The 576,716-nt window shown below is 43.1% G+C and overlaps 2 pseudogenes; one reads left to right on the top strand and one right to left on the bottom strand.

Annotated features, from left to right (window-relative positions):
- The first annotated feature begins 122,220 nt into the window (after positions 1-122,220).
- LOC126274442 (5S ribosomal RNA) lies at positions 122,221-122,338 on the top strand (annotated as a pseudogene).
- Positions 122,339-413,133: 290,795 nt separating this feature from the next.
- On the bottom strand, positions 413,134-413,251 carry LOC126274472 (5S ribosomal RNA; annotated as a pseudogene).
- Between the last annotated feature and the right edge of the window lie 163,465 nt (positions 413,252-576,716).

Genomic DNA, 576,716 nt, shown 5'->3' with positions numbered 1-576,716 from the left:
TTACCTGGTTTCGCTTTAAATTGTATCGAGCTGATGGACGTGTACAACCTCATGAATCCATAGACCCTGCATGTCAGTAGGGGACTGTACAAGGTGGTGGAGGCTCTATAATGCTGTGGGGCGTGTGCAGTTGGAGTGATATGGGACTCTGGTACGTTTAGGAACGACTCTGACAGGTGAGACGTACGTAAAAATCCTCTCTGATCACCTGCATCCATTCATGTCCATTGTGCATTCCGACGGACTATGGCAATTCCAGCGACACCCCGCACGTCCAGAATTGCTACAGAGTGGCTCCAGAAACGCTCTTCTGAGTTTAAACACTTCCGGTGATCACCAAACTCCCCAGACATGAACATTATTGAGCATATCTGCGATGCCTTGCAACGAACTGTACAATCCTCATACTCTATGGACTTTGTAAGGTGTCAGGCAAATCCAACACCTTCCATGAAAACCCTGACATGATAAGCAAATCCAGTAGTATGTCACATACCTCCGAATAAATCGTGACATTAAATAAACCAAAGTAATACGAGCAACGAGTGAGCAAATGGAATACCACAGACTAACACAAGAATGCCTAAATGCATATCGTACCTTCCCACCGTGAGACAGACGCAGTTCCGAGGGAGAAACGAGAACAGAAGCCGAGAGCAGAACCGTGTTAAGCTAGAAGGCCCTACGATAAGGGACGTACTGGACATCCACGTCGCCAGCTAACCACTAGGGCCACACTACCCGCAAGTTCTAGCGTGAGTCTTTTTCGCGTCTCTGTTACGTCAAGGACCACCTCCCAGCCCATGTTAAAAGCTAGAGCCCTCGAGAAAAACAGTATAGATCTTACGATAACACAAATAGGGCCACACCACCCGCAAGGTTTAACGTGAGACTATTTCGCGTCTCTGTTACGTTAGTACCACCCGCCAGCCCATGTTAAAAGATAGAGCCCTCCAGAAGAACAGTATAGATCTTACGATAACTCTAAAAGGACCACACCAGCTGCAAGTTAAACCAACTTCGGTAAATTGTAGTAAGCAGAAGTTAGGGGAGAGTTACTTCCGAGATGGCGAGCTGAGCGGAGCTGTGCGCCGGCTATCGCCCTGACGCATCCTAAACACCGACAAGGTAATGAACGCACGCGATGCCGCATTTTTGAGCGCATAAAGCTTCACTCAGAACTGCAGAAGTCTCATCTGCTACACCCCCTTTTTGCGTAATACTAGTGTCGATCGTAAATTAAAGCTCATGGTGTTCACATTTGCCACTTGAAGTAAAAATCTGAAACGCGATGATTTCTCTGTCATATAATTATTGAGAAGCCACATCAGCCACTGTAATTTACGACAAGTTAGATAAGTAATTAAAGATAATTGAGGGTCACTGTAGACCATTTTGATAGTTTTCTCTCTTGTGAAACTTAATTTAAACCGAGATTATAGATGTGATATGGCATAGGTCATCCTACGATCCATTGTAGAACTTGGAAACCCACTCAGGGAATATTCGTTCACATTTTTGTTGAACGCAGTTGGTTTTTACCATCCTGTATTAAAACACTTACTTTTATCAATAGCGCAATTTGTAAACAATGTTTTGTGAGTAGAATAATATTTCCAATGGTAAACTTAACTGCTTTTTCGACGTTATTTTACCAGCTAACTAAAAATAGGAAAGCCTTCAATTTAGTTAGATTCTTTTATAGGGAGTGCAGTGGGGCTGACGCTGAAATCATTAAGTATTTGGTTATATCATCGCTAGTCTCACTGAACTCTTCTGAATTCTACATGTCATGGGTGGTCTGGCGTCTCCTTACCAGCAACAGGTCCCAGGGTCAAACTAGTCAATTCCCTAAAAAACGCGCTCAGAGCGTCGTTGCGAGAAAGTGGTAGGGAGACACGATATAGAACAAACAGACACCACCATGAATGTGTAGAACTTATGGACAGCCCTGCAGGATTCATGGTGTCAGTTCCCTCCAGCACTAATTCAGACATTAGTCGAGTCCAAGCGGCGTCGTGTTGCGGCACTTCTGCGCGGTCATGGGGACCCTACACGACATTAGGCACGTCTATCAGTTTCTTTGTCTCTTCAATGTGTGTTAGTATTTGACGGCTGCAGGACTGTGACGAATGGAGATTGTGCTTTACCATTCCGTGATATGGTGCTCGTGTTGGCCGCATGACTGTAATGCGAACATGGAATCCATGGGTTCCGGAGGGCCACGATCAAAACTATGCAGACTGTCGGTGTCCGTGCATGACTAGCGGCTGGAAGTACACAGGTAGGGGGGCGTTCAATTACTAATGCAACAAAGCTTTTTTTCTTTTTTTAACAGGATGGTTTTATTGAAGACTCGTATACACTGTATTATTCGCAATATCCTACTCTTTTACCTAAGAAACCGTATTTTTCAAGATAGCCTCTGTTCAAAGAGACGGCCTTGCGCCACCTCACTGGGACAGCCTGGATGCCCGCATGGTACCACTCTACTGGTTGACGTCGGAGCCAACGTCTTGCTGCATCAATAATCTCCCTACCTTCCACGTGCTGCTTCCTGCGTAGTGCAGTCTTCATTGGGCCAAATGTAAGGAAGTCGGAACGTGTGAGATCCGTGCTGTAGCGTTGATATGGAAGCACAGTACAATGAATTTTTGGACCTCATCTCGTGCGCGAAGACTTATGTGAGGCCTTGCGTTTTCAAGATGAAAGAGAAGTTAGTTTCCGTTTTTCTGGCGACAAACACGCTGAAATCTTTTCTTCAGTTTTCTGAGGGTAGCACAATCCTCTTTGCAGTTGATCTTAGCACCATGTATGAGGACGTCCAAGAGAATAATCTCTTCAGAATTCCAGAAGGCCGTCACGATGACTTTACCAGCTGAGAGTGCGGCTTTGAACATTTACTTCAGAAAAGGGGTGATGTGGTGCCACTCCATGGACTGCTATTTTTTACTAGTATGATGAGGTCAACTCATGTTACACTACCTGTGACGATGTTCGACAACAAATCAGTCTCGTAACTCGCAAGCAATTCCGCACAAATGGTCCCTCGTCGCTCTTTATGGCCTTATATTAGGCGGCGAGGAGTACATACTTTTGAGTAGCCCAAACGGTGGACAAGTGCGTCAGCAGTGCCAATAGAGGCGTCCAATTTGATTGTGATCCGTCTGTCACCTAGATCAACACCGCGAAGACTGTGTCTGCACGTTCCAACAAAGCAGGAGTCGCAGGCAGCGGCGGCCGTGCGGTTCTGGCGCTGCAGTCCGGAGCCGCGGGGCTGCTACCGTCGCAGGTTCGAATCCTGCCTCGGGCATGGGTGTGTGTGATGTCCTTAGGTTAGTTAGGTTTAAGTATTTCTAAGTTCTAGGGGACTGATGACCTAAGATGTTGAGTCCCATAGTGCTCAGAGCCATTTGAACCATTTTTGAATGCAGGAGTCACAGCTGTATGCAGACGGCCGGCACGCAGGTGATCGGACAAGTTTGTGCGACCTTGTTGCGATGATGACAGAAGCCTAACCCAACAACTCACCTTGCTTTTGTTCACTGACAGGTCTCCGTAGGCACTCTGCAAGTGCCTATGAGTATCTGCGGTGCTCTGGGTTTCTGCCCAAAGAAACTCAGCTATAGCTCTGTGCTTGGAACTCATCTCCATTACAGACGTCATTTTGAAGGCTACTTACAGCGTCGCCAATTATGAATCTCATGGTACTAAAGGGGCTGAGGTGGGAATATTCCATGATATGTCACAACAAATTTGCAGCCGGCAATGGCCGACAAAGAAAGGTGTTTTATTACTTTTTGAACACCCCTTGCAGTATTCGCTCGGCCCTGCAGGATAATCCACCCGTCGCGCGGTTGGAGGCTTCTTGTCACGGATTGCGCGGCCCCTCCCGCCGGAGGTTCGAGTCCATCTCGAGCATGAGTGTGTGTGTTGTTCTTAGCATAAGTTAAAGTAGTGTGTAAGTCTAGGGACTGATGACCCCATCAGTTTCGTCCCTTAGGAATTCGCACACGTTTGAACGTAATCCAGCCAAGTCACACGTTTCGAGTTGGAAACAGTCTTGTCTGCAGTAAGACGAGAATTCACACAGAGAGTGCGCCGACAATTGGGGCACCACGGGCCTTCAGCACTGTTGTGGCTACCGTTGACGCGGCAGCAGAGAGATGCGCGCGGACGATGATGTGTCCAACGACAAAACTGGTTACGGATGTGTCATCACGTCTTCGTTTCATGCGAGTTGTGGCTCTACATAGAGAATCACGAAGAACGTATCCGTGTGTGGAGACGTCAAGGAGAAGGAAGGTTGCTAGATTGAATCTATCATTGTCATAAGGGCCCAGCAGCTGCAATATTCAGAGGTGCCATTGTATACATAACCTTTGGTTCGAATAGCCAGTAACATGCATTACATTTTTGGCGTGTTAAGGCAGCTAGCTGATTACTTTCTTCGACGTGTACGTGAAATCATCTTTCAAGGCGACTACATGAGCCGAGTCTGTCATGACCCACCTCAGTAAAAAGCGTTGCTTTGGACATCACGTTCTCCAGATCCCTCAACCACTGACCACAACTGATCATGGGTCTTCAAGAGACCGGCACGCTATCACTCACCAGCCACTACGACTGATGGACTCTGGCAAACGACTGGAATTGACGTAAACATATGTCACCCAAGCTCAGTTCGGATTGATGCCCTGCAGGGTTAGAGGCATTGTTTCCGCCAGAGATGGCAGCTCGGTGTACTAAACGTCGCATCGCGCATCCATATTACCTGATAATGCTATCATGTATTCTTCTTATTATGGTATTAGCACGTTGTCCTGGAAGGATATCGTCAGGAATGTCACCGGGAAGTATGTAGTATCGCTCTTGTTCACCTTATACATTCAAAGACAAAAAAAGACGAACGACACTTCACGAAGGAATTGTCCAAATAGGATAGAAATCGAAAGATATGATGTACATGGCCAGACAAAAAAATGATTCCAATTCCAGAAATATTGGATGATTTATTCAAGAGAAAGACCATCACAAAATGAGCAATTCAGAAATGTGTTGGTCCACCTCTAGACCTTATGGGATCCGTTCTTCGGCTTAACGGTGACTGACAGAGTTGTTGGACGTCCTCTTAAGAGATGTCGTATCAAATTCTGTCCAATTCGACCGCGAAAGGCCAGGTCCCGAGTTAGAGTCTCGGCCCAGCGCACAGTCTCGCACCAGAGTTACTTGTCAGGGTGCGTCAAAATCTTGTTCGCCGATATCTTGCTTACATTGCCAGTTTCAGCACATTTTGTAAGATGCAGTACAAGTGGTATGTTCATTGTGTTAATGATGGTATTTACAGTTAACTAATAGTTATAAAAAAATACACAGTAATGTGATTTTATTCCTATTATCTCGTTAAGATGGCTTCTCCGAACACAGGTTCCCTACCTTAAATTATTGAGTGTAGCATCCTCTATATCCTGTTGGATGTTTGCTCGGGAGCCGGCCGCGGTGGTCTCGCGGTTCTAGGCGTGCAGTCCGGAACCGTGCGACTGCTACGGTCGCAGGTTCGAATCCTGCCTCGGGCATGGATGTGTGTGATGTCCTTAGGTTAGTTAGGTTTAAGCAGTTCTAAGTTCCAGGGGACTGATGACCACAGCAGTTGAGTCCCGTAGTGCTCAGAGCCATTTTTGCTCGGTCTTACGGAAACACCCGATATTTATTTTTATGGGCACCTATATAGGACAAATTGTAGGAAAAGTTACAGGATTTTAAAGTCTACTTACAGACTGAGATTAGCAGTTACATATTTGCTCTAATGATTGCCATAAATCACAATAAAATTAACAGAGAGCAAAATTCGATACAGTTCTAATCAAATGACGAAATGACACTAACACATTGAGAATGTACCAAAAAATGTTAAAAACTCTACGGAGTGAGCACAATATGATCTACTTATCTGGGTAGATCACGAAATCAAAATCAATATTATAACGAGAAGAGACAAATTATTACAAAAGTAAGCGACACAAGTTGCGTGGAAATGTAAGCAGGTAGAGAGCTGCGCAGAACATGGATCGCACTACTGCATTTACGACACTTACATTCTCCTAAACAGTTAGCGTCCAACGATAAACACCAGATGGAAGCCGGAGATGACTCTCTCTGTGCGATGGCCTGGTGCAGAATCCCAGTCCTCAGCTCCCTACCTTAAAAAAGCTCTACATGGAAGGAACGACTCCATGCAGTTGCCAATGTGACGAGTGAGAACTGTTGCTAAATTCATGAAAAAGCAGCAGATAGTGCACGTAGCTACCTTACTGGCCCAAGATGCACATTTTGAAACACATAATTGGTACTGGTTTGAAGCAGGGTCTCCATGATTGATCAACTTTACATGCCAAGAACATTGTTCAAAGTGACACAATACTATTGGCTGACAAGTGAGCCAAATCTTTAGAGCGAATGCAACTGACTCTCCCAAACTGGCCGGACTGAACAGCAGCGTCTGGCTCTTTGAAATACATGCAGATAGGCAAAAAATGTCGTGCTCGATTGTTTTCTGGGGGCTGTGCTGAGGCCGTTTGCTAACCACAGAGGGGTGCCGGCTCTTGCCCGACATTCAATAGCTGCAGAGTATATCACTTCCTGACTTCCACAAAACTGCCCATATCCCCAGAGGAGACCCCTTTTGATCTAATGAGTTTCACAGACTGCCTTTTACCGACAAAAAAAGGCCATAGATGCGGTCCCAGAGTCATTCTACGCTGTCGCCGCGTGGAATGGCCGTATGGTTTGAGGCGCCATGACACGGACTGCGTGGCCCCTAACGCCGGAGGTTCGAGTCCTTCCTCGGGCATGGGTGTGAGTGTTGTTCTCAGCATAAGTAACTTAGTAGTGTGTAAGTCTAGGAACCGATAACCTCTGCAGTTTGATCCCTGTAATATTATTGAATTTCAAATACTTTGCAAATGAGATATTTGTTATAAAACAAAGAAACAGCCATCAGGCTGTAGTTAGTAAAGATATCAAGCATCACAGCGCATGTGTAAAGAGACGAAATACTTTATAATGTGCGCCTACACCAATACGCGCGTCCAGCGATAAAATATTTCAAATAAAGACTATGATCCGCTGGGCGCAGATACAGGGTGTTTCAAAAATGACCGGTATATTTGAAACGGCAATACAAACTAAACGAGCAGCGATAGAAATACACCGTTTGTTGCAATATGCTTGGGACAACAGTACATTTCCAGGCAGACAAACTTTCGAAATTACAGTAGTTACAATTGTCAACAACAGATGGCGCTGCGGTCTAAGAAACTCTATAGTACGATATTTTCCACATATCCACCATGCGTAGCAATAATATGGCGTAGTCTCTGAATGAAATTACCCGAAACCTTTGACAACGTGTCTGGCGGAATGGCTTCACATGCAGATGAGATGTACTGCTTCAGCTGTTCAATTATTTCTGGATTCTGGCGGTACATCTGGTCTTTCAAGTGTCCCCACAGAAAGAAGTCACAGGGGTTCATGTCTGGCGAATAGGGAGGCCAATCCACGCCGCCTCCTGTATGTTTCGGATAGCCCAAAGCAATCACACGATCATCGAAATATTCATTCAGGAAATTAAAGACGTCGGCCGTGCGATGTGACCGGGCACCATCTTACATAAACCACGAGGTGTTCGCAGTGTCGTCTAAGGCAGTTTGTACCGCCACAAATTTACAAAGAATGTCCAGATAGCGTGATGCAGTAATCGTTTCGGATCTGAAAAACGGACCAATGATTCCTTTGGAAGAAATGGCGGCCCAGACCAGTACTTTTTGAGGATGCAGGGATGATGAGACTGCAACATGGGGCTCTTCGGTTCCCCATATGCGCCAGTTCTGTTTATTGACGAAGCCGTCCAGGTAAAAATAAGCTTCGTCAGTAAACCAAATGCTGCCCACATGCATATCGTCGTCATCAATCCTGTGCACTATATCGTTAGCGAATGTCTCTCGTGCAGCAATGGTAGCGGCGCTGAGGGTTGCCGCGTTTGAATTTTGTATGGATAGAGGTGTAAACTCTGGCGCATAAGACGATACGTGGACGTTGGCGTCATTTGGACCGCAGCTGCAACACGGCGAACGGAAACCCGAGGCCACTGTTGGATCACCTGCTGCACTAGCTGCGCGTTGCCCTCTGTGGTTGCCGTACGCGGTCGCCCTACCTTTCCAGCACGTTCATCCGTCACGTTCCCAGTGCGTTGAAATTTTTCAAACAGATCCTTTATTGTATCGCTTTTCGCTCCTTTGGGTGCATTAAACCTCCGTTGAAAACTACGTCTTGTTGCAACAACACTGTGTTCTAGGCTGTGGAATTCCAACAACAGAAAAATCCTCTGTTCTAAGGAATAAACCGTGTTGTCCACAGCACACTTGCACATTGTGAACAGCACACGCTTACAGTAGAAAGACGACGTACAGAATGGCGCACCCACAGACTGCGTTGTCTGCTATATCTTTCATATCACTTGCAGCGCCATCTGTTGTTGAAAATTGTAACTACTGTAATTTCGAAAGTTTGTCCGCCTGAAAATGTACTGTTGTCCCAAGCATATTGCAACAAACGGTATATTTCTATCGCTGCTCATTTAGTTTTTATTGCCCATTCAAATATACCGGTCATTTTTGAAACACCTTGTATTTAAATTATTGTCACAGCGCTCGATAGCAATAAGGTGCGAAACATTTTAAAGAACAATCCATCATTTTAAGAAATGTTCTAGAGACTTCATTACCTTCTTACGTTTGGTCGCCGACTTGTTAAGACGTGTAGCACCCCTACAAGTTATATTTTATTTAGTGTCAAGAACCATGTAAATCACCAAGAAAAACGCTCCGGTAAATCGTGTGACGCTAAAAAGTACTTATGCGCACGGCAGAACATTTAATTTTTAAGAGATCTCGGACAGACAAAAGCAGTGGTTGTTGAACTGCTCCATGTATGAGAGAAACATAAAAATTTAAGTTCTGTATTCACTGTGTATTTGTTATTGTCTGTAGTTTAACGCCTTTGTTCTTTGATAATATATTGATGCTTCACTTCACAGAAAATCTCTGCTTATTCTTTTCTTTAAACTCACCATGATTTTTCAATGTATGTAAGCTTTGTTACAGGATCGCTCTTCATGGCGGTATATCGATTGTATTCGGGAGGACATTAATGTGTTCAGTTTCCAATCTGACAACTTTTTACAAAATTTCACTGTTTTGCATTCATTTCCATTTTTTTTGTTATTCAAATAGGTCTCTTAGGTATTTTATTCTGATTGCGTGAAGGCAATCCGGATCAGACGTCAGTCACGAAACCACCTTCGCGTAATCAAACCTTACGTTTCCTGAACACAATCGAGAACTGACGCATCGGCGATAATCCATTAATTTCTCTCTCTTTCCATGTCGTACCAAAAACGACAAAGCAGAACTGCCGTGAGTACGCAATCTAGTGTTATAGGGTGCATTCTTTATCTTGTCGGCAAACATTGCCAGACATCATCATCATGGCTGTTACATTTGATTAAATGTGTGTGAATAGCAAAATCTATAATACTAGATCCCCTAGGAATCCACGCACATAAACATAAACTACCCAGGCGTGACGAGCACAAAGTTGCGTTTCCAAATACACCACTCCACTATCTTCACTAAAGTAAGTGCGACATAGCTGCAGAAAATGAATTAATGTAGCATAGTAATGTAAGACAATAACGTCATATCATGACACTGATGTCATAATAGAAAGACGTACTTTGCACGATGATGAAGTCCCATGCTCCGTGACAGAGCGTAGGGGATCGATGTGGGAGTCCCGCACCGCCGTACTAACCAAGGTCCTAGCGGAGGTGGTTTACCATTGCCTTCCTTCGACCGCAATGAGGAGGAAAGATGACGATGAAAACGACACAACAACACCCAGTCATCTAGAGACAGGGAAAATGCCTGACCCCGCCGGGGACCGAACCCGGGACTCCCTGCTCGGGAAGCGAGAACTCTACCACGAGACTACGAGCAGCGGACGTATTTTTGCATAACCAAATGAAATTTGCTTGCGTATTAGATTTCTAGGTAATTCACCTGCAAGCCCCATATAATACTGTACAGTAAGCTTTGTGTATCTCCTGTTGTGGTGTCACCGCCAGACACCACACTTGCTAGGTCCTTTAAATCGGCCGCGGTCCGTTAGTATACGTCGGACCCGCGTGTCGCCACTATCAGTGATTGCAGATCGAGCGCCACCACACGGCAGGTCTAGAGAGACTGCCTAGCACTCCCTCCAGTTGTACAGCCGACTTTGCTAGCGATGGTTCACTGACAAATTACGCTCTCATTTGCCGAGACGATAGTTAGCATAGCCTTCAGCTACGTTATTTGCTACGACCTAGCAAAGCGCCATGATCAGTTTCTATTGATATTGTAAATCATGTACCATCAAGAGCGACGTTCGTCATTAATGGATTAAAGTTAAGTATTCCACCAGCTACGTCCGTTTTTCTCAATTCTAATTCCCTTGTCATGTTCCAGACCTCACGCCAGCCTGCGTGAGCTAAAACGCGTGCATTTCGGCCTCCTTGAGTAACCCTGTGTAGGCTCTCCTGCCAACCTTAGTATGTGCAGTATGAAAGTTTGCAAACTCACCCAGGCAGCAATACTTGGCCTCTTGGATAAATTTCTTCTGACGCACGTATCAATACCAGAGTGAATGAACTCGCGACAAGTGGCTCGTCGGCCTACTTTACAAACTTTTTCTTCTGTTTGCCATGCGATAGTGAATGAGCCAGCTTCTAACATCCAATGTGAAATTGGCGGTCAGCCGAGAAGGAATTGGGTAGCGAAGGGAACTGGCATGGCATCCGCTAAATGACTTCCGCCGGTTTAAAAAGGCTTCTCTGCGCGGCTCTTTCACTAATTGGAGATGAAGGATATAGTGGCCAGCGAGACATATTTCCCGTCTTCAGTTTGAGTCGCCGCCCGTATCGGAGATATTCGTTACGCACATTCTGAAAGCGTTGAGAGTTGTAGCCGCCAGGTCGTTGCCCCCGCGCAATTATCCTTTCGTGTTTAGAAAAGTTGTTTATTACGCGCTACATATACTTCCAGCAACAAATCCCTTAATTCTCCTCTACAAGTAGAGTTTTCTTTTCCGAGTAAGTATTTTCTTACAGTTTTTACTTAGGATTGTCTTACTGGCACCTATTTATCTGATACACTGTACCCGTATGTTCAAGACAAAAGTGGCTCCGCGTTAGTTCTGCCGACATTCAGTCATTAACAAGATAGTTTTACTTAAAACAAGAAATACTTTTAATATTTACGATTACAAGAATTTAAAAATTACAAGATGTGTTGAAAATAGTCGTCTTGCGCTTCGGTGCATTTTTGTGTTTGTAAAAACCCATTGAAACTCACGAAGTACCTTGCTTTGTGCGCCATTTTATGGTTACTTTCATACACCTTTTCTTTTATATGTATAGCATATATAAGAATCACAAGCGGACGATTTAGGTGACTGAGGCGGGCACAAACGTTCGTTTATTGTTCGCTCTCCGTCACTGCTTCATAATACGATACAGCGATCAACAATGGTACGTTGCTCCATCGTGCTCGAAAAAGCAGAACTGGCTCTCATTTATCTTTCACTGAGAGGTAAAAATCGAGTCAAGTGCGCCATATACAACCGCTCGCAGTAATTATTCCTCTTTTCTTAATCGGCTGGGACGTAATGAATGAACATAACAAATGCGCTAAGGTTTCGGACATAAAAACGGATTACAGAAAGACAAAATGTACGTTCAGCATGTGTCTGTTGCGAATACAGCCTGATACGTTTGGGCCAGCATTAATTTTCTGAAAAATGTTTGCAACAACTTCGGGAGTTCAAAGTGAAGTCTTAGTTAATATTATAATCGGAGACATCGCCACTAGACCCTCATTTTGTTATCAACTTCCCAACACAACTTTTTGAATGGAGCGACATCCATAAATATACTCAGTAAACCACTGTGAAGTAAATGGCAAAGGTTACTTCCTATAATACTAGAGCCCATGAAAAATTTCACGTTTCTTCCCAAACCAACCAGTACGGATATAAGTTTGAACTATGCGCACCCTTTGATATTTTACTTGAATAACCCAAAAAACGATGAAAAGCCCACCTTATCACTATCAAGCGGTAACTTGAGCTACGTCAATTAACGACACCTGTCACGTGATCGGAAGGACGGGCATGCGTGACGCAATAAAATCACATCGTATTACCGCCTTCGTCTTGCAGATACTGGGTAAACCTCATTCCTAATATCATTTTCTAGCTCTAGAATTCAAATGACTTCTTTTTCACTTCTCCTATGCTCCACGTTCCACTTTGCAAACATACTGTGCCCAAAGGTACACTTTTAGATTATCTCGCTCAATTCTATTTCAATATTTTGTTAGTGATCATTTGCGGTCTCATTTTCGAATGGTGAATTATTCAACACTACTATGTCATCTCCAAAACGTGTCCAGATAGCCGTGTGCGTTAGGACGTCCCTTTGGGGCGGAACGACTGCCCCTCACCCAATCCGCCTGGCAGCGTAACGACGAGGGCTGGTGTGCCGGCCACCGTGGATGAGGTTTTTAGACGGATTCTCACATACGACTAGATGAATATTGGGCTAGTACCTGCGTCTCGCCTCAGTTACAGGATTCACATGCACTTCAATAATTTTCTCACAGTAGACACACACAATGGAGTGCAGGAACTCTGTCCAGTGGGAGAAGAGGTGGCAGCAGAAAGGGCATCTGGTCACTCTGTATTACTAACATTGCCGAATTGAGATTAACATGCTGACCTCGTGAAGATACGGAATAAGGCCAGGAAAAAGAAAACAGACCGATTTTGTCTTCTATAAATTTGAAGTTTAGTAGTTCATTACACAATGAAATGTTTGTGGTCATTAAGCCACAGAATTATCAGAGGCGGTCAATAAGTAATACAACACATAATAAATGAAAAGCACCAGTTTCCTTTTGTATTAATTTTTATTGTGTTAACTGGTTTTCTGCTAACACGGCCATCTTCAGGCATTTACTGAGTGTTGTCACTAAAGAAGTTACAATGTTTGCAAACAACATTGGAAGACAAGTAAGACGTCTAGACTGAAGTGGAAACGTACAGTAAGTAACATCTTTGACAGTGTGATGGTAATGCAATGGAAAAGTACAAAAATGAGCAGTAAATAAATAAAATGGAGTAGACAGAAAAACTTGAACACAGAACAGGAACAGTGTACCTACTTAGCAGTTTCTATTAATAAACAAAACTAATAAAATAAAATAAAATTAGTACCTGACAAGGGTACACAGTAGGTATAAAACATGGAGAGTGATACACAAATCAATTAAAAGAAGAAACAATTATCACTGTAGCTACAGTACACGTAAGGAACTTAACCAATATCAATAAAATATTTGAGTGCAAATATCAAATACTGGTTTAAATATGTAGATGATGTCCTATGTACGTGGACTGGTACTACAAGACAACTCAACACATTTTTGAAAAACCTAAAGAGTTCACACAAAAATATTCAGATCACAATGGAGATTAGCTACAAATCCATATAATTCTAAGGTCTCACCATTGACACCAGTACACACACACACATACACACACACACACACACACACACACACACACACACACACACACACACACACACACACACACAAATTATTTCAAAATGTATGGAAGAACTACAATTACAGACATAGTAATACCTTCTTGCTCACAACGCCCCATAGCTCACAAACATGCGGCTTTCCACCCAGTGGTACACCGTCTCATATCCATCCCCATGTCCAGAGATGATTTTAAAGCGGAGTTACATACAATAAAATTTATTGCCACAGCCAATGGCTACAGTCCAGTTCTTATTGTACCCCTCCTCTATGCCCCACCTGCCTCCCGACCGCGGCCGAGCGCTTGTAGGCTCTTCAGTCTGGAACCGCGCTGCTGCTACAGTCGCAGGTTCGAATCCTGCCTCGGGCATGGATGTGTGTGATGTCCTTATGTTAGTTAGGTTTAAGTAGTTCTAAGTTCTAGGGAACTGATCACCTCAGATGTTAAGTCTCATAGTGCTCAGAACCATTTGAACCATTTCAACTCACTGTCTGCAAGAAATGGTGTACACTGCTACATCTAGATGAAGTATCAAAGATTTTAGCCAAAGCACTGAAAGCGTGCAAGTATAGGCTTTCCTGCTACGTTAAGAATACGACAGTCCAGTGTATTTTTAGTAGAAAGGATAAAATCCAGTTATTAGCCAACAGTGGAGTACACAAAACCACCCGTTCTGATTGTGACAAATTTTACATCGGTCAGTCAGGCTGGCTGAACATGAATGCAGATGGAGTTTGCGTAATTCAGACTCTGCATTTGCTGAGCATGTACTGAGTGAGGGTCACAACTACCAGTCAGTGTCCCATGTACTTCACTTTGCAAAAAAAGGCCATAAACTCAACCTGTTGGAAGTCCTGCAAATTAACAAACATCTAGCTCACAGTCCAGATCTAATCCTAAATGACCAGACACAGCTCAACACTTCCCCTCTCCTAAACTTTATATAATCACATCTGTTGTTCATTACTTCGCACACTGTCTGCTCCTACATATTCCCATTTTCCTGTATTCATTAAGTTCTTGTGTTTTATTGAAGTGGTCTATGTATTCAATATAGACTGTAGTTTCAATTATTAAGGCTTTTTTTTTAACTGGCACTTGTATTAATGTCCATGTTTAACACCTCTTGTAGTCGTCTCATCAAATATTGTTTATATTTTACTGAGTTCATTTACTTAATGCAAACTGTTACATAGCCACAGCTTTGTATATGATGTTAGTGTTAAAATGCAGTACCACCACACTTTCAAAGATTGCATTTACTGTATGTTCCCTCAAAGTCCTCCATTTTCCTGCATCTATTTATTTGTAGTTGAGTACCCATTGCTCCTCACAACAGTTTCCAGGTGTTGCATTTCGCGTCTGAGGTGCTGTGGCTCACATATTCGTCCTGCTCGCGTTACGAGTGTATTAATCATGCCTTAAGGTAATCATGCCGTAAGGTAAATGGACCCTGGCTTCCTGTACTGCAGCGAACGACCGTCGCAGGTAGCAAGAGGAGAACCGCACCGGAAATGACCGCAGGGAAGCCCTCGGAGGTTGGCGCACCAGGTACATACCTATAGTCTGCGGCCGCTAGGTCGGCTCCAGTTCACCACCGACAGTGGAGGGTGAAGCTTTCACAATGCCAGCCATTCGTGATAGCGAAACGTCAGTAAAATCATCAGATGAACGTCGGCCGAAGAACCCGAGACAGAAGCCAATCGGCAGTTTGTCAATATAACGTTACATTCCTTTGGGAAAATTGGAAAACAGTTATGTAGACACGGAAGAAAATATCAGATCTGGAGGTGAAGTTAACTTTTTCGAGGCAAAGTTACTGCTAATGAGAGAAAGAAGAAGTGATAATGAGGAAACAATTAGTCAGAAAATACTAAAAAGACTGACGTAAGAACGGGGAACTGAGACAGTGCAGATGCTGTAACAGATTTCTAATTTGCGTTTGGACAGTAAAGGGACAGTTGTGATATATCGAGAGGGAAGCTATGTCTTTGATAACAGCAGAAGCTGTTATCTACTCGTTAATACAGTGTGATTTTGGGAAAGACGCAGGTTTCAGGGCCGTCTGTTCCACAGACATGTTGCTGAAACCGTGAAAGTGGTTGAGAATACTCTATCGCTCTGACGAGATACAGGCAGGTTCATGACATATATTGATAAACCTCGTATTGCATTTATAGAAAGACAGTAAGTCTTTGCTATATGAGCACAGGTACCCTCCTGGAAATTGAAATAAGAACACTATGAATTCATTGTCCCAGGAAGGGGAAACTTTATTGACACATTCCTGGGGTCAGATACATCACATGATCACACTGACAGAACCACAGGCACATAGACACAGACAACAGAGCATGCACAATGTAGGCACTAGTACAGTGTATATCCACCTTTCGCAGCAATGCAGGCTGCTATTCTCCCATGGAGACGATCGTAGAGATGCTGGATGTAGTCCTGTGGAACGGCTTGCCATGCCATTTCCACCTGGCGCCTCAGTTGGACCAGCGTTCGTGCTGGACGTGCAGACCGCGTGAGATGACGCTTCATCCAGTCCCAAACATGCTCAATGGGGGACAGAGACGGAGATCTTGCTGACCAGGGTAGTTGACTTACTCCTTCTAGAGCACGTTGGGTGGCACGGGATACATGCGGACATGCATTGTCCTGTTGGAACAGCAAGTTCCCTTGCCGGTCTAGGAATGGTAGAACGATGGGTTCGATGACGGTTTGGATGTACCGTGCACTATTCAGTGTCCCCTCGACGATCACCAGAGGTGTACGGCCAGTGTAGGAGATCGCTCCCCACACCATGATGCCCGGTGTTGGCCCTGTGTGCCTCGGTCGTATGCACTCCTGATTGTGGCGCTCACCTGCACGGCGCCAAACACGCATACGACCATCATTGGCACCAAGGCAGAAGCGACGCTCATCGCTGAGGACGACACGTCTCCATTCGTCCCTCCATTCACGCCTGTCGCGACACCACTGGAGGCGGGCTGCACGATGTTGGGGCGTGAGCGGAAGACGGCCTAACGGTGTGCGGGACCGTAGCCCAGCTTCATGGAGACGGTTGCGAATGGTCCTCGCCGATACTCCAGGAGCAACAATGTCCCTAATTTGCTGGGAAGTGGCGGTGCGGTCCCCTACTGCAGTGCGTAGGATCCTACGGTCTTGGCGTGCATCCGTGCGTCGCTGCGGTCCGGTCCCAGGTCGACGGGCACGTGCACCTTCCGCCGACCACTGGCGACAACATCGATGTACTGTGGAGACCTCACGCCCCACGTGTTGAGCAATTCGGCGGTACGTCCACCCGGCCTCCCGCATGCCCACTATACGCCCTCGCTCAAAGTCCGTCAACTGCACATACCGTTCACTTTCACGCTGTCGCGGCATGCTACCAGTGTTAAAGACTGCGATGGAGCTCCGTATGCCACGGCAAACTGGCTGACACTGACGGCGGCGGTGCACACATGCTGCGCAGCTAGCGCCATTCGACGGCCAACACCGCGGTTCCTGGTGTGTCCGCTGTGGCGTGCGTGTGATCATTGCTTGTACAGCCCTCTCGCAGTGTCCGGAGCAAGTATGGTGGGTCTGACACACCGGTGTCAATGTCTTCTTTTTTCCATTTCCAGGAGTGTATTTAGAAGTCCAGTGACAAAAAGGTTGTGGTAAGTTTCTATGGGACCAAACTGCTGTCACCAGTCCCTGAGCTTACACACTACTTAATCTAACTTAAACTATCTTATGCTGAGGACAACACACACACCTGTGTCCGACGGAGGACTCGAACCTCGGACGGGGTGAGTCGCGCGAACTGTGGCAAGACGCCTAGACCACGCTGCTACCTTCGCGGCCCAGTGGAAAGAAAAAAAATGAAGAATACAGTGTGCGCGGGAGTTGCCTCGCCTGTCCTACTGCATCCGTCACGAGTGGGAATAAGAGGGTCATACATGATGAGACAACCAAATGGCTCAAACGTATGTTCATCTATGAGCCGAAACGTTATGACCCCAGGCTAATGGCGTGTTGGTCCACCTTTGGTATGCAATGCTGCAATGATTCTGCGTAACATGCATCCTGTGGGTTACCACAGATAACGCATCCGACAAGATGTAGGTGGGTTACCACAGGCATGTGGTACCAGAGATTTGTACACTAGTCACGCATTTCTGCTGAATCACAAGTAGCCGCTTTGTGGGCGCCCGATAACAGCCCAGATGTGTTCCATCAGTTCCATATAAGTCGTATTTGGTGGCCGAGACAACAAAATTTTGTTCATTATCTTGCTCTTCAAGCCACTGTAACAGGGTTATGGCCTTTTGACACGGATATTTAATGTGCTGGGATATGCCATTGTCATCTTGTAAGACATAAAGCATGAAGGGATGCAAGTCGTATGGAATGACATTCACGTAGTTCACAGCTGTCATGTTTTTACTACCACCACAGCGCCCGTGGAAGCCCAAATGAATGCCCACAGCCCGTAGCATAGTGCTACCTCCACCGGTCTGCTTCTGTGGCGAGGTACCTGCTTTCAGCAGCCTTTCACATTGACGATAGCGTATGCACACCCGGCCATCGACGTGGTGTAACAAGAAACGTGATTCATCCGTGCAGGCGACACTTTCTCGTTGATTCACGCTCCAGTCTCTATGATCCCGTTCTCACTGCACTCTAATTGACCTTCTCGGAGGGCAATACAGGAATATGTAGGCTTCGTCTGCTGGCAAGCCCCATGTTAAAAAATGCGTTCTGGACTTTGAGCTCCGAATTATTTGAGCCTACACCAAAACTTTGCTCTGCCGTTAGGTCTGCCTACGGAGGTTTGCAAAGCACGCAAGTCTTCGACCTTCACGATCTCTGATTACGCGTTGACGTCCATCATCTTGACGCCTACTCGTGGTTTCAGCGTCCTTCAGCTACTTTCCGTAGACGCTCCCGACAGGAGAACGCCAACAGCCGTTTCCCGGGTTCTCGTTCCCAGGCGTGGCGCGATAGCAATCTGCCCTTTGTGAAAGTCGCTTATGTCGGTGAATTTTCCCATCTGCGGCCCGTATCGTACGTAGAGTGATCCTCATTCGTCTCTACTCCGCTTATACTCTTTCCTCACGTCGTCACGTTCCCACGCACTGAATCTCGAGGTGCGCTGTGGTCATAACGTTTTGGCCCGTAGGCGCATGTTACACAAGCTCATTTTCGAAACTTCCTGGCAGATTAAAACTGTGTGCCCGACCGAGACTCGAACTCGGGACCTTTGCCTTTCGCGGGCAAGTGCTCTACCATCTGTGCTACCGATGCACGACTCACGCCCGGTACTCACAACTTTACTTCTTTACTCTTCATATCAGCGCACACTCCGCTGCAGAGTGAAAATCTCATTCTGGGAACATCCCCCAGGCTGTGGCTAAGCCATGTCTCCGCAATATCCTTTCTTTCAGGAGTGCTAGTTCTGCAAGGTTCGCAGGAGAGCTTCTGTAAAGTTTGGAAGGTAGGAGACGGATACTGGCAGAAGTAAAGCTGTGAGTACCGGGCGGGAGTCGTGCTTCGGTAGCTCAGTTGGAAGAGCACTTGCCCGCGAAAGGCAAAGGTCCCGAGTTCGAGCCTCGGTCGGGCACACAGTTTTAATCTGCCAGGAAGTTTCATATCAGCGCACACTCCGCTGCAGAGTGAAAGTCTCATTCTGGAAGCTCATTTTCGTTTGCACCAACCGATAATTCAAGGCACTTCATAATAGCTTGCAGTCATCCACTACTAACAGTTCACATTCACATAATTACTCTTGATGTATTCAAAAAATCCACATTGCCTTTCTCAAGCAACAAAGAATAAATATCTCTTAGCTGTTTCAGAATAATATACACAGAATAATTACTTGCTGTAGTACATATTACTAATGGAAAAATAAAACTGGGAGACGAAATGGGTAAAACTAATAATACTCTGCCATGCAGCGTATATCTGTAAGTAGTAAAGGACCGGTCCAGACACATTACTGTCACCACCGGCTATGTTCGACGTCAACTTGCAGTAACCACTCACAGACGGCAGTTGGCAGCACTGGCAGTGTAAGTGGGCTGTTTAGGTTTTTATGTTGGTAACGCCACGTAGCGCTCTGTATTAAAATCACTGACTGTACTGTGTGCAATCTATAGCTGGTTGGACTCATTGTTGGAATATTCGCTTGTGTAGTGTTTTGCAGTTGGATGAGAGCAGCGCGTAGCGTTCCGCAGTTGGAGGTGAGCCGCCAGCAGTGGTGGATGTGGAGAACGAGATGCCAGAGTTTTGAGAGGTCGCTATAAGCGGACGATCTGGACGTGTGTCTGCCAGAGAAAGGATGACTTTTGAACATTATTAAGGTAAATACACTGTTTGTTCTCTATCAAAATCTTTCATTTGCTAACTATGCCTATCAGTATTTAGTGCCTTCAATAGTTAGAATCTTTTTTTAGCTGGCAGTATTGGCGCTCGCTGTATTGCAGTAGTTCGAGTAACGAAGATTTTTGTGAGGTAAGTGATTCATGAAAGGTGTAGGTTTTTGTTAGTCAGGGCCATTCTTTTGTAAGGATTATTGAGAGTCAGATTGCGCTGCGCTAAAAATATTGTGTGTCAGTTTAGTGATGATCAGAATAAGTAAAGAGAAAACTGTCTGAGTTCGTTGAGTTTTTCTCCCCTGTCTGTGAATCAGAAAATGTAAAAGGTTTACCAGCACAGTCATTCATAATTTTTCTAAGGGGACGTTTCGTAATACGGATGAAATCATCTTCCAAAACTGAGCCGTGCGCTTCTCGTGTTCATGCCGTTTATTGTTTCCTCATCTTCTTTTACGGTACTGCCGCGTCGTTATCTTATTCAGTTACTGGCATCACTAACTTCTGCCCTACTTGCCCATGAGTGGCAGTAGCAGCAGCTCTTATCGATACGTACACTGTCGTACCATTTCTGGAGCGACCGATATTATTTTCGGGTCGTCGTGTATCTGAAAGTCAGTTGGAGACGAAGCAGGAGGGCGGTCGGGACGCAGGAGCAGTGCAGACGCGGACGGAGCCCCAGTGAGGTCCGTACAGCCAGTACCAGAGGGGCCGACCGTTGGTTGATCGTTCGGTCGCTCGTCTCATCGACGACGTGTATTTGGGTCGGTTCCTTCCTGTGCACAGATGTCGGCTGGGTTCCCTCTGCATTGGGGGGGGGGGGGGGGGGGGGGAGGGGTTCCGAGCCAGTATCTATATCTGCATCTACATGATTTATCTGCAATTCACATTTAAGTGTTTGGCAGAGGATTCATGGAACCACAACCATACTATCTCTCTCTACCATTCCACTCCCGAACAGCACGATGGAAAAACGAACACCTACACCGTTCTGTTCGAGCTCTGATTTCTCTTACTTTATTTTGATTATCATTCCTACCTATGTAGGTTGGGCTCAACAAAATATTTTCGCATTCGGAAGAGAAAGTTGCTGACTGAAATTTCATAAATAGATCTCGCCGCGACGAAAGACGTCTTTGCTTTAATGACTTCCATCACAACTCGCGTATCATATCTGTCACACTCTCTCACCTATTACGTGATAATACAAAACGAGCTGCCCTTTCTTGCACCCTTTCGATGTCCTCCGTCAATCCCACCTGGTAAGGATCCCACACCGCGCAGCAATATTCTAACAGAGGACGAACGAGTGTAGTGTAAGCTGTCTCTTTAGTGTACTTGTTGCATCTTCTACGTGTCCTGCCAATGAAACGCAACCTTTGGCTCGCCTTCCCCACAATATTATCTATGTGTTCTTTCCAACTGAAGTTGTTCGTAATTTTTACACCCAGGTACTTAGTTGAATTGACAGCCTTGAGAATTGTACTATTTATCGAGTAATCGAATTCCAACGGATTTCTTTTGGAACTCATGTGAATCACCTCACACCTTTCGTTATTTAACGTCAACTGCCACCTGCCACACCATGGAGCAATCTTTTCTAAATCACATTGCAACTGATATTGGTCTTCAGTCTACTGACTGGTTTGATGCGGCCCACCACGAATTCCTTTCCTGTGCTAACCTCTTCATCTCAGAGTAGCACTTGCAACCTGCGTCCTCAATTATTTGCTTCACGTATTCCAATCTCTGTCTTCCTCTACAGTTTTTGCCCTCTACAGCTCCCTCTAGTACCATGGAAGTCATTCCCTCATGTCTTAGCAGATGTCCTATCATCCTGTCCCTTCTCCTTATCAGTGTTTTCCACATATTCCTTTCCTCTCCGATTCTGCGTAGAACCTCCTCATTCCTTACCTTATCAGTCCACCTAATTTTCAACATTCGTCTATAGCACCACATCTCAAATGCTTCGATTCTCTTCTGTTCCGGTTTTCCCACTGTCCACTACCACACAATGCTGTACTCCAGACGTACATCCTCAGAAATTTCTTCATGAAATTAAGGCCGGTATTTGATATTAGTAGACTTCTCTTGGCCAGAAATGCCTTTTTTGCCATAGCGAGTCTGCTTTTTATGTCCTCCTTGCTCCGTCCGTCATTGGTTATTTTACTGCCTAGGTAGCAGAATTCTTTAACTTCACTGACTTCGTGACCATCAATCCTGATGTTAAGTTTCTCGCTGTTCTCATTTCTACTACTTCTCATTACCTTAGTCTTTCTCCGATTTACTCTCAAACCATACTGTGTACTCATTAGACTGTTCATTCCGTTCAGCAGATCATTTAATTCTTCTTCACTTTTACTCAGGATAGCAATGTCATCAGCGAATCGTATCGTTGATATCCTTTCACCTTGTATTTTAATTCCACTCCTGAACCTTTCTTTTATTTCCATCCTTGCTTCCTCGATGTACAGATTGAAGAGTAGGGGCGAAAGGCTACAGCCTTGTCTTACTCCCTTCTTAATACGAGCACTTCGTTCTTGATCGTCCACTCTTATCATTCCCTCTTGGTTGTTGTACACATTGTATATGACCCGTCTCTCCCTATAGCTTACCCCTACTTTTTTCAGAATCTTGAACAGCTTGCACCATTTTATATTGTCGAACGCTTTTTCCAGGCCGACAAATCCTATGAACGTGTCTTGATTTTTCTTTAGCCTTGCATCCATTATTAGCCATAACGTCAGAATTGCCTCTCTCGTGCCTTTACTTTTCCTAAAGCCAAACTGATCGTCACCTAGCGCATTCTCAATTATCTTTTCCATTCTTCTGTGTATTATTCTTGTAAGCAGCTTCGATTCATGAACTTTTAAGCTGATTGTGCGATAATTCTCGCACTTGTCTGTGCGATAATTCTCGCACTTGTCAGCTCTTGCCGTCTTCGGAATTGTGTGGATGATGCTTTTCCGAAAGTCAGATGGTATGTCGCCAGACTCATATATTCTACACACCAATGTGAATAGTCGTTTTGTTGCAACTTCCCCAAATGATTTTAGAAATTCTGATGGAATGTTTATTTTTATTTATTTATTTATTTATTTATTTATTTAACCTGGCAAGATTAGGGCCATCAGGCCCTCTCTTACATCTAACCAGGCATTCTACTTATTTTACAGTCATATGTTTCAGTAGGCATGTTAAACTACATCTAATACAAAAAGTGAGATAAACAATTAGAAAGGTACACCTCGAAAAATACATTATTGAAGAGAAAGATTTAAGATAGGAGTGCTGGCAGCAGGGAGTATGAGGGAGACTCATGGTGAAGCGAGGAGAAGAATAGAGAGACATGATGAAACATAATTAAGGAAAATATAAAGGAAAAGGAGACTGCGTGTCTAATAGAGATAGATGAAGAGGAAGGCATCTCAGGAGCAAGATAGGAGACACTAGCTTTGCTATTTGACAGATGAGAGGATTTGCCTTGCACATTAATTTTGTGGAGAATTTTATGCGGATGATAGTAGGAAATGCTTCAACTTCTTCTTAAAAGCAACAGGAGATTGAATTTTCCTCAAGGTAAGGGGCAGTTTGTTCCAGAGGCGGACAGCGGCAACTGAGAAGGAGTTTGCAAAAGTTTTTGTTTTGTGAGTGGGCACAGTTAGGATACCAGATAAGAGTGACCTCGTGTTTCGATTATGATGGTATGACAGGATTTTAATCTCTGAAGCTAGGTACTGGGGTGCTTGCGCGATGAGGAGTCGGTGAAGTAGACATAGAGTGTGGTAGTCACGCAGTTTGTCCGGCCGCAGCCACCCTAGCTCGGAGTATGAAGCACTAACATGATCATATCGGCGAATGTTGCAGGTGTAACGCACACAGGCATTCATGGTTAGCTCTAGCCGTCTTTTGTTTTCACTACTCATGCCTTGTTGAATCACATCACAATAGTGGAGGTTCGGTAGAACGAGTGCTTGCACGAGCTGGCGTTTCAAGTCCTGTGGGAATATGTTCCGAAACTTTTTGAGAGCATAGAGACAAGCAGACGTTTTTCGGCACACTGCGACTGTATTCTCCGCCCAGTTGAGATGCTCGTCCAAAGTTACACCCAAGTTCTTCACTGTTTTCTGATATGGTATTGGAGTACCTTCGAGCAGAATAGGAGGTAGCCGTTCGCGGAAATCTGAACTTATTAATTTCTGATGGGCTATTAAGATTACTTGCGTCTTTTTTGCATTTAATTTAAGCCCCAGGTTTTTCGCCCATGTCACTACTGAAGACAGATCATCATTCATCAGAGCGATTGCAGTGTTTACGTCTTCAGGTCTGACGCTGAGATAGAGCTGGAGGTCGTCGGCATAGAAATGATGTTTACAGGAGGACAAAACCGACGAAATATCGTTGACATATAAAGAAAACAAAAGTGGTCCTAAGACTGATCCTTGTGGCACTCCCGAAGAAACATGTTTCCAGGAAGATTTTTCATTTGCGCAGACAACACATTGCTGTCTGTCTTTTAAGTAGCTTTCAAACCATCTCATTGCACTATCAGAGAAATTAAGCTGTTGCATTTTTCTGAGTAATATGTCAAAGTTAACAGTGTCAAAAGCTTTGCTGAAGTCCAGTAGCGTCAATATTGTTGCCTTTCGATTGTCGATGGCATATTTCAGGTCATCAGTTACTTTAATTAGAGCAGTGTTTGTGCTGTGATGTTTACGGAAACCGGATTGAAATTTGTCATATAGACTGAATTCATGCAAGTGTTCAGTGATTTGGTCATGAACAATATATTCCAGTGCTTTGGAAACAGCAGGCAGTATGCTAATTGGTCGGTAATCACTAGGCAGTTGCGGGTTTTCGACCTTAGGGATGGGTCGAATTATGCTTCTTTTCCATGCAGTGGGGTATATTCCGTTCACGAGGGAAAAATTAAATATGTCAGTTAAGACAGGTACTAAGATATCGGCAACATTCTTAATCATGGTTATACCGATACTGTCGTTGCCTATTGCATCAGAAGAGATTCTCATTATTGCTTTTCTTGCCGTATTTGTTGTTACATGTTTTAGATGAAAGGTATCGTTGTTAGTTATCCTGTTTGGGGATTCTTGTGGACGGAAATCATCAGCCGTGCTGGTATTCAGAGGTGCAGAGAAGAATTCATTTAATTCGTTAGCTGACACATGAAAAGTAGTTTCCGATTTTGCCTTTCCGACCCCCAAGCTACGGAGATTCTTCCATAGAGTCGTGGGTTTCAAATCGCTGCATACGAGGGAGCGAGCGTGCCTGATTTTGGCATTGCGAATGCATTGTTTCACTCTGTTCCGTAGCTTTCTATATTCTTCAAAACGTTCGGGTTTCGGATCTGCCTTGAAACGCCTGTGGGCAGCATCCCTATTAGTCATCATTTGACGTAATTCAGCTGTCAGCCATGGAGCAGGAGATTTTCTTACACGGACTGTGCGCACAGGTGCATGTTTGTCATAGAGGGCAGTGAGTTTATCACCAAGTTCATTAATTTTGCCGTCGATTGTAGGTTCTCTGATTATTTGATGCCATGAGATTTCTGAGCAATCGGCTGTTAGAGCGTCAAGGTCAATACGTTTCATGTTCCTACAAGTTATGTAACGCGATTTGATCCTTGGGGGCTGCACAGAGTAGGCCAGGAATATTACATCATGTGCTGAGAGGCCAGGGGCCGATGATTGACCAACATCTCTTACTTTGTCAGTCTGTTTCGTTGCGATCACGTCTATAAGAGTATGACTGTGCGCCGTATGGTGTGTAGGTTGTAATGGAAGAATGTTCATGCTATTGCAACTAAACAATCTTCTTAGGTTTATTGCGGAGGGAGTGTCTCTTAGCAGGTCTATGTTCAAGTCACCCATTACGATGACATGTTCGTATTGACACTGAAGTGAATGTAATTCCGACTGGAAGGAACTCATTGAGCTTATTTTTGGCGGCTTGTACACGACGCCAGTCAAGAATTTCCGACTTTGTATATTTATTTCAATGAACATGAATTCAGCCTCTTTTTCTTCAGCAGGATTTGACGTACATAAGACTTTCGCTTTGAGATCTGTTCGTATATATGCGCCGACCCCGCCACCTCGCTTTTTTGATCTGTCTGCCCTAAGAAATGTGTACCCTGGGAGATGAATAGATGCAGAGGATATGTGTGGTTTCAACCACGTTTCGGATAAGAGGATTACGTGGTAGTTTAGTTGGTGGAAGAGGAGGCTAAGTTCTTCGTAATGCGCAGGTAAAGACTGAATGTTGCAGTGAGCTGCTAAAAGCTCGGACGCGTTCCGCTGAGCAGCCTGGAGTAGGGTGGCAGACTGGTTTGTCCCTTTGTTAGGCACTACCTGCCGCGAGGGGCACTGACCGGTGTTTCCGCCAAGTGACATATTCCAGGGGTGTCCGAGATTTTGCGCGCCCTGTTTGTGACTCCGCGAGAGCCGAAAGAAAAGCGACTGCAAGAGATTTCCTGAGGTTGCGGGAGTATAGAAAATGGATTAGTGGTATTCGGTGCAGGGAGAATATGACCAAAATGGTGACAGCTGTGTGTCACTGAGTATCCTATGTCGTAAGAGGAAAAGTGTAATTAGAGTATTTGAAACAGCTTAGGGTGGAAATAAGGGAAAGAGGAGTGATTTAAGAGGCCGATGCTGCCAGCAGAGAGAAGAAAGCTTAATATTTAATAGAGTATCGTAGGAAGCTAGAATTAAATTGAAATTTGCTAAAGTGATACTGATAGTAATTTTTGTTATGCACAATTTAAACCGAAGAGATGGTTGACTAATGAACTAAAGGAGAGACAAATAATTGCAATAGAACTATTACAGAATGGAAGAGAATAAACTGAGAAAATGAAAAAAAGTATTAGCAGTAACTAAAACTAAGCAATGGCTACAGCTAAAGACACAAAAATAGTAAAAAGTTAATACAGTTACAAAAACAATTAGTTGAAGGTACAAATAATTGAAAAGTTAATAAGTTACAAAAACAATTAGTTGAAGGTACAAATAATTAAAAAGTTAATACAATTACAAGACTATATCTGAGTATAGGACTGTTAAAATTTGAAAATGGTGTTAAGTTTGACTTTTGGCTCGAGTAGGTTCACTTAATACTATTTAGTTCTGTCATGTTTGTGACTGTCTTCTTTCCAGCTGCAGTCTTAATGATTACTCTGCCATCCTGAGTCCACACATTCTGAAGACCGAAATGGGATATGGCACTGTTTAAAATCTTTAGCCGCTCGTGTGTCAGATCTTCCCTTATTGTAATCCCTGTCCTTGCTAACTTCTTCTTCTGGGTAAAGATCTCAGCCCTTTTTCGGTACGACACAAATTTAATAATTATTGGACGAGGTTTGGTAGCACCTGGTAGTTTTCGTCCCACCCGGTGGCTCCTGTCAATGTCTGCCTTGGTCACTTCGACGCCTAATTTTTCACGCGCAACCTGTATAAGCAGGTTGTCCGTGTCTTCTTCTTTATTTTCTGCTACTCCAAACAGTCGTAGACTATTTCGCCTTTGGTACTGTTCTAGCTCGTCTGTGGCGGCAGATAGTTTCACTTCCAACTCTCGTGCCTTTTTCTCGTATTCAGACACAGACTTTTTTAGTGCTGTAATTTCGGCAGTATTGGCCTCAACAGTTTCACGCATTTTGGCCAATACTGCTGCCGTTACAGTATCTGATATGGTGCCTGCTATCAGATCGAGATTGTTTTTATCGCGAAGCGCAGCGTTTACCTCAGAGCGAAACCAACTCCGCTATACCGGGAGCCGCGGCCGCACCTTCCGCCAGGAGCAGGCCCGCCGCACCTGCTGCTTCCCCGCTGCTGGACGCGCTGCTGTTGATTCTTCTGTTTACCATTTTCTCGCAGATATTGGCGGAGCACAGAAAGAAATAGCACTACTGCACAGAACACTGTTGTTTACACGATTTCCACTTGTACTAGACAACACCACCTGCGAGAACACCTTCGAATTCGACTAAATTTCGCGAGCCGAACTTAACACGTGTTACACTGCAGCCGCCATGAGCAACATAATCAATGTTATCTATCCCTTCTGCCTTATTTGACCGTAAGTCCTCCAAAGGTCTTTTAAATTCCGATTCTAATACTGGATCCCCTATCTCTTCTAAATCGACTCCTGTTTCTTCACCCTCATAGAGGCTTTCAATTATTCTTTCCACCTATCTGCTCTCTCCTCTGCATTTAACAGTGGAATTCCCGTTGCACTCTTAATGTTACCACCGTTGCCTTTAATGTCACCAAAGGTTGTTTTGACTTTCCTGTATGCTGAGTCTGACCTTCCGACAGTCATATCTTTTTCGACGTCTTTACATTTTTCCTGCAGCCATTTCGTCTTAGCTTCCCTGCGCTTCCTATTTATTTCATTCCTCAGCGACTTGTATTTCTGTATTCCTGATTTTCCCGGAACATGTTTGTACTTCCTCCTTTCATCAATCAGCTGAAGTATTTCTTCTGTTACCCATGGTTTCTTCGCAGCTACCTTCTTTGTACCTATGTTTTCCTTCCCAACTTCTGTGATGGATCTTTTTAGAGATGTCCATTCCTCTTCAACTGTGTTGCCTACTGCGCTATTCCTTATTGCTGTATCTATAGCGTTAGAACTTCAAACGTATCTCGTCATTCCTTAGAACTTCCGTATCCCACTTCTTAGCGTATTGATTCTTTCTGACTAATGTCTTGAACTTCAGCCCACTCTTCATCACTACTATATTGTGATCTGAGTCTATATCTGCTCCTGGGTGCGCCTTACAATCCAGTATCTGATTTCGGAATCTCTGTCTGACCATGAAGTAAACTAATTGAAATATTCCCGTATCTCCCGGCCTTTTCCAAGTATACCACCTCCTCTTGTGATTCTTGAACAGGGTATTCGCTATTACTAGCTGAAACTTGTTACAGAACTCAATTAGTCTGTCTCCTCTTTCATTCCTTGTCCCAAGCCCATATTCTCCTGTAACGTTTTCTTCTATTCCTTCCCCTGTAACTGCATTCCAGCCACCCATGACTATTAGATTCTCGTTCCCCTTTACATACTGCATTACCCTTTCAATATCCTCATACACTTTCTCTATCTGTTCATCTTCAGCTTGCGACGTCGGCATGTATACCTGAACTATCGTTGTCGGTGTTGGTCTGCTGTCGATTCTGATTAGAACAACCCGGTCACTGAACTGTTCACAGTAACACACCCTCTGCCCTACCTTCCTATTCATAACGTATCCTACACCTGTTATACCATTTTCTGCTGCTGTTGATATTACCCAATACTCATCTGACCAGAAATCCTTGTCTTCCTTCCACTTCACTTCACTGACCGCTACTATATCTAGATTGAGCCTTTGCATTTCCCTTTTCAGATTTTCTAGTTTCCCTACCACGTTCAAGCTTCTGACATTCCACGCCCCGACTCGTAGAACATTATTCAATCTTTTTCTCATGGTAACCTCCCCCTTGGCAGTCCCCTCCCGGAGATCCGAATGGGGGACTATTCCGGAATCTTTTGCCAATGGAGAGATCATCATGACACTTCTTCAACTACAGGCCACATGTCCTGTGGATACACGTTACGTATCTTTAATGCAGTGGTTTCCATTGCCTTCTGCATCCTCATGTCGTTGATCATTGTTGATTCTTCCGCCTTTAGGGGCAATTTCCCACTCCTAGGACAAGAGAGTGCCCTGAACCTCTATCCGCTCCTCCACCCACTTTGACAAGGCCGTTGGCAGAATGAGGCTTACTTCTTATGCCGGAAGTCTTCGGCCGCCAATGCTGATTATTTATCAAAATTTAGGCAATGGTGGGCGAACCCGGGACCGAAGACGATTTGATTATGAATCAAAGACGCTACCCCTAGGCCACGGGTGACAGAATACTAGACGGTAAATTACAGCATCATCTGCGAACAACCTAAGAGAAGTGCTCAGATTGTCACCCAGGTCATTTATATAGATCAGGAGCAGCAGAGGTCCCAGGACACTTCCCTGGGGAACACCTGATATCATTTCAGTTTTACTCGTTGATTTGCCGTCTATTACTAAGAACTGCGACCTTCCTGACAGGAAATCACGAATCCAGTCGCACAACTGAGACGATACCCCATAGGCCTGCAGCTTGATTAGAAGCCGCTTGTGAGGAACGGTTCCAAAAGCTTTCCGGAAATCTAGAAATACGGAATCAACATGAGATCCCCTGTCGATATTGGCCATTACTTCGTGCAAATAAAGAGCTAGCTGCGTTGCACAAGAACGATGTTTCCTGAAACCATGCTGATTACGTATCAATAGATCGTTCCCTTCGAGGTGATTCATAATGTTTGAATACAGTATATGCCCCAAAACCCTACTGCAAACCGATGTCAATGATATAGGTCTGTACTTCGATAGATTACTCCTACTACCCTTCTTAAAAAGTGGTGCGACCTGCGCAATTTTCGAATCTGTAGGTACAGATCTATCGGTGAGCGAGCGATTGTATATGATTGCTAAGTAGGGAACTATTGTATCAGCGTAATCTGAAAGGAACCTAATCGCTATACAATCTGGACATGAAGACTTGCCCGTATCAAGCAATTTGAGTTGCTTCGCAGCCCCTAAGGTATCTACTCCTAAGACCTCTACTCTGGGACCTCGTCCGGCCAAAGGAAGTCAGTTCAATTGGGAGCAGCAGCGGGCACGGTGTTGGCAGTCAGTAGCAGGCAGGTTCGCACGGTACAAGTACGCGCATGGCCGACGCACACGGAAGACCGTTGATCGGTCGGTCGGTGGAACGTCGGATGAATTTTATTTTTAAGTTTTCTTTCATTATCTTTGTCCTAATACGGAAGAACTACGCAATGCATTCAGAAGACTGACGTGGCACAAACTTTGGAAAAACAGACATAATGTCTGAAGGGATACCGCAATCACTGGTTATACAATGTTACTTATAATCCGTCTTGATTGCAAAAATGTTTATTCACATGACCGGTTTCGTCTACAAACAGCAACCTTTACATGCTGAGTCACATTAAATTGGTTGGCATAATACACGTCATTTATATTAATTATAAAACTCTTAACGACAGTTGGCGTCCAGCACATTTGTTACATTACATTTGCACATACTGTATTAAGTGGATTTTTATAATTTGATTTTATCTCTAAAAATACTGAGTTGAGATCTGTAGTTGTCAAGGTTAAATGTACCAGACGCCGGGTTACTCCTGTAACCGATATTGCAGGTACGTAGGACGAAATAGGTTTGCATTTGTGAAATAGTAAATTAGTAACTTTGTCATTTCAGATGTGAAGATGGTTCCAGAGGAACCGAAACCGGTCAAGTGAATAAATATTTTTGCAATCAAGATAGATTATAAGTAACCAGTCATTATGTCTGTTTTTGCAAAGTAGGATTCGTCACTAAACCAAAAGCATACAGCAGATACTAATTCCCATCATTCCCCGCTGCCAACCGTGTAGTTTGAACGCGCTAACGCAAACCATTGTGGAAAACAGTGCAGTCATTGTCGTAATGAGGAAACGGAGAGATTTATCTGATATCCAGAAGGGCATGACCATTGGATTTTGGGCGAAGGGTGGAAGCATTTCAGAAATGGCTAAATTGGTAAACTGTTCACGTGACGCCCTGGCTGAAGTATATCTTGCATGACTATCCAAAACCAGCGCCGAGGCAGTTGCGCTATACCACAGGCCATAGATGACAGGGGTGAACGGCGGCTGTGGAGGTGTGTACGGGCAAGTAGACGTGCGACGTTTGAGCAACTAACCGCCCAAATGAACCAGGAGGCAACCAACAGGTTCTCAACAACCGTTCAGCGAACATTGCTGAATATGGGCCTCTGCAGCAGACGCCTGTTTCTTGTACCCATACTGACTGCTGTTTATTGGGAACGAAAGCTGGAATTTTCACGCCTATGCCCCAACTGGACATCCACTGAGTGGCAGCAGGGGGCCTTTTCAGATGAATCACGTCTTATGCACCATGGGCATATGGTCTTTGGCGTGTACAGCCCTGCAACAATTGTTGGAAGGGCCCAGCCATAAGGAGGCAGCGTTATGGTCTGGTGAATGTTTCCGTTGCGTTCCCTGGATGATCTTGTTATTATGGAAAGTACAATGGATCAAAACATGCATCCACCTATCCTTGGTGCCATGTCCAACCCTACATGGTTCGTTTTCCGTCGACACGATGGCATCTACCAGCAGCACAGTGCAACGCCTCACACAACTCTCAGTGTATGTGAGGGGTTCGAAGAGCACCGTACTCCCCCAGCCACCAAACTCCCCCAATTTAAAACCAATCGAGAATCTGTGCGACAACCTCCATTGGGCTATTCGTGCGATGGATCTTCAACTGAGAAATCTAGCGGAACTGACCACGACAGTGGAGTCGGCATGGCCAGGCACCCCTGTCGGTAGCCGGCCGGGGTGGCCGAGCGGTTCTAGGTGCTACAGTCTGGAACTGCGTGACATCTAGGGTCGCAGGTTCGAATCCTGCCTCGGGCATGGATGTGTGTGATGTCCTTAGTTTAGTTAGGTTTGAGTAGTTCTAAGTTCTAGGGAACTGCTGACTCAGAATTTAAGTCCCATAGTGCTCGGAACCATTTGAACCCCTGTCGGTACCTTCAAGTACCTCACTGACTCTCCACCGGTACGTCCCGCAACAGTGTGCGCTGCACTGTGTTGTTATTCAGGTTTGTGACAGATCATCACATTAATGCGACTGGACAGCATATATCCAGATGCGGCTTCAGATAACCTACAGTGGAGAATGTGACGTATTGTCTCACTTACGCAAGTACATTTTTACGTTTATTCCAAAATAAATGACTACTCCGTTGGTGGTATTTTTGCTTATCTGAAACTTCCTGGCAGATTAAAACTGAGTGGCGGAGTGAGACTCGAACTTGGGACCTTTGGTTTCTGCCAGCAAGTGTTCTACCGAATGAGCTATCCAATCACGACTCACTCTCCGCCCTCATAGCTTTACTTCGGTCAGATCTCATTCCCGCCTCCCGAACTTCACAGAAGTTCTCCAGCATACCTTACAGAACTAGCACTCGTGCAAGAAAAGATATTGCGGAGACATGGTTAGCCGTAGCCTATGCGTTATTTCCAGAATGCTTGCTTGGACGAAATGCTTCTTCACTTTGCAGTTTTCAGAGATACTATTTGGAGTAGCGTAACTGATTTTGAAAGTCATTGCAATAAAACTATTGATGGAATAACATAGGGAAAGGATGGAACGAGATGGAATGTAGTATTCGCAGAACACTCCTTTAGCTGATTTCACTCTCACATTCAAGCCGATTCGTAGCGACTTGTAGATTGCGGTTGGCGTATTTCATTCTTCGCGCTTCAACTTTCTTGAATTTTTTAATAAAATTTGCTTAGACGAATCGCAATAGCACGTTGTCATCAAGCTATCTCTCAGCCTACATCCGCACTGCTGCAAATAGTTAACAACAATCACCTTAAACGAAAGTCATATGCACTTTTCCAACTGTAGTGCTCATTGCGAAAATCTGAATAGATAAACGGCCAAGTTGTCTTATCGTCCTGAAAATCACAGATTCGTAGTCATCAAGGACACCGGTAAACAGACGAACGGTACGTGAGGTTCTTCTCTGCTTAGATTTGGCAGGAGAGAAGAGAATTTCTAAGCAATGTGGGAAGTAGAGGCTAGCTTTTGGGAAGTTGAAAGTTGAGTCGGACTCCGATGAGTATCTGGTTATCTCAGCCGGTAGGAGCTTTGTCCGTGTAAGATGATTGGGTGTGAGATGCGACTTATCATACAGTTTTAACCTTCTAATAAATTTCGTAGTTTAGATACTTGCAGCCTCAATCAAGTGTTACTGATACTGAAGAAAATATCAGTGATTCTAACTTCCTGAATGCTTGTGATTATGCTGATGCAAATGATGTTTTGCTGTCGCAGAACTTTGTCCAATCGTGTAAAAGAAGTGCCAGATAATGAAAAAAATATTGGAAAAAGAGCTTAAAAGTGGTAGTATTGAGCTGCACGAGAAGCTAAAACGTGATTGCGGTGAGCTGAGGATGCAGGAGAAGTAATGAAAGCTTAAGAAACAAAGTAAACACAACTATCATTTCAAAGAGAGTAAAGGAAGACGATAAATACCGTAATAGTAGATCTGATTCGAAGAAATTAGTCAACAGGACAGCAGTGTGGGACCCACTATGAAAGGAAACATGGCTGCAACAAGCTATGAAGAACTGTTTCATGTAGTGGTATTATATCAAACTAGTTTGTGAAAGTGTTTGCTACGTCTCCCAGAAGAACAATCACAGCTTCCAGCTATGAACAGGAATATTACTTTTCACGGGATACCATTACAAATTCCTCCTCTGAGGTGCCGAAGCAAATTTCGTCTCCCAGAAGAACAATCACAGCTTCCAGCTATGAACAGGAATATTACTTTTCACGGGATACCATTACAAATTCCTCCTCTGAGGTGCCGAAGCAAATTTCGTACTTTTCCCTGACTCTCTATAGCTAGTGCTGCAGAGATTCCCTCCCCCTCCCCTGAACCTAGTAGTTAGAAAACTGCCGTGCATGAGGAAAGGCTACCAAATCTCTATTTGACATACAGTGAAGAATTAAACAAATGGCCGTAACACCTAAGTTATAGTCGTGGCTTCACTAGTACAATTAAGCTGGTCTCACTGTCTGCCAAATGAAAATCAATACCCCGGCAATATTAATTTATTTATAAAGACAGGGTCGCCACAAGAAGCAACACGCTGAAAATAATAAACTATACTGAACTCTCTAACCCAAGAAATGACCCAGCATCAATAAAAAATAACACGTAACCTACATTTATCTGAAATCTGTGAAGGAAAGACCATGGTAATAGTGGTTAAGGAAACAAATACAGTTATCTTCCTCAAAACTCAACGAGAAGTATTCCCTCCACTTTAACGGTTAAAATGTGTGATTAGTCAACTAAAAAAAAAATGCAAGAAAATTACCAAGAGATCATCAACTACATGGCTATATTCAGTGTTCCGCAGAAGCACATGTTGCTATTAGTGTAACTCCCACATCACCTAGCCTGAAAGCTAACCGTCCTACTCCTCGTTCCTGACTCAAAAACTCGTATTGCATGCTGTTTGCACCACAGCTGATTCAATGATTACAGCTGCAGATGACGTAATCCAGATGCAAGTAGCGCACTTGTTTCGTTTGTCTGCATGACGTGGTTTCCAGGAAGCTATACGGGCCTTGTACGCATACAGGTGTTACTGTGACGCTGTCAGTACCGAGGACAACATATGGAATTCCATTTTAATCTATTTTATCACTATACAGTGATGTGGAAATACATATTAAGACGACATGGTTGCAAGAGAAGTAGCCACATTGTTTTATTACCATTTTTCTTTTTATTTACGTTTTATACTGGTCACTTTTAGAGCTTCTTGTACGGTTATTCAGAAGATGAAGGCTTGACCTTTGGAACTCGCATATTGTAGTGTTTTTTTACGTTTGGCTGAGTGGTTGAGCCGAAATTTTAACGTTGATTTTTACAACCATGACCTCGAATCCGTTATGGATAAAAATCAAAGACTAAACTTGTAACTTTAAGTGCCCTCTGCTTTCATGATACCCTGGAAAAGATGTTAACAACCCTGAAACACTCTGCCGCTGCATTCCTGAGGATATGCTTTTTAGCGGACAAAGTTTCCTGGAGTCTCTTTGGCCGGCTGAGCACCACTGAATGCTCAGTTTTATTACCGAGAGGGCCTATCTGCATTGTTCCCTCGCCACTCAATAAAGGGAAAGCGCCCGCTCACCAGTCGGCAGACTGTGTTCGGAGCGACATCCTCTGCCAATTCCGGATACACGTGGGCACCGCAGCGCCCCAGCAAGTGGCCCAGCAGATGACGCCTGCCACCTCGGCCCACGTTCTCAGCAGGCCAGGTTCCCAAACAGGAAACCCGTCGTAAATTCCTGTCTTTCCAATAGCGTGGGACAACGGGACTTTTGACCGACGCTGCTGTAACACATGCACTGATGTTATACTGATTGCAAGACGAAACTGAAGAAATGAAACTACTGAGGCCTCAAGACCTGTAATTGAAACTTCAGTGATACCATTCGTGTTCCCCTCGTTGACAGAAATCTGATACCAGTAACCACTTCAAGAGCAGCATATAACCCACCACTTTTTTTCATTTGTAGAATAAAGCAGTAAAGGAAACAAAAGAAAAATTCGGAGTAGGTATTAAAATCGATGAAGAAGAAATTAAAACTTTGAGGTTCGCCCATGACATTGTAATTCTGACGGAGATGGCAAAGGACTTGGAAGAGCAGTTGAACGGAATGGACAGTGTCTTGAAGGGAGGATATAAGATGAACATCAACAGAAGCAAAACGAGGATAATGGAATGTAGTCGAGTTAACTCGGGAGATGCTGAGAGAACTAGATTAGGAAATGAGACACTTAAAGTAGTAAAGGAGTTTTGCTATTTGGGGAGCAAAATAACTGATGATGGTCGAAGTAGAGAGGATACGAAATGTAGACTGGCAATGAAAAGGTAAGCGTTTCTGAAGAAGAGAAATTTGTTAACATCGAGTATTGATTTAAGTATCATGAAGCCGTTTCCGAAAGATTTGCATGGAGTGTAGCCATGTATGAAAGTGAAACATGGACGATAAATAGTTTGGACAAGAAGAGAATAGAAGATTTCGAAATGTGGTGCTACAGAAGAATGCTGAAGATTATATAGGTAGATGACGTAACGAATGAGGTGGTGTTGAATAGAATGGGGAGAAGAGGAGTTTGTGGCACAAGTTGAAAAGAAGAAGAGACCGGTTGGTAGCACATATTCTGAGGCATCATGGGATCACAAATTTAGCAATGGAGGGCAGCGTGGAGGGTAAAAATTGTAGAGGGAGACCAAGAGATGAATACACTAAGCAGATTCAGAAGGATGTAGGTTGCAGTAGGTACTGGGAGATGAAGAAGCTTGCACAGGATAGAGTAGCATGGAGAGCTGCAACAAACCAGTCTCAGGACTGAAGACCACAACAACAACAACAACAGAATAAAATCTGATAGCAGTGACCAAATCGAGTGTAGCTCATGACCCACAACTTGAATCCAAATCTTGCTGGCATTCTGGAAGTGATGGGCCTGAGAAAGTTTTGTACAGTATGAAACCTCCCCTTAGAAAAAATTTATGAATGACTGTGCTGGCAAACCCCTTACGTTATTTGATTTTCAAACAGCTGAGCAAAACTGAACGAACTTAGACATTTCGCTCTTTACTTATTCTTATCATCACTAAACTGACACACAATATTTTTAGCGCAACGTAATCTGACTTTCAATAATCCCTACAAAATAATGGCCGGGACTAACAATGACCTATACCTTTCATGAATCACTTACCTCACAAAAATCTTCGTTACTCGAACTACTGCAGTACAGCGAGCGCCACTACTGCCAGCTAAATAAAAGATTCAAACTACTGAAGGCACTAACTACTGATAGGTATAGTTAGCAAATGAAAGATTTTAATAGAGAACAAACAATGTATTTACCTTAACAGTCATAACATATATAGCAGTTCATGACATCCAGTCTTACAAACTTCAAAACTCCGCCATCTCTCTCACCACATCCACCACTGCTGGCGGCTCACCTCCAACTGCGCAACGCTACGCGCCGCTAACAGCCAACTGCCCAACGCTACAATGGCGAGTATTACAACAATGCCAACCAGCCACAGACTGCACACAGCACAGCCACTGATTTTCATACAGAGGTGGTGTTACAAATAAAAAATCCTAAACAACCTACTTACAGTACATTCACGTACACACGTGGTTTCCGTTTTCAATTACGGAGTGGAATAGAGTGTGTCCCGACATATCAGGCCAATAGATGTTCAATGTGGTAGCCATCATTTGCTGCACACAATTGCAATCTCTGGCGTAATGAATGTCGTACACGCCGCAGAAAATCAGGCGTAATGTCGCCGTAGGCTGCCACAATATGTTGTTTCATATCCTCTGAGGTTGTAGGCACATCACGGTACACATTCTCCTTTAACGTACCCCACAGAAAGAAGTCCAGAGGTGTAAGATCAGGAGAACGGGCTGGTCAGTTTATGCGTCCTCCACGTCCTATGAAACGCCCGTCGAACATCGTGTCAAGGGTCAGCCTAGTGTTAATTGCGGAATGTGCAGGTGCACCATTATTCTGATACCACATACGTCGACGCGTTTCCAGTGGGACATTTTCGAGCAATGTTGGCAGATCATTCTGTAGAAACGTGATGTATGTTGCAGCTGTTTGGGCCCGTGCAATGAAGTGAGGACTAATGAGGTGGTGTCCAATGATTCCACACCATACATTTACAGTCCACGGTCGCTGTTGCTCTACCTGTCTGAGCCAGTGAGGATTGTCCACGGACCAGTAATGCATGTTCCGTAGATTCACTGCCCCGTGGTTTGTGAAACCCGCTTCATCAGTAAACAGGTAGACTTGCAACGCATTCCCTGTTAATGCCCATTGACAGAATTGCACTCGATGATTAAAGTCATCACCATGTAATTGCTGATGTAGCGACACATGAAACGGATGAAAGCGGTGACGATGCAGTATGCGCATGATACTACTTTACTCATTCCACCGGCTCTCGCAATGTCCCGTGTACTCATGTGTGCGTTCATGGCAACAACAGCTAACACACCAACTGCACCCGCTTCTCCTGTGACGCGCCTGTTACGGACCCGTTTGCGTGCTACGAGCATACCTGTTGCATACAGTAGGCGGTAGATGTTTTGCAATGTGCGACACGTTGGATGCTCTCTGTCCGGATACCGTTCTGCATACACCCTGCAGGCTTCAACTGCACTTCGTCGACACTCGCCATAGATGAGTATCATCTCCGCCTTTTCAGAGTTCGAATACACCATGGTCACAGTTCCTACAACACTACACTACACAGACGTCTGGTAACACTGTGTACTAGAGTTGGTTTGCATGCGGAGACGAATGCAGAATAACAATAGCAACAAGCGCTACATGCGGACACTGCGACTGCTAGACCAAACCACAACAGTGCACTACAGCCACACTCGTAAACACGGTAGTCATCGAAAACATGTCCCTGCAGATGCTGCTCGCCGACCGTGGCCCGCGTTTCTTACAACACGCAACTGAACGTCGGAGGTTTCAAGCGTCAACTTTAGGTTACAATATCTCCGGATGTAATTAACATTTTACAATGCAACAAACGGCACTGATTACGTATTTGTTTATATGTTCAGATGTGCTAAGAAAGCTAACGTGTTTCCGTTTAAAAAAACGTAGGTTTGTGTTAAAAAACATACTTCCGTGCATTTTTTTATGGTTTGTATTAACCAATTACACTAGCCCCTCTCCTCACGTTTTTGATGTGGTTTACGAAATCATGACATCCAGTCTTACAAATTTCGTTTTTCTGATGGACACACGTCGTGACCGTCCGCTCTCAAAACTCCGCCATCTCTCTTCCCACATCCACCACTGCTGGCGGCTCACCTCCAACTGCGCAACGCTGCGCGCTGTTCACTTTCAACTGCCCAACACCACAATAGCGAATATTGCAACAATGAAAACCAGCCACAGACTGCTCACAGGACTACAGTGGGTCTGCTCTGTGATTACCTACCTATCAATATTCTTCAAAACTTCGACTGACTCTGCTGTGTGTTTGCTCTGTTGTGACCCATTGCCTGTCTGCTTGTCAAGAGTTAGCACTGTCTTTCCATTGGAAGGACAACACTACTTCTTCAAGACTGCATGGAAATCCACTACTTCCGTGCGCATTTTCTTTTACTGCTCAAACTTTGAAAAGAAACTGCAATTACTATTGTGATTAACGATCAGAACTGTCTTTATGATCTGTGAGAAAATGTTTGCTGTTGACCAACATTGTATCGATAAGTGTGTGTGGATATATTTGACAAATATGTATTGGCCAATGCAACAAATTTAAGAAATGTGTATTGGCGAATGCCCAAAACAATTTGTAAATTTTTTTGTTGGAAGCATGGAGGCTATGTAAGTATGCTGTTTTATTTAAAGTCAGATTGCGTTGCGCTTAAAATATTGTGTGTCAGTTTAGTGATGATCAGAATAAGTAAAGAGAGAAATGTCTGAGTACGTTCAGTTTTGCTCAGCTTTTTGAAAATCAAATAACGTAAGGGGTTTACCAGCACAGTAATTCATAATTTTTTCCAAGGGGAGGTTTCAAGTCTTTCGAACGTTTTCCCGTCGATGTTCAGACGTTCAGGGAACACTCTAAATTTCAAACAAGAACTCATTCGTTAAAGGCCAAATTCTGAAGAGTTTATCTCTCTATTTATGTCGAATGCTGCTAAAGAATACTTGAACGTAGAGATGAAACTAGAGCTTGACTGAACCATACAGTTTCGTACACACGCCGTATCTAATATAAATCCTCATCTCCACTCTAATACAGTTTTTCGCTTGGGGGGATGTGGTGAGAGGCATCACCCTTGTATGGACCTCCTCTTTTCATTTTTATTACAATTCAATATTTCTCTAAATTAAAGATGAGAGTACATAAATTTCTTCGTATTTGATATTAGGTTAATTTACAAACAGATAATGAGCGATTACTAGGTTCACACGCAGTGTAGCCTGTTCAGACGCAATAGTGTGGCGAAAAGCTTCTTATTGCTTAGCAGTTTCATGTAACGGCTGTACTATAGCGTCCAGAAATGGAAATCTGCAATATATTGAGTTGTTTTAGAGATATTCTCCCTTTTGCTAATGACATATCTGACATATGCTTTTTCGACAAGGACTTTTATTTCATACCAGCCTGATGTCTTTTGAAATATAAATAAGTTTTTGTACTTGAAATGGCCTATTGACTAAATCTGGATTGTATATCAATGAAATAAAAATTATTAAATCCAAATGATGACAGCGTCATTAAAAAAAGTCCATGACTGTTGCTCCAGCCAAAATAAAAATTATCGTTTTTTGTGTGTTCGTTTTATATACTGAGATTCCACTCTGTTGGTGCAATTGCAGCAGGGGAAAAGTGTTTGAATTTTTAAAAGGAATATTTATGCACTTAAAACAGAAAATGGCCACATCAACGAACTTCTTATTTTCGTACCTAAATCTTATTTTTTTGCGCCGTTTCAGTGGTACAACCAAAGAACTATTGCTGGTGCCGAAGATTTGAATAATGCTATGGGAAAGAGAAGGGAACATCGGACGATAATGCAGTTAGTCTTCACTTTGTCGAATAGTTATTTAACCGTCAGCATAAAGTAAGAAATACATGTACTGATGCCTTCCTGATAGTATCCCTGGAGGAGCATTCTCTTTTTCCCAAGTCCTTATCAGGCCTTTTGTGTAAATATGTAGTATCTTAATTTTTGTGTATCAAGATGATATTGGTATAAAAATGTTGAGTCACTTGGATAAGTCTCTTGGATAGCGTCTTTTCACACAATTTCCAAAACTTCCACCTGTCAATGCTAATGCTTTTCCAAAATCCCTTGTTATTTCTGGTCTCTGCCCAAATGTAAAATGTTAAGTTAACAGTAATCACATAAAAAGGCAGTTATTCCGCTTGTAACGTTCTCGATCCTTGCAACAGCTTGCGTCGTGGAGCATGATTCCATCCGGCCCAACACCCAAGAAACGTACAAGCAGTTATCACGCCGGGAAAGTCTAAAGCAGTACATTAGCTATTACTCTCCATCGAGGGATCTGATGTTCAGGTCACAAAGATATCTTTATATATGAAGACAGTATCTAAACATTCATGGTGGTGTCTGTTTGTTCTATCTCCTGTCTCCATACCACTTTCGCGCAACGACGCTCTGAGAGTGTTTTTTAGGGAATTGACTAGTTTGAACCTGGGGCCTGTTGCTGGTAAGGAGACGCCAGACCACACATGACATGTAGAATTCAGAAGAATTCAGTGAGACTAGCGATGATATAACCAAATACTAAATGGTCTCAGCGTCAGCTCCACTGCACTCCCTGTAAAAGAATCTTAATAATCACTAAATTTAGTGGAAGGGGTTCAAGGCTTTCCTATTTTTAGTTAGCTGGTAAAATAACGTCGAAAAAGCAGTTAAGTTTACCATTGGAAATTTTATTCTACTCACAAAACATCGTTTATAAATTGCACTATTGATAAAAGGAAATGTTTTAATACAGGATGGTAAAAACCAACTGCGTTCAACAAAAATGTGAACGAATATTCCCTGAATGGGTTTCCAAGTTCTACAATCGATCGAAGGATGACCTATGCCATATCACATCTATAATCTAGGTTTACATTAAGTTTCACAAAAGAGAAAACTATCAAAATGGTCTACAGTGGCCGTCAATTATCTTTAATTACTTATCTAACTTGTCGTAAATCACAGTGGCTGATGTGGCTTCTCAATAACTACATAACAGAAAAATCATCGAGTTTCAGATTTTTACTTCAAGTGGCAAATGTGAACGCCATGAGCTTTAATTGACGATCGACACTAGTATTACGCAAAAAGGGGATGTAAAAGATGAGACTTCTGCAGTTATGAGTGAAGTCTTATGCACTCAAAAATGCGGCATCGCGTGCGTTTATTACCTAGTCGGTGTTTAGGCACCGTCAGGGCAGTGGCGGGCAGCACAGCTCCGCTCAGCTCGCCATCTCGGAAGCAACTCTTCTCCGACTTCTCCTTACAACATTTACCGAAGTTGGTTTAAAAGAAAACTATCTGGCTGTGTTTTCATCTGACCAATCAGGTTCTCAATGTTATCCTTAAGCTCCGCCTACAAAAATTCTGTCTATCCAATGAGAAACGTTATACTTTTCGTGGTGGGGCAATGTTTTTAAAGTTTGCAACGTAATAGAGACACGAAAAATTCTCACGCTAAAACTTGAGGGTGGTAGTGGCCCTTTTTGTGTTATCGTAAGATCTATACTGTTTTTCTGGAGGGCTGTAGCTTTTAACATGGGCTGGGTGGTGGTCCTTTACGTAACAGAGACGCGAAAAAGTCTCACACTAAAACGTGCGGGTGGTAGTCTTAGAGGTAGGCTGGCGACTTGGGTGTCCAGTCCGTCCCTTATCGTAGGGCCTTCTAGCTTAACACGGTTCTGCTCTCGGCTTCTGTTCTCGTTTCTCCCCTCTGGACTGCGTCGGTCTCAGGGTGGGAAGGTATGACATGCATTTAGGCATTCTTGTGTTAGTCTGTGGTATTCCATTTGCTCACTCGTTACTCATATTACTTTGGTTAATTTAATGTCACGATTTATTCGGAGCTATGTGACATGCTACTCGATTTGCTTATCATGTCAGGATTTTCATGGAAGGTGTTGGATTTGCCTGACACCTTACAAGTAACTGTTCTCGAAAGAACAGAATACTGTTGATGACCGTGCAGCTTTCGCCTGGAATAAATGATGACTAACTGAAACCCTCAGCTGCCGACAGGTGTTGTAGATATACCTCGATGTGGACAGCTGAAAACGTGTGCCCCGACCGGGACTCGAACCCGGGATCTCCTGCTTACATGGCAGACGCTATATCCATCTGAGCCACCGAGGACACAGATGAGTAGCGCGACGGCATGGACTTATTCCTTGCACGCTTCCCGTGAGACTCACATTCCCAAGGTATATCAACAACACCTGTCGGCAGCTGAGGGTTTCAGGTAGTCATCAAGATATCTTTAGATTAGAAGCACACACTACCTTTGGTCTGTCAGTATGATGTATGCTTTCCTGAATTTAAAGAGCTGACGTAAGAAAATTTCAGATATGACCGCTCTGTCGTGGCTGGTAATAACTGAAGCAGATAGCCAGGTCCAGAGAATTACCCGCAGCGCGATTTCATGCTTCTCAGACGAGGTGGCGTAGAATCGTAAATGTACATCGTCTCTCCGACCTCTTCCTAGAAAGCAGACAGCCTCTCCAGACAAAAGACGCCAGCTGTGCTGAAATTACTGTTATAAGCCTTCCACGACCTCGCATCGTGGTCTAGAGTCGTGGTGGATGTCTATGACACGGAAGGTTCCCACTCCGAAATGTAGCACGTGTTTACGAGGATTTTAAAGGATCTCTGATTTAGCACGAGGCTGAAATCATAGCGTACTTCCAAGCTCTAACTGTAAATTTACCAAACATTGTAGCTTAACGTTAGTTGCATCACCTTCCTCTCTCTTTTATTTGTAGTAGAGTTACGAGCGATTTAAAATCCACGAGCGGGTTGGGGATACAGGAAGGAACAATTTCAGAAAAAAAGGAAGCTTAGTAACATATTGCGACTGGAATACATAGCCGAGCTTGTAAACGCAAGGTCAGATCCTGTTGATAGCCCTTAAGAGCCCTTTAAGTGAAACAGATGCCGATTGCAGACAGTTACTCATCAGCAGATACTGGGTTGAATCCCAAACTTCTCCGGAGTGTTTCATTTTTGAGGACATGTCCTACTGTTGATGATGATCGTCCATCATCAGATAGGGAACATCAGCGCGGCGACCCTCTTGGTGCTATTCGAGATGACTAGTCTGTTTTCTGTCATCGGTTTTCACACTCTCCTTTCCAGTCGACCATAACAATATAAACACAACGCTACAACGTACAAGCACCCTCTACAATCTTACAGGTGACACATACGCACACTTTAAGACTCGCAAGAGGTCGGAGGAAGGGAAATCCACTAACACTTTGCTCAAGACTGCGATGCCAAATTCCGTCACCTGCTCCCAGCTCACATTTACTGAATATAAGACTGACTAGCAGGTTGGATATCAGTATCAGAAGGTAAATAACGTCCAGTATGTATTTTTGTGTTCTGTTTCTATACATTTCTCTTTCTATGTGAGTAAATAGCAGAAATCGGACGAGAAACGACTGAGTTAGATTGCAACTTAATGTGAAATGTAAGTTAGATTTGTTTTTATTGTCGTTTCTATTTTCACACTTACACAGGTTGGTTTTCATTATTGAATAGTTTCGTTGCACCATAAAACAAATTACCAAACCTCACCATGTGTTTTGATTCACAATACATGAAAATATACAGTGTGTTTACAACATATGTGAGTGTCAAAGATGGTGCAGTACAATGATAAATTACAAAAGTATGGGATTTCGGGTAAAGAAGGGTATATGATTTTTGTATAAAATTGAAAAAACGTATTACTTTAAATTTAGGCCACTATATACATAGAAATGAAAGAAATTGCAGAAGAGAAATGAATGCGGAAAAGGAAGTATATGGTTCAAATGACTCTGAGCACTATGGGACTTAACATCTGAGGTCATCAGTCCCCTAGAACTTAGAACTATTTAAACCTAACTAACCTAAGGACATCAGACACATCCACGCCCGAGGCAGGATTCGAACCTGCGACCGTAGCGGTCGCGCGATTCCAGACTGTAACGCCTAGAACCGCTCGGTCACTCCGGCCGGCAGGAAGTATCTGGAAACATGATACATTACGAGGAAATGGAATTTCGGGACATGAAGCATATAACCTAATAATGTTATATTACGTATTTTACATGTAGCGAAATACACAATTACAAACGTATTTTCGAAACTGATATAGAAATGAACGATTATAAGAATATATGTGAAAATTTTATGCGCCTTTTGAACAGTGCTGACAAAATTACATTAAAAATTACAAATATTTAGTTCAGTGAAAATTATTCCCTCATGTACGCATTCGGCACGTATATTGCAGATATCTCCTCCGCCTCTTCCCTCTGTGTTTGCCTCTTCCACCCGCCCATCTCTCTATGCACCTTTCCCCTCAACTCTGTATGTCCACCTGCTTCTTCCCACTTTGTCTCTCCATCTCGTCCCTTTCTTGATCCATCTTCTCTCCACCTATCACATCTTCCTCCACCTCGCTCTTTCCAAGTCCTACTCCCCTCCCTGTGTCAATATACTCCTGCCCCCCTTCCTTTCCCGCCTGCCCACTATCCCATAGACCTTCTACTTGCCTCCTGCATCTTCCCCCTCTCAATGTACATTTTCTCCTCCCTCCTTTTGTCCATCCACACCTCATCCAACTCTGTCTATCCCCTCCCTGTCCACTTCCTCCTCCACCTTTCGTCTGTCCACCTCATTGTCCCCCTATCCATGTCCTCTCTCCATATCTCTTATCAGCATTGCTCATATGGAGTCACTGAAAAGGAGGTCGATAAAATAGGCTGATACTGCTCCCACAACATTCCTGTTGTGCAGAAGGTGCTATATGTCTTGGACTTGAAAACTGGTTCTTGGTCCTGATGTGTGGGCTGCGTTGCAAAGCAGAGCAGTAACACAGCCCAATACTATTACCACAAAATCCTCCAGTAGTGCAGGACAGCTTATATATCAGAGACTGAAAAAAACACGGTTTTGGTTGTATCTCTGCACCTACTGAAGCTAGGAGGTTATAAAGACAACAGTGCTGATACTTGAGAGGCCTGATGTTACTACACCAAATTTGGCTCAAATCGATCCAGAGTGTGGGAGGCGATCCTAGACTTACACACACACACACACACACACACACACACACACACACACACACACACACACACACACACACACAAACGCACACACACACACACACACACACACACACACACACACACACATATGTATATATATATATATGGGTGTGTTGCTAGGTGGGCTCGTGTCAGAGATATGAAAGTCAACTTTGATTTTTAAATGGGATGCTATTGTTTGGTACTTACTTCCTGATAGCTGCTATCGAGACGAATCCAATGATGTGTGACAGTAAGGCCTTTGAAGGTCCACGGTTACAACGCTGGCGTGAAGATCAATTTATAAAAGGTGTTCGGAGTGATGACCATTGGTATCAACGCAGTGCTGCTATCTTCTTACAACGGATTGAGTGGTATTCCTTATCACTTCGGCACTTATCGAAGCACATGCTTTGACAATTCTCTCTCGTACATTGTGCGTATCCATCTAACGTGCCATTGCATGTAAACCCCATTCGACGGTATCGCAATACAACACTAATTGGAACGTGAAGATTAGTATAGTCGAATCAATCGAATGTGAATAACATATTCCTTCGAAGAACAAGTCGTTATGCTTCTCATTTACGGAGAATGCCATCGTAATTCAATAAGAACTAGAGATTTATACCCTGAAAGATATCCTCAATGTACTCACCCTACACATCATACATTTAAATATGTGTATGATAAATTGAACAACTGGATCCTTAACGCATCGGAAACACATACAGCAAAGGAAATTAACTCACGAGGAAACGGAAATTGGTACTCTTGTCACTGTGGTTCGAGAATCTTGTGTTAGTTCCCGTCATATCGCAAGGGAATCTGGTATGAGCCAGAGTAGTATTGTTCGTGTTTTACATCGTCATGAATATCATCCTTACCATATCAGTCTCCACCAAGAATTAGCTGGCTCGGATTGTATGCGTCACATTGAATTCTGCTAATTGGCTCAACTTCAGATTCAGAGGGATGACACATTTATTAATTTGATTTTATTTACCGACGAGGCTACATTCAGGAAGCACGGAAATGTTACTTTGCATAACATGGATTACTGGGAAACCGAAAATCGATTCTGGATGCTGCACGTTGCACACCAAAAACCGTGGTCGGTGAATGTATGGTGTGGAATTCTGGAGGACAGAATTATAGGCCCCTATTTCATAGAAGGAAATCTTAATTGTAGGAAGGACACCACATTCCTGCAAGAAACATTAGGTATGTTATTGGAAGAAATACTAGTAGAAACAAGGAACAGAATGTGGTATCAACACGATGGGTGTCCGGCACATTTTTCGCGGATGCCTAGAAATGAGTTGCAGAGACAATTCCCAAATCATTAAATTGGATTGGGAGGGGGGGGGGGGGGGGGGAGGAGATGTGTCGTGGCCGGCTCGTTCGCCAGACTTGAAGTCTCTGGTTTTTATCTTGTGTGTATTCGTAAAAGACAATGTTTATAAAAAAGTTCCAACGACACCTGAAGATATGCGAGAGAGAATTGTCAGAGCATGTGGTTCGATAAGTGCTTATGTTATAAGCAATACCAATCAATCCATGGTAAGAAGATTGCAGCACTGCACTGATACCAATGGTCAGCACTTCGAACACCTTCTGTAAATGGACGTTCATTCTTTGTTACCTTCGTTGACCTTCAAACACCTTACTGTTACACATCATTGGATTCGTTTCGATAGCCGCTATCAGAAAATAAGTACCAAACTACAGCATCCCCTTTAAAAAAAAACTAAGTTGACCTTCATATCTCTGAAGCGACCCCACCTGGCAACAAAAAACCAATGTCGAGTTACATGTTTACACGTGTTACTGTCCTTCAAAGTAGTCACCAGCGTTGTGTGGAACCCGTTGCCAGCGATGTGAAAGGCGTAGTATACAGTTAGCAGAGCCTGTTCTGTTGATGGTGCGAGGAGCGGTCTACTGCCTGTTGAATCTCTGGAACAGTTCTGAAACGAATGCCACGAAGTGGTTCCTTCATGTTCTGAATCAAATATAAGTCACAAGGACTTACGTCCGGGAGTACGGTGGGTGGTACAGTACTTCCCAGTCCAATCGATCGAACAGAGCAACCACAGCTTGCGCTGTATGCGCCCGTGCTTTGTCGTGTAAAATGATGGGTGGGTTGCGCAGAAAGTGTCGCCGCATCTTTCGTCGCTTCTTTAGGAGGATAACATCATCACAGTCGTACACGAGAATCACCATACTGGGGCTCTGACTCACTTTCGAGCCGGCCGGAGTGGCCGAGCGGTTCTAGGCGCTTCAGTCTGGAACCGCGCGACCACTACGGTCGCAGGTTCGAATCCTGCCTCGGGCATGGATGTGTGTGATGTCCTTAGGTTAGTTAGGTTTAAGTAGTTCTACGTTCTAGGGGACTGATGACCACAGCAGTTGAGTCTCATAGTGCGCAGAGCCATTTAAACCATTTTTTGAACTCACTTTCGACTTTCTCGGCGACCCATAATGACGCCATTCGTTGGATTGGTTTTTCAGTTTTGGCTAGTACGATGTTGCCCGCGTCTCATCCAGTGTTATGATTCGGCGTAAGATTCGACAGGCAGTAGACCGCTCCACTCGCACCATCAACAGAACAGTCTCTGCTAACGGTATACTACGCCTTCCACATCGCTGGCAACGGGTTCTACACAACGCTGGTGACTACTTTGAAGGAAAGTAAAAGGTGCAAACATGTAACTATTTTGTACCGGTTGTGACTAAGTAGTTGCCACTATTTAAGTTCCAAGCCTCGCTACAAAATTTATTATTTGATCTTCAGAGCCGAGCGGTCTAGGGCGCTGCAGTCATGGACTGTGCGGCTGACCCCGGTTGAGGTTCGAGTCCTCCCTCGGGCATGGGGATGTGTGTTTGTCCTTAGGATAATTTAGGTTAAGTAGTGTGTAAACTTAGGGACTGATGACCTTAGCAGTTAAGTCCCGTAAGATTTCACACATATGAATTTTTTATCTTCAGAAAGACAGAGAAACTATACATGTTTTAAAAAGTGTGAGTACAGATATTTTTACTGGTGACTCTGGAAAATGTACTGAACAACATTACATCAGTATTTACTTCCTCTGCAGACTAATAATTAAAGCTAACAGGAATAGCATCTTCTTAGGTTGGTTAGTACCTCCAAGTACACACGGCATGAGCAAGCATCTAATGCTAATTTTCCCCTGTGTAGCATGTCAGGTGTTGCAGCGTGGAGTCCACTTAGCAATGCAGTTATGACCATGCAGAAAGCACCAGGAGTTAATTATATGATGTGTTTATTGGAGGACTGGGAGACGCAGAGGAAAAAGCAACTAACACTAAGTTGTGTACACCCTGTATGTATTAGAATGTGGGAAGTACTTACTTCAAGCTTTTTAGAAAGGAGTATTACCTAAGTAACAGATTCACAGTGGTTTCTCTTACCTTTAAGTGTTTTCCTGTTGTTCTTAGTGTTTCTCCATGAATGGTTTTCTTCAGCAATGTGGGCTGCAAATGTAGATTTGTTCAAGTTGCTAGTTCCTACAGTGTTAACGTGTTATTTATATCTAATCATAAAACATTTTCCTGTCTGGTCAATGTACATTAGTTTCGCGTGAATCACTTTTGGACTTGTATATTCCTCATTTCCTTGGGGCGGGGAGGGGGTTGCTTGGAAGGATTTACATTGTGGATTACTTTTTTTCATAGTTAACTGATTTACTGTTAGTGTAGAACCTAACTTTAATAGTCTTCCTTTTAAATAAGCTTTCCATTTCGTATGATAGTGGGCCTATGTGTGGGACACCAATATATTTAAGTTTATCTGCAGTGAGAGATTGATTTGTTTTGGAGTGAATATTGTGCGAGTTGTTGTTCTGTGGTTGTTTGGTTTTTGTTTATATTTTGTTGTGGAGCTGTTATTATTACAGGATCATAACCATTACCTTAAACAACTGTTTTAATTATGGTGGTTTCTTTTTATTGAGATGTGGGTCTCATGGATAGATTTTTGCACTGTGTCTAGTATGGCTCTGAAGTTCACCATTTCGTGTTTGCAAGGGTGACATGATATGGTTCAAATGGCTCTGAGCACTATGGGACGTAACATCTGAGGTCATCAGTCTCCTAGAACTTAGAACTACTTAAATCTAACTAACCTAAGGACATCACACACATCCATGCCCGAGGCAAAATTCGAATCTGCGACTGTTGCAGTTGCTCGGTTCCAGATTGAAGTGCCTATAACCGCTCGGCCACAAAGGGCGACGATTGGGCTTACATTTGACAGGTCATTTTTGTACAACCTTAAATGAAAGAGTATACGATATTTTTGAGAATTTTTTGAGAAAACGGACCCTGAAGTTCATGACGCGCAATAGACAGAAACTTGACCGTTTCGATAGGTAACTGAAAATGGAGCATTTTTCATCATCATAAAGGGTGTCCCACTCAAACCCCCCTGATTTCAAAGACCCAGGAAGAAAAAACAGCAGTAGATACGACAATGAAAAATGCACCACATTGTAGAGCATCTCAAAGAATTTATTTATGATCAGTACACCTCTACATGTGAACCATTTGTAGCACGAAGAATATGACTGTATATTCAGTTTATTGCCAAGTTCTTTCTTACATTTCCTCTGTTATTGTTGCAATCGCATTAGTGATGCGATGTCGTTGTTGTTGTGGTCTTCAGTGCTGAGACTGATTTGATGCACCTATCCATGCTACTCTATTCTGTGCGAGCTTCTTCATCTCCCAGTACCTACTGCAACTTACATCCTTCTGAATCTGCTTAGTGTATTCTTCTCTTGGTCTCCCTCTACGATTTTTACCCTCCACGCTGCCCTCCAGTGCTAAATTTGTGATCCCATGATGCCTCAGAACATGTCCTACCAACCCGTCCCTTCTTCTTTCCAACTTGTTCCACAAACTCCTCTTCTCCCCATTCTATTCAATACCACCTCACTAGTTATGTGATCTACCCATCTAATCTTCAGCATTCTTCTATAGCAACGCATTTCGGAAGCTTCTATTCTCTTCTTGTCCAAGCTAGTTATCGTCCATGTTTCACTTCCGAACTTGGCTACGCTCCATACAAATACTTTCAGAAACGACTTTCTGACACTTAAATAAATACTCGATGTTAACAAATTTCTCTTCTTCAGAAACGCTTTCCTTGGCATTGCCAGTCTACATTTTATATCCTCTCTACTTCGACCATCATTAGTTATTTTGCTCCCCAAATAGCAAACCTCCTTTACTACTTTAATTGTCTCATTTCCTAATCTAATACCCTCAGCATCTCCCGATTTAATTCGACTACATTCCATTATCCTCATTTTTCTTTTGTTGATGTTCATCTTATATCCTCCTTTCAAGACTCTATACATTCCGTTCAGCCGGCCGCGGTGGCCTCGCGGTTCTAGGCGCGCAGTCCGGAACTGTGCGACTGCTACGGTCGCAGGTTCGAATCCTGCCTCGAGCATGGATGTGTGTGATGTCCTTAGGTTAGTTAGGTTTAAGTAGTTCTAAGTTCTAGGGGACTAATAACCACAGCAGTTGAGTCCCATAGTGCTCAGAGCCAGCCATTCCGTTCAACTGCTCTTCCAAGTCCTTTGCTGTCTCTGACAGAATTAAAATGTCATCGGCGAACCACAAGGTTTTTATTTCTTCTCCATGGATTTTAATACCTACTCCGAATTTTTCTTTTGTTTCCTTTACTGCTTGCTCAATATACAGATTGAATAACATCGGGGAGAGGCTAAAATCCTGTCTCACTCCCTTCCCAACCACTGCTTCGCTTTCATGCCCATCAACTCTTATAACTGCCATTTGGTTTCTGTACAAATTATAAATAGATTTCGTTCCCTGTATTTTACCCCTGCCACCTCCAGAATCTGAAAGAGAGTATTCCAGTCGACATTGTCAAAAGCTTTCTCTAAGTCTACAAATGCTAGAAGCGTAGGTTTGCCTTTCCTTAATCTAGCTTCCAAGATAAGTCGTAGGGTCAGTATTGCCTCACGTGTTCCAATATTTCTACGGAATCCAAACTGATCTTCCCCGAGGTCGACTTCTACTAGTCTCTCCATTCATCTGTAAAGAATTCGCGTTAATATTTTGCAACCGTGACTTTTTAAACTGATAGTTCGGTAATTTTCACATCTGTCAACACCTGCTTTCTTTGGGATTGGAATTATTATATTCTTCTTTAAGTCTGAGGATATTTCGCATGTCTCATACATCTTGCCCACCAGATGGTAGAGTTTTGTCAGGACGGGCTCTCCCAATGTTGCGATGTCGTAACGTAGGAATATCGTCCACTTTGATCGCATACACGAGGTCCTTCACGAATCCCCACACAAAGAAATCAGACGGCGTGATGTCGGGTGAACGTGGTGGCCAGGCAATGGGTCCTCCGCGTCCGATGCAACTATTTGGGAATCACCTATCCAGGAACTTGCGAACAGCCGTTGACCAATGCGGTGGAGCTCTGACAAGTGAGCAGTGAATTTCTATTCGATTGCCAAATGAATTACGTAGCTTTTTTCCCTTGTTTCTTGTTGCATATCGAGATTGGTAGGATTAGGAGGGCTAGTAAGCCAACGGCCTGGTCGCGGTGGTAAAACCGGTTCTCATCAGATCACCGAAGTTAGGGCTGTCAGGCTCGGCTAGCACTTGGGTGACCATTCAACCTGCCGAGCGCTGTTGGCAAGCGGGGCGCACTCAGTCCTGAGGCAAACTGAGGAGCTACTTGAGTGAGAAGTAGCGGCTCCAGTCTCGTAAACCGACATACGGCCGGGAGAGCGGTGGGCTGACCACATACCCCTCCATATCCGCATCTAGTGACGCCTGTGGGCTGAGGATGACACGACGGCCGGTCGGAGCCGTTAGGCCGTCATGGTCTCTTCGGGCGGAGTTTAGTTTAGTTTAGTTTATTATTTTGGGAGGACTAGTAAGGTAAGTAAATCAAGAAGAAATAATCACAGGATAGGCAAGTAAATTCATTAAACAACTTGAATTAGTAAGGAATTAAAATTTTAATCCTCGTCGCCTTACAGTGGTTCTTTCACTCACTCTGTTACATGTCCTAACTTTCTTTCGAACAATTACATAGCTGGTACTTCTTATACAAACAACTGAAGAAAATGTACTCGTGGCAGTAAGAAGTCCTGTTGAATGCAATCTTTGTGTAACTGCTTCGTTCCTTCCGAAATTCGGCGGAAACAGTCTTTTGTTTACACTTTAAAAAATTCTTTTTGGGAATTAATGTTGATGAGTAAAACGCTTACTACAACACCGTCTGAAAAATCGGAACTGTAAACAAGTGTCGCGTGGTTAGTTTTCTGCGGTCACTCGTAAAGAAAGCGCAGCAATCTTACACGGAATTGTTCTCAGACAACGAGACTGAATATAATCCTTTCCGAATCGAAGTCGTTTGCAAAAATTATTTGCTTACCTTGTTATTGTTACTTATTGATTTACTTATATTATTAGTCCTGCCATGCCTGCTAATTCCAATAAGGAAAAGTATAGAAATAAAATAAACTACACACTGCAATTTGGGAATCGAACACAGGTTCTCTGTTCCCTAGTTCAGAGCCTTGTTCGTTACTCCAGCGACGCTCTCGCCGAAAAGCGTTTATCTTATGGTTACCTAATTAGCAGTAGTAACAGTTTCTTTCCTCAGTTTCGAGGAAAATACGTATTTAACGACTCCAGAGAGTAACAATTAGTGAACTAAATGAAATAACATCATCATAACATCTGAGTGGTTCGCGTTAGGACGTTCAGACTGCACGGGAGGCGTTGAAATGGTTCAAATGGCTCTGAGAACTATGGGAATTAACATCTGAGGTCATCAATCCCCTAGAACGTAGAACTACTTAAACCTAAGTAACCTAAGGACATCACACACATCCATGCCCGAGGCAGGATTCGAACCTGCGACCACAGCGCTCGCGCGGCTCCCGACTGAAGCACCTTGAACCGATCGCTCACTGCGGCCGGCCTACGGGTCGTGATGGGAATTAGTTTGTCTGGCTTAGCGACGAAGCCCACTTTCATTTGGATGGGTTTCTCAGTAAGCAAATTTGGCGGATTTGGGGGACTAAGAATCTGAATTTCGCAATCGAGAAGTCTCTCCACCTTCAGCGGGTGACTGTGTGTGGTGCAACGTCTAGTCACGGAGTAATCAGTGCGACATTCCTTGGTAGCACGGTGACTACCGAACGGTACGTGAAGGTTTTGGAAGCTGATTTCATCCCCATTATCTAAAGTGACCCTGATTTCGACAAAGTGTGGTTCATGTAAGACGGAGCTCAAAAAATGTTCAAATGTGTGTGAAATCCTATGGGACTTAACTTCTAAGGTCACAGTCCGTAAGCTTACACACTACTTAACCTAATTTATCCTAAGGACAAACACACACACACACACACACACGCACACACACACACACACACACACATGTCCGAGGGAGGACTCGAACCTCCGCCGGGACCAGCCGCACAGTCCATGACTGCGACGGAGCTCAACCCCATCAAAGCAGGAGAGTGTCTGGTGTATCGGAGATGAACTCTGGGGACCGCATTCTGGCTCTGGGGTACCCAGAGGCCACTGGCATGGGCCTCGATTTGCCGCAATATTCCTCGGCTCTGAACACATGTGACTCATTTTTGTGGAGCTATATTAAAGACAAGGTGCACAGCAATAATCCCAAAACCATTTTTGAGCTGCAAACAGCCATTCAGGAGCTCATCGACAGCATCTATGTTCCGACACTTCGGCGGTACATGCAGAATTTCGCTATTCGTCTGAGGCAAATCATCGCCAATTATGGCAGGAACATCGAACATGTCATAACCTAAACCCGAATGTGTGTAGTGACGTTTACTTGTTGAATAAAGTGTGTGCACGTCGTAGTTTGTAACTAATTGACGTTTTTTTCGTATAGTTCAATAATTGTCGTCGTGTATGATGACGAAAATGCACAGTTTCCAGTTATCTATCGATCCCGTTAATATTTATTCAGTTGCGTGTCATGAAATTCAGGGGCGGTTTCCTAAAAAAAAGGGGGGGGGGGAGTTATCGACCCAAAATATCAAAGAGTCTTCCACGTTAGGTTGTACACATAAGATAGGCCAAAAATGAGCCTATTCGATTGACTGAGTCTGTGGCCTACCCTGCAGCCGAAACATAGGTCATCGGCGGAAATTCCTGAACCCCTCGTGTTGGACCAGTAAGAAAATAATTTTCTGTAAGCCATTTTCCATGTATTTTTTATCAGCATACATAGGATAACTGAGAAGTATTAAGTTTTAACAAAATGGTAATGTGTTGAAACAAATGTCACGTTTTTCGCCCAAAACATTGAGACAAAAGCGTGCCCCGAAAACAGACATTTGAAGATATTGCAAAAAGTATGCTAACAGAAAATTAAGTTTAGAATTCCGGCATCAAATTCAGATAAAAATCGTATGTGTCGTTCTGAAGTTATGTTTCCCGCCAATTTGAAAAACACGCTTACGAAAAAGATGCGTTTAAAGTTGTATGTTAAATTTTTTTACAATTCAGTTAAGCACGCCTTTAGTCAGCGATCCATAGACCATACAGCAATTCTTCCAGATCCGAAAGGAGGTCCTCTTCCATCTTCTTCGAGGAAATAGTGATCTTCTTTGGCGGCTTCTGTCATCCTCTGGTCTTATCGCTCTATGTGCTTTTCGTCCGCTTTTGTACAGAAGTCGTAACAGGCTGGTCCGATCTCGAGTTCAAGCTCATTCATAGGTTCCATGGTGCCTCTTTGGCTGTCGATGAACTATTTTGTTCCCGCTGTGAATGTTTTCGAAGACAGACATCTCAGAGAACTATTTAAGACAAAAACAAATAAATAGGTTTTTTTTTTAAATTTTCAAAGATTATCCTCGTAAAGGGTAAAAAAGTTCTTGCTCTCGTGTACCAACTCACAGAGTTACTTAGACATTCCAGTCGCTTTCCAGCGCTTCACATGCAGCTGAAACGTTCTCCTCTGAGTGGCAACGAAATACCCGATACTGAAGGTAGAAAAAGAAAGAAAAATGGACGCAAGAACAGACGCAGCAAGAGGAGCGTGAAGTGTTTCGTTGTGTTGGGGTAATGAGTGGCTTTCGGCGAGCGATCCTCCGCTTTTAATTTAGAGCCGCGGTAGAAGCTCAGAGGAGGAGTCGTTACGCAAGCCGCGTTCTGGAGGCGGAATGCCGACACGGGTGGCGGCGGCGGAGGCGGCGGCTGTCAGACGCCAGGCAGTGGCACGCCGCGGCCGCGCCGCCCCCGCGCTCACAGGGGTCCCTCGCATCGTCTCGTCTGTTGTGCTCCCAGATAAAAGTCGGCCCGACTCCCTGGGCCGTATGTCGGCGCTGCACCTTAAAATGCAAATTGGCCGCCTGCTGTGGGGAGTTCTTTGCTCTCCCACCGCGGAGACGGTAACCGAGCAATTACATCAGAGGCCCGTGACTGTGTGTGTGTGTGTGTGTGTGTACGTGTACGTTCTACGGCGTGTGGGACAGGTGCCGCTGTCCTGCTCTTCATGATGCAGCGGCACACTTGACTGGTGCATCGAAGCGGACAGAAGCTATTAAATTCTCTGAGCCGCCGACCCCCCACGCTACTACACGACGAGAAGGCTCTAGTATTTTGTATTCGTGCCGGGAAATTAGGAGCTCACACGCTCCACTGCCCATATTTTGAGGCCTTTGCTCCCTACTGTTTTCGATGCACTTTCCATGGTCAAAGTAGGCGTCTCTGTGGCCATAGTGCGTCACCTTTCAAGATGGTGCTTCTGGCATCTACAGGGTGTTTCAAAAATGACCGGTATATTTAAAATGGCAATAAAAACTGAAAGTGCAGCGATAGAAATACACCGTTCGTTGCAATATGCTTGGGACAACAGTACATTTTCAGGCGGACAAACTTTCGAAATTACAGTAGTTACAATTTTCAACAACAGATGGCGCTGCAAGTGATGTGAAAGATATAGAAGACAACGCAGTCTGTGGGTGCGCCATTCTGTACGTCGTCTTTCTGCTGTAAGCGTGTGCTGTTCACAACGTGCAAGTGTGCTGTGGACAACATGGTTTATTCCTTAGAACAGAGGATTTTTCTGGAGTTGGAGTTCCACCGCCTAGAACACAGTGTTGTTGCAACAAGACGAAGTTTTCAACGGAGGTTTAATGTAACCAAAGGACCGAAAAGCGATACAATAAACGATCTGTTTGAAAAATTTCAATGGACTGGGAACGTGACGGATGAACGTGCTGGAAAGGTAGGGCGACCGCGTACGGCAACCACAGAGGGCAACGCACAGCTAGTGCAGCAGGAGATCCAACAGCGGCCTCGGGTTTCCGTTCACCGTGTTGCAGCTGCGGTCCAAATGACGCCAACGTCCACGTATCGTCTCATGCGCCAAAGTTTACACCTCTATCCATACAAAATTCAAATGCGGCAACCCCTCAGCGCTGCTACCATTGCTGCACGAGAGACATTCACTAACGATATAGTGCACAGGATTGATGACGGCGATATGCATGTGGGCAGCATTTGGTTTACTGACGAAGCTTATTTTTACCTGGACGGCTTCGTCAATAAACAGAACTGGCGCATATGGGGAACCGGAAAGCCCCATGTTGCAGTCCCATCGTCCCTGCATCCTCAAAAAGTACTGGTCTGGGCCGCCATTTCTTCCAAAGGAATGATTGGCCCATTTTTCTGATCCGAAACGATTACTGCATCACGCTATCTGGACATTCTTCGTGAATTTGTGGCGGTACAAACTGCCTTAGACGACACTGCGAACACCTCGTGGTTTATGCAAGATGGTGCCCGGCCACATCGCACGGCCGACGTCTTTAATTTCCTGAATGAATATTTCGATGATCGTGTGATTGCTTTGGGCTATCCGAAACATACAGGAGGCGGCGTGGATTGGCCTCCCTATTCGCCAGACATGAACCCCTGTGACTTCTTTCTGTGGGGACACTTGAAAGACCAGGTGTACCGCCAGAATCCAGAAACAATTGGACAGTTGAAGCAGTACATCTCATCTGCATGTGAAGCCATTCCGCCAGACACGTTGTCAAAGGTTTTGGGTAATTTCATTCAGAGACTACGCCATATTATTGCTACGCATGGTGGATATGTGGAAAATATCGTACTATAGAGTTTCCCAGACCGCAGCGCCATCTGTTGTTGACAATTGTAACTACTGTAATTTCGAAAGTTTGTCTGCCTGAAAATGTACTGTTGTCCCAAGCATATTGCAACAAACGGTGTATTTCCATCGCTGCTCGTTTAGTTTGTATTGCCGATTAAAATATACTGTTCATTTTTGAAACACCCTGTAGTTCTTAATAGAGTATGGCATCACCACAGAAGAAAGACATAAAGACATGTTTTGTGAAGTATTGCATCGCTGACCTTAAGGCTGATAAGGAGTTCCTACGGTAAGGCGTTCCAATTTCTCCGCCAGCGCTGTTGATTGTGGAGGGTAGACGTCGTCGTTTCTGTGGACGTGCTGGAGTACATGTCCCCACCATATCCACAACGTAGGTGCACGCTCTCGTAAGTCGGCACTACGGGAGAAGACTGACTACGTCGACCACAGCGCCCTCTGGCCGACGCTGTGCAGCTCAGGGAGGGTGCCGTCTTGATTTCACCCCATTTCATCAGGAGAAAACGGCCTGGAAATATCGTTTCTACTACCGAACGGGCTAGCTTGCTATTAGTTACGTTCAGTTAAAGTTTTGACAGCAACGAGTATTTATTGGTTTTGAGGTTATGCAGAGCAGTCATCGTAACTTCACAGGATTAGACACTGACTACGGCTTCACACCTACGTGCTCATCCCAGCCAAAGTTATGTATGCATTTGATATTTACTTGTGTTTTTTGATATATTAAAAGTGTTAAAGTAACCTGCAGTACCGAGGTGCTTCAGCCCTCCTGCTCCTACTCGCTTCCTTCACTCTCGGCCTGTATTACAGAAGCTGTTCACAGGAACAGACCCACGCACCGCCTATCCAGGCAGGATACAAAAATTTCCACCCTTTACTGTTTCATTCGCAAATGGTGCTGGGCAAGAACGACTTTCGGCAATACTTTACTATAGTTGTAATTTGTTAAATTATACTGTGACATCTGTATGGGATAGAAAAGCTTTCCGTATCGTCCTGGGAGATATGCTCTGTTAATTTCGCAGTAAACGTGTTTCCTCTGACGTCTGACTCAGTAGTTGGATGAGCATTTCCGCGACACTCTAGCGATCAATATCGATGACGAAACATCCTGCTCTTCTTTAGATCTTCTCTGTATTCTAAATTTGCATTTTAGGTGGTTCCAGACTCTTAAATACTTACAGGGTGATAACTATTGAAGTATATGAAAAAAAGGTAAAGTACTTACAAACTGTGGCGTGCACAACTTTTGTTCTACATGTAAACGTTCTACAGATATTCGGATTTATGTTATGACCTGTTCGATATGCCTGCCATCATTGGCAATGGTGTGGCTCAGATGAGTAGCGAAATTCTGAATGATCCGCCGAAGTGTCGGAACATCGATGCTGTCGATGACCTCCTGAATGGCTGCTTTCAGCCGAGCAATGATTTTGGGGTTATTGCTGTACACCTTGTCTTTAATACAACTCCAGAAAGGAGTCGCATGTGTTCAGATCCGAAGAACATGGCGGCCAATCGAGGCTCATGCCAGTGTCCTCTGGGATCGCAGAACCCAAAGTGGTCCTCCAGGACATCACTCTCCTGCTTCAATGGCATAGAGCTCCGTCTTGCATGAACTGCATCTTGTCGAAATCAGGGTCACTTTGGATAATGGGGATGAAATCAGCTTCCGGAACCTTCACGTACCGTTCGGCAGTCACCGTGTCATCAAGGAATATCGCATCGATTATTCCGTCACTGGACACTGCGCACACCACAGTCAGCCGTTTATGTTGTAGTAGACACTTCTCGAGTCCGAAATGCGGATTCTTAGTCCCCCAAATGACAATTTTGCTTATCGGCGAACCCATTCAAGTGAACTTTGGCTTCGTCGCTAAACCAAACAATGCACCGCGTACTAATTCCCATCATGCCCCTCGGCCAACCATGCAGTTTGTAACATGCTAACGCAAACCGTTCAGAAGTTATGACGAATTTATTTCATGTAGCTGAGTAATTGTCACCCTGTATCTCTTGTTATTGTTTCACTCATTCATAGACAATCAAGTAGTCGAACAGTAATTGGTCTCTCTGGATATTTGTGCATAAAATGCTTGAAGGACAACTGCCAGTTCGTGCACCAACCGGCAGCTTGGCAGGTTCTACCTTTTAACCTTCCTATCTACATTAGCACCACGTACGAAGAGCTACCATTCACCAAATCATTTATACGAGGGCGTGCAGAAAAGAGACCTGTGTCGCTAGAGGGCCCTGAAATGTAGCTTGTAACATGCCAACGTGTCGCGTAACTTGTCGGTGTGCGAGGAGCAGAGTCCTGAAATCGAGTTTCGAATTCCAAGAGTTCGTCCACGCATCGAACACCCTCTCACGCAGCATACAATGCCGGACCACACAAGAGCGCTGAGACGTGGGCAACAATTCGGCGCCTTGGTTTCATTGTCACTGATCATCTTATATACAGTTCCGACTTGGTCCCATCCGATTTTCATCTTTTTCCGGAACTTAAAGAAAACCTTCGACAATTTCCCTTTGATAGAGATGAAGTGGCGCAAGCAGAGGTGAGGTTGTGGCTTTGCTAACGAAATCAGACATTCTACAGTGACGGTATAAACAAACTGGTCTCTCGTAGGGAGAAATGCGTTGGCCGCCGGGTTGACTATGTTGTAGAATTAAATATTTAAACACGAATAATAATGATGTAGGATGTTAATAACGCTTGTTTTATTTAAAACGCTTAGAGTTTTCACAAAAAATTCGGAGGCGTTACTTTTCAATATGGGAAACTAAAACTCCACTGACAAACTTTCAGAGGTGGACCAAAACAACAAGAGAAGTCTAGTAAACACGGTCTCTGAAATGAATACCTTAAGAGCTTTAAGAACTTGGCCATCTTTGCAACTGTGACACATATTTCTTCTACTGCAAACTTTTTGCTTTCCATATTTTGTTGAGAGGTGCTAGTATAGAACAAAACAAGAAAGAAGTCCAGTAAACACAGGTTCTAAATTGCATACCTTAAGATCCATGGACACTTGTTCGTCTTCCCTACAGTGAAACACATCTCTTCTAGTGTGAACAAGGCCTCATAGCTCTGAAGGTACGCATTTTAGAGTTCTTTTTTGTTATATATGCCAAAGGACCATCGACAAACTTTCAGAGGTGTATGTGGATACAAACAAAAGAATGTGAAGGAGAAGTCGCGCACTCGGGCTTCGCAGCGCGATTCCTCACATACTAGTAATACCAAAATGTCTGTCACAAAATTTCGTCCTGCGCACATTTCAGGCAGTAAATGGACGTTAAAGATTGGCAACACTGTAATCAGATGTACAGTAACTATCTCTGTGAGCAAGTTGTGCAGAGCTCTGTAGTTGGTGCAGTGGACAGCGTATAGGGTTAGCATGCAGGAAGACGAGGGTTATTTGTTTTTATTTCTTAAAATTAGTCTGTATGGCACAGTACATGGCGTCTTAATTCTCATACAGAGATTACAATGGACCTTCAACAAAACATGTGCAGTTACGTGCTACAAACACAGGAATGGAAGTACAATCGTTTTCATTGGGCAACTTTCAAAGAAGCCTTCTTCACGCCATGGAAGCGAATTGTATCGTGCCACTGCATCCACCAGATTCGAAACCTATTTTCTGCGTGTTCTCCCCCAATGGCTCAATCGAAATTATTTGCAAACCACGTTGCTTGCCCTACTGGTGGCTTAAGGTCCTAACGAAAGGAGGATATACAAAAAATAAGTCTGAATTCTAGTAGGTTTGAAATCAAGTAGATGACGTTGGTGCGAAACAATTTCACGCCCACTTCTTTAAACGCTGACTAACAAAAACGATTGTACTTCCATTTCTGTAATCTCTGTATGACGATTAAGACGCCAGATACCGCACCACGTGCTCTACATTTAGCAAATAAGAACAAGTTAGCGTTGACCTAGAACTGAACCGTAAACCTCATGCATGCTAATTCAACGCTATCAACTGCACCAACTACACAACGCTAATGCTACATCCTGACATGTAGTTGCAGTACACCTGATTACAGTGTTGCCAGTCTTTACCGTCCATATACTGCCCGAAATATGCGCAGGACGAAATTGTGTGGCAGACGTTTTTGTGTCGCTAGTACTTGAGGAATCGCAATGCGAAATTAGAGTGCACAAATTTTTCTTCACGAAAATTTGCACTCCTGGAATATACACTCATGCTCATAAATGAAGTATGCGGATAATCGCATCCGCGCTTCCCATGCTGATTGACAGATGTAGCGCCAAGTGCTGAGCCGTAATACGTCTGTTCTCGCGAATGACAACATCAGCTCGCTGCAACATGTAGGCCATAGGGTGTGACAGCAGTGGATGGAGCTGCGCCGTACCGCCTGATGGCCTCACCCTGCGTGCCCAGCGATTAACTGTACTTCTGTCGACAGTAGATGCTCCATACACTTCGCACAAGCGTTTTTGAATGTTCCCCACAGTTACTTTCTCTGCAGTGAGAAATTCAATGACGGTACGTTGCTTGTAACGTACATCACCTACAGGCGCCACTTTTAGACTGTCCTGCAGCTACGCTATCTGTCGGAAGTGACGGAAACTTGACGCGCTCGCTCAGAAGACTTCAAATAATACATTCCGCATTCGTAGCAGAGTTTAAGACTGAGAACAAAAATGTGGTGCATTACTTTCTGAGCAACTCTCGTACATCTCGTGTAGGGATCATAAAAATAAGAGAAGTGAGATTAACGAGCGTAATGAGGCATACAGTATAGGCAATCATTTTTTCCACCGCTCAGTACTTGAATGGTAAACGACAGAAATTGTTTAATCGTCTTACAAGTGCAATTCGCTATGCGTTGTATGAGGGGCAGTCGAATGAAAACCGAACAGCCTCCACAATGGGACCATGGAATGTTTCCGTTCAAAAGTAATAGCCAGATATGTTAAGAAATTTATCTCTCTGGGAGACGAAAGGATCAGTTCCTGTTTTGTAGAACGCGGTCGGTCGCTGATGGATCCACAATCGCACCCACTCTTGCTCTTCCTCGTCTGACTGAAATCGACGTACACGCACGTTTTCTTCAGGTTGCCAAAGATGCGAAAATAATACGGGGACAAATTCGGACTGCACGGAGGATGTTGCAGTGTTTCAGAACCAAATTACTAAAGCGTAACCTTCGTCCGATTGGTTTTGTGGGGCCGGGCCTTACCGTGCAACAAGGTATTCCGTTCCGACAGCATTCCTGCGCGTTTTGAGTTTATGACGCGTCGCAGTTTCCGCGAAGTGTCTTCATAGCGTTGCGCGCTGATTGTGGTTCCAGCAAGTCTGGCAGCTTAATAGTCATGTTACTCGTATTTCTCGCGACAAATCCCTTAACTTAGCTGCAATCAGTTCTATTGGGATCATATTGTAAGGGCGCAGCGTCAAATGTAAAAATGCAGTACTTGTATTGTATGGTCGATGCTGTGAAAATGATTCTTTTTCATATTTCTACGACATTTGTCACTCTATACTTACATGGATATTCAGGTTAGAGTACCAATCGGGGCACACATTTTCGCCTGTCCCCGTTGATATATATCAACGCCCGTCAGCAACTGAAAGTCTTAATATAATTCTAATTTATCCCTCCAGTTCGTGTGAGACTATATCTGTGGTATAAAACAATGCACATAGTTCAAACAGAGTATCTGGCATTTCATTTTTGTCCAAAAAAATTTAACTGTTATGTTTTCTTAATTTAAGCTGCATTTATTAACAATCTTTTGTAAAATATTGATAATTAAGAATTTATATTTGAAACGAGTACAGGAATTTCGCGTGAAATATGTAATCAGAAACTAGAAGACGTGCATTACTCATAAAAAATGACGATGAATTTTACAATTACGAGATACGGTTATTTCAAACTGAACGAAATGACAAAGATCAGACTTGAACCCGCGATCCATGGACTGCACTACATTTTCAATCTGTTACGCTACCGATTCCGCTATATTTCCAATGCGCATGGGTATCAAATGCAATCTTTTGCAAGACTTCAAAGCAGACTTTTTCAGTAAATTTATGAACAAAATTAAGAACAGCCTACTTCTCGGCACTTTTTAACCTTGTCCCACGCTCGTGTTTCACTACGGAGCAGGAAGCAGCACCACGTATTTTCATACTTCCGTATTAGCAGCGCAACGAACAGAAGACAGCAGTAGAGAGACTGACTGTGCAGGATTTTTGAAATAAAAGCTTCATAACTAAAGAGTGATTAAGAAAAATGTTGATGGCTGTTAATGCATTAGAATATCTTAAAGTCTCATTTAGCGTAATTTAATACTAAGGTAGCTAATACATAACTGGGACCTACTTCCAAGAGCGTAACAACACCAGTGTACGTATGCTAAGGCTTCTGACCAATCATCACGTTTCTGTTTGTTTACATCAGGTTTATTCTTATGACGTACAAAGTACATACGAAATGCGACCTGTAATAGGGCGAACGCCTTACTCGCGTTAACATCGTCATAGCTAGTGGCGTTCAAGTCGAACGAAAAGTCCAATGTTAGACTGCTTCCTGAAGGTCAGTAATATGAAACATTCAATTAATAACACCTTTTTTCTGTGACAAAGTCTCTCTTCAGGGAAAAACTTGGAGCTGGGGGCGTCCCTAGGAAGCAGAAGAGTTGGACGTGACATTAAGTGGGAGCACAACCCAGCTAACAGATGGCCTCGCAGAAAGGCAACGTCACGACCCGATCGGAAGATCTGAGGAACGTTTCGCCAAGTTCTTCAGCGAGAGGAAGTCAAGTTAAAGGTCGCCTCACTTTGTTATGCGTTGACGTAGGAATGAAAGGTCTATTGATCAAACCATTTGATAATTGTCTTTGAGAAGCTGAGTAAACGTGAACAGAACCACAATTACGCTACAGTTACCAGCTCTGAAAGCCACGAGTGGAATTCTAATCGAGTCGAGCGAGGGCACTGTTCTTGACCTCCGCTGCTGCACATTTTACGCGACTGTAAGGTTGACGGCGGAGTGGATGGAAAGACTAATGAACCTGGAGAACATAATCTTTAATTGCCTTACACTATCAAGAAAAGAGCACTGATTTTTTATTTTATAAATATATGGTTTTAATCTCTAGATTGGTAAGATATTGTCCATTATCGTCGCCTCTCTACATCCTTACTGCGCCAAACAAATCTTCACTTTTAAAAATGAAGCAGACGAATAACACTCATGTATTTCACATATGTTGTTTGATAGACCTTGAGAAACGGATATCGGATTTTCTGTGGATAATTCTTTTTCCATATGCACCTGTGACAATCTTATACCTGCAGCAGTTTGTAACCATGACAAACATGATGAGAACATCTTCTTGAGTATAAATGTTAGCTCTATGAATATGCCTTCTATAGTACCACGTAAGATCGAAGACTTTTGCTCAGTGTCAATCTGCGCACAAAACTCAAATCTCTAATGCTGTCAAGCTATGGTTTCTACCACACCGTAAGTTACTGTGTGGACATTGTGTGAACTGGGCGGACTGCCATGGCATACAAAAATCTCCCTCTTTCCTATATCTAATTCAAGAAACGATCTAGTCATTGGTTGTGCCGAATGTGTCTACCATGATTAGCTGAGCACGGCAAAAACAAAAAGCTTTTGATGACTAAAGCTAGGAGCAATGATTGGTCACGTAGCATATCTCTGTAATGTTAGATCGGGACAGACTACCGTCGTGAGAATTAATTTAGTTTACGTGTATACACTACTGGCCATTAAAATTGCTACACCTCGAAGATGGCGTGCTACAGAAGCGAAATTTAACAGACAGGAAGAAGATGCTGTGATACGTAAATGATTAGCTTTTCAGGGCATTCACACAAGGTTGGCGCCGTTGGCGACACCTACAACGTGCTGGCATGAGGAAAGTTTCCAACCGATTTCTCATACACAAACAGCAGTTGACCGGTGTTGTCTTGTGAAACGTTGTTGTGATGCCTCGTGTAAGGACGATTGTAACCTACCACGATTGCGGTTTATTGTATCGCGACATTGCTGCTCGCGTTGGTCGAGATCCAATGACTGTTAGCAGAATATGGAATCGGTGGGTTCAGGAGGGTAATACGGAACGCCGTGATGGATCCCAACGGCCTCGTATCACTAGTAGTCGAGATGACACGCATCCTATCCGCATGGCTGTAACGGATCGTGCAGCCACGTGTCGATCCCTGAGTCAACACATGGGGACGTTTGCAAGACAATAAACATCTGCACGAACAGTTCGATGATGTTCGGAGCAGCATTGACTATCAGTTCGGAGACCACGGTTGCGGTTGCCCTTGACGCTGAATCACAGACAGGAGCGCCTGCGATGGTGTACTCAACGACGAACCTTGGTACACGAATGGCAAAACGTCATTTTTTCGGATGAATCCAGGTTCTGTTTACAGCATCATGATGGTGGCATCCGTATTTGGCGACATCGCAGTGAATGCACATTGGAAGCGTGTATTCGTCATCGCCATGCTGGCGTATCAGCCGACGTATCAGCCGGCGTGATGGTATGGGGTGCCATTGGTTACACATCCCGGTCACCTCTTGTTCGCATTGACGGCACTTTGAACAGTGGACGTTACATTTCAGATGCGTTACGACCCGTGGCTCTACCCTTCATTCGATCCCTGGGAAACCCTACATTTCATCAGGTTAATGCACGACCGCATGTTGCAGGTCCTGTACGGGCCTTTCTGGATACATGTTCGACTGCTCCCCTGGCCAGCACATTCTCCAGATCTCTCACCAACTCTAAACGTCTGGTCAATGGTGGCCGAGCAACTACTCGTCACAATACGCCAGTCACTACTCTTGATGAACTGTGGTATCGTGTTGAAGCTGCATGGGCAGCTGTACCTGTACACGCCATCCAAGCTCTGTTTGACTCAATGCCCAGGAGTGTCAAAGCCGTTAGTACGGCATGAGGTAGTTGTTGTAGGTACTGATTTCTTAGGATCTATGCACCCAAATTGCGTGAAAATGTAATCACATGTCAGTTCTAGTATAATATATTTGTTCAATGAATACCCGTTTATCATTTCTTCTTGGTGTAGCAATTTTAATGACCAGTATTGTAAAACAGGACCTGTAATCTCAGGCCGCGAGTTGCAAAAACTGAGCTCTAATATGGAAATGAAGCTTTTCTAGACCCCTGTGCAAATAACGCATTTTCTTCCTCTACGTGTGAGCAATAGGCCAATTCCTTGAAAGGTTGGACCTACCTATTTGGTACACCGCGTATTTTAATGGGTTTCTAAGACAGTATCCTTCATTGTCTCACATAAAAATTAAAATAGCGTTCTGTATGTACTGTATGTGGATGCTGATAATGTGCGGGTATGTTGCTGTACGGAGTGTTGGGTCGAATATACACAGAGGTGACAAAGGCCATAGGTCAACGATAGGCACATATGCAGTGGGCGGCGGTATCAAGTACACAAGGTATAAAAGGGCTGTGCTTCGGCTGAGCTGTCATTTGAACTAATGTGAAGCACATGAAAATGTTTCTTGGAAGCACGACGAGAATTAACAGACTTTGACAGCATTGCCCTTTTATACCTTGTGCACCCGATACTACTGCCAACTATATATTTGCATATCGCTGTCTAAAGACTTTCGCCACCACACAGTAGGGTGAGCGATAAGCAATGTGCAACTTTTATAGAAATCAGACGCCAGTTATAAGAGCCGAAGGACGTGAAAGGGAAGCAGTGATTGAGAAGGAGGACGTAGGATATGTGAGTCAGATAATTGCCTATTCTCTAGCCACTTACACTCCTGGAAATTGAAATAAGAACACCGTGAATTCATTGTCCCAGGAAGAGGAAACTTTATTGACACATTCCTGGGGTCAGATACATCGCATGATTACACTGACAGAACCACAGTCACATAGACACAGGCAACAGAGCATGCACAATGTAGGCACTAGTACAGCGTATATCCACCTTTCGCAGCAATGCAGGCTGCTATTCTCCCATAGAGACGATCGTAGAGATGCTGGATGTAGTCCTGTGGAACGGCTTGCCATGCCATTTCCACCTGGCGCCTCAGTTAGACCAGCGTTCGTGCTGGACGTGCAGACCGCGTGAGACGACGCTTCATCCAGTCCCAAACACGCTCAATGGGGGACAGATCCGGAGATCTTGCTGGCCAGGGTAGTTGACTTACACCTTCTAGAGCACGTTGGGTGGCACGGGATACATGGGGACGTGCATTGTCCTGTTGGAACAGCAAGTTCCCTTGCCGGTCTAGGAATGGTAGAACGATGGGTTCGATGACGGTTTGGATGTACCGTGCACTATTCAGTGTCCCCTCGACGATCACCAGAGGTGTACGGCCAGTGTAGGTGATCGCTCCCCACACCATGATGCCGGGTGTTGGCCCTGTGTGCCTTGGTCGTATGCAGTCCTGATTGTGGCGCTCACCTGCACGGCGCCAAACACGCATACGACCATCATTGGCACCAAGGCAGAAGCGACTCTCATCGGTGAAGACGACACGTCTCCATTCGTCCCTCCATTCACGCCTGTCGCGACACCACTGGAGGCGGGCTGCACGATGTTGGGGCGTGAGCGGAAGACGGCCTAACGGTGTGCGGGACCGTAGCCCAGCTTCATGGAGACGGTTGCGAATGGTCCTCGCCGATACCCCAGGAGCAACAGTGTCCCTAATTTGCTGGGAAGTGGCGGTGCGGTCCCCTACGGCACTGCGTAGGATCCTGCGGTCTTGGCGTGCATCCGTGCGTCGCTGCGGTCCGGTCCCAGGTCGACGGGCACGTGCACCTTCCGCCGACCACTGGCGACAACATCGATGTACTGTGGAGACCTCACGCCCCACGTGTTGAGCAATTTGGCGGTACGTCCACCCGGCCTCCCGCATGCCCACTATACGCCCTCGCTCAAAGTCCGTCAACTGCACATACGGTTCACGTCCACGCTGTCGCGGCATGCTACCAGTGTTAAAGACTGCGATGGAGCTCCGTATGCCACGGCAAACTGGCTGACACTGACGGCGGCGGTGCACAAATGCTGCGCAGCTAGCACCATTCGACGGCCAACACCGCGGTTCCTTGTGTGTCCGCTGTGCCGTGCGTGTGATCATTGCTTGTACAGCCCTCTCGCAGTGTCCGGAGCAAGTATGGTGGGTCTGACACACCGGTGTCAATGTGTTCTTTTTTCCATTTCCAGGAGTGTATTTTTGCTATGTGTAACTCGCAATGGAAAGACGTACAGCCAGGCTGAAACATGTGTGAAATGAGGTCAATGCTCGTGTGGCGAAGGTAAAGTCTATGAAAGGTGATGGTATGGTTTCGAGATCTAGTCCGGTTATCAACTTCAGTGACTATGCAAGATATCTTACGCTTTGGCTCTGAGCACTATGGGACTTAACATCTATGGTCATCAGTCCCCTAGAACTTAGAACTACTTAAACCTAACTAACCTAAGGACGTCACACAACACCCAGTCATCACGAGGCAGAGAAAATCCCTGACCCCGCCGGGAATCGAACCCGGGAACCGGGCGCGGGAAGCGAGAACGCTACCGCACAACCACGAGTATCTTACGCTTTCTTCATTTAGCCTCTGACTATCGGCTCTCTGTTTTTCCGTTTCCTGGAGAAGATCCCGTTTTCGGGTTCCCCACTCCTGGATGAATCACGTCTCCAGATGGTGGCAGTGGTTATATCACTGTGATCTATCGATAATTTAATCGGCACACGGTCTTTAACATTACAAGGAAAGGTTTTAGTTTGACGATCCGCCGATGGAGAAGTAACCGGAGACCGACAGGAAATGAAATTTGCCATGTTCATTTCAAAGGAACAATCCGTCCTCCGAAATCGATTTAGAGACACTGAGTAAGTCGTAAATTGGGGTGTCCCGAGAAGCTTTGAACCCAGTTCCTCAAGATTCCAAGCCCAATGTGCTACGCAGCGCCATCTATTGCATTCGCTAGGTTTCGAGTTGTAAGCTAACAGTTGGTTCTTTGTGATTATGAGACGAGGACGAGCAGGTAGCTTGGATATTGCATAGTGGAGTTTGAAAGACGGACTCACGCATTTATTTATTCAGAAAATACATCAATGTCTGTGGAATCTGTGTGAACATTCTCGTTATATTAATAAAAAAAGACCTCATCGCTACTAAAGTAATAAAAAATTATTGTCAGTGACATAATTTATTATTCTCTGAAAACCTGTACCTCAGAGAATACCTATGGAAAAAAGATAATGAAAATTTCGATCTCTTTTATCTATGATTCGTCTAGAAGAATACTTCTTGTTCGAACTGTTGTAATGATGTGACGTGATTGATGTCTTGTAGCACTGAGGTCGGTAAAAAACTGTATTTTGTTGCTAATTTAATATTTGAGTTTGTGTCATTGAGAAGAATCTACTTTGTGGGAGTTTTATTTAATTGTGAATTTCGTGATATATAACTGTTAAGTGGTTTTGATCAGCTATAAAAGAGCGCAGCCATTAGCGCTGTTGATCTACAGCGAGTACTATTGGTAAATGCTGACTAATAAGTGATTAACACCGAGAAATACTTTTAAATGTTAATGCATATAGTAAAAATAGGGAAATATTTAATATACATTATTTGTTGCTAGTGAAACAATGCCTGAACCAGACTCGATAAGTGATTGTCTTATGTTAGCCGCCATCTTAGTGAAATACTGCAGCGGCAGTTTTAAATCAAACTTTTAAACAGACGTAAATCTTGATAGTTAAATTTTGCGATGATAATTGTGTATTGGTGGCCCAAAACTCACTCAGAAATAATAAATTCGATTTTGGTTGTGAATAATCTTTCAATACAGTGCAAACAGCACCTTGCGTGATAAAATTGTTCTCCGCTAATGTATGGACCCTGATGAACTTTTATGAAATATTTTTGACAGGAAAGAATACTTATTGTTGTGCGCATGTGGTGTTGTGTGTAAAAACAGTTCATTTTGCTTTAGGAAAAGTGTTCCCACTTTGAATAATAGTTCGATAAATTGTATGAGATCACTCATGGGCATTGCTTGACAGACAACATTTTTACACGCTCCCAGATGGAGATTTCCCTAACACACTATCTTTAGCCGGGAGAGGCAGTGATTAAATGAAACCTCATGTTACGTTAATAATAAGTAATTGGTTTTGTTGTAGTCCTGTCTGCGGTTTGTAAAATACCGCAATGTACCGCACGCCACACCAGAGCAGCTTTGAACCCCGTTCCTCCGGAATGCAAACTCAATGTGCTACCCAGCGTCATCTGCGATCGCTAGGTTTCGAGGTGTAAGCTAACAGTTGATTCTTTGTGGTAATGAGGCGGGGACAGGCAGACAGCCTGGATATTGCCTAGTGGAGTTTGAAAGATGGACTAAAAACCAGACCTTGGCCCCCTGGTGTACCGTCATTAGTCAGACACATGAATTCGATCCACGCCCGGTCCTTCTCGCTGTCTCGCAAGTTAGAGCACTATGATTTGCGCTAAATGAGTGATCTGCGATGACTATAGACTATGAAGAGATAAGCGTACAATAATGAAGACTTCTATTTCGCTTCTTTCACTGGTGAGTAGACAGCCATGTGTACTTTTTACACTCGATTAATCTTAATGGGACGGGTAACACCTTCGCAAACACGTTCCGAGCGATACTGCAAGCATTTGTGTCACTGAACAGCCGATGTAATTAAATGTCTGGATTTATTTCGAAGCTTTCTTGTACCGAGCTTTGAGACACTTTCCCCGTTCACTTACGTAGCACCTGTGCTTAATTCCATAGTTAGTTTCATGGGCAAGTACGCTGCATGTCGCTGCTGGAAGTCGTACGTTACTTATGCACTTCGAATGGAATGCGCAAAGTACCGTGTTTACAAGAACTCCGCGCTAATGCTATGCGCTTCGTAACGAGCAACATCCACAGAAAATGGAAAACAGTGCGTTGTAAGTACAGAGAACGACTCAATTTCAACGCGACGTCTTGAGCAGCTTCAGGTCGTTAGAGATTGGATGCAGATATAAATAATTGGATGGTAGAAGAATTTCATGTACTATTCACAGTTACCTTACGCAAACTTTCCGAGTACTCTTCCAGTGCGAGCAGGTCAAGAGCAGGGCATTGGCTTTTCTCACCAGGACGGCTTATCTGTGTGCTAATGAGTTTGGATTCGACAGCTGTTTTACCTGGCAGACCGCATATGGAAGCGAGGATTGGCATCTGGACTGCCTGTTTGTGGTCTTCTCTACAATCTGTTGGTGATTCCTAGAGTCCTTCCACATGGTAACCATCCTTTAGACCACTTTCGCACAACCTTTTATTACTCACGGCGCATCCAGACGAGTCTAGACTCAACGATGCACGCCGGAATGTCTAGCCCCTCAAAATCGTGTGAATCTTAATATAATTACGAATGATTACGTCGTTATGTAATCTGTTACGACTACTACTACTACTACTACTACTACTACTACTGCTATTATTATTATTATTATTATTATTATTATTAAAACAGAAATACCCATTGATTAATTAACAAATTATAAACTTTAATATCCTGTAGAAAATAGACATTAATGAATATCTTTCGAATCCACGAGTAGATCACGAATCTTCAACACTCAATCCAAAATATATTTTTTGTATTTCTGATGCAAAAATACCAGTCAGTTAAGTAATTAATTAATTATATAAGTCCATCAACTTAATTATCGTCAGTAAGGGTCTGTACAGTAGGGAACATTTTATACGATTCATTTTCGACTCTATGTATTCACAAATTTAACTTATTTGTTTGTTCTTGAATATAACCGATACCAGTCAGAATATTTTCCTTTCTACCTTGCAATTTTCTATTTACTTCATTTAAATCTATGAAAATATCAGCAATATATATTCTAACTCAGATACCCATTCATCGCCTGCAAATAAATCCACATAATCACGCCAGTCAATAATCAAAAATGGAAGTACCTCATCTCACACACAGTTCAAACGTTCGCATTAACACTTTACCTCGAGGTAATCATCGTACTTCTGTATGCAGCAAAACTGTAGTGTGCTTTGATCTCATTTCTTGACACGAAACGTTACAAAGCCGCGTACTTAGGGGCCTGATGAAGTTCACAGCTTTCACTACTTCGTCCATCACAATTTTTAGAGACGTTGGCAGTGACTTAGCAATAATGGTTTCGCTGTGAAGGGGACAATGATCGGTTCGCAAATAAGGACTTACTTCGGGTACTTTATGCCCAAATTCTATCACTCGGCTAGTCATAGAAGCGGCTCTGTCTGCAATAACACTATCGCAGCCCTCCCACGCTGATTCATTACGCACCAAAAAATCATTAGTCGCACGAAATGTTTCTTCAGCGGTTGCTTGTTCAGGCAGTTCTACGAAAAAAAGAAATTACTTGCAGTTACATCCCCATCAACATACCTTATGTAGGAAAGAAGTTGTGCATGACCGCCAATATCGGTGTACTCGTCAATCTGAATTGAGAACTTAAGAGTGTTTTTTTATTTTTTATTTTCTCCTTCAAAATGTCTTTTATGTCACTGGACGTGACACTAAACTCGGAAGCTTTTGAACCAACAACTATTTTTATCGTTTCTTTACACGTGGGCATTGACAACACTTCTGCTAATGTGTGTGGTTTTTACGCCTTTAAGGCAAGTTCGGCTACCTTATAGCGAGCTTCCTCTACTTTTTGCGAATATTGTACGTATGCAGTCAACAGCTTCTCTTGTTTTTATTTTGTTCCAACAATCGACGAAAATAATTTACATCTTTGCTTAAAAAAGAGGAATGTTTTATTGAGAAATATAGTTTCAGTTTACTGGTAACCATAGCAGCATTACAAAGCTTTTCACCACGAACAACACACTTGGGAATTGGGCATGTTTTACTACTACACCAAACAAAAATCCACAAGATAAATCGTTAACATTTTATGTACCTTGAAGCACTTCTTGTCTTCTTTTTTTTTCGAGCTTGATGGTTTCACTACTTGTACTAGAGGATAGACCACTCCCTACAATGAACTAACCCATATAAAAAATGTTTAATAGAAAGTACTGGTGTAGCAGTGGTAATATTCACACTACTGCAGAACACATCTGTGACAAAATTTAAATGAAATATTCAAACGACGGGAACTACACGATAGAACAACAACATCTCTTAACTTAAATGTTGTATTGTTTTCAGACAATGTGTTGGTCCTTCGGCGGCGAACGGAAGAGCAACAAAGCTTAAGAAGTGATTACGAATTGGAACAAACAGCAAAATGATACAGTAAAAATAATAAGTCCAGGACATTTTTGCAAATCCCCAGAATTTCAGGGAAAAGCACATACCGCAGTATGCAGTAGTACAAGGGAGAATACAATTACCTGAAAATAAGCGAAGTGTAACAAGGTACTGAGTAAATAAATTACATTTAATTTCTATAAAAATATAACAGTCATCCGCATGTATTAAATAATTATTCATTTGCGTTATGTAACAACCCTTTTTAACATTGCAAATTAAACTTTAGGCAGTGGACAATATTGCACACAGTAATTGAAATACACAATCTTTACAGTATTACAGTTTATGTGGTTACGAAGACATAATTTGTGAAGTCGTGACATTGGCAGAGAACTGTATAACTGAGCACTAGTAACTTATGTTGTGCAACAAGCAAATTTTACGTTGTAAATTATATTTTATGCAATAGGCAATAGTAACTACAATACTGTCCATTGCATGAAATATGATTTACAAATTAAAATATATTTGCTGCACAATATAAGCTATTTGCGCTAGTTCTTAGCCAATTTCACGACCTCAAAAACTATGGCATCATAACGATATAACCTATAATACCGTAATATCGTGTTTTTTAATTACTGTGCAATATTGTCCAATGTCTAAACAAGTATAATTTATAATGTTAAAAACATATTTATCAGACAAAAATGATGAAGAGTTCTCAGTTTAATACATAGTTTCTCATCCAATGTCAAGACCTCACAGACTGTAGCACTATCACGATGTAACCTGTAATATTGTGTAGCTTAATTATCTATGGTGCTTAATCCTGTCCGTTGTGTAAAGGTAATTTCAACGTTAAGAAACAAACTTAATCCACAACACCTTATGCAAGTGGACTGTATCTTTGCTTATAATGTTTGATTACCTAAGAAGTAGTGTCCCTTCCAGACGCTAGTCAGTTGCTTCCCGAAGATGGCGTAATAAACCGAAAACTAGTTTGAAGCGTAGAAAAATCAGAAGAGCAAAAACAGAGTACTTACGATTCAACTTTAAATATTGAACTGTTTTACCAAGAGGCAACGGAAGAATCCATAAATAAAATCATTTGTTTAAAAACATAAAAATTCGCGGTCTATCTAAAATCGAAATCCCTTAATTTCTTGGTAGCGGCACACGGTTGCGGAACACGATCTAAACAGTCGACCCTATTCCCTTTTTTCTCCCATATCTCCTTTGGCTTTTTGGTACCACCCGTTCATTATAAATGTCTATATTTCATTAAACTCCTCCTTTGAATGTTAGAGCGAGGTGTTTTTGGCCCTAATCTATGTCAGGTACCGTACCTGAAGCGTTATATAGGATTTAGGTTTCGTGACTTGGGGAGTCACATGCGCTACTTCAAGTGCATGGAATATACCGCAACGTACGCTGGCACAGTTCAGGACTGACGGAGTGACACATTATCTTGCTCGAGGTATAGGTCACCTACGATCGAACTTTAAGCAGCTGAGTCGTTCCTTACTGCCTCCTTATTTAGGCACTCCGCTCGATTACAACAGGAACACGTGGACACAACTTGGTGAAGTGAACGACACTTCTCTTCTACTTTCGATAAATGTAAGATAAAATAAAGTCTGTAACAAAGAGAGAGACCCAGGAAGCATTCGAGCACAGTCTTTAATATTAGTGGTTACCACTTTGAGTACATCACAGTATTTGACAGTTTAAGGGTAGTACTACCCCTTTTCATTGCTTGTAAACATTCTCCACAGGGAGATGCTCAAAATGTTTCAAATGGCTCTGAGCACTATGGGACTCAACTGCTGTGGTCATCAGTCCCCTAGAACTTAGAACTACTTAAACCTAAGGACATCACACACATCCATGCCCGAGGCAGGATTCGAACCTGCGACCGTAGCAGTCGCACGGTTCCGGACTGCGCGCCTAGAACCGCGAGACCACCACGGCCGACAGGGAGATGCCTCGAACATCTACTTCAACGATGTTCTGATGAAAGCGAATGTTCCACAGGAACTAGTGAGCCGTGGCGAACTGGCGCCAGCACCGGGTACACTCGTTATATCGTTGCGATCGATTGTGAAGGGTATATGAGATCTTTGCATATCGTGTGGCTTTCTTCCGGGTTGGCGGGCTTCAAGAGTCGGCCGTTATCTCTCAAACGGGAAACATAGAGAGACGTGGGACGTCTCCGAAGAAAGGGGTGTCGACTGCGACCGTGTGTGCCCTATCAGCGTGATATACCGCGCAATTGTATTCGTCGGCAAGCCTGTGTTTTGGGGCAGCTCGGAGATCCAAATTGCGTGATTTCTATCACGGGAAAGGTCCTTGAAGGAATGTGGTTAAGCTGTTTCAGCCCCTGAGTTGTCCTGTGTGCAAACATCAAGTAAGTTGACCGTTAGTGTATGTGGCTGAGCGACGCGTTGAGAGGCGTTTCACTCGCTAGTTAATCGAAATTTATGTGGATGGATTCCGTGCGATCTTGTTAAATGTTGACATCGCAGTGAAGTCTTAGTTATAACTGTATTTAGTAATTGAAAACTGCACCTAAGTGATATTATTATTATTGGTGAACCGTCCTTAAATGGTTTCAATTTAAAGTGCAGCGATTGCTGTGGACGGAACATTTTGTAACTGATGCACATATATCGGATGAAATGATTCTGCCCTGTATTGTGTGTGTTTTTCCGAGAGTTGCAATTGTCCTGTGTTTGTCAAAAATTGCTGTAAGCGCCCAACGCCTTGGCAGGGAGTGAGGCGTAACCCGCTGCCTAGGTCTTGCCGTGTTTACGCAACCGTGCTACGGCTGGATTGCTTTGGCGAAGACCACATACAAAAAGATTAGTATATCTTTTCCTTCCGCCAAGGCGTGTAATACGGATAGTTTAATTTGTGGTTTTCTGGTGTCTAAACAAATGTTTTTTGGTTACATAAAGATAGACCTGCAACTAAGCGAATCTTGGTTTGTTTCATGGCAATCTTTCTTGATTCTGTTACATATCTATGTTCTAGTGAATTGTGGTTAACGACGAGAGATTTACGTGTTGTTTGGGCCGTGTAGTATTTAAATGTAATTGACTGGCCCACTCTGATAGGAACTGTGCTGTTAGTTGTAAGCTTTTGTTAAGTGTGGCGAAGCCACGGCAATACTGGGTTTGCTAGCTGTTTCTGAACTGTTTTTACATGAATTTTATGGTTATAGTTGTTTTGTTTTAACAAGAACTTACACTAAGTAACTGCTGCATGTAGTGAAGATTGTGGGGAATGATCTGCAGTAACCTTACATTAATAAATTAAGTATGTGTAAATCAAAGTACGACTACCAACCATGATTCACCATCCTGTTTCCCGTCCTGGTAATAGTTGTGATATGAATTGTGCAAGATCGTATTAAAGGGACCACGTACCAACAAGGGTAATATCGGGTGTGCTGCAAGCAAGTGTATAAGGCCTTTAATATTCTCAGTATACAAGTACAAGATGAACTCGAATTGCAACGATATGATTTCGGACATTTTTCAGGATATTTGCTAAGTATTTTGGTACAAGTGGCTTGCGGTCTCCGATGGCCTCTTACGGAGTAATGATACAATAATCAATTATTCGACTTTGTTACCAGACTTATCTTTGTTTCTGTGAAAATACTTATAACAACACTGAAAACCCGTATCATTACAGACTGAAAATGTCTGTGCAATGGTTGCCGTCTGTGCGGAAATAGCTGAGTGTGGACGTGCCGCTCTTCCACCGCATTCGGTGAGTCCATACACGAGATGCATAAAGGTCAAGTCCCCATCAGTTATTTCCATGCCACTGTGTGACACTGCGAATGTAGATCTATCACGGCCATAAAAAAAAAATAAAAAGGACAGAACAGAACAGTGCTGAATGCAGCCGGCCGCGGTAGTCTAGCGGTTCTAGGCGCTCAGACAGGAACCGCGCGACTGATACGGTCGCAGGTTCGTGTCCTGCCTCGGGCATGGATGTGTGTGATGTCCTTAGGTTATTTAGGTTTAAGTAGTTCTAAGTTCTAGGGGACTGATGACCACAGATGTTAAGTCCCATAGTGCTCACAGCCATTTGAACCATTTTTGCTGAATGCAGGCTTGGGCGCGAGAAGTTAAGCATGTATTACTGGCTAAAAAATGGTTCAAATGGCTCTGAGCACTATGGGACTCAACTGCTGTGGTCATTAGTCCCCTAGAACTTAGAACTACTTAAACCTAACTAACCTAAGGACATCACACACATCCATGCCCGAGGCAGGATTCGAACCTGCGACCGTAGCAGTCGCACGGTTCCGGACTGCGCGCCTAGAACCGCGAGACCACCGCGGCCGGCGCATGTATTACTGCTGTCAACAATGAGTACCGTGTGTGAATGGAACATGTTATTACTAAACGACACACACAGTGCATGTCAACCATATATACACCGTAGCGCAAGTATCTTGAACACAACACCGATGCAAAGGATTAGAAAAACACCAAAAATCTAATTATTCTGCAACGAGCCACTGGAAAAGACGGGTCCCTTATATCAAAAGAATGGAGAAAATATGTCGGAACCGCCCCCGAAATTTTGTTGGTGGAATAAAAGATTTATGGGATAGGTTCAGCAAGACTACAAGATGGCCGAGATTGATGCTGTCGTGTATGTCATTCCTCGTAAGGGAACACAATGCTGTGGCAATAAGCGTTATAAAATCTGTTGTTGTATCGTACATGTGCGCGCATACACCGTTTTTTAGTGGGTTCCGGTATTTTTTAGACTACAAAGTTGGCTGAGCAACGAATCACAGTATTTACACTAGTGGCCATTAAAACTGCTACACCAAGAAGGTGATGTGTTACACACGCGAAATTTAACCGATAGGAAGAAGATGCTGTGATATGCAAATGATTAGCTCTTCAGAACATTCACACAAGGCTGGCGCCGGTGGCGACAACTACAACGTGCTGGCATGAGGAAAGTTTCCAAACGATTTCTCATACACAAACAGCAGTTGACCGCTGTTGCCTGGTGAAACGTTGTTGTGATGCCTCGTCTAAGGAGGAGAAATGCGTACCATGACGTTTCCGACTTTGATTAAGGTCGGATTGTAGCCTATTGCGATTGCGGTTTATCATATTGCGACGTTGCTGCTCGCGTTGGTCGAAATCCAATGACTGTTAGCACAATATGGAATCGGTGGGTTCAGAAGGGTAATGCGGAACGCCGTGCTGGATCCCAAATGCCTCGTATCACTAGCAGTCGAGATGACAGGCATCTTATCCACATGGCTATAACGAATCGTGCAACCACGTCTCGATTCCTGACTCAACAGATGGGGACGTTTGGAAGGCAACAACCATCTGCACGAACAGTTCGACGACGTTTGCAGCAGCATGGACTATCAGCTCGGAGACCATGGCTGCGATTACCCTTGACGCTGCATCACAGACAGGAGCGCCTGCGACATCGCGGTGAACGCACACTGTAGTCGTGTATTCGTCATCACCATACTGGCGTATCACCCGGCGTGCTGGTATGGGATGCCAATCGTTACACGTCTCGGTCACCTCTTGTTCGCATTGACGGCACTTTGAACAGTGGACGTTATATTTCAGATGTGTTACGACCCGTGGTTCTACCCTTCATTCAATACCTGCGAAACCCTACATTTCTGCAGGATAATGCACGACCGCATGTTTCAGGTGCTCTACGGGCCTTTCTGGATACAGAAAATGTTCGGCTGATGCCATGTACAGCACATTCTCTAGATCTCTTACCAACTGAAAACGCCTGGTCAATTGTGGCCGAGCAACTGGCTCTTCAAAAATACGCCAGTCACTACTCTTGATGAACTGTGCTATCGTGTTGAAGCTGCATGGGCAGCTGTATCTCTACAAGCCATCCAAGCTCTGTTTGACTCGATGGCCAAGCGTATCAAGGTCGTTATTACGGACAGAGGTGGTTGTTCTGGGTACTGATTTTTCAAGGTCTATGTACCCAAATTGCGTGAAAATGTAATCACATGTCGGTTCTAGTACAATGTATTTGTCCAATGAATACCCGTTTATCATCTGCATTTCTTCTTGGTGTAGCAATTTTAATGGCCAGTAGTGTACTTGAAAGACGATCTCTGCTCGTTGGATTACACATTACGGATACAGAGACTTTATGACACCCTTTCCAACCGGTTGTAGTTAGTATTGCCCGAGCACAATTGACCTCCACCTTCACCTCTGTTCTATGTCGCACATCGGATACACCCAGTACTCTGCGTACAGGATGTGCGAAAACATCAGCAGAAACTAATAAAAAGGCGAAGGTCACCACCGTGTTGCCAACCCGGAAGAAGCAATGCTAAGTCGGGTAAGGCTGTTTACTATTGCGACTGTCACACTCCAGCGACAACACGGTACTGAACTTTCATCCATTATGGATGAGGTACACTGCAACTGTGATGAATAAAGGTTTCTTGAAATTACTGCAACTAGTCTCCTTTAGTTTTGTTCTTCAATTTTTTATTATTCCATTACCGCTTTCGAACCGTCCAGCGATTCATCTTCAGATGGTACATACATTAGTAGTCTGCAGCATTGCGGGAGTCATGCAGCTGTGGCAAAATGTACAGGGCGATTATAATTAAAGTTAAACTTTCAAACCGCTGTAGAAGTAACACTGCTGGTCAGAAAGACGTCAAATTGCAGTGGAATATTATCGGAGAAGGGGGAAAACGTACGGCACAAGAAAAATAAATACTTCTCGGTCTCATCGGATTAGGGAAGGATGGGGAAGGAAGTCGGCCGTGCCCTTTCAAAGCAACCATCCCGGCATTTGCATGAAGTGATTTAGGGAAATCACGGAAAAACTAAATCAGGATGGTCGGACGAGGGATAATATATAGTTACAAAAATGTAGCAATCGATGGCGCTGTAAGGTTCAAATGGCTCTGAGCACTATGGGACTTAACATTTGTGGTCATCAGTCCCCTATAACTTAGAACTACTTAAACGTAACTAACCTAAGGACATCACACACATACATGCCCGAGGCAGGATTCGAACCTGCGACAGTAGCGGTCACGCGGTTCCAGACTGAAGCGCCTAGAACCGCACGGCCACACCTGCCGGCGGCGCTGTAAGCATCATAATTTAATAGCACTCGACTACAAACGACAAATGAATCATTCAACAATGCCTACAGTATACGTCTGACGTTAAACAAACTGTACTACTCAGTGTGCATGTATGTACACGTGTGATACTGTTAGTTGCGTTATCCCATCCACTACGGCGAGGTAATATCACATCGGATGAGAAAAATTGGTTTTTAATTGCCCTGAGGCCAAAAACAGCATACAGAGCATCACTCACGTTGTTTTTTAATTGTCCTGTGACCAAAAACTGCATAAAAAGCATCAGTCACATCGGTTTTTAATTGTGTTGAGGCCAAAAACTGCATAAAAAGCATCAGTCAAATCAGTTTTCATTCGTCCTGAGCCCAAAAACCTCATCAAAAGCGCCAAACAAACTAAAATCGGATTGCTAATTCCCGTGTGGCTGCAAAACATGTTCAATATGATGTCCACCGTTTTCTGCAACAAGTTGAAATAGCGAAACAGCATGTCCCACAACTGATCGAAATGTTTACGGGGTCACTTTCAGAATGTGTTGCGCACTGCGTGCCTTCAAAAGCTAAGTTTGCAATCGGAACACTGAATACAACATCTTTCAGATAGCCACACAGCCGAAGTCACACGGATTAAGATCAGGTTATCGGCATGGCTAGGCTGCAGAGAAATGGCGGCTGATAATTCTAGCATTTCCGAAATTGCGCTTCAGCAGCTGCTTAACTGGATTGTCAATGTGCGGAGGTGCGCCATGTTGCATAAAAATGATCTCATCTACACATCCACGCTGTCGGAGAGCTGGAATGACGTGCTTACCAGTGAAGGCACAGGTAACAGGACCGGAAGTACCTGTCATTTGAAAAAAAAAAATGGCTCTTTGATCCAGTCGGGAATTAAAGAGAAAATTCATATGAAGCAAACCCTGGAAATTAGAGGTACGAAGAGAGTTGTATCAAGATCAACTAACATCAATGCCTTAACGGAATCAAATACAGTTATGCCGACTGTTAATCTGGGTGATAAATTGGTTGGAAATTTAATTATTGTGGTGCGAGAAATCGGAGGAGCTCTGCCCTCTACAGTTCTTGCTTGTGTGCGTGATCTTGGAAGAGCGGGTAGGGAAAATTTACGTAACAGCAAGCAAGAGTTGGGACATTACATAAGACAACTAAAACTACGGTATGAGCACTTCTTTTGGCCAATAGCTGGTTTAAATAACTTCCTTTGGCTTGATTCCTCGTCTGCGTATAAAAATCATATTTCTTTAGAGCAAACTGTCCGTCCTGAAAAGTGTGTGACCTTGCACACCTGGAACCACTAGACAAATTCAGCCTCTAGATGTACGTTTCCTCCGTGCTTATAAAACGTATTATCGCGCTGGCTGCAGCTACGGCTCAAAGGATAGCCAACTTCACGACAAGCTCCACGACAGTAAATTTCGCTTTCGGTTGCATGCCATCACATTCCATCCATTCTCATCACCTCATTACACCAACACGATTCGATTTGCATCCTTTAAGAGCAATTATCTAGCTGAATGTCCTGCATGGGTCATAACTCTCAAGGAGTTCGCCCTCGATTTTGATGGTGGGAACTTTTGTGATCAATTTCAATCACCAACTTTCTCTTCCGGATGCGAAAATATTTTGTAGACACCCACCTGTGTAGGGAGAAATGATGATCATAATAAAATAAGGGAAATGAGAGTTCGAACGGAAAGATTTAGGTGCTTCTTCTTTCCACGCACCATTCGAGAGTGGAACGGTAGAGAAGTTAGTATGAAAATGGTTCGATGAACACTCTGCCAAGGCCTTATCGTGAATTGCAGAGTAACCAAATAGATGTAGATGAAAATTTGGTCGGGAGGGATTAGCAGAGCGGTCTGGGGCGCTGCAGTCATGGTCTGTGCGGCTGGTCCCGGCGGAGGTTCGAGTCCTCCCTAGGGCATGTGTGTGTGTTTTTGTCCTTAGGATAATTTAGCTTAAGTAGTGTGTAAGCTTAGGGACTGATGACCTTAGCAGTTAAGTCTCATAAGATTTCACACATATTTTTTTTTAAAATGAAAATTTTGACAGACGAAGACAAGTCCAACCGAGTTGTCATATGCGAACAAATTCTTGAATTGTGTGACAGTGATGTTTCTTTTTTGGACACTATTCTAAGGGGAGATAAATCATGGGTTTCGTGACATGACCTTGCGACGAAGAGGCAGAGCTCAGAGTGGCACTCCTCGCAGTCACCACTCTGCTAGTAGCATGCATGATCAGATCGAAAGAGAAGTCAACGCTGTCTGTCTTTTTCGACGCTACGGTATCGTCCGTCAACAGTTTGTACCTGTGAGAGAGACAGCCAATGCTGCCTTTTATGCAGAAGTACTCAAAAGATGTGGAAAAAGGAGGGTCGCGCGTGTCTGTCCATACATCGCCAGTTGACGGAAGCTCCAAGACAATGCATCCACCAACAGCGCTCTCTGGTCGAAAGTGACCTGGTGACGCACTATCAGTCCCTTTATCCTCCTCCTGCCTCCTGCCCCCTCCCATCTACAGTACAGACCTCGCTCTGAGAGATCGCTGGTTCGTGGAAGTGAATGCACTCAAGTACACTGTCTTCTTGATGTGGGATTTTAAGGTCAGAAACGGCGTGGCAATGCTGCCCCAGCCCCCAAACGCCTCCAACACCCGCATCCAGTCCCGAGCTCGCTCCTTAAGACTTCAAAAAGAAAAAAAAAGTGGTTCAAATAGCTCTGAGCACTATGGGACTTAACTTCTGAGGTCATCAGTCCCCTAGAACTTAGAACTACTTAAACCTAACTAACCTAAGGACATCACACACACCTATGCCTGAGGCAGGATTCGAACCTGCGACCGTGGCAGTCGCGCGGTTCCAGACTGTAGCACCTAGAGCCGCTGGGCCACCCCGGCCAGCTCCTTAAGACTTCATATGTTTCTCAGTCTCATGACAGTTTTAAAGGACAGTGCTTCGAATCCATTTGTCGCTATTACGCATGCCCAAAGGGACATTCTAACGCAGGCCTGCTCATGGCAGTCTCACTGGCAAAGATTTGTCGATGTAGAAGGATCCTGCACTGGACAATTTTGATGCAGTGTACGGTTCTGATCAATAAATTAGTTTAGAAGGACTTACGACGGACAAACGCAGTGAATACTGTCGGTGTAGGGAGGGCTGAAGAGCCTCAGACAATGCAGTGACTCTGGCGAAGGACGGCGGGTCGCGGCAGTGTCACGGCCTGAGTCGTGATGCGGGGGCGGACGCCGCCTCCACCTCCGCCCCCGCCGCCCCCGCCCCCGCCCGGTGTTTAGGCGGCCCGCGCGCCTGTGTTTACGGCTACGTGCGGCTGCTATAGCAGCCGGGTCGCCACTCGCCACTTTGCGTGCTGTTATCCGCCCACCAGCGCCTCAGCTGCTCGCCACGGGCGAGGAACAATGCCGTAAAAGAAAAATACTGCGCACCTCCACTGGACGATGTGGCCTCCACTGCAGCTCCAAAGGAGTGCACTGCAGTATAAAAAAAAAAACTCCCAAGCGTCTGTTGCGCACAAATGATATTTCTGGATGTAGGGTCACTGACTTGTTCCTTCGTTCCATGTGAGAGGTAAATTTTCACTTCGTGCGTGACGTTGTCCGTATATGGTGTGGCGCAAAATGGGTCACATTGGCATGTTCCATCATTTCACGTGCTGGGTAAATTTTCGCTTCAGTCGCTAACGTTGTCCAAATTTGATTTGACTGTCACATGGCTCAACGACTCTATAAGGATCAGTAGAATAAATGATATCTTCCACTACCACATTTTAAAAAAATCGTTCTCAATTTTTAGGGTCACCTGTCTTACTTCAGCGCGAGAAACATGGTTAACACGCGAACTAGTTAATTTTAAAAGTCAGTGTCTGGATCAGACATATTTTATTAAAATTGATTACCCGTTTCGGCTCCTTACCCATAATCAGATTAAAAATTTATCAGCGACAAGTACAGGCATAGCGAATACGTCTGACGACGCGCCTACGGGTCGATGCTAAATTTTTGGAACTGATGATGGCTGAAAAGTCGAAACTCGTAATCAGTTTTAGTAAAATGTTATGTGACCAATTGATACTGACAATTTTAACTAACCTCCCGAGCAGGACACGAAGGTCCAAAGACACCGACCGGCCGCCGCGTCATCCTCAGACCACAGGCATCACTGGATGCGGATATGGAGCGGCATGTGGTCAGCACACCGCTCTCCCGGCCGCATGTCACTTTCCGAGACCGGAGAAGCTGCTTCTCAATCAAGTAGCTCCTCAGTTTGTCTCATAAGGGCTGAGTGCACCCCGCTTGCCAACAGCGCTCGGCAGACCGGATGGTCACCCATCCAAGTGATAGCCCAGCCCGACAGCGCGTAACTTGGGTGATCTCACGGGAACCCGTGTTACCACTGGTGACTATTTTAATCTAATAGTTCGAAGTAAATGATGCAACTGCACCTCTGCTTGAGCCGTCCTGCTGGCCGCTCCTGACTTGAAAACTTCTCGAGCCTACCAGTGGAATAGATGTATAACACCACTAAGCGACCCACTGGTTCCTGTCTGAATCCTTGAATTACTACAAAGAACAGTATTTAGATTACATTTGATTACATCAATGCACAAACACAAACATTGCCACTCCCAGCTCTCGTAAAAAAAAAATCCAGAATGAGGTTTTCACTCTGCAGCGGAGTGTGCGCTGATATGAAACTTCCTGACAGATTAAAACTGTGTGCCGGACCGAGACTCGAACTCGGGACCTTTGCCTTTCGTGGGCAATTGCTCCTCCAACTGAGCTACCCAAGCATGACTCATGTCCCGTCCTCACAGCTTTACTTCCGTTGTTTTATATTGTGGTTGGGTGGTGATTTTGGGCTACAAGGTGGTCAGCAAATGTGCTATGGGAGGGTTTTGAAGTTTCTGCAAGTCCGTCCTATGTACACTGACTGACAAGTGTTGCATATATTCCTGATCTGTTAAATTTATCCATGAGTGTTTCTTGTGTTCTGATCTTTTTCTCTGTTGTGTTCTCCGCCCTTAAGAATGCTGAAACTCAGCCACAGCCTATACAGTAAACTGACTATTAAGGGAAACTTCCATATACAGAAGGCAATAGCAGAAGGAAAACAGGTCTTAAGCGAATACACTACACTCTGCAAGGGCGCACTATTTAACACATTAAAGGAACTTTAAATGAAACAATAAGTTAACTGTTACCAGTCACTGTTTATTTGTTTCCACGACGCGTTTCGAAGGTTTAAACCTCCATCATCAGGTGGATATACATCAGTTAATATGGCATTTGTGTGTTTGTGTTGTGTTACGATTTCTTTGGAGGAAGTTGTGACATTGTCTAGTGCAGAAAACAAAACAGTATTTCAGAACTTGGTCTGTTTTGACAAAAAGTGAACTTGTATCTAGCAGTAAACATAAATTAAGTAAGGTAAAGTACCTCCAGTGGTCACAGGATCCTTTCACAGTCGTAACACATCACATGAACACTATCATATTGTATAAACAAATGTGGCGTCGTAATCTATTAGGTGCATGGATCTTACAGCAAAAGAGAAAACGTTCTCACAAAGTCCAGAGAATATACGTCCTAACAACATTATTACAGAAAACTTTTTTGAAGGATTTGGAGGTGTTGAATACATTTGTTGGAGTAAATACTTCAGGCAGTATGTAAATACGATTTTGACAGCTTAAAATAGCATAAAGTTCATACTCATTTATACAATCAGGTGAGGTGTTAGAAACCTTAAGTACAATAATCATATTGGCTACAGTGATAAAATAAAATAAAATAATACACAATTGACAATTCTTATAGGGATTCATAGGTAGATATGAAAGGCTGGAGGCAGAGGGGAAGGAATATAAAGAGAACATGAGAGGGAGGGAGAGGGTGGAGAGAGAGATTGTATGACAGCAAACTTTACAAGGCAAAGGATCTTAAGATTATATCTGTTGCATGTATTAACTGTCTAAAGGTTGTGGTAATACATTGGTAAATGCTTAAAAAGTGCACATGGATGTGCATTTGTATCAGCAGTTGTATACATAGTTTCAAGCTGACAAGGGGTTAAAGCTGTTGGTGTGATTGTATATCTGTAAATGAAGTCAATCTCCTGTACACTCAGGGCTGTTATGGTAACATAAATAAATATTAGTGGTAAATCTTAGGGTCTCTCTCTCTCTCTCTCTCTCTGTGTGTGTGTGTGTGTGTGTGTGTGTGTGTGTGTGTGTGTGTGTGTGCTTAGCAATTTTTAATGATGTAGGCAGTTGTTGAAAATGGAGATGATACTACTTTAAATATTGTCATTTTTGTCATTTAAGATGCATTCAGATTGTTTAGTTTGATGTTTGTATATTTGGAATGTTTCAACGATGTCTAGTTTTCTGCCTTTTGGTTGGATGTGTAGGATGCTGATACTTGTGTTCTTAACATGGTGTTTTGTTTCATGCAGGTGGGTGGCCATAGCTGATGTGTGGTATTTTTTGTTTTTTAGTGCTGCCATGTGTTCTTTGAACCCTAATCTCAAATGATCTCCCTGTCTGGCCTATGTAGAAGCAGTCACAGTCTAAACATTTAATTTTGTATACGCCTGTGTGATGCAGAGGGTTTTGTGTGCTGATGTTGTGGGGTAATTTCTGTCCGATCCTGTTGTCTCTTGTGAAGGATATGCTTATGGCTTTTCGTTTGAAGACATTGGCTATCTGATAGGAAATCTTACCTAGAAAGGGGATTGTGTGGAAGATGATATTTTCTTTTTGTTTTTTTGTGTTGTGATTTCTTTGCCATTATTGAGTGTTTTAGGGTGTCTACTATGGAGCTGTTATAACCATTTGCAATAGCTTTTTGTTTTATTATTTGAATTTCTTGATCACTTTTGTCTTCAGAGAGTGGTAGTTGGATAGCTCTATTGATCATGTATCGGAATGCTGCCATTTTGTGGGCTGTGGGGTGACAGGAGGAGTTGTGGATTGTAGTATGTGTTGTGGTAGGCTTCCGGTAAATTTCAAACTCATGTCTGTTATTCCATATTCTAACTGTAAGGTCTAAGAAATTTATACTGTCATCTGTTTGGTGTTCAACTGTGAATTTTATGTTTTCATGGGAGCTGTTGAATAACTGGTTCAACTCACTGATGTCATCTTTAGTGCCTTTGATTAAAATGATGGTGTCATCCACATATCTGCAGTAGTAGATGATATTTTTGAGGAGGTGGTGATCAGAATTCAGGATTTTGTCTTCTAAGTTACTTATAAATATTTCAGCTAGCAACCCAGAAAGATTCGAGCCCATTGCCAGGCCATCTGTTTGTATGTAGATTTTATGGTTCAATTTAAAGTAGTTGTGTGAAAGTGTGAATTCGAGCATGTCCATTAGCTCAGTAATGTGAGTTGTAACAATGAGCCCACAAGCACCTTGCCTTCAGTCACAACCCAAGATACACAAAAATGGGACCCCCATAAGACCTATAGTGAACTGCAGGAACAGCCCAACATTCAAACTCAACAAAATGCTCTTCAAAATTCTCAAAGAAGCATACACATTCAATAATGAGAGAACACTTAAAAACACAACAGAATTCACACAACATGTCAAAGACATAGAAGTACCTGATGGAGCCACACTTGCCTCATTTGACATACAAAACCTTTATTCCTCTGTGCCAATAGATCCCACACTACAGATAATCAATGCCAACCTACAAAAACATAAAAAAATCCCTTCAACTCACATTACTTAAAAATTGCTAAGCACACACACACACACACACACACACACACACACACAGAGAGAGAGAGAGAGAGAGAGAGAGACCCTAAGATTTACCACTAATATTTATTTATGTTACCATAACAGCCCTGAGTGTACAGGAGATTGACTTCATTTACAGATATACAATCACACCAACAGCTTGTACCCCTTGTCAGCTTGAAACTATGTATACAACTGCTGATACAAATGCACATCCATGTGCACTTTTTAAGCATTTACCAATGTATTACCACAACCTTTAGACAGTTAATACATGCAACAGATATAATCTTAAGATCCTTTGCCTTGTAAAGTTTGCTGTCATACAATCTCTCTCTTCACCCTCTCCCTCCCTCTCATGTTCTCTTTATATTCCTTCCCCTCTGCCTCCAGCCTTTCATATCTACCTATGAATCCCTATAAGAATTGTCAATTGTGTATTATTTTATTTTATCACTGTAGCCAATATGATTATTGTACTTAAATTTTCTAACACCTCACCTGATTGTATAAATGAGTATGAACTTTATGCTATTTTAAGCTGTCAAAATCGTATTTACATACTGCCTGAAGTATTTACTCCAACAAATGTATTCAACACCTCCAAATCCTTCAAAAAAGTTTTCTGTAATAATGTTGTTAGGACGTATATTCTCTGGACTTTGTGAGAACGTTTTCTCTTTTGCTGTACGATCCATGCACCTAATAGATTACGACGCCACATTTGTTTATACAATATGATAGTGTTCATGTGATGTGTTACGACTGTGAAAGGATCCTGTGACCACTGGAGGTACTTTATCTTACTTAATTTATGTTTACTGCTAGATACAAGTTCAATTTTTGTCAAAACAGACCAAGTTCTGAAATACTGTTTTTTTTCTCCACTAGACAATGTCACAACTTCCTCCAAAGAAATCGTAACACAACACAAACACACAAATGCCATATTAACTGATGTATATCCACCTGATGATGGAGGTTTAAACCTTCGAAACGCGTCGTGGAAACAAATAAACAGTGACTGGTAACAGTAAACTTATTGTTTCATTTAATGCCAATAACAGTCACGGTAAAGCCTAACCTAAAAATGTTCGCATTTAAAGTTAAAGGAACTTGACAAATAGAAGCAGCACAAACAGATAAAGTCTACACACACACACATACACACACGCATACATACGAAAAATAGATACACTAATATATGCAAAGACGCACCATTTACACACAAAAAGAAGTATATATATATACAAAGTTAAAATGCAAACAAAATTCAAATTTGGCGCCGAACTCTCTGGTGAACAAATGAACGCTGACTGGGCTGGGACACGCAACAAACCACAGTTATACTGTGTTTTGGTGAAGTGAAAACTGTTTTGCTACGTTATTTGTGGAAAATACTTGTTATAGTTACATATGCATCACAGTACCTGAGCATGATGGGGAGAATATAAGTGCTTGCCACACGAAAACATAAGTAAAAACGTACATAGGCGCGAAAACATCTAGATAAACTAAATTACATTTTAGAAGACAGGGTAGCTCTCAGCAAAGAAACTTTCTCAGCAATATCGCTTGGTTGCAGATGACAAGCTACCTGTAGTAACTAACACACAAGTGATCCAGAAAATTCATGCACACGCAATGTAAAGGTATTTACAAGAAGAAACGATCTATTGTCTGAACTAAAGGAACACATATTTTTATAATCATTTAACATGTTCACATTAAAGAATAAATAAAAACGAAAACCCACTGATGATGGCACAAGATTTTCATTGAAAATTTTTCCCGGTCTTCGTATGACCACGATTTGCGAACGAAGCTTCACCCATAAACATCGTATTACTTAGGAAGTCACGATGACTTTGTAATCGATAAAGTGCAGAACGACAGAATTCGAAGTCATTCTCTTACAGTTCTTGGTGCAGTGAGATATGATACGGGTGAAATGTAAGCCCATGCAAAATTTCTACACACACTACTACGATTTATTCCATGACCGTGCGAAATCTGTCTTACACCAGTCTAGGCATTGTGCATTACAACAGGCAGAACGGCAATTTCGTTGTCATTGATACTGAGAACAAACAGTGTTTTGCATAACTGGTGGACCTCACATCCAGCAATTTTCACTGCAGAGACGGCCAACACAAGGAGCTGCAAATCAAAATGATGAAAAGTTGAAGGGGGTCATGGAGTAGTTATCTCGAAATGACCATAACCCTGTTTTGAAGGTCAAATTCATTTTTGCAAATAGTGCACATTGGGTGCATATTGCGTTCCCTAATGTCGGCGGTATTTGCTTTCAGGTTAATCCTTACTGAAGAATTACAAGGCCATTTTAACTTCACGAAAATTTCACTAGTCGACAGAGTTCACAAACCACACAAGATTTTCACTGGAACTTTTTCCCAATCTTGCTTCGTTCTCGAGATACTGGTACCCTGGAAATGTTACAATGAATTGCCCCCTGGCGACAAACCAATGGTTTTTCGAAAAAAAAGTTCCTTACAAACAATGTTTCTTTTTCACATAGAATACGAATATGGAATAAAAAATAGGGATTATCATTTCCAGAAATGAACTTGACCTTGGTCTGACCTTGAAAACAGGGGTCATGGTCGCTTCGAGATAACCATTCCACGAACTCCTTCACACCTTACAACTTTTCCGAGACTTCGCTTGCACAATTGTGCCGCCAGCAGGGGTGGCCGAACAGTTCTAGGCGCTACAGCCTGGAACTGCGTGACCGCTACGGTCGCAGGTTCGAATCCTGCCTCGGGCATGGATGTATGTGATGTCCTTAGGTTAGTTAGGTTTAAGTAGTTCTAAGTTCTAGGGGACTGCTGACCGTGTAAGTTAAGTCCCATAGTGCTCAGAGCCATTTGAACCATTTTTGAACAATTGTGCCGCTCCATAGATACCAGCCGGTATAGATTAAAACGAGACACTCTGTATACTAATGCTCTTTGTAAATCACTAATACACGGAACACAATTTGCGAGAGAGAGGTCAACTGCAGTACTGAACTCTCGGAGAAATCCACACACGCTACGAATTCGTGGGGGATAGGGAACTCTGTGCAGGAAATGGGCTTTGGCCTTCTCCAGAATGCGTTGCCGGTGGCAACGGCCAGCCAGTGTATCCTACCTCCAGAACACCCTGTTTACTACCTACAGTGTCCTAGCGTCCTGGGCTCCGTACAAGTATCAACACATTCCCTCTCCGTAAAAGAATATCACTCAGTGCTAGTGTCACGAAGTCCCTGCAGCCTGCTGTGAGGAGCTCGCACAATGGGCAGGAATGCACACTCTATAAAAGAAAACAAAAATCACTTTCAACATGAAGTTAAGTTTATTTCAATGGCACGTGTCTGTTTTTTCCACAGCAATGAAAATTAAGGATAGTGTTGTGTACATAGTTCCGTGTAGTCAGCGCGTACACAACTTTACCACTGGAGCGCGCCCCGCTAAGCACAACAGCGCAGACGCAGCGCGTGTCCGTCGTCGCACTATGAGATGGCGCTGCCTTAGAGACGGACCAAATTCTGCTTCCGCCAGTCAGCGTATTAATATGTAACACAGACAATGAGATCGCTGCTAACGTAGAGCCTTTACTCCTCGCAGATCACACTCGCGCAGTGATACCTGAACGCGTAAGGTATTATAACGAGTGTACTGACCTCCGATTAGTCAGTCTGCATTTGTCTGTACCAGTCTGCATTAGTCTGTACCAGTCTATAGTCAAGTTTCAGTCTACACGTAATAAGGTTATCATATTCCTGTACATAGCCATGAAGATAAATGTATAGACACTTTGTCAAGTATCAGAGGTATGTGGGAATACGATTAACGTACCAAGACAAAAGGAACTTCAGATTGTCAATTGTAAATAGCATCCAGAATCAAGTTAAGTAATTTTATTAGAGCACTTGCCTGCGAAAGGCAAAGGTCCCGAGTTCGAGTCTCGGTCGGGCACACAGTTTTAATCTGCCAGGAAGTTTCATGTCAGCACACACTCCGCTGCAGAGTGAAAATCTCATTCTGGAATTTTGTGCTTGTTCTTATTTTAATAAATGTGTGTGAAAATTAATCAAGTTCTGTTTAACGTTGGTCACCGTCAACCTGCTACTCTAAGCGTGCAAGTGGCATCTCTATCGCCTGACCTAACGGCAGAAGATAAAGACGCCACGATAAGACCACGAGACGTATTACTGACACTCGCATACTTCGTTAGAGCTACAAGTCAAATAATCTGATGGTGTGTGTACTGAATGTCTTACAGTAAGCACACCACAGATACAATTTAGCGATAAGATGTGGTTGTAGTGTTCTAAACACCATAATTATTAGTGGCATATTAGCCCACAGAAATTTAAAGTCTGACCATGACATCCAGATCGGAAATGCGCACACAAATAACGTCACCTCCGGCGAACGCTCGTCTCCTCAACAGACGTGCGGAGTTTGCATCAATACACCTTTGGACACGGTGAACAAGTGAGCGTTGCACAGATTGTAGTGTTTCCACAGATATAGCCGCGCACGCAGCGTAGATACGCTGTCGCATATCCTCAGCTGTTGTTGGGGGTTCGTGGTACACACACTCTTCCGCTGCGCCCCAAAGAAAGAAGACCGTCGGGAGAACGGGCTGGCTAGCTCACAGGACCTCCGAGTTCTATCCACCTATTTGGAAACGTTGCATCCACAACTTCCCTGGAAACACTGCGTAGTGTAGGGGTCATGCACCACGCTGGAGCCAAATTGAAAGACATGTTTCCAATCCCACGTTCTCCATCAGAGGGAGCAGAGTGTCTTGCATAAATGATACATATCGCCATCCGGTTAATGTTCCCTGATCAAAATGAATACCTGCAGTGCGGGTGCCAATAATGCTGATACCCCACTGTCGTTGATGAGCAACCGCGCGAATTCAATGGGGTTTTTGCAGAAACCAGTAATGCATGTTCCGCAGGTTCGCAAGTCCATGATTTGCGAACGAAGCTTCATCCATAAACATCGTATTACTTAGGAAGTCAATATGACCTTGCAACGGCTGAAGTGCAGAACGACAGAACTCGATGCAGAATTCAAAGTCATTTTCTTACAGTTCTTGGTGCAGTGAGATATGATAAGGGTGAAACGTACGCCCATGCCAAATTTCTACACACGCTACTACGATTTATTCCCGAACTGTGCGCGATCTGTCGCACACACATCTCAGCATTGTGCGTTACAACAGCCAGAACGGCAATTTCGTTGCCATTGCTAGTTGCTGTGTTTCTATGCTTTTTGGGTGCCCAGCTGCCTATTTCCATGATACTTGTGCATATGCTGGAAATGGTACGACATTAAGGACGTCGGAGAATCTGGGAAGCGTTCAGCGTACACCGCTACATCTGTGGTTGCATTTCTGTCAGATTCGCCGTGAACTAACATATCTAGTTTTTATTCATTACTGAAGACCAGCATATCGATAAGACGCCTCTCTCCAGAAGCATTTCCATTATTTTATCGTGCTGCCTAACTACAGACTGTATCATTCTAAACAAGCTGTTTCACTTAACCTCCGTTTCTTGCTTCAGGCTTGTCTGTACCGAATCCACGTCACCAATTTTCTTCATGGAACACTCTCTTTGGCAGGGCAAACATGGAATAAACCACTGCTAACCCCTTTAGGAAATAATCGTCGTAGAAAATGTGGTTCAGGGCTGTGTTCAGAACACGTGTAATCCATACATACCGCTGAAAGGCTGCAGTGCCTTTCCCGTTTTGAGGTACTTTGGGCCTCATCCGGAAATTTCGGCCCTCCTTACCAGTATATTGCGCTATATATGCTGGCCTTCAGTAGTGACCGAAAATCCCACAATCCACACCAAAACAGTGAAAGCACTGTCCGAACAGATAAATATAGCTTTACATTTCATCTCGCAAGTGACAGAATTGGAAACATTATTTGTGTTTGTTATTATGTTATCAGACGGGCCATTTCGTTAGTTTATTACTAGCGAAGAAGGCAATTCTAACTTTGAATGATCTAAGTACATCTTCATCTAGACCTTAAGGTTTTTAGTGAAAAGTAATTCTGGACTCTTCCTCCCTTTTCCTGATCCGTTCACGAACGGTAGGCGGGAAGATTCAGAGCCCACAAAATTCCGCATAAGCTCTAATTTCTCTGATTTTCTTGACGTTGTCATTTCGCAAAACGTATACGGCCGGAAGTAATATGTTGTCTGACTCTTCTTGTAACTTGGATCTCGAATATTCTCTGTGACGCACAACACCTCTCTTGTAGCGTCTGCAGCCGGAGTTGGTTTCGTATCTCCGTAACAGTCTTGCGCTTAATAAACGTTTCCGTGACGGAAGGTGCTTCGCTTCGTTTGATCATCTGTCTCTTCTCTTTTAATCCTACTTGTTAAGTTTGCCAAACTCATATGAGACTCCCAAGAATCACCCGAAAAAGTCTTGCAAACGACTGCTTTCGTGGACGAATTAGATTTTCTGCAGATTCTGCAAATGAATCTGAGATTCGCATCTGATTTGTCTTGTATGTCTTTCATGTGGTCATTCTACTATAGGATACTCTGGATGGTCACTCTTCGGTGTTTTACGGCAGTGAATTGGATAAATTTTTATAGAATGGTACCATAATAAATTATGAAATGCGTCTGTCCTGCTGTCCACTTGTTCCTTGTTTCTATTTTTGTTGTTATTCATCCCTTTAATGACTTTCCTACAAATCTGGTCTACGAGGGACAGTCTGAATCCTCTTTCAGCAGGTACATGTTTAATTTCAATTCAGTTGGCTGAACTCCGTGGCTGGATGGCACTTCGTGTGTGTAATTCGCCTTTTTGGAGGTGGTATGGTGAGACGTGATTTATATTTGTGATCATAGATTTTCTACAAATCCTACCGATATGTTCATTTTTTTACATGCCTGTTTTAAAGTGAAATCGTTGTTAATATTTGCTGCCATTTGCAACCATTCAGTTGCAAACATGGAATTTTTTCTTGTCTGTAGGATAAGGCACAACTGAAGCAAAATTCCTTCATCAAAGAAGACGAAGTAAGTATTCCAGAATTCAGATCAACTACAGCTGCAAACGTGAATAACTTAAAAGCGGATATCCTCCGTCTGGTGTAGCAGCTTAAATCACTTAATAAAGGCAAATTACCCGGTCCTAGCTGTATACAAATAGGTTTCCTTTAGAGTTTGCTGATGCAATAGCTCCATACTTAACAATCACATGCAACCGCTTGCTCGCCGAAAGATCAGTACCTAAAGAGTGGAAAATTGCACAGGTCACACCAAAACTCAAGAAAGGAAGTAGGAGTAATCCGATTAGTTAGAGACTCTTATCATGACATCGATTTGCAGAAGGATTTTGGAACATTTACTGTGTTCAAACATTATGAATTACCTCAAAGAAAAAGATTTATTCACAAATAGTGAGCACGGATTCAGAAAATATCGTCCTTGTGAAACACAAGTAGCTCTTTACGCACAAGAAGTAAATAAGTGCTACCGACAGGAGATCTCAAATACATTCCATATTTCTATGTTTCCAGAAGGCTTTTGACAACGTTCCTCACAAGGGGCATGTAATCAAATTGCGTGCTTCTGGATATTGTCTTAGCTGTGCAGCTGGATTCGTTATCTCCTGGGAGAAAGGCCAGGTCACAGTGGGTAGTAATGGACGGAAAGCCATTGAGGATGGCAGAAGTAATATCTGGCGTTCCCTAAAGAAGTATTGTAGGCTCTCTGTTGGTACTGATCTCAATAAACGATTTATGAGACAATCTGTGCAGTTGTCTTAGAACGTCTGTGGATCATGCTGTCATTTACCATCTAGTAAAGTCATTAGTTGCAAAATGACGTAGACAAGCTATCTACTGTATATGGTGCGAAACGTGGCAACTGGCTGTGAATAAGAAAAACTGTGACGTCAACTACATGAGTACTAAAAGAAATTCGTTAAATTTCTGTTACAGGATAAATCACACAAATCTGAAGACTGTCAATTCAACTAAACACCTAAGTATTACAGATAATGCTGTGGTTAAGAGAGAACACTGAGAAAATGCAACAGGGATACTAAAGACATTGCTGCGCTTGTCCGTCCTCTGCTACAGTTCTTCTGTGCGATACGGGGTTTGCAACATATAGAATTGAAGGAGAACATCGAGAAAGTCGAGACAGGAGCAGCTCGTTTTACATTATCGTGCAAGAGGGGCGGGAGTGTCACGGATATGATACACAAATTGGTGTGGTCTTCATTAAAACAAAGGATTTTTCGTTGCGACAAAGTCTTTTAATAAAATTTCAATCTTTTTCCTCTGACTGCGGAAATATTGTGTTGACGTCAGCCTATGTAGGGTGAAACGATCATAGTAATAAAGTGAGAGAAATCAGAGCTCACATGTAAAAATTTGAAGTGTTCATTTTTCGCACGTGCTGTTGGATAGTGGAACGGAGGTTGTTAAAGGAACTCTCTACCTGTCAAGTGAGAGTGAACAGCAGAGTAGTCCTGTAGATGTAGATATAGATATAAATGCAGATGTCGATAACTGAAATGGGGGGGGGGGGGGGGAGAATATGCAATACAATATGCAACATTTGTATAATTATGAATGTCGCAATTCAAGTCGTCTGATTTAGTTTACCATATTTGAAAATATAAAAGAAAGAACATTGGTTGTTCTGTAATTTACGAGGGTCACTCCAAAAGAAATGCTTATTATTTTGGTAAAAATGCAGTCTTCATTCTGCATGTGTGAAAGGTTTAAAGTGTGTAGATACATCCTTCCCGCTTGTTTTCAAACTTTGTTCAACCTGTTCCCGTAAGTGGCGCCGTCACAGCATGTCTTCAAGTGGCTTCTACACTTGACGTTTGTCAGAAGCAACGTGCTGTCATAGAATTCCTGTGCTGTGACAACGAGACAGTGGGAAACATTCACAAGAGGTTAAAAAGGTGCATGGAGATGCTGCTGTCGATCGCAGTATAGTTAGTCGGTGGGCAAGAAGGTTACGTGATGAAAGCGGGCACGGCAATATTGAGGATTGTCCTCGCAGCGGCAAGACTCGTACTGCACTCCAGACAATGTGCAGAGAGTTAACGAGTTGGTGACTGGTGACAGACGGATCACAGCGAACGAATTGTCACGCTACGTTGCGATAGGGGAAGGAAGTGTCTGCAGCGTACTGAAAATGTTGGCGTTAAAAAAGGTTTGTGTAAGTGGGTTCCCAGGATGTTGACAGTGGCTGACAAAGAAACAAGAAAAACGGTATGCAGCGAACTTTTGGAACAGTACGAGTACTAGAATGGTGGAGATGAATTTCTTTGAAGTATTGTGACGGTGATGAAACATGGCTCCACCGTTTTTCACCAGAGACGAAGAGGCAATCAATAGAGTGGCATCATGCAAATTCACCCAAGAAAAAAAAATTCAAAACTACACATTCTGCTGGAAAAGTTGTGGCTACGGTGTTTTTCGATTCCGAAGGACTCTTGCTTGTGGACATCATGCCAAGTGGAACCACCATAAATTCCGATGCATATGTGACGACACTGAAGAAACTTCAAACTCAACTTATTCGTGTTCGACCACATCGGCAAAAGCAGGATGTTTTGCTGTTACACGACAATGCACCGCCATATGTCAGTCAAAAAACAACGGAAGCGATAACAAAACAAGGATGGACAACACTGAAAAATGGTTCAAATGTCTCTGAGCTCTATGGGACTTAACATCTGAGGTCATCAGTACCCTAGAACGTAGAACTACTTAAACCTAACTAACCTAAGGACATCACACACATCCATGCCCTAGGCAGGATTCGAACCTGCGACCGTAGCGGTCATGCGGTTCGAGACAGAAGCGCCTAGAACCACTCGGCCACAGTCCTGACGTGGCTCCATGTGACTATCATCTCTTTGGGAAACTGAAAGACTCTCTTCGTGGAATAAGGTTTGAATATGATTACTCCCTTGTGCACGCTGCCAAACAGTGTCTCGAAGAGGTTGGTCCAGAATTTTAGCGTGTGGGTATAGAGGCGCTGGTTCCAAGATGGCGTAAGGCAGTTGAGAGGGATGGAAATTAAGCGGTGAAATGAAAATATTGTTCCTAAAGGATGTACCTACACACTGTAAAACTTTCAAATGTGTAAAATAAAAGATTTTTTTTAGAATAGTGTGCATTTGTTTTTTAGTGACCCTCGAAATAAACAGTGTGAACTGGACCGTGTGTGTGTGTGTGTGTGTGTTTTGAGACCAGCCGAAAGGAGGGTTGGGAGATAGAGGAGAAGGGTCATTGACCTGATCTCCGCCTACTGAGAGTGATGGGATCGTCTTTCTTGTCCTCACGTGTGTCAGAGACACTATTAATTCGATAACAACTAACGGCCTGCATCATGTTTATACGCCATTCGTGTGTCGCAGCTGTGGGAAGACGCTTATTTCTTGAGATTTTCCTCCAGCCCACCGACGTGTTAATCACTACAAAGTGCCCTCTCCGTGCCAGGTCTAACAGGTACCTCTGCACGTCGTCTGTTATTTTCCGCAGCACTGCGGCTTGTAATGAAAACTGATTTCGTGTGCGATAGCCGGCCGGTAGCTGCGAACACAGAGCGGTCACTGGCTGTTGATTGGGCTCTCTGACGGACAATACGATGCCCGTAATTGCCCCGACTGGCGATGGCTCCGATTTTATGGACGCGGGCGCCCGGGTTGGCGGGTCGTAAAATCGGCCGCTTTCTGCGCCGCTCAGTGCTCGCGTTTCGGCAATCAGCTGGACATCCCAAGCCGCACTCGCCGAAACCCGACCACAGTCTCTCATTTAAGCCGAAGGACTGGACAGGAGCCGAGTGGCGAGAAAAAGTGAACGTCCGCCGCCATGCGTTTTACGGCAGTATCACCGACTCTGCGTCTTCCTTTATCAGGTCCATTGATTTCCTACAAGGCTCCGAGCCCTCCACAGGCCGTCCGACGCCATAAAGTCGTACGGAGTAATAACTTCATCCAGAAACGGTCCGGCCAGCGGGAAAAAAAGAAACGAGACTTAACTCGCTCTTACAGTGCCGGTAATAGAGACGGGTTGTGGCGCATTACTTAGCTGAGAGCTATAGTTTACTCCGGAAGGAAGACGAGGGTTTTCTCTTACCTCAGAGCCGAGTCACATCTGCGTCCCTGACTAGAATTTATCAACAGCGCCTTGCCCTCTATCTGGCTTATTATCATCGATATAGCGTTCCGGTGCCGTATATTACCTAACTGGAGACCGAAAAACATTGTGATGTAATTTAGGCCCTCAATCGCCGCACTAATTACCCTTAACGGAAGGGCTCTTCGGCGTTCTGATTAAGATTGCTCTCCTAAAGGAACATCATAGTTTTTCGTGGTGTGGCCGTACGTAAAGGCTGAAGATTTGTTATTGGAACATGATACGATAATAACCCGTTTTAGTATCTATCACGTAATCTTAAAGGCGTTCAGGAGGAAAGAGGTAATAAACATGGAAGACTTAAATGGACATCGTGTTACCGCTACTCGGAAGGATTTTCTGCGCAACAAAGGCGTGCGACTTTTTCTCACTACACGAGTAGTAGTGCAGAAAGTCGCTGCTATTATAATTACAGACCAAAACCATCTCTGTAACAATTTGGGAACTTTTTTGTGTGTATACGCGCGTGCTGACGTTGGCGTTTTTATAAGTGATGCTTCATTAACAAGCATTCGTCAAAAGTTCTTAAAAAATACTTACACCTCAAAAAAATTCTAGTTAGATTATACTCATTATCTCCAACAAGTCCACTGTAGCGGCTCTGAAAACAACAGGGGAAACACACTTCTCTCACTTGTTCTACACAAGAGACTTGTTAATAATTGTTAAGATACATAAAATGCTGCGTTTCGTAGAAGAAAGGAGAAATGGAATTAAATTTTTTTCCTCTTGTAGAGGAATTAGATCTCATTCGTTAGAAAACAGGAGATGCTTTGCGTAACAATGGTTAGAAATTACGATTTCAATGACAGGTCATTTCGAAAACTATATTAGCTGAAAGGGAAACAAAAAAGGAAAGAATGTCGGAGTTTAAAACCTTGTCGACACGGCCAATAGTTACGGAGCACAAGCTCAGATTGTGAAAGGAAGTAGGCAGCGTCCTATTCAGTTGAAACGTCTTGGCATTTGCTCTTATCAGTAATGAAAAAATCGACACAAAGCTGATTAAACTTTTAACATGAGCCCTGTCCAGGAACGCATAACCAACTATTCGGCGCTGTAGTTGAGCTTACTTTGTGGTTCACTTGTAGACTGATATTGCGAGACTGGTTTCATCATCGTGCGCTCTTGGTCATTCATTGTGTCTGACTCATTCGCACAGGAAAAATATCTCAATAAGTAATTGTGGGCTATATTTCATTTACGCTATGTCCGATAATGTTTAATGCACCTTGACCTTTAACTTTTCATCACGACTTTGTCCTTTTTCACAGGCCTGTGTGACCATGCGGTTCTAGGCGCTTCAGTTTGGAACCGCGTGACCGCTACGGTCGCAGGTTCGAATCCTGCCTCAGGCATGGATGTGTATGATGTCCTTAGGTTAGTTACGTTTTAGTAGTTCTAAGTTCTAGGGGACTGATGACCTCAGAAGTTAAGTCCCATGGTGCTCAGAGCCATTTCCCATAGTGCTCAGAGCCATTTGAACCATTTAGATGTTCTGTAAGAAAATATTGAATGTTTTATTGCGGACAAAGAGCTTAAGAAAATCAGCAAGTACATAACGTGTTAATCCATCTATGGTCTTTATGTAAGCTGTTATATGGAGTGGCAAGTGACTGATACAGTTGTTGGATATCATTCTGAGGGATGTAATCCCATATCCTCTCCAATTGCTGGGTTAGATCGTCAAAATCCCAAGCTGGTTGGAGTGACTTGATCATAATGCTCCAAATGTTCTCAAATGGGGAATGATCGGGCAATCTATATTGCCAAGATAGAGTGTACGAAGGTAAGCAGTAGAAACTCTTCCCATGAGTGGGTGGGCATTATCTTGCTGAAATGTAAGCCTATGATGACTTGCCATGAAATGCAACAAAACGGGCGGTAGAATATTGTCGAAGTACCGCTGTACTGTAATGGTCCCGAGGATGACAACCGAAGGTGTCCTGTTATGAAAAAAATGTCACCCCAGTTCTTGGATGTCGGTCGTAAGGCGGGCGACATTGGCTCTTGTATCTCACTGCGGTCTGGGACGTCTCCAGATAAGTCTTGACTCGTCACCGGCATCACTCAAGACACTACTTCTCTAGGCCGAAGGCATGTCTGGAGCCTCCCTGGATACCAACCTGAGTATCGCCAGCCATACTACCTGACAAACAGGACTGATGGTCTGAGGTTCCATTCTCTTCATAGCAGGAATCCTTTAGTTGTCATCCGCGACTCCCTTGGGGCACAGCGGTACGTCCAAGATATTCTACGCCCCGTTTTGTTGTCCTTCATGGCAAGCCATTATGGGCTTAGATTCTAGCAAGATAACGCCCGCCTGCGCACGGCGCGAGTTTCAACTGCTTGTCCTTATGCTTTCCAAACTCTACCTTGGCGAGCAAGGTCGCCGGATCTCTGCCCAACTGAGAACTTTTGAGCATTATGGCCAGGATCCTCCAACCATTCGTCCCACTGGTATAATTGCTTCGTGACGCGTATTCTTTTTTCCCTTAGAGTGTGTTTTGGGGCAAGTCTCTGCACTCAACAACAGTGTTACTAATGAGAAGATGGCGATTAGTCTGATCTGCTATGTTAGGTCACGAATTTTGTGCAGGCCGTTGTTCATGTATCTCGAAATTGTAGCTCTGCCATTCCTGTGAATATACCTCATTATGGAAGGTGTGGTTGGCAACACTGACTCGTTCAGAAGACACAGCAACTAATTTTGTGAACTAAGAACAAAAAAAAAATATATTTACACTTGGAAGAAATTACTTAAGCTAAATTATATCCTATTAAGCTGGTTTTATTTTCAGTGGACTTCCAATGGAGCTGAAAAAGAAAAAAAATTGTCTGAGGAACACCGCTAAAGGTTTCCTTGTGACACTTTTCTATTCTGTACAGGGGTTCCTCGCAGTAGCTGAGAACATTTTTCTGTGATGTATTATTTATTCACATACTCCCTCACAATATATTCCGTTTTTTACTGATTCTTTAGTCCCATTATGAATTTTCAGTCTGCTGTGTACCGTGTGTTGATTTGAAACTTCCCAGCACACTAGGCAACTACAGAGCTGATTCTTCCGAGACGCGGTGCACTATCAGCGTCCCTTGCTACGGAAGGCACAGTATCGATTTCTCCCCCCCCCCCCCTCTCTCTCTCTCTCTCTCTTTCTCTCTCTCTCTCTCTCTCTCTCTCTCTCTCTCTCTCTCTTTCTCACTCTCTCTCTCTCTCTTTCTCTCTCCGCCTCCCTCCCTTCCAAAACCAACTCTCCTTATATCTTTAGCGCGCGAGAAGCACTCGTAATCCTGGGAAACTATGCCAAAAAACTGAGTTACGTACTTGGAAGAAGATATCTCAAAAGCTAGTGCCTATTCAGACTGTCAACCATTCGTATTATATCAGTTTGCCGCCGGCCGGAGTGGCCGAGCGGTTCTAGGCGCTACGGTCTGGAACCGAGTGACCGCTACGGTTGTAGGTTCGAATCCTGCCTCGGGCATGGATGTGTGTGATGTACTTAGGTTAGTTAGGTTTAAATAGTTCTAAGTTCTAGGGGACTAAAGACCTTAGAAGTTAAGTCCTATAGTGCTCAGAGCCATCTGAACCATATCAGTTTGCCCTTGATTTATTATTGTTGTGCTCTTCAGTCTGAAGACTGGTTTTATACAGTTCTCCGTACTAGTCTATCATGTGTAAGTGTCTTCATCTCAGTATAGCTATTGGAAGCGACATCCATGTGAACCTCCTTGCTACACACATACTTTGGTCTCCCTGTATAATTTTTACCCCTCCACGCTTCCCTACAATAGTAAATTTATAATTCCTTGATGTCTCAGAGAGTGTTTTATCAACTGATCGCTCTTGTACCACAGATTTCTTTTCTCCGTTAGTTATCTGATCTGCCCATCTAGTCTCCAACGTTCTTATGCAGAATTTCAAAAGCTTCTGTTCTCTTGTTGTCCCAACTGCCTTTAGGACACAAATCTGCGAGCAGCCTTGCTCACTTTCAAGTTACCTTACCAAGTGACAACCGTGATGCACTATGTAACCTCTTTGCCTGGCTAATTTACAGAACGAGTCATACATCCTCACATTATATCCACACAAATTTGAACAAATAAAAAAGTATAAGTTTATTCGAGGAGCCTGAGAAAATCACGGACTCCAACTACAATGCATAGTCCCGAGATCGGCAATCAGTTTTAATGGGCCAGATTCTGGTTAGGTCTTTGTTCGGATCACGTCTTTGTTTGAATATATATATATATATATATATATATATATATATATATATATATATATATATATATATATATATATATATATATAAGCGTCACCTGTTGTATACAGATCGTATTTTCACATTACTTTCCCACTGTAAATAGTATTACAGGGCTTATTTTTCTGCTTTTTGTGAATGTGTGATACCGTACGCCTTCATGCTCAGCTGGGAGACATTTGAATGCATTTTTCACCAATTTTCGTGACTTCTATCTCAAATGATAACGGAAGTTAATTTAAATCTCTCTTGAATTATTTCTTACCCGAGTCGTTTGTCAATCCAATCAAATTCCATGCTCTTATGCACATGCCCCCTTCATCTTTCGTTCATATTTGTAGCAAATGCGAGCGCAACGAACTATATTTACAATAAACTGCGGTCAACAGAATTAATATTCCGATAAACTGCCTTCATCCGAAACAGCATTTTTCCATTTTAAATACAATTTACAGCTAAATAACGCAAGTTCGATTAGCAGAGAACTTCAAGACACGTGGTACAGGCGCAAATGGTTCAAATGGCTCTGAGCACTATGGGACTCAACATCTGTGGTGTACAGGATCGAATGCTTCGACACTTTGCATTTCAGTGTATAATTTTCTTGTCGAAAAATGATCACATGTGTTTGAATTCCTAAGGGACAGAACTCCGCAAGTCACCGGTCCCTAGACGTACACACTACTTAACCTAACTTCTGCTAAGAACAACACACAATCACCCCTGCCCGAGGGAGGACTCGAAGCCGCAGCGGGAGTAGCTGCGCAATCCGTTACATGGCACCCTAAACCGCTCGGCCACTCCGCGAGTCAATTTTCTTGTCTTTCGATATCAGAATGAACAGTGTATACCTACAAGTGCACAGCACACATCTTTCCTACAAGGAGAGATTCGTTCATGCTGTTAAGCTATTGTTGTTGTGGTCTTCAGTCCTGAGACTGGTTTGATGCAGCTCTCCATGCTCCTCTATCCTGTGCAAGCTTCTTCATCTCCCAGTACCTACTGCAACCTACATCCTTCTGAATCTGCTTAGTGTATTCATCTCTTGGTCTCCCTCTACGATTTTTACCCTCCACGCTGCCCTCAAATACTAAATTGGTGATCCCTTGATGCCTCAGAACATGTCCTACCAACCGATCCCTTCTTCTGATCAAGTTGTGCCACAAACTTTTCTCTTCTCCCCAATCCTATTCAATACTTCCTCATTAGTTATGTGATCCACCCATCTAATTTTCAGCATTCTTCTGTAGCACCACATTTCAAAAGCCTCTATTCTCTTCTTGTCCAAACTGTTTATCGTCCACGTTTCACTTCCATACATGGCTACACTCCATACAAATACTTTCAGAAATGACTTCCTGACACTTAAATCTATACTCGATGTTAACAAATTCCTCTTCTTCAGAAACGCTTTCCTTGCCATTGCCAGTCTACATTTTATATCCTCTCTACGTCGACCATCATCAGTTATTTTGCTCCCCAAATAGCAAAATTCCTTTACTACTTTAAGTGTCTCATTTCCTAATCTAAGACCCTCAGCATCACCCGACTTAATTCGATTGTCCTCGTTTTTCTTTTATTGATGTTCATCTTATATCCTCCTTTCAAGACACTATCTATTACATTAAACTGCTGTTCCAAGTCCTTTGCTGTCTCTGACAGAATTACAATGTCATCGGCGAACCTCAAAGTTTTTATTTCTTCTCCATGGATTTTAATACCTACTCCGAATTTTTCTTTTGTTTCCTTCACTGCGTGTTCAATATAGAGATTGAATAACATCGGGGAGAGACTACAACCCTGTCTCCTCCCTTCCCAACAACTGCTTCCCTTTCATGTCCCTCGACTCTTATAACTGCCATCTGGTTTCTGTACAAATTGTAAATAGCCTTTCGCTCCCTGTATTTTATCCCGGCCACCTTTAGAATTTGAAAGAGAGTATTCCAGTCAACACTGTCAAAAGCTTTCTCTGCGTCTACAAATGCTAGAAACGTAGGTTTGCCCTTCCTTAATTTAGCTTCTAAGATAAGTCGTAGGGTCAGTATTGCCTCACGTGTTCCAACATTTCTACGGAATCCAAACTGATCTTCCCCGAGGTCGGCTTCTACTAGTTTTTCCATTCGTCTGTAAAGAATTCGCGTTAGTATTTTGCAGCTGTGATTTATTAAACTGATACTACGGTAATTTTCACATCTGTCGACACCTGCGTTCTTGGGGAATGGAATTATTATATTCTTCTTGAAGTCTGAGGGTATTTCGCCTGTTTCAAACATCTTGCTCTCCAGATGGCAGAGTTTTGTCAGGACTGGTTCTTCCAAGGCTGTCAGTAGTTCCAATGGAATGTTGTCTTCTCCGGGGGCCTTGTTTCGACTCAGGTCTTTCAGTGCTCTGTCAAACTCTTCACGCAGTATCGCATCTCCCATGTCATCTTCATCTAAATCCTCTTCCATTTCCATAATATTGTCCTCAAGTACATCGCCCTTGTATAGACCCTCTATATACTCCTTCCACCTTTCTGCTTACCCTTCTTTGCTTAGAACTGGGTTTCCATCTGAGCTCTTGATGTTCATACAAGTGGTTCTCTTATCTCCGAAGGTCCCTTTAATTTTCCTGTAGGCAGTATCTATTTTACCCCTAGTGAGATAAGCCTCTACATCCATACATTTGTCCTCTAGCCATCCCTGCTTAGCCATTTTGCACTTTCTGTCGATCTCCTTGTAACAAACGTCGGAAAAGCCATGCCGGAGCGAATTCTCTGGATGACCCCATCATTCTGGAAGGCACAGCTTCTCGTAGCCCCATTGCTCGACCCCATTCAAACTCATAATGGGGTCTTTGTCGCCTTAAGGGCGTTCTTCGCTAAGATCATCTTACCACGTCCAGTCTCAAAGGTAACTAACGCTCAGGACAGTTACAGAGTGCATTTAAAACAAACCTGATTTGTATCCTCAAAGGGGCTCTGCTAGTGCCACTCTCATGCTACAGGCGAGAAATCAGAATAGACATCATCTTCCAAGTGTAGAAATGCAGCTGGCTTAATGGCTCGGAGCACTATGGGACTCAACTGCTGTGGTCATTAGTCCCCTACAACTGAGAGCTACTTAAACCTAACCAACCTAAGGACATCACACATATACATGCCCGAGGCAGGATTCGAACCTGCGACAGTAGCGGTCTCGCGGTTCCAGACTGAAGCGCCTAAAACCGCTCGGTCACTCCGGCCGGCGAAATGCAGCTACCAGCTCTCGTTTATTTCGCATAACTCCACCTTGGTGTTGCGATTCTTTTTAAGTCAGTTTACAAGGGGAACTTTAACACAAATTAAAGGTTTTAAACATAGCTGCACAACAGCAACGGTTCCACGTAATAAAATTATAAACTGCCGACCAGTTGCAATGGATAAAGAATTCTTTACCTAGGTTTCGACAAATATAAATTTGTCTTCTTCAGAAGGTGGCCTAAGGACAATGAACATCATAGTTTACATTAGAAAAGAATAAATTTTAACACAAATTAGAGAGCTCTTGCATTACAGAAATATGAGAACGGCGATTGGTACTTACAATTTTACATTATTACTTACTAATGTACCATCGCCTTTTTATTGTTACTTTATCTAAGGACGTTATTAATACTGATAATTTACACGTTGCCTTTGTACGCCAAGCGGCGCATTGTTCTCGCCATGAGCGCCACCTTCCCTGGTCTCAGAGTAACTTCGCTCGCCGATTACACTCGGTCGGTTGTGAGCTCTGCAAGATCCATGTACTAATTTATATTTACGTGACAAACCTTAATCATAGGGCTATGTTTCATTTTGACAAATGGATCTATACCGACATTTGAAAAAAACGGCGATGGTACATTAGTCCTTACTAATGTAAAATTGCAAGTTCCATATTTCTGTAATGCAAGAGCTCTCTAATTTGTGTTCAAATTTATTCTTGGCTTAAGTTTCATACTTTTCTAATGTAAGCTATGATGTTCATTGTCCTTAGGCCACCTTCTGAAGAAGACAAATTTATATTTGTCGAAACATAGGTAAAGAATTCTTTATCCATTGCAACTGGTCGGCTGTTTATAATTTTATTACGTGGAACCGTTGCTGTTGTGCAGCTATGTTTAAAACCTTTAATTTGTGTTAAAGTTCCCCTTGTAAACTGACTTAAAAAGAATCGCAACACCAAGGTGGAGTTATGCGAAATAAACGAGAGCTGGTAGCTGCATTTCGCCGGCCGGAGTGACAGAGCGGTTTTAGGCGCTTCAGTCTGGAACCGCGAGACCGCTACGGTCGCAGGTTCGAATCCTGCCTCGGGCATGTATATGTGTGACGTCCTTAGGTTGGTTAGGTTTAAGTAGCTCTAAGTTGTAGGGGACTAATGACCACAGCAGTTGAGTCCCATAGTGCTCCGAGCCATTAAGCCAGCTGCATTTCTACACTTGGAAGATGATGTCTATTCTGATTTCCCGCCTGTCGCATGAGAGTGGCACTAGCAGAGCCTCTTTGAGGATACAAATCAGGTTTGCTTTAAATGCACTCTGTAACTGTCCTGAGCGTTAGTTACCTTTGAGACTGGACGTGGTAAGATGATGATAGCGAAGAACGCCATTAAGGCCACAAAGACCCCATTATGAGTTTGAATGGGGTCGAGCAATGGGGCTACGAGAAGCTGGCTGTGTACTTGTGTTGACTCACTGTGAATTCCAGAATGATGGGGTCACCGAGAGAATTCCCTCCGGCATGGCCTTTCCGACGTTTGTAACGAGGTGTTTGTTTCCAGAGGTTTCACGCCGTATACGCCAACGACAGCCTGTCCGATGGAGCACAAAACGTTATTCGCCTGGGAAGGGCACATGTCGCCTCTCAGTGGACGTCCAGTTATGGTACCAGCGTCCAAATTCCAGTCTCCGTCGCCCATGAATAGCCGTCAGCATGGGTAAACCCGGCGCCTGCCGCGGAGGCACATACATACCAACGGTCGCTGAACGCCCGTTGGTGAAACACTGTTGGTATTCACTTGATTCATCTGGGCGGTCAGTTGCATACCCATTCGCCCGTGCACATCTTCCCACCTGTTATTCACCCCTGTCAAGTATGGTCCGTCGTGCAACGCTGCTCCCTCAGTTTCGGTTTTGCAAAGAGCCATTTTGCTATTGTTGTGTACATAGTTCCATGTAGTCAGCGCGTACACGACTTTCCCAATAGAGCGCGTCCCGCTAAGCACAACAGCGCAGGCGCAGCGCTCGTCCGTCTCCACACTACGAGATGGCGCTGCCTTAGAGACGGACCAAATTCTGTTTCCGCCGATCCGCGTATTAAAATGTAACGCACCAATGAGATTGCTGCTAACGTAGAACCTTTTCTCCTCGCGGATCACACTCGCGCAGTGATACCTTAACGCGCGAAGTATTATAACGAGTGTGCAGACCTCCGATTAGTCAGTCTGTATTTGTCTGCACCAGTCTGCATTAGTCTGTACCAGTCTATAGTCAAGTTTCAGTCTGCACCTAAGATTATCATATTCCTGTACATAGCTATGAAGATAAATGAATAGACACTTTGTCAAGTATCAGAGATATGTGAGAACAAGATGAACGTACCAAGACCAAAGGAACTTCAGATTGACAGTTGTAAACAGCATCCAGAATCAAGTTGCGCAATATCTATGATTTTTATTATTTTAATAAATGTGTGTGAAAATTAATCAACTTTTGTTTAGGAGGAGGAGGAGATTAGTGTTTAACGTCCCGTCGACAACGAGGTCATTAGAGACGGAGCGCAAGCTCGGGTGAGGGAAGGATGGGGAAGGAAATCGGCCGTGCCCTTTCAAAGGAACCATCCCGGCATTTGCCTGAAGCGATTTAGGGAAATCACGGAAAACCTAAATCAGGATGGCCGGAGACGGGATTGAACCGTCGTCCTCCCAAATGCGAGTCCAGTGTGCTAACCACTGAACCACCTCACTCGGTCAAGTTTTGTTTAAAGTTAGTCACCGTCAATCTGCTACTCTAAGCGTGCAAGTGGCATTTCTATCGTCTGACCTAAACGGCGGAAGATAAACACGCCACGATAAGACCACGAGGCATATTGCTGACACTCGCCTACTTCGTTAGAGCGACAAGTCAAATAATCTGATGGTGTGTGTACTGAAGGTCTTACAGTACGCACACCACAGCTATGCACGGTGTTCTTTAACCACGGCGGCAAGCGATCGTTTCACAAACTTGGCTGTTTCGCAAATGCTTCGAAAGCCAATGATAATGCTCCTTTGGACATCAGATAATTAGCCCAGTTTCCGCATTACGACAATGACTGCGCTCTTTTCTGCATCCCTCCCCCCTCCGTTATGTTTTATACCTTGAAGCGCCAAAGGAAGTGGTGTCTAGTATAGACATGTGTATTCAAGTACACTTATTTATTTAATAGTGTGGCTAGGGTCCCCCGTCGGGGAGGCCGTTCGCCGGGTGCCGGTCTTTCAATCTGACGCCACTTCGGCGACCTGCAATCGATGAGGATCGTAGGATAATGTTGAGGACAGCACAACACCCAGTCTCTGGGTGGAGAAAATTCCCCGACCCATCCGAGAATCCAATCCGGGCGCAGAGGATTGACAATCCTTCAAGCTCACCATTCAGCTACCGGGGACGAACATTCAAGTACAGAGATATGTAAACAGACACAATACGGCACTGCGGTCGACAACACCTGTATAAGATAACAAATGTCTGCCGCAGTTGTCAGATCCGCTACTGTTGTTTCAATGGCATGTTATCGAGGTTTAAGTGAGTTTGAACGTGGCGTTATAATCGGCGCACGCGGTATGGGACACAGCATCTCCGAAGTAGCGATGAAGTGGGGATTTTCCCATACGACCTTTTCATGAGTGTACCGCGAATATCAGGAATCCGGTAAATCATCAAATCTCTGACAAGATCCTGGAAGAACGGGAGCAACGACGACTGAAGAGAATCGTTCAACATGACAGAAGTGCAACCCTTCCGCAAATTGCGGCATATTTCAGTGATGCGCCATCAGCAAGTGTCACCGTGCGAACAGCTGAACGAAACATCATCGACATCGGCTTTCGGTACCGAAGGACCACTCATGTACCCTTGATGACCGCACGTCACAAAGTTTTACTCCTCACCTGGACCTGTCAACACCGACATTGGACTGTTGATGACTGGAAACATGTTGCCTGGTAGGACGAGTCTGGTTTCAAAGTGTATCGACGTCACAGACGTGTATACATGAATCAATGGACCCTGCATGTCAGCAGGGGACTAATCAAGCTGGTGGAGACACTGTAATGGTGTGGGGCGTGTGCAGTTAGAGTGCTATGGGATCTCCGATACGTCTAGATACGACTCTGACAGGTGACACGTGCGTAAGCGTCCTGTCCGATCACCTGCATCCATTCATGTCAATTGTGCTTTCAGAAAGACTTGGTCAGGTCCAGCAGGGCGATGTTTCACCCCACACGTCCAGAACTGCTACTGAGTGGCTCCAGGAACACTCTTCTGAGCATAAACACCTCCGCTGACAACCATACTTCCCAGACATGAACGTTATTGAGCATATCTGGGATGCCTTGCAACGTGCTGTTCAGAAGTGATCTCTACCCCCACGTACTCTTACGGATTTATGGACACCCCTGCAGGATTCATGGTGTCAGTTCTCTCCAGCACTGTTTCAGACATTAGCTGAGTCCATGCTACGTCGTGTTGCAACACTTCTGCGTGCTCGCGGAGGCCGTACTCGATATCAGGCAGCTGTACCAGTTTCTTTGGCTGCTCAGTGAATATCGTCCTCTGCTAGTGCTGCCACCTGCCAGCTTTGAGTGGTTATTGCATGTTGACCTCGAACGGGTAGTCACATTAATATACATATTATGTATATGCTGCGAATGCCAATAGCTCTTATGATGATTTTGACACGAATTAATAGATAAATAAAAACAGTGGAATGGATGAATTCGGCTCATGTGCTTTACGCTCATTATTTATGGAGACGACCTATAAAAAACTAGTTTCATGCCAATGCCTAACTTACTCTTTCAACAACACCTCTTTTAATTCCTTAGCCCAGTTTCCTCCAAGTCACAGCTAGTCTTCTAATAACATCAGTGGCGACGTAACGGTAAGCTCTAAACACGTTCCCTCATATTTTTTAAATCTGTGTCGCGAGGTATCTCACTTGTCCACCAGTCACCACTATCTACTACCCTGGGATCCGTGACATCTGGCCGGAAGGAGCAGCAGATAACCTACATGCCGTCATAGATTCACAATCGCGCCGGCGTCAGCCAAATGAGCAGACAGTGCCTCGATCATCGGAGTAGGAAAATTTCTGACGGACAGGGCAATCAGATACACAGCAGGCGTTCCGTGTTGCTGGACTGCCCCCTCGCGGCACCTTGCTCTATTAAACTGTCAACCGGTGGAATGGCACCAATTAAAAGCGACGCCATCCCAGGAGCGTGGCCGAACGGGAGCGCGAAGAGCAGCAAATTAGTACCAGGGCGGGCATCGGGCAGATATCCATCTGGAGAGCCACCTGCTATCTGGTCCCCTCCGAAATACATATAATTGCTTCTGCGGCTGCGCGCCGACCGTCCGTATGATAAGTTGCTGTATAAACAGGGGACGCCTCTTTATGCTGGCGATTTTCCCGTGTCACGGTAAACGCCGTTTCTGGTAGCAACCGCCACGCCGAATTATCTCACTTTTCTCGATGTGTGCGAGGCACCGCCGTTATTAGAGTTCGCTGGCTTAGGTAATGCGGGCTGCCTAAGCGACTTTAATGGGGAAACGTCCGTCTAGATATGCCACTCAGTATCAGGCGCCTTCTGACCGCTGATGTTTAATTCAGGAGTCGTGTAATCCACTGTCGCAGTCACTCTACGGTGACCCCGGCTGGAATGATCAAGGCGCGTGTGAAACCTGTTAACTGTGGCCTTTAGGGAGTGGCCTAGGCTGAGATAATATCCCCACTGAATACCGGAGCCTAATATCGCGGCTCACTTGAGGTACTAGTCTTAAGGGCTACTTTGCGTCCAATCTCCATCCGTCAAAGAGACGTTATATTTCACGGCATATTAAACAGAAAGAAAATTTCCGTCTTTTTTCTGCATCGTATAGGACACCAGATTGTGTTGCAGGTACATTAGTATTTAAAACCGAAAGAGCTACTGATTACTGTTTGTAAAGAAGCACAGCCGAAATGTGAAATTTATGTTAGAAACCAAACTATTAAAACTAGGGTACGCCTTCAAAATAACCGCATCCCGTGGCATATTGTTTACTGCTGATACTTCTTTTCCATAGCCGTATGTTCCCTTTTTCCCCCTTTGTAGTTTGACGAATGTAGGACACATATTTGAAAAGCGGAATTGCACCGTCTCAAAAGGGTATGAATCCAAAATAGTGGGGAGAGACAAAGATAGATTACATTTATGCGAGGAAAATCACACTTTTCCGAACATCCTTGACCAAAGAAGAACAACTAAATATTCCAGAATCGCATTAAGAACAAATGCAAACACGAGTAACTTAAAAGTATATATTCTCGGTGTAGCGAAGCAGCTTAAATCACTAAATAAAGGCAAGGCCTCCGGTCCAGATCGTATTCCTGTCAGGTTCCTTTCAGGCAATGCCGATACGATAGCTCCATACTCAGCAATCATATAAACCGCTCGGTCGTCGAAAGATCTCTGACTAAAGACTGGAAATCTGCGCGAGTCACACAAATACCCAAGAAGGGAAATAGGCGTTATCCACTGAATTACGTTTCTACCTTGCCAAAGTCGATTTTTGGAACATATACTGTTCTCTAACATTATGAATGACCTCGAAGAAATCAATATGTTGACAAACAGCCGCCAACCGTTCAGATAATATCGTTCTTTCGAAACACAACTACAGTAGCTCTTTATTCTCATAAAGCGAAGAGTGCTATCGATCGGGAATGTGAAAGCGATTCCATAGATTTAGATTTCCAGAAGGATTTTTCCACAGTTCCTCAAGGCGATTTCTAATCAGATCGAGTGCCTGTGCAGTATCGTCTCAGTTGTGCGACTGGTTTCGTGTTTTCCTGGCAGAAAGGTAATGGTTTTTAATAATTAACGGAAAAAATCGAATAAAACAGAATTAATGTCTGGCGCTCCACCAGAATTTTTTACAGGCCCTTTACTGTTCCTGACGATTTACAAGACCATCTGAGCAGCCCACTTAGAATGTTTGCAGATGATGGTATCATCAAAACGAAGTGGAAAATAATTTAGACATGACAACTGCATCGTGCGAAAAGTGGCAATTGACTCTAAATAATGAAAAGTTTGAAGTCATCCACTAGAGTACTAAAGCAATGAGCTAAATTCCGGCTGTAAATTCAATTAAATACTTAGGGATTACAATTACAAATAACTTAAACTGGATGAACACATATAAACAGTTGATGTTGTGAGGCAAGCAAAGCAGAAATTGAGATTTATCGAGAGAACTCTTAGAAAATGCCAAGGGCTACTGACGTGGTTGTTTAGGTTAAGCTGGGCTGGCCTTTTCTGGAGTATAGCTGTGTGGTGGGGGATCCGCATAAATTAGGATTGACGGAGGACGTAGAAAAAGTGCAGAGAAAGACAGGTCATTTAGTATTGTCACGAAGAAGGGGAGAGAGTGCAACGACTATTAAACGCGAATTGGTGTGGCAATCATTAACAGAAAGGCCTTTTCGAAGCAGGATCGTTCAATGAAATTTTAACCACCAACTTTCTTCTTAGAGTGTGAAAGTAATTTGTTGGCCCCCACCTACATAGGGAGAAATGATCATCACAATAAAATAAGAGAAATCAGAGCTCGCACTGAAAGATTTAAGTATTCATTTTTCCCGTGCGCTGTTCGAGAGTAGAATGGTAGCAAAATAGCTTGAATGTAGTTCGATGAACGCTCTGCCAGGCACTAAATTGTGAATTGCAGAGTGATCATGTAAATGTAGATGTGTATCTGTAGTGGCGCACTTAGTATTAGTTGACTATTACTCCAGTTCACCTGCATGTTCACCTGTCGATACAGGGATACAACTGAAGCGTGTTTACTTTGTCATCAGAGTACAACTCTCGGAGAATCATTACTATGCAACGTATTCAAAGCATCTCACAATGACTTGCTAATAAATCGAAAGCCGTTATATACCATTTGTGTCATCTCAGGTTTAAATAATACACTAGCGTTCAAAACCAACGGACAAAAGTAACTTTCACATGTGTCACTACCACGTCACATAGTTTGACGAAATTTGAATCATACGTACAAAGAATTGCTACAATATAAAACAAAATATGCAATGAGACGAACAGAAATGACACTTGTATTCAAAGACAATAATTACACTGAAGGTACCGCGATTTATGTTGATCCCTTGTAGATTACAAAAGGCGTGACATAGTTCTTAATAGAGTATGGCATCACCACAGAAGAAAGACATGTTTTGTGAAGTATTGCATCGCTGACCTTAAGGCTGATAAGGAGTTCCTACGGTAAGGCGTTCCAATTTCTCCGCCAGCGTTGTTGATAGTGGAGGGTAGTCGTCGTCGTTTTTGTGGACGTGCTGGAGTACATGTCCCCACCATATCCCACACGTGCTAGACGACATTTAAGACCGGGACAACGGGTAGTCCATTTCGTTCGTCGACTAGAATTCCTCCAACTGTCCTGTTCGATCCTGTCGCGCATTGTATCTCTAAAAATGAAGTCAAGACCGAATGCATCCCTGAAAAGACGCACATGGGGGACGAGTACAGTGTACTGCTTCAGAGATGTGGAGGTCAGTGCGTCCATGCAACACTATGCCTGCTCACAACACGACACCTTGACCAACAAAACGCTCATACCCGAGAATAGTTCACGGCGCTTTACGCGTTCCCACTTTTCGCCATATGAGGCTATGTCCAGCACTATACCTTATTCATCATCTCTTCAGTCACAACTGAGGGACACCTACTCATTTGTTCTTCATGAACAATTATCAACATTAAACTCATGACAACACTTGTGCACCGAGGTGTGATTCGTCACGGCATCACCATAAACCGTTCTGATTTCGATAAAAATCCAGAACGGCGCTTTTCCCCTCCTCAATAAGAAACAGAATTAGGCTCTTCACTTCGCGGCTGGCGGTTTTAGTACTTCACTTTTTCGACACGGCACTACAACAAGAGTTTTCATCCGTCTGGGACAACCGAAAATGCCAACACTGTGTCCTTGAAAGCAGTGCTACCACTTTGGTCGAAAAAAATAATCCCTTCGAGTGCAATTGCAACCAGACTTAGTAGGACCGCCAGGCAAGCAATCTCTCGCTTCACAGTGGCATGCCCACTGCACAGGGGTGATCTTGTAGGGTGTTAGCTGTGCTGTTTTGGATATCCCTATAATGCTATAGTTCGATCCGTGGTGACCTACAGAGAAGGAAAGCACTCCAAATGATCAAGCAAATGAAAGCAAATGATAATGTCGCACAATGGAAACGTCTTACTGAATGATAATTAACAGGGCTGCCCATGATAATATAGGTATCACACCACCCACATTGACATCTTAATGAGAGGAGGGATCATTCATTCTGTAACAGTTATAAATGATCACTATAACAATGAGGCTGCTCATCGAAAATCAAAACACGTAAGTTACCCACTGAGGTAAACAACTGAACAATTAATACGTGGACAAGTGGTTCGACAGTGATCTCTAACCTGGACACAGCTGGATGAGCGCGATAGATGCGAAATTACTTGAGTAATACGCGATTGCTGCCAGTGACTATAAGCATGGTTAGAGAATTACGGGAGAACACGGAAAAAAAATAGGTTTGCACACCAATGAGATCGCGCAAGTGCATAGTGCGAGCAGCTATCGGGCTGGAAAGCATTAAGATAAAATACATGGCTCCTGAAGGGAGTGAGTTAATATTGTGTTCTTACGCAATCGGTGGTCGCACCGCTGGACCGCCTTCTCAGACTCGTGGAGTTGGCAGGAGGCTCTGAGAAGGGGGAGGCCGTGACGTTGGGATCACAGGTGTTGTTCAAACTTCGTTCACCTTTAGTAGGCCGTTAAAACGACACAATGTGGAAGTTCTAAGGTGTAATACTTTGGTAATTCCGAGGAAATCGCAACAGACGTTTTACGCGGCTATTGTGTAACTGATGTATCTGAGCGAAGGCGACGGCTGCCGGAAGTCACTGGGTAAAGAGACTAGCATTCGGCCGATAGCAAACGGATTCAGGACGAGACGATGGATCGAATCCAGCTACGACTTGCTTTTTAATATATCTCTTTTTCATCACGGGTCACATTATTTAATTCATTTGACGTTTGAGAGGTAATATAAAGAAAAAAAGAACACGTGTGTTTTCATGAAATTCTAGCGAATTTCATGTTTTATTTGAATATTTACTTCTTGTAATTAAATTTTCAAGGGCGACGGACAGACTTGGGAAACCCAAGTCAAGCCTCACTAATGATGATGCGAATGATGTGACTTCCCGGCAGATTAAAACTGTGTGCCGGACGGATACTCGAACTCGGGACCTTTTCCTTTAGCGGGCAAGTGCTCTACCATCTGAGCTACCCGAGCACGACTCACGCCCCGTCCTCACAGTTTCACTTCTGCCAGCACCTCGTCTCCTATCTTTCGAAATTCACAGAAGCTCTCCTGCGAAACTTGTAGAACTAGGGACCTTACGAGGTAAAAAATGGGAAGACTGATTTTGCACCAAACTGTCGACCAGTTTGTTTGCGGCGATCCTCTTTCAACGAGGTGTGGACAAGGCACTGCTTCCCAACGAGTCTGTAGGAATTTCATGGTGAGTACGGGTCTCTATAAAATGTCAGTCCGCTAAACAGCACACCGCAAGATAGCAGTCGCGAAAGTGTTTTAACTTATAATTTATGCGACTAACATCAGTAGGGGGTTCAAGACTAGCAGGACGGGCACAGAGAAATAAACGAGACGTGAATGTGCGAGTTTCTTGAGTCATCATCAGAACAGTACGTCGCACATACAGTATCTGCGTCTCCCTTCGGACGTCAGCCAGGCCCAACACCCAAAGGAACGAGGTTTCGTGACCATCTCATACCGTAAGCGAAAGATACGGCCTTTCCATAAGAAACGATCAGACAGTTGTCCGAGTTTCTTCGTCATCGTCGAGGGAAGCGGATAAACTTGGGCCACGTAATAAGCTTTGCATATGACATATGTATCCAGTATTCGCACTTTCTGGAGCAGAGTAAGAGAACGCCTTTCATGTTCTAGTATCACTTTTTCCGTAACAGATTTCCAGCTGGGGGTCTCCATTTTGAGTGGACAACGGTCAATGATGATAGAGAGGAACATGTGCCGATCCACCACAGTAGCCCATGGAACAACGGCGTCATCAAAACCTCCCAAAGTAAGAAGCCTGCATTTACCTTCATTAAGTAGGGCACCTGATCACCGACAATAATCTCGTCGATTACAGCCCTCAGTCGAGGTATCTCCGCAGAATTGCGGAGTAGAACCATCACGTCATCCGCGTATGCACGAACAGCTACAGTCCCTCCGGAAAGCGTCGAACCTTTCAGCTGGGATACTAGCATCCGAAGTAGGGGCTCCAGAAACAACACAAACGAAGTCATTGATAGCGGGCTTCCTTGAGGCACTCCCCGACGGATATTTATCGGGGGTGTCAGTTGGCCATTAACAACCACCGAAGCTGAAATACCCGTAAATAGATTTGAGAGCACTCGCCGTGTGTCCACAGTAAAACCAACTGCCTCCAGAATCCGAAGAAAAAAGTCATCGTTAACACGATCAAAGTCTAGACAAGCAAGGGCGCAAGGGCACAAGGGACGGACGTCCCATTAGCAACCGAAACCACGTCACGATACTCGACTACAGGAGTAAGAATGGTACGACCAGGCATCAGGAGAAGCTATCGGGAGAAGCTTGTCCAGGACGTTTCGCGATTAAAACTATTTTTCGCATTTTGAACGAGGTCGGCACCAGTCGACCTTGTAACACTTCGCTCAAAAGAGTCATAAGGGTAGTACCCGTCAGCGACCAAGAGCGCACGTAAAATTCTTGGGAAGTCCATCGAGACCCGGAGGCTTCTCAGAAGGCGATCCCATAATAAGTTTGTAAACTTCCTCAGGCTGAAATGCAGCTAATACAGTTTCATTATGCTCAGTTCATTGTAATTGGGTCAGAGACAGAAAAGGACTTGGAAGAGCAGTTGAATGGAATGGATAGTGTCTTGAAAGGAGGATATAAGATAAACATCAACAAAAGCAAAACAAGGATCATGGAATGTAGCCGAATTAAGTCGGGTGAGGCTGAGGGAATTAGATAAGAAATGAGACATTTAAAGTAGTAAAGGAGTTGGGGAACACAATAACTGATGATGATAGAACAAGAGAATATAAAATGTAGACTGGCAATGGCAAGGAAAGCGTCTTTGAAGAAGAGAAATTTGTTAACATCGAGTATAGATCTAAGTGTCAGGAAGTCATTTCTCAAAGTATTTGTATGGAGTGTAGCCATGTATGGAAGTGAAACATGGACGATAAATAGTTTGGTCAAGAAGAGAATAGAAGCTTTCGAAATGTGGTGCTACAGAAGAATGCTGAAGATTAGATGGGTGGATCACATAACTAATGAGGAGGTATTGAACAGGATTGGGTAGAAGTGAAGTTTGTGGCACAACTTGACCAGAAGAAGGGATCGGTTGGTAGGACATGTTCCGAGGCATCAAGGGATCACCAATTTAGTATTGGGGGGCAGCGTGGAGGGTAAAAATCGTAGAGGGAGACCAAGAGTTGAATGTACTAAGCAGATTCAGAAGGATGTAGGTTGCAGTAGTTACTGGGAGATGAAGGAGCTTTCATAGGATAGAGTAGCATGGAGAGCTGCATCAAACCAGTCTCAGGACTGAAGACCACAACAACAACATATACTCAGGTGTAATTGTCGTACCCAAGATGGTAGGTAGTGAGTCGCAAGGGGTTGCACTGAACTCATCGACGTCTTAGATGCCTGCATAGTATTGGTGTAAGACACGCACTATTATCAGCTTGCTCCGATACGATACGTCCATTGTTTGTCGTGAGAGAATGGACACAAGCGGGTCGGCGACGGGTGTGATGCCGAAGCAAATGATGTAATGAAGTCAGTTGTTCCGTCGCCAATGATCGTGGTTTACATCGCATTTTCAACCCTTCCCTTTGTATTCTTTTCAAGTTCAACAATTTTGCCTCTGCACGCCCAACATCCGCTATTCACAAAGGGGCGTGATCCGCAGCATCAGAAAGTTCAGGAAGGATGGAATAGTGCTATTCGTAAGTTCTCCAAACGTTTCGCGCTTTGACAGCACATAAAAGCATCAAAGTTGGCCTGAGCCTCGGTTTTGCCAGCTTTGTCCACCAGTCAAGGATAGAAGTGGGCTTCCCAGCGGACCTTAAGAGTACGCTCCCACACGGCTCCAATCACGTCATCGAGAGAGGGATCAGCTAGGTGAGCGACGTTTAACATCCACGGAGTGCGAAACAATTTAATTGGTTGCCATTCTAGATTGAGGGTTGTAGTCACAGCACAGCGCCAACGGCTTTGCCGCAGTGGTAACACCGGTTCCCGTCAGATCACCGAAGTTAAGTGCTGTCGGGCTGGGATAGCACTTGGATGGATGACCATCCGGTCTGTCGAGCGCTGTTGGCAATCGGGGTGTACTCAGCCCTTGTGAGGCAATCTGAGGAGCTCCATGATTGAGAAGTAGCGGGTCCGGTCTCGGAAACTGACATACGGCCGGGAGAGCGGTGTGCTGAGCACATGCCCCTCCATATCCGCATCCAATGACGCATCTGGTCTGAGGATGACACGGCGGCCGGTAGGTACCGTTGCGCCTTTATGGCCTGTTCGGGAGGAGTTTAGTCACAGCACAGTGATCCGTTAAGGAAGCTGGGATGACTTCAACATTAAGAATCCAATCGCGCACACAGTACTATAAGTAAAACCTATCTAACCGGCTACTAGAAGTCGCAGTAAAGTGAGTAAATTTAAGTAACGTCGGATATTTACACATCCAGACGTCTTTCAGGCGTACGGATGGGACCAATTCATGTAATTCACGACAGAAATAAAAATTTGGAGATTGATCTGCACGACACAACACACAGTTAAAATCATCACCCAGCAGAAAACCCGGAGGATTCTTACACAACAAATAAACAATATCCTCTTTATAAAAACGTTAACGATCCATTGCGCAACCAGTGCCAGAAGGAGCATATAAAAGATCCAAGGTAAGATTAAAAAGTTGACAACCTATGCCCCTGCCAGAATCCTACATTTCCACCTCAGCGCAGGAATGCCTTCGCGAAAGAATAAGGTGGTCCCCATAGAATATTCGGGTGCTACATTAAAGATCACACGAAAACCAGGTAAGGAGAAGTGCCTAAACAACACCTCCCTCGAGAAGACTATATCCGCACATGAATCATAAATGAATTGACGCAGCGAAGCCATTCGCAATTCTGATTCCACATGGTTAACGTTTAAGGAAAGGAACGTGTAGGGTTAGCTCAGGGGTCACAGCTGCACAGGGATGAACGGAACGTCCGAGCATAATTAGGTAAACAGCTGAGAGTCTAGGTCCATCCACACAGGAATCAGACATTGAGGGACCAGAGCCTCCGTCGTCGCAACCTTTTTTCTTAGATTTCTTACGTGCCACCGCACGGTCGGGTTGTATACGCTGTTTCTGTCGGCTACGTGGCATGGCGCCTGTGCAGACGGAGGTGTGGGAGGGGTCATAGGCACAGCTTCATGCCCCTCAGAATTACGGTCATGCAATGCAGTTACAGTCACTAAGGCGGAAGCATTCTGCGGAACTGCCAAAGCAACAGGTGATACTTGGTCGCTTCGGAGTTCTGTAGCCGACAAATTGAGGAAACCGTCGGCTGCTGAATACGAAGGAGCAGGAGGATATTGCATCGGCTCAGACTGTAACTGAGGACACGAAGACGAAGGAGGAGGGGAGGGGGGGGGGGCTCCGCTCCCTCTCCACACACAGGCAGCTCAGAAGGAGCCACTGCGCGAGCAGGAAGGATGCTGCAGATAACTTCTACGCCACTCACCGTACCACAGACGGGAGGTGTCGTAGCATCGAGAGGAGCAGGGGACACAATTGGTGCGGAGGAGGTTGGCGCGGAAGGCACGGCCAGATCCTCACCATCACCATCCTGAGAGCGACGTCTTTTGTTTGTCACTGTTAAAGGTTCTATCTTGGGGGCAGTGGGATTCTGAACTTGTCTCGAAAGTAAAGGCGGAAAGTCATTGACACGATTATCAGAACTGACTGTATGTTCATTATGATCAGAAGCAGAAGTACATCCGACGGCGGGAGGGGAAGGAACAAGATCAGCAACCGTCAACTTGCCCTAATGACGGCTTTAATACAAAAATCCTCAGCGGGCAATTAGACCGAACGTGTCCACATTCATTACATAGGAAGGGAGTTCCTCTTGACCAGTATACATGACAAGAACGCGGTAACCACACAATTGTAAATGTGATGGAAAATCCAAAGAACCAATTCCACTATAACACTGTAATCTGTGTTGAGCAGATCAGCGGTGAACGGACGTTTTTCCCGTTACCATATGGAGTCAACATGTGCGTCAGAAAGTTGTCATCAACTTCCAGCGGGAGGTTGAACACTCGAACATCGCTATATTCGACTGCAGCATCTGGGAGTGACACCATACTAACGGAATTATCGCGGTGCTTGAACGGGACTTGAGAACCATGTCGCGACAGTAATCTTTCAGCGTGAAGGGGATCCATAAATTTCACCTAAAACATGTACTCGTCTGCATGAAAATAAGCGATGTGGACCTGATCAGAGTTCACATGAATTGTATCGACAACCCAGTCGTGGATTTCTATAGAACCAGGCTGGACGTGTCGCGTTGTTTTATCGAAAGTAAAGCTGACAGTACCTTTTCGTGGAACACACGTGGAAACCATGGTATCCATAGAGGAGCGGCCGACGCCATTGCAAGAAGACGAACGCTAAACAGACAGTATGGCGGAGCGGAGGCGCTACGACTCACTCGGCAGACGGATCAACACTAACGAGGAAAAGTTCACACAAGCGGCAAGTGAAATAAACAAGAACCTTCCTGCTCGACGCTCGAAGCGGAGCTGACTTGACCACAATGACGTGTTACGGGCAACCCCTTCGCACAGAAACATCAGTTACGTAATAGGCGCGTAAAATTCTCTCGCGATTTTCCTGGATTGCCAGAGTAGTGCGCCTAACTACTTGAATAATGTTTTTTTAATGGCCTACCAAAGGCATACAAAGTTTGGACTAAATCTGTGATCCCAGCTTTGTGGCCACCCCCTGCGTTTCAGCTCTCTCAGTTCTCAGGTGGAGACATCGACCTGTGCGACCGCAAGGCTCGCCTCATCAGTCATCCAGCAGCAAGTCATTGATCCACGTTCTCCTAGCTGCCTCTGTCTCCAGTGTTGACGCCCTGAAACTTCGCTTTCCCTGTCAGATCTGGAATCCCACTGACCAGTGACGGCAGATACTGCGAGCTCTGTCGAGCCAGATATAAGTGAAGATGTTGATTAATCGTGTTTCTGCCGGTTATTCGCAGAATACACCTCGTCGGGGAAATCTGAAGAATTACATTAAGTAAACATCTTAAACATTCCGGTACTCTTACAGATTTACTCTATGTTTAATTAGTAGTGTCGTGGGGTTGGGAGACAGGTAGAAAATGTATTACACCACGGCGCAGTTTCGATATAGACTTATGAGGTGCTCAGCACGTTGACACAGACGAGAAAGTACGTGCTGTACGGAAAATAACAGTAAGAACGCATCAGAATCCTGGATTCTGAAATTTAAATTCAATGATATATTGTAGCGTCGCTCTTGAGGTAACGGATATTCACACGCTAGCTTGCTAGCCTCTGCGGAGCGATACCTGGGTTAGAGATTTCTTGTCTTTCGAAGGGTTCTACAAACAATACTGGTTTTTCTCTTTTTTCCAACGAAAAGGCCATCCCCCGTCCCACCTGGAGAGCATGGGCTGAAGGACGTGGATGCTGCTCTAGCTACCTGAGCCTCCAACTTTGCCTTGGGGTTTTACAAGTACAGAGTGTTTCAAAAAGAATATACATATATCGAATGCATATATTTATTAAACTTCTCTCATATTTACGAACCTCTCAAGTTCAGATGTCAGATGTTCAATATGTCCTCCATCAGCGACACGATCAATATCACATCGATACTCAAATTCCTCCCATACTCGCTCAAGCATGTCCTTCGTCACTGATGTTATGGCAGTACGGATCCGGTTCTTCAACTCTTCCAGGTTCTGTGGGAGTGCTGGTACATAAACGTTGTCTTTCCCCACAGGAAGAAGTGACAGGGTGTCAAATCCGGTGACCGTGGAGCCCAGCTGAGACATGGTAAGTCGCCAGCTCCTTGACGACCAGTCCAACATTTCGGTAGAGTTTCATTAAGATATTCACGCTCTTGGCGACACCAGTGAGGTGGTGCCCCGTCTTGTTGAAAAATAAAGTTGTCTTCGTTCAGCCTTGGAAACAACCAGTTTTCTAATGTAGCTATATACTGCTGACTGTTAACCGTGTTTCCATCAAAGAAGAATGGGCCGTAAACAGTTGATCGGGATATCGCACAAAACACATTGACTTTGGGCGAATCTCGTACATCTTCAGTGGTTGTATGTGGGTTCTGTTGGCCCCAAATTCGAAAATTGTTTTTCTTTACCTGACCACTAACATGGAAAGTCGCTTCATCACTGAACACGATGCGTTGGGCTGAAAGTGTTATCATTGTCAATAGCATCAAGAACCTTGTTACAAAACACCACACGTTTGCGTTTGTCATCAGGACGCAGAACATGTAACAGCTGTAACTTGTACGGCTTCATAACCAACCGGCGTCTCAAAACACGCCAAATTGTTGTTGTAGGCAGTTGTAACTGCCGACTGACACGACAAGTTAATTTTGAAGGACTACGTTGGAAAACAGTTTGAATTCGTGCAACATTTTCTTGAGAAACACGAGTACGGACAGGACTCTTTACTTTACATACACATCCTGTATCTAGAAACTGTCGATCTCATCTGCAAATATTCCACCCATTCGGAGGGTCAGTTTTGTACCTCAACCTGAAACGTCTTTGCACTGTAATCACGGAATTGCACTTCGTAAGCTCGAGAACACAAAATGATTTCTGCTGCGGAGTAGCCATTTTAAACATATGACGGTTACCAAGCAAAAAAGAAAACAGCTGACATCTAGCCGCTATTAATGAAAGCTAGACGATGTATTCGTTTCTCCAATAGCCGAGCCGAGGCGCAGCCATCGATCTTTTCGAAACACCCTGTGTATTGCTCTGGCTTTTAAGATAAACACTCCTCTCTTCTCACCAAGCTCGAATGCTTCCAGATCTGCGTTTTTCCACCGAGATAAAAAAGAAAGATAAACAAGGAGAAAAAGGGACAGCCACTGGAGGTACAGAAGCTTGATTGTAATTATTATGCAACATTGGAGATCTACTACTCAAGCAAGGAAATGAGCACAAAATATTCGGAAACAGAATGAGATTTTCACTCTGCAGCGGAATGTGGGCTGATATGAAACTTTCTGGCAGATTAAAACTGTGTAGAAGGTAGGAGACGAGATCCTGGCAGATGTAAAGCTGTGAGTACCGGGCGTGAGTCGTGCTTCGGTGGCTCAGATGGTGGAGCACTTGCCCGCGAAAGGCAAAGGTCCCGAGTTCGAGTCTCGGTCGGGCACACAGTTTTAATCTGCCAGGAAGTTTTATTCCGAAATATATTGCATGATAGATTCAGAGAAACCTGGCCACGTAACAGTGTGTTTACCCGGCATATCAGTAGCTGTGTTCCGTTGACACCAGCCCAATTGCCACGGACCTACTGATATCTGAATCTCTGAACATGCCACTAAATTCATCAGTCAACTTTATTTTGACTGTGCACTCCTTCCCCATCTGCGTCTTTTCTTGGGTACCGTCAACCCTGACTTGATTTTTGTTGATGACAATGAGCGATCGTGTCTAACAGTGCAGGCGGAGCAGCTCTTTGAACCAGAGGATATTTAGCGAATAATCTGGCTTGCCCATTACCGCTACATAAATCCCATTGAGAACATTTGGATTGCGGTAGGGAGGCGTATTGCAGTACGTCGACGTGGACCAACGACCATCCAGCACTTGTCAACCGCACTGGTGGAGAATCAAACGACCTATCACAAGAATTTCTTACCAACATTGTGGCTAGTGTGGGAGCACTTTTCAGAGCGAGCATTGCCATCCGTGGTGATAACACACCCTATAAAGAACTCTGCTCCGTTCTTTGTAATGTCCAGGGGATCATCGTTATCAGCAGTGATTCAGTGTAATTATTGACTGATAATGAAAGCGATATTCCTTCCCCTCACTGAGTATTTCTTTCATTTACCTTCTGTACTGTACTCTACTGTACTGTGCTTTAGCAATTCTTCCTATGTAAAGGCCAAGTTTCATCCAGGCACAGTACTGAGCGAAAACATTCTGACTACCTGCTTAATAGCTCGTTTGTCTGTCTTTGGAACGAAATACATTACTGATTCTGCGTATCAGTGATCCGACAATTTGTTGGTGGGTTTATGGAGATATGTGGCATTAGATGTCTGCGCACAGGCCACATAATTCGCGTAATTAACGGACTGCTAATTTGCGTGCGGGTGTTGACCCCGATAGCGACCCAGACGGGTTTCGTGACATTTAGAGCAGGCGAATCTGGTCGACGTGACATCAACGTGAGTTCATTATAATGCACCTCACATCACTGTAGCACGGTTCTGGCTCCGAGATATTGACAAATATTTTACTAAAAGCTGACGTCGCCGTCGGGGAAGACGTCAAGCATGGAGGGATGCAGGTTGTTCACAGCTGTGTCTTCGATTACGACCACAAGTTTATCGAGAATGAAACGCCCTATCACAAAGGTTTTTTACGTACTTTGTGACCAATATGGAGCTATTTTGCAGAGAATGCGTTGCTTCCATGGTGATCACACACCCTATTAAGAACCATGCCACGCCTTTTGTAATGTCCAGAGGACCATCATAATTCGCGATAATGTAAATGCCGTGTGGCTAGGGCCTCCCGTAGGGTGGACCGCACGCCTGATACAAGTCTTTCGAGTTAAAGTCACTTCGGCGACTTGTGCGTCGATGGGGATGAAATGATAATGATAAGGACAACACAACACCCAGTCCCTGAGAGGAGAAAATCTCCGACCCAGCCGGGAATAGAACCCGGGCCGTTAGGTATGCCAATCCGTCACGCTGATCACTCAGCTACCAGGGGCGGACATAATTCGTGGTGGCTTCAGTGCAATCATTGTCTTTGAATAAAAGCGCCATTTCTGTTCGTCAACCAGCGAATTTCATTCACTCACCTCCTCTACTGTACTGTAATGTACTTTTGCAGTCCTTTCTGGGTAGGGGCCTAGTTTCATCGAGGTCTCTTACTTGGCATTGGAAACTTACTATCGTTCTTATGTTCAGCAACAACAGTGTATGAGAAATTATTAAGATGTTCACCACTGATCTTGCCATCGAATACTGTAGCATTCTTTCTCCTCGTTAGAGTCGTTATCTTACATGTATCCACGTTTAAAGAGATCTGTCATTCACTACTTCAAGCGGAAATTTTGTCCAAGTCCTCCTGTGTTGCATTACGATCGACCAACGACGTTATTTTTCTGAACACAGCTACATCGTCAGCGAACAATCTTGTAGTGCTCTTCCTTACGTCTGACAAACTGTTTACGTGTACTAACAGTAACCGCGATTTGGCTTCAAAAAGCGCACTCGATGTCACTTTCGTTGCTGCAGAACACGCGCCCATCATTATGCCGTGCTGGGTGCTGTTAGTCAAATGTTCAGCGAGCCACTCAGATATTTACGAAGATACTCCATGCGAAAGTTTTTTGGTTAGTTGTCGATGATTGTACAATACCGAACGCCTCTGAGAAACCTACGAAGACAGACTCCACCCATTCACCTTCATTCATTGTTTGGAAGTTGCCATGTATGAATAAAGCGGGTTGCATTTAATATGATCCGTTTTCCTGAACTCGTGCCTATTACTTGTGAAAAGCTTCTTTTTCTCCGGGCTCCGCGATCTTGCAAAGTAGGGGACATAAGAGACCCTGGTGTCCGCAAGACAAACGGAGGAAGGGGTGAGAGGCACGAGAGGATACTCCTCCCCCTCCTCCTATATGGAATACTGACTATTTATTCATTAAAATTTTATGTGTAGCACATAACGAGTAGAAAACAATCAAGTCTCTGCGATATAATAAGCTTTTTGTGTCACCTAGAAAGTTTAGTTCTTGTGGCTTGACTTGTTTCGAAACTGAACAATGCACTTATATAAAAACTGGCAATTTTAGAGTGTGACCACATCCTGGAAAAAATTCTGTGGACGGCCATGGACGGCGTTATCCACATGTAATTCTGTGTATAACGCCTGTTATCCTTTTTGTAAACAGGTGTGATCTGTGTCCTTTACCATTACGTGAAGCTATACATTGCGCAAGAGTTTCGCACATATTGAGTTACGGTAGGCCCTAATTCGACAGCATATTCAGTATAAAATCTAACAAGAACCTACATGCATCAAAAAAGTTTTGCATCACTTCGGTTTCGAGAGATCCCGAACCTGTACATAAAATTGGCGTAGAGATCAACATCATCATCATTTCCGTCCTTTTTATTGCTCGCGAAAACCGCACATAGCATGTTATGCCACCATATAGCGAGACCTTCAGAGGTGGTGGTCCAGCTTGCTGTACACTCCGGTACCTCTAATACCCAGTAGCACGTCCTGTTGCATTGATGTATGTCTGTATTCGTTGTGGCTTACTGTCCACAAGTTCATCAAGGCACTGTTGGTCGAGATTGTCCCACTCCTCGACGGCGATTCGGCGTTGATCCCTCAGAGTGGTTGGTGGGTCACGTCGTCCATAAACAGCCCTTTTCAATCCATCCCATGCATGTTCGATAGGGTTCGGCCTGACATTATGCCAGCCCAAAACAGCAGGGAACCTCCACCTTGTTGCACTCGCCGGTCAGTTTGTGTAAGGCGTTCAGCCTGACCAGGTTTCCTCCAAACAAGTCTCCGACAATAGTCTGATTGAAAGCATATGTGAAACTCATCGGTGAAGAGAACGTGATGTCATTCCTGTGCGGTCCATTCGACAGGTTGTTGGACCCATCTTCTACCGCGCTGCTTGGTGTCGTGGTTGCAAAAATGGACCTCGCCATGGATGTCAGTAGTGAATTTGCGTATCATGCAGCGTATTGCGCATGGTTTGAGTCCTAACACGACGTCCTGTTTCTGCACGATAAGCGTTATTCAACATGGTGGCGTTGCTGTCAGGGTTCCTCCGAGTCATAATCCGTAGGCAGCGGTCATCTACTGCAGTAGTAGCCCTTGGGCGGACTGAGCGAGGCCTGTCATCGACAGTTCTTGTCTCTCTGCATCTCCTCCATGTCCGAACAACATCGCTTTGGTTCACTCCGAGACGCCTGGAAACTTCCCTTGTTGAGAGACCTTCTTGGCACCAAGTACGAGCCGTGTACCTCCTTCTCGGTGGAATGACTGGAACTGATCGGCTGTCGGACCCCCTCCGTCTAATAGGTGATGCTCATGCATGGTTATTTACATCTTTGGGCGGGTTTAGTGACATCTCTGAACAGTCAAAGGAACTGTGTTTGTGATACAATATCCACAGTCAACGTCTATCTTATGGAGTTCTGGGAACTTTCTCTGATGTGTGCATAATGATTTCGCACTTTGTTCATTTCAAGTAGCCTTAACTGCTACTTAATACCGAGCGTGCTGTTACCAGGAGCGCTCATTTGAGGGTCTGAGCGATGTCTAAACGTTGGTATGGTGGTATCGTAATGCGTAAATACTTTCCTTGGCAAAAATTTAGAAACACCCATGGTCGGGTGTCAATGTAACTGCCTGCGCGTGCACACCTTCTCTGGATATGTGAATGATCAGAATTGCAATTCTCTGTGACAGGTAGAACGCCAACCAGAGCGCATTGCTATTGTTCGTGTTTGATGTTATTTCCAGGAATAGTAGAATATATAAAAGGGGTGAGCTGAGTTAGATGTTGAGTGACCCTTGTGGAGGATACGGAAATGCCGCGTACTCGAATGAGACATTGTTATCGTCATCTGTTTTTGGATGGGGACTCAGTGTGGATCTACACTTGGCCGGCTTGTTTGATATTAAGATTTATGGGGCATTGGGATTTCACAGCGGCCCGATATTGGGCCTAGTGTTGTTGATAAAATATCGATATGTCGATACATTTTCCGGGAAATACATATATACTATATCGTCGATACTTTTCTCACCGATATATCTATATCGAAAGGAATATAGAGTGCTAATATTTTTATTTCATATTCTATTTTTTCGCAATTTTTTGGTAAATTGTTTTTTTGAAATTGTAGTAGAACATAATTTTACTTTCACTGTGTGAAGAGGTCTTACTACTTTTGGAACTTTCATCACATCCAGTCTGCTAACCGAAACTGGAACGTTTAATTTCACCACGCGACTTTGACACTTCGACTGCTAGTTCACTGGCGTTGGCAGAAATGAAAAAGCAGGGAAGTCGACATGAAGTTTTCCAAACAAATCCTATATGTGACGAAACAGAACGACGGACCTTTTATCATGCCACTTACATGCAATTACCATTGTTACCAAAGTGGCGCTTTCCTTTCAATTCTTGCTCTGAGGGAGATAAGCAGACTGCTAGTTTGTTGATGTACAGACTATCTAATATATATATTCTTGGCGACATATCGATAATTTTCTCGATATATCGGATACGTAATTGGGTCGGTGCAACAGCATCCATCGTGCCACACCCTTGGTCAGAGACTAACAGCAGCCGCATTAGGAAATAACCGTCCGTGCCTAGGCTGCGGTCATCACGGCGATGCAAACGGCTGAGTTGGAGTAGTGCCGCTATCGGAAAGCATGGCCTGTTGGTCATTGGCATCGCATTGTGTTCAGTGATGAATCGCGGTTCTGCACTGCCCCTCATGGCTATCGTTGGCGAGTATGGCGGCTTCTGGCGAAGAGAGGACAACAGTGTTATTCCGGGTGCCATGGTGTGGGATGCCATTATGCATAGTTTGAGACCACGGCTGCTAGTGTCCGAGGGAACTCTGACATCACAAAGGTACGTCACAGACGTCCTGAACCTTCGGTGTGGTACCGCTCATGAAACAGTACCGCAGTGTCATATCAACAGAATAAGGTTCATCCGCACATGGCATGTTTCTGTACGAATATTCTGCTTGATGTTGATGTACTCCTGTGGGCCATCAAGATTTCCTGATCTGTTTCCTTATAGAACACGTGTGGCACCAGCTCGGATGTTAACTACGTTCCAGGGCCAGTAACCACTAACCAGTATCCAGCATATCAACACTTGTGGGTCAGCTTGCTTCAGGAGATGACACCCTTCCCAACCGAACCAATGCATGCATCCAGGCAACACGGGGTACAACATCATTCTGGTAGGAAGACTCACACTCCCAAGTGTGTTGTAAATTTTACTTGATATTGTAATAACTGAAATAATATCACATATCCTCTCAACCTGTGAAGATTCATTTCGTTTCCTCCTCCCCTTCTAGGAGTTTCACTTAATTGTCAGACAGCATACGTTGTAGCAAGGGACCTATGTTATAATGCCAGTCTTCCGGTTTGAGTGACACAGCGTTTTTACTTTGAGCAGTTATCTAAATTAATGAGCCGTAGTGGTCTAGCGGGCTTCCAGTTCAGGGTTGGAAGCTTTCTGAAAGGACTGCCGCTGTTCGCACGATCGTTGATGACGTGATGGTTTTACTCCTTGGACCTGCATAGATATTTTTGATGAAGGCGATCGTCGATGATTGCTGCCGTGTCTCGGGAGCGCGACATGACGAGGGCAAAAGTAAGTATCTCAGTTTACTTAGTTTCAAATGAGCAGTAATCTCATGGACCACACCTGTGGATCGACAAATCTTATTATTGATCGTGCGCTCCAAATGGCTACTCTAAAGACCCTGGGGAAAGGGGGTGGGGGCAATAAAGGACCTCTCTTATTCTTCTTCAGAAACTACGAATTTTGGATGCATGTGTGTTGTGCAAGACATACTACATCGTACAGCTCACCCTCACCCCCTCCTTTTCCACCATGATAGCGGAGAAATTGAAGCAGTTGTGCGGTCGCTTTTTATGCAGGTTCAGCGTGACGGATTGTCAGTTCTCTGGGCCCGGGTTCGATTCCCGGTTGGGTCGTGGAATTTTCTCCGCCCATGCACTGGACGTTGTGTTGTCCTCATCATCATCCTATCATCCTCATCGACTGCAGGTCGCCGAAGTGGCGTCAGATTGAAAGACCAGCACTCGGTGGACGGTTTGCCAGATGGGGGCCCTAGCCATACGATTAAATAAAAAATCTTCAGCTTACGATACGAGACTGTGACGAAGCCACGTTCACTCGGCAGATTGGGCCTTTCTGACGTTAACAGGAACGTGTCTGTCTTCAGCGCACAATGTTGACGATTACTCAAGAATTAAATACTTTTACGTCTCGGCTGTTCACCTTATTGCGTCCAGCGAGTCTCTATCCCGCTTTTGGCGTTGGTCGTTTGAATTTTAAAATGAGATGCATTCGAGAGTTCTACCTAGCCGTGTGTTATTTGGGGGCTGACATTTTGCAGCGGCCGGTGTTCACGACCAAGCTTTTGTTGACCTGCTGGGAAGGGATTCCCTACGCCTGTCACGTTGAACAATTATCACCACTGGTATCCTGTAAAAGCGCCTGGATCAACATCTTCCTCCCAGTTCTGTCAAAGGCAGCAGTCTCCTCGCGGTACAAGATGGCCAACAATTTGATTTCTACCCGTGAGCGTCTGTATGTGACACAATAAATGCTGTAGGTGTGTGTCCCTAGATACGCTGCAGCAACGGTTTACTTCTCGTGCTCCACTAGCAAACTAAATTGATGCTGGCTCAGGAAGCAACTGGCTTTCCTCACTCTGTCTACTGAAGTTGTAATTCCACTGTTATAGTTCTGCTCTCGGCTACTTCTTTTTTTCCGAGGACAAAGACTAGTGCGATCATATGGCTGGTTTGTCACTTTGTACGTTTTACTGTTGCTAGTGAAGGAGATGCATGGGTGTGTGTATTTGTCCTTATGATAATTTAGATTGGGTAGTGTGTAAGCTTAGGGACTTATGACCTTAGCAGTTAAGTCCCATAAGATTTCATACACAAGCAACAACAGGTGCGGGCGGGAATTTTTCTTAATTCCAGTCCCTCAAGGGCGGTCCCATGTCCACTCAGACTACTGTCCGTACCACTGATAGTTCTCGGAGGAAAAGGCGTCTGGAGCGGGGCATCCACCACCCTTGCCCCTCCTAATGCCACGGCTGATGGACCGGTTGCAGTCTACTTGCATTCAGGCTATTGGCCCGGTCACGGGCTTGCGGCATAGACCTTATTTCCACTTTACCTTTTTATTATTTAAATAGTGCAGTCGAATGCGATACATTATTGTGCTGGCAACAAGTTATCAATGAATTGGTGTTTTAAGAGATTTCGGCCGCATGTCCTCGGTAGTGCTGCTAGACAGCGGTAATTAACTTTCCAAGACTTCACTCGTTCTGTGTACTCTTAGAGCTGCTCCATTTCGACCACGTAAATTCCGGATATTACCGGGTTGATAAACAGCGGCTACTGGGACGAAGTCTTCAAGTGGAGAAGCTAAAGCGGCAGCTGGGCCAGCTAATACGGCAGAGCAGTAGCTGCGGCACACCCTAACGTCTTCCGCTATAAGAGCACCCCGAGATAATCCCAGTGACTAATCTACCGGAGGCAGACTCATCTGCGGGACGGTCAAGCGGGCAACTTTTAGCTACCACATTACTCTCGCGCACCTGCCCATTACTTCTGCGGACTAATCTAGCAAATGACTACCATTAATATGCCATCTTCCCCGTTCGCTGTATTTATTTCTAGCTCTGTCGGTACGAAGTGCAGAGAGACGTTTTTCTAATTGTTTAGACAGGCAGTAATCCTCCCGTCAGAATGTCTAGACAAGACCTCACTTTCTACGTAAATCGTTTCCAATGTCGATTCTTTGAATTCATGCAACTAGTTCAGATAGCTTCTAATTTTTTTTTTTGACTCATCAGGCTTCTGACTGGTTTGATGCGGCCCACCACGTTTTCCTCTCCCGTTCCAACCTTTCCACCTTAGAGTAGTACTTACAAACTGCGATCTCAATTATTTGCTGTACGTATGCAGTCTCTGTATTCCTCTACAGTTTTTACCCTCTACAACTCTCTCTAGTACCATGCGAGTTATTCTCTAATGTCTTAACAGATCTACATCTACATCCATACTCCGCAAGCCACCTGACTATGTGTGGCGGAGGGTACCCTGAGTACCTCTATCGGTTCTCCCTTCTATTTCAGTCTCGTATTGTACGTGGAAAGAAGGATTGTCGGTATGCTTCTGTGTGGGCTCTAATATCTCTAATTTTATCCTCATGGTCTCTTCGCGAGATATACGTAGGAGGGAGCAATATACTGCTTGACTCTTCGGTGAAGGTATGTTCTCGGAGGTTTAACAAAAGCCCGTACCGAGCTACTGAGCGTCTCTCCTGCAGAGTCTTCCACTGGAGTTTATCTATCATCTCCGTAACGCTTTCGCGATTACTAAATGATCCTGTAACGAAGCGCGCTGCTCTCCGTTGGATCTTCTCTATCTCTTCTATCAACCCTACCTGGTGCGGATCCCACACTGCTGAGCAGTATTCAAGCATTGGGCGAACAAGCGTACTGTAACCTACTTCCTTTGTTGTCAGATTGCATTTCCTTAGGATTCTTCCAATGAATCTCAGTCTGGCATCTTCTTTACCGACGATCAACTTTATATGATCATTCCATTTTAAATCACTCCTAATGCATACTCCCAGATAATTTATGGAATTAACTGCTTCCAGTTGCTGCCCTGCTACTTTGTAGCTAAATGATAAAGGATCTATCTTTCTATGTATTCGCATCACATTACAATTGTCTACATTGAGATTCAATTGCCATTCCCTGCACCATGCGTCGATTCGCTGCAGCTCCTCCTGCATTTCAGTACAATTTTCCATTGTTGCAACCTCTCGATACACCACAGCATCATCTGCGAAAAGCCTCAGTGAACTTCCGATGTCATCCACCAGGTCATTTATGTATATTGTGAATAGCAACGGTCCTATGACACTCCCCTGCGGCACACCTGAAATCACTCTTACTGTCATCCTCTCCCTTCTGCTGGTCAATGTTTTCCATACGTTCCTTTCCTTGCCGATCCTGCGGGGAACTTCCCCATTCCTTACTTTACCAGTCCACCTAATTTTCAACATTCTGCTGTAGCACCACTTCTCAAAGGCTTCTGTTCCGGTTTTCTCCCAGTCCAGTAGTCACTGCCATAAAAGCTGTGCTCCAAAAAATTTCTTCCTCATATTAACACCAATGTTTAATACTTGGCCAGGAACGCTCTTTTTTCCAGTACTAGTCTGCTTTCAAAGTCCTCTTTGCTCTTGTCGTCATGGATCATTTTGTTGCTTAGGTAGCAGAATTCTGTAACTTCACCTGCCTCCAGATCCCCAATTCTGATCTTAAATTTATCTCTGTTCTCATTTCCGGTAATTCTGATCACCTTCGTCTTTGTTCGATTTACTCTCCGTATTCTGTACTCCATATGTACTCATTAAACTGTTTATTCCATTCAGCAGATCCTCTATTTCTTCTTCACTTTCACTGAGGACAGCAATGTCATCAGGGAATCTTATCGTTGATATTCTTTTACCTTGAATTTTAAATCAACTCTTGAACCTCTATTTCCATCATTGGTTCTTCGATGTAGAGATTGAACAGTAGGGACAAAAGGCTACAACCCCGTCGAACAGCCGGCCGTAGTGGGCAAGCGGTTCTAGGCGCTACATTCTCAAACCGCGCGACCGCTAAGGTCGCAGCTTCGAATCCTGCCTCGGGCATGGATGTTCAAAAAATGGTTCAAATGGCTCTGAGCACTATGGGACTCAACTGCTGTGGTCATTAGTCCCCTAGAACTTAGAACTACTTAAACCTAACTAACCTAAGGACATCACACACATCCATGCCCGAAGCAGGATTCGAACCTGCGACCATAGCAATCGCACGGTTCCAGACTGCGCGCCTAGAACCGCGAGACCACCGCGGCCGGCCGGGCATGGATGAGTGTGAGGTCCTTAGGTTAGTTAGGTTTAAGTAGCTGTAAGTTCTAGGGGACTGATGATATCAGCAGTTAAGTCCCATAGTGTTCAGAGCCATTTGAACCTTCTTTGAACCTGTCAAACGCCCTTTTTAATATGAGAACTTCCTTCTTTATTTTCCAGTCTTATTATTTCCTCTTGGCTCTTTTACATCTTATATGTTACCCGTCTTATTCTATAGCTTAGCTCTAATTTGCTTAGAATTTCGCACATCTTGCACCATTTTACATTTTCGAATGCTGTTTTTTTCAGGTCGACAAATCCAATAAAAGTGTCTTGATTTTTCCTTAGCATTCATTAACATCCGCAGGGACAGAATTACCCCTCTAGAGCCTTTACCTTTCCTAAAGCCACACTGACAGCCATTGAACAGATCCTGAAGTGTCTTTTACATTCGTGTGTTTGTTATCCTTATCAGCAACTAGTATGCATGAGCTGTTAAGCTGACTGTTCGATGACTCTGGCACTTGTCGGCTCTTGCAACCTTCGGAACTGTGTGGATGATGTTTCTCCTCAATCTGGCGGTATATCGCCAGTTTCATACATTATACACACCAACATGGATATCTGAGAATCCTCTTCATGAAAAAGCACTCTTGCTTTTCTCTTTCTCTAAAAGAGAAATTATGCCTAAGGGGATGATAAATACAGCGTGAACTAAAACTATCCAATATATGAATGTATTTATGCTTTGAAAACACAAAGTACTAAATTTCACAGCCACGTAGTTCTTTTTAAAGAGATTGAGGTCGCCTTTCCCTGCAAAAACTATTTTTTCATCAAATCCGCTACTGGAATTTCGACCGTGTGACCACTGTCAACTGGCATACATTTTTCACAAGCCTCCATTTGATATTGGCCCCATTGCTGATATTGTCATGAGGTGTTTATAAAAATTGTTTTTACAGTCAAAGTCGACCATTATGTGTTTAAAGAAATAAAAACCCACTAAAATTCCTGAAATATGAACATCATTGTGGGCAGAAATCACTAACCATACAGTTAGATGCAGCTGAAAGAAACGAACAATTAGTGTAGACATTCCTTACACTCTCGAAAACCGTATTACCGACTTCTACCACCAATGGTATTTATTAATCATATCTGTTACAATACATTACAAAGTATTTTTCATTTTAACTGGAACAGATGCCTTTATTTTGTTGCAGGAACATTTTCCAACTTTTAAACGGTTCCCTCCATTGCACACGAGATTAGACGACAAACTCAAAATCAGAATGAAGCAAAGAGAATAATCATCCAAATGTTTCACTGGTATATCAACTAGCACATAATGAAAAAGTATAAACTCAAATTCCTTGCCTCCATTTTACATGCATAAACAGATGTTGTGTTCCAGTTTCACTGGGTCACTGTTTCTTTGTAAAGGAATCATACGTTTCTAGAGCAGACACGACAATAAGTCCTGTTTTCTTCAGTCGTAGGCAGATGATGACAGCTTACGAGAGTTTGATTTGCCTCTAAACACTTGCTTTCGCACATGATGTAATACCAGTATGGATGCTGTGTTATTCTTCTGGGTCCCGAGGAAGCAAAATATGTATAAAATTTTTAAAATTTTGATACCGGACATGCGGGGAATAGGAGAATTGGGCTGATTGCGTGCAACATACTTCACAAAATTAATGCAAATTTAAATATTACGAAACGTAAATCAAATATAGGTGTATATGTGTACACTAAAGCGATAAAAGTCATGGGATAGTGGCAGGGCCTAGGCACATGCACTACGTGATCAAAATTATCCGAACACCCCCAAAAAACATTCGTTATTCACATTAGGTGAATTTTGCTGCCACCTGCTGCCAGGTACTCCATATCAGCGACCTCAGTTGTCGTTAAACGTCGTGAAAGAGCAGATTGGGGCTCTTCGCGGAACTCACAGACTTCGAGCGTAGTCAGGTTATTGGGTGTCACTTGTGTCATATGTTTGTACGCGAGATTTCTACACTTCTAAATATCCCTAGGTCAACTGTTTCCGATTTGATAGTGAAGTGGAAACGTCAAGGGACACGTACAGTACAAAAGCGTACGGGCCGACCTCGTCTGTTGACTGACAGACACCGCCGACAGCTGAAAGAGGGTCGTAATGTGTAATAGGCAGACATCTATCCAGATCATAACACACGAATTCCAAAATGCATCAGGATCCACTGCAAGTACTATGACACTCCGGCGGGAAGAGAGAAAACTTGGATTTCATCGTAGAGCGGCTGCTCATAAGCCACACATGACGCCGGTAAATGACAAACGATGCCTCCCTTGGTGTAAGGAGCGTAACCATTGGACGACTGAGCAGTGGAAAAACTTGTGGATCGACGAATCATGGTACAGAATGTGGCTATCCGATGGCAAGGTGTGGGAGTGGCGAATGGTCGGTGAGCGTCATATGCCAGTGTGTGTAGTGCCAACAGTAAAATTCGGAGGCGGTGGTGTTATGGTGTGGTCGTGTTTCTCGTGGAGGCGGCTTCCACCCCTTGTTGTTTTGCTTGACACTATCACGGCACATTGGTGTTATTAAGCACCTCCTTGCTTCCCACTGTTGAAGAGCAGTTCGGGGATGGCGATTGCATCTTTCAACACGGTACAGCACCTGTTCGTATTGCACGGCCTGTGACGGAGTGATTACAAGACGTCGGCCGACATGGTCTAGCGGTTCTAGGCGCGCAGCCCGGAACCGCGCGACTGCTACGGTCGCAGGTTCGAATCCTGCCTCGGGCATGGATGTGTGTGATGTCCTTAGGTTAGTTAGGTTTAAGTAGTTCTAAGTTCTAGGGGACTGATGACCACAGATGTTAAGTCCCATAGTGCTCAGAGACATTTTTGATTACAAGACAGTAAAAACATCCCTGCAATGGACTGGCCTGCACAGAGTCCTGACCTGAATCCTACAGAAGACCTTTGGGATGCTTTAGAACGCCGACTTATTGGCAGGTACTTTTGATCGCATAATGTATAAAGATGGCTGCAGTAACACGTACACAAGGTATAAAAGGGCAGTGCATTGGCGGAGCTGTCATTTGTAGCCAACCGGAGTGGCCGAGCGGTTCTAGGCGCTACAGTCTGTAGGTTCGAATCCTGCCTCGGGCGTGGATGTGTGTGATGTCCTTAGGTGAGTTAGGTTTACGTAGTTCTACGTCTAGGGGACTGATGACCTCAGAAGTTAAGTCCCATAGTGCTCAGAGCCATTTTTTTGTCATTTGTAGTCAGCTTATTCACATGACAAGGTGTCCAACATGATTATGGCCGCACGACGGCAGTTAACAGACTCTGAACGCAGAGTTGAAGGTAGACACATGGGGCATTCCAATTCGGAAATCGTAAGGGAATTTAATATTCCGAGATCCACAGTGTCAAGACTGTGCCAAGGGATAGGAATTTCATGTATTACCTCTCATCATGGACAAGGCAGTGTCTGACGGCCTTTACTTAATGACCGAGAGCAGCGGCATTTGCTTCGAGCTGTGAGTGCTAGCACACAAGCAAACACTGCGTGAAATAACCGCAGAAATCGACGTGGGACGTATTACAAACGTATCCGTTAGGACAGTGCGGCGAAATTTAGCGTCAATGGGCTATGTCAGCAGGCGACCAATGCGAATGCCTTTGGTAACAGCACGACATCGTCTGCAACGCCTATCCTGGGCTCATGACTGTATCGGTTGAACCCTAGACGCCTGGAAAAAACGTGGCCTGATCAGATGAGTCCCAATTTCAGATGGTAAGAGCCGATTGTGGGGTTAGATTGTGGCACAGACTCCACGAAGCTATGGACACAAGTTGTCAACCACGTATTGTCCAAGCTGGTGGTGTCTCCATAATGGAAACATGGGCTGGATCCTCTGGTCCAGCTGAACTGATCATTGACTGGAAATGGTTATGTTCTGCCACTTGGAGACCATTTGCAGCCATTCCTGGAGTTCATATTCCCAAACAACGATGTAATTTCTATGGATGGCACCTTGCTGTATCATCGGGCCACAATTGTTCGCGTTAGATTTGTAGAACGTACTGTACAGTTCGAGCAAATGATTTGGCGACCCGTGGAACAATTATGGGACATACTCGAGTGCTCAGTTCGTGCAAAAAATCCTGCACCAGCAACACTTTGGCAGCTATGGCCGGCCATAGAGCCAGCCTCGCTATGTATGTAGGGAAATTCCAACGGCTTGTTGAGTCCATGCAAAGTCGACTTACTGCACTACATCGGACAAAAGGAGGTTCGACACAATATTAAGAGATAACCCATGACTTTCGTCACTCCTGTGTATGATGACAAAGGATATCCATGACGTACCATTGTGAAATGAGCCGTGACATGAAGACAAAGCCTCCCACATGACGACCCCAGGAGTAACACCGCTGTGCCTTTCCAAAACAATGGAAGAATGAAACACCTCTCTAGGTCGCCGAAATACTCCCCGACACGATGTCCATCCGCTGTATTGCAGGTGCACGATTCATCGCTGGACACATTGCGACGCCGTGCATCAGCAGTCCATGCTTCCTGGTCACAGAACCAGTTTGTGCTGTTAAGGGCGGCCTGAGCATGGGACGGTGATACCCCTGTTATAGTGGAAGTGAAAATTTCAGGGAAGTAGACCGTCACTGCTGGCGGTGCACCTTTACTGACGCTTTTAGTGAAAATAGATACTTCATTCCAGTTCCGCCACACAACACACATTTACTAGAGATAGTGCTCTACCGCTAATGAACGTATACCTACGCTGTCAAGAGAAGAGGCATGTGAACCATGGTTTGCAATAACAAAGCATAGTCATACTTCGAAAGTTGAATTTTTGAGCTATAATTTCAAAACATAATCATGTAATGTGAGCAGTGCACGGCTCGTGTTCATGCCATTTATTGACATCATCTATTACGGTAGTGCTTCCTCGTTTTCTTATTCCGTTTACTGGCGTCGCTAACTTCCTGCCTTACTTGTCCGTGAGCGGTAGCAGCAGCGCGTATGGATAAGTGCACTGTCGTACCATCTCTGAAGCGACCGATAGTATTTCCGGGTCGTCGTGTGTCTGGTAGTTCAGTTCGGGACGGACCAGCAGTGCAGTCGAGACGCAGCAGCAGTGAAGTCGGGGACGGAGCGCCGGTGAGGCGCCGACAGCCAGTGCTCGCCGACCGCTGGCGACACACATGAACTGTCAACGGAGGGAGATTGGAGCGGGACGACCGTTGGTTGGTCGTTCATTCGGTCGTCTCATCGGCCGACGATATCTGGTCCTTGAACCGTTTCCGGGTCTGGGCAGTTGGTCGGTTCTCGCGGAGCAGCGAGGAAGTCTCCGCAGCGCGTAGTTTGACCGAGGCCACTAGCGGCGTCGACGCGCACCGCGCACTCGGAGTGATGCTGTGCCCATTGCTACGAGGTCCGTGGCTCACCGACCCTAGACAACAAAGTTGAGTTTTGACTTATACTACCAGCAAGCCACGACTGTTCACACTGTGTCGTCTGGATTTCGTTGTTGACTGTTGGGCCACTCCCGCGAGCAACGACGTGTGTTTTCGAGTTGGCAAATTTTAGCCACCCTCCAGTGGAGTTTAACTGTGCTTGATTATTTGAATTGAAGTGCACCAGCGGAATCTTCTGCCTTGTGGCCGTTGACGTTCTGGTTATCTGCCCTGGCCGTTGACGTAAATTCAGGCAGTGTATTTTCCCCATCGTGTTGTCGCTGTACAGCACGGTGTGTAGTTTGACAGCTCAATAATTAATTGGTTGTCGGCGCCAATACCTCCTACGCTGTTCTATTGAACTCCCTGTTGTGTGCTGGTCGGGTGGAGCAGAAGTTACCTTGTCGGTGGGGCCGCTGACTGTCTGTCAGTTGGGCTGTCGTCGGATCGAGAATGGTTGGACCGATTGCCTGTCTCACCAGGAGTGCGTTCGTGTTTGAATTCAGGGTAGACCCTCGGGAACTTCTGCGCGCCGTTGGGTGTACTGCCTTTTCTTATTTGTTCTTGTAGTTTGTATCTATATGGCTTCTAGTAAATTTTTAAATTAAGGTTGTTTTTCCCTTTAGGGGTAAGATTGTTTGGGCCTTCAGCCTGATTGAATGAACTGTTTTAAAGTAAGGCCTTGGCGTTTTAAAAAATTATTTTTGTTTGGGTCTTAAGTGATGGACTTTCAGCCGAGTTTTAAATTAGGGTTGTTTTGCTCTTAAGGTGTCAGATTGTTTGGGCCTTCAGCATAATTAGAAAACTGTTTTAAGAGAAGGCCTTCTGCCTTTTAAATTTCTGATTTTGGTTTGAGTCTTAAGTTACTGGTTTTCAGCCAATTTTAAATTAAAGTGGGCTTGCTCTTAAGGCATGAGACTGTATGGCGCATTCAGCCGGTAAATAAATGCTGTTTTTTTCTTTTTTTAAAAAATTTCTTGACTCTTGTAATGTTTGGTCAAATAAATGAAGTTGTGTCCGCCCCCGGTAGCTGAGTGGTCAACACGACAGACTGTCAATCCTAAGGGCCAGGGTTCGATTCCCGGCTCGTTCGGAGATTTTCTGCGCTCAGGCACTGGGTGTTGTGTTGACCTAATCATCATCATTTCATCCCCATTGACGCGCAAGTCACGCAACTGGCGACTAATCGAAAGACTTGCACCAGACGAGCGGTCTACCCGATCGGAGGCCCTAGTCACACGACATTTAAAAAAAATAAAGTTGTATGTTTAAGTGTAACTGACAGCCGCTTATTTTGGCCCCTTTCCTCAATTTAAACTACCTGTCCAGTCCTGTGGGCTTAGCAGGGCGTCCCATAATGTACAACTCATTTATTGCAGCAAAGACATACAGCATGGCAGTTAGAGTTGTGGAAAACATTTTTCTTTTTGCAAAAGCATTTAAGCTACCAGTCGTATTTGAAGAATCCCTGGCCACTGCAGTCAGGCATCATTCATTATTGCATTGGTTCCTACCCTTTCTCAGACAATTACCTCTGAGTTCAGTCAGACGTTAGTCGTATCCCCCGTCCACCCACTCCCACCCCTCCAACGTCTGTTAGGTTCGCCCCCCCCCTCCTCCGTCCCCCACATTATCACAAACTTTAGCACCTAACTGAACCGTAGAATGAAACACTTTTCTTGGAAAACTGGTTTTTGTTAATGAAGAATTAGCTAAAAATGTACAAAATTAAGGAGAACGCATAAAACAGCAGCAGAACTCCTCTATAACTACTAATTTAGAACTTCTTAAAACAGAAAATCGATACAGGAAATCAAGAAGAGTCTAAAATGAAATGAGTGCCTCACCCTTTGTTTTCGATTCGAGGAAGCGAGACTACCCCAAACAATTCGGAGGCGGACGTTTCGAAAATCCCTTGCTCCTTATTCAACTGCAGGAATTGTGAGGATCCCACTGGACTGACACGAAAACTACATCTCTGAAAAAAAAGCTCCATGACCAGCACTGTTGTAAGCGGCGACAGGCAGAGAAAGGAGAAACAGAAAGCAGAAGTATAAATGCAGACCAAAACGAGGCTGGTACAAGATGATGAACACGTATCGCAGAAAACGGATTCATTGATGCCAGCAGCAAGAAAATACTCTGTGCTCACCGTGTAGTGCGCTGTAATCGTTGATAGTACCTTCGGGATGAATTTCTTAAAAGCCATAATGTGTACAGATAAAATTTTTGCAACCATCTTGAACCTGTTTTAACGCTAGCTCCACTGAACTTAGATGACTTGTCGGCAGCCAAAGATTTGCGTATTGCAGTCCCGCTAGAAGCAAAAATATTTATCGAACTGTGTACAGGTTTGGCATGTGTACCTGAACTTTGTAAAACAAGTGTGGTATGTATAACACAACTGTCCGGTCTTTCTGACAGAGGTGTCTTTTGTGTCCTGTAAGTGAATTTAATATATTGCCTACGATTTGTCGTGAGAGTACCTTTAACTATATTCCAGATTACTTAAAAAAACGCACATGTCATTCAGCGTCGTACTGAGGTCATGGCGAGATAGGCCCTTCTACTCCTCAAAGGTCACACCCACGGGTGGGGCCAACAACTGTCTGGAAAGAAAAGTGGTTTAACAGGGAGAGGCACACGAGTTCTTGCACCCTACCAGCTAGCGTATGTCGCCTACGACGAGAAGCCCTTTCCTCGGCTCACGACTGCGACAACATGCTGTTGTTACAGCGATATGTCATCCAAGTAGCCTAATACAGAAGAGACTGCCACCGAATAGACGCCTGTAAATAATGTGAATCATGTATTAATAATGCCTTTGGATTCACACTGTTGCCGCCTACACAGATCTTTCCAGTGTTACCAACTGTCCACAACGAAATAAGATAAATGTGTAAAAAAAACTGAAGTAAAACAAGGTACATAATTGTGTTGTATTATTTTTGCAATAATTATATGGTGTAAGGTATTTAAAAGGAGGTGGTATTTATATTAAAATATTGTATGCAGATATTGTCAGGTACTCCCATCTTTGTGAAGAACAATTCTATAAGATACTTAGACAAACCATAACCGTAATCAACACTGATATTGTTTTGATGAAATTTTCTTTCACTGAAAAATAATTACTGAGTAGTTACTGAAAAATAATTTACTCACATTTACTCGTATCAGGTATGTAATTTAATTGAAAACAACTTCATTAAACAACTGTTTCACGAGATTTTGCAACATATTTTAATTACTTGTACTATGTTTCATTTAAATGGCTAGATATTAAAAAATTACAGATATTGGAATGAAGAAAATGATGAAAATTTAGTGGAATGCCTCGTGCATCTTGTTACAGAAATGATTTGTGGATGCAAAAAGAATGATAATTTAGAGGCATGCCGTGTGCATTTCCTTAGAGGAATGATTTATGGATGCACCTGTACTTCAAATCTGAAACGTAAAAATTTGAGAATTCATTTCTGTGATGCACATATAAAACTGCCCATTTTTAAAATCTTGATATTTTGACGCAAAAATGTATTTAATTAAGGATCTTCATGGCAGTTACTTTTGTATAGCTTCCTTTTTCTCACAATAAGAATATGGATAATTTTTCTGCTAGGTACTTATAGGGAGAACTTAACAACATTCGCACTGTAATATTACAGTTAACAGCCTTCTGCGTAGTATACAAGTTTGGTGTTCCTCTCCTCAGTTCAATTGCGGGCAGATTGTATACAGCAAAAGTGAAGCGTATGACTTCTGATTCATATGGCATAAATCATACGCTACTTTCCTTAGAAAAGCTTCCTTCACTACTTTGCTGCAACAGCGTTTCCAGTAGCGCTCTCAACTGTATACACGTATGCTGGGCTCGGCTACACACAACATAACAGCTTTTGTTTTCTTTGTTGTGCTTTATAATTCATTCACACATTTCCATGGAATATTCAAGCATGTTCTAAGTCTTAGTTCAGTGCAAGTAATTTGCCTTTAATTGACAAGGATTTTAATATTTTCCAATAGTCAAGAAACATATTCCGAACAGAAGACAAATTCAGGTTGCCCTCCATGGGGTGGTTGCACGCAACGACTCTGGTTATATTGGGTTAGATAGAGCAGCAATCAGTCGTAGAATTAGGTTGCTTTAATATGACATTTATAGTCACAAATCTGATATCTGATCTGCGTTGTGACTATAAATGTCATATTAAAGCAACTTATTTCTACGACTGATTGCTGCTCTATCTAACCCAAGTAGACAAATTGTTGCGAAAAGCGCCATACTTCCAGATACCAACCAAATTACTCATTTGTCATCTAAAAGGTATTAAAAAGCCAGAATTAGCTCTAAAAAGGTGATTACCTGTATTGGATCGCTCAGGTTCTACAAAGGAATTTTTGCTACTTCGTTATGGTATTGTACAAACGATGTGAGGATGTCGATTTAAATTTAGTGTTTGACCGAAGCCTTCACATTTTTTTTCCCATTCCTGCCAACTGAGAGGTGGAGCGATACACATAAGTTGGTGGAGGTAGCTAGCAGAAAGAGTGGGAAGAGTGTGTAATTAACTTACCACTCCAGCCACAGATCAGACAAATTGCAATAGGTGGAGAAGAAGATTTTACTTTTTCAACTCGTTCATATGTTTGGAAACATTGGAAAAACAAAGTTTTGACAAGAAAATCTGCGTTGGCTAAACTTCATGTAGTCAAAACACTTGGGAAATTTCGAACTTTTTCCAATTTTATTTTCAAAAAATCTCAATTTCTTGTGTTTCTAGGTCGTTGGTGTCTACTGACCTTTTGAAAATTGCACAAAATTCTGAACATATTTCATTACTACAACTTTTCTTCCATGTAATACCAAGGTCTCTACAGTTTCTAAAAAATAACGAAATTTGAAACATCATACAAAATGTCAAAATATCAAGTTTTGGAGCCCTTTTATTCCAGTTTCTGTTTATATAATAGAAATATATTGCATGTTAAGTTATACATTAAAACTGAACATCGCACTTTCTGGCATGACTAGCATATATGGGATCGCTGATATTGCATTCAGTACCTACTTACACATTCTGTTCAGACTGTGTGAAGTTTTTTGTGTGATATATAAGGCTAAGTAACTGCGTTCAGGTCCGTACATGTTTTGAATCGTGTTACTTATCAGACGCTGACGTTATGATTGTAACATTTGCCATTTCAGGAACCTATATTCAACTTTTATTGCGTGGTTTCCTTATACAAGTATACAGAGTTTTTATATGAAGAAAGTAAATAAGGAGTTGATTTGATAGAAATTATTGAGGAAACAAATGTCGAAATCAACGAACTAGAGGACGCTGCTTAATTGCTGGAAGAACAGGTAAATTTGGAACCATATCGGTCTACTTAGTCTGAATCTACTAATTAAGGCTATTATAGGAACTTGACCCAGCAAAACGTCATAAGCTACTGAAATATCCATCTCAAATGAGCCAAGGATTGAAGCACACGGTCAGAAGTATTGCACATCCAGAAGTGATAATAGGCTAATAAGCGTCAGTAAATGTTAATGCATTTTTAAGTATAATAAAGCTACCTATGTTCTAAGTTTTATTTCGTGATTTCTTTAAACAAGTATAATCAGCTACTTATTTCTGTTTGTCTATTTCAACCACTAATAGTTCAGTTTTCTGCTGCTGGTTATGAAAATTATATATAATATAATGAGTAAATTATGAAGTTTTATAAATTTATGAGTCAGGGTTGAAATGCCCTGGAGCTTAACTTTTACTAGTGGTGTACGAATCACAGTAGGCAGATGTCCAGGGTCACCCGACTGCAAACAGAATAATTGAATACCGCAGAATGAGATGTTCAGTTCCATTATATAGGGTGTAAATTTTAAGTTGACAAACCAGAATAACATCTGCTGGAGCTAAAATCAGCCCGCCACCCCCAGCCCCCTGGGGGAGGTAACTTTAAAATATCAAATGGGAACCCCAATTTTTTATTGGAGAATCAGATTCTACATAAAAATCTACGGGCATTTTGTCTTCAACATTTGTTTTGATTCTTGGTAGTTGGAGCTGTAATTGAAGAAAATCCATGTTCTCAGTTTTGCGTGGAAAATGGTTACGGATAAATAAAAAATACTTATTTACTTCGTAAAATTTGATTCACTAAAACTAAAACTCTCCCTCTCTCCCCATAGGGTGGGGTCTGAGAGAGAGGAATTAGAGTTTTACAAATGTTGACCCAAATACTGTGTTATTTTTTCCGCAGATTCGGATAAGTTTTGTTTGTTGCGTGGTCATAAGGCCACACACTTATCAAACAAATCACCTGACTAGCTAACTAACTAACCAAACATCCAACTTTTTTTTTTTATCTGTAAGCATTTTCCAGCCAAAAATGAGAACATGGATTTTCTTGAACTATAATGCCAACTACCAAGAATTGAAGCAAATGTTTAAGACAAAATGTACGTGGTTTTTTGCAACGAAAATAATTAACTTTGGATTCTACACATATTTTCGTGTGAAGCTTATTTTTCGAGTTATTCTGGTTTGTCAAGTTAAAATTTACACCCTGTATACTTAAATATTTTAGGTAAGACACCTGGGTATTTATTTTGCCCATTTCACCTGTGACCAAGGGGAAAATCTTCGTTTTGTTTATTATTAACTTATAGAACACCTGCAGTAGACTCGGTGTGATACGATACCGGGCAGTTTCTGTACTCAAGACGCAGCTGCATCGCGTGTGTTCAACGCGATTTAGTAAATGTCTCTATGGTAACGCCTCTTCATACCTCTATAAGTGGCTATTGTTTTCGCCTACAGTCGTTTGCACTTCGCAGTTGAAAGCTGTCAGAAGCGCTGCCAGGTGGCAGAAATGTCCTTAAGCTGTCTCGACTGCAAGAGTATCTCACTTCTGACCATGCGGCACATGCCCCGTATAATGTTAGTGATAATGCAATGTCAAGAGATCTCTCCATCCCATTGTTAACAGTATGGTAGGTTTTGTGGTCTATATTGCACTGGTATTCATAATACAGACGATGCAGCAACTGAAAGCTCATGATCCGCAACGACGTTCGGCATTTGCCTTTTTTGGTTTTGACAGGGTTCGAAATTAGAGACATGTGACAGGGCAATATTCTATGGAGTGACGAGGCACGTTTTACAGTACAAGGTGCAGTGAATACACAGTACTGCCGAATTTGGTGTACTGTTAAGTGACGCGTTGTGCACGGACAGCCATCGCACTTGTCATACGTCACTGTGCGCTTTGGATTCACAAGCATGCGTTCTCTTTGATGAGAATGTACCCAGAGCGCCTGTCAGGTGTACTGTGACGTCTGCACCTTATCGAGACCTCCTTGTATATCATGTGACTTCTGCTTTGGAAGAGCGTGACTGTGTGGAAACGACTGTTTTCATGCAAGACGCGGAAATATGTCTCTCGCCCAATGAAAGATCTGCTTAACACAGCCTTCTACGAACGTATTTCTTCCACAGGTTTTCCGGATGCATGCCCTGCAAGATCACCTGATCTGAATCCATGTCACATTTTTCTGCGAGATTATCCAAAAGGACGTGTTTACCTGGGTCACGTTCGTTCTCACCTGATCTGAAGGCCAGTCTGTAGGAACACGTTATTTATGTTGCACCGGAACTGCTGTGAGTAACTGTTGATCTCGTCGTGCGGCATCTCGTCGGCGTCTCTGGTCCTCATACTCAAATACTGTGTATGCATTAGTTAATATCAAAATCTGCATTATGCCTTTCTCATTATTTTTCTCCCCACGTCCCATTCCTAATTTGTTACATATGGAAATATTTCTACACGTCTTTGTTCCATCCACAGCGCCAGATTTACACCTGGTGGCCAAAATTGGAACTTTTTTCCAGGGTAAATCGATCAGTTTCGCCTTACAACAAGGGAACGACTCCCGGTAATATGAGTCATCGCAGATGCGAATATGGCCAGTCATCAGCTGTACAATGGAATTACGACAGTGAAAATTTGTTCCGAACCGAGACTCGAAGGCTATCAGAGCATGGCTCACGGGCAAATCCAAACGTCTGTATGTCGTCAAGCATGTGTCTACCACCCGTGCTCTTACATCCATATCTACACTCCTGGAAATTGAAATAAGAACACCGTGAATTCATTGTCCCAGGAAGGGGAAACTTTATTGACACATTCCTGGGGTCAGATACATCACATGATCACACTGACAGAACCACAGGCACATAGACACGGGCAACAGAGCATGCACAATGTCGGCACTAGTACAGTGTATATCCACCTTTCGCAGCAATGCACGCTGCTATTCTCCCATGGAGACGATCGTAGAGATGCTGGATGTAGTCCTGTGGAACGGCTTGCCATGCCATTTCCACCTGGCGCCTCAGTTGGACCACCGTTCGTGCTGGAAGTGCAGACTGCGGGAGACGACGCTTCATCCAGTCCCAAACATGCTCAATGGGGGACAGATCCGGAGATCTTGCTGGCCAGGGTAGTTGACTTACACCTTCTAGAGCACGTTGGATGGCACGGGATACATGCGGACGTGCATTGTCCTGTTGGAACAGCAAGTTCCCTTGCCGGTCTAGGAATGGTAGAACGATGGGTTCGATGACGGTTTGGATGTACCGTGCACTATTCAGTGTCCCCTCGACGATCACCAGAGGTGTACGGCCAGTGTAGGAGATCGCTCCCCACACCATGATGCCGGGTGTTGGCCCTGTGTGCCTCGGTCGTATGCAGTCCTGATTGTGGCGCTCACCTGCACGGCGCCAAACACGCATACGACCATCATTGGCACCAAGGCAGAAGCGACTCTCATCGCTGAAGACGACACGACCCCATTCGTCCCTCCATTCACGCCTGTCGCGACACCACTGGAGGCGGGCTGCACGATGTTGGGGCGTGAGCGGAAGACGGCCTAACGGTGTGCGGGATCGTAGCCCAGCTTCATGGAGACGGTTGCGAATGGTCCTCACCGATACCCCAGGAGCAACAGTGTCCCTAATTTGCTGGGAAGTGGCGGTGCGGTCCCCTACGGCACTGCGTAGGATCCTACGGTCTTGGCGTGCATCCGTGCGTCGCTGCGGTCCGGTCCCAGGTCGACGGGCACGTGCACCTTCCGCCGACCACTGGCGACAACATCGATGTACTGTGGAGACCTCACGTCCCACGTGTTGAGCAATTCGGCGGTACGTCCACCCGGCCTCCCGCATACCCACTATACGCCCTCGCTCAAAGTCCGTCAACTCCACATACGGTTCACGTCCACGCTGTCGCGGCGTGCTACCAGTGTTAAAGACTGCGATGGAGCTCCGTATGCCACGGCAAACTGGCTGACACTGACGGCGGCGGTGCACAAATGCTGCGCAGCTAGCGCCATTCGACGTCCAACACCGCGGTTCCTGGTGTGTCCGCTGTGCCGTGCGTGTGATCATTACTTGTACAGCCCTCTCGCAGTGTCCGGAGCAAGTATGGTGGGTCTGACACACCGGTGTCAATGTGTTCTTTTTTCCATTTCCAGGAGTGTATATTCCCTTACAGGGAGAATTCTTTTACTTGGAAGTTAGATGGAACATTGCATTATAAATTCGAATATTACAGGCACTGCAATATTGTATTAATCCCCCCACACCAGGCAAGCGACATTCACGTAAAATATCTCCCCTTCCTTTCTTTGTTTTGCTTGTGCCTTGTTCCCACAATGATGCAGCGTCGGCATTGTTAATCAGAATTGGCAAGGTTAATTTAAGGGGGCCAGATGCCCGTCCTGCCCTACCCCCCAGGACAGAATTAGTGTACCCCAACTGTCTGTCTCTAGTGGAATCCATGGAAAAGTGCGAATGTGTTCAGATGTCTGCGAGCCGCGTAACTGAGGACTAACGTAGGGACCAGCCCAGTATTCACCTAGTGGGATGTGGAAAACTGCCTAAAAACCACATCCAGGCTGGCCAGCACACCGGCCTCCGTCGTTAAGCCGCCGGTCGGTTCGATCTGGGGCCTACCCGACTCTAGGAAGCAGCGCATTAGCGCTCTCGGATAACCTGGCGGGTACATAAAATATCTCCCTTGTATGGGAATATTCATAACGAACGTACGAGTACAGGCCATAGACAAATGGTTGATGACATAAGGGGCCGGCCGCGGTGGTCTCGCGGTTCTAGGCGCGCAGTCCGGAACCGTGCGATTGCTACGGTCGCAGGTTCGAATCCTGCCTCGGGCATGGATGTGTGTGATGTCCTTAGGTTAGTTAGGTTTAAGTAGTTCTAAGTTCTAGGGGACTGATGACCACAGCAGTTTAGTCCCATAGTGCTCAGAGCCATTTTTTGATGACATAAGGAACTATGAGGGTGGCTCTGAGTCGTTCTCGCATAGTCCAATGGCAACGCGACCGCTAGTGATGAGCGGAAAACTCGGGTTCGAGTCCCGATCGGGCACAAATTTTCACGGTCGTCATTCCATTATACAGCTGATGTTGTCCATATTCGCACCTGTGATTACATTTCATGTAAGTCAAATAACTGAGTGATTTTCTGATAAAAATAGAAATGTACAAACTCAAACGCGTAACTGATATAAAATACCCTGCATTGAGTATATGCAAGTTATATCTTGCTTCAGAGAGAGCTATCTTTCTCATCTCTAACAACGAGAAAAAAATTACATAAAAAGCATGATATACGTACGGCAATGAAGAAAACTAATTGGCAAAGTAAACGATAAATGTGTGGCGAGATTCAGTGTGAAAAAAGTGTTGAAAAAATAAAGGTCGTTATCCGCTGGTGAGAGTTGCGATACAAGTGTTACGAAAACAAACAGGTTTAATCGAATAAACAGAACTTGATTTATAGTCAGACTAGACAGGCAATATTTACTAGCCTCTTAATGGCATGCGGCTTTCAGTGACACTGCCGCATTAAAATAATTACATTTAAAAAAGAAATGCAGAATTTACTTTTATGAAAACATTTAAAGAAATTCGTGCTTGTGAATAATACTGAGTGCATATATATAAAAAAAACCTCCAATTTCTGTTTAATACGAAGTGCACCTTCACAGCGAAATCGAACAAAATTTCAATTTATCGAGATAACAGCTCACTTTTCACCTTTATTGCTCTCATGAATTATGAAATTGCTTACGAAAGTTTTTAATTACTTGTAAACATGAGTTCGAATAAATTCTGTTTGTTGATCTGCTCCACTACAATACATAAATTTTAATTCAAGTTCATCTTGGTGAAGGCAAAAGAGTAACAGGTTAATTAAGACATAATCATCATAGGTTTCAAATTCCAGTTTCCTCGGTGTGGTGTACAAGCGCTCGCCATCTCCTTCTGTGTTCATACATCTTCGGATCCTGGACAGCTTCCACATGTGACCTTACAGCCTCTATCCCGCGTTTTCTTGGTCTTTCCCGTGGTCTTCTTCCAAACAGATTCCGGTTGAAATACTTTCTTGTGGCTCTTTCGCAGATCATTTTGATTATGAGCCCATACCACTGACGCCCGCGTTTCTTTGACACTGGTAACGGGAACCTTAATACCTCCTAGTTGCTATTCACGTCATTCCTGATTTTGTCCTTTCTAGTTATTTGGTTTATAGTTCTACTGAGTCTTATTTCTGTTTGCTGAATTCTGCTTAGGTCTTTGTCGAGTAGGGTACACGTTTCTAAACCATATGTAAGGATTGGTACGAAATAGGAGTGGTACATGGTCGATGTTGGTTCTCATGGCATTTTATGGTCCCAGAGAAGATTTCTGATTTGCCTGTAAAAACTAGATGCTTTCTGTGAACTGCTAAGTACTTCCTGCGCAATGCTGTTGTTTTTCGAGACCATGCTTCGTAGGTACTTGAAATTAGAAACAGATTCTACTTTGACTCCTTCTAGAGATATATTTGTTGTTGTTGCTCGTCTGTTGATGGGCATTTTTACTGTCTTTGTTTTACTTTTCTTCAGACCAAAACTTTTGAATGTGTTGTTCCAATCACTAAGTTTCTTCTGTGCTTCAGCTTCTGTCTCTCCCCATACTATCAAATCATCAGTAAAAACAAGGGCATTTGGTTAGTTGTCTATTTTCGTGATAGATTTTATTTCCACTACTATCACAATCAGGAGTGGTAACAGGACATTTCCTTGTTGGACACCAGTCTTTGTTTCAGACCATTCTGATCATCCGTTGCCTGTTTGGACACATCTGTAACACTTTAGGTATAGCATCTTGACTTTATCAATTAGGTACTTTGGCACCTTTCGGTCTTCCCATATCTTGTTTCGAGGAACACTGTCATTTGCTTTTCCAGTGTCCAGAAACACAATCACAACATTCCTTCCATATTCGCAGCACTTTTCTGTCAGCATTCTTACTGCAAAAATAAGGTCCATAATATCTCGATCTTTCCTGAACCCATGTTGTTCTTCCTCAAGCAATGGTTCTACTATCTTTCTTTGTCTCTTTTCTATGATCTTTTCTAACACTCTATGTAGCCAATTTAAGCTTAATACACCAGCTGCCTTCATCATGTCTGAGCTGAGATCATGAAAGCCTGTAAACTTTCCATTCCACATGCTCTTTAATGCTGTTACTACCTCACACCGTGTTAATGGGTGTCCGTTTATTTTTACTACATTATTTACTCTGCAGTCGTTGATGGTTGTGTTGTTCCCATGTCAGTTTAATTGCATGTTGAAGTACGTCTTCATTTCATCCCTGATCTATTCGTCTGTTTGTATGAAGTTGTCATCTGTTTCCATTGCGAGGATATATGTATATTCATTTCGTTTACTCTTTAATACTTTCTACAGTAATTTCCTACTTCCCTGACAGTGTTCCTGTGTCCTCGCAGTAAAGTCCTCCCAGCACTTTTCCGTTTCTTCCTGGGTCAGTCTTTTTACAACTGGCTTCTTTCTCCGGTATTCCTGCGCTAGATGATGATAGATGTGATAGATTAATTTAGTGCACAGCCAAAATTTAATTTAGCATCTTATTGCACACTGTTTCGCCACTAATTAGCTCAAATGAAGTGCATATCTTCAAGATTTCATGATTTAGCTGCAAGGTTTGTAGATTAATATTTATAGTCGTTAATATAGTACAGGGGGGGGGGGGATATGCATCTGTATCAACAATGTTAGAAGTATCTGTTGCTGTGTCAACAATCTAGGGACAAGGAGGGGTGACTGGCACTGCACGCCAACATCAACACCTCGGGTTTTCTTGTGTGAAGCTTCGCGAACGCTTGTCTTAGCCTAGCACGCTCTTGTTTTTAAAGTTTCAGTCACTTTCTTTACGCTTTTCTTTAGAGTTTTCAAAGACATTTCGTGTTACTCTTATGAAACTGTTTAGTAGTACATAACATTGAACTGCTCGACGAAAAAGAACTAATAAAAGCAGTAACTTAAGTTTTATCTCTGTGCTTCTGCTGTTAATTAACCGATGAGTCCTCAGCTTTCAATTCATGGATATTACAAATTATCTTGCTGTGGTACCTTCTGAACGTCGTCTAAGTTAGGGTGTTTAAAATGAATATCGGGGTTTTAAGGCTTTTTAATATTTATTACATTAAACTTACGGCTATAAATGATATGTCACATGAAAGAGAAACTCAGACAGGTTTACCAAGAACCTTATAAATGTTCAATGTGAGCACCATTTGTCACACGGCACACATCAAGTCTAACGCCAAACGCTGGATAGGCTTCAAGGGGCTCAAAGATAGGGCTTGCTTTGCATTGCCTCCACGTTCACCCGACTTAACGCCATGCGATTTTTTCGTGTGGGGTTACATCAAGGATCTTGTGTACTTGCCTCCGCTACCAGTATACCTCCCTCAATTAAGAAACCGGGTTGAAGCAGCTGTTGCTAGAATCACTGAAGACACACTTATTAACGTTTGAGAAGAACTCGGCTATAGAGTTGATGTGTGCCATGTGACAAGTGGTGCTCACATTTAACATTTATAACGCTCCTGACAAAACTGTTGAGTTGCTCTGTCATTTGACATATCATTTGTAACTGTTAGTTAAATATAGTAAATATTATAAAACGATAAAACCTCGATATTCATTTACAAACACCCTGTATTTCGTAGGTGTTACGTGGCGTTTTCCCCATGTTTATACATTGATATCACAAGAAGCACTGTTTTCTCTTTTACGTAAAGACATACAGCGAGGAAATTACACAGATATTCATTTTATCCGTTTGTTAGTAACTTTTCTGATAATGAATGTTTACTTTCACTGACTTTAAGCAGTGTGTCACAAAGAGTCCTGTGTTCGTTATGAACAAATAGGTGGATATACAGATGTGATCACATTTAGACTTTATATTACGTTTCACGTAATTAATATATTATAGTGCGTTATTACAATATAAAACTGTTAAATACTACTCTTGGGACACAATTAAGGTGTAAAAAGCGAAAATCAAACAAAACCGTCATTCAACCTAAGTAGGCCTATACCACAACTCCTTAGTAAATTATATTATATATCCACTTCATTTTCCTAAGACTCTAATACTCTAAATATCCCTTCCATTTCACTTTTCTCACTTTTAAGGAGTGCTAAATCTACAGTTTTTAACATACAAGCTAATGAAAAAAAAAACCACGACACTAAGAAGAATTTTTTAGGTATAAATAAGAGCTGGTAGGTTTTATTCATCTGCAAGATCGAACGAGGTAGCGCAGTGATTAGCACACTGGACTCGCATTCGGCAGGACGCCGGTTCAAACCCGCGTGTGGCCATCCTGATTTAGGTTTTCCTTGATTTCCCTAAATAGCTTCAGGCAAATTCCGGGATGGCCCCTTTGAAAGGGCACGGCCGACTTCGTTCCCCATCCTTCCCTAATCCGAGGGACCGATGACCTCGTTGTCTGGTCCCCTCCCCCAAATCAACCAGCCAACCATCTGAAAGATGATGTCTATTCAAATTTCGCGCCTGTCCCATAAAAGCGGCGCTAGTAGCGATACCACGATAATGCAGATCGGCTTGTTTTAAATACACGCTGTAATGGTCGTGAGAGTTGGTTACCTTTGAGACTGGACTGGACAGTGAGCCAATGTGAAACTCAGCATACAGTGTTGTCCGTCCAGAATCGTCTTAGAGCATGTGTCAGTGATCAAGATCAACGTTTTGAACGCTTGGTATGACAGAATAATAATAAACACACGAACCGTACCTGAATCACGTGTTTACTTACATTTGGTATATCCTGACCGTGGGACAGTGGTTTGTACTTGTTATGATGAAGACGAACGAGTCATCGCCAATGTTGACAGGTGGCCAATGCTAAATAGAAACATATAAATCTCAGCAAGGTTAGTCAGTAACGTCGATAAGGTGCTGGCTGTATGGTCTGGATCTGCAACGACTAAAATAATTCGAAGTCGTTGGGAAGGCCGGCCGCTGTGTCCGAGCGGTTCTAGACGCTTCGGTCCAGGACCGCGCGACTGCTACGGTCGCAGGTTCGAATCCTGCCTCGGCTATGGATGGGTGTGATATCCTTAGGTTAGTTAGGTTTAAGAAGTTCTAAGTTCTAGGGGACTGATGACCTCAGATGTTAAGTCCCATAGTGCTCAGAGCCATTTGAACCATTTTTCTTTTTTGCAAAGTAATATATACTGTACTTAACAGGTTGTACGGGATTTTTCTTGACTGCATACATATAATTATAAACAGATATCTATTGAGGCCTCACTTAGGCCATACGTTATCAAGCGCCTTGCTAGAGGTTGCTCCCTATCAGCTGAAGGCTGTGCTACTTTACTACTTGACGTCCCGAGCAAGAGTGGACGAGAGCTCGCTAGAAACTTGGTACAAGCCGCGGAGCGGGGCTGGTCGCGACTTGCGGGTCCAACGGTATTAATACGGACCGCGGTCGATAACTGCAACCCTTAACAAGTGTGGTATCGAACGTTGATATCACAGTATTGTTATCATTTTGTTACTATTTGATCAAATTCCACACATGTGATTCATATCTCCTTTGAAAACTCAGTCTAACGTGTTTGAAAAATTTCGGTTGCTATAAACTATAAAAATTACTCACATACTTCAGAAAATTTGCGACGTCTTTTGCTATACAGGGAGATCACGCCTTTAAGGCGGCAAAGATGTCGTTATCAGTAACTCACTGAGTTTGAACGAGATCGTGTAATAGGGCTACGAGATGCTAGATGTTTCTTCTGCGATACTCCAGAAAGGCTTGGCAGGTATGTAACCACTGTATATGATTGCTGGCAGCGGTAGTCACGAGAATGTATGGTCGCAACAAGACTGAGTTTTTGGACGGGCAAGGTCCGAAAGGGAAGACCGTCGACTTCAGAGTACGAATCTGGCGCGTCCTGTTGCATATGCAGGAGCAGTCTGAGCACAGTGACACGAAGAATTGCAACAAGCCGGTTACTTCAGGGACAGCTCCGAGCTACAGGCCCTGTAACGTGTATTCCACTGACCCGAAACCACAGCCACATGCTGCTTCAGTGGCGTCAAGATAGAGCTCATTGGGGGGGGGGGGGGGGGGCAGGGTGGAGATCTGTTGTGTTTTCTGATGAAAAGTGGTTCTGCCTCGGTACCAGTGCTGGTTATAAGTAGGACAGTTGAGGGCCTGCAACCATTTTGTCCGCGTGCTTGACACACTGGGCGTAAATTTTGAGTTGTGATATGGAGTGTGATTTTGTATAACAGCAGGAGCACTTTCGTGGTTCTCCCACGCACACTGACTGCGAAATTTTACGTCAGTCTGGTGATTCTACCTGTTATGCTGCCATTGATGAATAGCATTCAAAAGGATCTTTTACAAAGGGTAAAGCTCACCTACGTACCGTTTTTGTAATCTAACATGCTCTACAGAGTGTCTTGGCTTGCTCGATCACGAGATCTGTCTCCCACTGAGCACATATGTGAATCTTCGAACGACATCTCCAGCGTCATCCACCAAGTGCAACAGGCATGGTACTTCATCCCATAAACTTACATCCGGCACCTGAATAACACTATTCTAATGGTTACACCAGCTATTAATATAGCAGCATTTCACATTTGCGATGGCTAACCTGCGATTCTGCTTATTAATCACTTAAATAAGTTACCTAGACAAAGCATTCCCGAAATTTCATTACTCTAAATTAATTAATTTTTCCGTTAGTGTATGTAGTGCTGGAAAACGTCCAACTCGACATAAGGTAATCCATGTCGATCCAACAAGACAGGTGTCTCGCCAATTCCGCACAGACAATAACAGGCCTTCTTAACAGAACATCTAGAAACGAAATGAAATGATAGTATGGCAGTATTGGTCGGGAGACCCCGTCCGAGTTTGTTAGGTTTCCTGATGCAAGTCTTCCTATCTGGCACCACTTAAGCGACTTGTGCGTCTATGATGATGATGATAATGATGATGAGGTTGCTCGATCGATGGTTTGGGCACCACAAAATGTCCTCTTGACTTTTATCTCTGAGGCAAATTAAAACCAGGAGTACAAGGAAACACTGACGACTCCCGAAGCCGTAAAATCTAAGATGACACGGGCCTCTAAGTCCAGTGAGCCAATGGGAAACTCATGCATGCAGTATTGTCCGTCCGGAATCGCCTTATAGCATGTTTCAGTTATCAAGGTCAACATTTTGAAAGCGTGATATGACAGTCATATTAATAAACACACGAAATGTACCTGAATTACCCGTTGGTTACATTTAGTATATCCTGACGACGAGACAAAGATTTATATTGTTATTATCTTGCTACTATTTGACCAAATTCTAACAGGTGGTTGATGCCTCCTTTGAAGACTGTTTAATCTCACAGAAAAATATATATACTCGAAGCTCAATTTAAATAAAATGAAGTCGATATCATATTTCGGTAGCTATAACCTTATTTCAGCAAATTTGCAAGTCGTTGTTATAGACTTTCAGGGAAAATGGAGAGGGGTAAGTGTATGAATTTGAGGTAAGGTACCTTGGTCCAGAACTGACTGAGTCGAAAGTTACCAGCGAAAATCGTTTTGATATCTCTGAAAGTATAGTTCATGTACCTGTGCTGTTGTGGCTAAGATTATAGGGAAGGCAACTTTCAGAGATAGTAATATGGATCAAGACCAGAAAAAAGTTCAATAAACATGGGCTCTAAAATACATACCTTTTCAATATATTATTCCTACTCGTACATACTCGGATCTTTATTTTTTTTCGTTTTTGTCATGTTGAATCTTCTGACTGGTTTAATGTGCCATGCTACGACTTCTTCTCCTGTGCCAATCTCTTCATCTTAGCATTGCACTTACAGCCAACGTTCTCAATTATTTGTTGCATGTTTTCCAATCTCTCCCTTCTTCTACACATTTTAACTTCTACAGTTCCCTCTAATACCATGAAAGTTCCCTGATGCCTTAACAGATCTCCTGCTATCTTGTCCCTTCTTCTTGTTAGTTTTTCTATATAATTCTTTCCTCGCCGATTCTACGGAAAATCTCCTCATTTCTTACCTCATCAGTCCATCTAATTTTCAACATTCTACTGCAGCACCACATCTGACTCGTACATTTCTCCTCTTTCCCATAATTCGTGGTTCACTTCCTTACAGTGCTCTGCCCCAAACGTACATCCTCAGAAATTTTTCCTTCAAAATAAATCCTGTGTTTGATACTACGCTCATGCTCATAAATTAAAGATAATTGCATAATGTGATGCCACACAACGTAGCACTGAACAAAATTGGTGCTAGTAGCATAGGCACATAGGGGAGACACACAATACAGATCTGTAAGTCCACGATATTGGTGATAAGTAGAGAAAACCGTCCCGAAACAAATGTGCTACGAAACGCCACTGTTTCCTGCTCATGTACCCCGACATCAATATGGGATATGATCACCATGCACACGTACACAGGCCGCACAACGGGTTGGCATGCTCTGGATCAGGTGGTCGAGCAGCAGTTGGGATATAGCCCACCATTCTTGCCCCAGTGCCTGTTGGAGCACCTGAAGTGTCATAGGCGTTTGAAGACGTGCAGCGATACATCGACCGAGAGCGTCCCAGACGTTCTCGATGGGGTTTAGGTCTGGAGAAGAGGCAGGCCACCACTTTCTCATGATATCTTGTTTCAAGGTACTCCTCCACGATGGCAGCTCAGTGGTTCCGTGCGTTTTCAGGAGGAAGGTGGGCCCACTGCATCCCTGAAAAGGCGGACATACTGGTGCAAAATGACGTCCCGATACACCTGACCTGTACAGTCCCTCTGTCAAAGACATGCATGGGTTTACGTGCACCAATCATAATCCCACCCCACACCGTCAAACCACCCCTCCATACAGGTCCCTTTAAAGGACATTAAGGCGTTGGTATCTGGTTCCTGGTTCACTCCAGATGAAAACTCGGCGAGAATCACTGTTCAGACTAGACCTGGGACCACTGTTCCAATGACAATGTGCTGTGTTCTTGACACCAGACTTTACAGGCTCTCCTGTGACCAGGGTCAGTGGAATGGACCTTGCAGATCTCCAGGTGTATAAACCATGTCTGTTCAGTCGTCTGTAGATTGTTTGTCTGGAGACAACTGTTCCCATAGCTGTGGTAAGGTCCCAATCCTGCTACCTGCAGTTCTCCGAGGCCATCTGCGGGCACAGATGGTAATATATCGGTCTTCTTGTGGTGTTGTACTGCTGTATTTGACCAGCCTCCAGTCACCCTAGTATTCTACCCCTCATAAAGTCATCAATATGTGTTCTCTGAGCCATTTACAACACACAGTCACCACTAGCACGTCTGAAAACGTCACCATACTTACTCACTGCACCGTACTCTGACATGCACCAAACCACCTCTGCATATGTGGACTGCTGCTGTCACCACCGTGCGACGACCGCAGGTCAAATGCACCACATGGTCATACCCTGAGATGATTTAAACCCACAAACCGCCCACCAGAGCGTCGTTTCAGTTATCCTTAATGAGCAGGAATGTAGTTGACTCCTTTTGATGGCGAATGCCCCTGCTTCTTTTATCCTCTTCTCTTTGTCCGTCATGTGATATTTTTCTTCCCAGGTAGCAGAATACCTTTACTTTGGCTACTTCATGGTCTTGAAGTTTTGATGCAAAGTTTATCAGTTACTTCATTTCTACACCTCTTCGCTACTTTCGCGTTCTTTAGTTTACTGTGAGTCCACATTATGTGGTCCTTAGACTGTCAACTTCACGGTCCAGTGACAGTAATGTGACCATCGCCTGCGTTCGACGTTGATGTGCAATAACCACTCACATGGCAGCATTAGCGGTGGAGGCTGTATACAACTTGTTGAGGGGGGCAGGGGGGGCCTGGGGAAACAGTGCAGTCGTTATCGTAATGCGGAAATGGAGAGATTTATTTCACATCCATATTGAATGATCCTCCGCTTTCATGCCAAGGATGGAAGCATTTCCAATACGGCTAAGTTTGTTACTGTTCGCATGCTGCTGTGGCTAGCGTATATCATGAGAGGCAAAATTGCGCTGTCCAAAACCAGCACTGAGGGAACTGTGGTGCACCACAGGCCTTAGATGACAGGGGTGAATGACAGCTGCAAACAGGTGTATGGGCAGATAGACATGCAACTGTGTTGATCCCAGATGAAGCAAGGGGCTACCAGCGGTGTCACCTCAACCGCTGTTCAGCGAACTTTACTAAATATAGCCCTCCTCCGCAGGTGCCTGGCTCACTCCACCTTGCCTTCCATATACACCTCCTGTCCCCCACTTGGATCCTCTATGACCCGCTTCCTTTCCCCCATGTGCTGCTTTTCTTTGAACATATGTGCATCCTCTACACCTCCCGCTGCCTTGATCCCCCTCATCCCCTGTTTGCTCCTCTCCTCTCCAACCCCCACTCTCTGCTCCGCATTTACCATTGTGTCCCCCATATGCTCCACCCCTACACCCTTCATCTCCTTTCCCGAGATGGTTTCCGTCAACTCCCCCTCCCAGGCGACGTCCTCTCTCCCTCCATTTATCCCTCCTATCAACTCTGATCCTCACCTCCCCCACCCTTCCACTGTTCTTTTACTGTGCTCCATCTCCCCCCCACTCTTCCAGCCTGTTATTCCCCACCTACCCTCTCTCTGTCTCCATTCTCTCCCCTGAGTCCTTTGCACTCCCCTCCTCAGTCTTTCCCCACTCCCTCTCGCATCTGCCCTGCCCCCCCCCCCCCTTATGAGTCCACTCCCTTCGTCGGCTCCTCCCCCCACACTTCGTTTTTCCTCTCATTCCCCCTTTTTCCCCCTCATCTGTCTAGGCCTCCTCCACCCCTGTCTACCCTTGGTTGTGGTGTGACATTTTCGTGCCAACTTTTTAGTGCAGTGTTTTAAGTGAGTGTTCAGTTCTCTCCGTCTTTTCCAAAGTGTTGCGAACAGAGATCATACTGTCGCTGGGTGTGATTTTTATATCTCTTGCGAACAGAAACCAGACTGTCGCCGTGTTTTTTAATTTTATTTTACCTGTCTGCTTCCTGTGCATTTTATTAGCATCGCCTCTTTGTTTTATGTTTTACCTTTCCACAATTTTCCGCCGTTTTACAATTTAAGTCACCATTTTTATCGCCTACTTTTATTGTTTATTGCCTTCTTCTTCTGGTTAAAAATTCTGTAGGCTCAAGAGCTGCTCACTAAGCTGCTGCCAGCCCGCCCCCTTTGGGTGGTATCGAAATTTGATAAAGGAAAAAAAAGCGCCTGGTTCATGCACTCTTGCTGACTGCTTTTCATCGGCGACGAAGGATGCAATTTGAATCTATCCTTGGGAACGATGGGTAACCATACAAGACAATTGTTTTTCCGCAATTTGATGGATTCTACCGGTAGGAAAAGGCAACGTGTTACACAGCTCACAGGGTACGTGCGTGGTTTGAAGACCACCACGGTGAGTTTTCTGTACTCCTGCACACATCTGGCCAACTCCACGGGTTTAAACCCAATCGAGAATCTGTAGGACCACCTCGATGCGGCTGTTCGGGTTATGAATCCTCAACCGAGAAAGCTAGCGCACATGGCAACAGCAATGGAGTTTCCACGGTTCCACATCCCTGTCAGTACCTTGCAGAACCTATCTGACTCTCTTTTTGCACGTTTTGTGTTGCAAAATGTGGCTATTCGCGCTTCTGACAGGTGGTCACATTAATGTAACTGGACAGTGTACATTCAAAAGCTCCTGTAGTTTTGCCAGCTTTCGCTGGAGATACAAATGTTGTCGGTGAATCTTAGCATTGGTATCCTTTCACTCTGAATTTTAATCTTACTACTGAAAATTTTTCCACAATTTCCGTCGTTGCTTCACCACATACAAGTTGAACAGTACAGGAGAAAAATTGCATGAAAGTCTTACACATACACTACTGGCCATTAAAATTGCTACACCAAGAAGAAATGCAGATGATAAACGGGTATTCATTGGACAAATATATTGTACTAGAACTGACATTTGATTACATTTTCACGCAATTTGGGCGCATAGATACTGAGAAATCAGTTCCCAGAACAGACACCTCTGGCCGTAAAACGGCCTTGATACGCCTGGGCATCGAGTCAAACACAGCTTGGGTGGCGTGTACAGGTACAGCTGCCCATGCAGCTTCAACACGATGCCATAGTTCATGAAGAGCAGTTACTGGCGTATTGTGACGAGCCACTTGCTCGGCCACCATTGTACAGACGTTTTCAGTTGGTGAGAGGTCTGGAGAATGTGCTGGCCAGGGCAGCAGTAGAACATTTTCTGTATCCAGAAAGGCCCGTACAGGACCTGCAACATGCGATCGTGCATTATCCTGCTGAAATGTAGGGTTTCACAGGGATCGAATGAAGGGTAGAACCACGGGTCGTAACACATGTGAAATGCAACGTCCACTGTTCAGAGTGCCGTCAATGCGACCAAGAGGTGACCGAGACGTGTAACCATTGGCACCCCATACCATCACGCTTCCAATGTGCGTTCAACACGATGTCACCAAACACAGATGCGACCATCATGATGCTGTAAACAGAACCTGTATTTGATGTGACTTCTGAAATTTTCCCGGCGTATTTGTTCTTCTAATAATTTCCGGGTATGCAGCCGGATCCCGTCGACATTCTGCCACGATATTTCGGCCCAGAGACGTCCGGCCATCATCAGGTGAGTACACAACTACTGAAGAGCCCAGGTGCAGTCGCGGTATTTATACCGATTCTCGTGCACGTGTTGACATGCGCGGCATAGCCGAGTTGTACGTGCTGCCCTCGGTGGTGAAAGTAAAAGATCATCTAGTCATTGAGTATCGAATGACGCTGTCTATTCCGCTGTGAATGTATAATTTTAATAACAGGATTCCAAGTTTTATCCAGTTGAAAGCCGTTGTCACGATTTATAAGATTATCGGCAAGACGTATTTCCACTGATTCCTTGATTACGGAATCCCAAAATCCGGAAACCGGAGCTAAAATTTTTGTTCCATTGTATTCCATTGAATGTCCCATTGAAATACAGTGCTCTGCTACTGCCGATTTTGACGGTTGCCGCAGACGGGTGTATCTTTCATGTTCTGTACATCGTTCATGGACAGTTCTTGTAGTCTGGCCAATATATGCAGAGCCACATTCACAGGGAATTTTGTAGACGCCTGCTTTCTTCAGCTGTAAATCGTCTTTAACGGATCCAACCAGGGCCCGGTTCTTTGCTGGTGGACGGAAGATAACCTTGATTTTATTCTTCTTCAGTAGTCGGCCTATTTTCGACGACACATTCCCAGCGTATGGAAGAAACGCAGTTGATTTAAAGTCGTCATCAGCGTCCTCAGTGCGCTGCTTCTTGTTATGACAGTTGCGCATGGCCTTTGTTATTTGGCGTGAAGTGAAGCCATTCTCTTTAAAAACCTTCTGCAAGTGTTCTAATTCTGCGTGGAGGTTTTCATCGTCCGATATTACATGCGCTCGATGTATTAAGGTACTGAGAACACCGGCTGTTTGTGCTGGGTGGTGGCAGCTTGACGCTTGGAGATACAGATCTGTGTGAGTCGGTTTCCTGTACACAGAATGTCCTAATGACCCATCATTTTTACGGCATACTAGCACGTCTAGAAATGGTAAAGTGCCATCTTTTTCAATCTCCATCGTGAATTTGATGTTCTCATGTAAAGAGTTTAAATGATGAAGGAATTTCTCCATTTCCTGTCTGCCATGAGGCCATACAACAAAAGTATCATCTACGTACCGCCAGAAGACCGTAGGCTTTAAGACAGCAGACTCAAGTGCTTTCTCCTCAAAGTCCTCCATAAAGAGATTAGCTACCACAGGGGACGAAGGGCTCCTCATGGCGACGCCGTCTGTTTGTTCAAAGAATTCGTCATTGAATAGAAAGTACGTTGAGGAGAGTATATGTTCAAACAAGGCCGTCATTTCTGCACTGAATAAGTTACCAATAAGATGTAACGATTCCATTAAAGGCACTTTGGTAAACAGTGAGACCACATCAAAGCTGACTAATAAATCCGAGCTGCTAAGCTTAACTTCCTTCAAGCGACTGACAAAATCCTCGGAATTACGTATATGGTGGCAACACTTACCCACATACGGCTTTAGTACTGAGGCCAGATATTTTGCTGTAGAATAGGTGGCAGCACCAATATTACTCACTATTAATCGTAGTGGGGCACCATCCTTGTGTATCTTGGGAAGACCGTAGAGTCTTGGTGGTACTGCATTGTGTGGTCTCAATCTCTGAAGAAGAATAAAATCAAGGTTATCTTCCGTCCACCAGCAAAGAACCGGGCCCTGGTTGGATCCGTTAAAGACGATTTACAACTGAAGAAAGCAGGCGTCTACAAAATTCCCTGTGAATGTGGCTCTGCATATATTGGCCAGACGACAAGAACTGTCCATGAACGGTGTACAGAACATGAAAGATACACCCGTCTGCGGCAACCGTCAAAATCGGCAGTAGCAGAGCACTGTATTTCAATGGGACATTCAATGGAATACAATGGAACAAAAATTTTAGCTCCGGTTTCCGGATTTTGGGATTCCGTAATCAAGGAATCAGTGGAAATACGTCTTGCCGATAATCTTATAAATCGTGACAACGGCTTTCAACTGGATAAAACTTGGAATCCTGTTATTAAAATTATACATTCACAGCGGAATAGACAGCGTCATTCGATACTCAATGAATAGATGATCTTTTACTTTCACCACCGAGGGCAGCACGTACAACTCGGCTATGCCGCGCATGTCAACACGTGCACGAGAATCGGTATAAATACCGCGACTGCACCTGGGCTCTTCAGTAGTTGTGTACTCACCTGATGATGGCCGGACGTCTCTGGGCCGAAATATCGTGGCAGAATGTCGACGGGATCCGGCTGCATACCCGGAAATTATTAGAAGAACCTGTATTCATCAGAAAAAATGACGTTTTGTTATTCGTGCACCCAGGTTCGTTGTTGAGTACACCATCACAGGCGCTCCTGTCGTGGATGCAGCGCCAAGGATAACCGTAGCCGTGATCTCCGAGCTGATAGTCCATGCTGTGCAAACGTGGTCGAACTGTTCGTGCAGATGGTTGCTGTCTTGCAAACGTCCCTATCTGTTGACTCAGGGATCGAGACATGGCTGCACGATCCGTTACAGCCATTCGGATAAGATGCCTGTCATCTCGACTGCTAGTGATACGAGGCCGTTGGGATCCAGCACGGCGATCCGTATTACCCTCCTGAATCCACAGATACTATATTCTGCTAACAGTCAGTGGATCTCGACCAACGGGTGCAGCAATGTCGCGATACGATAAACCGCAATCGCGATTGGCTACAATCCGACCTTTATCAAAGTCGGAAACGTGATGGTACGCATTTCTCCTCCTTGCACGAGGCATCACAACAACGTTTCACCAGGCAACGCCGGTCAACTGCTGTTTGTGTATGAGAAATCGGTTGGAAACTTTCCTCATGTCAGCACGTTGCAGGTGTCGCCACCGGCGCCAACCTTGTATGAATGCTCTGAAAAGCTAATCATTTGCATATCACAACACCTTCTTCCTGTCGGTTAAATTTCGCGTCTGTAGCACGTCATTTTACTAGGCAGTAGTATATTTTAAAATAAGCACTTCGTCGTCGCCCTTCCATCGTTTTATGTACGTCTTAAAGCTCTAATCCTATGTTCGCTGTGTACAGAAGCTGGCACCTACATCCGCGCAGCAGCAGCCGTTAGCCCTCGTTGAAGAAAGTTTACTGGCGCGACTGACACCATGTAAGTGGCAGTTAGTGCGGCCTCTTTGTTAAGCTGGTGGCGACCGCTGTCAGCTCCGTGCCGTGTAAAAACATCGTTTTTAGTGGCCGCGCTGCTGTATTCCAGGGCCCACGCAACTGTCGCGGTTAATTTGCACTTTGCGGTAACGCGAGCAAAGCCGTCGTGACGGTAGGCGCAGCTGGTGTCACTGACAGAGCAGGGCCGGGTCGCTGCGGCCTGTTAATTAAGTCGTATCCTAGAGAAGCGGGTAGCGGGCTGGAGTCATGAAATACCCAGACGTGTGCCCTCCGTGGTCCCCACTGCAACTAATGTGGCGCTCCACATGCAACCGGCAGTAGAGCGTAGGAAGGCCGGACTTGTTACGTGTTAATCCAGAAGCATGAGACTCGTCTGAGGTGAATGAAACTTGCACCCACTCTCTGAAGTTTGCCGTGCAACTAGAGCGTCTCCGTCAGCCTGATACCTGTAGAAGTGCTAATAATATTCAGAGTAGAAGAAAACGAAACTGATGGTTAACGTATTTGTAGGTTTGCAGTGGATCTGTCATTTTATATTGGCAAGATATTTCTTAAACTTAGCTAAGTTTCTTCGCGAGGTGTTGAATGCAGATCTCGTTGCTCGATGTGTGATCTTCAAGAGAATTGCAGTAGATAAGACTGCGCACAGTTCTAGCGGTTTTTTAGTGTCGTTAAATAATAAAATAGTCAACAAACATTCAAAATCAATAGGATCCTGTGCCAAAACATATAGAAAAGAGCTGTTTATGAACTCTATTCAGAAGGATGTGGGTTGCAGTAGGTACTGAGAGATGAAGCAGCTTGCACAGGATAGAGTAGCATGGAGAGCTGCACCAAACCAGTCTCAGGACTGAAGACAACAACAACAACATGAACTCTACTGCTAATGACAGCACATGTCGCACCAGTATAGCATGAACTGTTGAGGAACAAGACAGCTCAGGCCATTCTGGATAAAAATAACAATGCATTTCCGAGTGGCAACAATTTGCCTCTTCGTAGTGTATTTTTCGGTGCACCAACGTCATTTTGGAGTGCCGTGTTTGGTTTTTAAGCAACTAATATTACATTTTATTGTATATTGAGAGAGAACTGGTATTTTTCTCGGTACTGTAGGTTGAGTCAACATCCAGCCGAAGTAATAACAGTGGGAATGTAAAACTATCACAGCGGGTAAATGGGACGAAAGTAACACGAAGGAAGACACAGAAAGCCGGCCGGGGTGGCCGAGCGGTTCTAGGCGCTACAGTCTGGAATCGCGCGACCGCTGCGTTCGCAGGTTCGAATCCTGCCTCGGGCGTGGATGTGTGTGATGTCCTTAGGTTAGTTAGGTTTAAGTAGTTTTTTGAAGACACAGAAAAATTCGGATTTCCTGAAATGACAGTCTGGAAAGCGAGTGAAATCTAATCAGCTCCAAGAAGTACATTAGCTCACAACTGGAAACTTTACTGGAAAACAAAGAACAAGCCTCTAAACCCTTTTGTGAATTAATATTTCTTTCAGAGAACATTCAGTGATAAACAGAAACAGTTTTGCACGGTCATGTTTAAAATTTAGTATTCGACGTGTTGTATTACGGAAGGGCGCCATTGGAACGTCGAACTAGTAAGACGTGTTTTTGAATTGTCCTACGCCATTCTCCTTAGTGGACATTTAGGTAGTGCTGGACACATAATCTTCTTCGAAGGTATAAGCTTTTCTGAAGGTTGTGTTGGAAGATTCCTCACATTAAACATTATTATATAACGTTACTGGATGCAATAAAATTATACGTTTATTTATTTTTTATACTTTTTCCACTCTCCATTCATTGGTCATTTAAAATTTTGAGGACAGAATGGGACCTGAAATTATAATGTGTAAAAAAAAGTAAGTTTTGTTGCAAAAAAGTTTTCATTGAATTATACATGGTTACAAACTTGAAGTTGTCCATCAGCTCACGTATTTTGTGAAAGAATCTGTCTGCTTGTTCCCTACTGAAACCTGCTGCTCACCACAGACTCATGAATTCATTTGTCTTCGACATTAAGTCTTGTCTTTTTATAAAATAATAGTTAAAGCTTTTACCCAGTTTCATTATTGTGTTATTCCATCGATGCTTTATTTTCAGTTGCTCTACCCCTTCCACCTGCCCCTATCATCTCCCCCTCCTCCCCTCTCTCTGTCCATTTTTTCCTCCACCTCTCTCTGTGCATCACCTCCTCCGTCCACTTCAACCTGTCCCTAGCGATGCTCAGCAGCCAGCAGCATGTGTAATCCCTGCAGGACATGTCAATGAGACAGGCCAGTACTACACCCACAACATGCCTGTGATGCAGAGCAGGCAACACATCAGGGTCACAATGATCGTTTATTTGCCACAAGCTACAGGCCACTTTGCGAAGTAGGCCGAGAAAGGAGACCAGTACTACTCCAATGCAACACACCTGGCGTGCAGGGCAGCCTACATGCCAGGGTCCAGAAAACTGTTTCTTTCATCAGATGTACAGGCTGTCATTCAAAGCAGGTTTATTTGACAGGGCAATACTGTTACTACTACAGTTGTGCCCTACCAGAAATTTGGTTTGGTAGTTTTGTACAAAACATAAATGAAATAGTAAATGATAGGATTACAGGCAGTATTGGTAGAATTGGTAGGCAAAGGAACATAAATGAATGCATAAAAGAGAAACTGGGAATCTGACGATTTCTCTTTGTTTTTTTTTTAATTGTTTGGTTCTTGGTTTGCATTTAATTTGAACCGTACATCATTCAGTGTTAGGCTATTGTGTATTTCATATCACCACAAAACCTAAATTTTACAGGTAATAAAAGTTGGTTTGCATAACTTCTGCATTTTATCCAATCAAAGCAATTATTTTTCATGCAAGTATACATTACTTGCACAAATATAAAATATATACAAACTATTGTTGTTATTTGGTACTCAATAAAATGTTCTTCATCATGATCAATGACAAGGTTTTCTATTATTATCAATAATTGCGAAAGTTGTTTATGAATAACAGAAGTGTACTTTATATAAGTTTGACAGAGTCTGAAATTATGTTTGATATATTTTTGTTTTTCAGCTTTCCCTGTTTTACTTTTTTGTCGATGACATTTCGTTTTATAGCGCTGATAGGTCTGTACTGTTTTCGTCATTTTTGCTACTAAATTTCTCTGTCTCGCTCTACAAATCCACAATTTTAGAATAAAAACTGATTTAAACATTGAAAATTTAAGTTTTTCTGTAAATAATGCTTGTTTTTAAGTAATAGATACGAGGATAAATTTGCAGAACAAAAATGTTCCATAAGTTGCCTGGCCCTTTAAAAGCCTTACTTAGTTTCTAGACAGTCCACGCTTTCGGCGTTCGGGAGAATATAGTAAGGCACTGGTCGCATATGTAAAGGAACTGCTAATTATTGGGTATGCAACACATCTAATGTATAGGCCATAGGATCTTAACTGACCAAGTCTAACAGGAAACTATTGTTCCATGCTTATTAATGGTATCCTATGGTGTGCTACAGTAGTTTTCCATCTGTAGTTACCATACAACAGGTCTATCATGCATGGCAGTCTATATGACAGGGTCTGGTAAAAACCAGTTTCTGTCTGTATGTCCGCTGCTGTTGGAGCTAGGATGTTATAAGCCCACAGTACTGCTACTAGATGAGGCTTCAGAAGAGATCCCAGACAATGACTCACACAAACACACACATAAACATAAACACAGTCAAACACACACTCACACACATTTACAGGGTGTCTCATTTATCTGGACCACCCTAAATAACTGTTTGTCCAGATGCAAATTGCAAAACGTTTCAAATAAATGTTCTTTAGCCGTCAGGGGGACATTAATCAGCATGACTGCCTTCGATGTAGCTTTGTTTTTTTACTAAGATATGAACAGCGATATGACTTCTTTAAATGGCACCCCGTGTTTTTATTCGATAATTCATTTCCTCTCCTAAAGACCCAGTCAAAAATGTATCACAGTGTACCTGTCACTGAAACACAACGTTATTAATTACATAACACAACACTGACGTTGACGCTTCCAGCGCTTAGTGCAGGTACTCTGTGTAGTGGAACGCGACTTGCGTGATTAAAATGTACATCAACGAAGAGAAGGTAGAAATGATACTCATCCATGGGCAATGTAAGTTAGCAGAACAGTACTTGCAAAACTGTTTTCTTATGTACGGGTACATTTAGCCCGACCTGTTAACCGTGCGGTCTAACGCACGGCTTTCCGGATTGGGAAAGAGCGCCTGGTTCCCGACACGAATCCGCCCGATGGACTTGTGTCGAGGTCCGGTGAGCAGGCCAGACTGTAGATGGTCTTTAGGCGGTTTTCCATCTGCCTCGGCGAATGCAGGCTGGTATCCATATTCCGCCTCAGCTACACTATGTTGACGATTGCTGCGTAAACAAATTCTTCACGTACGCGTACACCACCGTTACTCTATCACGCAAACATAGGGGTTACACTCGTCCGGTGTGAGACGTTCGTTGGGGTCCATCGGGGGGCCGAACCGCACAATAACCCTGGGTTCGGTGTGGGGCGGCAGAGGGGTGAAGTGAACTGCGGTAGTCGTCGTGGGGTTGCGGACCACTGTGGCTGTGGCGGGGACGGAGCCTCTCCGTCGTTTCTAGGTCCCCGGTCAACATGGGATACAATACGGATACATTTAGTACAGTAGTTTAGTTCTTTTAAATACTGTTGTGTAGAGTAGGCATACAGTAAAAACTGTCCTTCCTACAAACTGCATCGACATAACGTTTCTTTTATTGTTGTTATTGTTGCTGTTGTCGAAGGAAGCCGGCCGCGGTGGCCATGCGGTTCTAGGCGCTCCAGTCCGGAGCCGCGCTGCTGCTACGGTCGCAGGTTCGAATCCTGCCTCGGGCATGGGTGTGTGTGATGTACTTAGGTTAGTTCGGTTTAAGTAGTTCTAAGTTGTAGGGGACTGATGACCACAGCAGTTGAGTCCCATAGTGCTCAGAGCCATTTGAACCATTTTTGTTGTTGAAGGTAGGCAAAATGGCTCTGAGCACTATGGGACTCAACTGCTGTGGTCATCAGTCCCCTAGAACTTAGAACTACTTAAACCTAACTAACCTAAGGACATCACACACATCCATGCCCGAGGCAGGATTCGAACCTACGACCGTAGCAGTCGCACGGTTCCGGACTGAGCGCCTAGAACCGCGAGACCACCGCGGCCGGTAGGCAAAATGATACGCAAGCAGCAGAACTGCGCAGAGGGGGATATCCTGACAAGAACCCACCTTCCCGACGGATGTTTTCTCGTCTTGTTGCGACGCTTCAGGAAACGGGAACTCCCAACCCGCGACATCGCAATCGTCGTAGCACTCGCACAGACGAAGGTGCCGAAGTTACTGGTCTCGCTTCCGTTTCTATGAATCCACATGTGAACGCACGACAGTTTGAACACGAGATTGGCATTTCTAAAACCTCTGTACATCGTATTCCTACACGTCACCGGTTCCATCCTTACCATGTACACCTGCATCAAGAATTGCATGGGAATGTTTTCCAGAATCGTGTACATTTCAGCCAGTGGCCACAGCAGCAAATAATCGCCAACCCGAACTTCTTCTCCAATGTTATATTTACCGACGAATGTTCCTTATTAAACAAAGGCCGGCCGCTGTGGTCGAGTGGTTCTAGGCGCTTCAGACTGGAGCCACCAGGCTGCTGCGGTCGCAGGTTCGAATCCTGCCTCAGGCAGGGATGTGTGTGATGTGTGTAATATTTTCGTTATGTTTTTGTTTGAAAAAACATTTGATACATCTAATTCACTTCTTCTTATATCGCGTACTTTTGGCGTCTTATCTCTACGCAAGGATAACACAAGTTGATTCTGTTGTACAATTTAGAATAACTGCATATGATCTAAAGCTGAATTAATTTTGTTTAACTTTAGTAATATTTTGTTAACCTTGTTTTAGAATGTATTTTTCAGAACTGTGAGGGGGGTATGAAATCGACGTCGGTGTTGCTAAGACAATGATGCCCTTGATCAGCGCAATTGCATGATCAATAAGATAGCCTGCATTTTTTGACGAAATTTGGTTTTACAAGTAAGGTCACATCAAAGAAACATTGCTTTTAAACGCAAATACTGGCGTTGAAATATTTACATTTCTTTCTACTGTCATCAAGTAGTGGACCGATAATAACAGACTGTGTTGGTTTTTAAACTCGTTCCTGTGTTTAAGATTATTCCATCTTCTCTTTTTGCTATTCATAAAGGTCAAACCACATTTAATCATTTATGAAAGAGAGGAAGAATTATAAAGGCAAGACCAGGAAGCGACTTGCACATGTCTTACACTGTTTCTTTTACTAGACAGTCCAATATATACAACCACCATCATCATTTGGTTGTCTGTCTTGCGGCGGGTTTTGACTGCATAGCCCTCCATGTTTCTCTGTCTGCTGCCTTCCTCTTCATTGTTTGCTACCCTCCTTGTGTCCTGCTGACATCATCCAGCATCTGGAACCTTCTCCTGCCCTTCCCTCTCTTTCCCAGAACGAAACCTTCAGTTGCCTCTACCTTCGTCCATTACAATCAAACATCTTTTAAACTATATGTAAGATAAACTGTATCATGCAACAATTCTGTGGTTACAAGATGGCCATTCTTGTGACATACCTCTTTTAATGGCGAACTCACGCCACATTGATACACAGACAATGCTACATTCTTGATATAGATAAAAGTGAATGTTAAGCACTATTACCAGGAAGATAGTTTTTCAAATCATAACTTATACAGAAGTCTTTTAAACGTTTTTGCTTGGTTTTCATGTTATGATAAAAATAGGAAACAACGCAAAAATGCTATTAAAGGGAATGTTATTATGGAATTTAAAACTGAACATGGCGAATTTTCACACGGTGTGGAAAACGCTTTAGGTTCAAACCCTGAAAGTGATTCAAGTATTACAATTGATATTATTTTATGTCAAGTTGACGCTGACGTAGACAATCCTTTACGTAATATAAATGTTCAGCACGATGACGCTTCACATGAAGTAAATATTCTAATGCACGACACTTCACGTGAATTGAATAAGTGATGTGCCAACTGACCAGCTAACGCTATTGTTGCCAAATTTTAAAGTAACGTAGGACACCATGACAGCGCAATTAGAGAAACAGTCGGTGCTACAACAAAAAATGTCAAAAGAATTACAAAGCACTCCAATGATTTTCGAAAAGAATACTGTGATTAAGAGAAATTAACTCCAAATTTTAACACTTTGCCACTGAAATATAATACATTAGCAAATGTTGTTTCACACTTAAAGAAGCTATATTAAGGTCTCCCGGAAGCTGTACAGCTTTGTCTAAACAATACAGACAATTAAGAGCAACTGTAGTGAGGTCAGAAAATAAAGTCGATCCTTTTGGAAGAGCAGGAACATAAGGTACAGATGCAATTTAATGATTAGTGCAAGCACATCGTTGCTGACTGTTCAAAATAGTTTTTGCACAAAGATGTAGAAATTAGTGATACATTCAATTCTTAGTTAGAATGAGTTGTAAATCAAACGATTAGAGCCGTTTTGTTTGAGTGAGACAATTCTGGCGAATCGTTGAATTTCGAATCTACAAAAAATAAAACTAATGTTAATCAAGTATTTGCAATAATGGTTTGTTCAAGTGACTGCACAAATTACGACAATGCGACAGGAATTGTCTGGGGTTAGGGCACAGTCCAGGACACCCCATCATCCACCAATAAAGTATATGACTGTCACAGCAATCCTGCTGCATGTCACATGACGTACAGTGACGGGAATGAATTCTGGTGACTTATACCCAGGCCGTTTGCTGTGCGAAGCTAGAGTAACGCCTGCACTATCTTCAGTACTGCTAGATGAAAGTTTATTTAAGCACAGACAATTCCATGACTTTTTGCCGGATAAACTTACAGCACATTGCGTTGTGTTCATGACGGATTTCAATCCTGGGCTGAACAGCGGATACATACAAGATGATGCCACGCTTTGGGCCACAGGCACGGCAAAGCTTATGGACGGTTTGAAAGAGTATATCTAAGCGCCAGTCAAGATGCTATCACGAAAGACTTAGGAGATTGGTATTCAATAATGAGCCCTTCCATACTAAACTGGGTAGTCTTCATAGATATTTTGATGATTTTCTAAGTAGAACTCGTTATTGAGACGAGACTATTTCTCATAAAGACTTGTTAACCATCTTGAAGACGAACTTACCTTTCTATGTTCGTGAGAAGTTAGTACATGTACCAGATGAGAACTTAGAAAACTTTATGTTAGTATTAGACTCAATATACCTCATACGAGCAGATATAATGCTCAGTAATAATAACAGTAATGGCTACAATAACACGTCACTGAATAATCTGTTGTGCGCACAGAGCCACAGCTCTGCTCAGCCGAATGACAATGACACTTCACACTGGACGTCAGCTCCAAGGTGTGCCATACAGCATAACGACCACCGCCCGCCGAATCTGAATCACAAGAGCGGAAAAAAGTCCAATAATCAGCGTCCTAGTTACTAAGATAACAGGGACGAACAGTTTTATGGGAATAATGAGAACGTTACTGGAATTTGCATGATGCGAATCAAAACTAAAGAAATGTGAGTAATACTCACCTACTGAATAATCTGATGTAATGGTCCACCAGATTGCAGGTCACAGAGTCAGGGCACATAGTTAAATATCACTGAAGTGAGCAATGAGCAACAGTCGACAAACAATAACAAAGCTTTGTCGAACTACTTCTGTTCTCATTAAGCCCTCTGACGATGGTCGTTTCATAGGAGATGAGGGTAATCTGTTAAGATATAATGAAGGAATTTATATATGAAATTACCTAACTATGCATCAAAACCCATGTTCTAATAACCTACAGGCAGTAGTTCAATCTTCAGTCAAGGCTATAGTTGGTAAGATTCATAATTCCACGTTCATAGACACAAGTCCCTCTGTTAACGCTACATTGCAGAATTTATTTAACAAGATTGAGGAGACAAATAAAGCGCCCACTTATGTGGTATAGAAGAGCAATATAACGTTAGCTTTAGGTGCAAAGTTGCAGCCTGTCGAGTGACAGATACAAATAGATTTCATAATAGAAAATGGAGTTATATTATGCCCATTCATAACATTGAAGCATCTCCTGGAGTTGAATGCTTGCTTGGCATGGAGTTTTCCCGGGAAGGAGATGCAATATTAGACATTTCTTTGGGTAATACTGTTTATGCACCATAGGAAAACATATAGTAGTTGAATTAAGGCAAACCCCAGTAGCACGTGGCAGCTGTTACCAGGGTATTACGGCAAAATTCCTGAAAACAAAAAGTGCACCTGTACATAAATCTCCAAGTCTCTATAGTTAGAATAAGAATAATTACTATAATGTTCTCTAATAAATGTAGAAATCGAACAAAGACTGAAAAATTATGACTCCCTCAGTTTCAAGAGACACAGAATCAAAATTTTAAATTAAATAAGCAAATAAAATAAACAGAAAACTTAGTTCGTAGACAAAGTTTCAGCAGGTGTTGCCGCAGATGGGTCTCTGCAGTAGGCATTTGGTTCATGCAACCAGCCTGACCGATGCTCATTGGCGATGAAGCCTGGAATTCGCACGCTATACCGCAGCTGGACGTCCAGGGTGAGTCTATAGGTGGCGTTTCAGATAACAGGTGGCCACTGGCGTGCAGGTGTGAAACGTCTGAGAGCCAAAGCCCTCCAATAATTTTCAAAAGGGTCAACGCAGAAGGAGGGAGCATTACTGTCTGTAGAATGTTTTTGTGGCATTGTGGGTGATCTAATCATTCTGGAAAGCACAATCGATCATCACAAGCATGCATCTACCCTTGGGGTCCAGGTCCACCCCTACATGCCATTTGATTTTCCTCAGCCTGATGGGATCTACCAGCAGAATAATAGAAAGTATCGCACAGCTCACAGTGTATTTGCCTGGTTCGAAGAGCAACAGCTTTGTAGTGCTCAGATCTGGCCACCAAACTACCCGCCGGGATAGCCGAGAGCGTTAACGCGATGTTTCCTGAACTCAGGTAGACGCGTCGGCCCCGGATCGAATCCGCCCGGCGGATTAGCGACGACGGCCGGTGTGCCGGCGAGCCTGGATGTGGTTTTTAGGCGGTTATCCACATCCTACTAGGTGAATACTGGGATGGTCCCCACGTCCCGCCTCAGTTACACGACTCACAGACTTTTGAAACACTTACACATTATTTCACGATTTACAATAGACGCAGACAACTGGGGTACACTAATTCTGTCCTCAAGGGCGGCAGGAAGGGAATCAGGCCACCCCTTACAATTAACATGCCAAATCCAGTTAACCATGGCCGACCCTGCGTAACCGCGGGACAAGGGGCAAGCGATAGAATCTGGCCACCAAACTCCCCGGAATTAAACCCAAACGAGAATTTGTTGGGCCACCTCGTTCAGGCTGTTCGCACCATGGTCCCTCAACCAACAAACGTAGCACAGCTGAACGAAGCATTGGAATCGGCATGGATCCACGACTCTGTAAGTACCTTCCAGAAACCCACTCCCTCTACTCTTGCTGATATCACAGCAGTCAGTGTCGCAAAAGACGATTATTAAAGATTTTGGTAGGTGGGCACAGTAATGTGTCTGGCCAGTGTACAAACATAACTGCAAATCTTGGTTTTGATTTTTTCACCAGTAAGGGAATAAAACTACCATGGTTAGAATTGACGTCTTCAGCCATGAAGGTTTAATATGCTTAAAGTCAAAATTTCAAGGTTTTATCAGACGTTTGGTTCAAATGGATCTGAGCACTATCGGACTCAACTTCTGAGGTCATCAGTCCCCTAGAACTTAGAATTACTTAAACCTGAAACGTCCCCTTAGAAAAATTATTACACGACTGTGCTTAAACTGACACACAATAGTTTTAGGCGCAACGCAATCTGACTTTCAATAATCCCTACAAAAGAATGGCCCTGACTAACATTAACCTATACCTTTCACAAATCACTCACCTCACAAAAATCTTCGTTACTCAAGCTACTGCAATACAGCGAGCACCACTACTGCCAGCTAAATAAAAGATTCAAACTACTGAAGGCACTAACTACTGATAGGCATAGTTAGCGAATTAAAGATTTTAATAGAGAACAAACAATGTATTTACCTTAATAGTCATAATATATATATCAGTTCACGACACCAATTCTTACAAATTTCAAAACTCCGCCATCTCTCTCCCCACGTCCACCACTGCTGGCGGCTCACCTCCAACTGCGCAACGCTACGCGCTGTTAGCATCCAGCTGCCGCTGCTCAACACTACAATGGCAGACAACAATGCAAACTAAACACAGACTGCGCACAGCACAGCCAGTGATTTTCATACAGAGCGCTACGTGGCGGCGGCGTTACCAATAAAAAATCCTAAACAGCCTACTTACAAACCTAGGGACATCATACACCTCCATGCCCGAGGCTGGATTCGAACCCGCGACCGTAGCAGTCGCGCGGTTCCGGACTGTAGCGCTTAGAACCACTCGGTCACTCCGACCGGCTCAGACGTTTGGTGTTCTTTTATACGTGGGAGTTTGGTTGTGTAGTGCATCGGGAGTGGCGTTACTGCTATAGAAAGCCTGCGAGAAAATTTCCGCACGGTGTAATGAATGGCAGCTGTCTTGATGGAGACACTGAGTGAAAGGACGACGTAAACGGCGGCGCCGCGGCTCAAGGTGTCCCAGGTAAGAGCGTTCGCAGGCTGTACGCCGGAGTTTGGCGGAGGCGGCTAGCCGTCAGGGTTGGTGGAGGGGGGGGAGGGGGGTGCAGGGAGCGTGGCGGCAATCAATTGGGGGCCGATTACGGCCGTAACTCAGGGCGGGGCCCCTGCCCGCTGCCTGCCTGCCCTCACGATTTTATCAGAAAATTGAGGCCCCACCGACGAAGGCCGCCTCACCTCACCCCAGTGCCTCTGCGGCCGCGCGCCTGCTCCTCTGTGCAGGTACCAGACTCGCTTTATGACTCGCTGCTGTCGGGGCAGGCAACTTCTGCGCTGCGGCTCCCGCTGCTCTGTCAACAGAGATCACTTGCCTTCCAATATTTGCTGGCGCAGCGAAGCATTCGATAGTTGCGGAATCAACCTAATAAGGGGTGCTGAGTTGCGGAAACTCTCTGCTGACAACATTATTCTATATACACTGAAGAGCCGAAGAAACTGCTACACCTGCCTAATATCGTGTAAGGCCTCCGCGAGCACCGGAAGTGCCACAACACGACGTGATATGCACTCGGCTAATGTCTTGAAGTAGTGCTGGAGGGAACAGACACCATGGATCCTGCAGGGCTGTCCATAAATCCGTAGAGTACGAGGTTGTAGAGATCTCTTCTGAACAGCACTTTGCAAGGCATCCCAGATATGCTCAAAAATCTACATCTACAGCTACATCTATACTCAGCAAACCACCTGACGGTATGTGGCGGAGGGTACCTTGAGTCCTTCTATCGCTTCTCCCTTCTATTCCAGTCTCGTATTGTTCGTGGAAAGAAGGATTGTCGGTATGCCTCTGTGTGGGCTCTAATCTCTCTAATTTTATCCTCACGGTCTCTTCGCGAGATATACGTAGGAGGGAGCAATATACTGCTTGACTCCTCGGTGAAGGTATGTTCTCGAAACTTCAACAAAAGCCCGTACCGAGCTACTGAGCGTCTCTTCTGTAGAGTCTTCCACTGGAGTTTATCTATCATCTCCGTAACGCTTTCGCGATTACTAAATGATCCTGTAACGAAGCGCCCTGCTTTCCGTTGGATCTTCTCTATCTCTTCTATCAACCCTGTCTGGTACGGATCCCACACTGCTGAGCAGTATTCAAGCAGTGGGCGAACAAGCGTACTGTAACTTGCTTCCTTTGTTTTTGGATTGCATTTCCTTGGGATTCTTCCAATGAATCTCAGTCTGGCATCTGCTTTACCGACGATCAACCCTATACGATCATTCCACTTTACATCACTCCTAATTCGCACTCTCAGATAATTTATGGAATTAACTGCTTTCAGTTTCTGACCTGCTGTATTGTAGCTGAATGATATGGGATCTTTCTTTCTATGTGTTCTCAGCACATTACACCTGTTTACATTGAGATTTAATTGCCACTCCCTGCCCATGCGTCAATTCGCTGCAGATCCTCCCGCATTTCAGTACAATTTTCCATTGTTAAAACCTGTCGATATACCACAGCATCATCCGCAAAAAGCCCCAGTGAACTTCCGATGTCATCCACAAGGTCATTTATGTACATTGTGAATAGCAACGGTCCTACGGCACTCCCCTGCGGCACACCTGAAATCACTCTTACTTCGGAAGACCTGTCTCCACTGATAATGACATGCTGCGTTCTGTTATCTAGGAACCTCTCAATCCAATCACACAATTGGTCTGATAGTCCATATGCTCTTACTCTGTTCATTAAACGACTGTAGGGAACTGTATCGAATGCCTTGCGGAAGTCAAGAAACACGGCAGCTACGTGGGCACCCGTGTCTATGGCCCTCTGAGTCTCGTGGACGAATGTTCATGTCTGAGGAGTTTGGCGGCCTGCGGAAGTGTTTAAAATCCTAAGAGTATACTTGGAGCCACTCTGTAGCAATTCCGCACGTGTAGGGTATTGCATTGTTCTGCTGCAATCGCCAAAGTCCGTCGGAATGCACAATCGACATGAATCGATGCAGGTGATCAGACACGATGCTTACGTACGTGTCATACGTGCCAGCTGTCAGGGTCGTATGTAGACTATCAGGGCTTCCATATCACTACAACTGCACACGCACCACACCATTACAGAGCTTCCACCGCGTTTAACGGTCCCCCGCTGAGATGCAGGGCTCATGGATTCGTGCGGTTGTCTCCATGCCCGCACACGTCCATCCTCTTGATACAATTTGAAACGAGACTCTTCCGACCAGACAACATGTTTCTAGTCATCAACAGTCCAATGTCGGTGCTGACGGGCCCAGGCGAGATGTAAAGCTTTGTGTCGTGTAGTTATCAAGGGTACACAACCGGGCATTCGGCCCCGAAAGCGCATATTGATGATGTTTCGTTGAATGGTTCACACGGTGACACTTGTGATGGCCCAGCACTGAAATCTGCAGCAATCTGCGAAAGGGTTGCACTTCTGTCATACTGATCGATTCTCTTCAGTCGTCTTTGGTCCCATTCTTGCAGGATCTGTTTTCCGGCCGCAGCGATGTTAGAGGTTTCATGTTTTTCGAACTTCCTGATATTCACGGTACACTTGTGAAATGGTCGTACGGGAATATCCCCACTGCATCGTTCCCTCGGAGATGCTGTGCCCCATCGCTCGTGCACCAACTATAACGCCACGTTCAAACTCACTTAAATCTTGATAACTTGCCTTGGTAGCAGCAGTGACCGATCTAACAACTGCACCGGACACTTGTTTTCTTGTATACGCTTTGACGACCGCAGCGCCGTATTCTGCCTCTTTACATATCTCTTGTTTGAATACGCATGCATATGACAGTTTCTTTGGCGCTTTATTGTGTAATACAAGTCATTGATAAAATACAGACGACAAATAGCTTACTATCAGAACAGACCTTACCATTAATACATCTCTATATACAAAAGTAAATGGCCCGACTGACTAACCCTCTCATTGACTCATCATCGTCCAACCCAAACCGCTAAGGATAGATACTTGAAATTTGGAGAAAGTGTTAATCTTATACTGCAGACGTCGTCTATGGAGAGATTTTCTGAAATTGCATTCCTAAGGCGGTGAAATACGGCCTTACAGTATGGAACCTAGAATTGCGAAAATTGGTACTTAGTTTCTCGGTCAGAAATGAAGTCATAGGTGTTTCAGCCTTTTTGCAAATTTATGCCCTAGGGCAGCAAATAGTAGGTGAGTTTTTTATTTCATAACTCATTATTAGAGAAGTACTAAAGCATTTTAAAGTTATGTCTATGAAAATTGCTCTCAGAAATAAAAAAAAATTTCGAAGTTCATCACCTAAGAAGGTGAAATGGAGATGAAAATTTTTTACGGAAGTATTTAGTTATATTAAAACATATTTGAAGCTGAGTCTTTGCAAACTGGTATCTGATTTCTAGGGGATGAAAGTTTTAATGGAAATATCACCACATGAACTCAAAAGGCATTATTAACAAAGACCTCTGACTCTTGCTACCAGAACCGCTTGCTCGTCACAAGAACATCTGGAAAAGACGCTTCTGTTTCCTTATTAACGTGAAAGGTTGCAATTTGTGAACAAAATAAAAATCCGGTTAAACAGAAACAAACAAAAAAAACAAAGAAAAGAAACTGTGCAGACCAACAGCATATGCGAGCGAAGCAGTGGTCGCTAAGGTAGTTCACTAGTTAAAAAAGGAAAAAAAAACAGATCGTTAACGTAATGAAGGACTCTCAATACATAGTCCACAAACCACCTGAAGGTGTGTGGTGGAAGGTAATTTTGATACCACTAACTGATCTCTCTTTCCCTGTTCTACATGCAAAGAAATTTCGATAAACCTCTGTTTATTTATTTATTTCAACCAATCTTCTGCCTGGTTTGATGCGACGGGCCATTAATTCCTCTCCTGCGCCAACCTCTTCATCTCAGAATAGCACTTGCAACCTACTTCCTCAATTATCTGTTGGATGTATTCCAATCTCGGTCTCCATCTATAGCTTTTACCATCTGCAGCTCCCTCTAGTACCATGCAAGTTATTTCCTGATGTCTTAATACACGTCCTATCATCCCGTTCCTCTTTCTCGTCTGGGCTTTCAATATATTCCTTTCTTCTCCGATTTTGAGTAGAACCTCCTCGTTCCTTACCTTATCAGTCCACCTAATTTTCAACAATCGCCTGCAGCACCACACCTCAAATGCTTCGATTCTCTTCTGTTCAGGTTTTTCCACAGTCTACGTTTCACCACCATACAATCTTGTGCTCCAGACGTAATTTCTCAGGAATGTCTTCCTCGAATTAAGGCTTATGGTACATACTAATATACTTCTCTTGGCCAGGAATGCCCTTTTTGCCCGTGCTAGTCTGCTTTTGATTTCCTCCTTTAATCGTCCGTCATGGGTTACTTTGCTGCCTAGGTAGCAGAATTCCTTAACTTCAACTTCTTTGTGACTGTCAATCCTGACGTTAAGTTTCAAACGTCCCCTTAGAAAAATTATACTGACTGTGCTTAAACTGACACACAATACTTACAGCGCAACGCAATCCGACTTTCAAAAATCCCTACAAAAGAGTGGCCCTGACTAACATTAACCTACACGTTTCAAAAAACACTTACCTCACAAAAATCTTCGTTACTCAAGCTACTGCAATACAGCGAGCGCCACTACTGCCAGCTAAATAAAAGATTCAAACTACGGAAGGCTCTAACTACTGATAAGTATAGTTAGCAAATGAAATATTTTAATAGAGAACGAACAATGTATTTACCTTAATAGTGTTCAAAAGTCATAATATACACTCCTGGAAATTGAAATAAGAACACCTGAATTCATTGTCCCAGGAAGAGGAAACTTTATTGACACATTCCTGGGGTCAGATACATCACATGATCACACTGACAGAACCACAGCCACATAGACACAGGCAACAGAGCATGCACAATGTCGGCACTAGTACAGTGTATATCCACCTTTCGCAGCAATGCAGGCTGCTATTCTCCCATGGAGACGATCGTAGAGATACTGGATGTAGTCCTGTGGAACGGCTTGCCATGCCATTTCCACCTGGCGCCTCAGTTGGACCAGCGTTCGTGCTGGACGTGCAGACCGCGTGAGACGACGCTTCATCCAGTCCCAAACATGCTCAGTGGGGGATAGATCCGGAGATCTTGCTGGCCAGGGTAGTTGACTTAACACCTTCTAGAGCACTTTGGGTGGCACGGGATACATGCGGACGTGCATTGTCCTGTTGGAACAGCAAGTTCCCTTGTCAGTCTAGGAATGGTAGAACGATGGGTTCGATGACGGTTTGGATGTACCGTGCACTATTCAGTGTCCCCTCGACGATCACCAGAGGTGTATGGCCAGTGTAGGAGATCGCTCCCCACACCATGATGCCGGGTGTTGGCCCTGTGTGCCTCGGTCGTATGCAGTCCTGATTGTGGCGCTCACCTGCACGGCGCCAAACACGCATACGACCATCATTGGCACCAAGGCAGAAGCGACTCTCATCGCTGAAGACGACACGTTTCCATTCGTCCCTCCATTCACGCCTGTCGCGACACCACTGGAGGCGGGCTGCACGATGTTGGGGAGTGAGCGGAAGACGGCCTAACGGTGTGCGGGACCGTAGCCCAGCTTCATGGAGACGGTTGCGAATGGTCCTTGCCGATACCCCAGGAGCAACAGTGTCCCTAATTTGCTGGGAAGTGGTGGTGCGGTCCCCTACGGCACTGCGTAGGACCCTACGGTCTTGGCGTGCATCCGTGCGTCGCTGCGGTCCGGTCCCAGGTCGACGGGCACGTGCACCTTCCGCCGACCACTGGCGACAACATCGATGTACTGTGGAGACCTCACGCTCCACGTATTGAGCAATTCGGCGGTACGTCCACCCGGCCTCCCGCATGCCCACTATACGCCCTCGCTCAAAGTCCGTCAACTGCACATACGGTTCACGTCCACGCTGTCGCGGCATGCTACCATTGTTAAAGACTGCGATGGAGCTCCGTATGCCATGGCAAACTGGCTGACACTGACGGCGGCGGTGCACAAATGCTGCGCAGCTAGCGCCATTCGACGGCCAACACCGCGGTTCCTGGTGTGTCCGCTGTGCCGTGCGTGTGATCATTGCTTGTACAGCCCTCTCGCAGTGTCCGGAGCAAGTATGGTGGGTCTGACACACCGGTGTCAATGTGTTCTTTTTTCCATTTCCAGGAGTATATATATATATATATATATATATATATATATATATATATATATATATATATATATATATCCAGTCTTACAAATTTCAAAACTCCGCCATCTCTCTCCCCTCATCCACCACTGCTGGCGGCTCACCTCCAACTGCGCAACGCTATGCGCTGTTAACAGCCAACAGCTCAACACTACAATGGCAGACAACAATGGAAACTAGCCACAGACTGCACACAGCACAGCCACTGATTTTCATACAGAGCGCTACGTGGTGTTACCATAAAAACAACCAAAGAGCCTACTTACAATTTTCTCGCTACCGTAATTGGTTATGCTTCGCATTACTTTCGTTTTTCTTCAATTTACTCTTTCCACATTCTGAAATCATTATACTGTCCATTCCGTTCATGAGATCCTGTAATTCTTCTTCACGTTCACTGAAGACAGTAATATCATCAGTCAATCTCATCATTGATATTTTTTCACCTTTAATTTTAATTCCACTCTTGAACCTTTCTTTTCTTTCCATCATTGCTTCATCAATGAATAGTTGAATAGTAAGGGGGGGAAACTTCGTCCCTGCTTACACCATTTTAAATCCGAACTCTTTGGTCTTAGTCTTTCAGTATCATTGTTCCCTCTTGCTTCTTGTACATATCGTAAATTACCCATCTTTTCCTATAGTTGACCCCTATTTCTCTCCTAATTTCGAAAATCTTGTACCATCTGACATAGTCGAACGCTTTTTGCAGGTCGTCAGATCCTATGTAAGTGTCTTGATTTTTCTTTAGCCTTGTTTCCATCATCAGCCGCAATGTCAGAACTGTCTCTAGTGACTTTACCTTTGTTAAAGCCAAACTGATCGTCATATAACACATCCACAATTATGTTTCTTCTGTGCATTATTTTGTCAGCAACATGGATGTTGGAGTTGTTAAGCTAATTGTCGGATAATTCTTGCACTTGTCAGTTCTTGCAATCTTTGGAATTGTGTGGATGATGTTTTCCTGGAATTCTGATGGTATATCGCCAGTCTCATACATTCTACACACCAACCTATATAATGGTTCACTTGCCAGCCCTCCCAGCGATTTCAGATATTCTGGTGGTATGTTGTCTATCCCTTCTGCCTTATTTGATCTTATGTCTCCCAAATCTCTTTCAGATTATGATTCTAGTACTGGGTCTCCTATCTCTTTTAAACCGACCCTTGTTCCTTCAACTATCTCATAAGACAGGTCTTCCCCCTCATAAAGGCCTTCAATCTACTCTTTCCTCCTATCCGCTCTCTCCTCTGCATTTAGCAATGGAGTTCCCTTTGCACTTTTAACGTTATCACTCTTTCTTTTCATTTCAGTGAAGGTTGTTTTGACTTTTGTGTATGCCAAGTCCGTCCTTCCCACAACAATTTCTGTTTCGATTTATTTGCATTTTTGATGCAGCCATTTCGGTTTAGCTTCTCTGCACTTCCTATTAATTTCATTCCACTGGGATTTGTACTTCTGGATTCCTCTGAAGGTTTTTGTACTTCCTTCTTTCATCGATCAACTCTAGTATTTCCTCTGTTACCCGTGATTTCTTTAAAGTTATCATTTTTGTATCTATGTTTTTCTTTCCAACTCCTCTGATTGTCCTTTACAGAGATGTCCACTCCTCTTGATTGCTTCTAAATTCTCGAATTTTCTCGTTGTGATGTTTACCAGTGACATATATTGTCAGACTCATTCCAGACAGTGATCTTCCGAAATCTTAATAGTAAACCTGTGATGTACGATGCCCCTCCTGTACTTTCTGCCACTGGAGTTTACTGAGAATCTCTGCAACGCTCTCGCGTCGACTAAATGATCCCGTGACGAAATGCGCCGCTCTTCGTTGTACCTTCTCTATCTCCTCTATCAGTCCTACCTGGCTCGGGGCCCAGATTGACGAACAACACTCAAGAATCGGCCTAAGAAGCGCCTTGTAAGCCACTTCTTTCGTGGATGAGTAACATTTCTTTAAGGTTCTTCCTACAAATCACAGTCTGCCATCTGCTTTTGCTACTATTTCTTTTTTTGCTCATTCCATTTAAAATCGCTCTGAATACTTACTCCTAAAAATTTTCGGTGGTTACTGTTTTTTGCCATTTTGTCATCAATAATGTAGTTGTACAGTATTGGATTTCTTTTCCTATTTATGTGCAGTATATTACATTTGCATACGTTCAAGGCCAATTGCCAGAGCTTGCTCCATTCATTAGCAAATCGATAATGTCTTCTGGTATTGCTACTTTCTTATAGATAACAGCATCATCTGCAAACAGTGTTAAAGAGCTTCTGACGTTTTGTACTAGTTCAATTATATATATTGTAAAACTCAATGGTCCTATCATATTTCTTTGGGGTATCCGGAAATTACCTTTTCATCTGTCGATTTCTTTCCTTTAAGAGCGACATGTTGAGCTGTATCTTCAAGGAAGTCTTGATTCCAGTCACACATCCTGATATCCGGTAAACTCGTATTTTTTCACTAAACAGCAGTGCAGGAAGGTGTCAAATGCCTTCCTGAAGTCAAGGAATTCGGAATCAACATCAACGTTGGTGTCTGCAACTCTATTGATATTACGGAGTATCAGAGCCAGCTGATTTTCTCAGAAGCTCTGTTTGCCGAATCCATGTTGGTTTTTAAAGGGGCGATATTCGTTTTTTTTTTAAAGTCCTAATTCTTGAGGATAAAGCATGTTCCATAATTTTACAATGGGTTGTCGTCAACGATGTAGGACTGTAATTATGTAAGTAGGCTGTTTAGGTTTTTATATTGGTAACGCCATGTAGCGCTCTGTATGAAAATCACTGGCTATGCTGTGTGCAGTCTGTGGCTGGTTTGCATTGTTGTTCGCTATTGTAGTGTTGGGCACTTGGCTGTTAACAGTGCGTAGCGTTGCGCAGTTGGAGGTGAGCCGCCAGCAGTGGTGGATGTGCAGAGAGAGATGGCTGATTTTTGAGAGTGGATGACCTGGATGTGTGTCCATCAGCAACAGTACATTTGTAATAATGGATGTCATGAACTGCTATTAAGGTAAATACATTGTTTGTTCTCTGTCAACATCTTTCATTTGCTATGCCTATCAGCAGTTAGTGCCTTCAGCAGTTTGAATATTTTATTTAGCTGGCAGTAGTGGCACTCGCTGTATTGCAGTAGTTCGAGTTATGAAGAGTTTTGTGATGTAAGTGATTTGTGAAAGGTATAGGTTAATGTTAGCCAGGGCCATTCTTATGTAGGAATTATTAAAAGTCAGATTGCGTTGCGCTAAAAATATTGTGTGTCAGTTTAAGCACAGTCATGTATAATTTTTCTAATGGGACGTTTCATATGGCGACCCTGCCAGGATGATTTGGTAACTTTTTAGTAGAGTAATTCAAGGTGAAACATCATTCTAGTGTTAAGATGTGACATAGTTAATAGACATTTCATATCTTTAGTGTAATATTTTTTCTGCTTGAGCTATGTCATGTTTAGGTATAAGCTATAGTATTTGCTGCTGCTTTTTGCCAGGCATAGTGTTACTGAATTTGACTTTGTATTACTCTTCTAAGCCAGTTTTACTACAGATTTATTTTTCTTGTTTGTTGCACATTGCCTGATATTACTTGTAATATTTCAATTGCTTTGCTAATTTGTATATACTGCTGCTTTCTTTGCCAATTTCCATTTTTTTGTCATTGCTGTTTGTGTTAATTTGTTATGTGCTGCTGCATTGCCTCATCCCTAAGTTTATGCATCTGAGCTCAATAGATTTAAGTTAGCTTAAGATGGAGTAGGCTATATAACAGAACGAGATGTGATGAATTGGAAGAAATGCATTGAGAAGCTATAAGAAAATGATTTGGCCAAAAAAGTATTTTGAATGAGGATATAAACAAAAAAGTAGGGTTTAGGGACAACAGGTTAAGTAGGATTATCATGGAAATAAATGATGAGGTAAGATAATTGAAAATAAATAATGAGGTAAGAAATATGTGAACATATAAATACAGAAAGCATGTTTGAATAGCATTTTTTTGGTGGAAACAAATGTTGAAATAAGAGGAAAGATCTATGGAATAAAGTTTTGGGTTGGACTGCATTACCAAATGTTACACTGAAAATGAACCCTGTCTTTCCTTTTGTATTATTCCGCTATCTGTTTATGTACTCTTGTGTATTTGCCTTTTTCCTGTCTTTATGTATTTAGCTAATAATATTTATGTTGTAGGGTTTTTCAAATTGTAAAGCCTGTATTACTAAAAAGGTTATCTGGAGTGTTATGTTCTTTAATGATGTATTTCGTACCTTTGTTATTGTATTGTTATGCTATAAAATTGTAATAGACACCAGTTCTTCAAATTAAGTTACATTTCACTGCACACGTTTCTGTTGATCATAGTATATGCACAATAGATGAGAAGTTGGGACTGTTAGTGTTTGCATGTGTGTTAATAATTCGGCAAGGGACTGGTTAACAGCATTGCTGGTTCTAAGGAAAATTAAAAAAAACCTTTGTGAGTGCACAAGTGGTGGTTTATGGACTTGCTATAATCTCTGCAAGACTCTTAGATGGTGATTGTGCACCTGCACAGTCGCAACGGATGGCTGCTACCCATCTCTACAAGGACTACAGTGGGTCTGCATCTTTGATGTCCCACTAATACCGTTATTTCTACAAGGACTACAGTGGGTCTGTATCTTTGATGGCTCACCAATAGCATTATTTCTACAAGGACTGCAATGGGTCTGCATCTCTGGTGGCCCACCAATACCGTAATCTCTACCAGGACTATAGTGGGTCTACTCTGTGATCACCTACCTACCAATATTCTTCAAAACTTCGACTGACTCTGCTGTGGGTTTGCTCTCTTGTGGCCCATTACCTGTCTGCATGTCAAGAGTCAGCTCTGTCGTCTGTTGAAAGGACAACACTACTTCTTCAGGATTGCATGGAAATCCACTATATCCGTGTGCATTTTCTTTTACTGCTCAGACTTTGAAAAAAAAAAAAACACTGCAATTTTACTGTGATGAATGATCAGGACTGTCTTCATGGACTGTGAGAAAATTTTAGCTTTTGACCAACATTGTATCAATAAGTGTGTGCATTTGATATCTTTGTTATTGTAATTATGAAATTTTTTTCGGATGTACATTAGCCACTGTCCAGAACAATTTGTAAATTTTTTGTGGGGACCGTGAGGGCTATGTAAGTTGGCTGTTTAGGTTTTTATATTGGTAACGCTACGTAGTGCTCTCTATGAAAATCACTGGCTGTGCTGTGTGCAGTCTGTGGCTGGTTTGCATTGTTGTTCGCTACTGTAGTTTTGGGCACTTGGCTATTAACAGTGCATAGCGTTGCGCAGTTGGAGGTGAGCCGCCAGCAGTGGTGGACGTGGGGAGAGAGATGGCGGATTTTTGAGAGCGGATGATCTGGACGTGTGTTCAACAGAAACAGTACATTTGTAAGAATGGATGTCATTAACTGCTATGTATATTATTTTTGAACACTATTAAAGTAAATACATTGTTTGTTCTCTGTCAAAATCTTTAATATGCTAACTATGCCTATCAGTAGTTAGTGCCTTCAGCAGTTTGAATCTTTTATTTAGCTGGCAGTAGTGGCTGTATTGCAGTAGTTCGAATAACGAAGATTTTTGTGAGGTAAGTGATTTGTGAAAGGTATAGGTTAATGTTAGCCAGGGCCATTCTTTTGTAGGGATTATTAAAAGTCAGACTGCGTTACGCTAAAAACATTGTGTGTCAGTTTAAGCACAGTCATGTATAATTTTTCTAAGGGGACGTTTCAATTAAGTGCACGTGTCCTACGACCGTTCTTGGAAACAAGAATGATCTGCGCTCTTTTCCAGTCGATAGGTACCGTTCGTTGCTTCAGCCAACTACGGTAAACTATTGCTAGAAGGAGGGCAACTTACTACGCATAATCTTTGTACAATCTTAGTTCTTGTTCACAGCACTTTTGAAGAGAGCTGAAGGAATCGCCAACCCAGAACTAGAACATTGGGCAGGATTCAGGAAGCGATGATCTTGCGCAGAGCAATTACTGAATCTAAGGAAAAACCAGAAATGAGGATAAAGTCTGACACTTGAGATACGTGATAACTTTTGCAGATTTTAAGAGGCCCACGCCTCAAATCATAGAAATACTTTGATAAACATTACAAAGGAATCCAGAGTCGATCATTAAAAAAGTACATTTTTAAAGGAACTTTAACAAACAGCGGAAATTATGTAAGTGGCGGAACTGTTAAAACTTTATGAAATAAAGTCAGGACTAAGTTTATCACCTTTACTTCCTAACAGCGCATTAAAGAAGGTACTTAGGAAATGGAGGAAATCCTTCAGTGCTTAAGGTGTTGAAGTACAAAGAAACAAAATCCGCATAGATTGCCTAGCATTGGCAGACGACATTCCGTTAATTTCTGGCTTATTGGATAGTGCTAAAGATCAAATCGCAGAACTATAGAAAAAAGCAGCCAAAACAGGAGTGAAAATATCGTCTGAAAAGGACATAGTTTATGAAAAACGTAAGTGACCCCCGCAAAAAAATTCTTAAACTTGTTTTAAATACCTAGAGGAATGGATCACAAGTCATACAAAGGAAAATATGACAAATAGAAAATAGAGTACATAAAATGGGAAGGACATTATATATGACGAAAAATACATATAACAAAAATTCTTTCTCGTAGAAACGACAAAATATACCATCAGGCAGTGGTAAGGTCGGAGACACTGCATGCACAGAAACACTAAAGCTAACCACGGCTGGAAATCTTCAAAAATCTAGAAGAAGTTGAAAGAAGAATTCTAAGGAAAATTCTGGGACCTAAAAGTAATTGCACATCAAACAGACAGTTCTGTCTGATAATCTAAATTCTGACTAATCTAATCAAGAAAAGAAGACTGTTGTATTATTGGCGCATATACCCAATAGATAATAACAGACGAACCACACAAATCTTCAACATACTAAACAGCTGCATATCCAAATCCACAATGGTGCACTAAAATTCACAAAGATATGGAAAACATTGATATTATAAAGGGTATAGTAGAAACAAATTACTTTTTAGAGAAGCAATAGAAAAGGCAGCATTTCAGAAAAGAAGAGGTCAGCAAATGTAAGGATGGATCCAGGAGGAAAAGGAACGATACTCTCGCTGGATAAAGGATATATTGGAGGAAACAAAAATAAAAAAGGAAATAAACCTAAAGTTTATTTATTTTACCTTCCAGAAAGTTTAATCGAATAGATAAATGAACAAACAAATCTCACATCATAGAGTGTGCGAAAGAACGTGACCCTTTTCTAGCAGCAATATCCTGACGTCGTGGTAGAAAGCTGTTTCTAAACCAAAGACAGTCTAACTGGAAATGTAAACGTAGCCAAAGCCTCATACACAAACAAAAAGTGCTCGGAGCGAAAACTGGGATGAGGGGAGTCATGCATGAAGCGTTGTCTGCCGATCTGACAGGAAAAGATAGAGAATTTTGATGTGATGTTAAACCAATAAATAGATCAAAGTCTTCTGTCCAGATACTCACTTACCACAAAAGTGAAAAAATGGCAGAGAGGGCTGAAATACTGAATTCCTTTTTCCCATACTGCTTTACAGTGTAGATCGTACTGTGAGTCGTTCTTTGAACCGTTACGCGAGTGCAAAAATATCAGACATCGAAATAAATGACATTGAGATAGAAAAGCAACTAAAAAGAGAGGGAGGCGTCTGGACATGATGATATGCGAATCCACATAGAGTATGGGAATAAACTGCATTTCTTCGATCATCCGTATACCGTAGATTGCCCGAAGAAGGAAGCGTTCCTAGTGGTGGGAAAAAAGCGCAGGTCATTATCTTTTTCAAGAATGGTCCTCGAACAGAAGCACGCAGCTATTGGTCTGTGTCACTGCCGTCAGACTCGTGTCATATCTAACACAAGGAAGCATAACTAATAAAACCTGTGCTTCATTTTATATCATAAAGTAGTGAAGGGTGTGGCGACGACGGCGGCAGTTGGAGCTAACCATTATCATAGAACATTTGTGATAGAATCGGAACGTAGTGAGATAGATTAAATTTTTATTTAACGTAAAATTTTATGTCGTTTATGACTTCTCCTTTTAACTACAAGGCAGCAAATGACATAAGAAGTTGACTTTACTCCGACAAGTAAAGCTAAGACATTCATCGTAGGTGTGTTTTGAGACAGTTGGAAGCAGCAATAACACAGATAATCCTTACATCGACGGTCTGAACAGGTTAGTATCATTAATGATGTATATACTCATCCTCTGTGAAAGTTCATCACCACAAAAACATCCTCAACAATTTGACAGCCACTGCTGATCGAAGGGTTGTCTAGACGTGACCATTGCGATGTGATTGTCCAAATAGAATTTAAAATTATGCAGTAATGAAATTATTGTTGTAATATCCATCGTGTGTCACATCTTCCAGAAAATTACTTACTTTAAAGAAAAAAACAGCATAGTAACAAAATGGTTTCGCATTGAGTTACACAAATTACGAATAATACGAGACAATATAATTTACTTTGGTGTTTCTATATCAGTTACAAGTTTTGGGTGTAAACCGTGAACCTAAAACTGTAAAATAAAGTACTTCGATGTATTTAAATAAATATTTTAAAGTAAGATGTAACCCGAAACAGTCTCATACCAAAACAAGTAAGTAATTTAAAAATTACACACCAAAATTGTAAGTGGCTACAGAACTCTTTTTTACCATGTGAAAGTCATGTTATACAAAACGCAAGCTAAGTTTCAACAATTATAATTTATATGCGTTTAAATGGGACCAGCTTGTAGTTGATGCTATGTTCCTTGCCAAATAAATAAGGAAACGTGAAGGTAAAATTTTCTGGGCCCGAACAGCCGATGTTACTCAGTCACGCGAAAGTACCAAAATGGTTCAAATGGCTCTGAGCACTATGGGACTTAACATCTGTGGTCATCAGTCCTCTAGAACTACTTAAACCTAACTAACCTAAGGACATCACACACATCCATGCCCGAGGCAGAATTCGAACCTGCGACCGCAGCGGTCATGCGGTTCCAGACTGAAGCGCCCAGACCGCACGGCCACACCGGCCAGCCGAAAGTATCAGTACCTGCCAGCCAGGAAGCATAAACATATCAACACCGTTGCTCGGTCAGGAAGATTGCTACCTAGACACCCTTGAGTGTGATTGCTAGCGGGGTAATAGAAAATGTTTAGAACAACACAAATCGAACTATGAAAATGCAGGCTTTGTCGGCGAATCTTGATGACAAAATTCAGCACCTGAAGAAAACCTTCCAGAAGAACGGCTACACCAAAACCCAGATTAGACGCGCTGTCAAAATCAGCAAGAAGAAGAAGGGCCCTCAGGAAGATGAAAACAAGGCCACCCACAGCCAAGATTGCCAGGATACTGGAGAAAAAGGAGATAAAAACCACCTCTCGTCCTCCAGCAAAAATCAGGAATATGCTGGGCTCAATGAAGGACAACTTGGGTCTAAGAACACCGGGTGTCTACAGCATTCGCTATGAATATGGACAACAATCTATTGGACAGACGCAACGTTGCATCACACAACACATCTCTGAACATGTGAGAAGCGTTCGCCTAGGACAAAATGAAAAATCCGCGATAGCGGAGTACAGCCTCAATGAAGAACACACGTTTCACTTTAAAGAAAACAAGAGACTGTGTAGAGCGAAAGGTTTCTGGGACTCTATTATTAAAGAGGCTGTGGTGATACGGGCCAGTGATAACCTGCTCAACCGGGATAGTGGCCTCCAGCTCAGCACGGCGAGGAACACAACATCATCAAGAATAAGACGAATAAGACGAGAGCGCACCGTTGGAGGCAGGGCGGTGGCACCCGATGGAATAAACAGACGAGACGCCAGGACCCGGTGCCCGCCGCAGATCTCCCCCCCCCCCCCCCCTTTACGCGATTCAGCTCGCACCTGATTAGCCCGACCGGCGCCGCAGAGAAGCCCGTGGTGCAGCGGCTATAAAGATCCGGATGAGACGTGATAACGTGATACCGACACTTCGCCTGAAGATGGCAAGTAAGAAACTTGCTGAAACACTGCCAGAGAACAACGCATGGACTCGGCTGTCAACGCGAGAAGATTTTATCAACAAACCGAATTCTCTCGTGACTCTCGTAACGTTGCATAAGATATTCTCGGTAGGACGCAACATCGCCGAGCAGGGGTTTGACTAAGCAGAAAAGATACTGTGACAAGCAAAAGCAGTGAAACTGAAGGCCTCTGACGACTCGGGAAGAACAGATACGATTCGGTCATTATGAATAACTTCTTACAGCGGAGCCTCTCCTTGACGACATAAATACTCCGCCACTACTAGCTTAGAATACTCGATAGTAAGATCGATGGCGTTCATGTCGTTCATACTCGATTCTCGCTTGTGGGATGGTGATATTTTTTTGTGTGAGATAGCTCTAGTGTTGGTCTCAGACTTGCTGCCTTACAAGAAGATCAGCGATCCGTAGCCACGGATAATGAAGTCCAGCTTAAAGTGGAAGCATAGCAACCAGCACTGGTGGGTAGACGGAGGATCTACCACCACGGCTCCGGTCCAGGACAGAAGCTACCTTAAAACTACAGCGCCGCACGATTCTGACGGCCTATCGTAATACACTCCTGGAAATTGAAATAAGAACACCGTGAATTCATTGTCCCAGGAAGAGGAAACTTTATTGACACATTCCTGGGGTCAGATACATCACATGATCACACTGACAGAACCACAGCCACATAGACACAGGCAACAGAGCATGCACAATGTCGGCACTAGTACAGTGTATATCCACCTTTCGCAGCAATGCAGGCTGCTATTCTCCCATGGAGACGATCGTAGAGATGCTGGATGTAGTCCTGTGGAACGGCTTGCCATGCCATTTCCACCTGGCGCCTCAGTTGGACTAGCGTTCGTGCTGGACGTGCAGACCGCGTGAGACGACGCTTCATCCAGTCCCAAACATGCTCAATGGGGGATAGATCCGGAGATCTTGCTGGCCAGGGTAGTTGACTTCCACCTTCTAGAGCACGTTGGGTGGCACGAGATACATGCGGACGTGCGTTGTCCTGTTAGAACAGCAAGTTCCCTTGCCGGTCTAGGAATGGTAGAACGATGGGTTCGAGGACGGTTTGGATGTACCGTGCACTATTCAGTGTCCCCTCGACAATCACCAGAGGTGTACGGCCAGTGTAGGAGATCGCTCCTCACACCATGATGCCGGGTGTTGGCCCTGTGTGCCTCGGTCGTATGCAGTCCTGATTGTGGCGCTCACCTGCACGGCGCCAAACACGCATACGACCATCTTTGACACCAAGGCAGAAGCGACTCTCATCGCTGAAGACGACATGTCTCCATTCGTCCCTCCATTCACGCCTGTCGCGACACCACTGGAGGCGGGCTGCACGATGTTGGGGCGTGAGCGGAAGACGGCCTAACGGTGTGCGGGACCGTAGCCCAGCTTCATGGAGACGGTTGCGAATGGTCCTCGCCGATACCCCAGGAGCAACAGTGTCCCTAATTTGCTGGGAAGTGGCGGTGCGGTCCCCTACGGCACTGTGTAGGATCCTACGGTCTTGGCGTGCATCCGTGCGTCGCTGCGGTCCGGTCCCAGGTCGACGGGCACGTGCACCTTCCGCCGACCACTGGCGACAACATCGATGTACTGTGGAGACCTCACGCCCCACGTGTTGAGCAATTCGGCGGTACGTCCACCCGGCCTCCCGCATGCCCACTATACGCCCTCGCTCAAAGTCCGTCAACTGCACATACGGTTCACATCCACGCTGTCGCGGCATGCTACCAGTGTTAAAGACTGCGATGGAGCTCCGTATGCCACGGCAAACTGGCTGACACTGACGGCGGCGGTGCACAAATGCTGCGCAGCTAGCGCCATTCGACGGCCAACACCGCGGTTCTTGGTGTGTCCGCTGTGCCGTGCGTGTGATCATTGCTTGTACAGCCCTCTCGCAGTGTCCGGAGCAAGTATGGTGGGTCTGACACACCGGTGTCAATGTGTTCTTTTTTCCATTTCCAGGAGTGTATGAGGCGACTATGAAGAAAGGGGGAACAAACACCTTACTTTCTCAAAAGTGCAGGTTCTGCAGAAGCGAACTGTATCTGAGGCCACAGAGTCAGTTCATTTCACAGAATTTCTCGCTCAGACGAGATGTAGAAAAATTAAGAGAACAGACGAGCAATCGCGAGTAACAGCATCATTAATGATTGTAGTGCGCCTTCGTCAATACGAAATATGGCCATTGTAAAGGAATCCTGTGCAGTGTCAGCCAGCAGGATTTGTACGACAAGCATTTCTTCTTTAGAATGTGATTTTCACTCTGTAGCGGAGTGTGCGCTGATATGAAACTTCCTGGAAGATTGAAACTGTGTGCCCGACCGAGACTCAAACTCGGGACCTTTGCCTTTCGCGGGCAAGTGCTCTACCATCTGAGCTACCGAAGCACGACTCACGGCCGGTACTCACAGCTTCACTTCTGCCAGTATCTCGTCTCCTACCTTCCAAACTTTACAGAAGGTTCTCTTGAGACATATGAGTCACAACATTATCTTCGATATTCATAGAAGCTGAAGAAATATATTAAAAAGACTCGTATGTCTCAAGAAAAATGTAATTCCATCAGATAAACAGATCACCTACGTCTGAGATACATGGAGGATTTCCCCGTTATGTACAAAGCTGACGTGCTATTGCAAGTCAGAGAGCCTCAGCAGTACTAATGATTTGAAAATGGGCTGAAGGTTTGAATTGAAATTTTTGTTAGTAAAGGCACTGGACTTGGGCAGTCCGTACAGCTGTGGTAGACATAATGCTATGTTGCTGTAATAGCTAGCACATATGCTTAGTAAGCAGGAGACCAGCGTTCAAGTCCCAGCGGTGGCACAGATTTTGATTCATTTTCGAAGATACAGTTATTTAATGTTCAGAAAAGTTTGAAGTATTTCAGTCTACCCTAGCTCTGAATCTGATACTTCTGGTTGACCACCACTCAGTGTTCAGATGTGGCAGAGAGCAACCGTTTATAGCAAGGTTATCATAACTCAGATAAGGGCATTCTGCGCACCTAAGTCAGATTTATAACTACTGTGACTGGTTCACTTTACATTCCATTGCATACATATTTCCAGATATTTAATGTATATCAGCTGTACTTTGTCAATAAGGTAATGAAATAATAAAGGGTCTTTCGCCTGTTCAGTCATAATATGTTACATTTGTATATAAATGTAATCGATCTGCTTAGTATCTTCCAGCATGTCGCTACAGCTTTTAGTTCTACAACTTTTTTATATACAACAGCATCATGCATGAACAGTCACACGGGTCTTATCACGCTAGCCACTAGATTATTGACATTTATTCTAAACAGTAATGGTCCTATGTGTAATGGTCCTTTGTGGTATGCCCAAAAACTCTTTCGTCAGAAGACTTCTCTTCTTAAGAATAAATTGTGGTGTTCTATTTGCTTTTAACAGTTAAGGCTATACACAAAACGGGACTGATATTCTGTATAGTCGCATTCTGTTGATTAGTTGTGACTGTATAAAATGTCTTCTGAAAGTCAAGCACAGCATCAACCTGGGTGTCGATACTTGTATCACCTGATAATCGTGAGCAATGGGGGAAATGGAGTTTAATCCAACAGATTTTTGGCTCTTATCTGATCTTATCAGCTGTCATGTTCAAGGTCACCTGATACCTTGCTTAATAGCATGTGGTAAATTTAATGTTACTCTTCATGACAGTTGGCACAACCAATTCATTTCCTCCCCCCACCCACATTTCTAGACAAATTGTGTGGCTTAAAATGGTGAGAAATTCTTTCTAAAGGCTGGGGTATGAGGACAGATAGATTTATCTTCCCATCCCTCACATCTTTAGACCAATTTTTTCCCTTAAATATGGCGAAAAAAACTAAACAGTTGAATGGGTCATTGTGCTGTTGGTTGAGTGTATGAGGACAGCATCTGTCACTCTGATCCTGACATGGGTCACTCCTCTGTGTTAGTTGGGTGATGACAGCAAGTTACCCCATTGGCGTGTCCCCCACCACTGGTTCCCCTCCTTAACTAAGCTGGGGATGGTGCTTGTCACTATGAGATAGCCTTCGTGATCTGTACATCGGTCGATCAGAAGATTAATCATCCAGTGCTGAGCCTACACCATGTAAACGCACCTAGCAACAAAAAACCAGGTCGTATTATGGCCCTCATTGTCCCATGCAACTTTTGTCCCACAAACTTTTCAGTTCCTATCATTCGTTCGGAATTATTCTTCGTGGCAATAGGTAGTGTCTAACCCCGTATATATGTATCTGTGTAGTATGTATGATGCATCATCACACCTGACATTGCTCAAGAATTACAAGCATGTCTGTACTTATTTCTGTACCCAACTATATTAACTCAAATTAAGAAAAATAAATGTTGACTCTATACACTGAGTTACTAGATTGGAGAAATCAAGGTACATGGTTTTTTTTTAAAAAAAATAAGATGAATAAGAGCAATAAACTAGAATGTTATAATTAAATTTTTGGTGTTTCGAATGGAGCAGTGCAGTCTGTAGACGTCGCAGGAGTCTGAAACGTCGTAGGTATGTTCATTAATCGGTGCTGAAAAAATAATAGCTCCACTTTCTGCCAATGGGCGGAAACATCCCACTCTAAGGAATAAGAATGTGGCGTGGGGATAGGAAAAGGTGAAGAAAGATCAGACACATGATAATGGTTGTTCTGGCTCGTTTATTAAGACATGGTCACAAGTTACAACAGTTACATGTGATCAGTACGACCTCCCATCTCAGCAGTACGCTGTGTCCATAATACAGCTTGGTCGATGGTTGTTCAAAGCACATGTGGTGTGACAGAGCGGTATGTCGTCTTCCTTCATATCAGGAAGAGTCCCCGATGATTCCCTGATAGATGCGATCTTTGAGATATCCAGAAGTCACGAGGATGTGTGTGAGGTCACACATCTTGAAATTGCCTAGAGGTGAAGTGGGGTGGTACTCAAGGTTTCTCGAAGTAAAACTTTCACCAGGCAAGTGACATGTAGTGTCGACCAAGCTTGCAATAGTGGTGTGGAGATAGTTGCATTATTTCAAAGCTATAATCATGTGTTGCACAATGAGGTCCTTGTAACGTGCAGATGTCACAGTACACCTAAGGGGACCAAGAGGTGTCATCGCTTGGAAGAAACATGGACCAAGAATTGAGGAGCTTGTGCAAGCAAACCACACAGTCACATAAGATGAGCACAGTGGATGTTCCTGCACAACATGTGGCGGAATAGAGCCCCATATGCCACAGTTATGTGCAGTTATGGCGCCATGAAGAGTAAAATGTGACTCGTATGTTCAAAGAACTTTCCCCAGGCACATGTCACCCATTTCCATGGTTGCCAAAAAACGAAGTGCGAAATCACGATATTGTAGTCTATCTTGGGGCTTCATCTGGCGCACATTCTCATTCTTGTAGTGATACAAGCGTAAAATGCGTCGCAAAATATTTAATCCATTTATGGACATGACGTCTCTTCGCAGTTGTTTCCTCACGATGATATTCCTACAATGCAGCGGTGTTACTATTGCCGTTCTGATAAAACAACTTCACCAGCGGTGCGCGGTCTTTCTTCTCAATAGCTATTACCTTCCGTTCTGAAATCTTCGACCGTATTAACCCTTCACACCACCAGTCCCTTCACAAAAGAAATCAAGACATCACCCAGCAACAAACAGGACACTGGCGTCAAAACAGGAAACATGTCACATTCTCACTACTTACAGCGCCTTACTTTAACCTGGTGGAAGAGAGTGGAGCTATTATTCTTTGCCAGTATACTTTGCAAGCTCACCTATTAATGAAAACACCTAAGACAGTTCGGCGTACTGCACTGTGTACGGCCTACACTGCAACATTGCCAGTTTAATTATATCCACCTTGTATATGACAAAATAATTTCTGATTAATTCACAATATAATAAGTTTTTATTTGGAGACAACGTTTTTGTACAATGAATATACGAAGGTTGGAACTTTAATAGTGCCAACTACTTATTTACAGCTAGTACAAAATACACTCCTGGAAATTGAAATAAGAACACCGTGAATTCATTGTCCCAGGAAGGGGAAACTTTATTGACACATTCCTGGGGTCAGATACATCACATGATCACACTGACAGAACCACAGGCACATAGACACAGGCAACAGAGCATGCACAATGTCGGCACTAGTACAGTGTATATCCACCTTTCGCAGCAATGCAGGCCGCTATTCTCCCATGGAGACGATCGTAGAGATGCTGGATGTAGTCCTGTGGAACGGCTTGCCATGCCATTTCCACCTGGCGCCTCAGTTGGACCAGCGTTCGTGCTGGACGTGCAGACCGCGTGAGACGACGCTTCATCCAGTCCCAAACATGCTCAATGGGGGACAGATCCGGAGATCTTGCTGGCCAGGGTAGTTGACTTACACCTTCTGGAGCACGTTGGGTGGCACGGGATACATGCGGACGTGCATTGTCCTGTTGGAACAGCAAGTTCCCTTGCCGGTATAGGAATGGTAGAACGATGGGTTCGAGGACGGTTTGGATGTACCGTGCACTATTCAGTATCCCCTCGACGATCACCAGAGGTGTACGGCCAGTGTAGGAGATCGCTCCCCACACCATGATGCCGGGTGTTGGCCCTGTGTGCCTCTGTCGTATGCAGTCCTGATTGTGGCGCTCACCTGCACGGCGCCAAACACGCATACGACCATCATTGGCACCAAGGCAGAAGCGACTCTCATCGCTGAAGACGATACGTCTCCATTCGTCCCTCCATTCACGTCTGTCGCGACACCACTGGAAGCGGGCTGCACGATGTTGGGGCGTGAGCGGAAGACGGCCTAACGGTGTGCGGGACCGTAGCCCAGCTTCATGGAGACGGTTGCGAATGGTCCTCGCCGATACCCCAGGAGCAACAGTGTCCCTAATTTGCTGGGAAATGGCGGTGCGGTCCCCTACGGCACTGCGTAGGATCCTACGGTCTTGGCGTGCATCCGTGCGTCGCTGCGGTCCGGTCCCAGGTCGACGGGCACGTGCACCTTCCGCCGACCACTGGCGACAACATCGATGTACTGTGGAGACCTCACGCCCCACGTGTTGAGCAATTCGGCGGTACGTCCACCCGGCCTCCCGCATGCCCACTATACGCCCTCGCTCAAAGTCCGTCAACTGCACATACGGTTCACATCCACGCTGTCGCGGCATGCTACCAGTGTTAAAGACTGCGATGGAGCTCCGTATGCCACGGTAAACTGGCTGATACTGACGGCGGCGGTGCACAAATGCTGCGCAGCTAGCGCCATTCGACGGCCAACACCTCGGTTCCTGGTGTGTCCGCTGTGCCGTGCGTGTGATCATTGCTTGTACAGCCCTCTCGCAGTGTCCGGAGCAAGTATGGTGGGTCTGACACACCGGTGTCAATGTGTTCTTTTTTCCATTTCCAGGAGTGTAGATATGTGTTTCAAAGTCTTACTGACCTTCAAAGTAGTCACCAGCATTGTGTATAACCCGTTGCCAGCGATGTGGAAGTGCAGAATACTCTTAGTAGTGCCAGTTGTGTTGACATTTTGAGCAGCGCGGTCTTTTGCCCATCGAATCTGTAACAGTTCTGAAGCGAATGCCGTGAAGTGCTTCCTTCACTTAAGAAATCGAGTTGAACTCACGAGGGCTGAAGTCAGGTGAGTGCAGTAGGTGGTATAGCACTTAACAGCCCCATCAGTCAAACAAATCAGCAAAAGCTTGCACTGTGCGTGCTTGAGCATTGTCCTGCAAAATGATGGTCAGGTCCTGCTAAAAGTGTCATCACTTCTGTCTCTATGCTGTTCATTTTTGGAGCACAACCTACGTCCAGCTATGAGACAGACTGTATGGAGGATGATCGACGACAATGAACCTAAGGTGTCGCACTTTTACAGGTCGCAGAGCTCGTTTGTAGTCTGGCTTGTCTTGCTGAAGCAGAGGCTGCTTCATGTGTGGACAAAGCTTTCTGCAGTACTGAACTCTATTACAGCGTGCTGTTTATCATGTACTGACATAGTCGTGTAACACACTCCCATATTAGATGCTGCAGAAGGATGAAACTTCCTTTAGAGAAGATAGAAAGGTGACTGAGTATTATGCGTGACATGTGATACCTTAACAGAAATTGCGAACTGAATGAAAAATTCGGTGGCGTTTCTTGTCAGCACACACTTGTATAAACGGTCTTCGCGGACTCTGTCGAAACCTTAGCCCACTCCATAGCGACAAACTCTTTGACGTAAATGGTGACCCATTAAAATTTTGCTTGGCGTTATCCCAGAAAGTAACTATGTGAATTTCGCAGTGGTTTCTCAAATTCTCCATTGTCTTTCCGAATACTGTATTATTCATTATTTAAAAAAAATCGTTTTCAGAGTCACACATTATGAAATCCCTGACATTGATGTTACCATCAATACACTTCTTCAAAGAGCGTGAGTCAATGAAGTGAATTGCGTGGGTGACTCGGATGAGTTTCACACCCAACTTCATGCTCGATGATTCTATACCTTATTACACATCTCTCTTTATCTCCCAGCATAGTCATCAGCTAGCAGAGGGAACGATTGTATGGAACTAGGCACTCCAGACATAGAGGCAAATCACTGGACATGTCATGCAAACTATTAGGATACATTAGTTCTGCTTCCGCAACATATCTTGCAACAGTATTCGCAGTCACACCGTCGAAATTACCTAACTTGACTATTTAATCGTGGGACAACTGTCGAAAGCCTTCAGTCAACAGAGATTGTTGAATGGTGTGCCTATATAAGTTATTTATAACCAGTTACAGGATGTAATTCAAATCGTAGATGCTGTGTACTCCTCACTTATTCCCAGGTTATTTGCCATGCCATGTATATGGGCAGATTGGAAAAGTCCCTCACAAATCCCATACCCAATAAAATTTAACCTGTTAACATCGATAGTGACATGTGTCTTTTTCAAAGTGGCGTCCCAGATCCTAGCATGGTGTAACAGAAGGAAGGGTCTAGCATGTAAGACGTTGTGCATACACTCGGGAATTTATCGAAAATAACTGCAAACAAGCATACATCTGTGTCCATGTAAAGTCGGGCATATACTCCCAAAGCAGAAATGCCGAACTCCTGCAGAATATTCACGACATGCCCATAATCCGCATCCATTATGGAACTGCCTGTAAGATTCCTGATGAATGTGGCTCTATCGACCAATGTGTTTTCTTTGAGTCTTTCCGTCAAATGCTGTTAATGAGAAGGGAAGACTGCTGTTTGTGTCATCAACTGAAACTTTGAAGCATAGGGTGAGAGAGGATAAGTTACTCTCTCACCTATTTTTTGTATATGGAAAATTATTAAATCTTTATACACCTTGGGCGAGACTCTAGAAAGTTAACAGCCTGTGCAGATGTTGATGGAGCCTGGTAGGGCGCTAAAAGCAAGAGGTATTTTTATGGTTCTTAGTTCATAGAAAGGGCATGTTGAAAATTGAAAGCAATGGGCAACAACCCCATCCCTGAATAAATCTTGCCAGACAGGCCCACCACCATACAGGGCAGACAGAGCACTCCATTGTCGAGACAGGTCTCCAGCAGGACAATGCCACTATACCTGCATTGGCGCCAGCTGAAGGCTGGGATGGGGACACTGGATTGAAGGGACACGTCTACACAGTGTAGTCATAAACCGAGCATTGTGTGCAGCGCCACGCCTAATAAAAATTCACATGTTTTCGCGTCCGCCGATACTGCAAATAGGCCTGTGACCCACTGCCGTTGGCTGCCTCAGTCATATAAGAAACTCTGGGATCTGAGAAACATTTAGAGATAGAATCTTTATGACACCTTATAGCTAGGAGTAACATGCGCCAAGGCACTGGTGGCTTAGATAAAGATGTTTAAGATTGCCTCTGTTCACTTACTGCCTTGGGAAGTGGCACAATGTCAGAGAAAAAAACTTAAAAAAGCCAGTAATTGAAGGTTTCTTTTTTTTCCAGAGACACAGGCTTCTTAACTCTTGTGCTGGTTTGACATGAGTTTTTGCTGTCATGTAGGAGGGGAGGTTTAGCACCTCTAAAGCCCTGTGGTTGGCTCAAGATGGGGTGAATGCAGTTTCATTCATGCACTTGGAACAAAAACAGAATTTTTTTATCTGGGGAGTTGCGAGGCACTCGGGTTCTGGACTTCTGTCTGGAAGTGGCTTCTGGTTGAAGCTCTGGCATGTGTGGTTGGTGTTTGGGACCTGTCCTGAGACTGACTTCACTTGCAAGTAGTTAGACTGAAGAGCCTGTGGTGAAGTTCATACTGCAACGACAGTGTGACTTCAAACGTCTCAGACTACTCGTTTGCTAAGGGCACACTTATTCATTTTTGGTTTACCAGCCTTGACATTTGGTATCCTTGTGCGCTCTGTCATATAAGTGAGCCAGATTGGTCCTTGGTGCAACCGCCGAACGAGTGTGTCACACACTGAAATCTACCGTGGTTTCATGGCTCTGGTAGAGAGTAAATTGCGATCCATCTGCGTGATATCTAGACTGAGATTTTGCATTTATTTCGTGGCCGTGATCGATTCACAGATGCCGCCTTACGCCTCAACTCTGCCGCACACATCTCGTCAACTGGAAGCTACATCGCCGCACATAGCAAACAGGGTAATGCACTGCTGCTGCAGCCTTGTGGGGGCGTACAGATTTCAATCGCCGCTAGCTCTCAGCTGCAGATTTCAATCGCCGCTAGCTCTCAGCTGCACCAATATCAACTTCTGCAGATTTGAACGGTCAAAGTCTGCTCAGCGTCGGGTCAATTTAGATTGCGTTATTCACATTTTTAATGCTAGAGTACGTGACTCACTTCAGCCACACAGGATCGTTATACATTGTGGTCTTAAACCACATGCTAGTTGTTTACGATATTCTATCATAATGTGTTTAGCATAAATGACGTCTGTCTTTGATTTTTCGGAAATAAATGTCGTCAGTAAACTAGATTTTGGATACATTCTCAATCTTCTAAATCTTTTTTTTATGTAGTCAAAACAGTGTTACCTTTCAAGGAATTTGCAGCTCTGTTGAGGTACATGTCCTATTGACTCATTGCCTCAGTCTGTTTCAGAAGTTGTTCGTGCATGAAGTGTAACGAGTCCAGGACTCATAGCAAAATTTTCTTCAATACTGGCTTGGTGAATAAAATGTACTCTCCAGTGCTTTCAGGCACTAACTTGATCGTTTGTGAGGCTGAAATCAGCCAAGTTTTCAACAAGGGAGTGAGCATCATAAGTGCTCAAGTTGTGGGAGAAGATGGGTATGTGCCATGGTCGCTGGTATTTGGAGGTGCTTGCATTGTGTGCTGCTCTACGAAATTTCCCTATTATATTACAGTGTTCTCTATGTGGAGTTCCAGCTTTTCTGTCTAATGGAAGATCACAAATATGACAATGAATCGATTTCTTCTATAATTACTCATTCTCCTGCGAGTTTCCTATGAGAACTTTGGTGTGATCACATGTCTTACAAGTTGTTAAAAGTCATAGAGCAACCATCTCACAGGAACACTCAGGATGTTTGAAACGAATTGATTGAGATTTGAGTAATATGAGCAAACAATTCCATACACCACTGCATATAGTACGTACCAATCTGAGAAAATATTGTAAGATGTAGTGGGATCCGCCTCACAATGTGATACAGGAGCTGGGCAGCATTTGAAGTCTGTGTACATTACAAAGGAGCAATGCGACTGGTTGTGGACTTGTTTGCATCTATAGGCACTTCCACACATACCAGTTCCTTTGTAGGGCAGTCTGTCAGATGATTTGCTTATGCTCACTCAGAACAAATGCGTTGAAACATCTAGGATAAAAATGCTTTGGACTTTTAAGTTTTGACGCGTCTGAGGAAAGTAAGTGGGACAGGATTTTGACTGACTCGTAGCGCTCTGTATGAAAATCACTGGCTGTGCCATGTGCAGTCTGTGGCTGGTTTGCATTGTTGTATGCCATTGTAGTGTTGGGCAGCGGCAGCTGGATGCTAACAGCGCGTAGCGTTGCGCAGTTGGAGGTGAGCCGCCAGCAGTGGTGGACGTGGGGAGAGAGATGGCGGAGTTTTGAAATTTGTAAGAATTGATGTAATGAACTGATATATATATATATATATATATATATATATATATATATATATATATATATATATATATAATGATTATTAAGGTAAATACATTGTTTGTTCTCTATTAAAATCTTTCATTTGCTAACTATACCTATCAGTAGTTAGTGCCTTCCGTAGTTTGAATTTTTTATTTAGCTGGCAGTAGTGGCGCTCGCTGTATTGTAGTAGTTCGACTAACCAAGATTTTTGTGAGGTAAGTGATTTGTGAAACGTATAGGTTAATGTTACTCAGGGCCATTCTTTTGAATGGAGTTTTTGAAAGTCATATTGCGTTGCGCTAAAAATATTGTGTGTCAGTTTAAGCACAGTCTTGTAAAATTTTTCTAAGGGGACGTTTCATATGTCGACTCTTAGCCGAGGATACCTCACTAGGATCTTCTGATTTTTTTTTCTCTTGTAGTTTGTGTAATTATTGTAGCTTTTGTTTATTGCTAGCGCGCAATTGTAGAGAGAATTTCCTCTGTAGTTGCAGTCTTTCATTGTTGTACAGTAAAACAGTTGTGGCATGCATGTAGTTTTGCACGAAGTATTTCGCAGCTGCACTTGCAATTAACTAGATATTATTTTCAGTCCTATGTTAATGTGTTTTCTTATTTTTGCTCTTCAAATTGTGCTTTTCTGTGTTATCGTGTGAAATATTGTGACAATAATGGCGTGTGAAAAACGTAATACTAGGCTCCAAAGTAAACTAAGAAATGACAGTGAAGACGAAAGCAGTGTGTTAGCGCCACCATGTAATGAATTAACTAATGTTCGAAGTAGTAATTGGTAATTGGGCATAGGGAAATGGAGCGGGCTGCAAATAATGGTGTAGGCAGTGAAACAATTAGTGAACAGGGAAGCATTGTCGATCGATCGGTCGGCAACAGCTCGCCTCAGGATTCCGAAATGACTAGACACAATCTATCAAATACTGTAGATTCAGGTTTTGCGTCCTCACCGCTTTCTCAAATAAGTCAAGACACATTTTCTGTTTTTCAAACTGCGAATATTGCCGGCTCAAATGCATTGCCGAATAGCACTGAGGAACATGTTTCAGACACCAGTGCATTGTTATTACAATTAATGCAACAAATGGGACAAAAGTTTCAAAAGTTACACAATGGAACAAAATCTTCAAAAGTTAGACACAATGCTTGAACAAAATCAGAAACAAATGGGACAAAATCTTCAAAAGTTAGACACAATGGAACAAAATCTTCAAAAGTTAGACACAATGGAACAAAAGCTTCAAAAGTTAGACACCACACTTGAACAAACACGTGAAGATTTAACTAATGAGTTACATAACATTGAATCGAAATGTCAAAAAGTCTGGAATTACGTAAAAACACAAATTTGTGAGCATTTCCAACCTATTTTTTCGCGGCATAAAAATGCATTACAGAATCACGAAGCAGCCATAAAAGAAATTCAAACTATTGTTCGTGAAAATCATGAGACCTTGCAAGCTAAAATTGACTCAGTTGCATCTACCGATTCGGTTACGCAACTTGCAAAAACTCAAGAAAACTTAAGGGACACAGTATATACGATTTCAACACAAATGGACACTCTGAAACTTGGTTCAGAAAAACACATAGAGGAAATAATTTCACTATCGATAAAGTAGCCTAACTTTCAGATCAGTTCACTAATTTATCTACAAAGGTAGATGATGATCTGAATGACACAAAACCTGTAGCCTTCACTGACACTGAAGAGTATGAACAAATTAGAAAATTCAAACAGAATCAAAATCAAATCAACACACAGTACAAAAGAGAAATGCGGGAAGTACAAGATCAGTCGGCTCAAGTAATTCAAGAATTACATATTTCAGAGGACACTCGCGCTCCAGTACGGGAAGAGGGACATAGAAACACAGAACAACCACAAAATAATAACACAGGACACTTCGGAAATTATTAAAGAAATTGGCAAGGAACATCGAGTTTTGAGACGGAACCGCCGAAACGACGTAACAATGACCGACATGCGACTCGCCGACATGATGATTTTGACTAAAGCTGTTCATTACTACACGTAAATTCAAAACATTTAAGAATTCTGGCACCTACATTCATCCACAAGCATGGCGTCATCAATTCTCTCATTGTTTCCCACTGGTCATTAGAGCACAGATTAGAATTTATGTGTGGCTACTTGGATAATGAACCAGCTGTAAGAATGCGATCGGTCATTCACGATTGTCACAGTGAAGGAGAATTTTTTATCATGCCTTCCTCTCAGCGTATTGGTCTCAAGCCACACAAGACCGAGTAAAACATGGCATCATAATGATGAAACATTTCGAACAATCTGAATTTTCCAGTCTTGTGAAATATTTTGAAGACATGTTGCACAAGAATCAGTACCTGTCAAACCCATACAGCCCCTCAGAACTAATCCGCATTTGCTTAGTCAAATTACCTGAACATTTACGACATTATTTTGGCAGGACGTTGCAAAGACGACATTGAAGCTTTTCAGGGACTCTTACAAGAATTAGAAATTGACACTGACAATCGCACAACGCGAAAACAGGAACACAACAATTACAGGTCACATCCGTCGCAATTCCGGGATGAAAGAAATAATAACTGGACACGACAAGGCTATTCTCACAACACAAATCGTGACCAAAACAGACACCACCCGTATGATAACCGTTGACAGAGTAAAAATAGTTACAGAGAAAGATCGCATTTCCGTAGTAATGAATATTACAGAGTTAACTATAGAAACAGACAATATGGGAACCAAAACAATTATTATCCAGGGAGACAGTATAACGTCAGACGCAACGGTCCAGCACGCAGTTACGATTCAGGGAGAAATTCTCCACCACGTGACCGACAAGAAAGAAACTATGGAATCTACCGACAGACGATATGATCGTAACGACAGACCTGAATTGCAGCAGAACTGGCGGGATTCAAACAGAGCAGGGCCCTCTCGACAAGGTGAATTTGTAGAAGTTAGGTCTCCTAATACCAATAACGGCGCACGCCAACAAAGAGACAGACAATGACTCGCACCGCAGGCAGCCGCGTGCGCCGGCTGGCTCAGAGAAAAATAACATAGACGCCAACCTTGAGAAAAATTTAACATTCTTTACCGATGTACCATATACCCCATGATAATTTCGTTGAAGCTGTAGCTGTGCATAGTAGGAAGAGTAAAGGCTTGCACCACATTTCACATGTAAAACCGTTTATTGAAATATAATCTGCTTTTTAACTTTGTCTTTGCCATATAACATTTCACTTCACATTTATAGTATGCTTTGTGACACTGAGAAACTGTTAACATTCAACAATGTTTTGAAGTTAACTATCCAGTCTAGAGCCTCGGGAACATTTTTAAACAGAAATTACGAATGTATTGTTATAGTGAATAGACGACACAGTGTTGTTATTTGTACATTCTTGCTTGTTAGTTGCACGATTATGTAACGACTATAAGGCTTACATACTTAGAACATATACTGTTAATGAGATTTTAATGCAACATTTTGGTTTAGTTGAAAAGACATTCTTTACTTGAAGTACTTTCTATGAGATTAAAGATGACTTAGCATTTGGTTTCTTTGATAGCTACACGATTATATCACGACGGTACTAATGTGTGACAATTTACATTGTGCTTTTGCGCTGTACCTGTTTTATATCTGCACAGTTTTTCTGAACTCTTCTGGAAAGGAAAACATGTTTTAGTAGTAACTTTGTGGTATAGCTACAGTGAGACAGCCTTTTCTGTAGCACAACAATACGTTACAGTACAGTACTTACTTCGTCACGGCAATAAGCGTAGTAACTACGATATCCATACGCAAAGCGTTTCACTTTTGTTTATCATGAGGTAAGTACATTGACTTCTGCAAAACTTAGCTTTCGGAGGACGATAACTACGACACTTCCACAGAGATTATCTTACAACAACGTATAGTTTAGCGCTACAGTACACGTATTTGAGTGAGTAATTTTGTACTTAAAACATTTATTTTTAAAGATATTTGAAGTACAATGATACAAAGGTTTTCCGTGATACATTTCATTCCATTGCTGTAATCCGTAACACCTGAGGATATAATTACATTAATCCTCAGGGCGGTACACACTTACTTTGTGTACCATGTGTTTGGCAAGCACAAGGAGCCCTAGCTAACATGGTATTTGCTTATACAACTTTACACATCGGTACCATATCTCTCTAACACAGAATTACACAGCTATCTGATTATTTGACAAAGAAACAAACATATTTTTACTATGTCAGCGACACATGTTTACGCAATTACGCAGGTGGATAACTTCACACTTATGAAATTGTATTTTGTCTGTACTTTGTGAACTGTTCATATTTTTTCGGAACCATTGTGATACTATGAGAGCTTTGAATGACATATTTGGTATGAGAACATGATTTTTAAAGTACGTTTGAGGTAGATGGCACTATCGAAATGAGCAGAGAATATTTTTTTTAGGTTTTGAAATTATTGCGGAAAGCTATCACGTTTTTGAGATTTGACTGAGGTGTTATGATGTTTTTATTACGACGACGATGTGAATTATGCTGCTGAGGTATGTTTAAGCTGATGCTATAGGAGTTATTTGGTTATGCTACATATCTGTTATGATGAAATATTGAAGAAGTTTCGACGAATATGTATATGTGTAAAAAGGTAAGGAATAATGAGTAGTGGTTAGGGACTCTGGTTTGTGAAAAAGGTTGTTGGAAACCAAGAATCGTACTTTAAGAGTTATGAAATGTGTGTATATGCTTGAATGTATCACTATGCTGGCGAAAATTTTTTGGACACTATTATATTTATAGGATTTTATTTTCTACACGTTTGTAACCCAAATTCTCAACCTGTGAAAATATTTTTATTTGAGACTGTCACTGTAGCGGAAACTGATGTAAATATTTCGGTATGAAAGGTAAGTGACCGTGACGTAATGTGTTCTGAGCGTCCAGGTGTGCCAGCCGCCTTGAGAAAAAGTCATTAGTGTGTGCCTTTCAGAGTCACAGGTGGAGAAAAAAAGAGGCCATTTTCCTCGCTATTGACATTCCTCTGTAGAAAGCATCTGAAATACGACACGCCCAAACTTGAAAACATGTGATTACACTGTGAAGCTTTTAATTTATGATATTTACTGAAATGAAATGATGAGAAACATTTTATATCTTTTGTCTTTCTAGCTGAGAGATTGCTCATTTTGTTTAATATCCAGTTTCTATCTGCACTGCGGCATTGGTTAAAATAAAATTTAATAGATGTACTAATATCACCATTTTCTGTCTACAGACCCAGTAAAGAATCATTTTATGATGTACTTTCTTAGAAAAGAGAGCACAAATAGACATTTCCCTTCACAGGAATTGCAAAAATAATTTTTTTACGATTTGGTAACTTATCTGCTAGCGTATGTTCTCGTGATGCATCACTCTAGTGTTAAGATGTGACATAGGTATTCAACATTTTTACTGTAATATTTTTTCTGCTTCATCTTTGTCATGTTTAGATATAAGTTATTGCATTTGCTGCTGCTGTTTGCCAGGCATAATGTTACTGAATTTGACTTTGTGTTACTCTGTTAAGCTAGTTTTACTACTGATTTATTTTTCTTGTTTGCTGCGCATTGCCTTATATTAGTTTTAATGTTGCTGCTTGCTTTGACAACTTCCATTTTTTCATTGCTGTTTGTATTAATGTTTTTGTGCTGCTGCATTGGCTTGTCCCTTAGTTTAGCATCTAAGCTCAGTACGTTTAAGTTAGCTGAAGATGGGGTAGACTATATAAGAAACTAACTATGATGAATTGGAAGAAAAGCATTGAGAAGCTATAAGAAAATGGTTTGGCCAAAAAAGTAGTGTACAGTGCAGAAAAACTATTTCTGAACGAGGATGTGAACAAAATACAGAAAGCATGCTTGGATAGGATTTTTTTTTTTTTTTTTTTTTTTTTTGCTGGAGCAAATGTTGAAATAAGAGGGACGATCTATGGAATGAAGTTTTGGGTTAGACTGCAGTACGAAATGTTACCCTGAAAACAAACCCTGTCCTTTCCTTTTGTGTTATCCCACTATGTGTTTGTGTACCTTTGTGTATTTATTTTCTACCTGTCTCTGTGTACTGTTTCATATAATTTTTTCTCTCCTAGTACTAAGCTACATTCACTATGATGAGGAATACTGTTATCATCAAGTATAATTTGCATTAATAACATGTTATTTACTTCATAAAGATGTTTACACATTATTTATTCTGTTTTGTTCTAATGCTCATGTGTGAAGTTAATGTTTCAAAAGTTATTCTGAACTTTTATGTATGTACTTATGTCGTAATTTTTGTAACACTGATGTATTTGTTATTTTGATTCTTTTGTAAAGCCTGTATTACTGCAGATGTTATCTGTACTGCTATGTTCTTTAATGATGTATTTTGTACCTTTGTTAGTGTATTCTCATGTTATAAAATTGTAATTGACACCAGTTCATCGAATTAAGTAACTAGTAAGTTACATTTCACTGCACACGTTTCTGTTGGTCATAGTATATGGACAATATGTGAGAAGTAGAGTCTGATAGTGTTTGAACGTGTGTTAATAATTCAGCAAGGGACTGGATAACAGCATTGCTCGTTCTAAGGACATTTAAAAAAAAATAATTGTGAGTGCACAAGTGGTGGTTTATTGTCTTGCTGTATTCTCCGCAAGACTCTTCGATGGTGATTGTGCACCTGCACAGTCGCAACAGATGGCTGCTGGCTATGTCTACAAGGACTGAAGTGGGTCTACACCTTTGATGACTCACCAATACCATTATTTCTACAAGGACTGCAGTGAGTCTGCACCTCTGGTGGCCTACCAATACCGTAATCTCTACCAGGACTACAATGGGTCTACTCTGTGATGACCTACCTACCAATATTCTTCAAAACTTCGACTGACTCTGCTGTGGGTTTGCTCTGTTGTGGCCCATTACCTGTCTGCATGTCAAGAGTCAGCACTGTCTTTCCGTTGGAAGGACAACACTACTTCTTCAAGACTGCATGGAGATCCACTACTTCCGTGTGCATTTTCTTTTACTGCTCAGACTTTGAGAAAGGAAAAACACTGCAATTTTACTGTGATTAATGATCAGGACTGTCTTTATGGACTGTGAGAAAATTTTAGCTTTTGACCAGCATTGTATCGATAAGTGTGTGCATTTCATTTCTTTGTTATTGTAATTATGAAAAAAAGGTTCAAGTCTGTATTGGCCACTGTCCAAAACAATTTGTAAATTTTTTTATGGGGAGCATGGGGGCTATGTAAGTAGGCTGTTTAGGTTTCTTTATGGGTAACGCCGCCGCCACGTAGCGCTCTGTATGAAAATCACTGACTGTGCCGTGTGCAGTCTGTGGCTGGTTGGCATTGTTGTATGCCATTGTAGTGTTGGGCAGCGGCAGCTGGATGTGAACAGCGCGTAGCGTTGCGCAGTTGGAGGTGAGCCGCCAGCAGTGGTGGACGTGGGGAGAGAGATGGCGGAGTTTTGAAATTTGTAAGAATTGATGTAATGAACTGATATATATATATATATATATATATATATATATATATATATATATATATATATATATATATAATGATTATTAAGGTAAATACATTGTTTGTTCTCTATTACAATCTTTCATTTGCTAACTATACCTATCAGTAGTTAGTGCCTTCCGTAGTTTGAATTTTTTATTTAGCTGGCAGTAGTGGCGCTCGCTGTATTGTAGTAGTTCGAGTAACCAAGATTTTTGTGAGGTAAGTGATTTGTGAAACGTATAGGTTCATGTTAGTCAGGGCCATTCTTTTGTAGGGATTTTTGAAAGTCAGATTGCGTAGCGCTAAAAATATTGTGTGTCAGTTTAAGCATAGTCTTGTATAATTTTTCTAAGGGGACGTTTCAGTAGTGTTGTTTTTCCTCCTCAGAGAAAAACAATCAATCTGCAGGTCTGAGGCAATGAACAGCTGCTCTGCAAAACTAGGGGGTCTGACGACTTTATGACTAATCTCTTTTTTTTATACGTTGTGCAATTCTTCTGGTTTGCTTTCTTCTTCCTCCTGGCTGTGAACGTAAACTTAAATTGATTTACTGTGTCAAAAACGTACAAAATTATGCCATGCTGGAGTGAATGGGTGAATGCCTTATTGGACCCACTCACCTGTATTTTCGAAAATTGGAGCAGTGGGACACTCAAATTAAAAGTTTGGAACCACTCTGCAATAGAGGTCTTCAACGATTTCACATCATTTTACCACCAAATATAAATGATGGTTTTGTCTTTGAGAGCATACCGTCTTCTTTTAGATGGTAAGTGAATTTGAAACGTAAAAAAGCACTACACTGAATGGCGATATCACTCAAACCACTAGAAGCAGAAATAACATTTTATAACCATTGTATGCAAGTGTAAATTTTTGAAACAGTAATAGGAATTAATACATATGTACTCACTCATTGTGGTCTCTTAAAATGGTGTAATTGCTCAGAGTATTTCTATAGAGCCATTAACTGCTGATAAGTATTAAGTGTAAATATATACACTTTGATATATATTAGTTGTACATACGTTTATACCTCTGTTGGAAAATACATATATATCTTTGTTGTCATTGTTCGAGGTTTTATGAATATTAGATTTATCAAGCAGCGGTTTCTTTCAAATTCTCCATCCCCAGATTGTACTGCAAGGTGTGTTAAACATACTGGATGCTTACCAAAAATATGAAGTTTATCTCTGCTGACCCAGTATGTCCCATCTATTTCACTAACTCTGTGATGGTTAATGTATTTGCAGTGTATCCATCTTCTTGTTGTTGTTGTTGTTTTTCCCCTCCTCCTCTTCTACTCCCATCCATCCTATCAAATGTATGCATGAGTTGTTTAAGACTTTCAATTACTGTCTGAAATGTTTCTGAGGGAGAATAAGTTCACTCTAATTCTTGTAGTTTCCTATGAAGAGTGTTCCATGTCTCAGGGACGTTGCATTTTGTCGACATGCTGTTGTGTACTAAAGTGAATTTGAAATGGTTCAAATGGTTCAAATGGCTCTGAGCACTATGCGACTTAACATCTGTGGTCGTCAGTCGCCTAGAACTTAGAACTAATTAAACCTAACTAACCTAAGGACATCTTACACATCCATGCCCGAGGCAGGATTCGAACCTGCGACCGTAGCAGTCTCGCGGTTTCGGACTGAGCGCCTAGAACCGCGAGACCACCGCGGCCGGCTTCAAATGTCTCTGAGCACTATGGGACTTAACATCTGTGGTCATCAGTCCCCTAGAACTTAGAACTACTTAAACCTAACTAACCTAAGGACATCACACAACACCCAGCCATCACGAGGCAGAGAAAATCCCTGACCCCGCCGGGAATCGAACCCGGGAACCCGGGCGGGGGAAGCGAGAACGCTACCGCACGACCACGAGATGCGGGCTGAATTTGAAATAGAAATCACCTTATATATGTTAATGATCAGGATTTTTCTCTTCATGTAAAAGGCAAGCAATCCTTTCAATATTTGCATTTACTATCCTGATAACATCAGAAGGTTTTTAGTACCTTCTTCCTGGGAATTTTATTCCTTGATATTTATAGGAGACATTTTTAATATTCTCTGATAGTTTTCATTGTCATGGACCTTTACAGCTTTTAAACAGATGTTTGATCTCTGCATCATCCTGTTGAAATGGGTCCATGGCACGCAGGCAAACTTATCCATTATATACAATATACTGCCACAGTTACAATATTCGCACACTATCTTTTAAACAGAAACTAACAGAAGTTTTGAGTATATCACTGATCATTCAGATGCATTCAGATGTTTTGTTTTATCAATAACTGGAAAACCATACTGTGTGTTATTCCAGCAATGTATGCATGTGGTTATAAATTCACTGAATGTCATGTCACATCTTATGTTTGCATGAAACATGTGTTACAAATTTATACTGTCTTTTTTGAAAATGATAAAGATGTTTGTATTACCTCTTAACACCTGCTTTGCAATCCTGGAATGTCTTTAGTCAACGTAAAAGACACCATTCCCTCCCTGGGGGTATGTTCCGTCTACATAATTAATTAAAGGCAGTTTGTTTGCTGCCATGTGCGTCTTGCTTCTTTTTTTGTGAAGCATCTTCAGTGGCCTGAATACATGTTCCTTTTTATACATATAATAAATGTATTATGTGATAGTTACAATATATTACTATCTTACATTTTGTGATGTTTTTCTCTTGTTTTACAGGTTGGAATCAACTTTTGTAGCACAAATTTCGTGATGTGAAATTATCATTCGATGTTTTTACAATTTCCATCGCTGTTAGCCCATGTGTGTGCTTTTGGAGATGTGTTCATTAGTCTCCATGCTCCAGTTAGCTGATTTCCGGCGTTCTTTCAAGCACATTTGTTTCAACACATCGCTTACATCACCTGTCCTTTACATTTTGTGTTCAGGATATGTGTGTTTACGGTGTGTAGTGTTACTCTCACCAACAGAGGAAATTGATAAACTTCATACAGACATAAACAATTCACCATTGAAAAAGAAACACGAAAACAAGTTATGGTCACAGTAACCATCTGCTCCTGGAAATTTTATGCAGTTTATTATGTTATAACCCTGACACCCATGTATGATGTAATATCTAATCTAGTTTCAGAGTCTGTTAATACATAGAGCAGCTATCGAAAATTCAGTGTTTGGCGGGTACGTTATAAGAAAAACTGGGGCTAATCATTAAAATCTTTACTTTTTTATATTTTGTAAATGACTAGATGAGAAAGCCAAGAATAATTAAAGAGGTTATGATTTTCTTTCCTTTGCACTTATTGAAGTGGCTACAGCTCACAGTTATCTTGGAAGGCGACTGGTTTGGTAATTTTTAATGGACTGGGAAACATTTTTTAGGAATAATATCAGACTTCGAAAAATAAAAATGACTGCAGGCTCTAATGGATATGATAGTTAAATCACAGTCGTGTACAAAATGGCACTTGAAAAGGTAGCAAATCAAACGAAAAGCCTATATATTCACTTCGACCAAGACTAAACACTTTTTCTGCGACTTTCAGTGAAGGAATCGTAATAAGATGGAGCCTATACCCAAGAAAATATGTACAGATTTTTTTATATGAATCGGTCAACACGCAACTCACATTATAGTTACAGCAACAGTAATTGCTGCAGCAGTGGCAACAGTAAACAGAAAAAGATATCTTCATTTCCATCTCGGTACACGTTTTTCGGAGCGTGAAATGTCAGATCCCTTAATCATCAAGTAGATTAGAAAATTTAGAAAGGGTAGAGTTAGATATAGTGGGAATTAGTGAAGATCGGTGGCAAGGGGAACAATAATTCTGGTTAGTTGAATACAGAGTTACAAATAAAAAATGAAATAGGGGTAATACAGGAGTAGGTTTAAGATGAGTAAAAAATAGGAACGCCGATAAGCTACAATGAACAGCGTAATTAATGCTTTATTATAGCCAGGATAGACACGAAGTCCACCTCCCCGCCACTAAGGTACAAGTTTATATGGCAGCTACCTCCGTAGACGAGGAGGAAATAGAGGAAATGCATGATGAGACAAACGATATTCTTCAGGTAGTTAATGGAGACGAAACTTTAAGTCATGGGGGACTGGAATCCAACAGTAGGATAAGGAAAAGAAGTAAAAGTAGTAGGTGAATATGGACTGGGGAAAAAGAATGAAAGACGAAGCCGCCATATTGTACGCTTCTGTGCGTTTGGTGTTGCCACTAATGGTTTCGGTATAGCAGCTCGTTCATGAATGTACGCTTTAAAGAGTTCTCGGCGAACAGTGTCGATAGATACGGGGTCTCGAAGATGGCTATTGAGCGCTGTAATCACTTTAGTCGCCGTAGTTCTGTGATGTTTTGACACAATACAACTCGTGTTAGAGTACGACGAACTCTGCCATCTACTTTTGATTTGCGTGCACTATTACATGATGATGTGTTTCCATGTTTTCTGTAGGCTGTCATGACCGTTGCTCTTGAAACTTTCCATAAGTTGGCTGTCTTGGTTGCTGATGCTGCAGTTAATCGGACCCCCAAATTCTGCCCTCTTTGGAACTCCGTTAAGTCTTTTATTGCACTTCGGCACGTCGACTACGGCCTCTGAGTGAAAATACGAAGTGTGCACTAATCGTAAACAACCTCCACTGATGCCTAGTCCGTACTGAACACGCACAGTCCAGCGCGTGCCTTACCAGTGTCGTTGACCGTCAAATACAACCATCCCATTACTAGCACTGTTCACATTATTTGGGCTATTCCCTGTATAAGACAGGCGAAATACCATCAGACGTGAAGAAGAATACAATAATCCTGATTCCAAAGAAACCAGCTGCTGACAGGTGTGAAAATTAGCGAACGGCCAATTTAATAAGTCACGGCTGCAAAATAATAACACGAAGCCTTTACAGAAGAATAGAGAAACTGATAAAAGTCAAACTCGAGGAGGATCAGTTTGGATTCCGGAGAAATGTAGGAACACGCGAGGCAATACCGATCCTACGACTTCTCATACAAGATAGGTTAACGAAAGGCAAACCTTCATTTATAGCGTTTGTGGACTTTGAGAAAGCTTTTGACAATGTTGATTAGAACATTCTCTTTCAAATTCTAAAGGTGGCAGGAGTAAAATACGGGGAGCGAAAGGCTATTTACAATTTGTTCAGGAACCAGATGGTAGTTATAAGAGTCGATGGGCACGAAAGGCAAGCAGTGGTTAAAAAGGGAGTGAGACAAGGGTTGCAGCCTATCTCGGATTTTATTCACTCAGTATACTGAGCAAAGAGTAAAGGAAACAAAACAGAAATTAGAAGTAGGAATTAAAATGCAGGGAGAAGAAATAAAACTTTGCGGTTTGCCGACTACATTGTAATTCTGTCAGAGACGGCAAAGGATCTGGAAGAGTAGTTGACGGTGTCTTGAAAGAAGGATATTAGATGTAGATCAACGAAAGGAAAACGAGGATAATGAAAAAAATGGTTCAAATGGCTCTGAGCACTATGCGACTTAACTTCTGAGGTCATCAGTCGCTTAGAACTTAGAACTAATTAAACCTACCTAACCTAAGGACATCACACACATCCATGCCCGAGGCAGGATTCGAACGTGCGACCGGAGCGGTCGCTCGGCTCCAGACTGTAGCGCCTAGAAGCGCACGGCCACTCCGGCCGGCGAGGATAATGGAACATTGCCAAATAAAATCAGGTGATGCTGATAGAATTAGATTAGGAAATGAGTTTTGCTATTTGGAAAGCAAAATAACGTGTGATGGTCAAAGTAGGAAGGATATAAAATGTATACTGGCGATGGCAAGAAAAGCGTTTCTGAAGAAGATAAATTTTGTTAACATCGAGTATAGATTTAAGTTTCAGGAAGTCGTTTCTGAAAGTATTTATGTGGAGTGTAGCCATGCATGGAAGTGAAACACGGGCGATAAACAGTTTAGACAGGAAGAGAACAGATGCTTTAGAAATGTGGTGCCACAGAAGAATGCTGAAGATTCGATGGGTATATAACGTATCTAGTGAGGAGATACTGAAGAGAAGAGTAATTTATGGTACAACCTAACTAAAAGAAGGGATCGGTTGGTAGGACACGTTCTTAGGCACCTGGGATCGCCACTTTTTGTACTGGAGTGAAGCGTTGGGCGTAAAAATCGTAGAGGGAGACCACGGGATGAATGCAGTATGCAGATTCAGAAGGATGTAGGTTGCAGTAGTTACTCGGCGATGAAGAGACTTGTACGGAATAGAGTAGCATGGAAAGCTGCATCAAACCAGTCTTTGGACCAAAAACCACAACAACAATAACAGCGCGTTTATATACCCTGCTTGTAACATGGTCTTTGTATAATGTTTTTATCTCGTTGTTCGCAACAGAATACACACATTTCAGCATTTCAAAGATACTGACACAAAATAAAATTGAATATTACTTCATTTGTGGGTATTGCACAAAGTCATACAATATGTATTGTTCACGAAACGATGGGAAAATTTTCTTTTGAGGTCAGCTTTGACGTTACAGTGTGGTTTCGAAATCTCTGTGTTTCCGTTGTGTGATCTATCTGAAACTATCCAGTGTCTCCGGGTCTCTTTCATCTGTGTACAGACTTTTTTCACAATTTTTAAACCATGTTTCTGCAATGATTAAATTGTTTTCTGTACAAAATTATACCAGTTGGCTCCCCCTTCTATTCCTCTTCCCAGTCAACGTTCTCATCCTACTTTTCCTTCTCGTCCTTTTCTTGTTATCGAGTTCCAGTCTCGCATCGCAAATAAATTTTTCGTATTCCTTAACTCAAGTATCGCGCCGAAATTTTCCAGTTGTAACAGGCAGCCTTTAACGGTGTGTGATGGATGTAAATAGGCTTATAACCGGGCAGCCTAGGACGTGAATTTACGTACGTCTGGCCCGATCTTCAGTTCAGAAACGTCGTGGGCGCACGGCGGTGGGCGTAGCGGTGCGTATCGCGCTCCTCTTTAGACTTTCAAATGGTGCTCACACCTCTGGCTGGCGTGTTGCCGCTAATAGCGACTCGCAGCCCCAGGCTCCGACTCCACTCAGGACCAGACCCGTCAGCGAGCCGTGCAGAAACCAAGGCGCATAACGCAACGGGTGGGTTTTTCAGAGAGCAAGCTACAACGAACGACTGACGTATCTCTAATGCATAAAAGGTAGTCAAATGAAAACGAGACAAATGGGAAAAAAATAAGTAAAATTTTTATTATCAGAAGTAATCGCCATAACTATTAGTACATTTATCCCACTGTGAGACAAGACAGTTAATGTCATCATGAAAAAATGTTTCTGGATGCCTGTGCAACCATGATTGTACCCAGGCGTGCCAATCTTCGTCCGCAGCAAATTGACGATCACGAATGTTTGTCTTCAGAGCTCCAACAATCTGGAAATCGCATGAGGAAAGATTGGGAACGTATAAGGATGTATAATGATTTCCAGCAAAACTTCTGCAGCGTAATCGAAACAACCGTGACAACATGTGGACGGCCATTGTGCTACGAGGGACACTCCAAAAGAAATGCACACTATTTTTGTTAAAATAACTGTTTTCATTCTGGATGTGTGAAAGTTTTACAGTGTATAGATTTATCCTTTCCGCTTGTTTTCAAACTTTGTTCAACCTGTTCCCGTGAGTGGCGGCGTCACAGCATGTCCTCAAGATGGCTGCTACACTTGACGTTCGTCAGAAGCAACGTGCTGTCATAGAATTCCTGTGCTGTGAAAACGAGACGGTGGGAAGCATCCACAAGAGGTTGAAAAAGGTGTATAGGGATGCTGCTGTCGATCGCATTACAGTTAGTCGGTGGGCAAGCAGGTTACATGGTGAAGCCGGGCACGGCAATATTGAGAATTGTCCTCGCAACAGCAGGCCTCGTACTGCACACACTCCAGACAATGTGCAGAGAGTTAAGGAATTGGTGACTGCTGACAGACGCATCACAGTGAACGAATTCTCACGCTACGACGGGATAGGGGACGGAAGTGTTTGCAGATTACTGAATGTTGGCGTTAAAAAACGTTTGTGTCAGATTGGTTCTCAGAATGTTGACAGTGGCTCACAAAGAAACAAGAAAAACGGTATGCAGTGAACTTTAGGAACAGTACGAGAATGGTGGAGGTGAATTTCTTGGAAGAATTGTGACAGGTGATGAAACATGGCTCCATCATTTTGCACCAGGCACGAAGAGGCAATCAATGGAGTGGCATCATGCAAATTCACCAAAGGAAAAGAAAATTCAAAACCACACCTTCTGTTGGAAAACTTCTGGCTACGGTGTTGTTCGATTCCGAAGGACTCTTGCTTGTAGACATCATGCCAAGTGGAACCACCATAAATTCTGATGCATATGTGATGACACAGAAGAAACTTCAAGCTCGACTGAGTCGTGTTCGACCACATCGGCAAAAGCAGGATGTTTTCCTGTTGCACGAAAATGCACGGCCAGATGTAGTCAAAAAACCATGGAAGCGATCACAAAACTCGGATGGACAACACAGAAACACCCGCCTTACAGTCCTGACCTCACTCCATGTGACTATCATCTCTTTAGGAAACTGAAAGACTCTCCTCGTGGAACAAGGTTTGAAGATGATGACTCCCTTGTTCACGCTGCCAAACAGTGGCTCCAACAGGTTGGTCCAGAATTTTACCATGCGGATATACAGGCGCTGGTTCCAAGATGGCGTAAGGCAGTTGAGAGGAATGGAAATTATGTGGAGAAATGAAAATTTTGTTCCTAAAGGATGTATCTACACACTGTAAAACTTTCAGACATGTAGAATAAAAGATCGATTTTAAAAAAAAATAGTGTGCACTTGTTTTGGAGTGACCCTCGTACAACAAATTTTCCTGGGCATTTGAACTCGATGGCAAGATTCCATTTTTGCGTGGTTCCCACGTGGTCTGTGGACGTTATGAAAACCTGCAAAGTATGGTTAGTTTAAGAATGAGAAGTGCTCTGCGGTTATTGATATTGACGTTTAGAAAAAAGGCCCGTTCCGTGGAACGCTTCCAACAATGCAAAAACGCCTGAAACGTCATAGGCCGTTGCCCGGCATTATTTCGAGATTATGTCGGTCCCATTCGCTGTCGGTATGGAATTGTGTTCTCTGTAACAGAGGAAGAAGAAGCGATGCTAAATTTCTCGCCGCACGAAGTCTTGTCTGAACCGTTGACTCCGGAAATGATGGTAACGTAATAGACTATCGGATTTAAGTGACGTGTGTTTAGTTAGTTTCTAGTATCGTCTATGTAATTACAATTATAATAGTTAAAATGCTTGCATCTGATGGCGTATATGCTTGAAACACTTAGGTGCTTAGAAGCTGTAGTTGAAAGAATGAAAGATAATTTTCGGTTTTCATTTGCTGTTCAGGACACTGTTTTAACTTATCCCGCGTTTCCAAAAGACTGAGCCTCGTGTTTCTGGAGAGTAAACCGCCTATTGGACATTTGTCTATGTACGTGCTCTTGATACGTGTGTTGATAAACTATTTTGGTGGTTTAAGGTTGCAGAAAGTACAGTGCCGATCGCTTCGTCTGTCGATTACTTATTCGATACAGTCTGTGAATATCGTAGGTTCATCTCCTGGCACTTCGTGATGTGTTATGGTATCGTTAGTTGGAAAACATCTTGCACGTTCACCACAATGAACTAGAGCTTCATTACATTTTCACATTACTGGATATCCCTCAGTTTTGCAACTTGGCTGTTGTATCTTACGTCTGACTGATTCGTGCACGTGGGTCTGATGAGATCTTACACAGTGAGGGTCGTACTGCTGTTGATAATTTTGGCAGAAACTGAAATGATGGTGATATATGCCGAAGGTACACTGACCACGATAGACGAACTGACATCAGGGAGAACTGCGATTTAACGTGCAACTTTTTTTGTAGTTTGACAATCAGTAACTTTATGCTACCACCTGCAAGGTGCTGTGAGTTGTATGATACCGACTCAGCAGCGTGTGGAATGTAAGTGTGCGGTGACATCAACACATACTTTTACAAAAATGTGATACCGAAATGTATTTCATCGAAGAAGTCGTCGATTTTTCTCAGGATACAGGTTTGAGTTAGCACCTTCTTGCTGCTATCTACGCAATGTCACCAGAAACCAGTATTGCTATAAGTAATGGACGTAACGCCTCAAAAAACCGTTACTCCCACCGAATGTTCCTCGATCCTGTCACTTCCAACAATTTGAACCAGTTATTTTTCTGCCCAAGTCGCCACGTAATTACAGTAATCACGTAATCACTGTGGATAGGTAAGGATCCTCATGGTAACTGTGGATAAGTTTCTCTCTGGTCACCATGACTTTCAACGAAAACGAAGTGGATGGTACGTGTTGTTGTTGTTGTTGTCTTCAGTCCTGAGACTGGTTTGATGCAGCTCTCCATGCTACTCTATCCTGTGCAAGCTGATTCATCTCCCAGTACCTACTGCAACCTACATCCTTCTGAATCTGCTTAGTGTACTCATCTCTCGGTCTCCCTCTACGATTTTTACCCTCCACGCTGCCCTCTAATGCTAAATTTGTGATCCCTTGATGCCTCAAAACATGTCCTACCAACCGATCCCTTCTTCTAGTCAAGTTGTGCCACAAACTTCTCTTCTCCCCAATCCTATTCAATACCTCCTCATTAGTTACGTGATCTATCCACCTTATCTTCAGTATTCTTCTGTAGCACCACATTTCGAAAGCTTCTATTCTCTTCTTGTCCAAACTAGTTATCGTCCATGTTTCACTTCCATACATGGCTACACTCCAAACAAATACTTTCAGAAACGACTTCCTGATACATAAATCTATATTCGATGTTAACAAATTTCTCCTCTTCAGAAACGCTTTCCTTGCCATTGCCAGTCTACATTTTATATCCTCTCTACTTCGACCATCATCAGTTATTTTACTTCCTAAATAGCAAAACTCCTTTACTACTTTAAGTGTCTCATTTCCTAATCTAATTCCCTCAGCATCACCCGATTTAATTTGACTACATTCCATTATCCTCGTTTTGCTTTTGTTGATGTTCATCTTATATCCTCCTTTCAGGACACTGTCAGTTCCGTTCAACTGCTCTTCCAAGTCCTTTGCTGTCTCTGACAGAATTACAATGTCATCGGCGAACCTCAAAGTTTTTACTTCGTCTCCATGAATTTTAATACCTACTCCAAATTTTTCTTTTGTTTCCTTTACTGCTTGCTCAATATACAGATTGAATAGCATCGGGGAGAGGCAACAACCCTGTCTCACTCCTTTCCCAACCACTGCTTCCCTTTCATGCCCCTCGACTCTTATGACTGCCATCTGGTTTCTGTACAAATTATAAATAGCCTTTCGCTCACTGTATTTTACCCCTGCCACCTTTAGAATTTGAAAAAGGGTATTCCAGTCAACATTGTCAAAAGCTTTCTCTAAGTCTACAAATGCTAGAAACGTAGGTTTGCCTTTTCTTAATCTTTCTTCTAAGATAAGTCGTAAGGTCAGTATTGCCTCACGTGTTCCAACATTTCGACGGAATCCAAACTGATCCTCCCCGAGGTCTGCATCTACCAGTTTCTCCATTCGTCTGTAAAGAATTCGCGTTAGTATTTTGCAGCCGTGGCTTATTAAACTGATAGTTCGGTAATTTTCACATCTGTCAGCACCTGCTTTCTTTGGGATTGGAATTATTATATTCTTCTTGAAGTCTGAGGGTATTTCGCCTGTCTCATACATCTTGCTCACCAGCTGGTAGAGTTTTGTCAGGACTGGTTGTCCCAAGGCCGTCAGTAGTTCTAATGGAATGTTGTCTACTCCGGGGGCCTTGTTTCGACTCAGGTCTTTCAGTGCTCTGTCAAACTCTTCACGCAGTATGGTATCTCCCATTTCGTCTTCATCTACATCCTCTTCCATTTCCATAATATTGTCCTCAAGTTCATCGCCCTTGTATAAACCTTCTATATACTCCTTCCACCTTTCTGCCTTCCCTTCTTTGCTTAGAACTGGGCTGCCATCTGAGCTCTTGATATTCATACACGTGGTTGTCTTCTCTCCAAAGGTCTCTTTAATTTTCCTGTAGGCAGTATCTATCTTACCCCTAGTGAGATAAGCTTCTACATCCTTACATTTGTCCTCTAGCCATCCCTGTTTAGCCATTTTGCACTTCCTGTCGATCTCATTTTTGAGACGTTTGTATTCCTTTTTGCCTGCTTCATTTACTGCATTTTTATATTTTCTCCTTTCATCAATTAAATTCAATATTTCTTCTGTTACCCAAGGATTTCTAGCAGCCCTCGTCTTTGTACCTACTTTATCCTCTGCTGCCTTCACTACTACATCCCTCAGAGCTACCCATTCTTCTTCTACTGTATTTCTTTCCCCTATTCCTGTCAATTGTTCCCTTATGCTCTCTCTGAACCTCTGTACAACCTCTGGTTCTTTCAGTTTATCCAGGTCCCATCTCCTTAATTTCCCACATTTTTGCAGTTTCTTCAGTTTTAATCTACAGGTCATAACCAATAGATTGTGGTCAGAGTCCACATCTGCCCCTGGAAATGTCTTGCAATTTAAAACCTGGTTCCTAAATCTCTGTCTTACCATTATATAATCTATCTGATACCTTTTAGTATCTCCAGGGTTCTTCCACGTATACAACCTTCTTTCGTGATTCTTAAACCAAGTACGTAAGAACTTAAATTTCCCGTATGGCGATTACGGAAGAGAGAGCTTCGTTTCACTCTCTGGTCCCTGATTTTCCATACAGATCATTGACGTTTTCCTGCATTGATTAATCAGGTTCATAATTGTCTTAGATAATGTAATATCACTTAGGAACCACATATTTAGAGACGCGTGGATGATCCATTACAATTACAGCTACATGTACACATAATAATAAGTTTAGTTCATTTTGAGGACTGCGTTCATTATTTTCTCGTGGTTTTCCAATTTTGAGAAGTAGAAGTAGCGTGAACAGTTTTTTTAGTAAATTATGCTACCACCAACAAAACATTTGCAATCCTGGTGATACAACAAAATGCATCACTGAGAAAAAGGAAAACAACTTGAAACTCTGTAAAGGGGAATTGCTCGCTTACCAGTATGTTATATTATGTGTTGCCTTTCACAGTGTGAGCTCGCTTATTACCTTAATGCCTGCATCTCATTTCTACATTGTCCCACAGCTTGTACATTTTATTCTTTACGTAAGGTCGTGTCGCAAATCAACTGGTAAACTCATAAATATAAATGAAATTTTGAATAAAAGTGTTATCATTTGGCTTTCACTCCTAGAAGGGAAAGTAGTAACTTCTGCTGTTCTTAATGTGTGAAGGAGAGCAGCGATTCAGCTTTGCTAATTATGTATCATCAACTGACGGAACCTAAGAGGATGATCCCAGTATATACACCTGTTTATTTCTACAATGGTTTACATCAGTTTACAGCTTGAACATTTAGCTATTTTTTCAACATAAGCATCATTTCTGTTGATGCATTTTTGTAGACGCTGTGGCAGTTTTTGTATGTCCATATCATTCCAGCTCGCCGCCATGCTGTCCAGAAAATTATGAACCTCTTCTTTCACCTCGTCGTCGGAGTTGAATCGCTTTCCGGGCAAATGTTCTTTTAACCAAGGGAACAGCTGTTAGTCACTGGGTGCTCAGTCATGACTATAGGGTGGGTGGGTGATTATGTTCCACTGAAACTGTTGCAGGAGAGCAACGGCTTGCCGAGAGATGTGTGGGCGAGCGTTGTCATGGAGAATGTGTACGCCCTTGCTCAACATTCCTCGTCTCCGGTTCTGAGTTACCTGATTGAGTTTTTTAGTCTCACAGTACCTGTTAGTGTCAACTGTGGCCACAGCGGTTGAGCTCTGACGACGAGGTGAAAGAACAACTGCCAAGATGAGAAACATAGAAGTAGATATCCTCGGAGTAACGAAGCAGCTTCAGTCACTTAATAAAGGCAAGTCCTCCAGTCCAGATTGTATTCCATCCAGGTTCCTCTCAAAGTATCCTGATAAAATAGTTCCATATTTAACAATTATATACAACCACTCGCTCACAGAAAGATCCGTACCTAAGGACTGGAAAATTGTTCAAGTCACGCCAATAGCCAAAAAGGAAGTAGGAATAATTCGCTGAATTACAGGCCTATATCACTAACGTCGATGTGCAGTAGGGTTTTGGAACTTGATACTGTATTCGAACATTATGCAGTACCTCGGAGAAAACTATTTATTGACACATAGTCAGCACGGAATCAGAAAATATCGTTCTTGTGAAACACAACTAGCACTTTATACTTATGAAGTAAAAGTGCTATCGAAAGGGGATGTCAATTGATTCCAGATTTTTAGATTTCCAGAAGACTTTCGACACCGTCCTCACAAGCGTCTTCTAACCAAACTGCGTTTCGCCTCAGTTGTGCGACTCGATTCGTGATTTCCTGTCAGAAAGGTCAAAGTTCGTAGTAATAAACGGAAAGTCATCGAGTAAAACAGAAGTAATATCCGGCGTTCCCCAAGGAAGTGTTATAGGTCCTTTATTGTTCCTGACCTATATTAACGACATAGGAGACAGTCTGAGTAGGCGTCTTAGATTGCTTGCAGATGATACCTGTCATTAACCGTCTTGTAAAGTCATCAGATGATCAAAGCGACTTGCAAAATGATTTAGATAAGATATCTGTATGGTGCGAAAAGTGCCAATTGACCCTGAATAAGGAAAAGTGTGAAATTATTCACATGAGTACTAAAAGAAGCCAGCTAAATTTCGATTACGCGAATAGTCACACAAATGTGAAGGCTGTAAATTGAACTAAATACTTAGGGATTACAATTACAAATAACCTAAATTGCAACGATCACATAGATAATATTGTGGAAAGAGAAAACCAAAGACTGCGATTCATTGGCAGAACACTTAGAAGGTGCAACAGATCTACCAAAGAGATGCTTATACCACGCTTGTGCGCCCTATTCTTGAGTATTGCTGTGCGGTATGGGATCCGCATCAAGTGGGACTGAAGGATGACATCGAAAAAGCACAAAAAAGAGGAGCTCGTTTTGTATTACCGCGAAATAGGGAATATAGTGTCACAGACATGATACATGAGTTGGAGTGCCAATCATTAAAACAAAGGCGTTTTTCGTTGCGACGGGATCTTCTCATGAAATTTCAATCACAAGTTTTCTCCTCCGATTGCGAAAACATTCTGTAGGCGCCCACCTACATAGGGAGAAATGATTATCACGGTAAAATAAGAGAAAAAAGGTGGTTCACTGAACCCTCTGCCGGGCACTTTATTGTGAGTAGCAGAGTAATCACGTAGATGTAGACGTAAAACACGGCAATCCATGCAGCGGTGATACGCCACCTCCCTTCCGAACAAGTTCGAAGCTGCAGCGCCAGCCGGTGAAGTCATGGCGACGGTCTTATGGGATACTAAATGGGTTACTCAGTTTGGTGTCCTTCCTCACGGCGCAACGATCAGCCCTCAACAAGTGTATTGTGCTGTCATCAGGAAACTGAAGAAACCATTTCAGCGTGTCCGCCGCCACAAAAATGCAAACGAAGTTCTCTGTCTCCATGTCAATGCAAGGCCTCACACAAGTACGCCCACCTGAGAGGAGCTCACAGAACTTCACTGCATTGTTCTTCCTCATCCATCCCACAGCCCAGATCTCGCACTTTTTGATCTCCATCTGTCTGGAGCAATGAACGGTGTAAGGCGCCGTTGTGAGGGTGATGGGGAGGTTATTGATGCAATAAGACGCTGTCTCTGACGTCAGTCAGCACAGTAGTACCACGTGGGCATAAGGGCTTTCCCAGTAAGGTGGCGTAAGGCCATCACGTTGAACGGACATTATGCAGGAAAATATGGTTTTGAAGCCAAAGGAATGGGGAATTATATGGCGTATGGGAATCCTGAATAAAGTCTATCTGCGCCGGCCGCATTGGCCGAGCAGCTCTAGGCACTTCAGTGTGGAACCGCGCTACCGCTACCGTTGCAGGTTCGAATCCTTCCTCGAGTATGGATGTGTGTGATGTTCTTAGGTTAGTTAGGTTTAAGTAGTTCTAAGTTCTAGGGGACTGATGCCCTAAGATGTTAAGTCCCATAGTGCTCCGAGCCAAAGCCTACCTGCTTTCACAAAAACAGTATATTTCCTTACTTATTGAGTGCCCCTCGTACTTTATGGACACTCTGCATGTCTGTCACTAAAACGTGGCCCATCTCCATTTACCGAACCTGTAATGTTTTAGCACCTTGTATATACGAGAGTGAGTCAAATGAAAACCTTAAATTTGTAATAACAAACCGAAATTTCGCGCCGTTAGCCTGTAAGTAGGTAAGCGTGCTACAAACAGCGTGCAGAATGGCCTGTAGGTGGCAGCATAGTGCAGATGCACACATACCGTCGCAGCATCCATATAAAGAAAGCTGCCCCACTTGCGATTGCACCAGGGAAGAACAGCGTTGTGCTATTTGGTTTTTGCGCGGTGAAGCTGTGGAACCTATTGAAATTCATCGACGAATCAAGGTTCAGTACGGTGATCCATGTTTGTCACAGCAGCAAGTCTACGAATTGAGTAGAAAGTTCTCAAATTAATGTGACTTCAGTCGAAGATGCTCCTTGTCCAGGTCAGGCACAACGAGTTGTGACGCTACAGAACATTGCAACAGTTAAAGCCATAGTGAAGGAAAACCGCCGAGTGACACTGAAACACATTGCAGCATGTTTACAGATTGGTAATGGGTGAGCACACCACATTGTGCATGGTGTGCTCCAGTTTCACCAAGTGTCTGCAAGATGTGTGCCACGGCAGCTGGCTCCTGATATGAGAGAACGACGTGTTGATGATTGCGAATAACTTCCTCGGCACTTTGAACGAGAAGGTGATGGCTTCCTTGCAAGAATCGTTACTGGGGACGAAACCTGGTTCACTTCCACCAACCGGAAAGAAGAGAGCGAGCAAGGAATGGCGCCATTCCTCATCACCAAAACCAAAGAATTTTCGAACACAACCATCATCAGGGAAGGTTATGCTGACTCTCCTTTGGGACGGAAAAGGCGTCATTTTGGAGCATTACGTGTCTAGAGGGACCACTGTCACCAGTACATCATACACAGATCTCTACGTCTATATCATGTTTTTGACTGGCAGGCATGTTATGCTGCAGGTGAAAGATCTACGAGGACTATTTTTTCGGTCACGAATTGTAAAACACAGTGAAAATTAAAATTGTTTTACAATCTCCCGAAAAATAATCTGCTGCCTGCAATCAAATTAAAGCGACGTGAATTGCTGTCAGCTGGTGTCCTTCTGCAACATGACAATGCAAGGCGCCACACTGCCCGTAGGGCAGTTGCGACAATCACAGACTTAAATTTGAGTGTCTTCCTCATCCACCACACTCACCAGACCTTGCCCCAAGTGATTTACATATGTTTGGACCACTCAAAGACGCAATGGGAGGAAAGAAGTTCCGTTCTGATGAAGAGGTACGCCACGCGGTGCACGAGTGGTTGCGCGGACCACCAAAAGAGTTTTTTTCTAAAGGAATTTAAGCATTCTGTAAGCGCTGGAGGACTTGCATTGAGCGTGAGGGAGATTATATTGAAAAGTGATACAGCTTTGTACCACTTCTGCGCAATAAATAATATTTAAAAAACAATTAAGGTTTTCATTTGACTCACCCTCGTAAATATTTAGCATCTGGCACCTGGAAATATGCTGCGCTGTAGCTAAGCACCCAGTACTTTTCTCAATCGAAGGGGCGATTAAGAATGTGTAAACTGCAGAATGTGCTCAAACTGATAGCTAGCGAATTATCGTGGCGAATCTCTTAAAGCCTCGGCAAAAAAGAAAGATATTTTCATTTTTTTTTCGCTAGAAATAGAACATCTGCCGGATTTTATCGCAGTTTGTTAATGTGAGTCCTATGTTTCCAGCGAGTATATTAACAGCACTCCGCTCCAGCGTATCAGAACTGGTGAACGCTGTCACGGAGACAAATTCGTCGTCGGGACGGTGGCGGCTTTATCGGAATGCGGTCGATGTCGCTACTTGGAGTATTTCGGAAACGGAGTCGTTAGGGAAAGCAGCAAGCGTGTCGTGTGTCGGGTGACAAACGCCGGCCGGTATGCTATTGGCAAAGACGTATGCGGCCGCGCCTTGGGCAGGCTTATTAGCTGCGCTGAGTAATGGCGGCGACCACCGCGTCATTAGGTTCCCGCTGGCCCTAATGGCTTGCATAAACTCCCCGCCGCCCCTGCATACTGCATATTTCATGCACGTGAGAGTGGTCCCCCCATCACTCCGCACCTGTTGCATGCTCGACCCTCGCCACGAAGCGCACAGCTATTTCGCGTAATCTCTCGGTACTCGTATTCTCAAAAATCGTGTACAGCGGCGCAGTACCGCAGCAAGAGACTTCCTACTAACAGAGGAATGATCGTTCTACCGAGAACGTCGAGGAATTACGTCACCACTCTGCCAGTCCGAAATACGTTTGTGACTGGCAAGCATGTTATGCTGCAGGGGCTCAATGTACGAGGGCTATTTTTAACGTCACGAATTGTAAAACACAGTGAAAATCAAGAATGTTTCACAATGACGGGAAAACAACCGAAACGCCAAGGAGTTGTACAACATAAACGAAAGCTGATAGGCGTGTTTCTACGCCAAATATCACACTTGTCTCGTAGGAAAAAAATTGTTCAATTGGCTCTGAGCACTATGGAACTTAACATCTGAGGTCATCAGTCCCCTAGAACTACTTAAACCTTACTGACCTAAGGACAAAACACACGTCCATGCCCCAGGCAGGATTCGAACCTGCGAGCGTAGCAGTCGCGCGGTTCCGAACTGAAGCACCTGGAACCGCTCGCGTAAGAGCAGCGTTAGTAACACCACTATGACGATGCAAATCAGGCTGGCTTTAAATAGACACTGTAACGGTTGGGAGCGTTAGTTACGTTTGAGACTGAATGTGATGAGTGAGACGCCATATCAACACAACACTTGTTAGTAGGCTGTTTAGGTTTTTATGTCGGTAACGCCACGTAGCGCTCTGTATGGAAATCGCTGACTGCGCTGCGTGCAGTCTGTGGCCAATTTGGATTGTTGGAATATTTGCTATTGTAGCGTTGGGCACCTGGATGTTAACAGAGCGTAGCGTTGCGGAGTTGGAGGTGACCCGCCAGCAGTGGTGGATGTGGGGGGAGAGATGGCAGAGTTTTGAGAGCGGACGATTTGGACGTGTGTCCGTCAGAAAAACGAAATTTGTAAGTCATATATATATATATATATATATATATATATATATATATATATATATATATATATAATGACGACTGGATGTCACGAACTGAAATATATAATGACTTTTGAACACTATTAAGGTATGTTTGTTCTCCATCAAAATCTTTCATTTGCTATCTATGCCTATCAGAAGTTAGTGCCTTCAGTAGTTAGAATCTTTTATTTAGCTGGCAGTATTGGCACTAGCTGTATTGCAGTAGTTTGAGTAACGAAGATTTTTGTGACGTACGTGATTCATGAAAGGTATAGGTTATTGTTAGTCAGGGCCATTCTTTTGTAGGGATTATTGAAAGTCAGACTGTGTTGCGCTAAAAAGAAAAAAAATATTGTGTGTCAGTTTAGTGTTGATCAGAATAAGTAAAGAGAGAAATGTCCGAGTACGTTCCGTTTTGCTCAGCTGTTTGAAAATCAAATAACGTAAGGGTCTTCCAGCACAGTCATTTACAAATTTTTCTACGGGGATGTTTCACACTGAGTTTGAACGAGGTCGTGTAATGTGAGTACCCGAAGATGGATGATCGTTCCGCGATATTGCAGAAAGATTTGGCTGGAACGTAGCCCACGTACATGCAGCGGTGGTCACGGGTCTGTACGGTTCCAAGAAGAGCGGCCTCCTGATGAGCATGTGACACTACCGAGAGGGAAGACCATCGTGTTCGGAGTATGGTTCTGCCGCATCGTTCTGCTTCTACAGCAGCAATTTGAGGAACAGTTGGCACCACAGCAACGCAACGAACTGTCACATATCGGTTACTTCCAGGACAGCTAAGAGCTAGACGCCCTTTAGCGGGCACCGTCATTTGTGACTTCTGTGGCGTCAAGTGAGACGTCGTTGGAGTACAGGGTGGAGGTCTGTCGCGTTTTCTGGTGAAGGCTTGTTCTGTCTTTGTGCCAATGACGGAAATTTGTAAATTTGTGATAAGGTCTTATGGGACCAAACTTCTGAGGTCATCGGTCGGGGTCCCTAAGCTTACTCAGCCGGCCGAGTTGGCCGAGCGGTTCTAGGTGCTTTAGTCCGGAACCGCACGACTGCTACGGTCGTGTGCGGATGTGTGTGATGTCCTTAGGTTAGTCACGTTTAAGTAGTTATAAGTTCTAGGGGACTGATGACCTCAGATGTTAAATCCCATAGTGCTCAGCGCCATTTTAACCCCTTTAAACTTAAACACTACTTAATCCAACTTAAACTAACTTACGCTAAGGACGACACACACACCCATGCTCGAGGGCGGACTCGAACCTCCGCCGAGGGGAGCCCCGCGGATCGTGACGAGACGCCTAAGACCGCGCGGCTACCCCGCGCGCGCCGCCAGTGATGGCCGTGAGTTGATTAGGAGGTGAACTGAAGGCCTGCAACAGAACTGTCTGCGTGCTGCAACTAGACCTCCAGATAAGGACAGCACGAACGCTCTCGTGGTTTTCCCAAGAAACGCGACTGCAAAATTCTACGTCAGTTTGGTCATTCCACCTGTTGTGCTGCCATTCACGAACGGTAGTACAGAGGGTGTATTCTAAAAGGCTTACGCTCGCCCGCATACCGCTGTTGCTTGGCAGAGGGTTCATCGAACCACAATCATACTATCTCTCTACCAATCCACTCCAGAACAGAGCGCGGGAAAAACGAACACCTAAACCTTTCTGTGCGAGCTGTGATTTCTCTTATTTTATTTTGATGATCATTCCTACCTATCTAGGTTGGGCTCAACAAAATATTTTCAAATTCGGAACAGAAAGTTGGTGACTGAAATTTCATAAATAGATCTCGCCGGGACGAAAAACGTCTTTGCTTTAATGACTTCCATCCCAACTCGCTTATCATACCTGCCACACTCTCTCCCCTACTACGTGATAATACAAAACGAGCTGCCCTTTCGTTGTCCTCCGTCAATCCCATCTGGTAAGGATCCCACACCGCGAGGCAATATTCTAACAGAGGACGAACGAGTGTCGTGTAAGCTGTCTCTTTAGTGGACTTGTTGCATCTTCTAAGCGTCCTGCCAATGAAACGCAACCTTTGGCTCGCCCTCCCCACAAAATTATCTATGTGGTCTTTCGAACTGAAGTTGTTCGTAATTTTAACACCCAGGTACTTAGTTGAATTGACAGCCTTGAGAATTGTACTATTTATCGAGTAATTCCAACGGATTTCTTTTGGAACTCATGTGGATCACCTCACACTTTTCGTTATTTACCGTCAACTGCCACTTGCCACACCATACGGCAATCTTTTCTAAATCGCTTTGCAACTGATACTGGTCTTCGTATGACTTTACTAGACTCTAAAATACAGCATAATCTGCGAAAAACCTAAGAGAACTGCTCAGATTGTCACCCAGGTCATTTATATAGATCAGGAACAGCAGAGGTCCCAGGACGCTTCCCTGGGGAACACCTGATATCACTTCAGTTTTACTCGATGATTTGCCGTCCATTACGACGAACTGCGACCTTCCTGACAGGAAATCACGAATCCAGTAGCACAACTGAGACGATACTCCATAGGCCCGCAGCTTGATTAGAAGTCGCTTGTGTGGAATGGTGTCAAAAGCTTTCCGGAAATTTAGAAATACGGATTCAACTTGAGATCCCCTCTCGATAGCGGCCATTACTTCGTGCGAATAAAGAGCTAGCTGCGTTGCACAAGGACGATGTTTTCTGAAACCATGCTGATTACGTATCAATAGATCGTTCCCATCGAAGTGATTCATAATGTTTGAATACAGTAAATGCTCCAAAACCCTACTGCAAACCGACGTCAATAATATAGGTCTGTAGTTCGATGGATTACTCCTACTACCCTTCTTAAACAGTGGTGCAACCTGCGCAATTTTCGAATCTGTAGGTACAGATCTATCGGTGAGCGAGCGGTTGTATATGATTGCTAAGTAGGGAGCTACTGTATCAGCGTAATCTGAAAGGAACCTATTCGGTATACAATCTGGACCCAAAAAACTCTGCAGTGTGCCACATGTTGTCAATTGACGGCAACTCCAGCGTCATCCACAACCAGCATTAAGAATCCATGTATTGACCAACCAAGTGCAACAGGTATGGAACTCTATCCTACAAACTGACCTCTGTCACCTGTATAACACATGCATGCACGTTTGCATTCAACTTTATGGCGGTTACACCTGTTATTAATGTACCAGCACTTCACATTTGCTATGGCTAAGCTCACGCCTGCATTAACCTGTGATCTTCCAACGTTAATAACTTAAACATGTTACCTAGATAAATGTGTTCCCGAAATTACATAACTCTCTATTAATTATTTTTTGGAGTGGCGATATTTTTCCTTCAGTGTATTTGCAACATTTACCTAAATCTTCCAGCTATTTCTCTACATAGCCGCCGCGCCGAGATAGACTTTTGTGGTAGGGTGCTACCAACTTCTCTTCGTCATAAAAGGCAGACATCTATGCTTTCCGCCAATTTTCTACACTGGTCTGCAACTGGGCACTTTTCTGTCAGGCCGGCCGGTGTGGTCGAGCGGTTCTAAGGCGCTTCAGTCTAGAACCGCGCGACCGCTACGGTCGCAGGTTCGAATCCTGCCTCGGGCATGGATGTGTGTGATGTCCTTAGGTTAGTTAAGTTTAGGTAGCTCTAAGTTCTAGGGGACTGATGACATCAGATGTTAAGTCCCATAGTGCTCAGAGCCATTTGAACCTTTTTTTTCTGTCACGCATGATAGTTATGTTATGTGGGCTGCGCGAAATCAGTCAGAGACGCTCAACATGAAGAAATCGAATGTCAGAATGGCCTTCTCACTCGACAGGGGATTCTACCTCTATACATTTACATGATTACTCTGCAATTCACAATTAAGTGCCTGGCACAGGGTTCATTGAACAAACTTCAAGCTATTTCTCTACCGGACCAATCTCGAACAGTGTGAGGGCAAAGCAAAGACTTAAATCTTTCTTTGTGATCTCTGGTTTCTCTTTATTGGCTCTAAGCACTATTGGACTTAACATCTGAAGTCATTAGTCCCCTAGACTTAGAACTGCTTAAAGCTAACAAACCAAAGGACATCACTCACAGCCGGCCTGAGTGACCGAGCGGTTCTAGGCGCTGCAGTCTATCCATTCCCTTTTTAAATTTATTAACCTACCTGCTCGATTCATGGATCTGACATTCCACGCTCCGATCCGTAGAACGTCAGTTTTTATTCTCCTGATAACGACGTCCTCCAGAGTAGACCCCGCCCGGAGATCCGAATGGGGGACTGTTTTACCTCCGGAATATTTTACCTAAGAGAACGCCATCATCATTTAACCATACAGTAAAGCTGCATGCCCTCGGGCAAAATTATGGCTGTAGTTTCCCCTTGCTTTCAGCTGTTCGCAGTACCAGCACAGCAAAGCCGTTTTGGTTAGTGTTACAAGGCCAGATCAATTAATCATCCAGACTGTTGCCCCTGCAACTACTGAAAAGGCTGCTGCCCCTCTTCAGGAACCACACGTTTGTCTGGCCTCTCAACTGATACCCCTCCGTTGTGGTCGCACCTACGTATCGCTGAGGCACGCAAGCCTCCCCACCAACGGCAAGGTCCATGGTTCCCGGGTTTTTTTTACAACATGTGTGATTAATTATTAAATGTAAAATAAACATACAAGTAATGCTTTTTGTTCCTTAAAATGTGTATACATTTTTCTAGAGGATTCTTTATTTTCTGAATAATAGCGGCTGGATGGCAGAGTATCGAAGAAGAGGATGTACAGTCTGGAAGAATAACAGCTCAAAGCGCAACAATGGAAGTGTAAATTCGATCGGTAATGAGCGCGGTGGCAATCGCTGAAACCTTTCTTTAAGTTCTGAGGAAAATAATTGTTTTAGCAGTATAGAGAGAGGAAAAGGTTTGGAGGAAATCCGAGGTAGAAATCTTGAGACGGAGAACATCATTATTTGCGAGGAAATACGAGTCGAAATTGGAATAACCTAGATTCTAGAAGACTATCGTTGCTGCAGTCTGTTAAAAACTTCATAGAAGAATAGATTACTTTGGAATCGACGCGTAAGAGGACGAAGAGCTAGAGTAGAAGTGACAGTAGCTATATACCTCTCGCAGCCAGACCTCGCAGCCGGACCATATAACACAAACGGTGGATGCTGCTGCTTGTGAAATTGCCCACACTGCGCTTCATCGAAATCTTCAGAGCGGATGTAGACACTCCTGGAAATGGAAAAATGAACATATTGATACCGGTGTGTCAGACCCACCATACTTGCTCCGGACACTGCGCGAGGGCTGTATAAGCAATGATCACACGCACGGCACAGCGGACACACCAGGAACCGCGGTGTTGGCCGTCGAATGGCGCTAGCTGCGCAGCATTTGTGCACCGCCGCCGTCAGTGTCAGCCAGTTTGCCGTGGTATACGGAGCTCCATTGCAGTCTTTAACACTGGTAGCATGCCGCGACAGCGTGGACGTGAACCGTATGTGCAGTTGACGGACTTTGAGGGAGGGCGTATATTGGGCATGCGGGAGGCCGGGTGGACGTACCGCCGAATTGCTCAACACGTGGGGCGTGAGGTCTCCACAGTACATCGATGTTGTCGCTAGTGGTCGGCGGAAGGTGCACGTGCCCGTCGACCTGGGACCGGACCGCAGCGACGCACGGATGCACGCCAAGACCGTAGGATCCTACGCAGTGCCGTAGGGGACCGCACCGCCACTTCCCAGCAAATTAGGGACAATGTTGCTCCTGGGGTATCGGGGAGGACCATTCGCAACCGTCTCCCTGAAGCTGGGCTACGGTCCCGCACACCGTTAGGCCGTCTTCCGCTCACGCCCCAACATCGTGCTGCCCGCCTCCAGTGGTGTCGCGACAGGCGTGAATGGAAGGATGAATGGAGACGTGTCGTCTTCAGCGATGAGAGTCGCTTCTGCCTTGGTGCCAATGATGGTCGTATGCGTGTTTGGCGCCGTGCAGGTGAGCGCCACAATCAGGACTGCATATGACCGAGGCACACAGGGCCAACACCCGGCATCATGGTGTGGGGTGCGATCTCCTACACTGGCCGTACACCTCTGGTGATCGTCGAGGGGACACTGAATAGTGCACGGTACATCCAAACCGTCATCGAACCCATCGTTCTACCATTCCTAGACCGGCAAGGGAACTTGCTGTTCCAACAGGACAATGCACGTCCGCATGTATCCCGTACCACCCAACGTGCTCTAGAAGGTGTAAGTCAACTACCCTGGCCAGCAAGATCTTCGGATCTGTCCCCCATTGAGCATGTTTGGGACTGGATGAAGCGTCGTCTTACGCGGTCTGCACGTCCAGCACGAACGCTGGTCCAACTGAGGCGCCGGGTGGAAATGGCATGGCAAGCCGTTCCACAGGACTACATCCAGCATCTCTACGATCGTCTCCATGGGAGAATAGCAGCCTGCATTGCTGCGAAAGGTGGATATACACTGTACTAGTGCCGACATTGTGCATGCTCTGTTGCCGGTGTCTATGTGCCTGTGGTTCTGTCAGTGTGATGTGTGATGTATCTGACCCCAGCAATGTGTCAATAAAGTTTCCCCTTCCTGGGACAATGAATTCACGGTGTTCTTATTTCAATTTCCAGGAGTGTATTTGCACATCACTGCGCTTTTTCGAAATCTTCAGAGCGGATGAATATTTGCACATCAATTTGCGTTGTAACAGCGGATTGATATTGTGGAATGTTCTTTATCGAAATCTTCAGAGCGAATGTTAATTTGCACATCAATTGTGAGAAGCTCGTATCAGCGGATTGATATTGTGGAATGTTATGTTAAGATGGGCTCCATTCAGGAATTCAAAGAAATGTTTTAAGCGTGGTTTCATTGTAGTAAACCCCACAACCAGCACTGTTCAAAATCTGAACAAAACTGGAGGACTGGAGAAGAATAGGCGATCGACTGTATGAACTATAAACAGAATCCTCATGGACATTACTAGAAGTTCCTACAAATCGGTGAGGATGTTATCGCAGAAGTTTGGTGAATCTCGTATATCATATCATCGTTTACTAAAAGACATGAAATTAAAAGTATATCGTGTGAGTGTGGTACAAGAGTTGAAACTTGAATATCAGAAAAAAGGGTTCATTATTGTGAGTGGCTGTTAAGATCAACTGCTAACCGTTATGTGGACCCCTACCTTTACTTCATATCAAATGAGGCCTGGTTTTATTTGTCGGTTTACGTAAACGCCCCGAATTGCAGATACTGGCCGCAGGACAACCCATATACTCTGCATGATGAACCTCTCCTCTCAGACGAGATATGTGTTTTGTGTCCCTTATCCTCAGTACGCATTACTGGCCCCGTATTTTTTAATCACTAACAGTGCCAGATATTTAGAAATCTTTGACTCTTTCTATGCACAATTAACAGAAGCAGAGAAGCTGTATGCAGTAAATGAAATGAGTGTATGGCATAGTTGGTCGGGAGGCCCCATCCGGGGAAATGATGATGAGGACAGCACAACACCCAGTCCCAGAGCGGAGAGATCTCCAACCTGGCCGGGAATCGAAACCAGGCTCGCTTGCATGGGAGGTGAGCACGCTACCACTCACCACTCAGCTAAGCGGACAAGAAGATGGAGCCGCCACTCACACATCCAACCAAATAATGTCCCACAACAACGTATTCCCTGAAGACGAACATTTCAGCAGAGGCTTCTTGCACCCAAAGTCTTCGGACTGAACATCGTGTGATTTTTATTTGTGTGGTACACAAAGTGTATGCTAACAATCCTCGCACAATAGATTATCTTAAACCGAACATTACTAGAGAAATTAACATCATCACGCAGAATTACAGCGTGTTGCTGGTAACGTCATCACACGAAGTCGGCGATGTCTGAATGCCCATAGCCACCACTTCCAGAATCTCTTATAAACAGGTAACTACATGTTTTTAACAGTATGATTATCTATTATTTTTTAGTTATTTGTTTCTAGTTATTTTTTATTTGTTTCTCGAATCACGATTGTTCGGCGTACCGCTTTTATATGGGACTCTGTAACAGCAACACAAACAAAAGTTGAGACTTCATTCAGAAGTGTCATTAACTTAGACGACATTTGAGTACTAATCAGTATTACAATTCATCAAATTCCAGTTGGAATTTAGGTGTTGTTATGCTACTAGCCCATACAGTGATTAACATTTGGTCATCGCAATCGATCTGAGCTTTTGCTACATTGATCTTTCAATACACGTCAGCTTACTTACGCTGTGCATAACATCAGTATTACAATTCATCAAATTCTAGTTGGAATTTAGGTGTTGGTATGCTACGAGCCCATACAGTGATTAACATTTGGTCATCGCAATCGGTCTGAGCTTTTGCTACAATGATCTTTCAATACACTTCAGCTTACTTGCGCTGTACATAACATTTACGTAAAACGTCTTTAAATATCCTTACCAACACGTCTACTTGCCGCATCGGAAAGTTAACTGACAGCAAGTATCACTGCGGCAGCATTTGTGTGTGTATATATACGTTTCAGTGTATTCTTTGTTTTGTAAATGTGTTTGTGTGTGTGCCTCTGTGTCGTATTGATCGTTTCGGTCAGGTATAAGAAGAAAAACTAGCTGACAGATATTTTCATAAGTACATTCATTCAGACTGGAAGCTTTCCACATTAAGATCAATTTGACAGAAGAGTCGTGGCATGCCGATTTACATTAATCAGCAAGGTGATTTTACAGCCTAGTTTTATATGGAGCTGTTAAGTATTTACGGCCGTGTAGTATACTCATGCTGTCAGAGTTTAAATGTGCAGCGCAGTGAAGATGATGATTTTTCTAACTCTTGTTGCTCACAACGGTAGCTATTGTAAAGCTCACTAAGGACGTACAGGCATCTCTGACTTCTGCAAAACTGTATTACTCTTCCTAGAGCCAGTTGCGGTGATTAATCAACCAGAAGGCAGAGCATTTAGGATCAGCTCAACTCCATCTTGACACACTACCGTTACCTTGTAGCAGTTTTCGGTCGTATGCTCCTGTATGGCACGAGTAAAATCTGTTAGCGCCACGACAACAAAATAGTAAAAACACTCATCATCGTATTGCCCAATCATGAATGGGTTTTCGCCTTTGTCAGCGGTGGTGAACCCACAAGCTTCCACTGCTTGCTTAACCCTCGTGTGTAGGAGTTAGACTGATAAGTCACATAACCCTTTTATGGTGAACAGGTGGCCGAAGAAGTCATCTGCATTGTCTCGAAACTGCTGCAACACTTGCACTGCTGCCTCAATTTGGTGGGATTTGTCCACAGAAATGAGCAGTCGCGATACCCAGCAAACGATGACCTTCGCCGTGTTCACAATATCTCGTAAGATGTAGAAAACGTATCTATGACTGATTTACTCTTTTACCATTGTCGCTTCGATTATGATATGCGCGATTAACGGTTTATTGCTTGGAGATGGTCTGCCAATTCCCCGTCATTCAAATGTGTTTGAGCGCACTGGAAGCGTTTGTGCTGCCTAAATACTGTTGTCTAATGATGGTGCACGGTTGTTGTTCCGTCCTACCAAGCAGCGATTGTTGCGGGGTTGTTCCCCATGTACATCTACCAGAACTGTCAACTCAGAAATCTTCCCCCTAAATATATGGGGAATCAGCTGCCTTAGGGTAGAATTTAGTGGAATAAGTAATTCAGGGGGCGATGTGTGCGTTCTGAAGAATTTTTAGGGCATTCTCGAATGTGAACTATACATACCAATTAAAAATCTTTTAGTTCATTTTTTATTTTTCCTTGGCGGCCCACATTCAGACCACTCCCGCAGCTTAAACTGTTTCAAAATTGGGAATTGCCCCGATTACGATTAGTCAGGGAATCCAGAGAGAGAGTATACATCACAAGAGTTAGTAGCAGTCGATGAGTAGAATGGAACGGTACGGTGAAACTTGTGAATTGCATTTTCAAAAAGCTTTTAGTGTAAGTTTTTATGTATTAAGTGGACGTGGCATTGAGGGACAAAATGCATTTCCATAGGTATATAAAAATTTGGGAATCAGGTCACTTGCTGGAAAGTATGTTTGTTCCTGTTTTATTTTTTTTTATTTTATGTGCATAGCCAAGCTGTGACGATGTTTTTATAGCTTTTCCTGTAGCCTATATGCTACGGTTTGCGTCTTAGTATGTCATGTGGATACTATTGCTTCTTTTTTAGTAAACACTAAAACGTGCAACATTAGAAATTAGAATCTTTCCACAACGGACTAGAATGAACACATGAATACGTCGCTCGACACGCCAAGTTAAGTGGAAGGTTTTGTCGATGAAAATAAATACTAATTACTGTTCTCTTTGGGTTTAATGTATGTCATAAAGGGATTACTGTTAATAAGTAAGTGAACACTCTACTCGTTGCTTTTCAGATTGGTTGGCTTCTGACACGTCTGTTCAAGAATGCAGAGTCTTTTACAAATATTACAATTCTATGCTTAAAGCTCCTAAAAAGCCTTAATTAATAATTTTAAAACGGCTGACACAGAAAACCTCTAAAGTGAAATTAACAGCAGCTCTCCTTTCTAGAACAGCATATGCTGGGTATAAGCCTCTTCTGTTTGGTATCATCTCTCCCAGTCCTCAGCGACCCGCGTCAACACCTCAAAATAGCTAGTGAAGTTATAATTACTCATTATATAAAACATGAAAACCAATTCGACTTTAACTGGCCGAGCAGCTTTAAAAAACGGAGTTACCTGCAGTTAAACCTCTTGAAGCTGATCACCAAAATTTTTGCGACAAAGTGGTCATACGGAAGGGTGGTCTTCTTAAAGGGTGATCAAGGTAAAATGTAATGAAGAATATAGTCACTAAACACAATCAATGAGAAAAAATGCTACAATGAAAAACGGGATCTAATAACGTATTAATAACCTAATAACAATACAGTATGTACCTAATCGCTTACGTTGTAAAATGTGCGGAATTTGCAACTGCACACACTTTTTCATACGTTTGTTTGCAGTCACATTCTCATATTTCTTTTGCAGCTCAGAAAGTAAGAAAGTCAGTTTCTGGTTGGAAAGGTCAGAAGCAAGCGACTTGTGTCTAGCAGTGTATGTAAGTCATTGTCTAAGGGGCTCCTTTAAAGGAATTGCATCATCTTCACTATCACTGTTTTTGTTATCACTACACTGAGGGTCTGGCTTCATTTCCGCAACGATACCTTCCCTACTATCACCACTATTAAAGGATTCAATTTCTTCGTTCACTTTATAAATCTCCAATTCACCATTGGCAGCACCACAAAGCTGACTGAGGATGTTTATTGATTAATTGCCACCTTCTTCTTCTCCAGTGTCCACATTTTGTGAAGACGAAAAACCGGAATGAGTGAAGCATTTCCCGATTTCTTCGTTTCTCACTTTATTCCACTCACTTTTAATCCAGCTGACAGGATCACCTACAGTTACAGACTAATCTAGGTCATGCACGGATGTCGATTATCCGTTTTTGTAACTAGGGGACGTAATCTGATTTAAAAGGCTGTATCATTCATTGATCACGCACGCTGTTGTGTTGGTAGGAAAAAATTTTGCTTCCATAAATGGTTCAAATGGTTGTAAGCACTATGGGACTTAATATATGAGGTCATCAGTCCCCTAGACTTAGAACTACGTCAACCTCACTAACCTAAGGACATAACTCACATCAGTGCCCGAGGCAGGATTCGTACCTGCGACCGTAGCATTACTTCCACATTTGATAACTTTTGGCTGCAATGACATGGTACGTTATCTACAATAAGTAGGATTTTATTTTTGTGAATGCTCATTTTTGTGAATGGTCGTTTCTGAATTTAAGTTACTGAACCAAGAAAAAAAATGTTACACGTCGTCCATGCATTTCTATTTGTATTCCAAGGGACACCAAGCAAGGAAATGTCATTGTTTTCGAAGATCTGTGGCCGATTTGCTGTGTAAATCAGTAGTGGTTCTTTTTTCTCACCACAGAAGTTTGCACAAAGACCAATCGTTAATCTCTATTTCGCTATTTCACCACCTTTGGACTGATCATCCTGCACAGTTTGTGTTTTATCTGAAATTGCTTTAAAATATAAGACCAGTTTCATGTATGTTGTATGTGGCACTGTCTCAATAGCCTCTTGTATTGGTTTGTGTGGTGCTCAACTGCACGGTTTTCAGCAAGCCACTTGTAATTATCCTAAGTCTCGATTTCCAATCGAATAAAACATCTTGAATAACTTGTGCGCTTTCTCCATTGGCTGCTCGGAAAACAGTACCGCGCCGAACCCATCCAGCCATTAGGACTTCCAAGATCAGAACAAATTAGCCTTTTCTTATAGCATCATTCCACTAATGGGCAATCCTTTGACACGTGCTCTATTAACCCACTCTAAAACAGCGATATTAACGTTATCAAATTGTTACCACCGTCTTGTCTTTGAATTTCTGTTGGCGTTTTCTTCCCATTCCACAATATACCCGTCTGATTTGCATTTGTATTCTGTATTTCACTTTTTCCACAATTAAGCTCACTCGCTAACTGAAGCCGGCCACGGTGGCCGAGCAGTTCTAGGCGCTTCAGTCCGGAACCGCGCGACCGCTACGATCGCAGGTTCGAATCCTGCCTCGGGCATGGATGTGTGTGATGTCCTTAGGTTAGTTAGGTTTAAGTAGTTCTACGTTCTAGGGGACTGATGACCTCAGATGTTAAGTCCCATAGTGCTCAGAGCCATTTGAACCTTTTCTTTGCTAACTGACGCTGAGATTTTAGTTTTTCACTTTCTCTAACAACAGAAATTCTCTGTTCTAGTGAAAGAACAACAAGTTTAGTTTTATTTGAAAAGCTGTGAATGGTCACTACATAGGAAAAATCAGACGTGTTTGCTATCAGAAGTACAAGTGATGAAATATTAGAGATTTTTGTGACATACTGTCGACGAAAAACATTACAGTTGTACTGTTTTGTGATTCCCTCTTTTACGATTGTTTGTGGTTGTCTTAAAGGGAGGACATTGTTAGTTAAGTTGCTTGGGAAAAGATGTGGTCATCTTAAAGACGGTAAAGATGCCTTGATCTTATGGGAGTTTATTACCGTTCCTTAAACATATGGTGTTTTAGAGGGGGCGTATGGAAACTAACGTTTGGCGTCATTCGCCGGGAGACCCGTTGCGGGACAGGTCCGGCCGCCTTGGTGCAGTTCTTATTACATTCGACGCCACATTGGGCGACCCAGCCGGGAATCTAACCCGGGCCCCTTAGAACTGCAGCCCGTCACGCTGACCATTCAGCGATCGGGGCTGATTAGAAAGAAGGACGGGTTAAAGGAGTGATCGTCTCGAGAGTTTTCACTGTATTTATTTTATATCGTATTTTTTACGTAATTATGCACGAACATAGTTTCAGTCATTAATCTGTCATATTAGGTCTTTGGCCTGCAGTGGTTTGAAGATAGAATACTAACTCTTGCTTCGTTAAACTCTGATCGACAGTCGCGCGGTATGCGGCCCGACGCGTGTGACCAGGTGCGGCGACCTAGGCTAGGCGCAAATTGAGACGCGTATAGCGCGTGTGGCGCGACGCAGCGCAGCGCGCGTTTTTGTAACAGCACAGGTTCGAATGGGACCGCGAAAATTGTAGGCGACGCGACTGGGACGCGACACGCGCCTGCGTCAGGTCGCGCGGCGTTGTGGTTGAAGGACAGTTTCTCGCGCGCGTGCCTTGCTAGCACCGTGAGAAATTTGAGTCGGGGAGCCGAAACGTAGCCCGCCCATATGCTCACATCGGAACGGCGAATATGAGCAGTCGTAGTATTTTTGTAGTATTGCCCATACTATAAATTTTGCCTTTGGGTAGTGTTTAGTTTTTCGCCATTTAAACGCTCCAGCTTTCTTCGTTTGTACGTTATACTTTTCTGTTATTTATATCTGTATAGTTTTGTTTTGTTTTTCTTCTGTCAAGAAAAATGCATACTTCAATAACTGATCAGCCATTGGCCGCTGGATTTGCATCATATGCCTCCGCAGTGTTTTCAGATCGCAAGAAGGGACAGAGGGTAGTGAACAAGGAAGCAAGGAAAGTTATAAAATCAAGTGATTCAGAACCAAGGCAGGAAAGTAAAACAAGGTTATCTTCTCGCTGTCTAGTATGCTAGAGTATCTGTACGACCTGTTACAAAAATTTAGAAAGGGGTTAATCTCCACAGGTGTGATCCCTTTGTGGTAAAAAGCGTCCAAGATCTGAAGTATACAAGTCTCACTGTGATTACTCTGATATGAATGTAATAATGTAATACGACACACTGTACTACATGCATGTGTACATCATATTTTCACTGCAACTAGAAACAGTCGAAAAGCAGTCACAACAATGTTTTAATTGGTTCACCATGATGAGAAAAAGCATTTCAGTTGCTGCATGGACATTATTAGCATTAATAAACTAAGTATATAACAGGCTACACAAATGAAGAAAATGGTCTGTATTATTACGAAAGTAGGAATATCCTAAAACATTCTTACGATTAGATATAATTAATTTATTGAAATGTACTGCTGACAAAGGCAGATCTACTTTCATGACAATGTTTTTCGAACTCCAACTCACAAGGCACACCTGGCTAGCTTGTGCATTCCTGTCGCGCGCTTTGTCCTTCGCTGCTGACAATATACTGGCCATTGCGTTGTGCGACAGATCAATTGTTTATTTTTCTCAATAACAATTATTTTATTCGCGATCACGCGTTGTCAGTTTGGCAAACTGTAGGTGAGTAACCAGTATCTGGCATGTGCCTATCATTCCGCCTGAAGGAACGCTCATCATTATTGTAACACTGCTCAGATCAAGGGAAGGAATAAAATCCTTTGGTATGTTTCCATTCTCAGTGTTAAAAATACGATGGGTTACGGGGATTCCACCAAAATTCCAACATAATTGCCAATCTTTTTTTGTGTGAGTTGTTAACCTTTTCTCATTCGAAGAAGCATCACCATTTATGAGTAGAGGCCACATTTCTCTTGGTGTCTGGTGTAATTGTAGTTCCTTTGTCACAATGTAATTTGCGAAACTCATCTCACAGCAGCTATTGAGACGAAATTCCGAAACGGAGGGCCTCATTAAACAAGTAAGCCGGCCGTGGTGGCCGAGCGGTTCTAGGCGCTACAGTCAGGAAGCGCGCGACCACTGCGGTCGCAGGTTCGAATCCTGCCTCGGGCATGGATGTGTGTGATGTCCTTAGGTTAGTTAGGTTTAAATAGCTCTAAGTTCTAGGGGACTGATGACCTCAGCAGCTAAGTCCCATAGTGCTCAGAGCCATCTGCACCATTTTTTAAACATGTAATTGGCAATCACAGAGCTCAATAGCTTACGAAAAACCTCATAGTATCGGTTTGCAGTAACATAAAAGAAGAAATTTCATGTTTATTTTCATACTAGGAAGCTCTTATTTCACTAGCTGTCGATAACTCTTAAAAAATTAGAGTCACTGGAGTGAAATAAATAATAAAGGAAGTATAAGTAGTGGTATATCGCCATAGATAAGAAAGTTCCGTGTGTTTAATAATGGGCAAAATACTCTCCTCCTTGTGTGCTATCATTTGCCAAACTTCAGTTTCGATGTCTCGAGCTGTGTAGGAGATATGAGAGATGTTGCGAGTATTTCATTCTCGCGGGCGTGAGATCGGAAGTGAGCAAGGTACATGGGATCCATTTTCTCGAAATCGGAAGCAGATAGAGACCTCCTCCCACGTCTAAACAAAAATGCAGCATGTTAGCTAAATTTCATACGCAGCAACATATGGTGTAATACGCACCAAACGCAAAATCATAGCGACCCCTAATTTTCGTTGCAAACTTTTTGAATTTTGTCTAGGGTCTTACTAAAACGTGTACATCACAATAAGAATGGTGATGAGCGAGGTGATGGGCACTTCGCCACCTGACGCGTGTGAGTGGACTCTTGACGGTTGCGTCTATATTGCAAATTTTTCTGAGTAAGTTAATTAAGGGTTATACTAAACGATGTTATATTGTTCTGACATTTACCTACGTTGCCTAGGTAGCTGACCTGTATTTACATTTCATACCATCTCATTTTAGAAGTATTTTGTTTTTATTTACTTAGTGGTCCTCCGAAGCGACGACGCTTGTATAAAAATATTACTGTTTATATTAAAGGGGCAATCCATATCATTTTTTACTTTTTAAAGGTTTTTTGTGTCGGAGTTTTTTTGTGAATTTTTAACTTAGGTTTTATTGTTGTTGTTGTTGTTGTTGTCTTCAGTCCTGAGACTGGTTTGATGCAGCTCTCCATGCTACTCTATCCTGTGCAAGCTGCTTCATCTCCCAGTACCTACTGCAACCTATATCCTTCTGAATCTGCTTAGTGTACTCATCTCTCGGTCTCCCTCTACGATTTTTACCCTCCACGCTGCCCTCCAATGCTAAATTTGTGATCCCTTGATGCCTCAAAACATGTCCTACCAACCGATCCCTTCTTCTAGTCAAGTTGTGCCACAAACTTCTCTTCTCCCCAATCCTATTCAATACCTCCTCATTAGTTACGTGATCTATCCACCTTATCTTCAGTATTCTTCTGTAGCACCACATTTCGAAAGCTTCTATTCTCTTCTTGTCCAAACTAGTTATTGTCCATGTTTCACTTCCATACATGGCTACACTCCAAACAAATACTTTCAGAAACGACTTCCTGATACATAAATCTATATTCGATGTTAACAAATTTCTCTTCTTCAGAAACGCTTTCCTTGCCATTGCCAGTCTACATTTTATATCCTCTCTACTTCGACCATCATCAGTTATTTTACTTCCTAAATAGCAAAACTCCTTTACTATTTTAAGTGTCTCATTTCCTAATCTAATTCCCTCAGCATCACCCGATTTAATTTGACTATATTCCATTATCCTCGTTTTGCTTTTGTTAATGTTCATCTTATATCCTCCTTTCAAGACACTGTCCATTCCGTTCAACTGCTCTTCCAAGTCCTTTGCCGTCTCTGACAGAATTACAATGTCATCGGCGAACCTCAAAGTTTTTACTTCGTCTCCACGAATTTTAATACCTACTCCAAATTTTTCTTTTGTTTCCTTTACTGCTTGCTCAATATACAGATTGAATAACATCGGGGAGAGGCTACAACCCTGTCTCACTCCTTTCCCAACCACTGCTTCCCTTTCATGCCCCTCGACTCTTATTACTGCCATCTGGTTTCTGTACAAATTATAAATAGCCTTTTTCTCCTGATAACGACATCCTCCTGAGTAGTCCCCGCCCGGAGATCCGAATGGGGGACTATTTTACCTCCGGAATATTTTACCCAAGAGGATGCCATCATCATTTAATCATACAGTAAAGCTGCATGTCCTCGGGAAAAATTACGGCTGTAGTTTCCCCTTGCTTTCAGCCGTTCGCAGTACCAGCACAGCAACGCCGTTTTGGTTAATGTTGCAAGGCCAGATCAGTCAATCATCCAGACTGTTGCCCCTGCAACTACTGAAAAGGCTGCTGCCCCTCTTCAGGAACCACACGTTTGTCTGGCCTCTCAACAGATACCCCTCCGTTGTGGTTGCACCTACGGTACGGCCATCTGTATCGCTGAGGCACGCAAGCCTCCCCACCAACGGCAAGGTCCATGGTTCATGGGGGGAACTTAGGTTTTATATCTTTACATAATTACATAAGTTCTCGCGGAATTTTATTTAGATTTTTTGTAGCTCTACAGTATGCACCTTGATGCAGTTCTTATGTATTACGTTGCGTGTATCAAGAAAGCCCTCCCCCCCCCCCCCCCCCCCCCCCATGAACCATGGACCTTGCCGTTGATGGGGAGGTCTGCGTGCCTCAACGATACAGATAGCCGTACTGTAAGTGCAACCACAACTGGACGGTATCTGTTGAGAGGACGGACAAACGTGTGGTTTCTGAAGAAGGGCAGCAGCCTTTTCAGTAGTTACAGGGGCAACAGTCTGGATGATTGACTGATCTGGTCTTGTAACACTAACCAAAACGGCCTTGCTGTTGTGGTACTGCGAACGGCTGAAAGCAAGGGGAAACTACAGCCGTAATTTTTCCCGAGGGCATGCAGCTTTACTGTATGATTACATGATGGCGTCCTCTTGGGTAAAACATTCCGGACGTAAAATAGTCCCCCATTCGGATCTCCGGGCGGGGACTTCTCAGGAGGACGTCGTTATCAGGAGAAAGAAAACTGGGATTCTACGGATCGGAGCGTGGAATGTCAGATCCCTTAATCGGGCAGGTAGGTTAGAAAACTTAAAAAGGGAAATGGATAGGTTAAAGTTAGATATAGTGGGAATTAGTGAAGTTCGGTGGCAGGAGGAACAAAACTTTCGGTCAGGTGAATACACGGTTATAAATACAAAATCAAATAGGGGTAATGCAGGAGTAGCTTTAGTAATGAAAAGGAATATATGAGCTACTACAAACAGCATAGTGAACGCATTATTGTAGCCAAGATAGACACGAAGCCCACGCCTACTACAGTAGTACAAGATTATATGCCAACTAGCTGTGCAGAGGATGAAGAAATTGATGAAATGTATGATGAGATAAAAGAAATTATTCCGGAAGCGAAGGGAGATGAAAATTTAATAGTCATAGGTGACTGGAATTCAAGAGTAGGAAAAGGGAGAGATGGAAACGTAGTAGGTGAATATGGACTGGGGCTAAGAAATGAAAGAGGAAGCCGCCTGGTAGAATTCTGCACAGAGCATAACTTAATAATAGCTAACACTTGGTTCAAGAATCATGAAAGAAGATTGTATACATGGAAGAACCCTGGCGATTCTAGAAGGTTTCAGATAGATTATATATTGGTAAGACAGAGATTTAGTAACCAGGTTTTAAGTTGTAAGACATTTCCAGGGGCAGATGTGGACTCTGACCAAAATCTGTTGGTTATGAACTGTACATTAAAACTGCAAAAATATGGGAATTTATGGAGATGGGACCTGAATAAACTGAAAGCATCAGAGGTTGAACAGAGTTTCAGGGAGAGCATAAGGGAAAAATTGACAGGAATGGGGGAAAGAAATACGGTAGAAGAAGAATTGGTAGCTTTGAGGGATGAAACAGTGAAGGCAGCAGAGGATCAAGTAGGCAATAAGACGAGGGCTAGTAGAAATCCTTGTGTAACACATGAGATACTGAACTTAATTGATGAAAGGAGAATGTGTAAAAATGCAGTAAATGAAGCAGGCAAAAAGGAATACAAACGTCTCAAAAATGAGATCGACAGGAAATGCAAAATGGCCACGCAGGGATGGCCAGAGGACAAATATAAGGATGTAGAGGCTTATCTCACGAGGTGTAAGATAGATACTGCCTACAGGAAAATTAAAGAGACGTTTGGAGAAAAGAGAACCACTTGCACGAATATCAAGAGCTCAGATGCAAACCCAGTTCTAAGCAAAGAAGGGAAAGCAGAAAGGTGGAAGGAGTATATAGAGGGTCTATACAGGGGCGATGTTCTTAAGGACAATATTATGGAAATGGAAGAGGGTGTAGATGAAGATGAAATAGGAGATATGATACTGCGTGAACAGTTTGACAGAATACTGAAAGACCTGAGTCGAAACAAGCCCCGGTAGTAGACAGCATTCCATTAGAGCTACTGACACCCTTGGGAGAGCCAGTCCTGATAAAACTCTACCATCTGGTGAGAAAGATGTATGAGAGGCGAAATTCTCTCAGACTTCAAGAAAAATATAATAATTCCAATCCCAAAGAAAGCAGGTGTTGAGAGATGTGAAAATTATCGAACCATCAGTTTAATAAGTCATAGCTGCAAAATACTAACGCGAATTCTTTACAGACGAATGGAAAAACTGGTAGAAGCCGACCTCGGGGAAGATCAGTTTGCATTCCGTAGAAATGTTGGAACACGTGAGGCAATACTGACCCTACGACTTATCTTAGAAGAACGATTAAGGAAAGGCAAACCTACGTTTCTAGCATTTGTAGACTTGGAAAAAGCTTTTGAAAATGTTGACTGTAACACTCTCTTTCAAATTCTGAAGGTGGCAGGGGTAAAATACAGGGAGCGAAAGGCTATTTACAATTTGTACAGAAAGCAGGTGGCAGTTATAAGAGTCGAGAGACATGAAAGAGAAGCAGTGATTGAGAAGGGAGTGAGACAGGGTTGTAGCCTCTCCCCGATGTTATTCAATCTGTATATAGAGCAAGCAGTAAAGGAAACAAAAGAAAAGTTCGGAGTAGGTATTAAAATCCATCGAGAAGAAATAAAAACGTTGAGGTTCGTCGATGACATTGTAATTCTGTCACTGACAGCAAAGGACTTGGAAGAGCAGTTGAACGGAACTGACAGTGTCCTGAAAGGAAGGTATAAGATGAACATCAACAAAAGCAAAACGAGGATAATGGATTGCAGTCGAATTAAGTCGGGTGATGCTGAGGGAATCAGATTAGGAAATGAGACGCTAAAAGTAGTAAAGGAGTTTTGCTATTTGGGGAGCAAAATAACTGATGATGGTCGAAGTAGAGAGGATATAAAATGTAGACTGGCAATGGCAAGGAAAGCGTTTCCGAAAAGAGAGATTTGTTAACATCGAGTATAGATTTAAGTGTCAGGAACTCATTTCTGGAAGTATTTGTATGGACGATAAATAGTTTGGAGAAGAAGAGAATAGAAGTTTTCGTAATGTGGTGCTACAGAAGAATGCTGAAGATTAGATGGGTAGGTCACATAACTAATGAGGAGGTGTTGAAGAGAGCTGGGGTGAAGAGGAGTTTGTGGAACAACTTAACTAGAAAAAGGGATTAGTTGGTAGGAGATGTTCTGAGGCATCAAGTTATCACCAATTTAGTACTGGAGGGCAGGGTGGAGGGTAAAAATTGTAGAGTGAGACAAAGAGATGAATACACTAAGCAGATTCAGAAGGATGTAGGCTGTAGTAGGTACTGGGAGATGAAGCTTTGCACAGGATAGAGTAGCATGGAGAGCTGCATCAAACCAGTCACAGGACTGAAGACCACAACAACAACAACATTAACAACAACAACAAGAAAGCGGACTGGCGGCAAATCTTTTTACTTGATTTAGTTGATAAAGTTTAAACCTTCATGGAACATAGCTGAGAGCCATCCTAATTACTCTAGCTTTCAAATTAAAAACGCTGTGAACCCCTGATTTCCAATCCATTCTGTGAAAACTGCACATCAATAGCATACTCCATTTCTTCAATATTTGCAGTGCAAGTTTTGGGTGATTCATCTTGTATATAAAACATTGCAGAGATACATATTTTGTTTCTTTTTTATGCGTACACGGTTTATAGAAATATACAGTCTTTACATTGTGTGGGGAGTCCAACAGTACATAATCGGAAGGCAGAGAAACCCACGCGCGCACACACACATACCAACATAAAAACTACTTGCTGTACTATATGAGGAGAATCATCTGCACCACCATCCATGCACTTCTTGTAGTACTTAATTGCATGGGCCTATGACATCGCATGATGCATACCCTTAGTCCACCTTTGGGTGACTCATAAATCATTACCATATACATAAACAATGAAGAGCCAAAGAATCTGGTACAGCTGCATAATACCGCGTAGGGCCCCCGCGAGCACGCAAAAGTGTCACAACACGACGTGACAGGGACTCTACCATGTCTGAAGTAATGTTGGAGGGAACTGACACCGTAAATCCGTAACAGTACGAGGCGGTGGAGATCTCTTCTGAACAGCACGTTGCGAGGCATACCAGATATGCTCAGTAATGTTCACGTCTGGAGAGTTTGATAGCCAGCGGAAGCGTTTAAACTCAGAAGAGTGTTCCTGGAGTCACTCTATAGCAATTCTGGACGTGTCCTGTTGGAACTGCTCACGTCCGCCAGAATGCACAATGGACATGAACGGTTGCAGGTGATCAGACTGGTTGCTTACGTACTTGTTACCTGTGAGATTCGTATCTACAAGTATCACTCCAACTGGACACGCCTCACACCATTATAGAGCCTCCACCAGTTTGAACAGTCCCCTGCTGACATGTAGGGTCTATGAATTCATGACGATGCCTCCATACCGACACAAGTCCATCTGCTCGATACAATTTGAAACGAGACTCGTCAGACCAGGCAACATATTTCCAGTCATCAACAGTCCAATGTCGGTGTTGACGGGCCCAGGTGTGGTGTAAAGCTTTGTGTCGTTCAATCATGACGGGTACAAGACTGCTCCTTCGGCTCCGGAAGCCCATATCGATGATGTTTCGTTGAATGGTTCACACGCTGGCACTTGTTAATGGGCCACCACTGAAATCTGCAGCAATTTGCGGAAGGGTTGGACTTTTGTCACGTTGAACGATTCTCTTCAGTCGTCATTAGCCGCGTTCTTGTAGGATTTTTTTCCGGCCTCAGCGATGTCGGAGATTTGATGTTTTACCGGATTTGTGATATTCACGGTATACTTCTGAATGGTCGTATGGGAAAATCCCCACTTCTTCGCTGCCTCGGAGGTGTTGTGCCCCATCGCTCGTGCGCCGACTATAACACCACGTTGAAGCCCAAATCTTGATAACCTGCCACTGTAGCGGCAGTAATCGATCTATCAACTGCGCCAAACACTTGTTGTGTTATATAGGCGGTCCCGACCGCAGTGCCGTACTCTGCCTATTTAGATATCTCTGTATTTGAAGACACATGCCTATACCAGTTTCTTCGGCGCTTCAGTGTATTTTGGAAATGAGCCTGAAAAACTCATCAATCTGTTAACCATTCGCCTCATTTTCATCAAGCTGGTAACCTTCATCTTATGAGGTGTTATACCATAAGGATTATCGGCTGCATATCCAGATATGTCAAATTCCTCTGGATTGTACCTATGACGTAATATGGATTGCAGCCTTTCAACCAGTCGATCAGACTGTTTCTACCTATATGAGGTAACTTGGACCCAGCGACGTTTCCTTGTCCAAACTCGTAGTAGTATAATCAATACATACGGATATTGGAGAGATCCAGAAGATACACGGTGATACAGACACTCCAGTGAATCCTCAGCCCTCTGCACAGGAACTAGTCCTTCATCAAAGATTACCGAGCATTGTAGCGCAGTGGTTAGCACACTGCACTCACACTCGAGAGGACGACTATTCAAACCAACGTCCGACCATACAAATTTAGGTTGTCTTGATTTCCCTAAATCGCTCCAGGCAATTCTGGGAAGGCTTCTTTGGGACAGCACAGACGATTTCCTTCTCCATCCTTGACACAATCCGAGCTTGTGTTCCATCTCTAATGATCCCGACGTCGACTGGACATTAAACCCAATTTTCCTTCCTTATTAATTCTTTTTTCGCCATGGAAAACAGTGTACTGCTTAAAAATTTGGCCTTCCCGTGTAATATTTTGCGCCATTATGCTCATCACATTGATAAAGTAAATGAATTTCGAGGAGCTTTCTAGCATTCTCCATGGTTTTGCCTAAACTGAATTATTCATTAACTTATAAAAATCCTTTTCAAAATCACATGCCGCAAGAGCCATCTTTTGAATATTAACACCAATTTACTCCTTCAAAAAGGATTGGTACTTTCCAGGATACGCTGCTGTTTCATCCCCAACCTGAGACATTTCTGGAGGTTTCTGTAACGAAAATATTCGCCTTGGCGTACTTGTACACACGCTGGGAATGTCGCTCACGAATCTCACATTCTAAAAACATCAAAATATCAACACCAGTGAAAAGTTCACGTTTGATACTGCACTGTACCCACTAAAGGCCTGGTGCGGTATAGTAGAAGCCGAGATCCTGAGTGATTGTATGTATCCAGGCGTGCGCTACTGAATTTCTCTAAAATGTCTGTGAGCAGGTGTTCTTCTGTCTCCATGTACAATTTAACATATTTTTCTAAATTAAACACGCCAAACTCCTGCCAAATATTCACCACATGCTTATACTTTGCATCAGTAGTGGCAGTGCCTATGAATTTGGTAGTAGATGTGGTTATATCACTCAGCGTGGTTTCTTGGAACCTCTTCGTCGAATCCTGGTATTAGTAAGGAACGTCCACATTCATCGTCACAAGCTGCAGGTTTACATCATTGGGATATGTAGTTCTGACGAGACACTGCCCTCATCCTTCTCTATCCTGAAATCACCAAAGTGCCCAACAAGAAAGTGAGCCTCATGTCTGCTCCAATTATGGAAGAAGACACGTATGTGTCATGGTAGTATGTATTTCAAGTTGCGTGCATTGTGGGCTGCATTACAGAACATCATCAATAGGTAAAAGTCTCTTTCCATACAGTTTCTGCATTTCTATCCAAGGTCAGTCGACAAATACGACACTCAACTGCCTGCTTGTATAAAGGATCAATGTTCTCATTTGAATTTTGCGATAAATCTCATCAACACTCACTGCAAGTTGTTCAAAGGACAACTATCATGGTATACTACACACATCAAAAAAAGTTTTGCATCACCTCGGTTCCGAGAGTTCCGGAACCTGTACAGAAAATGGGAATAGAGATCAATATAAACATCATTTCCGCCCTTTTTATTGCTCATAAAAACCACACATTGCATGTTGTACCACCATGCAGCGAGACTTTCAAAGGTTGTGGTCCCGATTGATGTACACACCTCTATTACCCAGTAGCACGTCCTCATGCATTGATGCATGCCTATATTCGCCGTAGCATACTATCCACAAGTTCATCAAGGTACTGTTGGTCCAGATTGTCCTACTCCTCACCAACGATTCGGCGTTGCTCCCTCAGAGTGGGTGGTGGGTCACGTCGCCCATAAACAGCTCTTTTCAATCTACCCGAGGCATGTTCCATAGGGTTCATGTTTGGTGAACTCTAGTCGAGCGATGTCATTATCCTGAAGGAAGTCATTCACAAGATGTGCACGACGAGGGCGCGAATTGACGTCCATGAAGAGGACTGCCTCGCCAAAATGCTGCCGATATGGTTGCACTATCGGTCTGAGGATGGCATTCACGTATCGTACAGCCGTTACGGCGCCTTCTATGACCACCAGCGGCGTATGTCGGCCACACATAATGCTACCCTAAAACGATAGGGAATCTCCACCTTGGTGCACTCGCTGGACAGTGTGTCTAAGGCGTTCAGCCTGACGGGGTTATTTCCAAACACGTCTTCGACGATTGTCTGGTTGAAAGCATATGTGACACTCATCGGTGAAGAGAACGTGATGCCAATCCTGAGTGATCCATTCGGTATGTTGTTGGGCCCATGTTTACCTCGCTGCATGGTGTCGTGGTTGCAATGATGAACCTCGTCATGAACGTCGGGAGTGAAGTTGCGCATCATGCAGCCTACTGCTCACAGTTTGAGTCGTACACGACGTCCTGTGGCTGCACGAAAAGCGTTATTCAACATTCATTCTGGAAACATCCCCCAGGCTCTGGCTAAGCCATGTCTTCGCAGTATCCTTTCTTTCAGAAGTGCTAATTCTGCAAGGTTCGCAGGAGAGCTTCTGTAAGGTTTGGAACGTAGGAGACGAGGTATTGATGGAATTAAAGCTGTGAGGACGGGGCCTGAGTCATGCTTGGGTAGCTCAGATGGTAGAGCACTTGCCCACAAGAGGCAAAGCTCCCGAGTTCGAGTCTCGGTCCGGCACACAGTTTTAATCTGCCAGGAAGTTTAATAATGAAGATTTATGTTTTTCACTGGACCCGGCAGGGTAGCCGAGAGCGCAAATGCACTGCTTCCTGGACTCGGGTAGGCGCGTCATCCCCGGATCGAATTGACCCGTCGGATTAACGTCGAAGGCCGGTATGATGGCCAGCCTGGATGTGGTTTCTAGGCGGTTTTCCACATCCCGCTAGGTGAAATGGGGCTGGTCCCCACGTTCCGCCTCAGTTACATGACTCGCAAACATTTGAAACACATTCACACTATACCAGGGCTTACACTAGACGCAGCCAGTTGGTGTACACTAATTCTGCCCCCGGGGGTCCGGACTGGTGGCCGGAAGGGCATCCAGCCACCCTCTGCACCTAACACTGCCAAATCAATAGTATCACAGCCAACCCCACACTGCTGTGGGAATAAGGCCTCAAGAAAATTATGATGACATTCATCATAATAATAATAATTTCTGATATTTATGTTGTAGTTCACCAATGATAGACGATTTCATCTGCGTATCATGTTCATCATCTAACGTTGTGTCCATATTCTGACATTATGTGCTCGACTTTAGCATTAACATGTCCTGCTATGTCTCCATCGAATGCACCTAGAAAAACACGTATCAGAAGTATTACATGTACGTGTAAAAAAAATTGTCTGTAGATGAGATAGAAGTAAGACTACTTAAATATCCAATTCTTCGAAGCTGGAGTAAGAACTCATTTACATTGAACTGAGAATGACGAATCGCCAACACATATTTTATAATCTATATCATAACCATCCTCGCATAAATCAGCTATGAGGGAAGCTCTTGTCTGATCATCAAAGAGCGGTGATGTTATGCTCAGAACGAAGGCATCAACACCCGAGAAACGATCATGATTACCAGTGCACCAGCACTATGCCATGCATCTCAAGGAGGGCACATTGAAAACCTATGAAAAGGTACGAAAAACAACTTTTTGAGTTTCCCATTCATCAAAAAACAAAATTCATTGCATATGTTTATAATTTCAGAAATATAGATGTGTTTTTGATACGCCCTGTATTTCTACTTATACCCAGGATACTGCTTCAGCTGAAGACATACTGTAATTTTGTCACCACAAGAATCTACTAGATTTCCATTCTGATCTATGATATTCAACTCGAGATAATCAATGCCTTAGTAGTGGCTGAGAGATATTTTAGATTTCTGAGCGTTTCCACTCGACTTATTCTTCTGCCTTTCTGCTTTAGGGCACTTTTAGCCACTGCTACTGCTGACGGCACACAATTTTTTTGTTTTCTTTTTATATGCCCTGCAGGGCAGGTTTCTCATTTAGTGTATTTTTATTGAAATTTGTTCCAGCACCCATTTTATGTTTGCCAAATAGACCTACAGCTTTATCAGTCGTGCATGCTACAATACATTGTCCAGCGCCTATGTCCTTCCTTCCATGACTTTTCCTAGTTTTATCAGCTTATATTCAATCAGCAATGTAATGATTTTTATTTGTAGTGGAAGCAATATCGTGCTCCTTGCAGACTGTGGCTACTATATTAATTCCCTCCCCACCAAGAGCTAGACAGTTTTTCAGCTTCTTTCCAGGTCCACAGTAGCTGTATCCAGGGATATACATGTCAGTGTGAAGCTTATCAAGAATTACCTCCAGCACCTCTTATGTGCTGCCTAGCACTCATGTCCCGTTACAGTATGGAGTGAGATTTGTGTGTCCTGTTTATGTATTGACTTTTCAACTCTGATAGAAAGCTGAGCCATTTCAATAAAGCTTTGTTCCCTTTTTGAATAGCCTTTCATGCTTTGATAACTTGACACCTCATTGTTGATGTGATGTCATACATTAAACCGTTTTAGAATAGCATAAAACTTATCTATACTCTGAAATTATTGATAGTGATGGGGAGTCAAGTACCTTAGCTTTACTTATCTATTAGTTTAGTGTAGACTTTGTAACTTCTCCGTTTCTAATCGGCCAGTTGGATTGCGATATAACTGACTATGATTGCATTTGCCTAATGAAATTTTACTGTGAGTAAGGCTATTCTTCCTAAAGGAAAATAATACCGGATACTAGGAGGAAAGTGTACAACAGATCCTCTGAAGGAAGACTCTATTCTAAACCTAACCTAAAAACTGATGATAATTTTGAAATGGGTGTAAATTTAGTGCAATCACTCATTATCCACACGGGGGAGGGGGGTGGTGCTACTTAATATTTAATACAAAGGGAATAATGGTTAATAGAAAAAAGATAATAAAGTTGTCGCTAGCCTACTAGGGAAATGAATATCCACAATCTAAGACAGGAAATCGTAAAGAAAATTAAACAAATAAACATTGGCATGGCAAAGAAAGGTTGTCACGCTTTTCCACAACACAACACTTAATGAGAAAGTAAATGAATCAGAAACCACGGCGTTTGCAGTTAGTTATTCTGAAATACTATGAAAGCCTTCTACTTAATTTTCAAATCTCGACTTTAGTAATAAAATGGGAAGGTACTGTTAATCAGAGCTCAGGGAGAAGTTGTGATCTAAATGACAATAGATTTATTCATCTTTAACGTCAAAAGACAACAAAAATGACTAACAAAACGACACAAACATTTTTATTTGAGAAATGCTTTCACTAACATGGGGTCTTTGGGGGACCAAGTGATCAGCTGGGGATCAACACGTGACACTAACCGGAACACTAATCACTTTGTCTGATTTCATACACATGAATCCGAGTTATGACACAAAAACTACGCCACCATCAAGCATCTATATTCTACCATTCCAAAAAGAAAAATACAGTTCGAAAGAACAGGATGCTGAGAAACATATATTGGAGCCCTATGCCATAGCAGCGAACAGCTTACCCTTCTGCTGGTCAGTGTGTTACACCATATGCATTCGGCGACTGAAATCATGGACGTCCACAATCTGTTATTAATGGCGCGCGCCCGAAAAATGCAAGTACGCTGTCTCCCATTCGGTTAATTCGGTATGCAGGTACATTCCTATGAGCCTCTGAAACCCCAGTGGATTCCAGTGTGCAGGTGGACCCATTTGCAGGTCTGCCAAGCCAGTTTCACTCCGTGCCATGACTATGCATGGCGGAATATGTCAAATGTTATAGACGGCCGACTCAAGAGAAATAAGTACACCCACACATCACTCGATGTGTGCATTATGCTAGAAGCAGTACCTGTGACGGTTCAGAAGGTGACTGGCAAAGGCTGTAAGTGGCACACTAGAAAAGGACACAAGTCTCACCGTTTAGGTAGAGACCTGCAGTTCTTTACTAACGAAGCGCCAGTACAAGTGTGCGTGCATCTCTTTCTGTCTGATTTCTTCCTCAGCTCGGTAGCAAAGCACATTTACATCTTAGGCTGCCCCCCCCCCCCTTTAGGACAAGCCAATCACGAACTGGAGGGCGGTATTCAAAGCTGGGAGAGCGCCCTTTGCTCTGCATACACGGATTTGACCAATGACAGATTTTAAGTTAATTGGGAGAAAAGGAAAAAAAAAAATATTCAGCTCCTTGGGCTCGTTCCCATGCATTTACGCCGTGTCTTTTGCTAACTACATGACCAGGATGGCACCATATCCCTCCATAAAGAGCTTGTTATCTCCCCTGTTGTGTCTATTTCAAAGATTCCAAATAACGGCCATAAACTTGCTAAAAGCCTCGTGCTTTCACTAGTATGTTTTGTAACAGAGTCTGGATATTTGGGCGCCAGTCACCTGTCATACAGAAATTCGCAGAACGCTCACAGTTATTTTGTCGGCTTCCTGCCTAACAACGGCCCATCCTCTGCTTTATTGCCGGTCTACAATACGCTGGCCATTTCAGCGGCGACTTCTCGGCGCTAGTCATTCTACCTAGACGCGGCTGACTCCCTACCATCGCCAACCAACGTGCCTGCCCAATGAGACCACGGAACTCGGCCGTCCGGAAATGTTCTCACCCAGGTTCTGCATGAAAAACGCGCTTCCCTCAGCCCATCATCGCCGTGCTCTTTTACTGCCGTAGTTTAAATCGGCACCCTATTCCTTTGAATGCAGGTAAAGCTTACCGTTATTCCTTCCCTAGAGCACGCAAGAAAGAGCAGTTAACTATTGCCCACCATTTCATCACGATGTATGAAATCAAATCGCAGTAAAGATCATATTCCCTAAGAACATGAAGTGGCATAACATCGAATCAGAAGTGACACTGTCCTGAGATCTCTCAACTGAATTTCGAAAGTAAAGTTAAATCAATTTGCTGGTTACATAAATGACTGCCTGTAACTGAAAATTTGTTACATAAAAAAAAGACTTTCAGTAATCTCAGCATAACAAAATGTAAAATTCAGGAAAAGGCAAGTCGTGTAATTTTGATTATGGAAGGACTGAATTGAATTTACTTTAAACAAATGAGAAACTGATTTTACTTTTAATATAACAACAATAAAATACAAACAAAGTCATCACACGTCACTCGCTAAGCTAAATACAGAATAAATGTAATTGCGCTCCCTTAATTTTTGCTGTATCTTTAGTTATTAGTTTTGCCAGTGAAATTTTATGTCACTGTAAGGGAGTGAAGTTAATACGCAAAACTGAAAATTTGTTAAGCCTCTGTTCTGTAATACGAGAATGAACAATTACTGAGGCAGCAAATTTTAGAATGAGAATGATCATTAGGAAACAAATGAAACAGGCAGTAGTTAATCAACTTGCATATTATTACAACAGTCGGTGATCGCATGGGTAGGAAAAGGGACCCTGCTCGGTAATAATATCTAAGGATAATGACAACATAGGTATCCAACAAGTTTTGACTATTGCAGGTTATTATTCAGGTTAGTAATTAAAGTTTGTGAAAGAAATGCCACAGGGTAATGCCTGTACAATATTAGTTACATATTGTCAGTTAACAGTTTAATGGTGTTTTAGCTGTGGGGACAACGAAGAATGTAGGGGACGACAATTCGGAGTTGCAGCTGCTGCTCCTGCTGGTTGAGAACCACAAGTCTTCTCCAGAGCCACGGATAATTATGGGACATGCAATATTTAGAATTGCAGCTTCCTCTGCCTGTTCACTCCTACCGTGATCGTAATATTTGCGGGTTAACGAAGTAGGTGCGCCTACAGTGGCGCGATCATGGCTGCTTACCGCGTCTACAGAAGCGCCCAAAATCACTTCTGCAGTCTTTCATGACACGAGCTGCTGTTTCTTCTCTGTGCTCATAGCACGACAGCGACTCTCCATACGCATAGATAAACAACGGCACAGCTACTGCCATTTTGTGGTTGCTATCGATACATTTAAATAAAGTCCCCTTGGCTATCACCCAGCAATTTACAATATTTACGTTATATTTGTAATCAGTTATATATATTCACAAAAATTACACTATTACATCCATTATATATTAAATATAGTTTGTGTAATAAAGCTTACAGATTCAGAATTGGAGCCGGCCGTTGTGGCTGAGCGGTTCTAGGTAGTGCAGTCCGGAGCCGTGCTGGTCGCAGGTTCGATCCTGCCTCGGGCATGGATGTGTGTGGTGTCCTTAGGTTAGTTAGGTTTACATAATTCTAAGTCTAGGGGACTGATGACCTTAGATGTTAAGTCCCATAATGCTCAGAGCCATTCGAACCATTTTCAGAATTAGAAGTACCGTACAAATTATAAACCGATATTAAAGAGCGAAAAATTTTGGATGGCACGGGAGGTATTTTGTCTACATTTTCTTTGTTACAACTTCATCAATTTTCTCATTGACATATAGTTCACATTCCTGGATTCTAGCATTCAACCACTATAGTACCACACCTTTTCGAGCTACCACCTCAGCATAACTTAGCAGTTCCATTACCGTCATGCTGATTGAATCGATTTTCCACTCAAGGGATAGACGCTCCCGGAACGAGTGTATGACACAAACGTGAATTTGTCCAGAGTGGTACAGTTGCATATTAGTAGACTAACTTTTAAGCAAAATCAGCATAAAGCCATACTGCGTGTTATTCCAGCAATCCCCATGTATGTTAACAAATTCATTCAACATCATTTTGGTTCCTACATGCAATTGGTAAATATATTTTAAATCCATAGTGTCCTGTTTGAGTATAACGATAAGTTTTGCATTATCCCTTACCACATGCTTTGAAATTATGGAGTATATCAGGGTCAAATGAATGACGTCAGCTTTCGTATAATGCCCGAAACCAAAATATTTGTTTTCTGATCTTAATCTCCCATCACAACATGGTCAAATATGAACACACTGTTTGGCTTTATTTTCTCAGGTGGTGAAATATCATTGCTTTCGCTAAATTTTGTGGCAGGTTACTCCATCAACAATATGAAAAATTTCCTGTAATAAGCAATATTTGGGCTGAAATACAATTTAATTTTATCCATCGTTTACCAGTGTTTCGTCCGCGACTGTTTTACTTTCGTAAAATAAAGAACAAACCGCCTTCAGTCACAAGTTGCATTTATTTATTGCACTATGCATTTCGAGCCCTGGAGGCTCATCTTCAGGTGCTTTTTAGTGATTTACTTCATGTGTTTTAGTTGTTTGCCTGTTGATATTACATTTTTGGTTACAACATGGTATATTGTAAATATAAGTTTAACAGCGTTAATAATATGAAAGTAACTTACAGTTAACATTGTATACTGTCTGCTTCTGTTGTCCAGTTGGTATACACAATACACATCTTTAATTTTACGGTACATACTGGTATATATAGATAGTCACACACTTTTTTGCACATTGTGTTAGCAGAACGTAAACATGCCAAAGATTCTCGTTCATACAGATATTCTACTTCTAAATATAATCGATTTTTTCTTTTTTCGTCACAGAAGATAATATGATATAGTATTACCAGTACACAGGTAGTATTAAAATAATTATTTGGTACCATGTTGTAGGTTGTCAACTGTTTGTACTATTATAGATTTGATTCCTCAGGAAAAATAAACTTTTAAAGGTGTAGAAAAAATTGTGGCTGTTAAACTCTGTTTGTTCATTCAACAAGTTTTGAGGATATTTTTCTTTGTGTAGCATTATTTCTAACTGTTCTAGTAGGCTAAGTTTTTTACTGTTGGGTTCTGTGTGAAGTACAGTTAGGCTGTTGTGGATGTTGTCAAGTCTGTGTTTATTAACATACATGTGGTTAGCTATTGTAGATTTTTCAAAATGGTTTAGTCGAAAGGCGTCGGTGTGTTCTTTATACCGTGTGTGGAAGGTTCTTCCAGTTTTTCCTATGTAAAATGCAGGGCAACTGTTACATTGTAATTTATATATTCCACTGTGTTGTGTTATTGGCTTGTTTGTGTTCACTGTGTGAGGTAAGTGGTATCCAAGTTTGCTGTTTGTGGAGAAAGATATTTTAATATTGGTTTTTTTGAATAGGTTAGCTATTTTTTGTGATACTGTGCCTAAGTATGGAATGCTTGTGAAGATTTGTTTTGTGTCGGTAGTTATCTTTTCAGTGTTTTTGTGGATGATGTTGGTCTGAATTTTTTTAGATAGTTTATCAATTGATTTTACAGAGTAACCATTATTTACTGCAATTGTTTTGATAGTATCTATTTCTTGTGTTAGTGCTTTGGGTTTTAAAGGTAATGTATGTGCCCTGTTCAACAATGATCTAAATGCAGCATACTTATGTGTGTTCGGGTGGTATGAAGATTCAATTAGACCAATTGTTAACTCCAAGAACACACCTGCATATAAACTTTCACAGTTGTTAAATAATATCCTCAGAGAATTTTACACTTTTGAAACCACATACACAGTAAAAAATGCACACGAGTTAACAACACTCATCAAAGACATAAAAATCCTCGGAGAAGCTAGATTTGCCTCATTTGACATTGTCAACCTGTTCACAAATATACCTGTTAAAGACACAATTGAAATTATTAGAAAAAACCTCATCACACACAAAAAACTAACCATACCAGAGATTACAGAGTTGGTAGATCTACTTGAACTAGTACTGTCCCACAACTACTTTTCATTTAATAATAAAATCTATCAACAGAAAGAAGGCTTAGCTATGGGTAACTGCATGTCAAGTTTCCTAGCTGACATTTTCATCAACCACTTAGAGAATAAGTTCTTCAAAGGAGAAAATAAACTTGTTCAAAAAATTGTATATTACAAGAGATATGTAGATGACACACTACTCTTATTTGATGGCACTAAAGATGAACTTGAAGAACTCCTCACATCATTCAACTCACTCCACAATAAAATAAAGTTCACAATAGAACATGAAACTAATCAATCCATAAATTTCTTAGACCTCACAATTGTGAATGAACAACAAGAACATAACTTGTACATTTACCGAAAACCAACCTACACTGACATCACAATACATGAATCTTCATACCACCCGAACACACATAAGTATGCTGCATTTAGATCATTGTTGAACAGGGCACATACATTACCTTTAAAACCCAAAGCACTAACACAAGAAATAGATACTATCAAAACAATTGCAGTAAATAATGGTTACTCTGTAAAATCAATTGATAAACTATCTAAAAAAATTCAGACCAACATCATCCACAAAAACACTGAAAAGATAACTACCGACACAAAACAAATCTTCACAAGCATTCCATACTTAGGCACAGTATCACAAAAAATAGCTAACCTATTCAAAAAAACCAATATTAAAATATCTTTCTCCACAAACAGCAAACTTGGATACCATTTACCTCACACAGTGAACACAAACAAGCCAATAACACAACACAGTGGAATATATAAATTACAATGTAACAGTTGCCCTGCATTTTACATAGGAAAAACTGGAAGAACCTTCCACACACGGTATAAAGAACACACCGACGCCTTTCGACTAAACCATTTTGAAAAATCTACAATAGCTAACCACATGTATGTTAATAAAAACAGACTTGACAACATCCACAACAGCCTAACTGTACTTCACACAGAACCCAACAGAAAAAACCTTAGCCTACTAGAACAGTTAGAAATAATGCTACACAAAGAAAAATATCCTCAAAACTTGTTGAATGAACAAACAGAGTTTAACAGCCACAATTTTTTCTACACCTTTAAAAGTTTATTTTTCCTGAGGAATCAAATCTATAATAGTACAAACAGTTGACAACCTACAACATGGTACCAAATAATTATTTTAATACTACCTGTGTACTGGTAATACTATATCATATTATCTTCTGTGACGAAAAAAGAAAAAATCGATTATATTTAGAAGTAGAATATCTGTATGAACGAGAATCTTTGGCATGTTTACGTTCTGCTAACACAATGTGCAAAAAAGTGTGTGACTATCTATATATACCAGTATGTACCGTAAAATTAAAGATGTGTATTGTGTATACCAACTGGACAACAGAAGCAGACAGTATACAATGTTAACTGTAAGTTACTTTCATATTATTAACGCTGTTAAACTTATATTTACAATATACCATGTTGTAACCAAAAATGTAATATCAACAGGCAAACAACTAAAACACATGAAGTAAATCACTAAAAAGCACCTGAAGATGAGCCTCCAGGGCTCGAAATGCATAGTGCAATAAATAAATGCAACTTGTGACTGAAGGCGGTTTGTTCTTTATTTTATGAAATACAATTTTTGAAAATATACATACATGCTTGAAGACCCTCAGGTTATGTTAACAGAGACAGAACAGGATTACTGTTGTAATGATGGTGCTTCATCCACTCAGTCATGATGACGACTGTACAGTTACACGAGCATACAGGGAACTTTTGTAGCTACTTCTTTGTTTTTAAACGTTTACACACAGCAGGGTATCTGAAGATACTAAAGTAAAATAACTGTGTATGACTACATTTAATTCATACGTTTCCTCTTCTCCTTGCATCGATCTGCAACATGAATTGCTGAGCTGAGTGAAGGTTTCTTCGATGGATAAAGAGTTTTGCATGCCATCTCTAACAGTTCGCTCCACATTCTCTCATAGAGTAGATGGACATATGCTTGCCAGCCTTGCAAATAACGTAGATCATACTGAATTGCACAGCCACAATACATTAATTATTTAGAAGTGTGCTCCTGTGGTTGAGTGTACTCTCTCTTGTTAAATAGTTTAACTGTTGGTGGGATATCTCCCACTGTGATAGTATGATCAATTGTTATCACTGAGGGAGAGAGAGTGTTCTCATGGAATAAAGCAGCAATCTGTACTGACATCACATAGACGATTTCACACATCTAGGAACAATATTACTTCAATGTTTCTATATTGTTCATTTTAGAATATCGACACTGAATAAAACTCATCACATAGACGATTCCACACATCCAGGAAAGGTATTATTTCAATGTTTCTATATTGTTCATTTTCGAATACCACCACTGGATAAAACTCATGATGAGACACCGTCTCCACGCTCACACATTCACAGGCACTCTTATTTGAGGCTAACTGATCGTAAACACCATTATTTGTGATGACATGGCTAGCCTTTGAAAGTTGCCACACTACTGGATGAGCGAGTTGTTGACATCTATTACTAAGTATTTTAGTAGAGTTTCTTTTAAAAAATCTGTGTGGGTAATTATGGCCTTGATTGCGTTTTTATTGTTAATATAGAATAAATTTTTTCCTCATTACGGAAGTGCAGCAGCATACCAGTTGGGAATGGCACCGTGCATTATCCAATGTCCCGGCCATGTCACACATCAGGTGTCAAGGTTGTTGCAGCATAGTGAGCGCAATGACTATGTTAACAGGAGTGTCAATTAACACTAGATTTGTGAAATAATTGCGATATTTTTGTATACCAAGATCAGGGAAATGTTGCAATTTTGATCACGCAGACAGGGGTGATATGCTTCTCACGCAGTACAGGCCGCCCTGCATTGACGCCACTATAACAGTGTGCTCTGCAGGCATCATACTGCTATCATCCAGCACAACGTTGGTGCGGCATTGCACCATCGGCTAACTTTGCAATAATTTTGCACAGCAATAAAAAACAGATCAAAGCGTCTTCCCACTGTAGAGCACAGAACTCGAATGATTCCTATTGGTGGAGACCAAAGCAGGTGATGGGAAAGAGTTTGATTCCCATTCAACAATCTGCCCTCCTTCCCTTCCCCTCTCTCCTGAGCGATGTCTCCAAGAATCACCAATGACCTTGAATATGGCTCTGAGCACTACGGGACTTAACTTCTGAGGTCATCAGTCCCCTAGAACTTAAAACTACTTAAACCTAACTAACCTAAGGACAACACACACATCCATGCCCGAGGCAGGATTCGAAGCTCCGACCGCAGCGGTCGCGCGGTTCCAGAATGTAGCGCCTAGAACCGCTCGGCCACCTCGGCCGGCTAACCTTGAATATGACATGCACAATTACATGAGCAGTAATAAGACACCAAAGTTCATTTGAAGGTTATCTCGTTTTCCTATTACCCCTCTACTAGCGAAAACCAGTCGTTTGTTAAATCCAAAGTAAAACATTAAGTATGTTTTCCATTTCTGCTGAGTAATGATGACATGATGTGTGTGATTTGTCAATGGGAGTGAAATATATCTTTAACTGTCATGTTATAGTTACGGAGTGGTAGAGAGTTATACTTGTTGTAGGTAAATATTAATGTTGTGGGAAAAATAAAAGACTCTGTCTCTGAAAATGACAATGCAGTGGAGAAAGGTAACATTTTTCCACTCGGACTATTATATAGGTGTCTATTAAGTTCTCTTCTTGGTTATGTCACATGCAAAACTAGTTTCGGCTTATGTAGCCATTTTGATGTGCTGACACATCTAATGTCAACATGGACATAAGAAATTATGAGTAAAAACTACGCTCAACTTCCTATGTTACAGGTATCAAAAAATTCGTAGCCGTGTTTGTAAAAACAATGTACCACAGGCATGCAGATTCCAGTGAACTCTCGTGATATATGAACTAAAGGTGGGAGTAGAATTTGTTAACAGTTGAAAATTATTAAGTAAGCTAAAATTAGTTGCGTGTATGATTTTATCAGGAAGACAATTTAACAAATATAAGGATCTGTGATATAAGCACCATATGGATGGAATAAAAGTAAGAAACTTGTTTATTATTTCGAAAGTAATCACCATATCTATTAATGTATGTATCCCATTGGAAGACAAAGTGGTCAATACATTCATGATTAAATGTTTCCAGTTGCGTGGAGCACCATGGCTGTACGCAGGCGTGTACCAATTCGTCCGAAGCAAATCGACGACAACCAATTTCTTCAGGGCTCCAAAAACATGAGAGTATAGAGGACGTGTAAGGTGTTCGGAGCGAAATGTCTGACAATCGTGGGAGCATGTGGGCGGGCATTATCCTGCAACAAAATGATACCGTCCGTCAATACTCCTGGGCGTTTAGATTTGATATCACGTTTCAATTTTTGCAAACTGCCCAATTTACCGCTGTGCTTTAATTGTGCATCGTATTACAGGAAGTCGATGAACAGCAGGTCTTTGCAGTCAAACAAACAGGTCATAACAACTTTCACGGAGCTGCAGCGTCTGTCGCCTACGCTATTAAAATTATTCTGGGAACCTCTTAGTCATCCTCTACATAGTCCTGATGCCTCCCCGTGCGATTTTCATGTTCTTGAAACCCTAAAGAAAAACATTCGTTGCAGTCAATTTGTTTCGGACGATGAAGTGCAATAATGTTTCCACAGGCAATCATAAATATTTTTCATGAAGGCATTGACTGTTGCATTTCACTGCAGTATGAATGTATTAACAGTTATGATTATTACTTTTAAAATAATAAACAGCTTACTTTTTCCATCTGTCTCGTTTTCAGTTGACAGCACCTTACGTTAAAGGCTGGGTGTTAATAAGTCGCCCTCGTACATAAGGCTAACGGCTGTAATGACACTATGACGAAGATATACTGTCGTATGTGTTTGTAGACTGGTATAAATAGAGTTTACCTGATCATGAAAAACAATCCTGTCACACTCTCGCATAATTTGTCAAATTACACAGCTACCTACCCTGTTTATTCCTCAATAATGTTTCATCTTCCTCATCTTCTTCCTAGCGTTGAGCAGTGGTCAGCGTTCCGTTCTAGTATGCTATGATTTGGCATTCGTTGATTTAGCTTTGTCGCCGACTGCAGCCACAATCGACAACCTATATAAGGAGAAACTCCTGTTACTCGTTCAACCTTTGTTCTCTGTGTCATAGTGTTTTAACTGTATACTCGGTTCCTGAGACAGAAGTTAGTGACCAGCCAAAACATATGCCTAAACAAGCGTGGGAAAACGCATAAATATCAAATTTGAGGTGGTCAGTGAAGCAGATACCAGACCAGTGGTCATTAATCTGGTGCACCCGCTCTGGTAAGCTAAAGGGTTCCACATTAACCTACACGGGCAGGTCAGTACTGTCCAGTAGTTAGTTGTGTTATTCAAAATTCACTCGAAGACAAAACAGAAGACACACCACGAAGGAAATATTCGAATGGAACGGAAATCTATAAATGTGACGTACATGTACAGATAAACAAATAATTACAATTTCAGAAAATTTGTATGATTTATTCAGGAAAAAGAGCTTTATAAATTCAGCAAGTCAATAACACGTTGGTCCACTTCTGGCCCTTATGCAAGAAGGAGCTCCGTAATATTTTTGTGCTGATCGAAACTACCGGTAATAAATCTTGCAACACTCCCGTGTATTGCTTCGATGGCTTCGTCTAATCCGACGATACTAAACACACGAGCAGTACTCAAAAACTGGTTGCACTAGTGTTCTGTAGGCTGCGTTCTTTATAGCTGAGCTACGCTTCCCAAAATTCTCTCAATGAAAGAGGTTCGACAGTTCGACTACGCTACCAACAACCTGAGGAGCTCGTTCCAATTATTATAGCTTTGGAACGTTACGGCTAGATATTTAATCACTGTGACTGTGTCCAGTGGCACACTACTAATGCTGTGTTCGAACGATACATATTTGTTCTTCCTACCCATCTGCATTAAACTACTTTGATCTACATTTAGAGACAGCTGCCACTCATCGCACCAACTAGAAATTTTGTCTAAGTCATCTTCTATCCTCCTACATCCACTCAAGGCGACACCTTCCTGAACGTCACAGCGTTATCAGCCGCAAATTGCTTCTTAACCCCTCCATTAGATCGTTTATATACTTCCTTGGGGCATTCCTGATGATATCTTTGTTTCTGGTGAATATATCTGTCGAGGACAACGTCCTGGATTCTATTACTTAAGAATAATTAGACAAATTAAACAATAAATGCTTTATCAAAAAGCCTCTAAGTTCCATACCAGGAAACTGACTGGCTTTAAGTGTGAATAGATAAGATTTTACAAACTGATACTTACAAAGAAGAATATAGTACGCAGCCAATATTAATCATGCAATTTATTTACGCAAATAGCGCCACTACCGCTTTCTAAGTGACAGGTTCACCTTCAGACGGCTGTTCACGTTTGTATTACATTTGTTTTTGTTTACATTAGTTTCTGGACTAAATATAGCCAACCACTAATGTAAACAACAACAAAAGTATTATAAATGTGAACAGCCACCTGTAGATGTTCCTGTCGGTTGGAAACCGGTAACGGTGAAATGTGAGTAAATAAATAGCATTATTAACGGTAGATGCTTGTTTTTTTCTGCTGTGCAGGAATCAATTTCTATTTTGTACACAGCCACGGTCTCAAAATGTCAATTTTCGGCAAAAGAACAGGAAGGACGTTGTTGGCCTAACTGCCATTAATACTGAGGCATTACATTTTATTTGTGATAATACTGAAAATTCTTGAAGATATGTTGTTTAGAAATTTTTTTGTATCCAGTTTTTACTAGACGAAAGAAATTACTGTGGTACTTGAAACTGATTTTCAAAGTGCGATATTAACCTCCATGTCCTGTCTGATATTGTCTTTTTACGCAAACTGTTATTAGGTCCGCCTTATCTGGTTGCTACTTGTACACTATTCCTTGTAAACAGGTTAGACAGTCTGCGTCATATATCAAGCAATCGGGCAACGTCGTTCACTGTATGGGCTAGGCTCGTTCAAACACGGTAACCGAATGGGGCTGTTATTCTGTCTTGCCTCCAAGTCAGACCATTTTACTGCGCTCATTCAGTACACATCAGTGGCAATCACAGGAAAAGTACACTGAAGCGCCAAAGGAGCTGGGCTCGTTCAAACACGGTAACCGAATGGGGCTGTTATTCTGTCTTGCCTCCAAGTCAGACCATTTTACTGCGCTCATTCAGTACACATCAGTGGCAATCACAGGAAAAGTACACTGAAGCGCCAAAGGAGCTGGTGTGGGCATGCGTATGCAAATACAGAGGTATGTAAACCGGCAGAATACGGCGCTGCGGTTGGCAACGCCTATATAAGACAAGTGTCTGGCGCAGTTGTTAGATCGGTTACTTCTGCTACAATGGCGCGTTATCAAGATTTAAGAGAGTTTGAACGTGGTGTTATAGTCTGCGCACGAGCGATGGGACATATCATCTCCGAGGTAGCGATGAAGTGGGTTTTTTCTCCTACGACTATTTCACGAATATACCGTGAATATCAGGAATACGGTACAACATCAAATCTCCGACATCGCTGCGGCTGGAAAAAGATCCTGCGAGAACGGCACCAATGACGACTGAAGAGAATCGTTCAGCCTGAGAGAAGTGCAGCCCTTCTTCTAATTTCTGCAGATTTCAATGCTGGGCTAGCAACAAGTGTCAGCGTGTGAACCGTTCAACGAAACACAATCGACTTTCGGAGCCGAAGACCCACTCGCGTGCCTCTGATGACTGCACTACACAAAGCTTTACGCCTCTTCTGGTACCATCAACACTGACGTTGGACTGTTGACGACTCGAATCCAGCAGATGGACGTGTGCGATTATGGAGAAAACCCTATGAATCCAATGAACATGCATGCCAGCAGGGGATGTTCAAGCTGATAGAGGCTCTGTAATGGTGTGGGACGTGTGCAGGTGTAGTGATATGGAAACCCTGATATGTCTAGATTTGCCTGATACGTGACACGTACGTAAGCTTCCTATCTCATCACCGGGAAACCCTGATATGTCTAGATTTGCCTGATACGTGACACGTACGTAAGCATCCTATCTCATCACCTGCATATCTTCATGTCCACCGTGACTTCGGCAATTCCAGCAAGACAGTGCCACACTACAAGTCCAGAACTGCTACAGAGGGGCTCCAGGAACACTCTTCTGAGTTTAAAGACTCTCGCAGGCCATCAAACTCCTCAGACATGGACATTATTGAGCATATCCGGGATGCCTTGCAACGTGCTGTTCAGAAGAGATTCCCGCCTCCCCCCTTCCCCACATTGTACCCTTACGGATTTGTGGACAGCCCTGCGGGATTCATGGCGTCAGCTCTCCAGCACTACTTCAGGCAGTAAACAAGTCCATGCCACGTTGTGTTGTGGCACTTCTGCCTGCTCGCAGGGGCCCTACACGATATTATGCAGATGGTTCAAATGGCACTGAGCACTATGGGAGTTAACATCTGAGGTCATCAGTCCCCTAGACTTAGAACTACTTAAAACTAACTAACTTAAGGACATCACACACATCCATGCCCGAGGCAGGATTCGAACCTGCGACCGTAGCAGCAGCGCGGTTCGGGACTGAAGCGCCTAGAACCGCTCGGTATTATGCAGATGCACCAGTTTGCTTGGTTCTTCAGTGTATTACATTTCATTTCGTGTTTACGGCTCCGTTTTGATCAAAAATACTTTGTAGTTAAAATATCCAACCACCTAAGGGCCTGAGGGATGAGCACAATATAGGTAAGTTACGAATTACTACACAAACAGGCATAATACAAAGAATTAATAAGTAATTGAATATGTGAAGCAATGTATGTGAAATTTAGTTTCCCTTGTGCTCCTCAACGGACTCTTCAGTTAATAAGTTTTTAGTCATTTTATTGCCTTTAGTTTCTTTGACATCCTTCTTTCTTTTATAATGTGGACTTCTTACTTTCAAGCCAAATCCGAGGGAGCTGGGAATAGAGAAAAGGGGTTTGTACTTACAGTTATTTTGTCATTGGATAATATCTTCTTCAATATTGCCGAAAATTTAAGCGACTCTAATGTTCACGATGCGAATTTTACAGTTTGCCTCGTGGTGAACCTCTCTAGTTTTCCTAGACAGTGAAGGTCAGAATTTCCTTGTCTTCCATCTCCAAAAGTGCACCATTAAAGTTTTGCATCAATGTGAACCAAATCAAACCTATAATCTAATTTTAAAAAGTCTGTACACTGATGAGAAAGAAAAAATTTTACCCTTCCCCAGAGGGGGGTTAAATGCCGACTCGCGGTGTTGTGGACGCCTGACTCGATAATGTAAGTACCAGGTGGTTTTAATTATAGTGCAGCTACTCACAGAGGTCCAGTGTGGGCTGTAATCATCGTATGGCAACGAAACGTGGTAGGTATGCTAATGCATTAATGCAGAACCGATTTACGCTGAAAAAAATTAGTTCCTATTTTGACCAAAACGTTCAAATCTGGCGCTGTAGATGCAAGAAAAACGTATAGAAATGGTTCTGTAGGTAATGAATTAGGGACGGGACATGAGAATGAAAGATCAAAAAAGTGAGGAACCCATGATGTTGATTTTACTATTAACTACCGCTTACACTATTTGTTCAATATGGACATGGTAGAGATGCTGCATTGTGATGAGCAGTTGCTCGCAGCATTTCCTATGGAATATGAGCAACATATTCCTGTATAGTGACCTTTAAATCAGGTAGAGACCGAACGTGACCCTGATAAACGCATTCTTTTTGCTATCGCCAAAGGCAAAAGCCATATGGGCTCAAATCAGGATACCTTGCGGGCCATGCATCTAGAGAAATTCTGAGGATAATACTTTTGTGAGCTGTTGCTCTAAGCACGTCTGCCACGCGAGTGTGTAAGCTTAGGGACCGATGACCGTCCGTAAGTTTGGTCCTATCAGACCTTACCACAAATTTCTAAATTTTAAGTAGGTGTCTCACCGGGATAGCAATGTATGGTATTGCCCCATTTTGCGTGAAAACAATTGGTTTCACAGAGTTGAGCTCTTACAATGCAGGAACCACATGCTGTACGAGGAAGACACAATAATGTGCAGACGTCACGATACACCTGACAGGGTTGTGCATCCACACTACACAGTCACATAGGGTGAGTGCAACGTCTCTTCGCGCACAACACGAAATTTAACAGTACCCCAAATTCGGTAGTTCTGTGTATTTACTGCACCCAATAGTGTAAAATGTGCCTTGGCACTCCACAGAATATGGCCCCAGGACATGTCATCAATTTCGACCCGTGTTAGAAATTGAACAGCAAATTTAGAGCTTTGCTGCGGAACAGGAAGTTGCAGTTGCTGCACAGTTTGGCTCTTATACTTGTCCGGCTGTAACAAAGACCGCAAAACTTTCTGTACTGTTGTCTATGGAATGGACAGTTCTTGTGATGCCACCCAGGGCACGTCCTGCATAGTCAGCTGCAGTAACAGCAACCGCGTCCGCAACTTCCACCGTGATAGGAGACCTTTCTCTTCCAGGCGCCACATGAAGCCCACCTGCTGTTTCGAATTTCGTTGTAATCTTCTTTAAGCCTCTTCTCAGACATTTCAGTTCGTGATACACTCCCAGTGCAGAGCTGCCGTTCAAATACACTACTGGCCATTAAAATTGCTACACCAGCAAGATGAGGCGCTACAGAGGCGAAATTTAACCGACAGGAAGAAGACGCTGTGATATGCAAATGAGCTTTTCAGAGCATTCACACAATGTTGCTACCGGTGGCGACACCTACAACGTGCTGACTTGAGGAAAGTTTCCAACCGATTTCTCATACACAAACAGCTGTTGACCGGCGTTGCCTGGTGAAACGTTATTGTGATGCCTCGTGTAAGGAGGAGAAATGCGTATCATCACGTTTCCGACTTTGATAAAGGTCGGATTGTAGCCTATCGCGATTTCGGTTTATCGCATCGCGACATTGCTACTCGCGTTGGTCGAGATCCAATGACTGTTAGCAGAATATGGAATCGGTGGTTTCAAGAGGGTAATACGGAACGCCGTGCTGGATCCCAACGGCCTCGTATCACGAGCAGTCGAGATGACAGGCATCTTATCTACATGGCTGTAACGGATCGTGCAGCCACGTCTCGATCCCTGAGTCAACAGGTGGGGATGTTTTCAAGACAGCAACCATCTGCACTAAAAGTTCGACAACGTTTGCAGCAGCACGGACTATCAGCTCAGAGACCATGGCTGCTGTTGCCCTTGACGCAGCATCACAGACAGAAGCGCCTGCGATGATGTACACAACGACGAACCTGGGTGCACGAATGGCAAAACGTCATTTTGTCGGATGAATCCAGGTTCTGTTTACAGCATCGTGATGGTCGCATCCGTGTTTGGCGACATCGCGGTGAACGCACATAGGAAGCGTGTATTTGTCATCGCCATACTGGCGTATCACCCGGCGTGCTGGTATGGGGTACCATTGGTTACACATCTCTGTCACCTCTTGTTCGCATTGACGTCACTTTGAACAGTGGACGTTACATTTCCGATGTGTTACGACCCGTGGCTCTACCCTTCGTTTGATCCTTTGCGAAACCTTACATTTCAGCAGGTTAATGCACGACCGCATGTTGCAGGTCCTGTACGAGCCTTCCTGGATACAGAAAACGTTCGACGGCTGCCCTGGCCAGCACATTCTCCAGATCTGTCCCCAATTGAAAACGTCTGGTCAATGGTGGCCGAGCAACTGGCTGGTCACAATACGCCAGTCACTACTCTTGGTGAACTGTGGTATCGTGTTGAAGCTGCATGGGCAGCTGTACCTGTACAGGCCATCCAAGCTCTGTTTGACTCAATGCCCGGGCGTATCAATGCCGTTATTACGGCCAGAGTAGGTTGTTCTGTGTATTGATTTCTCAGGCTCTATGCACGCAAATTGCGTGAAAATGCAATCACATGTCAGTTGTAGTATAATATATTTGTCCAATGAATACCCGTTTATCATCTGCGTTTCTTCTTGGTGTAGCAATTTTAATGGCCAGTAGTGTTAAACTGTTCCACCAACAGCGCACGGTTTCTCTTCTCGATAGCCATACTGTTCATTCACGTTACGGCTCGTCAAATGAAACGTGGATGTCATACCGTCATACGAACTGTGTACAGCGCCAGATTTGTACCTAGTGTCCAAAATTGGAACTAATTTTTTCCAGTGTAAATCGGTTCCACATTAACGCATTAGCATATCTGCTAATTTTTGTTGCCACATACATTAATCAAAGACTTCCTTGAGTAGTTACTCAAAAATTCAAATGGTTCAAATGGTTCTAAGCACTAAGGGACTTAAGATCTGAGCTCATCAGTCCCCTAGACTTAGAACGACTTAAACCTAACTAACCGAAGGATATCACACACATCCATGCCCGAGGCAGGATTCGAACCTGCGACCGTAGCAGCAGCGCGGTTTCAGACTGAAGCGCCTAGAACCGCTCGCTCACAGCGGCCGGCTGACTAGCTGCACTTTAATCATAACCACCTCGTACATCAGCGTATGAGAGGCGAAAAGAGGATTATTCTAGTGACAATACGAGCCACAAATGGGGAAATCCATCGACGTTAATGTCTTTCTCAAAGGGCAGCTTGTTGCAGCCCTGCGCCTGAGAATCAGTATCTCGGATACGGCGAAGATGGTCCGCTGTTCGCGTGCTACTGTCGCGGTCATGTATAGGAAGTGGTTGAATGACGAGTAGACGACAAGACATTGTTGGACGTCCACCCACATCGTGATCAGAAAAGAGAGGGATGACATATCCTGCATTTAGTATCCTGCCATTGAACCGAAGTCTGCTTTATCCATGAATCAACCTATGTACCTGCAAATTGTTTCACCAAGCTATTTGTATGGGATGACTGATCCTTATTGTGAATCACTGCTATTGTAATGTAAGACATTACTGTTTCTCGTTTTTGAAGTGCAAAATTTTACATTTCTGTATATTTAAACCAAGTTGCGAGTTTCTGTAGTACTTCGGAATCTCACGATATAAGTAACTGCAGCATTGCGTAAAGTCTGAGATTACGCTGGCTGTCATGTCATTAATGTACATTATGGACAACGACGGACACAACAAACTTCCATTTGGTGACGCTGAAGATAATCTCCGTCTAAGGTAACATGCTGCGCCCAGCCTCCTCAAACCATTCGCAGATTTCGTTCGATAATCCATATGTTCGTACTATTGTTAATGAACGTTGATGTGGTTCGGCAGCAAGTACTTTTTAGAAGTCAAGAAACACTGCGTCCTCCTGATTGCTTTGATCCATGTCTTTCAAAATGTCACACAAGAAAGCGCAAGTTGCGTTTTGCGTGATCGAAGTTTAGGAATCCATGTTGGCTGGCATGTACGAGTCCGTCCTGCTCGAGAGTCATCAATGAAACCAGAGCACTTCTACTAGCATTCCTGAAGATGGGTTTGACCTATGCTTTCTTCCCGTCACTGCGCGCAGTTTTTCTTCAGAGAATCTACGAATTATTATGGTTTGGAGTAGGAGCTAAGTTAGTTCTAAATTATGCATAGAATCTGTCAGGGATCGCGTCGGATCCTGGACCCTTCGTTAGCGATTTCAAATGGTCTTAACGCCATTGACACTAATATCTCTTATCACTTATCTTCGAAGTGCCGCGAGGAGTAAAGTATCACTCTTCAGCTGCCTCTTCATTAGCAGAGGAACATTTACAAACGAATTTCAATACTGGATACTGACTTTGGAGACATTGACAACCTTTACATATGACCGGAATTCTGTGCAAGATTTTTAGATAATACTCTGGTGTGGTGGACACTGAAGACTTCACCAATTGTTCTTGACAGCCAAACGCGTTTCATTCAGTATCTCTCTGCCTATGAGCCTATACTTTGATTAGTACGTGTTATACGAAATCGCCTTCTCATTAAATGCTTATTTACAGTTACTGTACATCATGGAGTGTCCCTTCTATTATGAATTGTTCTAGTAGGAGCGTATCTGTCCAGTGCACAGTCAACTATTCCTCTAAACTTGAGACATAGTTCTACAATTGTACAATTTCGTGCCCGGACGTAAATATTTGGAGCTGGCATGTAAATTAGCCTACTCGTTTTAGCTACCCTTTGTACTTCAGTAATAATTGCTACTAGATATCATTCAAATATATTTTCAGTACGTGCGTGGTCGGCAGCTCGTGGTCCAGTGGCTAGCGTTGCTGCATCGGGATCAGAGGGTCCCGGGTTCGATTCCCGGCCGGATTGAGGATTTTTCTCTGCACGGGGACTGGATTTTTATGTTGTCATCATCATCATCACTCGTGACAGTGGTTAGATTGGATTATGTAAAAGAAATTGGACTGCATAAAAATTGGGACTTTGTAAGGACGCTGATGGCTGCGCAGTTGAGCGCCCCACAAACCAAACCTCATCATCATGTGGGGGCTATCCAGCTGTCGGTTCTAGGTAGCTTTCTGTGAAGGCATTTAGCGTTGCTTCTCGTGATAGAATGTCAAGCCTTCCACTGACAAAACCTTAATTATCCAAACTGATTGCTAAATAATTAATGTCTCTTCCGATGATGACAATTTGGTTGGGGAACTTACGTACTAGCAAAATTAAGTTTTGTCTGATGTTTACGGCTACATCTGGCGGGAAGTCTGGATGTCGATAGAAAGATTCAGTAAGTTTACGCCCATCAAGGAGAATGATGAAATATATAAAGACTTAATGGAACACATACATCAAGGAACTTCTGTAATTGAAATTTCAGATGCTACAACGGCTGAGCGATGGACAGCTACAGAAAATCAAACTTGAACACAGTCTCTTCAGTGCCTGTAACAGAAGTTAACAAAACCAAAATTAAAAGACGTACCGTCTACTTTGTTGGGATTTGCCTCCTGCTAATGGACCTGGTATCTGGAATAGGGTGAACGACACGCATTTCGCGCTCTTCAGCTTAGCTTCATTAAGCTGATTACGTTACCTGGAACTGTCAAATCCGTCTCGGAGCCTTGTGGCGGTTGTCAGATCTCTCTTTTATCGGGTCACCGACCGCTGGGCCGGAGCACTTAGGCCAGTTTTTGTAGCATCCCGCGGGACTTCCGCGAGCGGCAAAGCGACGATCGAATTTCATCCCGCCAAGCTTACCCGCGCTTTCACGAATACATGCATGCAAGCAAGTAGAGGACAGAAAATTTATTATTCAGAACTTGCTGATAGCGAAACTAAAAAATGCAACTGTAATATCGGGAGAATCTCAGTGAAGTTATGAATCTAATTATGCAAGGAACTAGGTGTAGAACAGGTACAATTTTAAACTGTACGCTCAAGTAAAAAGTGTCACAACAGCTAAGATCAAAAGAAGAAAAGTATGATCACGTAAGGAGGACAGTCTAATACATCTACATCTACATATATACTCCGCTAGCCACCAAGCGGTCTGTGACGGAGTGCACAATACGCGCCAAAGTCATATTTCCCCCCGTCTGTTCCACTCGCGGATCCCGCGAGGGAAAAACTGTGGTGTTACCGCCAGACACCACACTTGCTAGGTGTTAGCCTTTACCAATCGGCCGCGGTCCGGTAGTATACATCGGACCCGCGTGTCGCCACTATCAGTGATTGCAGACCGAGCGCCGCCACACGGCAGGTCTAGAGAGACTTCCTAGCACTCGCCCCAGTTGTACAACCGACTTTGCTAGCCATGGTTCACTAACAAAATACGCTCTCATTTGCCGAGACGATAGTGTAGCATAGCCTTCAGCTACGTCATTTGCTACGACCTAGCAAGGCGCCATATTCAGTTACCAATGATATTGTGAATCATGTACTGTCACGAGCGACGTTCATCATTAATGGATTAAAGTTAAGTATTCCACCAGCTACGTCCGTTTTTCTCAATTCTAATTCCCTTGTCATGTTCCAGACCTCATGCCAGCCTGCTTGAGCTAAAACGCGTGCATTTCGGCCTCCTTTAGTAACACGGTGTTGGCTCTCCAGCCAACCACAACAAAAACGACTGTCTAAACTCCTCAGTACAAGCTCTAATTTCCCTTATCTCTAAATGGTGATAATTGAACGATTTGAAAGTTGGTGGTAATAATATATGCTCTACATCCTTGGCGAGAATCGAATTTCCGAATTTAGTGAGCAGCCCCTTCCGCTTAACGCGCCGTCTATCTGCAAGTGTGTCCCACTTTAAACTTTCTATGAGATTTGTAACGCTCTCGCGATGGCTAAATGTACCATTTACGAATGTTGCCGCTCTTCTTTGGACCTTCTCAATCTCTTGAATTACACCCAACTGGTAAGGGTCCCATACAGACGAACAATACTCTAAGACTGATCGAACTAGCGTATTATAAGCTATTTCCTTTGTTGAATGACTGCGTCGCTTCAGGATTCTACGAATAAACCGCAATCTACAGTTCGCCTTGTCCGTTACTTATGTAATCGCATCATTCCATTTGAGATCATTTCGAATAGTCACACCCAGATATCTGACGGATGTTACCGCTTCCGAAGACTGGGCATTTATTTTGTACTCGTACATGTAATGGGTATTTTCGCCTTGTTATACGCAGTAGGTTACACTTAAACTGCCAGTCACTACACCACGCATTTATTTTCTGCAAATCCTCATTTCGTGTGATACTATCTTCCTGTAGGCTACAGCGTCATCGGCAAACAGTCCAATACCGCTGTCAATACCATCAACCAGATCGTTTATGTAAATCGTAAAAAGCAGCGAACCTATTATAGTGCCCTGCGGCACACCTGAAGTTACGCTCCTTTCTGTTGAAGTCACCCCATTCAGGAAAACATACTGCTCCCTGTCTGTTAGAAAATTTTCTATCCAACCGCATACGTCATCGGATAGGCCGTAAGCACGTACATTTTGGAGCAAGCAACAGTGTGGAACTGAGTCGAACGCCTTTTGAAAGTCGAGAAATATGGCATCAACCTGGGTGCTGGTATCTAGAGCCTGTTATATATCATGCACAAAGAGGGCCAGCTGTGTCTCGCATGACCGCTGTTTCCTAAAACAGTGCTGGTTTCTGCAGATGAGATTCTCAGAGTCTAGAAAGGTCATTATGTCTGAACACAAAATATATTCCATGATTCTACAACAGATCGATGTCATATATACAGACTGGCCCTGCGTCACTGCAATAATACAGGCTGTATGCAACGATGGGCAAAGCTATCATGACTGTCTACACGCCTGACATCAGTACTCTGCAAGCCACCTAACGGTGTGTGGGGGAGGGTACATCTGATACTACCAACTGATTGCCCCTTCCATGTCTCACTTGCAAATGGTGCGTGAGATGAACGATTGCAGGGAAGCCTCTGTATTAGATCTAGTTTCTCGAATTTCCTCGTCGTTATTTTGTGAGGCGTACAGCGAAGTGACAAAAATCTTGGGGTAAATCCTAATGTCGCGTCGGTTCTCCCTTTGGCCGTCGTAGTAGAACAGTTTGAAGTGGCATGGACTCAGCGAGTCGTTGGAAGTCCCTTGTAGAAATACTGAGCAATGCTGCCTCTAAAGCAGTCAATATTTGCGAAAGTGTTGCCGGTGCAGGAGTATGTGCACATATTTACCTCTCGACTATGTACCATAAATGTTCGATCGGATTCATTTTGGGCGATCTGGTCGGCTAAACCATTCGTTTCCTCGATCCAGAACGTTCTTCAAACGAATCGCGAACAATTGTGGCTTGGTGTCATGGCGCACAAAAAAAAAAAAAAAAAAAGAAAAAAGAGCGAGAACGCTCCATCGTGGTTTGGGTACATGAAGACTATGAGTGGCTGCAAATGGTGTCAAAGTAGCGAAACATAACCATTTCCTGTAAATCATCGGTTCAGTTTGACCGGAGGACCCTATCCACTTCTTGCACACACAGCCCACACCAATACGGTGCCACCAGCAACTTGCACACTGCCTTGTTGACAAACTGGGTCCATGGGTTCGTTGGGTCAGCTCTTCCCAACTAAAACCGGGCCACGCGTTTCCAATCGCCTGTGGTCTAACCGATATGGTCACGAGCCCAGGAGAGGCGCTCCAGGCGACTTTGTGCTGCTAGCAAAGGCAATCGCGTATGTCGTCTGCAGCCATAGCCCACTAAAGTCAAATGTCCCCACACTGCCCTAACGGATACGTTCATCATATTTTCTCACATTAATTTGTGCAATAATTTCACGCAGTGTTGCTTGTGTGTTGGCACTGAAAGTTATATGTGAACGCCGCTGCTCTCGGTCGTTAAATGAAGGCCTTCATCCACTGTGTTGTCCTTTTTGAGAGGTAATACCTGATATGTGATATTCGCAGCACACTCTCTACACTGTGGATCTGCGAATACAGAATTCCATAACGATTTCCGTAATGGAATGTCCCATGCTTTTAGCATTAACTACCATTCCGGGTTCATAGTCTGTTAATTCCCGTCGGGCGGCCATAATCACGTCGGAAACCTTTTCACATAAATCACCTGAGTGCAGATGTGACAAATGCTGTCGGTGTAGCAAGTCGGTCCAAGAAACGCTTTGTAAGCCACTTTCATCGTGCATGAGTTACATTTCCTTAAGATTATTTCCATGAACCTCTGTCTGACATCTGCTTTCCTTACTGTTTGTCTTATATGGTCATCCCACTGAAGATCGCTCTGGAATTTTTGCTCCTAGACATTTTAAGGTAGCTACTGTTCTCAGTAGTTTATCATCAATAGTGTCGAAACGTCCCCTTAGAAAAATTATATAAGACTGTGCTTAAACTGACACACAATATTTTTAGCGCAACGCAATCTGACTTTTAATAATTCCTGCATAAGAATGGCCCTGCCTAACATTAACCTATACCTTTCACAAATCACTCACCTCACAAAAATCTTCGTTATTCAAGCTATGGCAATACAGCGGTGCCACTACTGCCAGCTAAATAAAAGATTCGAACTACTGAAGGCACTAACTACTGACAGGGATAGTTAGCAAATGAAAGATTTTGATAGAGAACAAACAATGTATTTACCTCAATATTGTTCAAAAGTCATACATAATGTATATAGCAATTCATGACATCCAGTCTTACAAATTTCAAAACTCCGCCATCTCTCTCCCTACATCCACCACTGCTGGCGGCTCACCTCCAACTGCGCAACGCTACGCGCTGTTAACATCCAGCTGCCCAACACTACAATGGCGAGTATTACAACAATGTCAACCAGTCACTGACTGCACACAGCACAGCCAGTGATTTTCATACAGAGCGCTACGTGGCGTTACCAATATAAAAAACCTAAACAACCTACTTACAGTGTAGTTGTACAGTAGGGGATTTCTTTTGTTACTTGTAAGCAATATGTTTATTTACAAAACGAGTTAACTGCAAGAGCCTGCACCATTCACAAAACCTTTGTATGTCATTGTGCAAATCGATACTGTCTTTTCGCATTGCTACTTTCTTGTAGACGACAGCATTATCTGCTCTGCAAATAGTCTTAAAAAGCTTCTGACACTTTCTGCTATATCATTTATATACACTGTGCACAGTAAGCGTCCTAACACACTTCCGTGGGATACTCCGAAAATCGTTTTTACATCTTTCGATTTTGTTCCGTTAAGAGCGACGTGCTGAGTTGTATCTTCAAGGAAGTCATGATTCCAGTCACATATTCGGTCTGATAATCGGTATGATCCTATTTTTTCAATAAACGGCAGTGCGGGAAGGTATAAAATGCCGTCTTGAAGTCAAATAATACAGAATCAACATTAACGCCGTTGTCTAAAGCTTTATGGATCTGATGGGGGAACAGAGCGAACTGAATTTCAAAAGATCTGTGTTTCCAGAATCGATGTTGATGTCTGAAGAGGAGATTTTCGTTCTTCAAAATCGTCATAGCCCTAATTCATGAGCATAGAACATGTTCGATAATTCTGCAACGGATTGACGTCAACGATATAGGCCTATAATTATGTAATATGTCCTACGACCTTTCTTGAATACAGGAATGACCAGCTCTTTTTTCCAGCCACTAGGTACCCTTCATTGCGCCAGCGCTCTGCGATAAACTGATGCTGGAAGGGGAGCGAGTTCTTTCACACAATCTTTGTAGAATCTTACAGGTAACTCATCTGGTCCTGTTGGCTTTCCGCTATTAAGGGTTGTAGTTGCTTTTCTGTTATGCGAATCGGTATCTCAGTATCTGCCATTTGAATGTTCGTACGATGAGTGAAATGGGGGATTGTGTTACGGTCTTCCGCCGTGAAAGAATTTCCACCTGCTTAATCAAATAGTGGTCCTGTTTTGGTACCAATACAGAAGCGAGTCTACATGGAATGGATTGGATAAGTCTATGGCAGGTTTCCGGAGATGTATGGCACCAGATGTCTACAAATAGGTTACGCATTTCTCCTAAATTACGGACTGGTAGTTTGTGGTTGCGGGTGTGACTCCTGACAGCATCGCAGATGCATTCCATCGGATCCATATAAGCAGACTCGGGTGTCCAAAACGCCAGCGTGAGCCACCGTGCTACTCAAACTACTGTTGCATGATTATGGCCTTGCGCACAGGCAGAATGCTGCTGGAAGATCCCACCAGGATGATTGAGAAAGACATCTAGCATGGAAAGATACAGGTGGTCCGTACCACCATTCACGTAGCTGTTATGGTCCTTCGATTACTATCGCAGATTCCATAAAAACTCAGGTGAAAACCCCCCGTAGCATAATAGTGTTCCCATCGCGTGCTTACGTGCCGCGCTGTATGTTTCGAGAAGCCATTCGTCAAGATGACATAGTTGGCCTTGTATAAGAAGAATCGAGATAAGTTATCATTGATCCACTGTACAGTGTCGATAACGCAAAGCCCAACTCAATCACAGTTGGTGATGTCACGGGGACAACATAGGAACATGTAAGGATACTTTCCTATCCTATTCCCATCCAAAATCGGTCAGGTTCTGAAGAGTTTCTATTGCCATCTCAGTATCGTTCGATTTGGTGTCACAAATTCCATTTCACATCTCTTTTGGTTTACCCTGCGAGTGCACATTAATGTGCCCATGCACTTTCCAGAACACCTTCTTCTACACTGTGGGTACTTCCGTCCGCCATCTGCAAGGAGAGAAAAGACTTATGGAGTACAAATATACTTCATGACCAAAAAAGAGGCGGTAACTGACGTTGGGACCTTACTGTAGATTGACATCCGCAGAGGAAATACAAATTGCTTGCACGTCCCATCTTAGAATGTTGCTCAAGTGTGTGACCACCATACCTAGTAGAACTAACAAGAGATATTGAACGTATACAAAGCAGACCATCAAGAACGGTTACAATTCTATTTGACTCGTGGAAGATCGTCATGGAAATCTTGAGAAGCCTGAAATGAGAGACGCCTGAAGATAGACGTCACTTATTGCGCGCAAACCTATTTACAAAGATTCAGGAAGTAGTACTAAGTGAAGAATCCGAAGATACCTGTAGCAACGGTGTAGAATAACTCAGCGCTCACTGGGACATTGAAGCAGCCATTCATCTAATGCTCCCCACGCAACTGCAACGGGAAGAAACACCAATATGTGGTATACGCATGTTGAGAAAAAACAAAACACCTTGAACGACTAAAGATACTACGTTCATATTCACGAAATATGTATATTACTATGTTCTGCAGAAATGATTAGCATTTCAGTAACTTCGGTTCAGCATGTGTCTTGTTACATAGAAGGCGCGGAGTCCGCCGTGGACCCTGATAACTTGTTCCGTGCGTGGTGGTATCGAGGCCGAATGGCGTCCTGCGGTATAGTCATCCATGCTGCATCCCCAAAGTTCCAAGGTTCATTTGTGGTGGTTGGCATTGGGTCACAGTGTTACACCTGTCGTTTCACTATATCTCACACATTTTCGAATGGCAACAAGTCTGATGATCTGGCGGGACAGGGCAAAAATCTGACCTCCTGTGACATATAGAAGGCACGTGTTTGTGCAGCAATATACGGGTATGCATTGTCTTGCTGAAAAATGGCGTCTGAAGTGTTGTGCAGAAAGGGTATGGCTAAGGGTCACATGATGTCATTCACGTAGATCACATTGGTCACAATACCCTGGACACGCACCAGCTGTGATCTGTGATTGTACCCAAAAGCACCACATACCAAAAGGCCTTGAGTTGTGCGCTGTATGTCTTGTGCGAATGCAGTCACTGTGATGCCCGCTCCCCCCCCCCCCCCCCCCCCCCCCCCCCGTCCGAGGCGATCAAAATGCGGCCATCACTTTCAAACAAACAGGACCTGGATTCGTCCGAAAACACTATCTGATGCCATTCCTTCCCCAGTGATGTTGTTCCATACACCACTGCAGTCTAGCATGTTTCCGCAAATGTAGGGGGAGAAGTGGACACGTGCACGTAACCCATTCCACAATAAATGGCGTTCAACTGTAACCCTTGATATTGTATGATGTGTTACACTGTTTCATAGCTGCGCCGGAGCTATCCTGCAATGCCACGGATGAGATGTTGATTTTCTCTGGGGTTGGTGTGGGGACTCAACTCATCGTGTTCTAGGGCCTTGCACGAATCATTCTGCACACACACACGTTGCACTGCCGAAACACTTCGTCCCAGGATTTCCTAAAAAATTGCATCACATTCTCTCATGCCAATAATACTCTCTCTTTCAAACTCATTGATTTGACGGTATGGTTCGCCCATAAGTCTTCAGGGATCGTGCACATCTACTCAAGTCAAGCTGATTTATTACCTTCGGTTTATACAAACAATCTGAACCGCAAACACATTGCACCTGTGGGTGGTGCTGACCTGTGGGTGGTGTTGCGCCGTGTTATCGATATTGATCTTGAATAAGCGGGGCGACATGGTTCAAATGTTAATCATTTCTGCAGAATTTACTAATATACATGTCTTGTTAATACGAACATCCTATCTCTAGTTGTTCAAGCTGTTCTCTTTTTTCTGAGCAGAAGTGTACAATACTAAGTAGCCTCTGTGGTTCACACCACAGTGCTTAGAAGAGTATTTACACTACTGGCCTTTAAAATTGATACAACAAGAAGAAATGCAGATGATAAACGGGTATTCATTGGACAAATGCATTACACTACAACTGACATGTGATTACATTTTCACGCAATTTGGGTGCATAGATCCTGAGAAATCAGTACCCAGAACAACCACCTCTGGTCGTAATAACGGCCTTGATACACCTGGGCATTGAGTCAAACAGAGCTTGGTTGGCGTGTTCAGGTACAGCTGCCCAGGCAGCTTCGACACGATACCACAGTTCACCGAGAGTAGTGACTGGCGTATTATGACCAGCCAGTTGCTCGGCCACCATTGACCAGACGTTTTTAATTGGTGACAGATCTGGAGAATGTGTTGGCCAGGGCAGCAGTCGAACATTTTCTGTATCCAGAAAGGCCCGTACAGGACCTGAAACATGCGGTCGTGCATTATCCTGCTGAAACGTAGGATTTCGCAGGGATCGAATGAAGGGTAGAGCCACGGGTCGTAACGCATCTGAAATGTAACGTCAACTATTCAAAGTGCCGTCAATGCCAACAAGAGGTGACCGAGACGCGTTACCAATGACACCCGATACCATCACGCCGGGTGATACGACAGAATGGCGACGGCGAATACAGGCTTCCAATGTGCGTTCACCGCGATGTCGCCAAATACGGATGGGACCATCATGATGCTGTAAACAGAACCCGGATTCATCCGAAAAAATGACGTTTTGCCATTCGTGCACCCGGGTTCGTCGTTGAGTACACCATCGCAGGCGCTCCTATCTGTGATGCAGTGTCAAGGGTAACCGCAGCCACGGTCTCCGAACTGATAGTCCATGCTGCTGCAAACGACGTCGAACTATTGGTGCAGGTGGTTGTTGTCTTGTAAACGTCCCCATCTGTTGACTTAGGAATCGAAACGTGGCTGCACGATCCGTTACAGTCATGCGCATAATATGTCTGTCATCTCGACTGCTACTGATACGAGGATCTTGGCATACAGCACGGCGTTCCGTATTACCCTCATGAACCCACCGATTCCATATTCTGCTAACAGTCATTAGATCTCGACCAACGCGAGCAGCAATGTCGCGATACGATAAACCGCAATCGCGACAGGCTATAATTCGACCATTATCAAGGTCGGAAACATGATGGTACGCATTTCTCCTTGCTACACGAGGTATCACAACAACGTTTCACCAGGCAATGGCGGTCAACAGCTGTTTGTGTATGAGAAATCGGTTGGAAAGTTTCCTCAAGTCAGCACGTTGTACCTGTCGCCACCGGCGCCAACCTTGTGTGAATGCTCCGAAAAGCTAATCATTTGCATATCACAGCATCTTTTTCCTGTCGGTTAAATTTCGCGTCTGTAGCACGCCATCTTCGTGGTGTAGCAATTTTAATGGGCAGTAGTGTATATGGCTGTAGATTTGTGCTTCCTTGGCTGGTGATTTCTCCCTGCACTAAAGGGGCACATTTCCTTTCGCTTTACGTTAACAAAAAATTAACTTACAACAACAACTGGGTTTTCTTATCTCCCTCCCCTCACTAACAATGGCACAAATTTATACAAAGACATCCGCAGACTTGTTTAGAAGTGTAGTATTATTGTTCTCGCTGACAGACAGATATCTAATAATGATGCCAATGGCAGCTTAGAATGGTAGACTGGTACGGATTTTCACGGAAACAGAAGCGGAACGGATGACCTGATTTCTGCTTACAGATTTTTAATGACGAAAATAAGAAGAGTCCCAGCAAGATACTGGCACGTCAAAGAAGGGTAGGCGCTTGATAACGACGACGAGCGAACCAGAAAGTGTGTCTCGTGATGGAAAGGCTGTGGGATATTGGGTGGAATGTTTTTCAGACACATGTGCAAAATGGAGCTTGGGGTGTTGACAAATCAGATGCTGCAGCTTTCTGAGAACAAGACAATCAGGGCACTCCAGTAGTTACAAAGGAATTTGGAGGAAGTCGGAGAGCAAGAAGTAGCGAATTTCAATTCGGCAATTTTCATATCGACAATCGAGGCTGCCATAGGTTTCCGTATCACAGACCCAAGACAGAGGTATGAGAACGAAAGAGTACGGAGAAGGGTGAAGATATTAAGCAGATCGGAACTATCGTAATCCACGGATAAGTAAAGTAAAAAGTAGAAGAAAAAATTGATGTATAATTGCCGTGAAGTATCTCATTGCACACTTCCTACGATATTCTGTTACTGTTTTTCTTGTATTCTGTGACAATGCCGCTCCTCAAATACGGATGTCATATATCACAATTCCTTCTGATGCTGCAGTGTACGAGAGCTATTTTTATTTCTACCTCCGATCAGTGCTGGCAAAATTAAAACCATAGCGAAAATCCGGTGACGCTTTGAGCAGGTTTACTGCGCAGTCCCTAGTATGACTGTGTATCGTGTCACGTCTCAGTTTTCAGTCCTCAGTACACAGTGAGCACGTAAAGATGCCTAGAAAATAGTGTCTCTCCCCCCAAGTGTAAAGTCCTGCTGACGGATTTCGCCTGATTTTATACAGCGCACATAATGAATTCTCATGTGTTTTCTTATTCATGGCAATAAGGTATTTGACTGTTTTTTGGAAATTGTCTTAAATAATCAGTTGTGTCATTTTACGCTCCAAACATGCTTTTTTTCTTCTTGTTTTACACTTAGTGAAAATTGTTGTTTTAACAAAATCTACCTAAACTGTTTGGTAACTTAGTTGTTAGAGTTTTAGCCCATCAAATTATATCAGATAATGTTCATAGCTCACTCTCCGAATCCAATCAGAAGAATATTTTAACTTATTTCTAAAACGACTCGTCAGTCCTCTCATATTCAAACCAAATTACAATTACAAAACTTCACCACTTCGATCAGAAACAGAATAATTTTTTGTTTTCCTTGCTGTTTATATGTGCTTACATTTCCAATCGCTGTCCACTCAAGTCGGTTTCAGAAACATATTTTCTAGTTAATGTGACCACACACTTTTTACTTTATTAGAAACAATGGCTTTTTATCTTCGTACTGTCCAGCTAGGATCCTTATAAGCTTCTGAAGTTTCATCATCTTAGATAAAGATGAAGTAAGTCTGCTTCGGACATTGACGTTAGTTTACACTCTCAAACATCACAGCCGTTACATTTACATTACCTGCATACTGTACACTCTTTATATTTCTCCGTATAGAAAACCTCATCGACCCCCAACTCATTGTGCTGTGGGAGTACGAAGATATCTTCACTATTAGCAATGCTTTCCTAAAAAAATGATTTGTTTGTTCGCAAAGTATATGTATTGTTCCTCTGTTGTCCATTTCTCAGACTAAGATTAATGTGACGTTATATATAAAGTATCCCAACATCGAAACAGCAACTACAATCACTTCTTGCTAGCGTTGTTCTCGTATTTTGTTTATAAATTTATGACCCTTCCAGGAACCGAACTTCTTTCCTAGCAACCAGCTCGGCCACCTGCTGAACTATCGAGCGCCTCTGCAGCGAAGTGCTAAGTGTCTTCTAGATAAGAAATCAGCACTAAGGTTCGCCATGCATAATTTTATTGTGCTTTTGGTCGTAGCTCACGACTCATAGTCGAGAATCTAGTTATAGTATACGGTCCCGTTTACAATCGTTCTACGGCTCCTTAGCTCTGAGCGAGTTTAGTGATGTTGTAGGGAAAAGATTGTGCGTCGTTGCACATATCGCCGCTCTAACTGGGTCGAGCATAAACGCATCAACTTTCGCTAGGTTTCCACCGTCAGCGTTCACAAAATTTCTTTCTACTGTTACTTACAAGTTGTAATTGCGTTTTCCACCACTAAGCAGATAAACTGTTTGCAGGAAAAGTACGTAAAACGTCGTAACTTCAATGAACACTCCTATAACACTCGTATAGCTTAGTCTTTACTCCTAGTCTCTGAGGTTACCAGAGCATCAGCCAATAACAGAACGTTTTTTAGTACGTGACTAAATCTTGATATTTAATGATTTTTAAGCTTTAAAAATGGTTTAAATAGCTCTGAGCACTATGTGACTGAACTACTAAGGTCATCAGTCCCCTAGAACTTAGAACTACTTAAACCTAACCAACCTACGGACATCACACACATCCATGCCCGAGGCAGGATTCGAACTTGCGACCGCAGCGGTCAATCGGTACCAGACTGAAGCGCCTAGAACTTCTCGGCCACTCCAGCCGGCTTTAAGCTTTACTTACACAAAAATAACAGATATTTTGTGATAATATTGACCCTAAATGCTATTCAAATGTTATAATTAAGCAGACTAACAACAATCCGAAACATATTTTTAACGTAGGAAAATAGCCTGTTCTCGGTCGCATACTGTAGGCGCGACATAGACACTACTGCAGCTTTTTCGATGGAAAGTGTTTGATCACCCACCATACAGGTCACCGGACTTTGCGTCCTCTGATTTTCCTTTCTTAGCTCACATGAGATTTTGCCAGTCAGAACAGAATTTTGGCACAGACTATGACCAGCAGACCAGTGTAGGGAATTGGCGGAAATCAAAGGTGACTACATTTGTACATTAGCGCTCAAAAGTATTTTGCGTTGCAGTTTCATGTCGTCAGTACTGTAACAAGCAACGGGATACAATAACAAAGTAACTATACACTCCTTTAGCTCTAAAGTACTTTTTTAATTATGTTTGCTGGTACGGTATTCATTAACTATTGTTACTTAGGTATTCAGGCAGAGTTCGTTTATTTGAAGAGAGAAACAGAAGCATAGCAAAACACAAAGAATACTCGCTGGTGTGAGACAAGATGTTTTACATGCCTTGAATAAGGGAAAGTGGCAGTCTAGTATTGCTAGAGACTACGGCGTATCGTAATAACTAATGTCTGCCCATGGTAGCTGAGTGGTCAGCTGGTCGGCTGGATCAGAGATTTTCTCCGATCAGGGACTGACTCGTAAGTCTAGTACCATGCGAACGGTCTATCCGACGGGCATTTCCATTTACAATGACTAATAAGCGCATGGAGTAGACGGAGGAAACTGTAACTGTAACCAATAAGCCAAGTTCAGGCAGTACTCGAAAAACAACAAGGAGAGAGGACAGAATGATTTTTAAGTGGTCGCGTGCTGCTCCAAGCAAATCGGTACAAGCAATAGGAATGATCTGGAGCAGCATCACTGCCTGGATCTACAAGTCTCTACCTTAAAACGTCGTTTAGAAGCGGATGATGAAAATGGTAGGCGACCTTCACGTAAACCTATCATAAATTCAAAAAAAAAAAAAAAAAAAAAAAACGAGGTCACGATAGAGTTTGCAAAGAAACATCGAACATATTGGTCTAAGGTTGGAGTGATGAAAGTAAATTTATGTATTTACTTGTGATGGTGTGCAGAGTATACATCGACCAAAAAACCAAAGGGACAGCATAAATTACCAGGTACCGACCATTCTGCACAGAGGCGACAGAGTCGTGGTGTGGGGATGTTTATATAGACGTCACTTAGGACCTCTAGTCCAGATAAAAGGCAAAATGGATAGTATCCTGTACCCTGGCGCGTTAGAAAAGAGGATGGTTCCACTTGGGAGAAAAAATATGCACGTAATTGATTATTTCGTCGTGACAGTGTTTCAAAACACATCTCTGGTCATATAAAAAAATTATTTTCACGTACGAAAATTAAACTTTTGGATGTTCCAAGTCAGACCCCTAATTTAAATCTAAATGAATACATGTAGGATTAACTAGATCGACATGTTTATCTTAGAAGCTACTCAAACAAGGATCAATTTACTGCCACCTCATTGAACGAATTGTCAAACTTCCGCTTGACGTGTTACAAAAGCTTTTGGATTGATTCCTAAGTAGATGTGGAGCCTGCTACCGAAACCGTTGAGTATGCAACGAAACACTTATTCGTTCTTCAGATTCCAAAATAGTTTTGTTTTATTCTTGTAGACTTAGACCTACAAACTGACAAACATTTTTTGAACCAAGAGAACTTTTATTACAGTTTTGACGTAAGATACCTTTGTTTAACTGGATATAATTTTGTATGAAATGGGCTGTAACTACGTGCTCTTCACGTATCCAGTGGCAGTTTCTTTCTGCCGCACACTTATCGTTACGTAATTGCACGTATTGAGTCTTACAAACTACTTTTGAACACTACTGCATGTGTGGTGTCTGTCCTGTCAGACATGTCCGGAATAACAGACACAATTTGTGTGATTCAGCAGGCGCATATTATAAATGAAAGAGAAATTTGCCGATCTTAGATGCATGCGGATATTCCATTAAATGCAAATGACACATGTGCAAATTTGTGCCGGACCGAGACTCGAACCCGGACGCCTTAGCAGCCTCAGTCATCCGAACGTGCCTTCAGTTCAGCTCAGATTCCCACATGCTACCCAGTACAGATGTAGTGTCTAGGGATGGGCAAACTAGTTCATCCTTGGGAACTAGTTCGCTGGTGATGGCTCTTTTTCTGGAACAGTTCATTTTTATTCGTTCAGCGTTCATTTGTGCTTGGTATTCGGTTCTTATGAAAAAATTGAAAATTAGTAGCATAGATGACAGAAGATGGAAGGCGCCAAGAGGGGGCACTTTCCTCCCTCCTGGAGTACAGAGTTCTTATTCACAACAGAATTCTCACACAATTTTAATTTTAGTGATTCTGCAAAACCTCTTGTTCGGCAACTGCAGCGTTATGTAGCTGATCGCAGTGAGATAATGTAAGGTGGAGCACGAAAAACCGGCCCCGAGTACAGGCTGCTCGCCAATTACGCACGATTTATTGACCGCTGAGTTCAGAATAGATAAAGATGTAAATATCAGGCGGTGGATAAATAACAAATAAGCTAATGCAAACAACAAAAATGGTTCAAATGGCTCTAAGCACTGTGGGACTTAGTATCTGAGGTCATCAGTCCCCTAGACTTAGAACTACTTAAACCTAACTAACCTAGGGACATCACACACATCCAAGGCCGATGCAGGATCCGAACCTGCGACTGCAGCAACAGGGCGGTTCCGAACTGAAGCGCATAGAACCGCTCGGTCACAGCGGCCGCCCATACAAACACTTCGAAACAACAGATGAAGATTGGTAGGTGACAATGAGCAGTAAAGTACTCGGGGTCGATTTTTCGTGCGCCACCCTGTACCAGTGAAATAATACTTTAGGAGTCATCATATTCTCTTTACAAAATGTGACACCATGCATTCTATTATGGAACGCGCGCTTCATTCGGTTGTAAGTCGGTCTGTCTTCCATAACAATGGACATGCTCTTTTACTTTAGATTAAAAAAAACGGAAAATGGCCACTCGTGTGTGAAGTGCCGACTTCCTTTGCATGTGTAATAAAAAGAGCTTGCCTTTTTAGAAGTATTTCTTCTGCTGTTTATCGAAATAGTGAAGTAAGGTAATATGCTAGTTTGTTACCTGAAAAGATGTCTGTATTACATACCACGTAATTTCATGTAATTTACTTAATTATAAAATGCCTTTTAATTACCGGTCATGGACGAAGAATAGAATACGAAAATAACCAAAAGTTCTGAGTTCAAAAGAGGTTTGAAACAGATCTAGAATGGGCGTGCGCAGCGAACGAAACGAAAAACAACTCGATACTGAACTAACTAGGAGCAATCGGCAGTGGAACTGCTACGAGTCGCCATGCGAAGAAGGTCGAGTCCGGCCGAGCGAGACCGAGACCGACGGGAACGGGACCGAGGCTGGAACGAGACTGGCTGACGAGCCGTTGACAGAACGAGACCGAACGATTCCCAGGAACTGTAAGTAGACTGCTGCGACGGAGACCAACGGGAATAAGACCGACGCTGGAACGAGACCGGTTGACACGCCGTTGACAGAACTAGACCAAACGTTTCCCGTTCTCTGAAACTTTAAGCAGAGTGATGCCACGGAGACTAACGGGAACGAGACCGACGCTGGAACGAAACGGGCCGACGTGCCGTTGACGGAACGAGACCGAACGTTTCCCGTTCCTGGAAACTATAAGTATAATGCCACGACAGAGACCAACGGGAACGAGACCGACGCTAGAACGAGACCGGCTGATATGCCGTTGACAGAACGAGACCGAACGTTTCCCATTCCCGGGAACTATAAGTAGAGTGCCGCCACGGAGACCAACGGGAAAGAGACCGGTCGACGTGCCGTTGACAGAACGAGACCGAACGTTTCCCGTTCTTGGGAACTATAAGTAGAGTGCCGCGACGAAGACCAACGAGAATGAGACCGACGCTAGAACGAGACCGGCTGACATGCTGCTGACAGAACGAGACCGAACGTTTCCTGTTCCCGGGAACTATAAGTAGAGTGCCGCGACCGAGACCGACGGGAACGGACCAAGGCTGGAACGAGACCTACCGTTTCCCGTTCCCAGGAATTATATGTACAAATCTGCGACAGACGTGAACTATGAAATACTGTTCCTTAGAATTCCTTCATTGCTCGTTCCGTTCACCTTGATGAACCGTTCCTTTGGACCCGTTAGTTTGCGAACGACCCACATCTAGTAGTGTCCTCCGTCTGCTATCTCCTATTTGCTCACAGCTATTCAGCTGAATCCCAGATGAGCTGGGACGAGAGATTGCATTGACACAGAAGATATCATTTCACCTTCAAGGCGCATGTATGTAAATATTCGTATGTGCGGTATCTCTTCTTTCAGATGTGGCACCCCAGACCATCACTTATGGTTGTCGGTCGACAGTCAGGATGGTATCCCACAACTGTCTGCGGCGTCTCCAGACACGTCTTCGACGTGGAATGTCAATGACTGGAGTAGAATCGTCTTCAGTGATGAGGCCCACTTCGAACCGATTACCAGCGAAGGCGGTGTCTTGAGACGCTCCTGACAGTGGTGGGGTACGGCCCGACGACGAGGAGTGATGGTTCGTCATGCCATTTCATTTCATAGCAGGACTTCTTTGGTTGTCAACCACCGCATAATCGTCACGGAAACAGTGCCTTACGGGGCGGAAACTGGGACAGTGGACGCCGTATCTTGACATTTTTAAAATTTCATTCGTGTTTCCCAAAAATGTAACAGATAATTCAAAAAAACCGTTACATCACATTCTGTCCCTTCCGTAGAGCTTGCAGACTTTAGTACGTTATAAACTGCTCTGCATATGGGGACAGCCTTCTTCCCCACTCATGAGATTTCATGTTGACTTTTTGTCAGGGCGCTGATGACCGTGATGTCGAGGGCCCTACCCAAATCATCATCATCATCATCATCATCATCATCAAAGCCCTTGCATACCTCTAACATTTCATTAGAAAACATAGCTGGTCTAATACCTCGGAACTAAAAATTATCAGCAAAATCACTCTTTCTTCTTACTCGATAAACTATTGATACTGCAGGATGTACCAAAAAGAATCATCTGATTTGGCACCTCTGTATTTCTAAAACTAATAAATATACACAATGAATTTTGTTTTTTGATGAACGGGAAACTCAATTTTTTAATACCTTTTCATAGGTGTTCAGTATGGCCCCCCTTGAGATGCACAGCGTATGCAAAGCGATATTCAAATAGCAGCGAGCATGTCTTCAGTTACAGCTTCCACAGCTGCTGTCATCCGATGTCTCAGTATACTCATTGTTGTTGGTAACGGACGCAAATAAACAGGGTCTTCCATAAATCCCCACAGGAAATAATCACATATAGTCACGTCCGGTGACCCTGGAGGCCAGTAATGTAAGGGAGAATCTTTTGGTCCCGTACGACCGATCCATCGGTCAGTAGTCTTTGATATAAAAGTCCCCTCACTTCCAGATGCCAGTGTGGCGGTGCCCCATCCTGGTGGTAAATGAAGTCGTTCGAATCAGTCTCCAACTCTGGGAGAAGAATGTTCTCAAGCATATCGAGGTATGTGCTTCCTGTAACAGCGTTCTCGGCAAAGAAAAATGGTCCATACATCTTTACCCGTGAAACTGCACAAAAAACATTAAATTTTGGAGATTCCTTCTCATGTTGTAGAACTTCATGTGTTTGTTCTGTACCCCATATTCTCACATCATGACGGTTCACTTTTCCATTTGAATGGAATGTTGCCCCGTCATTAAACACTAAGCATGGAAGAAAACTGTCATCCTCCATCTTGCCAAGAACGAAATTACAGAACTGCACACTTTGTTATTTGTCATCGTCACTAACAGCTTGCAGTAGCTGAATTTTGTATGGTTTCATGTGGAAACGTCAACGCAACACCCTAGACCGACATCGGGGGCATGTTTGTAAGTAGGCTGTTTAGGTTTTCTTATTGGTAACGCCACATAGCGCTCTGTATGAAAAATCACTGGCTGTGCTGTGTGCAGTCTGTGGCTGGTTTTCATTGTTGTCTGCCATTGTAGTGTTGGGCAGCGGCAGCTGGATGCTAACAGCGCGTAAAGTTGCGCAGTTGGAGGTGAGCCGCCAGCAGTGGTGGACGTGGGGAGAGAGATGGCGGAGTTTTGAAATTTGTAAGACTGGATGTCATGAACTGATATATATATATTATGACTATTAAGGTAAATACATTGTTTGTTCTCTATTAAAATCTTTCATTTGCTAACTGTGCCTATCAGTAGTTAGTGCCTTCAGTAGTTTGAATCTTTTATTTAGCTGGCAGTAGTGGCGCTCGCTGTATTGCAGTAGCTTGAGTAACGAAGATTTTTGTGAGGTAAGTGATTTGTGAAACGTATAGGTTAATGTTAGTCAGGGCCATTCTTTCTTAGGGATTTTTGGAAGTCAGATTGCGTTGCGCTAAAAATATTGTGTGTCAGTTTAAGCACAGTTATGTATAATTTTTCTAAGGGGACGTTTCATGTTGAGCTGACGAGCTCTACGGCGAACTGATTTCTGCGGTTAGATTGTGGAACTATGGCAGATGCGTTCCACGTCTTTGTCAGACATTCAGGGACGGCCCTGCGATTTGCCTTTACACGGACAACCTGTTTCTGGAAATTGTTTATTCGATCGTCTAATGCTCTGTGTTGTTGGAGGATCCACACCATACTTAGTACTACAATATATTCTTCACGCACATATCTCAAATAAAATATTATTTGCGTTTTTTTTTAAATCGGATGATTCTTTTTGACACAGCCTGTATATCTAGATCTGTTTCAGGGGGGTAGGACGTCAAACGGGCCGACTTGGAGCAGGAGAGGCACCACAGGACATTTTATTTTCTACTGTCTATACTTTTACAAAAAAAGTCATAAAACTTTGTCAGCATCACCAGGAAGGATTCAGGATTCACACCCGTAGCAGCGGAAGTTCAAAACAACATAACAATTTTTTTCACATGTGAAATTTCATCATTTTTTCACTTACTGTTGGCTACATTTGTTGCTATAGGTACATTTTTCTTCATAAGTAAGAGAGATTCTTTGATGAATTTTGCACAGCATACAAACTGTACTTACAGGTGTATGAAACTGTAGAATTTTACAAATCTATTAAAAACTGTGGGAAAAATGAGATAATTAACTACAAAATTTGATTTTTGTTCTAAACATAAAGTTTAAAACGTAACAGCTCATTCATTTTTTTTATAAATTAAATAGATTCTAGAATTTCAGACACCTGTAAGTATGGTTTGTATGCTGTGCAAAATTCATCGAGCAGTCTCTCTTACTTATGAAGAAAATTGTACTATAGCAACAAATGTAGCCAATAGTAAGTGAAAAAATGATGAAATTTCAAATGTAAAAAATTATTTTGTTATGTTACTTTGAACTTCCGCTGCTACGAGTGTGAATCCTGAATCCTTCCTCGTCATGCTGATAAGGTTTTATGAATTAACTTGTAAAAGTATAGACAGTCGAAATTAAAATGTCCTGTTCCAAGTCGGACCATTTGACGTCCTGCCCCCCTTAATGCAGCACTTACATATAATATGCAGAAACCTATATGAAGGCTTCCATGAAACTTATTTCCGAAACTTCTCCTATCTTTCCAACGGCGAAGTCGGTTTAAGAGAGAGACTTAGGTCGGAAAAGGAAGTATGTTAGGAATCTGGAACAGGAGATAGAAGTGATGGAATATTCTCGTTAAGCAAATCAAGCAAGTTCTAGCAAAGTGAGATTTACAGTGCATTAGACGAGTTGCTAATCGTGGTGAAATTCGCTGGACTGCAATGAAGTTGCCTCGAAATACGAGCAGTTAAACAGCAACAGTGTAACGTATTTCAAACGTACAAGGTGATCCTAACCTGGGAGTTGTGTCTTTGGTGCCAGAGTGACTAATTATCCCCCTTAATTGCAGCGTACATCTTTCTGGCATTCATCGTAAGGCCTTAATGCGCCCTTTTATATAGTACAACGTAAGTTTTAAGGTTGACGGCTATTACTTCAGAGTAACCTGCCGTGTATCCAGAGCCAGGTGCTTTCTTCTGCTGGCTGCACCGTTACCGCATAACAGGCCGCTAAGGAGCTCATACCCGCAGGTGGGACGAGCTGCAGTATCGACGCCTAATTGACCGCCCGTTCAGCGCGGCGTCTACTGCAGCTTTCCACCCACTTACGCTAGAAAGAACGAGGAAATTGGCAACTAGGCGGCGTGCATTATTCATAGTCAACCGTTGCAAGTGAGTTTCAGACTAATGCCTGATCGCTACCATGACACGTACCAGCCGACGGACGTTGCATTTCTACAGCGTGATTAAAATGTGTGCTGCTGACTCCTTCCCAGTTCAGGTTTTTTCTTTCCTTTTTTGTGTTCTCTCGAATACACGCAATACCGGGTAAATGTAAAGAAGTGCTTTCCTATGCGTTGGGCATTCACTACGGGACTGGGATCAAGTCAACCGATATCACACGGCCTGCCGTTCCGGCGCTCAACTGTCACACCGACGGCATCACGACATCTAACGGCATCCCAGTCATGTGATACGCCGAACTTTCCAACACAGCAGTTACCACTGTCCTAACTCGACATTAGCGTTTAACTTGTATCTCTCATAAAACTCCTTTCCATTGGGTGCATGAAAAATCAAGATTCTTAAAGAATTAATTCATCTATATCTACTCCGCAAGCCAACCAAAGTTGTGTGGCGGAGGGAACTTTACGTGCCACTGTCATTACCTCCCTTTCCTGTTCCAGTCGCATATGGTTCGCGCTAAGAATGACTGCCGGAAAGCCTCCGTGCGCGCTCGAATCTCGATAATTTTACATTCGTGATCTCCTCGGGAGGTATAAGCAGGGGGAAGCAATATATTCGATACCTGATGCAGAAGCGCGCTCTCTCGAAACCTGGACAGCAGGCTACACCGTGATGCAGAGCGCCTCTCTTGCAGAGCCTGCCACTTGAGTTTGCTATACATCTCTGTAACGCTATCACCCTTACCAAATAACCCTGTGACGAAACGCGCCGCTCTTCTTTGCATCTTCTCTATCTCCTCTGTCAACCCGACCTGGTGCGGATCCCACACTGATGAGGAATACTCAATTACGGGTCGAACGAGTATTTTGTAAGCCACTACCTCCTTTGTTGCTGGACTACATTTTCTAAGGACTCTCGCAATGAATCTCACCTTGGCACCCGCCTTACCAACAATTAATTTCATATGATCATTCCACTTCAAATCGTTCCGTACGCATACTCCCAGATATTTTACAGAAGTAACTGCTACGAATGTTTGTTCCCCTATCATATGATCATACAATAAAGTATCCTTCTTTCTATGTATTCGCAATACATTACATTTGTCTATGTTAAGGGTCAGTTGCCACTCCCTGCACCAAGTGCCTATCCGCTGTAGATCTTCCTGCATTTCGCTGCAATTTTCTAATGCTGCAACTTCTCTGTACACTACAGCATCATCCGCGAAAAGCCGCATGGCACTTCCGACACTATATACTAGATCATTTATATATATTGTGAAAAGCAATGGTCCCATAACACTCCCCTGTGGCACGCGAGAGGTTACTTTAACGTCTGTAGACGTCTCTCCATTGATAACAACATGCTGTGTTCTGTTTGCTAAAAACTCTTCAATCCAGCCACACAGCTGGTCTGATATTCCGTAGGCTCTTACTTTGTTTATCAGGCGACAGTGCGGAACTGTATCGAACGCCTTCCGGAAGTCAAGGAAAATGGCATCTACCTGGGAGCCTGTATCTAATATTTTCTGGGTGTTACGAACAAATAAAGCGAGTCGGGTCTCACACGATCGCTGTTTCCGGAATCCGTGTTGATTCCTACAGAGTAGATTTTGAATTTCCAGAAACAACATGATACGCGAGCAAAATACATGTTCTAAAATTCTAGACATCGATGTCAGATATATATAGGGCTATAGTTTAGCGCACCTGCTCGACGACCCTTCTTGCAAACTGGAGGTACTGAATGTCTTGTACTACTTTATACTGTAACCTGTGTGCTGTGTCGTCGGAACGAAACGCAGCCAGCGCAAAAGCACCACAGGCGCAAAGGTGCTAGCTGCCGCCAGTGTCATAGAGACTCACCACTTGCGCCAGTTCCACGAGCGCCTCGGGCTGTGCTGAAGATGAAGATACCGATTTCGCCACAGCCAGTTGCCGGCCGAGTACAATACGCCAGTGACCGGACGACAACGAACAGAAGCATATTCGGAAGACAGAAGAACAGCTCTCACCCACTTCGTTATACATAACCGTGCAGGACTGACTTAGACAGGGAACGTCGTTCAGTGAACTCTTAGAAGTGAACAGACGTTGTTAATTGCATTTGCTATGTACTGTGAAGTATACCTACGATTATTTACACTTAGCCATTGAGAGCCCTTATTGTGTTACGAGGATAATCCCAAAAGTAAGGTCTCCTATTTTTTTATATACACTCCTGGAAATGGAAAAAAAGAACACATTGACACCGGTGTGTCAGACCCACCATACTTGCTCCGGACACTGCGAGAGGGCTGTACAAGCAATGATCACACGCACGGCACAGCGGACACACCAGGCTCCGCGGTGTTGGCCGTCGAATGGCGCTAGCTGCGCAGCATTTGTGCACCGCCGCCGTCAGTGTCAGCCAGTTTGTCGTGGCATACGGAGCTCCATCGCAGTCTTTAACACTGGTAGCATGTCGCGACAGCGTGGACGTGAACCGTATGTGCAGGAGACGGACTTTGAGCGACGGCGTATAGTGGGCATGCGGGAGGCCGGGTGGACGTACCGCCGAATTGCTCAACACGTGGGGCGTGAGGTCTCCACAGTACATCGATGTTGTCGCCAGTGGTCGGCGGAAGGTGCACGTGCCCGTCGACCTGGGACCGGACCGCAGCGACGCACGGATGCACGCCAAGACCGTAGGATCCTACGCAGTGCCGTAGGTGACCGCACCGCCACTTCCCAGGAAATTAGGGACACTGTTGCTCCTGGGGTATCAGCGAGGACCATTCGCAACCGTCTCCATGAAGCTGGGCTACGGTCCCGCACACCGTTAGGCCGTCTTCCGCTCACGCCCCAACATCGTGCAGCCCGCCTCCAGTGGTATCGCGACAGGCGTGAATGGAGGGACGAATGGAGACGTGTCGTCTTCAGCGATGAGAGTCGCTTCTGCCTTGGTGCCAATGATGGTCGTATGCGTGTTTGGCGCCGTACAGGTGAGCGCCACAATCAGGACTGCATACGACCGAGGCACACAGGGCCAACACCCGGCATCATGGTGTGGGGAGCGATCTCCTACACTGGCCGTACACCTCTGGTGATCGTCGAGGGGACACTGAATAGTGCACGGTACATCCAAACCGTCATCGAACCCATCGTTCTACCATTCCTAGACCGGCAAGGGAACTTGCTGTTCCAACAGGACAATGCACGTCCGCATGTATCCCGTGCCACCCAACGTGCTCTAGAAGGTGTAAGTCAACTACCCTGGCCAGCAAGATCTCCGGATCTGTCCCCCATTGAGCATGTTTGGGACTGGATGAAGCGTCGTCTCACGCAGTCTGCACGTCCAGCACGAACGCTGGTCCAACTGAGGCGCCAGGTGGAAATGGCATGGCAAGCCGTTCCACAGGACTACATCCAGCATCTCTACGATCGTCTCCATGGGAGAATAGCAGCCTGCATTGCTGTGAAAGGTGGATATACACTGTACTAGTGCCGAGATTGTGCATGCTCTGTTGCCTGTGTCTATGTGCCTGTGGTTCTGTCAGTGTGATCATGTGATGTATCTGACCCCAGGAATGTGTCAATAAAGTTTCCCCTTCCTGGGACAATGAATTCACGGTGTTCTTATTTCAATTTCCATGAGTGTATGTACATAGACCTGTTTATTTCTACAATGGTTTACGTCAGTTTACAGCTTGAACATAATCACCATTCCATCAACGCATTTTTGTAGACGCTGTGGCAGTTTTTGTATACTCATGTCACACTAGCTCGCCACCATGCTGTTCAGAAAGTTATGAACCTCTTCTTTCACCTCGCCGTCGGAGCTGAATCTTTTGTGTTAGCAGAAGAGCCAACACCGTGTTACGAGTGGAGGCCGAAATTCACGCGTTTTAACTCATGCAGGCTGCATAAGGAATGAGAATTCAGAAAGCGAACGTAATTAGTTTGACACTTAACTTTAATCCATTAATGATGAACGTCGCAATATTATCTGTTCAGAATACGTTGTTGAAGTAATTAGAGTAACTGAATATGGCGCCTTACTAGGTCGTAGCGAATGACGTAGCTGAAGGCTATGCTAAACTGTCGTCTCTGCAAATGAGAGCGTATGTAGACAATGAACCATCGCTAGCAAAGTCGGCTGTACAACTGGGGCGAGTGCTAGAGAGTCTCTCTAGACTAGACCTGCCGTGTGGCGGCGCTCGGTCTGCAATCACTGATAGTGGCGACACGCGGGTCCGACGTACACTAACGGACCGCGGCCGATTTAAAGGCTACCACCTAGCAAGTGTGGTGTCTGGCGAAAACTCCACAGAATCGCTTTCCGGCCAAATGTTCTTTTAACCTAGGGAACCGGTGATAGTCACTGGGCGCCAAGTCAGGACCATAGGGTGCGTGGGTGATCATGTTCCACTGAAACTGTTGCAGGAGAGCTTCGAAGGTTTGTGGAGGATGTCTTGAGGAACAAATAGAGGATAGGAAACAAAATCCGGAAACGTCATCCTCGAAGCAACAGATCAAGACTTTCGTCTATGTAGTCTATGTAGTAGCAGCTAGACACTGGTGATCGTGGCAATCCATCGCGATCAGTGAATAACAAGCAACGTTGCGAGACGCACCGCATACGGTCCGTCAGCGTTAAGAGACAGATTTGCTTTGAGATTGTGGCGTAGTGGTAGGCGCCGACGCCTGTAACCTCGACGCACTATAGCGTCGTCGGATAACGTTTCCGTACAGGGGTTCCTAACATCGAGTTCTTCCTCAAGATATCTTCTGCAACCACTCGAAGTTTGTCGGAACATTTCTGGGTCAACCTGCAGGTATAATTTGTGCGATGCAAATGTGTTTGCATCCTGTATCCTTAGTAAATGGAAAAGATCCAGCAGAAATTTATCTCAAAGTCTTCGCTTCCACAATTAGGTGTCTCGAAGTTCAACGGCCACATGGAGAACTAAATATTTCATTTAAGTAAAACACTGCAGAACACGGTTTATTTCCTCTCGGCTTCAAATGTTCTTAAAATTAACGTAGTTCGTCTGTGATTACACTGGTACATGCCAGATTGCAGCCAGCCCTGCACTCCATGAAAATTGTCAATGTTTGTTGAGTCAGTGATATGGTGGACAGATTTTGTCCTCAAGAATGTAATGCATGCGCAATATACTGAAGCGACAGAAGTATCCCATAGCTTCTAATATCTTGTCGGACGTCCTTTTGCACGGCGTAGTGTAGCAGCTGGACGTGGTTTGGACTCAACAAGTAGCCGGCCGCTGTGGCCGAGCTGTTCTAGGCGCTTCAGTCCGGAACCACGAGGCTGCTACGGTCGCAGGTTCGAATCCTACCTCGGGCACGGATGTGTGTGATGTCCTTACGTTAGTTAGGTTTAAGTAGTTCTAAGTCTAGGGCGCTGATGACCTCAGATGTTAAGTCCCATAGTGCTTAGAGCCATTTGGACTCAGCAAGTCGTTGGAAATCCCCTGAAGAAATATTGAGTCATGCTGCCTCTACAGCCGTCCATTATTGCGAAGATGTTGCCAAGTGCAGGATATTGTGCACGAACTGACCTCGCGATTATGTCCCATGTCGGGCTATGTGGGAAACCGAATCATTCACATGGGTTGTCCAGAACGATTGTGGCCTGCTGACATAGGGCAGTGTCAGCCATAAAAATTCCATCGTCGTTCGGGAACATGGAGGCCATGAATGGCTGCAAATAGTCTCCAGGTAGCCGACCTTAACCTGGACTCAGACCATGCCATGTAAACACAGCCCACACCATTATGGAACCACCACCAACTTGCACAATGCCTTGTTGATAGCTTGGGTCCATGGCTTCGTGGTGTGTGCGCCACACTCGATCGCTGTCATCAGCTCTTTCCATTTCAGATAGGGACTCATCTGACCAAAAAATGCTTTTCCAGTCGTTTAGGGTCCAACCGAAGTGGCCACGAGTACAGGCGAGACGTTGCAGGCGATGTCGTGCTGTTAACAAAGGCACTCGCGTCGTTCGTCTGCTGCCATAGCCCATTAGTGACAAGTTTCGCCCCACCGTCCTAATGGATACGTCCGTCGTATGTCCCACATTGATTTCTGCGGTTATTTCACGCAGTGCTGCTTGTGTGTTAGCTCTGACAGCCTTATGCAAACGTTGCTGCTCTCGATCGTAAAGTGAGAGGCCGTAGTACTGAGTACAAATGACAGCTCCACCAACGCACTGCCGTTGTGTACGCACTGCTACCGCCATCTATATATGTGCATGTCCCTATCCAATGCCTTTTGTTACCTCAGTGTATACGGCGTGATTCTCAAGGGACATGCTTGATGATTGCTGGCATTACCCATTCTTCATTTGAATACATCTTGCTGGACTGAATTCCGTGTAGGCAGAAAGCGGAACAGCGGATATGTGGCTGAGTGATGCCTTTATAAGAGGGACCAGCAGAGGTGAGATCAGTTCGGAGAACCGGTCGTCCCAAGTCATTGTATAGGCGAGCGCCGCACGCCGTTTTGCCACGGCCCTTCAGGTGGACCGGCGGTTTCTCTGCTCGAGGGGATTAGGTCTTCATCGAATGGATGGCGCGGGGCTGCTGTGGACCGCCAGCCGCCTCCTGCACTTCTGACAGGCAACGATGTTTTCTTTACAGCAGTGGTCGTTACATGTTTTCGCTGATGAGTCAATACTGAGATTTTGGGGCGGTATTTCGGGCAGTATTCTTACCAATCTTATGATTAACTGGAAGTCGTCCGCACCCGGTAGCTGAGTCGTCAGCGCGACAGAATGTCAATCCTAAGGACCCGGTTTCGATTCCCGGCTGGGTCGGAGATTTTCTCCGCTCAGGGACTGGGTGTTGTGTTGTCCTAATCACCATCATTTCATCCTCATCGACGCGCGAGTCGCCGAAGTGGCGTCAAATCGATAGGCTTGCACAGAGCGAACGGTCTACCCGACGGGAAGCCCTAGTCACACGACATTTATTATTTTACTGGAAATCTACATAAGTCAGAGTGTTATGAGCCCCCAACAGGTAAGGCCGCTCAAGTACTGATCGTTAAAAAACGGCACTGTTTGGAACACTTCGTTTTGATTGTTCTCTGTTTCACATTGCTAGCACATTCAGCTACACCAAAGTTGAGACACTATAATTGGCTGATGAAGTGTTTTAATGTGATTGATTGGTTAACATTTTTATTCGCTCTCACGTAAACCATGCAGTTACTTAGAATGGCAGCCATTTTTATTTTATTTTTTGTTAACACCACTACACATTTCCAAGATGCTACTCCAGGTGGGTTTAAAAATGAATGTGCGCAATGGAAAATACTGGACGCGAAAATGAAGATTTGGCCCTGTCTGACTACCCCCTGAAGCAGATCTTAGGATCTCTTACTGGTGATATTATTTCCACCTTCTTACACTTTGACATGTAAATTACAACAGAAAACATAAATGAATGATTAAGGGACCTAGTAATCAGAAAATGATAACTGTTGTTTCTGCTTATACATTTGTTGTAGATTAAAACCCATTTGTATATCACAAATGCTTACATATTAATGTCCAATGACCATAAAGAGATACAAATGAATTTCCTAACTAATATTACTGATCAATTGCCCAAATCTACCCTTTTTTGTGGCTACGCGATCTAATATCTGACATCATCTAGGTACTAAATAGTAGAAGACACTAGTTTCAAAGATGATCTACCGTGTTGTGCAACCTCAGTAGAAATAAAATTATGTGATCACAGCTATTTAGGTATATAGCCCTAATAAGCCTAAGCGATTACCAAAATCGCCATATGTACTGCGTCCATTGTTTTAGAGTGATGGTTCTCGTACACGTCTGTGACGATGAAAGAACTCTACCCACAATATAACTTATTCGAACACTAGGACGGCAGAAGGCTGTCCTCTGGCTAGCTTAATCTGATACTGTCTTCTCCTCTCTGTGTTCCACAGACGAGAAATGCGAACTCCCAACCACAAGGACGGAATTCAGATAACGTCTCAACGTGAGTATAGACAGAAGAAGAGCTCTCAATCACTTAACGCTGTGTACTTAACGACGACTTCCTACCCGGTGGCGAAGTCAAGAATTGTATAAGTTCACCACAGTACAGTGCCTAACCGTCCACTAGTTATAAAATTTCTGGAGAGGAAAGACAGCAAGTCCTACTGTGCTAACAAAAGCTGATACTGAGCGACCGTGAAACATGGGTGCTTAAACTGGAAGACCACTTTCTCTCCACCGCTGGCTTCCTAGCAAAGCTCGGTGCTCCTCCCTTGTAACTGCAGTAGGCGAATCATATCCTCGAAACCACGGATTATTCTCCCTCTCCACAGATTCTTCTGAATGTCGACCAACCATATTTTGGACTTTTGTCGTCCAGTGCGGAAAGTTTCCCAGGAAATACCTATTCCCATTAATTAGGAATTTATACAGTGGTATGCTTCTCAGAGTAAAAATCCCCGGAAATTACGAGCCTACGTGATTTCGAAGGTAACGCTTCCTCGGTTCTCTCTGTTGCGTCCAAGATCTTCAGAGTTTCCGAAGTATTCTCCGTTTATTCTCCCGGCCTCGCTACAGACCGGCCGGCCGCCGCTGTATTGTGCCTCAGCGCCCAGGTTCAATTGGTTCAATTGGCTCTGAGCACTAAGGGACTTAATTCTGAGGTCGTCAATCCCCTAGAACTTACAATTACTTAAACCTAACTAACCTAAGGACATCACACACATACATGCCCGAGGCAGGATTCGAACCTGCGACCGTAGCTAGCGCGCGGTTCCTGACTGAAGCGCCTAGAACCGCTCGGCCACACCGGCCGGCAGCGCTCAGGTGCCCCGACCGACTGCCCGTGCGGGCTTTTCCACCCAGGGCCTGAGTTACGCCCGCCGCTTCGTTTCACTTGCGTTGCAACTTCTACTACTGTAAGCAATCAGTCATTACGCCATTTTCATAATAAAGACAATGCTTCACCTTTCATGCAATAAGCGTTAACAACTATTTACAAGGTGTACGCGACTATGTCAGTCTCCTGTTAATATTCATATAAACGATATACAACCTATCAAATGATATCTAATTCCGATTGTAAATCACCCAAAGTATGTAGATGAGTCCATGTAAGGTGCGAAATTATAGTCACCTTACACATTTAACAGTGATACTAATCTTTTATGAAATCCTGAAACTACTTCTTCTGCAGTACTTACATAAATAGTTTCACGTTTCTTTGACATAGTACAGTTTTTTTGCGTCAAACGCTTTCAGACAAGGCTTTTGGTACATGGCTATTTTGCACTCTCTGGACTCATGTGTAGTGCCATTTCTAGCAATGTCATATGGTTCAGGAAATGAGGAAACATCAGAAAAGAACGCAACGTTACAACCGACTTTTATGAAATCCAAACGAGGAGTATTCGAAGTTTGACACAATTATTCTTGCACAAAGTCACGGTAATCGTCCTAATCGTCGTCATGCTGACTATCATTGTCAGCAAAATCTTGCTCCAGTTCACTCAAAATATCACCCTTGGTAAGAGAAAGTGAAGCCATTTTATTCGTTTCTTTATGTACTGAAAGAACAGTGCCGCCTTCAGCAGCTTGGCTTCATGGATCTTATGGCTGTCGTAGAAACTACATGTCTCTCGCAACACAAAGAAGTTCGATAGGGCGTGCTTTCAACAAAAATATTCTCACCCCCAGAAAATTATGATGGTGGTTCAGCCACCCATAGAAAGCTTCCATCGAAAGGACTACTGCTGGATTGTCTTACTAGACGTAGGAAAAGCCTTACACTTGTAAGTAGCCTGTTTATATGTTTGTATGTTGGCAACGCTAGAGACTGCATTAATAACTCTGACAGGGCTGTGCGCCTTCTGTAAGAGACTCTGTGGCTGGTCGGCTCGCAGTTGAAGGAGGTGAATAATCAGCGGTGATGGAGGTTGGAATTTTATAGTTAGCAGTGATGGAGGTTAGAGGTCTGAAGTGGTAGCGCGTGCGAACGGTCTGGACCTGTGTCCGTCATGCAAATTTAATTTTTTGATGATTATGTAATGTTTGGGACTGGATGTCAAGGACGAATATATAATTTTTTCGAACTGGGTGTCATATTATTAAAGTAAAATTTGCCAAACACATTGTTTGCTCTGGCACAATATGTTTCATTTGCTAACCACATGCTTATTAGCAGTTAGAGACTACAGTAGTTAGAAGTTTTTATTTAGCTGGTTGTATTGGTGCTTGCTGTATCGCTGTGGTTAGTGTAATGAAGATTTGCTATGAGGTAAGTGACTTATACAATATATGAGTTACTATTAGGATTTTTCTGATTCAGGGTCATTCTTTTGTGTTAATTATTTGCAGGCAGATTGCGTTGCGCTTGTATATTGTGGACAATAAATGTATAGGACAAGTTTGAGTTGTACTTGTCAGGAACAATTCTGTAGGTCAAAAATGAAATGATAAAAACAAGCAAAGAGTCAGTACTTCAGTTTCACTCAGCAGTTTCAGAATTAAATTTCTAAGTTTTACCTTCTCAGTTATTTCAGTACAAGTAAAAACTAAATAAAGAAGTTTCACAATCTGTCTGGCACACTGGTTTACTACACGAAATGTAAACCCTAGTCTTCCCTCGAAAGATAGTAAAAATAATGAAAAATTAACTCTCCGGTAGGAGTTCCGCATTTAATATTGATGGATCCCTGTCGACGAGAGGAAGAATCAGTGCAGGCGTGCCCCAAGGTTCTGTCCTGGGACCCGTCCTTCACAATGAGTGCACTGCCGACATCCCAACGACGCAGCATGAACACACTGCAGAATACATGAACGAAACTGCGTTCTTCTCCGGTTCGACAAAAAGAAACCTGGTTACAAAACGTCTGCTGATCACCGTAAACAGGACGGAAATCTGGGCAAAGGAATGCCACACCTCCCTCAACACCGAGAAGACGCAAGCCATACTGATCACCGGACGTCAGGGAAAACGCCGACCACCACCACCACCCAGAAGACCCTACCAGCTGCTGCAACTGTAGGGCCTAAATCTCCCGTGGAGGAACTATGCGAGATACCCCAGTGTAACATTTGACAAGAACCTGACTTGGAACTGTCACATAGGACAGTATGGCAGAAAAGCTCTCAGCAGGATGCAGGCCCTGTATCCAGACCTGAACTCCAACAGTTCCCTCGACCCCAGTACAGGTGTAGCGGTCTGTCGAAGTGTAATTCGACTGAAACATGCGTCCCCCGAATGGAGTTACGCAGCCAGATCGACGAAAGACCGCCTACAAAAAGGCCAAAACAGAGTCAGTTCTGTTTCCCTGGGACTGACCTGACCTCCGCTACTCCCTATCCTAACGGTGTCACTTGGCCACTAATTCGCTGTTCTGCTTTCTACCCACACGGAATTGGGTGCAGCAAGAGGTATTAAATTTATGATTGGATAATCGCACCGATCATCAGTCATGTCCCTTGAGAATCAAGCCATATACACACAAAAGTCCAGGAATAGCGACATGCCCATATACAAATGGTGGTAGTATCGTGTGCACAGTTTGTAAAACGGCATTGCATTGGCGGAGCTGTCATTTGTACTCAGGTGTCCAAGTGAAAAGGTTTTCGACATGATTATGACAACCTGACAGGAATTAACAGACTTTGAACGCGGAATTCCATTTTGGCAATAATTAGGGATTTAAATATTCCGAGATCCATATTGTCAAGATTGTGCCGAGGGTACCACATTTCAGGTATTACCTCTCACCATGGACAACACAGTGGCCGACGGCCTTCAAAAATGGCTCTGAGCACTATGGGACTTAACATCTGAGGTCATCAGTCCCCTAGACTTGGAACTACTTAAACCTAACTAACCTAAGGAAAACACATACATCCATGCCCGAGGCAGAACTCGAACCTGCAACCGTAGGGGTCGCGTGGTTCCAGACTGTAGCGCCTAAAACCTCTCGGACGTCTCGGTCGGCGACGGCCTTCACCGAACGACCGAGAGCAGCAACGGTTGTGTAGGGTTGTCAGTGCTAACACGCAAGCAACACTGCGTGAAATAACCGTAGACGTCAATGTGGGACGTACGACGGACGTATCAGTTAGGATAGTATAAATGGACTATGGGAGCAGACGAATGATGCAAGTGCTTTTACTAACAGCATGACATCACCTTTAGCGCCTCTTCTGGGCTCTTACCCATATCGGTTGGACCCTAGATGATTGAAAACCACGGCCTGATCAGGTGAGTCCCGATTTCAGTTGGTAAGAGCTGACGGTAGGGTTTGAGTGTGGTGCAGACCTCACGAAGCCACGGACACAAGCTTTCAACAAGGCATTGTGCAAGTAGGTGCTGGCTCAATAATGGTGTTGGCCATTTTTACATGGAATGGACTGGGTCCTCTGGTCCAATTGTACCGATCATTCACTGGAAATGGTTACGTTCGACTACCTGAAGATCATCTGCAGCCATTGAAGGACTCCATGCCCCCAAACAAAGGTGGAATTCTTATGGATGCCAATGCGTCATCTCAGCAGGCCATTATTGTTAGCGATTGTTTTGAAAATGGAGCGAACGATTTGGCCACCCAGATCGCACGAGAAGATCCCATCTAAATTTTATCAGACAAAATTCTGCACCGGCTACACTTTCGCATTTATTGACGGCAATAGATGTAGCAAGGCTCAATACTTTTGCAGGGTATTTCAAACGATTTATTGAGGCCATGCCACGTCGAGTTGCTGCGAAAACTGGCAAAGCCTAGAACTACTCAACCAGTAAATAAATAGCTGTATGATGTTAAACAATTAAGAATGTCTTTCATTTTTTTATTTCACGATTCTAGGTCAACGGGAAGTACAATATAGGTTTTGATGAATTAGTCTAAGAGTGTCAAAATATGCCGGCTAGAGTGGCCGAACGGTTCTAGGCGCTTCAGTCTGGAACCGTGCGACCGCTACGGTTGCAGGTTCGAATCCTGCCTCGGGCATAGATGTGTGTGATATCCTTAGGTTAGTTAGGTTTAAGTAGTTCTAAGTTCTAGGGGACTGATGACCTCAGATTGAAAGTAAGCTGTTTAGGTTTTTTTATTGGTAACGCCACATAGCGCTCTGTATGAAAATCACTGGCTGTGCTGTGTGCAGTCTGTGGCTAGTTTGCATTGTTGTCTGCCATTGTAGCGTTGGGCAGCGGCAGCTGGATGCTAACAGCGCGTAGCGTTGCGCAGTTGGAGGTGAGCCGCCAGCAGTGGTGGATGTGGGGAGAGAGATGGCGGAGTTTTGAAATTTGTAAGAATGGATGTCATGAACTGCTATATATATTATGACTATTAATGTAAATACAGTGTTTGTTCTCTATTAAAATCTTTCATTTGCTAACTATGCCTATCAGTAGTTAGTGCCTTCTGTAGTTTGAGTCTTTTATTTAGCTGGCAGTAGTGGCTCTCGCTGTATAGCAGTAGTTCTAGTAACGAAGATTTTTGAAAGGTAAGTGATTTGTGAAAGGTATAGGGCCATTCTTTTGTAGGGATTATTGAAAGTCAGATTGCGTTGCGCTAAAAAATATTGTGTGTCAGCTTAAGCACAGTCTTGTATAATTTTTCTAAGGGTACGCTTCATATGTCGACCCTTAGCCGAGGATACCTCACTGGAATCTTCTGATTTTTTGTTGTAGTTTGTGTAATTAGTGTAGATTTTGTTTATTGCTAGCTGGTAATTGTAGAGAGAATTTCCTTTGTAGTTGTAGTTTTTCAATGTTGTACAGTAAAACAGTTGTGGTATGCATGTAGATTTGTACCAAGTATTTCGCAGCTGCACTTGCAATTAACTAGATATTATTTTCAGTGCTATGTTAATGTGTTCTCCTATTTTTGCTCTTCAAATTGTGCTTTTATGTGTTATCGTGTGAAATATTGTGACAATAATGGCGTGTGAAAAACGTAATACTAGGCTCCAAAATAAACTGAGAACTGACAGTGAAGACGAAAGCAGTGTGTTAGCGCCACCATGTAATGAATTAACTAATGTTCAAAGTAGTAATTTGGTAACTGTACATAGGGAAATGGAGCGGGCTGAAAACAATTGTGTAAACAGTGAAACACTTTAGTGAACAGACAAGCATTATCGACCGATCGGTCGGCAACAGCTCGCTCAGGAATCTGAAATGGCAGGACACAATATTGCAAATACTGTACATTCAGGTTTTGCGTCCTCACCGTTTTCTCAAATAAATCAAGACACATTTTCTGCTTTTCAAAATGCGAATATTGCCGGTTCAAATGCACTGCCGAATAGCACTGAGGAACATGTTTCCTGTGCACTGTTATTACAGTTAATGCAACAAATGGGACAAAGGCTACAAAAGTTAGACACAACACTTGAACAAAATCAGAAACAAATGGGACAAAATCTTCAAAAGTTAGAGACAGTGGAACAAAATCTTAAAAAGTTAGACACAATGCAACAAAATCTTCAAAAGTTAGACACAATGCAACAAAAGCTTCAAAAGTTAGACTCAGTGGAACATACACTTGAACAAACACGTGAAGATTTAACTACTGAGTTGCATAAAATCGAATCGAAATGTCAAAAAGTCTGTAATGACATAAAAACACAAATTTATGAGCATTTCCAACCTATTTTTTCGCGGTATGAAAATACATTACAAAATCACGAATCAGCCATAAAAGAACTGCAAACTATTGTTCATGAAAATCATGAGACCTTGCAAGCCAAAATAAACTCAGTTGCATCTACCGATTCGGTTACGGAACTTGCAAAAACTCAGCAAAACAGTAGATACGATTTCAAAACAAATGGACTCTCTGATATTTGGTTCAGAAAAACACACTGCGGAAATAAGTACACTATCGGAGAAAGTAGCCGAACTTTCGGATCAGTTCATTAACTTATCTGCAAAGGTAGATGATGATCTGAATGACACAGAAGAGTGCGAACAAATCAGGAAATTCAAACAAAATCATAATCAAATTAATACGCAACACCAAAGAGAAATCCGGGAAGTACAAGATCAGCTGACACAGGTAATACAAGAATTACGTATTTCAGAGGACACTCGCGCTCCAATACGGGAAGAGGGACATAGAAATACGGAAGAGCCACAAAATAATAACACAAGGCACTTCGAAAATTATGAAAGAAAGTGGCAAGGTACACCGAATTTTGAGATGGAATCGCCGAAACGATGTAACAATGACCGACATGCGACCCGCCGACATGATGATTTTGACTATAAGCTATTCATTACTACACGTAAATTCAAAACATTTAAGAATTCTGGCAACGACATTCATCCACAAGCGTGCCTCCATCAATTCTCTCATTGTTTCCCTCCCAACTGGTCATTAGAGCACATATTAGAATTTATGTGTGGCTACTTGGAGAATGAACCAGCTGTAAGAATGCGATCGGTCATTCATGATTGTCACAGTGAAGGAGAATTTTATCACGCCTTCCTCTCAGCATATTGGTCTCAAGCTACACAAGACCGAGTAAAACATAGCATCATAATGATGAAACATTTCGAACAATCTGAATTTTCCAGTCTTGTGAAATATTTCGAAGACATGTTACATAAGAATCAATATCTTTCAAACCCATACAGCCCCTCAGAACTCAGCCGCATTTACTTAATCAAATTACCTTAAAATTTACGACAGATTATTTTAGCCGGACGTTGCAAAGAGGACATTGAAGCTCTTCAGGGACTATTACAAGAATTGGAAATTGACACTGACAATCGCGCAACGCGAAAACAGGAACACAACAATTACAGGTCACAACCGTCACAATTCCGCGATGAAATAAATAATAACTGGGCACGACAAGGCTATTCTCACAACGTAAATCGTTACCAAAACAGACACCAACCGTATGACAACCGTTGGCAGAGTAGTAATAATTACAGGGAAAGATCACCTCTCCGCGGTAATGACTATCACAGAGACAATCAGAGAAACAGACAATATGGAAACCAAAATAATTATTATCAAGGGAGACAGAATAACTTAAGACGCAACGGTCCAGCGTGCAGTTACGATTCAGGGAAAAATTCTCCACCACGTGACCGACAAGAAAGAAACTATGGATTCTACCGACATGACGACAGACGATATGATCGTAACGACAGAGCTGAATTCCATCATAACTGGCGAGCTTCAAACAGGTCAGGGCCTTCTCGGCAAGGTGAATTTGTAGAAGTTAGGTCTCCTAATCCCAATAACGACGCGCGCCAACAAAGAGACAGACAATGACTCGCACCGCAGGCAGCCACATGCGCCGGCTGGCTCAGAGAAAAACAACATAGACGCTAATCTTGAGAAAATTTTAGCATTCCTTACCGACTTATACCACATGATAATTGCGTTAAAGTTGACACTCTGCGTACTAGGAAGAGTAAAGGTTTACACCACATTTCACATGTAAAACCGTTTATTGAAAGATAATCTGCTTTTTAACTTTGTCTTTGCCATAAAACTTTTCACTTCACGTTACTAGTATGCGTTGTCACAATTTGAAACTGTTATCATGCAACAGTGTGTTGAAGTTTACTATCCAGTCTAGAACCTACGGAACACACAGTAATTACCACTGCATTGTGATAGTGAATAGAGGACACAGTGTTACTGTGTGTGTACATTCTTGCTTGATAGTTGCACGATTACTAACGTCTATAAGGCTTACATACTTAGAACATATACTGTTAATCAGATTTTAATGCAACATTTTGGTTACTTGGAAAGACATTCTTTATTTCAAGTAGTTTTTGTGACATTAAAATTGACTTAGCATTTGGTTTCTTTGATAGCTACATGATTATATCACGACGCTACTAATGTATGACACAATTTACATTGTGCTTTTGCGCTGTATCTGTTTTATGTCTGCACAGTTTTTCTGAATTCTCCTTGGAAGGAAAACATGTTTTAGTAGTAACTTTGTGGTATAGCTACAATGAGACAACATTTTCTGTAGCACAACAATACGTCACAGTACAGTACTTACTTCATCACGGCAATAAGCGTAGTAACTACGATATCTATACGCAAAGCATTTCACTTTTGTTTATCATGAGGTAAGTACATTGACTTCTGCAGAACTTAGATTTCGGAGGGCGATAACTACGACACTTCCACAGGGATTATCTTACAACAAGACGCACAGTTTAGCGCTACAGTACACGTATTTGAGTGATTAATTTTGTACTTAAAACATTTATTTTTTAAGATATTTGAAGTACAATGATACAAAGGTTTTCCGTGATACATTTCATTCCATTGCTGTAATCTGTAACACCTGAGGATGTAGTTACATTAATCCTCAGGGGGGTACACGCTTACTTTGTGTACCATCTGTATAGCAAGCACAAGGAGCCCTAGCTAATATGGTATTTGCTTATACAACTTTACACATCGTTACCATATTTCTCTAACACAGAATTACACAGCTATCTGATCATTTAAATGAGAGAGACAAATATTTATTTTACTACATCAGTGACAGATGTTTACGTAATTACACTGTTGGATAACTTCACACTTATGAACTTGTATTTTGTCTGTACTTTGTGAAATGTTCATATTTTTTCGGAACCATTGTTATACTATGAGAGCTTTGAATGATGCATTTGGTATGGGATCGTGATTTTTAAAGTACGTTTGAGGCAGATGACACTTTTGACATGAGCAGAGAATTTTTTTTAGGTTTTGAAATTATTCGAGGAATCTACGACCATTTTGAGAGTTGACTGAGCTCTTATGATGTTATTATTCCGATGACTATGTGTATTATGCTGTTGCGGTATGTTTATGATCAATAAGCTGATGCTATATGAGTTATTTGATTATGCTACATATTTGTTATGATGAAATATTGAAGAAGTGTCGACGAATAAGGTAAGGAATAATGAGTAGTGCTTAGGGACTCTGGTTTGTGATAAAGGTTGTTGGAAACCAAGAATCGTACTTTAAGAGCTATGAAATGTATGTAAATGCGTGAATGTATTACAATGCCGACGAAAATTTTTTGGATACTGTTATATCAATAGGATTTTGTTTCTACAGATGTGTAACGCAAATTCTTGAGCTGTGAAGTTTTTTATATGAGACTGCCACTGTAGCGGAAACTGGTGTCGTAAATATCTCGGTAAGACAGTTAAGTGACCACCTGCAGATAATGCGTCGTGGTCACCCAGCTGTACGATAGCCACTTGACAAAAGAAAGCAATTAGGTGAAAAAAAAGAGGCCATTATCCTCGCTATTGACATTCCTTTGTAGAAAGCATCGTAAAAACAACACGCTCATTACTTGGAAAGATACTTCCTTACATCTGCACACCTGATAATGAGAAGCGTCTTTCTACGAGGGTTGAGAGAATTTGTACTAACTTATGAAATGTCAGATGACTATTGAATGATATTTTTATGCTTTGCCTTTCATAGTTGCTTATTTCATTTGATATCTGATTTCCAGCTGTGTTGCAGCATTGGTTTTATAAAATAAAATTAAATGCATTTGCTAATGTGAACACTTTCTGTCAACAGATCTATTAAATAATCATTTTATGATCCACGAAAAAGGAGGACTTGGAAAGGAAAGAACAATAAGAAGGGATTAATAACAGTTTCTGCATACTTAATTTTCTTGTCAACTTCTTGGTAATATCTTTTGTAGAATTAGTTTTGTGGTGCATCACTTTAATGACATAGATATTAATATGTGAATAGACATTTCTCTTTTCTGCGTTGTTGTCTTTACTGTAACTTTTTTCTGCTTGAGCTTTGTCATGTTTAGATATAAGTTATTGCATTTGCTGCTGCTGTTTGCCAGGCATAGTGTTACTAAATTTCACTTTGTATTACTCTGTTAAGCCAGTTTTACTATTGATTTATTATTCTTGTTGCTGCACATTGGCTCATATTAGTTGTAATATGGCAATTTCTCTGCTAATTTAGATTTACTGCTGCTTTCTTTGCCAATTTGAATTTTTTTTGGCCTTGCAGTTTGTGTTAATTTGTTATATGCTGTTGCACTGCCTTGTCCCTTGGTATGTATATCAGAGCTCAGTAGATTTGAGTTAGCCTAAGATGGGATAGACTATATAAGAAACTAACTATGATGAATTGGAAGAAAACCATTGAGAAGCTATAAGAAAAAGGTTTGACCAAAAAGGTAGTGTACAGTCGAGAAAAACTATTTTTGAAAGAGGATGTTAACAGAATACAGAAAGCATGCTTGGATAGGATTTTTTTTTTGGTGGAAACAAATGTTCAAATAAGACGAAAGATCTATGGAATGAAGTTTTGAGTTGGACTGCAGTACCAAATGTTACCCTGGAAACAAACCCTGTCCTTTCCTTTTGTGTTATCCCACTATGTGTTTCTGTACCCATGTGTATTTATTTTCTTCCTGTCTCTGTGTACTGTTTCATAAAATTTTTTCTCTTCTAATACTAAGCTACATTCACTATGATGAGGAATACTGTTATCCTCAAATATAATTTGCATTAATAACATGTTATTTACTTCGTAAAGATGTTTACACATTATTTATTCTGTTTCGTTCTAATGCTGATGTGTGAAGTTGATGTTTCAAAAGTTATTCTGATCTTTTATGTATGTACTTATGTCGTAATTTTTGTAACACTGATGTATTTGTTATTTCGATTCTTTTGTAAAGCCTGTATTACTGCAAATGTTATCTGTACTATTATGTTCTTTAATGATATATTTTTTACCTTTTTTATTGTATTCTCATGTTATAAAATTGTAATTGACACCAGTTCATCAAATTAAGTAACTTGTAAATTACATTTCACTGCACACGTTTCTGTTGGTCATAGTATATGGAGAATATGTGAGAAGTAGGGACTGATAGTGTTTGCACATGTGTTAATAATTCAGCAAGGGACTGGATAACAGCATTGCTGGTTCTAAGGACATTTCAAACAAATTCTTTGTGAGTGGACAAGTGGTGGTTTATGGACTTGCTATATTCTCTGCAAGACTCTTCAATGGTGATTGTGCACCTGCACAGTTGCAACAGATGGCTGCTGGCCGTCTCTACAAGGACTACAGTGGGTCTGCACCTTTGATGACCCACCAATACCATAATCTCTACCAGGACTACAGTGGGTCTACTCTGTGATGACCTACTTACCAATATTCTTCAAAACTTCGACTGACTGCTGTGGGTTTGCTCTGTTGTGGCCCATTACCTGTTTGCATGTCAAGAGTCAGCACTGTCTGTCCGTTGGAAGAACAACACTACTTCTTCAAGACAACACGGAAATCCACTACTTCTGTGTGCATTTTCTTTTACTGCTCAGACTTTGAGAAGGAAAAAAATCTGCAATTTTACTGTGATGGATGATCAGGACTGTGAGAAAATTTTAGTTTTTGACCAACATTGTATCAGTAAGTGTGTGCATTTGATATCTTTGTTATTGTAATTATGAAAAATTTTATCAAATCATTGTTGGCCACTGCCCAAAACAATTTGTAAAGTTTTTTGTGGAGAGCATGGGGGCTATGTAAGTAGGCTGTTTAGGTTTTTTTATTGGTAACGCCACATAGCGCTCTGTATGAAAATCACTGGCTGTGCTGTGTGCAGTCTGTGGCTAGTTTACATTGTTGTCTGCCATTGTAGTGTTGGACAGCTGGATGTTAACAGCGCGTAGCGTTGCGCAGTTGGAGGTGAGCCGCCAGCAGTGGTGGATGTGGGGAGAGAGATGGCGGAGTTTTGAAATTTGTAAGAATGGATGTCAGGAACTGCTATATATATTATGACTATTAAGGTAAATATATTGTTTGTTCTCTATTAAAATCTTTCATTTGCTAACTATGCCTATCAGTAGTTAGTGCCTTCAGTAGTTTAAATCTTTTATTTAGCTGGCAGTAGTGGCGCTCGCTGTATAGCAGTAGTTAGAGTAACGAAGATTTTTGTGAGGTAAGTGATTTGTGAAAGGTATAGGGCCATTCTTTTGTAGGGATTATTGAAAGTCAGACTGCGTTGCGCTAAAAAAATTTGTGTGTCGGCTTAAGCAGAGTCTTGTATAATTTTTCTAAGGGGACGTTTCAAGATGTTAAGTCCCATTGTGCACAGAGCCATTTGAACCATTTGTCAAAATACTTGTCATAAATAGATTAGATTGAATTGACTTGGAAGGTTACATTTATTACGCCACCAACGGACCATGGACCTTAATAAAGTGACAGAAATTTCAACTTCATACGAGTATCTGTTCCTGAGGAAAAAGGTTTTCTTTTTAACTCACGGATGGACAGACAGACACTCAGATAACAGAGGACAAAACAATTTGTTGCGTTTGATATAATTACAAATTAGCAATTTTCAGATTGTTCACTTTAACTAAATAGTGAAATATTGATCTTTGCCGAATTTCATAATTCTGGGTCAACGGGAAGTACGCTACAGGTTTTGACGAATGAGAGTGTGAGTATGCCGAGCGAGGAGACACAGTGGTTAGCACACTGGACTCACATTCGGGAGGACGACGGTTCAGACCTGCGTCTAGCCATCCAGATTTAGGTTTTCCGTGATTTTCGCAAATCCCTTCTGACAAATGCCGGGATGGTTCCTTTGAAAAGGCAAGGCCCATTTCCTTCTCCATCCTTCCCCAATCCGAGATTGTGCTCGGCCTCTAAAGACCTCGTTATCGACGGGATGATAAACACTAATTTCCTTTGCGAGTATCGAAATACTTGACATAAATAGATGCACCTTTATACTGAAGTGACTTAGAAGCTTCGATTGTTTACTCTACTAAGAGACTATAGACTTTACGATGTGGCATAGATTTCAACCTGCTATGTTTACACATCCCTTAGAAAATGGGTTTTTGACAGTCAGGCTACTGACGGACGGACAACGAAGTGATCCTGTAAGGGTTCCGTTTTTGCCGACTGATGCAGGGGACCTTAAAAAAGAAGAAATGGATATTGTAGACACTTTTAGAACTATTTCTATGTCATCGGTGTTTGCCAAAGTTATAGAAAAGACTGTATGTATAAGGGTAATTCGTTCATTCCAGTTCACACAACTTGTTGTCATATAACTGAAAACGCTATATTCTCTTTTCTCGGTGAGACACTGGACGGATTACACAAAAAGCTGCGGACACTAGGCATCTTTGAAAGTCGTGGCTCTTTCTTCTTATCTCGTGTTTTCTACTGAAAATCTCGTGCTTGTACTCTTGTTAACTTAACTATTACAGAGATCGACAAAACTTTATTTTTTTTTTATTGGTCCTGTGCTCAACAAATAACTTACTTGGTCTTTCTGCTGCCACTGCTCGATCTGCTGCATTCCATTATTTAACAAAAACATAAAAAAACCCATTATTCATGCTGAGTGCAATGCATGTTCTGCATAGCGGCTCCTGCTGTTGCTGCGGCTGCTGCTCCTTACTACAACAACATATAATTCAAGAGAAAGGTTTTGGTCAAATCTAAACTCGATAAACGATAACCCAAACAAAAAACTATATTCTGAAAGCGATTCTTTCTCATTCAGTTAACAAAACGCTAGAAGCTCTTTGAACAATCGCGTCGTTTGTAAATCTGCCTCCAGTGGCATTAAAGCAATATTACAAATTAACCAAACTCTTGAGACAATCTGAAATACTTCTCAGTTGAATACATAGTGAAATAATTTCCTGACAATTACCAAAGAAATCAATGACAAAAATCAATACTTATCTAACAATGGTTTCCCCTTAAGAATTCAACTCCTGGCCTCTCAGTATTTATTTTCTTCAATATCGTATGCTGACTCTTATGAGAAAAATATGCAGTGTTCTGCTGCATCCATTCGTAAGAATTTACGATGAGAGTTAAAAAATCTTGCCAGTAATCCACGTCCATTCAAGTTTAAACTGAAGAAATTCCTGATGGATCACTCCTTCCGTTCTGTCGAACAATTCCTGTGTTACAATATTGACCTTGATAATGAGTAATCGCGACTTGCCATCATCTCAAGATTCGGCTGCATTTCATTTTGTCTATATTAATGTGGTGTTCTGACTCATTCCTCGACCATGGAGATTGACTCCTCAATTTGGTCCTGAGGGATTAGACGTGTAAAATAAATAAACCTGACCCACCTGACTTACGGCTTTGCCGCAGTGGTAACACGGTTCCCGTCGGATCACGGAAATTAAGCGCTCTTGGGCTTGGCTATCACTTGTTTGAGTGACTGTCAGGGTTTTCCCAGCGCTTTTAGGAAGTGGGGTGCACTCAGCGTTTGTGACGCCAATTGAGGAACTACTTAAGTGAGAAGTTGCTCACATGCCCCTCGATATTTGCATCCAGTGATGCCTATCGGCTGAGGGTGACACAGCGGTCGGTTGGTACCTTTAGGCCTTCCGAGGCCTGTTTGGACGGACTTACATCGCAACAGGATTGGTTTCCGGACATATACTTTTAGGAAATTTTCTTTTAATTTTGACCAATGCTACCGCCAGTAGTAATACGTAGCACTGGTTTATAACACACTAAGTATGTTGACAAATGAAAACTTCTACCGATAGGAAATTTCAGTACTTACCTCCTGCTGATTCTGAGTTTTTACTTTAATCATTTAGCCAGTTCAAGGCGATGCGTTTAACCATAATTCATGTCACCCATTTTGTTTCAGTGAGTTACGTTTTAAAGTTATTGTTGTACACGTCTTCTACATCTACATCATACTCTGAAAGCCGCCTAATGGTATGTGACGAAGGGTACTTTCGGTACCACTATCTGATCCCTCCGAGCCTGCTCCAGTCAGTCTTAGTGCGTGGGAAGAATGATTGTCGGTAAGCCTCTGTATTGGCTCTAATTTCTCGAATTTTCTCCTCGTGATCAATACACGAGACGTTTGTGTGTGTGTGTGTGGGGGGGGGGGGGGGGGGAATAATATGTTGTCCGACTCCTCCTGAAAAGCGCTGTCCCGAAATTTCAATAGTAAATCTCTCCGTGAAGTACAAATATAGATTCATTGTGTTAATTTTCATTCAATTGATCATTTTAGGAGAACTGCTCTTACTCTCACGTACTCAAGGGTAACCGAGTGGGGTGATGAAATTGTGATGATGCGGCTTCTGCTTTCGGTATGGCAGATTTCCAACGTTGTCATTACACCTGTGATACAAGATTTTCGCTGCTGTGGACAACGTTTAGTGATAAGTTCTCTGGTGTTTTTAGTCAGTTATGACACTTCAAACGCATGCGAGGCACGACTCCAATAGGGAGTGCCCACTGCATTGGACTGTGTGCATTTGCAGGCTCAGGACTGATTGAAAACGCAAAAAATGCATCCAAAAGAGCTGACTACTGTAATGGACGCTAAGCGCCGTAGGGTTGAATTACTCTAGGCAAATGCGTCGATGGTTTTCATAACACGGGCACTAAAGATTTCATCTTTCGTTTTTATGCCCCATTGAGCTAGTGGTCTGTACCGAATGATACGCATCTTTATGTTTTCGCGTAGGGGGACAGGAGACTTGTTAGAATGATCTATCTATGAATTCATGAGGCGTTGCTTAGCTACGACTCTATTCGTCAGAACTTTAGGTGGAAGCAAAAGCGGCGAAAGTCACAACTTACTGGGGCACAATCACCTACGACGAGCTAACACACACCCACAAGCAACAACAACGGCTAGTCCCTGCAAATCAGCAACATTGACTACATATGCCAGTTGCTATTACAGCCGACCAACAGGCTACGGTAGGGAACGGACAAGCTCGCACACACCCTCACAAACAAACTGCCAACACTACCCTACATTGTGAATCTGATATATGACCTATCGGACACTAAACGATCATGAACCTGTTACAGGTTTGCTGACGCTGACCGAGAAGCCTACACCGGCACCCACCTGCAGCCGCCGTGTAACACCACCGTACAACGTCAAAGGTACCCTCCGCCTGCATGATATCCACTAATAACGAAGGTTACCCTTGCATGAAATGTTGCAAGCAGCGAGAAAATCGCTACTGGTCTTACAACGCGACCCAACTATCGCAGAGGTTTTTTCCGTTGTCTCTTGCCTTGGGGCCGGCCGCTGTGACCGAGCAGTTCTAGGCGCTTCAGTCCGGAACCCTGCTGCTGCTACGGACGCAGGTTCGAATCCTGCCTCGGGCATGGATGTGTCTGATGTCCTTAGGTTAGTTAGGTTTAAGTAGTTCTAAGTCTAGGGGCCTGATGACCTCCGATGTTAGGTCCCATAGTGCTTAGAGCCATTTGAACCATTTTTCCTTGACACTTCCTCCCCCTCTCCCCTCCCCCCCCCCCCCTCTCCGCCCTTCAAATCGCTACACTTCGTTGATCTTTCTACCCAATGTGTCTCCAGGTGAGAGCGTATTAATGGTTAATCACAACCAGACATAAGCAAACATCGCAGAATCCACATCAAGCGAGACCTCACTTAAGTGAAAATTAATCAATATGCAGAGATTGGAGTAAACCTTATGTGTTGGCCACCATGCCGGTGTGGGTGTGGAGCGGCTCCAGCCTCTAATTAGAAAAATAATGAAAACACTTGTAAGTAGGCTGTTTATGTTTTTATATTGGTAACGCCACGTAGCACTCTGTTGAAAATCACTGTGCTGTGTGCAGTCTGTGGCTGATTTGCATTGTTGGAATGTTCGATATTGTAGTGTTGGGCAGTTGGATGTGGAGAGCGCGTAGCGTTGCGCAGTTGGAAGTGAGCCAACAGCAGTGATGGATGTGGGAAGAAAGGTGGCAGAGTTTTGAGAGCGGACGATCTGGGCGTGTGTCCACCAGAAAAATGAAATTTGTAAGACTGGATGTCATGAACTGACATATATATTTTGACTTTTGAACACTATTAAGGTAAATACATTGTTTGTTCTCTATCAAAATCTTTCATTTGCATACTATGCCCATCAGTAGGTAGTGCCTTCAGTAGTTAGACTCTTTTATGTAGCTGGCAGTATTGGAGCTCGCTGCAGTGCAGTAGTTCGAGTAACGAAGATTAATGTGAGGTAAGTGATTCATGAAAGGTATAGGTTATTGTTAGTCACGGCCATTCTTTTGTAGGGATTATTGAAAGTAGAAATGTTGGAACACGTGAGGCAATACTGACCTTACGACTTATCTTAGAAGAAAGATTAAGGAAAGGCAAACCTACGTTTCTAGAATTTGTAGACTTAGAGAAACCTTTTGACAATGTTGATTGGAATACACTCTTTCAGAATCTGAAGGTGGCAGGGGTAAAATACAGGGAGCCAAAAGCTATTTACTATTTGTACAGAAAGCAGATGGCAGTTATAAGAGTCGAGGGACATGAAAAGGAAGCAGTGGTAATTCTGTCAGAGACAGCAAATGACTTGGAAGAGCAGTTGAACAGAATGGACAGTGTCCTGAAAGGAGGGTATAAGATGAACATCAAGAGAAGCAAAACGAGGATAATGGAATGTAGTCGAATTACGTCGGGTGATGCTGAGGGAATTACATTAGGAAATGAGATACATAAGTAGTAAAGGAGCTTTGCTATTTGGGGAGCAAAATAACTGATGATGGTCGAAGTAGAGAGGCAATCGCAAGGAAAGCATTTCTGAAGAAGAGAAATTTGTTAACATCGAGTATAGATTTAAATGTTAGGAAGTCGTTTCTGAAAGTATTTGTATGGAGTGTAGCCATGTATGGAAGTGAAACGTGAACTATAAATAGTTTAGACAAGAAGAGAATAGAAGCTTTCGAAATGTGGTGCTACAGAAGAATGCTGAAGATTAGATGGGTAGATCACATAACTAATGAGGAGGTATTGAATAGAATTGGGGAGAAGAGGATCTTGTGGCACAACTTGACTAGAAGAAGGAATCGGTTGGTAGGACATGTTCTGAGACATCGATGGATCACCAATTTAGTATTTGAGGGCAGCGTGGAGAGTAAAAATCGTAGAGAGAGAGCAAGTGGTGAATACACTAAGCAGATTCAGAAGGATGTAGGTTGCAGTAAGTACTGGGAGATGAAGAAGCTTGCACATGATAGAGTAGCATGGAGAGCTGCACCAAGACCACAACAACAACAACATTGAAAGTGAGATTGCGTTGCGCTGAAATATATATAAAGAGAGAAATGTCGGAGTACGATCAGTTTTGCACAGCTGTTTGAAAAACAAATAAAGTAAGAGGTTTACCAGCACAGTAATTCATAAATTTTTCTAAGGGGATGTTTGAGACTCTATTCTAACTCTGTTGTACCCCTGCCCGTAGGGAAGTGTGAGTAGGCGGCTGTCGCGAAGTGAGGACCAGATTGCGTTCCACAAGCGCCACCGGCGTCCCTTCGCTCGTCAGATTAACGAGTGTGGCTTTTTACAAATATGGCAGCGGTCGAGAGCCGGGAGTTTCTCCGGCCGGCGCGCCCTGTTTTAAAACGTCCAATTCGGAGTCGTTAGGCGGCGAGCGCGCCGTACAAATGGCCTGCCGTTACGCGCCCTGAGAGCGCTATTTGAGACTGTCAATTACCGCGGGCACCGCGGCGCAGCTGCGGGTAATCCCGGAATTATTCAGTCGGATCATTAGAGAGTGCATGCGGCCGGCAGCTGCCGAGTTGTCGGGGCCCACGGCGACGGCGCCGCTGCCGCTGCCGCTGCTGCGGGTGACGCTCTGTCGCGTTGCCACGGCGACCGGCTGCCCAGCAACACGTGCCTGCGCTACAGGCCGCTCGGCTAGAACGGACAGGTGCAGCTCCTGTTACGACCCAGCTCGGGACTGGTCCACGAGAGCGGCAGGGCTTGGCGACCCCTGGTCTGGAGTCTAGCGCACGGCTTAAACTAGAGATGGGCAGACTCGCTCTTCCTTGGGAACTAGTTCACTGCTGATCGTTCTTTTTTGGGAACCGTTCATTTTTACTCGTTCACCGTTCATTTGTGCTTGGTATGTGGTTCTTATGAAAAACTGAAAACTAGTAGTGTAGGTGACTGAAGGATGGAGGGCACCAAGAGGGGGCACTTGCCTTCCCCATGAAATATAGAGTTTTTATTCATAACAGAATTCTTACACACTTTTAGAAGTAATTTCTGTGATTCTGCAGAACCTGTCGTTTAGCCAACCGTAGCCTTGTGTGGCTGATCGCAGGGAATATAGTGTGGCGCACGGAAAACCGGCCCTGAGTACAGACTACTCGCCAATTACGGACGATGTGTTGCCCGTTACGAGCAGATACAACAAACAGACAAACATGTAATAATTAGGCAGTGAAGGAATAACAAGTTAATGCAAGCAACAATTGCGAAACAATCGATGACGATGTGTAGAGAGCTGGAGAAGAGAACATGAAAATCTCACGCGACGCGCATAGGCTATAGCTCAGGTACTCTTGTAAACCTGTTGGTGGCTGTTTCCCAACTTAACAGACCACACGCGTCTTGTATAAAATTCTTCGTTTCGACTTCCACTATATAGCTATGCTACGTTGTAAACAATAATAGTTTACACCCTACATATACATCACGTTGTCTCTGAATTCGTAGGCGAAGTAGAGACTTTATGGAAGCATAAAATAAAATGTGGTTTTCTCATACTTGCGTCACACGTTTAGTAAAAATTAGATTTTAATTTTGCATTACTAACGTTAATGCAGCAATAATAACAAAAATTAAGTGCACAGTAATAAAGTTTTTGGTTTGAAAGCTCCTTCTGAACAAATGTTTTTGAGACAAAATTTCTTTACAAATGGAGAGGCACCGCTTTTCCTACTGAGCCAAAATGCCCCACAACCCACTTTTTTTTTCAAAGAAACCAAACTAGCAGGTAATGTAAACTGGAAACAACCAAACTTAAAAAAATTAGAGCCTTCCTAAATGTAATGTTTTGTATATGAAAAATACACGAAAATCGTTTTATATGAATTTTCTTACACTAAAAATTAAGCAAATTATTGAAAGTTAGCTGCTAAATCAAGTCGATGAAACCAAAAAATGCATGAATAACAAAAAATACTTCCCTTATTATAAGTATGTCTTCTGCTGTTCATCGATATAATGAAGTGAGCTGATATGCCCTTTTGTTACCTGAAAAGACGAACCTATTACATACAACGTAATTTTTATGTAATTTACGTAACTATAAAATACTTTTTGATTACCGGTCGTGGACGCTGAATAGCCAGAACCAAGTGCAAGAACAGTTTGGAACACATGTAAAATAGGCGAGCGCAGTGAACGAAACGAACAATTGGATAATGAACTAACTATGAGCAGTCGGCAGTGGAACTGAGACAGGTGGTCATGCGAAGAACGACGAGTGCGGCCGAGGGAGAACGAGACTGAGACGAGCACACGACCGAGGCTGGAACGAGAACTGCTGAAGTGACTACCGAGACCGAAGTGAACTGGTGAACCGATCGTTCACGTTCCCGGGAACCATAGATTGAGCAGCGCGACCGAATTGAACTATGAGCCGAACGTTCCTTGGAATTTGTTCCTCAGTCCTTTCGTTCATCTTCGTGAACCGTTCCTTTGAACCCGTTCGTTCGCGGACTACCGGTCTCTAGCTTAAACCCGAGGTTAAGACGATTCTCTGACGATCGTGGGTGCGTATTTCGCGACCTCTGCTGTCGGGTTGTAATCTTCCCGCTCCTTCCTTCTTTCATTTGTTGTCCACATTAAGCAACGCTCAGTCCAAGTAATGAATAAGCAAAGCCTTTTATGAAGATTTGAGGGGAGCGAAAATTACAATAAACTTTCAAGTTAACTTAGCTTGTCATGTTGAGATGGCTCCAGTTCTTCTTGTCTAAGTGTCTGATTCTTGAAGCTGAAAATCTAACATCAGGTCCTCACGTTGAAACGTCCCCTTAGAAAAATTGTGAATGACAGTGCTGGAAACCCTCTTACGTTATGTGATTTTCAAACAGCTGAGCAAAACTCAGCCTACTCAGACATTTCTCTCTTTACTTATTCTGATCATCACTAAACTACCCCACAATATTTTTAGCGCAACGCAGTCTGACTTTCAAGAATCCATACAAAATAATGGCCCTGACTGACAATAACCTATACCTTTCATGAATCACTTACCTCACAAAAATCTTCGTTACTCGAACTACAGCGAACGCCAATACTGCCAGCTAAATAAAAGATTCTAACTACTGAAGGCACTAACTACTGATAGGCATAGACACGCGGGATTAGCCGAGCGGTCTAGAGCGCTGCAGTCATGGACTGTGCCGTTGGTCCCGGCGGAGGTTCGAGTCCTCCCTTGGGCATGGGTGTGTGTGTTTAGGTTAAGTAGTGTGTAAGCTTAGGGACTGATACCCTTAGCAGTTAAGTCCCATAATATTTCACACACAGACACACACAGACACACACACACACACACACACACACACACACACACATATATATATATATATATATATATATATATATATATATATATATATATATATATACTGATAGGCATAGTTATTAAATGAAAGATTTTGATAGAAAACAAACAATATATTTATCTTAATAGTGTTCAAAAGTCATCATATCTATATATATGACATCCATCTTTACAAATTTCCTTTTCCTGGCGGACACACGTCCAGATCGTCCGCTTATAACAACCCCTCAAAACCCTGGAACTCCACATCCACCACTGCTGGCGGCTCACCTCCAACTGCCCAACGCTACGCGCTGTTCACATACAACTGTCCAAGACTACAATAGCGAATATTCCAACAATGCCAACCAGTCACAGACTGCACACAGCACAGTCAGTGATTTTCATACAGAGCGCTACGTGGTGTTACCAACATAAAAACCTAAACAGCCTACTTACAACGTGTGGTTTGAACTAAATAAATTGGAAGATTGTTGTTGCAGAATTTCTTACGTAAATATGTTTTCCACTGATTTTCTCACATTTTAGTATATCAGACAGTATTTTGATTTTTCACATTAACAAAGCCGAAATTACATTGATCGCACCACTTATGCAAAAATTAGTCCGATCACATCAGAGGCAAGCTTACGACTCTCACAGTCTGCCTAAATAACAATTTTCCAAAAGGTTAGCAATTTTTCTTAACAAATGAATTCCTACTGGTTTTCGTTACATTATTAATTTCGATTATTGTTTCATAAATGAATCCAGAAATAAACATAACAAACAGTACAAGACTGCGTAATTAATAATAGAAGTTTTAAGTGTGCATATAATTCGCAATTTCAAATGTTCCTAAACAAATAACTGTAACTATACATTCAGAACTAGTACTTATCGATTATAACATTGTAACTAAAATATTTTATGAAGTAATTCCTTCTCATAAATTTTATCTTGAAATATAACATATTGCATATAAAATTATACCAAAATTTTCAGAAAAGCAACTGAGATAATATTGACCTGTCCAAAATTCGAAAAATAATATTGGTATCGACAACTAATGTTGATGAAAAGTAATGCTAGATCCACCGACAACGCCTGACAACATGCGTCAGCGGATTGTCAGTGCTTGTGCGAACATTACGGAAGGCGAACTACCCGCTGTTGAGAGGAATGTCGTTACACGTATTGCGAAATGCATTGAGGTTGACGGACATCATTTTGAGCACTTATTTCATTAATGTGGTATTTACAGGCAATCGCGCTGTAACAGAATACGTTCTAAGAAATGATAAGTTCACAAAGTTACATGTATCACATTGGAACATTCGAAATAAAATGTTCAAACGTATCTACGTTCTGTATTTTAACTAAAAAAAACTACCTGTTACCAACTGTTGGTCTAAAATTGTGAGCCATTTGTTTGTGACTATTACAGCGGCATCTATCACAAAGCGAAGAAAGTGGTCCAATTAAAACATTCATATTTCTGTGCGTACTACACAAATGTGTAATAAAAAATTGGGGTTCCTATTTTAAAAAACGCAGTTGATATCCGTTTGACCTATTGCTGCGCCACCTAGCTGGCCAACCATAGCGCCATTTGGTTTAATTAATAATAGAAGTTTTAAGTGTGCATATAATTCGCAATTTCAAATGTTCCTAAAAATAACTGTAACTATACATTCAGAAATAGTACTTATCGATTATAACATCCTAACTAAAATATTTTATGAAGTAATTCCTTCTCATAAATTTTATCTTGAAGTATAACATATTGCATATAAAATTATACCAAAATTTTGAGAAAAGCAACTGAGATAATATTGACCTGTCCAAAATTCGAAAAATAATATTGGTATCGACAACTACTGTTGATGAAAAGTAATGCTAGATCCACCGACAACGCCTGACAAAATGCGTCAGCGCATTGCCAGTGCTTGTGCGAACATTACGGAAGGCGAACTACCCGCTGTTGAGAGGAATGTCGTTACACGTATTGCGAAATGCATTGAGGTTGACGGACATAATTTTGAGCACTTATTACATTAATGTGGTATTTACAGGTAATCGCGCTGTAACAGAATACGTTCTAAGAAATGATAAGTTCACAAAGTTACATGTATCACATTGGAACAATCGAAATAAAATGTTCAAACGTATCTACGTTCTGTATTTTAACGAAAAAAAACTACCTGTTACCAACTGTTGGTCTAAAATTGTGAGCCATTTGTTTGTGACTATTACAGCGGCATCTATCACAAAGCGAAGAAAGTGGTCCAATTAAAACATTCATATTTCTGTGCGTACTACACAAATGTGTAATAAAAAATTGGGGTTCCTATTTTTAAAAACGCAGTTGATATCCGTTTGACCTGGTTTCCCCCTTCAAGCCAGACGAGTTTCGTTCTTTGTAGTTTTTTTCGTTTAATGCTTGTTTCGTGAGATATTTGTCCCGGTCACTGTCAGTGGATCACTCTGTATAGTTGTGATATGGAGACGGACAAGGTACACGTATTTTGATTGCTGTTAATCGTAGAACTTCAGATTGGACAATATGGAAGTTAATTACTCAATTGTCTCCCGTAATAAAGCGTATTTTAACCTCTTATGCATTTTGTGTTGTAGAGACAGGAAACTGGCCATCCACCTATCATACTACCCTCTCCTCATACAGCCATGAACCACAAAACATTACAGGAGGCACAGCCATAACACGCATAGTACTAGGGACAAGGAGCTAGCTGAAATCAACAATATGCATCACGAAACCGCTGTCTTGGAACTCGGTCCCAGTTGCAGGTTGCCTATGTGACGGCTTTGTGATGGATATTTCGTTTAATTACTGAACAGATTTAAAAATTTAAAATACTGTTATAATCTACTCATTTAGCGGTATAATCCTATGTTAAAAGTTTTACACAATACGACAAGTATTACTGTCAGTAGCCGTGCGTGTGTTTTGAGTTAGTGTAACTGACAGCACACAAATACCCATACTAAATCCATCCGTAGTTTGCGAATGAGAGCACTCTGCGACTTACAACAAACTTCACGCTTAATTTTAAGTCTTTACCAAACATTATCTCGCTGAAATGATGAAAGGAAAAAAAAAGTTTATCGCTTACTATGTTTTCGCTGTCCAGTCAAATAAACTTAAGCTTCATGCATGAAGTTGTGCAATACACTTTGCTGATAATACGAGGGCTATCCACAAAGTACATTACGTTTTGGAATTAAAAATAAATAAAGTATTGGAATTTTTTTAATTATATACAGATGAAAGCCACACTTAAATACTACTTTGCTACATAGTTGCCATTTAAATTAAGGCACTTATCGTAGCGATGGACGAGCTTGGAAATTCCTTCGTCGTAAAATTCGGCCACCTGCGCCTTCAACCACGTGGTTACCTCTTTTGGGACAGGAAAGGTGTGATTTTTGTGGATTTCCTGGAAAGAGGCACTACAATAAACTCTCAAAGGTATTGCCAAACTCTGCACAACCTCAGAACCTCAGTAGAGCAATACAAAACAAGCGCAGGGGAAAGTTGGGGACAAAGATCTTGCTGATTCACGATAACGCCCGGGCCCACATGGCAAATGCCACTCGTGAAGTTTTCGAATCTTTTAAGTGGGAGTTATTTGCTCATCCGCCGTACAGTCCCGGCCTGGCACCGAGCGACTTCCACTTATTCCCAGCAATGAAGAAGACGTTGGCTATGCAGCGTTTTGACGACGACGCACAGCTTCAAGAAGAGGTAACCACGTGGTTGAAGGCGCAGGCAGCCGAATTTTACGACGAAGGAATTTCCAAGCTCGTCCATCGCTACGATAAGTGCCTTAATTTAAATGGCAACTATGTAGCAAAGTAGTATTTAAGTGTGGCTTTCATCTGTATATAATAAATAAAATTCCAATACTTTATTTATTTTTAATGCCAAAACGTAATGTACTTTGTGGATAGCCCTCTTATCTATAAATACCACTTAATGTACCTGCAAAATTGTAACCTTGAACAACACGTAAAAATCAGGAGCTATGACGTCATAGACACTGAGAAACGTGAAAAACTAGTTTTAGCTTAAATTGAAGCGCAAGTTACTCAGACTATATTCATCGAGAGTTTCATACTGAGAGCAATTAGCGACTTCCAACGAACCTTAGGCGTAATTTTAAATCTTTCTTAACTTTCTCTCGCTTACGTACTTAAACTCAAATATTTAAGACATTAAGTCATTTGTAAAGTAATCAGACTCTTGTATGTGGGAGTTCAATAATTCAAGGAATCACAAATTTACTGGAGAAATTCTAAACACCGATTGCGATAATTACCGCAAATGTAAGTTGAATTCTGGTGATGGAGGCGTGTTTATGGTCATACAAATACGGCAATGTTTACTGATGTCAGTACAAATTCCAAACAACTAATAATTTGGGTGAAGGTAAATGTAAATGATGGATCAGACATTGTCCTCGGGTGCTTTTTGCAGACCATTTGAAGGTAATTCGGAAAATATTTTACCTAAATTTGCTTGTCATTTTATAGTATTAGATGGAGATTACAACCTATCTGCTATAGACTTGCAGAGCCAGGTGATAAGTGCGGTTAATAGGAAGAGAGTATCGTCTGAAACTGATCTAAAACGTTTATCCGAAAATCACCTTGAGCAGTTTATTAGAGAACCGTCTTGTGAATGTAATATTTTAGGTCTGCAGGTGACAAATACACCCAAACATTTGTCTCTGTTTGCGTAGAAGAGGGAACCAGAGACAAAACTGCTAGTATCGAAACAAGTAACCATGTGATAGATAATCAACTGAAGTCGGTAAACAAAGGGAAGGCTACTGAACGTAAAAGGGTATCATTTATTTACTTCACAGAGCATGCGAAAGATCTTGCCCCTCTTATAACAGTAGTATACCATAGGTCTCCCATTCAAAAGAAGGGTTGCCTGAGAGACACTCAGAACAATGGGCCTATGTCTTTGACGTCGGTCTCTGTAGAATTTTGGAACATGCTTTGTGCTGGAGACCGGAAGTCTACTCTTTGTGAATCAGCATTGTTTAAATAAATAATATTCCACACACTGCAATAGATTTCCTGCCAATCAATCAATATTTCCAGAAGGGGGCTGTATCCACCAGGGACAACTGTCCCACACAAGAAGTATATCGGTTTAATTACTATGTCAATCAAACTGACAGTGTTGTAGGGTAGCTGTTCGATTAACTCAGGCCTGACCTGAAGCAACTCCTGTTCAGAAACAGAATACCGAAAGTGGGAGAATCCCTGGGTAGAAGGCGAAAGTTGGTGCTGGCCGCAAGGCTGTACCCTTACGTCTCCGTAACAGGTTTGAGGTACTGGTAGTGCCCACTGCTGAATGTACTTCTGAGGCAGCGAGGACTGCCTCACCTTTTGCGGCAGTAGCCGGTCTTCCTGAGAGGTCCGGACAAGCGCAGAGGGTGGAATTGCTTGTCATTAGGAGCTCGAATGTTAGGCAGGTGATTGAGCCTCTTAGGGATAAGGCAGCTAAGGGCGGGAAGAAAGCCAATGTGAACTCCGTGTGCATGCCGGGGCGAGTCATCCAAGATGTGGAAAGGGTCATTCCGGATGCCATAAAGGGTACAGGGTGCAGCCAGTTGCAGGTGGTGGGTCATGTCGGCACTAATGACGTGTGTCGCTATGGATCGGAAGAGATTCTCTCTGGTTTCCGGCGGCTATCTGAGTTGGTGAAGACTGCCAGTCTTGCTAGCGAGATGAAGGCAGAGCTTACCATCTGCAGCATCGTCGACAGGACCGACTGCGGACCTTTGCTACAAAGCCGAGTGGAGGGTCTGAATCAGAGGCTCAGACGGTTCTGCGATCGTGTAGGCTGCAGATTCCTCGACTTGCGCCATAGAGTGGTGGTGTTTCGGGTTCCGCTAAGTCGGACAGGTGTCCACTACACACAGGAGGCGGCTACACGGGTAGCAGGGACTGTATAGTGTGAACTGGGCGGTTTTTAGGTTAGACAGTCTCGGGAAAGATCGAAGAGGGCTCCAGTCTCGAAGTGTACAGGGCAAAGAAACGACAAGAATGGACCAAGCAACAGTCGCTATTGTAGTGGTAAATTGTCGTAGCTTCAAGTGCTGATAGAAAGCACTGAAGCTGAAATTGTTATAGGAACAGAAAGCTGGCTAAAGCCGGAGATAAATACTGCCGACATTTTTACAGAGGCTCAAACCGTGTTCAGAAAGGTTAGATTAAATAAAGTAGGTGGTGGTTTTTTGTGTCTGTTGGTAGTAGTTTATCTTATAGTGAAGTTGAAATAGATGGTTCCTGCGAATTACTTCGGGCAGAGGTTATACTCAACAGTCGTACCAAAATAATAATTGGCACCTTCTACCAACCCCCCGACTCAGATGATATAATAGCTGAACGGTTCAGAGAAAACTTGAATCTCATTACAAATTAGTACCCTACTCATAGAGTTGTAATTGGTGGAGAATTTAATATACCCTCGATCTGTTGGCGAAAATACATGTTCAAAGCCGGAGGCAGACAGAAAACATCTTCCGAAATTGTACAAAATGCTTTCTCTGAGAATTACTTTGAACAAAAGTTCATGAGCCCACTCGAATTGTAAATGGTTGCGAAAACACACTTGAACTCTTAGCCACAAATAATCCTGATCTAATAGAGAGCGTCATGACGGATACAGGGATTAGTGAACACAAGGACATTGTAGCGGCCGGCCGGAGTGGCCGAGCGGTTCTACGTGCTTCAGTCTGGAACCGCGCTACCGCTACGGTCGCAGGTTGGAATCCTGCCTCGGGAATGGATGCATGTGATGTCCTTAGGTTAGTTAGGTTTAAGAAGTTCTAAGTTCTAGGGGACTGATGACCTCAGATGTTAAGTCCCGTAGTGCTCAGAGCCATTTGAACCATTTGACATTGTAGTGAAGCTCAAAGCCATACCAACCAAAACAACTAAAAATAAAAGCAAAATATATCTTTTTAAAACAGCAGATAAAAATTCGCTAGATGCCTTCCTAAGAGAGAGTCTCTATTCCTTCCAAGCTAATTATGTAAGTGTAGACCAGATATGGCTCAAAGTCAAAGATATAGTATGGAAATAGATAGACTCATACCGTGTAAGTTAATAAGCGGCGGGACTGATCCATCATGATACACAAAACACGTCAGATCACTGTTGCAGAGGCAACGAAAAAAGCATGCCAAATTCAGAAGAACGCAAAATCCCAAGACTGGCCAAGTTTCATGGAAGCTCGAAATTTTGTGCGGACGTCAATGCGAGATGCATTCAATAGTTTCCACAATGAAAGATTGTCTCAAAATATGGTAGAAAACCCAAAGAGATTCTGGTCGTATGTAAAGTACACCAGTGGCAAAAAACAGTCAATACCGTCACTGCGCGATAGCGATGGAAATGTTACCGATGATGGTGCCACTAAAGCGGAGTTATTGAATACAGTTTTCCATAATTCCTTAACGAAAAAAGACGAAGGAAATAACCCAAAATTCGAAACCAGAATAGCTGTAGATATCTTAGATGTTGCGAAACAACTCAAATCACTTAAGAAAGACAAGTCTTCTGGTCCAGATGGTATACCAATCAGGTTCCTTTCAGAGTATGCAGACACAATAGCGCCTTTCTTAGCAGTCATATACAACCGCTCACTTGACGAAACGCCTATTCCTAAAGATTGGAAAGTAGCACAGGTCACACCAATATTCAAGAAAGGAAATAGGAGTAACCTATTGAATTACAGACCCATAGCACTGACCTCTATTTGCAATAGGATTTTGGAGCATATACATTATGAATCACCTTGAAGAAAATGACTTATTGATAAATAACCAACACGGGTTCAGAAAATATCGTTCTTGTGCAACACTGCTAGCTCTTTATTCACATGAATTAATGAGTGCTTTCGTCAAGGGATCTGAGATCGATTCCATATTGCTAGATTTCCAGAAGGCTTTTGATACCGTTCCTCACAAGCGACTATTAATCAAATTACGTGCATATGGAGTATCGTCTCAGTTGTGTGGCTGGATTGGTGATCTCCTTTCAGAGAGGTCATAGGTCGTAGTGATAGAGAGTAAATCATCGAGTAGAACAGAAGTGATATCTGGCGTTCCGCAAGGTCGTGTGATAGGCCCTCTGCTGGTCCATGATTTACATAAATGATATAGGTGATAATGTAGAGAGAATTTCTTTATGGTGCGAAAAGTGGAAATTGGCACGAAACAAAGACATGTGCGAGGTCATCCACATGGGTACTGAAAGAAATCCGATAAATTTTGGGTATACGATAAATAGCGCTAATCTAAGGGCTGTCAATTCGACAAAATACCTAGGAATTACAATTACGAGCAACTTAAATTGGAAAGAACTCATAGATAATATTGTGGGGAACGCGAAACAGAGACTGCGCTTTGTTGGCAGAACACTTAGAATATACGACAAATCCACTAAAGAGACAGCCTACATTACACTTGTCCGTCCTCTGCTGGAATATTGCTGCGCGGTGCGGGATCCGTACCAGGTAGTATAGACGGAGGACATCGAAAAAGTGCAAAGTGGTGCAGACCGTTTCGTGTTATCGCGCAACAGGTGTGGGAGTGTCGCTGATATGATACGCTAGTTGGGGTGGCGGTCCCTGAAACAAAGGCGATGTTCTTTGCAGCGAGATCTATTTACGAAATTTCAATAACCAATTTTCTCTTCCGAATGCGAAAATAATTTGTTTACACCCAAATACGTAGAGAGAAACGATCATCATGATATAATAAGAGAAATTAGAGCTCTAACGGAAGGATTTAGGTGTTCGTTTCCCACGAGTCATTCGAGAATGGAATGATAGAGAAGAAGTATGAAAATGATTCGATGAACCCTCTGCCTGGCACTTAAGTATGAATTGCGGAGTAACCATGCAGATGTAGACGTTAAGAAGATCTATATCCTGCAATTTTTTCGATGAGTTTGGATAATCAGTCAATTAAATTGATGTTACATGGAGCAGAACAAGAGTTTAAGGGGGTGACAAAGAAACTGCACCCGGAACCCCCTTGAAAACCGCCTGTGATTCAAAACGTGCGTTTTTATCGGCGGGGAGTGAGGGGGAGGGGATGGGGGAGGGGGGTGGGTGTTTCCTAGAGTGGAAGATGACAAAGAAAAGTGCGCACATAACGGTTGCCACGTGCCTTCTGGGGAAAACCCATGTTGTCATCAGGTGTATGGAGGTAACTAATTAATCAATTTGGTATCAAAAGTGCGCTCATGTCACCATTCGCCCGTTTTTTACCCGTACGTAACTGTGGAATAGGAATTGTCTGTCCATAGTTGAATCCTGTAATTTGACTTACGTAGGCCGTCGGTTGTTTTGTCTTTAGAGATTTAATATTTGTTCTTAGGACGTTTCTTGCTAAAGTATACAACTGTTATCTTTAGGGGGTTAATTTTAACCTTGTTGTTGCGACACCATTACGCCAATAAATTATGTTGTGCTTGCAACATTTTTGTTTTGGCTGTGCGACGCCGTCTTCTAGCAGGAAGGCTGCATCATCAGTGAATTATGTCAATTCGGTGTTCATTATGGTAGATATATCAGTAACATAAATTGTATGTAAGATCGGAGCCATGGACGACAGATTTCCGCTCGTAAGAGGTCCCTCTTAGGTTTAACACAGAAATAATAGTTTCTAACTTCCATTTTATTGAAAAAGAGTGGTTCATTGGATAAGAACCAGCGTGTTACTGACCACCGGTAGAAGACAATGACAAGGTGCATAAAGCTTCTGGGATCAGAGCAACCCGCATCGCCGGCCTGGGTGGACGATCGGTTCTAGACGCTTCAGTCTGGAACCGCGCGACCGCTACGGTCGCAGGCTCGAATCCTGCCTCGGGCATGGATGTGTGCGATGTCCTTAGGTTAGTTAGGTTTAAGCAGCTCTAAGTTCTAGGGGACTGATGACCTCAGATGTTAAGTCCCATAGTGCTCTAGAGCCATTTGAACCATTTTTGAACCAACCCGCGTCCCTCTATTTATACATAATTCAGAGCCGTATCAGAGACGTATGTGGCTGTGGGGATGGGCGATCTGGTGCACATCGTGCTCCAATGTCATAATTATAACATACAGTGTAGTTACAGGACAAGCACAAGCGATAACGTAAGGGAAGAGGAAACAGTAAAAGATGTAGAATCTAGTGGATAACAGAGCAAATAAAATATCAACTCCTGAGATGGTCAAATATTATCAAAATCATGGCACATGAAATCTAAGAAATAAAAGACTTGGTGGGGTAGCACATGTGGAAGCGTCATTGGGAGAGTATCGCACAGAAATGTAGCCAAATGAAATAGCCAAGCCGGTAGTAGCAACAACGCGAGAAGAAGAACAAAAGGAACTATCGACATGTCCCATTTGTCTCAATCTCAGCAATCACAGACACTGGCGCCTTTGGGAGCTATCGGGAGACGATTCTCAAGTGTTTCACCTGGAGAGAGTGCACAGCATCAGGTATCATTCAGAATGCAGACTCCTGTTTTGATGGCGATGGTCACAATATTGAAGGAAGACTATATCAAGGGCTTATTTCAATAGTGGTACAAGTCAATTTTTGTTCATTGTTAGGTACAGAGTCCTAAAGTTGGATGAGCGCTGAAAAATCTGCAGTTGAGACACCAGCAATATCCGAGCATATGGCTTCTTGCTAGAGATGAACCTTTCTTTCTGTTTGTTTGAATCATTAATTGCAGAAGCATTACAGGCAGAAAAGTGGAGGTAATGGACTTGTACCACTACTGAAATAAGCCCTTCATATGAAGATTCGGAAGTATAACAGCGTAGTTTGCGCAGTTTAAACCTACAAATAATCGTAGCAGGTGTAAGTTTTGACTTTGCCATAGTTTGAAAATACTTAGTTTCATTTTTCATGACATGGAAATAACTAGTCTGTTTAGTTATTATTATGAATTATACTTTTAGAATAGAAGCGACCACTCGAGTCTTTTCTAGTCACACAAAATCGTTGTCATTTTAGATCAACCATGTATTTCCACATAGTGTGTCTTACATTGCAATAATTTAGATAAATGAAGGTCCATGAACAATTTTAATAGTTTGTGCTGGAATTATGTTGACTTCAGTACTGCCAAATCACACAAGGAAGACTAGTATAGTGGCGTCACTACAGATAGTTACATCAAGTTGCATTAATGGTGTAGGAAAGACTCGAGGTAGATCTGAGCCAGTCATTTACCATATGCGCGTGTTTATGTTTTATCATAATTAATTAAGAGTAGTGTTTCCCTATTTTTCAGTTTTTGAGTTAAAACTATGCTGTAATCCACACATATTATAGCAATATATGTGTACGTGTGTGTGTGTGTGTGTGTGTGTGTGTGTGTGTGTGTGTGTGATTTCAACCAAACTTGGTATACATATCCTTTACTGTCTGTCAACAATCCCTGTCGTGGTAATAACCACATAACTATAATCATTCAGGAGTCATGAAGTCACAAAGAATCCGATGTGTGAAAAACTCCAGCATCATGCATGACGTTTACGTTTATTACTTCTGTACTACTAAAATTATTCGCAATACAATTAGCAGACAGTATACAAATAAGCCGCTAAGTGAACCTACAAAATTATATCGTAGTACCATAATTAATTCAGGAGATATGACGTCATAAATATTGATGTGCCTTAAAACTGCTCCATCATCACGAAGTTTAAATTTATTACTTCTTTACTATTAACTCTATTCACAACACATTTTGCAAACAGTATCCACATATGCCATTGAATGCGCCTACACAAATACATCATTGTACGACACGTAATTCAAGGGATATGGCGTTGTAAACACTGAGATGCATGAAAAAATGCGCATAGTACATGAACTTTTGATACATTTATTCCTTACCACCAAGACGTTCCTACAGTGGAGTCCAACTTAAGGAAATTCCTGATACCTGGCAGCGTTTTAAATAGCTTTCAGCTGTGAAACGCAAACGGCTGTAGGCGAAAACAACAGGCGTCAATAGAGCTATGATGGGGCGTTCCACAGGGAAGTTCACAAAATCGCGTTGTAGGTACGCGAGGCAGATGTATTTATACATTTTTCGTTGCATGGCTGCTTTATAAACCCAAAGGTGTTTTCAGGAACATACGGAAATGAATTTTTTTTTCGATATTGCACTCTAAACACAGTTCATTTTCTGTTTCCGTTTTAAATTAAAAAATACCCTGGTAATGCCGGGTTTATCAGTTAGTGATATACAAGGTGAGCACAAAGTCTTGCCCTGATTATAAAAAATTTATAACAGAATAACCGTTTGACATTATAAGTTACATTTGATGCCGTTACATAGGTTAGTGTTACTAGATGTTGTGACCAATAGATGTCGCTAGTGTTCCACAACACCAACGCGGATTGCTAGGTCACGTTAGTTGCTGGCGAAATGGCGTCGAAGCAGGAGCAAGCGCAATGTGTGTTGTGGTTTCACGAAACGTAATCGCCCATCATTGTTCAGCGTAAATTTCGGGTTTCTTATGGACGCAGCCCCGCTGACGTTAAATCAATAAAGCGATGGTATGCAAAGTTTAACGAAACAGGAAGCGTTGAAGATCGTCCTCGAAGTGGCAGGCCTAGTGTGCGTGATGCAACAGTTGATCGTGTTCGGCAATCGTTTCAGCGGAGTCCGTCTAAATCAACTGGTCAAGCATCACGTGAACTTCAAATATCGCAAGCAAGTGTGGTGAAGATTCTTCATGAAAGGCTCAGGTTGCATCCTTACGAAGTGCAAATCGTGCAGGCCTTGCAATCGAATGATTTGCTGACACGTGCTGAATTTGCAATGAGATTCTTAAAAGGATTGATGGCGCTAACGATTACTTAAGTCGCATATGCCTTACCGATGAATCCACCTTTCATGTCAGTCGAATGGTAAATGGGCATAATGTTCGTATATGGGATTGAGAGTATCCACATGCTACTGTACAGTTACAGCGAGACAGCGAAAAAGTGAATGTTTGGTGCAGCCTCATGCATAACAAAGATTTTGGAGCGATTTTCTTAAATTATTGTGTCAAACGATTATTATGTAATAAATTCTTATAATCAGGGCAAGACTTTGCGCTCACCATACACACACACACACACACACACATATATATATATATATATATATATATATATATATATATATAAGGGTGAGTCAAATAAAAACCTTAAATTTGTAATAACAAATCGAATATCTCGCCGTTATGCTGTAAACTGGTAAGCGTGCTACAAACAGCGTGCTGAATGGCCTCTAAGTGGCAGCATAATGCAGATCAGATGCACACATACCGTCGCAGTATCAGTATAAAGATGGCTGCCCCACTTGTAACTTACACAAGGAAAGAACACCGTTCTGTTAGTCGGTTTTTGAGTAGTGAAGGTGTGAAACCTATTGAAATTCATCGACGAATGAAGGTTCAGTACGGTGATGTAGCAGTAGCAGGTCTACGAATGGAGTAGGGAACTCGCAAATGGTGTGACTTCAGTGGAAGATGATCCTCGTCCAGGTCAGGCACAACGAGTTGTGACTCCACAGAACATTGCAGCAGTTGAAGCCTTAGTGAAGGTTATGCTGATTCTCTTTTCGGATAAAATAGGAGTCATTTTGGACCATTGCATGTCTAGAGGGACCACTGTCACCAGTGCATCACACCCAGATCTCCTGAAAAGTCATCTCCGGCCTGCAATCAAATTAAAGCGACGTGGATTGCTGTCAGCAGATGCCCTTTTGAACATGGCAATGAAAGGCCCCACATTGCCCGTTCAACAGCTGCAACAATCACACACCTGCATTTTGAGTGTCTTCCTCATCCACTATATTCACCAGACCTTGCCCCAAGTGATTTCGATATGTTTGTACCACTCAAAGACGCAATGGGAAGAAAGAAGTTCCGTTCTGATGAAAAGGTACTCCATGCGGTGCATGAATGGTTGCGCGGAATACCAAAAGAATTTTTTTCTAAAAGAATTTATGCACTTTGTAAGCGCTGGAGGACTTGCGTTGAGCGTGGGGGAGATTGTGTTGAAAAGTGATACAGATTTGTACCACTTCTGCACAGTAAATAATATTTAAAAAATACTTAAGGTTTTCATTTGACTCAGCCTCGTATATGACAAGTTTGTTTTGAATGTTTGGTAGTGGAGAAGTAGAAGTAGTCGATCTGGATACATGTCTATCGGTAGGGCAAGTCTATAGTAACGCCCAAGTATAATAAATAAAAAAATGCTATGTACCTTAAAAAGAAGTTCAGTAGGGTGTTGTTAAAAGTTCTGTTTAAAAAATCGAGGTCAAAAAAATTGTCGACAAACATAAACGTATGCTTCCTCTGCTGGTCCCAACGTTTTGGGACATTGATTTGCACAGTGCAAACAGGCTCTCTACAAGATACCACAAGTAGTCAGCTGAACGTAGGACTGGATACCGTGCTACATGTGGCTCCATTCAATAGCCGGAAGCTTTACCGTACCAGGTTTCCTCGAATCGCAAGGCTGTTGGCCGAACAGATGGATCCCATGCGCCATCAACGCTAACCGTGCATAAACGCGTAATGTTTACCGACTGCGGAGTTCTCAAATGCCGTCATCGCTATTTTCCTTGCAGAGTACCTGGTTGCTGCAGTTTCTTAGAGCTGCAAGATGCTGCGGGCTGCTCCTGACTGCAAGCGGAAACGAAATAACAGGGCACACACTTCGACTCGGTCATTTTCGAATCAGAATTGCCAACAAATTGCAGATTATGCTCTCTGATTATTGGCTGCGTATCTAAACAATGGCAAGGACAGAGAAGCTGGCGTGCTATCGTGACGCTGAGGTGAGACAAATTCTCTTCTCATTTCTTTGTCCGCTGTCTTTTTTCCTGTTTTGCATACAAGTGGCACACAGTTGAACTTTCGTGCCTTTAATATCACGTATCGCGGACTATAAATAGATCACAGCCGTAATTGTGGTACTAAATAAGGGCCATAAACTCAGGGGGCGACGTATATGAGAGCTAATTAGCAGCTAGCAGTTCGCTTGCAGAGAACTAACTGATCACGAACGTCTGTTATAATGCGAGAAATAAGAAGTTCTTGGAGAAACTCTTTTCTTCCTTTTTCGTTGGTCTTGTGAATCATACTCTTCCTCATCTTTGCTCACTGTCGAGAAAAACAATTTTAGTGCCAAATAACTCGGACATATTTCACAGCAGAAGAGCTGTAACCCGTTGATCCAAAGATACGATTGCAGATATCACGAACTAACTACCACTTTCCTCTTGCTCAGCACAATGTAACCCCACTTCACATTGGTCTCCAGAGTGCTCTGCTTTTAATAATACGGTACAATATGCACACTAAAGACAACGACGAACTGTTTGTGAAGATCATGTTTCGAGGTCAGTTTGGTCAAAAGGTGTGACGATAACAGACCTCTTGTTATGGTGCCATGTTGAAGGCGCAGTGAAAGACTTCAGTGGACACTGACATTTCTGTGTTTGTTGCCAACTTTGTTTACCAGACTGCTGGGAAGATGGAGCTTGTACGATAGTCCACAACACAGCGTCATACTGAGCATGACGGTGCGTTATGTAACGACTGGTTTAAAGAAACAGTCCTGAACCGTTACGGAACATATTATAGAAAGTTACTACAACAAAGGTTGTCTGTTTTTGGTTTTGTGATTTGTTAAATTATTCATGTACATTGTTTAGAAAATGTTTTTGCTGGTCTGTCTGTTCTTGAATGTACGATGTAACAATATCAGATCAGTTCGCAGCTCGTAGTCCATCAGTTATTGTATCTGCCCCTAGATCTTGGGGTCTTTGGTTCGATACGAAGGCCGGATCGTCGATATTGCACTCGGAGGCTAGATCTTTCTGTTGTCCTAAACATTTCGTCTCATTATCACCGACGGGCAAGTCGCCGAAGGAGCGTCGAATAGAAACACTTGCAGTAGACGGCCGAATTATCCCAGATGGGTGTTTCTGCCAATAATACCAGACGATTATTTTATTTTTAGAGCGTCCAAATGCAGCCAGGACCTGCTAAATTTACTTTCCATATAAACAGGCACCTGTTTGGGTACAAAATAATGTACACTGTAGGATTACATCTAAAGCTTCAGGATCAATTTCCTGTGGATTTAAAATCATGAGCTCCTCCTTGTAAACCAGTCTGTAAAAGTACTATTTATTTAACATTTGACGTAACACAGAGCGAAGAAAAGAAAAGCAAAACAGAAAAAGAAACGAAGATAATTCTTCTTCATTTAACTTTCTGTTTGCCGCACATTACATCTGAATGGTCATGTTCCCATCACTAGTTTTATTATTGAGTTCATATGTTTTCAGGTGTGCTGTACTAGTAAATCTACAGCTGATTAATATCTTAATTATTACAAATACGCTTCATGAGAATTCTTCGCAGAAACCGTTAATTGTAGCTGTATTTGTTAGTTCATTTAATTCTCTTCCTCACTGTAACCTGCAGACTTGTCAATATTTTATTTCCAAGATAAGACTTTGCTATTGTTTTCTTCTTCTCATTAGTTGGTGATCCAGAACATAACGAACACTCTGTAGGCCTGTGAGCTTTCTCAGCATATTTCCTTGATGAAATCTTCTCATGATACTAGCTGGGCCGTGGCCTCAAGTTGTCCCAACGTCTCGACGAGTTTCCTACTAGTGATCTTCAGGCGAAGCCGCTGAACTGCACATTCCTCGGCTGATGGCCTCACGGATGGGCCAGTCGCGTGCCTCTGGAACGAGGTCCACGAGAAATATGGGCCCCGCAATGAACTTGTGACGTTATACTAGTCGGCTTCTCCGCCACACCTCGCGAACGGCGGAACAGGAAATCAATATGTAATTGAGAAGGTAAATACTAAACATCTTCATTTTGTCATGTGCTATCGCGAACTTGGTTGCATATAAAAGCGCAGTCAATATTTATTAAACTCATCTGAAATAGTTACTCGTTACCTGCCAGAGGGATGTTGCTGTGCACTTTTAAGACCTGCAGTGTCACGTGCTGTGACGTACTCACCATGGCCTGTCTTTATCGTGGCCTCGCTCTGAAAGAGATGTCCTGTTCGTTGATGGTGATGAGGAGATAGGGGTGCAACTGGTCGGAGAGGCCTCCGCGGGTTGATTCCTGGTACTGAGTTTCTATTCCACCCACTGCCTCAGTCCCTTTTACCAGTCAGATAGTTCCTGACGTATTTTTACTAACACCACATCCCATGCAGATCTCCACTGGAAACTACTGTCCTGGTTCACAAGAACGTCGTGTACTTGTATTTACACTTCCTCTTTGGTGACGGTACGCAGAACCCACTGACCCAGCAGGAGTCGTTCGTCAAAGAGGGATTATGAGTATGGGATACGAAAACGTGTCAACTGTGACAATCGGGACGGTGGCAGTCATCCGATTAGACAGGGAGCAGCAGAACTCGACTCACAGAACCCCCTTAATTCCACCAGTGCCCCTCACCACCACTGGCTGCGTCATCTCTTCCGGAAGCATGCGACTGGCCCGTCAACTGGACCCTTGACCAACGAGTCTACTGTCCAGCGACTACTGGACATCAGCGCGAGACTTTTGGCTGAAGATGATTGGCTAACAGAACCCCCTTCACTCCACCAGTGTGCCTCGCCACCAGTGGCTGCGCCAGCTCTTCTGGAAGCATGCAATTGGCCCGTCCATTGGGCCCCCGACCAACAGGTCTACGGTCCAGAGACTACTAGACATCAACTCGACACTTTTTCCTGAAGATGATTGGCAGGAAACTCATGGAAACGTTGCAACAACGGAACGCCGCGACTCTGCTGACAACCAGAGAAGATTTCGTCAATAATAAGCAGCCCTATAGCTTGGGAATAGTCACGTCTTTACCATATGAAGAATACATGTTGTGATACGGCATGCACAAGATGTTTCTAAAATATTCATCCAATTTGACGCGATTGTCTTCGACATGAATGATGACAGAAACTTCAGATAAATTTTAACTCACACATGGGACTAAAGTCTATTAGGAATATTGTAATTCTACTGGGGCATATTTTTTACATTCATGCACAGAAAATCTTGATGTACTTTTACAGATACGTTTACCTTTCAGAAATGTTCATTGTTCCCTCCGGTGAACACATGACTAGCATGCACACGATAGTCAAATTCTTCTCACCTCTTGTGAGACCGCCTGCAATTACGTACTTCACTTCTGCTGTGGCGTCGCACTTCAGCCAAAATTGTTGGAAAGTAAGGAACATGGACAATCTTTCACAGGCTGCCAAAATAAGAATCATACGAGGTGCGACAATAAAGTAATGAGACTGATGTGATGAAAAAGTTGTTTACCGATTTAGTCAAGTTTAGTGTTGTCTCCTTCAAAGTAGTTCCCTCCTGACTGCACACACTTTTTCCAGCCCTTCTGCCATTGATAGTAACATTTATGGAACATCTTCTGTAATATCCTTCAAGACCCTCGTCACAACTTTTTGGACATCTTGTGTTGTTTGAAAATGGTGTCGCTTGACCGCCGCTTTGACTCTTTGAAATAGAAAAAAGTAGCTCCGAGCGATATCTGGTGAATAAGGTGGTTGTAGTAGTATTGAAATTTGTTTTGGGGTTAAAAATTTCTGTACTGACAGAGCAGTGTGAGATGGCGCATTATCGTGATGCAGGATCCAATTATCAGCAATGTTGGCATGTACACGAGGAACTCTTTTACGAAGTCTTTCTAAAATTTCTTTGTAATAATATTGGTTAACTGTTTGACCGGGAGGAACCCACACTTTATGAACAATTCCCTTGGCCCTGGTCAAGTTGACATCCGTCCATGAGGTTGATGGTGGTCCACTGCCGTCTTCATCTGCAACATTCGTTCTGCCTTCACTAAACATTTTATACAAACGAAAAACTTGAGCTCTTGACATAACCTCCTCTCCAAAAGCCTTCTGAAGCTTACCGTAAGTTTTCATCGCGTTTTCATCCAATTTAACGCAAAAAATGGCACATCGTTGCGCTATATTATGCGGTTGCATTTCCGTGACAAGAGACGCAAACATGTGTTAACTTACTACAGCACAACTCACGATTGAGCAGTTCCATCGATGTGCCACTTGGACTAGAAGACTTTAAACCAAAGTCAAAGATACTGTGCCTACGAAAGCCTGCAATGTTGCCACATCTTGCATCGAAAATCAATAACATTATTTTATTGCCGCACCTCGTATAGCTTGAGATCAGGCGTATGGTACAGTGCAAGATTCACTCACACCTTACAGCCAATCCACCATTGATGAAGCTCATTGTTAAACGGTTCTAGGCGCTTCAGTCTGGAACCGCGCGACCGCTACGGTCGCAGGTTTGGAACCTGCCTCAGACTTGGATGTTTGTGATGTCCTTATGTTAGTTAGGTTTAAGCAGTTCTAAGTTCTAAGGAACTGATGACCTCAAATGTTAAGTCCCATAGTGCTCAGAGCCATTTGAACTATTATGATAAAGGCTGATTTGCGTGTGAATTTTCCGTTACCCATATTCGACAATTTTGTGTATTGAGACATCCTGTCAGATGGAAGTAGGCTTCGTCTGTCCACAAAATCTTCCACGGCCAGTCATTGTCTATTTCCATGCGAGTAAGAAATTCTGAAGCAAAGGTCTCTCATGCGGGAAGACCAACAGGAAGTAACTCGTGTATATGGGTAATTTTGAATGGAAAGCAAAGAAGGATGTTTCGTAGGATTTTACGCACCATACTCAAGGGTATGTCCGATGTTCGGACAATTCTCCGTGTGCTACACGTTTGCACACCATCACTCGTCTCCTCCTGCATTGCTGTGGCCACTGCTTCCACTGACGTCGAATCAATTCGTTTCCTCCGTCTATCAGGTTGCACACCAAAAGAAGCCGTCTTTTAGAATTTCCGAGTCATTTTCGAACCAACGCCATTCTTCAAACGCTTCAGTAACCGGAACTTCTGCAGAGCGACGTGTGTACAGTCATCATTTACAAGCAGAGCGCGATCCTGCATTGAGACAGTTGTGGCGAACGTCGCAGACACGAAAGGAGGAAAAGCCGTGTACGTGGCGTATTTATACCAACTTCAATGGGTCGTACGCATTATAGGTTTTCTCATTTATGTATTCTGACACATACAGCACAATCTATTGATCAATTTTCACACTATTTTGTTTCTTGTGCCAAATAATTGCCCACTTCTCCGATAATATTCCGTTACAATTTGACTCCATTCTGACCAGTGGTGTGATTTCTACAGCGTTTTGAAAGTTTAACTTTAATTATAATCACCCTATGTATGATGAACTGAAGAAAGAGGCGTGGAAGCAGGAAAAGATCCGTGTTTGTGAGCGCCATCTCGAGCCTGCTACACGGAACTGAGAGGCCGCATGTGTGCTGCTGGCGACCTCTCGCGGTATTTGTTGTGTGCCTCTTATTTGGTACGCAAAGTTTGCAAGGCCGGCAGCCGACAGGTGTGAGGGAATCGAGTGGATGCTTTCCAGATGCCGACATTGTCATAACAGCGGCGGCGACACGCCACAGAGGCCTGATGGAGCAGCTGGGCTAGAGATTCCGTTACTTCACAGAAACTTAGTGATAACACAGGCTACCAGCGAGGCGTGGGAATGACTTGTGTTCCCAGGCAGTCTTGGTGGGCATATTCCCCGTAGCAAAATCGGCGCCAAGTATCTCCATTGGTGGAATAGTAGTGCGTCGCAATAGAGTGGAATTTTCCGCCGTTTTCGAGTTGTTGATTGGAACGTTTAATCACGGCCACTGTCGTGGGGGGGGGGGGGGGGGAAATCTTCTGTCTTTGGCTTCTACAGGTGCTCTTGAGGAGAGTTGGCTCTCCCCTTTCGGTTGGAGTAGGTTACAAGACTGAGCTCTCGCTACTCTGGACAGCCTGCCTTCCGTTGGCTGCCTAATATACTTTTATTTAATTGTAACTGTTTGACGAAATCGGTAAAGTTTCGACTTCAACGTAACTTTACGAGTACAGTTGGCAATTGAGCGTTCTGCGTACAAGTGGCCAATGTTGTCTGTCTTGAGCAGTTTTGGGTAAAGTTGACTGTATCGGAGTTACTGTGTGACTTCACTTGTTAAAATCAACCACTGTACCATCAGTGAATGTGTGGCGGACCTTCTTCGTCTCCCTCATGGGCGCATTTGTATTGCTAGGAAGTCTTTACTCTCGAACAACCGGACCAGGATAATTGGTTTCGGGCTATACGCGTGACATTATCATCACCACGATGGGACGTCAAAGCAATCAGCCATCGCCTCCGGTACGCAGATCGTGTTCTTGCAATTAAGAAGACAGCTTTGTAATGTATGTCCGCAGCACCGGTAGATTAGGGAATTTTGCTAGGTGATGATCAGAGCTCAGCAGAGCGCGCCTGTTCGTCTTTTCTAACTTTGTTCTGTCTTGGCTGTTCATTGTCTGGGTTCTCACTACTGTAGCAGCAATTAATGTTGGGTTGGCTGCGTGTTTCTCTTAAGATTTGAGTTGCAAGAAATTGGCTCCACATACCACTTCATCATAAATGTCACAATCTAGTTTACGGACAACTTCACCTTCACAACATTTATTTGAGTAACCAATTTGATCCAGTTTGATTTATTGTAAATGTTTCATGTGTTTTGCTTATTATTTTGAGTTTAGTCATAATAAAACAAATAGTTAATTTGGACAGAACTTTCATTCTGTTAATCGGTAGAGCAACCCTTTCATTTCTCATTACGTTAATGAAACTTTCCTTTATTTAATTAATTTCTATGAAATTAAATTATTTAAGGTGCCAAACTCTTTTCTACTCCACTTGCAGGGTCGATTACAGTCAGTTCGCATTTCTTCTTAATCCATGTGCAACAGTCTTAGAAAAGGGGGGGGGGGCTTAGAGCATCATCTCCATATGAAGATTCTAGAAGAATTTAGTGTTAAATACACTCCTAGTCCCAGCACCTCCCACGGTTTTCAACTGGACGAGGCCTGGAACCCGGTGATCTATCTCATTTCCTCTGAGAGAAAGCAGTTTATTCACAATGACACGTCTGGCGACATCTGACGTCTGTTTTTAGCGACGTTGGTGCGCATTCCGACAGAGGGCGGACATGTAGTTTTCGCCTTTACTCATGCGCCTGCGCGCCACAAATCGAACAGTAGCTTCAGAGGGCGCGGATTTCGATAGAGAACGCTCCTGCGACGGAGGCCAACGCGCATGCGTTTTCGCGCCAATTTTTTGCTATAAAGTTGACTCCGGGAACTTGCAGTCTCCGGTGATGGACACTCACCTGAAGATGGCTGGACGATTGCCAGCCGAAATATCGTGGCAAGAAGTCAACGTGATCCGGCTGCAATCCCGAAAGCGCGTAGAACATTCAGTTCGCCGGAAAAATTTCAAGAATCACACCCCCAGTGTGTTTCCTCTTTTACTGTTCCTCCTTTTTACATTATGAATGCCATGTGCCTGCCAACAAAAATCAACCATAGGTCTAAATTAATACTCCATGCTATGTTTGACTTGTACTCAGCTGTACTTGTTAATTTCCCTTCCAAACATTTGTTGTTGTTGTTTTTATATTTAAACTGACCTTTTTGAGTGATTTATGGAAATAACAGGCAATTTGGACTGTGGACGATCCTCCTGAATGCGGGTCGTGTGCGGCCTTTATCACTGCGCCTCCTCCCTCGGTGGGAGTGAACGAACAGCATCCTTACCCTTATTTTTTGTGCCAGGCTGTAGTTACTGCGCGCCACGCGCCAGGCAGCAGGTAGAGGCTGCACCTCGCTGACCGCTCTACCCTGGAGGTTCCCTCGTGGCCCTGACACACCCCTCACACACTCTCGCCTCAGAGGGATTATGTCATTTATTTGATGTGGCTGCCGGTGATAACTGAATATTTGACTTTTAAATGCAGTATGGGTCGGTTCTCCCCTCTCCCAGAGTGAGATGATCGGTTCATCGACCTAGGGGAGGCAGCGGCAACGTATCCACTTCCTGTCCGAATCTTCTCGTTGGCGGCTCAGCCAACGGAGATAATGTCATGCACTGGCTCCAGACAGATACACCGGTTCCTACCTGCTTCTGATCGCCTCGTGTCTGTCCTCATAATTCAGTGAGTCCACACCTACCTATTAATGGTTAACGACGCCTTTTTACCAGGATTCCATCTTCCGATGTGCTGATAGCAGAACAGGAGTCCATATACCTTCTATCCGTCTGTTTGCAGATGCAGACTTACGCTTATAAACGTTTCAGTATTTCTAGCCACAAGTAAAGCGGAAACTAAGTAGTCACGTTACTTCACGATTTCTCCTGTTAAGCAAAATATTTTACTTTACAAATACGAGGGGCCTTCAACAGGTAATGCGACATTTTTTTTTCTAAAAGCAGTTTGCTGGCCGTGGTGGCCGAGTGGTTCTAGGTGCTACAGTCTGGAACCGCGCGACCACTACAGTCGCAGGTTCGAATCCTGCCTCGGGCATGGATGTGTGTGATGTCCTTAGGTTAGTTAGGTTTAATTAGGTCTAAGTTCTAGGCGACTGATGACCTCAGAAGTTAAGTCACATAGTGCTCAGAGCCATTTTTCTAAAAGCAGTTTGGTTTTATTCAAGATCCCAGTGACCATATTACTCCTCACTCTTTTGGATATAAAATGAAGTTTTTCAAAATAATCTCTGTTCAGTGCTGCGCCATTACGCCATCTCACTGGGACCTTATGGGACCACTGTAGTGGACGACGTGGAAGCCAAGGTCTTGCTGCACTGATAACCTCCCAATAACCTACAAAAACATCTCATATTAGCATCGTAACGCACAAGCAATTGCGCACAGATGGTATTTCGTTGCTCTTTACGGTCGTCTGTTAGAGGGCGAGGAACACAACAACACACCTGCTGAGACGCTCAGCTAAGGCGGCAGGACAGGACAGGTAGTTTAAGTTGTGGAAAGGGGCCAAAATAAGCGGCTGTCAGTTACACTCGAACATACAACCTTTTATTTGTTCAAACATTACAAAAGCCAAAAAAAAAAATTAAAAAACACAGCTTTAGTTTTGGAACTTAATTAGCGGCTGAATGCGCCGTACACTCTCATGCCTTAAGGGCAAGACCACTTTAGTTTAAAAACGGCTGAAAGTGAATAACTAAAAGCACAACCAATAGCAGAAATTTAAAAGACATCAGAAATTTAAAAGGCAAAGCCTTATCTTACAACAATTCCTTAATTAGGCTGAAGGTCCAAAGAATATGAAAATTTAAGAGCAGGCGGCCGCGGTGGTCTCGCGGTTCTAGGCGCGCAGTCCGGAACCGTGCGACTGCTACGGTCGCAGGTTCGAATCCTGCCTCGGACATGGATGTGTGTGATGTCCTTAGGTTAGTTAGGTTTAAGTAGTTCTAAGTTCTAGGGGACTAATGACCACAGCAGTTGAGTCCCATAGTGCTCAGAGCCATTTGAACCATTTAAGAGCAAACAACTTAAATTCAAAACTCGGCTGAAGGCCCAACACTTAAGACTCAACACATTAATTTTAAAAAATACCAAAGGCTTTACTTAAAACAAACCTTAAATTAGGCTGAAGGCTCAAACCATCTATCCCCTTAAGAGCAGGACAACTTTAATTGAAATTGGCTGAAGGCAGCAAAGAATCTGACACCTTAAGAGCAAAACAAATTAAATTAAAAACTCGTGTGAAGGCCCAACACTTAAGACTCAATACGTAAATTTTAAAAGTGCCAAAGGCTTTACGTAAAAGAGATCTTAGATTACGATCAAGACCCAAACCGTCTGACTCCGTAAAGGGCAAAATAACCTTAATCTAAAATTCGGCTAGAAGCCATACAAGTAGAAACAACAAGAACAAACAAGAAAAGGCTGTACACTCAAGGGCGCTCAAGAGTTCCGAAGGTCGGCCTGGAATTCAAACGCTAACGCTCGATTAGGTGAGACAGGCAGTCAGCCCAACCATTGTCTATACGATGACAGATCAACCGACAGACAGTCAACGGACCCACCATCAAGATAACCTCCGCTTCACCCGACCAGCACACAACAGGGAGTTAAATGGAACAATGTAGAAGGTATTGGCGCCCTCAACCAATTATACATTGAGCTGTCAAATTACACACCGTGCTGGACAGCGACAACCCGATCAGGAAAATACACTGCCTGAATTTACGTCAACAGCCAGGTCAGGTAACCAGAATGTTAACGGCCTCAAGGCAGAAGATTCCACTGGAGCACTTCAATTTAAAATAACCAAATATAGTTAAACTCCACCGGAGGCTGGCTAAATTTTACCAACTTGAAAACACACGTTGTTGCTTGCGGAAATATCCCAATAGCCGACTACGAACTCCAAACGACACAATGTGAAAAGTCGTGACTTGCTGGTAGATTAAGTCAAAACTCAGCCTACTTGTCCAGAATCGGCGAGCCACCAACCTCGTGGCAATGGGAACAGTACCATACACTCCAACACCACATAGAGGCCGCCAACAGGCCTGGCCAAACCACGCGCCGCGGAGATTTTCTCGCTGCTCCACGTCAACCGACCCACTGCAAGGCTTGGAAACGGTGAAAGGACCAAATGTACGTCGGCCGATGAGATGACCAACCCAAAAGTAGTCCCGCTTCAATCTCCCTCCGTCGGACAGTTCATGTGTGTCGCCAGCGGTCGGCGAGCACGGGCTGTCAGCGCCTCACTGGCGCTCTTCCCCGACTTCACCACTGCTGCGTCCTGCCTGCACTGCTGGTCCATCTCCAACTGACTACCAGACACACGATGCCCCGGAAATACTATCGGTCGCTCCAGAGATGGTTCGACAGTGCACTTATCGATACACGCTGCTGCTGCCGCTTAAGGACAAGTAAGGCAGGAAGTTAGTGACGCCAGTAAATGGAATAAGAAAACGAGGCGGCAGTGTCGTGATAGAAGATAACAAACAATAAATGGGATAAACGCGAACAGTGGACATCTCACAAACCTTGGAGTACCCCAATTGGTGAATGAGTGTGTCAGCACTACCAAGACAGACGTCCAGATGAGCAGCGAGGTGCTTGAATGTGACCCGTCGATCACCTCGAATGATAGTGTCCGCACGTTCCAACACTGTAGGAGTCACAGCTGTGTGCAGCCGGCCAGCACGCAGGAGATCGGACAGGTTTGCACCACCTTGTTGTAGTGATGACGGACGCCTCGCCCAACGACCCGCCGTGCTTTTGTTTACTGTCAGGTTTGCGTAGACATCCAGCAAGCACCTTTGATTATCTGCGATGTTCTGGTTTATCACCAAAGGAAACATAGTGGCTGGTCTAGGTGGCCGAGTGGTTCTAGGCGCTACAGTCTGGAAACGGGCGACCACTACGGTTTCTGGTTCGAATCCTGCTTCGGGAATGGATGTGTGTGATGTCCTTATGTTAGTTAGGTTTAAGTAGTTCTAAGTTCTAGGGGACTGATGACCTCAGAAGTTAAGTCCCATAGTGCTCAGAGCCATTTGAACCGTTTTTTGGAACATAGTGACAAAACACCGTTTGGAACGCATGCCCTCTACAGACGCCATTTTAAAGACTACGTATAGCGCCGCGACGTATCGGAACTTAACGAAACAATAGGGAGTGAGGCGGGAATATTGCACGACGCCCCACTATGAATTCCGCATTTTTTCCCAACCGAAATTGGGCGAGAAATAAAATGTGTTGTGTCAATTACTGAACACCCCTAATAGGTGAAAAGTATTGAATGGACAGTCGTACATCTACATATACATTCATACTCCGCAAGCCACCCAACGGTGTGTGGCGGAAGGCACTTTACGTGTCACTGGCATTAGCTCCATTTCCTGTTCCAGTCGCGTATGTTTCGCGGGAACAACAACTGCCGGAAAGCCTCCGTGCGCGCCGAATCTCTCTAATTTTACATTCGTGATCTCCTCGCGAGGTACAAGTAGGGGGAAGCAATTTATTCGATACCTCATCAAGAAACGCACCCTCTAGAAACCTGGACAACAAGCTACACCGCGATGCAGAGCGCCTCTCTGTCAGAGTCTGCCACTTGAGTTTGCTAAACATCTGCGTAACGCTATCACGCTTACCAAATAACCCTGATCTTTGGATCTTCTCTACCTCCTCTGTCAACCCGACCTGGTACGGATCCCACACTGATGAGCAATACTCAAGTATGGGTCGAACGAGTGTTTTGTAAGCCACCTCCTTTGTTGAGAGACTGCATTTTCTAAGGACTCTTCCAATGAATCTCAACCTGGCATCCGCCTTACCAACAATTAATTTGATACGATCATTCCACTTCAAATCATTCCGTCCGTATACTCCCAGATATTTTACAGAAGTAACTGCTACCAGTGTTTGTTCCGCTATCATATAATCATACAATAAAGGATCCTTCTTTCTATGTATTCGCAATACGTTACATTTGTCAAGTACAGCAGAAATATCTAAAATATGCTTGCATATGTGCTCTAAACATTTTACAAATACACGATTAAATTCCGGAAAGACGCTCTACAACATGGAGAGTCTGCAGTAAAGATGCGTCAAACATGCATTTAAAAGGAATGAGCCAATACGAAGTAGGAATTACCTACGAACTTTTTCAGAAATTGCAATAATCGGTAATGATTTAACTTTTCTAACAATTAGTAATTTTCACTATGGCAAAGTAACGCAGAGACTTTCCAAAGACGTTTAGAGCACGTAGCGGAGTCAATAGCCTTCCAGACGCGTCCCAAGAGAAGGAGAAATAGTAAAATAAAATTAAAGATTTGTTTAGAGCCACAGACTCGGACTGCTTATGCAGTTACAGCTTCAGTGTGAAGAGGCACGAGACTGTACGCCCTTAGAATAAAAAGTCGCCAATTTATTCTTCTTACTTATGCATTAAAATGAATTTTCTAGAGCCGACTCAAGCTACCGATACCTTCCCTGAGCAGAGGACTATCGAATGGCGGCAGTGGAGCAATTTTCGTGATGACCAGTCATTTAATTCTTAAAATACGCAAGACGGTGTAAGTCTACAGAAGGTGTAGCGTTCGTTAGTTCAAATTCAAGCCGAGGCAACGGTTGGCGGTGGGACACCAACCAGTCCCGCGCCCTCCCTTGAACGCCAACCTGTGCATTATCGGCCCGAACTGACCCTCGACAGAAAGAATAAGTCACCACTGGAATGTCCGCCCCCCAGTGAAGCTGGATGCAAGTGATCTGTAGCTCTCGGAGGAAGCGCATGATGTGGGAGGATCCGAGGTTACAGAACTGGTGACACACGCACTCTGTCTCAGTTCGTCAGCTGTTCTTGATACGCTTTTCTTAGTGACCAGCAGTAATGCGGTAGCTGTCGCCAATTTCGCGGTATGTGTGTTTGTTTCTATCACCTTGGAAACAGTTAGGTACTGTTATGCCCAGGTTTAGCCGTGATGTTCACGGCAGTACGCTCGTAGCACTTGTATCCGTTATTTGGCTACAAATACGCGATTTGCAGTGCGAATATCATCCCTCATGGGATCTACAATACTAGAGCGATAGTATCTATCGTTGTGGCCCTGTCTGCGTGCATACTACGCGTGTACGCTATGTCTCATCACCTTCGTTCGTGATTCGAATGATGGAGATTCGTGTCAAATTTACAGCAGGTCTAGGGACCAAACTATTTATCTTATTTCTCTTGTGTTTTCTATGTTTTCGTGTACTTTTGACTTCACTCACCGCAAGTATGAGGATTGCTTGTGTAGTTCACATCTGTGGACCAACAATTTCTCACCTTTTTGTGCAACAAGACTGTCTAGCACTTCTAGAATTCCAGTTTTTCCCCATAGTGCTCAGAGCCATGTGAATTCCAGTTTCACACGAGCTGTTTGACTGTCACCGGTGTGTAGTCTCCCCCTACCCCTTTCTATTATCAGTTAGTTTTAGTAGGAAATTGAAATCTCTGCTAGACGTGAAGGGGCTTGGTGTGACCACGGTCTAAGGAGCAAGGACCACCAGGTAAGTCCGTTTTAATCTGGTGGTGGGAAAGACGGTAACAATCAGAACGGATCGCTTTCACAGTCCATAAAAAACCAATAATTTCTGCAGTAGTTATGCACTACAGGTCCTAAGTTTTATGCATTGCTGTCTTCTTTATTGTTAGGCCTCTTTTTACGGCAGTTAATAAAAGCAAATTGTATAGGTTAACTACCGCCTTCAGCAACTGTAATAATAGTCTCATTAAGACTAGACGCGTTTCGCTTTATTTTAAAGCATCTTCAGTGGTCATGTTCTTTGTTGTATATTGTATTCTTCTTCGTCTTCCACACGCAAAATGGTGAGTGGACAGTAATATTTCTCAACACAGGAGTGTAAATGTGGTTAACTGTACTGAAAGTGCTGTCTGAAAATACTTAAGACAAACACGTGGAAGATGAAGAAGAATGCAACGTACAAGTAAAAAACCTGACCACTGAAGATGTGTTAAAATAAATCGAAACGCGTGTGGTCTTAGTGCGGCTCTTATTACAGTTGCTAAAGACGGCAATTAACCTATACAACTTCTTTATGTTTTGGCTGGACAACATGGTTTCTAGCCTGTCATCGCGCTCGGCGACTACTACTTGACAGTGGCATAAAAGTCGAAAACGGCCAGTAATGGTAACTAAATTATAATTACAGACGATAGAAGCGATGTTGACAACTAGGAAATTTTGTATGACTGTGATGACTGCCTCAAGGATAGCAACATTTTTACGTGGGTAAGCCACCCACTCTTTGCGAAACTGTGACTGAGTGTTCGTTCAAGATAATGGACCCGGTCTATGAACTGGAATGTACCCATGCAAGCTGAATTTTGTTAATTGCGTGACCTGGCTTTGGAATTGAGTTCGGAGATGGCAAAGCTTACGCAAAACGCACTGAAAAAGGGGATGGACTTACTCGGAAATAACGCAACTAATTATTGAACTAGAACATTAACCTGCAAATCTCATACTGCAAGATCTTGAAATGTAATAAATCGCGGCTCATGGGTTTTATCTTTGCAGGCGCAAATGTTTTTGTCGTCCATTGGCCAGTCTAACTAATAACCTGAAAATAAAGAGCTTGCGTGGTGGAAACGATAATTTGATGTGACCTCGTTTCCGCCGCCATGTAACTCGAACAAGGCTGGTGAAAATTTCGTATGAACCATAAATACAAGCGCGGCAAGCATGTGCACCGAAGTATTCAAATACTGAGGCAAGGTGCATATGGTACAGCTTCTGGACAAGAGAAAGGTCTAAGATACTAATTCACGATGCTCTAATGCATGAGAAACCAAATATAACAGACGAGCAGATCTCATATACAAGTTAACTGTTGTGGCTACGAACAAACATAGAGTCAGAACATTCAACATCCCGTCCGAAAATTGTATCACTGAATAGCGTAGAAATAACTCTACAAACTGTTTGTAAATCTGGTCGGGTAACATACAGGGATGCAGTCGGCTGACGTCTTTGACAACCGCCTATACTTCGACAGATGAACGCCCTATCATTTCCAAGGCACAAATGCAGCAAGGAAGCACTGTGCCAAGGAATTTAAAACCTCGATTTGTCGAGCATATCTGGAAAGATAACACACACATACACGCTGCATGTATTACCATCACCATTCAATAAAAGATAACCAAGGCCAGAAGTTATCGATAGTGAATATTAATAACCACTGTTCAGGTAGCACTAACTCTGTCCCTCTGTTTTCTGATGAGGGAGAGAACAGGACTGCACGCAGAACCTACAACCTCATTGTTGCTAAATTGTGATCCGGGTCCATATCTGCTGCAGGGTTCATCCTACAGTCCACTATCTGATTTCCATGCCTGAATATGATGTAATCTGTCAGGAATCTTCTTACGTTTCTGGGTCTTTTCCAAGTGTATCTCCTCATCTTGTGATTTTTTAATAGAGTATTCACTATTACTAGATGAAATTCACTGCAAAATTCAGTTCATTTTTCTTTTCTGTCATTCTTATTACCAAGCCCACGTTCTCCCTAAACTCTGTCTTTTGTTGCTTCTCTTACTACTCTGTTCCCCTATGGTTATTACATTACGTCACCTTTTTCATACTGAATTACCCGTTCAAAACCCACATACATTTACTCTATCCATTCATCTACTGTTTGTGACGTTGAAATGTGTACCTGAGATATTTTTGTTCACGTTGATTTGCTGTCGATTCTGATGAGAACGACCCTATCACTGAACTGATGACAGTAACTCACTTTCTGCCCTAGCTTCCTATCCATAACAAACAAAATTTCCGTTATACCATTTCCCTCTTCCAATTTATTAACCTATATTCATCTGTCAAGAAATATTTGTCTTCTTCCCATTTCATTTCATTGACCCAGACTATATTTTAGCTGAGCATTTGCGTTTCCTTTTTCAGATTTCCTACCTGTCCTACCTCATTCTAACTTTTGATGTTCGATACTATGACGTGCAGAATATCATCTTATCGTTGGTCATTCACTCTTTTTCTTATAGTTACCATCCTCCTGGGAGTCCTCTCGTAGTGACCGAGTGGCGGTTAATCCAAAGTCCTTTGGCAATACAGCTGTCAGTAGCACAATTTTAATTACAGGCCACGTGTCCTGTGGTCACACCTTACGTGACTTTCATGCAGTGGTTTCCTCTGCCTTCTGCATCCTCATTCCACTGCTCATTGTTGAGTCTTCGGCCTATTAGGTGCAGTTTTTCATCTCAAGGGCAAGAGAGTGTCCGAAAGTCTTCAGCCCGGGTCCCAGGACGTTCTGATTAACAGTCAAAGACACAACCCCTAGACCATTTCTTTTACCATGGGTCAAACACGCATTTTTATTTTTCTATTTATTTATTTTTTGCCATGGGTCATGCATGTAAACAAGAGGCGTAATTTCCCAGTTTCTAAAGGACTATTAGGAGAGTGTTCTTTGACACCATCTTTTGAAAATCTCCTTAGAGGAAGGCCCTGTGACACACAGAAACAATTGCTGCGAAAGGGAATCTCTATAGTGGACAGACCTTCGTAAACTCTCTTCCTCGCTGATGGTCATGTTTTCGGAGCAGGTTAAATGTTGTGAAAGCAGCAGGAAAGATGTGGATGTTGTGGCCTGACAAGTAAATGGCAGAAAACTAAATATTTAGCAGTAGGAACAGAAAACTGACAAAACGGACGAACGATTCAAGGAACCCACGAATATACCGTCACTGAGAGTATTGCTTGTGGTGCAAGACTCGGAGTCCCTGGCAGTGGAGATGGCGTTGTGGCAATTAGAGGGTAGGCCATGTGGGGAATAAGACGCAGTAACCTAAAAGTGGTTATTGGAACTAGTAGGACGGCATTTGAGGCACAGAAATAAAACAGCTATATTGGTTCGGTAACCAAAAAAGAATTATTGATGACAGGTGGCCAAGAGGAATATTGAAATGTGCTCTAAAAGCGAAATGGATGAGACGATGCCCATCTAGAACAGGTAGGGAAGTGTTCTGGATGCAGCGGCGGCCAGGGGTCGCCTCCAGGTAGAAGACAGCGTAGATAAAGTGAAGTAGAGAGTTCGAAGCGGAAATCGAAGATTACTGAAAATGAAATTCGAGACAGGATGATGAAACACGAAGAAACACTGTAATAATGTTTTAATTTGATCCATATCTTATTCGTAATACGATGAAGTTTAAAGAGAAAACAAATAAATAAATAGACATTTAGTGCTCAGAGCAGTTAATAAGACGTATGTCATGGATGTTGCTCTGGTAGTAGACAATATCATTCTAAGAATTTTCCGGAAAATAATGAAACACCCTCAGTATCAAGGCTATTTAACCGTCTAGTGATGTGACAGGCAGTTCATCATTGTAGGAGTATGTGATGATAAATTCACACCAAATGAAACACTCACGTCACTGTAAATAATGCCCAAACAGTCGCATCAATGCACAGTGTATTCCTTTCTGGACAACACAGGCGTATTTTCTTGCATGCAAACGATCGTGAAGGTGCCGAATCCCATCCTGTTGTAGGCTGTCCCAAACAACTTGCACAATTCATTGCAATTCGGCAATGTTTGTTGCAGGCTCTGCTGAAAGAGTAAGTTCGCATTCCACCACGTCCCATAAGTGTTCAATTGGCGAGAGATCTAGTGATCTTGGCGTCCAGGGCAGTTGTCGTACAGCACGAAGCGCGCTTTGCGCCGCAACACTCGTATGCAGACGTGCATTGTCCTCCTGGAAAATCTGTCGAAGAAAAATGCAATAGTACTGGGCAACAACGAGTGTAGTGTACCGGGTACTATACTCTGCAGAAAGATCAAATGTGACCGCGAGTGGTAACGGATGCCCCCCCCCTCCCCCCCAGATTCTGGAGTCTGGAGTGGACCTGTATGTCGTGGGCGAATGCACTTGGGAATAGGACGCTCACATAGTCTGCGCCGTACACGTTCAAATGGCTCTAAGCACTATGCGTCTTAACATCTGAGGTCATCAGTCTCCTAGACGTAGGACTACTTAAACGTAACTAACCTGAGGACATCACACACATCCATGCCCGAGACAGGGTTCGAACCGGCGACCGTAGCAGCCGCGTGGTTCCGGACTGAAGCGCCTAGAACTTCTCGGCCACAGAGGCCGGCTGCCGTTTACGTGTACGTCCATCACTAACAGGGAAAAAGAATCTACTTTCATGACTGAAGACAACACTGCCATTACTACACTCCTGGAAATGGAAAAAAGAACACAATGACACCGGTGTGTCAGACCCACCATACTTGCTCCGGACCCTGCGAGAGGGCTGTACAAGCAATGATCACACGCACGGCACAGCGGACACACCAGGAACTGCGATGTTGGCCGTCGAATGGCGCTAGCTGCGCAGCATTTGTGCACCGCCGCCGTCAGTGTCAGCCAGTTTGCCGTGGCATACGGAGCTCGATCACAGTCTTTAACACTGGTAGCATGCCGCGACAGCGTGGACGTGAACCGTATGTGCAGTTGACGGACTTTGAGCGAGGGCGTATAGTGGGCATGCGGGAGGCCGGGTGGACGTACCGCCGAATTGCTCAACACGTGGAGCGTGAGGTCTCCACAGTACATCGATGTTGTCGCCAGTGGTCGGCGGAAGGTGCACGTGCCCGTCGACCTGGGACCGGACCGCAGCGACGCACGGATGCACACCAAGACCGTAGGATCCTACGCAGTGCCGTAGGGGACCGCACCGCCACTTCCCAGCAAATTAGGGACACTGTTGTTCCTGGGGTATCGGCGAGGACCATTCGCAACCGTCTCCATGTAGCTGGGCTACGGTCCCGCACACCGTTAGGCCGTCTTCCGCTCACGCCCCAACATCGTGCAGCCCGTCTCCAGTGGTGTCGCGACAGGCGTGAATGGACGGACGAATGGAGACGTGTCGTCTTCAGCGATGAGAGTCGCTTCTGCCTTGGTGCCAATGATGGTCGTATGCGTGTTTGGCGCCGTGCAGGTGAGCGCCACAATCAGGACTGCATACGACCGAGGCACACAGGGCCAACACCCGGCATCATGGTGTGGGGAGCGATTTCTTACACTGGCCGTTCACCTCCGGTGACCGTCGAGGGGACACTGAATAGTGCACGGTACATCCAAACCGTCATCGAACCCATCGTTCTACCATTCCTACACCGGCAAGGGAACTTGCTGTTCCAACAGGACAATGCACGTCCGCATGTATCCCGAGCCACCCAACGTGCTCTAGAAGGCGTAAGTCAACTACCCTGGCCAGCAAGATCTCCGGATCTGTCCCCCATTGAGCATGTTTGGGACTGGATGAAGCGTCGTCTCACACGGTCTGCACGTCCAGCACGAACGCTGGTCCAACTGAGGCGCCAGGTGGAAATGGCATGGCAAGCCGTTCCACAGGACTACATCCAGCATCTCTACGATCGTCTCCATGGGAGAATAGCAGCGTGCATTGCTGCGAAAGGTGGATATACAATGTACTAGTGCCGACATTGTGCATGCTCTGTTGCCTGCGTCTATGTGCCTGTGGTTCTGTCAGTGTGATCATGTGATGTATCTGACCCCAGGAATGTGTCAATAAAGTTTCCCCTTCCTGGGACAATGAATTCACGGTGTTCTTATTTCAATTTCCAGGAGTGTATTTATAGTAGACTCTTTCGTGACTCCAGAGTAGCCGTGCTCCGCGGTGTCGTGGTGTTAGCAGCAGCCTGGACAGCGGCACACATGAACTTAGTCCTGCTGAAAGCGGGAGGTTTAAAATGGTCCCTGGTGAAATATCAGGTGGAATATGTGCCAGCTTTCTTCCCTGCATGATGTTCGGCAGCCCAGTGAAGCTCTCACAATTTGTCGATCTTGATATGCGTCGTACCTACGCAGACTTCCAGAACCTGGTCTACGAGTGTGGGAATGTTCCACAGACATAGCTGAAAGCAGCGATACATCAACGGTACATTGTACACAATGTGTGCTCCAACCCATTGATACGTCCATTCAGCTTTCGCAGGTTCATAGTGCGACTCTGTTCAGAAGTTGTTCCACTGGAGTACGTCGGTAGGGCACATTTGTACCCTAGAGTTAATGTTGTACACGTTTTCATCTCCCAACTGAGCACAATTATTGCGTGCAGTGTCGAAAAAAGGGCGCACAGAAAACCTCCTGAGTGCCATCTGATCTTCGATGACATCTACATCTACATGATTACTCTGCAATTCACATTTAAGTGCTTGGCAGAGCGTTCATCGAACCACAATTATACTATCTCTCTACCATTCCACTCCCGAACAGCGCGCAGGAAACGAACACCTAAACCTTTCTGTTCGAGCTCTGATTTCTCTTATTTTATTTTGATGATCATTCCTACCTATGTAGGTTGCACTCAACAAAATCTTTTCGCATTCGGAAGAGAAAGTTGGTGACTAAAATTTCGTAAATACACTCATGGAAATTGAAATAAGAACACCGTGAATTAATTGTCCCAGGAAGGGGAATCTTTATTGACACATTCCTGGGGTCAGATACATCACATGATCACACTGACAGAACCACAGGCACATAGACACAGGCAACAGAGCATGCACAATGTCGGCACTAGTACAGTGTATATCCACCTTTCGCAGCAATGCACGCTGCTATTCTCCCATGGAGACGATCGTAGAGATGCTGGATGTAGTCCTGTGGAACGGCTTGCCATGCCATTTCCACCTGGCGCCTCAGTTGGACCAGCGTTCGTGCTGGACGTGCAGACCGCGTGAGACGACGCTTTATCCAGTCCCAAACATGCTCAATGGGGGACAGATCCGGAGATCTTGCTGGCCAGGGTAGTTGACTTACACCTTCTAGAGCACGTTGGGTGGCACGGGATACATGCGGACGTGCATTGTCCTGTTGGAACAGCAAGTTCCCTTGCCGGTGTAGGAATGGTAGAACGATGGGTTCGATGACGGTTTGGATGTACCGTGCACTATTCAGTGTCCCCTCGACGATCAGCAGAGGTGTACGGCCAGTGTAGGAGATCGCTCCCCACTCCATGATGCCGGGTGTTGGCCCTGTGTGCCTCGGTCGTATGCAGTCCTGATTGTGGCGCTCACCTGCACGGCGCCAAACACGCATACGACCATGATTGGCACCAAGGCAGAAGCGACTCTCATCGCTGAAGACGACACGTCTCCATTCGTCCCTCCATTCACGCCTGTCGCGACACCACTGGAGGCGGGCTGCACGATGTTGGGGCGTGAGCGGAAGACGGCCTAACGGTGTGCGGGACCGTAGCCCAGCTTCATGGAGACGGTTGCGAATGGTCCTCGCCGATACCCCAGGAGCAACAATGTCCCTAATTTGCTGGGAAGTGGCGGTGCGGTCCCCTACGGTACTGCGTAGGATCCTACGGTCTTGGCGTGCATCCGTGCGTCGCTGCGGTCCGGTCCCAGATCGACGGGCACGTGCACCTCCGCCGACCACTGGCGACAACATCGATGTACTGTGGAGACCTCACGCCCCACGTGTTGAGCAATTCGGCGGTACGTCCACCCGGCCTCCCGCATGCCCACTATACGCCCTCGCTCAAAGTCCTTCAACTGCACATACGGTTCACGTCCACGCTGTCGCGGCATGCTACCAGTGTTAAAGACAGCGATGGAGCTCCGTATGCCACGGCAAACTGGCTGACACTGACGGCGGCGGTGCACAAATGCTGCGCAGCTAGCGCCATTCGACGGCCAACACCGCGGTTCCTGGTGTGTCCGCTGTGCCTTGCGTGTGATCATTGCTTGTACAGCCCTCTCGCAGTGTCCGAAGCAAGTATGGTGGGTCTGACACACCGGTGTCAATGTGTTCTTTTTTCCATTTCCAGGAGTGTAGCTCTCGCCACGGCGAAAAATGTCTTTACTTTAATGACATACAACCCAACTCGCGTATCATATCTGCCACACTCTCTCCCCTATTACGTGATAATACAAAACGAGCTGCCCTTTTTTGCAACCTTTCGATGTCCTCCGTCAATCCCACCTGGAAAGGATCCCACACTGCGCAACAATATTCTAACAGAGGACGAACGAGTGTAGTGTAAGCTGTCTCTTTAGTGGACTTGCTGCATCTTCTAAGTGTCCTGCCAATGAAACGCAAGCTTTGGCTCGCCTTCCCCACAATATTATCTATGTGGTCTTTCCAACTGAAGTTGTTCGTAATTTTAACACCCAGGTACTTAGTTGATTTGACAGCCTTGAGAATTGTACTATTTATCGAGTTATCGAATTCCAACGCATTTTTTTTGGAACTCATGTGGATCATCTCACACTTTTCGTTATTTAGCGTCAACTGCCACCTGCCACACCATACAGCAATCTTTTCTAAATCGCTTTGCAACTGATACAGTTCTTCGGATGACCTTACTAGACGGTAAATTACTGCCTCATCTGCGAACAACCCAAGAGAACTGCTCAGATTGTCACCCAGTTCATTTATATAGATCAGGAACAGCAGAGGTCCCAGGACTCTTCCCTGGGGAACACCTGATATCACTTTAGTTTTACTCGATGATTTGCCTCCTATTACTATGAACTGCGACCTTCCTGACAGGAAATCACGAATCCAGTCGCACAACTGAAACGATACCCCATAGGCTCTCAGCTTGATTAGAAGTCGCTTGTGAGGAACGGTGCAACAGCTTTCCGCAAATCTAGAAATACGGAATCAACTTGAGATTCCCTGTCGATAGCGGCCATTGCTTTGTGAGAGTAAAGAGCTAGCTGCGTTGCACAAGAACGATGTTTTCTGAAACCATGTTGATTACGTATCAATAGATCGTCCCCTTCGATGTGATTCATAATGTTTGAATACAGTATATGCTCCAAAACCCTACTGAAAACCGACGTCAATGATATAGGTCTGTAGTTCGATGGATTACTCCTACTACCCTTCTTAAACACTGGTGCGATCAGCGCAACTTTCCAATCTGTAGGTACAGATCTATCGGTGTGCCAGCGGTTGTATATGATTGCTAAGTAGGGAGCTATTGTATCAGCATAATCTCAAAGGAACCTAATCGGTGTACAATCTGGACCTGAAGACTTGCCCGTGTCAAGCGATTTGAGTTGCTTCGCAACCCCTAAGGTATCTACTTCTAAGAAACTCGTGCTAGCAGCTGTTCGTGTTTCAAATTCTGGAATATTCCATTCGTCTTCCCTGGTGTAGGAAGTTCGTAAAACTGCGTTCAATAACTCCGCTTTAGCGGCACAATCGTCGGTAACAGTACCATCGGCACTGCGCCGCGAAGGTATTGACTGCTTCTTGCCGCTTGTGTACTTTACTTAGGACCAGAATTTCTTCGGATTTTCTACCAAATTGCGAGACAGTGTTTCATTGTGGAACTTATTAAAGGCATCTCGCATTAAAGTCCGAGCCAAATTTCGCGCGTCTGTAAATTTTAGGCAATCTTCGGGATTTTGCGTACTTATGTAGTTCGCATGCTTTTTCCGTTGCCTCTGCAACATCGTTCTGACCTGTTTTGTGTACCATGTGGGATCAGTTCCACCTCTTATCAATTTATGAGGTATGAATCTCTCAATTGCTGTTGCAACTATATCTTTGAATTTGAGCCACATCTTGTCTACATTTGCATAGTCAGTGACAAATGAATCACTAACACTACAACCCCCTCAGTGTAATCATATTACACAAGGTCTGTTCAAAAAATTTCGGAACATTCATAATATAGAGGGGCCGAGCGGATGAAGCCTCTGCAGGATGTCAGGATTCGTCTGGGAAACACTAGTGGCGCTAAGAAAACATGATTTTTCAGTGATCCGTTTATTGTGACAACTTTACAAAGGATGGTACATTGTTGGACATAGTTGCCTCCTGCCCTCGTCACGGACAGACTCTTCGGTGTCTGACGCTGCGCCAGTCCTTGAGCCTGTGTCCTAGCGAGATGTCGTTCCTCTTGCGTCCATACGGATGCTTAGCCCAGTCTGGTACGGCATGGATAGCTGCTGCCGATCCCACTCGCGGCCTCTTCTTCTCTGTACCACCCCATTCGCGGTGTGGTGTAGGCGGCAGGCATTGAACCCAGTACTGCCGGCCTGGTAGGCCCCGCACGCGGATGCGCTTAGGCGTTCTGGACGGTGGTCTGCCAGGAACCCTGGTTGCCGTCTTCAGTCTCACACTCAGAGAGTACAGCACCTGGTACTGCACTGGTACTGGTAGTTCATCAGCTCTCCTACCAGCAGTGATTGGTGTGACACAGCATGAAGTTCGCGTCAGTGGAGATCAGTTCTTCGGCTCTCCACGGCTGGCTGGTACTGCGCTGGTTGATCTGCGTAAAGATTTACTAAAACAACATGGAAACTCGTCGACACGGACTACATCATTCCCGTTGACCTGAACCGTTCTACCCTACTTGGAGCTGGGGTTCCGGTATTTAAAGAGCTCTCAGTAGTTCTGTGACGTGCGGTTTACTAGCGATGATAGCATGTGGCCTCATTATTCTGCTACCCTTACGTTAATTCTCTCTTAGCGGCTAGTTAAATAGGTCTCTGAAAGTTTTCCCTAGCCATTTCTATTGCTTCTTACGGCATCCCGCCACGCGAACGGGAGTGCGTGCTTTTTTTTTTTTTTTCTTAGTCGCTGTCCTTTTCTGTTTTCCCGCTCCGTGTGCTCTCTCTCACTCAGCTACTGCTGAGTTGCAGACTGTGCTGCCCATCTGTTTTACATGACCGTGCTTCCTGATTCGCCGCTAATCGTAGTGTAACAAGCCTATCTTACGTCAAGTTGGTTGAACTCAGTTAAAAATTTTATACACTACTGGCCATTAAAATTGCTAGACCAAGAAGAAATGTAGATGACAATCGAGTATTCATTGGACAAATATATTATACTAAAACTGACATGTGATTACATTTTCACGCAATTTAGGTGCATAGATCCTGAGAAAACAGTACCCAGAACAACCACCTCAGGCCATAATAACGGCCTTGATACGTCCGGGCATTGAGTCAAACAGAGCTTGGATGGCGTGTACAAGTACAGCTGCCCATGAAGCTTCAACACGGTACAACAGTTCATCAAGAGTAGTGATTGGCGTATTGTGACGAGCCAGTTGCTCGGCCACCATTGAGCAGGCGTTTTCAGTTGGTGAATGATCTGGAGAGTGTGCTGGCCAGGGCAGCAGTCTAACATTTTCTGTATCCAGAAAGGCCCGTACAGGACCTGCAACATGCGGTCGTGCATTATCATGCTGAAATGTAGGGTTTCGCAGGGATCGAATGAAGGGCAGAGCCACGGGTCATAACACATCTGAAATGTAACGTCCACTGTTCAAAGTGCCGTCAATGCGACCAAGAGGTGACCGAGATGTGTAACCAATGGCACCCCATATCATCACGCCGTGTGATACTCCAGTATGGCGATAACGAATACACGCCTCCAATGTGCGTTCACCGCGATGCCACCAAACGCCGATGCGACCATCATGACGCTGTAGACACAACCTGGATTCATCCGAAAAAATGACGTTTTGCCATTCGTGCGCCCAGGTTCGTCGTTGAGTACACCATGGCAGGCGCTCCTGTCTCTGATGCAGCGTCAAGGCTAACCGCAGCCATGGTCTCTGAGCAGATAGGAGGAGATTATCGTTGTTTAACGTCCCGTCGACAACGAGGTCATTAGAGACGGAGCGCAAGCTCGGGTGAGGGAAGGACGGGGAAGGAAATCGGCCGTGCCCTTTCAAAGGAACCATCCCGGCCTTTGCCTGAAGCGATTTAGGGAAATCACGGAAAACCTAAATCAGGATGGCCGGAGACGGGATTGAACCTTCGTCCTCCCGAATGCGAGTCCAGTGTGCTAACCACTGCGCCACCTCGCTCGGTCTCCGAGCAGATAGTTCATGCTGCTGCAAACGTCATCGAACTGTTCGTGCAGATGGTTCTTGTCTTGAAACGTCCCCATCTGTTGACTCAGGGATCGAGACATGACTGCACGATCCGTTACAGCCATGCCGATAAGATGCCTGTCATCTCGACTGGTAGTGATACGAGGCCTTTGGGATCGAGCACGGCGTTCCGTATTACCCTCCTGAACCCACCAATTCCATATTCTGTTAACAAAATAGAAACTCGACCAACGCGAGCAGCAATGTCACGATACGATAAACCACAATCGCGATAAGCTACAATCCGATCTTTATCAAAATCGGAAACGTGATGGTACGCATTTCTCTCCCTTGCACGAGGCATCACAGCAACGTTTCATCAGGCAACGCCGGTCACCTGCTGTTTGTGTATGAGAAATCGGTTGGCAACTTTCCTCATGTCAGCACGTTGTAGGTGTCGCCACCGGCGCCAACCTTGTTTGAATGCTCTGAAAAGCTACTCATTTGCATATCACTGCATCTTCCTCCTATCGATTAAATTTCGCGTGTGTAGCACGTCATCTTCATGGTGTAGCAATTTTAATGGCCAGTAGCGTAACTTGGAACCCGTATCACTCTGTGCGGAACACTAATTTTGAGCGAATGGTGTGTCGGAGCGAAATGCGGTTGGAACCCCTGCACACACCTGTATTTAATGTGGGACTGCCGGAAATTTCATTTTTGTTTATCTGTTATGTCTTTAGTTATTGTTCAGTGCTGTATTGAGTAGGACCTTATGTAGTGCACTTTTCGGATTTTGAGATGGCAAAGTTAGAGGAGCAACGCGTCTGCAATAAATTTTAGTTGAAACTCAGGAAAACCTTAACAGAGACGCACCAAACGATGTAGGAAGGCTACAGTGATGAGTGCTTAAGCCGAATGGTTCACACGGTTTAAAAAGGGCCGGACGGAAGTTAAAGATGACCCCCGTTCAGGATGCCCTTCGACGTCTACCGACGACGCTCATGTCAGGGACGTGAAGAAAATTTGCACGTGCCAATCGAAAATCGACTTCCGAGAGATTGCAGAAGAATGTAACATTTTAGTCAGATGATGTCATGATATCCTGACACAGCATCTTAGAATGCATCGTGTTGCCTCCAAGTTCGTCCCGCGACTTATGAGTCAAAACAAGATATATCTTCGCCTCGCAATCTGTGAACACCCTTTGGACCGCGCAAATGAGAACGAGATATTCCCCAAGAGACTAAGGTTCAATTCCACAATGGGTCGGGAAAGGTTCTCCAGGACGGAAAAAAGCTCGGCAGGTCAGGTCAAATGTCAAAGCCACGCTCACAGTTTTCTTTGATTTCGAAGGATTGGTTCATAGTGATTACGTGTCACAGGAAAAGTAAATTTGGAAATTTGTGATAAGGACTATGGGACCAAACTGCTGAGGTCATCTGTCCCTAGGCTTACACACTAAGTAAACTTACTTAAAGTAAGTTATGCTACGGACAGCACACACACACACACACACACACACACACACACACACACACACACACACACACACACACACACACACACCAATGCTCGAGGGAAGGCTCGAAGCTCCGACGGAGGGGAGCCGCACGAACCGTCTCAAGACGCCTAAGACCGAACGGCTACCCCGCGCGGCGTGCCACAGGTTGTTGTTGTTGTTGCGGTCTTCAGTCCTGAGACTGGTTTGATGCAGCTCCCCCATGCTACTCTATCCTGTGCAAGCTTCCATAAATGGCTACACTCCATACAAATACTTTCAGTAATGACTTCCTGACACTTAAATCTATACTCGATGTTAACAAGTTTCTCTTCTTCAGTAAGGCATTCCTTACCATTGCCAGTCTACATTTTATATCCTCTCTACTTCGACCATTATCAGTTATTTTGCTCCCCAAATAGCTAAACTCCTTTAGTACTTTAAGTGTCTCCTTTTCTAATCTAATTCCCTCAGCATCACCCGATTTAATTCGACTACAGTTGATTATCCTCTTTTCGCTTTTGTTGATGTTCATCTTATATCCTCCTTCCAAGACACTGTCCATTCCATTCAACTGCTCTTCCAAGTCCTTTGCTGTCTCTGACAGAATTACAATGTCATCGGCGAACCTCAAAATTTGAATTTCTTCTCCATGGATTTTAATTCCTACTCCGAATTTTTCTTTTGTTTCCTACACTGCTTGCTTAATATACAGATTGAATAACATCGGGGAGGGGCTACTATCCTGTCTCACTCTCTTCCCAACTACTGCTTCCCTTTCATGTCCCTCAACTCTTATAACTGCCATTTGGTTTCTGTACAAATTGTAAATAGTTTTTCGTTCCCTGTATTTTACCCCTGCCACCTTTAGAATTTGAAAGAGAGTATTCCAGTCAACATTGTCAAAAGCTTTCTCTAAGTCTACAAATGCTAGAAACGTAGGTTTGCCTTTCCTGAATCTAGCTTCTAGGATAAGTCGTAGGGTCAGTATTGCCTCACGTGTTCCAATATTTTTACGTAATCTAAATTGATCTTTTCCGAGGTCGGCTTCTACTAGTTTTTCCATTCGTCTGTAAAGAATTCGCGTTAGTATTTTGCAGCAGTGACTTATTAAACTCATAGTTCGGTAATTTTCACATCTGTCAACACCTGCTTTCTTTGGTATTGGAATTATTACATTCTTCTTGAGGTCTGAGGGTATTTCACCTGTCTCATACATCTTGCTCACCTGATGGTAGAGTTTTGTCAAGACTGGCTCTCCCAAGGCTGTCATTAGTTGTAAGGGAATGTTGTCTACTCCCGGGGCCTTGTTTCGACTCAGATCTTTCAGTGCTCTGTCAGACTCTTCACTCAGAATCATATCTCTCATTTCATCTTCATCTACAGTCTATTCCATTTCTATAGTGTTGTCCTTAAGAACTTCGCCCTTGTATAGACCCTCTATATACTGCTCCACCTTTCTGCTTTCCCTTCTTTGCTTAGAACTGGGTTTCCATCTGAGCTCTTGATTTTCATACAAGTGGTTCTCTTTTCTTCGAAGGTCTCTTAAATTTTCCTGTAGGCAGTATCTATCTTACCCCTCGTGAGATAAGCCTCTACATCCTTATATTTGTCCTCTAGCCATCGCTGCGTGGCCATTTTGCGTTTCCTGTCGATCTCATTTTTGAGACGTTTGTATTCCTTTTTGCCTGCTTCATTTACTGCATTTTTACATTTTCTCCTTTCATCAGTTAAATTCAGTATCTCTTGTGTTACACAAGGATTTCTACTAGCCCTCGTCTTTTTACCTACTTGATCCTCTGCTGCCTTCACTACTTCATCCCTCAAAGCTACCTATTCTTCTTCTACTATATTTCTTTCCCCCATTCCTGTCAATTGTTCCCTTATGCTCTCCCTGAAACTCTGTACAACCTCTGGTTTAGTCAGTTTGTCCAGGTCCCATCTCATTAAATTCTACAATTCATAACTAATAGATTGTGGTCAGAGTCCACATCTGCCCCTGGAAGTGTCTTATAATTTCAAACCTGGTTCCTAAATCTCTGTCTTACCATTGTGTAATCTATCTGAAACCTGTCAGTATCTCCAGGCTTCTTCCATGTATACCACTTTCTTTTATGATTCTTGAACCAAGTGTTAGCTATGATTAAGTTGTACCCTGTGCAAAATTCTACCACGCGGCTTTCCTCTTTCATTTCTTACCCCCAATCCATAGTCACCTACTACGTTTCCTTCTCTCCCTTTTCCTATTACTGAATTCCAGTCACCCAAGACTATTAAATTTTCGTCTCCCTTCACTATTTGAATATTTTCTTTTATGCCACAGGTACAATGTTAATCGATGATAATACCGGGACCTGTTGCGCCGTCAACTGAAATGTGGCGAGACAATTCAAGGCTCTTGCATCACGATAACGCACCCGCACATTCATCCCTGTCGGTGTGTGAGTGTTGCACGAAAAACGAAATCACTGAACTGCCTCATCCTCCGTACTCTCGAGACCTGGTCCCTGCGCACACTTTTTTTTTTATAATTTCGAAAGTTGAGAACCCCATTAAAAGAAAGTTGTGCAACGATAGCTGCGCGATCCAGCAAGAGGTGTGGCAAGACTCCGCCACACACCGTCAGGTGGCTTGCGGAGTACGGATATAGATGTAGATGTAGATGTAGAAGACTTCTTCCTGAAGTAGAAACGGCGTTCGAAACGGTGTCTCAACTGTGGAGGAGGGTACTTCGAAGGAGACCATGCACAATAAATAAAAGATGATGGCAGAAAAATGTTGTGGACAAGATTGTAGAATTTTTTTCGACAGACCTCTTACTCTGGTGTGACTGAACACAGTCCTTAAGGTTGTTTTTTTTTTTTTTTTTTTTTCTTTCTTTCCGGAGTGGCCGAGCGGTTCAAGGCACTACACTCTGGCAGTACGACCGCTACGGTCGTTCGAATCCTGCCTCGGGCGTGGATGTGTGTGATGTCCTTAGGTTAGTTAGGTTTAAGTAGTTCTTAGTTCTAGGGGACTGATGACTTTAGAAGTTAAGTCCCATAGTGCTCATAGCCATTTTTAGCAATTTTTTACCGATAGTGTATTTGTACATAAGAAAAAAAATTCAAATGTGTGTGAAATCTTATGGGACTCAACTGCTAAGGTCATCAGTCCCGAAGCTTACACAGTACTTAACCTAAATTATTCTAAGATCAAACACACACACACCCATTCCCGAGGGAGGACTCGAACCTCCGCCGGGACCAGTTTGACAGTCCATGACTGCAGCGCCCGTGACCGCTAGGCTAATCCAGCGTGGCTTGTACATAACAACAGTGTGCAAAGAAACGAGCGATTTCCAGTTAACTAGATTTGAATTTGAATTCTCTAGCCAAAAATTGAAGTGGCTCAGCAATTCGATTTAATTAGAATACAGTGGCGTCGTGTGAAGACGCCCCCTGGCGTTGTCGACACATACGCAGAACGCTACGCTCCCACGGTAGGAAATTCATCCACGATCGTCCTTTTTTTATCATTATACACAATGAGATCGGAGGGCTCCTTTTCTTTTTATATAATTCTACCGTTTTCGGTGCTTTCGTGATTACCTGTGTGGGACACGAAATCGCTGAAGCCGCCACGAGCGCCCGGGCAGTGTGATCCTTACGATCTCACATCACGCAATCACGCTCGGTCGACACGCGAGCACTCAAACAATAATTTATGTCCAGAACGTTAGGCCACGCATTGAGACTATGAATGCACGGGTGCTATAAAATAAGCTAATATTCGAGCGATATCAATTCACAATAAACTGGCTACACATTTCTATTACCACTTTCGTGAAATTCGCACTTTTGAAGATAAATGATCCTCTTCAGTGTCAATTTCGTTACGGTGAATTATACAATGCACGATTCTACGGCCAATATTTGCTTCTTCGTTGATTTTTTGTTTCCTGGGTATTAGGCCGTGGTCCAAGGCATGTTCCCGTGACTAACGTTTCCTCTCGTAATGCTAGAGGCACCCTCGGAGACTATAACGACTCAGAACGCAGTTGCAAACTCAGAGAAGCCAAATTACATCGACTTGATAGCGGCCGATATTATAAATTCGTGCAACTGTGTGTTTTATATTTTGTACACCGTGCTTTTTACAACAGAAATTCTCATTTCTTCTAGTCAGTTATCACACATCCCATCTATTTACTAGGAATCTTTCGATTACAGACATACTAAGAGACAGAGCCGTCCTCTGTGACCGCGCGGTTCTAGGCGCTGTAGCCCGGAACCACGTTGCTGCTACGGTCGCAGGTTCGAATCCAACCTCGGGCATGCATGTGTGTGATGTTTTTAGGTTAGCTAAGTTCAAGTAGTTCTAAATTCTAGGGTGACTGATTACCTCATATGTCAAGTCCCATAGTGCTTAGAGTCATTTGAACCATGCTAACGGACAGAAAAAAAAATTCGTTCTTTGAGTGAAATGGCGAACAAATTATTGCGAACCGTACAGATATGTACTCAACCTTGGGCAACTAATAGGGCAAGATCTACCTTGCTGCTGCCGTGACCTCGGAGACAGCAAGTATGGAAGTGCTGTTTTCCATTACAGGACGAGACATTCATGAGAGCTTTTGGCGCTGCTGCCAGCTTTCAGCAGTGAAACGCGGAAGGCTGCCAACTGTGCCGAAGATATGTGTTTTGTTGATAAAATATTCATGCAGAAACAGTGTTTGCTGCCTGACACACACACACACACACACACACACACACACACACACACACACACAAACACAAACACACACACGCACGCACGCACACACACACACACACACACACACACACACACACACACACACACACACAGCTGTTCAACGCTGACAATGTACAGAAAGCCCACAAAATTTACTTGTGTAATAATGAATAAAGATCTTACTTGTGTTTTCTTGCGGGAGAACCGGAATATCAAGGTCATCGTTTTTAGACCAACATTCAGCCATCACGACTGCGCTTGATTCACTGCCATCACTGCTTCTGTCCATATCGCTTGATAAACTACGAGTACTTCATTTGGTATCGCTTCTTCTCTTCTTCGTTCGATCTTTTGATTTCATGCCACGTACGGTTACATATGTTGATACAGGTCTTTGTATGTTATTTATGTGACAATCTCGTTGACCAGTCTCAGTGTGTCACAAGACAAATGTTTTCAACAGTGACATCATTTGTAAAGTGCTGCAGAGTACTGTATCAGTACGTTTTTTATTGCTAGTTTCACTCGCGATCGTTATCTTGTTAGTGTAGCACTGGCATCGCACATACATGCAAGGAAAGAAAAGCTATTTGCACAGAGCTCTGCACATACTTCAGCCCGTAGACTTGAGATGTATGAACAAGTTATGAGTGCCCACTGCACACAGCGTAAGTATCTATCTACGTATCAGCGTTCGAAGAAGATATCGCCATTTTGACATTCCCACATACAATTCACCTCTCTTGGTCCTTAAGTCCATAATCCCTTCATCCGTACGTGTACCATGTACACTCCTGGAAATTGAAATAAGAACACCGTGAATTCATTGTCCCAGGAAGGGGAAACTTTATTGACACATTCCTGGGGTCAGATACATCACATGATCACACTGACAGAACCACAGGCACATAGACACAGGCAACAGAGCATGCACAATGTCGGCACTAGTACAGTGTATATCCACCTTTCGCAGCAATGCAGGCTGCTATTCTCCCATGGAGACGATCGTAGAGATGCTGGACGTAGTCCTGTGGAACGGCTTGCCATGCCATTTCCACCTGGCGCCTCAGTTGGACCAGCGTTCGTGCTGGACGTGCAGACCGCGTGAGACGACGCTTCATCCAGTCCCAAACATGCTCAGTGGGGGACAGATCCGGAGATCTTGCTGGCCAGGGTAGTTGACTTACACCTTCTACAGCACGTTGGGTGGCACGGGATACATGCGGACGTGCATTGTCCTGTTGGAAAAGCAAGTTCCCTTGCCGGTCTAGGAATGGTAGAACGATGGGTTCGATGACGGTTTGGATGTACCGTGCACTATTCAGTGTCCCCTCGACGATCAGCAGAGGTGTACGGCCAGTGTAGGAGATCGCTCCCAACACCATGATGCCGGGTGTTGGCCCTGTGTGCCTCGGTTGTATGCAGTCCTGATTGTGGCGCTCACCTGCACGGCGCCAAACACGCATACGACCATCATTGGCACCAAGGCAGAAGCGACTCTCATCGCTGAAGACGACACGTCTCCATTCGTCCCTCCATTCACGCCTGTCGCGACACCACTGGAGGCGGGCTGCACGATGTTGGGGCGTGAGCGGAAAACGGCCTAACGGTGTGCGGGACCGTAGCCCAGCTTCATGGAGACGGTTGCGAATGGTCCTCGCCGATACCCCAGGAGCAACAGTGTCCCTAATTTGCTGGGAAGTGGCGGTGCGGTCCCCTACGGCACTGTGTAGGATCCTACGGTCTTGGCGTGCATCCGTGCGTCGCTGCGGTCCGGTCCCAGGTCGACGGGCACGTGCACCTTCCGCCGACCACTGGCGACAACATCGATGTACTGTGGAGACCTCACGCCCCACGTGTTGAGCAATTCGGCGGTACGTCCACCCGGCCTCCCGCATGCCCACTATACGCCCTCGCTCAAAGTCCGTCAACTGCACATACGGTTCACGTCCACGCTGTCGCTGCATGCTACCAGTGTTAAAGACTGCGATGGAGCCCCGTATGCCACCACAAACTGGCTGACACTGACGGCGGCGGTGCACAAATGCTGCGCAGCTAGCGCCATTCGACGGCCAACACCGCGGTTCCTGGTGTGTCCGCTGTGCCGTGCGTGTGATCATTGCTTGTACAGCCCTCTCGCAGTGTCCGGAGCAAGTATGGTGGGTCTGTCACACCGGTGTCAATGTGTTCTTTTTTCCATTTCCAGGAGTGTATTATAGTGTTGTTTACGCTGTAGCACATAGTCATGAGTGACGAATATCTTTCCGGTAACCTCTTTCGTCGGCCATAGCGTTAACGCTTGTTTTTACAGGATCGTATGAATAACACTTAGGTGGTTCCAATCCTAGTGTGGAATAATTTTCATCACTAGCAATTTGGATAAAAAGGGACAACGTTTCTTTGCACCACTGACCCGCGTTAAGCATAAGACCTCCCTACAGGTCTCATGGATACACAAAATGTGATGATGATCTGTCTGTTGGATCGGGACTACTTAGCTCTGCTGCTTCCTTGATACTGTTCGGGAGGAACAGGTCTTTTGTCTGTAATTGAAGTCACTCCTTCCTTTCTGTCTCGATAGCACAAACACGGCGATATGTAGTAAATAGACACTACGCATTGACCAAGACTGGCAAGTTACGCATTTGACACATGATACAATTAGACCAATATAGTTCATACTATAGCCAGTATTGACATCACTGCTGCGAACAATACTTACAGTAAAAGCAGACTGTTCACGTTAGCTCCTATCTATTTCTTTCAGTCCGGATCCACGATGCTGCTACGGTCGCAGGTTCGAATCCTGCCTCGAGCATGGATGTGTGTGATGTCCTTTAGTTAGGTTAAAGCAGTTCTAAGTTCTAGGGGACTGATGACCGCATATCGTAAGTCCCATAGTGCTTAAAGCCATTTGAACCATTTTTTCTGTCTATTTCTTGTAATTGCGTTACAGCATTAATGCATAACTAAGCTAAATGAGTGCACCTGGAGAAGATTTCGGAATCGTTGATTTCTAACATAACAATGGAGCACAGAATTTCTATGGAGGCGGGATTGGCTCGAGGTCCTGCAAGCATGTACTTGTATTAAATATCGTTTTATTCAACTGTAAATTATATTAGGCTCTTAATACCAGAAATAAACAATATTCCGCCGACATTGTATCCCAATTCTTGCTTCAACTTTGCAACAATAAAATATAAAAAGACAATTTATTCTAACACACACACACACACACACACACACACACACGCGCGCGCGCGCGTCCATGTGTGTGTGCCAGTATGGTCGTCTGTTTATGTTCGCGTTTTTAACAGGAAAAATTGCTTCTTATTCTCTGTACATCTAGAATTCCAATTTTTAAGTGAAGTTATCACAAATCTGAAATCAGAATTTTTTAATGACTTCTTAGCATATGCTGTGGGTGCTGTGGTATTCTACGCTTTGCATTATAGCTGTTTTCCTTCTATAGTTTGTCATCTGAAGCCATAAAGAACTGAGTAAACAAGATGAAAAGAAATGGTTCAAATGGCTATGAGCACTATGGGACTTAACATCTGAGGTCATCAGTCCCCTAGAACTTAGAACTACTTACACCTAACTAACCTAAGGACATCACACACATCCATGCCCGAGGCAGAATTCGAACCTGCGACCGTAACGGTCTCGTGGTTCCAGATTGAAGCTCGTAGAACCGCTCGGCCACACGGGCCGGCAAAAAAAGTGTGTATGCTCAAGGCGGAAGAAACCCAAAAACAAATTTATTTTCAATCTCAAGACTAATATGCTTTTTTATAATACTCGCAGATGTCATCTTCACTTACTTTCGTATATTTTCACGGCCAAAATTGTTTGTGTGCATAGTTATACATACTTAACGTAATACAGTCGGAGAAATAATTGTTGGAGAAAATTGTTCCACTAACTAGCTCAGCATAAAACAATGCAGTATATAAATCCACGTCACACGGTGAAATCACTTTTTCCAGCCACACGCCGAAAACACGGCTGCTCTATCTAATACTTTGCCCAGCAGCTGATTACCGGCGAGAATCTCACCAACACATGCGCGGCCGATGCTACTTCTGGCCCTTGTTAAGTGTTACAAACAGGAAGATGATATCGGCGACCCTAAAACGCGGTCCGTTGTCCCGATTATGCATGCGCGGTACAGTTTACCGAAAGTGGGCCGGCTTTGTGTGTCTAATTGCCAGCGGCAACGCGAGGCGGGAGCACTTCCACCGCAGGCTATTGTTCGGGCGCTCTCGGACATTTCAGTGGCGGAGCGGCGCGCGTCATTTAAATACAAATCGTTAAAAGGTGTAAGCGCGCCGGCTATCTGACCGAACGATCGTCCGCGCTCGTTCGAGCAGACCGCGCATGTAATTGATCACCTGCCGTTTATCGACGGCAACAATCGCCGGCAGCATCAATTATGATCGGCAGAGGGAAGCGCTGCGCCTGTTGCGTACGAGTTTTCAGGGGGGAAAGCGTTCGGCCGGAAAGGGGTGGGGAGGTAGTGGCGGCGTCTGGAGGGGGTAGGTGGGGAAGTGTGGTGGTGGCAGCTCTGAGCAGCTACTATGTCTCCCGGAAATTTCCGTCAGTGTCAGTGTCTGGTCTGAAGGTGGGCGCCTTCCGTCACTATGGGGGCGGCACCTGCTGGCTGCCTGCATACACACACACACACACACACACATACACCTGCCACTAGGCTCCCTATCACTCTTAAGATCGCTTTATACTGATAGAATGCTGTCGTAACGAGCGATCTTGTTGTTCTAGAGATGTCTTTCAGTTCACTTATCTCTTTATTTTGTTATTCCCTTTCTGCAGTAGCCGTCCATGACTTCATAACGACTAGAAGAACAAGCTGAATTAACACAGTGAACATACAAGAAACAATATATATGGTTACGTTCAGCTGTAGTGAGCTAGTGAGAAATATAAGACAATAAATATTAATTTATGTATCGTATGGCTTACATTAATAGTTTCTGAGACACAAAAATGCATGGAACATTCCAACAGTTTCTCTGGTAATCCGGGGCTGAAGTCGAAGCGCGACTCATCACTGAAGACAGTATTGCTCCAGTTGGTGGGATTCCAGGTCGAAGACGTGACTGTGTGACGATCTCGGGTGCCATTTCTTTTCACAGCAGCACTCCTGTGGTTATCGTCTACGGCACCCCTACAGCACAACGACACATCGGCGATGTTCTACGACCCGTTTTGTTGCCCTTCATGGCAAGCCAATCTGGGCTTACATTGTAGGAAGATGATGTCTGCCCACACACGGGAGTTTCTCCAGCTTTTTAGCGTGCATGCCATACCCTATCTTGGCCACCAAGATTCCAGATCTCTCCTCAATTGAGAACGTTTGAAACATTAAGGGAAAATTTTGTCACACTATCCCTCAGGAGGACATGCAGCAACTCTAGCAGTCAGTGCCAAGATGACAAAAAAGCACTCCGTCTTCAGGCCACGAGTGGCCTACCGGGACCATCCGACCGCCGTGTCATCCTCAGTGGAGAAGGCGGATAGGAGGGGCGTGGAGTCAGCACACTGCTCTCCCGGTCGTTATTATGGTATTCTTGACCGAAGCCGCTACTATTCGGTCGAGAAGCTCCTCAATTGGCATTACGAGGCTGAGTGCCCCTCGAAAAATGGCAACAGCGCATGACGGCCAGGATGGTCACCTATCCAAGAGCCGACCACACCCGACAGCGCTTAACTTCGGTGATCTCACGGGAACCGGTGTATCCACTGCGGCTAGGCCGTTGTCTGACAAGATGAATAACTGCTTGTATAAGTGGCAGAGGTGGACCAAATCATTACTGAGTTGCTCTGTTTGTGAAGCTCTTTCTCTTCAATAAATCATCCAATTTTTCTGGAACTGTTGTGAGGTGGGTATGTAATTTTGATTTCTCTAAGTTATCAATGTCCACATCAGAGAGAGAGAGAGAGAGAGGGGGGGGGGGAGGGAGGGGGAGAGAGAGAGAGGGCAAATTATTTTACTGTTGAACAATCATCGCCGGCCGTTGTAGCCGAGCGGTTCTAGGCGCTTCAGTCCGGAACCGCGCTGCTGCTACGGTCGCAGGTTCGAATCCTGCCTCGGGCATGTATGTTTGTGATGTCCTTAGGTTAGTTAGGTTTAAGTAGTTCTATGTCTAGGGGACTGATGACCTCAGATGTTAAGTTCCATAGTGCTTAGAGCCATTTGAACCATTTGAACAATCATCGGTCTTGTTGTGGCACAGTCTTTGCCTCTGCGCAGTCTAATACGTTCTTAGTTGAATTGTAGTACGTGATGGACGTATTTAGTAATGCTGTGATGACTTGTGATTGTACCTGTTACATATAGAAAGATTTATTGTAAAGAACTGCACTGATTAATGTAAAAGCGAATAGAACATAAATTTTGAAATTTTGAGTATTTTATTATTTGTAAAAGGGAAGAAGTGTGAGGTAAGACTGCAGCATTGCGCAGCTGATTTGTCGAAATGTTTATTGTAAACTAGTTAACTTTGTTCACTTGCTCGTAGCTGAGAGAAAGGCGACGCCATTTTCCTGACTCATGCGTTAATGTGTCAACTGATTCACCTGTTCGGTATTTATAGAAATTATCTGTTAACACTGTACTCTTTTGAAATCATTGTTCGTTATGATAAGCATAACTCTGTTCAGGCCAGTGTTGTGTGTGAAGATCACACGAAGTTTTACTCTGTCTTTCTGAATATACACTTCATTCTAAAATCTTTGTCTTGGAGTATCATTTCATAGGAATAATTACTCTCACAGTCCCATCTTTATAGAAGGTTTACCATTACGCATTACCACATTGCCCCATGTATTATGCAAGGGTTTGAATATTATTTGGGAATTTTATTTAAAAATAGTACTTTAGTTTAGCCGCTATCTGGTTGCTGTTTGCTGTTATGCTTTCGAGAAATCAGATACAGTGTTGTCTTGACGCGAGGTAAGTGGAAATTTTGATTAGGGCCAGATAATTGTTTCACTTCGGTTGCGCATTTATATATATATGCAAGTTATATTGAGACCAGCTACAAAAAAAAAAAAAAAAAAAAAAAAAAAAAAAAAATACTGTTCAAATGGCTCTGAGCACTATAGGACCTAACATCTGAGGTCATCAGTCGCCTAGAACTTAGAACTACTTAAACCTAACTAACCTAAGGACATCACACACATCCATGCCCGAGGCAGGATTCGTACCTGCGACAGTAGGGGTCGCGTGATTCCAGACTGTAGCGCCTAGATCAGACCAGTTACAGTTCAATTGAAATTAGGTTCTGTTTAGTTAAAGGTTAGCATACTAGGTGAAGTTGGATAACAGGTTGTGGGTACATAGTTTTGGTAATAAGCAAACTTTATACAGAGTGGAAGGTAAATTTGGGCTAAATTTCATACAGAAAAACGAAGTGGGGAACTTACACCTTTTCTACCAGGGTAGTTCTTTGGTTCTTTTCGTGCTATGCAGTCAGATAGTGCTGGTTTTCTCAAAATCAATGTTTTATTTCCTTTTCAGGCAATTCATTCAAAATTTTGTGTTCAATTTGTGAAATTTTGTGGCGTGTGACTAATATCGATTATTTTACTGTGTGAAAAGTTCGCATAATAGTACAGATTCTGTGTGAATTTCATTCATTGTTGAGTATTTGCGTGCATGACACTACAGTTTTGTTTGTTTGTTTGGCCATTGTAGCAATTTTCTTTTTACAATAGTATTTCATCATATTTGGCACAACAGCAAACAATATGAAAGTCCGTCGTAGCACAAAGCAACAGAAAGTGTTACAAAATGATGAATAGGTACAGGATGAGATAAAATAATTTGAGCGACTAGCAATTACCAATAGTTTACATGATACTGCAGAAAATCCCACCGATCCACAATTATTACTCAATTTAGCGAGCAACAATGAAACAACAAACGATGGGTAATGAACACGCTAATTTTGAAGTTGAGTGCGTTGGCAATAAGTCGCCATAGTCTAGCGAAAGCTTACAAAATTTGCCATAGTCATGCGAGATTTTACAACAGCTGCTAACAGATGCATCACAAGCAGGTTTTGCGTTAATAATGTGTTTTGAACGAACGCAACGCACATCATCTTTTGTGAACAATTATATAGAACCACACTGCGCGAATCTGACAAATTTTATAGAACCAGTTCGGGAAGAAATGAAATTGAAAATACAAAATTTATCAGTTCAGATTAGGGAAAAAATTAAAAAGACCTTTAATCAATAATTTGCAGTTTTGCAGCTAGATTACGTAACCTTGAAACAGAACACGAATCCAAGAAAACAAACCAGCATAATGACAAGGTCGAATTGTTAGCTAAAATCAACGCTGCAGTTCCCAGAGCGATATTTACACAAATAAAAGAAGGGAACGAACAGCTTAACACAACGGTAAAAGAAATTAGCGAACAAGTGGAAATTTTTTGACATTAAATTCTGAAGAACAAAAAGAGCAGTTAAGTACAGTTAAAGAAAAAGTTGATGACCTGACAACGAAAATGTCAAATTTGTCAGCGAGTGCAGGTACAGATCTAAATAACACAATGTCAGTACAGTTTTCAGACACATCAGACTACCACTAACTAGTAAATTTTACAGACAGCCAGGAGAGAATTATTAGAGGAAATAAGCTTCATAGGAACACTGTGAATGAAAAAGTCGAGCGTATTGAAAGAAAGCTTAACCCCGAAGACGAAAAGGACAAATTTGATCGTTTACATCAGTGTTAAGAAAACTTGGGTGACAATTCCAATTTGTAGCATTTAGGTGATTTTCCATGAGGACAGTACCACACATCCAAATACGACAATCGGTCGTCGTGCAATAGAAAACAATTTGGTTCACACAAAAGTGGTAACTTTGATTACACTTTTTGACAGTACATAAATTCAAACTTTTCAGGAATTGCAGTAAAGAAATTCACCCCAAGCTTGGATTGATGAGTTCCTTTGTTCTTCACCATCAAACAGGCTCCTTGAGCACAAATTAGAATCTCTATGATATTATTCATAAAATGCACTTTCAGCCAAAATACTGAAAGATTTCCAAAGCGTAAATTATTTTTAACGAACAATTTTGTCACCCTACTGGCACGCCACACAAGATCAGGCAAACCATACCACTATAATGTTACGAAATTTTGAACAATCTAACTTCTCGAGTCTAGCAAAATACTTTTTAGACATAGTATGCAGAAATCAGTACTTATTAAACCCATACAGTCCATCAGAGCTTTTTTACGCATTTGAAACATGTAATTTTGACCGGTAGACGTAAAAATCATTTAAAAGCATCTGTAACATTATTTCAGGAACTGGAATTGGACAGTGACAACAGCTTAAACAGAAAACACAATAACAATCACAACAGAAAATACATCAAGCAAAATTCTTTTATGACATGTGACTAGTAAATTTTACAGACAGCCAGGAGAGAATTATTAGAGGAAATAAGCTTTATAGGAACACTGTGAATGAAAAAGTCGAGCGTATTGAAAGAAAGCTTAACCCCGAAGACGAAAAGGACAAATTTGATCGTTTACATCAGTGTTAAGAAAACTTGGGTGACAATTCCAATTTGTAGCATTTAGGTGATTTTCCATGAGGACAGTACCACACATCCAAATACGACAATGGGTCGTCGTGCAATAGAAAACAATTTGGTTCACACAAAAGTGGTAACTTTGATTACACTTTTTGACAGTACATAAATTCAAACTTTTCAGGAATTGCAGTAAAGAAATTCACCCCAAGCTTGGATTGATGAGTTCCTTTGTTCTTCACCATCAAACAGGCTCCTTGAGCACAAATTAGAATCTCTATGATATTATTCATAAAATGCACTTTCAGCCAAAATACTGAAAGATTTCCAAAGCGTAAATTATTTTTAACGAACAATTTTGTCACCCTACTGGCACGCCACACAAGATCAGGCAAACCATAGCACTATAATGTTACGAAATTTTGAACAATCTAACTTCTCGAGTCTAGCAAAATACTTTTTAGACATAGTATGCAGAAATCAGTACTTATTAAACCCATACAGTCCATCAGAGCTTTTTTACGCATTTGAAACATGTAATTTTGACCGGTAGACGTAAAAATCATTTAAAAGCATCTGTAACATTATTTCAGGAACTGGAATTGGACAGTGACAACAGCTTAAACAGAAAACACAATAACAATCACAACAGAAAATACATCAAGCAAAATTCTTTTATGACATGTGAAAACAAAAACTTTCGGTACTCTCACAACAAACACAACCACGGAAACAATGACCGGTACCCAGGGCATGCGATATTGGCCTCCTTCAGAAAGTGCTGGCGAAACGGCGTGACGTCATTAGGAATACGGGAAGCGAGAAGGGAGAACACTACACCCGTATTATTAATGCAAGCAAATTCCAAATCCCTGAGTTGAAATAAAGGAAATGCACTTCCTTATAAGCTATTTTTTGCTGAATTGAAAAAATACTTGATATAAAACAGCTGGTATCGTTAACCATCGATTTCCGAAAGATAAGAGATCTACAGCTCAAACCGAAAAATAAAAGAACTACGGCGCAAATGGGTGTCACGCAGAGGAAGAACAAATGATTCAAATGGCTCTGAGCACTATGGGACTTAATATCTGAGGTCATCAGTCCCCTAGAACTTAGACATACTTAAATCCAACGAACATAAGTACATCACACACATCCATGCCCGAGGCAGGATTCGAAACTGCGACCGTAGCAGTCGTGCGGTTCCGGACTGAAGCGACTAGAGCCGCTAGGCCAGCGCGGCCGGCAGTTAAAGAACAGGTTCTGTTAATATGAGCCGGCCGGAGTGGCCGTGCGGTTCTAGGCGCTACAGTATGGAGCCGAGCGATATAATAGAATTTTGTCTCAGTGTTTCACGACGCGCCAGATTCGATCTTACAGTGATGCAGGGTTCAGTCTAAGAAAAACTTGTTACGAATTCAGATTATGTCACTCGTAATGACTGATCTCCACAATTTCCAGAGGTGGACTCACTTCTCCTTTTGTTGACTGGTTCGATAAAATAGAGGAGTTGGGAGTGAAATTTGCACTAAATTCTTTCTCACCTTGTAGCGCTAAAAACTTTAGTTAGAATAAGGTATATGAACATCTTCGTTAGAATAAGGTATCTGAACACACATTCTAAAACAAAAAACATAGAACCTTGCTGCGAAGAAAGATCTTCAACGAGTTGCGTCGTGATCTTCCTGAGCTACAATTAGTATTTATTATTACAGTAAGATGTTCAAGCTCGTAATATTAAATCTTTGAGGTGACTATTATTATAACAACAACGTGTTTGTTTATTATGGTTTTAGATTGATGCGATGCTTAATAATGAGCGTCAGTAATTAGCAACGTACAGTGCGTGAAGCAGGTATTGAACTCTCTTGGGCCTTGGTAGAACAGTATTTCCACTGAGCCATACGCGTTAGTCCATAGTAGCGCGACCTCCCGGAACGGCATACCTGATCGTTTTTAGTTACCTTGACCAATATAAACGAGATAACCGACGTCTTCCGTAGGACGCACAGTTCTCGCAGCTGAGTAATGATTATTTTGATAGAAATAATTTGCGGAGATCTGTCTACGAACATAATAAGAAATATCACTGCAACTACGATAATGAGAACAAGTGTAAACGTAACAATCAAATTAATCTCAGACAGTACTCTAACTCAGATGCTAATCATGTTGATTGTCATGGGCCCAATTCAGGTAGATCACATCAGCAAAATACATGGCACAGCGACAGTTGTGCGAATAATATAGAGGAATAGCAACCAACACAGTCATAAAAATCGAACTGTACGCGACAATGTTGAAAATTTAATCTATTCGGACACACAAGAGAAACGCTCTTCATCGTATTCCGCATATCAAAACTTAAATAGAATAGTTCTGTTTACAACTTTTTGTAAATAGAACCCAGAGGATAGAACTACTTGTCACCTACTTCGAAAATATTCTTGCCTTACAGCGCACAGCAACAGTTGGCGATAAAGAATGCTATTGCAACGCATGCCATAGCGATTTTTGACAAGAAATGGGCGCCTTTCATCGCGCAACAAAATATATTTATTACGAAAAAAGTCGAGCGATTTGCTGCCACGAGACGTACGCTAAACAAACTGCTACGAATTTCGAAATTTCATTTAGAATTCGAATAAAAACAAATAATTTCTGATAAAATGAACATTGACAGTATTTTGTAACCAATTTTGAGAGGATACACAAGTTATCAGTAATGTGTTGTTCGCTTGAGGAACATTTTTTGGCTGTACTCAGTGATGATAATATACAGGGTGAGTCAAGAGGAAAGGTATGTGTTCTGACGGCTGATAGCATTACTGATTCTGAACAAAAAACTTGATGTGGACATATGCCCTGTTCCTTATGGTTTCCGAGACAGAATACTTTTAATGTACATTTCTATTTATTTTCTGTATTATTCATTGTCATTGTTCACAATGGGCAACAGTAATATAGAGGAAGTTGAGACGAACATTTTGATACAGGACACTTGTGGTCTATCGAGTCGGAAAACTACCTCAAACTGGCCTACAAAAAATACCTGAGGTACAGCGCATACGCGTCGCGCGAGATTTTCAATATTGATGCGATCTCTTCGCGTTAGTCCTAGACAAAAAATAGGACCGTTTTTTGTAGCAAATTAAATTTAGTTTGTGTACCTAGGCACGTTGTGGTTGGAGTGTGCGGTTTTCGAATTATTAAAGGAAAACGTACAAAAGTGATATGAAACGTGTTCTATCTCGGAAACAATTCGCAATAGGGCATATGTCCATATGAAGTTTTTTGTTCAGAATCATTAGTACTATCGCGTCTTAAAGCATATACCTTTCCTCCTGACGCACCCTGTGGAGATATGTAACATCTTCTACCACTTATGATGAGACTTACAGGGTGTTGGGATGGTAATTATGTTGCCTGGGAAAAAGAGTAATAGATCGTTTGAGTTTTTCAGGATCTGTTAAGAAATAGTGAAGTTGTGTTTACTGAAGTGAAATATTTACAACTATAGCTCTGAGGTGTTGTTTATTTGAAAATAAATGGACGTAAACAGAGCAGGGAATTGTTATTTGAATCGTATATGGAGATGAAGACAGGAAATATAATTAATGTTGTAATAGGATAATGAGATTTATGTTGATTAGGTAGAAGAGGTGATAATTAGGAGATTTGTGATGCATAGTGTAATAGACTGAGACACTGATTACGATGATAGATGTAGAGATAGAGTAAGTGAATAATGGTTAGGGCATCTCGGCCCTGTTTCTTGTTATAGTAAATTTTTATGCCATTGGATGCATATCATGTTTATAAGCGCAAAAGGTAAGTTTTTGAAAAGATGCCAATAGTGAATGATCTGAGGCAACACAGTTTTTCCTTTGATTCCCAGTTTATCTCATGCAAATTATTTAATCAGTTTGTAAACATACAGTGTCATTATTTTCTTGGAGCAACACAGCGTGTAACAGTAATGCAAATTTTACAGTAATTCTTTGAAGTAGTGTCTATTTTTTTGTTTATACTGTCAAATGACAATTTTTTCCTGATTTGTATAAAGTTAACTCCAACTTAATTCTGTAGAACTAATCTGCCATTTCTTTGTCTAACTGATAAACTTTAGATATGTATGAAACTATGTCATAACAATATCGCCCATCAGTCAACATCTTTACGAAATTTGTAAGTAAAGATAAAAGTCATGCCTCGCAAGGTGTGTCATGGGTAGACAATATACTTGGAATGAAAAAATAATAAAAAAAATAGAAATAAAAAGCATTAAGAGAAATGAGATGCAGTATGTATGTGGGATACTACTGATGATTTGTTTTACTTTTAATTTTTATTCTCATTGTCATGGCAAAGGATAATATTCTTTTTATCTATATTTTTCTACTAGCATGTGTAACATTGCAGATTAACTGCCTCCTTATATTTATGTATGTTGGAACGTAATAACATGCATTGCTTTAGATTAAGGAATTTTCAGGTTGCTTTGCCTCTCACACTTATGTCATTTATTGAGTGTCTTTATAATGCATATTCTCAATATAAATTGTGACTATAGGACGAGATGCAATTAGTATGATAATTATGTTACGTGTAGTACTGTAGTGATGTCTCTTAAGACATAAATGTGTTAAGTAGTCACGGACGATGTGTAAGGAGGAAGCAAAGAGCAAAATGTAAGAAAGGAAGTCATACATCACATACATGAGCAATGAAATGATTGTGTATGGTAAATATCAAATGAAATATGTTTAGATAGGGCAAAGATGTCAAATGGTTAGGTAGGGCAATGGAGCTAAATAATATGGACTTATAAAAATGTATGAAGTGTATGACAGAAAGAAGCAAAGAGAAGAAGTAAGGAGCAGTATTTGTGGGAAGTTTGATGAAGTTATGTCTAAAGTGATTAAGAGGTGTACAAACTCAAGGATGAAATTTAACTCAATAGCATGCTAATTACTAACCATATTAGGTATAATAATAGACTAGCGTTTTTACTAACTTCATAAAGTATTCTCTGATGTGGATCTTGGTTACTTCCTAATCCATGTTTTTCCTAATTATATGTTTGTGTTCTCCTTATCTGTGCTTGTTACCACTATCCTCATTCGTTTATTTCTTGTGTTTGATCACTATCCTTACTTGTCTCTTTCTACATTGCTCCCTGTATTTTTGTGTCTTTTACTGATGAACATCTGTACATATTTATTTGGATGTATTTAGATTTTTCTGTAAGTAACTCTCTACACATGTATCAATTGTTTCTAACTGTGCTTATTACTGTAGAATGTTTGACTTGGTTTACTTGTCTGATGTTTCTGAAATTCATTACTGTAAAACCATGATGTCACGTTTTTTGCTTTTTTTAGACATAGTAGTCTGTTGTTACCATTACACTAATGTGTATATGTACATATGCACAACAATGTAAAATCTTATCACTCCATTCTTAATATAAGTAGCTGTGTATTCTAAATATAACAAAGTGTAAATGATTGAGACTTGCCATGGCAGAAGAAGTATGTCTACTGATTGTATACTGCAAAATTCTCTGCCGAATGTTGACATACTTTACCGATACAAGCTGCAACTGACTTTCATAAGTAAGTCTTCGATACAAAAAATGGCTTTTGAGTTATCAATGGATCTACAGTCTGCTGCAAGTTGATGCTACTGCATATTTTATTGTTTGTGCAAGTATGGGGTTGTCTGCTGAGAACTGTGCTTAATCTCACTGAGTCTTCTTCCACATAACTACCCGCAACAGTGGCCTAATTGCAACGAGTTAAAGAAAGTTCGGCCATTTCTGACAAGGACACTCTTCTATCTACTTCCACCATGCAGATTATTACTGCAATACGTGACTGTGCTTTAGAAATAGAGGCGTTGTGTGACTTAACATTCTGTAACCTATTTTCTGTGTGCTATAAAAACAGTGTAGATCAGCAGTACTACTTACTACAATACAAAATGTGACATATGAAGTTTCAAAATAGCCTTGTGCACTGCGTTCTTACAGACAGAATGAAACATGATAACCTACCTGTGCTGAATTCTATTGATTACTTCATTCACATGTTCTAGAATTTTTTAAAAAATTTTGTTGCTCCTAGTTCTTTAACCCATATTCTTATAAAGCTATTTTTCTCTTGGTACTTGTAACATGTTTTGTATGTTCGTGTTCATAATGTTTAGAATTTTGTCCTCGTCACATTAGTCTCTGAAATGACAGTCACGCAAAATTCTACTCGTGGAAGATCGAGGATATGTAAGGTGGGTATGTAATTTTGATTTTTGTAAGTTATCGATGTGTACGTAGGAGAGAGAGAGAGAAAGTTATGTTACTGTTAAACAATGCTTGATCCTCTTGTGGCACAATCTTTCCCTCTGAACGGTCTGATATGTTCTTAGTTGAAGTGTGGTAGGTGATGGATGTATTCAGAGGTCCTGTGTTGACTTGTGATTGTATCTGTTAGACATAAAAACATTTATTGTAATGAACAGCAAGGGGGAATATGATATATACGAGGACTGTTCAATAAAGAATGACTTTAATTTTTTTTTGACAACATACCTTTACTCATCCTCATAATTTTGATGGTCCTTCTCAAAGTAGCCTCTCACGAATGCGAAACACTTGTCCCAGCGTTTCTGCCAGTCTTCAAATGCTTGCTAGAAACTATTTTTTGAGAAGTCCTTCAAAATCGCCTCCGTAGCCTTCATCTCTGCTTCTGATGACTGATAATGCCTCCCACGAAGGCGTTTCTTCGTGTTAGGGAATAGAAAAAAGTCACGTGGGGTTAAATTCTGACATAGAGAGGGTGAGGGATGCACTTCACGTTGATTTTTGCAAGATGTTCAGCAACAACACTGGCAATACGCTGCCGCGCATTATCGTTGTGCAGCATCCACCCTGCTTAATGGAAATGTGGTCTTTTGCGCCTGATATGGACTTGCAATATTTTCAGGACATCCCTGTAGTATTGTCCAGTTACTGATGTGTGTGCAGGTACAACATGCTGATAAACCATTCCATGAATATCAAAGAATGAGATGACCATAACTTTCCCAGCAGAAGCAACCACTCTCGCTTCTTTGGGGGTTGGTGATGAAGGAGATTTCCACACTGAGCTTTGTTGTTTTCTCTCAGTATCCAGGATCAAAATGATGTAGCTAAGTTTCATCAGCAGTGATTACGTTTGAAAGAAACTCAAGTTTAATTGCATGTAGACCTGGGGGTGAAAGTCCTTTTGTTCGGAAATCAACAGTTTTGGAACCCATCGCGCACAAACACGTGTCATGTGTAATTCTTCTGCCACAAACGTGTGGGTGGCACCCAATGAAATGTTCCGTATTTCAGAAAGTGATCTTATGGTAATTCGTCGATCCTCTCCCACAATGAGAGCAGCAGTGTTGATGTTTTCTTCCGTAAGAGCAGTAACCAGAGCTGCGGTCCACCTTCCTTTGAAATTTATTGTCTCCCCTCTTTAAATATTTTAAACCACCTTCGAGCTGTGCTGTAGTGTAGAACAAACCATCCATAGGCATCATGTAACATTGTATAGGACTCAGCTGAAGATTTGTTGAGACGAAAGAAAAATTTCAAAGCCGCATATTATTCCTCGCCTGTTACCTTTATTGCAGCGGTAGGCGATATTGGTCATGCCTCTCACGGGCGAGAACCAGGAGTCCCTAAAATGAAACTACTACGGCGTGTTTGTTGAACATTAAGCTAACAGAATATCGTAAGATTACATTTTAGCGAGAGAAATTATGGCATAACAAATTATAATCATTCTTTATTGAACAGCCCTTATATTTAAAAATATACGAAATATGTAAGCTTAGCCGGTCTGGTCACAGTATCAAGCTAAGCCGCTGTCTAGTCACTGTTTGCTGTTGTGCTTTCGAGAAATCTAGAACAGTGTTGTCATGGCGCGTGGAAAGCGGAAATTCTGATTAGGGCCTGATAATTGTTTTAGTTCAGCTGCGCATTTAATATGAAGGCGAGTTGTGTTCAGACCAGTTACAGTTCAGTTTAAATTAGTTTGTGTTTAGTGAAAGGTTACCATTCGAGTTTAAGTTGGACAATAGATTGTGGGTATATAGTTTTGGTAATGCGTAGACTTTCTGTAGAATGGGAGGTAAATTTGGGCTAAATTTCGTACAGAAACACATAGTGGGGAACTTACTCTGTAACTGTTTATTTATCTGCACATGTAGCTCACACCACCAATTTTTGTTCCATTAGGAAAATTCCTTCTGGTGCGTCGTTTCTTTGTCTTTGAGTATATAATTTATTTTTATATTTATTATTTTCTTATTTTTATATGAGTTGCATGTTTTGTATATTTACTTAATATTTGTGTCGTAGTCTATTTATATGAAATTAATTCATACAGTCTGCTTCGCAATAAATTAAATAAATAAGGTTCCGTTTCGTAGTTTATAACTTCATTGCTCACTGTCAACAAATCTTCGGCAGGAGGTCACTTGCAGGCACGTCCAGAACATGTTAGTACAACAATAGCAAGTGTCTGTGGTTCAGCATCACACATAGTAAATGTACCAGAATACTAAACACTCTACAGGTACAGAGACAGAAAGACAGCGCAGGAACAGCAAACATTTTACAGGTCCAGCACAACCAGGCGTATTTTGTGCTTTAGTAGCGACATAGCTGGTTATCTGCTGGCAAGATGAGATGCTATCCAAGGCGTAACGTGAGCTTGTGACAATTTTGTGAGCTGACACTTACGTGAAGGTGGATTGGTTGAACAACTCTACAGATCTCAGGACACTTCAGGTAGTTCTTTTACTTCCATATTCGTTGGCTTTGCCAAAACGCAGCCAAGCTGTCACATTGCAACCTAATCTATACCTAAATTAAATATGTTAAACGTATTGCGAGTATGGACAACCATCAGCAATTTAATGAAATGACAGCAATGAAAATTTGTGCCAGACCGCGACTAGAATGCAGATTTCCCGCTTATCGCTAGCGGTCACCAAACCATTTTTTTAAAATCTCATTTTGGTCGTTTTCGGTAGTTGCATCTGCTCGGGGCGGATGTCGCAAGACACCCGTATTAGTTCGTCGTTGATCCATTAACTCAGTTTTTTTTATTACAGACGGCAGAGCTCAGCTACTGTGCAGGCATACCATTGGACTAACCAAGGACGACTCGCAACCAGAAGCAAATTCAGTGTGTCGTCAACCATGCGTCTACAACGTGTACGCTTACGTCCAGTATGTATATTCTAGTATAAGGGAAACATTTAATTTGAAAATTGCTTACCCAGTGTCGATGGATAAATAATATATTGCAGTGCCTGTGTTATTCTGAATACGATACAAAGTTTATTTGGACATGCATGCATGGCAAATAGGCGACAGCTCGCGATAAGCGGCAAATACGGGTTCGAGTCCATGTCAGGTACAAATTTTCATTATCGTCATTCCATTCTACAGCTGATTACCACACTGCACCTTGTGTTATGCAAAAATTTGAATATTCAGAGTTTCAGTTTGAATATTGTTTTAAATTTTTAAAAAAAGTAGAAATCTATCTTAACCGCTGCCTACTTGTTGTTTGCTGTTGTGCTTTCCAGAAATCTGCAAAAGTGTTGTCATAAGTCAAGGTAGGTGGAAATTTTGACTAGGGCCAGATAATTGTTTTACTTCAATTGCGCATGTACATTTCTGGCCATTAAAATTGATACACCACGAAAATGTGCTACAAACGCGAAATTTAACCAATAGGAAGGAGAAGCTGTCATATGCAAATGATTAGCTTTTCAGAGCATTCACACAAGGTTGGCGCCGGTGGCGACACCTACAACGGGCTGATATGAGGAAAGTTTTCAACCGATTTCTCATACACAAACAGCAGTTGACCGCCGTTGCCTGGTGAAACGTTGTTATGATGCCTCGTGTAAGGAGGAGAAATGCGTACCATCACGTTTCCGACTTTGATATACGTCGGATTGTAGCCTATCGCGATTGAGGTTTATCGTATCGCGACATTGCTGCTCGCGTTGGTCGAGATCCAATGACTGTTAGCAGAATAAGGAATCGGTGGGTTCAGGAGGGTAATAGGGAACACCCTGCTGGATCCCAACGGCCTCGTATCACTAGCAGTCGAGATGACAGGCATCTTATCCGCATGGCTGTAACGGAACCACGTCTCGATCCCTCAGTCAGTAGATGGGGACGTTTGCAAGTCAACAACCATCTGCACGAACAGTTCGAAGACGTTTGCAGAAGCATGGACTATCAGCTCGGAAACTATGGCTGCGGTTACCCTTATCGCTGCATCGTAGACAGGAGCGCCTGCGATGGTGCACTCAACGACGAACCTGGGTGCACGAATAACAAAACGTTATTCTTTCGGATGAATCCAGGTTCTGTTTACAACATCATGATGGTCGCATCAGTGTTTGGCGACATCGCGGTGAAAGCACATTGGAAACGTGTATTCGTTATCGCCATACTGGCGTATCACCCGACGTGATGGTATGGGGTGCCATTGGTTACACGTCTAGGTCACCTCTTGTTCCCACTGACGACACTTAGAACAGTGGACATTACATTTCAGATGTGTTACAACCCGTGGCTCTACCCTTCATTCGATCCCTGCGAAACCCTACATTTCAGCAGCATAATGCACGACCGCATGTTGCAGGTACTGGATACAGAAAATGTTCGACTGCTGCCCTGCCCAACACATTCTCCAGATCTCTTACCAACTGAAAACGTCTGGTCAATGGTGGACGAGCAACTGGCTCGTCACAATACGCCAGTCACTACTCTTGATGAACAGTGGTATTGTGTTGAAGCTGCATGGGCAGCTGTACCTGTACAGGCCATCCAAGTTCTGTTTGACTGAATGCCCAGGTGTATCAAGATCGTTATTATGGCTAGAGGTGGTTGTTCTAGGTACTAATTTCTCAGCATCTATGCACCCAAATGTAATCACATGTCAGTTCTAATATAATATATTTGTCTAATGAATACCCGTTTATCAACTGCATTTCTTCTTGGTGTAGGAATTTTAATGGCCAGTAGTGTAATATAAATGTAAGTTGTAACGAGACCAGTTACAGCTCAGTTAAAATTAGGTTCATTGTGGTCAAAGGTTAGCATATGAGTTTAAGTTGTATAACAATTTGTGGGTACGTAGTTTTGGTAATATTTTTATAGAGTGGGAGGTAAATGTTTGTTCATATTCGCAATTGCGAATACATTTAATGCGTTTAGGTGAAGGTTGGACATGAGTCTCAGTTGGATAACAGTTTGAGGGTCCATTCTTTGCTAATACGTGGACTTTGTATAATGTGGGAGGTAAATGGATACCTATATTCGCAGTAGCGAATACATTTAATGACCTTCACAACGGGTATAGTCGCCACAGTGTCCTTTCCTTTAGACATGGTTGCGTATCCAAAGGTACATTGCATGGAAATTCGGAATAAAAATTGCATTGTAATTCGGAATAACATGTATATTGTATTTATCCACTGGCACCGGGCAAGCGACTTTCATGTAGAATGGCTAACCCGTACCAGAATATACGTAATGGGTCTACGAGTACAGGTTGTAGACGCATGGTTGACACATATGAAAGTCTGACCTTAAGTTCCTACAGGATGGCCAAGAGTAAGGCAACCGCTCGTGGTAACAGGGATGCAGGGGTTCCAATCCCGATCCAGCACAAATTTTCGAGGTCTTAATTCTTTTCTACAGCTGAGGGTTGTACATATTCTCAATTGCGAATACATTTAATGTATTGCGTAACTTCTATAAATCACGTCAGTGCCTGTTCCTTGGATAAACATGCTTGTCCAAAGAATTTTTGCATCGTATTTAGAATAATACAAGCGCTGTAATAACCTAGTCGTCTTAATTGGTAAAGGCAAAATAATTTATTATGACTAAGTCACTTTTGCGCGGGATTAGCCGAGCGATGTGAGGCGCTGCAGTCATGGACTGTGCGGCTGGTCCTGGCGGAGGTTCGAGTTCTCCCTCGGGCATGGGTGTGTGTGTTTGTCCTTAGGATACTTTAGGTTACGTAGTGTGTAAGCTTAGGGACTGATGACCTTAGCAGTTAAGTCGCATAAGATTTCATACACATTTGTTTTTTTTCCAGCTATATGTCTGTTTCAATATATATTAAAACCAATTTCTTGTATTATGTGTAGTAAACTACGGCACACTACCGAGCAGGGTGGCGCAGTGGTTAGCACACTGGATTCGCATTCGGGAGGACAACAGTTCAAACCCGTCTCCGGCCATCCTGATTTAGGTTTCCCGTGTTTTCCCTAAATCATTTCAGGGTAATGCCGGGATGGCGTCTCTAATGACCTCGTTGTCGACGGGACGTTAAACACCTCCTCCTCCGATGGCACACTCGTCTACACTGCAGGAAATAAATGCTGCCTGCGACGTCTGTTAACCTAGCAAGACTCCCATGCTCCGAAGATGTGTATCTCACTTAGAACAATTATTTCAACTCCCTATCAAGTAACGGGACAATATCTGTTTTCATAGGGGCCAGTATCGCCAGATAGTGTGATACAGATACTGTTGTCAATATGTGTGACAATACATGTCTCGCACATGGCAGAGAGCCAAGTAAATCTGTTCTCAACTCATAGGTTAGCTTCAACACCACTGCGTTTATGAGTAGGAACGATCCTACCGGAACTAGTACACTCTTATAATCTGATCTTGAAGCTGACGTATCTTGGTGGAAAATATACGAGATCAAATATCGTTAAGTTGAAATTTCCTGACACATCAAAACTAGGACCTTTGCCTTTCACATGCAAGTGCTCCACTCACTGAGCTACCCATGCACTTCTCACGAAACTTCCTTACAGCTCAACTTCGGCACATACCTCTGTCCTGCCTTTCTAACTTACACAAGAAAGGCAAAGTCCCAGGTTCTGATCTCGGTCCAGCACACAATTAGGAACTGTCAGTAAGTTTCAAATCTGCGCACTATACTGTAGAGACAAAATTCACTCTGAAAACATCCCCCTCGACGATACCCTTACTTCCGGGAGCACTAGTACCGCAAGGTACTGAACAGAACTTCAGCTGAATGAGAAGGTAGGATATGAGTACTAAAGAAAGTTCAACTCGTTGAAATTTTTTTTTAAGTTTTGCTTTCAGCCAAATACAGTTTCTGCAGTACGTTCCGAAATTTTTCATTCGCATTCTCTCTTTCTTTTTTCGATATACCTTATTTGAGAACTGAAGAAGTATGCGACTACATCATTAGAGAAAAATAAACTCAGGTAGAACAAGTATGGTGATGTTTAATTTTCGAATGAACCAACCCGCCATTTACGTAAGCGATTTTAGGAAACCAAGGGAAATGTGGGTCAAGATGGCCGGACAAGGATTTGAGATATGAGTCGTCTGCAACTTTAGTTGTCCTATCGTTCTAGGTTGAGCCTAATTATATTGAACCCTTGGCAACAGTGTTCAACAGCTGGCAACAGCTTTCAAAACATATCATGAAGACAATTAGTTTTCATGTACTCGATACTGTGCTAGGAAAATTCGACAGACCGGAAACAGAGCAACGGCTTTAAAACAGAAACGTAAGCTTCCTCTCATATAGAAAGCATCTACATATTTTGTAATATATCTTAACCATTACTACGTCATAAAAACTGAGTGAGAGTACCAGCACTGTTTCTAACTACAAAGTACAGTGTACGCGAAGCAAAATAGTACACACATTAAAGGTGTGTATACTTCAGGCCACTGATGATACTAAAAAGGTTCGAACATATGTGTGAATATATGCCCAACGGACTATACAGATAACACTGTCAATACTGTGCTAATATTCTTGAATGTCGGTCTTTCAGTGATACAGATATGCACACCGTCCGTCCCAAGACTTCCGAGACTGACTTTATTGGCGTACAAGCGACATGGCAGTAACTACGATGACAGCATGAACTAGCAACTGTGAACAACAGATGTGCAATACCGGTACTAGACGAATTCTTCCGCCTAAACTATACGTGGCTACTTTAGCTTCTGGTGTTACTTACGGCAGGTGACTTAATTCTAGACACACACACACACACACACACACACACACACACACACACACACACACACACACACGCACACAATCACACTTATACAAAACACATCTAAAATCACAATAATATTTAAACAGGTGTTTATATTGATAAGTTATTTCTCTGTTTTGACCGAACAGTTACGCAGCAATGTTAACTATAGTGGATTTACTTGTGTAAAGTTAACAAAACACATCTAAAATCACAATAATGTTCAAACAGGTGTTTAGATTGATAAGTTGTTTCTCTGTTTTGACTGAACAGTTACGCAGCAATGTTAACTATAGTGGATTTACTTGTGTAAAGTTAACAATTTATAAACTGTTATATATTACAATGTTATATATTAAATGTTTTAGGGTAACTCTAAGTAAAAATGTTAATTGAAGAAAAACATTATCGTGAAATGTCTATCGTAGGACTGTAGCTTCAGTGCACGGAACTGTGTAGCTCAGTTTCACTTTTCGCTAGTATATTTTGATATGAAATGATATAAATTAACGAATCCTTATAAGGCAAATTGCAAAATGAGTAAAGGCCGAGAACGTTGACAAATAGCATTCAATTTAACTCGGTACTACAAGTAAGTATTATTTTACCACACGAGTTAAATAGTGGATCAGAAAACTTGTCTGGGATGAAAATTCTGTGTTCGAATGTAAGATAGAATAAATTCTCATTTTATTACTATTATCCTGAAATAACTGATTTAATCACAACGTTCTTTGCTCTTGTTATCTGTACATGAAATCTGCTGTATAACGTTTGGTTTCAATGTAAACAGTCACTGATGTGTCGAAAATAATGGCTGCCGCCAGAGAAGTATGAATGTTTCCTTATCTGAGTTATATCTTCTGCAGCAGTTGACAATTGCAGAAGTTGTTGAGCTTCAGGTGTTTTCGGCCCACAGGAAGCTGCTAAGATCACAACGAGCTATATTGCAAAAGAAAAAATTAATTTCAAAAAAATGCTTCCAGCTTCCACTTAAGTCTTGTGCACCTTCTTACAGTATTAACTGCATTGATAAAGCCCTTCGAAAGGATTTAAGAAGTAAATGGCAGCTGGGTGTGGTGGAGAAAATACAGTAAGCACAACAATGGAACCTACGTAACTATGTATTAGAGTTGTGTCGTGTCATTTTATTTAAAGTGTCACTTTTGAATAATGTGTGTTTGTCCTCACATTAAATAATTTGGCAGTAGGTAATCCGTCCCTGCACACTCGCTCGAGAACGAAAGATCGATAACAGTGACTGTTTTAACGAAGTCCATACCACTGCTGTAGTTCACTGTCTCCTCTGTCTCTCAGGAAAAATAACGCCATTGTCCTCTTTATACACAGTCTGCGCCGATAAACCGAATATTCACGTTTTCGTGATGGAAACTTCCTGTAATTCTCTTTTTCCGACGTCTTGAAAACTTCGCTCGCTTGGTGTCTTCTGTGTTAATCTCTTACTGATTCTTCAGTCTTGAGTCTTGACTCTTGCGTTCTTCTGTCTTGGGCTCCTCTTCTCCGTTGACAGTTTTAAGCTTAGTGTCTCTTTCAAAATTTAGTAAATAATTTTAAAATGCCGCTATAATTATTTGCTGCCAACTTCTTCATCCCGCTCATTTCTACACTCTCAAGCTGCTTCCATTGTCTCTGTATTACAATTTGCTTCCACGTGTTACAGCTCCCTACTATTTCCGCAAAGAAAACAGCCTCTTTTCTGCAAAATTATCGCCCTTTCGCTTAATATAACGACTTGATGCTGCCATACCAGCTTCACGTTGTTGTTTCGTATTCATTTGTCACTTCCACCTTAATACAATTTTCACAAATTGCATTTCTCCTGGTGCAAATATATTAAACGGAAATAGTACAAAAATAGGTATACAAGGATTTATATTACGTATTTTTACATCTGTGTTTGATACGTGCAAATATAAATACAAATTAAGATGCATGTTGCACTGTATCAAAATAACACACAATTATACACGTACGTTATTGAAATGCCTGGTTTCATTAGCAGTGGAGGAAATCTCCGTTATAACGTCTTTCAAAAAGTCAAGGCAAAACGCACACTGTAATGTAAAATTGCTTGTATTTGCTTGCACATAGATGGCTCTAAATAGAAAATTATCGACATAACTTGAACAATCGTCGTACCAAATAGGAGTTCAAAGCTCTAACCATCGGACCACCTCACCAAATAAATAATTGGTACAACACTAAGGAAGGAAGAAGTTCAATGTATCGTCTATAGCACTCATCAAAGCGGAACACAAGTTAGAACTGCGGCAGGAAACCGATTGTGTCCCTTCCAATGTAAGTGTTCTGGCATTTACCGTTTGTGATTTTCGGCAATCACGAGGAAACTAAATCTGTGTGATTGAAGTAGAGTAAACACTCTTTCTGCCGACTGAGACTCAGACGCGTGCACCTTTCTCGTTGTGATCACCGACACGCAGTCCGCACTAGAGATTAATCGATTTAGCAAGGTAGTTATTTCTTGGTGCCTGAGTAGCCTCCATTTTTGCTCAAGAATATGGCGACAAAAGTTTCGCTTATTAGGGAAACACTTTGTATTTATCAGTTAAATGAGACAACAAGGAAGAGTTTCTTCGTAGCAAGTTGTTGTTGGGTCTTTCCCACGCCTCTCGCCGTGTATAGTCTCCCCGGTAGCTGAATCATATAGTACTGTCGTGGTGTAATGGTCAACATTTTGCCGGCACGGTGGCTCAGAGTGTTCGATCACAGGGCTGCTCGCCTTCTGTAATAAAAAAAAACTGAGTAAAGGAGACAACGATCGACATGAACGGATGTCTTGTGACGTCCACCCAGACCAAACGCAACGAACAATACCGAACAAAATGAAAAAAAAAAGAATGGTCAACGTGACGGGTTGTCAATCCTCTGGGTCCGGGTTCGTTTCCGGCTGGGTCTGGGAATTTTTTCCGCCCAGGGACTGGATGCTGTGTTGTCCTCATCATCATCCTATCATTCTCATCGACTGCAGGTCTCGGAGGTGGCATCAAATTGACAGACCGGCACCCGGCGAACGGACTGCCCGACGGGGGGCCCTATCCATACTATTAAATAAATAAATAAATCTCTGTATAACTACCGCAACTAAGCTTTGGTCTCCCTCTACAATTCTTACAACCTCCCCCCCTTACGCACACTTTCCTCCTTCCATTACCAAACTAGCGATTTCTTTGATACTTTAGAATGTTTCATCTCAACCAATCCCTTCTTTTAATCAAGATGTGCCGTGAATTTCTTTTTCTCCAGTTTCGTTTCAGTACCTCCTCATTAATTACTCTATCTACTCATCTACTTCTCAGCGTTCTTCTGTAGCGTCACATTTCAAAAGCTTATTTCGTTCTTGTCTGAACTATTTATTGTTCACCGTGCAAGGAAGGATACACTCTATATAAATACCTTGAGATAAGACTTCCTAACATTCACATTTACACCGACCTGTCATATTAATGTGACTACCACCTACGTTCGACGTAAGCGTGCAGTAACCACTCACAGAGGGCAGGTGCCACCACTGGCAGTTGAGGGTACATAACGCAGTCCGGGGTCACAAAAAACATTGCTGTCGTTGTCGTAACGCGGAAACTGAGGGCTTTATCTGGCGTAAAAATGGGCATGATCATTGGCTTTCGCGACAAGAGTGGTAGCATTTCCGAAACATTGTTTCTAAACTGTTCGCGTGTCGCCATTGTTAAAGTGTACCGTGCGTAGGAAAATGGCGCTCTCCAAAACCGGTGCCGAGGCAACTGTGGCGGGCCACGGGCCCCAGATGACAGGGGCGACCAACGTCTGACGTGCAACTGTTGAACAACTGAGCGCCCAGATGAAGCAAGGGCCAGTTTTCCTTAGCGACCGTTGATTGGTTCAAATGGCTCTGAGCACTATGGGACCCAACTGCTGTGGTCATCAGTCCCCTAGAACTTAGAACTACTTAAACCTAACTAACCCAAGGACATCACACACATCCATGCCCGAGGCAGGATTCGAACCTGCGACCGTAGCAGTCGCACGGTTGCGGACTGCGCGCCTAGAACCGCGAGACCACCGCGGCCGGCTAACGACCGTTGAGCGAACGCTCCTGTGTACGGGTCTCCGCCTGATTCATCAGACACACGTGACCTTTTCAGAACAATCACCGTTTATGTTCGATTGGGAGATGGCCTCTGGCGAGTACAGCGTGAAACGTCTGGAAACAAACATCCTGCAACAATTGTCGGATGGGTCCAAGTCAGAGGAGGGAACGTTATGGTCTTGGGAATGATTTTGTGGCATTCCATGGGTGATCTCGTCGTTATGGAAAACACAGTGGATAAACAAGATTACGCATCTATTCTTGGGGACCACGACCACCCCTACATCCAGTTTGATTCTCCTCTGTACGATAGCGTCTACCAGCAGGACAACACAACGTGCCACAGAGCTCGATGTGTGCGTGTGACGTTCGAAGAGCAGCACGATGAGTTTTCCGTACTTACCTGGCCACCAAACCCATTCGAGGATCTGTGGCTCACCTCAATCGGCTGTTCGCACCATCGATGGTCAACCAAGAAATCTAGCGCACCTGGCCATGGCACTGGAGTTGAAAGACTCCACATCCCTCTCGATACCATACAGAACCTAACTGACTCTGCAAATGCTGCGAAAGATGGTTATTCGGCTATTAACAGGTGGTCACATTAATATTACTGGGTACTGTATATTCGACGTTCAAAAACTTTTGTTTTCCAGAAATGTTTTAAAGCTTTCCTTACTTGTACTCCTCCAGCACAGGTCGTGAAGGCCCAAAGGTACCGACAGGCCGCCGTGTCATCGTCAGCCCACTGGCGTCACTGGATGTGGATATGGAGGGTCATGTGGTCAGCACACCGCTCTCCCGGCCGTATGTCAGTTTACGAGACCGGAGCCGCTACTTCTCAATCAAGTAGCTCCTCAGTTAGCCTCACAAGGGCTGAGTGCGCCCCGCTTGCCAACAGCGCTGGACAGACCGTATGGTCACCCATTTAAGTGCTATCCCAGCCCGACAGCGCTTACCTTCGGTGATCTGACGGGAACCAGTGTTACCACTGTGGCAAGGCCGTTGGCATTCCTTGCTCCTGACACTCTTCAATTTATATACTCTCTACATCGGCCATCGTCAGCTATTCCGCTACCCAGGCAACAAAATTCTACTGCTTTCAGTGTTTTATTTCTTAATCTAATTCCCTTAGAATTGTCTAATTTAATTCGGCTTCTTTATTTTTATTTTTTATTTATTTATTTTATATTCATCTCGTAGCACTATCCATTCGGTTCAACTGGCCGTTCAAGTCCTTTGCTGTCTCTGAGGGAATTACAGTGTCTCCGGGAAATTTCAAAGTTTTTATTTCTTCCCTCTCAACTCTAATTCCCATCCCAAATACTACTCTCATATTATGAAACACTGCTGCGTTGTTGTTGCATTAATAAGGTAGGTAAATGCTAAGCTATTTACCTACAGTCATATGCTGCTGTTATCGTACTTCAAACAGTTCCTAATGCATTTAATTTTATTCATTAACAAGAATCAGTTTTGAACCATGAAAAAACTAGGAAAAGTGCCTTCAGCAACAAATTTGGCATGAGACAGTTTTGATCTGGTCGGATACGAGAACCGTAACCTTTTGGCACATACAAGTGCGTGCTTCATTCTGTTACAAATACTCATTTACATTTGTGTGCCTGCGTTTTGGGATCTTGAAAAGCATGTGGGAGTAACTACATCAAATGAAATATTGTGAACTGTAATTTATCTAATACCCATACCTTACACAGAAATGAAAATGTGTATCTGAGAATTCTAGGATAGCATAACATACAAAACAATTTGCAGAAGTCATAGACTATTTGGCAAATGGTTTCACAATTCGAAGGCAGCTAATATGAAGAGGGTTCCTCAGCTTCTTGTTGGGACAATTGTTTCTGTGCGACTGAACTACACGCACATGTTGCTTCAAATTTTAGAGTGGGATATTAATTTGTCTAGGACTTCAGTCGATACTAAAAATGCAGGGAACGCGAAAACGTGATATGACACTAGGATCATGGTGAGAGGAAGACGTTTCTTAGAAGAGCATAAAAAACACAAATCATTTTCCCACCTCACGTATCCTGTCACTTTTCTACATATTTATACTAAACTCCTAGTAGCTCCTTCCCACATTACGCGCCCACCTCGAGATTTAGCCAGCCTGTTAGAAATCTCAGTTATCTCCAAGGCCACCGTTAGCCCTCTGCGATAGTGTTTGATGAAGCTTTACAAGTTTTCTTTTAGTGAATGAAATGAGACGTGCACTAGCCGTCTTCATAACACTTTCGTGGCAGGTCGCTTTAAGTGTATGACGAACGTCACTGTGTCTTCACGTTTGGCAGAAACTGATAAGTTCTGCTCTCATTGCTACAGTTAATGTCTATAATTTACTGAACACAGAGGACGGATAACAGGGTGTCTCTAGGAGGTTTAGTAGTAATGGAATTATCACCATGAAAAAATAAATTTACGTAATTACATTTTTGTTTACTGGCCGGTACTTTCCTACAGTCTTGGAATGCTTTGTAATCTTCATGTCACTGTGCCATAGCTAGCGAAACCAATACAAAATGGCAGAGGACACTGATAAAGTGAAGATAAGCTACACGATTTTGTTTCGTCTCTTCTAGCGCCGGTGTACGGTAGTGCGATGTAGGGGTTTCAGTGAAGATGTGTAAAATAAAGAAAAAAATAAAAACCTTTTTTTCCAGGAGATAATCAAAACATTATGATGATTACCCCTCGTACAATGCCTGTTTTATGAACGACCTTAGTTGTGTCTTTGGCCGGCCGGAGTGGCCGAGCGGTTCTAGGCGCTACAGTCTGGAACCGCGCGACCGCTACGGTCGCAGGTTCGAATCCTGCCTCGGGCATGGATGTGTGTGATGTCCTTAGGTTAGTTAGATTTAAGTATTTCTAAGTTCTAGGGGAGTGTGGATCGTTTCAGCCACCCAGACATCTGGCCCCAGTTCCAGGTTGTAAGTCGAACATTAAAGTCAGTTCAGTATTTCATTTACAATAATTATTATTAATTATTGACCGGGTTTAAAGATTTTTAAATACTGTCGTAATCTACTCATTAAGAGTTATTGTCACATATTGCGGATTTCAACACGAAAAGACAAGTGTCGACGTTAGAAACTGTGTATTTGGCCTTGGGCAGTGTAATTCATGGCATGTGAATACGGAGACTATTCATTCAATATTTCAGCATGCGAGCATTTAGCGTCTCTCAACAAATTTTCCACACAATTTCTAACGTATTACGAACCATTCCTCGCTGACTCTCAGCAAAAATAGAGAAAGGATAAACTATATTTGTGCTGTTCTACATCAGGCATGGAGTTTTAATTTGTTGTTTCTTTACTATTAACCTTTTTCACAATACATTTTGCAGACAATATTCACATCTACCACACATAGGTCAGGACATTTGACTTCATAAACACTGAGATGTGAGAAAATTGGCATTTATCACAACAATTTTATTGTGCAACGTTTCGTTTGTCTGGCAGTAAAGAGCAGGTACAAACAGTGGAGATAGTTAATTCAGCTCAGTGGTACGCAGAGCATAAGTAAAGATTTACCGTCCAAAAGGCACAATACAAAAGCTACAGCTGTTTTTTTTTTTTTTTTTTTTTTTTTTTTTTTTTTTTTTTTTTTTGCAGCAGATGGGGCCCCTCCACGCCCACACCAACGTGGTGACCAAACCAAAAGTTCTACTGTCACCTCCGTAAACATGTTAGTTTTTTGTATCAGTCGTCACAGGATGCGGTCTGTGATATTGTCCATGCGTCTGGGTAAGATTACTCATTAACATGGTCCATCAGGAGATAGAAGTGGTCGAAAACGATTGAAGGGTAGCGGTTATAAGGGCAGAGGAAAAAAAGTGCCAAGGGAAAAAAAACCTCTGCGACAGTAGGACGGGTAGTAAGGGCAGTAGCGGCTTGCTATCTGCGACAGTGCATGCAAGGTGTGGTTGTGTTAGTTCGAGGTATCGTGCATCGTTACCTTTGTCGTTGTTGGAGCTTGTTGCGGCGCTTGCTGCAGTTGCTGCGTTCCTGCAACAGTTCAAGGTCGTTGTAGATTAGTGGGTAATCGGTCATAGATCGGCTCACAGACGGTGTAGGGTGTGTGTGTGGCTGGTTTGCGTGCTGTGTACAGTACGGTTTCCCTGCGGTTGCCTGATTTTCGGCTGGTCCCACATCTGGGTTCCCAGTAATAACTGTGTTGCAGGGGCTCGCCAGTACTGTCGTGTTAGCGTTCTATGGACCATAGATGTTTAGTTCCTAGCGAGTAATGTCTTTGGTCTGTTATGCTTCCATCTATGGTTGTGGTCGTAGTTACCCAGAGAAACAATAAGCGGGTTGCGGGAGTGTCTCGTGTTATTGTACAATCGTGTGGAGAGTTTTTGGAATACCTGCAAGATGATATCTAGCCGGTATTCCCGGTGAAGGTCCGCGATGCGTGTGTAGCGCGGAGCGTTTGCTTATGATTTTGAGTACTTTGTTCTGTATGAGCTGCAGACGGCGCAGGCGAGTTGGCGCAGCGTATCCCCAGACAGGGGCTGCGTACGTCATCAGGGGTCTAATAAGTGTCATGTACATGGACCTAGACACTCTCCTGTTCAGTGTGCTACGCCTGTTAAGCATAGGGTAGAGTTGTTTGAGCCTCGCGTTAGCTTTGTTGGTCACGTGTTGGATGTGGTTTCCCCCCAGAGTAGTTTCCTGTCCAGCCAGACACCGAGGTATTTGACCTTCTCGCGGAAACGTATTGGGCGTGTGTGTAGTGTTATTGTGTTGGCACTTGTCGACGTTTACTCTAACACGCCATTTCACCAGCCAAGGCTCCGCCGTTCTGAGTGCAGTCTGTGGTCGTGAGTTAACGTTAGACGGCTTCGAATCTTGCGCGAGGATGGCAGAGAAAGCTACAGCAAGACTGATTGAGTTTAAATACCATCACTTAATCACTAAATGACCTATTTGGAGCTGAATTCACCTGTGAAGGATAAAATAGCTGTCGCCTTGGTTTATTCGGCATTTGTATCAGGCTGTGGGTGTTGCAGAACGTAACATTGTTGTATACGAGCATAAAAAGTGTTAACTTAATTTCCACTTCGAATTGTGGCATTACACTAATTCAGACTTAGAGATAAAAGTTCCAGGGTATAATTGAAATGAAATGCTTAAGCAACAAAAAACGATATACAGTCGGTCTGTTGGTTTCTGAACAATGTACGTTACCCTTCCTGAGATATCTTTGCTGGAACAGAAAATATCCAACATAATAAACATATGCGGTAAATCTATTAGATATTACAATATATATTAACAGATTTGTAATCAGCTATGCCATTATTCAGTGGAAATCTAATAACAAGGCAACCACGCACATACCTGCGTCTGTCTCCTCCTATACAACGATCGAGAGTGAGTAGAACGTTAATGAGTATCCTCTCCAAAACATTTTCTACTATCTCTTTTGTTTTCGACAAATTATTGTGGCTTGTTGGATACTGATACAGTTATCAACGATTACTTAATTACATAAATTATCATACATTTGTGTGATTAATTTTGTCGTGGCCGTAAGAGTCCAATTTAGGAAAGAAGGGAGCATCAAATGGTTTTATTTTATATGCTGTAATTGGTCTGTTGATGAACAAGCCGAAACTGATAAAAAAGCAAGATAATTACGGTTTTGTGTCTTCAGTGATGAAGGTTCTTTGAGATAATTGTCAAATATTTAACACATTAACTTCATAAAACGTCTGAGGATGTTTTATTCAAGTGAGTTCGAATCTTTAAGTAATCAGGGGTAGGGAAGGTTACTGATATGTACAGTGTATGACAATTGGCTGCACTCTGTTCTTATAGCACTATCTCAACACCGACTTTTCGAGAGGCTTCGAAGAAAACATGTCTGTAAACACAAAAAGGTAAAATATGAAATAGTTATTTCCTGCTTTTGACTTATGCTTAGAGTCGGGAACAACAGCGATTTATGTGAAGTGATACTGCGAGTCACTGTTTTGTAAACAGTAAGCATAGCGACAGAGGGAAGCGAAACTTCTGTTTATCTCCATGGAAGTGTGTCACCTTAGTAAGAGGGCTGTCGCTGTAGATAAGGAAAATGTTCGACCCATTTTGAAGCTTCCTATAATTACGCGCGTTGCCTCACACTCGTTTTCGAGTGTGTTATCTGTCTGAGGCGCTTTGCTCACTGCAGAGAAAAAATCGTTTTTAACACAATAGAGTCACGAGTTGACGCGTCACGAAGCTTCCACATACTGCCACTGAGTCACAGGCACGCGCGCAGACGAGCTGGTTTTAGGTTCCACCTGCTCTTCCTAGCGAAAACATCGTTACGTTCAAGCTAGTATTACTTCTGTTATAGTTTGCAGGAATTTATTTCAAGTCGTATTTCTGTCATATAATTATTTTTAAAAAGCCACTAGAAGTAAAAGTTTATTTTATGAAAATGCAGTAAATGAATTCCTTGATTTCATAAGTTAGTGCTCACGTTACTTAAAAAAAAGGGATTGCCTTATCAGCGTACATTTTAGTTTTATTCAGTAAATTGTATGTTCTTTAGAATTTTGTTTGACGAGTTGACGCGAAAGCAGATCGTTCATTAAGATGTACAAGGTTCCTCTAATTACTTTTTTTATCACGCACATTTTCCCGTAATATTAAACTGCGATGCCTGCATATATTTTCCAAAGCTATTTTCTTCTTGGGCAGAGGTTTTTCAGCCTTATTTTCTGGGTGCAGTACACATCTTTAAGGTGTTGGTGAATATGTTAAAAACTACCTGTACCTGGGAAATATCCTTAATTTTGCCCTTGACATTATCTTTGAGCTACACAGTTTATTTGCTCATGTTGTTTCATTCTTTCTCCTTTATATGTACCTGAGTCAGTGTGTGTGTGTGTGTGTGTGTGTGTGTGTGTGTGTGTGTTTGTATGTGTGATTGTGTAGATGGCATCTGTTCGTGGCGGAATGGAAGGGGTCTGCAGGTGTGACAGGTATAACTTAGCAAGGTTGACATGTCAAGTAAAATAAATTTACGTCATTATTATGATAATTGAGCTAATCGTGGATGTCCGTGGAAAAAAAGAAGAAAAAACTGTAAAGGAGCTCTGACTTTACGGTCACTGACGGTTTTACTCAACGAAATGGATCGTTTACGATGTCAAAATGACGCAACTGGCAGTTGCACTACCTGTATCTAAATTAATAGATCTTTTTTTTCTGAAACTTTAGATCACTTGTACGCACGAATGAAAAATAAAAGAAACAAGAACCTTGCTGCTAGTTTTTTTCGTTATTAATTGACTGTAAATATTTTGATATGAAATTTGCCAGTTGTCAGTTGCCCAGCCGCTGTACGTACTCAGGTACCACCATTTTGAAGCATCTTCTGCACTGTCATTGGAAAGTAGAGCTTGTATTTTATTCGTTTGGAAAAATTGTTGCTTTCTAAAGTGTCGCTGTTTCAATCTATAATGACAAGTATGCTCATATTCGTTGCTTTCAAAAAGAGCTCTTCGTGCTAATAAGAGCCGGGCGGGATTAGCCGAGCGGTCTCGGGCGCTTCAGTCATGGACTGTGAGGCTGAGCCCGGAGGAGATTCGAGTCCTCCCTTGGACATGGGTGTGTGTGTTTGTTCTAGGATAATTTAGGTTAAGTAGTGTGTAAGCTTAGGGATCGATGACCTTAGAAGTTAAGTCCCGTAACATTTCACACCCACACCCACACACACACACACACACACACACACACACACATATATATATATATATATATATATATATATATATATATGCTAACAACAACTGCCATATCATTTATGAGAGCGAAGATAGTACATCTCTCCAAGAACATCGTCTTATTTACATCTATTCCCCATTATTTTAGGTATATTTCGTGTATAGGCTTAATGTCCTTTCAGTCTTTGCTGAATTAGTTCCGCTTCATCGACATTCGTACACTTGTGCAGATATTTTCAGTACAGTATCTGTAAAAAGATAATTGATATAAGTACTCAAACCAAACACAATTACTCTGTAACGAGCCACATTAGACGACGGGTGCTGTATACCAAAACACTCGCCGCGCGGAATGGCGGCGCGGTTTGAGGCGCCGTGTCACGGACTGCGCGGCCCATCCCACCGGAGGTTTGAGTCCTCCCTCGGGCATGAGTGAGTGTTTGTTGTTCTTAGCATACGTTAGTTTAAGTAGTGTATAAGTCTAGGGACCGATGACCTATGCAGTTTGGTTCCTTAGGAATTCACACACATTCGAACATTTTGAACCAAAATACTCTAAAAATATCCTCAAATCATCTCCGAAATTTAATATCATTGTTAAAATCCGTAGTATGCATGAAACGGTTACTCTATAAAAAAAGGAGCTCTGCCAGTTCTAGGCTACGGCACTAGGTAATACTCATTTCACAAGACTTCCTGCAAACGTGCGGTCGTTCTGAAGTCACACGAAATATCAACAACCATAGGAAGTGCTATCCCCGTAAAGAGTTATTCCTTGACATTTTTTGAAATATTATTGTTTTTATACAGTCTCTGCAAAAAGGTGGAAATTTAAGGAGATGGCACCTGGATAAACTGACAGAACCGGAGGTTGTAGAGAGTTTCAAGAAGAGCATAGGGGAACGATTGACAGGAATGGGGGAAAGAAATACAGTAGAAGAAGAATGGGTAGTTTTGAGGGATGAAATAGTGAAGGCACCAGAGGATTAAGTAGGTAAAAGGACGAGGGCTACTAGAAATACTTGGGTAACAGAAGAAATATTGAATTTAATTGATGAAAGGAGAAAATATAAAAATGCAGTAAATTAAGCTGTCAAAAAGGAGACAGGATTGTAGCCTATCCCCGATGTTATTCAATTTTTATATTGAGCAAGCAGTAAAGGAAACAAAAGTAAAATTCGGAGTAGGTGTTAAAATTCATGGAGAAGAAATAAGAACTTTGAGGTTCGCCGATGACATTGTAATTCTGTCAAGGACAGCAAAGGTCTTGGAAGAGCAGTTGAACGGAATCGACAGTGTCTTGAAAGGAGGATATAAGATGAACATCAACAAAAGCCAAACGAGGATAATGCAATGTAGTCGAATTAAGTGGGGTGATGCTGAGGGAATTAGATTAGGAAATGAGACACTTAAAGTAGTAAATGTGTTTCGCTATTTGGGGAGAAAAATAATTGATGATGGTCGAAGTAGAGAGGATATAAGATGTAGACTTACAATGGCAAGGAAAGCGTTTCTGAAGAAGATAGATTTTGTTAACATTGAGTATAGATTTAAATGGCAGGAAGTCGTTTCTGAAAGTATTTGCATGGAGTGCAGCCATGTATGGAAGTGAAACGTGGACGATAAATAGTTTGGACAAGAAGAGAATAGAAGCTTTCGGAAGGCGGTGCTACAGAAGAATGCTGAAGATTAGATGGGTAGACCACGTAACTAATGAGGAGATATTGAATAGAATTGGGGAGAACAGGAGTTTGTGGCACAACTTGCCTAGAAGAAGGGATCGGTTGGTAGGACATATTCTGCGATATCATGGGATCACCAATTTAGTATTGGAGGGCAGTGTGGAGAGCAAAAATTGTTGAGGGAGACCAAGAGATGAATAAACTAAGCAGATTCAGAAGGATGTAGGTTGCAGCAGGTACTGGGAGATGAAGAAGCTTACACAGGATAGATTAGCATGGAGAGCTGCATCAAACCAGTTTCAGGACTGAAGACCTCAACAACAACATAGTCTCTTTGAAACTCGTTTTTAGTTTCGGAGTAAAGTTGTATACTGAGAATTTTTACCGGATGAAAAAACATTACGCTAGTGCAAAGACAGGTGAGTTTCATCTCATGTCTCGATTATCATATCATCTCCTGAAGGCTAAAACCATTGATGTGTTATTAACTGATGAAATGATATGAAATGTCGTGTGGCTAGGGCCTTCCGTCTGGTAGACTGGTCGGCCTGTGCACGTCGCCGAAGTGGCGTAAACTAAAGGCCGAACTTCCCCGAATGGGGCCTCCCGGACAACAGTGCCATACGACCATTTCATTTTTTGATACATTTTCAATGTGCCGTTCCCTTGAAGCGGCATACTAGAAGTTATAAGACAAAACAGCTAAATATGGCAAAATGAATATGATGCCTGTCGATATTTCGTGTGTCATCGAACTGACTTCACGTTTGCAGGAAGACTTGTGAAATGCAACTGAGCCGCTGAACTTATTCGTACAATCTTGAACCTTCAAGTATGTAGTTTCGTTGTAAAAAATACACAAAAGAATCATAAAAAAAGGAGGATCCAATATAAAGGTTAAGAAAGGGACAAAACGAAAGGGAAAAAATTAAGTTCAATGTCGACCTAATTGAACTGGAATAATCATAATGACCACAATGACACGTAGACACATGAAGTAGTGAAAAATAGAGTAAAGAAGCTTTGTTGAGTGATCTTTAATAAGACTCTGACCAAGTTAGCATCTTTAGAAGACACTAAAGTCCTATTTGTATGCGTAAAACTGAAGCTCATATTATGTAGTATTTTCTGATGGGAAGATACCTTAACATAAAGTCGAGTTTATTCTTTTATACAGAATATTAGACAAAAACTCCATTTAAGATGTCTGTTTTAAGGTAAAACCGCATAACAGATCAACTAGACATTAAATCACTATGGAACATGACTTCCTTACATTTACACTGTACCTGGTAATTAATTTATTCGTTTCGAAAGTCATGCCATTTCAAACGCTGTGCTAGTTAACATTCGTAATATCAAATATTTCTTACTTGACATTAACGAAAAGCAGTGACCTTCTCGAAGCTGCTGCAATACAAACAGGTTTTCTGACTGCCGATAGATACTTGATCATACATTTAGAGGTTACGTAAACCAGAAAGGTGTACACCGTTAAGTACGCCCAATTTTTCTTAGTGATGTTGGTTTCGATTCTAGTGGCGAAAGAATAGCTACTCAGGCAGATCAAAAATCAATTCGAAGACACAAAACGGACTTCTCGCGTAACTTATCTGTTCTAGAGTATCATCTTCTTTCTCAAAACAAACTTCTTTCCACTGGAATATTAACAGAGCAACCTCTGTTGCATCTTCTGTTCTTGTTTCCAAGCAAAACTATTATGAAGGCCCTACTGACTTCACTCTCAGACTACTGATTTATCAAATTAAATCGGGATATCACTTTCAGCAGTTTGACTTGTAATTACTTCGTGTCACCCTTGGTCGTCATGGTATCACGAATTATTCCTCTTCCAACACTGCTGACCACAGTGGACGGTAACAGTTTAAATACAGTATTTCTGGAACTCATATTGGGCAGAGATTTGGGTTTTCAGAACGTAAACAAAGTTTTTCAGGAATAGTGTCTCATTCGTCTGAAATTGAATGCTATGCCTAAAAGTCTACTAATGTTCGTGCTATTGTTCATAACCAGCCGCACTTCTATATATTTGAAGTAAAAGAATTTGACACGCTTGTCAGCTTAGATGGTGTCTCCATTTTATGTTGCCACTAGATCGTTACGTCACAACGACCCTTCACCTGTCAGTGTACGATAAGAGCTAACATGAAATAAACAAATTACTTAGATTACTTTTGGGTTAAATGATGAAAGCGAAAACCAAAGCGAGCGAAAGAAGCAGAGTGGAAACTAGAAATGATAAATTATAAACTTGGGTATGACGGAATGGAAAATGTTTTGGGGTGAATGGAGTAAGGAAGACATCAAAAATATGATTACTTAAGCTACGTAAATTATTCAAGTACTGTTGGGGAACTTCGGATTGTTTTTGTGAATCTGTCGAACCGCAGCGGCGTTTGTGTAAAGTTGTCAGTGCAAACAGAGAAGCAGCACGACGTGAAATAACCACAGAAATTAACGCGTGACGTACGACGAACGTAACTGTTAGGACAGTGCGGGGAAACCTGGCGTTAATGGGCTGTGGAAGGAGACGACTGACGTGAGTGCCGTTGCTAACCACACGACATAGCCTCTGGCTGCTGACCACATCTCTTGGACTGTACACGACTAGAAAACCGTGGCCTGCTCAGAAGAGTTCCGATTCCAGTCGGTAAGAGCCTATGGTTGCGCTAGAGTGTGGCGCATCCCCCAAGATGCCACGGACCAAAGGTGTCAACAAGGCACTGTGCAAACTGGTGGTGGCTCCATAATGATGTTGGCTGTCTTCACATGGTTCAATAACCGGCAACCCAAACAACAATGGAATTGTTATGCGTGTCACTGCGCCATATCACCAGGCCGCAATTGGTTTGAAGAACATCCTGGACAATTCGAGCTGATGTTTTGGCCACAAAGATCGCCCTCCACGAATCGCATCGAACATTTATGGTAAATAATCTAGAGGTCAGTCTGTGCACTGGTAACACCTTCGCAGTTGTGGACGGCTGTAGAGGCAGCATGGCTCAATATTTCTACAGAGAACTTCCAACGACCTGTTGAGACCACGACACGTAGAGCTGCCGGACTATGTCGGGCCAAAGGAGCTCCGACACGATACCAGGAGGTATCTCATGACTTCTGTCACTTTCGTGTGTATGCAATTGGAACTGAATGCTCAACAATGTTTAATTTTATTATAGTAACTATGAGTTTTTAACTGATCGTAGATGAACACGGTAAATCGTAGCATCTAGATGGTAGACCAAAAATTTCTTGCAAACAAATACATAAACAAATAACTAATAAATTTCATATATACCACTGATGACAGTGCAGCTTCTCTAGAATGAAATGATAATTAAATCGAAACCCTTAGCTGCCGACAGGTGTTGTTGCTATACATCAATGTGGACAGCTGAAAATATGTGCCCCGACCGGGACTCGAACCCGGGATATCCTGCTTACATGGCACACACGGCAGACGCCATGTATATCAACAACACCTGTCGGCAGCTAAGCGTTTCGATTTATTTATCATTTTATTCTAGAGAAGCTGCACGGTTATCAATGGTATCTGTTCTTTCAGGAACAGATATCATCTGCGTACAGTTAAAGGCTACCAAGCCATTGACCTTCTTCTGTGTGAATGCGCACACTTTGTCCGACCTCTTATGGGGCTCGTCAGCTTAGTATGGCGCGAGTAATGAGTGAATGGGCAAATATCTGTTAGGGACAGTACGAATGTAGGTTGTGGACAGTGGGGAATTTGTGTCTCACGGGAGGCGTCCAAGGGATAAGTCCCTGCAGTCGCACTATCCTCTGTGTCCTCGGTGCCTCAAATGGAGCAGTCACTGTAGCTGAGAGTGCTCGTTCAGAGGATTAGCTGCCCTCTGTAATAAATAAACTGAGTCAACGGCTCCACACTGAACTTGCACGGGTGTCCTGGGACATCCGCACCGCACAAATGCAACGAACAACATCGAACAAAATTAGAACAACAACAAAAAAATGGAAAGAGCGTCTGCCATGTGAGCAGGAGGTCGAGGGTTCGAGTACCGGTCGGGCACACATTTTCAGCTGTCCCCATTGATGTATATCAACAACACCTATCGGCAGCTAAGGGTTTCGATTTAGTTACCATTAATAAATTTCGCTTTCTCTCTGACTCCATCCCTCTCATCTCACTCCTTTCTCCCCTTCTCCTTCCCACTTTCCTACGTCTGTTTAAACTCCCTTTTCCCCCTTTTCTAATTATTCCATTCTATTTTGAGTATTCAGACTTTCAGTTGGTTTGATGCCCTCTTACTGCTCTGCTCATGCTAATCTTCTCATTTATGCATAACTCTTCCTAGTACTGGGAGACATTGTCTAACGAATATGGTACAAATAGTCAATAAATTCATAGAAATCTCTTTTCCTCTCTCAGCCACTACCGAAGGCCCCTCTTCCCCTTCACACGCGGACACGTCCACACACACACACACACACACACACATACACACACACACACACACACACACACAAAGTGACTTACCGTTTTCCCCTTGTTCCTCTTCCTCGTTTATTATATAGGGAACTTGAAAACAAAGGACGTGGTCCACACACTGAGGACATTCAGTCCATGGTCACATCTCATGCTTCAGTCTGCGATACTTCCCTTACGGATTCGATTCTGACTCGATCGTCCACAGTGACAGACCATTTAGCAATACAGTGCCACCATGAAATTACAAGTGTACTGTTCAACTTACACACCGTAGTTCCTTTTGACTGTATATCTGTTCTAAAACTGTTCGGTTTAAGAACGATGTGCAAGTGTGAATATAAACCGCCCAGACGCATTAATGTGACTATCTGTGAAAAGCCTGAACAACCACCTTTCTGCAAAGTGGATCGCTTCGAGACGTGCAGGAAGAGACTCATTGAGGTTCTAGAATTTACTGCCAGGCATGTGGAGCCATGTTGACTCCAGTGCTGTGACCGGTTGCACCAAGTTTCTTCATTGGGGCTCCATCGCCGGAACAGCCCGATCGAGGCTGTCCTACAGATCCTTGATTGGGGTTACGTCCAGGGAGTTCAGCGGCCACGGCAATACGGTGAACTCGGCCTTGTGCTCTTTGAACCACGCACATATTACGCGAACTGTGTGACACGTTGCTGCCTTCGTGCCGAGGAAAAATAAACAACATGTAGCGATGAACATGGTTCAAATGGCTCTGATCCTTCAAATGACTGTGAAGTTGTTAGGAAACTCTTCCTGGACTTCAGTCTTGGCTTGGCAGGTTGACGTCCAAAGAGTGGATGTGAGGTCCCTGTATTTGATTTATGCCTCTCGGTGTTAGCGGCAACCTCTCTTCTGCTGTCACATGGAGCAATCCCAGCGAGACATTGAACTTTGGCCATGGGGGTTGGCCTTAGGCAGCCTGTAACAATCCTACAGCTGTCATTTAAGGGTACATCAACCTGCTTTGCATGTACTAAATGGTACCAAACTGGGCTAGCATAATAGCATGAGGCAAGAGCTGTTGTTCTTAATGTTTGTGGATGTGTACCCCAGTTCGATCCCGCCAGTTTCCGCAGAAGGCAGTCCGTGGATGATACTTTCTGCGTCAGCTTCAGACAATGTTCCTTTTAGGTTAGAGTACGGCATGGGTGTCACACCCAAATATCTGGGGTGGGAACAATATTTTAGTGAAACTCCATTCTGGCATTTCAAACGAATCGCGTTTTATGTTCCATCTGACACTTGGCCATTAGCGTTTACGGCGTGAAACGTCTGAGAGAGAAGGGCCCAGACCGGAGGAAGGGAGCTTTATGGTCTGGAGAATGTTTTCATGGGATTCCCTGTTTGACCTCGTCATTCTGGAGGGCACAGTGGATCGATACAAGTATGCATCTATCCTTGGGGAACATGTTCATCTTTCTCTGCCTAGTGTCGACTGGGTGTTGTGTGATGTCCTTAGGCTAGTTAGGTTTAAGTACTTCTAAGATCTAGGCGACTGATGACCATAGATGTTAAGTCCCACAGTGCTCAGAGCCATTTGAACCATGTTCATCGCTACATGTTGTTTATTTTTCCTCGGCACGAAGGCAGCAACGTGTCACACAGTTCGCGTAATATGTGCGTGGTTCAAAGAGCACAAGGCCGAGTTCACCGTATTGCCGTGGCCGCTGAACTCCCTGGACGTAACCCCAATCAAGGATCTGTAGGACAGCCTCGATCGGGCTGTTCGGGCGATGGAGCCCCAATGAAGAAACTTGGTGCAACCGGTCACAGCACTGGAGTCAACATGGCTCCACATGCCTGGCAGTAAATTCTAGAACCTCAATGAGTCTCTTCCTGCACGTCTCGAAGCGATCCACTTTGCAGAAATGTGGTTCTTCAGGCTTTTCACAGATAGTCACATTAATGCGTCTGGGCGGTTTATATTCGCACTTGCACATCGTTCTTAAACCGAGCAGTTTTTGAACAGATATACAGTCAAAGGGAACTACGGTATGGAAGTTGAACAGTACACTTGTAATTTCATGGTGGCACTGTATTGCTAAATGGTCTGCCACTGTGGACGATCGAGTCAGAATCGAATCCGTAAGGGAAGTATCGCAGACTGAAGCATGAGATGTGACCATGGACTGAATGTCCTCAGTGTGTGGACCACGTCCTTTGTTTTCAAGTTCCCTATATAATAAACGAGGAAGAGGAACAAGGGGAAAACGGTAAGTCACTTTGTGTGTGTGTGCGTTTGTGTGTGTGCGTTTGTGTGTGTGTGCGTGTGTGTGTGTGTGTGTGTGTGTCCAGTGTGTGGACGTGTCCACGTGTGAAAGGGGAGAGGGTCCTTCGGTAGTGGCTGAGAGAGGAAAAGAGATTTCTATGAATTTATTGACTATTTGTACCATATTCGTTAGACAATGTCTCCCAGTACTAGGAAGAGTTATGCATAAATGAGAAGATTAGCATGAGCAGAGCAGTAAGATGGCATCAAACCAACTGAAAGTCTGAATACTCAAAATAGAATGGAATAATTAGAAAAGGGGGAAAAGGGAGTTTAAACAGACGTAGGAAAGTGGGAAGAAGAAGGGGAGAAGGGAGTGAGATGAGAGGGATGGAGTCAGAGAGAAAGCGAAATTTATTAATGGTAACTAAATCGAAACCCTTAGCTGCCGATAGGTGTTGTTGATATACATCAATGGGGACAGCTGAAAATGTGTGCCCGACCGGTACTCGAACCCTCGACCTCCTGCTCACATGGCAGACGCTCTTTCCATTTTTTTTGTTGTTGTTCTAATTTTGTTCGATGTTGTTCGTTGCATTTGTGCGGTGCGGATGTCCCAGGACACCCATGCAAGTTCAGTGTGGAGCCGTTGACTCAGTTTTTTTATTACAGAGGGCAGCTAATCCTCTGAACGAACACTCTCAGCTACAGTGACTGCTCCATTTGAGGCACCGAGGACACAGAGGATAGTGCGACTGCAGGGACTTATCCCTTGGACGCCTCCCGTGAGACACAAATACCCCACTGTCAACAACCTACATTCGTACTGTCCCTAACAGATAATTGCCCATTCACTCATTACTCGCGCCAGACTAAGCTGACGAGCCCCATAAGAGTTCGGACAAAGTGTGCGCATTCACACAGAAGAAGGTCAATGGCCGGGTAGCCTTTAACTGTATGCAGAACATAAAAATGGCTCTGTGCACTATGGGACTTAACATCTTATGTCATCAGTCCCCTAGATCTTAGAACTACTTAAACCTAACTAACCTAAGGACATCACACGCGTCCATGCCCGAGGCAGGATTCGAACCTGCGACCGTAGCAGTCCCTCGGTCCTCAAAGAAGAGATGCCATTGATAACAGTGCAGCTTCTCTAGAATGAAGTGATAAGTAAATCGAAACCCTTAGCTGCCGGCAGGTGTTGTTGGTATACATGGCGTCTGCCGTGTCTGTCATGTAAGCAGGAGATCCCGGGTTCGAGTCCCGGTCGGGGACCAGCTTCTCTAGAATGAAATGATAATTAAATCGAAACCCTTAGCTGCCGACAGGTGTTATTGATATACATGGCGTCTGCCGTGTCTGTCATGTAAGCAGGAGATCCCGGGTTCGAGTCCCGGTCGGGGACATATTTTCAGCTGTGCACATTGATGTATAGCAACAACACCTGTCGGCAGCTAAGGGTTTCGATTTAATTATCATTTCATTCTAGAGAAGCTGCACTGTCATCAGGGGTATATATGAAATTTATTAGTTATTTGTTTACGTATTTGTTTGCAAGAAATTTTTGGTCTACCATCTCGATGCTACGATTTACCGTGTTCATCGACGATCAGTTAAAAACTCATAGTTACTATAATAAAATTAAACACTGTTGAGCATTCAGTTCCAATTGCATACACACGAAAGTGACAGAAGTCATGAGATACCTCCTGGTATCGTGTCGGAGCTCCTTTGGCCCGACATAGTCCGGCAGCTCTACGTGTCGTGGTCTCAACAAGTCGTTGGAAGTTCTCTGTAGAAATATTGATCCATGCTGCCTCTACAGCCGTCCACAACTGCGAAGGTGTTACCGGTGCACAGACTGACCTCTAGATTATTTACCATAAATGTTCGATACGATTCGTGGAGGGCGATCTTTGTGGCCAAAACATCAGCTCGAATTGTGCAGGATGTTCTTCAAACCAATCATGAACAATTGCGGCCTGGTGATATGGCGCAGTGACATGCATACCAATTCCATTGTTGTTTGGGTTGCCGGTTATTGAACCATGTGAAGACAGCCAACATCATTATGGAGCCACCACCAGCTTGCACAGTGCCTTGTTGACACCTTTGGTCCATGGCATCTTGGGGGATGCGCCACACTCTAGCGCAGCCATAGGCTCTTACCGACTGGAATCGGAACTCTTCTGAGCAGGCCACGGTTTTCTAGTCGTGTACAGTCCAAGAGATGTGGTCAGCAGCCCAGGAGAGGCGCCAGAGGCTATGTCGTGTGGTTAGGAACGGCACTCACGTCAGTCGTCTCCTCCCACAGCCCATTAACGCCAGGTTTCCCCGCACTGTCCTAACAGTTACGTTCGTCGTACGTCACGCGTTAATTTCTGTGGTTATTTCACGTCGTGCTTGCTTCTCTGTTTGCACTGAAAACTTTACACAAACGCCGCTGCGGTCGGTCATTAAGTGAAGGCCGTCGGCCTCTGCGTTATCCGTGATGTGAGGTAATGACTGAAATTTGGCATTCTCGGCACATTCTTGATGCTGTAGATCTAGGAATACTGAGTTCCCTTACGATTGCCGAAATGGAATGTAGCCTACGTCTAGCTCCAGCTAACATTCCACTTTCAGAGTCTGTTAGTTCCCATCGCGTGGCCATAATGACGTCGGAGACCTTTTCAGAAGAATCACTGCAGTACAAAAGACGTCTCCGTCAGTGCACTGCCCTTTGTGTGTGCAATGCTACAGCTGTTGATAAGTGGTGCACCCAGGTTTCATCGTCTGTTGTGGTACAGGACGAAAAGGCTGGCCCATCAGCTTCAAACCGTTGCAGCTGTCTGGGAGTGGTGTTCCACTGTAAGGCAGCGCGCAACCCATATACACTCCTGGAAATTGAAATAAGAACACCGTGAATTCATTGTCCCAGGAAGGGGAAACTTTATTGACACATTCCTGGGGTCAAATACATCACATGATCACAAGGACAGAACCACAGGCACATAGACAAAGGCAACAGAGCATGCACAATCTCGGCACTAGTACAATGTATATCCACCTTTCGCAGCAATGCACGCTGCTATTCTCCCATGGAGACGATCGTAGAGATGCTGGATGTAGTCCTGTGGAACGGCTTGCCATGCCATTTCCACCTGGCGCCTCAGTTGGACCAGCGTTCGTGCTGGACGTGCAGACCGCGTGAGACGACGCTTCATACAGTCCCAAACATGCTCAATGGGGGACAGATCCAGAGATCTTACTGGCCAGGGTAGTTGACTTACACCTTCTAGAGCACGATGGGTGGCACGGGATACATGCGGACGTGCATGGTCCTGTTGGAACAGCAACTTCCCTTGCCGGTCTAGGAATGGTCGAACGATAGGTTCGATGACGGTTTGGATGTACCGTGCACTATTCAGTGTCCCCTCGACGATCACCAGAGGTGTACGGCCAGTGTAGGAGATCGCTCCGCACACCATGATGCCGGGTGTTGGCCCTGTGTGCCTCGGTCGTATGCAGTCCTGATTGTGGCGCTCACCTGCACGGCGCCAAACACGCATACGACCATCATTGGCACCAAGGCAGAAGCGACTCTCATCGCTGAAGACGACACGTCTCCATTCGTCCCTCCATTCACGCCTGTCGCGACACCACTGGAGGCGGGCTGCACGATGTTGGGGCGTGAGCGGAAGACGGCCTAACGGTGTGCGGGACCGTAGCCCAGCTTCATGGAGACGGTTGCGAATGGTCGTCGCCGATACCCCAGGAGCAACAGTGTCCCTAATTTGCTGGGAAGTGGCGGTGCGGTCCCCTACGGCACTGCGTAGGATCCTACGGTCTTGGCGTGCATCCGTGCGTCGCTGCGGTCTGGTCCCAGGTCGACGGGCACGTGCACCTTCCGCCGACCACTGGCGACAACATCGCTGTACTGTGGAGACCTCACGCCCCACGTGTTGAGCAATTCGGCTGTACGTCCACCCGGCCTCCCGCATGCCCACTATACGACCTCGCTCAAAGTCCGTCAACTGCACATACGGTTCACGTCCACGCTGTCGCGGCATGCTACCAGTGTTAAAGACTGCGATGGAGCTCCGTATGCCACGGCAAACTGGCTGACACTGACGGCGGCGGTGCACAAATGCTGCGCAGCTAGCGCCATTCGACGGCCAACACCGCGGTTCCTGGTGTGTCCGCTGTGCCGTGCGTGTGATCATTGCTTGTACAGCCCTCTCTCAGTGTCCTGAGCAAGTATGGTGGGTCTGACACACCGGTGTCAATGTGTTCTTTTTTCCATTTCCAGGAGTGTAGATCACTCTTTCGAGTATCCGAGAGCGCGGGCAATTGCATTTACACTTCCTTTGCCGGCTGTCAGTAGCAGCACCAACTTCCGAATTGTAATGCGTCGATCGTCGCGAATGTGGCCGTCAGCACGAAGCAACACACCAGGTGTGACAGCCAACCGTGGATGGTCTCCCGTTCGTTGCAAATGGTGTGTCTCCGGCGAACGGCCTTCTGATGGTCTTACCCTCTGGGTCCAACTACGGTCTCTGCGGATGCTCCACAGACATCACTCACACTTTGTGAATATTCACCCCAGTTTCTTTCTCCCTAGTGATACCTTCAATGACGACACGTTGCTTGCAACATACATATCTTTGAGACAATGCTGCGGCTATGCTATCTCTCAGAGAAAACAAAATTTTACGAGCCCACTCAAATGTTGAAAAATGTTCAAATGTGTGTGAAATCTTATGACACTTGACTGCTAAAGTCATAAGTCCCTAAATTTACACACTACTTAACCTAAATTACCCTAAGGACAAACCACACACCCATGCCCGAGGACGGACTCCAACCTCCGTCGGGACCAGCCGCACATTCCATGACTGCAGCGCCACAGACCGCTCGGCTAATCCCGCGCGGCTCCCCTCAAAAAACTTGAAGGAATTTGCACCTAACGTTTCGCATTTCCAACGTTGATTTCGGCTGAGGAACAAACGTGTCTGGCATTCCTTTATGAGCTGCCCTCGTATATATTGGAAACAGTAATGGACTTAACCAAATACAATGACTCCAGTGGATAGAAAGAGAGAGAGAGAAAGAGAGAGAGAGAAAGAGAGAGAGAGAGAGAGAGAGAGAGAGAGAGAGAGACAGAGAGACAGAGAGAGAGGAGGAGAATTTTGGAATTCGCTGTGTGGTCACAACAAGCTGCAGTGTCCAGAGGCAGCACCACACATCAAAAACATCACAAAAAGTGCAATGCCGATTTTACGATACGGGAACGGAGAAAGACAACAGCGCTGCAAGTGGCTTGGCAGTGAACTTTGAATGTGGGGATATATGGCACGAAAATTCGTGTTTTTAATTCGAAATACGACTTAGATGACAATATTTTTCATTTATACAGATTGGTTATGATTAGACTTTCCCTACTTAACACCTTATAAAACGGAAACTAGTTACCGTACGAGTACCAAACTTGGTAGCATTAATTTCAGGAACATGTGGAAGATAAATAATGCAGAGTAAATTCATTTGAAACACTTTCAATGTGCTGCTATGGTACATCATATCATAGTATCTGTACCATTACTGCTACAAAAGGGACTCAATGTAACGCCCATAAATGTCCAGAAGAGTCTGATATCGAAGGATTTCATTCTGCACTGCAGAACTGCGCTTAAGATCAGTACATATGTGAATGTTCGCTGGTAACCCTGTCCTTCAGAAATCACAGAGACTGAGATCAGGTGATAGAATTTGGAAAAGATTGGTTGATAATTCGATTGGAGAAGCAGGTGAACTTCAGGTGCGATTTGTGGTGGGGTTCTGTCTTGCCTGAAAATCATTGAATTCAATGCGTCTCTTCCCTATAGGGTGTATATGACATGATGGCGAAGCATATCGCAGTAACGCTGGCCAGTCACACTGCACATCTTTGGTTCTTGAGTGCCGACTTGTTCAAAGAAGAACAGGCCACCGATGAACATAGCTGTGAAGCCACACCATACGGTGTTCGCCATACAGAGGAAGTTCATGCACAGTGGCTGTTGGTGAAGACTTTCACACTCGGCAATTCTGTGTGCACGTCACCTGTCAGAGAGAAATGAGCTTCGTTTGTCCATAGCATGGATCCAGACCAGTCCTCGTTAGCTTCAGTCCTTGCGGGAAAATGGAGAGCTAAGTCAACACGTCGTTCTGCGACCTATGGTGGAAGCTGCTGTTACAATGTTGGATCCTGTGCAGATACCATTTGAGAGTGGTTCGACACACTCTCCTTGCAGTGGACCACGAGATGTTCAACTGTCGTGGCACAGCACACGTTCTGCCAGACGATCGGGAATCGCATGCAGTATCGACTGCCATAGCAACAGCCATTTCGTCAACCACTTGCGGTGCAACCGGTCATCGGTCTCTTCGCGGTGTGACGCCCAGTTCTCCAGTCGATACGAACTTCATCATGCTCCACATAGCAGGTGGATAAAGAAGACCCTCTCGTAGTCCACGGCCGGCAATGTTCTCGATGTGCAGCTGCTGCGCTACTGTTGTTATGACAGTAGAACTTCAGCAGTAATGCTCCGCTCCTTTTGTCCATGCTCATGTTGAAACGTGAATAAACGCTCTGCGACTGGCCAGGTATGTCAGACTAGGAATCACGATGACTGATCGCGGCACCTGGTGGCCATAGTTGGAACTGGCCGGCGGCAGTGTGACGCATGAAATCACGCACCCCATACTCTAGACATTAATGCTAACAAATTTGGTACGCGTACGGTAATTAGATTCCGTATTATCACGTGTTAAATAGGTAAAGTTTAATTATAACCACGATGTACTTTATGGGTGGGTATGGTAGGCTAGTAGTAAAGTGCATGCTTGGAAACTAAAAGGTTTTAGATCTTTCAAAGTAATATATTCAATAAACCTCAGTCAAACACTAACATCAGTTTCTGGTGTAGAATTTTGTAAATGACTTCGTAGTCGCCTTTGGACTATACAATTATTTATTTGTGTAACCAATATTGGCAACGGCCTTGCCGCAGTGGTTACACCAGTTCCCGTGAGATCACCTAAGTTAAGCGATGTCGGGCGTGGTCGGCACTTGGATCGGTGACCATCCAGGCCACCATGCGCTGTTGCCATTTTTCGGGGTACACTCAGCCTCGTGCTGCCAATTGGGGAGCTACTCGACCGAATAATAGCGGCTTCGGTCTAGAATACCATCGTAACGACCGGGAGAGCGGTGTGCTGACCCCACGCCCCTCCTATCTACCTCCTCCACTGAGGATGACACGGCGGTCGGATGGTCCCGGTAGGTCACTCGTGGCCTGAAGACGGAGTATAACCAATATTGGAATTTCGACCGTGTAGGCATTATCAGGTGGAAGTAATTGCTCCTTGACACATGTCAGAACGTCAAAATAATCTGACATGACATGACACAGAAGCTGATTTCTTCACATTGTGTTGCTGATTGCGATTTCTGATGTGTATTGCATTCTTTGAATTGTGTTATGAATATGTTGATCGTATTCTGCTTTACATTTTTCTCGAATCTCTATTATCGATCGAAAAAATGATTCCATATTTGTTTTTTGTTTCAGATTAAACAAAAGCTGGTTTCGTCACTTAGTATTCTGTGAGGTTATCTACAGTCGTTCCTGTTTACGAATCCGTGTGTTAACTGCTCGATTTAAATGTTTCTTAATGGACAACTGCATGTTAACAGATGTCGACAGAACTGGGATTCAACTTTATTGGGGCTTATCACAGAATGAGTGTGGATTCGTATTTCTGCTTTGAATGTCTTCCCTTCTTGTCACTAAGTATGCTTTGTAGTCTTAGTAACTAAGAGATACCTTCTTGTAAATGTTAAAAGTGGAACATTATGTAGGTGTCTCCCACATCTGGGCTGGAAAGTCCGCAGCTCGTGGTCGTGCGGTAGCGTTCTCGCTTCCCACGCCCGGGTCGCCGGGTTCGATTCCCAGCGGGGTCAGGGATTACCTCTGCCTCGTGATGACTGGGTGTTGTGTGCTGTCCTTAGGTTAGTTAGGTTTAAGTAGTTCTAAGTTCTACGGGACTGATGACCATAGATGTTAAGTCTCATAGTGCTCAGAGCCATTTGAACCATTTTTTTTTTGGGGGGGGGGGGGGGGGGGTGGAAACCTCTACTGTTAAGCCAGCATGAAAGCTTCACTTATTTCTGGGAATTCATCTCATCGCCATATCTTCGGCGGCTGCTGTTGGCGTAGCAAGCCGGCGAATAATCTGCTGAACCGAGCGGCTGGCTCAGACTGCCGTAGTTCACTGCACCGGGCGTGTGCCCAGAACGGTCACTTCTAGCAAGTGGTCTGCCGCCAGTGGTTGAAAGTCGCGCCCCGTCGGAAGCCATGCCCAGAGATGGCGGTGACCACCGCGCGTGTGTGTTGTGTTTCACACGCTGTTCTGGACGTAACCTGTCCCTATTAGGACTGCGATGGACTGTGGACTGTGATGGACTGTGATGTTGGATGCTGGAAAGGAAAGACTAGAACCTCCGACGGGGGGAGCCGCGAGAACCGTGGCAGGGCATCTGAGAGCGTGCGGCTATCCCGCGCTGCATTGCATCATTCTGAGCAGCCGTTTTATTTCTACATTATTTTGAAACTGAAATTTTAATTATGGACGCCCTGTATTATAATAATCGAATCCAATGAAAATTTAAAAGCAAATAATACAAACTCTCTTTGTTTCATCATTGGCTCTACTAACATATTCTTCATAACTGGAGTTTACAAACGCATTATCTTTCAGTACGTTGGAGAAACGTTTACACTATACCATACAATCCTATGTACGAATAAGCACTAGGCCATAGAATATTTTTGTGTCGTGATAGTACCTGGCACAAAAACTACATATTCTGTCATTAATGCTGCAGATCATACTGGTGCCAAGAAGCGATGCCATTCAAACCAGAAATAAGTATTCATTTCGTAGCAACACGTAACGAAGTTGAATACTAATTCTGTCAAAAGCTGCTAACATGCTTTCTCCATTAAATGCGAAAAATTACGAGAAACTGATGCGAACTAAAGCAAAGTAGAATATAAACAGTATGTTTACAACGCATTTAAATCCAGCAGTGCATACACTGGTTTCTAGTCAGTAACCAAAGTCAACAGTACATTATGCGCAGGAACCAGATTCTGTTTTATATAAAACAAATCATTTACTCCACCCATAATTACGAATGTGAGCAAACAATGAAGCAGAATATAAGGAACATATTTACAATGCAATTCAGAGAGTACAAAACAAGCAATTGTTGTAACAAGGAAAACAATGCTGTAAAACCAGCTTCTGTTCTGAAGGAAACTGAAACACATGTGGAAGATGAAATCATTCGGCTCCAGAGATCTTTCCGCTTCTCATACATCTATGACGCATATAATCAGACTCCAGCAATGAATAAAAATTTATACTAAGGCCAGGATTCTAAACCATGTCTACTGATTACTTTTTTCCTTTTTTTTCAAAGTACTTATTGAAGGCAATCAATTAAAATAAAACAAAAGAAGTAATTTCGACAAAAACAAAAGGGTTCAATCAGAAAAACGTATGTGAAGGAATGGGGCGTTAATTTTAACGTGCCCACACCTTCTTTCCTCCGTCTCTTCTACATCGTGGAACATCAAAATCCAAACAAGAGTGTCCACAAAAAAAGGGTGAATGTCAACTCATCCAACGCCTTGTAGATGAAAAACAAGATACTGCATATGAGAAAAAAGTTCACGATAACGGGACATCCTGAGCCACGTCCAACGGGCCTTGGCCATATATTGGGACAGGGAACGGATCTTCGTCATATCCACTCACCATCACGTAGTGGACATAATGTTCAACAAGCCGCCACATGATGGCACAGTCCTTCGATCGGGAAAAGAAGGCTGAATCGGGACGCACGTTAATCTCCCCGAGATAGCCACCTCCGACATCGAGAGGAGAACAGCCAGTTGCCGGCGAAGCCATCTCCAATGGTCATGAACGCAGGAGATCAACTGATGATATAATGTATCAGTTTCATGGAAACGGTGGCAACGATCCGACACGGTGAGACCAATACGAAAAAGTCGCACGTTGGTAGGTACAATATAATGAACAACTTGGGTTTACTTGACAGATGCGCTAACCAAACGCTACCCCGCTACGGTAGCTCTGCACAGTTGCACGAAATGCTCCCTCCTGAATCCAGATTCTCATTCACCCCTCAGCCTACCTGATTTTCCCCCTAAACTCTAAAGTACCGCAATAGCTCTCTGGGTGTATTGGAGCAGCACCTGGGCTTCGAAAGGAACGGGGGACCAATCTGAACTCCAGCCATAGGTGCTTTCATCAAATGAAACCATTTGATTCCACAGAACTTTTCCAGCCACCGGCCATTCGTTGTTTCAGTCTGCGTGTGTACACCATAAATTACAATTGTAAAAGTGACTGTCTCTCTGCAACCTTATATAAATTTCAGCGGAACACACAGCCAACCGATTGCAGATAACTGTTTGGTACATTGACCTTCAAGTACGTCTTGATCAGAATGAAATTTTAAGAAGCCCTATAAATTAATACACAGAAAATTAAGTCTGACAGAATTATAAACAAAGATGTCAATAGTCATGGCATACAAAGACTACTTACGTAGAATTATATCACGAGAAAACAATGGTCAAAGTTTCGAACTGATAAGCTCAAGAGATTAAAATTAAACACTTGCTAGGAGCAACATCAGACTCATCGGCCGAGTGGCTTACATCGCTGCCACGACAACAATACAAGTGGCCGCGCCTGTCTGGCTTGGACAGTGACATCTGTCTATCTGTCTCCCCTCCCCCCCCCCCCCCCAAAAAAAGAAAAGAATCACTTTAGTCCACTACTCGCGGAATTTTGATCTGCTCGCATTTCTTTTTTGTATTTTCAAAAGTACATTAACTTCTCATCCTTTGTATTTCGGTTTTATAATTATTATTGTTTAATTCAATTATTTCTGTTATACTGCCTCAGATGGGCCCATGTCACTCTCTGCACCCGATTGGCGGCGAAACTCGTATTGTTTTCGTGGCAGCAATGTAAGCCACTAGGCCTATCAGTCAGATGTTGTTCCTAGCAAGGCACACATGCCACAGTCATCAAAGTGTTTAATTTTAATTTTTTATTTGAGCATAGTTGCTCGAAACTTTGACCATTGCTGTCTCGCAATGTAATTTTATGTAAGTAACTGTAAGTAGGCTGTTTAGGTTTTGATGTTGGTGACGCCACGTAGCGCTTTGTATGAAAATCGCTGGCTGTGCTGTGTGCAGTCTGTGGCTGGTTGGACTCTTTGTTAGAATATTTGCTATTGTAGTGTTGAGTTGTGGCATGTGAACAGCGAGTAGCGTTGCGCGGTTGGAGGTAAGCTGCCAGCAGTGGCGGATGTGAAGAGAGAGATACCAGAGTTTTGAGAGGTTGCTGCAAGCGGACGATCTGGACGTTTGTCCGCCAGAAAAAGGAAATTTGTAAAGATGGATGTCATGAATTGATGTATATGACTTCTGAACACTATTAAGGTAATTATATTGTTTGTTCTCTATCAAAATCTTTCATTTACTAACTATGCCTATCAGTAGTTAGGCCTTCATTAGTTAATATCTTTTATTTAGCTGGCAGTATTGGCGCTCGCTGTATTGCAGTAGTTCGAGTAACGAAGATTTTTGTGAGGTAAGTGATTCATGAAAGGTATAGGTTATTGTTAGTCAGGGCCTTTCTTTTGTAGGGATTATTGAAAGTCAGATTGCGTTGCGTGAAAAATATTGTGTGTCAGTTTAGTGATGATCACAATAAGTAAAGAGAAAACTGTTCGAGTACGTTGAGTTTTGCTCAGCTGTTTGTAAATCAAATAACGTAGAAGTTTACCAGCACAGTCATTCATAATTTTTCTAAGGGGGCGTTTCATAAGCATAAATTTCATCGTGGCCAATAATTTTGTCAAACTTAATTTTTACAGGGTTCATTTTATAGTCTTTCTTAAAGTTTCGTTCTGATGCGGACATTCTCAGAGGTGTGGAAACCTAGGTCAACGTACCAAATAGTTATTTGTAACCAGTTGGCTGTATGATTTCTATGCTGAAAAATATGGAAGGCTTTGAATCATCCAAAACGAAACCGACATGACGGATTGCTAAACTTGCAGCGCTCCAAGTGGCGTGGCAGAGAACCAAGGTCAGGGTACCGGAAGTCTGTGTGTGTCTTTCACCCCCGCCGTCAGCAGCGCCCCCTGCGACCCAGCGCTACCCTCCTTTGTCTGCCGCTCGCGTGTCGGACCCCACCACAGCGGCGCAGCGCAGCTCAGGCCGCGTTTCCGTGCGTTATTTACAGCTGTCCTCGTCGCCTACACCGGGACCGTCCACGTACCCGCGATACACACGCAGGCCACGCCGAGAGTGCCCGCGCTCCACGCAGTAAATTCGTGCTGCTTTATGGCGAGTATTCCCATAAATTTCGTCGCATGAATAAAGATATTAGTTTTCCGAGCCGTTAAAATTCTTCTACCGCTACGTGGGGATAAATGTGTCCTATAAATCCAGGTACTTACTCTTCCGGAGTAGCGCAACCTTCGACCTCAGGGAACGATTTCCTCGTTAGTGGGTACGAAAAATGTTTGATGAGATTTTATTGCGCGGTGATAAACTGTCCCTATACTCCTGCAGAGTGTAATGTCTCGAGAGTGTTTCCCCTTTTTTTGTATAACAGATAGTACAAGTTGTGCCCAGTGGTGTAAAAATTTGCAAAAATAAGTGAGTTTTCGGTGCGTGATTAGCTACTACACTCGTGTAATATATGCTCCACGTAAAGTTTCAGCAAAGTTGAGAGAGAGTGAGAAGCGATATGGTGCCCTATTATGGTTGACAGCTTTGTTTTACATTAGCTAATAGCAGCTCTGAGAAGTTTTAGGGTGTTTTCAGTCGAGTTTTTGACTCCATTTTTATGCCCAATATTTCGACGAACAGCTGCTGCGGTCTGTGTTGTTAGGCGTAGTCGATGTCTGGACTCCATACGGCAGAACTCATCTCCCTTTTCAAACCAGGGCACAGAAGGTAGTCTTTCTTTTCGTTTAGAATATTCTGTCTCATTGTGGTGACCAGATTATTTCTTCTGATTTGATTAACACTCTGATTCATCTTCCTTTCAATTCACTTTGCTTTTGATCTAAGAATGACAATTCCGTAAAATTTTTGAAAACATTATCAGAGATATATTAAAATTAAAAGTTAAAGATTAAAACAGTCTTCATCGCAACTTTTTATTTTTGTTTTTGTTTTTGTTGGAGTGAAATAAAAATTTGGGATCAAGACTGTTTTAATCTTTAAATTACAATTCCGTAAAATTGTGCAATGGGTGTCTTACGAGTACTTGGTAAAAGATTACGAGTAACGGTAAAAGATTAGCCTCCCTTTTCTGTTTTAGTCTCTCTTTTCTCTTTATGTATATACGTAGGCTAATCGGACTGTTAGAGGGGTGATCGTAAGTGCTACATCACATCTGATTTGTATATTTCTCGAGAACGTGGCCTAAAACTACAATATCCCTAATTTTATTGATTCTTTCTTACTATTTTTAAAATGTATGATAAGTGAAGTGATTATACTATTAGCAGATTTTTTACTGAATTAATAACTCGTATGCTCTTCTAATATTTTTCAGACATGGTAATTAAATTGCTTTTACCAATTGTTGAATTTTTCCTGCGTTCAGTTCCAGATTTCTCTTTAGCGTCATGTTTAAATAGTACAATATTTTGCAAAAATAATTCACATAATTCACACGTCTAACTTGTCAATCGGGTTAATGTTTCATAAATACCACAAATTTGCTTTATCAATGGCGTTTACTACAGACTAGGGAAACTCGCAATGCTTCGCAATTGGCAAATACGATAGTGAGTCAAATGAAAACCTTAAATTAGTAACAACAAATCGAAATTTCGCGCCGTTACCCTGTAAATTATTAAGCGTGCTACAAACAACGTGCAGAATGGCCTGTAGGTGGCACATTTGCAGACATGTGCAGATGCACACATACCGTCACAGTATCAGTATAAAGATGGCCACCCCACTTGCAACTTGCACCAGGGAAGAACAACGTTCTGTTATTCGGTTTTTGTGTAGTGAAGGTGTGAAACCCATTGAAATTCATCGACGGATGAAGGTTCAGTACGGTGATGCATGTTTGTTACAGCAGCAAGTCTACGAATGGAGTAGGAAGTTCCCAAATGGTGTTACTTCAGTGGAAGATGCTCCTCGTCCAGGTCAGGCACAACGAGGTTTGAATCCACAGAACATTGCAGCAGTTGAAGCCATAATGAGGGGAAACCGCCGAGTGACACTGAATGACACTGTAGCATGTTTATAGATTAGTCATGGGTCAGCACACCATATTGTGCATATGCTCTAGTTGTACAAAGTGTCTGCAAATGGGTGCCACGGCAGCTGATACCTGAAATGAGAGAACGACGTGTTGATGCTTGTGAAGAACTTCTTCGGCGCTTTCAAAGAGAAGGTGATGGCTTCCTTGGAAGAATCGTTACTGGGGACGAAACCTGGTTTCACTTCCTTTTGCAACAAGACAATGCAAGACCCCACACTGCCCACACAACAGTAGCAACAATCACAGACCTGCATTTTGAATGTCTTCCTCATCCACCATCCTCACCACACTTTGTCCCAAGTCAATTCCATATGTTAGGACCATTCAAAGATGCAATGAGAGGAAAGAAGTTCCTTTCTACGCGGTGCATGAGTGGTTGCGCAGACTACCAAAATAATTTTTTTCTAAAGGAATTGATGCACTTTGTATTCATTGGAGGACTTGCATTGAGCGTGGGAGAGATTATGTTGAAAAGTGATACAGCTCTGTACCACTTCTGCACAATAAATAATATTCAACAAAATATTTAAGGTTTTCATTTGACTCACCCTCGTATGTAGGGGAATTGGATATACACGCTAATCAGGTGTATCCGTGAAAATTGTGCAGGAACAAATTTCGGTTCTTCATTGCGACTTCGCCCTCTTTGAAGGTATGGAACTCGAAATTATAATAAATCATATAGAATATGAATGGGAAGGTCTTATTTGTTTTCTTGTTTTGCTTTTATTGTTTTAAGGTAACTTTTTGAATTTTTTGTATGTAATACACTTACAAAATTTCAAATATACAACATTCTCGTTTTTTTGGACACTTTGTGGCAAAAGTATGAACTCGTTTTCTAAACCTAACAGTCAAAGAGCAGGGTCAGTTGACATTGTTTTACATAGTTTTGTTATGTGAACGGGTAGCATTACAGAGAAGGACGAAACAGACTTTGTACTACAATTTTAAGTATAAATGGAATAGCCATAAATACAACTTTACTAATTTATGGGTCGTCTGTTAAAACCAACTGTGAGGAAGAAAACAAAACAGCACACACCTGTACATGTAATTTTTGTTTAAATATACATTTAAAAAGGAACAGTATATATGGGAGAAACAATTTGTCTACTGGTTTAAACACCCTGATATTGTATTTAAAACCCAAATCAAGAAAGAAAACGAATGCCGACATTTTCATACCACAGCACAGCATTTTTCTCTCGCATTCTGTCTTAACAGAAAACAGGTACATGGTTCTTTAAATTAAAAAAAGATATATATAGCCTATGTCCAATCGAATGTTTATTATAGTATCGTGTAAGGATCTGAAATAAATCGGTTAAGAACTTTTCGAAATTTTTGCTGACAATGATTTACGGCATATATTAGTATAGATTACATCGGTGTGGTGCTATAGCTTCGAACTTGGCCATCATAATATCTAATATTAATCGTTTTGGCAACCTACAAGTTCCCTCCAATACACACTAATTTTAGAAATACATTCCTGGAAATGGAAAAAAGAACACATGGACACCGGTGTGTCAGACCCACCATACTTGCTCCGGACACTGCGAGAGGGCTGTACAAGCAATGATCACACGCACAGGACAGCGGACACACCAGGAACCGCGGTGTTGGCCGTCGAATGGCGCTAGCTGCGCAGCATTTGTGCACCGCCGCCGTCAGTGTCAGCCAGTTTGCCGTGGCATACGGAGCTCCATCGCAGTCTTTAACACTGGTAGCATGCCGCGACAGCGTGGACGTGAACCGTATGTGCAGTTGACGGACTTTGAGCGAGGGCGTATAGTGGGCATGCGGGAGGCCGGGTGGACGTACCGCCGAATTGCTCAACACGTGGGGCGTGAGGTCTCCACAGCACATCGATGTTGTCGCCAGTGGTCGGTGGAAGGTGCACGTGCCCGTCGACCTGGGACCGGACCGCAGCGACGCACGGATGCACGCCAAGACCGTAGGATCCTACGCAGTGCCGTAGGGGACCGCACCGCTACTTCCCAGCAAATTAGGGACACTGTTGCTCCTGGGGTATCGGCGAGGACCATTCGCAACCGTCTCCATGAAGCTGGGCTACGGTCCCGCACACCGTTAGGCCGTCTTCCGCTACGCCCCAACATCGTGCAGCGCGCCTCCAGTGGTGTCGCGACAGGCGTGAATGGAGGTACGTCCACCCGGCCTCCCGCATGCCCACTATACGCCCTCGCTCAAAGTCCGTCAACTGCACATACGGTTCACGTCCACGCTGTCGCGGCATGCTACCAGTGTTAAAGACTGCGATGGAGCTCCGTATGCCACGGCAAACTGGCTGACACTGACGGCGGCGGTGCACAAATGCTGCGCAGCTAGCGCCATTCGACGGCCAACACCGCGGTTCCTGGTGTGTCCTCTATGCCGTGCGTGTGATCATTGCTTGTACAGCTCTCTCGCAGTGTCCGGAGCAAGTATGGGGGGTCTGACACACCGGTGTCAATGTGTTCTTTTTTCAATTTCCAGGAGTGTATAATAATTTACATTAAATGTATTGTATCTTTGGCACTATTCGGAAGAGATCCAAGACTTTGCACTTTATACTACAGGTACCTATGTGTTTCGGGTACATCTGTGAGAAGTTTTCTTATCTGCCATAAACGTTAGAAGCCAGTGTGTTTATTGTATCTGACATTCAAACAATGTTCGATTCCAGCTTTGAATAAAAAATTTGAGAGGAAGGTTGTGCATATGTTCTTACGCAACAAACAGGTGCCTTTTTGTTTTTTCTGTTGGAGCCAAAACGATTCAAAATTTCGCCAAGCTACGGGATTTGATGAGACTCAAGATTCATTTTTTGAACACCCACTTTGAATTTTTCCCCGAAAATTTGGATGAGTCTGGGAGCAAAAATCTGATAGCTTTCATGATGACATTAAAGTGATGAAAAGACCGTAACGGGGTCGCTCGAACACCAATATGATGGGATACTACTATTGCTTACTTCACCGAGAAATTTAACAAGCAGTTTATCGGAGAGAAAGTTGCATTTTATACTTGAAGGAGATGAGAGAATGGAAAACCAGTCACTACGTGCATAGTTACTACGTAATAAATATGTGTTTTCATTATTTTTTTAGTCCTTGTCATTCGAGTTAAATGATGTTTCCTAATATCTATTTTATAGGCTAAAAGTGATAGGAAAACAATGAGTTTAGTGACCAAACAACTGTGAGAATTAGCTGTTGCCTAACAATATTTATTAAACAATATCTTTTTCGGTAGCTTGTGTTATAGGAGCTTTAGATACGGTACACTCGTAAAAATTCATTCGCACAACAGGAGACATGCCGAATACATTAAGCACAAACAGATTTGTTCTGGTGCAACCAGTTTATAGCACTGAATGTGACGCATCGTGTCGTAGAGAAATACAGAAATAATCACTGAAATAAAAATCAGCTTTCAATGTACCACGTTTTTAAATCGGACTACAAAGTATAACATAATTTATCTAAGCCTCACACGCATTCCTAACCCCACAAAGATAGTCCTGAAAATCTGTGATTGTGAATTTTTAATAGCTACGAAAATACCTGTAACACTTCAAACGAAAAACGCGGTGAGTGTGCAGTAGACAATAGTACAAAGTTTAGCTACACATCCATTAATTAGGCAGTTCATCCGCTCTAATTTTTCATAGCTATTAAAAATTCGCAGTCACAAATTTTCAGAACTATCTTGATGTGGCTTAGAGAAATTTCATTATACTTTTTAGTCCGATTTAAAAACTTATTATACTAACAACTGATTTTTATTTATTCATTTGTTTACTGCTTTTTAGTCTTATGAATGAAAAATTTTTCAATCTATTTCAAACATTCGGATGAGATTACAAAACAGACAAGTGATAAATTTCGGCTTTATTTCAGTTTCTCTTTACCTAACTCAATCAATATATTGCTTCCTGCTACGAATATCTTCCGAAAAACCCTTGTAGGTAAACATTAGGGAGAGTAAATATTAGCTCATACGAAGGTTAACAGCATCCGTGCTTCCCGCAAATGGCAGTGGCACACGAAGTACACTCCGCTACACACCGTACAGGAAAGTTAGTCAACATTGCTTTGTCAACCAGTTCTTAGCTACGTTCAAAATTTCAAAAGTTTGTAGCTCATTAGGAAATTAGTTTAAAACCAATTACAAAAATTTGTACCGAACGAGAAGCAGACAGACAAGAGTGAATTAATTTAGTCACGTATACCCCAGGATTGATATTGCTCCAGGTGTCCCCATTTTCTGCCCCACCGTCACCAGCAACATGCTGTGGCAGGTCTCAGCCTCATTGCAATTATTCCCAGGTCGCAAGAGATACGTGCACCCAGTTCGATGGAAATAGCCTCAAGCCTTAGAAAGGTGCACCTACATATCGAAGTAGTTGCCGCACTCTTCCTGCAAAACATAATTTGCGCACAGTCCGCCTGTAGTGGCTGTAACGTAATCTTCCAAGCACAACCATCGCGCAGAAACAAACTTTCTGTGCGTTACGCTTCTTTTTCATCCAATTTTCACTCTCACCTCCTCTTCTACTACAGGTAGGTGGTTTTTAACACCACACTATTGTGTTGTTATCCAGCTCTGTGCTATCTTTAAAATATCAAGTCTCTAGTTCAGACATACATGGGCAGCCTTTAGTGACCCACGGGCGTCATTAACATACTTACTGAATATGCGGTCTTCCTCGTCACGTGACGCAAAAGTAACGCTCATAACGCATAAAATCGAAACTATAGCGTCCGTGGCTTTAATGTTTCTGGGGTAACGCACTGCTATGGGTGGTACCACTTTTCACACACGCCACACCAACAAATTATACTCCAAAACACTCGTTTTTGAGAGTACATTCATTTTAAGTTCATTCGGAATTTCTTACACAGGCCGTACTGAAACCAATCGTGAGCCGTTTGCTGCCAGCGGGTCGTCGGTTGCTTACCTGGTTCTTTTAAAATCACTTACAAAGTTAGTACCCAACAAACAAGAACACAATGTCACAGAAAATGATAAAATACAATTTTTCAATTGTTTTATATACTGAAAATTGCCACTGAACTTCGCTAAAATTGGTGCAAATATATTAAATAAAATGTACGAGTAAAAATTGTGTTTACTACTGGTTCAGACACTTTCAGAACAGAAAAGACAGTTCTGATGATGACTGACATCTGGGTCTACTGTCAACAAGTTATAACTTTTCCAAACAAAAATTTTTATTCGATATGAACTGAAACTAATCTGCTATTCTTTATAAATCATCTGTCTGTGTTGTTGTCGTGAACAGCGCTCGTGGTGCAGTTAGAGAAACGCTATCTGATAAAATGAGTTGCCAAACTTAAACTATGTAACTGTATTTCTAATTAAGTTTGCCAAAATGATTAAAAAGCGTAACTGTTCTGTGAAATTATGTTGTGTAGTACAGGAAAGTGCCACAATGCGTGACTTCACAATACTTAACTTGCAATTCCACCACACAAGCTAACTGGATAAAAACTCTAGATAAATTTAGGAAACCGATTTTGAGGGACTAAACAACCAAAAATTTTGTAATAAGATCCCCTGTGTATTAACTTATGCAATCTGACTGAATAAATTTCCAGACACTGAACAGTACACCAACTAATGTAACAATGCACTGAAAAAATAAAACTACCTGCATTTGAAATGAAATATGAAATGAATTTTTCCGAAACTGACCTGGTAACAAATTTTTAAAAGCAAGAGCTAACTATAAACCATTTCACTGTGTCGTAACTGTACTGTAACTGGCCCTAACAAACTTTTTATGGCTTACGTGTGGCAACGAAAATTTGATACTTCTCGAAGTGATGAGCGTAAAATATACAGCAAGCAAGCTTAACAGGAAAGAAAAAGCCTTGCGGAGTGCAATGCAAGGACGTACAGCTATTTTAACCAGCTGACTCGTCATTCACTGTGTCCCGCAAAGTGCAGTGCGGCGACACAGATAAGAAGGAAATGTTAAACTCTTTGGCGAGAGTACCGTTGTGGCATAAGAGTCTGTTAGATGATTGAAATTAATTTATCCTTTAAAAAACTATGTTACGAAAACTGGTAAGTCATTCCTCAACAGTCACAACGACATTTACAAAAATTATCCTGTATAATAAAAATTTAGTTGTCATGAAATTAATTATTGAAAATGGTAATGGAGTGGTAAAACTAAATTGTGAGTACAAGCGATGTAAACTGTTCACTTTACTTATTCTCATCTGACCAATGAACTAACCCATACTAATAAAGAAAAATTCCATTAAAATCTTCCGTTATTTAGACACCCCATAAAAAAGTGCAAGCAACCAATGCAGCAACAACATTAACCTCAATCTTCATTTTCCAAATTAATCTTTACCAAATCATAATTCACAATCCATCCTTCTCTTTACCTCTGTTTTCCGCAGGCTATTTTCATCTGCTCTGTAGCATAGTTAACATCCGGATATCTCTCAAGCTTCTCTTAGAATGCTTACTGCAACGAAACTACTACTGAGAACCAAAGGTCACAGTATTTGTACTCAGAACCTCTGTGATGTAACATATCAACTATCGAAAAGTACCGTTTGTAAAACCTTTAGCGTATAAAAATGAAATATGACAGATCAGTTGAACATGTAAAGCTCACATCTCTTTCTTTGAATACCAAAAATAAACTATAAAACTTTCAGAGTGTACCCACACATACTGTAGGACAAGTTAGAAAATTTGTAACTGTCTGTGAGATTGCTATTGGATGATCTGGAAATTAACAAGGTTCTGAGAAAAAGAATGCTATATGCATACCCGATGCAGGAGATTTTATTGCCGCACATTTAACCTTTTTCTGCTAATCTTCATGAGACGATATAAGATAATGCTATCAGGTCTATCCATAGCAGCCTAGGTTAAACACAAGGATCAGAGTGCTTCTGCCTCCTGTTTTGACGGAAATTAAAGTACTTCTGACATTTTTGCAGCGATCTTTTGTAAAAGAAACGTTTTCTTGCAATTCAAATCAGCGTGACAAATAATGTAGGTTAATTCATACAAAGACACTGACAAACGTTGTCAATACGTTATTGTGGACAATATACGTCTACATCACTATTTGGCTATCGACTTTCGATGTGTGACGGATGTTTCTTCGTGTGCCAGTATTACTTGTACTTTTCCTGTTCATTTGGGAATGGTGTGCTGGTAGATAGGCTATCGGAACGACTCTGCACGAGCTCAAAATTATAAGATAATATTTCCATGGTCGTTTCAAGAGATTTATTGGGTGGCCCATGGGAAGTAATAGTCATTTCACTATTGTGAATTTTAGTGTAGCCTTACGCCAACGCAATTTACAGAGAACACTGATCTACACTCATTTGTCATCACTGAAAAGACAAACACAAATTTAATTCTCAAAAAGCTCATCACGTAAATGTCTTCCATTATTGGCGATTGCGTTACTGAAGATTTACGGCATCTCCTTATTACGTTCGCAGTTATTTCTTGAGGAATGGCCTCTATCTGCTCGCAAATTGCGGCTTTCAAATCGTCGGTGTTGTGGAGGCTCCGTGAAGGAAGACATATTCTTCTTGAGATGGCCCCACACGAAAAATCAATGACTGATACAACAGGATATATCACCGTACGTGGGATATCACCGAAACGTGAGCGTGATCTATGTGGAAAGCGGCGTCTCTTTGTAGTCATCGAATTACGGGCCGTATGGGCTGTAGCCTTGTTGAATCCATATCGCATTTGGCGGCAATGTTCCTGCAACTGTGGAATACATAAATGGTTAATCATGGCCGCATACAGCTCGGAATTGATACTCATTGGCTGGCATTGTTGTTATTAAAAAATGTCGCTCAAGGATTCCAAATGGCTGTCCAGTAGCACACCTGACGACGACCTTTGGGCTAGCTTGGTGATTTTAATGAATGAGCTGTGGCGTTTTGCCCGGATAATATCGGTAGTTTTATTTACTGACAAAGGATACGCCCATTAATTACGTGGACGGCTTTCCTGTAAAACATGAACAACGCTGCCCCTTGGTGAAATTTGGCGAGATGAGGTAGAACCTGCTCTCCTTCACGTGATGTTTTCCCCATAGACAGGTAAAAATATGTAAACATGAAACTTGTTTCATTAGTCTTAAACATTGATTAAGATAATTTAATAAAACAATATTTAATTATAAAGTGTATTAAACTGTTTTTAACAAGTGATTAAAAAAAACCAGCAGTATTCCGACGGATGTTGGTAGACCCCTAACAAATCGACCTTTCATTGTCGTATCATATACATCTAATGTCGCTGAATCTTTACTTCCATTGCAGATAAAAGACAACATAGTTTGTACCTTTCTTTGAACCACATGATTACGTAGCTGATCAGTCTCTCAATAGTTTATGCGATTAGTAAGAGAATCCTTGTCGGTGAAGTTTTTCTCCTTAGCTTCCTTCCACAAACGATTGACTTCTTACTTGCACGTGTGCTTGGACTTGTCAGTATCTAGTTTAACATACACACTGTAAAAGGTTTGATACAAATTCATGTTGAACACAACAACATCGGCCTTATATGTGATGCAGAATATCGCGACTAATTCACTGCCAGACGAATAGTGACTTTGACCGTTGCGGTAGAGAAATCCCCGAAAGAAATCTAACGCTTGTGGGGAACTAGTTTCAAATCGCGCAATCCGACATGCACACGTGTAAAGCATTCAGTTCATATCAGAGAGACCACAAAATATTCGTGGACACTTTAATATTGCCTACGCTCAGGATGAATTACACAAACCAGATTGTCATTTGTTAGAATAAAGTACATTTTCTGAATCAAAAAGTTGAAGCGAAAGTTTCATACCCTCCCGTTTTAAATGAGATTTTGCCAACTCTTCCCCTCTCCCCCCCCCACTCGCCCCCCCCCCCCCCAAATGTTGAGCTCATGTAATTAATGGACTTCCCTAAACCCAATCAGATGAAAGTTTGTCTCATCAGACGTCACAAGATTTAATTATACACTAAAGGCTCTCAAGGGTTGAACTGCTTGTATATATCCGTGCACATTCGGTTAGTGACACCATCAGACAGCTATCAGAAATGCGAAGTCGCTCCGACATATGCTACAAAGCTCACTACGGAGAAATAGATAGCAGGGTGAATTTCATATACAGGTAATTAGAAACTCAGGCGGAACCTTAGGGTATAAAGTCTACAGAAAGCCCACTCACACCGTTAGATACCTTCATAAAAATTCCAGTCACCATCTCAAACAGTACTTGTAAGACGAGCTCGAACACTGGATAACGGCCTTCACAAGAAAAGTGTGTTACGTCCTGAAAGGTATAGAGTTTCTGATGGAAAAGAGCCAACTGAAGGGAAAGTTTTCCTTCTGTTTGCAGAAACTAGCGCAGATTGCATCAGCAAGGTACTCAGAATACGTGGTACTGATACGGTGTTTAAATCAACAAGAAAGGTACGAGGATACGGGATATCTGAATGCAGCAAAGGATCTATGTCAGCCACTGGCCATAGTAGGCTTACTTACGAAGAGCGTTCGAGGAAAAAGGTACGATACAACACTGTGGACGTAACTGAAGCCTTTATTGAAAAGTGATCACCAGAGATCCGAGCATAACTATCCCATTGTTTAACGATCAGAATGATTTCCTGTTCCCAGAATTTCTGTGGCTGTGACTGGAGCCAGTCCTCCACAGTGACCTTCAACACGTCGTCCGAGTTGAAATTTTTTTTAGCTGGCCAAACAAGTAGAAGACGCAGGGAATATGTGTCGGACTGTAGGGAGGATGCTCAAACTGCTCCCACCTGAACTTGGCCATTGCACTTTGTCTGTCCTTGGGGACGTATGGGCGGACGTCCTTGTGGAGCAAAATCACTCTCTCCGTGACCATGCCAAGCCGTTAACTCTTGACTGACTCGCGTAGCCTATAGAGCACATCAAAGTAGACTCAACTGTTAATGGTTTACCTTTGCTCGATCAGTGTCGGACCTCGGACGTCGAAAAAGACGGTGAGCATTACCTTGTCTTCTGAAGGCACAGCCTTGTGTTTTTTAGTGGGACGTTCCGGACAATATATTCGTGTCCCTAGATATTTTAATCACGTAATCGCTTTAGTTGTTACGACATTTCGTAATTTTTCATTTGAACACCCTTTGTAATATCCTATGCACTTCTGAACAAGTATAGGAGTTACAAAAAGAAACATTAATACCCACTTCAAGTAAAAGAGCAATTGTCACCTAGGCAAGACAATAAATCATGAACTAGGAGAGGGAGTCCATAAAATTCGTTTGTTTGACGCTGTAGTTTCAGCAATCTCTAATAATTACTACGCTAGGAAATACGGAGAGGTCTTAAAAATTCGAACGCACGAAAACAATTTCAACAGAAAAAAAGGATTGAAATTAGACATACCTTGAAAATTTTCCGTTGAATTTTGTTTTATGAAGTCGTTTCTTCTTCTCTGCTGCGTGTTTAATGTGTGCAGAGCAATGTCAGTAATCCGATGGTTTCTTAAACATTGTGATTTGGGAAAGGGTACATTTTCTCCAATTCTGTCTGGTGGTTCTTTGTTTTTGAGGGATGAATGTGGAGAAAGTAAGGTAGAATCGTTTGATAAGCAATTTCTGATGTCCTGAGACGCGTAATATATTTATCCCATTCAGTGTGCGTTCTACGACAGTAGAATCTATATGTCTATATCTTCCATAATTCTTTCAAGAAGATTAGAAGATACATAGTACCGAGAAAAAAGTGCTAAATAAAATAAACAACGGCAACTCTTCTCTACTACAAGCTCCGTACCATATGCCGGCACGACTTCTGATCTTTGGCAGTGGTCTGATGACGCTACGAAGCGACCGTCGTGTGGATACCTATTAACAGTTCGGCTTGCTGAGCTTGTTTTGAGTCTGCAACTGCTTTCTGTGACGTTAAAGCCTGTGGTGAAGTTTCCACCAGTGAAAGAGGAAATGTTAGGCAGAGAATTATGTCTTAGGCCAAAGACTTATGGCTATAAATCAAATTCAGCAATGTCACATGATTTACTAGAAATGGGTCACCCTGGTCGCTTTGTTCACTGATGCGCAGAAATTGCGCTTACTGACTACATCTTCTGGATGTAACTATGGAGCCATTTGCAGCTTGCAAACTTTAAATCCTGTTTCCAAGTCCTCTACACAGACATGGGAGGTTCTTGTAATGGTGATATCGTCCAGAGATCGCGGTGCAACGCCAACGCTGGCAAGGCGAGTCGATACCGCGACATTAGCGAGGGCTCACTGCAATCCGTAACAACCAGCGGGAGGCACTCCTGAAGACCACACCTCCCTCTCAGCATAGCAGCGCGCTCACACTGACGTCAATGTAGGGTCGAGCATGCAAGAGCTCAGCCCAGTTCGTGACCTCAGCTACAACAGCCAACTTCATCTTCTAGGACTGTGACACTTACAGCTTTTGATAAATGTGGCGAAGAAGTGCGTAAAAGTTAAGTAAATCAATCTTTTATTCAGTTATGTAATGAAGTGGACTATAGTTTCGTGTCTTCTAGTTTGATGAACCTCCTCCCAGAGCAACCAAAGAACCCAAAGTTATGTTCAGACGAAAACAGTTTCGTCTGGTCGCAACAGTGATGTTCTGATATGGCTACGGACAGATAGCTGTGCGTTTCGTTTCACAGCTGCAGGAACTCATCAGGTACTTTCCGGAATTCAGACTGTCATTTCGGGTCCGTTATGATACACACAGGTTACACAATCCATCTCACGCCATTGTTTTATATAGGTAGCTATTGTCCTCCTGCCTGGAACGCGGAAATGGTGGTCTCTCCCACAGCATAAAGCTCTGCACTGGACAATGTTCATATTAAACTGTATGACGTACTATATCGGTCCAATTAGAAGCGGTAGACAGCTTGAGCACATCTACATGTTATCAGGATAGCCAACAGAAAACGTACTACTCATACTTCCCATTTACAAGATGGCGAGTAATTGTGATTCGATTGTCCTTCGAACAAGCGTGCTCGGAGATTTAAAATTAATTTTCACCTTTGTGTTACCACCTATCTTGAAGCATCAGTGAGTGGTGTTGGATTAGTATGTTCATGAGTTTACTAGACGAACCTGTTACGAAATTTGCTGCATTTCTTTTCTTTCATGTTAGATATACAATATCATTTTAAATACTTGGAGGTATTGTTTGAAAAATCCCCTTGCGATACTTAACACGACGGGGGTTTAGTAAGTAGTGCAACACTTTTTTTCTGAAACCAGGATGGTTTTCATCCACACTGACACACACTCACTGGTCATACCGGACTCGAGAGTCCTTTACCGCAGCAACGTATGTTCGCCATCTGTCCCTGTCTTGGGCTATTTCCTTCCATTCACCTTGAATACCTAGGCTCGTCAAATCACCTTTCACACTGTCCTCCCATCTACGCCTCGGTCGCCCCACAGGACGTTTTCCCTCTAAGTGCCCTACCAGTATTCTGCGTGCTGCCCTGCCCTCATCCATTCGAGCTACCTGACCCGCCCATCGCAGCCTACGTGATTTAATAATACTGATTATGTCGGGGCTCGAATAGTGTTCGTGAACCTCTTAGTTATGCAGTTTTCGCCACTCTCCGCTAATGAAACCCCTTTTTGCTCCGAAAATTTTCCTCAACATTTTGTTTTCAAATACTCGAAACGGCTTTTCATTTTGCACAGTGAGAGACCAAGTCTCACACCCATACAGCATAACTGGTAGAATAATAGTTTTGTATATTCTAATCTTTATATTCCTAGGCAATATCCGTGATGTGAGTAATCTATTCAGTGGGAAGTAGCACGCATTTTCCGCCCGTAATTTCTTCTTCAGTTCGGATTCAATCTCATTTCTCGAAGTGATGTCCACGCCTAGATACTTAAATGTGTTCATTTTTTCAAACTGCATCTCTCCAACTCTTAACACTTCCTGATCTACTGCTGTCGGCATTCTAGTAGTAACCAGGTATTTAGTTTGTCTTCACTTATCCTTAGACCTACATCTTCACTAGCCTTGATTAACGCATTCGCATTTGCTGTTACAGATTCTTTCTTATCGCTAATGATGTTTAGATCATCTGCATACCCTAATATCTTAATGTTTCCATTTAACTCCACACGCTCCGAATTATCAGCTGCCCTTCGTTCAATATATTCTTGGTTCAAATGGTTCAAATGGCTCTGAGCACGATGGGACTTAACATCTATGGTCATCAGTCCCCTAGAACTTAGAACTACTTAAACCTAACTAACCTAAGGACATCACACAACACCCAGCCATCACGAGGCAGAGCAAATCCCTGATCCTTCCGGGAATCGAACCCGTTAACCCGGGCGTGGGAAGCGAGAACGCTACCACACGGCCACGAGATGCGGGCTATATTCTAGGTCTAAATTAAAAAGTAGCGAAGACAGTGCATCTCCCTGCTGAAGTCCGTTCTTTATAAGAAATTCTTCTGACTCCAATTTCCCCACACGTACTTTACCTTTTGTGTTTTTCAAACTCGCGCCTATAAGTCTAACATTCTTCTTCGGTATTCCAAGTTACAAAAGAATTCTGTAAATTCTGATTGCGATATTGAGTCATATGCTTTTGTAAAATGAAAAGATTATGAACTGGTTTATTGTATTCCCATTTCTTTTCCAAAATATGACGCAGGGCGAATATTTGGTCTATAGTTGTTCTGGTTTTCATCCAATACACCAAATTATTCTCCAATCTTTTGGCTAAAATATACTATTTTACTACAGAATCTTTGTCGAGTGTGACGCCCTTACGTCACCTTAATGGGAGGGCCTTTATACCAGCATGGTGCCACTCTGCTGCTCGACGTCAGAGGAAATGTTTTGCTGCATCAATAACCTCCCCATCATCCATCTACTACTACCCGTGTAGTGCATCCTTCGCCGGTCGAAACAGATGGAAGTCGGATGGTTAGAGACCAAGGCTGCAGAATGTATGACGAGTAGCAGTCCAATGAACTTCTGTCATCTCCACTCGGGCGCTCAGTCTTATGTGAGCCCTTGGGTTCTCATGAAGAAGCAGTAACTCGTTTGCATTTTTGCAGCGACGGACTCGCTAAAATCGTTTATTCAGTTTCCCGAAGGATAGCACAATACACTTTAGAGTTCATTGTTGCTACATGACAGAGGACATCAAACAGAATAACCACTTCAAAGGTCCAGTAGACCATCGCCTTGACTTTATCAGCTGAAGGTGCGACTTGTACATTTCCTTTGGGGTGGCGCCACTCCATGTATTGCCGTTTTGTTACCGGTTCAAAGCGATAAAGCCATGTTCCATCGTCTGTAATGATGTTCAACAAAAAGTTGCCACGATTGTCCTTGTAACATCCAAGCAATTTTTCACAGAGAGTCCTCCGTTGCCGTTTATGGCCTTCTGTTCAAAAATGGTTCAAATGGCTCTGAGCACTATGGGACTTAACTTCTGAGGTCATCAGTCCCCTAGAACTTAGAACTACTTAAACCTAACTAACCTAAGGACACCACACACATCCATGCCCGAGGCAGGATTCGAACCAGCGACCGTAGCGGTCACGCAGTTCCAGACTGTAGCGCCTAGAACCGCTCGGCCACCCCGGCTGGTGTCAAGTTGAAGTCTACGAGTATCAGCACTACCTTTCGGTAGCACATGAAACTATCGGGGCTGAAGCGGAAATATTCCGCGATGCACCACAACAAATTCCGCTATTCTTCAGCCGAAATTGCCTGAAAACAAACAAGTGTTGTATTATTTACTGAACACCCCTCGTAAATAGTTGAGCAATGAGATAACTAATTTCATGTTCCCCTGAAAACAGAACTGAAAAATGAAATTTATCCATAGTGGATGCTTTCTAACTTCGTGACTGTTGGGTGTAGGGTGTAGAAAAATATACTCTACCAGTCACAATAAAAAGTTGTCTATTTGTCGCACGACCGGTTTCGGGGTTGCGCCTATCGTCAGGTGTTTATACATTGATGTACATTTTTATACTGTTGGAAATTACTATATAAATAAAAAAATTATTTGCTGCTGACTAAACAGATGAAGTGGGAAAATTGATAGTGGCAATGCAGCATTTGACGAAAATATATGTGTACTTATGTAAGTACACATATATTTTGGTCAAATGTTGCCGTGCCACTAACAATTGTCCCACTTTCATCTGTTTAGCCACCAGCAAATAATATACAGCGTGCTACAAAAAGGTACGGTCAAACTTTCAGGAAACATTCCTCATACACAAATAAAGAAAAGATGTTATGTGGACATGTGTCCGGAAACGCTTAATTTCCATGTTAGAGCTCATTTTAGTTTCGTCAGTATGTACTGTACTTCCTCCATTCACCGACAGTTGGCCCAATTGAAGGACGGTAATGTTGACTTCGGTGCTTGTGTTGACATGCGACTCATTGCTCTACAGTACTAGCATTAAGCACATCAGTACGTAGCATCAACAGGTTAGTGTTCATCACGAACGTGGTTTTCAAGTCAGTGCAATGTTTACAAATGCGGAGTTGGCAGATGCCCATTTGATGTATGGATTAGCACGGCGCAAACAAATAGCCGTGGCGCGGTACGTTTGTATCGAGACAGATTTCTAGAAGGAAGCGTCCCGACAGGAAGACGTTCGAAGCAATTGATCGGCGTCTTAGGGAGCACGAAACATTCCAGCCTATGACTCGCGACTGGGGAAGACCTAGAACGACGAGGACACCTGCAATGGACGAGGCAATTTTTCGTGCAGTTCACGATAACCCTAACGTCAGCGTCAGAGAAGTTGCTGCTGTACAAGGTGACGTTGACCACGTCACTGTGTGGAGAGTGCTGTGGGAGAATCAGTTGTTTCCGTACCATGTACAGCGTGTGCAGGCACTATCAGCAGCTGATTGGCCTCCACGGATACACTTCTGCAAATTGTTCATCTAACAATGTGTCAATCGTCACTTCAGTGCAAATGTTCTCTTTACGGATGAGGCTTCATTCCAACGTAATCAAACTGTAAATTTTCACAATCAACATGTGTGGGCAGACGAGGATCCGCACGCAATTGTGCAATCACGTCATCAACACAGATTTTCTGTGAACGTTTGGGCTGGCATTGTTGATGATGTCTTGATTGGGCCACAAGTTCTTCCACCTACGCTCAATGGAGCACGTTATCATGATTTCATACGGGATATTCTACCCGTGCTGCTATAACATGTGCCTTTACAAGTACGACACAACATGTGGTTCATGCACGATGGAGCTCCTGCACATTTCAGTCGGTGTGTTCGTACGCTTCTCAACAACAGATTCGGTGACCGATGGATTGGTAGAGGCGGACCAGTTCCATTGCCTCCACGCTCTCCTGACCTCAACCCTCTCGACTTTCATTTATGGGGGCATTTGAAAACTCTTGTCTACGCAACTCCGGTACCAAATGTCGACACTCGTCGTGCTCGTATTGTGGACGGCTGTGATACAATACGGCATTCTCCAGGGCTGCATCAGCGCATCAGGGATTCCATGTGACGGAGTGTGGATGCATGTATCCTCGCTAACGGAGGACATTTTGAACATTTCCTGTAACAAAGTGTTTGAAGTCACGTGGTACGTTCTGTTGCTGTTTTCCTGTAACAAAGTGTTTGACGTTACACTGGTACGTTCTGTTGCTGTGCGTTTCCATTCCATGATTAATGTGATTTGAAGAGAAGTAATAAAATGTTTGGCCGTACCTTTTTGTAACACCCTGCATATTGTCACACTACCGGTTTCGGTCATGCGCCCATCCTCAGGTGCTTATACAGTCATGTACATGTTTATACTATTGGAAATCACTATATATATATATATATATATATATATATATATATATATATATATATACTCCTGGAAATTGAAATGAGAACACCGTGAATTCATTGTCCCAGGAAGGGGAAACTTTATTGACACATTCCTGGGGTCAGATACATCACATGATCACACTGACAGAACCACAGGCACATAGACACAGGCAACAGAGCATGCACAATGTCGGCACTAGTACAGTGGATATCCACCTTTCGCAGCAATGCAGGCTGCTATTCTCCCATGGAGACGATCGTAGAGATGCTGGATGTAGTCCTGTGAAACGGCTTGCCATGCCATTTCCACCTGGCGCCTCAGTTGGACCAGCGTTCGTGCTGGACGTGCAGACCGCGTGAGACGACGCTTCATCCAGTCCCAAACATGCTCAATGGGGGACAGATCCGGAGATCTAGCTGGCCAGGGTAGTTGACTTACACCTTCTAGAGCACGTTGGGTGGCACAGGATACATGCGGACGTGAATTGTCCTGTTGGAACAGCAAGTTCCCTTGCCGGTCTAGGAATGGTAGAACGATGGGTTCGATGACGGTTTGGATGTACCGTGCACTATTCAGTGTCCCCTCAACGATCACCAGAGGTGTACGGCCAGTGTAGGAGATCGCTCCCCACACCACGATGCCGGGTGTTGGCCCTGTGTGCCTCGGTCGTATGCAGTCCTGATTGTGGCGCTCACCTGCACGGCGCCAAACACGCATACGACCATCATTGGCACCAAGGCAGAAGCGACTCTCATCGCTGAAGACGACACGTCTCCATTCATCCCTCCATTAACGCCTGTCGCGACACCACTGGAGGCGGGCTGCACGATGTTGGGGCGTGAGCGGAAGACGGCCTAACGGTGTGTGGGACCGTAGCCCAGCTTCATGGAGACGGTTGCGAATGGTCCTCGCCGATACCCCAGGAGCAACAGTGTCCCTAATTTGCTGGGAAGTGGCGGTGCGGTCCCCTACGGCACTGCGTAGGATCCTACGGTCTTGGCGTGCATCCGTGCGTCGCTGCGGTCCGGTCCCAGGTCGACGGGCACGTGCACCTTCCGCCGACCACTGGCGACAACATCGATGTACTGTGGAGACCTCACGCCCCACGTGTTGAGCAATTCGGCGGTACGTCCACCCGGCCTCCCGCATGCCCACTATACACCCTCGCTCAAAGTCCGTGAACTGCACATACGGTTCACGTCCACGCTGTCGCGGCATGCTGCCAGTGTTAAAGACTGCGATGGAGCTCCGTATGCCACGGCAAACTGGCTGACACTGACGGCGGTGGTGCACAAATGCTGCGCAGCTAGCGCCATTCGACGGCCAACACCGCGGTTCCTGGTGTGTCCACTGTGCCGTGCGTGTGATCATTGCTTGTACAGCCCTCTCGCAGTGTCCGGAGCAAGTATGGTGGGTCTGACACACCGGTGTCAATGTGTTCTTTTTTCCATTTCCAGGAGTGTATATATCAGGTGTGTATACAGTCATGTACATGCTTATACTGTTGGAAATCACTGTATATACAGTGATTACTGTATATACAGTGATTCCCAACAGTATAAACATGCACATGACTGTATAAACACCTGAGGATGGTCGCAAGCCCGAAACCGGTCGTGTGACAAATAAATAATCGTTTATTGTGACTGGTAGCGGATATTTTTCTACAACCTAAAACTGTAAAAGACTGGTCTCACAACACGTGCCAACGTACAGCTCCGTCTCGTCGAGTCTTGCACCCTGCAATGGTACTCATTCGGCTGTTGTTAACAGGAGGAGCGAATTACGTGAAGACAGGTGCCGGCGGACGGTTCCGTCTTTATCGCAGTTGCACGCGGCCTCGCCATCTCCGCGGACTGTTCCTTTGTCTGCAGGCCTCACGACCTGCGCGCCAATAGCGGGCCCGCCCGTTGTAACGAGCTGTTGCCCGCCTCGGACACGGCCTTTAGCTTGTTCCATTGTCAACTTATGAGGCTCCGAACACGCATTGCTGTCAGACGATTATTTGTCCTCCTTTCGACTCTTTATTATTGGCTCTTGTTATCCGCACGCTTCACTCAGACCTCTGACCTTGTTGCGATCCTACCCTCTCGCACGAAACAAAAGCAACGCTCGTGAGTTGTGTCAATAGTTGCCAACAGGGCGTAGAGAAATCGCTACAATACAGTGTACGCTCACGTCGTAGGAACATCGCGGCAAATACCGAGCTCTACCAGCAACAGTCACATAATCTTCGAACTTGCGTCACTACTTAACGCTGCTTGTGGCTGGACCATTTTCCGGAAGAAAGGTCCATAGGTCTGTGTGCCCTTTTTCGGGAAATTGTTTAAAATTAATTATCGGGCAATGCAGAATATCCCACGAAGATTTTGTTTCACTGTCTGAACGCTAGAGGTCAGGGCAGCGTTTTGCTTAAGCGTGTGCATGCAGCACTTGTCATTCAGTTTAATGTTGCAAGCACGTTTTTCCAGGACAGCTTACTTGTTCCATCGACAGTTAAAGTTGTGTTTTCATCACAAAGAAACATCATTGAGGCTGTGCAACAGTGAACAGTAGTAACGGGTAGGGAACTATGACCGTTCTATATGACAATTCGAATACGAAGAAAGACGATAGGAAAATGAAACGTCCAAGAGGTGACAGCTACATTGCCGCCAGTGACGTTGGCATGAAAGGAAAGGTAGCATACTAATAGTTATCATTCATAGATGCAACCACAAGTAATTTAGAAAATAGACATCCATGCACGAATGCAAATGGTTCAAATGGCTCTGAGCACTATGGGACTTAACATCTGTGGTCATCAGTCCCCTAGAACTTAGAACTACTTAAACCTAAGTAACCTAAGGATATCACACACATCCATAGCCGAGGCAGGATTCGATCCTGCGACCGTAGCGGTCACGCGGTTCCAGACTGAAGCGCCTAGAACCGCACGGCCACACCGGCCGGCTATCCATGCAGGACAGAAAAGGAAGACGAAGAACAAGAAGAGAAAGAAAAAGTGCTTCGGTAGTTAGAAATTGTATCAGAGAAAATATCCAGGACAAAACAGTGGCATTTTATTTATATAACTGTATTTTTTAATCAATTTACTTTCTGTTATTTTATCTTTATACCTGATCGTAGGTATTGCTAGGAGTAATATTACTGTTATGTATTAATCTGTTGTGAGTGTTAAAATAATGTTTGACGAAAGAAATGTTTGCTCATTATAACCTAATCACTAATTTATCGGAAAAGGGCCTGAAAATGTTTATTAGAAATGTTACTTTTTACACTGAAGGTTAAAATACGAATAGCTATAATTATAGGAGATTTACTTACATCCAACTGTAATATCTTTTCTATTCTAATAAGGTTTTAATAAAATATATTAGACGCGAGTATTTATGCTATCCTATCTCAAATGAACATTTTCCCCTATGAGCCTTTCTTCCGGAAAATGAAATTGTAATATAGTCCAGTTTATAATCCTGATAAATTCAAGCTTCCCAGAAAGCGAGACTTATCGTCAGGCACCATTGCAAACATGTAGTTAAACATCTCTGAAATACTAATTATCGATGTATTTTAATGATGTTGGGAGATGCTAAAAGACTTTACTCTCTTTTCTTCCAGTCTTAAAAAACTGAAAAATGTTAAAGGAATGCAGACAATTTAAATAATGAGATGCTGACAGCTTTATATTAGGAAAAGAGACAATAATAAGAGCCAATGAAATTTGCCATTTTGACACCAAATTAACGGACTACAGCTGAAGAAAAGAGGACATTGATGACATACCGGCATTACCAAGAAATGAATATATGGAAAAGAGGAACTTTTTAATAACTATCATCGATTGAATTATTAGGAACTCTTTCTGAAGTTATTTGTATAGACGATAGAGTACAGCCTTGTACGGCAGTGAAATGTGGGCAAAAAACAGTTTAGAGAAGAAGAGAATAGAAGTTTATGGAACGTGTTGTTATAGGAGAATGGTGAAGATTAGACGAGTACATCGAGTAATAAATGAGGAGGTGTTGAACCGAACTAAGGAAAAAGAAATTTATGGCACAGCTTGACTACAAGAAGATCACTTCCTGTCGTTTTGGTAATTAAAGGAAGTGTGTGAAGCGGAGAGGGAGTCTGAAGATTGTAGAGGGACGCCAAGGTTTGAATACAGTAGGAAGGTTGTGCTATTTAGGACGAGATGAAGAGGCTTGCATAGGACAAACTGGTATAGACAGCTGCATCAAACCAGTTCTCGGACGGAAAACCAGAAAGAGAAAACAGTCATGGGTTGACGTTTCATCAGCCTTTCGTAAATGAATGTATATGTGTGTAATATTAATTGCTCTTTCAGTATTTTTGTAGGATGTACTTCACATGCGTGGACCAAGAGAGCTTTTGGTCGATATGGAGGCCAAGGTTTTTGACAACTTGTTCGGCCGTTGTTCTAACAGGATCCGTTTAGAAGTTCTTCGTTAGTGTCATCTATGTCGGATATAAATGCAAGCCGTGGGTCTGCCTCGCGAGATTTGTAAGGAATTCCAGTTCAACCAATCTTGAAACCTCTCTACGGCGAGCGACATCCAAATTTAGTTCCCTGAGGTTCGCGCTTGCAGTGTGGAAGTATTGGTCGACTGCGTGACGTATCACGTCGACATTGTCTTACACAAGATAATGTAGAACTACAGTGTGAAGATGAAATAATAGCGGCGATGAGGTCAAACCTCGCGGTAAACGTTTGTTCGAGTATTGGGATCCGATGTTTCCCTCATCTAGATGTATAATTATTGATTCTATATAGGGTGTTACAAAAAGGTACGGCCAAACTTTCAGGAAACATTCCTCACACACAAATAAAGAAAAGATGTTATGTGGACATGTGTCTAGAAACGCTTAGTTTCCATGGTAGAGATAATTTTAGTTTCTTCTGTATGTTCTGAACGTACTCGATTCACCGCCAGTTGGCCCAGTTGAAGGAAGGTAATGTTGACTTCGGTTCTTGTGTTGACATGCGACAGATTTTCTGTGAAACTTTAGGGAGGCATTGTTGGTGATGTCTTGATTGGGCCCCAAGTTCTTCCACCTACACTCAATGGAGCACGTTATAATTATTTCATACGGGATACTCTACGTATGCTGCTAGAACATGTGCCTTTACAAGTACGACACAACATGTGGTTCATGCACGATGGAGTTCCTGCACATTTCAGTCGAAGTGTTCGTACGCTTCTCAGCAACAGATTCAGTGACCGATGGATTGGTAGAGGCGGACCAATTCCATTGCCTCCACGCTCTCCTGACTTCAACTCTCTTGACTTTCATTTATGGGGGCATTTGAAAGCTCTTGTCTACGCAACCACGGTACCAAATGTAGAGACTCTTCTTGCTCGTATTGTAGACGGCTGTGATACAATACGCCATTCTCCAGGGCTGCATCAGCGCATCAGCGACTCCATGCGACGGAGGGTGGATGCATGTATCCTCGCTAACGGAGGACATTTTGAACATTTCCTGTAACAAAGTGTTTGAAGTCACGTGGTACGTTCTGTTGCTGTTTTCCTGTAACAAAGTGTTTGACGTCACGCTGGTACGTTCTGTTGCTGTGTGTTTCCATTCCATGATTAACGTGATTTGAAGAGAAGTAATAAAATGAGCTCTAACATGGAAAGAAAGCGTTTCCGGACACATGTCCACATAACATATTTTCTTTCTTTGTGTGTGAGGAATGTTTCCTGATAGTTTGGCCGTACCTTTTTATAACACCCTGTATATGTGGTGTTTGTTGACTAGAATACTCTCTTTCAAATTGCGAAGTGGCAGGGGTAAATTACAGGGAGCGAATGGCTATTTACAATTTGTACAGAAACCAGATGGCAGTTATAAGAGTCGAGGGACATGAAAGGGATGCAGTGGTTGGGAAGGGAGTGAGACAGGGGTGTAGCCTCTCCCCGATGTTATTCAATCTGTATAGTGAGCAAGCAGTAAAGGAAACAAAAGAAAATTTCGGATTAGGTATTAGAATCCGTGGAGAAGAAATAAAAACTTTAAGGTTCACCGATGATATTGTAATTCTGCCAGAGACAGAAAAGGACTTGGAAGAGCAGTTGAACGGAATGGATAGTGTCTTGAAAGGAGGATCTGAGATGAACATCAAGAAAAGCAAAACGAGGATAATGGAATGTAGTCGAATTAACTCAGGTGATGCTGAGGGAATTACATTAGGAAACGAGACACTTAAAGTAGTAAAGGAGTTTTGATATTTGGAGAGCAAAATAACTGATGATGATTGAAGTACATCTACATCTACATTCATACTCCGCAAGCCACCCAACGGTGTGTGGCGGAGGGCACTTTACGTGCCACTGTCATTACCTCCCTTTTCTGTTCCAGTCGCGTATGGTTCGCGGGAAGAACGACTGTCACATTCGTGATCTCCACGGGAGGTATAAGTAGGGGGAAGCAGTATATTCGATACCTCATCCAGAAACGCACCCTCTCGAAACCTGGGGAGCAAGGTACTCCGCGGTGTAGAGCGCCTCTCCTGCAGAGTCTGCCACTTGAGTTTGCTAAACATCTCCGTAACGCTATCACGGTTACCAAATAACCCTGTGACGAAACGCGCCGCTCTTCTTAAGATCTTCTCTATCTCCTCCGTTAACCCGATCTGGTACGGATCCCACACTGATGAGCAATAGTCAAGTATAGGTCGAACGAGTGTTTTGTAAGCCACCTCCTTTATTGATGGACTACATTTTCTAAGGACTCTCCCAATGAATCTCAACCTGCCACCCGCCTTACCAACAATTATTTTTATATAATCATTCCATTTCAAATCGTTCCGCACGCATACTCCCAGATATTTAACAGAAGTAACTGCTACCAGTGTTTGTTCCGCTATCATATAATCATACAATAAAGGATCCTTCTTTCCATGTATTCGCAATACATTACATTTGTCTATGTTAAGGGTCAGTTGCCACTCCCAACACCAAGTGCGTATCCGCTGCAGATCTTCCTGCATTTCGATACAATTTTCTAATGCTGCAACTTCTCTGTATACTACAGCATCATCCGCGAAAAGCCGCATGGAACTTCCGACACTATCTACTATGTCATTCATACATATTGTGAAAAGCAATGGTCCCATAACACTCCCCTGTGGCACGCCAGAGGTTACTTTAACGTCTGTAGACGTCTCTCCATTGATAACAACATGCTGTGTTCTGTTTGCTAAAAGCTCTTCAATCCAGCCACACAGCTGGTCTGATATTCCGTAGGCTCTTACTTTGTTTATCAGGCGACAGTGCGGAACTGTATCGAACGCCTTCCGGAAGTCAAGGAAAATAGTATCTACCTGGGAGCCTGTATCTAATAATTTCTGGGTCTCATGAAGAAATAAAGCGAGTTGGGTCTCACACGATCACTGTTTCCGGAATCAGGAGGATATAAAATGTAGACTGGCAATGGCGAGGAAAGCGTTTCTGAAGAAGAGGAATTTGTTAACGTCGAGTATAGATTTAAGTGTCAGGACGGTTGATCTAAAAGTATTTGTATGAAGTGTAGCCATGTGTGGAAGTGAAACATGGACGACAAATAGTTTGGACGAGAATAGAAGCTTTCGAAATGCGGTGCTACAGAAGGATGCTGAAGATTAGATGAGTAGATCACATAAGTAATGAGGAGGCACTGAATAGAATTGGAGAGAAGGGGAGTTTGTGGCACAACTTGAATAGAAGAAGTGATCGGTTGGGAGGACATGTTCTGAGGCATCAAGGGATCACCAATTTAATATTGGAGGGCAGCGTGGAGGGTAAAAATAGTAGAGGGAGACCAAGAGATGAATACACTAAGCACATTCAGAAGGATGTAGGCTGCAGGACGTGCTGGGAGATGAAGCAGCTTGCACTGGATAGAGTAGCATGGAGAGCTCCATTAAACCAGTCTCAGGATTGAAGACCACAACCACAACAACATGTGGTGTCTGTACTTTCAGATATGTCCGATGGAACAGACACCACATTTATATAACTGATGCCAAGGTGACCAATGTTCCTTTCAGTGAAGAAGCACACTAAGCTGGAACTCTTAGGGGACTCGGCAAAATGCCGCGAAGAATAAGGATAATGGGTAAGGGGCACTACATTAATAGTGTGTGGATAATTTGAGAATTCAGGTCTGACAAGAGGCGTGCTAGGGTAGTGCGTTCACTTGCGATGGGGCACTGTGTCCGAATGATACAGCAGTCAGCGCCTCTGCCTAATAAGCTGAAGAACCACGTTTGAACCCCGGTCCAGTACAAATTTTCAACTTTCCCCATTGATTTAAATGAATGCCCACTGGCAACTAATTTCATTTATTCCCTCGAGTCTTAATTACTGATCGGTTGCTCAGTAAATGATGTTGGTTGCTGCTTTCTTTAACTGTTACGCTAATCGTGAGAACAGGATCTAGTCATAGATTTTGTGAGGACCGCATAAACGCCCAGCAGTTACTTGTCACTAAGGGAAAACTGGAAGTCGGTAACTAAAGCAATAAGGGTATCAAGAGGTGCCTCGACCTTTTCTAAAACCATATTGCCCGTCTGGGAGAAAATTCTGATTTTTTGCCTATCATTTCTAGTCTGTGTTCAGTCATGCTTTCTACAGTTTTGTAAAAACATGACAGCATGTTATTGGTCTTCCTGAGGTGGTTGGTACCGGAGGCATCCGACATTTGTAAATAGGTGCAACGCGCTCCGTTTTAATGTCTGGGATATCAATATGACTGACCCATATTTCACGATATATTTTGGGCAATAGTTGTTTTCCTGCTTCCAGAAGCGGCCTAGTCATAGTCCACGATATGTTGCTTGATCTTGGAGCGATATCACTATTCTGTGCCAACACCCTATGGAAGCGTCTTTTTCAGAATGTTCCGTTGAGAATGTGATGAAGGTCAGTCTCAGGTTGAGCGTCTTACATACTTCTTCCACTGAATCTGGTGTGATGGAACGTAAATTTGCAGTAAGAATTTGTAGCAGGTGCGTGAAGAATGTATTTTGTTTCATATTCAACGAATTATTTGTAGGATTGATCGTAATGATGTGCAACGAGTCGCTTTAGAATCATTTTACATTCACATTACACATTCATGCATAAAAATGGCTATATGCTGGAACAGAAAGTGTTTTCGACGAGACATTTTCACTTTGTTCTCAAATTTAACTTTGGGATCTCTCGGAAATTTTATATCATTGGATAAGTGATCAAAAGTTTTAGTGCCAACATCCATTTTTGTTCAAAACACAACCTTAATATGAAGTTAATATTGTGTTGTAATTATAATACCATTGTTCCTTTTAAAGCGCAGTGGATTATTTATAACAAATATCATGAGGGAATAAATGTACTGTGGAGAGCTATCAAAATGCCTTACTTCTTAAACAGATGTCTACAAGATGATGACCAGTGAGCACCACACATTCCTCTTCCAGCACCTTTTTGAGCAGTGGAGACTTTCGATCTTAAAGATGAGTAACCTCAGACTTTCATCCATGTCACATTATTGAATGAAAATAGACACAACACGTCAACTTATTGATCTGATTCATCTGTCTCGCCCCAAGATTTAAAACGATTCGAAGTGCAAATGTGGCTGAACTAATTTGTATTAGAGTTCCAAGTTTGTTTCTCCCAGTTTAAACTCTCACCAATAAAGAGACCAAAACATTTTGAAGTTTCCACCCTAGTTGTTATTTAGTCAGTATGTGTTCCAGTTATCACTGGTGTAGTATGTCTAGATATGCAGAACGGAATATGTTGTGCCTTCATGTAATCCAGAGCGATACCATTCGTAGAATTCTTTTAAAAATGTTATTTACCATTTCTTCTGTTTCTGTATGTATGTTCGGACTGATTACAATAGTAGAGTCATAACAAAAGAAAACTAATTTTTTGTGTGTGTTAGATGGAAGTTCAACTGTATAACTAAGGAACTATAGTGGACCTAAAATTGAGACTTGGGGAACCCCACAAAACAGCGTTTTTCAGTCAGAAGAATCTCCCTTCTTACATTGGTGGAACTGTTGGTACAACTACATGTGTTCTTTTGGTTAGATATGACATCATCCATTGGTTGGCTATACCAATAACTCCACAAGACATCAGTTTAGCCAGGAGAATATTGCGATTCATGCTGTCACATGCCTTAGATAGAACGCATAAAATAACAGCCTTTCTTATTATGTTATTTAATACATTTAAATTTGATGAGTGGATGTGTAAATGACAATCTCAGCTGAGCATCTGTTCTGAACTCCAAACAGTGATTTACTGAGGATATTATTGTTGATCTTGTGTACTATTCAAAAACATTTCAGTGATTTCTCGAAAATCTTGGGAAATGATTTCAGCAATGAAACGGGCTGGTATTTATTGACATTCCTTATAAACTGGTTTAACAAAGGCGTATTTCATTCTCTCAGCCACATTAAGTAGGAAATGTCAGAGCGCTCAACGACGATATTACATGTCATCTCCATCTCCATACCTAATCCGCAAGCCACTGTTTGGTGGGTGGCAGAGGGTACCTTTTACCATTACTAGTCTCTTCCTTTCCCGTTTCACTCGCAAATAATGCGCGGGAAAACGACTGCCTATAAACTTCACTAGGAACCCTAATTTCTCGTATCTCATCTTAGTTGACCTTACTCGATAATTTATGCTAGCGATAGTAGAATCGTTGTGCAGTCAGCTTCAAATGCCGGTTCCCTGAATTTTCACAATAGTGTTCCCCTCAAAGACCGTCGCCTTGCCTCCAGGGAACGTCATGTGATTTCCCTGATCAACTCCGTAATACATGTTGTTCGAAACTACAACTACTGATATCAAATCGAGCAGCCCGCCTCTGAAGTGCATCGACGTCTTCCTTTAATTCGACCTGGAGCCCATCCCAAACATTTGAGCAGTACTCAAGAATGCGAGGTGCGTTCAGTAAGAAAGGCAACCCTTTTTTGCTGAAAGCAGATTGTCTTATTGAGGATTCCAATATACCATTTTATTCCTCACTCTTATGGCTAAAATCTATATTTTTCAACATAATCGCCGTTCAGTTCGCCGGCCTTACGCCACCGTACTAAGAGGGGCTGTACACCCGCATACCTATACGCCCCTTCTGATCATCCACATCCATGTACACCCTCATACGTATATGCCCCTTGTGATCATCCACATACTTCTCTTCAATGGGCCGAATAGATGCGCGTCGGAAGGTGCGAGGTCGGGGCTGTACGCTGGGTGACGTAGAACAGTCCAATAAGGTTTTGTGAGTTACTCTCAGGTGCGCAAACTTTTGAGAGACCGTGCGTTGTCATGGAGAAGGAAAAATTCTTTTGCATTTTTGTGGGGGCGAACACAGTGAAATAGTTTCTTCGGTTTCCTGGGGGTAGGACAATACACTGCAGAGTTGACAGTTCCACCATGAGAAAGGACGTCAAACAGGTAAACCCCCCTGAGTTCCAGAAGAACATCTCATGACTACTGGCGGAGGGTGCGGCTATGAACTTTTTCTTCGGAGGAGATGTAGTTTGGTTCCAGTCTATGGGTTGCTGTTTTATTTCCGGTTCGAGACGATGGACCCATGTTTCATCGCCTGTGACAATTATCGGCAAAAATTGTCACGATCGGATTCGTAACGCGCAAGCATTTCCGCACCGATGGTCCCTCGTTGCCCTTTATGGCTTTCTGTTGGGCGGCGGGGAACCCGGTGGGCACACACGTTTGAGTCCACAACTGGTGGACGAGCGTGTCAGCACTGCCAGCAAAGACGCCCAGGTGAGCAGCGAGATGTTTCATTGTGATCCGTCGATCACCTCGAATGAGTGTGTCCGTACGTTCCAACAATGCAAGAGTCATAGCCGTGTGCGGCCGGCCGGAACGCGGGAGATGGACACGTCTGCGCGACCTAGTTGTGATAGTGACAGACATCTCGTCCAACGACTTAACGTGCTTTTGTTCACTGTCAGGTTTCCGTAGACATTCTGCAAGCGTCTGTGAGTATCTGCAATGTTCTACTTTTCCGCCAAAAGAAACTCGATGACAGCCCTCTGTTTGGGACGCACCTCAGTTAGAGGCGCCATTCTGAAGGCTACTATAGCCCCTCCACCTATCGGAACTCCATGAAACTATAGGAGCCCAAGCGGAAATATTCCACGATGTCCCGCAATCAATCTTACATTTGCTCATCCGAAACTGGCTGACGAAATAAAGTTTTTCATTACTTATTGGACGTCCTTGGTAGGTCGACTACCGTTCTATATACGGCTTCCTTTACAGATGAACCACATATTCTGAAAATTTTGCCAATAAACTGAAGTCGTCCGTTCAGCTCCCTTACCACAGACCTCACATGCTCGATCCATTTCATATCACTCTGCAACGTCACGGCGGTTTATTTGAACTTCGTGACGGTGTGAAGCAGGACACTGCTAATGCAGTATTAAAATATTACGGATTAGTTTTTCCTACTAATACGCATTAACTTACATTTTTCTACATTCAGACCCACCTGCCATTCATCACACCAAGTAGAAATTTTGTATGAGTCATGTTGTACCCTTCTACAGACATTCAGCTTCGACGCCTTCCACTCACTATGGCATCATCAGCGAACAACAGCAGATTACTGTCCGCCATGTCAGGCGGACCATTTATGTCTACAGAAAATATTAGCGGTCATATCACACTTCCCTGGGGAACTTCTAACGATAATCTTATCTCTGATGAACGCTCATCTCGAGTATATCGTACTTCTGTTACTTACGTTTTCTCCGATATTCACGTGTATGGAAGTACGAGCGTATTACATGAAGCTAGTATCTTTACAGATATCATTGGTAACCTTGCAGCTCTCGAAGAATGAAATTAGAATAAAATCTAGGCCTTCAGCTGCTTACAGGCGTTGATAACTATCAAAGGGGACAGTTGGAAAATGTATGCCCCTACCAGGAATCAAACCCAGGACCTCCTCCAAAATTGGCAGACGCTCTATCCGACTAAGCCAGCGAGGGCACAGACGATAGCGCGACCCCAGGAACTTATCTCTGGCTCGCTCCCCGTGAGACCCACATTTCCATCTTACTGTCCACGCACTACATTTGTAGTTCTCCTGCCCATTCTTCGCAACTATCCCCGTTGATGTTTATCAAGGCCTGTAAGCGCCGGCCGCAGTGGCCGGCCGGTTCTTAGCGCTTCAGTCTGGAACCGCGCGACCGCTACAGTCGCAGGTTCGAATCCTACCTCGGGCATGGATGTGTGTGTTGTCCTTAGGTTAGTTAGGTTTAAGTCGTTCTAAGTTGTAGGGGACTGATGATCTCAGATGTTAAGCCCCATAGCACTCAGATCCATTTGAACCATTGAACCAGTCTGTAACCAGCTAAAGGTCTGAATTTCATTATAATTTCATTCTTCGAGAGCTGCTGTCGCCTGTGTTCTCGATGGCTCAGTCGGATAGAGCGTCTGCCATACAAGCCAGAGGTTCCGGCTTCGAGTCCCGATCGGGATACACATTTTTCAAGTTGCCCCGTTGATATTTATCAACGCCTGTAAGCAGCTAAAGGTCTAGATTTCATAATAATTTCGTACTAGAGTATTAGTTTGGTACAGTCCAGTCAAGTGTTCTTCTTCTGTCGCTTCCCATTTCCGCCAGTGCATTATGCAGGGTGATGGTAACATAATGACTGCAGACGTATGAAACTAAAGTTTACACATTGAACGGAACCAAAACAGTGCCACACACTTTGGGCGTTCCATATTGATTTACACTTTATTCTTCCCATCAGTCATGGTGCGCCATTTGACTCACCATTACAGTTGCCAGTAAGTAGACTTCGGTCTAGTTGTAAGAGGCAGGGTGATCAGTAGAAGTGTATCCCTGCGCAGTACAGTGCATTTCCCGAACTGCTGTTATTCCGTGAGTGGACAACTTGGAATGTGTCATCAAGGACACCACTGGACGTTGCGGTTCCTCTGGATGATGGGTGTAGATATAGCGGATATTTACAGGCGATTGGTGGCAGTGCGTTGAGCGTGTGCATCGTCACAAAAGCGCTGTTGCAACGCGACAACTCTCCTCCTCATTTGTGTCGGAAAACCACGGCTGCCACCGCCGAACTGGGGTTCTACGTACTGCCACACCCACCACATTCCCCTGACGTGATACCTTTTAACTTCTGTAGGCCCTCCTTAAACAACTTTTACGGAACTTCCTGGCAGATTAAAACTGTGTGCCCGACCGAGACTCAAACTCGGGACCTTTGCCTTTCACGGGCAAGTGCTCTACCATCTGAGCTATCGAAGCACGACTCACGTCCGGCACACAGTTTTAATCTGCCAGGAAGTTTCATATCAGCGCACACTCCGCTGCAGAGTGAAAATCTCACTCTGGAAACATCCCCCAGGCTGTGGCTAAGCCATGTCTCCGCAATATCCTTTCTTTCAGGAGTGCTAGTTCTGCAAGTTCGCAGGAGATCTTCTGTAAAGTTTGGAAGGTGGGAGACGAGGTACTGGAAGAAGTGAAGCTATGAGTACCGGACGTGAGTCGTGTTTCGGTAGCTCAGATGGTAGAGCACTTGCCCGCGAAAGGCTAAGGTCCCGAGTTCGAGTATCGGTCGGGCACACAGTTTTAATCTGCCAGGAAGTTTCATATCAGCGCACATTCCGCTGCGGAGTGAAAATCTCATTCTGGGAACTTTTACGGAGATTGTCGCACCAAACGCGAGACAGCTGCTCGCAGTTCCATTAAGCCTGCTTAATAATGTCCGCGCAGAGGTTTCTTCTTAGTTCCGAATAGGTCGTGACCAGATGGGGCCAAGTCAGGAGAATACGGTGACTGTGGCAACACCTGGAATCCCATTTCACCGAAGGCAGCCGCGATTTTCCGACTCTATGGGGACGAGCGTTGTCGAGTTGCAAGAGCACTTTTCGTGAGGGTGCACACTCTTCTCATACTGCCACCAATAGCCTGTGAATATCCTCAGCGTTTACACCCTCCTTCCACAGAAACCACTCATCCGGTGCTGACCTTGATGATCACATTCCAGGTTATCGGCTCAAGTGGTTACATCAGTTGGGAAACTGGGCTGTACGACGTCTGCTCAAAAAATTTCTGAACATTAGTAATTTCGCGCTAGTGGTTGTTGAAGCGAAATACGGTTGGCATCCCTGCACACACCTGTGTTTGAAGCATAACTACCAGAAGTATCAGTGTTGTATGTCTGTTAGTTATTGTTCAGTGCTATAGCCAGTAGAACTTTGTGTCGTACAGTTAGCTGATTTCGGTATGGCCGAGTTAGAGGAGCAACGTGTCTGCATGAAATTTTGTGTGAAACTCAAGAAAAGCTTTACAGAGCCACACCGCCGGCCGCGGTGGCCGAGCGTTTCTAGGCGCTACAGTCTTGAACCACGTGGCTGCTACGGCCACAGTTTCGAATCCTGCCTCGAGCATGGATGTGTGTGATGTCCTTAGGTTAGTTAGGTTTAAGAAGTTCTGTGTCTAGGGGACTGATGACCTCAGATGTTAAGTCCCATAGCGCTCAGAGCCATTTGAACCATTTTGCAAAAAGTCCGATAGTGCCATAGTGCTTAGAGCCATTTTGAATAGATGAACATGATGCAGGAAGCCAACGTATGCGTGACATCACCATACACTGCTTATGCCGTAATTGGTTGTTCGAATGGTTCACACAGCTCATAAATTGCCGGACAGAAGTTCAAGATGGCCCCCGTTCAGAACGCCCTTTGACATCGACCGACGACCCTCTTGAGACCATGTACAATAAGTAGAAGGTAAATATAGAGAAAGTTTATGGCGAAAGTGCCGAAAGTTTTTGAACAGGCCTCGTACTATGCAGGGGTTGTATTTCTAGAGATTTTCCAGCCACCTACGGTTAGACCAAAATACTACCTACTTGCAGCTGTAATTGTGAATCGTATGGAACACCATGACAGGTGTGAAAATAATGTAAATGAGTATGGACCGTGTCTCGTACATTCACATTATTTAAGGTACAAGTGTTTTATAGTTGTGTTGTCAATAAAGCCGAAATATTACAAGAAAGAATTACTTTTCCAAGAACATTCGACTTCCAGTACAAAATTTGAGAACCACAAATTTCAGCAGGCCTGTCGAGAATTTCAAGTAAATAAAGTCTTTGCTGTCCAACAGGAAGAAGAGTCCTTGCGGAGATATTTTTTTACGTGATTACTATCTATTATCGCCAGTATCTGTTAGCAATAAATACTGTTCGTCCTACTGGAGTTTTTCTGGAGAAAGGGCTTATTGTGAACTGAGTTACTGCAATGTAGTTCAAACGTCCATCGGCACGAAGGTTTATTCCGAGATAATTAAGAAATTTAGGTGCTGCTGCCTGAGGCGAACGTCGCATTCGAGGATCGGATTTCGGAGTCGTGAACGAGACTGGGCGTGGCGCGTCAAGATACGGCTCGTAGATAGCCGCTACAGGATTTCCAACAAGCAAGGACACGCGGGGACAACTCGGTGGACCCGTATTTCAGAATTTTAAGTAAGTCGCGACCTCGGATTTTAATACACCAACCTGAAGTTTTGACAGCCAGAATTATTTGCATAGTACTTGCCTGTCAGTAGTTGTTCCATTAATGTTGTGACATGTTCTCTGGAAAAGACGTGTCGGAGAGGTGTGAAAGAAAAGAAAGAAAAATAACGTGTCTTTGGCGGTGGTAACTAACCAGAACAATTTTAAATGAATGACACAGGGAATTTTTAGGAAGCGAAAAGAATTTGCATCTGCAATTTCAGTTCGCATGTTACTGTTAGAGACAAGAGTATTTTAAGTAGCCAAGTGGATATTAAAGGAGACCAATACAGAAGTAGTTGTCTTCAGTACTAATCTATCTTCTACGTCTACCTACTATGGATCTCTAAAGCTTCGTATGAAGGGTGAATGTACAGTGAACCAAAAATGTTTCAGATGGCTCTAAGCACTATGGGACTTAACATCTGAGGTCATCAGTCCCCTAGAACTTAGAACTACTTAAACCTAATTAACCTAAGAACATCACACACATCCATGCCCGTGGCAGGATTTAAACCTGTGACCGTAGCAGCCGCATGTTTCCGTACTGAAAAGCGTAGAACCGCTCGGCCACAGCGGCCGGCTACAGTGAACCAACATAATGTTAGGCATATGACATTACACTATGAAACTCTATACTACAAGAGGAGTGCAATAAGCAGTGCAACACATTTTCTTTTTCTGGCCCAATTTCGACTGATAAAACGCGGAATTTGTTGTAGCACCTCGTGGAATATTCCCACTGCAATCGTTTCATGACGTTCCAATCAGATGGCAGTGCTGTACGTAGCCTTAAAAATGACATCTGCCACGAGGTTGTGTTCCAAGTAGACAGCAGTCATCGAGTTTTTATTTGGCTAAAAACCAAAGCATCAAAGATTTTCATAGGCATCTGTCATCATCGTGAAAAGATCGCGCAAGCAGATCCAGTCTCCCGTGTGTCACACAGCTGTGACTCCTGCAAGGCCTCACGTAACTCTGCGCATCCAAGAGATCACGAAACTTCATTGTAATCCTCTTCCTCATGCAGCTGTAAGGTGCCTCTTACGTGAGGAAGACATTATTACCAGTTTTAATAAATTATTGTCTCACGATAGTTAGGAAGCGCTGTAGTCCGTAGCCGGCCATGAGTCGGAGAGCAATTCCCACGCTGGCTGGCTAGGTGACGCAGCGACCATATGTCGCGCGTAGTGGGGTGGAGCTCGGCTCTGGATCGTAGCAACAAGCGTCAGCCTGGGAAATACACTCCTGGAAATTGAAATAAGAACACCGTGAATTCATTGTCCCAGGAAGGGGAAACTTTATTGACACATTTCTGGGGTCAGATACATCACATGATCACACTGACACAACCACAGGCACATAGACACAGGCAACAGAGCATGCACAATGTCGGCACTAGTACAGTGTACATCCACCTTTCGCAGCAATGCAGGCTGCTATTCTCCCATGGAGACGATCGTAGAGATGCTGGATGTAGTCCTGTGGAACGGCTTGCCATGCCATTTCCACCTGGCGCCTCAGTTGGACCAGCGTTCGTGCTGGACGTGCAGACCTCGTAAGACGACGGTTCATCCAGTCCCAAACATGCTCAATGGGGGACAGATCCGGAGATCTTGCTGGCCAGGGTAGTTGACTTACACCTTCTAGAGCACGTTGGGTGGCACGGGATACATGCGGACGTGCATTGTCCTGTTGGAACAGCATAGTACTCAGAGCCCCATCTGGTCACCACCTATTCGGAACTAAGAAGAAACCTCTGCGCGGACATTATTACGCAGGCTTAATGGAACTGCTAGCAGCTGTCTCGCTTTTGGTGCGACAATCTCCGTAAAAGTTGTTCGAGGAAGGTCCACAGAAGTTAAAAAGTATCACGTCAGGGGAATGTGGTGAGTCTGGCAGTAGGTGGAACCCCAGTTCGGCGGTGGCAGCCGTGGTTTTCCGACACAAATGAGGAGGAGAGTTGTCGCGTTGCAACAGCGCGTTCGTGACGATGCACACGCTCAACACACTGCCACCAGTCGCCTGTAAATATCCGCTATATCTACACCCATCACCCAGAGGAACCGCAACGTCCAGTGGTGTCCTTGATGACACATTCCAAGTTGTCCACTCACGGAATAACAGGAATGGTAGAACGATGGGTTCGATGACGGTTTGGATGTACCGTGCACTATTCAGTGTCCCCTCGACGATCACCAGAGGAGTACGGCCAGTGTAGGAGATCGCTTCCCACACCGTGATGCCGGGTGTAGGCCCTGTGTGCCTCGGTCGTATGCAGTCCTGATTGTGGCGCTCACGTGCACGGCGCCAAACACGCATACGACCATCATTGGCACCAAGGCAGAAGCGACTCTCATCACTAAAGACAACACGTCTCCATTCGTCCCTCCATTCACGCCTGTCGCGACACCCCTGGAGGCGGGCTGCACAATGTTGGGGCGTGAGCGGAAGACGGCCTAACGGTGTGCGGGCCCGTAGCCCAGCTCCATGGAGACGGTTGCGAATGGTCCTCGCCCATACCCCAGGAGCAACAGCGTCCCTAATTTGCTGGGAAATGGCGGGGAACTGGCGGTGCGGTCCCCTACGGCACTGCGTAGGATCCTACGGTCTTGGCGACCATCCGTGCGTCGCTGCGGTCCGGTCCCAGGTCGACGGGCACGTGCACCTTCCGCCGACCACTGGCGACAACATCGATGTACTGTGGAGACCTCACGCCCCACGTGTGGAGCAATTCGGCGGTACGTCCACCCGGCCTCCCGCATGCCCACTATACGCCCTAGTTCAAAGTCCGTCAACTGCACATACGGTTCACGTCCACGCTGCCGCGGGAGCTACCAGTGTTAAAGACTGCGATGGAGCTCCGTATGCCATGGCAAACTGGCTGACACTGACGGCGGCGGTGCACAAATGCTGCGCAGCTATCGCCATTCGACGGCCAACACCGCGGTTCCTGGTGTGTCCGCTGTGCCGTGCGTGTGATCATTGCTTGTACAGCCCTCTCGCAGTGTCCGGAGGAAGTATGGTGGGTCTGACACACCGGTGTCAATGTGTTCTTTTTTCCATTTCCAGGAGTGTATACATGACGGGAAGTACCGCCATCTTGGTGCCAAAGTCACCGATTTTGTTTATTTACAATTAATAATTAAAGTATTTTATGACAACATTAATCATAAGAGGAGCCTCTGGATGCTTAATACTATTTATCGTAATTTTGCCCCGTAAAATTTTACACCCGTTCATTAACAAATGCATATCTTAGTAAGTACGAACTTGATCGGAAATCCACGAACTGCGGCGAAACTAGTAAGAGATACGGACTGCGCGCCAAAGTCGGCAGTCGGCGTTAAGAGCTCTTCCTGTCTTGTCCGATGGTAGCCATGCTCTCGGTTACGAGTAGTTTGTGACATGAGTGTTTCATTATTGATCTAATAGGAATAAAAGTGATATTACGGCATTCTGAATGTTAATTTCGAGTAAATAGATACCCCAAAGTTGATCGACAGCAATTTCAGATAATTAACTTCCACCGACAGAGACATACAATGCGCCAGTGAAGAATCTGCACGGGACGACATATATGAGAGCTGCACCGCGCACAGGTAGATTCCGGGTGCAGATGCTGACCAGTTATACTGTACGTCAAATATACCACCCTCTACGGACTCGCGGCTGTATCAGTTTAGAAGCGAGCGGATCTTGAACACCCTACAGCCCATATCTCACACCTTCCGACTTCCATCTGTTTGGACCAATGAAGGATGCATTCCGCTGGAAGTAGTACGTGGATGATGGGAAGGTTATTGATGCAGCAATACGGTGGCACCGACGTTTACCAGTAGAGTAATACCGTGCACGCATGCAGGCCCTGCCAGTAAGGTGGCGTAAGGTCGTCGCACTGAACGGAGATTATGTTGAAAAATGGGCTTTTGTAGCCAAAAGAGTGGGGAGCATTGTGGTGTATTGGAATCCTGAATAAAACCAACCCGCTTACAGAAAAAAAATGTGTTGCACTTCTTGTTTAACTGGCTTCGTACATGAATAAAAAGAACTGAAAGTAAATACATTGAAGTTCTCTAAAAATTAGAGATAAGCTATGCAAAAGATCATTGCTCCTCATCTCTTAACTTTTATCTTCTTCAATTCATCGTAAAATTACTTGTCTCTATTTTTATAATGCCGCTTTACGCGTCGTCTGTCAGTTGACGCGTGGATCCTAACGTCAGTCTTAATATCCGAAACTGCTTTTTAATCCAGTTTTCTCGATGCTGGGTTCCACGATGAATCTTTACAGTCTGGGTTGCGTGTGTAGTCTGTAATGATGCCATTTCCCAAAGTTATTTTTACAGCCTCGTGGAACCATGATGTTTAGCTTTAACGAATTCCTAGCGGCTCTGATGTCTAAATGAAAGGAGCTGATTATTATTTTATTATTTTGCCACTAACGCTTCAAGTTTCCACGCTGGAGAGCCTGGGAAGAACGCCTGTCGTTACGTCACGGCATACGCCCGTTTTATATTTATTTTGCTGTCGCTGATGTTATGCGGTATTCATGTGGGAGGAAGTAACACGTTCCCTTTCGTCTTTAACGACTGTCCTAGTTATTTTGAGAGTATTTCCTTCTGTGACGGATAATTGCTTCTTTGTCTCGCACTTTCTTCGTAATTTTCGTGAGGCTTTCTCGCTTTACAAACAAACATACGTCGAATCGTGCAGCTCTTCTCTGAATTGTCTCTATGTTTTCGCTTAAGCCAACTCGAGAACCGTACAGATTGACAAGTAATAAACAAGTATCGGACGGAATACAGCAAACAAGGTTTCTGCGAAATAGCTTAATAGGTTTTGATGCCCAGTGCACCTTAAAGTACGTGCCAAAATCTTCTGTTCCATTCCCATGTGGTGCAGGGGAAAAACGATTGGCGGTGTTCGTCCTTGTGCTTAGATTCTCTAATTTTAACAAGGTCATTTAGACACAGATACACTGATGAGCCAAAACCTGTTTAATACCGTGCTTTCGGAAACTAATACAACCATGATTTTAGGTGACATGGATTCGACAAGTCCTTGGTAAGTTTGCAGTGGTATGTATTACCATATGCCTTCGAACAGGTCGCGCACTTCCCGTAAATTACGGGCTGTTGGTCTGCGGCGCGAAGCTGGCTCCTGACACTGTCCCATGTGTGTACTACCGGCTGCTGCTCAGGCAACTTTGTTCTCTAACGCGTCAATGTAAGTTCACTATCATGCTCGTCAAACCACTGCAGCACGATTCTGGTTTTGTGACAAGGGCAGTTATCTAGCTGGAAGATGCTATCGAAGTTAAGAAATACAGCAAAAAAGAAGGTATGCTTGTGGACCGAAAAAACGTCAGTTAACCCACACGTGTCTTCGTGCCCTCGGTTGCTACCGCAGGCCCCATGGAAGCCCAGATGCAAGTCCTTCATTGGATAATGCTACTCTCATTGACCTGCGTCTGTGTCGCAGTGCGTTTTTCGAGCAGTTCTTCGCCTAAATCAGTGATCGGCGAACCGCGGCTCGCGAGCCACATACATCTCTTCAGACACTTTACTATGTCTCTACCACACAATACTGCGCGTGGATGCACACACACAGTGCCAAAGCTCTTTATCAGAGCCATATTAAAGAGTTTTCAGTTTAAATGCAGAGTTAGCAGGCATACCTTCTGCTGCCTTTTTGAGAAGAGTGTTCACTACCCACAAATAAATAAAGATCGATGGGGCTCATTAGAAATATTTGTGGAAATATAGCAGACCGCGCCTTTTTTTGTATGGCTGTATTTTATGCAAGGACGCATTCCGTGCTTTCGCCCACCACCAGCAAGTGTATTACATCAGCACAACGTTTATCTCGGGTTGATTGCCGTAGCTGCCTATTCTTCTGTAATTCGTCACTCCTTTTCTACCTTTATAGCCGCATTACAAACCATTTTAGCGTCAATAATGCGCAGATGCAGCGGAGCGCTCCGTCTGCGGCTGTCTTCCGCTTTCCGCTGACTGGCGTGCAGCCTATACGTAAGGCGGAGCCTACGAACTACCTACTGGGTTGACGAGTCGTGTCTGTAATTTAGCTACAGACGCTCTCTAGCTCATTGTGTATGGCACGCAAGCTCTGCTGTACGTAAATGAAACCTACTTGTTGCATTAAAAGTCAAAACTAAGGACGTGTCACTAATGAGCATAACTTACGAAGCAGAAAAACGCCAGGGTGCGCCCGATAATCATCCATGCACGAAGAACCCGCCGTAATGCTAATAAGCGAGAGCATTAAAAACACCTAATTGTGATGCATACGTTGTAGTGTGGCTAAATGAAGCTAACTCGTAATCACTATGTTGATAAAAGTAACGAACTGAGTTAACATTTTTCTAGGAAGAAAGAAGTTACATTAGCTACATTATTTTAGAAAAGATAACTGCCATACGATTGTAAGGAATATCTAATAAGGCCCATATCGTTCAGTCTGGTGTAGTAATGGTAGAGCACGTGTCTGGAAATTCAAACTTTGGTGATCCCTTGATGCCTCAGAACATATCCTACCAACCGATCCCTTCCTCTCGTCAAGTTGTGCCACAAACTTCTCTTCTCCCCAATCCCATTCAATACCTCCTCATTAGTTATGTGATCTACCGATCTAATCTTCAGCATTATTCTGTAGCACCACATTTCGAAAGCTTCTACTCTCTTCTTGTCCAAACTATTTATCGTCCATGTTTCACTTCCATACATAGCTACACTCCATACAAATGCTTTCAGAAACGACTTCCTGACATTTAAATCGATACTCGATGTTAACAAATTTCTCTTCTTCAGAAACGCTTTCCTTGCCATTGCCGGTCTACATATATTCTCTCTACTTCGACCATCATCTGTTATTTTTCTCCCCAAATAGCAAAACTCCTTTACTACTTTAAGTGTCTCATTTCCTAATCTAATTCCCTCAGCATCACCCGACTTAATTCGACTACATTCCATTAAGCTCCTATTGCTTTTGTTGATGTTCATCTTATATCCTTCTTTCAAGACGCTATCCATTCCATTCAACTGCTCTTCCAAGTCCTTTGCTGTCTCTGAAAGAATTACGATGTCATCGGCGAACCTCAAAGTTATTATTTCTTCTCCATGGATTTTAATACCTACTCCGATTTTTCTTTTGATCCCTTAACTGCTTGCTCAATATACAGATTGAATAACATTGGGGAGGGGCTACAACCCTGTCTCACTCAATTCCCAACCACTGCTTCCCTTTCATGTCCCTCGACTCTTATAACTGCCATCTGGTTTCTGTACAAATTGTAAATAGCCTTTCGCTCCCTGTATTTTCCCACTGCCACCTTTAGATTTTGAAAGAGAATATTCCAGTCAACATTGTCAAAAGCTTTCTCTAAGTCTACAAATGCTAGAAACGTAGGTTTGCCTTTCCTTAATCTTTCTTCTAAGATAAGTCGTAAGGTCAGTATTGCCTCACGTGTTCCAGTATTTCTATGGAATCGAAACTGGTCTTCCCCGAGGTCTGCTTCTACTAGTTTTTCCATTCGTCTGCAAAGAATTCGTGTTCGTATTTTGCAGCTGTGGCTTATTAAACTAATTGTTCGGTAATTTTCACATCTGTCATCACCTGCTTTCTTTGGGATTGGAATTATCGTATTCTTCTGGAAGTCTGAGGGAATTTCGCCTGTCTCATAAATCTTGCTGACCAGATGGTAGAGTTTTGTCAGGACCGGCTCTCCCAAGTCCATCAGTTGTTCTAATGGAATCTTGTCTATTCCTGGGGCCTTGTTTCGACTCAGGTCTTTCAGTGCTCTGTCAAAGTCAACACGCAGTATCGCGTCTCCCATCTCATCCTCATCCACATCCTCTTCCATTTCCATAATATTGTCCTCAAGTACATCGCCCTTGTATAGACCCACTATATACTCCTTCCACCTTTCTGCTTACCCTTCTTTGCTTAGAACTGGGTTTCCATCTGAGCTCTTGATGTTCATATAAGTGGTTCTCTTATCTCCAAAGGTCTCTTTAATTTTCCTGTAGGCAGTATCTATCTTACCCCTAGTGAGATAAGCCTCTACATCCTTACATTTGTCCTCTAGCCATCCCTGCTTAGCCATTTTGCACTTTTTGTTGATCTCATTTTTGAGACGTTTGTATTCCTTTTTGCCTTCTTCATTTATTGCATTTTTATATTTTCTCCTTTCATCAATTAAACTCAATATTTCTTCTGTTACCCAAGGATTTCTACTAGCACTCATCTTTTTACCTACTTGATTCTCTGCTGTCTTCACTACTTCATCCCTCAAAGCTACCCATTCTTCTTCTACTGTATTTCTTTCCCCCATTACTGTCAATTGTTCCCTTATGCTCTCCCTGAAACTCTGTACAATCTCTTGTTCTTTCAGTTTATCTAGGTCCCATCTCCTTAAATTCCCAACTTTTTGCAGTTTCTTCAGTTTTAATCTACAGGTAATAACCAATAGATTGTGGTCAGAGTCCACATCTGCCCCTGGAAATGTCTTACAACTTAAAATTCTTACAACTCAAAATTCTACCAGGAGGCTTCCTCTTTCATTTCTCTCCCCCAATCCATGTTCACCTACTACGTTTCCTTGTCTCCCTTTTCCTACTACCGAATTCTAGTCACCCATGACTATTAAATTTTCGTCAGCCTTCACTATCTGAATAATTTATTTTATTTCATCATACATTTCTTCAATTTCTTCGTCATTTGCAGAGCTAGTTGGCATATAAACTTGTACTACTATTGTAGGTGTGGGCTTCGTATCCATCTTGGCCACAATAATGCGTTCACTATGCTGTTTGTAGTAGCTTAACCGCATTCCTATTTTCCTATTCATTATTAAACCTACTACTGCATTACCCCTATTTGATTTTGTGTTTATAGCCTGTAGTCACCTGACCAGAAGTCTTGTTCCTCCTGCCACCGAATTTCACTAATTCCCACTATATCTAACATTAACCTATCCATTTCCGTATTCTAAATTTTCTAACCTACCTACCCTATTAAGTGATCTGACATTCCACGCCCCGATCCGTAGAACGCCAGTTTTCTTTCTCCTGAAAACGACGTCCTCTTCAGTAGTCCCCGCCCGGAAATCCGAATGGGGGACTATTTTACCTTCGGAATATTTTATCCAAGAGGACGCCATCATCATTTAATCAAACAGTAAAGCTGCATGCCCTCGGGAAAAATTACGGCTGTAGTTTCCCCTTGCTTTCAGTCGTTCGCAGTACCAGCACAGCAAGGCCGTTTTGGTTGTTGTTACAAGGCAGGTCAGTCAATCATCCAGGATGTTGCCCTTGCAGCTACTGAAAAGGCTGCTGCCTCTCTTCAGGAACCACACGTTTGTCTAGCCTCTCAACAGATATCCCTCCGTTGTGGTTGCACCTACGGTACGGCTATCTGTATCGCTGAGGCACGTAAGCCTCCCCACCAACGGCAAAGTCCATGGTTCATGGGGGGAAGACCTTCTGATATAAAAAAATCTATTTCATTCTCAAAGTCAGTAATTGACCGACTACTATGGAATGAAATGCCTTTGGTACATAACTTAAATTTACGTTGCACTGTCAGAAAATTTCTGTTTTAGTTAACATGCAGTTCTGGTACAAGTAATAGACACTGATGAGCCAAAACGTTATGACCACCTGCTTAATAGCTTGTTTGTCCTTCATTGGAATGAAATACATAACTCATTATGCGTATCATGGATATGACAGTTCGTTGGTAGGTTTATACAGGTATTTCGCTTTAGATGTCTACTGACAGGTTACAGAATCCGAGTAAATAAGGGGACGCTGATTTGCGTTTGCGGTGATGGCGCCCTAGAGAGGCCCAAATGGGTTCCATAGGATTTATATCAGGCGAATTTGGTCGACGAGACAACGACGTCAGTTCACTATAATGCTCCTCAAACCACAATTGTACTGCTCAAAGATGACACCGCCGTCGGGGAAGACATCAGGTGTTAAGGGATAAAGGTGGTTCGCTGCCATTAGCGTGTCTTCGATTGCAATCACAGGTACCAGACAAGTGTAGGCGAATGTTTTCCATATCAAAATGCTGCCCCCGGCCAGTCTTATAACGTCGATGACGGCGTATGTTGATTCGACCATCGACCTAGCGTACAAAAAACGTGATTTACCCATAGAACCGACACGTTTTCAATAATCGACGGTCGAATCCAGATGCTCTCTTGCCCGCTGAAATCGTAATAGACTACGTCGCTGGGTCAACATGTGAACACGTAGGGGTGGTCTGCTGCAGAGCTCCATGTTCAACAATTTACAATAAATGGTGTACTCAGATACTCTCCTGCGTGCACCAACATTGTCCTCTTTTGGCAGAGATGTCACGGATCCCGATCTCTCCTACTCTACAGAGCACAGAAGCCTCCGAAACTCACGTTCGGTGAAGAGTCGTGGACGTCCAACATTTCAGTGTCTAGTGGAAGTATCAACGTCCTTCTACCTCTTTCCGTAAATGCTCACGATCGTAGCACGTGAACATTCGAGCAACTTCACCGTTTTCGAGATCCTAATTCACAGGCTCTGTGTCTCTGTCACAGTCGCTTACGTCAATGGATTCCCCCATTTGCAGCCTATATATACGCTAGGGTGATCCCCGGTTCCTGTTTGTTCCGCTTACTTACTTTTGTTACAGCATCACGGGCCCGGACTGCCACCAGGCGGCGTCCAATGTCGGGGTGAGCTAAGGTCATAATGTTTTGGCTTATCAATGTATACTAAAAAGGCAAAACATTGTAACCTCTTTCTTAATAGTAAGTTGGTCCACCTTTGTAACGCAATAAAACAGCTGTTCTGCGCAGCATAGATTCGACAACTGCTTCGTAGCTTTCTGGAGGTTTGTGGCTCCAGATATCTAAGCACAGGTCTCCCAAGTCCCGTAAATTACTGGCCGGTGCTTGGTAAGCTCGGAGATGGCGCTCGATAGCGTCCTGTTTGAGTTCCTCCGATGTGTGTTGGAAGCCAGGACCTAAACGGTGGTGCTGCTACAATACTGTCACGATCGGCATGCTTCCGTTGCGCGATCCATGTTTCGACCAGCCGTTCGCCTTGATGATGTCGGATCCGGAAACAATAATCGAACTGCTGCAACAAGAAACTTGATTCATCTGACCAGCTGGCACGTTTCCATCGATCCACGGTCGAATCTCGGTGACCTCGTGGCAGCTGCCATGGTAACTGACATGTAGCTGGGATCAACATGAGAACACGCAAGCGTCATCTGCTTCGGAGCCCCATATTCAAGAGTGTGCTCTGAAGGGTGACCTCCGAAAAACTTGTGCTGGCACGAGCATTGTGGTCTGTCGTCATATCTTCAACAGATCGGCGCCTTCGTAGATTGGGGAAATGTCCGACTGTCAAGTCGCCTACAGTCTTTCAACCCTTTTTCACATATTCTCGAACAGAGCGAGGTGGTGCAGTGGCTAGCACACTGGACTCGCATTCGGGAAGACGACGGTTCAATCCCGTATCCGGCCATCCTAATTTAGGTTTTCCGTGATTCCCCTAAATCACTCCAAGCAAATGCCGGGATGGTTGCTTTGAAAGAGCACGGCCGACTTCCTTCCCCGTCCTTCCATACTTCGATGAGACCGATGACATCGCTGTCTGGTCTACTCCTCTAATCAACCTAACCCAACCCTATATACGCTTGAGACAGTAACATGCGAATAGCCCATCTTCGCCGTTTCCGATATATTCGTTCCCAGACGCCGAGCAAAGACAATTTCTCTTCGTTAAATTGGCTCGTGTCACTGCATTTCTCGTATCGTCACTTGAATGATCCTCCATTAGTTTCTGCCGCATGTCTGCAACATCGCCTAGAGGTATTCATTCTCAGGTCATCAGTGTACTTGTTCTAGTTTTCTGAACCATCTCGTATAAGGAATTTCGAACGCATTTACAAATGTGGATATTTAAGCGTTGCAAGTCGTGAGTTGACTACCAAACTGGAGAGACAATGGAAAGGAGTGTTTGCAAGGAACGCAAATAAGATTACTAAGAACTGCAAAATTCTCACATGTACCCATAGCTCGAATGTGCACTGCACGCAGGTGAGATTAGACACCATCTAAATATATCATCATTTGTTCGTTAATGCTTCGAAAGATGGCTTCGTGCTACGAACAGGAGGTGACAAACAGTTGCTGAAACACGACGATGCACCGAGCGCACCCACTTTTTCCGACTATTAACAGCAAAAAGTTAATTTAGAAAACTGAATACGTTTGTCATTGTGAGACATACTTCGTCAGTATTCATGTACTGCAATTACAGAAAATGATGTTACTGTCTTGCCAACCTCCATTCTTCCAGGAAATTCTTGGCTACAAACTATTAACATAACTTTACTATTAAGGGATTCATAATAGTATTACAACTTTTATTAGCCAACAGGACTGCAAGGTATCCCAGGAGGAATAATCATCATTCTGGGATTTTACAGGAACTATCATTCGAAGCAAAAAAGTCTAGTAAACATGGGATTTAAATGCATACCTTATGAGATATGAGCACTTGTTCAGTAGGAGAGATGAATTTCAAAGTATCGAAGATAAACAATTGCTCGTAGCTCTTAAAGTATGCATTTATAGCCATTATTTACTTCATTTTCTTGCTTCAAATGATCGTTCTTGTCATATCCTTGAATATCGGCCGTTCATACTGGTACACCATGCATAATGAAAAACTAAATTAGCACTGGTTGTGAATTTTTTTTGCGTAAGTCGTCTGCGGAACTGCTTTCTCCTTAGGTGTAGACAGGTAAGTCTTTCCATCAAATGTAATTAGCAGGATGCCAATGTCGTTACGTAAAAATCATTTATCACCTACGTTTTCACTACTCGTATGGTCAGATAATCATAAAAAAAAATGCACGTAAGTGCTTTGCTCTTTTTTTGTCGGTATGTTGTCTCGCCATATGTTTCCTTAGATACCTAAAATGGAAGCATAGCATCTCTGGTACAGACGTAATATATTTAGTAAGTTTGATTAAGATGGACCTTTAGCGCAGATACGAAAATTACATATGAAAGCCGACCATAGCATATGCGAAATCGATCTCGAAGAACGATTGGCAGATAAGAATCAGTGTTAACTGTGAACTGCAAACTAAACTCAGCATCGTCACATAACATCAATAAATAATAAATTCATTTCTCCCACGGAGAGGAATAATTTGATATTTTTCCCGGACCTGTCATGGAACAGTGACGTCATGTTTCACGTCTGGTCTTCGTGGAGTAGTCTTTCCAGTTTACTACTGAACAGACTGGTTGCAAGAGAGCATCCTTTCTTCTCACGATCTCTGGTCGCTGTGCTTATTAATTTCTGCAAGCAAAAATGACGATACAATGGAATTTATCATATACTCTCTTATATTTCGTGAATCTTACAGGACTCCAGCGAGTTTTGACGGACAGTTAATCAATGGTGATGGAGTTCATTCACATCAATAATTTGTGTTAATCCATCTTTTTAGAAGAACTTATTAAATTCCAAACGACATCTTTAAATAAGCTTAGAAACAAAATTGTTACTCCAAGTGGCTCTATGGATTAGATCGTTGGTTAGTCAGTTCCACATAATTTTGAACGATTCTTTTATGGGAATCATGTTGGTCAAGTCAGTTTGTGGGACATGAATACATGAGTACTGTTATAATTTTTTAGTCCTATTGGTGCAACTACACTTGAAAAACTTTACTTTGGGGAGGCTACAAATTTTTTTAGGAAAGTTAGTCCATGAAACTTGTCCAGGAGAATTGTTTTTAGTCTAGATTTAAAACTTCGTTTGCTATCTGCGAGACATTTTATGTTATTGAAGAAATGATCAAAAAATTTTTTTTCTGCGTATTGAACTCCTTTATGAGCCACTGAAGCTTTAATAATGGGTGACACAAGTCATGTTTTCCTCAAGTAATTTATGTATAGACATCACTCTTCATCTCAAATTGTGATGGTTTATTGAAGACAAATTTTACTAACGAATATATTATTCTGAAGCAGCTAAAATGCCTAGATTCCTGCAGAGGTACCTACAAGACGAACACAGCATATTATGCTTATTGCTCGCTATTGTGAAATCAATACTTTCCCAGTTTCCCCGGGAAATTATTCCGTACGACACTACTGAGTGGAAGTATGAAAAATATGTTAGTATGTTGATTCGTTTGTAACAATTATGCAAAGAGAAAAAGTAGATGAACTTGTTTGAGCAGTTTCGCAAAATGCTTCTTCCAGTTCAAGTTTTCACCAATATGTACTCAAAATTGTAGAATACCCTTGCACTGATTTCTGTTCGTGTACTACACGAATTGTTGTCATGACTCTGTTTGTTGTGCAGAACGGAATATAGCATTTTTTTCTCAAAGTTTAGGGAGAGTCCTTTTCGGAGGAATAATTCGTAATTCTTTGAAATACACAATTAATATTTTTCTTGCTCTCTTTCCCTCATATCGAATTTATGGTAACTGTTGTATCGTCTGCAAAAGTACAAATTCTGACTGATGTATTTTAAGTGGAAGTTCGCTCACACATACAAGGAATAGGAATAGGCCCAAAATTGAGCGCTGTGGGATTCCCTTTGTGATTTCAGCTCGCTAACAAAAATTTTATTCCCTTCCGATATTGTTTGATTTATTCCTTTTGTTAAGTATGTATTAATCTGTTGCGTGTAAAGCCATCGATTCCTTAAAATTAGATTTTTTGTTGAGAGTATAACATGTTCCATAGCATCATAGGCCTTGGAAAGACCACAAAAGACACCGACTAGAGGTATAATATTATTTAAAGCTTGCAATATTTAGAGTGTGAGTATATAAATAACATTCATTCGAGTAGTCCTGATAAAGTACGTAAACTGTTTCTATTAAAATGTGAGGGTGTTCTTGAGAAATTTTTTGAATATTTTGTAAAAAGATATCAGTACGAAAACTGGACGACATTCATGTAGGTCTTTCTTGTCACCTTTCTAAGAAAGAGATTTAACAGTCACATATTTCAATTTTTCTAGAAAAATTCCCTGTGTACGCGTTACATTAGATATATCACTATGGACGTTACTTATGTTAGAACGACTTTTCAGAATTCTATTTGAAACTCCATCAACACCATATGAGCTTTTGTTTTTTAGAATTGTTATAATTCTATTAACTTCAGTGAACGTTGTGGGTGTTAGTTCTAGATCCTTAAAATTCTGTGGAATGACAGTTTTAATATTCCAGTATTCTCACGCTTCTTCAACTAGACTATTTAATCCTACGTTTGCTGCAGCATTTAGAAGGTGACTGTTAAAAGTAGTTAGGATAATACAATCGATATCATGGACAAGTATTTCTCTTATTGCTAGATTGCTACTATATGATCATTGCAATTGGGTAATGGAACATTCACAGAAATTTAACCTCGAAACCTAAATACAATGTAGTGTAAATTAAAAATTAATGAATCAACGTAATCGTGAACTTTACCATAACATTGGAAAAGCTTGCAGACAACGTACACAGTGTCTGACGCACGGTACAAAGGCATATCCGCAGTTTGCACGGTGTGTACATAGATATACTGGCTAGTTTTCTCGGCAGCTCCCTTTTGTCGGACTGGCGAATTTTCCATGATTAAGATGCAGTGTGATTAAAATAAGTTAAGTTTTAGTTATAGAAGTTGCTCAAAATATCTGCTGTTTATGCACACATTGTTTAACACTAGTCGAATTTCTGCTGCTGTAATTTTTGAAATGACGAGCCTAGTATTAACTCACCGAATTTATGGGAGATGTTAGCATACTGATTCATTTTTAACATCAGCCGAGGAAGAAAATCGCGTGCGTTTGGGTCAGGGAAGCAACGAGGCCATTCAGTAATTCTAACACGAAGAACATTTTGTGATAGTTACAGACGCAGTTGCGGTGTGCGCTCTTGCTTTGCACTACGTGAAGTAACCTTAGGCCTTTTCTTTAGAGTTTTACTGCGTGACAAGTGTTTGTAATGTATTTTTCACATATCTATCAAAAGAAAAGGTTTGATAGAAAGAGATCCGTCCAGACATTCATGCTGCAAAACCTGTACACCAGGCACGTTTTCTCGTATAATGAATAGACCCCTTGATGAACTCGTAACTGAAGAGAAATTCTCACCAGTATTCACCTGTAGCTCCTTCGATGCACTACCGCTACTCTGTAAGGTTCAAGTCTGAGTTTTCACACAGCTCTGCGAGCAAGTGCCTCTTATAAACTCATTCAAGGTACATTTTGCCCAACGATACTGTTGGATTTCTTTCAAAGGCCACTGGTAATTCGTCTATTTTATTCTCGTTTCAAACACTTAAGCTTCCTCTTTTTTCTGGGTCTGCCACTGATCCACTATCTTTCAGCCTCCTTACAAACATGTATGGTCGATTGTTGAAATGTCGCGAACCCAAGCCGCCTGGTCTTATGCGCGTTGTCGCCGCCCGCGCGGCTCTCCCCGTCGGAGGTTCGAGTCATCCCTCGGGTGTGTATGTTGTCCTTAGAGTAAGTTAGTTTAAGTTAAATTAAGTAGTGCGTAAGCTTATGGACCAATGACCTACACAGTTTGGTTCCATAAGAGCTTACCACAAATTTCCAAATTTTTCGTGAATGCAGGTAACGGGAAATTTATAAAGAAAAAACGCCACTTTCCTCATACGACCATGTTCCAGTTCAACGTTAGAAACGTTCACTGATCGATCGTAAACCATGTACACTGAACATAAAAAAATGCGCACTTCATTGTACATCAAACGAGACAGAAAAAATAAATGAAAAGAAAAAGAGATAGAAGAAGAAGGAGGAGGAGGAAATAAGGAAATAAATAAAGAAAGAAAAGACGATTCGCCACCCAGTAGATCGCCCGAACAATTGGCTGCGGCTTCATGCGGTGATCGGAGTCTCTCTACAGGTGTTATGGGTCCGGCAAAGTGGCAGAGACAATACTTGTTTCATACGTGAACCTTCCTGTACTAAAACTAATATATCTAAACTCAGGTAGCATTTACTACAAATTTTGGCTTCTGAGTAGAGGACTCGAACAGATTCATTCTAGCCTGGAACATCTGGAGTGTTAATTACAAAATCCTGTTTCGAACAATTCTTGAGCACTCCGTCTGGAATTCTTGCCACACAAATCTTGTATCCCATCTGCAAACGAAATGAAACAAAACGGAGAAGTGCAGTAGTTTGAGAAGAAGGTAAGAAACAGCAACAGAACAAAAGAGTATCGAATAAATCGTAAGCAGAATCACGAGACTGTCTTAATCGAAAGTTTCTTTTTTATGCGACTAAAGCTGAACATATAGTTTGATTTGTAATTCATTACTAATGTTGTCATTAACACGTTATCTGCAGCAAGGCCGCCGGCGAACACAGCAGAGATTAACGCGATGCCATGTTCCCGCCTACGGCCCCTCTCTCCATTTCGTTTAGTACAGTATTTCTTTGCATAGTATGTAAAGTTGTAAAAGACAAAGCTCAGAACAGTAACTAAGGTACTGTACCCCAATTACTGTATACCGGCGTAAACTCAATAAAAAAAATAAAAAATACGGATTAATCCACAGTACTGTACTCCATACTGCAGCGGCCAAACGGCGTCAGTGATACACTTTTGCTGTTGAAGCCTTCCATTTTCACTGATGACACAGCAGGCCGCTGTGGCCGAGGGTTCTAGACGCTTCAGTCCGGAACCGCGCTGTTGCTACGGTCGCAGGTTCGAATGCTGCCGGGGGCATGGATGTGTGTGATGCCCTTAGGTTAGTTAGGTTTAAGTAGCTCTAAGTCTAGGGGACTGATGACCTCAGATGCTAAGTCCCTTAGTGCTTAGAGACATTGGAACCATTTGAATCGATGACCGAAAACATTATGATCAGCGCTTAACAGCGTGTTGGTCCACTTCTGAACGCTGTACAGTAGCGGTTGTGCGTGTTACGGATTAAACAAGTTCTGGAGGAAAGTGGCACCAGATGTCCACGCGATGGTGACGCAATTTCAGTAAAGTATCGTTTGTGGGCATGTAGCTGGCGCCCGACAGCGTTTCAGGTGTGCCCCATCGGGTTCACATCAGACGAAACTTGAAACTTTCTGCCAATTAAAACTGTGTGCCGGACCGAGACTCGAACTCGGGACCTTTGCCTTTCGCAGGCAAGTGCCCTACCATCCCAGCTACCCAAGCACATATCAGTGCACACTCTGCTGCAGAGTGAAAATTTCATTCTGGAATCATCCCCCAGGCTGTGACAAATTCATGTCTCCGCAGTATCCTTTCTTCGAGGAGTGCTAGTTCTGCATGGTTCGCAGGAGAGCTTCTGTAAAGTTTGGAAGGTAGGAGACGACTTACTGGTGGAATTAAAGCTGTGAAGACGGGTCGTGTGTCGTGCTTGGGTAGCTCGGATGGTAGAGCACTTGCCCGAGAAAGGCGAAGGTCCCGAGTTCGAGTCTCGGTCCGGCACACAGTTTTAATCTGCCAGGAAGTTTCATATCAGCGCACGCTCCGCTGCAGAGTGAAAATTTCATTCTGAACACTTCAGATGACTTTTGGCGACCAAGACGTCAACGTGAGTTTATCAACGATAGTTCGCTATCACGCCCTTCAAACAGTACCGCGATTGTGGTCTAATGACACGGGCAGTTCTCTTGATGGGAGATACCATATCCGTCGGAGAAGACAAGCATGAAGGGATGGTGGTGGTCCGCAATAATATTCGCGTAATCCACAGCAATCATGCTGTAGATTAGCACAACAGCTCCCGTGGAAAGGCAGGTGAATGTCGCCCATAGTATAAAACTCCCCCACCAGCCTACGTCCGTGAGGTGCATGTTTCGAGCAGTCATTAGTCTTGATGAGGATGCATATGGACACGACCATCGTGCTGGTGTAATAAGAAATATGATTCACTCGTCCAGGTGGTAACGTTCCCATTGACTGACTGACCAGTCTCGACGATCCTATGCCTGTTAAAAATATAACTGACGATGTCGTTGGATTAACGAGGGAACTGCCATGGTCAAGAATGTGTGCTGAACACTTGTTTCTGCATCAGCATTGTGCTCTGTGGTTAGATCTGCGACAGATTGCAGCGTATTACAGAGGGGGTAAGTCTCAGTCCTTCACGTTCGGCGATGAGACGTGTACCCTACTCGTGGTTCCAATATCCTTCAGTCACTTTCTACAGATGCTCACGACAGTAGCACGCGGCCAGCCGACTTTCGAATGTATACAGAGATGATAGTTCCTAGGATGTCCCCATTTATGACTCGTGTCGTCGCTAGAATGATTCTGTATTTGTCTCTGATCCGCGTGTATCGTTTCCTTACCGCGTCACGTTCTCGAGACGCCTCCAGGCCTTATTCAGCCTCTTGGATCGTGGTGGTCATAATCGTTTGGCTTGTAGTTGTAAATAAACCTCGTACGAAGAGAAAATTAATGAGAAAACAAGGCAGTCTCTTTCACTGTCCAAGTCCAGAGAATCATGCTGATTGTGGTGGCCTTGAAGCTTTCCCTGACGCAAACATCTTGGCTTGGAGGACATGGAGTATAGCTGAGAGTACAGATCTACTAGCTACGGTTCCCTATGGTACGTTGGTTCCAGACAAGCCCCTTACTTTGTCTACAAGAAGAAAGAAGAAGCTGAATGCAGACGAGTACGTCTTTATATGGGCAAAAGTAGGCAACAGTGATTGTAAAATAAAGATTACTGGTGACTTTCTGTTCTATTATAAACAATGAAAATTCGTTATCCCCCTTCTCTTTGTCCCATGTTAAAAAAACTAAACAAAAAACGTTAATTCACTTATTGTTTGTCGTACGATGGTTGAATCTGTAGGCGTTAAGCACAGGGACAGAACGCGAGAGGAGCAAATAATGGTCCGGGGAGAACATCGGTCCCTGGAGACATGAAAAATCGGGTCGAGTCAGACACCAGACGAGAGGAATCACGTTTGTATGAGCAATGACCTAAGGAGATGGTCCGGTTTCAAGACACTGGTCAGCCATTGCAGTCGATCTACAACTTCAGCTCAGGAATATTCACTTTTAAGCACTACAGTTTTCCTAACCCTTCTTAGTGAACTTCGGGCAGGCTCAAAAATGGCTCTGAGCACTATGGGACTTAACTTCTTTGGTCATCAGTCCCCTAGAACTTAAAACTACTTAAACCTAACTAACCTAAGGACATCACACACAGCCATGCCCCAGGCAGGATTCGAACCTGCGACCGTAGCGGTCGTGCAGCTCTGTAGCGCCTAGGACCGCTCGGCCACTCCGGCCGGCCCTGCAGGCTCCTTCAACATCACAACGTACAACCATTCGCTTCATACGCGACGAAACGAGCTAGAGTACTTACTCTACTAAGACGAAGCTAATGTAAACGTACCCGCACGGCTGCCTAAGGAATTACTCGCGCTCTATGGGTATGTAGTCCGAAGCTCATGGTCTCGCGGTAGCGTTCTCGCTGACCTGCCTCAAGGTGACTGGATGTTGCTGTGTTGTCTTCATCATTCATCCCCATTACGGTCGGAGGAAGGCAATTACAAACCAACTCCGCTAGGACCTTGCCTAGTACAGCTGTGCGGGTCTCCCGCATCGTCCCCTACGCTTCGTCAAGGAGTTGGGGCTTCATCATCATCATCATCATCATCATCATCGGTATGCACGCCGACTCGTGGCCTTGAGCCTAACACTTGATTTAACTCGCTTTCACTCTACTTAAAGCAGCATAATCAGTAAATTTTTGGTACCTGTCTGTAGCGAGTGTTTAGAATGTAGCCGTGCAACTTTTCTCCGAATCCAGGTTGATACAGTGTAACGAAATGATACTGAGAATTATTGAAGTGTACTAACGGATAACTTGAGGAAGAATTGAGGATAGCAGTCCATATCTCGAAACGTCATCCGGTGATGCTACTGAATGGCGACATTATACGGTCTTACGCATCATACAGAATATGTACTCTCACTTACCGCACTCAGAACTTCTCACAACATTCAGGACATTATATGAAGTCTAACATCTCTCAATGCTGTATCGTCGTACAAACTCAGTTTTTCTCTTGAAAGGGTGATCTAGAGGCAGGCGTTGGTCCCGATAACGTTGACGAACCGTAGTATCTCTGAGCTATGTATCCATACATGAGTTTCAAACTTCACACTTATCCTCAAGACAGCATGTGCTACCCTTCGACGTCTGTCGGTGTCATTTAATTACATCCTGTAGTTAATGATTTACTCGTGCCGGAGCACAGTTTTTAGTGACTCAGGAGAATGGATGCATAAACACCAAATTAAGTCGAGATATGTATTTTATCGAATAAACAGTACTTCGGTTTCATAGTCAGCCAACAAGGACATCTAACTGCTCGATATTGGAAAGTACATCTCTTGACAAGATCGTCTAATTGTAAAGTGAAGATGCCCCTGAAGTAGAAGAAGTTGAAAAAACTTTCTGTCCATGAGTAATTGATGAGGTTGTCACAAGAAAATAGCAACCCGTGAAAGCGTAATTTCTCGTTATTGCATATAATATGTTTGTTGGTTAAATACATATACCAAAACATTAGTATAATGGGACCAAAACTGCGTAGTTGGTAGTTACAAGCGCAAGTATTTCCTACTGACTCTTGATGCATTAAAAAGAAAGAAAAAAAAAGAAAGAAAGCAGAACAGATATTGTGATCAGACTAATTCATGCTATATTTAGGGTTAGTACTTCCTTCAGTAATTGAACGCTGTATAAAAGTCCTCATTACTTGACTGCTGCAGTTGACTATTTTCGCTATGCAAAAAGAGTGTTGTAACATTGTTTACAAAGTTATACAAAGAATATAGAGGTGTAAAAATGAGGATACGTTGTATAAAGAGTAGCATTTGTAAAGAATAAGTTGAAACGGCTTGTCTGCTTTGAGAGTCAAGCGTTTTGACGATTTAGTAAGCATTCTCTAAATGATATATCGTTCGGTAGATAGTTACCGACATTCTGAGATTAGCGTTGGCAGAGTTGCGGACGAAAAAGTGATTTCTGGGCGCTAGAAACTGAAGCGCGTACGGCTTGGCAGGGTAGAATTACAGGATTTTTCAATTGTCAAAGACCTTTGCGTAATGGACTGCTTTGTTAAATGTAGGATGCGATGCAATACCAAATATTGTCGTGAATACATATAATTTGCAACCCCACTTTGCAGCATAAAATGAAACGAAAGGAAAGGAAGATTGGAAGTCAGTGCCCCTTTGACGGTAAAGTCATTAGAGACGGAGTGTAAGCACGAATTTGGGAAGGAAATCGACTTTGTGTTTTCGGAAGGAAGATGTGTACCCTAACAGGTTTAGAGAGTCAAGGAAAGTTAAATACGGACGGGGAGACGGGAATTTTAATCTTATTCATCCTGTATGTGAACCCAGAAATTTCACCACTGCGTCACCTCGCTCGGTACTTATCTGCATCTGCATCTACATCTGCATACCTATTCCGCGAGCCACTACACGTTGCATAGCGGAGAGCATCTTTTACCACCACTGGTCAATTCCTGTCGTATTGTATTCGCAAATGGAGTGAGGGAAGTACGTCTATATTCTTCCGTGCGAGTCCTGATTTCTCATATCTTCCCTCCACAGTGCTAATGTGTGTACGTCATTGGCTGTAGAGCTATTTTACTGTCTGTCACAAATAGCAGTTCTCTAAATTTTCTCAGTAGTGTTTCGCGAAAATAGTTACTTCACTCCATGGATTCCCATCTGAGTGCAATGAGCATTACAGTAATATTCCTGTTTTGCTCGAACCTACCGGTAACAAATTTAGCATAATGTCTCTTAATTATTTCGAGGTCTTCCTTTAATCTGATCTAGTGGGAATCTTAGACAGTCGATCAGAGTTCGAAAGCGTTCTGTATGAAGTCTCGTTTATAGATGAGGTATTCTTTCCTAGAATTCTCCCAGCAAAGCAAAGATAATCATTCGCCTTCCATATAACCGACCATTTCATGTCACTTTTCAACGTTACGGCTAGATATTTAAACAACGTGACTGAGTCAGCAGCTCATCACCGTATTTGTTCGTTTTTCAACCGAATGTAGAAAAAACTGCATTTTCTGAAGTTTCTTATTAAATCGTGGTGGGTCTTTTCACCCGTCCTTAATCCACTTACACGGCACAAGGATTTATTAAAAACTCTAATAATCATCGTGGCTATGATGACTTCGTGATCGCTAATGATTGTCTCTGTACAGACACTGTCGGTAAGATCATGTTTGTGTATAGCTATGAGAATTAAATTTTTTCCATTGCGTGTCGGCCATTGATCTAGCTGCTCAAGACAACTTTCCGACAAAGCATTCAGAGCTACTTCGCGTGACTGTCTGTCCTTGACATCTGCAACGAATCAATAGACGTTCCAGTACACATCCGGTGGGTTAAAGTTGGCCAACTAATACCGTATCATCGGGGTTCATCTATGGGCTTTTTTCCAATGAGTCTATAAGTCCCACGGCGAACTGCTGCCTGGCCGGCCAGGGGGGCCGAGCGGTTCTAGGCGCTACAGTCTGGAAGCGCGCGACCGCTAGGGTCGCAGGTTCGAATCCTGCCTTGGGCATGGATGTGTGTGATGTCGTTAGGTTAGTTAGGTTTAAGTAGTTCTAAGTTCTAGGGGACTGATGACCTCAGAATTTAAGTCCCATAGTGGTCAGAGCCATTTTTGAACTGGTGACCAATAAAAACATCCGATGATAATTGATTTCTTCTAGGCTGGCTGTTCGTTTACAGATTACTTGGCAGCCGCATTCTATTTAAACATCAATAGATGTAATTTTTTGTCGATTGCAGAGACCACACTCCTTGCTGCGGCGTGTAACCCGTCTTTTCGATGTACATTCCATGCCTCGTTAAATATCTGAGTGCTTTGTACTTTGGGTTTCATTCTGCTCTCGGTTCCAAGTATAGTCTGAGCGCTACAGGTTTCCTGGATGGCGGCAAATTAAGGCGCTTTGTTAGGAACGTTTTGGGAATTAACTGTTAAAATATTGATGATCGAAGTATATGAATATCTAGGTTGGTGTTTCGGGTTAATGAAAATACGATCTACATGTGTTTAACCGCACATCCAATTTTAAGCTTCGCTATATACCGACCTCCTCATCGACGGGACTTAAAAACGTTACTCTACTCTTTTTCTTAGCATCTGAACACGCGTACTGCATTTCATGGCGCCAGAAGCGTTTGTTTCTGGACACAAAGCTTGGCTTACACGCAGTTGAGAGGCACGCTCCTTAACAGGACACCACGACAAGTATAATCTTATTTCCCCATACACTTCGTGAACACAACAACAAAAAAAGATGAAAATGATTCATACATATGTGGACAGAAGACAAGCTTCCGTAACTATGATTATATGAGCTATTATATGTAAGTAACTGACGCCAAATGAGTGACGTTTGAAGGTGAAATCGACATGACTGATTGTCGACCTGTCAAGTTGTCATTGCGTTGTGTTGCGGCATAGTCATCGTCTCAGCTTGTACTGAAAATGTGTTACCAGTACTGTGTTACATATATGTGTTACCTGACTGCAGAGAACGAAAGTAGATAATGAGGCACGTAAAGCATTTGTAAAACTCGAGGGTGAAGGCATCAAAACATGAGGATGAGGGAACGTTGCTCGTACGAGTTCAAAGAAATAAATTCCCATAAGAATAGCCTGTAATTATTAATTAATTTATTAAATTAACCTAATATGATTAAGGCCCTTAGCCTCTTTCAATTTTATGGCAGTCAAAATCGATGCAGTGAACTGAATAGAAAACTGAGAGATAAAATACGAGTACTGCATTTCCAGCAACGATTTTGCTTCGCCACTGGTCGCTTCGAAATGAGAGCTTTATCGTCAGGTCTTATTTTGCTATTTATGGAGTTCACTTCGATGTCAACTCTCCAATAACATGCATCTGTGAGCGTTGCCATGTATTCTTGATATCACTGAGCAAAATTTAGGTTAAATATCTACGAAATTACAGAATATGTAGATTTTTTTAAAGCTAATACTTCACGGAAAACACAGTAGACGGCATTTACTAGTACGTTTTTCATGTTGATATTGTTTAATAAAATGCTAATGATTATTGTATCATGTGCAATAATAATAGTAATAAATTAATGAAAATTTTAGTTTAAATCAGTTTAGTTTTTTTACCTCTTTTCTGGAAAGTAGAACAACATTAACTGCACCAGGTGGTAAAATGCGCTTAATTTTTCATTTTACTAGTGCACAAAAAAGTTCATCGTTTGTCCCCCGAAGAATCAGGCTGCAAGTTGGTTGCCCCGTAGTCAAACCGATACAAGTACTCCATTATCTGCGACAACAGATCCTTTCAGACATTCCTGGTAGATAGTAATGTATGTAGTATGATGCCTGTAATGTTGGTACTAGCATCGCACACACGTTCAGCTGTATTCCATTCAGAGGAAAATACTGTGATTTGATGAAATGCAAATATGTTTTTTAATTTCTATACTAATTAATTTGCTTAATTTGTAGATCTATGTGGTTTGCGCCAGAATGGTTGCTAGGAGCCATGTGCTGCAGTATGTATTCTACATCTACATCTACTATTCCGCAAGCTACTTTGCGGTGTGTGGCGGAGGGTACTTTGTGCAGCACTGCCACTTCTCCCGTTCCCTGTTCTGGTCGCGAAAAGTTCGCAGACAGAACGATTTGCGGTAAGCCTCTTTGTGCGCTCGAATCTCTCTACATTCTGGTCTTTTCGCGAGATATATGTGGGAGGAAGCAATATATTTGTTGACTCTTCTAGGAACGTACGATATCGGAACTTTAGCAGCAAATCACTCTGTGATGCAGAATGCCTCTCTTGCAGTATGTACCACTGGAAATGATTGATCATCAGCTTTCGTACTTACAAAATGAACATGTAACGTAAAGCTTAGCTCTTATCTGGGTCTCCTCTACTTCCTCTATCAGCGCTGTCTAGTACGGATCTCATACTGACTAGCATTATTCAGGTATTGATCTAACAAGTGCTTTATAAGTTACTTCCTTTCTTGATAGACTACATTTCCTGGGGACCCTTCCAGTGAATCTCAATATATCTGCCTTACTCGCAATTAATTTAATGTCATCATTCCATTCCAAATTGCTTCGTACGCACCTTTCTACATATTTTATGGAAGTAGCTGTTTCCCGTGACTGTTCTGCAATTGTGAAATCATACAGTAAATGCTCTTTCTGTCTATGTATTCGCAATACTTTTTATTTATTTATGTTAGGGGTCAATTACTACTCCCTGCAGCAAGAGTCCTCTGCCAGTGTTCCTGCATTTCGCTACAATTTTCAACAGTCGCGACTTTCATGTATACGGTTGTATCACTCATTTATGTACATTGTGAAAATTAGTTGTTCTGCAACCAGTGGCGGATATATATATGGGGAGCGGCCCCCATCCCCCCCCCCCTTCCAACTTGCAGGGCCGCCCGCATTACCAACCGCTCCGCCCCATCCAGTCAGCCAGCACGCTATTCGTTCGTTTCTTTCGTCAGCCGACTCGACTGAATCGAGTTATCGAGTTGTTGTACTTTCCTGTGTATCACGCGCGTCCGCGTCGTCGTATTTTATACGTTTCTGTCTGGCACATAGGTAGCTAACACATACCTACGAGAAAAGTCGCGGCCATTCTAGTGATATCGATACGTCGTGAAGGAGGATCGACTTGATGGCTTACCTCTGTTAGACACCTACCCTGACACTGATTGTCTTACTGACGATGTAATTAACCAATTTGCCAGGAAGAACAGGCGCATAGAACTCGTCATTTAACGATTAGAACCACAACTGTAAATGTTTATACCATAAGATGGCATTGTCTTGTACCTGGGGCCTTTGTAAAGCCGTGCAAAAATAAGAACTACTTACGGTACGTGTTTGGGGTAACCTTTTTTATTTTTCTACTTAGTCTCCTTTTAGACTTACACACCTCGTCCAACGCTGTTCTAATTTGTTATATCCCTTCCGAATAACAGGAATTGTCCAAGTACGCAAAATAGCTATTAGCTGCTGCAATCACCTCCTCATTTGAATAAAATCTTTGTCCCGCCAGCCATTTCTTCAAATTGGGGAAAAAATAGTAGTCGGAGGAGGCCAAGTGTGGAGAATATTGGGGGTGTGAAACGAGTTGGAATCCTATTTCCATTATTTTTGGACCACAACTGCTGAGGTTGGTGCCGGTGCATTGTCGTGATGGAAAAGGCCTTTTTTGCGGTCCAGTCGCCGGCGTTTTTCCTGCACCTCGGTTTTCAAATGATTGAATAACGATGAATAATATGCACCTGTAATAGTTTCACCCATTTCCAGATAATCGATGAGGATTATCCCTTGCGAATCCCAAAAGACAGTCGCCATAACCTTTCCGGCAGAAGAAATGGTCTTTGCCTTTTTTGGTGCAAATTCTCCCTTGGTAACCCATTGTTTAGATTGTGATTTGGTCTCAGGAGTATAGCAGTGTATACATGTTTCATCCACAGTGACGAAACGACGCTTAAAGTCCTGCGGATTCTTCCTGAACAGCTGCAAACCATCCTTGCATCACTTCACACGACTCCGTCTTTGGTCAAGCTTGAGAAGTCGCGGAACCCATCTTGGGGATAGCTTTGTCATGTCCAAATCTTTATGCAAAATATAATGTACCCGTTCATTAGAGATTCCCACAGCACTAGCAATCTCATGCACCTTAATTCTTCTGTCATCCATCACCATATCATGAATTTTATTAATGATTTCTGGAGTCGTAACCTCCACAGGGCGTCCGGAACGTTCAAAATCACTTGTGCCCATATGGCCACTCCGAAAATTTATGTTTATCAAGCTTCTCTTTAGTCCTGAGGCGTTTTGCCTTTCATAAAGTAATGCTTAATCACCACATGAAATTCTTTTTCGTCCATTTTTTAACAATCACTCGACTTCTTTGAGTCACACGAATGCCAAACACAAAGAAATAGACCAATATGGCTGAAACTTGGTGTGCGTTCTTTGTTCTTTTCAAAGATTTTACTAACTAAACATGACCTCGATACGCGCCGGTGATGCCATCTCTCAGACTTTGCCCGGAGTTTTCAAACGCCCCTCATATATGTATATAATCAGTTTAAATAAAAATTTCTTAAACTTCGCATGTGACTTGATTGTCTTTTACTAGGATGAAAGTAAAGGTAGCTCAAGATATCTTTAACGCCCCATCCCTGAGGTTTTCTGTATCCGCCACTGCCTACAAGACATACCTTGGGCATTCCAAGGTTACTTTTATGTCTGAAGACCTCTCGCCATTCAGAAAGAGGTACTGTGTTCTGTTTGCTAGAAACTCTCCAATCCAATAACACAGTTGGTCCGATATTCTGTGCGAACGTATTTTGTTTATTGGGTGGCTGTGTGGAAGTGTTTTCAAGTCAAGGAACACAGCATCTACCTGACCGCCTGTAGCTATTGCATTCTGGATGTCGTAGACGACATTCAATTCCGAAATAAACAATGTAAGTGAAGTGACACGGAAGTACGGATTGTCGGGGAATGAAACATTAATGTTGGAGAGGATGTGCATTGAGCCACTGGAAATCAGCATAAATGACGGGAGAAAAACTTTACACTGATGGACTGCCAAGAAATAAACACTATGCGCCCAGGCAACAAAAACTTCCTAGCGAGTTGTGAATAGGTAGCACTTAATTAACTGTACCGAACAGTTGCGAACGTAGCGGCGCATCAATATATGCGTTAGATGTCTGTCATCTGCTTGATAAGGAGTCCAAATGCTGAAACAACACTATAAAACTGGCCGCACTAATGCCTTGCATCCGATTTCTTTTATAGATACTTTACATTTTCACAGAACCGTTCCGATTAATCGAAGTCTTGCTGGGATTGGAAGCTCCTGTTGACGTTTTGTTTCCGTGCCTGTGAATTAATATTTTTTGTAACCTTCGCGTTCTTTAAAATAGTATGTTTTACTTTCTCCAGGAGGGCGTGCTGCAAAGTAATGGCTCCGAATTATGTATGTGGAAACTCAGAGAATTTTAAATAAAACAAACATTAGTAACTTTCTACATCTTTATTCTTCATGTCTACATATTTGCAACCCTCTGCCTATACAGGGTGCTCCATTGATAGTGACCGGACGAAATGTTGTTGTTGTTGTGGTCTTCAGTTCTGAGACTGGTTTGATGCAGCTCTCCATGACACCCTATTATGTGCAAGCTTCTTCATCTCCCAGTACCTACTGCAACCTACATCCTTCTGAATCTGCTTAGTGTATTCATCTCTTGGTCTCCCTCTACGATTTTTACCCTCCACGCTGCCCTCCAGTACTAAATTGGTGATCCCTTGATGCCTCAGAACATGTCCTACCAACCGGTCCCTTCTTCTTGTCAAGTTGTCCCACAAACTTCTCTTCTCCCCAATCCTATTCAATACCTCCTCGTTAGTTATGTGATCTACCCATCTAATCTACAGCATTCTTCTGTAGCACCACATTTCGAAAGCTTTTATTCTCTTCTTGTCCAAACTATTTATTGTCCAAACTATTTATTGCCCAAACTATTTATGGCTACACTCCATACAAATACTTTCAGAAATAACTTCCTGACACTTAAATCTATACTCGATGTTAACAAATTTCTCTTCTTCAGAAACGCTTTCCTTGCCATTGTCAGTCTACATTTTATATCCTCTCTACTTCGACCATCATCAGTTATTTTACTCCCCAAATAGCAAAACTCCTTTACTACTTTAAGTGTCTCATTTCCTAATCTAATAACCTCAACATCACCCGACTTAATTCGGCTACATTCCATTATCCTCGTTTTGCTTTTGTTGATGTTCATCTTATATCCTCCTTTCAGGGCACTATCCATTCCGTTCAACTGCTCTTCCAAGTCCTTTGCTGTCTCTGAAAGAATTACGATGTCATCGGCGAACCTCAAAGTTGTTATTTCTTCTCCATGGATTTTAATACCTACTCCGATTTTCCTTTTGTTCCTTTACTGCTTGCTCAATATACAGATTGAATAACATCGGAGATAGGCTACAACCCTGTCTTACTCCCTTCCCAACCACTGCTTCCGTTTCATGCCCCTCGACTCTTATAACTGCCATCTGGTTTCTGCACAAATTGTAAATAGCCTCTCGCTCCCTGTATTTTACCCCTGCCACCTTTAGAATTTGAAAGAGAATATTCCAGTCAACATTGTCAAAAGCTTTCTCTAAGTCTACAAATGCTAGAAACGGAGATTTGCCTTTACTTAATCTTTATTCTAAGATAAGTCGTAAGGTCAGTATTGCCTCACGTGTTCCAGTATTTCTACGGAATCCAAACTCATCTTCCCCGAGGTCCGCTTCTACTAGTTTTTCCATTCGTCTGTAAAGAATTCGTGTTAGGTTTTTGCAGCTGTGGCTTATTAGACTGATTGTTCGGTAATTTTCACATCTGTCAACACCTGCTTTTTTTGGGACTGGAATTATTATGTTCTTCTTGAAGTCTGAGGGTATTTCGCCTGTTTCATACATCTTGCTCACCAGATGGTAGAATTTTGTCAGGACTGTCTCTCCCAAGGCCGTCAGTAGTTCCAATGGAATGTTGTCTACTCCGGGGGCCTTGTTTCGACTCAGGTCTTTCAATGCTCTGTCAAACTCTTTACGCAGTATCGTATCTCCCATCTCATCCTCACCCACATCCTCTTCCATTTCCATAATATTGCCTCAAGTACATCGCCCTTGTATAGACCCTCTATATACTCCTTCCACCTTTCTGCTTTCCCTTCTTTGCTTAGAACTGGGTTTCCATCTTAGCTCTTGATGTTCCTACAAGTGGTTCTCTTATCTCCAAAGGTCTCTTTAATTTTCCAGTAGGCAGTATCTATCTTACCCCTAGAGAGATAAGCCTCTACATCCTTACATTTGTCCTCTAGCCATCCCTGCTTAGCCATTTTGCACTTCCTGTCGATCTCATTTTTGAGACGTTTGTATTCCTTTTTGCCTGCTTCATTTACTGCATTTTAAAATTTTCTCCTTTCATCAATTAAATTCAATATTTCTTCTTTTACCCAAGGATTTATACTATCCCTCATCTTTTTACCTACTTGATCCTCTGCTGCCTTCACTACTTCATCCCAGAAAGCTACCCATTCTTCTTCTACTGTATTTCTTTTCCCCATTCCTGTCAATTGCTCCCTTATGGTCTCCCTGAAACTCTGTACAACCTCTGGTTTTTTTAGTTTCTCCAGGTCCCATCTCCTTAAATTCCCACCTTGTTGCAGTATCTTCAGTTTTAATCTACAGGTAATAACCAACAGATTGTGGTCAGAGTCCACATCTGCCCCTGGAAATGTCTTATAATTTAAAACCTGGTTCCTAAATCTCTGTCGTACCATTATATAATCTATCTGAAACCTGTCAGTATCTGCAGGCTTCTTCCATGTGTACAGCCTTCTTTTATGATTCTCAAACCAAGTGTTAGCTATGATTAAGTTGTGCTCTGTGCAAAATTCTACCAGGCGACTTCCTCTTTCATTTCTTTGCCCCAGTCCATATTGACCTACTACGTTTCCTTCTCTCCCTTTTCCTACTACCGCATTCCAGTCACCCATGACTATTACATTTTCGTCACCCTTCACAATCTGAATAATTTCTTTTATTTCATCATACATTTCTTCAATTTCTTCGTCATCTGCAGAGCCAAATATCTCACGAAATAAGCATCAAAAGAAAAAAAAAACTACAATGAACGAAACTCGTCTAGCTTGAAGGGGGGAAACGTATGGCGCTATGGTTGGGCCGCTAGATGGCGCTGCCATAGGTCAAACGGATATCAACTACTTTTCTAAAATAGGAACCCCCATTTTTATTACATATTCGTGTAGTACGTAAAGAAATATGAATCTTTTAGTTGGACCAGGATTTCTTTCTGTGGGGAAAGTTGAATGATATTTGCTGTCGTGATCCACCGACAACGCCTGACAACATGTGTCAGCGCAATGTCAATGCATGTGCGAACATTACAGAAGGCGAACTACTCGCTATTGAGAGGAATGTCGTTACACGTATTGGCAAATGCGTTGCGATTGACGGACATTATTTTGAGCATTTATTGCATTAATGTAGTATTTACAGGTAATCACGCTGTAACAGATTACGTTCTCAGAAATAATAAGTTCACAAAGGTACATGCATCACACTGGAACAACCGAAATAAAATGTTCAAACGTACATACGTTCTGTATTTTAATTTCAAAAACGTACGTGTTACCAACTGTTCGTTTAAAATCGTGAGCCATATGTTTGTGACTATTACAGCACCATCTATCAAAAAGCGAAAAAAGTGCTCCAACTAAAACATTCATATTTCCTTACGTACTACACAAATATGTAATAAGAATGAGGGTTCCCATTTAAAAAACGCAGTTGATATCCGTTTGACCTATGGCAGCGCCATCTAGCGGGCCAATCATGGCGGCATCTGGTTTTCCCCTTCAGGCTAGACAAGTTTCGTTCTTTGTAGTTTTTTCGTTTGACGCTTATTTCGTGAGATATTTGGTCCCGTCACGATCAGTGGACCACTCTGTATATGGCTTCGAATTGTAGCATATAATTTGGGGCTTGCAATGGAACTACGACGGTGCATGAGAAACAGCGTGCTGTAATCGAGTTTCGCTTTCGAAGAGTTCGTCCACACATGGAAAACTTTCCCCTTCAGCAAGGCAATGCCAGACTACACACGAGCGCTGCGACATCTGCAAGGATCCGACGCCTTGTGCTCTCTGTCATCGATCGTGCTCCATACAGCCTCTACTTGGCCCCATCCGTTTCCAAAAGTTAAAGAAAAATTTCGAGGGATTCACTTCGACAGTAAAGAAGCTGTGCAAGCAGAGGTGAGGTTGTGGATGCGCCAACAAAGTCGCAGATTCTAAAGTGAGGGCGTCAACAAATTGGTCTCTCATCGGGAGAAATGTGTTCGTCACCGGAGAGACTATGTTTAGACAAAATTTCTATGGGGCCTAGGCATGAAGAATAAAGAAGTAGAATATCAATGAAGTTTGTTTATTTACAAAGGTTGAAGAGTTCTCACATTAAAAATTCAGTGGCATTACTTTCCAGCGCGGCGGCGTATTTACCCAAACATGTTTCGACCTGTTATGCCAACTTCTGTGGGCATCCATTTATTGCTGTAAAGTACCATACTCTGTGAGTATGGCGAAATAAGTGTTTTCTCAAACGTGGTTTCTGGGTAAAAATCGTTTTCATACAGACGAGAGTGAAGTATAGAAAAGTATGGAAAACTGTGTAAACGGTTACAGTAGAAAAAGGAAACAATAAAGATGCTGACCTGGACGAAGACCGTAAGTACAGCACATAAACAACCACTATTTATGAAAAAGTATTTTCAAAAATAAACAAATCCTTCACGACTAATTTGCAGATGACGTACTGTCAAAAGTGAAAAGACGAAAAACAAGCCGACCTCTATAGACTGAATTCCACAAGTAATGCAGTTTCAGGAGAACAATCGAAACGAAAGAAATAAAAGACACATGTTACAGTTTTCAGGCCGAAAATAGCAAAACAACCATGAACTTTGAATGACATTTTACAGAAATAAATCGAGACCCACAGAATATAACATTTACGTCTCGAAACATGTTTGGGTGAATACAAAAAGAAATATTGGCTGGCTATAATTGAACAGCAGCTACTCATGAAGGTCCATTGTGGGTTGTAATTATTGTATGGCACCGAAACGTGGTAACTCTTCTAATGCGTTAATGTGGAACCTATTTGCGCTGGAGGAAACGTAGTTCTAATTTTGGCAACCAGGTGCAAATCCTGCGCTGTGAGTACAAGAAAGACGCGAAAAAATGTTTCCATATGTAGTGTATTATGAACGGGTCGTGGCAGAAAAGGTCAAACAAGTGACACAGGCATTATGTTGATTTTATTATTATATGCCACTTACACAATTTGTTCAACATGAGCACTGGAGACGCTGTACAGTGACAGATTTGCACCTGGTGGCCAAAATTGGAACTTAGTTTTTTCAGCGTAAATCGATTTTGCATTAAGACGTTAGCATATCTACCTAGTTTCGCTGCTATACGTTAATTACCGCAACCACACTGGAGCTATGTGGAAAACTGCACTTTAATTATAACCACCTGGTAAACTGTGTTTTGCAGAAGCTGGAGTTTGGAAACCCAAATTTAAGGTAAACGTTCCATTCGCTTTCCCTAGTACTAATTTTACGGAATCATTCCATTCCGCATCGCTTCCCGGAGTTAATCCCATTAATATTTATACGATTTGATATGGTCAAGAAGCTGACCATTGTTTCTCTTTGTTAGCAGTGGACAACGGTGGACACAGTAAGGACATGCAGCTGTGGTTATCACGGTGCAAAAGCAGTGCGGCAGGACAACGGATGGCGCTGGCCTTATCTGGCTGTCACACCGCCGCCGATGGACAACAGACTAGGCTAGACTGATAAACAGTGCAGCGTGGCTGCGCGTCTCGAGCCGCCCACCGCGCAGCAGGTGTCGCCCCCATTGGCCGGCGGCGGGCGCGGCCGGCGCCATTGGCTGGCGCGCAATTATCGCCTAATGACCCTCTCCTCCGCCCCCCCCTCCCCCTCCTACCGCAGCTGCTTACCCACACGAGCCGCCGCCTTGCAGACACGTCGCTCGGTGCGCACCAATTACAGCAACCGAGCACTTCCTCGTAATGACCCTCCTTACTGCAAGGACACGGGCGCACGCTTCCAGCAAGCCAACGTCAACAGCTTAAATGCAGCGTTTTTTTTTTCATATTTCAGCTGCACATTTAAGCATCCGAGCAGGGTCGAGTTTACTCACATAACCTGCGGGCTGCAGCCTAGAGGGCTTACCAATAACGGCTCTGCAGCGATCCTCCTCTCACGCAATTATCCATCGCACCTGAATATGAAGAGAGTCAGCCATTGGCGAGGTGCGATTGGATTACCTTGTCTGTGTTACCACAGACCGCAGTTAACTGTCTCCGGTTGTACTGGAGTAGCAGGACTTGTAATTGCCCGAGTTACGCCTTTCCGCGTGAAAGCAAAACGCATATTTTCTAAAAAGTGCACCAAGATAGTACATAATGCTATTTTGTGGAAAACTGACATTCTGAGCCGATGGCTGTGTCCAAAATAAATGTTGACTCTTACGGAGGAGATAACAGCAGCCAGCCACTTTTTGCAATGCTATTTATTTATTTAAACTGCGCCGTTAGTGATTTCGAACCGAAATGTTCATCCTCAGACGTCTCGTTCACGTTGAGGTATATTTTATACTACCTTTCACTTTTTGTTTTCCCAAATGATGAGCCGCCCGGTGTGGCCGTGCGGTTCTAGGCGCTTCAGTCTGGAACCGCTGCGGTCACAGGTTCGAATCCTGCCTCGGGCATGGATGTGTGTGATGTCCTTAGGTTAGTTGGGTTTAAGTAGTTCTAAGTTCTAGGGGACTGATGACCACATATATTAAGTCCCATAGTGCTCAGAGCCATTTGAACCATTTGAACCCAAATGATGGAATTTCCTTGGGGGTGATGGTGCCCTACAACCAAAAGTTGTGTGAGGTAATGTCTTTTTACCTCGAATTGTGCCGCATAACGATTTTAAACGATGTAAACAAATTAGTAAAGCGAAGATGTTTTGCTTATTACGCTGAAAAATCCGCAGCATTATGTTTCAGTGCTGACTGCTTGTGTTCATGCAGCAGCGAAGACTGTTTGAAGCACTTCCTTTATATATGTGTATAGACATAATTTAAAGCACCCCTCACACACCAAAAAGTTTCACAACCTGGAAGTACGAATGCAAGGATCGTAATGGTGCGGATTTTTGAACGTAAGTAACAAATACTATTTTGTTTCCATTGTTTAAAATCGTTGTGAAGCACAATTACAGTTAAAAAGTCATTGTCTCACAACTTGTTTTGGTTGTATGGCACCACCACCCCAAGGAAACTTCATCATTTGGGAAAACAAAAAGTGAAAGCTAATGTAAAATACACTTTAACATCAACGAGCCGTCTGAAGTTGAACCTGTCTGTTCGAAACCGGTATTGGCTGTATTTAAATAAATAAAATGCTTTATAAAAAGTGGCTGGTTGCTGTTATCTTCTCTGCAAAGCCAGTGTACTTACAGCACACACAAATTGAGTGCGATGCTTTTGATGTGAGGCTTTAATGCAACTACCAAGATACGGGCTAAGGGTCTCGCTTACTAAATTAATGAAGTCCGTTTTTTATAGGGCTATTACGCGGCCATTTAAAACATTTTGGTTGTATGTGTGTGTGTGTGTGTGTGTGTGTGTGTGTGTGTGTGTGTGCGTGTGCGTGTGTGTGTGTGTGTGTGTGCGATGAAGTAAATGAGAACCTTGGACAAAAACGTAATTAAGGAAAAGAATGTCCATCAATATGTCTGGCACTTGAGTGCAGCTGCTGAGTACGACTCTTGGGGGAAAGGGCAAAGCAAAATTAGGAGCAGCAAAAATGCAGTTCGTGAGACCAGAAACAGTATCAGAGCGCAAGACATCATTAGAAGTAAAAATATTCAATTAGGCTTCGAGCACCAAAAATAATTAAGACAAGGTGATGAAAATTATATTGTCACATCCGCAGATGAGATTGGTCCAGAATCAGTGGATCTGCAGTACAGATTTTAGCATGCTTAGGGGCCGACTGGTCTCGGTCCGGACCTAATCCACAACTAGAAGAAACGATGTTATCAAACTTTTCTTCACTTAATTAGATATTCTTGTTTTGCAGAGGGCGCATTACGGTATGGCCATTAGGACACGTTGTTCCTTGAAGTAAGTATTTACAGAGTTTTTATTGAGGGGCCGTGTAAAACAACTAAGCGAAACGATAATTCGTACTTCGTTACAAAATAAATATTAATGCGATGATTTCGAATCTCAGATTTAAGTGTGACAGGCTTTTTAAACTTTTGGTTTGATTTTTGTCTCAGCAACGTTTCACGCTAGAAAAAAATAGTGAAAATACCTTCTCTAGTTTAGAAATTTAATACTAATATCTGCATTACATTTTACCGACGTGGACCTTCTCAAAGCTTGTTTTCCCGTGTCCGCACCTTCACTAAATATTTTTTCTAGTTATACTTTATTTCTGTTTGCTAGATAAGCTTGGATTCTCAAACATGAAATTGTTTGTGAGAGTTAATGTGGTAATGAAAAGAAAACAGAAGTTACTAGGTCACTTACGACTTCTGTGTAAGGAGCACTGTACTACAGATGACAGTAATCCACAGGAATGCTACATTTTTTTACTTAAACCTAAAAGCACCTCCACAGCAGAAATTTCTGTTACAAAGAGACAAACACTAAAACTCATAGTGGCTATTTAGGTGTCAAAATACGTGAGGTGTGGACAGTCTACAAGATTATAAACCCTGATGAAAGGTCTGCGTATTCAGAAAGGCTATAAATCTACACAAGAGGCGACCACACTAGATACTGATTGCTTCTCTCACGGTAGGAAACTAAAGAGGCAGCAATAAAAATCAAACAGCAGGGATGCTTATATGATTCGGCTGAATGATATCGCTCCCCAGTTTCGCACTCGGCAACTGTAACATACGTGCAGATAATCGGTGGATAATAATACAGCTACTGTAGCACTTCAGGAAACACGCTTAGAAAATAACGATCAATTTCGAGGAAACATTCATGGGTACAGAATTGTAGTCGGCTTAACACCCGATGCCTATGATTCCATAATGTAATACGAAACAATATTAAGAAAGACAGAGTTATCAGCTCTACTAGGCAACATATCATTAAACCACAACAACTGAAATATTAGGAGCGACAACAGTTTCGGTCTAAGCCGTCTAACATCAGGTAGCCAAATCCACCTCTGCCAGCCCTAAACCAACAAGGTGTCTAGATTGGTAAGTTGAATAGTCACTATACGGACTTGTGATACAACAATAATGATAAAAACGTTGAAGTACTAGCAGACTGGATGGACCAGAAGGAATTTTACTTACCTTTTCATGTAAAAGAACTGAAAATCTTCAGATTTGCAAGGTGGAAAACTGAAACAAATCCAGAAACTTGCATAATAACAACAAATAATTCAGGAACTCCTTTGCAACACACAAGGACTGTTTTACTGATATTCCCAACATAGACCAGTAATACTTAATACAAAATTACAGCTGGCTGTAGTAACACCAGTTCAGGAAAGCAACCTGGGATGGGTACACCAAACGAAATGGATTGGCACTGGAATACTGGAATACTGGAATACTGATGGCAGCCGGAAAACGCAACATACTTTGGGGGAGGAGTTCTGGAAGAAATATATTCCTTGCTGGAACGGCACTGCAGAAGAACTGTACGAGGAATACTGTAAGACGGATTTCCATAGGTTTGGAGAAGAAAGACAGCTTTCAGCTAATGAACAACGAAAAAAGGAAAATCAAGACTTCATCCATGGCAACCGGAAAGGGTGTCTGTCGTACGTAAACCGCGAGTAGCAAACCCAGTTTTCCACCAGAAAACTCAAATGTTCCCTTCTCAGGTAGCCATACGTACAAACGAAGGAGCAGAAAAAGTCCCTCTGGGCCCTAAGTTCCAAGATGAGGTATGGCGAAAACTAAGTGAAGTAAATACTCAAACCAAAGAAGATAGCACTCTCTATTTTCCACTAGAAAGGGCTATAAAATCTCTTAATATGAGGAAAGGTACTGGAATTTTTCCGACAGCCGAAAACTTCATGAAACACCCAGGACAACATATTAGAAACTGGCCATAATAATTCTTCACAAATATTTTCGTCACAGGCCACATTCCTAGCCTGTTGAAGATGTCCAAAACAACTGCCATTTCAAAACCCGGAAAACCACAAGGTGACTCAGGAAGCTATCGTTGTATGGCACTGTCAAGTGTCTGCTATAAGCTATTAGAAAGGCTAATCTGTAATAGAATTTATCAACATATTGATGAAGCTATCCCTTCCTACCAGGCACGGTTCCATGTAGGGAGTAGCTGTTGAGAGCAAGTTCTGGCCAGGATCTCATATATTGCCTAAAAAAAAAATTAATACACTCTTTTAGAGGTTCCCAATTTACTCAAGATTTATTATTTCAACAGTGCATATGGAGTACACTAAATGACTACATTTATGGATGTATAGCACATGCGGTTCTGAGGTAGCAGGTATCGACCGATACTGAAACACCGATATTACTATAGCCTCCGCGGGCAGCAATGCAGTTGATTGTAAAGATAGCGAATTCTGTCCTGGGAAACGTTATGCCACGCCTGCTGGAGCTGCTCACGTAGTTCTGTAAGAGCTGTTCAGTGACGAGTCGCAGGAGTCATTTTCCGTCCCATCATATCCCACACATGAAACTTCCTGGAGGATTAAAACTGTGTGGCGCACCGAAACGCGAACTCGGGCTAGTACTGATCCTTATGGTAATGCGTTGTTAATAGCAAAGAATTTACTTGTGACACCTCCGAGTGTGACTAAAGTAGCGGTTTTTCAGCAGGAAACTTGTCATCTTGAGACTTGGAATAGACTTCTTTAGTTTGAGGATCAGACAGTCTACCTATGTAATGTCATAGACAGCTGTAAGTCACAGAATAAGATTTTCACTCTGCAGCGGAGCGTGCGCTGATATGAAACTTCCTGGCAGATTAAAACTGTGCAGTTTGGGAGGTAGGAGACGAGGTACTGGCGGAAGTACAGCTGTGAGGACGGGGCGTGAGTCGTGCTTGGGTGGCTCAGTTGATAGAGCACTTGCCCGCGGAAGGCAAAGGTCCCGAGTTCGAGTCTTGGTCCGCCACACAGTTTTAATCCGCCAGGAAGTTTCATATCAGAGCACACTCCGCTGCAGAGCGCAGATCTCATTCTGGATATATCCCATACATGTTCGACTGGTGGCAAGTACTGAGGCTGTGCTGCCCAGGGAGTTGGTGCACGTCTTGGGAGCATCTCGGGTCTCGTATTCAGTGTGAGGGCGGGCATATCCTGTTGGAACAACATACCTGATTCCTGGTGTAAGAACGGCAAAAGAACGGGTCTAACAACATTCTGCACGAACCGGGCGTTGGTTATCGTCCGCTCCAGAAACACCAAAGGTGAACGATAATTATAACTTATCGTACCCCGAAACATAAGGCCTGGGGTGTGAGCCAGTGTGTCTTGGAAGAATGTAATCTTCGAGATAGCACTCACCAGATCCACGTCGTACACTCAAACGCCGGCCGCGGTGGTCTAGCGGTTCTAGGCGCTCAGTCAGGAACTGCGCGACTGCTACGGTCGCAGGTTCGAATCCTGCCTCGGGCATGGATGTGTGTGATGTCCATAGGTTAGTTAGGTTTAAGTAGTTCTAAGTTCTAGGGGACTGATGACCACAGATGTTAAGTCCCATAATGCTCAGAGCCATTTGAACAATTTTTTTACACTCAAACGACCATCACTTGCGTGTAGGCAGAATATGCTTTTACCGCTGAAGACCAGGGAGCGTCATCCCATCTTATAAGTGATCCTGTAATGGCACAAATCGAACCGTGCTTGTCGATGCTGTGGCGTGAGTGGAGGACGGGGAAGAGCTATGCGTTCCCGTAGTCCTACTACTAATAACCGGTTCGCAAGAGTCCGTGTTGACATCTCTGGGAACACAAGTTGTTGTTTGGTAGATGTACGATCTGCTACTGCTGCCCTTATACTACCATCCTGGTGGGCGTCTTGCAGCGGCGCGGTTCTTTTCGTCCCTTTACGACGAACCTGCACCTACCTGTGAACATTGTCTCAGCATTTCATCAGTAGGGAAGCCGAGCGAAACCTACTGAACTTCGACGTGAACCAGGCTGCAATTAAAGTCACTAATCTACGTTTCGGGAGAAAGTTTTCAGAAGAAATGGAAGGTGGAAATTTTGTCCTCAATTAATATATTCTGAAACTTAGGTGAACAAGTATCACTGCCAAGCCCGTGCTAGTCCTAACACAGTCACTCACAATCCCTTTCACTCACGTTAGCAAGTTTATGGTGCTGCATTTCCCGAAAACGTAATAGCTACAAAAATTAGGATTGTTTTTGATTGAGAATGCTCGCTAAATATTAAGTCTGTCGGTAACTAATGCAGTGACAATTTTTAGCCATCGAGCTGCTCAATACGCCACGCGGAATATAAGTCTTTTCTCGTCACAAAATTCAGTTAAGAATTTCGAAATTTCTACACACACGTCGGAATAATTATGCCGTTACTTTCCAACACTTTTGATGTATGAAACACTGCTAGATCCGGCAACTTATTATTTCCACCGGAACTACTACTACACATGTCCTGACTGTTTCATGGCTAGGCTCCCACACTTCTCTAGAATACTCTAAGGCTTCTCTACCAGCAGAGAAAGGCGCGCGAAGAATATTGCTCTATCGTTGGTCAGTTTACTCAACAGCCAATAGCAAAACAAAATTCTCCCACGTCAATCCGCGCTTTTCATCAATAACCAACCGCAAAATAGCAAACCTAACGACTGCACTTTTTACCGACGTAATTATCTAATATGCTGAAGCTTTTCTTATGCAGAAAATTATTTACTATTGTTATTTATACCTTAATTAACTTTCCCTTTACCATGAACTTACTTTACAAAACTATTCTACAAAAATTCCCTTTGTCCATATCCATACTTCTTCGAAATGTTCCCACACTAAACCCTAGTACATAACTCGTTAAACAATTATCTTCATATTAACCTTAAACCACACTCACGCATCATTCATACTGCTAAAACACATTTATAACATTTTACATACACAAAAAGACATAATCACACTTTATGAGAATACTAAAACAGTTTATGAAAAAACATTCTATTGCTTTAGTGCACTCTAGTGGATACAATCGAAACTAAAATCACACTCCCCCTATCCAAAATTGTCCTCTATCGGCTGATACATAAACTACGTGCGCGTCCAGTCTCGCATCACCATTTGTGACTATCTAGCTCTGAGACACACCTCCCACTTAACCGCCTCCAAGGCAGGATCGTTATACGGCGCTACGACGTCCAGAACCGCGTCTACTTGTGTGAGAATGTTCAAGTGTCCATTGATACTATCATCGCTGCACAACTGAGGCAGCACGTCCAACTTATGTGGAAATTCTCCGAAAGGATCATCCCGTCACTCCGAAAGCCAGAATACGACCCCTTTCAAACTCGCTCAGTTGGTTGTAGGAAGCTTGCCTGCTTGCTTCACATGTTTGCACCACACTGATCCTTCTGGCTGTGAGTATTCGCCGGCCGGTGTGGCCGTGCGGTTCTAGGCGCTTCAGTCTGGAACCGCGTGACCGCTACGGTCGCAGGTTCGAATCCTGCCTCGGGTATGGATGTGTGTGATGTCCTTAGGTTAGTTAGGTTTAAGTGGTTCTAAGTTCTAGGGGACTGATGACCATAGATGTTAAGTCCTATAGTGCTCAGAGCCATTTGATCCATTTTTGTGAGCATTCCCTGTTAGACGATAGACACAGATGGCACTCTGGTAGCTATGTCACTACGCTATCTATTGGCGGACGATGTTGAAACTGTTATCAGTTCACCTGCTACCCTTCAGGTAGCATATGTTGTCATCGGATCTAAATCGACGTCGTCTCTCCAGGTGCACTACTTGTTTTGCCGGCAGTGAATACTGAAGGAGGCTTCCAGAGGGACTGACACCATATAGGTAGACAGTCTGATCCTCAAACTGAAGAAGTCTATTCGAAGTCTCAAGATGACTAGTTTGCTGGAGGATACGCTGAAAAACCGCTACTTTAGTCACACTCGAAGATGTTACAAATAAATTCTTTACCATCAACGACGCATTAGCATAGGGGTCAGTACTAGCCCAACTCTTCTTCGATCTATATACAACTGATGCTCCACTTACAAACTGCGGAAAATTTTGTGATACTGAAGATATGATGATAGCCACACAATCCAAAGACTATGAGCAAGGCGAGCGAATACTCAAGAAGAGTCTAGACACATTAAGTAAAAATAACAAGGAGTTGAGGTTGCGCTAGAACTCTAAGAAATCTGTAGTATGCTGTTTCTGTCTGTGGAACCACATACCAAGCATAGAAGTAAACGTACTGTCGTGTGGTACAAATGTAAACCACAGCCACATTCCAAAAAATCTTGGAGTGTACTTGGAAAGCTTCCTTACTCTTAGAAAGCACCTCGAAACTCTCTCTCTCTCTCTCTCTTCTCAGCGATCACAGGCCCTGTAGACCACGCGCTGCATCAACGATCTGTTTCCACGGCCTTCTATCTCTCGCAGCCTCTCTCCATACTGTGGAAATTCCTAATGCTGCGAAGTCCTTCTCTATGTCATCTTTCCACCTTGTACGGGGTCGGCCCAATGCTCTTGTTGCCTGGAGAATTCCTTCAAATGCTTTCTTGCTGATTCCGTTCTTTTCCATTCTAGCCACATGTCCAGCCCATTGTAGTCTCCTACTTTTTAGTTTCTGGGTGATAGTGGGTTGCATCATTAACTGATAAATTTCATTTTTCTTTCGAATTCTCCATACACCATTCCCCAGCACAGGTTCCCAAATTTTTCTCATTACTTTTCTTTCGAAAACATTCTTTGTAAGCGTCCAGCTTTCTCAATCGTACAGTAGTATGGGGCAAATGATAGTGTTGTATATCTTCATCTTTGTGGTGATTTACAAAGCTTTAGATTTGAGTGGGTTCCTTAGTGAGTACAGACATCTTGACCCTGAGGCTATTCTTTCATTCATGTCCATTGTTATGATATTTTTACAGTTGGAACTTAATCCAAGGTATTTAAAGTGGAGAAATTTTCTGCATTTAGAATGCTGGTCAGTTTCAAAGTAAGAATTTTGGCTTAAGACTCATCCTATTTCCATGTAATCGGTTTTCTCTTGGTTAGTTAAAAGCCCCATTTTGCTGACACTGTACATGTCTTTCACTTCTTCGCAGTTTCACTCAGCGACACTATATTATCTGATTAAGCCAGGAGTTTTACTTCCTGTGTTCGAATCGGAGACCATTGTATAGATGTAAATTACTCTCCCGAACCACTTTCTCTAATGCAAGGTTGAAGAACCATGCTTGAAACACCGTCTCCCTCTCGTAAGCCTGTTTTATTTGGAAAGGTGGGCGATATAGATCCTCTGAACTTCACTGTTGCCTTGGAGCCATCCATGCACTTTGTATCATCCTAATGATTTTACTGGGTATACTAAATGCTCGTAATGTGTTGTAGAGGCTACTTTTGTAGATGCTGTAGTAGGCTCTCTGGAAGTCAATGAAGAGATAGTGGATGTTTTTGTTAAATTCCCAGTATTTCTCAAAGATCTGAAGTATAGTAAACAAATTATCAGTTGTGGAACGGTTTGTTCGAAATCCAGCCTGGTAATCTTGAATGATGTTTTCTGCGTAAGGTTTTTGTAAACCAGAAACAGCTTGACTACAAAAATTGGTGCAACAAGATGAGGAGAACTGGCGAAGACACTAAGCATAGCGGCACAAGCGCTTGTCTATGCTGTTCCTGACTATTGTTCTCCTATATGGAGCAGAAGCTTCCACATTAAAAAGATAAAAGTACATCTTAGTGATACATTGGGGTTAATATCTTGAACACTCAAATCCACGCCTCCCACAATAGACTTAAATCTAGGAGACCTACCTCGGACCACGTTCCATCCACGTATGACACAGAAAGAACAATGGAGATCAGAATGGGAATTCTTTCAGTACCGCAACTACACGGGTTGCGCAGATGCATACAAACCACTTCCAGGAATGTTTTTGTCTCGGAAATCATGGAACTAGCTCAACACAATCAGAACGGAAAGCTACGTTCCTTACGCGGAAAATGGAGCGGCGCTCCGAAACGAACTGCACAGCAAATTTTAACAGTGTGTCCACGGAACAAGTTGCAAGGGACTTGGGACGATGTGCTAGCAGCAACAACTGAAGCGACTGAGTGGCTGAACTCATTAGACATAGCATTGTAGCAGACACAGTTACTGAAGAAAGAAGTGCTATGTGAAAACTAGATTTTAATTGATGCCATGAGCATTAAACATCTACATCTACATCTACATGACTACTCTGCAATTCACATTTAAGTGCTTGGCAGAGGGTTCATCGAACCACAATCATACTATCTCTCTACTATTCCACTCCCGAACAGCGAGCGGGAAAAACGAACACCTAAACCTTTCTGTTCGAGCTCTGATTTCTCTTATTTTATTTTGATGATCATTCCTACCTATGTAGATTGGGCTCAACAAAATATTTTCGCATTCGGAAGAGAAAGTTGGTGACTGAAATTTCGTAAAAAGGTCTCGCCGCGACGATAAACGTCTATGCTGTAATGACTTCCATCCCAACTCGTGTATCATATCTGCCACACTCTCTCCCCTATAACGTGATAATACAAAACGAGCTGCCCTTTTTTGCACCCTTTCGATGTCCTCCGTCAATCCCACCTGGTAAGGATCCCACACCGCGCAGCAATATTCTAACAGAGGACGAACGAGTGTAGTGTAAGCTGTCTCTTTAGTGGACTTGCTGCATCTTCTAAGTGTCCTGCCAATGAAACGCAACCTTTGGCTCGCCTTCCCGACAATATTATCTATGTGGTCCTTCCAACTGAAGTTGTTCGTAATTTTAACACCCAGGTACTTAGTTGAATTGACAGCCTTGAGAATTGTACTATTTATCGAATAATCGAATTCCAACGGATTTCTTTTGGACCTCATGTGTATCATCTCACACTTTTCGTTATTTAGCGTCAACTGCCACCTGACACACCATACAGCAATCTTTTCTAAATCGCTTTGCAACTGATACTGGTCTTCTGATGACCTTACTAGACGGTAAATTACAGCATCATCTGCGAACAATGCAAGAGAACTGCTCAGATTGTCACCCATGTCATTTATATAGATCAGGAACAGCAGAGGTCCCAGGACGCTTCCCTGGGGAACACCTGATATCACTTCAGTTTTACTCGATGATTTGCCGTCTATTACTACGAACTGCGACCTTCCTGACAGGAAATCAAAAATCCAGTCGCACAACTGAGACGATACCCCATAGCTCCGCAGCTTGATTAGAAGTCGCTTGTGTATCTTTTATATTTTCTTTGTATTACATGTCTTTTTTTGATGATGCTGTACAACTCTTAGTACACAAATGTTTTAAATTTGAATGTAAGAAACTGATTATCTTAGTAAAAACCATTCGATAATTAAGTAAAGGGGTTAACATTCGTGATCCTTTTAGGGCGCTGCATAGCTGGTTTGCAGACTGGATGTAGTTTCAGAAGTCGATCACGTAGACTGGAGAATAGAGAACTATGCCCGTGTGACTCAAAATATTAACCTTTGATTTCTAAATGATTTCGTATGTATGTCACTATCATATGTAACTTTCTGGCTAATCTAAGTACACATTAACTGAGATTATTGCTGTAAACCCTTATGTGGAACACTTGTCGCACTAATAAAAATTTCCTTAGAGATAATTTAGACTGAGGGAAGCGTCAGTACCTACTAGTTTCTGAAGGGAACGACTATACTTCATTATGGCTTCCAAATCGACTACATCAGCAGCAACGATGAGCCGACTGCAATCAGAAACGTGAGACAGAATGAACCCCACGTCGGCGAACCGGTTCTGTTTATTTATACACAGTTAATGTGCCCGATCGTACGGGTTTCCAGTCTATTGCTAAACACCTGACCGCAGGAAAGGCAAAGGCAAAAAGTAACTGACACACGTTAAGTCGCTCCACCCAGTCACGTACAGGCACAAATACTTGTTTCAGAAGGGAAGCACGATTATGAATGTGGATTCAGTTCCCTAATATCACAACATTATTCCGTTTTAGGAGTTATCGAATATGCTATTACGTACAACTTAATCCTTTATTGTTTTCAGACCGATGCGCTATGTTATTTTACTCACAAACAAGCACTAAACGCCGGCCTGTGTGGCCGAGCGGTTCTAGGCGCTTCAGTCTGGAACCACGCGACCGCTACGGTCGCAGGTTCGAATCCTGCCTCGGGCATGGTTGTGTGTGATGTCCTTAGGTTAGGTAGGTTTAAGTAGTTCTATTTTCTAGGGGACTAATGACCTCAGATGTTAAGTCCCATAGTGGTCAGAGCCATTTGAACCAAGCACTTATCGGTGGTGATGACGTTATCAATTTCAATAGAGCTTCAAGTATGCTGTGATTTGATCGTTACCACATTTTACGCAGATATTCAACCATTATAAAAAATTTACAAAAAACGGGAAAAAAAGTATGTCGACGTAACTTCCGCGGGTATATCACATTCAAAAAAAATGGTTCAAATGGCTCCGAGCTCTATGCGACTTAATTGCTGAGGTCATCAGTCGCCTAGAAGTTAGAACTAATTAAATCTAACTAACCAAGGATATCAGACGCATCCATATCACATTCAAAAGTCAAAGAAACTAGTATAGGCATGCGTTTACAAATGCAGAGATATATAAACAGACAAAATACGGCGCTGCGGTCGGAAACGCCTATATAAGACAACACGTGTCGGTTAGACCGGTTCCTGCTGTTACAACGACAGGTTATCAAGATTTAAGTGAGTCTGAAAATGGTGTTATAGTCGCCGCATGAGCGATGGGACACAGACTCTCCGAGGCAGCGATGAAGTACGTATTTTCCCGTATGACTAATGCACGAGTGTACCGTGGATACCAGGGATCCGGTAAAACATCAGATCTCTGACATCGCTGCGGCCGGAGAAAGATCCTGCAAGAGCGCGACCTACGACTACTGAAGATAATCGATCAACGCGACTGAAGTTCAACCGTTCCGCAAATTGCTGCAGATTTCAATGCTGGGCCATCAACAAGTGTCACGGTGGGAACCATTCAACGAAACATAACCGATATGGGCTTCCGGAGCCGAAGGCCCTCTCGTGTACCCTTGATGACTGCACGACACAAAGCTTTAAGCCCCGCTTGGGCCTATCAATACGACTTTGGACTGTTGATGACTGGAAACATGTTGTCTGGTTGGGCCAGCCTCGTTTCAAATTGTATCGAGCGGATGGGCGTGTATGGGTATGGAGACAGCCTCATGAATCCATGGGCCCTGCGTGTCAACAGGGGCTATTCAAGCAGGTGGAGGCCCTGTAATGGTGTGAGACGAGTGCGGTTGGAGTGATTGGGACCCCTGATATGTCTGGATACGACACTGACCGGTGACACGTACGTAAGCATCCTGTCTGTTCACCTGCATCTGTTCATGTCCAATGTGCACTCCGACGGACTTGGGCAATTCCAGCAAGACAGTACGACACTCCACACGTCAAAAAATTCTACAAAGTGGTTCCAAGAATACTCTTTTAAGTTTAAACAGTTCTGCTAGCCACCAAACTCCCCATAAATGAACATTATTGAGCATATCCGGAATGCCTTGCAGCGTACTGTTCAAAAGAGAACTCCACCCCGTCGTACTCTTAAGGATTTAAGGACAGCCCTGCAGGATTCATGGTGTCAATTTCCTCCAGCTCTACTGCAGACATGAGTCGAGCCCGTGCCTAGTCATGGAGCTTCACTTATGTGTACTTACGGGGACCTTGTACGGGCTGAGAGCCTAGACACGTGCCGACATAATAGGACTACCACAATAGCCATGGTCTTCTGATAAGCGCTGACGAGTGTCACAGCCTGCTAACATTTGGGCATGCTAAATAAATGATAGGTTACGCCCAAGTACCAGTAATGTTATCGAATGCAAACACTTAGTTTGATTTGTCGTTATAAGTTTACAAGAAAACATTCTTTGTATGTGCATATAAAAGATAACTGAGCATCTATTAGTTGACGACCAGTTTGGCTTAAAGTAAAGATACTAGAAACACAGCTTTGACGTTTCGGTTGACAATGGAAGGAACGTGAAGAACAATCAAAACACGTTCAGTGGATTTGTGGATCTGGAAAAGCATTCGTCAGTGTAAACTTCTTCCAGATTTCTGAGAAAAAGAACCAAGAGGGAACAACAAGAGTGGAAGACAAAGAGCGAAGTGCTTGGATTAAAAGGGGTGTAATTCAGGGATGTAGACTCTCGCCCCTACTGTTCAGTCTACACATCGACGAAGCAGTAACTGAAATAAAAGAAGAGTTCAAGAGTGAGAGTAAAATTCAAGGTGAAAGGATATCAGTATAACGCATGCTGATGATATTGGTATCTTCACTAAAAGTGAACAAAAATTACAGGACCTGTTGAATGGAATGAACACTCCAGTGGGTACAGAATACGAACTGATAATAAATCGAAGAGAGATGGAAGTAATGAGAAGCACCAGGAATGGGAACACTGAAAAGTTATCATTATAACGGGTGATCACGAAGTAGATGAAGTTCAGGAGTTCTACTTTCTGGGCAGCAAACAACCCATGACGGACGGAGCAATGCGGACATAAAAAGCTGTCTAACAGTGGCAAAAAAATGCATTCCTGGGCAAGAGAAATCTACTAGTGCCAAAACAAGTCTTAAACTGACGAAGAAAGTTTTGGGAATGTACGTTTGGAGCACAGAATTGTACGGTAGTGGAACGTGGACTCTGAGAACACCAGAGAAGAAGAAACTCAAAGCATCTGAGATGTTGTGCAACAGAAGAATGTTAAAAATTAGTTGGAGTGGTAAGGGAAGGATTGAAGAGGTTTTCTGCAGAAACGGGGAGAAAAAGGACATATGGAAATCACTGGCAAGAAAAAGGGAGAGGATGGTACGACACTCGTTACGGCTTGTCCCTCAGTCATGTATATGTATGTTGTTCTTAGAATAAGTTAGTTTAAGTTAGTTTAAGTTAGTTTAAGTAGAGTGGAAGTCTAGGGACGATGACCTCCTCAGCAGTTTGATCCCTTAGGAATTCACACACACACACACACACACACACACACACACATACGCTTGTCTGTTTCAGTCGCGTGTATCTCTGACGTTCTTTGCACCTCACCACAACTGTTGTGGTTAACTATTCCTATACAACATTCCGCATCGAAATGGAATCCGGTATAGGACCTGCACAAGCTTTTCAGCGTCTACAAACACAAATAAGACCCATTATCTTTATCGTCAGGCGTGTTTCCGCAAGAGTCTACCTACTAGTGTACAGAAAGTGGGATAGCTAGGGCAGGACAATGACTCTGGGATTTTTTCTTTCTCGGCTCCGATGTCGTCCAGAGATGTAGTTGTCTGGGTTGCTACACAGGCCGGCCGGTGTGACCGAGCGGCTCTAGGTGCTTTAGTCTGGAACCGCGCGAGCGCTACAGTCACAGGTTCGTATCCTGCTTCGGGATTAAATGTGTGTGATGTCCTTGGGTTATCTAGGTCTAAGTAGTTCTAAGTTCTAGGGGACTGATGACCTCAGATGTTAAGTCCCATAGTGCTCAGGGCCATTTGAACCATTTTTTTGAGGCTACACACGCTGAAGTTGTAGTTTGTATCTATTACTTTGGAACGCTACCCGTAAGTGTTGTCCAGCGTCTGTTTGTGACGGAAGTGACAGATCCACTAGTGCAGGCAATCACTGTGTTAGTTGCGTGTTGAAAGGCTCATTTTCGCGTACAACCACTAAACATACAGGTAATTCATTACGTTTGCATTTTTGCGCATAGATGGCTGCATGTTGACTATTTTGAAATGCGTACACGTAACAGGAAAGGATATTTGGTTTTGTAACAGAGAAGTGTAATATTTTTGAGTAAATAACATACAAGATTCTAAATGTAAGGCCTGCAGGAAATTAGAAAGAGTTTCTCAGAAAAAAAGTTGCGTACTTCAAAATTTAGCTATTCTTATTGATTTGTTTCTCTCTAGGATTTGCAAAAACAAAAAATTGAAAAGGGAATGAAATGAGTTATTTAAAAAGTTCAAACTTGTTATTTTTTCGAATATGCTGTCTACAAAGATCTTTTACGGAGACTCTAGAGAAGGGTTCCGACCACTTTTCTCTTAACTTATACATTAAAACACAAGCGTCACTTTTTTTGTTGAAATCCATTGGTATTTTTTATTATTATGTACAGATTATAAATGCCCATGAAGTCGTTTCCTTGTACGTGGTTAGACCAGAGACGTAGCGTCCACTTATCGGCAGAAACTCAAGGACTTTATATTAACGAGCTGCCGCGCGTAGCGGCCGCGCGGTTAGAGGCGTCATGTCACTGACTGCGCGGCCTTTTCCGCCGGAGGTTCGAGTCCTCCCTCGGGCGTCGGTGTGTGTGTTGTTCTTAGAATAAGTTAGTTTAAGTAGTATACAAGTCCAGGGACCGATAACCTCAGCAGTTGGATCCCTTAGAAATTCACACGCACACGCATTAACGGACTCTAGCAATTTTGCCTCAAAATGTTCCATGGATAAGCTCACCATAACAGTGCATTCTTCCTGTTATTAGAATACAGTATGCTGTGACTGTCTGTTTGAGCAGCTCGGTGAGCATGTAACACCACAGCTCTTATGCTGTATGGATTTATCTTGCTTTTGTTTCATTTAATATTACATCGTTAAGCTTCTGTAAATGTGTTTGAGTGAATAGATGACACAAAATTGTATACTCCTTTCTTTGTACAAACTTTGATGTCATGATTTGGTTCTATGCAAAGTAGTGTATCTGTCATTTAAATTCTTTGTCCCATTTGGAGGGAACAAAACTTACTGTATATAATTGTGATTTTGTGTGAATAATTTTTTGTAGCAATGTCAATATGTGCATATATTCTGTTTTATTTAATGTATTTGGTTACTGTTATGTAAACTGCTGATCCTCACTAAGGGTTCTTAGTTTGTCTGTATGTAAAAGGAGTAGTGGTTCCTCTCGGGAACGGAACTGTGTAGCGCGCGAAAATTGTGGTTGGCCGAGGTAGAAAAGGTGGAACAAGAGTCAGTCAGGGACGAGCCACGAGTCGGGGACGAGCTACCAAACTGTGCACTGCCATGTAAATGTTGCATACGGTGCTGGTTCCGAGAGAGGTTTTTTTCTGCTACTTTCCAATGCCTCGGATGGATGGACAAAGAGCTGGAACTATTCTGGAATTTGTATCTATCATCGCCACCAAGAAATGACAGAGTCCAACAATTCTACCTGCAATTCCACCTACCGACATGCAATCGCCACCACATTGCGCAATCACTGCAATGGAGCACTATAGCAATGTACAGTGAAGGATCAGCTTAATGGATGTGTTAGTGTGCTCAAATATAAGGTAATTTATAACTGAGTTTATGTACCTACCTTGATTTTTCTCCTTATCGTAACACCTCTCAGGTTCCTCTCCGTTTGAACTAAAGTGGTTTCCGAGTGTCCCTATTGAAAGAACATTAAAGACCAGTGTTTCTGCTAATTAATGCCTCTTGAACATAATAAAAAAAAGAAAGTTAATGAAAGTAATTTTCCTAATAAAACTGCTCATTAATGTATTGTTGCCAACTTCAAAAAAGAGTTCTGAAGACTGAGGCTTATAAAGTTTTCCTTAGTAAATGACTACATTACTGCCTGTTGTAAATCGCAGAAGGTGAGTCAGTATCTTACATGTATGTTAATTTTGTGTCTCAATGTAGTAAAAGTGGAAAACTGCAGTGTTGAACGTTATATACTCAAGTTTGCTAAGTGTTTGTCTCTCTTGTGTATTAGAAGTGCTTATTAATAATATAACAGGATTCACAGTTTGTCTATTGGGTTAATGCTCGGTAACAAGTAACGGAAAGACCACTAATTAGGAAACCCTTAATTTCTTTAGTCAAATGATAGTGAGGAGCAACATGTAAGTGGATTCAAATTAACTTTCATTTTAAATAGTAACGTATTTAACTGAGAGACTTAACCTATATCCAATTAATGATTCTGCAGTTAATAGTAATAATAACGTTATAAAGACCATTCAGTTTGTGTAAGCCCTGAAAGTAATAATTTGTTTTGGTATCTGCTATAATTTTGCAAATAGTTTGTGCTGCTTTAACTGTTAGTTTCAATCTTACCGTACACATATGTATGTGTCAAGAGTTCACTGCACTCGCGTGTGACAAAGTATAGGTTGTGTTTATCCATTCAAATTACTAATAACTATTTTCTTGAACGAGAATGTCAATCATTCTCTTGCTTAGTTAGGCTGGCGACCGTTTTCTTTACCTGTTAAACAGTGCAGATAGTCAAAATTCTGTTTGTTACTGTTCAAATATTTCCGTAATTCTGACTTTCACTTCCGATAATCCACCTCCGTTAGGTACAACACGGTCAACACAACACAATTCCTCTCAGAGGGTAACAATGCTCTGTTGCGTTGTACTATAATTGCTTTAATAAAATAGTTTTATCACACAACCTGCTTCCAGCTTTGAGGTTATGATACAGCGGTAGCAGACGGTAGTGTTATAAGCAGTTGTCGAAGAAAGGATTTGTTATTTTTCAGGTGCCGCTGCAGTACTTAATTTTGCAAGAAATCTTTGGCGGACAGATCACCTTGGCTACTCATAACACTGCTAAGAAATGTTCGGTACCATTTTAGCATGAGTGTGTTACCTGGCGCAGCGATTCACAATAAAACAATAGAAAATAAGATATTTTATTATTATTATTGGTTACATAGATACGAATTAATTAACTAAAATGGAATATTAATAGACTTTAACTCTACTAGTAAATATGACTTTTAAGAAAGCATTGAGTAATTGGTAATTCTGATTGAGAACACTATATGAATGTTTCTTGTTTTGCTGGATGCAATACTATTGATATAAAGATCCGTAAAAATGGTACCAGGGATGTATGAATTATAAGCTGATGGATTAAACGGCGAATAAACACTAACCGTGTTCGGCCGTGACCGCCAAACAATGCGCCAGAAAATTCTCTTTGATGCAGCCTGAAACTGGACTAAAAAAATACATAATAAAATCACATGTAACATGAATAGCAAGGAAAGGGACCTTCAAATGAAACACGGCTACTTAACATCAAATTGACATAATTACTCAACAGAAGCGTGCAAGTTAGACGAGAGAGAGAGAGAGAGAGAGGGAGGGAGAGAGAGAGAGTGAGCGAACAAGTCGAGTTCCACTTTTTTATATCGTTAGACAAACGGATATACTTACTACAGTTTGTTTCAGCGAGTTTTCTGTACACATTTTAACTCATAGGTACTTCTTCACAAAATAATTAATGAATAATTAAAAATACATCATCTCATCAGTGCATCGTTCCTTTCAAGTACTACACAAATTAATTTATATATGTAAAATTATTTGCAATATTTTCAGGCTTTAATTAAAACTAGGGCTACGTTTTTACACATTTATGAAGTAGCATTCCACTAGAGTACATAAAATCTACAGCCTTAATCATAATGATTTCTACACATCTGTTCAAACGTTCCGAGACTAATTTCATTGCTAGCATATAAGCGACGACAGCGCAGTAACTATGGTAGCAGCTTGAACTAACAACTTTAAACAACGGATGTGCATTGGACCAGTCAGTTGTGATCTGGCAGTATTATGTAGTGGACGTGTGGCCATAGTTTGTTAATTTTGTTGCGTCTCAAATCTCAATGGTGGGACCTCTTTAAATCATGTGTTCAAAGCTGTCTCCAGACTGTTTTGAAGATGAGAATAGTATGTGCAAAATTTGACCAGCCGACCTTGACTGCCAAAAACATACAACCATTTTCAAATGAATCTCTTTCGACTTTCATTAATTGGCTTCGGTTTCCCGAGGAATCATTTGTCAAGGGTTACAACTTTGGATTTTTGAGATCGCTTGCTCTAAGTTGGGGAGCAACAGCTCGCCGAAAACGACGCGGGTATCACGGATTCCTGGCTGAAAGTTGAGATGCCACCTGAAGAATGTAATCTTGCACCAGTTTCTTGTTACGATACGTGTGTGTTAAAGATGAAGCATTGTGTAGGAAATCCGTAATTAGCGAAGAGTGAAACAGATTTTTCACATGCAGTCATTTAAGGGAGTACCTGCGATTTAGGTTCATATGTTTTCCCCATCTTTGATCCACATTTCAAACGCCGTCACCAAAATTACTTGCAAGTGTTTGTGACACTCTGTCACCATTCTCAACTTAAATTAATGTTTGCGTCTTGGTGACTGACAGTTACACGACTTGAGTTTAAAAATGGCAGCCAAGATTGTTACATCTTTATGACGGGCGGATGCTTCTGTTTTGAATATTATGGTGTGCAGAACCGGCAATGCCTTTCGGCTACGATCCATGGTTCAGTGCTCCGAAGATTATGACCATCAGTTCGAGGACGTGAACCACGTGAGGATCTGATTCATGAGATTTGTGATTTAAGTACAATAGGAAAAAAATTAAGTTTATTGATTAAATGTGACATCGATATATTCAGTCGTTTAGTTGATTTCACAGACTGAAAAACTAAATGCACCATCGTATGCAGTTAACAGAGATAATTTTGGCCAATTAAAAAGCAGTTGTGTTTAATTTCGGGGTTTCGATGACGTTTTCTTCGATTCTTGAGGCTGATTTTCAGGACGTCTTATGTGATGAGATAACGTATAAAAATATGAATTGTATGATTTAAAAAGTAAACGAAAGTTAAGAAGTGCTTTATCGTACATAGTAAGTCTGGGAGAAAGATAGTGAGTAACACACTGAAATCTCATCCGTTAGAACTGCGGATCTCAGCCCTGTCCAAAATCCATAGTTAGACTTTCTGCGGATTCTCTAGAATATCACTTAAGGCCTTTTAAAAAGGTTACGACCTGTTTCCTTGCCAATCCGATTTCGTGCTCACTTTTGGATGACCGCGTCGTCGACTGGTCCTCAAATCCTAATATTTATTCTTGCCAAATCAACCATATATCTTTCATTCGTCGTCTGTGAGAAAATGAGTGAATGCTCATATAAATATTAATGTAACTATTTCTACGTCCTCTTTCTTAAGAGCTGAGCTTTATGTTGAATCTTTACAATCTGACCTGTGAGAGTAGTCCGTAACGATAAAATTCTGAAAGGAATGTAATAGTCGTCTAGGAAACGTGTTTCTAAATTCCAAAGTGTAGTACAATTATCGCCGTTATCGTAGACATTGTGACAGAAGTGCGAACGTTTTCGATTACTGTTGCCACTAATGCTGGAATTTACATAAATCTGTAATTATTAGACTGAAAAATTTTCTCCAGTTAATAATATGAACGGTGTATTCATATGTACTCTTTGTTACCAAAAAGTCGAAATTTAAAATAACAAAAGAGCCAACAAAAAAGGTGAAATGAATTTATCCCATTAAAAACGGTGAAACATGTAGACTTCCTGTTGTATAAAATAGCCGCGGGTCACTAAGATTTATCTTGGTGCAGTTCCGTTAATAAGTAATTCAGAAAGGAGCACCGTCGTGTAAAGGTGCTTGAATTTGGAAAGCACTCTCCTACCTTACAGCTAGTTTCGATACAGAGACAATGATCTGTGGCCATAAGGTCATCATAGTGACTATGGTTACTCAAGTAAATAAATCCTCAAGAAGGCTGCAGGAGTTTTTACACCAGGAAAAGGAGCTAAGCTTTTATTAGAACGTAGTCTTTCCTCCGTGGATTCTCATTTAAGTTCACAAAACGTATCCGTACTACTTCCGAGTTTATCGAAACTACTGGTAACGATTCCATCAGTATGCCTCAGAATTACTTTAATGTTTTCATTTAACCCTGCCTAATGAGGAATAAAAACACTACAACAGTACTCAAGAATGGGTCGCACAAGCTTTATGGCGCGGTCTCCATTACAGATGAGCAAGACTTTCCTAAAATTCTCCCAATAAACCGAAGTCGAACATTCGCCCTCCCTAGCGCCATCCTTACCTCCTCGTTCCATTCCATATAGCTTTCCAGCGTTTCGCCTAGACGTGAGTGTGGCAAGTAACATTCTGCTAATGCTGTATTAGACCATTAAGAAACTGTTTTTTCCTATACACATCAGCATTTCATCGATTTTGAACAAGCTACCATTGATCAAACCAAATAGAAATTCTGTCTAAGTTATCCTGCATCCTCCTACAGTCACTCAAAATGCCTTCCCCTATATGACAGCGTCATCAACAAACGTCGTAGATTGCTTCTCACTCTCTCCGTCAGGTAGTTTATGTATATACGAGGGTTGGAACTTTAATAGTGGAAGCTATTTATTTATAGCTCGTACAAAATAGATACATGTTTCAAAGTTTTACTGACATTCAAAGTAGTCACCAGCATTGTGCATAACCCATTGCAAGCGATGTGGAAGTCGTAGAATATTCTTAGCAGTGCCAATTGTGTTGACAGTTCGAGCGGCGCGGTCTATTGCCCGGCGAAATTGAAGCAGTTCTGAAGCGAATGCCGTGAAGTGTTTCCTTCAGTTTAGAAATCGAGTTGAACTTACAAGGGCTTAGGTCAGGGGCGTGCAGTAGGTGATACAGCACTTAGCAGACCTATCACTCGAACAAATCAGTAAGAGTTTGCACTGTACGTGCTTGAGCATTGTCCTGAAAAATGATGGTCAGGTTGTACATAAAGTGTCATCACTTCTGTCTCTATGCTGTTCATTTTTGTAACCCAACCTACGAGCAGCTTAGAAGTGATGACACTTTCTGCAGGACCTGACCATCATTTTGCAGGACAATGCTCAAGCACGTACAGTGCAAGCTGTTACTGATTTGTTTGACTGATGGGGCTGCTAAGTGCTGTATGACCTACTGCACTCCCCTGACTTAAGCCCTCGTAAGTTCAGCTCGATTTGTAAACTGAAGGAAACACTTCAAGGCATTCGCTCCAGAACTGCTACAAATTCGTCGGGCAACAGACCACGCCGCTCGAACTGTCAACACAACTGGCACTGCTAAGAGTATCCTACGACTTCCACATCGCTTGCAATGGGTTATGCACAATGCTGGTGACTACACTGAGGTCGGTAAAACTTTGAAACGCGTATCTATTTTGTACCAGCTGTAAATAAACAGTTGCCACTACGAAAGTTCTAACCCTCGTATAAATTAAGAGCGGTCCTGTCACACATCCCTGGAGACTCTTGATGATATGCTTATCTCCGATGAACACGCTCTGTCACGGAAAACGTTCTGGGTACTACCTGTATTGCTTAGGAAGTCTTCGAGCACTCACTTATGTGGAAACCTAATCCGGATGCTCAGCTCTTCGTTGACAGTCTGCAGCGGGGCACCGCGTCAAACGCATTCCAGAAATCTAGGAATATAATGTAGGAATATACACGGCCTAGTCACATTAATGTGACAGTCGCCTATGTTCTACGTCAACGTGCAGTAACCACTTACAGACGCAGATGGTAGTACCGCCAGGCGAGGATATACAGGGTGTTACAAAAAGATACTGCCAAACTTTCAGGAAACATTCCTCACACACAAATAAACAAAAGATGTTATGTGGACATGTGTCCGGAAACGCTTAATTTCCATGTTAGAGGTCATTTTAGTTTCGTCAGTATGTACTGTACTTCCTCGATTCACCACCAGTTGGCCCAATTGGAGGAAGGTAATGTTGACTTCGGTGCTTGTGTTGACATGCGACTCATTGCTCTACAGCACTAGCATCAAGCACATCAGTACGTAGCATCGACAGGTTAGTATTCATCACGAACGTGGTTTTGCAGTCTGTGCAATGTTAACAAATACGGAGTTGGCAGATGCCCATTTGATGTATGGATTAGCACGGGGCAAACAAATAGCCGTGGCGCGGTACGTTTGTATCGAGACAGATTTCCAGAACGAAGGTGTCCCGCCAGGAAGACATTCGAAGCAATTGATCGGCGTCTTAGGGAGCACGGAACATTCCAGCCTATGACTCGCGACTGGGGAAGACCTAGAACGACGAGGACACCTGCAATGGACGAGGCAATTCTTCGTGCAATTGACGATAATCCCAATGTCAGCGTCAGATAAGTTGCTGCTGTACAACGTAACGTTGACCGCGTCACTGTATGGAGAGTGCTACGGGAGAACCTCCACGGATACACTTCTGCGAATGGTTCATCCAACAATGTGTCAATCCTCACTTCAGTGCAAATGTTATCTTTACGGATGAGGCTTCATACCAACGTGATCAAATTGTAAATTTTCGCAATCGATATGTGTGGTCTGACGAGAATCCGCACGCAATTGTGCAATCACGTCATTGACACAGATTCTCTGTGAACGTTTGGGCAGGCATTGTTGGTGATGCCTTGACTGGGCCCCATGTCCTTCCACCTACGCTCAATGGAGCACGTTATCATTATTTCATACGGGATACTCTATCTGTGCTGCTAGAACATGTGCCTTTACAAGTACGACACAACATGTGGTTCATGCACGATGGAGCTCGTGCACATTTCAGTCGAAGTGTTCGTACGCTTCTCAACAACAGATTCGGTGACCGATGGATTGGTAGAGGCGGACCAATTCCATGGCCTCCACGCTCTCCAGACCTCAACCCTCTTTCATTTATGGGGGCATTTGAAAGCTCTTGTCTACGCAACCCCGGTACCAAATGTAGAGACTCTTGGAGCTCGTATTGTGGACGGCTGTGATACGATACGCTCCAGGGCTGCATCAGCGCATCAGGGATTCCATGCGACGGAAGGTGGAGGCATGTATCCTTGCTAACGGAGGACATTTTGAACGTTTCCTGTAACAAAGTGTTTGAAGTCACGCTGGTACGTTCTGTTGCTGTGTGTTTCCATTCCGTGATTAATGTGATTTGAAGAGAAGTAATAAAATAAGCTCTAACATGGAAAGTAAGCGTGTCCGGACACATGTCCACATAACATATTTTCTTTCTTGGTGTGTGAGGAATGTTTCCTGCAAGTTTGGCCGTACCTTTTTGTAACACCCTGTATAAAGCGTGTCGGGGGAACGCGGAAAACAGTGCAGTCGTTGATGCGGAAACGGAAGAATTTATCTGACGTCCAAAAGACCACGATCATTGGCTTTCGGGCCCAGGGTGGGCGAATTTCCGGAATAGCTAAGTTCTTAAACTGTCCGCTTACCACAGTGGTTAAAGCTTACAGTGCATCGGAGAATGGCGCATCCAAAATCGGTACAGAGGCAACGGTGGTGCACACGCGGCATTGATTGGAGGGTTGATCGATGGCTGCGGAGATTTGTACCGGTGAATAGACGTGTAACTGTTGAACAACTGACCGCCCAGATCAACCAAGGACTATCAAAAGTGCCTCCTCTACGACTGTTCAGCGAGCGTCGCTGCGTCTGTGCCTCCACAGCTGGCGTCACGTCCTGGTACCCACGCTGACAACTGTTCATCGGCGAACAAGAATGGAACTTGGACGACAGAACTGCAACTAGGCGTCCATTGTGTGGCGTCATCATGTGGCCTTCCCAGATGAATCACATTTTATGCTCCATTGGACAGATGGCCGTTGGCATGTAGGCCGTGAAACGTCTTACACGAAAGGCTCCAGGCTGAAGGAGTGAGCGTTATGGTCTGGAGAATGTTTTCGTAGCATTCTCTGGGTGATACCGACGTGCTGGAAGGCACAGTGCATCAATAAAGGTATACACTGCCGCTCATTAATTTCAGTGCACCCAATAAATGACATCTAGTTCTCTGTAGTAAGATCTAACACCGTGGGGACGGTTGAGAAAGCCATGTTTTTGGTTTGTGGTCATCGAGATACAATAGTATCCAACAATCAGTGTTTTGTACCTAAACGTTATGTACCTATTTGATACGTTTATTTACCTATTTGCCAACGGACGCCGTATTTGGTGCACCTGTGTTGTTCCACGCAGCGATGTGATGTCCGCAGCTAACGGCAAGCATTGCTACCATACATAACATGTGGTTCCTGAACGTTAGTTCCTTCGTGACATTGAAATGTGCACATCGCTAGCATGGCTCCACGGGTCCAGATATCCATAGAAAAACGTGGTGCAATTGTAGCACTTAGCCAAGCAGGTCTATCTATTCGCCAAATTGTGGAACAGTGTAGTGTGTCACCGCCAGAATACAACAGGTAATAAAAAGGATATATCACAACCAGGACGACCTCGTAAAACAACTAAAAGTGATGATACGTATATCAGAATTACCAGTAATAGAAATAGATTCAAAACAGTTCCCCAAATCCGTGCGGAAATGGTAGAAATGAAAACGACAACAGTATCTGTTGCAACAGTAAAAAGGAGACTGAGGCCGACTTAAAGGATGTGTAACAGCAAGAAAATCTCATCTAAGGCCCCCGAATAAACAGAAGAGACTTGAATGGGCTAGAAACATCGTAATTGGACATAGGAAGAGCGGACGAAGGTGTTATTCACCGATGAATCTAAGTTCGAGATATTTGGAACCAGAAGGAGAATATTTGTTCGCCGATTTGTAGGGGAAAGGGTATCCCGGCAGTGTGTTATACCAACGGTTATACACAATGGAGGTTCTTTTATGGTTTGGGGATGTTTTGTCGGAGACAGAGTTGGCGACATTGTGAAAATAGAAGGATGTGTGGGTCAGAAGCAGTACCAATACCTCAGTATTATGTAATACGAAATGGATTGCCCTTAATAAGGAGATGGTTCATCTTACAACAGGATAACGACTCAAACTATCGATCGGCGTACTGTACGGACTACACTGCATCAAAGGGAAAACAGGAAGTACTGAATGGTGTGGTATGGCCGTCCCAAAGCCCCGATTGTAATCCCATTGAAATGGTCTGGGATGAAGTTAATATATCCAACAAGAAACAACTCTGAAATATTGTTAAGGATGTGTGGAATCGTATAGATTCACGATACCTACAAAAACTGATAGACCGCACGCCTCGAGTTTTTGAGGCAGTCATTAAATAAAAGGAGGATACTTTGATGAAAGTAAAGTATAATGATTGTGATTGCATTAAATATGTGGAAGTTAATATAATTATATTTTGTGAGAAATAACGTCTGATTTGTGTTGTAAATCTGAAATACCGGGGTGTATTGAAATTAATGAGCGGTAGTGTACATCTTTCTTTGGGAGCATGTCCACACCTGCATGCAGTCTGTTTTTCCTCGGCACGATGGCATCTACGAGTAGTACAGTACAAATTTTCACGCAGCTCACGTGTTATGTGCGTGGGTCTAAGAGCACCGTACTCTTCTAGCCACAAAACTACCGGGATTTAAACGTCACATCATGGACCCTCAACCGAAAAATGTAGTTCAGCTGGCCACGATAGTGGAGCCGGCATGGCTCTACTACATCATCTGTCGGTACCTTGACACTCTTCCGGCACATCTCACAGGGGCCGACGCTGCAAAGCGTGGTTATTATAGCAGTTGACACGGTAATGTGACCGGACAGCGTAGAATCTGCCCGTTTCACTTCATCTATGGTTTGCAAGATATCATGTGACGACGCGCGAAGCTTTCTAAATCGGTGCTCATTTGTGGACAGAAACTTTTTCGTCTCTACGAAATTTAGTATATTAGAACCCAGAATATACTAAAGAATTCTGCAGCAAAAATATGTTGATAATAATGGTGTGTAATTTTGCGCGTCCTCTCTTTTACCCTTTGTAAAGGAACTGAAAATATTGTGATTTAATCGCAGAGGTGCTGAAAAATTGTTCCAGTGACACACCAGAGAAATATCTGGTAAACTTTTTATCTTTGAGAGACAAAGGAACAATTTCGCCCTTCGTTTTTTTATTTCTTGTATGAACGACTACTTTTTTATCTGATGGCTGGTGGGATGTCGTACTGTCTAATTACTAGTGTGTGTGTGTGTGTGGTAAATGAATGAGTTAAAAGACGCAAGATGTGTTTTATATTATTTTCATCGCACAACAAGCCTTATTCCCATGCCTATGGAGTATTTATGTTAAGAAGAGAAGGCGAGTTTTAGATGGAACCGAAGATCTTCAAAACGGCGCTGCTCAACAATAGAGGTACGTGATTGTGCTCTCTACTTTCCTTTCGTGGCCGCTAAAATTACTTCCGATTCGTTTTGCCGAGACATTCAGAACCTGCAATCTTCTTTTTTCTTATAAAAATACTAGTCCGATGCAAAAGAAATACTCTTAGATTTAAATAATTGCCATTCTTTTACCCAGGCCACGGGGAATGATAGAACGTACGTGCCTCTACTCTGAATGTACGTTCGCAATCTCCGAGTGTGTTACGACGAAATTATTTCACAATGAAAATTTCTCATCAGACCGCAACCACTCGCACGCGAATGTACGTACCCTCTGAATGTATCTAGTCAGTCAGGCGCGTTGTTCAAAAGCTTTACTTTTAATATTCAGTGGATTACATTTCCGAAATTAATTTTTGTTTATGCTGCAAATCGTACTTCACGCGAAGTATTTATTACGTAAGTTTCAGGCTCAATTTAATAAAAAAAAAGATTCCGAATAATAGAAATAAAGAATAACAATCAAACAAATCAAACCTAAATAAAGAGAAAGAGGGAACGTTACACCTTCTTATACACAAGGATGGCCTGCGCATTTTTCCAGTCTCTTAGGACTTCGCGGTGGTCTGCAGATGCGATTTTTAGCAGTCAGATTTCTGCTCGGTATGAACTAAGCTTCTTGAAAAATTAGCTTCCCGAATGTACTAATTTCGTCACAAACGAATCACGTCGTACACAGTAGAGTAGTGAAGATAATTTTTCATGGCATCAGAGGCGTTCGGAAATTTACAAGTTCGCAAATTCCTTTTTTCCCCACTGATTTTAACATGGAATCGGATAGCACACTTAACGAAGTGGCTACCTTATCGGAGTACTGGTTGCACTAAAGCACGTACGGTGTAGTTACTTGCTCTTGTTATGTGCTGCTGGTTTACATGCACTGTGCTGTTGCAGGCCTCCCGCTAATCACCGCTAATAGTGCTGAGCCAACAACGTGACCGCGGTGTGTTGAAAACCTGCTAGCCTCTGCACCTTTGACATCGCAACCTTGTGCTTCTAATTAGGTTCGCCAGCGAGTGGTTACACGAGTAAGCGCACTGAGGGAATGCTCCTGAACACAGCTTCGGCACTGCCGCGCAGCTGAGCAGGTGTGGTCAACGAGAAGAACAGTCAGGACAGAAGCAGCTCAGAAACCGTGACCAATGTCTCATCAAGTGTCATCGTGATTGATGTCACAGTACGTTCATCTGCATTGCTAAGTCCATTAATGCAAATGACGTACTTTCAAAATTATTTTTTCTGCCGTCTATTTCTTAATAAACATCATCCTCGCCGTCATCAAAACAAGAAAATGGTTCAAAATGGCTATGGGAGTTAACATCTGTGGTCATCAGTCCCCCAGAACTTAGAACCACTTAAACCTAACTAACCGAAGGACACCACACACATCCATGCCCGAGGCAGGATTCGAACCTGCGACCGTAGCAGTCAAGCGGTTCCAGACTGAAGCGCCTAGAACCGCACATCCACTCCGGCCGGCTCAAAACAAGAAGAAACATTTAATAGCCGCCACGGGATACAGGTGTACTTAAAATATTCTATGCATTATAACTTTAAGCTGTACGCATAAATCTTGATTCGTCATCTTCTGTTTACTGCGCCTACTTACGGAGATCAGTTTAAGTCAATCCATCTGCTTTTGGGCCTCACTGGTTCTTCGTCTTGTTGAATAATGTCTGTATAATGTTTAGGAAATCTGTCATCCTCCATCGTACTGATGTGTTCTTTCCGTTATATTCTGTGTTCTTCAGTTCTATTCATTTAGAGACATTAAACGTAATTCGGGCTCTTATTTCGAAATTCTAGTGTATACTTTTACATCTCTGATATGGGAATCTCTCCATCTCACCCTCCTCAGATTTAGTGGTAAGATGGGACCGTCAAAAACTGAACATAGATAAAGCATGAAAACGGGAAGATAGTTCAGTGCACTATGAAAATAGAAGCAAAATAGAAACAATGAACAGCCCAAGCACAAGATGTGCAACACTGACGTTTGTAACATAGTCACGGCGTTGTTGTTATATGGACTGTCAAGTGGGATATTCCTGTTGAAATCCCTCTCCAGCTCCACATTATTTTTTTTTTTTTTTACAAAATTCTGAAGTATCCATCCGGTCATCCACGTGTCTGTTCGCTATATTAAAATTTGTCTCTGTGTCACGATTTAACGTCTGTCTGCAACACTGATGTGTAAGGAAGGGAACTCCAAACGTACGTACCTCCTATTTCTTCTATACAAGTACCACATTTTATGACCCTTGAGTCCTGTTTTGGAAGTTTCGTCTCATGAATTCGTTTGTTGTAACATAGTTCACAGCCGTTTATTTGTTGTTTTCATTTCTGTGAGAGGTCTAAGCAGCATCTCACTGCTCTCACTTTTTGTCACATTTGCCTGCGACGGTAATAAAGTCTCATCCCATGACACCCCTGTATAATAGGAAAATTGCCAAGACTACAGAAGGAGAACAGACACGTTACTGACCGAGCGGAATGTTGATAATTTAGTGAAAAAAGAAATTTACAAGGGAGTTTCGAACACAGACTTCCCGTTTTGCACTCTAACACCGTGAACACACAACCACGCCGACGAAGTTGTTCATCTTCGCTCAGTGCTGCACGCATTGATCTTGGACCGTCCACTGTTTCGGTTTACTTTTTTTTTAGGTTCAGTACATCTTCTTCCTGTTTCCATGCACGATCTGTGTTCAGTTTTTGACGGCCTGTCCAATGGATCATTTTAGTACTAAATATGAGGGTTGTGCGATAGGGACTTTCCCTTGTGAGAAATCTCACTTACGCACTTTGCACTCATAGTGTATCCTTTTTTATCCCAGTTTCATCCATTCTTCACAAGCAGGGGAGATAGTTACTTGTAAAGTTTTAAAAGTTCGCGAATTTCGTCTAATACACTCCTGGAAATGGAAAAAAGAACACATTGACACCGGTGTGTCAGACCCACCATACTTGCTCCGGACACTGCGAGAGGGTTGTACAAGCAACGATCACACGCACGGCACAGCGGACACACCAGGAACCGCGGTGTTGGCCGTCGAATGGCGCTAGCTGCGCAGCATTTGTGCACCGCCGCCGTCAGTGTCAGCCAGTTTGCCGTGGCATACGGAGCTCCATCGCAGTCTTTAACACTGGTAGCATGCCGCGACAGCGTGGACGTGAACAGTATGTGCAGTTGACGGACTTTGAGCGAGGGCGTATAGTGGGCATGCGGGAGGCCGGGTGGACGTACCGCCGAATTGCTCAACACGTGGGGCGTGAGGTCTCCACAGTACATCGATGTTGTCGCCAGTGGTCGGCGGAAGGTGTACGTGCCCGTCGACCTGGGACCGGACCGCAGCGACGCACGGATGCACGCCGAGACCATAGGATCCTACACAGTGCCGTAGGGGACCGCACCGCCACTTCCCAGCAAATTAGGGACACTGTTGCTCCTGGGGTATCGGCGAGGACCATTTGCGTCTCCATGAAGCTGGGCTACGGTCCCGCACACCGTTAGGCCGTCTTCCGCACACGCCCCAACATCGTGCAGCCCGCTTCCAGTGGTGTCGCGACAGGAGTGAATGGAGGGACAAATGGAGACGTGTCGTCTTCAGCGATGAGAGTCGCTTCTGCCTTGGTGCCAATGATGGTCGTATGCGTGTTTGGTGCCATGCAGGTGAGCGCCACAATCAGGACTGCATACGACCGAGGAACACAGGGCCAACACCCGGCATCATGGTGTGGGGAGCGATCTCCTACACTGGCCGTACACCTCTGGTGATCGTCGAGGGGACACTGAATAGTGCACGGTACATCCAAACCGTCATCGAACCCATCGTTGTACCATTCCTAGACCGGCAAGGGAACTTGCTGTTCCAACAGGACAATGCACGTCCGCATGTATCCCGTGCCACCCAACGTGCTCTAGAAGGTGTAAGTCAACTACCCTGGCCAGCAAGATCTCCGGATCTGTCCCCCATTGAGCATGTTTGGGACTGGATGAAGCGTCGTCTCACGCGGTCTGCACGTTCAGCACGAACGCTGGTCCAACTGAGGCGCCAGGTGGAAATGGCATGGCAAGCCGTTCCACAGGACTACATCCAGCATCTCTACGATCGTCTCCATGGGAGAATAGCAGCCTGCATTGCTGCGAAAGGTGGATATACACTGTACTAGTGCCGACATTGTGCATGCTCTGTTGCCTGTGTCTATGTGCCTGTGGTTCTGTCAGTGTGATCATGTGATGTATCTGACCCCAGGAATGTGTGAATAAAGTTTCCCCTTCCTGTGACAATGAATTCACGGTGTTCTTATTTCAATTTCCAGGAGTGTAGTTGTTGTTGTTGTTGTCTTCAGTCCTCAGACTTGTTTGACGCAGCTCTCCATGCTACTCTATCCTATGCGAGCTTCTTCATCTCCCAGTACTTACTGCAACCTACATCCTTCCGAATCTACTTAGTGTATTCATCTCTTGGTCTCCCTCTACGATTTTTACCCTACATGGTGACCTCCAACGCTAAATTTGTGATCCCAATTCTATTCAATACCTCCTCATTAGTTACGTGATCCACCCATCTAATCTCAGCATTCTTCTGTAATACCACATTACGAAAGCTTCTATTCTCTTCTTGTCCAAACTATTTATCGTCCATGTTTCACTTCCATACATGGCTACACTACATACAAATACTTCCAGAAACGACCTCCTGACCCTTAAATCTATACCCGATGTTAACAAATTTCTATTCTTCAGAAACGCTTTCCTTGCCATTGCCAGTCTACATTTTATATCCTCTCTACTTCGACCATCATCAGTTATTTTTCTCCCCAAATAGCAAAACTCCTTTACTACTTTAAGTGTCTCATTTCCTAATCTAATAACCTCAACATCACCCGACTTAATTTGGCTACATTCCATTATCCTCGTTTTGCTTTTGTTGATGTTCATCTTATATCCTCCTTTCAGGGCACTATCCATTCCGTTCAACTGCTCTTCCAAGTCCTTTGCTGTCAGTGACAGAATTGCAATGTCATCGGCGAACCTCAAAGTTTTTATTTCTTCTCCCTGGATTTTAATACCTACTCCGAATTTTTCTTTTGTTTTCTTTACTGCTTGCTCAATATACAGATTGAATAACATCGGAGAGAGGCTACAACCCTGTCTCACTCCCTTCCCAACCACTGCTTCCCATTCATGTCCTTCGACTCTTATAACTTCCATCTGGTTTCTGTACAAATTGTAAATAGCCTTTCGCTCCCTGTATTTTACTCCTGCCACCTTCAGAATTTGAAAGAGAGTGTTCCAGTCAACATTTTCAAAAGCTTTCTCTAAGTCTACAAATGCTAGAAACGTAGGTTTGCCTTTCCTTAATCTTTCTTCTAAGATACGTCGTAGGGTCAGTATTGCCTCACGTGTTTCAACATTTCTACGGAATCCAAACTGATCTTCGACGAGGTCGGCTTCTACCAGTTTTTCCATTCGTCTGTAAAGAATACGCGTTAGTATTTTGCAGCTCTGACTTATTAAACTGATAGTTCGGTAATTTTCACATCTGTCAACACCTTCTCTCTTTGGGATTGGAATTACTGTATTCTTCTTAAAGTCTGAGGGTATTTGGCCTGTCTCATACATCTTGCTCACCAGATGGTACACTCTTGTCTGGACTGGCTCTCCCAAGGCCGTCAGTAGTTCCAATGGAATGTTGTCTACTCCCGGGGCCTTGTTTCGACTCAGGTCTTTTAGTGCTCTTTCAAACTCTTGACGCAGTATTGTATCTCCCATTTCATCTTCTTCTACATCCTCTTCCATTTCCATAATATTTTCCTCAAGTACATCGCCCTAATAGTACCAAATATTAAAATTTCTATCTTACGTTGAAAACCAATTTCGTGTTTATGTGGTGTACTGCAGAATAAGTACTTAAAGATTTTGGATCCTCCACTTTTCATCTGAATAATACAATCTTGGACCTACTTTCGTTTTTTTTGATGAATTATTGGTTACTAGGTTGTGGATATTGCTTATATAACTAGGTTACTCGTGGTTGTTACATTTCGGGAACAACGTGGTTGTGATAGGTCTCCCTGTAAGTACGCGATTAACCTTATGTGCAGTGAAAGAACGTAGAAAAGATTAGCATCCCCGCACGTAAGATCATTGTGTGTTCTGTAGCGCCACCACTATTTCTGGGCATGTCAGAGTAAACGCCGCTCTCGCAGCTAATGTGAGAGACCAGGGAAGCGGGTGAGCTCGCAGCCGGCTAGAAGCCGTGGGGAAGATGTTTCTCCATTCCATTTTCGGCCTGGTTCAGCAACAGTAATCAAATTTTCAAATAAGAGGAAGTGTCTGATGGAGGTATTTGTTCTGAAACTGATGCGTTCCCCGCTAGTGGCGCACCTTCAGAGTTTCTTAGAAAGCGTAAACCGCACTGGTCAAAAGGTGACTAGTGCCATTTACGCTAAGAAACTCTGAAGATGCGCTACTAGCGTGAAACTCGTCAGTTTTAAAATAAATACCTGCAACAGAGACTGCCTTACATTTCAAAATCAGTCATAAGAGACAGTCAAATGAAAATGAGCAGATGGAAAAGGGTAAGAAAATTGTTTAAAGTCTATAACATAACTTTTACGATGTATTTAATTGGAAACAAAGAAACTGTCAAACGAAAGCCAGATAGACGGGAAAAAGAAGTATGTAAACTGTTTATTATATCAAAAGTAATCGCCGTAACTGTTAACAAATTTATTCCACTGAGAAATAAGACGGCCAGTGTCTTCGTAGATGTAATGTTTGCTGTGGTCTACGGTTTCCTTTGGAACCGTGATAGTACCCAGGAGTGCACCTCTTCGTCCGAGGTAAATCGTCAGCGACGAATAACATGTATTTCATTTATTTAATTGGATCAATCAGAACACAAAAAGTAAAAAGAAAATTACATCTTCCATACAATCCCCTTTCTAGGTAACATTCCATATCAGATTGCCAATGTCTTCAAACGAAAAGGCATAAGCATATCCTTTACAACAGACAACAAGATTCGACAGAAGTTAACCCACAACATCAGCACACGAAACCCACTTCATCACTGAGGTGTGTACAAAATTGAATTTTTGGGCCGGCCGAGATGGCCGAGCGGTTCTAGGCGCTACAGTCTGGAACCGCGCGACCGCTACGGTCACAGGTTCGAATCCGGCCTAGGGCATGGATGTGTGTGATGTCTTTAGGTTAGTGAGGTTTAAGTAGTTCAAAGTTCTAGAGGACTGATGACCTCAGATGTTAAGTCCCATACTGCTCAGAGCCTTTTGGACCTGTTCTTGCCTGTCGCGATGTTTCACGGTAAGAACGATTCGTGGTAAGCTTCCGTGTGAACTCGATTCTCTATAGTTTTTACCTTCGTGGTATTTTCCCGAGGTATATGTAGGAGGAAAAAATGTATTGGCTGACTCAAATGAAAAGACACTGTAGTCAACCTGAAATTTACAACATATCTCTGCTGTAATATAATCAAAATGATTAAAATCAAATGAAAAATTTCACATACATGAGACTAAAAAGCAACAAAGTAATTATTTAAATAAAATGCTTCTCAATATTACGTGTTTTTAAAACGAACTAAAATGTATAAAACAAATTTTTCCCAGGTCTATACATACACCTAACACCATACAAGTGTGTAATAAAATCCAGATTACTGCTACAATAGTTTAGCGTTTTTTCTGTGATGGATCGACTTCGGCTAGACCAACATTTTCCGACCATCTGAGAAAGTTACATAACATTTTCATTTTATGTCACTATAATACATGTTATCGTATTTTCAGATATACAGATTTTGTACTTACGTCCATATATCATCAGTAGTCGCTGTCGCTCTGTATTCTATTTATCGTGGTGTAGATGTAGGACTCTTATGCTGTAAACATTTTTGTACTTTGCTGCTGTTGTTAATCGTCCTTTATAGTAATTTTTATAATTTGGCGTTTTATCGTCAGATCTGACAGACTTACAGTAACGACAATGGGCCAAAGATACTAAATGGTTACAGTTGATGTGATTTGTTGATGTTTCATTTTGGCTGCATGTATAAGCCTTGTAACTGATGTGCCCGTGAGTAGTAGTTTGTGTCTATCGGTTATCTTTGGTTAGGAATTCAATAAAATTTTGTATGAAGTTATGAAGACTTTATATTTTAAATCCCTTCGTACAACGCTGCACACCCACTGGATCATAAACCACACAGATAGTCCTGAAAACCTGTACTCGTGAATTTCTGATAGCTATCACAGTGCTTGTAATAATTGAACAGAAAAACGAGGGATGCATGCAACAGGTAACAGTAAGGAGTGTGGAAAATAACAATCATAAAGCAGTTGGTATCAATTGCAGAGCGAAGTAAGTGAAGTATTCATGCATCAATTGTCTATTGCCTGCACCCCAAATTTTTCGTTTTAAAATTTTACGAGTATTGTCATATTAAAATTTTACAAGCACAAAATTTCATGTCTATCAGTTGCGGATTACGAATCTGTATGGGGCAATGCCCCATTATTTTACTCTATATAGTTCGCTTTAAAAGCGTGTAGTATTAAAAAGTTTTATTTAAATAATTATGCCCATGGGAGTCCATAGAAGGTGTTAAGATAGACTGAGGGAGCGACGAATTTCGCTAAAAGAATGTAAATTTTTCCATTGTTACTCTGCGTTTTTCGTTAAAAATTCCAATGAACCATCATCCTGGACATTGATTTATGTCTTGTTACATAAAATTCCATATTACATTTGATATTCCTAACTTTTGTAAGGAGTGTGTATTAAACAACCGTTGCAACACATTACACCTTCACGCACCAAACTGCTTCAAATGGTTTTTTAGTTCTAAGTTATACGCTTTTTTTCCAGTTTCATATGGTTTTGCGGATATCCAACATTCATACGCCTGTTGATTTTGTTTCAGTAAACACGAACTTACTGGTAAGCCAACTGTTAAGGTTACAGTTTTCATCATTCTAGAGAGGTATGGGTACAGCTTAATACAATCCGAACTGGAGACAGCGTGTGCAAAATGCCTGGTGTGCAAAACGTAAGGAGGGAAGTAACTTTAGCATTACATATCACTAAGGAGTAACATAGATATATGAAATTCGACCACACAAAGATAGAACTCCTCCTGTATAGCATAAGTGTAACTGAAAGAAATACGCAGTGAGACGAACAGAAATGAGTTTTATTCACAAGCAATAATTAGACTTAACTCTTGGCGAATTATGATGGTCCTCTGGGCATTACAGAAGGCGGGACTTGGTTCTTAATAGAGTGATCACCACAGGCAACACTTCATGCTCTTCAACATGCTTCCATGCTGGCTCCAAGGTTGGTAAGGAGTTCCTGTGGTAAGGCGTTCCATGCCTCTAGCAGAGCCGTTGACAACTCCTGCATGGCCGTTGGTGCATGTGGACGTGCCCCGGTATGTGTCTCCAACGCATCCCACACCTGTTCGGTGGGATTTAAGGCATAGGAACGAGCTGGCCAATCCATTTGCCAAATATCCTCTCATTCCAAGAGCTCATCGAACTCTTCTTTGTGGTCCTGCATTGTCACCACAAAAAGGAAAGCAGGGGTGAACGCACCCCTGAGAAGACGCACATTGGAAAGCCGTACGGTGTCAAATAACGTTAGCCAGTTTGTGTACTGTGGCCAAAGGGTTGATGGCCAGTACGCCCATGCCTCCTGAAACCATATCTTCATCACCAAAACGATCTATTTCGACAATGTTCCTCGGCGCATTACGTGTACCCACCTCTCGTCCAGCATTGTCCAGTATGATTGTCTTGATTGACCAGGTGTGACGCTGCATAATGTGCATACTGACGTCCAAATTCTGAATACGAACGCTCACGGGCCAACGTTATAGTCACGCTGAACTCCATCCTGTCAGGCGTACATTCGACCAGGATTTCATTTTTATGGCTGACAATGTGCTAGCGCAGAAAACTTTGCAGGTCGAGGAGCTCTTGGAACAGGAGGGTTTTTGGCGAATGGACTGACCTGTCCGTTCTCTCGATTTAAATTCCTTCCAGCACGTGTGGGATGCGTTGCGTAGAGGTACTGCAGCACATCCGCATGCAGAAGAAACGACTGAGCATTTGTCAACCGCGCTAGAGGACGAATGATACGCCCTACCACAAAAGCCCCTTACCCATCTTGTAACCACCATGGGAGCACATTGCAGACCACACACTGGCGTCCGTGGGGAGCACACAGCTTAACAAGAACCATGCCCCGCCTTTTCTAATTTCCAGGGCACAATCATAAATTGCAGTGAATTCAGTGCAGTTATTGAATTAGATTAAAACTGTCATTTATGATCAGGTCAGCTCACTGCGTAAGTGCGCCTGCTTAGCCACCGGCACGGTTTCTCAGCACGTTCCATCACAGGGTTAGATGCCCTCTATAATACACTACTGGTCATTAAAATTGCTACACCACGAAGACGACGTGCTACAGACGCTAAATTTAACCGACAGGAAGAAGATGCTGTCATATGCAAATTATTAGCTTTTCAGAACATTCAATCAAGTTTGGCGCCGGTGGCGGCAACTACAACGTGCTGACATGGGGAAAGTTTCCAACCCATTTCACTTACACGAATAGCAGTTGACCGGCGTTGCCTGGTGAAACGTTGTTGTGATGCCTCGTGTAGGGGGGTGAAATGCGTACCACCACGTTTTCGACTTTGATAAAGGCGATTTACCGTATCGCGACATTGCTGGTCGCTTTGGTCGAGATCCAATGACTGTTAGCAGAATATGGAATCGGTGGATTCAGGAGGGTAATACGGAACGCCGTGCTGGACCCCAACGGCCTCGTATCACTAGCAGTCGAGATGTCAGGTATCTTATCCGCATGGCTGTAACGGATCGTGCAGCTAAGTCTCGTTCCCTGAGTTAACAGATGGGGACGTTTTCAAGACAACAACCATCTGCACGAACACTTCGACGACGTTTGCAGCAGCATGGACTATCAGCTCGGAGACCATGGTTGCGGTTACCCTTGACGCTGCATCACAGACAGGAGCGCCTGCAATGGTGTACTCAACGACAAACCTGGGTCCACGAATGGGAAAACGTCATTTTCTCGGATGAATCCAGGTTCTGTTTACAGCATCATGACGGTCGCATCCGTGTTTGGCGACATCGCAGTGAACGCACATTGGAAGCGTGTATTCGTCATCGCCATTTCGGCGTGTCACCCGGCGTGATGGTATGGGGTGCCATTGCTTATACGTCTCGGTCACCTCTTGTTCGCATTGACGGTACTTTGAACAGTGGATGTTACATTTCAGATGTGTTACGACCCGGGGCTGCACCCTTCATTCGATCCCTGCGAAACCCTACATTTCAGCAGGATAATGCACGACCGCATGTTGCAGGTCCTGTACGGGCCTTTCTGGATACAGAAAATGTTCGACTGCTGCCCTGACCAGCACATTCTCCAGACCACTCACCAATTGATAACGTCTGGCCAATGGTGGCCGAACAACTAGCTCGTCACAATACGCCAGTCACTACTCTTGATGAACGATGTTTTCGTGTAGAAGCCACATGGGCAGCCTTACCTGTACACGCGATCCAAGCTCTGTTTGACTCAATGCACAGGCGTATCAAGACCAGAGGTGGTTGCTCTGGGTACTGTTTTCTCAGGATCTATGCACCCAAATTGCTTGAAAATGTAATCACATGTCAGTTCTAGTATAATATATTTGTCCAATGAATACCCGTTTATTATCTGGATTTCTTCTTGGTGTAGCAATTTTAATGGCAAGTAGTGTAAGAAAAAAAAATACTGAGTGAACGGATCAACGAAGAACCTGAACAGGTTTCATCGGACTTCCGCCCCTAACGAATTAAATGAACAATACAGAACAAAAGTGAAATAAAAACCTGGGCTGTACCGTGTTGTGTCACGGCCGGCTTGGAGATTTTTTCCGCTGGTGGACTGGGTGTTGTGTTGTCCTCATCTCATTTCATCATCCTAACCGGTACGCAAGTCGCCGAAAGTAGCTTCGACTGCAATGAAACTTGCGCTTGGCTGCTGGACTTCCCAGGATGGAGCCTCCCAGCCAACAATGCCATACGCTCACTTCCATTTTACCTCACTGCGTATTTCTTCCGATTACCTTCTGTGCTACGCTGTATCAGTTCTTTCTATGTGTTTTCAAGTTTCATCGAGTTATGTTACCAGCCAGTGCCACGCCATGCGAAAGTTACATTAGACCATATGTTTGTAAACCAGTATAAAACAAGCGCAAGTGAAACTTTTGCACTGACTATACGTATGACTGTGGTAATATTCAGACAGGGAGCAACATTGTAATTGAGTGCTCTAATAGACTTTTTGCTGGTGGTGTGTATTAACGGTCTACGTGAACCATCCTCTCCACTGGACTGATTCTCCCGATATTTGCGACTAGTCTGGGCCGCTAAATGTTAGTGTAATCTGATACACATGTCTATGCAAACTGATCGAAAGTATCCGGAAACTCCTATGTAATGCGAAATTGACCTCTAGATGTCACTAGAGGCGGACCCAGCAATATAAAAGAAGGCCGGAAGTACAGTTATGTCAGTAGAGAACCATAACAGCAAGATATGGATTAGCCACTGAATGTCACATGAGCAACAGATCCATCAGGGGCATTTCAGCCTACCTAATGCTGCCGAGCCAACGGCGTTGCCGCACAGGTAACATCGGTTCCAGTCGGATCACCGCAGTTAAGCGCTATCGGGCTGGGTTAGCACTTGGATGGGTAATCATCCGTTATGCCGGGCGCTGTTCACAAGCGGGGTGCACTCAGCCCCTGTGATGCAAACTGAGGAGCTACTTGATTGAGAAGTAGCGGCTCCGGTCTCGGAAACTGACATACGGCCGGGAGAGCGATGTGCTGACCACATGCCCCTCCATATTCGCCTCCAGCGACGCCTGTGGGCTGAGGATAACAGAGCGGCCGGTCGGTACCTTTGGGCCATCCAAGGCCTTTTCGGACGGAGTTTAGTTTAGTTTACTAAAGCTGCCAAAGTCGATTGCTGGTGATGTGATTGAGAATGAGTGTCAAGTGGAAACGGGATGGAATATCCACAGCTAAGCCAGGACAAAACAGATTTCATGTACTGACTGAGTGGGACCCTCGAGCATAGTAGAGAGTAACAAGTCTGTTTGTTTAGCCATCCTCCGCAGCAGGCACAGAAATAATTGTTTTGTAAACAAAACCGACTTTCCTTATTGTAACTGTACTTTATTTCTCCCACATGCGTTTCGCCTTTTTTTTATTATTCTAAGGCATCTTCAGTGGGATACTTTGTTGGCATCTTCAGATCCTGTCCTATGGTCTGGTGATGGCATTACCACTTCATTTCGTAAACATAAGCATATTTTTATATTCCTGACCTTTTTTTCACACTGTTCACCATGTTTACACTCATTCTTGTGGTGCCCTACTACTATTTTGCCACCAGTTATAGTTACATCACACTTTTCGGACGAACAGCTATAACTAGTGGCAAAAGAGTAGTAGTGCATGACAAAAATGAGTATAAACATGGTGAACAATGTGAAAGAAGAAGTTTGGAATACAAAAATATGCCTATATTTTAGAAATGAAATTGTAATGCGACCTCCAGACCATAGGACAGGAAATGCAGACGCCAAAAAAATATCCCACTGAAGATGCCTTAGAGTAAAAAAAAAAGGCGAAACACATCTGGGAGAAATAAATAACAGTTGCAGCAAGAAAATGCGGTTTTACGTACAGAACAAATATATTGAGTAGAATGAAATTTTCACTCTACAGCGGAGTGTGCACTGATATGAAACTTCCTGTCAGATTAAAACCGTGTGCCGGACCGAGACTCGAACTCGAGACCTTTGCCTTTGGCGGGCAAGTGCTCTACCAACCACTTTCCCGCGAAAGGTAAAGGTGCTGAGTTCGAGTCTTGGTCCGGCACACAGTTTTAATCTGCCAGTAAGTTTTAAATATAGGGTGTTTCAAGATGAATATTCTTATTTCGAATTCATATATTTATTAAACTTTAGTACATACTAATATGAAACTTTACACACATATTTACGAAGCTCTCACATTCAGATTACAGATGTTCAATATGTTCTGCATCAGCGACACGATCAATATCACATCGATACACCAATTCCTACCACACTCGGGCAAGCATGTCCTTCGTTACTGATGTTATGGTAGTACGGATGCGGCTATTCAACTCTTCCAGGGTCTGTGGGAGTGCTGGTACATAAACGTTGTATTTAACGAAACCCCACAGGAAGAACTCAGAGGCTGTCAAACCCGGTGACCGTGAAGGGCTACGATGGAAAGGAGTTTGAATTCGTGCAACATTTTCTTCGGGAACTAGAGGGTGGCCAGGACTCTTTCCTTTACATACCCTGTATCTAGAAACTGTCGATACCCTGCGAATGTTCCACCCATTCAGAGGATCAATTTGGTACAGCATCACGGTAATTGCACTTCACAAACTCGAGAAGATAAAAAGATTTCTGTTGCGGAGTATCCTTTTTAAACATAAGACAATTACCAAGCAAAACAGAAGGCAACAGACATCTAGCGGCTATTAAAATAAACTAGACGGCATTCCTTTGTCCAATAGCCGAGCCGAGGAGCAGTTATCGATAGTTTAGACGAAATAATACTTTGTAATACGTATATTCATTTTTAAACAGCCTGTATTATTGTAAAGGATGGTTGTGAAAATGTATGAAAGGAGTCGCTCGTGCTATCAGTGCTATCATCAATGCAGCCAGCACAGCGACTGTTCGTAGGCAGTCAGAAACAGTTGGGTACAATGGTGAAGCAGCTCCTCATAAGCCACATATTTGTGAAGTCAGTGCTAAGCAGTGCTGAGGTGGTATAAATAGCGTCGCAAATGGACAGGGAGTGACTGAAAACGAGTGATTTCGAACGATGAATCATACCATGGGGTAATCCGATGAAGGGGTATTGGGATGTTTTTAGTGGGTAGGGTGTCTTTCCCTTATTCTGCATAAAAAATGCTGAATGCAGAGAGATACAAACACATTTTACATAATCGTGTACCGCGTATACTGGAGGAACCGTTCGGAGGCGATGACTGGTTGTATGAGCATGACGACGCACCGTGTCATAAGCCAACATCTGTGAGGCAAAGGTATATGGACACTAACATCTGAAGTGGACTGGCCTGCCCAGACTCCCGATCTGAATCTAAAGGAACACCTTTGGGTTGACTTAGAACGTCGACTCCGCTCCAGATTCCAGCGTCCAACATTACTACTGTCTATGGTTTCGGCTCCTGACCTGCCATCCCCCCCTCCCCTCCACCTACAGGTCAAGCCGTCACGAAGCCGAAGGTGGACAAAGCCCACACTACTGTTCACTAGAATGTGATAGGTACTTCTCATTACATGTGTATGTTTTGGTTAAATATATGCAAAAATTTTGTTGATGTAATTGGAACCTACGATAATAGTAATAATCGTATTCAGTATTTCGAATGTTTTATTACACCTTACACTGTCGAAATTTTCTTAAGGACCTCAGTAAATACCCAAATATATAAATAATAGTATGTGAAATTTGTTGCTGGCTTACTCGATGTAAATAAAACTATGAATGTCCGTTCTTTTCAAAATCGTGTAACTTCGAAAGTTCTTAATGACTGATTTGAAATTTTTCTTAACGTAGCATTATAATACAGGCATGTTTTTGGGTATCTTTTTATTTTATTTATAGGGTAACGTAGTTACAAAACATATCAAAAACTTTTTTGTTACAATGTTTCCATGCTATTAGATTTATAAAAATGTATATTACACATATTTAAAATAGATATATAAAAAACAAGCATATTCCAATGTATAGTTGTGTCAAAACTTCAAAGCATTCGGTCAAAAACTTTCTGAGATCTGCGATTAGGCGCATTTACAGTTTCTGTATAAATACAAAATCACAAATCTCCGAAAGTTATTCATGGGTGATTCGAAATTCTTACACGTGATATTCAGATACTCACGGAGTATTGTATACCTACTGGAACACTATCTGGTATATACGTAACATATACACGCCAAAAATAGTTTTGAATCACCTTGATTCCGAGAGTTCCGGAGCCTGCACAGAAAATTGGAATAGACAGCAAAAAAAAAAAAAAAAATCATATCCGATCTTTTTATTGCTCATGAAAACCATACATTGCATGTTGTAACACCATACAGCGAGATCTTCAGAGCTGGTGGTCCAGATTGCTGTGCACACCGGTACCTCAAATACCCAGTAGCACGTCTTCTTACATTGGTGCATGCCTGTATTTGTTGTGGCATACTATCCACAACTTCAACAAGGCACTATTGGTCCAGATTGTCCCACTCCTCAACGGCGATTCGGTGTAGATCCTTCAGAGTTGATGGTGGATCACGTCGTCCAATAAACAGCCCTTTTCTATCCATCCCAGACATTTTCTTTAGGGTTCATCTCAGGAGAGCACGCTGGCCACTCTAGTCGAGCGATGTCGTTATCCTGAAGGAAGCCATTCACAAGATGTGCACGATGGGGGCGCGAATTTTCGTCAATGAAGAATGCCTCGCTAATATGGTGCCGATTTGGTTGCACTATCACTCGGAGGATGGCACTCACATATCGTACAGCCGTTACCGCGCCTTCCATGACCACCAACAACGTACGTCGGCCCCACATAATGTCACTAAAACAGCAGGGAACCTCCACCTTGCTGCACTCGCTGGACAGTGTGTCTAAGGCGTTCAGCCTGACCGGGTTGCCTCCAAACACATCTCCGACGATTGAAGGTCTATGCGACACTCATCGGTGAAGAGAACGTGATGCCAATCCTGAACGGTCCTTTCGGCATGTTGTTGGGCCCATCTGTACCGCGCTGCATGGTGTCGTTGTTGCGAAGGTGGACCTCACCATGGTTGTCAGGAGTGAAGTTGCGTATCATGCAGCCTATTGTGCACTGTTCGAGTCGTAACACAATGTGCTGTGGCTGCACGAAAAGCATTATTCAGCATGGTGGTGTCGTTATTATCAGGGTTCCTCCGCGCCATAATCCGTAGGCAGCGGTCATCCACTGCAGTAGTAGCCCTCAGGCGGTTTGAGCGAGGCATGTCATCGACAGTTCCTGAGTCTCTCTGTATATCCTTCATGTCCGAACAACATCAGTTTGGTTCACTCCGAGATACCTGGACACTTCCCTTATTGAGAGCCCTTCCTGGGGCGAGGTAACAATGCGGACGCGATCGAGCCGCGGTATTGACCGTCTAGGCATGGCTAAACTACAAACAACACGAGCCGTGTACCTCCTTCCTGGTAGAATGACTGGAACTGATCGGCTGTCGGACCACCGTGATCGGCTTTCGGACCACATCCGTCTAATTGGCACTGCTGATGCCTGGTTGTTTGCATCTTTGGACGGGTTTAGTCACATCTCTGAACAGTCAAAGCGGCTGTGTCGTTGATACAATATCCACAGTGAACGTCTATCTTCAGGAGTTCTGGGAACCGGGGTGATGCAAATTTTTTTTGATGTGTGTATGTGTAATAAAAGGGGAAACGTTCTAAAAATGTAAATGTGGGCTTGTCAAAATTGTTAATCTCTGAAAGCTCTTGGCCGACTGCTTTGAAACTTTTTCACAACGAATACACACATTATACCGGGTGATTAAAAAGTCAATATACATGTGAAAACTGAATAAATCACGGAATAATGTAGACAGAGAGGTAAAAATTGACACACATGCTTGGAATGACATGGGGTTTTATTTGAACCAAAAAAGTACAAACGTTCAAAAATTGTCCGACAGATGGCGCTTCATCTGAACAGAATAGCAATAATTAGCATGACAAAGTAGGACAAAGCAAAGATGATGTTCTTTACAGGAAATGCTCAATATGTCCACCATCAGTCCTCAACAATAGTTGTAGTCGAGGAATAATGTTGTGAACAGCACTGTAAAGCATGTCCGGAGTTATGTTGAGCCACGGCCTCGGATGTTGTCTTTCAGCATCCCTAGAGATGTCGGTCGATCACGATACACTTGCGACTTCAGGTAACCCGAAAGCCAATAATCGCACAGACTGAGGTCTGGGGACCTGGGAGGCCAGGCATGACAAAAGTGGCTGCTGAGCACTCGATCATCACCAAACGACGCGCGCAAGAGATCTTTCACGCGTCTAGCAATACTTTTTTTTTTGTTGTTCTAATAGAACCCCATGTCATTCCAAGCATGTGTGTGAATGTTTACCTCTCTATCTGCATTATTCCGTGGTTTGTTTAGTTTACAAATTTATGCTGTCTTTTTGATCACCCAGTATAAAGAGGAAAAATTGTTATCAAAAACCTCAGAATGTACCTTTTCGATTTATTTACAATTATTACACATTACTGAAATAAAAGTTTAGACACATATAGACTATACGTTGTTAACTAATAGGAAACTAGTATTTATGGCCTATTGGTTTTTGATGAGAATACTACTACAGAATTTGAATTTGCGGTGACAATGAACAAGGCTCAAGGTTAAAGAGAGGAGGGAAAGTGGAAATGGACAGAGGGGTGCGAATAAATGGAGGTACAAAACGTGAAGGAGGTGATGGACAGAGAGAGGGCGCATGTGGAGATGGACGGAGAAAGGACGAGGTGAAGATGGACAGAGAAAGGGGGTAGGAGGTGATGGACTGCAGAGGGGTAGAGAGAGAGAGGGGGGCAGGAGGAGATGGAGAGAGATAGGCGGTGGAGAAGATGGAAGAGAGAGGGGAAGGAGGTCGCGAAAGAGGGAGGGGGAAGGAGGAGGAGATGTACAAAAAGGGAGAAGGTGGAAGTGGACAGAGACGGGGAGAGAAGGAGATTATGACGTAAATTCAATCCCCATACATACTAGAAACGTGTGCTTTCCCTTTTCTTTCTTTTCCGTTTAAGCAGACTGAGCCACAGAAAAGAGTGTCCGCGTACAGCTAGTAGTACTAAATACTAAACATGTCCAATAATTAGAGTTGGTTTCAAACAGTTCAGTAAAAATTGTTGGTAACTCAATGGTAAATATGAAATATGACTAATAGCAAGAGTTGGCTTCAAAAAGTTTTCAGCTAACATGTTATTCTCAAATGTTCTTTACAGCGAAAGGAAGTTCATAATATTCGACACAATATACTTACGAGTGTAAGTGTTAGAACTAAGTGCAGAAATATCGATGCCGCTTACCTTAGAGTTGTAAAATATATAGGCTGACAAAAAAAATATGCATACGAACAGCTCGTTACGGCAACCTAAGACGATTATCTACTGCATCGCGTCTGTTTTTCATGCATTGCGGTGAAAGGTACGCTGCAAACAGGGTGCAGGGGCTTGCAATGTATCATGCGTCACATGCGGTTACGCATTCATTCTAATTGTTAATTGCATGTAAAAGCAGCAGACTTCTTGGGGCTTGCCTTCATTTCCACCCATACACAGACTTAAACGATGGGCGGCGTGGTTCATATAATTAATAGCGGCACCGTGCGTTCGAGTTCCAAAGACAAGGCTCAACAGCAACTAATGCCGAGCTGCCTGATGTATATCAGAAAAGTTTTTGCTACTCCAGGGAGAAAACGTTGCGTCTTAAGAAATAAAACGAAGCGACTACATTTCTCTCTCACGCTAATTTACATGCCACTAGAACAATGTCGGTAAGTAATTAAGAATTTAATTACCCTATAATTTATAAACACTCTGCTGCACGCTTGCTCGTATCAGACGAAATGCAGAAAAGAAATGTTCAGTTACCGTATGAAGGCTCGAGGGCTACTGTAAAAAAATTAGGTAGATTAAAAAAGGGGGAACTTCCTGAGTGCGATTACTTTGGGAGAAACAGAATAGAAGCGCCACACGGCTTGCTGTCGGCAGGCAATCTAGAAGGGAAATTTATCTGAGGCGGACAAACTGGGCTTTTCCATTAGGATCAGAGGAGAGAGGAACTAAAACTCAATGATTATTGTGGCAGCAACAGCCAATCTAATTAGGAACAGTAGCACAAAAATTTATTTCTGTTACAGAGTCTCTATCGCAAGGAACGGGATGTTTTGAAAGAATGAGAAATGACGTCTTAGATTGAGGCTGCGCCGGCAAAGTGAAGCATTATCACGTATCAGTTAAGTAGTGCAAAACGACAGCTGCACTGGGCTTCGATACACATCTTTCAATATAACTCCGTTTTCAATGACAAAAGTTGTTCCACATGCCATTTTTCCTGTTTCCGTTGGACTAGTCCTATCACTTAATCTCACTGGACGTATACACAATTATTTTTATCTTAAGCCGTTGGTCATTCCATAAATAAAAACTGTAACAGCTCCTCAATTATGTTGAACGTGTCACTTGTCGTATTCAGATCAAAAAGGAAGCAGGAGTGAAAAAATGCTGGAAATACTTAGCAGAAGTTTTCCAAAGAGTCCGTATCGTCTTTCACTGAAGACTGCATCTTTCGGTGCAACAGATCAACAGTTGCTCGGAAAATAAACGCCGTTGGTGAACAGATGCACCGTATGCTGATTGTTATTGCGCAGGTAGAACGGAAAGTGTGTTGTCTGGATTGGTACACACCGTTTTCATTTAGCTGGAACATGTGCAAATTAAAGTTGTAAGGAATCGTACCTGTCGCTGCCAAATGTGATTTTTTTAAACAGAAAAAAACCGACATAGTATAAACTCTGTTACAGAGAAAAGTACAACTTTACTTGTGGAGAAGAGTATAGCCTCATTATGAATATGTTAACAACAAAGACGTATTTGGTTGGGTTAGGTGCACAAATATAAACAAGTGGAAAAATGCTTCTACAAAAAATGCGAAATGCCCCTGTTAGTTCAAAAGACTATCTGAAAAGTAGGATACCAACTGCCTTATTCTATCTTTCTCAACACCCTTAAAAATGTTCCCAAAAATTTTGGCATACGAACATATTCGCGCTTTTTTTAACATGCATTTCACGTCATCCTCCCACAAGCTCCCCTAACAGTAACTCATTCACACTCACCAATATATCGTCGTAAGTCGCTCATCGCCATCTACATAGATAGTCCCTAAGCAACCGTGGCGTGCGTGGCGGAGGGTACCCATCCACTCCCAGTTGCCCTTTCTCACTCACTCATTCAACCCATCGCATTGTCATTATCTCTTTTTGTTCCGCTCTCACTGTCTCCTGTGCCACGTCCACAGTCCTCTTCGTTGCGCCTTAATATTATAGGCTTCTCTCGCTCCCTATTGCTCTCTCTTCATGCTAATACCTCACTCCTTCCTTCCTAGTGGTGCTGCTGTCCCTTCTCACTGTGACTGTCTTTCTATTGCTCGTTGTCATTGTCATATACTCTGTCTCGCGTTATCACTGTCTCCCACCCACCTCCATTTTCTCAATCACGTGATTCCTTCCCCCGGCCACTGTCTCATTCGCTATTTTTCTGGCACTGTTCTGTCACTGTCAACTGTGTTCCACTGCCCCAGTGTCCCTCTCTTTCTCTCACGCTGTCATTGTCTCCGTCGCTCTTTATACAGGGTGTTACAAAAAGCTCGATGGAGCTCCTGCACACTTCAGTCGAAGTGTTCGTACGCTTCTCAACAACAGATTTGGTGACCGATGGATTGGTAGACGCTGACCAATTCCATGGCCTCCACGCTGTACTGACCTCAACTCTCTTGACTTTCATTTATGGGGGCATTTGAAAGCTCTTGTCTACGCAATCCCGGTACCGAACGTAGAGACTCTTCGTGTTCGTATTGTGGACGGCTGTGATACAATACGCCATTCTCCAGGGCTGCATCAGCACATCAGGGATCCCATGCGACGGAGGGTGGATGCATGTATCCTCGCTAACGGAGGACATTTTGAACATTTCCTGTAAAAAAAGTGTTCGAAGTCACGCTGGTACGTTCTGTTGCTGTGTGTTTCCATTCCATGATTAATGTGATTTGAAGAGAAGTAATAAAAGGAGCTCTAACATGGAAATTAAGCGTTTCCGGACACATGTCAACATAACATATTTTCTTTATTTGTGTGTGAGGAATGTTTCCTGAAAGTTTAGCCGTACCTTTTTGTAACAACCTGTATAACACAAGCACTGTCTACTATCTTTCAGTATTTTTTACTTTTCCGTCTCTTTGCCACTGACACTGTCTTTTTTCCTCTCAGCAGGAAAAAACGCGCATATGTTAGCATGCCAGGATTTTTTGGGAAATTAAAGGTTCTGAGAGAGGTAGAATGATGCATCTAGTACCCCACTTTTCAGTCAGTGTCTTTTAATTACAATGAAATGAAAAGCAGGAACACACTCGTCTTTTTTGTTCCTCGATAGGGGCGTTTTTCAGCTGGCTCCTTTCTCTTCCTTGCTGGAGCAGAGCATGTAATTTATATGAAAGGAAAAGTATTGGTCAGTAAAATGTAGGTAGTTTACTTATGTGAAACTGAAATAATGCAAAACTAATTTTACGCCTCATACCGGATTTTACGTACAAAAAAAATTTTTTATGTGCTTCAGTACTACAACAAAGGGTTCTCAGATTATAACGGAGACACTTTACAGCATATTTATCCGTGCTACGTCACTTTATAAACTACGTTTTCGCCTCGCCACGAGTTTTACAGGTGTATTTCACTAATGGAAGTAAGGGAACTTTGAACCTCTGTGTCTTAGGAACACATTGCAAAAACTACAGACATCTGCTTTACTTAGCCGTCTCGGAATATGCCGCTGGGTTTTGATACCCACAAAACAAGTTTTTGGGGTGCTTCTCGATGATGGATAAGGAATTTTGAAAACGGGGAGGCGGCGCTTCTAGATAATATAGAATATACAGTTAAAATATGAGCAAGTTTCTGCAGTTATTTATTATTTAGATTTCGCTTCATATCGGATTTTACCGGTAGGAGTAATGTGACATTGAACTTCTGTATCTTGGAAACGGATAAAGATGTCAAGAAAATTTTCAAGGCTGTTCCAGATCTGGATTTTAGTAATACTTCGTAAAAAGTTCGTCATTTACTGTGCGTAGCGGTCTTTGAATCATCGGGTGGATTTCAGTTGCCGATTTTCCGAGGAACTGCCAATGAACTAGTGGCGCCTTCGTAAGCCATGTCAACCCCACCTTGGACTACATCAAATGCAAGAAGAAACAATAGATTTATTCAATTTGCCTAAGTAGGAGGAAGTGTGTAATATTCATACCTGTATTGTAGGCTAGTGTCACTAAGACGACTCTTGTGTTGGATACACAAATGGTCCCCAGCCCACGGGCTATCCAAAACGCTTGACCCTACCTTTTTATCACCAATAGAACCAGAGGTATAAGCACCGGAAAATCCCTTTTTTATACACTGTATTTTGGAACATATTAGGTGTGCAAGCTGCACACGCAACGATTCCCTTTAGGCACAAGGATGTATCTTTGCTTAAATTTTGGTATCTTGATTGATACACCTCTGTCCAAAGAAACACTAATGGCTCAACAATGGAGCTGTGAAGAAAGATCATGAAAAATATGTTTTGTGAATACAAAGTTAATGACTAATGTGTGTTTGGGTGTCAAACAGTAAGTTACTTCGTGGATCCATAGTGGTTCCTCATCGTCTTTTAGATAGCTCGTAGATTATTTATGCCCATCCCCAAGTGTAACATTCCCTGCCGGCGCTTTATTATGCACTTCATTATAAACAGCTGATCATATAAAATCTTTATTCTTTTAGATGTTTGTGTGCTCTGCTCATTTGCAGTATCAGTCTTTCAGCCATGTAATTACATTCGAAATGGATACACAGCAATGAACCATTTCCAAGTCGTGTACGAAATTATGCCCGGAGAAATGAGTATTGGTTTCACAGGCACTAGCAACACCTCTTGCGAAACAGCCGGCCGCGGTGGTCTCGCGGTTCTAGGCGCGCCGTCCGGAACCGTGCGACTGCTACGGACGCAGGTTCTAATCCTGCCTCGGGCATGGATGTGTGTGATGTCCTTAGGTTAGTTAGGTTTAAGTAGTTCTAAGTTCTAGGGGACTAATGACCACAGCAGTTGAGTCCCATAGTGCTCAGAGCCATTTGAACCTCTTGCGAAACAAGACATAGATTCAACCTGCATTAGTGTCTGAGAAATAATAACTGAGGACCTTGCTGGCCTATGTGGGGTTTTGCAAGCACGAAGGGAAAGCAATAGAACTTCTCGCCATGTGCGGGCGGGCATTATCTTGCTAAAATGTAAAACCCAGGATGGCTTGCCATGAAGGGCAACAGAACGTCTTGTCTCTGCTTCTTGTTTCCACTTCTTGCCTTCGTCCATGCTAAACTCTACCATGACCAACAAGTTTTCCGAATGTCTCTCCATTTAAGAATGTATGGAGCATTATGGGCAGGGGCCTCCAACCATCTCGGGATTCGACGACCTACAGCACCAATTAGACACAATTTTGCACGATATGCCTCAGAAAGACATGTAACAACTTTGCGAATCAATAGAAAGCTCAATAACTGCTTGCTTAAGAACAAAATGTGGACTAACGCGTTATTGACTTACTTAGTTTGTTAAGCTCTTTGTCTTGAATAAATCAATCAACTTCTCAGAAATTGTAATTATTTCTTTAATTTTTATAAACATTTTTGGAACAGCGATCAAAAAATTAAAAAAAATTATTTTTAAAATTCAGTCTTGATCGCACCGCGTATGCTACAAGAACATAGGTGACCGGTTTCGGTCATATCACATGACCATCATCAGATCTGTAATTTAATTTAGAAAGTGATAGAAACCTTAGTAGATTGACATTAAAATATGACAAAATGCTTATAAGGATAACATACAATGAGACTTGTTACACACATGGTAACCTTCGAAAATGGTAGGTGGAGTACTGAAGCACTCTTCTCAGCTGCTGTGACGTCAACTGGTGCCAGCAAGTGACGGGCATACGCTTAAATACGAAGATGTTCCGCCTACCTCTTCTCCCTCTACCACACGTCAACCAATCAGTCTAAAACGGGTTCACATAATCGTCAAAACGTAAAAAAGTACAATAATGACATAAAAATAGTTATGTATAAAATATCTCTTTACAACCATGGAACTACTTAAGTATTGTTTAAAATATTAACTAAAAACTTTAAAATAACTGTACAAACTATATATATTCAGTGTGCCCTCTATGGGCTAAGGTGGTACTACCAGAATGGTTTCAAAGTCAACGATGTTGTGAAGGTCTTTGGCATTGCGGCATCATATCGATAGGCGTGTTGTGACTCGACTGCAAGTATACACCTATGATAGATTCAGTCTGTCTTATATTAACTTTATTTTCCACTGGTGATATACGTAATAATGGAATGATCAGCTGCAGAAAGCTATGATATTACATACACTCTTTAAATATTATAAAACTGATTTAGTAAAAATGGAGTCATATTTTATGATATTTCTAGCTGTAAGTTTAAGATTGTGATATAACTATTTACGTACTGTTCTAAGGTAAATTTCTGTATGGATGCAACTGGGTCCTATGATTTCTGAACATCTATGAACACGTATTTGCTCTTTTGTTTTACTCGGATTGGTCGACGTGAGATAGAGGGAGAAGAGGTAAGCGGAGCATCTTCGTATTTAAGCGTATGCCCGTCACATGCTGGCATCAGTTGACGTCACAGCAGCTGAGAAGAGTGCTCCACCTACCATCTTCGAAGGTTGCCATGGGTGTAACAAGTCTTATTGTATTTCATCCTTATAAGCATTTTGTCATATTTTAATGCCAATCTACTAAGGTTTCTATTACTTTCTAAATTAAATTACAGGTCTGATGATGGTCATGTGATATGACCGAAACTGGTCACCCATGTTCTTGTAGCATACGTGGTGCGATCAAGACCGAATTTTAAAAAGAAAAATTTTTAATTATTTGTTTGTCTGACATGTGCATCGCATCTACTGATTTCCGTCCCTTTCGGATAATTCCTTTGTAGTGCGGTGCTTTTGGTTTCTTTATTCCGTCTCTATTACAGTGTATTTTACCTAACCCGTACACCGGAGAAGCGATGAAGGAAGTGGAAATAAATTTCGAAAAATAAATAGATGCAGAAGGGGAACAGGTACGTATGCAAAGGTTTCGGAAGGACACGGCCCTTGTGGCTCGACAAAAAGAATATTTTGTCCGGTTGTGAGGAAGAGACAGCATAATTTGCGCAGAATGTAAAGATAAATAAAACGAATTCGTGATGATCTTTAGCAGAAAGGTAAGCAACAATATGTTAGCTTCAGAATTCGGAACGACACAGTAGTGGAAAAAGAGATATAAATCTGCTATGTACGTCGGTAATGGGCGATCAAAAAGGTGTATACGAAGGGCACAGTAACCTCTTACCTACACGTCGATGCTTATATACCAGCATGGGAGTAGCATTGGGTTTCATATACGTATTCAAACCGAAACACTCTGATCGCACTTTGTACGAGTACAGACACACGCCGCCAGCTGTGGTGTGGTGTATGGTGAAAGGTACCTTCTACCAGTGCTAGTCAATTAGTTTCTTGTTCCACTAACAAATGAAGCGGTCAAGCGAAATGCACGTTGCGGTTAGGAGGATGGTTCTGAAGTCAACTGCAAATACATTTTCTCCAAATTTTCCTCAATAGTTTTTCGCGAAAAGAAAATCGTCTTCGCTCCAGAGCTTCCCATTTCAGTCCACGAATATTGCAACACGTTCCTGAATTGTTGTGATGTCTTCCCTTAATTCGACCTGGTGGGCATCCAAAATACTCGGTCAGAACTCCAGAATGGGTGGCACAAGCTATCTACACCCGCTCTCCGTTATACAATGAAGAGCTAAATAAACTGGTATAGGCCTGTGTATTCAAATACAGAGATATATAAACAGGCAGAATACGGCGCTGCGATTGGCAAAGCCTATATAAGACAACAAGTGTCTGGCGCAGTTATTAGATCGGTTACTACTGCTACAATGAATGGCAAGTGATCAAGATTTAAGTGGGTTTTTGAGTTTAAACGTAGTGTTACAGTCGTTGCACGAATGATGGGACACAGCATCTCCGAGGTAGCGATGAAGTGGGGATTTTCCCGTTGAACCATTTCACGAGTGTACCGTGAATATCAGGAAGCCGGTAAAACATGAAATCTCCGACATCGATGCGGCCAGAAAAAGGTCCTGCAAGAACGGGACCAACGACGACCGAACAGAATCGTTCAACGTGACATAAGTGCAACCCTTCTGCAAATTACTGCAGATTTCAGTGCTGGGTCATCTACAAGTGTCAGCGAACATCATCGATATGTACTTTTGGAGTCGAAGGCCCACTCGTTTACCCTTGATGACTGCATGACACAAAGCTTTACGCCTTACCTGGGCCCGTCAACACCGACATTAGACTGTTTGTGACTGAAAACATATTGCCTGGTCGGACGGGTCTCGTTTCAAATTGTATCGAGCGGATGTACGTGTATGGGTGTGGAGACAACTGCACAAATTCGTGGACGCAGCATGTCAGCAGGTAACTGTTCAAAGTGGTGCAGGCTCTGTAATGGTGTGAGACATGTGGAGCTGGAGTGGTTTAGGACCCCTGATAGCTCAAGATACAGCTCTCACTGGTGACACGTACGTAGGCATCGTGTCTGATTACCTGCATCCATTCATGTGCATTGCGCATTCCGACGGACTTGGCAATTCCAGCAGGTCAATGCTACACCCAGCACGTCCATAACTGCTACAGAGTGGCTCTAGGAACACTCTTCTGAATTTAAACACTTCGGCTGGCTACGAAACTCCCCAGACATGAACGTTATTGTGCATATCTTGCATGCCTTGAAACGTGCTGTTCAAAAGAAATCTCTACCCCCACGTCTTCTTACGGATTTATGGACAACCCTGCAGGATTCATGGAGTCAATTCCCTCCAACGCTACTTCAGACATTAGTCGAGTTCATGCCACTTCGTGTTGCGGCACTTCTGCGTACACGCGGTGGCTCTACACGATGTTAGCAGATATACCAGTTTCTTTCGCTCTGCAGTGTAGGTGAGCTATACTTTCCTAAAAACAGAAGTCAGTCGTTCGCCTTCCCTACTACCTTCATCACATGCTCGTTCCATTCCATATCGCTTTACAGCATTACGCCCAGATACTTAAAAGGCTTAACTGTGTCAAGCAGCGCACCACAAATACTGTATTCGAACGATACAGGATTGCTTTTCCTGCTAAACTAAGTTAACTTACTTTTTCCTACATTTAGAAGGAGCTTCCATATTTCATACCATATTGAAATACTGTCTAAGTCATCCTTTATGCTTCTACAGTCACTCAACGACGATACTTTTCTGTATACTACAGAGTCATCAGCAAAAAGTCGCAGGTTACTGTTCACTCTATCTGTCAGATCATTTATGTGTGTAGACAACACGAATACGCAGGTGCCCGAAGAAAGAAAGATATCAAAAGTGGAATGCGACAGCCGAGGGAAGCTTTCTGCTGGTATTAGGTACGTATATGTATGGAAAAGAGGAGATAGTTTCGGAGAGAGTATGTTTGCAGGACAACATTGTGTTGAACAGATGAGATATAGGTCATTGTCAGGATAAGTGTTTGGAAGTGTCTGAATTGTGGTGTTATCAGAATGTTCAAAATTAGTCCTCTAATTACCAGAAAATTTGTATAGGATTGCCTACCAGTCGGTCACCTCCTGCCCGTGTTCTGTAAATTGACATAAATTGTCAATATTTTGACTCCTTATGATGTGTACTTTTAAAATAATTTTATTTATTTGAAGTTAACGCTTTAAAAACACAATTACTGTACTTTTGCTGGTGGCTTTCATTCTTACTGTAAATTTGCGAACGGTTTACAAACAACAGCAGAATGTTCTCAGCATATAGATTCGCTACACTTATAACATGTAATTCGGCTTTTTATGTCTTTCTTCCCTATACAGTATGCACAGCTCCTTCTTTTTTTAGCTGGTGGTTTTGCTGCCCTTCCTTGATTCGGTGCTACTAATGAATCAATTGACTTTTTTATCCCTGCTAGTTTATCTCCCAAATAGATGTTTAAAGTCTTACGTCTCATTTTTTTTATTAGTTGCTAGCATCATCCAAATTATGGATCAAATGGTTCAAATGGCTCTAAGCACTATGGAACTTAACATCTGTGGTCATCAGTCCCCTAGAACTTAGAACTACTTAAACCTAACTAACCTAAGGACATCACACACATCCATGCCCGAGGCAGGATTGGAACCTGTGTCCGTAGCAGTTGCGCGGTTCCGGACTGAGCGCCTGGAACCGCTAGACCACCGTGGCCGGCTCATCCAAATTATCTATCCATTCATTACACTTACACCGATCATGTTGAAGAAAACCACCAACGCCCAGCGCCTTGTTTTTCTCTTCGCTCTGTAGCATTGCGTCTTTTGGTACATGGTGTCAACGCCGCCCTTTGAAGAATAGCATGTCATAACTACGTAAGGTTTCTTTACTTGTGATGATAGTACCGTTGGTTGGTCCTGAAGAGAACTAAGGACTGTAACAGTTATCTTTTACTTAGCAACGTAAGAGGCTATCATCTGGTTGAAAACCAAATAATGTAGAGTACACTCCACGTCCTTCAAGTGTAATAAAATCGGCAGGCTGTTCACTTTTGTTTTTTAGGATAGCACCAACCAGTGTAGGATATTTTGATAACACTTAATAAGCTAAATCGAGAGGGATAAAAAAATTATCACAGGTACTACTACGTCTAAACTTATCAAGTTTAATCACAACATTCTCTCCAAGTCTGACGGCTCTGGTTTCTTCCTCCTTCCCAGACACACTTTTTCATCTTCCAGCAGTAACTTGTTGCCCTCTCACAAATTGCCCAGAACTTTATTCCGTATCTACCAGGTTTTGATGGGATGTACTGTCGAAGTGGATAGCGACCTTGAAATGTGAACAACTGTTCGTCCACGGTCAAACACCATCCTCTGCCTAAAGATAGTTTCCCACATCTCAAAAATTTGTCCGATTGTTTCCAATTTCTTACCTGACATATGTTGGCGTTGGGCTACTGCATGGTCAAAGCACAACACTCTCAGAAAAGCATGGAAGCAGCTGTGAAACATAATTTCAGTGAATAGTGGTCGGCCATTCTCAACACTCCAAAGCTTTCTGATATCTTCATTTCTAAACTCGAGCCAGGATCAGAAGACATGTATTTCTATATTCGCTCAGTCCTTGTAAGCGATTCCACCTCATTGTTGGTCCGCAAACACAATTTTTGAATGAGGGGTACACGAAAGAACAACAAAAAAGAAGAATCTTTATTTACACAGTTCCTAATTGAATAATTTTTAGGTCCTTGGTCTTGTTTAAATACATCCTTTTTGCTCCACCTACAAGAAACTACAGCTTGAGGAGCTGTAGCCCACATTTCATTCCCATTACGAGAAAACGACAAGTCACATTCAACGGAATTTGCACTAAATTGTTCTTCTCAATCTCTGAGTTCTCAGGACATCTACATCATTATCATGATCACTGGAAGATTCACATTCATTTGGTGGGTTTTCAGACTCAGACAATTTCTTTATCTCCTCATCTAATAGTCCTCTTCGACGTAACATTTTCAGTTTGCAGAACAGATAATTTTATGAAACAATGCACCAAAATATGTATGTGCTAATGACAAGGAACCCTGCTGATCAGTGAAAGATGACAGCGTGCGTCAGCAATGCCAAATGACGTAACAGACACTGCGCACACAGACAACTGTTTGGGGAAAAACTGCTTCGAACTACACGGACATGTCGGTCCCTTACTGCATGAAACATACACCAACACTTAAACACAAAGCCGTAGGTAAATTTTTGTAATCTTTTCCCAAAATTATGACTAACTTTAGGAATGAGGTAAAGCCGTAAACCTTCATCAAAATAAAATGTGTAGTTGGTAATAGAGAACATATTAAACATCATGGACTGGACTTTGAAGCCAGATGGAAGGTAAAAGCTTAAGAGAACAGATAAAATTGTTGTGCCATTCTAACCCATGGCTGATCAACCGCTGCCCACAACCAACGGAGCTTGGCCGGCGTGAAGCCTACATAACACGTTCTTTCATGTCCTAGATACGCTCAGCAGAACTGACACCACGTGGTGTGTAATACCTCCGCAGAAGACGGCAAAGATAAGCTTTTAAAATTATCTTTGTTACGAAAGAGCAATGTCAGGAGAATATTCAATTTCTTAACAACATTTGTTTCAGTTTCGCTTGAGAGTACTTATGTTTCAGATCTCACACGAAAAGGACGTTTAATTTTTACTCCTGCGTCAACGATGCGTTTAGTGAATCCTATGTGTTAAAAAAATGAATATACGAGTTATAATGGACGCAGGAATACTTTTTGTTTCTACGCATGGCTTTCACCTGCAATCATAAGAAGAGGCAATAATTTATTTCTTTTATCCAGCAAAATGTACACACATCAAAAAAAAGCTTTTGAGTCACTTCGGTTAATGGATTTCCGGAACCTGTACAGAAAATTGGAATAGAGATCAGCATAAGCATCATTTCCACACTCTTTATGGCTCATGAAAACCACGCATTGTATGCGGTACCACCATACAGCGAGACCTTCAGAGGTGGTGGTCCAGATTGCTGGACACAGGTACCTCTAATAACAAGTAACACATTCATCTTGCATGCCTGTATTCGCCGTGGCATACTATCACAAGTTCATCAAGGCACTATTCGTCCAGATTGTGCCACTCCTCAATGGCGATTCGGCGTAGATCCTTCAGAGTGGACGGTGGGTCACGTCGTCCATAAACAGCCCTTCTCAATCTATTCCAGGCATGTTCGATAGGGTTCATGTCAGGAGAACATGATGGCCACTCTATTCGAGCGATGTCGATATCCTGAAGGAAGTCACGATGGGGCCGCGAATTGTCGTCCATGAAGACGAATACCTCACCAATATGCTGCCAATTTGGTTGCAGTATAGGTCGGAGGATGGCATTCACGTATCGTACTGCCGGTACGGCGCCTTCTACGATCACCAGCGGCGTGCGTCGGTCCCACAAAGTGTCACCCCAAAACAGCAGGGACTCTCCACCTTGTTGCACTCGCTGGACAGTGTGTCTAAGGCGTTCAGTCTGACCGGGCTACATCCAAACACGTCTCCAACGATTGTCTGGTTGAAGGCAAATGCGACACTCATCGGTGAAGAGAACGTGATGCCAATTCTGAGCGGTCCATTCGGTATGTGGCTGGGCCCATCTGTACCGCACTGCATGGTATCGTGGTTGCAAAGACGGACCTCGCCATGGACATCGGAAGTGAAGTTGCGCATCATGTACCCTATTGCTCACACTTTGAGTCGTAACACGACGTTCTGTGGTGGCACGAAAAGCATTATTCAACAGAGTGGCGTTGCTCTCAAGGTTCCCCAGGGCCATAATCTGTAGGTAGCGGTCATCCTCTGCAGTAGTACCCTTGGGCGGCCTGGGCCAGGCATGTCATCGACAGTTTTTGGGTCTCTCTGTATCTCCTCTATGTCCAAAGAACATCGGTTTTTTCACTCTGAGACACCTGGACACTTCCCTTACTGAGAGCCCTTCCTGGCACAAAGTAAAGATGCAAACGTGATCGAACCACGGTATTGACCGTCTAGGCATGGTTGAATTAGAGGCAATACGAGCCGTGTACCTCCTTCCTGGTGGAACGACTTTAACTGATCGGCTGTCGGACACCATCTGTCTATAGGCGCTGCTAATGCGTGGTTGTTTATATATTTGGGCTGGTTTAGTGACGTTTCTGAACAGTCAAAGGAACTGAGTCTGTGATAAAATATCCACAGTCAATGTCTGTCTTCAGTATTTCTGGGGACTGGGGTGATACAGAACTTTTTTGATTTGTGTATACGCTAATCATCAAGATTTAATGGATGGACTATGTGATCGGCAACCGCAGAAAATTAGAGGCAGTAGGAGAATGTTACCGTAAATTAATAGAGACGTCCATTGAATATATGAATGTATGTGTAATAATCGAACAATTGACTCTGTGTTAAGCACCAAGTTTTGTGCAAAATATGGTTTGTTCGACTTCAGTATTGGTACGTTGGATTGTATTTTTCTTACGTTGCGAAGAACACTGTTCATGGCACCAAATTTAGTTTCAACAAGAATTCATGCTTTAATTCCAGTACTGCAAGCAGTAATTATCTCTCATTATGTAGATTTCGTGCCGATTCATACCCTTTGTGTTAACTGTCGGCTGCCTCCCACTGCAGTTATTCCAGAATCGACCAACGGGACTAACAAAGTGGCGACATCAAATAAACTTATTCAACTCCGTGAGGTTTTTCTGAAAATCTTCTGATACCATTCGGGAGCGATCGGGATGTGAACCTCAAACGGTACAGTAGTTTCCGCTCCATAAGCAGCAGGTTTCGCTGCTCGCTCGCACCGGGACGTTTAAACGGAAGCGGCTCCGCCGCCAATTTATTACACGACGCGGCCGGCTGCAGGTGCAACGGAACCCCATGTGGACGGATGGAGAATGTGTTAGGCTTCACTGTACATATTTATATATGTCGCGTATCATGTATTTCTTGTTCTTGAATGTGAATTTGCACGTGAATTTTCCTAATCCTCCTTCCACCTTTCCATAAATCGTGGCCAAGTGCTAGTTGGGAAACATCAGAAGTAGTTCTGTAGTATAGTAGTGCCAACCTTACTCCTGGGTAGAGGATCAGAGACACACCACAGGCAGGTCGAAGTCAAAGACGTTCCAGTATCATAAGATTTGGGGTGGAGATGTTGGTCACGGCCAAGTGGTTCGACCATCCTCTCCACCGGGGCCCAGGAAGACCTCCGGGTGCCCGCCATATTCTAGGAGTTCTACAGAAGACAGGTAAGTGTGCAGACGTGCCCTCACTGCGTCTGCCTCCATGTTCACAGGAAGAAAGGTGTTTGGACAGAGCGAGGTGGCGCAGTGACTAGCACACTGGACTCGCATTCGGGAGGACGACGGTTCAATCCCGCGTCCGGCCATCCCAATTTACGTTTTCGTGAATTCTCTAAATCGCTCCAGGCAAATGCTGAAATGGTTTCTTTGAAAGGGCACGGCCGACTTTCTTCCCTAATCCGATGACCTCGCTGTTTGGTCTGCTCCCCAAAAGGACCCAATCACCCCCAAAAGTATTTGAATATTTGAACTAATTCTTTTATTTCCAGTTTCCGATTATGAATGTACGTAATGATTGATTTCTCGTTTAATTCGGAAATTCTGCGTGGAAACAGAGTAGGGTCCCATCATTGTACAAGGCCACGTGGTGTCGCAAGCGGCAAAGTCTCATCAATACTTCCAATGTATAAATTCTGTTGCGCAAATCGAGTGCAAAGCAGTATATTCAAACGCGTGATTTATTATGGTCGAAAAACTGAACTCTAAAAATGTTTCTTTGTGTGGAGTGGTCTAGGAATACGTGGTCTGCCACATGCTAGTAATAGTGAACGTGGTTGAGCATTGGGTAGCCAAATTGTAACATCGAACAGTCACACTAATTCGCGGCCTTACTGCATAGTTAAATTAGTTGTCGCTTAAACTCCCTTTGTAACTGGGTGTACTGTAGCTCCACGTGGTCGATCGTTCGTTGCCGGAGCGCACGAGTTTCAAGTAGCGACAAAACAGACATCGATCCGCTTAACTCCTTCGACCCCTGTGTTAATGTACCTGGTCCCCAGTTTTCCCGTTATCCACCTGTCACTTAATGGACGTTCTATGTAAAGTAATGGTTGAATTTGGTGGTACACATTTGGCCAAACGCAGTTCCGTCTTGCCCGTAAGCCAATCATGTGCGTGCAGATTAGCGTACAATATAGCCGAGCTATAATTTGTAAAAATGTAATCTCTGTAAACTGGAATACTTACTGTAATCGCTGTAAAGTCGAATGATTATGCTTAAAATAAATAGGTGATGAGTGGTCATCAATCATTAACATACCCTCAAAATCACAAACGAGTCAAGTTAAAATAATTCATTTAAAGTAAAAGATACAGAACGCAGGGACCGACACATCAACGTGTGGGCCCTCCAGCCCCTTGCCTAGTAACGTGCAAAGTAGGGCATGCTCTGATCTCTAGGTAGCGCTCTCAAGCTCCCCTCCCCAGTTATCCATTGCGCCACTTTCATTCAGGGCTAGTTGCAATGGCTACATCTTTTAATAATGCAGATGTCAGGAGTCGGGCCTGGTTATGGATCAGTTTAAAAACAAGAAAATCCACAAAAATACGAGAGCTGCTTAAAGCAGAAAAACGAGCGTTGCCGGAGGCTTTTAAGCAACTACAGGCAAAAGCATAGTTTTCTCCACAACAAAACGGTTAACTTTCATTTGGCGTTCCTATGCGAGGAGTCTTGACGGGAATCTTTCAAACTGTCATGCTAGCTGTGCAGATCGCCTGCAGGAATGAATGAGTTCCATATCATCCATCTTGTATTCGAGAACATCTCCACCACTTTTCCTGAAGGTTGCATCTTGGCAAGTAGAATGCTACACATGATGTAGACTTCAGCACATCGCTACCGGTTTCCTACCACCTACGTGTATGATCATATTCCTCATCAGTCCTGGAGACCTTTTTCCACGGCTCAATTGTCCAATAGTGGCGTAATAGCTCCTATGTTAATCTCTGTGCTTTGTGATGTGTGATAAGGAAAGGTGTTGATAAGGGCAGTGGCTTTTGTACCTCACAGTCGAACCGACCCTTAAGGTAATCATCTGAGGCTCTGCAAACCAAAGCTCAGACGGAGGTTTTAGGAATGTAGATGTCTGTGAAGATCAAATTTGTGGACAAACAACCAGTCTCATAGGTCTGATCTGTCTTTTAAGTAAGTCTCAAGATCTTACACTGACCGAGCGAGGTGGCGCAGTGGTTAGACACTGGACTCGCATTCGGTAGGACGACGGTTCAATCCCGCCTCCGGCCATCCTGATTTAGGTTTTCCGTAATTTCCCTAAATCGCTCCAGGCAAATGCCGGGATTGTTCCTTTCAAAGGGCACGGCCGACTTCCTTCCCCGTCCTTCCCTAATCCGATGAGACCGATGACCTCGCTGTCTGGTCTCCTTCCCCAAAAACCAACCAACCAATCTTACACTGAAGAGCGAAATAAACTAATACACCTGTTTAATATCACGTAGGTACCCCATAAGCACGCAGAAGGGCCGAAACATGACGTGGCGTAGACTCGACTAATGTCAGAAGTACTGCTCGAGGGAATTGACACCACGAATCCTGAGGGCTTTCCTTAGATCGGTAAGAGCGCGATTGGGTGGAGATCTCTTCTGAACAGCACGTTACAAGGCACCCCAGATGTCTTTTCAATAATGTTCATGTGTGGTGAGCAGGGTGGCCAGCAGAAGTGTTTAAACTCAGAAGAGTGTTCCTGGAGCCACTCTGTAGCAATTCTGGACATGTGGGGTGCCGCATTGTTCTGCAGGAATTCTGTCCGAATGCACAACGGTCATGAATAGATCAGACAGGATGCTTACCTGTCTGTCTGAAACGTATCTAGACGCATCAGCGGCCTATACCACTGCAATTGTACATGTCCCACACCATTACAGAGCCTCCAACAGTTTGACAGTCCCTTGCTGACATGCTGAGCCCATGGATTCATGTGGTTGTCTCCATACCCATACACGTACATCCACTCTATACAATTTAAAACGAGACTCGTCCAACCATGCAACATGTGTGCAGTCATCAACAGCCAAATGTCGGTGTTGCGGGTCCCAGGTGAGTCGTAAAGCTTCCTGTCATGCAATCATCAAGGGTAAACGAGTGGGTCTTCGGTTCCAAAAGCCCATATCGATGATGTTTCGTTGCATGGTTCGCGTGCTGACACTTGGTGATGGCCCAGTATCGAAATCTGCAGAAATTTGCGAAAGGGTTGACTTCTGTCACGTTGAACGATTCTCTTCAATTGTCGTTAGTCTCGTTCTTGTAGGATCTTTTTCCGGCGGCAGTGATGCCAGAGATTTGAGGTTTTACCGGATCCCTGATATTCACAGTACACTCGTGAAATGATCTTACTGGAAAATCCCCACTTCATCGCTATCTCAGAGATATTGTGTCCCATCTCTCGTGCGGTGACTACAACACCACATTCAAACTCAGGTAAATCTTGATAACGTGCCATTATATCAGCAGTAAACGATCTAACAACTCCGCCAGACAGTTGCCGACCTCATAACCGTATTCAGC

Source organism: Schistocerca gregaria, chromosome 5, assembly GCF_023897955.1.
Source record: "Schistocerca gregaria isolate iqSchGreg1 chromosome 5, iqSchGreg1.2, whole genome shotgun sequence".
Classification (NCBI taxonomy): Eukaryota; Metazoa; Arthropoda; class Insecta; order Orthoptera; family Acrididae; genus Schistocerca; species Schistocerca gregaria.
The sequence above is the reverse complement of the archived record's forward strand: the minus strand, read 5'-3'. Positions and strand labels throughout refer to the sequence as shown.